At 44.2% G+C, this 483,814-nt stretch overlaps 1 protein-coding gene and 1 long non-coding RNA gene across 5 annotated transcripts; one reads left to right on the forward strand and one right to left on the reverse strand.

Moving 5' to 3' along the window:
• Positions 1–6,610: 6,610 nt before the first annotated feature.
• Arhgap26 (Rho GTPase activating protein 26) lies at positions 6,611–417,893 on the reverse strand. 4 transcript variants are annotated; one of them, XM_075968783.1, is made up of 24 exons: positions 417,593–417,893; positions 298,840–298,935; positions 297,212–297,273; positions 293,338–293,409; positions 286,160–286,261; positions 284,726–284,836; positions 279,875–279,979; positions 278,441–278,570; positions 274,964–275,064; positions 269,468–269,562; positions 253,573–253,651; positions 192,826–192,862; positions 171,503–171,568; positions 168,097–168,171; positions 154,313–154,400; positions 152,087–152,145; positions 150,552–150,657; positions 109,102–109,261; positions 99,912–100,050; positions 88,311–88,461; positions 29,124–29,234; positions 28,959–28,988; positions 23,628–23,719; positions 6,613–12,161 (listed from the first exon to the last, which is right to left on the reverse strand). In XM_075968783.1, exons 1-24 carry the CDS (start codon positions 417,744–417,746, stop codon positions 12,073–12,075), a joined length of 2,310 nt encoding a protein of 769 aa, XP_075824898.1. In that variant the 5' UTR covers positions 417,747–417,893; the 3' UTR covers positions 6,613–12,072. The 4 variants fall into 4 exon arrangements, with proteins under 4 accessions (XP_075824894.1, XP_075824895.1, XP_075824898.1 ...); XM_075968779.1 differs by lacking the exon at positions 28,959–28,988 and having other exon boundaries at positions 6,611–12,161; XM_075968780.1 differs by lacking the exons at positions 28,959–28,988; positions 29,124–29,234 and having other exon boundaries at positions 6,611–12,161.
• On the forward strand, positions 70,498–73,084 carry LOC142847763 (uncharacterized). The gene is made up of 3 exons (XR_012910297.1): positions 70,498–70,573; positions 70,646–70,703; positions 73,069–73,084. It is a non-coding gene; the product is annotated as an uncharacterized LOC142847763 (long non-coding RNA).
• Positions 417,894–483,814: the final 65,921 nt, after the last annotated feature.

Consider the following 483,814-nt stretch of genomic DNA (forward strand, 5'->3'; position numbering starts at 1 on the left):
ATATATATATATATATATATATATATATATATATATATATATATATATATGTTGGCATACAAAGAGTTCCACAATAGCCTGAAATGGAGTATAACAAAGGTTTATTCACTTGGGATAAACTCACAGAAATAGTAGCAATCCATAGTCCTCTGTGTGCACTGGGAACTGGAACCAAATCCAGCAGCCAAGAGGCCCACTCACTGCATTTATAGTATATGAGACCACACCCAAAGTGGACTGGTATCTTAAAGGTTATTGGCTGAAGGAATTCCCACAGCATACTGTCTGTCTGCCTGTCTGTCTGTCTGTCTATCTATCTATCTCTCATATATATATATATATATATATATATATATATATATATATATATATTTATTACTATCATAGTATGGGCTGTGGACCAGATAAGCTAATCCAACAATGGCTGGCTATAAATGGGAAGTCTAAGAACCCAGTGGTTGCTCAGTTTATGAGACTGGATGTCGCAGCTGGTCTTCAGTAGATGCTGGAAATATATATATATATATGGAGAGAGAGAGAGAGATAGATTTGTTCTATAGGTCTGATACTTTAGAGAACCCTGACCAACACAGATGTCAACCCATGAAACCCAAGGATAGGAGGAGCTTCCCCAAAGAAAAACATTTGCTCCCATCAAAAACTGGTTGATGGAACCAAAGAGGCAATGGCAGCGGATATCCCCTTGGAGTGACAGACTTGAAGGGCACAGAGGCTAGTTTAACCTCAGGAACATAAGTGGAAAAGCCAGCACCTGGCACTGAGACCCGGATGCCCCAGATGCCTGAGACAAGCTAAGCGAATAGAAACATGTTCCCTGGTCTGTATCGTGTGGAGTGACAGGCAGTCGGTGACTCCGGGGCAATCTCTCAAAGAAAAAAAAAAGTTGGGGCCAGTTTGGGAAGAATCCTAAGTGCAAAGCTAGGGAGACAGGATTCTCCTTTCTCACCCCCTTCCCTCCCACAGGGAGCTTCTGAAGTTTTCCTCTCTCCTTTCATCTTTCCTCCCCGCCATCTCCCTTTTGTCTTCCTCCCTGCTTCAGATATGGGACTGAGTTTTGATGTTTTTCTGATCACACTCACACACGCACACACACACACACACACACACACACACACACGGCCTTGTGAGTGTTACAGGACACTGTTAAGTAAAGCAGGCTCCTGGGTGGACCAGGAACACCCTCCCAGCCCGTGGGCCTTCCTGTCAGGGCTGGAATTTTCGCTTTTATCTGGCAGTCTCGACACTGAGAGTACGTTACAGACACAGCACCACAGCGGGGCCTCCCAGGGAGGCTAAGTAGATCCCCCCACCCATGTACCTCTAGAGGCCCAGCTATGCTGCCCCACCCAAGGAAAGGCGAAGGTCTGAACTGGGTGTCTGGAGTTTCTCAGACCTGTGTTCATGGGACTGCTAAGCAGGTCTGGGTGCGGCCTCAGGGTGTGCTCTGTTCCCTGAGAAGCAAGCTCTACAGAACCCAATTCCATCTCATGGTTAGACATGATTTACAGCCATTCCTGCTTCAAGCTGCCCTGGACATCCTCTGTGAGAACTCTGGGGTGAAGCAGGCTCAACACGGATGCACCTCCGCAGGGCCAATCAGCCAGCGACGGGGTGAATGAGCCGGGGCTGGGAGGATCTTGTAGAGGGCTCTGACAGACATAATTCTTCCCTGTCCTTCGGAGATCCAGTCATGGCTTCTCCTGGCTCAGAAAAGAGACCAAACGTCAGTCAGAATTGTAAAAATATGCTTTACTTGCTGCATGCAGACAGACATTAAGGCCTTTCTTTGTGTGAGCCAACTTCAGGATTGCTCAAACCAGGACAGTGTTTGTCCACTTCCTATCACAACAGATACAGGTTTCTGTTTGCTATCGGGGGCAGCTTTGCCAACAGAAGCAAGCCTCAGGCTCAAGAAGGAGTCCACTTAAAGGAAGGGGCCTCACACTGAGTCCTCAGATAACCATTGGGACAGGAAGAATGGATACAGAGGGTCACCCGAGGGTACGTTCCAGCACTTGCTTCTTCAGAGGTTTTATGCTGTCTCAGGCTTGGTTTTGTGTACCTTGTTCCAGGTCAAAGCTGTGGCACTGTAGACCTGAGTTCATTCCTGAAGCAATCAAACACTTGATCTCACAGCAGAACACATGGTACCACTGGATGCTGGGTTGACACCAGGCCATACAAACCCTTGGAACCAGAGGGTAAGGGGCATGCGGCTCTTTGAAGCAAAAAGTGAGGGACTCTTGCCGGTAGCAAGGCTGCTGGCTGTCAGCAGATAAGAACAACAGCTCTTCTCTCAGGGTGGGGGGGACGAAGGGCCTGGTGGGGGTGTGGTGTGGGAAGCTGAGCCTCTGGGCCTTCCCCAGTGTGGCAGTTGCCGATGTTATGAGCCTAAGTGCTGGGGTGAGCTGGGGTTACCACTGCTTGGTTACTTATTAACTCTGTGACTCTGAACAAGTTGCCTAATCTGGTATTTGACTCCCTCACGGGCATAATGGAATAACAGTAGTCACCTACTTCACCTGGTGGATTTGAGAATTAAATAAGTATTCGGGGAAGAGTCAGTGTGAAGCCTAGCAAGGGCAACTCTGCTTTGTAACCAGCAAGTGCTCTGTCTTCTTGAGGCCTCTTGAATACCTGAGACGGACCCCACTCCTGAGGTCGGCCCCACTCCTGAGATAGGCCTCTTGGGGCCTACCTTTTAACTCTAGGAGAGGAACCCAGTACAGGGCAGGAATCTTCTATGCCCAGGCCCTCAGCTGTCCTCTACAGTAGGTTCCCTTCTCTGCCTACTAGTTCTAACTTTTTGGCTCAGGAAGGAGTTTAAATGCCACAAAATGATCTCTTTTGGAGCATGAGGGGACCAGGCTGGAAACCCTTCTCTGGTTCGCCCACACGAAGAGGCAAGCCTACGGCGTTTCCCTGGCCTGAAGTTCTGTCCTCAGCAGCTGGGTCCAGGTGGGGAAAAACTAGTCTTTTTTCACATGCCATATTTCCAGTCAGGCAAATGTAGCTGGGCCTCCGCAGATGCTCTGGAGTGCAGGCTCAAAGGCAGCAGGCCTGCCAAAGCTCACAGCTGGAATCTTGGGGGTGGGGGGAGGACCTGAAAACCAAGAGTATGTGCAGAAAGCTAAACAACTGGGGAGCCATTAGCCCAAGATGAGGGAATGGACGGCTCCAAGAGCGAAGAAGGCTGTCACCCAGACACGCCCAGCTCCTCATCCTGACTGCAGGGCCAAAGCCGAGCATCCCCAGCGGCCACGGTCCCTGAGAGGCTCTTGGCTCTGAAGACCGAGACCAGGCTCTTGACATCACTGACAGGGACAAAGAAGACAGAAATGGGGGTGGGCCAAAGCAAAAACAGGGAAGGCTAGCCCTCTCCCAAACATGGAAATGGTCTTGTTGTGTGTCATGATGACGGTGCACACACGGAGACACGGTCATGTGTGGAGGGGTTTCTGAAAAGGGTTTCAAAGGCCACAGGGACTGCAGAGCCAGAGAGCCCTTGTGCTGGCATTGTTAGCACACCTCATCCTAGCTTGTGTGACTCCATTACCATTTCTGTCACCTATGAGAGGGCATGATTATTGCGCTTCACGTGTCTTGAGGATTTAGTGAGGGGATCTAGCAAGGTGCCGAGTATGCCCATCAATCGAGAGGGAATATCGTCAGCTGAGAATAGAACAGAAACCCAAATGCAGAGGTGGGGACAGGTGAGGTGAGCCATTTGCATCCTCCAGAAAGCCCTGTTTCCCCATGGTCCAGTTACACCGGGGTTACCCCATTCCTGACCCAGCACTGTCATACTTTGGTCCTCGCTGCCTTTCTACTTGCGAGGACTGGGACACTTTTCTACGTACCGAAGTAGTTCAGGCTCCCCAGCTATCAAGGTCCAACTCGGAGGCCACCTCTTCCAGGCTTTCTCCAGTTCCTACTTCTGTCTCTCGTAGCTGGGACTCAACTTCTCTGTGAAGCCTGCGTGACTTCCCTAAGGTCAGAGGCCTGCTCCTTTCCCAGCGTCGCCAGCTCCTGGCATGTGTTGGTCGAGAGGAAACTACTGGGAACATAAAAATAGTGAGCTCTGCGAAAGGGTGGTAAACCAGTTCATTCTTCACCATAGGAAAGCCAGGGCGGAAATGGACTCCAGCTGCACCATGGGAAACTTCAGTCAGATTCGAAGAATTCCCTTAGAGAGAGTGATAGATCCCAGACCAGGTCCCTTGGGACCGTGTGGAATTTCCTTCGTGGGACTTTAGGAAGGAGTGCTTTTAATGGTTTGGGTGATTCTGAGTTTTGTTGAAGGGGCATCTCTCTTAGCATGAGTCACCAGCAACCCAGATGACAGTAAAGGGGCTTTTGGCTCTTGGTCACTGGGTTATCCAAATGGCCTGCTGTGCTGAACACTAGTTGACAGAGGAGGCCACACGCCTGAGGGGAAGACGGAAAAGTCTTGCTCCTATAGGCTTTACTCTGAGCCTATAAGCAAATGAGGCATTTGTCAAGGGTTACTCACCTATATTTGAATTAATAAATGCATAAGAGACATCAGGCCATAGTGCCAGCATGCACATTTGGTGGTGGTGGTGGACACAGAACATCCTAAGATGAGAGCTGATGTCTCCAGAAGGAACCCCATGAATTAAAAGCTTCACTGGATGGCTGGCTGGGCCCAGGAAGGCTTATTATAGCCAGCTGGGCCTCACTGGCAGAGGCTGTGGCGAGGATCCTGGGGTCAATTACATGAAAGACTGGATAGCTATGTAGTGTGACAGCCAACTGCTCCGGATATGGTTTTGATCATCTTGATGGAAAACCAGCCTGGTTCTGGTCCCCAAATGTCTGATGTTGGCTAAGCATCCCAGGGCTATACTCTGGTACCTTGGTATGTGCATTCCTTCCCCTAGGACAGCTCTCCCAGGCCAGGAGCCTCACCCACGTCAGCGGTTACTGCCTTGGTAGAGCATCTCTTGGCTGCTGAGCAGGCCAAAGTCAGCCGACCATGGCTAGTTCAGCACCGTTAATTAGCTGCAGCTTAACTCAGTGCTATTAAAGGCAGCGACAGAGGTGTGGCATCTGAGTGGAGTCCGAGAAGGGCCTGAGGAAAGAGGAAAGGCATGGCATAATTCTCAAGAGTTAGCACTTATTTTGGGGCCTGAGAAAATATTTCTTCACACCCACAAACAGTCACCTCATTTCAACTGTCAATCAAGTCTATATCTAACCATGGAGCTCTCACAACCAAACAGCCACACTGCCAGAACTAACATGATCGCAACATCAGCAAGCCATTGGGCATGACACCTTTCAAGTTCGGCTCCAGGTAGCGACTAAAAGCAAACCAAAAGCCTTTCACATTGGGAAGGCACAAAAGTCAGGGTGACTGGGAAGCCTCTTGGAAAGGACAAGACCAGAGAGGACAGGAACAGAGACACATACATTTCGTTCTCTTGGCAATAGTATCAGACACGTGTGTGCTTGGGCTGGTTGTCAACTTGACACAGGAGAGTTGCTTAGGAAGAGGGAAGTTCAATGGAGGCACTGCCTTCAACAGACTGGCCCATGGGCATGTCTTCGGGGCGTGTCTTAACTGCTTGGAAATGCAGGAGAACCTAGCCCACTGTGGGTGGTGCCACCCCTAGGCAGCTGGGCCTGAGCTGTAGAAGTAGCTATGACTTGCTGAAGAAAGCAAGCTAGTAAGCATCATTCCTCCATGGCTCTTGCCTCTTCGTCTGTTTGAGCTCCTGACCTGGCTTCCCTTAATAGCCTGCTGCGATGGGGATATGTACACCAAAGACTCAGAAAGCATCAGCTCACAGTCAAACATGTCACGCGCGTGTGGACTTTAAAGACTGAGTGGTGTTAGAAGCCCTGTAAACCTGGCGAGGACAACAGGTGTGGGCTATGTGTGCTGTTCCCAGAGCTCAGCCAAGGCCAGGCTTGTCAGAAGAACATGACAGATGGCTCACCTGTGACCCACACATTCCAGTGGTTTTCCTCCTTAGATCCAGGCTCCAAAGGTGCATCCCCAGCTCTCTCTCCTCCTTCATGTGGGGCAAAGCGTCTGGTGAGAAGCCTCGCCCTGGGCCCCCAGGTCCCCTTTCTTCAGAGACCTCCACGAGTCCTTGGGACATGAGCTAGGACTAGAAGTTCACTGTAAACCTGGGTCCTAATTCACAACTCAGGACTTCCTTGGAAGGCTCGAGAAGCGAGAACACTCAGTGGTTCAGGCAGTTTGCTTGTGTTTTCTAACAAGTTCTAGAGAAGGTTAACTGCTTAAAAAATTGACATTTGAGGGGCTCCAGGAGATAAAATCATTAGTTTTTTTGTTTTGTTTTGTTTTATGGGATGTGACAAGGTGAGACTAACTGTGAGAGAGGCTTGAGCAGCCGACTCAAGTATTCCAGCGTTTGACCTCTTGGTAAGCGGAACACAGAGCCACTCCCAGCTCATAAAAAACAGCTCTGTAGTTGACATTCGTAACTGTAAAGGGCCCAGACTTGTGACCTTTGATCCGTGTGTAAATGCATATTAGAAGAAATCGAGATGTGTTGAGTCGAACTGATTAGAAATTCAAGAAACGAACACACCATCAAATGGAAAAATCATTTAATTCAAAAGTCATACTTCCACTCACTTTATAGGGATTGCCAGGTACACAAACCAAACACAGAAAGCCAACTTTTACAGGTGCTTGACAGAAATTGTATTTTCTTTATAGATACGCACAATGGCACAGAAACACATTTTTTAAAAAGCCTGAACATGGCAAAACTGTTGTTTTTTTTAATAACAGGAAAAATGTCCTATCCTAGCTACTTTTTAATTACAGAATTTGATTCTATGCACCAGTCAATATTCAACACTGAAATTTACAACAGTGCATTAGGATTTTCCCAAAGAAAATATTAAAGTGCCTCTTATAAGTACTTTATTGATATTATATCACACAGCACTGTACAGTCTACTCAAAGGTAGCCTAAAAGAGGGATTAAACATGCAAACAGTTTAGTTCCCAAGATACAGACTAGCTGTCTTTGAGAGTGCTTTTGAACACTAGCTTAGCATTAGCTACTGGGAATTGATGGGTCTGAGTTTTTAACACGACTTAAGAAGTCACCAAGGAACACAGCTGCAGACAACTATGTGGGAAATGTGAACGCAGGCTTTAGATGGCACTTCATCTCTGTCTTTGATCTTGTGCATGGAGATCAACAGCCTCTCCTTCGGCTGAGACCCTCCCTCCAAGGCTGTCTACAAGCTTCAGAAGTGCCAGCTAATGTCTGTCTACACATGAGGCTGCAGCTTTACACATGTAGCTATGTGCTGCACAAGACACATACACATGGACACATGCACACACAACTTTTAGAATCACCAGATGTATGTTTTCACAGACGCAATGCTGGTCCTGGCATCTTGACCCCCAGGAACGCTGTTTGTTGGTGCTACTCAGAAGTCTATGGGAACTGTGGGTGGGGTATGACACAGAGTGTCCCGGCCTGGCTGAAGCTACTCCAGGTCACTTGGACATTGAATGACCCATAATCTGCTCCCCACCGACCACTAATTTTGATACAACAGTTCTTGACTCACCTTCCGTGGGTTAGGACTATGCTCAGTTGCTCTCTAAGACATTCCATGAAGGGTATTTTCATTTTGTTTTCTCCTATAGACTTGTGAAAAACTATTAGTTGTGGAATTCTTCCCGTGACAGTCCATTTCCACCTTTCAGCCCCCCCAACCTTCCACCCCCAGTAAGAGCAATATCACAGCACTCTTTAAAGATCTGGGGCTCCTCAGTGTGGTTCATGTTTTTCTTTCTGATCCTGGCATTTTTATATGTATGCTTTTCTTCCCATGAACACAGGGCTGCCTCTGAGTGACATCGGGAATCTCTCGTCTGCTTTAGGAAACTCTTTAAGTTAGACAAGTACCGTGGGCAGCAAAAGGAAGAACACTAATTATTACTTGCTGGAGTCTTGTCTCAGGTGTGCTGGAGGAACGTGCAGGGCTCACTGTCATTTGGATGCTAGGCTCACAGGCAACCACTAAATCAGCATGGATGCCGAAATCTGTGAGCACAAGAGACATTTCACAGCCCCCACTGTGGGGTGTGAGGGGCACCTGGCTGGTGAAAGGGCTCTATGGGGCAGGGCTGTAGACGTCAGTGATCACTGGTAAGTTTGCCAGAGGTGGCAGCTAGCTCCCCGCGCAGACACCCAGAACATTCCTTTGAAAGTCGGGTATCTAAACAGATGCTTGGTTCCCTTGTCTCCTAGGAGTGATGGGTGATAGAGCAAATGTGGGGTGCTGGGGTGTGGTACACCCAGGAGCTCCATGGCTCTGAAGGTAGGAGAAGCAGAGGCCAGAGGGTGAAAGGTGCCAACAGCCAGCCACGAACAGAGAAATGGTCACACCATCTTTAGTCTGTTATATCCCTAGGCCTCAACAATGGATGCTTCTGGAACCTCTACGATGGAGAAATAGCTTTTGGTAGGATGGGTTCTACGGTTTTCAGGAGGAAAAAGCACTTGGCAAGGATTTCTCTCCGAGATCCAGGTGTGGCACACTCATGTCTGGAGTTGTGGGCAAGTGCCTGCACTTCCCAAGAAACCAGCATGGTTTCCGGCCCACCCGGGTCAATGTACAAGTACTCGTGCTAGCTTGCTCTTTGCGTCACTGTTGAAAAGCACCCACAAGACTTCCCCATCGGCTTCAGAAACACTAAAAACTGCCTCCAATACTGATAGAATACTGAGGGGCCCACTAAATGGAGTTGACTCTTATACACTGATCTTGAAAACTGGGAGAGAATAATCTTGAGCAAGTCCAGATTTCCCTTGCTTGGGGATAGGGATTTGAAACAGTTGTCTTCTCACAGCATGGCACTGTTCAGTTATGGAACTCTGTCTCTCAAGGAGAAGTGAGGCCAATCATCATAAGGCCCCCAGATTCAGGTCAGAACCAAGTGATCACAGGGCCTTACAAGAGGAACTCAAAGCTCCGGGGAATGTTTGGGAGTTTGGTCAATGAACTTCCATTCTGGTAACTCACTCCCCACGTCCTACCCCAGTTTTCCTTATCTGTGGGAGCTAACGGGCGTTCAGAGAGCAGAAAGGGTACATTTCATTTTTAATCTTCCAGTTCACTTGGCTCATATTCATCCCCCCAGTTCTTCAGCTGATGGGGAGAAGGGAGGCCTAGCTGGACAGAGGGAAATGGAGTGGCCATCTGTCATAGGCCACACATGGCCTAGGGGAAACTGGAAGGAGGTCAGCCTCCAAGAGCAGCTTCACACCGGGGCCAGCTCAGGAGAGGAGTGTGCATCCAAGCAGTCATGCTGGGCCCTGACTACAGAACACCTCGCTTATGATGAGGCTGGTGACTATTTAAATCATCAGATATATTAAAAGGATCACGCTGGGCTCTTTCAATTTGGAAAGCGCAATGCTATTTGAGCATGCATGCCCTTCGGGCCCCATTTCCCAACTTCTTCTCAAGCTCACAGGGAAGAGTCTATTTCCTTTCTTCCTTTAGATTTCAACCCCGCTCCCCACCACTACACCTGGCTGGCTTAGGACTTTAGCAATCCTCTTGCCTCTGCCTCCCAAGTGCCAAGACTACAGGCAGGGGCCATTACACCCAGCTTCAGTGGCAGTTCTGAGACTTGTGTTTGCCTTGCTCTGCTTCAGCCTGGGTCCCTGACTGAAGGGTGGAGTCACCTTACTCCTATGAGTTCCCCGGTGACAACATGACAGTCCTTTAGCTGGTAAACTCAATGCCGAGTCACAGTGAACTCCTACTAACATTGCAGCCACACTGGAAACTGTAATGGCGCGGTCTAGCTCCCTCTTGGCAAGTTCTTTGACTTTGGAGCTGTAGGGAACCTGGAGGTGAAAGGGGAGCACAGAAACACATCTACAGAAAGAGAGGACTCAGAGTCATAGCAGCTGACTTTCTTTTGTTCTTAGAACTGATAGACACTTTTACATACTAGCTAGGCTGTATCTATAAAACCTTAGGAGGTGAGGAAGAAAAGGAGAAATTGTCTCCTCTTCTTTTGTCTGGACATCCTGGGATACCAAGAAATACACCTGAGAAGAACAAACAAAAACAAACATGTCTCCCCTAGCCCCGCCTATTTAAATCCTGAGTGCCACTTTACTGTTAGTTGGGAGTTTATTACCTGAAAATGCTTTTTGAACTCTAAAGCCCCAAATCACATGGAGATAAAGAAAACTGAATACAATTAGCTTTTCAGGTTTTCAGGTTAACGGGCAGGAACCATAAGAAACATTCTCTCTCTGGGTCAGAGAGGGGCCATGACCTTGACTCATCAGCCCTGCCTCTCCTACCCTTCAACACACCTGCTCGGCAATCAAAATCGCTAACTACATGGAGCGACTAGCTTAAGATATCAAATATAAAACTTTACCATATAATATTTCAAATCATTCTATTTACAAGTTTATCTTTTAAAAAAAAGCAAAAGATACAGTAATTCAACACAATTCAAGTTTTTCATTTCTTCATTAAAGAACCCTAGGGAATTCCAGAGCCAGAGACACTCTGGAGCAACCCTGCCATCCACGGGGCTCCTGGCAGGTGTGACAGATTGTCCAGAGTCTGTCTACTAAGGTCATTCATGTGTGCAGATACCATGATTCTGTTCTTTGGAGGTCATGTGACATCGCAACGTCCAGGTGGTCTCCCAGGCACAGGAGTTAAAACCCAGCGCCTTTTATTCAGGAATCCCCTCCTAGAAGGCACCCACCCTAGCCTGGAGGCCTCAACATCTGGTGTCTTCCAGGTTCTTAATGGTCTATACTAGGCTCATGCCTGGGCACCCTAGTTCATGATTCCTTCTTTTCCTGGGTGGCAGTGTATATAGAGGTCCTTTAAAAATGCAGGCTACAGGTTTGGCCCAAGAATCATCTCTAAACTCCACAGGACCTCCATAGCAAAAGCATTCTAGGGAGCAGTTGGGAGTCACTGGCAAGAGCAAAGACAGGCAGCAGGGCGAGGGGGGACTGGAAGGGACCCATCAAACGCTAGCCCGGAGGGAGGCAGCATCTTACCCTCTGAAGCAAGAACTCATTGCATGAAGAACAGAAGTATTGACCATGTATGCGATTTAATCTCAACAGGTTCCTAGACTTTGCTCCAAACCTATCCTGGTGATGCAGACATTCACCAGAAAAAGAACAGCCGGGGTCTGCCCCGGTTAGACCACCCTAATGGTCTAATCCTCTGCTTCAGATTGTTGGGAGACCATTCAAGAAAACCACCAGAGCTGGTAGAAGGCGGTGTCATACAAAGAGGAGTATTATTTTTGGCTTAGTTTTAGAGTAGGTTGGGTTGCTATGGTTACTAGGTGATGGCAGTGATGGAAGCCTTCAGTGGCAGAGAACGTGAGGGGCATGTGCTTCTTTGCATAAGAGGACTGGACTGAAATCTGCTGACCATGGGCCAACAGCTGCTCAAGAGATGGTGAGAGATTGGACCTTACATAAACAGTGCGGCGACCCCTGCATCCTGTGTGCTTGCCGACAGGCCCAGCTGCCTGCAGCACTGTGTCTCTGGGAGAAGGAAGGGGAGAGGAAGAGCGTCCGCTGTAAACAGCGGTAGAGGCAGTCTGCAGCGTGGTGCCCTGCCTTGTCCAATTCAGCAACGCTGCACTTTCTGTAGGACTATTCTCCTCGTTTCCTCTTTCCAGGAGGCTGGGGGTTTGGATGACGGTTGAAATGAAATCAGGGCTCGCTATTTAGGGCACGCAGGAGAAAACGGCTTTGCAAGCCTTCCTCTAGGTTACCAAAATCAAGTGGCCTCCTCTGCTCGCTGGGTTTCAGTTCTCGCAGCATCACTGTGGTGCTGTCCGCTGAGATGATCATGGAGAGACGTGACACAAGTTCCCGGATGCATTCATGTAGGCAAGAAGCAACAGTCAGGCTCCCTGCTTTCTCAGTGGCAATGAAGAGTGGTCCACAACACCAGAATCAGTAGTTGTCATGGAGACCACGTAAAGCTCAGCAGCTCTGCCGGGGCCGGAGGTTAGAGGAACTCCACGTAGTTCTCTGGGATGAGGCCAGTCTTTCCATTCAGAGTCCCCTCCAACCAGCCGGGCTCCTGAGATGGATGAACTGTGCAGGAAGGGGAGAGAGGGTGAGAGGAGATGAGGCCATGGGCAGGCTGGATGTGCTGTGTACTGGAGGATGTGGGAGGTAAGTTAGAGGTCAACAGTGGGGTCAACAGTGGGATGCCCCACCCACCCGCGCGCCCACCCGTCCATCCACCCTTGCACACACACAGGCCTACACTCATCAACCCATCCTACCCACTATCAGCTACGTACCAATGGCACGCCCCTGGAGGATTGCTAGGAACGAGTCTTTACGGGTTATCTATTTTGCGTATTTGTTCATTATTATTTTTATCTTTTTAAAAGAGGGTCTCAAAAAAAATAAAAAATAAATAAAAATAAAAGAGGGTCTCAATCTGTAGTTTAGCTTTGAACTCCCAGGTCTGGGCTTAGCAGCAGGAGCCACCATGCCCAGCTTGACCCATCTGCTCTGTACCTTTAAATCCTTACAGCGCTGCTCATTTCCTTGCAGATCCTGACTTCACGCTGCAGGCTGCCTGCTTCCCTTCTGCTCCACCCACACCCTCCCTTGCTTTCCTATACCCCAGAACTTTTCCTTTTCCTATAAACAAGCCAGAAAAGCTGTCTGCTTCCTCTAAGGCAACTTTCGAAGTTTCTGATTTTTTTTCAGCATCCACAGACTGTAGACCCACTTCCGTTCTGTCACAGTCCCTCTCTATGGAGAAATCTGGCTGGGTCTGTAAAGCACACCACAGGGCAGGGAAGAGAGATGGATTTGTGAGCCTCAGAGATGTGTATGTACGGGGAGGAGGAGTGTTCCTACTTGTGAACTGACCGTACAAGCACAGTTCACTCTCGGGTGGGACAGGGTACTCACTCTACACGGACTAGGAAAACCCCAATTATCCAAGATTGTTCGGAAAGAATGGATTTTCCCAGTTCCTTTCCTGGGCTAATTAAGTGACTTCCTGAGCTTGTTTTAGAAACGCACTTCCGCCCCAACTCTACTGTATAATTCTAGTTTCGGTTTGTAGGGAAAGAACAGAACCCAATGGAAGCCAATGAGGAGGAAACAAAATCCCGGACTGTGAGACTTCTAAAAGGACTGATGTGTGCAGAGACATTCCTCAAATGAGGACACGGGCAGCCGGCCTCCGAAACCTTGCATAACTTCCGACCACGAGGCCTGAAGCATGAAACCTAAGCAGATGTCAGACCCACACCATCCCCACAGGGAAGAGTCTGCAGCACTCGGGTGGCCTGACCTCTCCAGGTACCAAAGGTCTTCCTAGGTCGCAGATAGGCTTCCCTCTGCCTGGCCGCCAGCTGAGGCTATCATGACCATTTCCAGGTCTGCACCTCTACGATGGTAGCAGAATCTTCTCTGTGGTTTCTGGTATGGGTTAAGGATGCCACTGTGAGTGCAACATTAGCTCCCAGGCAGCTTAGAAAGTAAGGAACTCCCTCCCAGTAAAAGAGGGCCAAGCCAGGGGAATGACAACACACGCAGGTAAAGGTCCCTATGTCTGAGGCCTGGGTTCAGCTGCTCGGAAACCATGTGAAAAAGCCAGCTGTGGCGGTGTACACCTGCTCTCCCAGCTGTGGCGGTGTACACCTGCTCTCCCAGCTGTGGCAGTGTACACCTGGCTCTCCCAGCTGTGGTGGTGTACACCTGCTCTCCCAGCTGTGGCAGTGTACACCTGCTCTCCCAGCAGTGGGGGTGGAGACAGGAGGACTCCAGGGCCCTTCCACCAGCCAGTCTGATATCTGGCTTTGGTATATCTGTACCCACCAAAGCTTCAGGAAACCTTAGATGTTCCAGACCAAAAATGAACAAATTAAACCTGTTCCCCCAAATAAATGAGTTAATAGGAAAAATGCTATTTGAACAAAATACAGACAACCAAAAGAGCCTCTTTCCAGCACAGCTGCTTAGTGGTTGTGTGTCTGCTTCCTCCCACAGTCTTTCAGATAGCATGGGTGCTGAGGAGGTTATCTACAAACCTGAGTGGAATTTGCAGACAGACGGCGGGGAGAATGGGAGGGAGCCAGGAAGACCTAGAGATGTGCTGCATAGATTCAGGGAACGAAGCAACCCCCTGAAGAGCCTGTTGACTTGTTGGAGTCTCTGAGCCACGGCTGCTTAAAGCCTAGTGCTAGACAATGTACCAGCCCCACCTGTATGCTCACGGAATGTGCAGATCCCTGGGCCCTAGGCACCTGCATTTCAACAGGTTTGTAGACGTGAAGAGCTACGACTTTCCTGTGTCAAAACACCTTTTTAGGAAAGGTGATAGTTAAAGAATGAAAATCTGAGTTTTGATTGGCTGGTGGAGGTGGGAGCCTGGATGCCCAACTCCTTCCTGCTGGAATCTGTTCCCTGGTCTCATACAGGGCTCAGATGAAACCCCAATTCCTTTATAAATAGTATGACGGACTTGCTTCTGCTGGCTTCTCCCACCTCCTGATTTCTGGAAAATTCACAGCATATCCCACATAGTGTTCATGAGTCCTATTAAACGGCTAAAATGCTTCCCTAGCTCAGTTTTGTTATCCACGATCTGGCTCAACAACCTTCAGTTCCTTCCCTCTGCATCACCCATTACGACATAGCCCAACTCTCGGAAAGGCTGAGTATCATGGGGGTCACATGCTCAGAATTTCAGACAAGTTAATTTGCACTTAGTTGTGAGAGTAAAACCAGAATTTGAACCCAGAGACCAAAGCCTTGCCCTACATATCCTGCTTTGGATCAGTAGGAGAAGGTGCTTCTTGATGGTGTGAACAGGCTGAGCACAGCAACAGCAGAAACATCACTAACAGGCGCTCCACCTGTATTAGCTGCCGTGTGAACACAGAGCCGGCTCTGCTGCTATCCTCATCTACAGGTGAGAAACTCAGGGTCCAAAAGGTTAAGCAGCTATGTAATTTTCGCAGAATTCAGACTGGAGCTATCCTAGAGGCCGGGGACATCTGACCACAGTCTGAATTCTGCTTATGCCTGCCTCAGTATGCTGGCTGGTGGGTGACGTGCTCAGTTAGTGGTTGGCAGGCTGAACTGCACCCGTCAATGTGCTACGTACACGCCACGCACTGCAAGGAGCTGCCTGGGTGGCAGTCTAGAGCAGTGAACACAGAAGCTGCTGGTGGCACGGGCCAACTGCTCTCTGCTACAGCCTTAGGTACACCACAGCTCCCTGGCACGCTCGGCGCATGCTGTCTTCTCTGCTGCTAATTCACTATGGACAATGGGCAAACATGGGATACGGTCTCTAAAGGCTGGCTACCCCCAGAGGGAAGAAGCCTCCATGAGAGGAAGTTACAAATCACATTACAGCCACATTAGTCAGCCATACAGGGCAGGCAGTGGTGGCACACACCTTTAATCCCAGTAGCCATACTAGTTAGCCATAGAGGCCGGGCGGTGGTGGTACACGCCTTTAATCCCAGCACTAGAGAGGAATATAAAACAGGAGGAGACAGGAACTCACTCTCTTTCAGTCTGAAGAGCTCTCTAGTGGCTTGGCTGCTTTGCTTCTCTGATCTTCAGGCTGAACCACAAAAATCTGTCTCTGGGTTTTTATTGTCCCTGCTACAGTCTGAGGTCCTATCAGAGGCCACAGACTGTGCTAGGTTTTTGTCCCTTTTGGGAAGTGAGAATTATTTATCAATAAACTAGTGAAAGGGCGGAGAGAGAGACAGAGAGAGAGACAGGGAGAGAGAGACAGAGAGAGAGAGAGAGAGAGAGAGAGAGAGAGAGAGAGAGAGAATAAGGGGAGAAGAGATTGGAGGAGGGGAGGCACTCTGAAAGTTACAAGCTAAAGGCTCTCACAGTGTCAGCCGGCAGTGCTTAGGGCAGACACAAGGCCCTAAGACACGGAAAAGTTACATGTGATCCCAGAACAGTGGTCTGTAAACTCCCTATAACACGCCACAGAGTATGGCAATTCCTTGTAGTGTCATAGAAAACATACTAACAAAAAAACCATGGTGACTGTGCTCCAATAAAACTTTAAACTTTAATTAAAAAAAAAATTGCGATCTCTGTCTGGCCCCTGTGGGAGACAGAGCTTTTGAATGGAGCATTTGGAGTAAAGCTCTATGGCTTGCTTGATGGCAATGTGGACTGCTGTGTGCCTGGAACTGTGTGTGGCTCAGGGGCACCAAATGGCTCTGAGGCAGGAGCTGCTAGGCTCTGCCATGATGAACTGTGCTGGTCTCAGGCGGGAACTACCGTAATTGCCATAAAAACAGCTCAGTTGAGGTTTAGACTGGCCAGGAAACAGGCGGTACCTTATTACCGTATTACTTGTACATGGTGCAACTTAAGTTTTCAAGAACTGCTTAACATTTTAAGAAATGCTCCTGGATACTAAAAAAATGTTACAGATTCACAATAAAACAAATTCAGACATAAAAGACCACACTGTTGGATGAATGTACGTAGGCTTGAGAGAGAGAAGAAAAAGAATATAGAGAATAAAGTTAATGGTTTAAAAAAAAAGGTAAAGTCTTTAAAGAGACAGTATACAGATAGTTATAGATGAAGAGAAATAAAGAAAAATAAGCCACGTAAAAATGGAAAATTCACAGAGAGTCTGGATTATGTACATTGTGTTTTCTTTAAAATTTTTGACTGTGAAGGACACATTTCATTACATGGGCTGCCAAGCTAAACCAGAATGGATATAAGGGTATTACGATTTCAAAATTTGGGTCTAAGGATATGATGCTTTGGAGAGGGTCTTCTTTTGTTTTCACAGAGGACCAGACCCTGTGGATTGCATCTATCCCAATTTGGTATGATAGACTACGACCTCCCGAAAAGTTGCTGTGAACATCTTCAGAAAATTACTTCACTCAACTGCCAACTGAGATGAACCTGACACACAGGTTACACCCTAAACGATTTGATTAACAGCGCCCCCATTCAGCAGGAAGCAGTTTGGAGAGAAAAAACTGCGCCCATGTTCCCAAATATTGTTTATAAATGTTCTTTTACATTTAAAGGGGGAAATGATATAGGTATGAGTAATTTGCATTGATGTGGATTTTAAGGTCAATTTTGCTATATGTATATGTATTTCTGCTCTCGATTAAGGTGATTGTGTAGTTCATTAAAAAATGTAATGTATAATTAAGAAATATAGGTTAATGGGTAATCATCAGTAATAGTCAAGCTTGTAGTCATGTTAGTTAGATTTTCTAGATATATAGAGATATATTTCAGATAGGCATTTTTCATATCTCTCAAAGGCTGCAGAATATGGCATTTAAAATATTTTAATAACTTAGGACTTTTCATGACAATGAGATATATCTGCTCCTGGCGGCACCAATCTACTTCGAGAGGAAGATGGGCATCGAAGAGGAGCCTTATGGAGTTTGATAGCCATTTGGGCAAGAAACTGCTCTTGCCTGGACTGTTGCATAAAATGGACACAGAGAACCCGCAGAGAGAGGACTGCTGAACTTGCCTAAAGGTGAGACGGTCTTCTGGGGTTCATGACTCATGAAAGAGTCTGCGAGACATTCTGCAGGACACAGCAGATAGTGACTGAACTGTCTTTGGGATTTCCTGCTTGATGAAAATGTCTGCTGGATACTATGGGCCTGAAGGCTGAAGATGGATGCCCCAACGGTATAAAAGAACTTTGGGTGACTGTCCAGGCAGCAAGATGTCTTTGTCATTTCTAGAGTTTGAAGTTTCTTAGTTCTTGTTTACTTAAGTAATATTATATCCTTCTGGAGTCTTTGATGGAGTTGAAGAATGGATAGATATAGTTTTCCATTGTTAGGATAAAAGATAAAATAGATATAAATATTGTAACTGTGATTCTTGCTTAATAACTGTTTTGCTGTATGTAATCTTACTATGTTAAAGTTAAAGCCTTTCTTTTTTTTGTTTAAACAGAAAAAGGGGAAGTGATGTGGGAGTGTCATATATCAATCTGTTGATTTCATTGGTTAAGTAATAAAGAAACTGCTTGGTCCTCATAGGTTAAAACTTAGGTGGGAGGAGTAAACAGAACAGAAGGCTGGGAGAAAGAAGCTGAGTCCGGAGTCACCATGATTCTCATACTCCAGACAGATGCAGGTTAAGATCATTCCTGGTAAGCCAGCTCGTGGGCTACAGCAGATTATTAGAAATGGGCTAGTCCAGGTACGAGAGCTAGCCTAGAAGAGGCTTGATAGAAATGGGCCAAGTGGTGTTTAAAAGAATACAGTTTCCGTGTAATTATTTCGGGTAAAGCTAGCCGTGGGGGCGGCCGGGTGCCGGGGACGCAGCCCCGCCGCTCCTATTTCAACAGTCAGCAGTTTATGGATATGCCCTCCTAAGCTGTGGTGCACGAAGTAAGGGTGAAAGGTCAGGAGGTAGGGCTGGGCTGCAGAGGGCCTCAGAGGTGCCTCACAGAGCAGCAGGAGACCACAGCAGTGCTCCAAACAGGGGAACAACATGATAGGATTTGGGAGTTCACTCTAGCCTGTATGCAGAGCTAGGCTGAGAGGCAAGAGTGGCAATGGCAGGGTTTGCTAGGCAGCTGGTGGGAACATGCAGGTGAGATGGTAAAATCAGCGGGATGCTGGTGTGGCAGAGGAGCAGAGAGGAGGCTGAGAGAGCCTGCTAAGCGCTCGGGTCACCCACACCTGGACAGCTCATGGTCTCTCTGGTGAGGATGCTGTCTACCTGAAAGGGACCTGGGACAGCTTGGGTTGGCAATGGTGCTTCGTTGTATACCACAATGAAGGATCTAGCTCATCTCAAATGTGTGTGTGTGGTTGCTCACGCAGGCACACAGGTGCATGGATGTATGTGCACACGTATGCATCTGTGTGTGTAGAAGCCAGAGACCAGTACTGGTGTCCTCCTCAGTTCTCCGCCTTATTTCTTGAGGCAGAGTCTCTAGGAACCCTCCCGTCTTCATCTGCCCAGCACTGCGATCAGAGGCACACTACCACGCCTGGCTTTTGACAAGGGTACTAGGCATGGGACTCAGGTACTCATGCCCACATAGCAAGCATGTCACCTACAGACCTGTCTCCCAGACCCTTATCTCAAAACGTGAAAAGAGTATCCCAAGAACCCAATTTTTACAACTGCCATGCGAATTTTCTAGGTATCACAAATCACACTGCTTCCGGGTGACTAATGTTCCTGAGAACACAAATTACTTCTCTTTCCAGTTACTGTCTGAGGTGCTCCTAGCAGTGTGGACAGTTTCCTGGTAGATTGGCAAGAGCTGACACTGGAGATATTTCCCAGTATTGCACATCAACCCTCTGCTACATGGAGGCCAGGAGCTGACTAAGCGGCCACCCCAGAGTCCTAGCTTGGGCCCCTGGAATCCCAAGGCTTAGAGATCAAGGGTTATAGAACAGCAGACTTTCACCCCACACACCCTTCCCTTCTCTTCCTTATTCCGCACACAAAATACAGCACACTTATAACAAGAGCTTACATGTTCGAAAACTGTCCTCAGAAAGCTTCAACCTGACCGCCGCAGAGAGCCTCCAGGCTACACAGGCTTCGGGTCAACACAGGAGGCAGCAGTCGGAAAAGGCCACTTCTCCACCTAACATCCTAACTATCGTCTTTGGTAATGCTTTATTTCTCCGACAGAAGAAAAGTAGATTTTTCCTCTAGAATAGGATCCGGTGAGATATTACCAGGCAAAACAGTTTAGGAAGTGGGTTAGCGTTTCTGTCGGGGGCCAGGAATACAGCACCAAGGATAAAAGCACTTGCTGCGGAAGCTGATGACTCCAGAACCTAAGCTAAAAGCCAGGGTGGTGGTGTGCTTCTGAAATCCCAGAATTCCTATGGTAAGATGGCAGGCGGAAGGAGAATCGGCTGGAAGCTAGACTGGAGTCTGCAGCACACAGAAGAAACAAGAGAGACCCTGCCTCACTAGACGGTGGAAGGAACTGCCTCCAGAAATAACGTTCTCCAAGGGCACAGGTGAGCCAACCCTGAAGGCATGAGAGGCGCAGAGCTGGTACCACCTCCCTTGACTGTGGAGAAGTAGTGGAGTTGAGGGGAAAGATGCCTTCTCCCTCTCCCCTACCACCTCCAGTTATCCCGCTCTCCCCTTTACCAGTTGCAACACTTGGGTAAGCAGTCCTGCAACCTCTTCTGGGAAGTGCAGCAGAGCTGACTCTGTTGATGGGGTGGGGGAGGGCAGAGGGGACTGGCCCAAGAACATGAGCATGAGCAATTTGGCCCCAACCCTTATCTGCCATATGGCATGGGCAGGGGAGAGACGCCCTCCCCCCTCTATGCCTGAGGTAGGTGGGGGAGCTGCCCCTGCCCCTCACCAGCTGCAGTGCCTGGGAGAGCAGGCTCTGCACCTCACCTGGGCAGCATAGTGGAGCTGGCTCTAAAGGTAGAGGTGTGGGAGAGTCGACCCTGAGGGCCTGAAAGCAGAAGAACTGGCCTGGCCCTTTGCTGATGGCTGAAAGGAGTGAACCTGCCAGGGCAGTGCTGGAGAGCTCGCCCTGGTATGAGGACAAGGGAGAACTGGCGGCTGGCCAGCCCTGTAACTACCCAGGCCCAGAACCAGGGTTATGAGTTGGCACACCCCAACATCCACCCCATCTGTGATCTGCAGCAGCATGTTAAGGGGCTGGTCCTGCAGACCCAACGCTGCAGGATCTCTATACACAGGGCAGCAACAGGAAATCCAAGAGGAGTCCCAGTGAGGCTTTAGTATTGATATGATAGTGTAGCAGAAGCCAGAGGCCTTGAACCAGACCAGTGACTCTTCGACAGACACCCGCAAGTAAAGATGTACGGACAAAGGGGTTGCTGCGTGACTCACTGTGCCACACTACAGCCTCCATGATGAGACTGATTTTCCCTATTTTCCTTATTTCTCTTAAATTTTATTTTATTCTGATTGATGGGGAGGTGTTGCAAGGGCAGAGGGCAGATATGAAGGGACAGGGAAATGAATGGGATCCAGATGCATGATGTGAAAAACACAAAGAATAATAAGAGGAAAGTTAGAAAAAAAAAGAAAAAAAATGTTCTCTGACTCCACATGTGTGTCACAGCACAAGCGTGCCCACGGTCACATGCAAGCACGTGATGTCACCACCGGAGAACTCTGGTGAACCCTGGAGATCACGGGGGTGCGTGGGAAGGGAACCAAACATCTTTCTTGCTACATGTGCCTGTCTTTAAGGAGTTATGACGGTTACCTGGTGGTGGGTGGGAGCAGTCACAGCACCTGCTGGGCAGAGCACCCCACTGGGAAAGGGAGGCGTTGGCAGGTCAAGCTCGTGGGCTGTGTCTGCCTGACTTCTTGTTGTTCACTACTTAGGTTATGTCAAAAATGAGACTTAAAATGAACGAGGAGGGGATGCGGAGTGGTGCAAGCTCCTTGTGAAAATAATCTGGCATTTCCTCAAACAGCAAATCTAGAGTTACCATGTGACCCAGAAATCCCAAACTCAAACATGAATGTCAACAGGATACCATTCTTAACAGGGGGAAAGTGGCAATAAGCTATCCCGTCAATTAACTGGTAGATGTTGAAGTAAATGTTGGTACAGCCACACGATGAAATACTACTTGGCCATAAAAGGGAATAAATTGCAGATATGTGTTACACATGGGTTAACTTAGAAAAACATCATTTAAAAATAAAATACAGAGACCACATATTATGTAATTTCTATTTGCATGAAATATCCAAAGTTCAGGCATAAAGCATCACGATTGCTAAAGGGCATGGGTTCATCGTATGTGTGTGTGTGTGTGGGGGGGGTGATATCCTGGAATCAGACAGTGGGGAGAATTGCATAACTGTATATATCACTGACCCATGGCAGGAGCAGAACCGCCCCAGTGGTGACACCCATTCTGATTTGTCCGTCAGGGGAAACTGTTAGCACAGCTGTTCTGTGCGGGCACACTCACATGGCAGGGTTTGGGACAGTCTTCTGCAGCCCCACTGTGCCTGCTGGTCTGCTAGGCTCGCAAGCACCGGCTGATGTCAGGAGATGTGGCTGCACTAGCTGTCTCATGTGCTCAAAGATTCAGCATGGTGCTCTGGACTCAGGGAAGCAGGGAGGGGGACCACAGGCTCATCAGGACACTTGTAGTTTCGAACTTGCCCCAGTTGTTGCTGGCCCAGGAGAACCAGGCTGGGACTCTTCCTGCGTTGACTGCTGTGTTTCCCACCGGGTCTACTCATGCCTGACTGAACAGGTGGGCAGAATGCAGGGTGTGGGGGACACCTGGTGCCGGGCTCTCTGGATGGGACTACAGTGCCTACAGCCGGCTGACAGTCAGTCGGGCTGGGCCATGCTAGCCCAAAACGAAAAGCCATTCTTGTTACCAGATCGCAGCACCACGGTCCTTTTCTAAGAAGGACACAGAGTTGTGACAATAAGGATAAGCACACTGCGTATTTCCTATTCCATTCCTTCAGTACTACTTTATGCCGACACTATGTATCAGCTTGACGTCCTTTTTACCATACCGTGCAAGGTAGGTGTGTATTCTGCTGGGGCAGAGAAGAGAAGCAGGGCACAGAGAAGTGATGTCACCACTTGAGGTCTCATCAGAGCAAGTAGTCAGACTGGGACATGTACTGTGGCCTGTCTCTAGGGTTCAGGCTCTCCTATGCTGTGAGGGCAGCTGCTTCTGCTGCTTCTCAGTCACATGGGGAGAGGTGTGGTTAGGGCCAGGCAGGGGTGCCCGGCCAGACTGGTGTGACCTTTGCCCTCACTGTACCTGAGGCTAGTGCTTACCAGAACAAACGCCTGGATTGTGGAAAAAGGCTGCTGCCTCTCTGGCTTCCTCTGAAGCAAACAGAACTAACTGCCTTTAACCCTGAAGGAGAACTTCACCATGGAAAGCAGCCATCACAGAAACTTGGTGTTTGCACAGGGGGCCAGATTTTCCTCTCAGGCAAAGAATTATGCCAAACCAAGCTTCATTTTTCACTATAAAATACGTTTCCAGGCTGGAAGACAGAAAAGAAATGGGATAGTAGTACACCAAGCAGGTCCCCGGTTTCCTGGAGCACCACAATACGTGCTTGCCCCAGGATGCCATGGCAGGCCATTGCTGGGGTGTGATGTCACATGAGAGAATCTGTTCTGTGCTCCAAAGTTCAAGGGAGGAGGAACGGGAAGAGGTTCACTGCCCGCCTGGCTGTCTGGTGAGTGGGCCTTGCCTGTACAATGCAGGTGGACATCCCAAGGAGAAAGCATGACATAACAGGTGACCTTAAGCTCGTCCGATACCTGTGACCAATTGCCACGATCCTGTATCCACTCCCTTGTCACTGATTGTCTAGCTCACAAATGTGAAATACCAAGGCCAGGTACAGTCTCACTCAGAGATTGCTCCAAACAACGCAGTGACTAGATGTCAATGTGGGCTACCCAAGGTAAGGCCTCCAGAAGTCTGATTTGGGGGAAAGATCCCCTTGGCCCACGTAGGAACTTCATTCACCTGCATCCCCTCCATTCTTGTGAGATGATAGGAAACTCACCGTTATCGAAGATGGTGCCTGCTGTGAACGAGAGCTCAGAGTCGTGTTCAGCTTTGCAGGCATACAAGGCCTTTGCCTTCCGGAACGGCGTGCTGTGTGGAGAGGGGAGTTTATTTAACATTGTTTGCAACCACGAAAGCCGCAGATAGTTCATCATTCTTCTTCCCTTTCCTTGCAAGCCACCTAGCCCTCTCTCCTGGGAAGAGCCTGCACAGGGTAGACAGATGGCAAAACAGGAGGTGGGAAAGTCTTAAAGGCCACAGGAGAGAGCTGAGGAAGAGTCAGGAAAAGGCCATGCTCTAAGAAGCCACAATTCTCCAAAGTCACCTTGTGCCCCAGAGAAAGTTTACCTGGGAGTTACAAGAGCTGGGCCTGGGAGGGGAGGAGAGGGGAGAGCTTCCAGAGAGGGAGTGTTAGGGGTAGGAAGGGACCACAGGGCTCTGCAGAATGTTCCCAACAGTTGCTCTGGGAAGTTGGCAAAGCCCAGTGAACCCAAAGTCCAGCAGAGCCAGCTTGCAGCCCTCCCCCTAGATGTTCTCCATCGCTGGTGGGGCAGCCTTCCAGAGCTGGAACTCTCCAGCTCCCAGGGCAGGCAAGGCTGGAGGAGGCGTGGGAAGCAGTGCGTGAGCACACGTATGCACCAGGGTGGGAGTTTGCGGGGAGTCGGGAGGGGCATAAGTTGAGTCTGTGTTTTGTTTCGGGTCCTCCTGTTCAATGACTGTGGACAAAGCTCTCCCCACGCTATCAGCATGCCCTTGAGAGCATTTACACACCCTATTGGCTTGCATATAAAACTATAAGCAATAGAACTGGAACCGAAATGTTCGCATGTCACTTTCCAAGGCATCATTACACGCAGCCAGAGTCAGGGCTGGCACATTTTTGTGGTAATGGGGCCAATCTTTGAGTTCTTGAAGGCATGTGGTCTCTGTTGTAACTGCTTCATGCTGCACTGCCGCACACAGCAGCCAGGGACACCACGGAAACAAACCAGCGAGGCCACATTCCAGTAAAAAGTCATCTACCAAAGAACAGGGGCAGGGTTTGACCATCACAGGCCATGCGGGGTAAGCCCATGTGTCTTCAGGGTCATTTGTGGGAACAGGGTAATTGTACTTTCTTCCACCATCAAGCTTGACTTTGGTACCCGACTATTCTTAGCAGTCTGTAGACTATTCACAGGTCACAGTGACATCTGACTGTCAAGAGGCTGCTCTTTATTTGCCACAAGTGACTTTCTTTCTCCAAGTCATCTGAGGGAGTACACTCTGGAATCCAGAAGTACAAGTTTTAAAAAGCCAGCGGGCCTCTGGCATAAGAAGCCAGTCAGGAGATGTATGTCATTGAATTTGTCTTCACTTGACAATCTGAGAGCCTCCTAGAACTGGAAATGCCCCGGCTGACAGGGGATCTGGGTCTGCTGAAACTGCTACTGCTTAGAGGCACCAAGAGCAGGTTCTCTTTGGGAAGGCTGAGCAGTGGGTGATGGGGGTATTCCTTCTAGTCTTGGGTCCATGAAAATGGAAAGACAGACAACTGACAGGGTCTGTTGTACATCAGGGTGAGTGGAGTTGCCAGGGAAACAACAGTTGATGGTAGCTCTCCCTGGTTTTCTTATAGCCAATGGGTGATGCTGGGAAGGGGAGAACTGAGAAAGCAGAAGGAAATGATACAGGGGCACTGGGGATGAAGGAGAAAGGCCTCAGTTCCCATCAGTCCCAGCTCTTCTGATCTAATCACATTAAATAATAAACCTGCATGTGGGTTAGCCAGGGCCCAGCAGTCAATGTGTATCTCTTCACTGTGAACAAAATGCAGCCTCCTTTCCCCACCTCCTGCCCTGATCATGGGTGGAGAACAGCCAGGAGGCTGTGAAAGGGGCTAAAACAGCCCAGCATTATACTGTCAAGCCTGTGGTGTCTTGACTGATATGCAGGTTATAAGGAGAATCCAGGCCATAGGAGCCAAAGGTGAGCCCAGGGCTGCCTCTGAGGACAGAGCATCACAGGTGGGCAGTGTGAGGAGACCAGGGAAGGCAAGGTTTCTCTGGATGGGGTTTCCCAAGAGGTTACTTACTAACCTAACCTCATTAAATAAAGGTCACGGGACAGAATAGGGGCAGCCCAGGAAACCAGTAAGACTGTCTGGCAAGCAGACAGCAGAGACCATGGTCTCTAGCACCCACAACTACTATTAGAAGGGATAAACTTTCCAACAATATTAAAAATTTGCAATTTAGTAATGAAATGTCGAGAAAACATTGTACTAAAAGTAAAATGAAGGTCATGAGAGACTCTTTTTCTCTAACAGGTAATTGACAACTGATGGGAAGATCCTCCCACAACTGCCTAATGGTGTTCAGAAAACAGAGGGATGCAGAAGGGGTGTGCTCACACACACACACACACACACACACACACACACACACACACACACACACACCCCTAGCACCAATCGTGTCTCTAGTCCCAGAGGGCATGCTTTTGAAGGGGGTTGTTCCCATTCCCAAGAAGTATGGTCACCATAGGAAGTAATGGACACCTAGTCAAATCTGGATTTCATATAAATAATGCAGACTTTTTTGCGTATACGTCTACTAAGAAATATATTTCTTATTTATCTTAAATTCAAATTTAACAGAGTAGGCTGTGTTTTTATTTGGTTCGGCAACCCTAACTGGGGAAGTCATGTCTTATTAAAGTCTGCCATTGCTATAAGCCTCGTACCCCATAGCTTGCTCTGAAAGTTCCTAAGGTGTTTGCTTTAGGTGAAGGGTCTCACCAAACAGATCCCATTGGCTAAAGTCTGGGGTTGGGAAGCGCTGGCTCTGGTTGAAGCCGGCACTGTTGGTCGCTTGGCTCCCTACTCTGCAGCTGGACACGGGCTAGGGAGGTGCTAGCAGGCCCCATCACAGCATTCTTTAGCTCTGGGATGGGCCTTCAAGGGCATGAGCAACTCTGGAACCTTCTGCTGGTTCACTTTCAGTGTTTGCCTTTGAGCGTGGAATGAGGCCAGGAAAACACTCAGAGGAATTTCCCTCAAATGCCCTTGCAAGCTCTGCAGAATGACAACCCACTCTCGATGGTGTGCGCTCCTGGAGGAGGGGCCAGCCTGCAGTGATCTGATCATTAAGACAGTTCCCCAGGGCCCAAGTGCAAATACAAATTAGGGTCTAAGGAGGGGGCTTCCTGGGAAGTAGATGGGCAAATGGGAAAAAACAAAACAAGGGCAAAGGTTAAAGGGGCTTTCTCCGGTGCCCATCTCTTCTGTGCAGTTAAAGGTACCTCTACTTTTGAGCTTGAAACAAGGAGTTCAGACAGCAGACTGAATGGAGAGTGGAAGCCATTGCCCTGGTTCCCAGGACCCCAATTAGGCCTCATTCAGAATCTGTTGTTAAAAGATTTGCCAAAGGAAAGAAAATTTGAAGTTTTATGTTCTGTTAGTCAATTTGGGGAAAGGTGACACTTGACCTGAACAATGGGTGCACTCCCCCAACTCTTGGCTATACACCGTAACAGCAATTACGGACTAGAACCCACCTCTGGCCTCCTAGTGGGCTACTTTTCCATCAGGGTTCCATCTGTGCTTACCTTAACATAAGCATGTAACTCAGTGAATTGAATTAAGCCCTACTGTGACTTGCCTATTTAAAAATGACAGATTCCTAAAGGATTGTGGGGCATCTTCATAATGGTGCCCTTTTAAAGGACACCAGAGGGGGCAGTATTGAGTAACTACTTGTGTGTAGGCTAGCCCCATTCCCCTAATGAAAAATAAAATTTATGCCCTGGAAATGCTGAGGCATGCATGGGCAGCCTGTATATGGCGATTCTGTTGAACTTGTCCATGGTCTAAGGTGATGAGGACAACTGACCAGGTCTCTTCCTCAGCTCATGCCCAAGGCTATTTAGGAAGTAAATGAGTCACTGTGGTTGGTCCATTCCAGGGCCTCATGGGTCAATGAGGGGCCTACCTGGAATAATCCACATGGTTTCTGGTGTGCTAGAAAGTAAATGTCTCCTAAAGTGTCTAGCAGTTGCCTAAGAAATCATTCACAAAGAGCTTAAAGTGTTAGGAAAACAGGATTTAATTTTTACTTTATTTATGAAGTGAAGACAAAAAATACACTGCACAGCCATATTTCCCATCATCCAGAACCAAGGTAGATGGAAAGCCGTGTCTGGTCCGCAGAGCTGAGGGCTGGGATGGCACAGAAATTTACTGGGGTTGTCCCGATCTTTAGAATAAAAATGCTGGGAAGATGGAAGAACTCCTAACTCTGCAATGGCTCTCATTTAATGAAGTGACCATTTTCTTTTTCCACAATGTTGTTTGGGCCATTTCTCTTCCTGCCCTTATGAGTCTAGAATGACACAACAGATAGGAAAACGCCCAAAGGGAAGAAAGTCATGCGCCTGCGTATACAGAGAGCATAGCTTTCTAAATGGCGAGAGTCCTCCCTGGTGGAGCCAGAAAAGGCAGTATGCAAAATTCCCACCAAAATCAAGAATGTCCTGATGCTTCTCCCCTGTACTATGGCTTGTTGGACGCATGGGCCGAGTCTGAGAGCTGGCCGCGAGGGCCCCTAGCAGCAGAAGGCACCTGCAGGATCTTTATTCCACCCTTTCCTGGAGGTGAGAGCTTCTTTTCTACAAAGAAGCTCAGGAGCAACCCCGTGGCACTTAGCTGCTGAGCTCTCCAAGACAGGCCTGAAGCATGGCCCTCTGGGAGAAGAGCGAGGTCAAGCCACTCACCCTCAGAAAAGAGGTGGTGCCTGTTCCCATGAGCACTCTGAGTTCAAGACCTTCAGAGACAGAAGATTCCTGGAGTACATGGGGTAGGGAGGCAGAAGCCCTGAGCAGTTTAAAGAGCAAGTGTGTCATGTCTCAGTCTTTCCCTCTGTGCTATATTCCTCTCTCACTCCGTGGATTTGGCCTGTGACTTGATGTCAGGAATACGGGCCCAACCCACAAGCACACGCTGCCAAATATTACCTGATAACCAAGTGGTGAGGAAAGTGTGTATGTGTGTCAACACTGCTCCTTGGGATATTATCTTCAACCAAAACATGGAGGGCCCAGTGACTCAGAAAATATTCAACACACGAGTGCTATTTTTGGAGATCCCCATTCCTCAAATCCAAGCACCAGACATTAATTCAGAAATGTGGGTAAGGTTAGAAAGGGTTTTAAAGATGCCATGCAGGGCCATGCGTATTGTGCCTCTTGGCTTGGCTTCTTAGGAGGGAATCACACGAGAGCAGAGGAGGCCCCCAGAGTCCCTGACCAGCTCTGCATACGGGAACAGGTCAGTCACCATCCGTGGTTTTACCTGGAGTCTTCACGAACCGCTTCTTCTGGCCTGTCAAAAAGCAAGTGCAGGTTTGGATGGCAGGGAACAGAGTTGACGAGGAGGCTGAACACTGCGTGAAGAGAGGACCAAGCCAATGAGAGAACAACAGCAGCAACAGAAAATCAAACCAACCCTGCAACAGACCTGGCGGGGGATGAGTCGCTGGACGTGGATGAGGTGGGCATAGGGCTGGATGGCGCCGAGAACATGGGCCATGATGGCGAGAGGGGTGAAGTTGGGCTTGGATTCGGGGGGCTGCAAGACATAACAACCAGAAAACTCATCAGCACACAGGGAAACCACAGTGGGAGCACAGGAGGTTCATGGAGAGGCCAAATGACAGGGTGCTGCAGCAGAACACGGGAGCACCAAAGTCCAGAGGCATGCTGCCCAGTCTCCGTGCTCAAGGTCGGTCGTTTGCGTCTTCCAAGGAACGCCTTTGCCCTGATATCTTGATGCACAAGCATGTCCTTTGCCCCATCTCACAACTGCTTTCTGGGTGACCCGAGCTTCTCCATTATCTATTGTACCACTGGCCCTGGGGAACATGCACTGGACCCACATACGCGAATCTGCAGTTCTGTGTTTTGCTGTCTGCTTTGTTACACACTGACCGCGCTCTCAGCCAGCCTTTAGCCTTCACTGCTGCGTGCTTTAAAACTTACGTCTCAGCAGAAATGAATATTTTTCTGGGCCACAAAGGCCATTCAGCCAGAAAACAATTTCCTGTTTACATTTTTAACTACACGGGCTGTGTGCCATTGGAGATCCAAGTGTGCATTAGGAACACGCTAGGGGACAGGGGCAGGATGGACACACACCTTTCAGAGACAGCACTTATGGTTGTGTGTAGCTCCCTGGGGGTGCGCTGTCAGGCCTGTGCTTTCTCTTGCTGTGGATTCTGGTGCTCAAAGAACAGTCTCAGTGAAAACACAGTTTTTAAAAAGGAGCCAAAACCTCACATTTGTCTATTTTATTCTTTGATGGGCAGCTGACCAAAGGGTTGGAGAGGAAAGGCTGAAATTACCACAATCTGGCTGGTAGATTTTAACTGGCCATGTTGGCCATCTGACTTGTTTCTGCAGATTATGCAAACACCTTAGCACCTAGGTGAAATGACATTATGTCACAGAAAGTGCAAACACAGATGGCTGAGAAGATGTGGAGGCAAGCTAGCCGTACAACCACCTCAGTTCCTGAATCTTAGCTGGCTGCTGGACTGTACAAACAAAGTTCTTTATGGGGGAGGGCAGCTGCAGGTGGGAAGTCGGCAAGAATACAGGCATGTCCTATATGAGGATATACAGGAACTGCACTAGGGCTCCACCAATTCAGACATGACACTGGTATTGTGTGTGTGTGTGAGCGTAAGTGTGTGAGTGCATGTGTATGGAAATATATACATGAAGACCTGTGGCAGCATTCAGAGAACACCCTGTGCAAAGTTCATATCCTCCAACGAATCTGATTAAACAGTTATTAAATGTCATCATGTGTATTATATTTCTAGCGTATGTATCCCGTGAGGGAGGAAGTCTCGTTCCTCTTGCCGTAGCTAGATTATCTATGAATTCCTGTAGGTATTAAAGAGCTAACTAGGGAGTAAATTAGTGGCTCTCATTAAGCTGTCCAAGAAGCCCACAGACAGGCACTGCTGGAATTTCCACTTCACAGATGTGAAACCCTGGGCTATGGAAAGGCTTGTCAGTCTTTAAGTGACAGGGCCAACATTCACTCAATGCCCTGACCCAAAGCCTGGCTCTCACTGCCACTGTTCTGTCTCTGAGAAAGCAGGCCCTCCTCTGCTCCTCTAGGCCCTGAAAAGCTTAACAGACCCACGCACAGCATTAGTGATTCTCTTACTCACTGATTTATGAGTTTCCTTCAGATGCCCAACATTTGCAAGGGAGAATGGAAATACAGCAGCAGACTCAGAAAGGCTCAGCACACAGGGAATTCCAATAGACTCCACAGTCCTGCCTCCATTGTCCTGTCTGGTAGACTCACAGAGCAGATGGCATTCATACAAAGAAAAGAAATGAAACTCAAAGAGAAGATTTCCATCCATCAAAGACTCATTGGTAAGCACCCAGAATGAGCAAGATGATAAAAACAATTTGCCAAAGTTTCTGGCTTTAAAGAGCTTAAAGTATATTTGACACGATGTAAGAGGTTAAGAAGAAAACTAGCACTAGAGAGAGCAGGAATCATTAGTGGGAGGTCAGCGACTGTGCCTGCTGATCCAGAAACAGCTGTCCATCACCTAAGCAGTCTTCCCGCGTACTTGGGCCGGCCACTGCTTTCCTTGGCCTCTCTCTGTCCCACCACATAATGGGCCAGTCAGTAAGGCCGGGAAAGGAGTCCTAAAGCATGGCCCGAACCAGAAAGCTACGTGAGACAAGGGGAGGGTCAAGAGAACAACTTGGGCTCCTGTGGGAATACTACAGGATAATCCCAAAGGATCTACAAAGTAGTTGTCTACTGAGGAAACGCCTCTAGCTTCCTATGTCTTATGCACAGGAAGCATAGTCTGAGAACACAATATGGGGTTCTGAATGTCGTTTTACATCCTCAGACATCCCAGCAGTTCCTGGCCAGGAAAACAGGGCAGAAATTATCTGGGGGTGAGGCTGGAATGTAGGGCACTCATAACTCTTGTAAGAAGTGACTCTTCATGTCCCATGTCAGCTGCCATAAATATTAACTGCACATTTTAATGTCTAGCAGCATTTTATCTGTTTGATTTGGTCATAGCAATAAGCATTTATTTGCTATGAAATGACCACAATTTAAAATCTATTACCACTGTGTCAATGTTGATGAAATAATAAATTGAATACTCCACAGTACTTTTTATGGTGTTTTCAACTACTGAAGCTATTATGCCTTTTATTTGCACATCATAAATGTCCATATCAACAATACCAGTGCACACTGTTTTATACACTGAAGAATGCCGATGGCAAAAGAAGGGTTGAATACACAGACACTCATCTAAGAGACAATGAGACACTCTTTTAGTTTTGATGGAACTCATACAACCTACAAGAGGGACTTAAAATGTACAGGGATGATGATACTCACATGTGCATACACATCAATTTCCTCTTCACTACAACAGTGACTGGCTACCGGTGACTTATCAAAATGACAAGAACCGACAACAAACAAACAAAAACTCTCAGACCACAATAATCCCAAACAAAACAGACCAACAAAAATCAGTCGCTTTTACCTTTGGCCCTAAAACCTCCATTAAGAAATTCTCGATTCTTTTCCCACTGTCAGAGCCAAACATAACAAACAATCAAGGTTAAAAACAGGAGGAAATAACTTTCTAACTCCAATTTTAGCAGATGACCCTTAAAGATCTCTTACAACCCTCAGCCCAGCTGGGTATTTCCCAGCGGAACACCCCAGCATATTTTTCACCCTAAATATTCCTGGAGTCCTGCCAAAGCCTTCATCAGGGCCCAACTACAGCAATAACAGCTTCAACTTTAGCACGAAGGAAGTCTGCTCGGCTGGTTTGTCTCCAGTTGGGAGGCTCACATCAGCTGTAGTGTGCTAGCCCACGGTGTCCTCAAAAGGACTCAGCAGCCTCGGCAGCGTCTTTGACATTCAGCACACTGAGAGAGTAACAGCTCAGGGAGATAAGCCGAGGCCTTGGCAGCGTATGAGGTTGTGGCTGATAGTTCAAGTACAGTGTGTAGTAATGTCATCAGCTTGACACCTTTCTGGGGTGACTCACTTGAATGACGGAGTGTGTGATGCACCGGCCAGGGCATGTTGGCCATGTTGTGAACAGTACTATACCCGGGCAGGGCTCCCATTCCCAACAGATATGTAGCAGATTCTTTAGGGCTTCACACCGCAGTTAAAGAATTTGTGTGAGATGAAGGAAGCTCTTACTAGAGACATAAGCTCACCAATACACAGAAAGTTTATCTTCAGCTAGGGATGTATGCCATAGCGTATTTATCTAGGATGTGCAAGGCTCTGGGTTCAATCCACAATACAAAAGACAAAAGAAAGTTAATCTTTCTAAATTCTTATAATCAATTTATGACTTTGCATAAAAAATTAAAAATACTCAAAACAAAAAAAGCAATGAAGTTATATAATAATTTGTATGACTGATAAGCACTGTTAACATCTTGGCATATTATATGCATGGTTAACAGGCTATTTTTTAAGTTACTCAATATAAGGATTTCCAACGTCATTTAATAGACTTTGGTATATTTTCCATTGGCTAGTGGGCATGTTATTGTACGGTATACCTGGTTTATGTAGTCATTCTCTCTGTGTGCACATCCAGACTGCTATCCCCTTTAGCTAATATAAATAGTGCTGCCCTCATATCCTTGTAGAGGATCACTGCCTGTGTCACCAATTGTTTCCTTAGCATAAATTCCTGGAAGTAAAGTTAGTGGGTAAAAGGTTAGAATCTTCTTTTAAGGGTCATGCTATATCCTGCCAAATAGTTCTTTTTCAAAACACTCTAGGAAATGCACCCCACCAACACTGAGCACTATGTCCAAAGACTGGGTATGTTGCTGTCGTTTAAGATTAGCTTAGACACCTCCTCTTTCCCAATGTTTCCAATAATGTACGAACAAGCGTGATTTTCTCCCAGTGTTCTGTTTTTACATGGGAGCAATGTTTAATTTTCCAAAGGGCATTCTGCAAAGAACTGAAGAAGGGAACCAACACCCAGACAGACGGACAAGCAGGGACACTGAGCATCTAGTCTGATTGTGGAGCTGCACCAAGAGGAATGGGAATAGCAAGTATTCAGCTAGCTCAGAATTCTTAAAGACTAAACAGAAGTTCTGAAGAGGAGCCAAAGGTTGCTAAGCCAGCATCACACTGTGGAGAAGACATAAAACTTGCATTTATGGCTCTGCCAAAAAGGACCCATAATCTGTAGCCCACATGAGTGTAGTTCAGGCCTGGGCGTGGGATGACCTTAACAGTTTATCTCTCCTTCAGACCTAGAATTGGGACTGAAGTCATTAAGGTCAAAGTGGGGATGTCTTTATTCTCTCTCCCCAAAAGGAGACAGAAAAACCAATAGCATCTAGATAGTGCAATTCCAGATTAGTGAGTGCCTCTTCCCTGGAAAACATCCCTTTATAACTTGAAGTAGAATATCATAAAGAGAGAAAGGAAATAAAGCTATCTGGGCAAACAGAGTTGAGAGGAACACTGGTCAGTACGATGACAATAGTGGATCAGAGAAAATGATAACAAATAAAATTGTAAACTCTTGATGAAAATTGAAGAGCATAAGTTCTTTCATATGCGTGTCTACTCAACCTTTTGTAACAGAAACTACAAACATGCCAACTGCTATGGAATAACCCTTTGTACACTGTGAAGATGTGTTGCTCTCATTGGCTTAATAAAGAGTCAGCTGGCCAGTAGCTAGGCAGGAAGAGGTTAGGTGGTAGAGCCAGAATGAGAGGATGCTAAAAAGAAGAAGGGGGAATAGCCAGATAAACAAACATTCAAGAGGACAGGTAAATGTCACAACTCATGTGGCAGCATATACAGATTGATAAAAATGGGTTAATTTAGGCTGTAAGAGCTAGTTAGTAATAAGCCTAAGCTATTGGATAAACATCCATAATTGATAATAAGTCTTTGTGTAGTTACTTGGGAATTGGCAGGTAGGCCAGAAAAGTCTGCCTTCAGCCAACCTTTGGGATCTTGCAATACGTGTTTTCAACTTTATAAGCAGGAAAGGGGGGGGGGGGCTCATGTGCTCCTGACCTCCACTCCGTGTTCTTTCCTAACTGATGTTTGTATTTATAGACATTATACCTCGTCCATTATACCTTGTATACATTTTAATTCTGATAATTACAGAGCTGTTCCTTGTTTTAATTGCTAGCTGACAAAATTCCCTTAGGGTCTTAACAGTTATGGGCAGTTGCTTTAAAAAATACATTTCTAATAATTTGCATTAAGATATTTGACGAATCCACAATATAGCTATTCTGTTTTCCAGCTCAAAACAATTCTGACAGATAAGTTTCAAGTCAACTGTAAACTCTGATGGTGTAGGTGAAGATGGTGAGTAATTCCAGGGTTTAAAGAAAACTGACAATCTTAGCAGAGGCTGTCTATTGTCCGTAAGGTTCTCTCAGAGAACAGTGTGAATCTTCTCAGGTGAATAGTACAGACAGAAATGAGTCACAGAGTGTTTGGGTGGAAGTTCCATCCCAAGCCCCCTCCCCTGGGAGTTGCCTCAGTCCTGGTCTCAGTGGGACCTCCAGATGAAAAGTTTTTGCACCCTGATAAATTTCTCCACTGACTCAATAATCCAAAACAGACCAAATCAAACCAAATTAGAAAAAGTCCAGATTTAATGAATAACAGCACTCCCAGGTGGGAGAGGAGACGGGAAGGAAGACCGGAAAACCATGTGTTTGTTCTCTGGGGGGCAGTTTAATTAGCCTATGGGAGTGATCTTGAGCATCTCTGGGGAGGGATCATCATTTGGCGGGCTTTCTCAGATGTGGAGTCTGGACTGAGGCAACTCCCAGGGGAGGGGGGCCTGGAAATGGAACTTCCACCCAAACATTCCAGACTCTTTGGATATATGGATGCCAGGGGCTGAGGTGAACTCTGATTTTTAAATGGATGCCTGGACAAGAATCCTAGTTCAATTGATCACAGCAAGGAAAATCATCACTGGAAGGAGCCAGAAGCACTGGGCCCAGCGCTTCAGTTGTGCACATGGTACACAACACACGGTGAGCTCAGCCTTTCCTTATTTTTAATCACACACTCAGGTGTAGTAGGAGGGTCCGCTTGTTCATCCCAGCCGCAGGTATATCAACATTGGTTCCTAAAATTAAATATATTTGTTATTTTTCAACCAAATAAAATTTATGATTTATAATGCTACTTGTAGGACACCTCCATCTTTGGAGGAAGCACTATGAGAGTTTAACATGGGTTATTTCAATCTCCTGTCCTACAGTCTAAGGTAAAGCAATGGTCAGGATGTCAGGGAGGAATAAACACGGCTCTTAAAATGAGATTTGCAAGCATGGGAAAAGAACTATGCAAATACAGGACTCACACATTAAATTCCCTAAAATAAAATAATTGCAAAATATCCTTCCACAAATAGTACTAGAATAACTGGATACCTAAATGACATTGGACCTCCTATCTCACACCACCCAGGTAGATTACAGATCCTAATACCAAAGGCAAACAAAGCAGGCTATAGAAAATAATCAGGGTTAGATTTATCCAATGGAGTACTACAGGTGGACTTTTCTTTCCCATCCACCAGTTCTCAAATAACCAATATGGAGACTCAATATTAATTATAAATGTTCAGCTCATAGTTCAAGCTTATTACTAATTAGTTCTTGCAACTTAAGTTAATCCATATTTCTTATCTAAGTTTACCACATGGCTCATGGTTTATTATCTCATTTCGTACATATCCTGAGACCCTTCTTATTCCCAGCAGCCTCACAGTCTGGCTCTCTTGCCCAATCTCTTTCTGCTCATCAGGCTGAGGCAGGGGGATTATGAATAGAGGCCAGCTTGGGCTACATAAGGAGCTCAAGGCCATACGATCTTGTTTCAAAACAAGAACAAAAATATGCATAATCCTACCCCCCAGTAAAGCCCAAACAAGTGTGTTTTCATTAAAAGATAATATTAGAAGAGAGGAGAAAGATCTAGGGCACATAAATAAATGTGGAATCCATAGTTAGGCTACATGAAGAACTACTACTTAAAAACAAAAAGAGGCAGAAAATAGGCAAGCAACCCGAGACTTGAAAAGGGTAAAAAAAAAGAAGTGTGCTTTTCTGTAAGCCAGAAAAGTACACAAGAGCCGCATCAATCCTGCACACCCATACAATGACTAGAAGGTAGGAATCAAATAGAGAGAATGCTGGTGCTTGTGAGTAGAACACCAAAACCCGTTGTATTCTACTGAAGGAGAGATAGAAACGATTGCTATACCCATTCTGATCAAGGTGAGGATGCCATCTATGGTCCAACAGCTATGTACCAGGATGTACCCTGGAGGACTATGCATGTGTGTCCCAAGACACACATTCATACAAGACTATGACAAGCAGGACAGAGTGGCTCAGGTGTAACGTGCTTGCTCTGTAAGCATGAGGACCTGAGTTCCATTCCTAGAACTCACGCAAAAACTCGCTGGGCATGGGGCTGTCTTGTGAAAGTAACAGTGCGGGCAAGGCAGAGGAAGGTGGGTATCTGGGGGTCAGTGCCAGCCACCCTAACCTATCTGGAGAGTTCCAGGCCAAGGAGGACTGAGCATCTGTCTAAAACTACAAAACAAGGCTTCTGAGGAGCCGCAGCTGAAGCTTCCTGGTGCACCACCTGCTCAGAATGTGCAGCACAATTAATTTGGAAGAGTAAAGAGCAGGACCCTCACACTTCAGGAAAAGAAGATGGAAAATGCTTTCAGTGGCTTGATACAAAGGCTCATTTTATACAACCAGGATGAGTAAGTCATGTGTACGTGAATGGCCCTCAAAACTGTACATCAAAAGGGACTCAAGCATGAACCATTTTAGTAAATACTGCTTTTATGGAAACATGCTATCATCATTTCCAGATTCCCCATTACCTCTCTACCCTGAAAAAACAAAACAGAACAAACAATTAGGATGCTTCTAGGGGCAGTGAAGTGTCTGCCTACAAGTGAAAGCGGAGTCACTACTTGTGACTGTACTCTGACAAGGCAAGGTTCAGCCTCCCTGTTGCAACTTTCACACTCCTAAGTATCCTTTCAAGGTCTGCGTCGTGCCACATCTTTACAGTTCTTAAATTTTTTAATATTTTTATTTTAGGCATATGAGTATTTTTCCTACATGTGCCTAGTATCTGGGAAGTGACAAGAGGGGTTAGATCCCCTGAAACTGGAGTTATGGATGGTTCTAAACCACTATGTGGTGCTGGAAACTGAACCTGGGTCCTCTGCAAGAGAAACAAGTGCTCTCAACCACTGAGCTATTGCTAGACCACACCTCATTGTGTGTGTGTGTGTGTGTGTGTGTGTGTGTGTGTGTGAGTATACACACCTTATTGAAAACATCACTTTTTCAAATGTCCCCACTGAAGTGTTTTGGTATTCCTAAGCACAAGGCGGCCTTGATGGGCCTCACAGAAGAACATGTGTTCAGAGTAGCTTCATTAACTGAGTATGTTAATCAATAGTGTGTTAAGGGAGGGGTCTTACAGAGAAATACATGTAAAACATGGTTTGTATCAATTAACTGAGGAAAATATGACAAGAAGTTCTCACAGGAACCTTAACTTGTATTGTTTTGAGGATCGAAGACTGGGGCACTGACCAGTCTGGTGACTTTACAGAGTGTGATAACTGCATTTAGGAAGTAAAAGTATCAGTCAAACAAGGAACTGCTTGCTGCATACATCAGATCTGTACTCTCTGCTGTGGAGAGAGAGGTCAGTGACAGAGAGAAGGCCAGAGGCACAGATAAGGACAATGCTGAACTTCTAGCCTGGGTGCTGACTAAGTGGGGATTCGCTAGACAGTAATTAGTAAGTCACATTCCCATATCTTATGCATATTCTTCACTATAAATATGCTTTAAAGCTAGCTTAAAGCACAGTGTGACATGCTAGTCACATTTATCCTCCGTCATTGCTGAAATTAAAGGCAATGTGTGTGTGTGTGTGTGTTTGTAACATAAGCTCTATGCTTTAAGTAGTTTTAGGTTTCTAGTAAAATTGAGCAGAAAGTTCTAAGTTCCCTTGTCCACAAACAGGCATGGTCTTTGTACTTCTTATAAATTGTTTTCTATATTGTCTTCCATCCAACTTGTTCATTGTCCTCTTTAGGATGTTCGGGAAGGTCAAAACATAATTTAGACTATGTGGCACTAATCCGCGGTATGGACTGCATTTCCAGTTGGCAGCTCCCAGCGGATACTGTTCTCTACCTTTTCTGTAAAGTGCAATTAAGAGATGTTCCTGTGTAGCTTCTATGCCCACGAACTAACCTTCCTATCCAGCCTACCGCTGAGAGTGTATGCTGACTAGTCTAGAGACTTTTCTTTCTTTCTTTAGCAGAGTTATTACAACAGATCCACAGTTTCTTTTCTTTACTGGCGCACGGGGAAGTCGGGGAGGCTGCCTCTGATGTCATGTTCTGAGTAGGCTGGACAATATGTTAAGGACACAGGGAGAGGCCGGACCATCTGGCACACTTTTCTATACAGTCTACTCTCAGGGAAGATTTCCTGTTTGGACTACTCAGAAACGAGGAGAGGAAAATTTTTTAATAAGAGTCTAAATGTCAGCTAGCAAAAACAAAAGACTATCTAAAATTAGCAGTGGTGGTCCCAGATTTTCTCAGCTTTATAGTAACCCTGTGAAGATAAAATAAGAAGCCTAGATTTATTCTCTGGGATCAGAGCTTCCAGCAATGGAAAAAGGTTTCTGCTAATGACAACCACACCGTGGTCTGGATACCACAAAAGGCTTATGAGGCAGAGAGATAAGGAGAGACCAACTCTGAGGAAAAGGCTAACGCTCTCCAACTCTCCTTCCTTCCTTCCAAATGCACAGCTGAACCCTTGAATTCTGCAGCTTATTTAGGACTCTAAATGTGGGAAATTGCTTTGTTGATTTCAAAGACCTTTCCTTTTCCTCTGTTTCTATCCTCAGTGCCAGGCCCTGCTCCTCCAGGGTAGCCACAGCAGTGCACTCCCTCAAATTCTGTGGGTGCTGGTGCACGAACAGGCGCTGACATCTGGGGTGCACTGGCCTTTACGTCATCTTTGCGCCCTTGCTCCTTTAATTCTGAAGAATGTATTGACTTGACTGTAAAAAATTTTGAATGATTTTCCAGCAAAGTCAACTCTCCTCTAGGAGAAAAAAGATCATTTCCACATCTGTGAATAAAAAAATGAAAGGACTATGATCTTTATATTCTCTTCTAGTTCTTATACTTGGAACATGGAGAAGTCAATAAAAGTCAATAAATAATACAGTGAGACTGTATTAATTATTATCTCACAAAACTAGCTTTTTTTTGGTTTCTGCTAAACTTGAGGTGGACTCAAATTGACTCTGAACCACATATGTGTTACTATGCAAAAACCAACATAGAAAACAAAAATTTTATTTTATTTTTTTTGTTGGTTATTTAAGAAATTTTGTTCAGTGTGTTTTTATAATTTTCACCCCCATCCCCAGACCTACTCCCCCAACTTTGTGTCCCCTGCCGTAAAGAGTAAATGCTTAACTTAGAAGAACGATTCTGGTGATAATTTCAAAATATAAATCTTACCATGAAATTTCTCTTCCTCGCTGCTCACTGACAATATAAAGACCAAGGTGTTCTCAGAGGAAAAGCCTACCTTGTTTCTGACCTGTCCAACGGTGTACTATAGGTACATAGGCCTCCTAAACACATTGCATAACAAATGCTGAAACTCCCCACTGGTTACAAGTGTAGCATACATCCCTTCCCCTGGGAGACTGGCATGCGAAACTTCAGTTTATAGCTACATAGCTGCGTCCCCAGCTCCGTTCTTCTGGTTCACTTGGAGAAGCTCTCACCCACCTCAGCGTCTCACTCACGTCACTGTAGGCAGGCATGGGACCTAAGTCGGACAATTCTCCTAGCAGCACAGTGACTGGCCCACAGACAGACTATATCCTATCAGCAGCGACTTAGAGGGGAAAAGTCTACACACTCCCCCTTCCTGGACCTGATGCTTCAAATGCAATGGAATAGGCTGAACAGAGTTCTTTTCCCCTAATCATATGACAAGTATTTACCAGCAAATAAAGTTTGAAAGAGAGAGGGATGAGAATCAATAATAATAATAATAATAATAATAATAATAATAATAATAATAATAATAGTAAATTGGATCACTGGATCCAGTTTCCAGGTTAGTTATGACCTGAGACTTCTTAACAACAAGGACCCCAAATTCTTCCCACTACTCTTGTGTGCTTCCACTCTGCTGGGGACTGAACTCAGGGCTTCATGTGTACTAGGTAAGCACACTTCTCCTGAGCTAGCACCCCAACCCTTTTTTCTGGGTCTCCCCCCCTCCCCTCTCTCTCTCTCTCTCTCTCTGTGTGTGTGTGCGCGCGTGCGCGCATTATAGAGTCTTGCTGTATACAGTCCAAGTTGACTTTGTGACTTTCAACTTGAGATCCCCTTGCCCTTCTAAATTCCAGGATGACAGCCACCCCCATTCTACCTCCCTCTCCTCTTACCTTCTATCTCCCCTTTTTTTGAGACCTATCTTGTGCAGCAGGGGTGGGCCTAGAACTTGTGATGGAACTGAGAATGTGCATGAATTCTTGATTCTCTTGACTGCACCTCGCAAGCCCTGAGACTACCAGGCATGAGCCACCATGAGAGCCTCCCTCAAACCTTTCATGGAAGACCCAGGAAGTAAATAGTTTAGACGGCAGACCAATAAGCAAATTTGAGGATATTATGTAGACATCCTGTACCACCATTTAAAATGTTAACTGTACACCACTAATTTTTTCCCTAATCTCACAAGCCACAAAGAAACCAAACAGGCAGAAACTGTGGTCCTACCCTGTTTGGCTCTGGTCCAGGAACCTCAGATTGCCATCCCTGTTGTCATATCAGTGGTAGTTGACGTGTCCCTTGGGCATTCTCCTTGTTCCTGCTGGTGCTGGCACTTCTGCCTCTAATGTTCCTGCCCTTGTGCTGGTCGCTGCCATCCAGTTATGCAAAGTGTGCCTCACACACCACTTTCTTCCTAAGGCTTCTTCGGTATCACAAGGAGCCAAGGACTTGCATCTTTCTCCTCTTAAGCCTTGCAGACTGTATTTCCCCCCAGGGGTTGACTCTGTCTCGTATCGTCATTATTATAGCATCTCTGAGCTTCTTATGTACTATCATAAGTTTCTTTGAACTGGCAATATTCAAAAACTATATTAAAATAAGACTCCACGGTCATAAAGCAAAACGTTTTGGGAAAGGAAATAAGGGTCTAGCAGACACCAAGGGCCAGAAGACTGTAGCCAGGGAAGCTAGACATTCCAGAATCAGACTTGGGCAAGGTCAAAGAGAACTCTGCTCATTCTGGCTGGTCATCACAGCTCTGCAATCAGACACTTTTTACCAACCTAGGATGATTATGGTCAAGAAATGGCAGAGGAGCTTCCCACATTTTTTTGTTTCTGGTACAAAAGAGAGAAGACAGAAATGCTAGATGAATTCCCAGGCTTTGGTATTCAGTTTCAGTCACCAGCGGCTTCGTTCTTTCAACTGGATAACACACAGGCAGCCCCAAGTTACGCAAGTGTGCCCAGTACTAGGACTCGGATTTGATTGGTGTAACAAGAATATTTTAATTGCATAATATTTTTAAGACCTTTAAATTGATTTCTCTAATAAAATATATACATCTATTCTCATCCTTTCTAAATAATAAAATCTCACTATTATTAAGAAAAAGCAAGTTTATCCATGTACCTCTCAAAACTAGTTTGGCTCTCTCAATGCCATCTTGCTTTCTTAGCCACCGAACACAGATTTTTTTTTTTAACTTTTGTAAAGTCGTGGCATACATTTTTGGAAAACCTACTTAACTATTTTGAAAAATTAAAAAGTATTAAAACACACTCATCCATTGAGGCAGAGCATTCACTGCCATATTTTTCTAAACTCTTATTTTTGTTATCACTTGTCTATTATATACAGAAAACCAACTGTCAACAGTTAAAGAATATTTAGTGCTCCTGGGAGAGCTGAGAGCAGAGTGTTTGTTCTGTGACTTGGTTTTCCCAGTTTTCAACCACTGGGGTACTGAGAACATACGTAACTTTCAACTGTTACGGTCCTTTCTTTCATTCCCAGCCATAGGCAAACACTGATCAACACTTCATCTCTACAGATTTGTCCTGTATTGACATTTCACAAAAACAAACAAACCTTGTGTGTTCTTTTGTGAACTGTTAATTTCATAGCATATTTATGAGTTTTGATCATGCTGCAGCATGTATGCCAGGCAATTCATCTTCATTACTGCATCATATTGCATTGTTCGGCCCCTGACTGTTTCCTTATGAATTTGTAAGATTTCTGCACAGTCTGTGAACACAAGTTTTTTTTTTATCAGTGATGATCTTTGCAAACATGAGTTGCCATATACATCTTGCCTTTTAATTTTCTCTTTTGAAAGCATCTTTTGAAAGGCCAAACTTCTGATGTTCTAATTCACTAAGTTTGTCTTTTGTAGATGGTGCTTTTGCTGCCATACTTAAGAAATCTTTGCCTAAGCAAGGATTTTCTTCTGTTAGTTTCCTGGAACTGACTTACTTCACCTCTTTGTTTGAAGAACAGAGGCACAGGGCCTCCCCCAGTGCTCCTGACACCAGGTACTGGATGCCTGGGCAAACAGAAGCGCCTCCCCAGCGGCATCTTCTGACTGTGTGTTCTCACCCTCAATCTCTTTGTTTTACTTGGGAAACATGTGTTGGGAGACATGATAAATATATTTCAGTGATTTTTGAGGCTATTTCCTCAAAAAGCTTCTGAAGCAGGTCCACCGGGGCCATCTGTTATAAGAAAAACGAGAAAGCAGCTGTGTGTCTGCCTGCGCGGCACTCGTGTCGGTGAGGGCGCAATTACCTCCTCGGTGAAGGATTTGAATCATTACAGCAAATCCCTTACTCAGCACGGCGTGTATTAGGAAGACTTTCTGATCCTAAAACCAGGCTTTTCCTCTTCCACCCTAAAGTACAGCAAACCCCCAGCCATTCAAAGCCTCCACAGTGAACTGTGCTGTAGCCCTGCTTACTTCCACACAAGAAATATTTGCCCAGCATTTCCTAGGTGGCTTCATGAGGCAGGCACTCAGGCAGGCTTCAGGAACCCAATAGAAAAGATGCCCTGGGATGCCTCTGCCCTCAGGCCACTCATGTTCAAGGACAGTGTACTTGGAAGTAGGATAGAGGAAGAAAAAGCACACGTTTGTGCACTTTTGTACCTATCCTTGTAGAATTTCTGTATCATGTTGGGTTTTTTTTTGATGTGTTGTATATAAAATGACTAAGGGAGAAACAAATTTTATAAATAAGTTAATAGAAACAACAAATTCATATTAGAGGTACTTGCTCCAAATAATTCTGTCTGAGAATATTTTTATTATTAATGTGATTTTAAAAGTTTAGGAACTTTAAAAGTTTAGTGATATGAACAGAAAAAATAACAATGTAAGCAAGTAAACAAAAATGAAAAAGACTTCATTTTAGATGGTATTAAAAGACAAGAAGAGAAATCACCATAGGGCAGTGTGAAAGGAGGGGGACCGAGTGGCGTGAATTCTGTGGATGGAGAAGCCTCTTTTGGGGCAACACCTGAGCGAAGATCTTAAGAAAGCCAACCATGGAGGCTCTTTCTCCTCAATGCTGGAGCATCTTTTAGTGTCTGCCATTGGGCTAAAACTAACCTAAACCCCAGTTCCTCCTCTCACACTCTTTTTAGGAATCGGGTCTTGCCCCAGAACACTGTATGGACCTAAGGGGCAAGGTCTTAGTTTGAAAGAAAGCACTATCAAATGGAGGTCAGTAGGGGAGGGCCTAGCTGTGGCAGAGATCTCAGCTGTGGCTGGTTAATAGCTGAACAGACTTATTCTGCGAGCACCTGCTTCTGGGCAAAGCTAGAATGCCATTCTGTTTGGAGAACAAATGCTTGCCTCTTCAGCGATGTTACTACATGCTCTTGAAAGGGGGGTGGGATGGTGCTTCAACTTTTTGTGGGGTGGTGGAGTTTTTAGCTAAAACCCAAATGACCAACCAGTCTCGGATTCCTTCCTTTGCATAAGTGATGTATTTACAGTTCTCTATGGGACCCAGTGCATGGTCAGACATCATGGGTAACCCACTCTCTCATCTTAGGCTACCCTTCTACTAACTCCACATCTAACATGGCTGAAGTCCATTCGCTTTTTATTGGGAGGTTTACGGCAATTCACTTGCAAAGGTACTTATTCTGTTCCCTTTAGAAGTCACCATCTATATTTTCATATAGCCTGAAATGTAGGTGACAAGAAGTATTCTTGAATGACAACCCCATTGTCCATACTCCAGCCCTTTCTTCTTATCAGCCCCCAGATTTATCCTGACAAAACAGTACTCCGAATATACTAGGGTTTCCTATCACTCACCTAGGCAGCCATGGAAACAGAAGGGGAACCCCTTGGCAGAATCCTTCCAAGGGAAGAATATTAGAAACTATAAATCCAGAAATTATACAAATGAAAGACAACAAAATGCCCTTTCCAAGATGAAAAACTCTTACGACAGCAAACAGCTGAATGAAGCCCAAGAACCTATACTGAACGTGCTACCCTTTCCCTGTATTATGCTTGGGTGAGCAGCTAGAGTTAGGGCCCAGTGACTCTAAGTTTCTACTGTGCCCAGGTCAGCTTGAACCTGTGGAAGTGTAGTACAGTTTTCTCCCTTTAAACACGGACATTTTTATTTTCGGTCTGACATCTTAGCAAGGCCGCCATGGTTGTCACTGCTCGCCAAGCTTTGCTGTGTCACCCAAGGTCAACCTGAAGAATGAGGCCGGAAAGTTGGCCAATGAAGACAAAGACTCACTAAACAAGTCTGGGGGTGAGGCCAAAAAGAAGAAGGGATACCAAGGCAGCTTACAGGACAGGCTTTACAACCTAGTTCTTCTGGACAAAGCTACGAATGACAAACTCTACCGTAGTTCCCAACCGTAAGCTCATTACTCTAGCTATGGCCCCTGAGAGACGAATGATTTGAGCTGCCTTGACCAGGGCATCCTTTTAGGACTCCCAGTAAATAACTTATCAAGCTGGTTTCAAACCACAAAGTTCTAGCAATTTATATGAGAGACGCAAAGGGCGGAGGTGCCCCAGCCGCTGGCAAAGATGCACAGAGAGGTTCCATCATTGTACCTCATTTGAAAAACAGGACTATATTTTGTAAGAAAAACACTTATTTGAATAAATCTTTTCACCATGTTTGGCTCTAATCATGTATGTTAAGCTTCTTATCCACTAAATTAATAAACTTTCAGTGCTAATCTGCCATTTGGTAAAAGAATAAAGGAGTCTGGGTTGGGTGGCTTGAGACCCTGTGCTGTGGACGGAGGTGCTTCCACTTTCCAGGGTTTAAAATTACTGAGACTGCAGTCTCATGGCAGCTAGAGAAGGAGCAGGGTCAAGAGCAAACTAGGTCTCTCTTGAGACAAGACACAACACAGACAAAGTCCCACTTCTAAAATACCAGCTAGCCCTGGCAGGATGGTACACAGCTCACATGCCAGGTCTGGGCTGGGCAAACCTCCATGTCTCTGACTTGGTCCAGTCACCCTGTGAAGGCTGCCTTGGTTCTACAGTGGGGTAAGCTGAGGGCTAGGGAGGTAGAACCATTTTCTAGACTGTAGCACGGCAATGCTAGTACTGTGCATGCTGCCCCCCGCCCCCTGCTGCTCTGGAAGGCATCTACAGTGCTGATTCCCCCAGACACTCACTTAACAGGCCTGGTGGACACAAGGAACCTGCCTAACACAAATAGAGTAGTAGACCTAGAGGGAAATTTGCTCGAGTGGCCCCAGAATCTGCTGAGCGGGTAAGATCCTAGTTCTGTGAGCTCATAAACACACATTACATAGGAAAGCGTTTGGAAACTTTTCAATAGTTTGATGGGTTGTCGGATTTCAGAGAATACCTGTCATAGTTGGCAAACAGACTGCTCAATGAAAAGAGTATCGTAAGAGCCGTGGAGCGATGGTTTAACGTGGGAGTCTGGGAGCAGGTGGCCCTCCAGTAGTACTCCCAATACCGGTTCTGCCACTTCAGTCCTACATCACCCGCGGAGATTTACTTAACTTCTGTGCGCCTCATTTTCTTCTCTTGCAAAATGGGGGTCATTAATAATGCCCACAGCCCCAGGACTGGTGAGAAATAAGTAGATTGTACACACAAATGTGCTTAGTCCGTTAAGGCTTGGCGTGTAGTGTTTACTAGACGGCAGCTGTTGTGATTGGGACATGCTTGGCTAATGCTGTAAGAAAATGATTCTCTATTTTGGAATGGAAATTAGACCAAAGGACACAGTACTCAGTAGCTGAACCATCCATACTGCCTAAGGCATTGATCTAAATAGAACACAGATGTGAACCATCCCTCTAACCATGCGAGATCAAATACTGCATATTTATATGGCAAAACTCCCCAAGAGAGGACACTGAAATCTCTGGCTTTCTTAGTGAGAAAGAGGCTGCTGTGGGTACCCAGCTGCATTTCTCTCAGGCTAGAAGGTGGTACCTGTTCCCACTGGGTCCTTTTCTGAAGGGCCAGTAGTGTCACCAGAAGACATGATGAGCTTCCTGAATAAAAAGCACCTGTCCCTATTCCTACTGAGGAGGACAGGGACCAACATTCACATCCCCCAGATACCAAAATCCACAGATGCTCAAGCCCCTTGCATTCAACAGTGAAACGCACCAGTTACTTGTGATCCCTAAAGCTATATAATGCTACGTAAGAAGCTGGTTTTCTTTGCTGAACAATATGTTATAACAATAAAGGTCTGCATGTGTTCAGTACAGATGCAATTTTATTTTAGGAAACCAATTTTGGTTTTCAATTTGCCACGGGTTAAGTCTATCCTACAAGTGTCCATGTGCTGAGACTTAATTTCTGCTGTGAGGTATTAAGAGGGTAGAAACTTAATCTGACTAGGGTGCACAGAGGTGAGCTCTTTGAGAAGATACACGTATTAGGTAAGGTTATCTGGGTGGAACTCCCATGACTCCCTAGGACCTTAAAGGAAAAGGCAGAAAGACTGCAATACGTATTCTCTGCCTCTTAGCAAGTGATCCCCTGGACTATTTCAGAATCCTCCAGCAAAGACAGTTACCGCCAGACGTGACCTTTCCACCACATATTTCACCTGAATTTCTTTTCTTTCATCATCCGTCTTTGTATGTGTGTGTGCATGGAAGTCTGGGTGCCTTGGTGTACACGTGGAGGAATGAGGACAACTTTGCGGAGTCAGTCAGCTCCCTCCTGCCACCTCTATAGGGGTCTCAGGGATTGAACTCAGGTCATCAGGTTGCACACCAGACTTGTTCTCACATCTGCCAGTAGGCTAAATGCTGGTTCTTTAGTAGGGCAGTTCCGTCAGGAAGACAAGCCTAGAGGACATTCACTGAGAAACTTGCCACAGTGGGTTCAAAGAGGAAGAGGCAGGGAAAGCTCTGTTGAGCCAGGTCGTATGGCTGCGAAGCTTCACCTGTGTAACTGCAGCCTTAAAATCTGCTTTACTTCCTCCCTTTGACGCCAGGGAAAAAGTTATGAACGAAAGAGCTGGGGACCATGCTTGGCACACAAAAGGCACCTCTGACAGAAAAGAATCGTTACTTACTGAATTTGATAATGTAAGGTATTTAAGGACAGGGATAAACAACCTTGATATCTATAAAGTCCTATGTACTTTTCCGAAGCATAGCTAAGTAGGAAGGACTCAGGAGTTCTTCCAACTAAACAGCTGAAGTCAGGTAACTTTATCCACTCTTCTGTCATTTTGGCTTTTAAAAATGTGATGTTCATTTCAATCCAGAAACTGAGTGCACACGTGTGTGCACATGTATGTGAAAGACAGAAAAATTCATTGTTTCTAATTCTAGCTATGAATGAAATTCAAGTTTAATGTACAAAATCAAGAAACAATAATAGAAACAACCCAAATCAAGCCAGTCATCAAAATGCCCATCTGCCAACATGCTGAAGACTGTCTTAGAATATTTCTTTATATACATATGCGTCTGTACATGTTTTGCATATTTTATTATGCTTTCCCCACAAAATAAGTTTATTATAAAATATGTCAATTAGCAGCTCTCAGCACCATAATGTTTAATAGCTGTGTTATAAAACAACCAACTTATCTCTGCTAAGGGATATTTACATTACTTCCCCCATATTAGAATAAATAATGACAACCTATTCACCTTTGTGGAGATCTCTGATTATTTCCAAATGACAGGAAGCAGAGGAGCAATGGCTAAGTCAAGGAAAAGCCGTCATTAATGCTGCCACACATCGCTCCTGAGAAAAGACTTCCTGAGCTAGAATCTTGACCACAGTAGGGCAACTTGACCCCATCCCTGACTGTCCCTTACCCCCCACCCCCCATTTTTAGGGTATATCTATTCTGCTGCTTTTGTTGAATAAACCCACCGAGACAACTAAGATGGGAACTAGCAGACCTGGTCTGGGTCTGCAGCAGCCCCCCAAAATGGATTCAAGTTCTCAGATGGAACTTCTCTGAATTTCTGCAGCACTGGGACAAGGCGAGTGTTGATGAGTAGCGAGTACCGATTCTCAATTGAAAATGACTGGCTTCCTCCAGTCTGTGAGTCAGCAAGCTGCACCTGAACACTGAATAAGCTTATCTAGTGCAGGCTCACATGCTGAATACACACACATGCCCACTCCTCCAGCAGCACGGCTGGACACGTGTGGGAAGCAAAACATCCTCTATAGCTGTCATGGAACCAATGGCGGATGCTCCTTACTTGCTCATTTTCTCTTAAAGGGGACAGAAAAGAAATCAGAATGAAATTGGGTTGGAGATCTGTGGTTATAAAGAGGCATTCTCTGGCCACAGCGGGCAGGAGAGGACAGCTGGCATCTTAGACTTGGCAAATCTGTCCTGAATGATCAATGTTGTCTCTGTATGTGACAGATGGATCTGGTCCAAGGTATTTGCTGAAATAGATAATGTAATATTCAGACTGTCAATATGGGCCTGCAAGCTCTGCTTTCCTTTAACCCCTCTCCCTCTGGGAAACTTCCAGACTCTCAGTACTTTACCATCTCACTAGCTGCTTCTAGCCACAGACAAAGAGGATTTCAAGCCATGTGGCTACCATGAACAAAGAAAAGAGAAATGGAAGTATCTATCTTAAACTTCACTGAGAGGCCTGTGAGAGAGCTCAGAGGGTAAAGGCGCTGTCTATTGGGTCTGAACACATGAGGCAGAGCCCTGGACATACATGTTGAGGATAATAATGAACTCGTGAAAGCTGTCCTCTGATCTTCACTTGTATGTCATGGCATATATGTGCCAACACGTACACACACACACACACACACACACACACAATCAAAGTAAAAATATTTATTTTAAAAACTTCATTAAAACTTAATAGTCCTTTTATTTATTCTCTCCCTCCCTTACATTCAGCCTGCAAAACTTGAGGGGCTATTGGGCATTGTGGGGAGCAGGAGAGCTGCCATCAAAGCTCACACTAGTGTTTACAGAACTGCCGTGGACAATGAGGACTTGCTACAGGGAAGCTACTTCCCTGTACACCTTCACTCAAACTAGAGCTAGGGAGTGGCCTCCAAGGGGAGCCTGAGGGAATTTCCACTTGTGAGAATAGCAGCTGCTTTCTGGGTAACTCATGGTACATGTGGGCAGGGAAGAGCTTAAGAAATGAGTTTCCTAGAGTTAATTCAGTCACCAACATGCTCCCTGGCAGGCTGTGGATTGTGGGGGAGTTTTGCTCCGGCTCAAGACAGAGCAGACTTCTGTGGTATAGGATGAAAACCCAGGACTTTGCGTGCTTCTAGAATAGGAACTGAGATGGCTAACATTGTCGTTAGTAGTAACAGCAGTTAGCACTTTCTCAGCCCTCCGTAGAAGGCGGTCCACTCTCCCATTCTGTCATTTCCCTCCCCACACCAGGCCCAGCAAGTAGGTCATATCATAGAAGCAAAGAGCCCATCGCTGATGAATCTCGTGTTCTGTGCCATCACAGAAAACCTTCCAGCACACTCTCCTGTGGGGCTATGCCAATTCCCCTCCTCCTACCACTCGCCTCTGTGAATACTTGGCAGGACCACATGTTTATATATTTTTTGAAAGGTTATGTTGCCACCAAGAACACCCTTGAATTCTTCTACAGGCCTGACCCAGGGAAGAAATGTTTATTTGTTTGTTTGTTTTGTTTTGTTTTTGATTACTAGTAAATTACACAAGTCATAAGAAGAGTAACTCTAAAGCAAGGGCAGTCAGACTGCTGCCAGAACGCTGGGTTGAAACAGTCAGCCAATCATGGGGCTGGAAGAATACTGACCAACAGGTGCCAACAACTTTCCAAAGAACCTGTGCCATGCATCGCTGGGACACCTGGACAATCAAAGACAATTTATTTTGGAAATAATAATCCACCCATGATTTTATTTTGAGAACAGAATTGCTAACAACACAGTGACCACACAAGAGCAGCACAGCTCAACTACTCAACAAACAGAAGGAAATATTTTTCTTTTTATGTAGGAAAGGGTGGACATTCTGGCTAGGAGTACATAAAACTCCGCTGCTATGTGAGTCATTTCCTAGACAAGTTATCTAAGATAAGTAAGACATGATCTTGTTCTTCTTCTGTGTATAACAGGCTTCGGAATTCTTAGCTTATCCACAGACCCAATTTATTATTTTTAATAGATTAATTTATCAAATCTTCCTAAGGTAGCAGACCCAGACCTTACTCTAGATGCTGGGAATCCTGCAGTGCCCAAGGCAGGGCAGCTCTTTCTCTGATAGGCTCTCAGTATGGTAAGGTGAGACAATAAATTGCCAGGCAGGAAAAGGCTCTGAAGAAACCATGTGGCAGATGGTGACAGGTGGGGTGGGGGTCAGAAGGTATAGGGCAGGCCTCAGAACACAGAGTGAGAAGAGCCTTTCACAGCAGCTAAGGCACTAAGGCAAGAACGAACTTGGTTTGTAGACAGAGTCACGTAACACAGGGGCCTGACAAACAAAGGAGGTACCTCAGGAGGTTAAGTAAGGTAAGCTGGGCCGATGGGACAAGCCTTAAGGAAGAGTTAGATTTCAATCTATGTGCAGATAGAAGGCACTGGGGGAATGCTAAACAATTTCCTGGACCTGGGACATTGCTAGACATGTGAAGTGTTTCAGAATTTACAAATAAAAAACAGAACACCCTATAGCTACAAACAGAGCCATCTCCTAAGTAGGGAGAATGGTTAAGAAATCTCTTCAGTGTACCTTATGTGTTTAGTTGATTGAAACAGCAAACAAACATCTTTATCATTATGTCCATACACTCTGATTAGCACCGAGAAGACACAAAACTGAGAAAACATGATGCTCACAGAGGTTGCGAGACAAATATCCAGGCAACATACAGTCAAACATGTTCTGCTGGGATGATGAATGCTCCCCCAAGGAGGCAACAGAGCCATAGAAAGTGATGAAGATAAGGAAGGGAGCATAAAAGGCTTTCTGAAAGAAGTGATATTTCAAAACACAGTGTTCCCAGGAGGTGAGAGGAAACAGGACAAAGTTGAGGAAGTGAGACAAGTTAGTATGGCCAAAGAAAAGTTTGAACAAAAGCTGCAGTGTCAATCAGGAACAGATCCCCAGGTCTTAAAGAATAAAAGATTCAAGGCATCTTAAAAAGTAAAAGATTCATCAAGTTATTAAGATCATTGGAGGCCTCTGCTTTATAGTCAACAAGACAAAACAGTAGCCTATGAATTGGGAAAAGATTTTCACCAACCCCACACAGGACAGAGAACTGATCTCCAAAATATACAAAGTACTCAAGTAATTGGACACCAAAAAAAAATTACATAATCCAATAAAAAAATGGGTACAGACCTAAACAGAGAACTCTCAAAAGATAAATCCCAAAGGGCTGAAAGACACTTAAGGAAATGTACAACATCCTTGGCCATCAGAGAAATGTAAATCAAAACAACTCTGAGATTTCATTTCACACCTCTAAGAATGGCCAAGATTAAAAAAAAAATAACATTGATGACAGCTTATGCTGGAGATGATGTGAGGTAAAGGGAACACTCCTGCATTGCTGGTGGGAATGAAAACTGATACAGTCCCTTTGGATAACAGTATGGTGATTTCTCAGAAAATTAGTAAACAATTTACCTCAAGACCCAGCAATGCCACTTTTGGATATATACCCAAAGGATGCTCAATCGTACCACAAGAAGATGTACTCAACTATGTTCATAGCAGCATTATTTGTCATAGCTAGAACACAGAAAAAACCTAGATGCCCCTCAACTAAAGAATGGATAAAGAAAATGTGGTACATTTACACAGTGGAGTACTAATCAGTGGTAAAAATAATGACATCTTGAAATCTGCAAGTAAATGGATGAATCTAGAAAAAAATATATTGAGTGAAGTAAGCTAGACCCTGAAAGGCAAATATAATGTGTACTCATTCATAAGTGCCTTTTAGTTATAAAGCAAAGAAAAACTAGTCTACAGTCTACCCCAGGGAACCTAGACAACAAAGAGAACCCTAAGAGAGACATAAACGGATCTACATAAGAAGGAGAAAAAGATAAGATCTCCTGGGTAAATTGGGAGCATGGGGGTCACAGGAGAGGGTAGAAAGAGAGGAGGACAAAGGGAGGGGAGCAGAGAAAATGTATTGCTCAATACAAACAATAAAAAAAGATCCTTGGAGGCCACTGGAGATGTCAATGCTGGAGAATAATGTGTTCAAGTTTACACATTAAATCCCACAGTGGCCACACAATGAGCAATGTTCAAGTTCAGGAAGACCATTCCAAAAAGCCTGGGAAAGGGTGGTATCAGTTGAGATGGTGTCACGTGGTCTTATATGACAGAGGCAGAATTGACAGGTTAGTAACGAATATAGGAAGTTGGACAGATTTCTAGGCATCAGATGGAGAGAGGTGGAATTAATGAAAGCAGGAAATATAGGGTGAGGAATAGATGTGGGTGAAGAGGAAGAAGGGGAAGCCTTCATGAGAGTGGATGGGAGGGAACTCAAACAGTTGGATATGGGTCTACAGAGCAAGCAGAAGGTCTGGGCACAGTCTGACATATTGCTAGCAAGGGCAACCAGAGAAAATGATGAAATCAGTCCAAAGAAAATCTAAAATCATACTCCTGAACAAGGTATAGTAGCACACATTAGCGATACCAATGCTGGTGAGGTGGAGAGGCAAGGAGAATCACCAGCCTGGGATACATAGAGAGATCCTTCTCAAACACATAAACAACTAGACCCCAGGAAATAACATTTAACGAAAAAGAAACTCTCTCAAGAGAGGTGGAACCAACAAACAAGCAAGGAGAGGATATCAGTTGGGGGAGGGGGTTGAAGAGTGCCTACTGTTGGCAGAAAACTAGAAAAGAGTTAGGTGGTCTTTGAGGCTTAACAGAAAGACCATGGATAGCTCAGTGAAGGGGGCTGCCATTGAGTTGACAGGGATAAATCATAGATTAAGTGGGAAGGCAGACAGATAGGAGAGATCCCTGTATTTAGTTTCAAAGGAGTCAAAAATATTTAGTCCAGGACTTTCCTTTGATGATACATAAGGTTGGATTGAACAAACATTGGAAATAAAATCAGATTTTTTTTTTTAAAAAAAAAAGATGAGAACTAAAAAGGTTATTTTGAAGCAAATTACTTCAGGCAAAAAAAAAAAAAATAATTTAAAAACTGTCCAGGAGACCTGCAGTATCGGGTGCAGTGGTCATTCTACAGCTTTGAGTCAAAACTCTAACTCCCTCCCTGTGAGCCAAGCCTCAGGTGATGGAAGGTGATTTAGAAGTCCTAGGATTCCAACCATACATCACTATGTCTTCATGGGACAGAACACAGGAACAGTCACCACAACTAGCCAAAGGCATGAGAAGTATATGGCACAGGTAGGCCAGGACAGCTCCCAGAAGCTGTCATGGTTATTGTTTCTGCATGAGATTTACAGCCTCTCTTCTTCCACCTAGCAGCTCGCATGTGCAGGGAAGGTGCCACAGGCTAAAGAGAAGTAAGACCAGTCCTGAAGCAGCTTCAAGTCGGGTGAGGACATGTGCTATCTAAAAGGTTCAAAATCACTTCCTTACTCCCACTTAGTCCTGATTACCATCCAGGTCGGTCACTTATAAGCCGAGAGACCTTGTGTTTGTTAGATGGCCCTTCTGAGCCTTGCCACCTGAGAGAAGTCACCAGTAGCCTCCCTCCTGTGAATAACTGTGAGTGTATGTGCCGTCCCCTGCTCAGGGCCTGGTATAGAGGGAACCCCTGGAGCACCAGAAGCAGCTGTTGTTTAGTGACAAATCAGTCTCTCTCTTGTGATGGAGCTGAAGTGCACATTGAACTAAGTGAAGGGAGAAGACACTGGTGATTGACCCCACCCCCGCCAGCACACTCTATGGGTCCTCGAGGAAATAACACTAGGCTAGTATATTTAGGAAGGGTTCTCCTGTGCCAAAGCGTTCAAGTGTACTTCCCACTTTCTTTTCTATGAGGTTCAGTGTGGTTAGTTTTAATGTTGAGGTCTCTGATTCATTTGGACTTGAGTTTTGTGCATGGCAATAGTTATGGATCTATTTTTATTCTTCTACATGTTGATATTCAATTGGGCCAGCACAATTTGTTGAATATGCTTTCTTTTTTCCATTTTATAATTTTTTGCTTTTTTGTAAATAATCAGGGGTTCATGACTGTGTGGATTGATATCTGGGTCTTTGATTTGGTTCCATGGGCTCTCCTGTCTGTTTTTATGCAAATAGCAGGCTCAGTACTGTAGCTCTGTAGCAGAGTTTGAAGTCAGGGATTGTGATGCCTCCAGAAGCTCTTTTATTATACAGGATTGTTTTGGCGATCCTGGGTTTTTTGCTTTTCCATATAAAGTTGAATATTGTTCTTTTGAGGTCTTTGAAGAATTTTTCTGGGATTTTGATGGGCATTGCATTGAATCTATAGGTTGCTTTTGGTATAGCACAAACACTAAGAGAAATAATTAATAAATGGATCTCCTGAAACTGAAAAGCTTCTGTAAAGCAAAGGACACAGTCAATAAGACAAAACAAAATGATGGCCTATTTTATCCCAGGCTTTTTCAGACCCAGGCCAGCTGGCCTTGGTGAGTTCCCGATAGAACATCCCCATTGTCTCAGTGTGTGGGTGCACCCCTCGCGGTCCTGAGTTCCTTGCTCATGCTCTCTCTCCTTCTGCTCCTGATTTGGACCTTGAGATTTCTGTCCGGTGCTCCAATGTGGGTCTCTGTCTCTGTCTCCTTTCATCGCCTGATGAAGGCTAATATTCAGGAGGATGCCTATATGTTTATGGAGGTGGGTGGTGCTTGGACTTCCCACAGTGCAGGGAACCCTGATTGCTCTTTGGGCTAACGAGGGAGGGGGACTTGATTGGGGGAGGGGGAGGGGAATGGGAGGCAGTGGCGGGGAAGAGACAGAAATCTTTAATAAATAAATAAACAAACAAAACAAACAAACAAACAAAAAAACAACAAAATGACGGCCTACAGGATGGGAAAAGATCTTCACCAACCCCACATCAGACAAAGGTCTGATCTCCAAAATATACAAAGAACTCAAGAAATTCATCATCAAAAGAACAAATAATCCAATCAAAAATGGGGTACAGACCTAAATAGAGAACTCTTAACAGAGGAACCTAAAGTGACTGAAAGACACATAAGGAAATGCTCAACATCCTTAGCCATCAGAGAAATGCAAATTAAAAACAACTCTGAGATTCCATCTTACACCTGTAAAAATGGCCAACATCAAAAACACTGATGACAACTTATGCTGGAGAGGTTGCGGGGTAAAGGGAACATTCCTGCATTGCTTCTGGGAGTGCAAACTGGTACAGCTCCTTTGAATATTAGTATGACGATTTCTCAGAAACTTAGGAAGCAACCTATCTTAAGACCCAGCAATACCACTTTTGGGTATATACCCAAAGGATGCTCAATTGTACCACAAGGACATGTGCTCAACTATGTTCATAGCAACATTGTTTATCATAGCCAGAACCTGGAAACAACCTAAATGCCCCTCAACCAAAGAATGGATAGGGAAAATATGGTATGTTTACACAATGGAGTGCTACACAGCAGAAAAAATAATGACATTTTGAAATTTGCAGGCAAATGGATGGATCTAGAAAACATCATATTGAGTGAGGTAATCCAGACCCAGAAAGACAAATACCATCTGCACTCATTCATGTTGCTTTTAGACATAAAGCAAAGAAAAATCAGTCTACAAGTCACAATCCCAGAGAATCTAGACAACAATGAGAACCCTAAGAGAGACATACATGGATCTAATCTACATAGGAAGTAGAAAAAGAGAAGATCTGCTGAGTAAATTGGGAGCATTGGGACCATGGAAGAGGGTAGAAATGGAGGGGAGAGAAAGTGTGGGGAACATAGAAAAATATATAGCCCAATAAAAACAATAAAAAAAGAAAAAACTAGGCTAGTATAGAGGGGTAAAGAGGAGCGTGTAGTCTCCTACTTTTCCATCCTTACACAACAAATACAATGATGCTTCTCCTGGCGCCAATTCAACAGAAAGAGCTCTAAACGTGTAATCTGAAGGTCCAGGTTCAAACAGAGGCTTCTGGACCTCTGAAGGCCTCTCAGTAAAGGTGCTTGCATTGGCATTTGCCAGATGCAAGGTGGTTGCTCTATGCGCCTCACTCGTTCAACCCCTCTCTATGACACGCCTGTTGAGAGTGTGCTCCAATACAGGGGAAACAACAGTGAACATGAGGTGTGCATGTGCCAGTTCAGTAGTCATGAGAAGGCAGCCATAACACAGAACTGTGACCAGTGGTAAGACGGAGGGTGAGGGCAAAATTAAGTAGAACACTGTCCACGAAGACCAGAAAGCACTTCCAATAGATGTTGTAGCATCATTATTGTTCTTGACAACCAAGTCGGTCAGATCCCAAATCTTCCATCAATTTTCCCAACTTCTGGCCTACTTGATGGAATCTAACCTTCAAGGTAACTATGGGTCAATCTATACATCAAATACAAGCACAGGCCTGCTACAGAGAGGCCATCTTCACGAGGTTTCTCTGTGGTCTGTAACCAACACTGGGGAAAGAATGCTTTGGTTGGTGATCTCACACACATTTCATGGTTTCATTTCTAAACCCTACAGGTGTTACAATGTAGTCTGATGAAAACATTCCCCACTCAGCGAAGACTATAGAAAATGGGAGGTTTATGGTACAGAGACAGACAAGAATGGTCCCTGCTCTAAATAAGATCAACCTAGTAAAAAAGATATTAGGGAGATTAATTCAAATGAGGCACTATGATTAACGTAAGACTGTGGCATAGAAAGAGTGATCATATATGCTTTATCACCAAAAATAAGCAGTCAAAAGATGAACAAGGAAATTTACAATGGGTCAACAAAACTAACAGGCAAACCAAAATATATGGCTCCTAAGATAGAATGTAAATGGCAAATTCTCAAGTTAACAAGTAAATAATGCTAGAACCAACATTGTGCCCCTATTAGATGTCATTCATCCTTTGCTTTCATTGAAATTAGTTAATGGTTTCTTGCAATATATAATTTCCTCTGCACATTGGATCCTAAAAGCATCTGTGGACTTTACGAAGATCATGAGATGAAAGCTGTGTAAGGATGACGATCAGACACCTGAGTCCTTGGAGGATGGCAGTTTCCATTACAGTATTGGCACTTGAGCTCCCTGCCAAATCCAGACTTCTGCCCAACACTGCTACTTAGCTTTATGTTAAACTCTAACATAAAGGATCCCTTCTTAGGGGTCCAAAATTAAATGTCTCTCCAAGTGCTTTTTAACATTAATATTTAAAGACTTTCTGTGAGCTACCCTAGGGCTACGCTAAATAACTTCTTATTTTTAGCCCAGCTCTTTATATCTAGTGGTGGAAGGACTTCTACTGCAAAGCTTATGGATATGGTTGTGTTATTTCCAGAAGATGAACTGAAGAAAGCACAAAATCCTCTCAAAAACATTCATACTACAGTATTTGGGAATCACTTTCCTGCCTCAGAAGTTTGTCTGCTAAGTGTGGAGGAATTTCCCAGTGAAATTTACTTTCAAAGTGAAGCAATTCTGGTAAAATTCCTTCATCTCCAAAGTGAATCTCTAGCCACAAGGTTGAAGCCAGCTTGGCTGGCGAGCATCTACTCTGTCCAGATTACATGATGAGACTCCCATCATTTTCAGGAACACATGCTCTGACTAAGCTCTAACTGAGAGGAAGAGACAGATATCCTAGAAAGGTCGTTTTGTCTCCTTGTCAGATATTGTATTATAAATGAGGAAATTTTAAAAATGGAGGGAAAATAGTCAAAACTGGTTAAACAATGTCCTTAGGCTCTCATAAGTTGAGAACAAGAATCACAGTGACATCTGTAGTGATATTTCATTTGTATTTTCATAAATAAAGCTTGCCTGAAGATCAGAAAGTAAAACAACCACACTTCTCAGCCATACAGGCCAGGCAGTGGTGGCTCACACCTTTAATCCCAGCAGCCACACTAGTTAGTCACTGAGGCTCGGCGGTGGTGGTACATGCCTTTAATCCCAGCACTAGAGAGGAATATAAAACAGGAAACCGGAACTCACTCTCTTTCAGTATGAAGGTTTCATAGAGGTAAGAGCTCTCTAGTGGCTTGGCTGCTTTGCTTTTCTGATCTTCAGATTGAACCCCAATATCTGTCTTTGGGCTTTTATCATTCGTGCTACAGACCTCGAGTGTTGATTTTACAAAATGAAACAAACAGCTAATTCTCCCACACATTGGACAATATGCAACAGTCTAACACTTTTCAACCGGATCATTTTATTAGGTGGAGGCGGCTATTTATAACAAAATCTTTTACATTTTGGTGTTCATTATTCTTTCAGAGAAGGAATGTACCATGTTTTCCAGCCCTTCCATATAAATACTAAGAATCCAACAAGAAGCAAAATATTTTCATAAAGCCATTCTGGAAACACTATTACCTGTAAAAGAAAAAGGTGCTCCACTGAGGTACGGTAGAATCCTTGGCACGTTCTAACCACTGCCCTTGGAGAGGCACATTCTCAAGCTGTAGGCACACTCCGCATCTGACTTTCGCTTCCTAATCCTATCTGCTTAGGAATTCTGCCAGCTACAAGCATGATCTTGAATGAATATCTACATTTTTACTGTTAAAAAACAGAGCTACGCTTATTCTGCAGAAATCAAACTGGGCCCCGGTGTCACCTTGAACAGAGGAGAACACAGAACAGAACTTCTGGGCCCTCCCATCCCAGGAAAGGGGGGCCTACTTGGAGCTGGAGCAACAGATGTATTCCGAGCACATACGGTTCTGTCTGGGATCCTTCCTGCCACTCCCTATCAAATCTGAAATGCAGTTAAATCACGGGTCTGTACTTACACTTGCTTATCTCTGATAATGGATTTGGACACATATCAAAGAACCTGCCCATGTGTACTTATCAGCGCCTGGCAGGTATGAGGCTGAGGAATGCAACGTAGGACTTTACTGCTCACTTGTTTAGGAACTCAGAGGTTGTCTATCAGCAAATATTTGGATGAGGGCTCCAATTACTTCTGATCCTAGGTAATCCTATATTGCTACAGGGTTGCCTGGTGATAAGCCACAGACTCAAAATACTCCCATGAAGGATATTGACAACCATGAGACAGCAGTATACATCTGTAAATATAAAAACATTTGAATACCTTTCAACTCTTTAATGGTGATATGTAGTCTTCTATTTACTTTCCTATTAATCTTGCTTTGGATGATCTATATTAGTCATTGAAATTTCCAAATAGTATGAAAGTATAGGAAAAACAAGTCTCCCTTCCTACTGCTGATTCCCTAGAAGTAATGATTGCGGTCGGTTTCTTCTATTCCTTGTGTGTGAATTGTGTGAACAGGCAAGCTTATGTGATGTCAGGAGACTTCACATACTCCCCTCTTTAAGACAACAAATGGCTGTGGGCTGGGCACCTATAGACAGGTTTTCTTTCCTGACTGTACTACCTATGTCTTCAGAAGTCGTTCCTCTGTGCTCTGTAACTGTGCACATAGAATGCTAAGGTAGAGATGCATCGACTCAAGGAGCTTCTTACCAATAAATATGCTAAGTTGTGTCTTGAAAAATCAAAAAAAATATGCTAAGTTGTTCTTCATCTTTTGCTTTTGCCTGGGACAGAGTCTCAGAGCTGGTTAAAGGAGAAACAGAACACAAGTTGACCTTGTATATTACCTGTTCAGTCTCTCTCTCTCCTCTCTCTCTCTCTCTCTCTCTCTCTCTCTCTCTCTCTCTCTCTCTCTCTCTCTCTTAAATGCTGGTGACAAAATATTATTCAGAGGCTATTGGAAGATGAGACTGTTGGCCTTCCTGTCATTCTGCTCAGGATAGTAAAACTTCTGTCTCTCTAAAGCTAAACCTCCAGAACTGCCCTAATGCCACTCCATCCCTCAGCTTTGCCACAACCAGATTCCTCATGTTGAGCAGACTGGCAGCCACCCTGGCCCCAAATCTGAGGTTACAAAGTCTCATTTGGAGCTCAAGACTACTTGGCATGACTCAGAACTCTAATTCCATTGGGGCTCTGACTTAGGCTTTGAAGCAAAACATCCCTTCTGTCCAGGTTCTGGGCACCACAGTCACCTTCACAAGACGTTGGTTCTTGCCTGCCTGGGCAGTGAGGCAAATAGTGTGTACCTCAGAGGAAGGCAAGCAGTATTTCAGCAGTGCAGATATAAACTGCTAAACAAGGCAGTGACTTTGGTAATGGTTCAAGACAGTAGTAAACATTACTACAGTCTTACAGCATACACCTTTAATCCCAGATACTTGGGAGATGTCATAATTACTTTTTTCTATTGCTGGGATAAGATATCATGATCAAGGCAACTTATAGAAGTGATAGAACTTACAGGAGAAGCTATTTGGGTCTTAGAGTTTGGGGGGGTGTTGTCTGTGGCCATCATGGTGACGGAACATAGCTGCAAACATGCAGCTGGAGCAGTAGTTTAGAACTTACATTCTGAACCACAAGCAAGAGGCACACAACTAACTGGGAATGGGTGGGGTGCTAAGATCTCTGTGTGACAGACACACCTACTTCAGCAAGACTACCTACCCTGATCCTTCCCAAAGAATCCCACCACTGGGGTTCAAGGACTCAAACATATAGGCTTACAGAGGGCCTTCTTAATCATCAAACAACCATATTCTACTCCTTGATCCCTATAAGCTTGTAACTACACCATAATGCAAAATGTACTTAGCCCAACTTCAAAAGTCTCTATGATCTTTCATAATCTCACCACAGTTTCAAAGTCCAAAGATTCTTCTGAGACTCAAGTAATCTCTTAACTATAACTCATGGTAAAATCAAAAAGCGAATCACACACACCAAACATACAATAGCACAGAATACACATTACTACTCTATAAGGGAGGAAAGGGGGAATAGTGAGGATATAGTGGACCAAAGAAAGGCAGCCTAGCTCTACGTCTGATGTCAAAGGCTTAGATGGCCTTAGATGGCTTCCATCTTTGCTGACTGTAACACACATTTCTCTCCTGGGACGGTTCCACTCCCTATGTGAAGCTCTGCTCGGCAATCATCCTATGGCTCTGACATCTCCAACATCTTGGAGTCTCCACAATAATCCGGGCTTCATGTTCACAGCTCCACATAATGGCCTATAGGGGCCTCCACACAGTGACTTCCCTACCACACCACTGGCCTCAGAGGTTATCCTTCACTGAGGAGGTGTCTACAACCCCTCTACTCCTGCATCCTCCAGGACTCTAACCCAGAACCACTTCACAGATGATGGCTTGGCCACCCCACCACAATGGAGCCACCTTGATAAGTTTTAATTTGTTGCTGCTTCTTAGGAACAGAAAAATCCTTTTCCTTTTACAAGTTGCAGAATTGGGCGGGGGGGGGGTGTCTTTCCCTGGGAGTATTACTCCCCTTATTCAACCGCCCATCAGGCCTCTCTTTATTTCATTCAGTACAAGCCTTGGCTCCAACCTTAAATTCCCTGGTGCTCTTTTTCTTCTTGACCTATACATTTTGTATTTCACTTTTCTCTGCTTGTTCTTTTCCTCTGCATACCTGCATAAGAATAATTACTAATAACCACAAGACAGAACCATATTAGGCTGTCTTGATATCTCCTCCACTAGGAAAATTAATAATCCATTATTTTTCAACTTTGTCTCAGGGGAATTTTAAGACAAAGGCAGTCACATTAGTTGAGAAACATCACTAGAATGACCTCCAGCCTAGTTGTTAACATTGTTCTCCTCGAAACTCCCACAGGCGCCTCCACAGCTCACACTGCTCTCGGCACTGCTGCCTTCCCAGCTCCTGCTGGAGGGTCCACTAAGCCTGCTGATAGCACCGAACCACTTTTCTGGTCCCAAGTTCCCAAACCTTCCACATTCCTCCAGATGCAGCATGGTCAGACCCATCACTAAACAGCCCACTCCCTGGTACCAATTTCTGTCTTAGTTAACTTTCCTAACTGTGATAAGACACCATGACCGAAGGGACTTATGGAAAAGGAGAGTTTGTTAGGGGCTTACAGTTTCATAATTGTCCATGACTACCACTGTAAGGAGCATGGCAGCAGTCAGACAGGCATGATTTTGAAGCAGTAACTGAGAGTTGACATCCTGATTCACAAGCATGAGGAAGAAAGAAAGAGAGAGCTAAGTGGACATGGTGTGGGCTTTTGAAACTTCTATGTCCATCCTCAGTGACACAGCTCCTCCAACAATACAACAGTCCCTAATCCTTCACAAACAGCTCCACAAAGGTGACCAAGCATTCAAACACAAGCCCATGGGCCCATTCTCATTAAGATCACTAAAGAAACTAAGGAAAGGGGGTTGAAAATTCAAAGTCCATCTTACCTACACATCATGTTTAACAAAGTGAAAATCTGCCTCAAAATTAAAATAGAAAAATAGGTTTAGAGACATAATTCAGTCTAGCACTTGCCTAGCAATTCTAAGGATCAATCTCTAGTATGGAAGTGAAAAAAGTTAACTATTATTAATAAAAAAGCCCATACATACCCTGTGTGTTGTAATATGAGCGGCGGGGCTGCGTCCCCAGCACCCCGGCCACCTGCTAGCTTATGCCGAAATAACAACACACAAACTGTATTCATTTAAACACTGCTTGGCCCATTTCTATATAGCCTCTTCTAGGCTAATTCTCACATATTAATTTAGCCCATTTCTAATCATCTGTGTAGCACTGCTAGGTGCACTTACCAGGAAGATTCTAGCCTACGTCCATCCTGGGTCAGAGCTTCATCACGTGTGCCTCAGAGAGAGGAGCATGGGATCTGCTCCAGAGAGCAGAGCTGTCGAGTCTGAGCTCACTTCCTCTTCCCAGCATTCTGTTCTGTTTACTCCTCCCACCTATGTTTTAACCTATCAGGGCCGAGCAGTTTTCTTTATTGCTTAACCAATGAAATCAACAGATTGATATATGACACTCCCACATCACCTGTGGATGGGAACAACTTGGTCTACGTACAGATAGAACTGTTATGAGTTCTGATCTGGGGTGGCTGTCTAGTTTCTTGACTCTGCTTCCTCCATGCTTCGTGAATGCTATACAGGAGAAAGACATTCCTGGTGCTCAATAATTCTATCTCCTGATCAGTACTTCCACTTTTCTATCCTCCCACAATTCTGCCAGCCAATAACAGGTGTGTGAATTTTAGGTATCTATCATGTCTACAATACTCAGCTTTGAGCCAGTGGCCGCAAAGCTCCTTTTGAAAGCAAGGATGGACAACTGGACAGATGACTCTTTTAAGAGGGATCCTGCCTTGCATCTGATATTACACAATAAGACACACACCAGGAAATACATGCTTTCTCTAGACACTATTTAACATTATACCCCACTTATAATCAGAACTGATGGGAGAAACACCTAGATATGAAGAACCTCATTTTATTGTTTGCACAAACTGCTATCAAGATGTTGCCTGCTTTGCTAGTCACAAGCATTAGTATAAACCCTCTTATGATAAACTGATAAACGGGTGGCTTGTTTAGTCTTCTTTGAACAGGCAATTGAACATTACATCCCATCACACTACCTCCCCCCCTTTCTTTTCATGGCAGCTAAGTGGCTCAGGCAGATTTACACTGAAATACTCTTCTCTCTCGGCCTGTAAATCTTCACTTATTTTTACTCTAATTTTACTGAGTTGTGTGAATTTTTAAAAAGAACAACAAATCTCAAGCTCCTGGATTTTTGCTGGTTCTCAACAATGCTCAGACAGCAGTTGTCGCCAGATACCTGGCGCATGTCACCCAACTGTGCTCCAGTGACATGCACACATACGGAACTTGTTAGCACACAAAGACTTGAAATAACACACGAATGCCAACATTTTGAAAAGGTTTGCAAATCTTCAAAATGCTGCCCCAGTTTTTGTTGGCAAGAGATGAGCGTGAATATGGTGGGCAGGATTTGAAATAGATACGATGCCCATGCAGTAAAATTATCCCTTATCAAGAGGACTGAACTAAGTTCAGGCCTGAGGGCACAGGGATAGCTGAATTCCAAGAACTACAAGGAAGAAAGGGAACAAAATGGAGTTCAGTTCCCGGTTCCCAAGCCTACCATAGGATGGGAATGTGATAAGTAGGCTCTGGGAAGGCTCCTACCCCAGAGACAAGGGCTGTGCTAACCCACACCCCACTAGCACACACCCCACTGTCCTGTTAGTGAGGAAGTCAGCTTTTCAGGGAAAGGTTTTGCTTACTTTATGGAATGGGCAAATTCGAAGGAGATCTTCTGCATATGAGAAACGTAGTTTGTGGGCTGGGAAGGTAGCTCTGTCAGAAAGGTGCTTTCTGCCCTAATGTGAACATTTGAACTTGATGCCTGGTACTCACATCATGACATATACCCTACTTCCAGCACTGGGGGTAGGTGGAGATGGCAGATCCCTGGGGCTCACTAGCCAGCAAGCCTACTATGACTGTTGAGCTCCTGGCCAGTGGAAGATGCTGTTTATGAGATAAAGTGGACGGTGTCTTAAGAAATGACACCTTAGGGTGAGCTCTGTCTCCCACAGGCACATGCACACATATGCATGCTTATTCATACATGGGTGTTCATGAGAGGTAGCGGGATGAGAGCATGGCTTTCCTGAGAGCAGAACCTTATGAATTCTGCAGGGGAGACGAGCAAACTAGTGTGGATGCTTGGATCTATTAAGTATCAAGTGTTGGGGACTGGGGACTGTTTATTGTGTTCCTTTCTCTGCCTTCTCTGTGATAAGGGAAACAGTGCTGCCTCTGCATAGGCAGAGCTGTACTGGTCTGCTGTCTGCACTTGTCAAACCTCAGAATCTGTGGCCCAAAAACCATGGTGATGAGGGACAGTTATCTAAGACTCCAGGAGACTTGTTAGCTAGACTTACAGAGCCCTCATTTCAAATTCTTTCTCTCCCTCCCAGCTCTGTGGTGTTGAACAATTCATTTTTCCCCCTTAAGTGCAAGGCTTCCCATAAGTAAAATGTGCCTACTTACAACAGGTGCACACTTGCCTGGGCTGCGGAAGCTGAATGATGTACATAAAACTTCTAGGCCACTGCCTGGCAACAGGAGCTGGCCGGTAAACACACATCCTACTCTTTCCTCCTTGAGGGCCTCATTTCCTCCTTTACAGTCTTTGTCCTTTGTTGTAGCTTATTCAGGCCAGCCTCTGCCTCCCCCATCCTTTTCTCCTGAAATGTAGCCAGCTGACTGCCCATAGGTACACGTCCACTGCTCACTATCCTCCGTGGTCTTGCTAGCTCCCCAGATGTCTTCACTGTCTGAATCTGAGAGACATCAGAAAATGGAGGATCGAGGAAAGGCAGCGTGTCTGGGCTGCTTTAGAGTCTTACTTTACACACCCAAGTTCAGTAGTTGTCCTGACCAAACCACCTCATCAAAGCAATCAAGATGGTGGCTGAGGGACGCTGGGTTCAGTTGTGCAAATCTGTACGTACAAAGTCACTAAGACCTTCACTAACTGAAGGCTAGGGACACTGGACTAAGACAGGCTAAACAGCCAGGGTTCTGATCTCAGCTTTTACTCTCAGGTATGCTCAGTAAGTTCTTAGCACTCACTTCCTTATATGTAACAGAGTATTAAAATAATACATCATGACTTTCAATGACTAAGTAAGTATATGCAAAGTGCCTGACACACTGGCGCTTAGTTATGAGTATTTATAGTCTTCAGCATCCTTTCCATGGAGCCTTGGTGTCAACCTCAGAGAAAGGTCTGTTCTCAGAGCTATGAACCAGGCATCAACCACTAAGGTGGAATTTTCCAGCAGCTCAGTATGCTCCAGGCAGGAGAATTAGTTCTTATTCATACTCAAAGGTTTAGAGAACGTCCCCACGTGTTGTAGATGTTCATGCAGTTCGTAAGCTGGCGTTTGGCTGTCCTGGTGTTTCTGGCAGACCTCCAGAAGATTCCACCACTGATCTGCCTGCCTCCCAGTTCCAAGAGTTGCAGAGCCCAAAGAGACACTGTTCTTACATATCCGTGGCTCTTACCTAAGAGAAGGGCCAGTTCTTTTCAGATTTTTCCTCTATTAATCAAATTCTAAGATGACAATACTATCATTAAGACTAAAAGTAAGTGACCTGCCTCAGGACACCATGTTTCCCATGTGTTCCATCTAATGATCTATGATGGTACTGACAATAAAAGCCTGGTACCATGAACTTGGTTTTTAAATGATCAACTGGTTCCAAATGAAGATGGCATTGCTTTAATTTATTAAATATATTATTGACGAATTCAGGCATCAAACTAGAACTATATTATGCAACAACCATCTGCACTTTTAAAAAAGACATTTTAGAGAATGTGAAGAGACTACTGAGGGACGGGGGAAGAAGGGAACAGTCTTTTACCAGGATGAAAAGACAAGCCCTTCACTAAGTAGATCTAAGAAGGGCCCATGGCCTGGTACTCTCTCTTCTGAGGATTACCCCATTTCCATTCTCACAGGCCCTGCCCACTCAACGGTGAATAGGCAACTCAAACCTAGCTCAAAAGAGCATCACACTTCTGCCCAGACACTGGCAAAGATGGTTGTAGGGTGCACAGAATTAGGCCCATGTGGTTGCCCAAGCTATTGGAATGGGAACCTCTCTCTTTTCCTTTGAACTCACACTTCTGTGGCAGTTTAGCTGAGAGTGATCATCTAGGAATCAAAGAAGAGGAAAGCAGAGGAAAGCTGAGCAGATGGCAAGAGCTGGCTCTCAAATGTAATACCTGAGCCCCTGGCCATGGCACGCGGGGCTGTAGACACGTGCTCAGCACAGCTGTAAGGCAGTGAACTCCATTTCAGTGGTTTAATTTTTGAATTAGGTGTGCTAGTATTGCAACCAGAAATCCTGCTTGCTAAGTCTGCCCAGGCTGGCACTAAAGGTCTTGACTCTGTCACCTCTCATTAAAGATACGCTACACGGGGAGGTTTACACGACTGAACAGTCTTCAGAAACCTGTGAGGAATAGCATACCTTTAGGACCCAGGAAGGTCACGGATAGCCAGAAAGCAGGCATTCCTGAAGCAGGGGACTAGGCAGTGAGTTCAGAAGCACATGACACTCTGTGACTGTGTCAGCTATAGCTGAATGTCTGGAATACACTTTTTCTCGTTCATTTACAGTGTGAGAAAGAGAACTGGTGTTGCCTATTGAAATGAAAATAAAATCCGAGTGCACTTCTGCAGGTTGAGCCCAGTAACTGAAGGCTAAACATAGTCATTCTATCTGTGGAGTAAAAATAAGCAGGCCCTTTCTGTAAGGCTATTTTTACTCTCCCCTTAGTAATGCCACGATGAATCTGGTCTGCCCCAGTTGCCTCAGAGAGACAGCTTGATTCCAAGGAAAGCAGTCCTTGAGGAAAGCTTCAGCTATCAGACCCACTCTGATGTGTCTGGTTTGGGGCAGTTACATGCAACAAAGGGAGCAACACAGCTTCTTTTCAAATATACTTGGTTACCTTTGATAACATAGAAGTCAAAGCAGAGCAGATGAAGGCATGTGGTTGATGTGGGATTTCCCTTTGTATGCTGTGATTACCATTGGTTAATAAAGAACTGCTTTGAGCCTATGATAGGGTAGAGCAGAGAAAGGTAGGGAAAACTAAATTGAATGCTGGGAGAAGAAAGGTGGAGTCAAAGATAAGCCATGGAGCTGCTGCCAGAGACAGATGTGATGAAACTGCTGATAAGCCATGACCTCGTGGTAATGTGCAGATTAATGGAGATGGGTTAAATTAAGGTGTAAGAGTTAGCAAATAAGAAGCTAGAGCTAATGGGCCAAGCAGTGGTTTAAATAATATGGTTTCTGTGTGATTATTTTGAGTCCGAGGTGCTGAGCAGCCAGGAACCAACAAGCGGCCTCTTTGCAACATGTGGTGTTTTGTATGAGAAACGTCCTCCATAGGTGTAGATATTTGAACACTTGGTTTCCAGTGGGTGGCACTGTTTGGCGAGGTGGTACAATGCTGATGGAGGAAATACATCACTGGGCATGAGCTCTGAGACTATATGGGCCAGTCCCACTTCCCTCTTTCTGCTTGCAGCAGAAGATAGGAATTCTCGGCTTCCTGCCCCTGCTGCCATGCCTGCTGCTGGCTGCCATGAGAGACTCTTGTCCCTTTGGAATGCAAGCCATAATAAACTTCTTCTATAAGTCACTTTTGGTCATGGTGTTATTGCAGAAACAGAAAGGTTAACTCTTACAAGGAGCATATCATAGGACCTTAGGACACTTAGAAATGGAAACAGGCTTTTTGTGGGAGAAAACATGGGTTACCAAAAAAAAAAAAAGTTCCAGTTGGCGAGACCTATTTGACTGTGAAGCAAACTAAGATGAAAATAGGGAGCATCTCAGGCAAGTCAATTACACAATTGAGAGAAGATGCTCCATGGGGATCCGGCTAGCATAAAATTATGGGATAGGAAGGCTTTCCCAAATTTAATGCCTAAAGAAGTAAAAATCATATTGACACAAGAAACAAAATAACTGCAATATTACAGATAAAAGGCACCTGCCCCAAGTTAGCTGTTAGCAGTCCCTGTGCTTGCCCTGTGTCCTTGCATCCTAACCTCTCACTGCTGTCTCATTTCTGAATCTAACCCATCGTTCAAGATACAAGTTCAAGTGCAAATTTGATCACAAAGCTTTCCTTGCCCATCCCAGCTCACTGTCCTGCCTGAATCTCAACTTTCCCATCTGCCCTATTTTTAGTTATTTTATATTTCTGTTATCTGCCATTATCCAGGGTTCTCGCCCTATCATACTCATCTCTAACAGACAAGCACAGACGACAGTGCCTATGATTAGCATTATTGTCAACATGACAAGACCTAGGATCATCTAGACACAAGTCTGAATATGTCTCTGAGGGATGGTCAAGATTAGATTAAGTGAGGTGGGAACTCTAAATATGGGTAGCACATTCCATGTGCTGGGGCCCTGGACTGCCTAAAACAGAGAAAGCTAGTTGGGTACCAACATTTATCTTTCTCCTTTCTAACAGTTGATTCTCTATGACCAGCCGCTTCCTGTTCCTGCTGCCACGACAGACTGGATCCCCTTGACCTGTGAGCTGAAATAAGCCCTTTCTCCTGTAAGCTGCCTCTGGTCAGGAATTTTGTCGCATAGTGAGGACCTAACTGATGAGCTTTGTGTCGGTTTTCAGGCAAAGGCAGTGAGAAGACAAGCTGATGAAAAGTTTGGTTATCCGGGACTCATCAAATGTATATTTACACTACATTACAGCCTATTAAATGTGTAATGGTATCATTATGCACAAACAACACATATCTTAGTTCAGAATTATGTTGTTGTGAAAGTAGAAGCTAATGGTCATTTGAATTGGTTTCCACAAACCTTGAATTTCTTAAGAACAAACAAGCAAAAAAAGCAGCAAGCACACCATCTACAAATCTCGACGAAGAAAGCAGAGTAAAAGGAAGGGTGTCTGCAATGCACTTACATACTGAATAACTGAAATAAAAAGAATCAAGCCTGGGTGGGGTACACCTTAGTGGTAGACACTTGCCTAGCTTATGTGAGGGCTTGGGTTCGAACTCTGGCATCACACAATTTTAAAAACTCAAATATACAAGCAGAAAAGAAACACTAAAGCTCTAGTGACACTGGAAAGAGGAGAACAAACTCCTTGAACTAGAATACGCTGTTAGCTGGGTGTGGTGGCACAGCACGATCTCACAGGTTCCAAAGCACGCATAGAAAGAACATCACAAGTTCGAGGCCAGCCTGATCTAAACAGAAAGTTCTAGGCCAGTTAAGATTATAGCAGGCTCGTGTCTCAAAGAACCAAAGACTAAACTGAGGACATGGCTTGTTGAAGTGTGAGGACTTGCCTTTGTATCCCAGCATCACAGCCACACAAGCCTGTCATCCCAGTGATGCTGCCACATAGCAACAGCAAATGCATGGAAACTCACAGCCTGGCCTACATGGCAAAGGCCCAAACCAATTACAGGCAAAATGTGGAAAGTACTTAAAGATTGACCTACCCAGTTGTCCTTTGACTTCCATGTATGCACGTACCCACATATATACACATACACACATGAATACACATGCGTGTGCCCTCAACCCCCCAAAGCCAAGGAGGGCTCAAGAAAGCCTTCTCCCCTAGTTACGCTCCCACTCTCTCCTACTTTTTGCTCTTGGTACACTGGGATGACTGCAATGGTCCTAGGCAGTAGAGACTATGGTTGCTCACCATGGTGGAAGGCAAGACAGAATACTGCTGCAGCCCCAGTTTAAAAAAAAAAACATGAAAACACATGATTGATTTTGCTTAGTCATGTGCCCATTCAAGTTTTCCAGTTACCATTCTATACCATAAAGAATTGTTGTATAAAACTTACAGCAATAAAGAATAAGGTTCTCCATCATATAACTCTACAAATAAAATTTAATTATTAACATTGTACTTGAGATCAAAGGAAAATTTCCTAAGATGTAACACGTATTTTTCAACTTTTCCAAGAGTAATATATCAAATGTAATGTCTCAAATGAGGAGGAATGGAGATTATAAAATCAACTCTTGCCGTGTTGAGTCATATAGCTGTAATCAAAGGAGCTGCTGGGTGAAGAAGACCCTTGCACTTTATCTGGACTCTCTATTACTTCTTATTTTTAATGGCATTTTATAAAGTTCTTCTGAAACTTGCTTCTTTAGCAGTTACCCTTCCACTCTTGAGTGCAGCTAGCTCCTGTCATGTGAGTGGGACTTCCAAAACACTGGAGAGCCAAGTTATCGCTACGTGAAAATACGTTACCTGCATCCTCAGCCTCTGCCTACCTCAGGCCCCATCAGGCCACGAAACTGTCAACTCTCCTGCCTCAAAGCCACTGGACCATAGATTGGCCACCACCAGTGACTTGGCTCAGAAGAGAGCTGAGGTCAAGCAACTAGACTCTTTCTCAGGAAGCACAGCCAAGAAACAGAACATTCACCAGAAGCTTTGGGGAGAATTCTAATGCGAGTATAGCTGGGGGGTAGCACTGCAACCCACAGGGTCCGGGCAATACCAAGTTCTGAGAAAGCAGTGCTGTGGGGCAAAGTGCAGACACACAGGATGGGAAAGGGAGCCAGAGACAACTAGCAGGCATAGCCTCAGATGCCAAGAGGACTGACATATCAAAAACTTCTGGTCCCTGTCTTCTTTCCACTGGCCCTGCCTCTGTGGAGTTTCTGCTCTGCCTGGACTCATTTACACAGCTCTTCCTGTATTCCTGGTCTGAGCTGCATAACCACACCCCTTTTGCCTATGACCTACAGAAATCCAAGAGGACTCAAGCTATGAAGGAGCTGTGGATGCCTTGGCTACACACAGCTTAAGTGTGAATGGTCAGAAGTCTAACTGGGATTGGTCTGGTCATGCTGATGGAGGTTGTTCTTGGGAAACGACTTCCCTTTTGTCTCTGTATCCATCACGAACAGGACCTGGCATTTCAGTAAAACCTCCAAAGACCAATCAATGACTTGGCCATTGTTAGGAGACTAACTGTGACCGTATTTTTGTCGAGTAACTTTTATTGAGCATATTTGTGCTAGAACGTTTTAATTTAAACCTTACAGCAGCCTTATGAAGCAGATGCTATCTTCATTTCTTCTGAAGAGATAAAGCATTAAGAGACCATGTAACCCGCCCCTTTCAAAGAAAGCTTTTGGTGAGCAACACATCCCACAGACCAAGCTCTCAATACCGTGAAACACTGAGTACCAAGGAGTCACTATTTCCTTTTCCCGTGTGTCTGTATGTGTGTGTTGTATGTGTGTGTACAAGTGCGCATGCATACTGGCATGTGGAGGCCAGAGGTCAACCCCAGTGTCCCTCTTCAGGATCTGTGTCCATTCTGTTTCTTGAGAGAAAGGCTCTCACTGAAACCTAGAGCCCTCTCGAGTAGGCTAGGCTGGACGGCCAGCAAGTCCCAGTGATCCACCTGCCTCCACCTATCAGCACCGAGGTTATAAGCCACTGTGTCCGGGTTTTCATGTGGGTGCTGGGTATTGAACTCAATTCCCCCCAGACTTGAGTGGCAAGCAGTTGACCAACTAAGTTGTCCCCCTTAGTTCCAAGGGATCATCTTTTACTGAGGACTTCATGAGGTGACATGGAAGAAGGGTCACCTCCCATACCACATATACAAAACCCCATAAAGCCTGATGTTATGTATTTCTGTTCCCCTGAAGTTCCTCCGTGACAACACTGTCCCACCCAGAACCTCAGCACACATGTTCTGCTCTGCAATACCCGAGCAGAGCTCCCCAGGGTCCTGGTTAGACCCCAGCTTTGTCCAGACACTTTCAGTCTCTTGGCTGCTAGGTGGAAACAGGTGAGTTCCACAGTGGGGCTATCATCTTCTTAGGTGGCAAGACATGGGGTAGCTCAATTGAACAGAGTTTGCATCTTCTTTTCCTTATTTACTTCAAACTGCTGTGGTCTACATGACCCCAGAGGAGAACAAAGCACACAATCACGAGTCTGCGTGAAATCACACTGCTCTCCTGTTTGGGGGCCAACACACTGATGACATATTTAGATCCTAGATGATGGTCTTAGGTTTCTCTGAATGTTTTTGCACATAGAGGACTAATCTTTCATGATACACATCAAGTTTGGTGGCTTATACTATGAGCTTGCTTGGATAAGGCAAACTCCCCCCCCCACACACACACAAAATAGGGCATACGGTGGAAAGCTGGCTCACACCATTGCAACAGGAGCATTCAGGTCACGGCTAAGCAAGTCTCTGCTCTGGTTCAGCGCTGGCTGTGTTTGAAGGATTGATTCAATGCTGGTTTTATTAAGCCTCCCTTTGTGTGGCCCCTGGAATTGGTACACAGTTGAAACAAAGAAGCTCCAGGAGCTGGCATTCCTAGAAGCGGAAGAAGAACCTGGAAAAGTCAGCCAGGTATGCAAAGAAAAACAGTGAGGAGAGCTAGTTTCACCCCAACCGTGTACTTGGGTAGTTGCTGTGGGCACAGGATCTAAACGATTCATGCTTAAACTCCAGGTAGAACTTCAAAACTGGCTTTTGTAGAAGAGGGAATTTAATTGAGAATTTCTGTATGGACAAAGATGAGAAGAAGACCCCTAGCCTCACACAGAGACGTGGGTCTGGAATGCAGTGCATTGGTGACACTCCTATTTATTGGCGTAGCGTGTGACTTGTCAAACTTTCCCTTCTACAGAAGGTCAGGAAGCAATGCCATGGTCAATAGATGTCGATTTAACAGGATGCTGGTATAGGGCTTAATATAGGAAAGTCTTACAGATTTTTGCCACTACAAATATCAATAAACTGCTACCTGGAAGGAAAAAAAAACAAGGTAATTGTGTAAGCATGCCCTGTGGAAATGTTAAGAGGAATAGGCATTAAATATGCCCTGAATTCAAGTGGCAGATTCCGGTTTTCCATTCCTTTTGATATTTTCTCCCTTTCTACACCATTCTTTAATGCAAAGAAAATAAATGTAAGGGTATTGGAAATGTGAAAACCACTAGAAACCCACTGTCTGATTTCTTCTAAGCTGGTGCTAGATAATTGGTAGATTCTAAGAGGTAGCCTCTTAGTGAACAGGCTAAGAAAGCTGGGTGGGTCATAAATTAGAACTCTTCTCGCCAACTTAAAGCAAGCTGAACCAACACACATAAGAAAAGCATCAACATAAAAGCAGATGGAAGAGGGATGGGAACCCTGCACACATGATATACAGTTGTAAAGATGCTTCATTCAACATGAAGGCTCTCTGTGTAAACGACGGAGCTGCTTGTCCTACTAAACTGCAGCAGTGAGCTGTCACACTTGTGGGTCTGGTCCCCACATCTGGGCAATAGGGATCTGAGCAAACTGTGCAAGTTAGCTCTTCCACAGAGCCTGGAAGAGCAACTTCAGCAACAGGGTCTGAGTAAGTGTCTAATCTACTGCAAAGGGGGGCAGAAAGACCACAGCAGCAAATACCCCGCTGGTGGTTCTGTCCTCCACAGGAAAAACCAAGATGAAAATAAGAACTGCAGAGAGATAAACAATGAAAGGAAAGAGACTGCAACTGGTGTGTGTGTGTGTGTGTGTGTGTGTGTGTGTGTGTGTGTGAGAGAGAGAGAGAGAGAGAGAGAGAGAGAGAGAGAGAGAGAGAGAGAGAGAGAGAGAGAGAAACAGACTGTCTGAAGACTTCCATGGGGACAGTATGGGATCTAACTATTGTCTGTTAGGATGGCATCAACCACATCAACTACTAATATTCCGTGGGTGTTGTCTCCAGGATGCCCATGGTTCTTACTGGATTGCTGACCTCCTGCCAATCTGCTTTCACTATGACAACTGAATGTTGTGGATGCTGCCATGGGATGACGAAGGACATATTTCCATTTTCACACATTGGGTCAAAGAATAATAGGAACGAGGACATGTGCGATTGAAGGTGGAGGAACTGTTTCTGCCCCAGAAGCACACAGGGTTCCCGCTCTGAAATCTGCAGTGTGGAACACAGCATCTGGATGCTCCAGGACGCCGGCTTCCTCCGAGATGTGTACCCCACCAGCTCCAGGGTGCCGGCTTCCTCCAAAATGTGTACCCCACCAGCTCCAGGACGCCGGCTTCCTCCGAGGTGTACCCCACCAGCTCCAGGGTGCCGGCTTCCTCCGAGATGTGTACCCCACCAGCTCATCTGAAGAGACCTCACTCCTGCTTCAACATTGGCTTTGTCAACTTCTAGCTAGGTTCTTCAAGTCAAAGTACACGAGTTAGTGGGCCTTGCTTACCATTTCAGTGATCTCGAATGAGGACAGACTTGTCACGTCCATCCTGAATTCTAGCCTGCAAGTGTGTTTATCACCGAACAAAACAGAATGAACAAGATTTTCCATTTTGTTCAAAAACTAGGGAGCTTTTCACTCGATTTCAGTGCCTTAGTCATGAAAGAAACAAACGAAAATCATTTAGTGAGTAATCACAAACACCACCACCTCTCTCCTTGCAGGAGAAGCTGAAGGGGTTAAAACGTACTAAAATGTCCTCTTTCCATTAACACTAAGCAGGTGATCTCATTGCGCTGAAGGCAGGGGATGGTGATGAATGCAGGTTATTTGAGCAGTGTGTCTGAGGTTACCAGGGCAACTGCTGACTATTATTGAGTAACTCTAAGGTGTCTCCATAAAGGTCAGGAGTGAAGGCTTTTTTCATTATATATTCAACTTTAAAATGGAGCTTTTTTTTTTAAGGAAATTAGGTAGATGTAGATGAGGAACTGCAGATCAGGTGAAAGCGCTATATATAGCTCCAGATAATTGAACTGCTTCCATCAAGAAGTGTTGGCCAGGCCTTGGGAGGACTTCATGAATAGCTGCCTCGGTGAAATATACCTTTTGCTTTTCTAAGTTACAGATTCCCAGTTTAACCATGAACTCTGAAATAGTCTTGAGGCAGGGGTCTAACTAAATCCACTCCACCTAACTACCTGAGAGAACACTCAGTTTTCTCCAAAACAGATTTCCTGTGCTGTTCCAAGCCACTGCTTACCATCCTGGAACACTGAACAAGCCAAGAGAGGAGTCGCAGGGCCACTGGAAGAATGCATGACTCGATGAGCTGAATGTCATCTAGAATCCTTAGAGCAGTGACTTACTGGTATAGGACATGTTGTTCAGCTGCTCTCAGATCACAGTTTAAAGGTACAGACAGAATCACTTCTAACAATGACACACTCCAAAGGTTTAAGAGAACGAATAAAAGGTGATTTCAAAACTAGGTTCATCTATGTATTTTAACTGAGTTTTTGTCCAAAAAACGCCAATGCTTATTAAAAATAAATAGATTTGTTCACTATGTAAGGATGCTGTTGAAATGAAAAGCTGTTCTTTCTACCATGAACTCTCCACCCATTTGTTTCCTTCTAAGACAATCAGAAAGATCCATTCCTCTCTACCTTCCCAGGAAAATTGCTGACATGTACACACACCTTCTGATGTCTATACCCATGGGTTCTTGCCTAAGTAGTGTTATGTAATGCACATGAATTGTTGTCAAATCTAGCTGTATATCCAAACTACTCAACTCCGCCCGGATCAGCTAATAGACCAATTAACTGATGCTGCTAAGAGACGTGGCTGGTGAGCTGAGCTACCTTGCTGTGCACCTCCTCACTGAGCGAGCCTCCACAGGCCGGTGGGCTCCAGCACACACAGCACTGACTCCCTGCCTCGCACTGGCTACTCTTCTACCTTCTGGTACACTGCCATTTGTCAAGGTGAGCAGTCTGTACGACTGCTGGATGGCTTGGGCAGCCACTTGATACCTTCTCCATCCTGCTTCCTTCTTGGGGACAGCAGTCGAGCTTCCTGAGTTAACAGTAAGGTTCCCTGGAAAACTAACAGGAGAGAAGCATGGGGCCCAGGCATGTATTCCAGTTCCTTGAAGCCGCCTGCTTCCTCATAGCTTTGTTCCTTGGTACAGACCTCTGCTCCTTCCACAGCTCTGGCTCTAATTTTTCCCACTTCGTGGTTCTGATCCTGTATGAGATATTTGTCTCACTGGAGTGACAAAGGCAATGGAAGGGAGGGTGTATTTCACTCACAGTTTGACTATATAGTCCACTGGGGCGGGGAAGACATGGACGTGGGAGCCTGAGGCAGCTGGCGCCATCACAACCAAGTCAGGAATCGGAGAATTAGGACTAATAAAGCCAAGCTCACTTTCTTCTTTTCAGTCAGTCCAGAACCCAGCCCATGGAATGACCCCTCACACACCCAGGATGAATCTTCCCATCTCAATTATCCTAAACAATGTATCTTCCACACAGTGTGTATTCTAGATGATTCCGGACCTTGTCAAGGTGACGATCTGTCTCAGTCATCACAGGTGCCACTTTCTGTCCATGTCCTCTCAGCCTCGAGATGGCGACTGGTTGGTGGTCACGAGCCCTCATGCTCTGAACAGTCTTATGTGACTCTCCTGCACTAACACCATTATAAAGAAACCCTCTTCGTATTATGCTGTTTTAATCACATCATTGTCTCTCCTTAGGACTGCAAATGTTCCCTTGGATAGACAACTCTACCTTATTGTTCTGTGAACACCACCATCCCTTTTCCCTGAAGACATGTCAAGTAGAAGCAACAGAGCAGCATTTAACACAGCCATTTTATTCTTCTTCTGAGCATTTTTGACACTATCCATGGAGCCACCAGCTGTCTTCACCTTGTAAAGAGTATTTGGGGAAGCCAGCACACTGCTTCTTTGTGAAGGAAGCTGGTAGGCAGCAGAAGAAAAGCTAACAAGTAAATGACTGAGATCCCACATTTTAGAATGATTTTTTTTCACAAATTGTTTTGCCTTTTGCCATAATGGCAGTTAAATTAACACAGAGTCAGAAACTACAGAGGAATTCCCGAGGCTAAATTATTCCCTGGTGAAGACTTAAGACCTCAATTAGTTTATAACCTAATTAGTGTAGTTCCAGTTGGCACTATCCAGAGAAACAACATGGTGGGTGGCTTGACAAGGCTCCTCCAGGAAAACTCGTACATCTGTTGATTGACTTTGTACAAACATCTTGAAGCCTATCTTGTAATAGAGAGTGCTTCTACAAATTCCACTGCATTTTATTATTTGTATTTAATCCCGTCTTAGACATTTCATTTCACTTTTAAAGTTGTCTCAATGTTTGTAATCTGGGCTGCTTCGTGTCACAACAGATTAAAAACAAAAGCAAGAGTACAGAGTGTGCATCTACCTCTAGTGCCATATACCATGAGAACTGTTCTGACAATACCAGCATCTCGATTATATCATATCACACACAATGAACAATCAATGGAAAGAATCAGCTAGACTAAGAGTCATCCAGCCTCTTCGATGATCATGAGGTCTGCATTTAAGACTGCTTGGCTGGGCTGCGCTGAAAATGCTGCCCTGGTGACTCAACAGTGTTCTTCTGAAAGCAGTCTGGCCTTTCACCTTCAGCATCAGGAGTAGTGACTTCAGCCAGGGTTGGGCTCGGGACAGTCCCAGTACTGTCACCCCTGCACAGGCAATGAGCCAATGGAGGGCTGGTTCAGACTTAGCCCCAAGAACTTTGCAATGAGCTAACTTGTAAATTTCTTCTCAGGGAAGTCTACCAGCCTTGTGCCCTCTGCCACTGAACATGGTGGTCCTCAGATCTTAGCAAGGTCAGAGTTACCTGTGAGGTTTGATAAGGCAGAGACTGCAGGACACTTTCACCAGAGAGTTTGATCTGGGCGGGCTAGGGTGTGTCTGTGTGAGAGTGAGGATTTGTCTAATCTATCTAGCAGGCTTCTGGTGCTGCTCAGGATGCTGATCCAGAACCATACATTGAGCCTTTGCATCAAACTAAGACAGTCCTAGAAGACCTGTGTTACTCAGACCAAGAGAAGCCTCTGGAAGATCCACAAAGCTTTCTAGATAGGGAGCGGTTGAAAACAAGGTCATGAGACTCTTTCTCTATCCAAGGAAGCATCTGCCCCCATATTCACTAAGCTTCTTTCAAAAACATACTTTAACGTTAATTTAGTCCACCCAAGGGAGACTGAATCTACTTATAACATCCTCACATTACATACAGAGATATAGATATATAGATATATATGATGGGAGAAATGGGACAAAAAATTACACTGCAGGCTTTCTTCAAAGTTCCCCCAGGGGCACAATAGTCCTGAAAACCAGGACAAATCCCCTTCCCCAAAGAACTTATCCAAAGCTCAGACTGAAGATGCCTAACACCTACATTCCTATAAAATAGGGTGCCAGAAGGCATCCGAGGACAGCTAACTTAGAATGAGATCCATTCATTCAGACCCATAATTATAAACCCCAAGGCTTGAAGCATGCACGGTACTGTCAAGGCAGATTTGGGAAACTCTTTCAGATGACTGAATAAGACTGGGAAGTCTACAGAAAAGACTCAGACACTGTATATTTTAGTTTGCAAAGGAGAAAGGAAAAGAACGTTTATGAGGTGAAGCATTTTTCCACTGTGACTCCTGTGTTCCTGGAAAACAGGGATCTGGTGGGGCAGGCACTGGGAGAGACCCCACCGGCTCCTCCGACACTCCTCTGCTGACAAGCTCTAGGGATCCAAATGTTGCTGACTGCCCTGGTACAAGAAAAAGAAATTCTCCTGGGCCACCAAAGTGTAAGAGTTGTCTCAAGTAGTTTTTATATCATAGAAATGGCGGCCAGCTAATAACCAAACATATTAATCCAGGTTCAACTGGGCAGGAAGCCCTACTCTAAGCAAGGGAAACCCAGTGGGGCTTCCGATTAGTGAGTGAGATCTTGGGTAGGAAAATGGAAAAGGCAGGTAGGAGAAAAGACAACATGGGGAAAAGACAGAAGACCATGCCAATAATATTCTCTACTCACATCAAGACAATGTGAGCAACTACTCAAGGAGCTGCAGCCTGTACAGCCCCGGGAGCCCAAGGAAGCAGAACAAAGTTTCAGATATGTCCCATACAGCAGGGAGTAAGTTGGAGTCACAGGAAAAGGCTACGCTGTGTGTAAATGAATCCCCCAAGTTTGCAGGCAAAAGTCTGGGGAGACCTTCCCTGCCTACAGGTGAGTGAGTGGCAGAATCTTCAATCTGACACAAGACTTTTCTCTACAGAAGGCCTCTCTTCATCATCCACAATCCAAAACGTGGCTAATAGCGACACTCTGAGAAAAGCCCGCTGTGCATTCTGGTGTAACTATCTTGCCATACAGCAACACCGAGGATAAAATTCTCTTTAAAAATGCCATTGATGAACATCTGTCTAATGCATATATTTGTTTTGTGAATCATTTGGTCTCAACTAATAACAGCTATGCATCAGGTAGCCCATGGGATTTGAGGGTTTCTAGGTTTTTCCAGAATATGAGTGCCTACCCAAGAAGGTCTTGGGTGAAGGTGGCTCAGTCCCTCCCTGCAGGATTAGATTCTAAGCAGGGAGTTGGGAGAGAGTGAGCAAAACAGTTGGGGGGGGGGGGTGTCGTAGTTTCCCCCAAAGCTAAAGTGTCTGTCAGGACTGAGGGAACAGAGAGAAGAGGCTGTGTGTGCAGAGGGAGAGCAGGCTCCAGAGTAGTGTCAACAACAGTGGTGTTCACAGTGGGGGGGGGGGGGTGTTGAGAGTGAGGTCCAGGCCAACTTTCTACAGGGACAAAAATCACCTCACTTCGTGGATGCAGAAACTCAGGGAGGGACAAAGTCATTTTCCTCTTGTCCTTCAAATGTGTCTCCTTACTGTCTCTGAGTTTTCTTCACAGAACTCATTTATTCTTTTCCTGTCTCTGTAAGAATATGCAATCCGCAGAAGCAGAAACCACCTGCTTCCTTTTTTATTTCAGGGAAGGGGTGAGCTGGCATTGAGCCCAGGGCCTGCACCCTGCTGCTCTTTCTGCCCCTTCTTTACATTCCCTGCCCCTGTGCTTCTAAATCACTTAGAACATATGCACACAGTAGGTATTCAAGTGGTGCTGGCTGCATGTACTTGGCCAAATGCATAAAATCTAGGTAAAGGTATCCAGAGATATCTCTGAGTAAGGTTCAAATCTCATTAGAGAGCAACTGAACCAAATTCAGAAAAGCCTGGAGTGCTTCAGAGAAAGCACTCCAGAATCAGGGTGCATGTATCCTCTCCAGAGCCTGCTGGCCCACAGCTTGCTGGTCCTGGCACAGGGGGTCAGCTGCCTTCGGCAGAAACTGCAAGCATTTAGCATGCACACATCTTTTAGGTCAATGGCAATAATCAGGAAAGGCATATGTGCACATGTGCTAAGATCAGAAGATGAGAAAATTCATCTTATTTGTGAGGTAACTGCCCAGCGAGATACTTTTGGGGGGTAAGGACCACTTACACAGCCAGAGTACCTAAGTCAGCGCCTCTGCCATTGGTGCAACTGCCCCCATCCTTCATGCTTCTATCAGTCTTAATATTCTCCTTCCATCCGACCAGTGTGAAGAAAGCATATGCCTAGGAGTTTCTAAGTTGGCAGCATTAATATGGCATGTAATGTCCATAGTGGGGCATCCTCTTACTTTTTATTTAGCATTTGTTTACATCCTTAAAATATCACTATTTTTTGGGGGGGAATGTTTCGAGACAGGGTTTCTCTGTAGCATCGAAGCCTGTCCTGGAACTAGCTCTTGTAGATCAGGCTGGCCTCAAACTCACAGAGATTCGCCTACCTTTGCCTCCTGAGTGCTGAGATTAAAAGCATGTGCTCTTGGCTTAAAATATCACTAGTTTCTTACAGGCACTGGGTGGATACTAACTCTCTTGATCACTGTGGAAGGAGGCTTTAGGAGTCATCGTTAAGCACCTACTGGATATCCTCCATCCTTGGAGATGTACTGGTCCTATTTCTCCTGTAGCCCCCAGGATTTGGGGTGGGTATGTTTATAGATATGGGCTGGTATTTTTGGCGAATCTACGTTGGTGCCAGAACGAAAACCTAAGGTTTCCTACTTTCCATTTCAATGGCTGAGTCATTCTTGCTGTTGACCTCAATCATTAGCCCCAGCTTTTATTTTGCTTTTTGATTTCTTAGAATCTCATTATGAGACACTTTCTCTCTTTAAACGATTCTAAAATCTGAGATGTTAGTCTCCACACAGCACTCTGCCACAAGCTAGAATATTTCCACACATTTGTCTTACCTAGGTAGCTCGGTTCCACACAACACTCTGAGGCCATAAAACAACAGGGCTTGCGTTAGTTAACTTTGCTGTTTACTAAACCTCCCTTAAACGTAATGGTTTAAAAGAACCACGTCACGTGACTCATCGCAGACCCATGAGCAGATTTGCTGTTGATCTTGCCTAGACTAATTCATGTGGCTGTATTCAGATGACTGGTGGCCAGGGGTTAGGGTTGGCTCAGACACTGGCCTTCTTTCTGTGATAGGCTATCATGCTCAGGGCTGGACCTACAACTGTACATGATCACTGGGTTCCAGGAGCATGATGTAGGAAGCTGCAAGGCATTTAGGTCAGGGCTTGGAAGTCATTCTCTGTCAATTCTACCACATCCTGTGGGCCCCCCAACCAAGGGTGAAGGACAGCCAGATTCTGGGCACTTAGCTTTTAAGGATGGCGGCAAAGATCCTAACCATCATTTACTCTATCAAAGGCCTACAGGTGGAGGAATGGGGAGTGGAGCAGGGCAGTTCTGAGGCTGTAGAGGCTGGAAGCCGCCTCTTGTCAGGCTCAACATGGGTTCCATGCAGTCAGTCGTCTTCCTTTCAAAAAGAAACGGAAAATCTGTACTTTCAAATACTACATGTTAATAGGTTTATATTTTAGAGAATCTGGGACTTATAGAAAGACCATGAGTGTCCATGTGCCTTCCCCTCTCCCTCACTCCCTAAGTTTCTCCGGGTATTACTATCTTGGTGTAGGATGCTGTTCTGATGGACGAAGCAATACTGATTCAGTATTATTACGCCCTCTAGTTTGTTTGGATCCACTCTTTGTGTCCTATAGGGTTTACTGATTTTTGACAAACACAGGGTATCTTGTATCCACCACTAAGGTGATATGTCAAGTAGTTTCAATGTCCTGAAAATGTCTTGACCCTAAATCTTTACCCTCTCATCCCTCTCCCTGCACCCTTGGCAACCACTAATCTTTAGTAGAGACTCCAGAATTTTTCATTTTTCAGTAAGCCATGTAGCTGGTATCACACTGTTGAAGTCTTTCCAGACTAGTTTCTTCAGCTCAACAATATGCATTTAAGGCTCCTCAGTGGCTTCACAGGTCATGAGATTGCATTTTTTAAAATGTTTATCTATTTATTGAGTGTGATTTTGCATGGATATGCAGGTAAGAGCAACCTTCTGGAGTCAGTTCCCTGCTTCTACTCTGTGGGTTCCTAGGTTTGAACTTACATCATCAGATCTGAGAGTAAGTACCTTCACTCATGGAGCCATTCGCAGGCTCCAGTTTACGGCATTTTATTGGTGAATGGTGACAGTTCATGGGGCAGAGACACTACACAGTTTATCCACTGACATCTACTGACAGATATCCTCATTGCTTCCAAGCTTTGACAATTATGAATAAAACTGCTTAAGAATCCCTGTGGATGTTTATGTCTATAAGTTTTCCACTAACTTGGTGAAACAAAAGAAGCCTGACTTTGGTCAAATAGTAAGGTATATTAACTTTGTAAGGCACACAAGTGTTCTTCCCAAGTAACTGTGCTACTCTGCGTTCACACCAGCAACGAATAGAAGCTGCTACCATTGCCATCTTCAACAGCATCCTTTGTTCTGGGATACTGGCTGTGTTGATGACTGCATGGTATCTTTTCTTTGGTTTTTATCTCCTTGTGACAGATGATGAAAACATTTTTTTTCATTTGCTTATTTGCTATCTGAACATTTACCACTGGTGAGGTATCTGTTCAGATTTCTTGCCCACATTTTAACTGTGTTTGATGTTTACTTATCCTTGAGTTTTATGAGATCTTTGTGAGTCTTGGATACTGGTCCTTTATAAGATATGTGTTTTGCAAATATTTCTTTTTCCTGGTCTGTAATTTATTTCTTTGTGTTCTTAGCTTTATTTTTTGTAAGTTTTAGTTTAAAGGGAGTTATAACAATGTTTTCTTTCACAAATCACGCCCTTGACATCCTAATGGAAAAGCCACCATCACAGTTGAGGCCATCTAGGTTCTAAGTTGTGTAGTTTAACATTTTATATTCAGAACTGCAGTCCACTTGTAACTAATGTTGGTGGAAGGAGAAGATTTGTGTCTAGATTAATGTTTTGTCTTTATTGTCCATTTCCAGAATGAAGTCTGGGCTTCTGTTTAAAGTGTCTTGGTTCCAAATGTTGGCTAAGTGCCTCCGCCAACCCTGTAACTCCCCGCCAGCACACCTGTTGGTAGGCTGTGTTAATCTATGCTGGATTATGTAGACTTGCTTGTCCCATCTACTGAGAGCTTCCCTAGCACCTGAGTGGCTCACACTGGCTCTACCGCATATTTCTCACTACTTTCATCCAACGCATGAGACCAGATATTCCATTAACACTGATGCTGAACACACTGATGAGCTGCGAGTCCCATTCAGGGTCTGCCCTGGGCCATTGTCTACCCTTCTTAGCCGAGTGTTAATTCAGGAAGGGCAAGAACTCTGCTCTTCTGGTTTACCCTAAGCAGTTTGACTGAAATCTAGACACGAAATAGGCTTTAACAAGATCTGCTGACATTTGCAGACCAGCTAGACTCTGGTGCTGCCCTGTGGTCCTCAGGAAAAGCCTGGCTATTGTAGGAAGCCAGGTGAGGAATTACCCAAGATTGTTACACAGCAGCCTTGTCCTAGCATGGGCAGCAACTCTGACTTGGATGTTCAATTTAGTTTTATGTTCACACACAAACCACAAAGCCTCAATGTCCTAAGAGAACTAGATGCATCATCAGAGAATCGATGGATCATGAGTAATAAACATGTTTCTTTCATTATGATTTCTACATGATCATGTTGATCAACCAGTGTGCAATGAAAAACGGGGGGAAGGATGAGAGAACTAAAAAGAACAGGTACTTCCCCCTAGTGACTTGATCCTCACATTATACCTAATTAATAGGCAAAGAGGATGATAATCTCCCAGCCCCACTCTGGCCACATTTTTGTATTCATCTACATCAAATATTTCTAAACATCTCAAAAGGAACAAAGATGGGAGAGGTGAAAGGCTGGGTTGGGACCCAGCTTGAACACCACAGCACGGTGGTGTGCTGACAGACATCTCAGAGCCAAATGGCTCCAGGAAAGCAGTGACATCCACCTGTCAGGACTGCTAAATTTCTATCTGTGGTCCATTCAGGCAGATTCCAGGCAGGAAAAACCGCAAAGGCAGGAGTCAAGAGCATGCTTTGGGCTTAGGAAATGGCCCATGAACCTGCTGCAGGGTTTCCAGGGACTATGGCATGGCCTTCACACAGGGATGAGCAAAGGCAGGTGCCATGAGCAGTTCTGGTGCATCTGTCATCCCTGATTTCCAGATTCACAACAATCAGGCAGGAACTCACTTGGTCTGGGGCAGCAGTCTTGTGGGGAATAGAGCCAGAGTCCTAGTCCAGTCTCTTACAAAGACAAACAGGTACAATTATCCCTGATGTCACCCTCCATTTCTTGGGAAAGTGCTGAATTCGAACCAGGCAGGGAAGTCTTAGATTCATAAAGCAGGCTAAATAATCCCAATAAACAATGAAAGCTGAAATCATATACAGATACCCTTAAAAGTATCCCAAGGCCCCTCTTCCAGGTTCAGCTTAAAAGACATATCCCTTTTGCATTTAGCTGCTAAACAATCTCTTGGTACAAACTGTACTCAGTGATGACTCAGGGGGCCAAGTTACCAGCTGCTAAAAGCACAGATTAAAGACCACTGGTTGGTTTCGGCTGGTAAAATCAGGAGTATTAAGCAACCTGGGGTAGAAATTCAACTTTGCTCACGCTGTGCAAGGAATAGCTGTAACATTCGCTGGGTTCACTAATTTAAACAAAAAGATGAGAGAAGCAAAGAAGGGGTAGGTTAGGAGGTGCAAAAGGGGATGGGAGTATGGAGTGGGGAGAGGGTCTGAATGGCTAGGGAAGCAGGTGCATAAGAGCTTGAGGAAGCACACGGCAAGGCCAGAAGACTCCAAAGGCAAGTTCAGCTATGAAGAACCAGAGGAGACTCTGTCCACAAGCTGGAGAAACACAACTACTCTACACTCTAGAGGCACTGGTCCACTTCTTGGCGAACAAACGCGTATGCACGAGATAGCAGGCCAGTAATTAAAGTTCCTGAAGGCTATGATTTACCTCTGCCAACAACCAAGGGGAGCCCGACCTTGCTTAGTTCTAGATTTCACCTCAGCCTCTCATTCCATTTCCTTTATAAACTCTTCATAAACCAGTTTCGGAGTTGTTTTTCTCTTTATGAATTTGATATCCCTTAGTTTGCCCTAATACAAATATTGGGCCCATTTTGCAGATGACTAATACCTGAGAATGCTATCACACAAGAGCATGCAGAAGGACAGTGAAAAGGGGCTTCTGCCCTGTATTTTCCTGAAGTTGGTGTCTCCCAAACAGAAACAACTGTCTGCAGATAGTCTAGGGCTGAGCCTCAGTCTGTTTTCACTGGAGAAAAGCGAAGTCAACTGATTCCCAACACTTGTACAGCTGGTGGCCGAGTGTCCAGCTGCTCTGGTCAGAGCGCACATTCTTTCTGCAAAGACCCTAGCTGACATGATTTATGGGGTGGTCTAAGAAGCATGCTGAGCCATGTGGGTTGGAGTCATAAGAGAGAACTTTCTGGCCCTAGTTTAATCGTTTCTGGGAGGATTAGACAACTAGCCTCTATTCTTTATCTTGGCTACGAGTGCTCACAGCCCCAAATGGAGTGAAAAATGAAATGGCTCTCTTCCTTTTACAGTCTTCAGCGAGAGGTCATGATTATACTACGGTTTGATAATGGAAGGCATGAAGGGTTACTCCACACTGACTGTTCTGTATGGAAGCAGACACAGAAGTAGCATTGAACATTTCCCAGTAACCAGCACAGGCAACAGCCATTCCCCAAAGCCATCTCAGCAGGACAGTGCGTCACAGAGCAAGGCTAAGAAGCAGTGCGTTAAGACTCTTCTTTTTGGTGATGATGCCAAAGAAAAATCTGCAACAAATGCACCAAGTTCCAAGTTCAGGGAGAAGGGTGGAATCATGGTCATGAACAATGACCCAAAGTCAGGTTGCACCGGAGACATTCTGGCAGAATGGGTGATTCGGGGCCAGTGGGAAGCAGACAGGGTCTACCATACTTACAGTGAACTGGGCCGAGTAGGTTTGACCACATCCAGGTTTGGGTCACTGGAGTTCATATTCGGCTGCAGGCTGCTGCTAGAATTAGGGATGCTGTTTGCACTTGAGGAGACCGATTCCAAACTGGAGTTGATGATGCTGTTCCTTTGCTCCTCTGGAGAGAAGAAACGACAAAAAGACCCATATGAGCGCTAACAGACTAGGGAGAGACTGCACTCACACATACAAGAATTTACAAATAAGGAGACTAAATCGGAATATCTGAAGCTTTGAAAATGTAGAGGAGCCAGGCACAGTAGCACATACTTGAATCCTTAATATTCAGAAGGTAGAGGCAGGAGGATTAATTAGTTCATCAGGCTATTCGAGTAAGACTGCCTCAAAAGCAAACAAGTCAACCAAACAATAAAAACAGGACATGGGTGATGTGGAAAGGTCATCTGTCTATTGTTATTTTCATTGGTTAATAAAGAAACTTCCTTGGCCCTTGATAGGACAGAAAATTAGGTAGGCAGAGAAAACAGAACAGAATGCTGGAAGGAAGTGAGACAATCGCCATGCCTTTCCTCTCTGAGCCAGAAGCAACAAAGCTCCGGCCCAAGATGGACATAGGCTAGAATCCTTCTCAGTAAGCCACACAGATTATTAGAAATGGATTAGTCAAGATGTGAGAGTTAGCCAGTAAGAGGCTAGACATAATGGGCCAGGCAGTGTTTAAAAGAATACAATTTGTGTGTTGTTATTTCGGGGCATAAGCTAGCCAGGCGGCCAGGAGCCGGGCGGCAGGAACGCAGCCCACAGCTCCTTTGTACATATGGGAAAGAACAAGTTTAAGAGTGGCAGTGGGGGTGGGGTCGTGAGGTAGCTCCGTGAGCAAAAGCACTCGCCATCCAGTTCCAGTCCTGGGAAAGCACCTGGTGGATGGATAGAATACGCTGTGCAAGCATCCACAGATACCCACAGACAAAATCTCCCTTCCTCCTTCTCCCTACCCTCTTCCAAATAAATACAAAATGAAACAAAGAAAGAGTGGGAAAGGAAAGATCAAATGGGAAACAGGTCACATGAATTTTAAAGCAAAGTCCTACTCATGTTGAAGGGATGCACCCTCCACACACACACCTTTAGTGTGAGCCAGGTTCTTTCCTTCAAACAGCCCTATCATATGGCTTCACCTAACCTCTGCCTTCTTTTGATTCACAGAGGGTAAGGACAGCCACATTTTCGTTAAAACCTCTGCCTCTAACACTGCCCTAACTGCTTAGGTCAAGTCATACCTCCAAACACACAGCATGTCACCACAGACTATCAATTTACCCACTGACTTCCTTAGAACTCAGCTGGACTAGCTAGGTAGCCACACTCTAGAAACATCTGTCAGCCTCTGGAGACACCCACTGAGACAGGTGTAAGCAGTTTTGTATGTACTGGGAATGGAAACTGGGTTCTCTAATGAGAGTAGCCAGTGCTCACAACCTCTGAGCTATTGCTGCAGCCTCTGACCTCAGAGTCCAAATGAATCTATGAAATGGGGAGAATGAGAACTGCCCTGTACAGCTCGTGAGCTGTCATGAGGATCAAGTGGGATCATATGCTGGAATGTGTTTTATAAACACTGGAATACTGCTCAAAGAGAGAAACTTTCTGTTTCTTCTCATCTAAAAAACTTGGAAGCAGGAACTGAAAGACCTGGGGGATGATGCAGCTGAATGGCATGGGTACCACGGGTGGTGCACGTCTGCCCCTTCCCTCATTCTGACTCACTGGACAGAGCAACTGGTGCTGCTGGCCATTATTCCATTTGTCATGAAATAAACGGTTAACTCTTCTGGAGCCTTTGTATATGAAGACATGCTGTATCTCAGACAGACAGATTGCAGTCACTGATGCGCTCATTTAGAGATGAACTATTTAGATGAACTCAATTCTCTTTTGGGCAATAAAGGAATGACAGCATTAAAAACACTTCTCTTTGGGGGCTGGAGAGGAGGCTCAGCGGTGAAGGAAGGGAAAGGAAAGAGGGGAGAGAGGCAGACGGCCCAGGGCCAGCGAGTCGGGCTTACGGAGAAGGGATAAGCCCTGTTACCCCAAATACCACAGAAGAGAAGGCTGAAAACTTCGAGGTGCAAGTTTTTCTGATATGCTGATAGTCTTGACTGAGGAAAAGCAAGAGGTGGAGAGGAATATAAAGATTATTCCAAAGAAGGGGTCAGGGAACAAAATCAAAAGCAAACTGCATGTTTTAATGCTTACAGCAAACTACACCAAGACAAACTCTAAAGCATTTGGAATAAATTAAGAAATAAAGGGAAAATGACTCAGTAATGTCACGTAGGACGGGAGGCCCCTCCCCCTATGGGCAAATGAATACTTGCTTCTGAGAGAAAAGCAGAAGGCGAGATGACTTCCTCCAACGAAAAATAGCCACACCCTCACAGAAGGGAGCTAAGCATCTGAGTCCCAGGATGACAGGCCAGCTCTGGCAGCCCCATCAGAAGCTAGGATGCTGGAGGAAAAAAGATTATATGCTAGGGGACTTCAAACGAGAACAGCAACAGCTATGAGTCAAACCAATGGGATCACAGAGGACCATGTGAATGACAGAGAGAGAAAGAATGCAGCTCTCAGGGGTGTTCAGAGCTGGCTAGGCCTCCGAGAAGGCTGGCCTTCCTCAAACTTGCTGTCAGTGAATGCCTCTTTGTATATCAGTCACTGAAAGCAAGAGCACAGGAATGAGGAAATGGAGGAATAAATTGCCAGTTACAAACAGGCGTCAGGAATGTGCTGGATGCTTTTATGAAAATATATTTTAAAGCACTTGGCAGCAGATATAGACTTATTCCTTAATGATATAAACGACCCAAGGGCAAGCACAGGCTACCTGGCCACCCAATGTCTATTGAAATGACCGCAGAGGTTCCTATACTTTCCTGTGAAAGAGCCCATGCCTTTTGCCCACCAAAGTCCCATGAATGGTCACACATTAAATCCCAAGTAGAAGAGAATAATATGCAATCAAAAGTTCTTCCGCTGGAACAGAGAGAGGTAGCTGTGTGGGACTGAATTTTGCAGGTGCTTCAGGCAGGGACCTTGAAACCAAAGCACTGGTGACTGTGGGCAGCCTTTATATTTTCTGTACAAATCAAGAGCGGACAACGCAAGTGTGCAACCAAATCACGGCAACTAAAAAGGGAAAGCCGCAGAGTAATTTTGGTGATGTTGTACTTGTTCTGGAGGTTGCCATGGAAACATGGAGGCTAAGCTCCAGCACTTTTCATATTTACTAAGTGGCTCCAACTCACTCTAATGGCAGCCCCATCCAGCACAGGAGGCGGGATCTGTTTATCACAGAGCCCACAGGCAAAGACTCAGATACCCAGAGCCAAGCCAAACGCACAGGCCTTGGCAGGCTTGAACTTGTCTGGCCCTCTGAACACACAGAACTGAAGGGTAAACACGAAACAAAGTCCTACGCCACTTTAAGGGATATTTCCCACTCTGCAGAAGTCTGTCAAAATTTGGGCTAATATGTCATTTTTCCAAAACACAAAACCAGAGGTTGAAAAGAAGGACTCACGATTCCTCACAGGACAAATCTCTCCACCCCACTTCCCCTTTCCAAGCTCAGACATGAAATGAGGAAAGGGAGTTGCCAGAAGGAAGCTACGCAGAAGCCCTGAGTTCTACACAGGGAACAGAGGCACAAGCACAGCCCCAGAGGCGTTCTTGTGCGATAGCTGGGAGAGAGGTGCACTCTCCTCTGCTTGTCAGAGTTTTGCAATGAAGTCTGCGATGCATCATCCTGACAAGATAGGGTGATAATGGCATGGCAGCTTAATGAATTCTGCAATAAAAATGACGAGCGCACAGCAGTTTCTGAATTTGCCATCTCTGGGAAACACCCAAGTACATGGGAAGCTTGGGCTCAGACTTTGGGACTGCGTGGTGATTCTTTTTCACACCATAGCTTTCAGGCCTGACAGCAGAGCAGACCAAGCCAGAGGAAAAGCCAAGGTGGTCTGATCTCATGCTGACTCTGCCTCAGTCCCTGCGATAAAAGTGACCGTACAAATGGTTTGTACAATACGTATAGGCTTATAAAAACAGCAGCTTGAGCAAGGAGTGATGAGTGAGAAAGAAGCAGGGCCGGTGTATGGCTTGATCATTTGCGCAGCACCTGATACTGTGACTTTCGCCAGCTTGCTGCAGGGAATGGCTTCCAGTCTGGTCCACTGTGGACTGGCTGGCTGGTGCACTCTCTTTCTTTAGTGCTCATAATAACATTTCTCTTTGCAAAGGAAGGAAATGACGATAGAAGTAGATTTATGAAGGAGCGGAGAAGGCACCGTGGCTGGCCGAGAGTGGAGACTGACTCACAGGGAAGAAGCGTGGAAGCACAGGAGAAGCCTGCTCCTGAGGCTACCCCCATACTGAAGGCTGCAGAGCTTCCACTTAATGGCTGTGCTGGGAACTGAATGATTAGAAGGAAACTCCCTACCACGGCCAGCTTTGCTGTCTACCCTGCAGTGCACAGCCAGTGAAAAACTATAACTTATTTTTATACCATGAATCATTAGAGATTGGCTTGGGATAGTAAATAGATGATATAATTAGGGAACGTTGTTTGCAATAAAAAAATTCAATACATAGTAAATATGCATCCTCTCCAATTTAGAAAATATAGAAAAGCATATACATATACTGATATCCATTATGTGCTATGTTGTAGCTATATCCATTTTTGCATGTAAATATTCAATTATTGTGTTGCATATGGGCAGAGACAGATGGACAGAGACACACACACAGTATTAGCTGCTGTCTTTTAGCAGAGAGATCACACCACATCTAGTGCTATAGTATGTTCTGTCCTCGCAGTGGTAATGCACAGATGTAAGTCTATAACATCCTCTGCTCCATCTACTTGATGACCTATCTTAACTTCCCCTTGTGTCTTATTTGTCTTCTACGCATCAGTTTTAAAGGTGACATCAACTGTTTGGTTTTTAGCCACACACAGTAACCACACATAATTAAACAAAGAGCTACATTACACCTTCTGGAGCCTCTGTGACAAGAATCCGTGTGGACAAACACGTCATCTGCCAAAGCAAACATGTGTGTCCAGAGCACTCCAGATCTCCAAAGGCAACCTGAGAACTGGCAAATGCTGCAGCTCTGACTGCTCAGAGAAAGACATTACATAAGTCTCTCAACTGTGTGAATTCCCAGTCATTTTCACAAGGAAGACACATATGAGAAGTATATACGCTAAAATGTTAGACTCTCACTGAGCCTGTCTGGGAGAAAGTCCAGGATGCATTAGCCGAGCTAAAAGAATTAATCAGAGAGATAATCCCAGCAGCTAGTTAACATGATCCATATGAAACAATGCCCAAGAATTCATTCCTGTCCCTAATCCACCCCTACCAACCCTGAGCAGTGTGCGCCAAGGTTTCTGATGTGTTTGTACTTGAGCATTAAGGGAGCTGTTTCTGGAAGCAGGGCAGCTACATGTCCATGTCTGTCCCTGGAGGCCTCTCCTTTGGAATCTGCAGGGCCACAGGGGGACTACATTCCTATTCAAGGGTAAGGGGACACTATAGCCTGGTGGTAATTATCATAATCACAGACAACGAGGTGTTTATTCTGTCCTAGGCCTCCTGTCAAGAACTTTACATGCACTGGCTCATTAAAATGGTAATTACCCCCCAAGATAGCTATTATTAGTGACCAGCTTTACAGATGAGAAAATGAAAGTATAGCAAGGAAGAGTAATACCTTCCAGGTGTCAGGACTACCCGGTCTGACTGCAGGGCCTCATTTCACAGCCAAGGTGCCAGCCCACTCTACACCCTGACAGAGAGCCCTAGGGTGGCCTGGTGATGACAAAGCAAGTTAGTGGAGCGACCAGGGCCTAGGGTCTCCCGCCTCTGACAGCCCTGGAGAAATGGACCATCCACATGTTGTTATTAACCTCCCTACAGTTTAACATACACCAAAGTCTAAGAACCATTGTTCCAAGAAGCCCATTTCAACATTTTTGTGTAAATACTACAAATATTGGGGACAAGATCACTGTTTGCTGTCAATCTGCGGCCTCTTGGAGGAAACCACAAAGGTGTTAGCTCTTGCTGCAGGCTGCAGGTTCTCTTCAGGCCCCTGGCCCTGCTTTCCATAGCCGGCCTAACAAAGTACAGTTTGGTGTTAGTGCCCTTCACTCAGAGATAGCAGTCCCGTTTCTGCTGGGAGGTGATCTACATGGAAACCCGGGGGTTAAACAGTAATCTCCCTTGGTACCATCCGTCTGGTAGCACAGTTGAAACCCTTCCTTCCATCTGCTCAGAGGTGATCATCAATGAGAGCGCCTTGGCCCAGTAAGCTTAAACCATCACTGAGTGCACAGTGCTTTTAGCAGCACTGCGTCTGGGTCTGCAGGGGAGGCTGCCACCTGGCTATAGATTGTCAGTTTGCATATTAAAGAACTTGTTCAATATGGCTCAGATGGCCCCACAGTATCCCTGGAAGCTGGGACAGATGGCTTTTGCTGCTTCTGTATCTCAGCTTAGCAAGGTTTTCACTTCTACGGCTCAAAACCTGATGAAGGTCCTTCTGTAAAAATAAAATGGCATAGGGAAGAGAGGACATCTGGGTGACAAACTTGCCCTCTGCTTAGTCTCATCTTAGGTTAACTGCCTATGATTGGCTGCTGCGTGTTACCTCATAGGCTTATCAATTAGAGGTATGAGAAGGAATACTGATGGGCTTAGCATGACGGCTGGCACATTACTTGAGCTATCATCGTTGCTGAATGAGGCTCCAACAGAGTTTGGTCTCAGGGGCTCTTTATTAAATACATACATTCATTCTTCCATACTAGTTACCTAGCCTAATGCAATTTAACTTTCAGATTCATGAGAAGAACAGCAGATACTTGGTCTTCCAGATTATGCTACTATAGTCTTCCCTAATAAAGTCATGTCTCCCAGGATCTATCCCACAGATGGAACTGGAAATCTGGGTCATGAGTGGTTCACGGTAGAGCTTTGAGGGATGGTGGCTGGGTAGAAATTTCCTACTTTGTTGCACATAACCCTGAGTGCATCCTCGAGTATAAATCTTATTTCCCCCATCTGAAAGGTTAAAATTATGACATTATACACAGGGACCAGCATGGAAAAAAACAACCTTAATAAGTTACATATTCCTATACAGCAAGCATAGAGAAAGAGAGGATGGAATTTTAAAGCGGAACTCTTGTCTACATTCAACATGAGGAAACTGTCTTTCCACAGCTCCACTACAACTTACAGCTCTGCTTAGGCAGTTTTGTATCACAGACCTCTTCTTTCTAGTCTTTTCCCAGACTGGAACCCTCATTTCCTTTAGTATCTTTCTCAAAATTCCCCCTTTCACAAGACACTCCTTGACCAGCTACAGACAACTCTGCTTGCTAGTCCTTCCCCTCGCCACTGTACCATCCAGTGGGCGTCTGAAGATCTGCGCGTCTTGCTATAATGGCTTCTAAATCTCATCACTCCCTTTGCTCTTTTCCAGAGTTCTCGAGTGACAGCTATGTCCATGTCATCCCTAGTCCTACTTCTACCACATCATGCCTAAGCCTTCAGACTGACTGCTCCACCAAGGTCAGAGCAGGAGAAACCTTGGCTCCTCATCCTGCAAAGAGGCTGCTGTCATCATAAATGCAGCCTCTGTTTAAGGAAAAATGGAAGCCAAAAGTCATGTGCAGGGGCCTGGACGAATTCGTCCACTCATGCAGAAGGAAAAACTCCTCCTGGAAAATAAAATGTATGTCTATGAGCTCCATCTAGCTCACGAGACACTTCCACCAGACACTTCCATGAGTCAGAAGTGAGGGTGCTAAGAACTATGAACTCTCAATGTGACTTTCAACTGTCCTCTCAAAAGGAGGCCAATGACAACACAAGGGCCGTAAACACTGGCACAGATTTACCCCTAAGAGAAAGGAATGGGCCTCAACTTCTGTGGAGCAGTACCCTTGAAGAGGAGTGGTGGTCTACGGAAAATAACTGGAACCTCAGAAGGAGTTTCCTGAGCTTTCCTGCTAGGAATCTCATGGCAGACAGCATAGGGACAGCCCAACACAATGCTGTCACACTGCGGGTACTGCAGAGAAGAGACAGGAGCAAACGAGGCTCAACAGATATCAGAAAGACAGACAGACAGACAGGAGAGGAAATGAGCCTCCGAAAAGCAGGATTTGGTGGGTGTGAAGACAGAGGAAAAGTGTGCACACCTCTGCATCCATGTTTACTATGCCCAAGCTTTCAAACAGCATTATGTTCTATGGGAGACAGGACAGTTCAAGGTCAACAATTACCATTATTGTCAGAAAAGCAGTGAGTGTCCACTGCTAATGGCTCAGCTCAATTCTAGCCAAGTGAACAAATTAAAAGAAAAGGCTGGAGTTGGTCAAAACAGAGAGCCAGGTGTGTGGACATTCCACAGGTGGCCCACAGGCAATTCTGAGATGGAATGTGGAAGAATGTCTTTAACTTAGTAGCTAGGAATTTATTTTATACATAGTACAGAAAAATGTAATGAGCACATCAAATTTGTGTTTTCAGACTTTTGATATGCAAGAACTATGCAAAGAAGTGAGCTGCCTTAAGATCAATATAAAATGTGTTAAATGAGCCATACTCACAAATAACGTGGTTGTGGCTGAAACAGTAAAAGGAGGTTGTATAAATGATTACAATTTGGGAGGCACCGAGCTGGGTATGTGAAAAGGTTTTATTTGAAGGATGCCAGTCTGTGGAAATATGCAATTTGCTTCCACAGATTGCTCATTTACCCTATAACTGTACTTTCACTCCAAAGGGTGCCTTGAGAAAGCTTCCTGCATTTGTCCATAAACTGAACGAGAAGAGGGCTGAAGTGTGTGAAAAGATTACAGTGCACTGTCACCTACTGGTGACAGCAACATCCCATTTCCTGGCCCAATCCCCCTTGCACCACCCAGCCCCTAGCCTCTGCTAGGTGCTTCCTACACCAGCCTGGGCACTATTCCAATTTTGAAGAAGAAAATAGATGCTCAAAATGCACTTACTTTGATTATAAAATGCACAGTTTTATATTAACATACACTGTCCAAACAAATGCACACAAAAATATAGATACACACACGTGCAAATTTTTCTATTGAAATGTCTCTTGCAGAAGCTAGACCCTATGGTAAAATTCAAGCAGGCAGAGACTGCAGTCCTGTTTCTTATCACTGGAAGGAAGCTGTATTGCTTCATCATCTGCACCCAGGACACGGCAGCTTGTTCTGCTGCTTAGACAGGTCTATTTTCACAGGTCCTTAACTGCCGGCCTCTGCCTCCTGTGACAAATGCTAATCTTGAGTCAAGATCTAATTGATTTTCTTCTCATCTCCCTCTTGTCCCTGAATGCTGTAAAGTGTGCTTCAGGATGAGGTCCAAGGCTGCTGCTGCTCTAGGCTGACCACAAGCCCAGCACTACCCAAAGCCTGGGGAAATGACCGAAACAGTCTGCCCTGTCCCCGTCTGCACTGTACACTGTTTAGCAGGAAACCTTAGGTGACCGGGTGCTCCTGGAAATCTGAGAAGCACGTTACCCTGTAGCCTGATGCCTCATTCCCTCAGCAGATGGGGATGAGGTCAGCCCTGTTCCAAGTGTTCCCTGGTACACGCAGAGGAGCCCAAGTTCTGACTATGGGGAGAACGACCCCCACCAGATGTTTAAGAAGAACACGGGCTACTGTTAGAAGGGAGCCCATGCCAGGGCACAGTCCAACATGTCTGTGTCCTAGGAACTCTTCTAGGAATCAATATGAAGGAAACTACCTGAGTAGAGAAGAACCAATTTAAATATAAGGATGGTAAATATAATGAAAGCTTTACGTATGTTTGCTGCAACCCAAATGGTGCTAACTCCCAAGATGTGATCTTACTATGAGAATTCAAAGCATCTTTCAATGCAGCAAGGTTTTGAGGGCAGAAAAGGTTTGAGTTTATGAATTATGGTAAAGAAGGTCTTTACTTTGCAATATAAAAGGGCATCAAAAGGAAAACAACACGAATGCAGACATGAATCCTTTCCTCCCTAGGGTAAAGTAGGTCCCTCCCATTTCTCTGCCTTTGCTGGAGTTCATGCAGATCTGTCTTTGTCGTCGTCATGGTCGTCGTCATAGTCATCCCAAGTATATACGAGGTCCTAGAACATCGAACGCACTTTAATTTTCACAGCAGCCCTAAGCTGTGCAGAAGAGCTTGAGGCCTCGATTCCTACACTGCAACAGGACTCCTGTTACAGAAACTCAAGTGTAGCCCTAGATTTTAGAGCCAGTCCCTGACCTTAAAAAAGATCCTGGAAAACCACTGTCCCTAATGTCAAGAATAGCAAGTGGAGGTCCTGAAATGTTAAGATATCAAAAGTCACCCACAGTCTTCCATGAAGGCAGAATTTCCACTGGGACAAGTCAGCGCTTTTTGCCAGGACACTGTTCGACTTCTCTTTATATACATTTCTCCATGAAACTAGTTGTAAACACTGAACTGATTTTCTCACCAAGTTTGATTCGTTACAGATAAGGTCTCATTTTCATATCCCTAGACCATGAAGGCACCATGTAAATGTCCGCTGCATGTTGGAACCAGTCTTGGTGTCTTGTGTGTAGCAGCTTTATGCCAGATGCTGTAATGCATTAATTTTGTTAATCCTGAGGTCTTGCCTCTGGGGTGAGCACTATTGTGCCTGCTTTACAGATAAGCAAACTGAGGATAAAAGAGGTAAAAGTTTGGTCGTGCGGTAAAGCTGGCATAAGAACTGATACTGGCTGACCTCCAGTAGGTCATGAGGCCTTTATTCCTATAACATATAAGCAGATTGAAGGAGGAACTGTTTATTTTTTGTGCTGAGGCAAGCTCGTGCTATGTAGCTTTGGCTAGCCTGAAACTTGCTATGCAGACTGGGCTAGCCTCAGACTTGCAGGAATTCCCTCCTCCACCCCCCATTGCATCTGCCCTCTGCCTCCTGACTGCTAGGACACAAAAGTTGAAATATGACCGCATACTTTAGGGCCTTGATCACTGAACTAACTCAGAAGTCCTGAGATGAAAAGGTTTGGAACATTTCTGGTGAGAGTTCTCTTCTACTTGGAATAGAGAGGAATTATTCTCTAATTCAGGAACTAATTTCACATATTTTAAAGTGCCAACACAGAGAAGAGTTTAAGAGTAAGCAGAAAGCTCTGTTTCCTACAGGCACAGCCTACTTGAACATGTGACTCCCTCCAGTAACAGTTCCAAACCGAGTCAGGGGAAGGAACTGCTTCTGTGAGACCTGCCAACGAAGGAGGGACCTTGGGCGATGCCAGAGCCCAGCTCTTGCTGTGCAGTAGAGAGAGCAGGCTCAGCTTCTTGGCCAGAGACCTGTGCCCTTCTTTCTCAGCAGTGGAATCAGACAAGACACAACAAGACACAGAGTCTTCTGGATACCGAAAGCCAGAAGCACACAGCAAGGATGTCCACAGCAAGCCATGGAGGCAGTAGGATGTCTCCACATACCACCCTGCCCTGGGCAGCAGAGACTCACGTTTTTCTGTGGATGGCACAGCATGGAAGAGCGTCAGGGGTCTCTCGCTACAGGATGGGGGCTTGGAGTCGCTGCTTTTCTTCCTGGAGAGGTGTAGCTGGGCATTGGTGAGGGGCACATCAGGCACGGTGTTGAATATCTGCATAGCAGGGTGACAAAAAGGTTATACGTTTCCGTGAGCTAGGAAGAAAGCACAGGCGTGAATCATGACCAGAAGCTTGGTGGTGAGTTAGAATCAGCAAGTAAGGATGAGAAAGATCTCCAGCATTTGGAGGCCTCCACTGAGACACTTCTAGGAACCAGTATGGAGTACTTTCTCCAAGAACTGATGCCAGAGCTCACTTCCCCTTTCAGTCCCTTCCACCATAGTCTTTACGGATCTCCTCTGAGCTAAGCAAGGGGAATGGAAAACAACAAAGATCATCTAAACCGCTGTCCGCTAACAGGGAAGGTTTTTACTGCCTTTATCCAGAGCCTATTAATCCAGTGCCCTTCCTTCCTTCATTTGCTCTCCTCCCCAGTTATTTACAACTGCTTCACTATTTTATCTCAGACCATAAAAATATATTTAAATAATGTTCGCAACCTGACACAGAACAGGAAACATGTTTCCTCCTCACCCACCATCCTCAGTGGAAACTGCCTTCCCCTTTCAGCGGCTCTGTGTTATCTGTGAAGGTGTACTTTACCTCATTTCAAAGAACAGAGGCGGCTGACCCTGATAACACACGCACGCACGCACACATCTATGCATATACAAATTTAGAAAACGTAGAAAAGTCTAAAAAATCTCACAGTTCTATTATTTACAGATTATAACTTTTAGGAGTTAGGTTTTGTGACTTTAAAAGGTTTTAAAAATCATGTAGTTATTCTTTAAGAATGTGTGTAGTTGTTACTTTTCTAACTGCTGTGACAAATTCCAGGCAAGAAGCAACTTATAGAAGTTTGGCTTGTGATTTAGAGGTGCAGTCTATCCTAGTGTGGGTGAGAGGGGAGAGTCTATCCTAGTGTGAGTGTGAGGGAGAGTCTATCCTAGTGTGAGTGTGAGGGGAGAGTCTATCCTAGTGTGAGTGTGAAGGAAGGATGCAGCCTATTATAGTCTGGAAGTCATATTGATAGGAGTGTGCTTTAGAGATTTGCATTGGTATGGATCTTGCTCTAATCTGTGAGTCTACCCCTAAATACATAACACTTTATTATACTCAAAAAGGGGGGGTGGTGTTGCAGGAAATCCTTCAGCCAGTAGCCTTTAAGTTACCCGCCTACTTGGGCGTGGCCTCCTACAACAGGAGTGGCTCACAGCCTTGGCAGCAGGAGCAGGAGGCAGCTTGCTCAAATCTCAATGGATCAGAAATCACAGAGACAAAGACTGGAGGAAACGGGCTTGGCTATTAATCCCGAAGTCTGCCCCCAGGGATCACTTCTCCCAGCTATGTCCCATCTCCCAACAGTTTCATGGACTCTTCAAACAAGAGTTTCAAATGCAAACCCACAGAGAACACTGCACACTCAAATCACAGCAAGGTAAAAAAGTGAGACAGAAATCTTCCCAACTCTTAACGTGCCTTACTACAGAATGTCCTTATCTCTACGGCCAGCACCTACATGGTGCTTTCCATGGAAGGAGCTGCCACTTACTGCAGCTCCTGGGGTGCTGGCCGCAGCACCCTGTGTTTCACAAGCACTTCACTCAGTGCTCAGCAACTCTGCATAGCTGCTAACATCCTGGCATTTTATAAAAAAACCAAAGCATACGGAAATGTAGCTGTCACGTGGATAGATATAATTATGGAAGATAGCAAGGTAACACAGGGCCCTTTGTTGCTAGACTCCTCTGTGAATGGGTATGATAATAACACCCATTTGAACAATCAGCAGCTTATTTGAACACCCACTTTACAGAGGCACCCTGAGTGTGACAGTGAGCGAAACAAATGTGTCTGCGATGGTCAGAGGACTTCCATTCCAGTAGCTGTGATTTACTAAGTGTTTGCCACCCCAGGTCTGGAGCTGAGAGCGTTGTGCAATTCTCATCTAATGCTAACCACATTTTCCACAGCTGAGGGTATATTCCTCACATACTTTTACATCCCGCTTATCTCATATAATATTATATGGCGCTATTCTCCCTGCCATAGAAAAATCTTCAAAGATGATTCATAAGGATTTCATAACCTCCTCAACTTTCCTGAGAGACTAAGATGGACTGACTCTTTTGGTGTCCTCCCTTACATGGAGACATCAGCCTCCTGGCTGCCCTCTCTCCAGCAGTCACAAGTCATAAGAGGAAGGCATCCCTTAACTTATGGCTCAGGGTATCCCATAATTGTTCTTCGTACGGCTCTCATCTTCGTGTGTGTGTTTTAAAGTGACTCCCAAAAGCTGATATGCAGAAAGCCAAGTCACAAGAATTATGAGAGCTTCAGCTGGAACAGCTGCTCTCCTTGGGTTGGCAGGCCTGTGGTCCTGATGATGCCAGCCAGCCGGTTGAGCCAGTCTCACTTCCAAACACAGCTGTCGGGAGGAAGGTAGCATTATTCCATGTTCCCTAGTAGACTCAAACTTGAAACAAGATAAACTGAGTGGATGGATAGAGCTGAGATCAACTGAGACAGGGGGTGGGAAATGGAGACTTAAAGGAAAAGAAAACTTCATCTCCAGGGCAGGCGGAAGCCCAGACAATAGGCTGACTGAGGCTATTCACTTCTGCAGTCTCCTGGAGCCTTTGTAGTAGAAGAAAATGGAGAGACTGCGGCTACCACTGAGCCCGAGTATGCACCCTCTAAAGACGCTTTCTTTTTGTTCCCCCGACCATGCTGAGCCTTGGCCACTCTGAGGTGACATCTCAATGAGCAGCATCATTGACGGTTTAAACACGGCTCCTAGATATGTGTGCTTATACCTGCTGAGCTGAGCTGGGCATCTCACATGACTCCTCCCTAAACTGCAGGTTAACTTAGCATAGGGCACAGCATGACCATTTCACAAGAGCATCTCCACATGGACCAGAAGTGAAGCCCTGGGGTTGCAGCAGCCAGCCATCCTCTCCAGCCAAACTTCTTTTAGAAACCACAGTCTCAGTCTCGTGAGAACAGATAGTTCTTTAACAAGTACTGGTGTCTCTTAGTACCCTTCTGCCTCTGGCCCAGAATGCAGTACCTTTAGCAATCCCTTGAGAGCATTTAGACATGAATCCATAGTTAAGGACAGGCCAGGTCCTATTACCTGCCCATGACTTTGCCTCTGGCCTCCAGATACTGTCTTTCTTTCTAAGGAAGAGTGATCCATCCACTGTCCACTACAGTGTCAGGGGAAAGACAGCAGATGTGCATTTGAACTTTGGCTGACAACAGCCCTGAGAACATCTATTCTTTCTAGAACTGCAGTAGAGATCAAGTTAGACACAGACAGATGTATGAAAAAGTGCCCTGCAAACACAGCAGGAAGGGACATGGGAGCACATGGAAGAGCATCTCTCCCTCCACATCTATTATTTCCTCTAAAAGTTAAGTGAACAGACTGACAGACTGGGACAGTTCTATAAGGGAATTGTCACCATGGTAGGCACAACAGCCCCAAAGGCCCGTTCTCTGGGTCTGATTAGGAGGTAGACACAGGCTTCTGAAGAACTCTGTCAGGCTGATCTTAGGATCAGATGCAGTCCTTTGTGCACAAGAGCATACTGCAAGACATAAAGTGTCAGATACAGGCCCAACACGTCCTGGCTGCAAGGGCTTTCCTAAGTGTGAGGGAACCTTTGTAAGGGAAGCCACCTTGATGCGGACATTCAATAGGAAGTCGGGGTTGCCATGGTGTTATAGGACCAATCTGCATACTCAGGAGGTTCAGGCAGGAAGATGGCTCCAAGTTCCAGTCAAGGCTGAGCTACACAATGAGTTCAAGGCCTAGGACACATAGCAGGAATGTGGGAATTACTATCCACATGACTGTTGCTCATGTAACTTGGAAATTCCCACACATGCAAGCGGATTTTCCAGCCACCTCCGACCGTGCCAAGCTTTGTCTGTGCTCAGAATTTAAGCTGGAATTCTGATGCGTCTGAATTACACAGCTCTGTTGGTTACTCCCCGTTCTATTGCACGAACGAAGTTCTCTTTGGGTTGTGAAGACTGTCGTACAAAGGACCCTGTAATCTACAAGCATTAACTCATATAGTCTACAAGCTATACCGTGCGGTGGGAACAACGTACTCATTTCACAGAGACTTTCCAAATTAACACAAAGAGGCGAGTTTTCCTTTGTGCCCCAAGTGTCCTGTTCCGATGGTCTCACTTAACGAACTAATTCCAACTTAATCAGGAATGCCTTACACATAAAAGGCAGGAAGACTGTGACTCTGCTGGGAGTCAGTGGAGAATAAGATTGTAAAATAAAAAAATACAACTGCGGGGAACCTTTCCAAGTATCCCCAATTCCAAGGTCCCTGTGAGTGGCATTAACACAGCCATAAACACCAGGCTGCTTCCCCTCAAGCCAGGCAGCAGAGGGTCAGCGCTGGCCTCTGAGGTTGGCTAGTCTCCGGTAAGCACTAAGTCTTGACGGACACTCATACACCACCGCCAAACCTTGCCATCCACGACAGCTACCCTACTGCCATATCATCATATCAAATATAAAAGTAATTTGGAGGACTGAGATGGGAGAAAAGCAAACAAGCTCTGAAGCTAGACAGCCCTGAGTTCAAATCCTGGCTTTTCCACCTACTAGCTGTATTATCTCCGGGAAGGTCTTTAGCTCCTCTGAGCCTGTTTCCTTTATAAATGTGATCACACTATACCTCAGATAAAGGACATAAAAATGTGTAACATTATGTTGGTAAAGCACAGGCAGGAAGCGTGGTAGTATAAATGACAACTAAAGTTCATTACTTATCATGCAGTTATAGGTATATGAATTAAAGGCATGAATTATTTCCTTCACAACAACTGAATAAGGGAAATGCAGTGATTGCCATCTTGTAGATGAGGAAATTGAGAATCGCCAAAATTAACTGATGTGTTCAAGGTCACACAGCTGGCTAGTTAAGGACCTAGATAGCCTGCCTGACTGAGGGGGCTTAGCTAACTGTGTCTTGTGTGTGACTGAGAAACAAATGTCAAAACATAAAGATCACAAGTTTTGTGGACCAACCGATCAGATTTCAGGCGCTTGTTAGGTCTTGAGCAAGTTATGTAAGCTTCCAATCGCCAAACATCCCATTCACAACAAGGCCCAGGACCTTGCTGAGGGCTAAGGCACCTGGTGGTTTGGCCTCGGCTGTGAAAAAGACACTGCCGCATTCAGTAGAAAAAGGAGACACATCGAGTTTAAGAAGGAAATAAGTGGATAATGAAAAGGAATTATTTGCAGACAAGACACAATAATTCAATTTGTAAGTGTAAATTTAATTACATTCTTTGCAAAATATCAGCATTAGCTACCTGAAGCAATGTTAGTATCTGATGTTCTTTATTGCTGTGTGCTACCTACAGAGTTTAGGGGGTCTGGCTCCTTTCTGGCCCATCGTGATGCTGGGGAGCCCTGACACTTGTTGCGGAATTTGTTCTTAACTGTGTTGCACATACATCTTTACACCTTTTCTAATCCCAGCTGCCCCGCAATTAAAAGGATTAGGAGTCTCTCTATAAAGTGTGCCCTGTACTCTTTATTATGTGCCGTGATGTTTATAGGAGGAAAATGAGGTCATGAGGAAGAGCTTCTGAGTCTACAGATGCAAAGGAGCTGGGAGGACAATAAATCACCCCCAATGCAAACAGCAGGTGAGTTAAGGACTGAGACTGAGAACTGTTCCTGAGACACAAATCCCTCAGGGTCTTAGGTCACGGGGATCTAGCTGAGGGAAGGAAGGCCTCAGCTACTCTGCTCACTGCATCTGTGAGGCACCCCACATAGGGCAAGCTTGTGAGTCAGGCAAGCCACTTCAGGGCTTGTCATTAAGTGCTAAGTGCGAAGAAGCCAAATCCAGAGCTGTAGCTACAGAGAGGTTTGTTTTAAAGGACAGCTGGAAATCCCAGACTCTGTTGCTATCAGAGTTTTAGCAGAGATCAACGGTTTGGAAAGTAGTTTGGGAGCTTTTACTTAAAACCACTCAAGAGGAACCAATTATCTTTAGTAACTAAAAACACACATAAGGGGACATGGGGCGGGGGAAGTGCTGTGATTTTTCCTATCTCCAGAAAGAGCCCATTTCCCACTGCTTCTGCTGATAGAGAGGAACTATATACAAAGCCACAACAAATTATAGTCCCATTGGAGGGGTATTAAAGGAGCTTCCCAATACAAAGGACTACTCGCTTACCTAAAGTTAAATGGGGTAATTATGCGCTCAGATTGATAAACTTACTACATTAAGAAAGAGCATCCTACACAACACTTGGGAGAAGGAAAATGTTCTGAGAGAGAGCAGAAGCGCTGCATCCCACTGCCCAAGTCCATCTGTCTTATTTCCTCAGGGTTACAAAGACAGGACCAAAGGAACAGAAAGATGGCTTCAGTGAATCCAGGCACACATGATCATTATTAGTATCAATTTTGTGTATCAACAAATGTGAACTACTAAGAAAATAAAAAGCAAACGGCAAACACCTGCCAGTTGCAGATTCATCAACTGCATATTAATTAATATAAATTTGTGTGTGCAGTCAAACAATAGTGCAATTAATGGGGTGCCATCAACATTTTTTTTTTTGTAAAGGCAAATGAAAGCAAGATTTGAGTTCCAAATGGACTCGAATCTCACTAACTGCATGGAGGGTGACTTATTTCATTGGAAATATGGGCTGCACAGAGCTAGAGTTCTCAGTTTGGGGATTCAATAAGGTCACCGATGGTTGCTAGCTTATGGCTTTGGCACATGAGATTAAGAGTTAACAGTTGTTGAAAAGGATACATTTCTGAGAGCTAACAGTTTAAAGATCTCCTCTCTTATCTCCCCGAAAGCCCACTGATGGACTGAAAAGTAACTCTCACAATGTACAGATACTAATAGGTCTGGAGGGTGAAGATGACACAGCATACCACTCGCAGGCCTGAGTGCACAGAAGTCCTGCCTTTCCTCCAGAAACCTTCTGCAGAGCCGCAGCCAAAAGGAATGTCATGCACTGCCACAGAGCCTAAGGCATCAGCCCTACTAATATGTGCTGGACCTTTAGAGTGTAACAGACACAGCTAGCCTGAAGCTTCAGGCTTAACCAAAGGCATACAAAGGCAGTGTGTTCTCTTGACAAGGCTGTTCATCCTTGACATCGAAATCCTGACAAATTAACCTTTTACAAAGTAATTAGCAGAAAAACTTTAGAAGAAATGGTAAAAGTGTGCGAACTCTTGGGTATTTTAGATAATGGAAGTAATATTTTGTATTTTTATTTCTAAATAGAAATGAGTTTTATTTCCACTATAATCCTAAGTATTTGTCTACTTGATAGTTTAAGCCTTAAGGTGATTAAACTGTGAGTTGGGGGTGGGGGTGGAATTCTACTCATACAGAATTGGAAATTTTAAAGAAATAACCATTACTTTAAAATAAGCACGGTGGGGAGCCAAAATCTTTACTCTGTGAGCTTTCAACTCAAACACTTTCATTTCTGCTCTTCTCTAGTGACCACATAATACAGGTAGAGTTCCAGATATATAATCCTTGGGAGAAAATGACAATATTTTCAGGCATTTGAGGAAACCATCTACTGATTTCTATACTGGCCATGGCAGTATACATGTCCAGCAGTAGTGTAAAAGGGTGTTATTCCCCCCACATCCCTGACAGCATTTCTTGTTACTTTCTTTTTTGATGATAGTCATTCTTGCTTGGTGACATCCATCCTCAAACCAGTCTTAATTCTCCTGATGGATAAGGATGCTAAATCTTCTTTTGAATATTTATTGACCATATAGGTTTGCTAGGAAAACTAAGTGTGATGGTAGCTACGACGCTGTTTAGTGCGATATCTATCATGTGAATAAGTTGTAAGTGAAAATGAGATTTTTTTTAACAAAATTATATTTCTGGACTATGTTTATTAAAATATCGGGAATGTGTATAGACTGTATTAGCTCATTTTACATTATGAGAGAGAAGTATCAAAGACTGGGTAACTTTTGAAGAAAAGAAACTTCATCTGGTTCACAGTTCTGGAGGTCCAGAACCAAGGAATCACATGTGATTACAGCCTTACTACAAGCTGAGGTACAGGACACTGTAAGATATGAGGGGGAGGGTATGTGAATTAGATAGAGACGGGCAAAGGTGTGCGTGAGAGAGAAAGAGACAGAGAGACAGAGACAGACAGACTGTCCACCTTTCTGTCTTCTTATCTCTCCTACAAAGCCATCAGTATTTAATCATGGGACTCAGTCTGAATGCCAACATCAAAGAGGTCAGAACAGTGACACTTTTCTTTAGGGTTGTGGCCACTGGAGGCTTTCGATGAGCTAGTGAATAGTGCCATACTCATGTGAATATAGGCAATGAGTGACTGGATTCCATGGGAATTTAAAGGGGGAGGCATGAAGGTATTAGGGGATAGACATGAGGAGTCCAGGAGAGTTGGAGAGGAAAAACATTGTATACCTGTATACAATTTTTAAGAAAAAATATATTTAAAAATATGGACCACTCCAGTGCATTCAAAGCAAAGACCACAGACATATAAGCCCATAAGAATGAATATGCATGACCACATGGATGCAGGTATGAATGAAAACATGTACTATCTATATAATCAAAATTCAGACTACAGGAAATTTACTTGCCACACAAATGGAAAAAGTTCAACATACCAAATTGCAACAAACCCATAAATTTCTAAGATAATCAAGCAAAGAGTAAAAGGGTTTTTCTAAAACGCAGCTCATATTAGCACTCCTCCTCTGGATTGTTGAAGAGAAGACAGCAACAGAGTGTTCAGCACAGAATAGGAGCTCAATAAGCTTCTGCCCATCCCCACACCATGATGGCCACTGCTGTCACCTCTACCAGTATTCTCACATTTATCACTACCATGACAGTAAGCAACCTCAACATCATCGTGGTTCAAACCTAATCAGTTCTGAAGGTCAGTTCCAATGCACCCCCACCTGCACAGCTAAACAACTCAATTCGTTACTGTAACCCCCACCTGCACAGCTAAACAACTCAATTCGTTACTGCAAGAACCCCATTATGTGTTACCTTTTCATGATTCTCTATTAAGATCTCAATGACAATGTTCTGAAACTTGATGTCCATGATGGCTGCCACCGTTTCTTCCTGAGGCCGCAGCAAGGTGGGTCCAAACACCACGCCAAGGTTTGCCACAGTCATCAAATTCTGCTTGTGGTTGTTGGCAACACTGGAAATGGGAAGAAAGAACAAATAAGAGAAGCCATGCACAGAAATGACTGACCTCCTTGGGTATTTCCAGCTTTCTATCTGCATCTATAGAAAGCAGGAGCCAGGACATCCTTGGATGCCATCGGTTAAAGAGAAGCTTTTCTCTTGTATCTTCAACTAGAGTGTTCACAGACCTGCGTTCAGCATTCACTTAAGGATATGATTTCCATTTTGCCACAGACAGACAGCCACCCAACCACCTAGTCAATGCCATCAGCCAGATGATGAGCTTTTCTTCACCTGAGTCACTGCTCTCTAAGTCCAGGTAACTGCCCGCCCTCTTGGCTACAACTTCTGCATCTGTCTGCTGCTTCAACCATTGAGGGTTTTCCCCTCTGCATTGTCTCCAATGCAGGTCAAGAAGCTTCTGGTTTTAATTCATTTGCACACAAGAGCACAAAATAGACATAGTTTATCGAAAGGAAAAAGAGCTGGTATTTGAACCATGTCAGGAAATTTGGTTCTCTAAACACCAAGTATTAAAAGCCCATCTGATTAAACATGTGGCTCACACTAAGTGAAACGTGGCATCATCAGAAATAAAAAGTACACTACTGTATATCCAAATGTTTATACCGCACCAACACTCAAATTTTAAAGGAGACACGAGGTCAGCAGTGGCTAGGTCGGAATAATCTGTTAAATACACATGCATACTTTTAGGTTTAAAAAAACTATTCAAAATATGTATATCTGAACTCCATGTCCAAGCTATAAAGCTCAATGGTTCATAGCCAGTCCCTTGAATAAAAAGTTAGGAGTGACTTACTGACAATAAACAAGCACACACCATTCAGCACTGTTAGAACATACTAGAAGTGTCCTTAGTCACCCACCTGCTAGAAGAAGGAAGCTATTCATTACTAACTTGAACCTAGAGAGAAATCTGGGTAGAGAGTTTCCATGGACTGGCCTCCCTAGCATTTAGTGCTATTTACACTTAGTGTCTTTCATACAATCAATCCCATCGATGGCGGCTCTTCCACTTGTAGACTTCCATTATGTAGAAGAGAGTCACCTGCCTTAAATGTCTGTTTTTAAAGTGAGTATTTACTGAAATCCTACTTCAACCAATTTTATCATCTAATATACATTTTTCTTCAAGGTTTTGAGACTGAGACATCAAGTTAACTTCCTTCTCTGAAAGAAGCCAGGTGTGTTTAGGGCTATGGGACTTTAACTGTGGCTAAGTGCAATGAGCAAGAGGATTTGCTTCTTGACTGGAGGCAACACTCACAGCAGAGAGCGTTGCTACAGAAGTCTGGTCTGTTTCTGGCCCATACAAGGATATTTTATAAACACTCTTAGCTCTGCCTTAGTCCCTTGGGCTTCCGCGTGTCTTTTTCTTTCTGCCCAGAACTACATCACACTGTCCATGTGGAAGAGTTAATGGGGATGGTCAAATGGGGACATGGCAGAGAAGAAAGCCTTTGGCCAGGGCCTGGGACCATCAGCTAAGCTCGCACACTCTCAGACTGCTTCTCCCTCATCACTTTCCCGGGACATCAGGTCATGAGTGAAAGAGGAATTCAGGGATGACACTTCTCCCAAATGAGTTATGTTACTAGACTTATTCCTGTTTGCATAAAAGTTCCTTGGGAAAATGAAATCAACAAGCTATTTATGTCTGAAAACCCTTTTAATTGCAAACCAATATAAAAACCTAAGTTGGGATCATCATCTTTTGCTACTGCCAGACCTTCCTGCTCTCTCCCTGACTACAGAAAAAGCCTCCATGCCAGCCCCCTCCCCCCACCTGTGTCCAGCTTTCCCTGATTGCTACCATTAGTTGAGGCGTGGGAGCCTACCCTGATGTCCTTCATCTGCTGAAGAGGACATTCTCATATCTCTGCTGGTCCTGGAAAGAGCACAATGTCACAGTTCTGAAGTGCTAGTAATTTTTCTCATGTTTAATTGAAACAGTGAAAGCTGGTGTTGGTCCCTTTTATTTTTCTTGGCTTTCTGGAGCCGAGGATGCAGTACAATTCTTGGATGCACTAGGCAAGTGCTCTTTTGGGCTATACCTGAAGTTGGATAGTCACATAAGAAGCACAACTTCCTCCCAACTCATTTCTAAGTTTCTGCTACTTCACTGCTGTGGGTCACTTGACAATCAACTTACTTCATCAAACATGGGTCCCTCCTCTTTCTGAAAAGGAGCAATAGGGGTGGATAGCACATCCACTTCATGGTGTGTGGTGTGGGTTGGATGGTTCATGCATGGGAGGTATAGTGATGGGGATGATTTACTCCCTACTCCCCATCCTCCTCTTCTGTTCCCAGATTTCTCCTCTTTATGACAGATTTCTCTGTTATTTCTGTCTTTCACAAACCTTCTCTGTAAGGCTCAGCTCACATGGTACCCTTGCTTTCTGCATCTGCGTTGGTTTCTTCCTGGTCCTCCATCCCAGATTCCAGCAGACAAGTTGGCCTGCCTCTGAGGTCCTCACTCAGTGTTAATGTTTCCACCATTATAATGAACACAGAGACTGAGTTATTGAATTTGACAAAGCCAATGACAAGTAGAATGAAACCCAAAATATGATGGGAACTTCTTGGTACATGTAAAACTCATATTTTCAGCCCAGCTGAAATTTTTCTAATTATTATCAACAATATGGGGGTAATTATACCTGAACTATCCCAGCCTCCCTTTTCAAAATCTCAAGCTGTGTTCCACTTCTTAGATTTAATTAATGAGTAATAATTATTCGGATTTGCAGGCCCCAGGGCCCAAAGGCATTCGGAAAAAAACAGTACAGTAATTCTGGGTTGGCAACTCTGAATATAAATAGGCTTGGGGCTACACAACAAATTCATTTCCCATTTAATGATCCATTTTATTCTGAAACTTAAAACACATTGATCCAAGTCTTGAGAAACTTTTCAGTGACACGCTTGTTCCTTCTCATTGCCAGCACTATATCTGGGCACTGCGGAAACAAATTGATCTGTCACCTGATTATTTTGGCTCATAACTTGTTACCGCTATGTTCATTACTCCAGAGTGAATTATTAATGACTTGAGATCTCTGTGCATTCCAGAGAGAAAGGCCTAGACCTAAGTCTCTGCTGGCACCAGCCATGAATTATAGCTAGATGGATTTACAGATGTGTGGGAAGCAGGCTGGCAGGGTGCTGGGAAGCTGGTCCGGCAGAAGCCATGGGACTCATTCATTAGTGAGATCCATAAAACACCGAGCCTACCTTCTGTTCTGCTAATTGTACTGTCTGGGCTCTTCCTCAAACAGCTCAGAATATCATGTTGTGTCTTGTCCTAAAATCCACACACATGCTTCTGCTGTGTTGAACTCTGCATGGGCACATGACTTTCAGAACCCTGAGTCCATATAAGCTGTTCTGCTGTGGTGTCTGCCACCACTGCAAGTACAGCCTTTCTGGAGGCTTGACCCGGGGTGCAGAGGAAAAGACCCGCCTGTGTTGGGAAGAAAACCCTTGCTCCTTCTGTGACTCTGCAGTTGGGCTGCAGACACCTAGACTCAGTGCACCTAAGGCACGTGCCACAGGGAAGTTGCTGGGGATCTTTATCCATGTTCTATGCAACTGGATTACAATTAGCAAGTGAAGAACATATTTCAGTGAAAAACGGGCATGGCAGAGGGACTCTTGTCATCTTTATTTCAAGGGAAAGTAGCTAGACAGTCTGGATCTGATGCCTTTTGGAGGAAAGATCATTTCCAGACAAAGACTGTGGAGAGCATCACAAGGGGCTAAACAGTAACCAAACCCTTTAGAGCCTATTAAGAAAGGCCTCATACTGCATAGGGGTCACATCTCTTTTCTTTGAGTTGGAATGAAAATCAGGGCTTTGTTAAGGGCTGAGTTCTTTCTAACCACAGACTTCCATGAGGGTCTCCAAGTACCTGTAAGCCTATAGCAGGGTTTGCAACCTGGTTACAGTTGAGGGCTGGAGCACTGTATTGAGGAAAGAAAGTCAGTGTCGAGCCCAGTTCTACTGGATAGGATGTGTGGTGTCAGGTTAGCGGGTCAACACAGATCCCATGGCTGTAGTAAGGCTGTAGTAATAGCATACAATCACTGCTCTGCCTCCCCTGCTCCAGTTTCTAGTGTCAACTAATATGATAACCCAGACTTACAGGGTGATGGAAACTTTGCAAAAAGTCCTAGAACCTTTTATGTATATGTTGGCTTATTTATAATAACTCTAGAATAGTAGTTTGAAATAAAATAAAATAGGAACTCTATTTTCCTATGCAATATTTCAGTGGTCCATATACACATACAAAATATGCATAGATGAACAGCACACATACACATCCGAAGCAGAAGTTTTAGAGTAGAAGTGGGATGCATCTGATATTTTCTATTTTTTTTAATCTACTAAATAGATTTTGCAACCCACTTTTGCACCAAGAACTACAATTTGAAAAACATCACCATTGGAACATTGTGTGCAAATATGACCCAATTTCTACATACAGGAAATAAGGCTAAGGGAGACAGTCACCCAGCGGTTAGAGTCAGAGAAAGAGCCAGTTGGGAGAAAGGCAAGTCATGTGACCTCCTCATATAGGAAACAGGAGCAAAGATACCCAGCTTATAACACTGACAAAGCATGATTGATTGTCAGTCTCCTGCCATGGTAAATCAGCTTAATCGGTGACAGTTACTACTGTCATGGTGCTACAGCACAGGAGTGGGGCGCAGCAGGGACCAGTCTAAAGCCATACCATAGCAATACCTAGTAGCTGCTTTGGTCTGGGGCAAGGAGAAGTACCTACACTGTGTTAAGCACAAAACCAAACAAATAAAAATACTGTAACTAACAAACCAACACTTGTTTTCCTTCACTTCTTCGTCAGCATCTCTGGCACCACAGGTTGAGAGACTCAGCCAGTGCAAACCCAGGAAGCTCATTCTGCTTCATGACACCAACAGCTTCATGCCCCAACCTACTGAGCAAGCTCTGCCCTAAGCAGCCAAAACTCATCGTCCTGAAACGTCAACTCTGGATAGCACATCTCTACTGTAGCCACAGCAAGCCTGTTCCTTTAAACCATGGGTCTCCGTTTGTCCCTTGGGAGCATCTCTCCACTAACTGTTCCCTTTTCACAAGTGTTAAGAGACTAAGAGCTGGATGGTGACCTTGAAGTGCCTCCTGTAGGAGCTGCAGACAGGTACCAGGCGGGCCCAGGGCTAACACTCCTGAAAGTGAGAGAGTGGGTGGGAGATCAAGCAACAGTAAACATCACTTTAGTCACTAACACCCTCTTGGGGAAGCCCCAAGCCTGGGCCGAGGATTCACTAGAAAGGAAGCTGTTATTTTGTGGTTAACCAGCTAAGTGTTAAGTTTCCAGGCTGTTAATTTGGTTGCTTTCACCAATCCCTAAGTGTGTGGTTGCCTAGATACCACTTGGACTTTCTGAGGTGGGACCAGGATGGAGGGTGCTGGGGGACTCTGCTAAGAAAGTCCACCAGAGTCATAAATACAGCTTTTCCGTGCTGTTCCCAAAAGAAAGAGTCACATAGTCATCTCTGAATGGTCCCCGAGGTCACATTCATTCCTGCGAATGGTTATCTAGCAAATGGCCAGACTTCCAGTTTTGAATAATTAATGGAGTATTATTTCTGAAGGGTGCTTTTTATAGTCTCATTTACCCTTCATGAGAACCCTTGCAGGCAGGCACTCTCTTTGCCACTATTAAACAGCTGGGGAAACCGAGGCATTGAGAAGTGAAGAAGCCCACCTGTGCTCATACAGCTAGGATGGAACTAAGTCAGCAGAGTCTACCATCTCAGCCATAACTCTCGGTTGTTCCCATACAACCAACGGCAAGAGGTACTCTTCTTCCCCAGATACCCCATAAAAGTGAACACACAGGAGTCACAGAGAAACATCAGATACGATGAAAGGATTAAAAAAGAAAGGTTGGTCCTTCATCCATGACAGACTGCTGGGCTGGTACAGAAAGAAAGAGGAGGAATATGTTTCTCTGAAAGTTTAAAAGCAGTACTGGGTTACACAGCTTCTTCCCACTTCCTGCCATGAAATATGGCTACCCACTTGGCAAAATGATTAACTGACCCTTGAATATGACAGAGCAGTATTTATAGCTGGCTGGCACAGTCAAAGAGCTGCTTTCTAATGGTGTAAGAATGAAGCTGTCAGATGGATAAATTAAAGAAGGAAGGGGGCTGGCAAAATGATTTCTATTGCCCCAGAAAGATAAAATGACAGATATGGGGTGGGAACGCAAGCTATGCCGCTCTCCGAGACGTTTCGAGGCTCTATGAGTAACGAGCAACTTATCCCTGCATGGAATGAATAACCATGTTCCAGATGGGCACAGATAACTGCTGAGATGTTCATATTGGCCAGGATGACTTAGGTCAACTTTGAAACCCACTTTTAATACCACTTGACTATAGTCTTGAAATGGCTAATATGTAAAAATCGATGCTACACACACACACACACACACACACACACACACAGTAATAATGTAAGCAGATGATTAAAAGAGAAAAGGATTTTCAAGAAACCTCTGTCAAGTCCTATGAATTAATAACTTCTCCAGACCCCTTTCCACCATATTTCCCTTTGTCCATCAACCTCTGGGCTTCGTATCTTCCTGATTCTGATCCTGGATGTGCTGGAAGTCCTACACTCTTTCCCTGGCTCTCTCCTAGAAAGACCTCACTTCCTCAGAAAGGTGTCTCTGGGTGCCCACAGTAGGTCCATCAGGTCTTGTACTAAATGTCTAGCTCCCCGGTTATTCTTTGTCAGCCTTCACTGGACAATGCGTTACCATTCATGGAGGGATTTGGATGTTTCTCCCACTTCCAAAGGTCCAAGAGTACAGGGATGGCAGGAGCCTCTCTCCTACCACCCCAGGCCCTAGCATAGCTTGCTGAGGGTGAAGAAAGAAATAACATGGGCATTCTACCAGGATCTTGAACCTTTAGTCATGCCAGAGGCAGTGAAGAGGCAGTCAGAGCAGCTCCCCTGACAGTCACGGTACATTAAAACAAAAAAAAAAAACAAGTATCACTGTTGTTCACACTAGTCAGCAAGGTACGAGGCCATAAAATATTTACAGGGTATAATAATCATTATTGTATGAATTACCCAATGTGCATTATATAATACATCATAATGCCCAAATTATTATGCTGGTCTCCTTCCAAAACATTTGTCATAGCTTCTAGGATAGAGTATCCTACATTAATTTTTTCATTTTGTCAGTTTCTTAAATACCTTTCTGTTCTTCCTGCCTTTAATTATTACCATGAATGCCATCAATAACTAATAGCAGTATTGGCCAAATATTTTCATCATTTATCTCACTTGATCTTTCAAATTATCCCAGGAATTATGATCCAATATTGTTCAGCACGAAAATGTTAAACTATGGCAAATTTGGAAATCCGTACAAGTTACAGACTGAGCAAGTGGAAGACATAGAATTTGAAGCCAGGAAATCTGCTGTCTGATTGCAGAGCTACTGATCCTCCAGCTCCAGTGGAGATGGTGGTGTGCATGCGTGTGTGATAAAGACCTCACTGGCTTCGCTCCCTTTGCACACAGCCTGTGGTGAAGGAGATCACACGACAGAGGAAAACTGGATTGTGCAGTCCTGTCTGGAACTTGTTAAAAGTAATCAATTAGTTTATCTATGGCCAATAACAGTGTAGAACATCCCTGAGTTTCTCCACTGAGAATACACTAATCTGGGCCATGAGAACTACTGACTTGATGGGCTTGGTTCATTCAGGATAAGAACTGAAACTTTTGTTGTCAATCTTAAGTCAGGCACAGCCTTTAGAGTCCCCAAATTTGTCAGCCCGGGTATTACTCATTTCTCTCATTCCTTTCTTATACAAAGAAAGTACATTATTTAGGTCTAAGGATCTGGATCTAAGAGGTTAAGAGAATCACCTTTCTCGAGTAATTCAGCCAAAGTAGCTACGTTGTTAGGGCCCAGTCTGCAGGCCTAATGGGACCTGCAGCATTTGGGTAGTAGAAGCACACAGAGGAGCTGACCCAGGGACACCTTCTCTCTGGAAAACTATTTAACGATTCCAAGTCACTAATAATTGATTCTAAGGCCTAATGTAATTAACTCTTGCAAAAAGAAATCACTTTATAGTTTATAAAAAGCATTCACATTCATTGTCACACTATTAAAAAATTAGTTCTCAGACTTAGAAAGGCTCGAAGGGAAATGATGGAGGAAGACTAGCTGCACATGTGAAAATGACTGCATCGAGGGTTGCAGTGCAATTCCTGTTGGTGTGACACTTTCTTCAGTGATGGGGCTCACTGCCTTTAAAGCACCACTGTCCAAACCAGCAGGCCGAGGACTGAGGTGCACCCTGACCCAGCAGAGAAGTTGCAGGACCTTACCTATTCTTCCATTATCAAATAACTTCCAATGTCTTTTAGGTGCCAGGGACTGCTTAAAGCACTGGGGATACTGCAATGAAGAAACCAGACCTCTCCCACTTGCCCCTGGTTCTTTGCCTTAGAGAAATTTTATTTTGATGGTAAAGCAGATGATACTTAAAGTCCTGTGATGTCCCAGAACATCCTGGGAGAGGGGAAAGGGAATACTGGAGACATATTGCATCTTTAAAAGATGATCTGGAAGACGGGCCAGAAGGAGGCATATAGTAACAAGATGGAGGAAGTAAAGAAGCTGGCCACGTGGCCTGGGAGGTCACATGCCAAGGGAACAGTATGTATGAATAGATTAAGGTCAAAAGGTACACAGCAGGCAGGCAACACAAAATGAAAGCCACTGGGAACAGAATGAGCAGAGAGGAAAATAGCAAAAGTCAGACAGACAATGGACCTGGAGGCAGCAAATCCTGGAGGGCTTTGCAGGCCACTGTGAGGGCTTTGTTCTTTAATGAATGAGATAAAAAGCAATTAGAAAATTCTCATCAGCGGGGAAACCCAATATCAGCAGTGTCTCTCTTCGGTCTCAGAAAGGCACCTGCTACTACAACTTCAATGCTCAAATTCCGTGGGTCTCTTGTCTTCCAGAGAGAAAGAGACAGAGATAGATGGAGGAGGCTTTACAAATGGCCATCCAATCAAGGAAAGAATCATGATATACAGACAAACCACAACACAGTACTGTTTGTATTGCATCTGAGCAGTTAAATGAGGCAAGCCCCGTGCCTGCTACAGTGGCAGGTCTCTGCACTTGCTGCCATTTGTCCCAGTCATTGTGTGGAAGGGCTCCATTGCAAGGCGTCCACTGGAGGAAAGAACTGACCGAAACTGGCAGGCTAGTGGAACAGAGAGCAGAGGTATGGGGGGAACGGCGCCTCCAAGTGCTGGTCACCAGAAACAGGACCAATATTAAAACATTTCAAAGAAACACATGTAGAATCTACTGGACATAATGCGACCATCTTTAATTACTTGAAAGAAAAAGCAGTCTTCTGAAGACAATCTCTTATCACTCATCCTATTTTACAGATAGAGGAACAGGGACAAAAACCTAAATCAAAGACAACAGCTCAAGGCCTAACACTTGGAGCTTCTTATTTCCTATTCACATCCCCACTTCAGGGAATGAATACCACACTTTCGGAGGGATGGCCAAGACTCCAAATCTATATGTGGGATTATATGTGTGAGAGAAAGTCTGGCAGACTGTTAGCAAGAAGGAGAAACACATTTATGCAGGCATTCATCCTGGGTGAACAGAACTCATTAAAGAAGACAACATAATCTCCACAGCCTCCATAGCCCAAAGACAACAGAAAAGGTGAGGAGAGTATACCTCATATGAATATTCCACTCTTAATCCAACACCCAGCTTCTGCCATCTGCATCTCTTAGCCCCTTGGACCACTCAGCTGTCAAGTGTTTGGAATCTGAATTCAAATTCATGGCCAAGGGAAACAATGGCTCCTCTCATTTATTTAGATATACAGTGAACAGCCGGAAACAGATTTTAAGACGGTATCAACAAGCAGGAAGTGAAGATGGAAGATGAGAAGATGGATGTTTCTTCAGGTAGAGAACAGCAGGTAGTGTCTGGTAACAGACACCAAGGGATTCACAGAGGGAAGCTGAGATCTGGGACTCTAAACACTAAAACGTTCTCAATGGTACAAGCATCAAAGCTGGCTCGTTATCTTGCTTTGAATGTTCTATAGGCAAGGTGGTTGAAGCAATACATGTTGATAGCAGCAGAGACGAAGAAGTGAAGTACAATGTGGACGATAGCACTTCAACAATACAGCTGTGCACATTTTTCTAGGAGAAAAAAATCTTCCATGCCTGCTTTAACTGCCCAGTCTGGGTATGTGTCAATCCACAGAGCTGAAATAATATAAGGAACAGCAGCAGGTCCTCAATAAACCCAGTTCTTCACTATTCCCCATGACCTGACACCCATCTAACCATGCCACTGAGAAATGGCACAGAACCAAAACTGGGAAGGAGAACCCACTTGAGTGGGGAAGACAGGTTCCTACGGAGAGGAGATGAGAGAGTTACACCCACATACAAAGAGCACAGGGCAGAAACCCACGGCCTGGAAAGGAAGAAGGAATCAATCATGCTGCAGCAATGAGTTGGATCTCCAACCATGACCATCAATGATGCCTTTCTGTGTTCTCTTTATAATGAACTCAACCAGTTACACTCCAGACAACTTCCATAGGAATTCTGAAGGCAGTGTCAACAGCTGCAGAATAGAACTGGAAGCCTGGGATTCCTTGTCACCCCTGTGGTTTCCCACATAATGGTGAGAACACCCTGTGGCTTCGGGCAGGTCCCATTTCCCATATCTGTGGTCTCAACACATTTAGAAAGCAGCTCCTCCCAAAGCTGACAGATCCCACTGCTCAGTACTGCACACAGAAAGGACCTTCAGCCACTATCTTGGGAGAAAATGGCACTACAAGTCTATTATAAGAAGTCATATTCACTTGGGCTTTGTTAAAAGCTAAGCAATCATTAAATAAGGGTATAAAACACAGCAAACAAAAAGAGAAATCTTTTAGAAGACTCCTGGAGTTGCTCTTTAACTTGAAGGGAAAGAAGAAACAAGGCTCAGTGCATCTCTCCCGGTCAAGGAAAGGCTAGCATTCAGGGAAAAAAGTTCTGACTGGGGTAGCGGTCAAAACCCCATCAGCTATTCAGATTGCTTCCAAGCTTAATCATTCCACAAAACACTGCAGCAAATCCCCAGGTACATAAGTGCTTGTGCATAGTTTTCTCCAGAATAAAACCATAGAAAAAGAATTGATTAATGAAAATCAATAAAGATTACTGATACATACTGCCAACATGTCACCCAGAAGACCTATATCTAGTTACACTCTCACATACAATATTCTAGGTCTTTTTTTCCCTTATACTAAAATGAGGCATTATTATCTTCAAAGTTGCTATAAGTAGTGGATAATTTTGTGCATGTCTCATTTTAAGGTGCATTTATTTGATTAATAATGATCGAATCTTTTCCACAGGCTTCATGGTCCTGGACTTTTCCCAACAGAAAAAGGACTTCTTAAAGGGTACATGTAGAACAATTAGTGAAGGTAACCAAAAGTAACAGATAAGATTTTTTTGGGGTAAGGCTGTATTTTAATTCTACATTATATAAAACAAACAACTTTAAAGTTACTAGAGTATTTCTGTCTTACAATCCACATATCCTTAATTTAATTTCATACACATGTTAAAACTGGATGTTTCCGATCCCTGCATCTGATACTGGGTAAAGATGACTCTCCCTGCTTTTCTGTGCAGCACTAAAATACCCCGAGGTCTACTCACAACCACACACGAGGCAGGCCAGGACAGAAATAGAAATATTGCTGATTTCTCAATTAGCTGGTTTAGAAACTCCATAATATCAAGAAGCACATCTGTCTTGTTTGTCATTAGGAACAATTACAATGAGCTTGAAGGGACATGGGCATCAACATTTTAGTCCCAATGATTTCAAAAACACCCCAGCAGGCTCCATCGAGTATCACAGCACCCGGGAAGTATTGTACACATTTGTGGTTGCTACAGAGGCCTGGCTACTTCCCTGGTATGTGGGCTCACGGAAAGGTTGAGGTGAAGATGGGAGGTGCTCTGTAAGATGGGATAGTGATGAAGATGAGGAAGATGATGAAGGATTGGTGAGTTCAGTAGGAGAAGGTCTCAGAGACAGGGGCTAGAAAAGGAACCAGGCTACCTGAGTTGGTGCCCATAAGCTATTCAGTGCGAGAGTCTCCCTGGAGCCTGGTGGGCAGTGGAAGAAGCACAGTGTAGAACCAGGCCACGCTAAGCTGTGCAGCCCATATGGGTTCCACAGAAAGACAGTGGGTAGCAGAAGGCAGCTGTCACAGAAGCTTTGTGGGAGATAGACACAGAGACACAGAGACATAGACACACACAGACACACACACACACAGAGACACACAAAGTCAGACACAGACAGACACACAAGAATCTGTTGCCATGGCAGATGTGTTCCTGCCTCAGGAAGGGAGCATTCCAAACTACTATGAAACTCAAATGCTTTTATGCTGTGTGCCGGATCCTCTCCCACTTCTCTCTCCATTTTTTTTTAAAGTTAATTCTGGGTAGAAGATGCAGAAGAAATCAAAAGGTGGGCTTTCCCACTAAGCAATGACAAAAAACTTCAATAATCTAGTTTTTAGACAGCAGGGTGTAGGAAATAAACTTTCAAAGCAATGCTGTGTATTATGGGTTGAGGAGATGTAAATAAAAAGATAAAGGGTGGAATTAATAAAAGTCATTCTATGAAAACCACGACCTCTGACAGACATCAAAGCAATGTGTGGCCAAATGAGAAAAAAAGAAGGAACAACCAGTAATGGTGAAGAGAAGAAGGGAGGCTTGGACCCCACAGTTCTGTGGACTAAGACCTTCCACTCACCCTCACTCGAAGGTTTTACAGCATGTATTATAGTACATTGTGGGGCTGAGAAATCAACCCCCTGTTATGGAAATGACCCAGAGAAGACCTGGTACAGAATCCCTTCCCTGAGGAGGGACAGAAAGGGTTTATATGAAACTACAAGTCTACATCAAGAGACTAATTGGGACTGAACATCAACCATTAAACAGAAATCATGACAGATGAGAGCGGATGCTCACGGACTAGAGCAATATAGTGTACCACACTCCTCCGGAAATCTGGGCTTCTATCCTCATTCTCACTGCCTTGTCTCTATATGCCCAGAGTCCACAAGGGAGGGGGCTGGACACACACACATCTCACTCCAGGGATGGTTCCCAACTGAAGGATTACTTCATCAGATCTATGTTTACATCCTAAAGACATAGACATGAGTATCCAGTCACAAGAAGGCAATGAGCTTGGGAAAAACAAGTCCAGGCCAGAGTTGTAGGCATTTCATTTCCTGTCTACAAAGCCAGGAAAATCCCAAAGGCATAGCCAAACAGTAACTATTCTGATTATATACTAAAACCTAAAAGTGAAAGAAAGAAAGAGAGAGAGAGAGAGAGAGAGAGAGAGAGAGAGAGAGAGAGAGAGAGAGAGAGAAGGAAGAGAGGTGGGAGGGAGGGCCGGAACTAAGCCTCAAACTCAGATCATTGGATATAATTGAGCCTGAAATGGGAGACGATAATAAGAGTAAGGAATGATGTCCTGTAAATGCTACACCCGAGGGGGTCAACAACCAAAAATTACTTCACAGCAAAGAAAAAGAAGAAGAAAGCTTTGTACTCAACATGCTCACATGTGGAGGGTGCTAACGACAAGGCAAACAACAGGATACCCACTCACTACTAACCAATATACCGCAAGCACAAGGGTTTGGTGCTCCTGAGTTAATGTACTGATATTTCATTTGTATTTTAATAAATAAAGCTTGCCCGAAGACCAGAACACAAAACATCCACACTGGTCAGCCATACAGACCAGGCAATGGTGGCTCACACTCTTAATCCCAGCAGCCACACTAGTTAGCCACAGAGGCCGGGTGGTGGTGGTGCATGCCTTTAATACCAGCACTAGAGAGGAATATAAGGGGGGATGAGACAGGAACTCACTCTCTTTTCAGTCTGAAGATTTCACAGAGGTAAAAGCTCTCTAGTGTCTTGGCTGCTTTGCTTTTCTGATCTTCAAGTTGAACCCCAATATCTATCACTAGTTTTTTTGTTGTTTGTTTGTTTGTTTGTTTACTATTTGTGCTACCAGTTAAGTTATTCTTGTGTATTTTCCCTTTTCTATCATGTTATGCAGCTCCTTTAGGGTGCACATTTGTGTGGACATGGCCTCTTTCCTCGTTTTAGAAGAGTCTGTGTCTATTATCTCTAATGCTCTATACCTCTCAACAACAGAAAATCTGCAACCATTCTGCGAAAAAAAATTGTTGCTGTTGTTTATGATTTGTGCCCACCAGGAGTCCATTGTGATTAGGAGCCCGGTCCATGAGACAGACTATAGGAAATACTGTGGAGATGTGCCGAGTCCACTGTGATTAGGGGCCCGGTCCATGAGACAGACTATAGGAAAATACTGTGGAGATGGGCCCTCATGGGACTGTGGGGCTCTAGTTTCTCTTCTTTTCAAGCTATGACCTTTGTTCCCACTTGTATTCCTGCCACGATGAGAAATCTGCTGCTGCCTCACCAGAGGTCAAGCTAACGATCTTGACCTTTGAACCTCAACAACTGTATGCTAAATACCCTTCCTTTGCCTTATAAGTTGTCAGCTCCGGGCATGAAAAATTACTTAATACACTAACTCTTTTCCTAGTCTGTTGTCTCAGTCATATAGTAGACAACATTTAGAGCTTTCCCTGAGCTTTGTTTATTTTGTGGTGCTGGGAAGGGAACCAGGGGTCCGTGATGCTACACAGTGCTCTACCACTAAGCGAAGCCCCCACCTCTCCCTTCAAATGGTTTTCATTGTACCAGTTTTCTGTACTGCACTGTGGTACTTTTCTAACACCTATCTTCCCATCTTTCCTTGGTTTGATATTTTATATCAAAAGATTTTTAAACTTCAATAGTCATTTCTATTTCTATGGTGACTACAAATTTCCTTCAAATCTGCCTGTTCTTTTGGTTTTAATCTCTTCTTTATAGAATTGTTATTTGAAACAATTATATTTTGGAATCTTTAAAAGTTTTTTCTCCTATTGTCTTATTATATAAAGTTCTGGGGTCTGAATATTCCCACACATTGCTTCCACTGAACTCTAGCTGATAATAGATTATTTGTTTGTTTATAATATTGACTTTATCTTCAACGTCACTTTGTAGTTGTAGGTGATGTAAGTTGAGAGTCTAATCTGCAACTGTTAAGGGGCAACATTGCCAGGATAAATTTGAATGTGGTTATCGATTCCTTTATTGATTCCTGGCTTAGATAGGAAAATAAATTCCTTATGATATACATGGGCTAAGATTTTCCTTAGTCTGTACTTTGAATGTTAGGGAAGACTGTTAAGATTTCTTGACTAGGGGGAAGATATCAAGTTTAAACTCCTTCCATCCTCTAGTGGTCTGCTGGTCTCTCTCTCATTCCTGCACAGTCTGGGAACCTCAGTGTTGGTTCGTCATTATGTCTTCCAGCTGATGCTACGATTGCAAGGGGTTGTTTCCTTGTAAATAAAATAACCAAAGAATACAAATTAAAACCATTCTAGCTTTTGAAAGTAGACAACTTAAAGTCAATTAAAATTTCCTATTAATTATAGGTATGACTTGGTTTTGAAGTAAGTTTGAACTCATCAAGAATAAAACAGAATGGACTGAGGACCTGGGGAAAGCTTATGCTGCTGGGGTAGGAGGGCCACTTTTCTTTAGGAATGAGGACTCTGTTAGGTTCTGCACACCCCAGTGGGTGGGTGACCCCACTTCCACGTACATATGGATAGTGCTAACTGAAGTGAGTTAAAAAAATAAATAATTACACAAGGACAGAAGTTATGAGGAAAATGTAATGGGAGGGCTCCCCTGGGGAAGTTGGAGGGTGTAGCACGGGTATATATGGCCAAGATACATTGTGTATACACATACGATTTTCAAAGAATAAATAAAATGCTCATGATAAGGCAAAATATTTGTAAAATATTAATAGTTCTAAAATTATCTATTGGTATGATTTAAATTACAGATTAGAAACTATGTTTTTAAAGCAATGAGCATTAAAAAATATATCAGCTATTCTACCCAGTGTAAAGAGAGAAAAATGCATGTTCTAATTCCTGACACTATAAATTATGACAAAAAGCATCAATCAAAGTTCTAGAAAAGAAGAATTTTTAAAGGGGCTCCAAAATGAAGATTCTAAGCTTTGAGTTCCACTCATTTAGATTGAGCAGGTCTAATAGGGCTCAAGTAGTCCTGGCCTCAAAAATAAAAGAAAAAAATAGAAATCTGAATTTGAACTCTTTTGTTTTAGGAAACAAGGTCTTATGTAGCATAAACTGATCTCACACACCTTATGTAATTGAGGGTACCCTTGATCTCCTGATTCTCCTGCCTTCACGACCCAGGTACTGGAATAATAGGCGAATAATGTCACACCTGGATGAACAATATGGCGGACAATGAGGGCTGCTGAGAAGCCAAGGACAATGGCACTGGGTTTTGATCCTACTTCATGTTCTGGCTTTGTGGGAGCCTAGCCAGTTTGGATGTTCACCCTCCTAGACCAGGATGGAGGGGGGAGGACTTTGGACTTTCCACAGGGCAGGGAACCCTGACTGCTCTTCAGACTTGAGAGGGAGGGGGAGAGGAGTAGGAGAGGGAGAGGAGTGGGGGGACGGGGAGAGGAGTGGTAGGCTGGGAGGAGGCAGAAATTTTTTTTTCTCAATAAAAATAAACAAATAAATAAAAGAAAAAAACTTGGAATTCTACACACGCAAAAAAATTAAAAATCTCTAAATTTTTACAATTCATTCAAAATACAATCAATGAATGTTCAATCAAATTGAACATATTAAAGGAACTGGAACCACAAATGTTAGATTGTTGGGTAGGGGAAAATGAGTGACTTTCAAGTTAGTTATACTGTGCTAGAATCTCTCAAACTCTCAGGAGTGGACACTGAGTATTCTTTAGAATCAGTTCGATATGCTGTAATATGCCACAGGGAACTGTCTCTTGGCTTGCCAGGCATCCTTTATGAGGTGGCAGGAATGGCCACTCTGTAAAGCAGTTAGTACTTTTCTTCTTTACTGTATTACTATCTAGGACAGCAGGTATCAAAGTGCTGGTCCATGGCCTCCTGGGAGATAGATAAGATCTTTGCAGGGGTTCTACACGTTACAAAAACAACAGCTAAAATGCCAGTGCCTCAGCATTAACTGAGGAGAGCAGAGCATCAAATCTCCCAACAGGCGCACACCCACAGCTGTAAAACTAAGATTAAAGGAGCCTAGTTTTACTTAGAAAGTCCCTTAATAAACCAGCAAATTATTGATTTTTATTAAGCCTTGATTCTACCATGCTACTTAAAGTGGCATGCAACTGAAAGATCATAATTAGTTCAACCCTAAGACTTCCCACTGCATACTTTGAGACCATGGTTGACTGACCACTGGAAATGGAGGAACTGGCAAAGGGGCTGGTGGGTAGGCCACTATAGACTGAGTGGGTTCAAAAAGACCATTTATTCTCAAACAAATAACTATGGTGAACACATAGAATAAATCCTTAAAGAGCTTTTCAGTCTTCCTTCCTAACCCTGTAAGTATCATTACATGTCATTAAAATAAACCAGACATTGATGATCTTAGGTGCTGTAACAAAAATGCTTAGGAACACTAGCTAAGAGCACAGTGCCTCAGGCAACGCCTCCACTGTGAGTGAAAAACAATGGTTTGAAATGGTTTCAAACAGTGAGATTTGTATGGCACTGCCAATATGTTACATGTCACTGGGCTGAACATTTCAAAAGTGGTTCGTTTATCTTCTGTGTTTTTCCCCCTCAACACTCTCACATAAAGATATCAGTGAGCTGACACAATTCATGCCAGAAGGAAGGTCAAGAGACACGCACTCTCCTCCAGATAGTAATTGTCCCACTAGTATAGATTGTGTTTGCCGTTGTTGTTGTCCATGTGAAATTTAACTGTTCCAGAAGGACTTTTCTTTGAACCTAATGACCACTATGACCAATATTTTAATATGAAAATTTGGCTCAAATCCTTGAGTTTTATTTATAGTACTCCATGATATCTCAATCTGATCTATCTAACCATTTTGCTAATGACAAAAACATGATATCAATTGCCTGCCCCTAAAACACAGACAGTATAGCCCTATGGTCCTGGTAATGAAAAGGATAAGCCCAAGCTATACCTATAAACTCACAGTGGTTGTGACAGCATACATAAGACACGTGCGAGCTGAAACTAGACCAAATACCAGCATGGAAAGGGAAATTCAGTATGAAGATCCACCTTTAGACAAGGAGTAATTGGCAATTCTTAGCTGCTAGGAGAGGATGGATCAGTTTTCTCTAAAAATAGCCCTTAATAGGTGGCCCTTAATACATTGACCAGACTCTGGTGGACAGAGAGAATATCTGAGCAGCACAAATTGGCCTTGATGGAAGTGGGGGGGAAAGGAGACACAAAGTTGGGTGAGAAGGGGGGTGAAAATGGTCAAAACATATTGCAGGAAATTCTCAAAGAACTAATACAAAAAATTTAAAGGGTGCGCTCAAACAGTAGGTGGCCCTATAACTCACTCACAGCGCATAAAACACACATAAGATCAACAGGAACCACAAAAGCGCACAAATAAACAAAACATGAAGTTGTGAAAAGCAGTTGACGTAGGAAGCATACTAAACAGGGAACTCTGAACTAGAGACTAGAGAAGGGTTTCTCGAAGAACTGTGCCATCAGCTCCCACAGAAAGCTTGTTAGGAATGCCAGATCTTGGTCCCTTTGGACTCCCTAAAGATTCTGCTGGCTCCTAAGTTTCTACAGAACCACAGAGGCTCATAACAAAGCAGAGGGAGGAGTTATCCTCTGGCCCAGAGGAGAGCCAGGAGTCTTGAAGTCAGAGAGGCAGGTAGTTCCGAGGAAGTCAGAGAAGCTGCTGTGAGTGCAAAGCAAAGGCTCCCTAACCCAGCGTCATAGGTGTATGCTAAATTTGGTCATGAGGAATCACAAAAGTTAGGTGCACCTCTAGTCCTCTGAACTCTACTTTAGTACTTTCAAAGCAAGCAGGACACTTAGATAGCCATGCTTCATAGCTGATGAAGGACAGGTGCCTTTAATTTTCATACAAGCACAAACAAGGTTTTAAAGCACAAACAGCTCTGGTTCCCCACAGTGTGGGACAGCATAGGCTGAAGCACTTTAATCCGGCCATGGGTGGAGAAAGCATATTGAGACCCTGAAGCCCTCACTGACTTACCTGACCCTGAGGCCAGGTAAATCCCAGGAGTAAAGAGGCAGTAGCTGCACTCTGAATGCTGCACACATCTTGAAGCACATGGTACCTGAGCCCCTTGAGAGTAAACACAGCTCCCAATGCCAATGACCCTTCTGAATACCTTCTTTGGTGCTTGAGAAACTTACTGGAACATGACCCGGCTTGTAAAATTGAGCAGACAGCCATAGGGCAGCTGTACTAAGCAGACAATGTCAGTAAATATTGGTGAGAGAGGATGTCGGATCCAAAACTCTAATGTGGTTCCAGGCATTCATGGTTGTCTGAGCATAGGAAAAGTCAGTCATGCTGGGCAACCCCTGGCATACAGACTAAAAGGAGCTTTGTGGTAACAGGACCCCCCACTGAGAGGGAAGGATCACACAGTGGGTTTAAGCTTAACAAGAGAATTTAAACTGGAAGCACCACAGCAGCAGTGAAAGGTGCCAGAAAGGGCAAAAAGCATTCAGGAAGACTGGCTCAGTCTCTAGGCAACAGACCCTAGAGTGGTAAGCGGTCCCCCTTGAGATTAATGCGAAAACACGAGGGAAACTGGGATTAGGGTTTATGGCACTTGGATTTTTTTTTCTCATAGCTTCAGGCATCTGCATGTGTTAGCTGGTTTTTATATAATGAAGTAAAAATGAAAATGGAGGCCAAAGTGTTTTCCCCATAATCCAGATTCTGGATAAAGGATGAATAATGGGTGTTTGTCACGTAAGTGAAGCTAGAAAGAACTGGTATATTTCTAGCTCCATGAATGACTTTATCGATCTTTCTAATTCTTTCTCCAGATACTCTGGAGGGAAAACACTCTTCCACCAAGAACACAATCAATTTCTTGGTCCTTTCTGAGTCCTCCACTCAAGAGAATCTTCTTTGAAGTACCTGCAGAGAGCTTGATTGAGCAGTGTAGGGCAAATGATCTAACAGACACTGCCTTAGCACGAAGAAGCCTTTGCAAAAACAGGAAGGAAGGAAAAGAGATCTGTCAGTATCTCCAGGACCATGACTACAGTATGCACAGTGCAGAGAACCAGAGCCTGTGTGATGGAGACGCTGGCATAAGCAAAGTCAGGAAGGCACGTGCAGGGGCACGGCGCAAGGCTGGTGATTTCCAGGACTGCACACTTAGGGTGTGGAACAAAGAAAATGAGGCTGGAGAGGAGGCAGTGGCCTGATCACAACAGGTCTTTGTATGTTCTGCTGGAGAGAACAGAGTCTGGCTTTGATGAAGGCAATGAAAAGGGCAAGGCTCCCCTAAAATCATGCTTCCTTCCAAATCTGTGGAAACGTATGCCATGAGCCTTCCTATGCTCTCGCCAAATTTCCAGTAAACACTCCATGCATTCCAAAAAGAGCGAGCCATTTTTTCATGCATTCCAAGTGCATTTCCAAGAGCCATCGCAAATCAATCAGTATAGGATGATGAGAATCCAAAGCTTACCACCAGGCAGACAGTAGAGTCTAGTTCCCTCTCGTTTCTTTCCTCTTCTACTTTAATGGCATATTAAGAAGGAAAATATTAAAAACCTTTTAAAACTTTTAGAGCAGGATTAAGCTTTAATGATAAAGGATATTGTGGTCATGGTATGATCCTAAATCTCCCTGAAAGTAACCCATCCCCCACAGCTAGGTTATTAACAGCACTTTCTCCAGCTGTAGAAATCCCACCCAAAGGGAGTTTTACTTGTACTCTGACCGTCTCCCAGTGGGCTAGCCTGATACTACGATAAATACACTCATGAAACAGACCACTGGATATGGCATGGACAACGGTTTAATAAAGAAGAGGAAGAAAGCGCTAGCAGAGCTCATTCCATCCTTACCATTATTTTTGGTAAAACCAGGCTTTAGTTTTACTATATGTAATAACTTAAAACCGTTCCTTTGCATAAACAGTATCTTAGGAACTTGGAGAGAGAGAGAGAGAGAGAGAGAGAGAGAGAGAGAGAGAGAGGAAAAGGCAGAATAAAGTTATGCCGAATTCGAACTAAGAAGTAAGAGGATGCATTTCCCATGTCCTATTTTGTGGCCAGCAGAGTACCTGCTGGAGATATGCAAAGAAGCAAGATTCAATCACCATGTCAGAAAGGACAGCAATAATTTGGCTAGAATAAAACTGATAATAATCAAAGACAGAAATGAGCCCTGGATTTTGGTGCTATTTTTAAATGGTAATATACCTTCCTAAGGAAGGTAAATATTGACAATGGCTCAGATCACTAATAATGTAAACTAATCATATTTTAAAAACAATGTATCATCTAAGGGAAAAAAGAAAAAAATAAGACTTTAGCTCTTGCTTCCCCAAAGACATCAAGGCTGTTGTCATATTTTTAATCTACTCTGCTAATACTCATAGTAACTGCATCTTATTGGTATGTCCAATAAAATGTGCACCCCACAGTGAAGGCCTTTTCTATAAGGAATATGACAAAATACTTAGTTGCTAATGTCCAAATATGGTAAGTAACTCTTCACCTACATCTTTATGCTTAAGAACTTGTAAAGTATCCTGTACCTTGCCTGAGGAATACCTGTCCTGTATCTGCCTTCCAGCAGCGTTTTTAAGCATCCCCCCTCTCGATAGGCTCAACTTATGCTGACAACTTTCCACTTCCCCGAGGGCCCTTGCCTGCTAACCCACCCCCTATTCTATCACCAAATCTGAGCAACCCTACCACCTCTATCCATCCCCCCTGTGTAGTCTTTAGTCTTGGCCCTTCTCTAGAACATATACCACCAACTCCATCTACCTGAATGGTCAAGAACTGTCTTTCTCCAGGAGGTGGTCACGAGACTAAGACTAGAAAGCACCATCACATGCCTGCCTTCCAACCCAACCTCATTCTGCCACTCATCTTCAGTAGGGATCCTAGACTCATATCGCCAACTTATCCAAGTGCCCTATGCCTGAGGAAAATTTCTGAGTGCCTCCCCCACGACTTCTGAAGATCAGCAGTGAGAATCTTCTAGCTGTACAGAAGGTGGAATCTTGGGCTTAGAAACTTCACTAGAGTAGACACAGAACTACTTCTGAAACTTCATTTGAACATCAGCACCAAATTGTGCAAAGACTGAACCCTAAGCCCCATACAGTTGTCATGACCTGACGAATTGGGTTAACAGGAAACAGCTTCAACCAAGAGCTCCTACACGCTCTGTTCTTGGGTTGTTTTAGTTGTTTTGTGTTTTAGGGACTTGACATTTTCTTTGACCGAGTGATCCAATTCCTCTACCTTATCTTCAAGACTTGATATTCTTTCTTTCTCTTTGATCAAGTCTCTCGGTGATGATTTTCTCTGAATTTGTTTGAAAGTTTTATATCAGTTTTGGCCTTTCTTCAGAAATTTTCTCTTTATTAAAACCTACTTTCATTTAATGAAATGTTTCTATTATTTAAGTCAGCTGTTTGAATTTTCAATATGTTCATTCTCATTTATCCATATCCTCTCTGAGTTCTTTGATAATGTTTATTATTACTATTTTAAATTCATGGTCATTTTTCTTGAGGTATATTATTCTGGGGTATGATTTTTTTGGTGAAAATGTATTTGTTTTGGTTACTCATGTTTGGGTATTTACAATGGGATCTAGGCCTCTGAAGTATGATCACACATTGGTGGTTCTTCTTGGAGTGGAAATCATGTATCACTTCTGTTGGGTGGGGCTTTATCATTATAGATTTTTTTCCCATATGACTGTCTATTGGTGGAATGGGGTACTGAAGCCATCTAGTGATCATTGTGTTTATGCCCATCTAATTTTAAATCCAGCAGTTTCTTTCACGAAATCTGATGGGCCTGACTTTGTGTAGGACTTGATCTTTCTTTCTTGTTTCTGTCAATATTCATTTTTTCTGTACATTCAGTCTTATGACTATTATATGACATAGGAGTTTCTTTTCTGGTCCTGTCTATTTGGTATTTTGAATGCCTCTTAGTATAGGTTATGCCTCTTACACCTTGATAAGTATTTCTTCTTTTAGATAAGAAAAATTTTCTTCCATGATTTTCTTGAAAATATCTATGACATAGATTCAGGTCTCTTTTTCTTCTGTACTTATTATACGGTGGTCTTTTATATCTTTACATATACATATATATGTATATGAAATCTATAGAAAGCTATATATTTATATCTATTCTATATAGACATATATCTATATAAACATAAATAGTTAGATAGGTATAGATATAGAAATTGATATTCCATGTATCCTATTCAGTATTACTCTGACTTGATTCAGCTAAAACTTACTTTTAAGCTCTGTATTTATAACGAATGAACAGGACGTCATGAGCATGACTATAATATTGATTCTTTGAGACAAAAATACCATGCACATTGAGAGGCTCCTTCATAAGTACCTGCTTTGCCAATTCAACATCAGTGAAATACACACCTCAGAGAGAAGCAGGAAGAAAGTATCCACAGACACTTTCTTGGTTCGCAAGCAAATTGAACCCACCTGTTCCTATTTTGCCACAGTGCTACACAGAGCCAGCTTTGAGCTACTGATCTTAATGGAGGGGACAATTTTCAATTATGCACACTAAATGGCATCAGAGATATTCCTGAAAGTTTTCAAACCACAAACTCTAACTGAAACCCCTTTTCCAGGGACTGAAAAGGCAAGTTAAAGAGATACCAAATGACCCAGATTCTACAAGTCTTCATCACGGGTGACAGCTGGGAAGAGGTCTGAAACAAACGCTGACATAAACGCTGAGTGTGGGAATTTCTAGTCAACCAGGGCATGGGCTAGGCTGAAGCATAAACATCCCCAAGGTGAAGAATTCAAGGGAACTCCTACCTCATGGTTATGCCTGGATTACTGCCTCCTTGCACTCTAGACTCAGGCATATCCTTTGCTTTACCCAAGGTTCAGCTCTGGGAACATCTCTGTGTCTAGTCTGACTTTACCTATAGCTAAACTACCCCTTTTCCCACTGCAGTGATAGAACACAAAGCCTTGAGAGCATAGTAGGCACACACTACACCACTGAACTACACCCAGGCCTACGCATCCTCTTTACTGGGTTACTATAACATTATAAGCTGGGTAAGGCACAAACTTGACTTTTGCTGAGACTTCCCTTTCTCTCTTCATTAGCGACGCTGTTAGTTTTCTTCTTGCTGCCCATTCCCAGTGAGTTGGGAAGTACAGGTTCATGGTACACAGCAGTGAAGGTAAGGCATGTGAAGGTGTGCCAGCCTTCAAGGGCGGGTAACAGAGGTGAGAAGCCATCAGACTTAAAGATCACACTGGAACCAGTGCCGAGTGGGAAAAGGCAAAGACTACCCAAGAGAACAGGAGCCTCCCCTCCATCCCAGGCCTGCCCCCACCACTCCACTAGGTGTTCTAGACAGCTGTGCACATCCAGAATCAGAAAGAGACTGCTCTATTCTGCTTTCTTGCTTGTTTGTCTGAGATGAGATGAAGTTGTCCGGGAACTTGGGGTCCCTCTTCTGCCTCCGTGGTGCTGGGATAAGATTGCTCCTTGACCACATATTTCACTTTATGAAATTCCGCATACCACTCAGAAAGATCAGACTTATCCTCTCACAGGACTTCTACAATGATGCTGGACAGAAATGGTGGCACCATAGAGGGGGGTGATCTCTGCATCCAGGAACAGCGAGCTCTTTAACGGTTGTGTTTGCAGTTGCTGGAACACGGGCAAGCTAATACAGGGGCTTCCTAGACTTGACACTCTGGGATAAAAAGGACTTGCCAGAGCACTAGTTAGGATGAGGTGGCAAGATGCCATGGTGCTTCTGTGTCATCTGTCTGGTGGCTTAACATCAGCCCCATGAATCCCACAAAGAGACTCACCTCTTTAATGTCTTAGTCCCGTGGTTCTTTATTCCCATTGATATTCTAAGCTTTAAGCTAGGCTATTTTGATTATTGATGAGAACTACATTCTACCAACTTCTACCCCAACCCCTATAACCTGGTTAACCATCCTACAGGTTGAATGTTAATTATACATTCTCTTAAACTTTATGTACTTAAAAAAAACACTAAAGGTGGACAGAAAAATAATTTGGAACACACACACAAACACATATTTGCTCGAATTTTTCATGTATATATTCATATTTACATGATTATATATTTATATGATAATTACATTTATATTTGTTAAACTCCCTGTGCCAACACTGAGTCCTTTTGTGTCCCACCCCACCTCCATTCCTCTGACTTCCAGGAAAATATTAACATGGTTATCAGTGTAGTAGTTTGAATGAGAGGTTCGCTCACAGGCTTGGGCATTTAAATGCTTGGTTTACAGTTGGTGGTGCTTTTTGGGGAGCCTCGGGTGGTAGAGTTTTATTAGAGAAAGTCTGTCATTGGGGGCAGGCTTTGAGGATTCAAAGACTTGGCCATGCCCAATCCTCTCTCCCTCCTTCCTGCTTGTGGATCAAGATGTGAGCTCTCGGTTATTCCTGCTGCTATGCCTGCCATCTATTGCCATACTGGATTCTTATCCCCCTCCCTCAGGACAGTAAGACCAAATAAACTCTTTCTTCCATAAGTTGCCTTGGCTATGTGTTTTATCACAGCAATAGAAAAATAACTAATATAATCAGTGTGTATCCTTTTGAATTATATTTTGATATTTTAAAACTGATTTTTGTGTGCCTTATTAGAGATGTCTGGTGGTTAAGATCTTTCCTGGTAAGCCAGATCATGGTGCTACACAGAATATTAGAAATGGGTTAGATCAATATGTAAGAGCTAGCCAATAAGAGGCTGGAACTAATGGGCCAGGCAGTGTTTAAAACAGTTTCCATGTAATTATTTCAGGTAAAGCTAGCCGGGTGGCGGGAACGCAGCCTGCCGCTCCTATTACAACATGTGAGTGTATGTAATTTTCAAAAATGGTATCAGAGTGTTCTGACCTTTTAGTTTGTGTTTTTCACCAAATTTTATCTTTTTAGAATAAATGCTATTCATTCTTTCAAATGCCTTGTAAGTAGGCCAGCATTATTTATCCCTTTCCACATTAACAGCCGCTTGGCACTGTTTCCTTCCTGAATGCTCTGAGCAACGCTGCAGCGAACAACACTGCACACACCCTCTCGCACATGTACAACGCTGCAGTGAACAACTCTGCACACACCCTCTTGCACATATACAATTTGGTGAGATGCCTGACAACAGACCTGCAAAGGTTCACAGAGCTTATGCATTTCTTAATACTGCCGATGTATTCCTCGCAATGGATCAGTCAATGATTTAGGGTGATGGCTAGACAGAAGAGGGGGCAAGTTGAGAAACAAGGAGAATTCCTTTGCATTGTGTTGAGAAACCTTAAAAACCTCTGAGTATTTCATGGGCAGACAGGTGATTATAGGAAAGAGAAAACAATTAAAAGGCAAAGCCAATATCAAGATTCAAAGTGCCTCATTGGTCACTGTGATCCTTCTTAGCAACATCCAGATCTCACTGAAAATAGAAATGGCTGGGAGTTCCTTAAAAATAAAAATCCCTCTGGCCCTCCTCACCACACTGTGGCTGGGGAGATTGTTTATGGGCCTAGAAATCTACTTTCTACACACAGTCAGACAGACAGACAGACAGACAGACACACACACACACATCTCTAGTAGTATAGCCAATGTTAAATAAACCAAGATATAATCTTATAGCCCTCAAAATAAATTCAAGTTGTTAATAACCTAAAAGTCTACTGTCCCTTTCTCATAAGTAGATAACCAATAAGGACTCTTCAAAAAAACCTTCATATTTTGATGAACATGAATTCTAATCAGTACATAATATGCTTATTTACACAGCTTTGTAAAATGTTGACCCTCTAACAGAACAATAGTTGTTATGCACATATGCGCATTTGAAATGTTAAAGGAATGCTTGCTAAAATGACAACCCTTATTCTAGGTAATAATTATAACAATTCCAATGTTACAATTAAAAGTAACCATCAGGAAAGACACAGCTTTAGCCCCCACTCTTCCTTCTCCACTGTGTGGTCTTTGCTTCTTGCCTTCTCAAGTAGAGTTGGGCTCCCAACCTGAGCTCTTGCACCATGTACGTCACACCTAGGCCCTGGCATCCAGTGCTGGGGTACAGTTTATCTTTGAACAGACCCTGGTTCCTCTCTGAGCTGAGTTCTTGTTCTCTAATAGAGAGGTCCCATGCTAATCGTTGAGGACCTGTGTAGGATGGTGTGCCTGGCAGAAGTTAGTCAACCAGTCAACCAAAGAGCTGATAAAGACGTCAGCCCTTCTGAATAGGTCCTAGAAACAAGGCATCTGATGAAATAAGAACATACAGCACAGGTTTTCTTCTACAGGGTTGGCTGGGAAAGAGTTTTGTCTTTGCAGGCTGTTATGCCTTCTATTGCAACATTCTAACCTATCACTGCAGCCTAACGGATGTTATTGACAATATGGAAGCAAATGAGGGAGGCTGTGTTCTGATAAAACTTTATAAACTTTAAAATTTGAATTCCAGTAAATTATCATGTACCATAAAACATTGTTTTCCTTTAGTTTCTTAAATTATAGTAAGATGAAGAAAACTATTCTTCAGCAGCAGGGGTTCGAATTCTACCCTAGCAGATCTGACAGAAGTAGATGGGGGGGGGGGGGAGCACAGGGCTAATAAATCAGGACAGATCGAGAAGAATGAGGAGCCTAGGACAGAGGAAAAGCAAGTTGGCCTCATAGGAGTGTGGTTTCATGTTATTTTACTCTAATTTAAAACTAATTATACAAAGCTCTTATTTAATTGATGTCTAAAGAAGTCAGAAAAATAAACTGCCATTGTTAACAGACATGGCAATCTTAATTTAGATAAATAAAGCAGGCAAACTGAATGCAAAACTTCCTAAATGACAAGGTCTTGCCATTTCTAGGGCTTCTAACCTCAGCCCTCACCCGGGCAGAGGTGCCAGCAAGCAGAAGTGCAGGCAAAGGACAGGGGACGAGGTAGACAAAAGGGATTCTGTCTGAGAATAACCAGAGATTGACTGTCCCGTCCCCGTCCCTGTTCCACCCAGTCCCACTACATGAAGTTATAGATGCCTCTTAAGTTAAAAGGGGCTCAGAGGCAGAGCCTGCTCCTCTCATTAAAATAATTATAACTGTGTAAATAGCACACATGGTTATTATATAAAAATTCCGAAATAAAGAAGCCAAGAGTAGAAAGCCCAAGTTAGAATGCCATGGCTACTTTGTACACTATTTTCAGTGTACAGTGTGTGTGAGTGTGTGAGTGTGTGTGTGTGCTACATGTAAGTACATTTTTTTAAGTTCTTAAAAAAAGAATTCTTCTAAATCTATTGTTGAAGAAACTTAAAAGGTTGGTAAACTAGCTCAAAACTGGACATTAAACAAGTTTACAAAAAAAAGGAAAAGAAACTCAGTCAGGCCAAATTATTCCTTATTATCACCCAATAGAAATAAACACCTAGCAACTTGCCTTGTCCTCAGAAAATGCTACAATAGACTAATACACACAGAAGTGAATCAGAAGGTCAAGTGTTCCTGTCGGTGTAGCCCCGGGCCATGTCTCCTTCATCAGAGATTATCTTTGTCATCAGTAACACTGAAGAACATGGCGGTCAGTGGGCTAGCAAGTCCCAGAGAATACACAAACAGGAGGCAGCCGTTTAACAACACAGAGTATATAACAGAAACCTCACCTATTAAAAGCAAAATCTACTTGGAAATTTTAGCTTTCTTTTTAAAAGGCAGCTTTATCATAAAGTTAGGAATTTAGTTTTGTATTGCATTGCCACCTGAAGGGAGCACCTGCAGGGCAAGATGGCATCACACATTTGCATAAGACTTACCTTCAATTTCTGCCCAATCAGATCAGACTTAATCACGAGTAAAAGCCATTTCTGATGTACTATTCATATCAAGAAACTCAACAAACTGATGTTACACAGAGATAGTTACACTTTAGCCATTGTTCTCTGGTGAGGACTGGAGAGAGACAATGACTTTGTAAACCAGGAATAATTTGGGTAAAAAGCTCATAAATGAGTGGTATGCAAAGTTGTTTATGTGACAGCTCTCTTTAGAAAGGAAGTGTATGTCTTAAAGTAGCAAAATGGTAATTCAGAGGATGACAGAACCTGACCAGGCATCTAGATGGGAAGACACAGAAGACCCCAATCTTCCTAGTGACAATTAAGTATGTACAGTTCTGAGGGACTGGTGAACCAAGCCAGAATTTTCATTCTATTAAATATCAAATGCTCTCAGTCCAGGGTGTGCCCAAAGATAAGGAGAGAAGGGAGGCTAGACCCTTGTGAAGTGCCAGCTAATGTCAAATCAGAATCAATCATTCTGAGGAACTAGGTCATATGCGAAGGTATTAGAATAAGAAAAACGTTGTATTGTATTTTTTATTATGATGGTGTTATCGTTACATAATGACTCATGCTCCAGTTGCTCAGATGCCCCAAACAGGTAGCATTTGTGCCAGGCCCTTAAGTTTCTAATGTAAAGTAGAGATTCTTTATGGCAAAGAATAGAATTTCAGTCAACACTGAGCTCCTGAATAACCGACACTTTTTACTTACCAAGCATCCTTTGAGGATGGCAAGTACAGTATCATTTTGTGTGTGTGTGGGGGGGTGATTTCCAGTTGGGTGACTTTGCTCATAACATATGCCAGCTGAATATCCTACTGTGGTATTACCTGAGAAAGAATATGGAAACTCTGTGCTAGAAACAGTGACTTATAGTAGAACCACAAGAAAACAGAAGTGGTTGGAGCTGAGACTTTGCAAAGTCAGTTCTCCAACAGGTGACGTCTGATACTTTCCCTGAATACATATTTAGTCTTTCATTTATTCATTCAATGAATAATCACCAAGCGCCTACTTTTACAGACAAAGCATTGTCTAGGTGCCAGGGATAGAGCAGTGACGGTCAGGTGGGCACCGTCAATTCACAGAGCTCATCGTTCAGGAGAAGATGACAACAGCAAACAACCAAGTAAGTGACATATAAAGTTTATTTGATGACAACACATGCTGGGGGGGTGGTTAAGAAATGGAAGTGGGTGGGGAATGCTGGGACAGAAGGATGCAATTCTCTGACTAACTGAGGAAGGTATCTTAGAGAAGAAGGCACAAGTACGCGGAGACATCCCCAAAGACTGAAGGGCTACATCCTGGACACAGCAAACAAGATAGAGAAACAAAAGTTAGGGGGAACAGGAGAGTGTAGTGTCCTAGAAGCTTCTGGAAAAAAAAAATTCTTCCAAGGCAGAAAGAGTAAGAAAGAAAGGAAGTCTGAAGCTGATTCAGCAACAAGAAGTCACGGGCAACACTTTATAAGACATTCCCTAAAGTACTGGGTAGAAGGCCTGTTAGAAACTGAGTTCAAGAAAAACCAACAGAAAGATGGTACTCGTGAATAGTGAGCACAGACGACTATTCAAGAAGCTCTAAGAATGTAGGAAAATGGGATGCTGTCTAAGAGGGCAAGGGTTGGGAAGGTTCTTTTCAGTTGTTTGCTTATCTTTTAAGGAGCTGAGGAAATTACATGCATATGTGTTAACATGAAAGACTAGAGGGTAGGCGGAGGTAATGGGAGGGCTGAATGAATGAATGAGGTCCGAAGTGATGGGCTCTATAGCCACAGGATGAGCGTGACAGATTGCCATTAGGTGGGAACACAGGATGGCTGGCACAAACTCACGCACAAGCGTTGATCTGGTGGCGGAAGTCTGAGGAAGTTCTGAGTGAATCTACGCTTTCTGTCAAATAAGAAGTAAAATCTGGGATAACCGTCTAGAAGAGAAGAGACAGTAGCTGAGGAAAATGCAAAGACGGATGCAAGATAGCAGGAGGAACCACAAGTCAGCTTTGCAATACCTGATTGGCTCTGCTTTCAAGTATGTTCCTGCCCCAGAAACCTCCTGATAAACTTCCTTTTTTACACATAGTTTAAATTACTCCAAGCTAGCTTTTGTTGCTTACAACTAAACAAATCAACATGCCATCCCTACTTTGAAGCCTAGGATGTTCTATTTTCTCACTGAAGGCCTGATTTTAACAAACTTGGACCTAATCATGTTCGCCTTCAAGTGTACAGGAAGACCTTGTAGTACACCAGCAAGACCAAACATTCTGGGTTACTTTCCCGGCCATTGAGTAGGATGAGGTTAAAAACAAAACAAAACAAAAAACAAAAACCAGAATAATATTTATATTACAGAATGGGAAATAAGATCAGAATGCTGAGCTGCTCAAAGAAAAATGTCCCTGTACAAAGCAACAAAGCAGAGGACTGGCAGGGTGGTTCACAATATCTAACCCTTTCTTCCAACCTTGTGTAAGTTAAACTGTGAAAAGAACAGAGTGTCTCCTAAGGGAAAATGAAGCCACATGGATGCAGTCTTCCTTGTGTGGACATTCAAGACGCATATGTAAAACCATACTTGGTGATAATCTGGGCAGCAAGGAGCATGCACTTCACAGAAGACTGCCCTGTTTAATACAGGAATGTATCTGAGAGAACAGAAGGAAAGTCAGTCTCCCACAAACAGTACCATTTCAAATATCACAGAGATGGGTGGAAGTTTCCAGATCGTGCAGACTAAGATGAGATGTCGTGATATAATGTGTCCCCCTTCAGGAAATTAAGAATTATTAAGCTGAAGTAAACACAGCTGCTTCTGAGATGAAATCAGCCTTGTGACACCAAGAAGCAGGAGAGTGGGGAGGGGAAAGGGGAGCAAGAGCCACCCTTCCACGGAAATCAGTTCTGCTAGGCTTGCTCCAATGAGCAGGTGTTTGGCTCCCTGGCAATGAATCATGGAGGTCCTGAGTTTTCACAGAGATGTGTGAGGTTTGCTGTAGGATGAGACCTGAAACCAGATATAACAGCTCTTTCTCCCAGCTGGTGCTGGGCTAGCTCATCTTTTGTTAGGGATGGTAAGATGCTCAGCCCTCTGGGCACACAAAGAACCAAGAGAAAAAGAGAAAAGTTAAAAAAAAAAGTACAGATGCATACAGAAATCTTTCGAGCAGGAAGGACCTTATATGCTGTGTTCAGCATTTAGCCCCAAAGGCTTTGCTTACCAACCACACAACTATGAAGAAAGCTCCATCCACTCAACAATAGCTGGTTTGGGTTTAGCTGATCCAGAAACTGTCCCCTCATCTCTTCACTTCTCAGGCTGCAGGAGCTGGCATCTGCAGAAGATGCTTCACATGCTCTACATTCCTCTAGGAGCTTCATGTGCATTTGATTTCATTCTAACAACTCTAGGACAGCAGACGCTATTTTCATCTCGCCTTGGTTTTCCCATTAAGAAGAAACTCTTTGTCCTCTGTTCTGCCAATACCTTAAACAGGTATAAGAGACACCAGACATTTCCATACCACAAACATCAGACAGGAGCAAAGAGACCAGCTACCCCAGGATGTGACCAACACCCAGCTTTCTCAAGCCCCCTCCAAAAAACAACACCCACAAATAAGCAGGAAGCAGTCGTAAGAATCTATCGCCCCAATTCCTTTAACATGTTGTGCCTAACCTCCTGCCTTTTTATTATAAAAAAAAAAGATGAGAATGTAATGGTCTATCCTGTCCCTTTAAGAGACAAGCCCCACCTACTCCCTCCCCTGTCCACTGAGGCAAGCTTCTGCTTCCAATCTGAGCCCCTTCCCTTTCCATCTCTCTCCCAAAGAGGTAGCTGCTGCCATGGCTCCTCTCCTCTCCCCGCTTCCTCTCCCTCTCTCTCTTTCTTTCCTAGTCCCCTTTCTTGCTCCCTCTTCCCTTTCCTTCCATAACCCACTAAATAAATGTCCAACCTCACTCTGCATGGTGTGCCTATCCATCTTGGTCTCTCACCCACATGCGGCTCCCTGCTGTGGCCTGCCATGGTCTTATGCCTGCTGCCTACTGCCTCCACTCAAAGACCTGCAGCATTTCTGCCACTGCGCCCCTAGGGGAACAGTGCCATTATATTTTTACCATTACAGTTCTTATACAGAATGAAGCAGAGACAGTAGTGTTACCACACAGGTTCTACCACCAACATCTGTCCAAGTTCTTGAACCTATTTTAAATGAGTTTATACAGTAACTGCATCTTGGGAATCAACCCCCCCACACACACACACATACACACACCATGTGCCACCTCCCACTGGCACCAGGCTTCCCCCTCTGAAATGCATGAGCCTGGTTCTAGTGCTATGTGTATGCCGACATTGTCTCAGCTTGTGCTTCTCTATGTTGGTCGTTAGAGGTTATAAAGGTCTGGGACTATGATCAGGAAGTTATAAGTTATCAGGCTTCAGTTACACAACATTATCTGGAGGCCACACAGAATTCATCAATGCATTGCTGGCTGGCTGCAATACGTGTCAGAGAAGCTGATTACTAATTTAAATGCTTATGATACAATGAAATGCCATGCAGAGTTGGGGGTATATCGTAGTGGTAAACCACTTGCCTAGCATATATGAAGCCCTAGCTTCCATCCCTAATACCATCATATATTCATTCATACCCAGAGGTTGTGGGGAGCAACTGATTCCTGCAAGGCTATAGAAGAGACTAGATCCAAATCAGGCAGTCTGGCTCCTGTAAGTTCTCCCTTAATCACTGTGCTCTCAGTGCCTACACATATAGTGCAAATTCCTACAAGTATGTCTTCCTTACCATGTATGAATCACAACTACTTGAAAAATTGGTGAAAACCAGCCAGTGTAAAAAGAGTATCTTCTGTGGTGGGATGTAGCTCAGTTTGCACCATGCTTGCCTAGCATGCACAGAGCCCTGGTTCTGATCAGCAATAACGTGTAAACCCAGTATAGTGACACACACCAATAATCTCAGCACTCAGGAGGTAGAAAAAGTAGGACTTGGAGTTCAAGAGTATCCTTGGCCACATAGAAAGCTTGAGGTCAGCCTAGATTCCATAAGACACTAGCTCAACTTGCCCTGACCATTCCTGCCAAAAGAGTTCAAGGTCATTCTTAGGGATGTAGGGAACTTGAGACCAGCCTGGGTAAGAGAACTTAGCTAAACAACAAAGAAAACTCAGAAAATACTCAGCATGCAATGTAAAGAGTATGTGGTGCTCAGTCAGAAAGGCCTTCAGTTTCCCAAAAGACATTTAATCACCAGTTCCCAGAGTCAATGCAGAACTCCAGGCTTTGCTAGACCTGGCAAAGAAGGAACTAAGGCAGCGGACTGTTGCTACTCTTGTTCTTACAATACCACCTGCAGAAAACAGTGGCAGAAGCTAAGGAGAAAAAGAGAGGGTCCCTTTCTAAAATGTGAGAGACAAGGTCAAGCCTGACACTTTGAGTTCGAAAAGGATAAATTATAAAACAGGAAAGTCACTGAAAAATACAAACGGGAGTTGAACAACTAAAAACCAACAAAAGGCCCAAATCAACAGGCCTTTCAGAGAACCAGTAGCTTCAAGCCAAGCATTCCCCATTGGGGGATGGGTGCTCCATGGGATGAGAAAGGTGAATATGGAAAATTTGTGGATTTTCCTTTTAAGACAAAAAGAAAGAAAGAAAATAGACTAATAGACTTAATTTGTGTCTTTTACCTAACTCTGAAGGCCACAGACCATGAAATTCTTAAGCTGAAAGTATTTGACAATGGTTTAAAGTAGGGTTGATCTCTGATTACTTCTGCATTGCCATTAGTTTAAACTGATAAGCTGTCTGTTTGCTTTAAAATAGGTGGCTGTACTCTCTGCCGTGTCCCTTCAAATAGGGCTTCCTTAGCCTCCGCCAAAAAAGTCCTGGAGAGGGTCTTTTGAGAACCATTAGTCTTAAGACAAACAAACGGAGCAGAACAACTTCTCCCTGCCTTATGGGCATGGAAACCACTGGAAGCAGTATCTCCTGGTTCTTGCAGAGGCCTCTGACCTATCATAAATAGCTGGTCATTCAAGAGGAAAAAATGTAAGAGACAAGTCAGGTCAACAGTTCTCCTAGCCCACTTCTGCTTGTTTGTTTCCCTGGTCACCAAATTCTATCTCTGGAGATTAGTGGATTGATAGTAAGCCCAGACACGTGCACTGTGATCAGGCAGAGAGGAGGCATAAGAACTGGACCAGGCACAAGAGACAATGGGGCTCTAGGGAGCTACAGAAAACTGGAGAGGCACACTCTGGCAGACAGTGTGGCTTCTCCCCAGCTCTAGTCAACTGCTAACACAGACACTGGAGTTTTTCTAGTAAAATTATCCCCTATAAAAGTGTCAGAAACCCGTTTAGATTTTTAAACCAACAATGTGTGTCAGTACCACCAAAGAGAACACATGTGGCTACTCTAGCCAGAGACCGGTTTGCAACCTCTAGGTAAGAAAGGGAGTCAAACTGGCCACCCCTGGGAAGCCTCTGATCTAACAGAAATAAGAGAGAAGTTCAGCAAACTGTGCCATGGGCAGAAAGCAGTACATAAAAAGGGAGAGAGAGAAGACAACGAGAGCTTAGGAAAGTGAGTGGTGCTTGAAGCAGGAAGGAATCGTAGGCTGAAGCATGTGGTCTGTGCTGAAGCTAGGAGGAGGGAGTTTGGGCAGGCAGAGGCTATGGAGCAGCCACTCCAGAGAGAAGGAAATGACTGAGAAAAGGGAAAGGTGAACCAGGAGAGATGTCTGAGAAATGACCACGAGACTAGTCATGTTTCAGCTCCACCAGTATCCCTCAGTGTCTGCCGACAATGCATTCCATAATAGAGACACAGGGCCATTATAAGAGACAGAGCTGCGAAGTCCAAAGGGGCTGAAGACTGCGGAGGGTTTCATCATGAAGGCAACGGTAGGTAGAACTGCTTATGAAGTTTTGGGTTTGTTTTGGTTTGGTTTTTGTTTGTTTGTTTTGTTTTGTTTTTTGAGACTGGGTTTCTCTGTGTAACAGTCTTGATACCTGGAATTAGCTCTGTAGACCAGGCTATTCTCTAACTCACAGAGCTCCACCTGTCTCTGCCTCCCAAGTGCTGGAACTAAAGGTGTGCACCACCACCGCCCGCTGCTTCTAAAGTTTTTATTATTTTTGCTTTTGTTTTTTTAAAACAGAGCAAACTGAAACATACTGTGCTCCAAGTTCTCTAGCTGCAAGACCTACAGTCTGTGGACTGGAAGGGACTCAGCCACTGCAACCAGGGAGAAGGTTTTACTAGCAGCCCGGGAAAGACCGACAGCTTGGGGAGTTAGTGCTAGAAATAGAAAGAAGTACATGGATTCAAGAAATAGAGAGCGGTCCAGTCAAAACTAGTCAGGCCTGGCAGTGGAGGACGACAAGTGTGAGGACAACGAGGGACCAGCAGTCACGATACAGCTCCGTGGGAGATCAAGCCACAACCACCAGTGGCCGAGCGGCTACGCAGTTCCATGCTGGCAGCATGGGTTTGGGCAATGGGATAGATACATGGCTGATGGAAAGGCATAGGAGCATCCATCTCAGACAGTGATTGTATCAGAGACATTAACTGCAGTGAATGTGATTACAAATTCTCATTGCAACTTGATTTGGTGGCAAAAAAAAAAGAGTACTACCATTTCTCATGCTTTTAATTAAAACCTCATTTTAATTTTGTCTTTGAAGCTTGGGATGGAGAAAGCATAGTAGAGTTATGTATGTGATATATGCCAGTGTCGTTCATTAGTGCCCACCCCCTTCTATTCTGATCCCTTAAGAATTCCATGGAATGGTATTTAACCATTAGGTCCTACTCTTTTGGGAGCCAAGGCCTACCTTGTCTTGTATTCATGAGCATGTCTGCATAAACTCAACCCATTGTTTCTAGATCCTAAAAGAAATATACTTTCTTCTTTAAAAAAAAAGTACTTCTTCAAAGTACTTAGGCTTCAATCATAGGATTGAGAATAAAAAAATGTAAGCCACCAGATCCTTAAGACTTCTGTCAAAAAGGAAGTCTTTCTTATTTCTAAGCCAAACATCCCCCCCATTATTCTCTCACAATCCCCATAACTGTTACACTGTTAGCCTTTTTAAAGTCACAACATGCAGATGATCAAAATATACATCAAATGGAGTGATGAAAATAGCCAGGAATGGGAGGGCATAAGCACAGAATCAATTCTGCCTTCTTTATTACTTCTTTACCCCCAAATCTCATAATTCGGTATATACAAGCCCAAACTGCAGAAATTGGCCATTTGGTCCCGTATGCCCTGGCTGAGTCAGCACAGCACTGAAATATCACTAGCAAACTTAACATCTACTGAATGATGCTCTGCTAGGGGTACTTGGAAGGGACACTATACACAGCCTACGGGAGGCTCCAAGCTACCTACGAGCTCTGCTTTCATTCTAGTGTCTGCGCCTCCCACAGCAGCTCAGGTAAATTCTCTGTGATAACCTAATCATGATGATTCCCTTTTCCTTGCTGATAATTGCTTTGTACCAACACACACACACAAAAGCTGTGATGGTAAATCCTGAAGAACATCTTGGGAAGCATCATCATGACTCCTGAAAAGGCTCAAGAAGAGACAAGTTTTCTTCTGTTCCTGAGAAGCACTGATGTGCAGGGACACAATGTAATATCTTATGACCCTGAGAGGAGGCTGGCTGAACAGGAAATAACCAGTGTCCTTCAGAAGTCACAAATTAACCAGCTCTCAGGATTGACATTTTGTGATGACATAACAGGTTCCTTGCTAAGCCATTTTGAATTAGGTTTTCTCTTTATTGAAGCCCAAAGCACCCTAAGCAATACAGTACCACCCGTGAGCAGCAAGATGAGGTTCTGTCTTTGTGTATCTAGCAACACAGGGGTAATTGCATCAAGAGAAGAGAGTAAGATTCACTTCATAGTATTTGGGGGGAAACCAGCTGTGAAAGGTTATTCTTAATAGTGACCCTTGATGCATACAGAGTGCTCTGAAATCCTCCCACACAGCACAGACAGTTTAATAAAGTTAAGGATGAGCCACTGTGGATGATATGTGTGGGGCGTGCAACACACTTGGAGTCATCTAATGTGTAAACACCAGGAAACCACCATGAAGCTGGCCCGTATTACTCACCCATTGCGCTTCTATTCCACAACTATAAGACCAGGAGTTTTCTTTCTTGTTTCTGTTAGAAGTTATCCCTGACCCCTAGGCCTACCTGGTGAAGCCACAGAAACAGAAACACACACCAGAAAACTGAGGCCTAAAGAGGCAGAACTACAGAGATCCAAAGGGCTTGATCTTCTTCAGAATGAAAATGCATTGTGTTTTACTTTAAAGTAAATTCATGTGCTTAGAGCTCAATTTAATGCAAAATCTGGAGAAATCAAAACAAGATTTTTAAAAGACCAATTTAATAATGACAATAATATTGTTTGTATTTGATGTGTTCATTTTCTTCCTCCATCTTTAATAAGCTTCACATTTCCAACTCCCATTCCTCTTTAATATTATCTCCCTCTCCTCAAAAATGTTTATATATAGTTGAGCAGTGATGGTGCACACCTTTAATCCCATTTAATCCCAGCACTTGGGAGGCAGAGGCAGGTGGATCTCTGTGAGTTCAAGGACAGCCTGGTCTACAAAGTGAGTTCCAGCACAGGCTCCAAAGGTACACAGAGAAACTGTCTTGAAAACAAACAAACAAAAAAACCAACAAAACAACAACAAAAGGTCAGCAACAACAACAAAAAGTTTATATATGGCCCCTCCTGCAGGTGAGTGACTCTCAAAGATCTATGTGTGCATTAACTCACGGGGAAACCACCCAGAAATGCAGCAGCTGCCAGTAGAGGCACAGCATGGCCCAGAGATGCCAGTGTGAATAAGCACTCTGGGTGGTTCCAGCCACACTTGCAGGCAAGTGACTCCAGACTGCATTCTAGATCCCAAGACACAAATAGAAAACATCGAATTACCATAGTAGATTTAAGCTGGATCAACACAAACATGCGCTCCATTGCCTGTAATTTTGCTGTTCCCTCTGCGGTCTGGATCAAACCCAACTTTTCTGTGACTTGGATACATTTTAGTAATAATTTTGCTTTAGAGGTCAAGGGTTTTATCTTTTCCTTCTAAGCCCCACCCCAACCCCCCCCAATGCATTTTTCTTGAGATTTAATCTATAATTTCTATAAATTTTATAGAAATATTAAACTTTATAAAATATATTTAAAAAAACTACACAATACATAATGTCTAACTTCCAGCCAGAGGCTGAGCTATGCAGGCAAACAGTAGGTAAGAAGAGAAGACTGGTTTTTCTAGCAGTCAGCCACGAAACCAAAACTTAGGAAGGAAGCTGACCATTAAGCAAGTGGCCAGGAAAAACAGTTGAGGCCAGTCCTAGGCTAAGTCTGAGCCTGAGAACACTGGAATTAAACAAAGCTCATGCCACAAGCTCAGTTCCCCTCACGGCTGGGCTCTAAAATAAGGGGAGCAGGGTAGCCAGAGCACTGTGCAGGGAGTATCTGAGACCGCCTTAGCTCGAAACAAACTCCTGAAACTGTCATCAAATAACACAAAAGGCTCCAGACGTGCAATGAAATAAACAACCCCAGAAAAACAAACAAACAACAAAAAAAAATAAACAAAAACTTGGGTATAAATCAGTTTAAAGGCAAGAAGTCAAGACCACTGGAACTTGTATATTCTATCTAGTTGTAGACATCTTAAGTTGGAAAGAGGATGGGTTGTTTTTTATTATTTTAATTGTTTTCTTCTTTAAATAGTCTTAGCAATCCTCAGGGCAAATTTCAGTATGGGTTCTGATGGGTCACCATTAACTCTTGACCTAATTAAGCTCATTCAAGTCACACAGATTTTGGCTAGTTTCCAACCCTTCTCTCTTCCAGCTGCTCCCAGCCTGAAGACGCAGGGGCCGTTCACCCACTCACAAGCACCCTTTATATACTCAGCTGAGTGTCCACCCGCAGCCTCCCATCTCAGTGTCTGCCTGGGGGATGCAAAGCTCTGTTTGTAACTATAGAAGTCAGCTTTCTAGGAGCCTGACTGGGACGTACGGACAAACAAATCCGTCTCAGAGCATCAGAGGCTGTTTTCTGAACCAGCTTCCACTTCTTCACACAAATGCCGTCGGGGTTCTTCCAACATTCTGGGGGCATTCTCCCTGCAAACTGACACGTTTTCAACCATGCTTCCTAATTATTTCTGAATATGCAGTTCTGATAGGGCATCCCAAAAGGAAGAAAAAAAAAGATCAATAATGGAAAATTCCTTGACTCTGTCCACTTGTTTCTCACCAGCACTCAGAACATCCTCGGTTCTTTATAAGAGCCTTTTAAACCTTTATGGTCGACAACATACGTGCCGCCACCAAGAAAGGTAACATCAAGTGCTTGACAGATGTATGAAAACTAACCACTAACCGTAACAGCCTCCTACAGATGAGGATCAGCTTACCTGAAGGACGCATGTAGAGGCATGAGCAAAACACTCCAGGGCAGATTTGAAACATCAGTTCAGTGAGTTTGCGGCTTCATGGGTTAAGCAAGCACTACGCATTCACCCATCATCGCCACTACCTGCTTCAAACCCAGATTCTCTGACCACACAACACGCTCTTCCTCAGTCATCAAAAGAACATCTAGAGCCCCAAACTCCATGGGACCCGACATAATGGTTGATCTACTCTGGACTGCAACCTCTGGTGACCTACACTGCGACCCTCTGAAGGCTCCATGGCAAAAGCCACCTGGCGCCAACTGTGCTCTCTGCAGTTACCGCAGGACATGCTTCTTTCCTGAGCCTCCAGTCTACCTGATGCAACAGCAGGAGGGACAGCCACAATGACATCACTGTGAATGACATCACTATGAATGACCTCACTGTGAAGGTGAGAACTCTCCGGGGTGGGGAAGGAGCAGGAGGAGAGGAACCTACTTCGCCAGGTGGTTCATGAGCAGCTGCAGCATCTGCCGGTTCTTCTCTGGGAGCCGGTGAACAAGGCTGTGGATCTCAGAGACTCGGGTCTCTTGGTTTTCCAGCTCTGGGAGGGAAGGAAGGGGGTAATGTTTTATGGGAGTCACAGTTGAATGGCAAGACAAGACCAAGGGAAACTAAAGCCTCAGCCCTAACACAGGGAAGATGTTCTCGAGGATTTACAAGTCTGCCCTGTGTGCGTGCCTAGGACCAGCATGGCTTCTTCGGACAGGCCTAGCGATGTGCTTTCTGTATCAGAGTTCATCCAAACACCAACTGTGATGAAATGGAGCTGGTCAACTGCACACCCAGGGAGGGAACAAACACGGGAGCAGCTGGCTCCCTAGAGGGCCAACTTCATTTCAAGGAAAGAAGGAACGTTACGCACTTGTGAAGTGGTAAACAGATCTTATGCGAACATTACAAAGGTCTCAAATTTCAAAATAACGTATCCAGATGCATCAAAGAAACCACCCCTGTGCCTAAGTTATGTGCCACACACCAGCCTAGTGGAAAGAAAGCAGTGACGGGTAAAATACTTAGATCTTTCTGTCATTCCATAACCTGTAACACAGCCTGACACCTTTAGATTAAATTTGGGGAAGTGGCTTTGTTTCTCTGGGAAATAGATTGCTAATACTCATCATACCTATTTATAGAGCTGATGTGAGGTTTAATTAAAGAACGGCTGCTATGGGGTTGGAATCTCTCCCGAGGAAGAATTCACATAAACACCATCTTCACACACCCATGCCTTTCCCCTCCTTGGTGAAGAGGACAAGCTCAAGTATATGAGGCTATCAGAACATTAGGTACTTACAAAAGTAGGCCAGTAGTGTTACCAGGGTAAACAAACCCTAAAGGCTAAAAGAACCAGGGAGACGCACAAGCTATGGGCATCGTAATACCAAGATCAGTCCTGCCAGGTTTAAATCTGATAGAGAATCTAACTGCCCCACGTAGACAGATTCCAGTATACTTAGGGTAGCTTGAACCTAATCCTTATGTATTTTAATAGCAGTAATATGAACTAAAGGCCTCAAATGATAGAATCAAAGAATGATCAGACTGTAAATGGAAGACATGGTGGAAAAAGGATGGTAACGTTACATAAATGGTGTCATACTCAGGGAAATATTTCCAACTCTCAACTTAGGAAATGTGCAATGTCTGGTTCATTATGTATAATGTTACTTTAAGGATGGAAAAAACCCCAAGGAGTTACAACTTCAATAATCAAAACTGCTTTTCTGTCTCCTCTCTCCCTCCTCCTATTCCCTCTTGCACTAGAAAGTCAAAGCCTAAGTGAAGCCCCTAGCAGCCTTGACTCCATTTCATTTTTATTTTGATACAGAATTCTAAGCTTGTATGCAGACATTTTGCATGTAGAATGTGGCAGGCTAGACAGTATTTATTTTGGGATTCTGAATGTTCCTCGAAATAGAAAAATCTATTCTTTTTCTCCTTGAAACTTCAAACAAAAAAAAAATGCTTACTTGCGGCTTTGATGAAACTTCTTTGAAACTGGTACATCATGAGTGGTCCTGGAAGCATTCTAGAATAAAAATACAGAGACACGGACAAGTCAATTCCACAGTAAGATGACCACTCTTGGTAAGCAGCACCCTAAATACTGGCAAACAGCACAGCCCAGCTCTAACTTGCAGGGCATGGAGAACAGCAATTGATGAAGCAACATTGTCTGAAAGCATGCAGCATTTCACCTGAAATTCTCAGTTTAACATTTCCTTCACCTCTTCCCCACCACCAGCATTTTGTTATGGTGTGGGAAGTCGTTCTGTATATGTGTTGCTTTTATTGCCAAATGAATAAAGAAGCTGCTTTCGGCAAATGGCTTAGCAGGAAAGAACTAGGCAGAGAAAACTAAACTGAATGCTGGGAGAAAGAAGGCAGAGTAAGAGAGAAGCCATGTAGCCGCCAAAGGAGAAAGACACAAGCTGCCAGTTGGAACCTTGCCAGTAGTCCATGAGCCTCATGGTGAATTATAAAATAATGGAAATGGGTTAAATTAAAATGTAAGAGTTAGCCAGAAATATGCTTAAACTATTGGCCAAAGAGTATTGCAAATAATACAGTTTATGTGTGATTATTTCTGGAATCTGGGCGGCAGGGAAATCATCAAGCAGGCCCCTACAACATTGTTATATCACCTAGGCTGAATTAGAACTCATTATCTTTCTTCTACCTCCCAGATGCTAGTGTTATAGGTGTTGGTGCCACTCCTCCCCTCCCTCTTTTTGAAAAGGATAGCTACAGCTATGCATCAGCCACACAGCGGCAGGAGCAGATGCAGAAGTCCAGCACAAACCCAAAGGCCTCCTTTCAGTCAGGAGTCATACACGAGCAAGAGTGCATTAGGACATGTCTGAGAGACAAGCAACCAGCTACATATCTGCATCAGCTGGCCTTAGACTCTCATTTCCCCAGGAGCGTGCTGTTGAAATCAGTATTTCTTGAAATACCATAAAAATTTTGTGTATGTCTTTTGCTTCCAAGAGGAGTATTACTTCAAAGTACCTAAGGGATACAGGGCACTGGATCAACTGTGTGTGAACATGATTACTAATGAGCTTTTTCTAATAATTCAAATAATAATCAGGGCAGAAGAGATGGCTCTGTGGTTAAGAGCACTGCCTGTTCTTCCAAAGGTCCTGTGTTCAATTCCCAGCAACCACATGGTGGCTCACAACCATCTGTAATGAGACCTCAAATAATAATCAAACACCCTTCATCATTTGTGGCTCAAATTTCATTCATCAAGCTTCCCAAGCTCACCTCTTAATCACCCCTTGCACTGACTCTTACTGTCGGTGCCCCCAAATAAAGCCTGCATTACCAACTCCTTTTCTGTGGCCGCCTTTGTTGCTGAACCAAATATATCTTTACAGAGTATAGAGGCTTACCCAACCCATGATTCCAGTTCTCCTGTTTAAGACTACAACCCATCTTCCTGTGTAACTACAGAATTAGCAGTGTTCCTACTGAGTGCAAGTTTCAGGTGTGTGAATGTGTGTGTGTGTGTGTGTGTGTGTGTGTGTGTGTGTGTGTACGTGCATACATGCGCAAGAGGGGAGGGAGACACAGAGACAGAATGACTGAGATGTAGGCAGTGAGCCAATAGTACAAATGAGGGATAGAGGGGAGCAGTGATAATGTATACAATAGTATATAATGGTACAAAGTAATATTTTCTTTCTCTCTCCCTCCCCTCCCCTTTTATTCAGTTAACCACACCAGCAGAGACCAAACAGGAATCTCCAAATGGCAATTTTCTCCATATCTACCTTCTCATTTTAAAGAACCAATATAAGCCCTATATTCTGTGTAAAACACAGAACAGTGGCAATAAGCTGGGTATGTGATCCAGTCTGTTTAAAGAAGTGACATAGGAGTTTTTGCTTTCTTGGTGGTAATTCAGGGAAGGCCATAGTTTAGGGCATGTCTGAGGCTAATCATCTTAACACATCTCATTAAGAGAAAAGCTTTCTAAATCACTCATGGCACCGCTGCACAGTGACAGCCCATCAACTCTGGGCAATTTATGATTGGCCTGACTGGCTGAACTTAATGCTCCCACACAGAAGCTGTTTCCACAGCTTAGCCACCCACTCAGAAGCTCTCTAGAGGCTGCAAATAAAACTGCTTTCTTCCTGACAGCATGCTAGCTAAGTGGCTTGCTGCTCACGAGCAGAAGTCCCCACCTCAGGTAGGTCTTGAGAGCACTAGTGACCGTCTTTATCTCCCACTCCGCACAGATATCAGTGTCTGTCTCAGACGCTGCTTTGGGATCTAAAATGAAGAAAAGGCAATGAACAAGAAGAAGCATAAAATACATTAACAGCAAATGTTCATACATGAAACATGAAAGCCCTCAACCAAAATATGAAAATTAAAGTTAAAGAGACATTTATTTTGTCTATTGCATCAGAGAAATGTTTAAAAATCCAAATATTGATCATTAGAAGAATATGTCGGAGGTGAAGGCATTACTCAGCATGCAGATTGCTAGAGACAGCTGATGTCAGTTCATATATAGCCATCCTGAATGGTACATAGACAGGGGAGACTAAAAAGGAGAGGTCAGGGAGATGAACAGCTTCATGGGTCATCGGGTACCACTGTCATGGGCAAGATGGGCCAGGACACATACAAATGGGTCAGAGTGTGGAGGCAAAGCCTGTCCTTCCTCAAGACTGAGACATGTCCTACAATTCCAGCTCACATCCTCATTCCCATATGCATAGTGCCTCAGTTTCCACTGAGACTTTCTCTTTTATCACTCCTTCTTGAGTTGGGAAGTGAAAACTGGACAGACAGCTCAAAGGTACAACCCAGAGTATTGAAAACAGATTCAGGGATGTTGTGGAACCTGCCTCACCCCACTCTCCTCACCACAAAGTGACTTCTCTAGGAGACAAGCTACTGTTTGATGTGCTTGCTAGTGAAAGGTTATTTAAGTGCCAAGTGCCAACATGTAGACCCTCAGAGAAGGTTTCAAAACCAAGTCACAAAAGAGAGACTGTGCAGTGTGGAAGACAGGTTCAGCACTTGAACCTAGGCAAAACTTTTTAATTAAACAAGTCAGCACACTCCACCCTTTATCTCTTGGAAAAGTCCTTAAGTTCAAAGTGGCTGGAAGGGCTCGGATCTTGGGCCATTCCTGAGCTAGTCACAAGGACACCAGAGAGGCAGTGTGCCTTTAGTTGGTTGTCCCGAGTTCATGTGCCCCACTTTTGGAAAGAGTAATAAAAAGTCACACCATGGTTTATATCTGGTTTTCCAGTCTGATATTTAAATGGCATGTCAGGTAAACAGAGACTGAAAGTGGACTACCTCTTTCTCAATAGTTCCCAAGACTGATCTCCAAACAAGAGCTTCTGCCTACGGGACTAAGTGCATGTCCACTGGAAAAGGAGATGAGTCACCAGACACACTTTTCCGCTTGCTGAGAAAGAGCCCACGTTGGTTCTAGTGGGATCAGGTCAAATACTCAAAAATGCTCAAGAATTTAACCTGTAATTCCCAAGAGAGAGCACAACTCTAGCTGTTCCCTACTGCGCAGGTGTTCCTCTAACATAGATTTACAGACAAAGTAGAGAAGGACATTAGCTTACAAACTTTGCCACTCCTGAAGGCAAGATGCTTGTGCGATGTTCACACATGACCATGGGCAATATGATTTTCTTTAAGCATGACAGAAACAAGGAAGGACCATTTTCATAGACTGACAAATCCCACAAATGATCTCTGAGACTTCAATTCTTTTCCTTCTTTGTCATCTGAAGCTTCCTGTTTTCCTCCTGCAGACAGACAGACACCAGACTGCAGAAGCCTATGCATCCAGGCACTGTGCTTAGCATGATCTTCCTCCCCTCTGTGCCCAAAGCGTCTTAGCACTGTGACACTTCTTGGTTTTTGGGTTCAAGACAAATGTTACTGTACATTTTTCTGAGGAACAATGCAACTTCTACCCCAGAAAAGGGACCGCGAAACGACAGCAGCAGCAGTTGGAAGGTCTGAGAGTCGTGAACTGTTCCATGAACCACATTTAGCAAACTAATCATTAGCTTCCACTTTTCCGGGCTCTGTAACCATAGGAGTATTGCATAACATTACAGGGAGGAGAGTCAAATTACAGTCCGGCTGAAAAGTTTTTTATAGCACTGATGAGACAAAGTTCATAACGTGAATGTGTCCATTTTAATCCATTTAATATCCAAACTAAATTGAATACAACCACCCAAGTTCAGAAAGAGTGGCCTGATGCTACACCTCCTTCCTGAGGCTCTTTTTGCTTAATGGACGTTTCCTGGTGGCATTCACCTTCAAAGTCTGCAGAACTCTGAGCATTTCTCCCCACACTGCTCCTCAACCGAAGCAGAGCTTAGGGAGACAAGCACACACTGAGACAGCAGCACAGTGTTGAAGAGGGCACGTGGTTGATGAGCAGGGACTAGGTCCGCTCTTTCACCCACTACCATAGGAATTCAGAAAATCAGAGGACACAGAGCGGAAGCGGTGTTTCTAACGGGAAGCCGTCCTAGGTCGCACCGAATCAGATTCTGAAAACCACTTGGTACACTAACAGTGAAAGGAACTCAATGAAGGTTTGGGAGATGAATTAATGGTTAAGGTACTTGATATACAAGCATAGGGACTTGAGTTTATATCTCTGGTACCTATATAAAAATGTACGCAAGAAGGCATGAGGCTGTAATGTGCTGGGGAGCAGAAATAGGAGTCCACTGACCAGGCAGCCTAGTGGAATCCATGGAATCAGTGACTCGCAGGTTCAGAAGAGAGGCTCTGTCTCAAAAATAAGATGTAAAGTGATAGATGAAGAAACCCAACGTGAACTGCTCGCCTATGTCCACACATGCAAGGGCATATACTGAAACGCATATGCAGATACTCACATGCAGCACACATATACACACACAACAACAAAAAAAAAATTGGAAACATATACATACATTAAACAATAAATCTTTTCTATGGTACAGGCATATCATATCACTTTTTGTACGGGATCAACTCTCCCAGTCTATGCATATATAAATATATAAATATGTGGACATGTTTCTTTTCAGAAAATAAACGATCTTTTTCACACAAGGAAAGCCCAGGGTTTGATCCTCAGCTCCACAAAACAGAAATGGAAGCACATGACACACGTCACTTTTGCAGTGCGGTTTCCATTTGACAATTTCCTACAACTACCCCACATCCACACGTGAATACGTGAACTTCCGAGCGCTTCACTTTCCATACATACCACTCTGGACTGAAAGCCCTCTTTTAAAGGAAATTGTGGTTGTACCCTTGTCACTAAGATGAACACAAACATAAACGAACAATTCCTAAAAGTGGAGTTTCTGGATCAAAAACTACATGTCTTAGTGTCTGAACACATCACTCGAGCCCCATCTTCAGAGGTTTTAGCGTGAGTTACTACTTCTCATACCTCATAACAACATGAAGTTGAGCTTCAGTCTTCATCAAGCAAAAACATTTTTTCTTTTCATTTTAAGTTATATCATTCTCTTTTTAAAAATTTTTATTGATTTCATTGAGCTATACATTTTTTCTCTGCTCCTCTCCCTTCCTCTACCCTCCCCTTCTATCCTCTTCCATGGTTCCCATGCTCCCAATTTACTCAGGAGATCTTGTCTTTTTCTACTTCCCATGTAGATTAGATCCATGTATGTCTCTCTTAGGGTCCTTTTTGTTGTCTAGGTTTTCTGGGATTGTAAATTGTAGGCTGGTTTTCTCTGCTATATGTCTAAAAGCCACTTAAGAGTGAGTACATATGATATTTGTTTTTCTGTGTCTGGGTTACCTCAATCAATATGATGTTTTCTAGATCCATCCATTTACCCACAAATTTCAAGATGTCATTATTTTTTTCTGTCGTCTAATACTTCGTTGTGTAAACGTAACACACTTTCTTCATCCATTCTTCGGTCAAGGGGCATTTACGTTGTTTCCAGGTTCTGGCTATGACAAACAATGCTGTTATGAACATAGTTGAACACATGTCCTTGTGGTATGATTGGGCATCCTTTGGATATATACTCAAAAGAAGTATTGCTGGGTCCTGAGGAAGGTTTTTTCCTAAGTTTCTGAAAAATCCTCATACTGATATCCAAAGGGGTTGTACCAGTTTGCACTCCCACAAGCAATGCAGGAGTGTTCCCTTTACCCCACAACCTCTCCAGCATAAGTTGTCATCAGTGTTTTTGATCTCGGCCATTCTTACAGGTATAAGATAGAATCTCAGAGTTGTTTTGATTCACATTCCCGATTGTAAGGATGTTGAGTATTTCCTTAGATGTCTTTCAGCCATTTTAGATTCCTCTGTTGAGAGTTCTCTGTTTAGGTCTGTACTCCAGTTTTATTGGATTATTTCTTCTTTTGATGACCAATTTCCTGAGTTCTTTGTATATTTTGGAGATGAGACCTCTGTCTGATGTTGGGTTAGTGAAGATCTTTTCCCATTCTGTAGGCTGTTGTTTTGTCTTGTTGACCGTGTCCTTTGATTTACAGAAAGTTTTCAGTTTCAGGAGGTCCCATTTATTAATTATTATTATTATTCTCTCAGTGTCTGTACTACTGGGGTTATATTTAGGAAGTGGTCTCCTGTGCCAATGCGTTCAGGTGTACTTCCCACTTTCTTTTCTATGAGGTTCAGTGTGGTTGGTTTTATGTTGAGGTCTTTGTATCTTATTGTTTTAATTTGCTTTTTGTCAAGAAAGACAAGGACAAATACAGAACACTCTTCTGTGCATGTTTAAAGTGGATGTTACTGAGGTATTCCTTAACTGTTCTATAACCGCGCGGCTCCACATGCTGAAATTCACAGATAGTTAAGTAGCTACCACCGCAGCGCAGGACTCCATCAGCCCAGAACTCCTGATGCTCTATTATATTCACTCCTCTTCCACCCACTGGCAATATCCTCACATGGCATAATGCTTCTGAAATCCAGCCACGCTGTTACATGTACAGTAGTTTAATCCTTTTATTAGTAAGTCCTATCTAGTGTTCTGGGTACACCATAATCTGTTTATTCATTCCCTAGATGATGGACATCTGGGTGCGTTCCAGTTGTGGCTGCTATGAATAAAGCTACTAGAAACATTTACGCAGAGGCTTTATGTGGAGTGCATTTTCATCTCTTAGGGAAATGCTGCGTCATCAAGCAGGACTATATTAAAATCTCTAAGAACAGAACAAATGATGAAGAATGTTTTCCTTTAGATGAAATGGTCAAATTGTCTTCCAATGTTGGGGGCCATTTTCAGACTGTGACAGCTCTGGCTGCTTCCCCTCCTCTCATCAGGACTCTGTCCGTCACGTTAGCTGTAGATATCCCAGCAGGATATCACTTCTCAAGTTGCAGCACTATTGACTGATGATGTCAGATGTCTTTTCATGCACTTGATGGCGTGGGTCATCTTTATATATGGTATTTGCTCTTTGTGTATTTTCCTTACTCAACTGTTCTTTCCAATGTTTTTGTCTATTTTAATAATTAGATGGTTGTTTTAAGAACCAAGATCTTTGAAAATATATTCTAGATACAAGTCAATGACTATATACACATTTTAATAGATACTTTCTTCTGATCTACAACTTTCTTTTCAAAAAATTTTTCTGTAGAACCATGGGCTAAATTTTAGTCATCATGCATGTTGGGCAAGAATATACCACTGAGTAAATCTCCACTCTTTCTTGCAGTTGTTTTTATCTTGAAACATAGTCATACTAAGTTGCCCAAACCAGCCTTGAACTTACTCTGTAGTCCATTCTGGCCTTGAACATGTCATCTTACCGCCTCAGCCCCCCAAACAACTGAGGTTATCGGGTGCACCAGTAGGTCCACCATGAATAATTTCTCTTTTGGATGGAAACCTTTGTATTTAAATGCAGTTCAACGTAACATATTTTCCTTTAATGGTTCTTTCCTGTATTCTAGTTAAGGAGTCACTTTTTTTTTCCCTCTGCTTTCTGTTGGGTTTACATTGCCAACTCTTAGGATGCATTTTAAGATACTTTTCATGTGTGGTGTCAGATGAGATATCATTTCATCTTCCCTCATATGGATGTCAGATTTACTACAGTACTTGTTTTAAAGACTCCTATCTCAGTTAATTATCCCGACACCTTCATCCAGGATCCAAGTATGTGCTGGCCCTGATTCTGGGCTCCTGTGCTTGTTGTACTGATCTACATCTTCAAAGACACCACCCAGCCTTCCTCTAAAAGCAAGTCGTGTTTTGTTGTCTATAAACTGTCTTTTACTAAACTCTTCGTGGGCCTTTCATGTTCTCTATCACATCTCCGCGGGAAACGCATCTTCTACCCCTGTGTATATTGATCGGACCTCACTTAGCCCATGTGCCATTCCCCCGTGGCTAGATTTAATATTTGGTAATTTGAGAAGCAAAGTTGGTTATTCTGCTTTCTCATTACAAAAGTCACAAAACTTAAAATCCTTAGCTACTTCCTATAAGTCATGTCTAAGAACCCAAAGCACCTTCAACCACTTGTGTTTTGAGACCCCAAAGCACTTACTGTCTGGGGTCTCTGCCTTAGAGCTTGCAGCATACTAACAGGCAAGGATGGTGACAGGTGATCTCCTCTCTGAGAACTCAGGATCATGACCCCTGACCTCTTGTCTGTTTCCCAGAAGCACCCCTATCCAAGGAGCCTGTCATCGTCTGTCTGTTCCCTTCACTGGGGGAGGCTGGGGTTGAGTTCTCTCTATTCCCCTACTTTTTCTTGGATGCAGTCTTCAGTCTGAGATGTTTCCACTCATTATGAGGTAAGCTTCAGGTCTCAGAAGTCATGGTAAAGAAAGAACTGCCTGGTCCTTGTGGAAACTCTACAGAAAGCAGTCCTCAGTGTGTGAAAATGTGTGTGGGATAATGACACAGAAGAAAGGAATGCAGACCTTCAAGGTTCCAGAGGGATGGAGAAGGCAAGTTCAAGGCTGGAGATGGGCAGGGAAGAACACTGCCTATAATCTGGTGACTTAAAGCCCTGCTGTTTAATACCTCCCCTGTGCCCTCTGTAAAATCTTAACCCAGAGGGAAGTTACCGCATAGCAGGAGAAATACAGCAATGCTGAACTTGCATTTCTTTGCCATCATAATGAAACATTACAAAGACACAAAGGCTAAAGGGGCCTGAAGCCTGAGTAGTACAGCAAAATAACCTTTTAGTTAACAATCTCCTGTTGCCAGAGGTAGGGCTCATGTAAAGACCCAAAGAAAACCTTTGAGAACACCATGTTGTAGGTGATGGCCTAGCATGTCATCCTGGGGCAGGAAGTCAGGACACACTCCTTTCCCACACATCTGGAAGGGAGGCTGCTTTCTGCAGCCCCACAACAGCCCTGAGAACAGAACCTAGGCAGTGAAGTAAGGCTGGGCAGCAATGCCACAGGAAGACCTTTAAAACATGAGAATGGATTCAGGAGAAAAGCAGTCAGATGTGGTGGTGATACGTGGAATCACAACTCAGGGGTGGAGGCCAAGGGAGCAGCCCTTCAAGCTCATCTTCATACATAGTGTGTATGTGTGTGCTTGTCGTGAGTCTACATCCACCTAGCTACATTAGAAACCCATTCATAAAACAAAAACAAACACAAAAATGAGGCAAGGGAAAAAGAGAAGACCCATAGCCTTGGGGTTAACAGTTATACATACGCCAGTTCTTCCAAGATCTTAAGCAAAAAGTGGGACCAGGACTATAGAGTCACTCAAAACAGAAGATTTATGACTGACTGCAAATTGGTTGGTATCTTGTACAACAGCTTTTCAATGCCATAGAAGAGGGTGGCGCTGAAATAGGATTTAGGAAGGTGACTGCAGACCGAGGAGAATCTGTTCAGAGTGAAGTCAACAGCAAAGAGCTTTAAACCTGGAAAGGCCTATGTATGCTGGTATAGAATACAGACAGCAAAGCATCGGGAAACATCTACTGTTTCATGTCAATGAAATTCATAAAAAAGTGGATACCGTAAAATGAGCCACCAAAGCGAAATGGTACAGGTGACGGCTGAAGGAGCAAACCACAGAGCAAAGTGTGCCAGTGAAGACACTGAAAACTCGATAACAAAATTATGTTGCTGATGACAAGAACACAACAGCAATTCACAGCAGATTAAACGAGGGGCGTGGGTTTGAGGGGCAAGCCTGAAAGCCTGAAGACTTCCCGACAACACCAAGAATAAGGCGAGCAGCGAACCCTGCAAGACCACGTATTCCTGAGACTCAGGTTTCCAGAGCAACAAACTGAAAAGCAATCTGTTCTCTAGAAAATCACCTCTAAAAGCTCCCTGTGGACCCAGTAAGTGTTAGAGGTGATCCCATGTGATGATGACAGTAGTCGGTTGAGAGGGGAAGAGTTCTCATTATGTAGTTAACAACAAGAGTACACATATTTGAGGAAAAGGAGAGCTTGCACTTTATTTGAGTATAACAAGATGTATTTAAAACAATTTTACTTCCATTCATTAATTCATTTATTTCTTTTGGAAGATGTGTTTGTATGTGTGTGTGTGTGTGCACATGCACACATGCATGAGTGCTTTTGAACATGTATAGAGTTTAGAAGACAACGTGTGGGAGTTGATTCCCTCTATCATGTATGTTCTGGGGATTAGCCTCAGGTCATCAGACTTGGAAGCAAGTACTTTTTGAACTGTATTCCCGAATGAATTTTAAGAAAGACAATTTTTTTATAATCCTAGAAATAGGTGAGTTTGTTGAAGTATAATTCTCATCAAAGATAAGGAATGAGATACTGGGTTAGCAAAAATGTAAAATGTAGGACAAAATGAAAAAGGGAAAAAAAACTTAGGACATGAAAATTAGGATAAACATGCTAGTAATACAGTTTCCAAATCTAAAATCTACATTAAAAAGTTAAAACACAAATTAGAAAAATAATGCTAAGAATTAAAGCAGGTAAGTGACTTCTGTCAGCACCAATAGACATGCTCAAAATGCCCAACTTAATCCACAACTAAAGAATGCAAACTTAAATAAGATGGAAATAAGACTTTAACACGCATTATTTACATGAAAAACAAGTGCTATAGAGCATGGTTGTTGTGGAAGACAGGTCCCTCTCCTTAGGCTGACTGACAGTGACCTGCCAACTCAGATAAGAAGCTGAAGCCATATATACCGCTTGGCCCAGCAACTCCACATTGATGAGTAAACTGTAAGGAAATAAGACATGAGAGCATTTCTTAACGTGTGCAGGCTCTCGATCAGCAATGCTCCTGCACCTTTCCGGATCATCATTCTATTTGTATGTAGGCCAGACTATCACATGGAGCAGGAGACAGAAGAATGGGCCATGGAAATCATTTGTCTGAAGTGAAAAAGATACACAGCTTGTCTGCTTCCAAAGCGCATGCTCTTCACCTCGGCTACCTCTCCTCACAGGACACCCTGAGTCTTCCTAGAATGACAAGGAACTCAGTGCACCTGCAGGAGCAATGCCACAGGAGGACTTAACCTGGAGAACAGACCCTAGAGTGCTGTGTGAATACAGTCTGTTAAAACCCCAGGACAGTGGTTCTCAACCTGTGGGTCACAAGCCCTGGTTGTTGGGGGTGTAGAATCACCCTTTCACGGGGGTCACCCAAGACCATCAGAGAACACAGATATTTACATTATACGTCATAACTGTGGCAGAAATTGTAGTTTTGAAGCAACGAAAATAATTTTATGGGGATCACAACATGAGGAACTGTACTAAAGGGCTGCCACATTAGGACTGTTGAGAAGCACTGCCCTAGAACATGCGCTGTGTGCCCGGTGCTGTAAACATAGTAATACAGTATGCTATACTCACTCTCTCACTACACACTAGTGTATCTGGTCTAAAAGAAGCTATGATTGAGAGGTCTCATCAATAAAACAGTCAATAAAGGCCCTCTCTGGTCTGAAGGCCCTTTTTTTCTTCTCTATGCTTTTTGCCAATGACGACTCATAATGTTTAACCAGAGAAAAGAATTCTTTAAAATATGCAGAACAGGGTGGGTGGTCAGTATGATGGCTCAGTGTACCGCACTTGTGTCCAAGTCTGGCAACCTGAGTTCCCACCTGGGACATAGTGACTCCCACAAGTTCCCCTTGCCCACCCCCACACAATTTAGCTTGACTTAAAAAATATATGAAATGGAAAGAACAGACAGAAAAGTAATGAGAAAGAATGTAGCTGGTGTATGCGTGCACATATGTGTGTATGTGTAAAAGAATTTGTAAACATTTATCCTCACTTCTTAGTCTGGGGGTGGGAAGAGTACGTATATTCTGTTTCAGGAAATCTGAGAGTCTCCCTGTGTCTTTTTCACTGCCCAAGACTACTGACCTTTGTGGCTAGGAGGAAGTAACCAGGGTGGCTCCTGGCAGGACACCAACATAAAGTGCATTGGATACTGCTGGGGCTGTGAGGAACACTAACGAGCTCTCTTAAGGAGCCCTAATCGTAAAGCAAAGAGATTCTCACCACCTACGTTTCCCATCCCACCTAAAGTCCTCCAACAAATTAAGAATACAGGAAAAGAACTAGTGTTCAACGTCAGGGTCTTACTTAGGTTTTACTCCTAAGCCATATTCATAGTAACGAAAACACACAAGTCCACTTAGGAGAGCCTTGGGACAAGCAGAAGCAATCTTATATTGTATCTGCATGTAGGCGAGACCAGAGGAGAGTGTGCGTGTAGTTCACACTGAGCCCTGAAAGGTTTGCAGCTGCGCGCAGATTTATTCTAGACCATTGGCTAGCCCAGACCAGGAGCAGAACCCAGAACCGAATATAAAGGGAGACAGACTTGGACCCAGTGCACTGGCCCAACGATTGCAAGAGTACAAGATTCCACTGACGGACAGGGAGACTGGCGGGTCCCATTCTCGGCATTGGGTTACATGTTACATCTGGTCAGCTTTACCACTGGAGGGATCGTTTAGATTCCGGTTTATCTGGAATGTTTTCCTGGCAGGGGCAGCTGGCCTTGTGACTGTCAGTCAGTAGTTATTAACCTTTCACAACATTCTTAAGATGGTCACGATTACTTTCCTCTATACCTAGGTCAGCTAAGGAAGACAGCAAGACCAGCACCATGTGAGGGGGCTGCTGAGAGCCTCTAGAGCATCTCTTCTGCCCAACGAGGATCACTTCAGACTGGCAGTCTTCTAAAACACTGAGATTCTTCTCAATAGTGTCGCCTCACATCATCATCTTTGAAGTCTGTTTGAAGCCTCATCTTGTTGGTCTCTATATACAGTATTGGATACTGAGCCCCAGGTCTTTGGTCTAGCCCTAGATGAGATATCTCTGCCTCACCCATTGCCATCTTCCAGAGCTCTTCCGTGATTACACACATGCTCCACATCCTGTCACGTTTACCTAATGCAAGAATCTAATCTTGCTACCGTTGTGTCAAAAGCATTTCATTAATTCAGCAGCAATCATTACTTCAGGAAAGCATCCCTCCGTTTTCTCACCAATGATACCACTCAGTCCATAGTAGGTTCATGAACCTAACATCATCTCTACCCGCAAGCCCAGACACAGACATAAGCTCATTTATGTCCATCTGTTGAGGATAATGGGATTGGCTCCAAAATGAAAAGTTTATCATGTGAATGGCCCACATTAGCCAATCAAAGTCCTCTCTGTGGCCTTCTGCCAAAATTGTCACCCGAAAGACACTCTTCTGAATGATGCAAGCTCCAAGGACTGCAATGCCTGAGTCTATGGAGGACACTCCCAGAGAGAGCAAAGCCAAAGCTGAGGCCAACAGAGGACACAGATAATGAGAAACTAGAAGAAAGAAGGGAAAGGGCTCAGAATGAGGATGGCACCAAAGTTGGTCTAGCTACCTAAGAAAATCCCTTTTTTCTGTGAACTATTCTGAATCATTCTTGACTCTTGCCATGATGCATATACCACTTAGAACTTTTAATAGAACATTACTTCATTTGAGAAATTAAAAAGAAAAGTTCCTCAACTCCTCAGCATAGGACTTAGAAAAGACCTCCTTAGCTGTTCGGCGCTAACTGCCTCTTCCAGCCTCAAGTAGCTCTCTCAGATATTAAAGAATAATCACACAACATCAACAGGCTCTGGCATGCTATAGTTCGTATTTGCTCAGTCCAAATTCTTCTTCTTTTTTCTTCTCTATTTCACCTCCAGATCCAGGTCACAGTAGTTGCTACATAATACACAACTAGGTGTTTACATCTATTAAACTCTTAATTCTCCCTTATATTGGCATTTCTCAAAATTAAGCCATATCAACATTTGGCCCAACAAGATCACTCTTGGGCACTTATCCTCCGAGAACAAGCATACACTTTCACAAAAATTCTCTATTAAAATATCTATAGCAGCTTTACTCATTAGAGCCAAAAGTGGAAACCACCCAGAAGACTTGTAGCCAATGGAGGCCTAAACCATGGTATGCATTTAAGGGAATATGACTCAGTAGTTAAAAGAAATGAACACGTAATGATACAGATAAGCTGGGCAAATCTGGAAATAATTAGGCTCACAAAAAAGAGACTCAATCATGAAAACTTAAATATTTCATTAATCTATTTATATAACAAGTAATTTCAAGGCCACAAATTAAAAGGAAAAAAAGAATAGACTTCTGGTCACCATGGTTAGGGACTGTGTGAGGGGGTGAGGCAAAGAGTAGATATAAAGGGGTATCATAAGGCCATTATGAGGGGAGGGGTGGAAGTGATCTGCATTTTGACTATAGAAATGCCAGTATCTTGGTTATGGTACTGAAATGCAGCCTGGTATGATGCTATCATTGGAGAGAATTGGGGAAAGGATACGAAAGATCCATTACTGTTGTTTTTGTACAATGCATGTGTATCTTGCAATTATATAATAATAATAATAATAATAATAATAATAATAATAATAATAATAATGAACTAACTGTATCCCAAATCTGAACTGAAAAGTGAAAACTAAGTGTAGATTTGCCTCCCAGATACCATGGTTTCAAACAGCAGGTCTCGGTGTAAGTCATAACACTGTGAAGTTTTTAAGCACAGCAGTGAGTGGCTCCCTCTGGCCCATATAAAGGAATAGAATTTTGCACATATAAAGGCTATTTTCAGACGCTGGAAGGACAAAAGAAGGGACAAACACAAAAGAAAGGCCCGTGCCTCTAACACCAAGTTAGAGGCCTGAGTGAGAGTTAATCTTCACAAGTACCAGGCTCAGGTTTTTGTGGACATGGACAACAGCCACAGATCTATGAAATTTGATCTGTTTGCCATTTAGATCCATGTGACTCACTGAAGCTGGCTGCATAGCTAAAAATACAGGATATCTGCAGCCTAGGCAACTTTGGCTCATGGATTTTGATTCAAACACTGCACATTTGGAGGTGGTGGCTTTCTATTTATACATCGGCCAGGGACAGAGGAGCCTCTACTGCTTCAAGTGACGGCTTGAAGTCTAGAAGCAAAGGGAATCATGAGTTTTATCTGCATACACAAACATTTTATCTGAGAGTTACACGACACCCTCAGTCTGAGGCACATGAGGCCCCGAGATCATCCAGGCTTGAAAGATGTCCTTTCTTGGGCATTGGGTGTGTCCTATTGAATACCTGCCTCAAAAGAGGGCAGAAGGAGTCATGAGCTATTAAAGACAGTGTAGGGTGTGGCAGTCACATGAATGACCAAGCAGCACTTGGACTGGGGTGCTGAGTCTGAAGACTGGGTGTGGTGTTCAGTTCTGCCATTTCATTTTAACCTTGCAAAGGCCCACTCTGAACCTCTTCTGCTAATGCCCACAGCCACCACTAGCAAGCAAGACAAATTTCTGGGTATCAGCGTATCCTGATTCCTACCCCAGAGGCTACCTAGGAAGCTGAAAATCTTGGAGTAGGCTGCCCAAAAAACCTGCCTGGCAAAGTCCCTGCAGTACTCACCCATCAAGACACTCAGCAACTTCTGCACCCTGGAGTTGACCCCCACGATTCGGTAGAGTCCTTGCTCGTTGATCCCTGAGAGGAGAAAAGATGATGATTTAATTAAATGAACACTGGAACACGAGTCAGGCCAACAAGGCCAAATGCTCTTCTGCTTTTTCTTCATTTTCTCTGTCCTTCTAAAAGCTGCTGTAATTAAAGTTCCCTGTCACTCAGCTCAGCTCTTAGCAAAGGAGTGGGATTTGGCGCAGCTGTCTAGGGTTCACCGATGTGCTGCACACTCCAGGCCTCACCTTAGCTCGGTCATCAGCAGGAAAGATACTTCCCCCTCCCTTGCCAAAGGCAGTAGATAAAGACTCTTCAAGGTGCAAAATACATTATTATAAAGCATCATAGTTAACCAATTCTTACATTTAAAAATTCAAAATGACACGACGTTAAAAAAAATCACTCACAGAAGATAAATAACTTTCTATTTTTATACACAACATAAAAATACTGAAATGTGGAGACATTTTCCATCTTAGGGAATACTAGTTCAGACTGAGAAATCAGAAAATTCATCACAGAGCAAAGGTGTTTATTTTGAAATACTTAAACAAAGATAGAATTTCAAACTACAGAACTTTTGTTCACTAAAATGCATGGGCTATACCACTGTAGCACTTAGAAAAGAAGGCAATTTGCATGCATGTGTGAATGTATACGAATGTCTGTGCCTGGTCATGTGTGTGGGTCTACATGCATGCACATGCACACGGCAGCCAAAGGACAACCTCGGATTTCATCCTTGGAAATGTCATCCACCTCCTTCGAAACAGGGTCTCTCACTGACCTAGAACTCATCAACTCAGGTTCACTGGATGGCCAGTGAGCCCCAGGGATCTTCTGTGGAAAGGAGAGAGGGCTGGGGATCAAACTTAAGACTTCATGCTTTACTGACACTCTGTCTTCTCAGCTCCAACAGATCATTTAGACCAAGTGATTAAAAATGGCTTTTCTCTTGCTGTCCCCGGCCCATCATATCTAGAACTGTTCAGAAACTAGGGCATTCCTCTCCAGTTCCCTTGCGAACTAGTTAATGTGAAAGTTAGTTCATGTCACTTCTCTTAGTATCTTCTATGGATTCTTAAGTATATATCATAATCCTAACTTCTTTGTTCGTTTGTTTTTTGAGACAGGGTTTCTCTGTAACTTTGGAGCCTGTTCTGGAAATAGTTCTTGTACACCAGGCTGGCCTCAAACTCAAAATCCACCTGCCTCTGCCTCCCAAGAGATGGGATTAAAGGCATGCACCACCACCACCCGGCATATTCTTAACTTCTTATGGTGCATACGAGGCTTTCAAGCTGCTGGGTTAGAGGGATACCAGACTCTGACAAGAATTTTAAGTGACTAGGCTTCCTTCTTGGCTTGGGGGCTAAAAATGGATGAGCACACAGCCCGCCTTAAGCAAGTACACTTGCTTATATGTATGATTCTGCCTTTATTAATCACAACTGTTCTCCTGTTCATCTCTCCTTTCCTTATTTATGTCTTTTCTGAGTTAGTGTCTCACTCTATAACCCAGGCTGGTCTGTAACTCCCAACTCTCTAATCTCTCAGCCCTCTGAACAGGCAGTAGGATTACAGACTAACACACAGGTTGCATCTTTCTCCTTTAAAATGAAAAGCAAACATAAACTCTTTAAAATTACCTTAGACATATAAGCTCATTAGAAACATATAGATTATAGCTAAGGCAAATAGAAAATCAAAAGAAGAAAGTAAAAGAAAGCAGAGAGCCACCAGCGTCACATTGAGACCTGTGTAGAGGATGCCCTCTGGGTGGGCACCACAGGACGGGCTCAAGCAGGCAGGCTTGTTTGTAAATTGTATTTTCCATTTAATGCACTAAATATGGGTTATTATGAAACCTATTTCCTTTTTGTTTCGAACATAATTCTTTATTGAGTCTTTGGGAATTTCACATCATGCCCTAACCCCGCTCACCTACCAGTCCCTCCAGACCCACTCCTCACCCCTAAAAAGCATATTTCTATTTTTAGTCATTCACAATATTTTACTGCACAAGTGAACCACCCTTGATTTAACCAAATTTTGAGGCATTTGATTGGTTTCTGATTTTGTATTTTAACCGCATCATTGTATAAACATTCTTTTGGTTCAACATGGCCAACATCCTTATTTTCCAAGTTTAATTTCCAATTATGTCTACATGACATTTTCTAGTATATCCTGTGTACTATTACCAACCTGTCTTAGTATTTTGCTGAAGGGGATCAAGCAGAAATAAACATTAAAAACAAAAGCAAAACCCTGATTCTATATGCTAACGTAACTTCTTTGGAAAGAGAAACCTATAGGACACGTAAGCACAAGAACTCAAGAAGTTTTATTACTCCCAGCCCCTATCCGTGTGTGTGTGTGTGTGTGTGCGTCTGTGTGTGTATCACTCTCCCTTGCTATTTCCCCACTTAGTAAGGTTACAATTCTGCTTTAAAAGACAGAATTTCTTTCAAACCAATAAAAAGAGCAAGAAGGTAGAAGGCTGAAGAATAAAGAGACTCAATCTCTGACAATGGTTCTGATCAGTGTCAGTGGAGAGAAGGCTAACAGCTTTCCTCAGAGCTACAAAGGACCAGGGCACTTAAAACTCTACAATGCCCTGGCTTGTAAGAGACTGCAGCGAACCAGCCTCCCCATCTCAATGCCCTCCCTGTAGGCCTGGGAAATGTCAATGAGGAGTAGGCAGCTATCCCTTCCTTCTCTGTCCTCGATGGTTCTCCGGTCAAGGTCTGCAGACCAAGATCCTTCACTTGGGGTCCACAGATGCTAAGCGAATCCCTGGAGAGTCCAGGGATCTATGAACTGGATGGGAAAGCAGCCTTTGTTTTCACTATTGCTGACTTTGCACACTTCCTTCCCTTATGAATGGAGACAACAAATCACAGTGGTATTCACAGTACCCGCAACACAGTACATAATCACAGATACTTTCCTAACTTCTTACAATGGTCAAGAAGGCTTACAATATTGCAACTTCCAGAGTATGCCAGTTATGATACCCACCACTATAAGTTACTAAATAACTTGTTAATGCAGAAGCATCTCACGAGTCTGTTGCAGCTATATTTTCAATTGTTTTAATAATAACTGAGTTTTAGAACGGTTTTCCATATGCCTAAGAATTCTATTTGGATACATGTAAGACATTTTCATGATCAACCAGAGACAAAGATGACGTGAAATGGGTGGACAACCCCTGCTTCAGGCCAATGTGACCTGTAGAAACAGCCACAGTGGCACCAGGAGGGTTAATGAGTTCCTTAAAATGAGAAGCAGCAGGTAGCATGTCTGCTGCCCCCCTTCCATGAGAACAACGCCGTCTGTTAGACTACTTTACCTCTGGTTTCCACCGCATGGATGCATTTCCTTATTATGCTGAAGCCGATGCTGTCCAACTGTGCGGCTAAAAGAACAAGAGAAGTGCAGTCAGGCCTTGCTTGTGCAAACCAACTCACTGCAAGGTTTACACACTGGAAGCCACCCACATGGTGTGGCCACAGGCTCTCACCCCTTCCCTATGTGAGGACAAATAAGTAAAAGTAGAATAACAGTTTAAAATCGGGTGGCACTGATAGAGGTCCTACCACATGCCACATACATGTTAGTGTTCCGCGTGTATTATCTTAGTTCTCACAGTAACTTTGGCACTAGTCTCAGTGTCTAACGAGAAATGGCAGCACAAGGTGGCAGACACCTCCAGTTGGAGCCACAGGAAGAACTGCTTGCAGTCTGCTCCATAAAGCAAACATGAAATGCTTTAAACAAACCAGTTAAGTGCTTTACCTAGAGTATGTTTTGTAACTCCAGCAAATCACCTGGAATGATAGTATTATTAGCTCTGTGTTACAGATGAAAAAAAACTGAGGCTTGGAAAAGTGAAATATGACTCAAGTTGCCAAGTTAACGTGTGGAGACTTGCTCCGGGGGCCAGATCAGCAAACTGTTGTAAATATGACTTTGGATTAAAGTATAATTCTGTTCTGCTGACTAGAAAAGTGGGAAATCAAGGGGCAAATGAAGGAAAGAAAGATAACCCAGCTGAACATTGAAAGGGCTGAGGACAAAGACGCTACCTGAGCCCCAGAAACAGTAGAGCCCCTCTTCATAGCCCAACAGCAGGGGCAAAGGGTCCTCCATCTCTTCCAACACCTACCAGCGCCACTCAGAAAATGAAACAACCCACAGGAACAATGTTCCCCTAGGGAAACTGTAACAATAAGGAGCCCAGCCATCCACAGAACCTCAACCCAAGCTTTGGTGATCAGCCATACCGTGCGCATAGCTTGTATGAATGAATCATTTTGATCTCCTTGGACATCCCTGTTGGCATTCACTACCGTTCTTTTCATCATAGCCATCCCAGTGGTATCAGAGTTTCCTTGCTGTGGTTTTGTTCTGCATCAGGTGACTAAGGACACTAGGCATCTTTTCCTGTGCAAGGGATAATCCTCATTCTTACATGAAGTACTCAGAACACAGCCACTGGGAATGTAGCATCAGGCAGGGAATTATCTTTCTCTGCTTAAGGAATTTTCCAAAGTATTTGTAACTGTTATTCTGTAGTCACCGGAAGCCTTTACTTTGTTTTTGGGGAAGCGCTTCAAAGTATCTTTCCAAAGATAAGGAGTTAGAAGTCTGGGGAAAGAACTGCCATTGTGCACTGACTGCTGAGAGCTGTGGAGACAGGGTCTGAACGTGGATGTTTTAAGGACAGGCTTGTGAACACAATTTTCTTTTAAACATAGGAGAACTTCATCTTGGACAAAAACTACTTCCTTACCTCAAAAACAACAAACGTTTTGGAAAATTGGAAAGAACTTGGCAACTGAGAAGGCCCCAGTGCTTAGATAACCTATCAGGTCAAGTAGGAAGTGAAAGTCATTTCTAGGCAAGTGGCACATGGAAGAAAGAAAATACAATGGAACTTTCCAGATATATCCAGAAAAAAATAAATTCTACCAACTTACCAACTTACATTAACTATAATGTTTTTGAAAATGTCAAAGACACCCCCCCCACCCAATACACACAAATTCAATGTTCAGATTAGCTTTCCCTATGCTGGCGCAATTTCCCTCATTTGTTAAAAGCAAGTAAATCCTCGTAATACTGATGTTAAAGAAAAATGTCTTACAGTTACCTACAGGTAACGCTGTATTTAATCAGTATAGCTTAGTTGTTAAATGTACATAGCATTTCCAAGCTGTGGAGCCAAACGGGAGCTCGGGTTAACTCTGCTAAGCCTAGTTTATTACAGTTGCGTACTGTCTTACCTACCTAGTTTTATAAACAAGACTCCCAAGAATTCAGGAAATACACTTCAGAAACCATTGTTCTAGCTCTCTAAACTAGAAGTGATACAAGTTTCTGCATCACCACTTTACTGCATTTTTCCATCTTCTCTTGGTCCTCTCTCTTTCCTTAACACACGTGCAGGGACAGACACACACACAGAGTTTGATATCTATTCTCATCAACTTGAGGTTCCTGCTGACATCATGACGGTGTTATTAATAATTAACAACTACATATTATTTAACTTTGGACTAGGTATCACTAATGTGGCAGGGACCCCACTGTATACATAAGCAGAATATTGGTTCTTACTTTTGCCCACTGGGTTCCTAATTAAGCAATCGAGATCTAGTCTGCAAAGTGAATTCCCACTAAAAGGTCTGAAACACTATCACCATGGAGCAGAGTTTGCCAATGATTGAGAAAGTAGCCCGCCAGATGGAAGCGGCTGTCCTTAATCCCCTCAAGCAGGTGATTCAGCCCATTCACTGAGCCAAGGCTCAGAAAAGGTCAGGGATTTATTTGCAATTTCTGTATCCTTATAATCTCCAGAAATAATCTCTCATTAAATATCTACTAGGTTTGCATCATTCCGTTAATTTGACTAGCAATGAGTTGATGTAGGATCTGTAGCTCCCAGACTCAGCATCCTGGGATGAAGTTAAAACTTGGCTTCTCATCCTCCCTTAGCCTCAAGTTCCCTGGGTTCAGGTTTACATCAGCAGGCCAACACCGATGTGGTATAATTGATGTTGGCAAAGTGCACACAGAAGACACAGTCTGACTTCCCAAGTCAGAAAGGTGCCACAATTCTAACTTTCATCACAACCGTTAAAGCCACGCTCTGGTCTCTCCTTTTTTGAGAAAGGAAAGGGCCAGGGTCCGACAACTCCACTTTGTAGAAGCACTGTGAGAATATGTGCAAACAGGACAGGTGGGCAAATGTTCAGTCAGCTTGGTGCATCTCAGGGCAAACCTGGGAGGGGATCTGACAGTGGTGCGGCTTCGGGTTGCTGCACCAATACAAACTCCAGGAGGGGGAGGTAGGTGAATCAGAAATGTTTTACTACAGTAGGACAATAAGAACAACACCGGGTAAGGTACAATCAATCCCTTTTCTGCCTAAAAGGTGGAGACTGGTGGTCCAGATAGCAAAACACAGTTCTAATGTAACTACCACTGTTGTAGTGTGAATAAAAAAATGTAAAAATAAAAATATCCCACTGAAAGCTTCTGGTACCTATGAAATAACTTCCTCTCATCTTTAAAACAAAACAAAACTGTGCAGGTGGTGGTGGCAATGGTGGTGGCAGTGGCGGTAGCGTGTGTATGTGACAATTCTAACAAAACCACGAGCATCTCCCTTCCTTTCCACCTCGCTTACATATCCAAAGCATTACCAACTTTTCATTGTTCCTCTTAATGTTTCTCAGTTTTGTCTAGCTCACTCCAACATCACTGTCTTGGTTCCAATCCAATGAAAAGCAATGATAGGGTTAAATCACTGAATAAATAAGAGGGCTTGCCAAGAAGTATGAGATACCCAAGCTGACCTGATCAGAGGAAGTACAGGCATGGTAGGGAAAACAACAAAGGTGGCCTCAGTAGCCCCCCACACCCGGAAAAAAACCCCGAGAAGCATTGCCTCAGCAGCCCCCCACACCACCCCCAGCCCCTCTGAAAGAACCCCCGAGGAGCATTTGCAAGGCACTGCTGTCCTTTTCCCTTGTAAACTTCTCAACTTTGAGTAGTTACATCTTTAATCATATTCTAACATCCACTACATCTACCTATCAGAAGAACTGGGGAGAGGACAGAGTCTGAAAAGGCCTCTGCCTGTTAGGAGACTAGCCCTTTGAGGCCGCTGTGTAGATTGGCGAGCTTCCACTCTGGAGGAAGTACCCCAATTTTGTTTTCTTAAGGGCTGAATTAAGACTTGACTACTAACTTATTCTACCTGTGTCCCCATGTTCATTCTCCATTGGGAGCCAAAGAATTCACCTACTGCTGAGAATGGGAGCAGAGGCATACGGGGGCAGTATGCCATCTCTTCTCCATACCAATCTTACCTCTGTTAGCTGCTGCCAGGGTGACTGCAGTGGCCTCTGAGCTAGCCTTTTCATATTTCTTCTTGTTTCCTTACTAGCTTTCCATTACCTTGTTGGCCCCTTCATTAAACAAACAAACAAAAACCCATGTTACAGGGCCAGGGAGATAGCTCAGAGGCTTTCAGAGGTCCTGAGTTCAATTCCCAGCACCCACATGGTGGCTCACAACCATCTGTAATGAGGTCTGGTGCCCTCTTCTAGTGTGCAGGCACACATGCAGACAGAACACTGTATACATAATTAATAAATAAATAAATCTTTTAAAAAAATCATGTTGCCTCCCTACTTCCAATCTGTCAATGGCACATTCCATCTAACCTAGTTTACTCTTCTCAACCCTGGCTTGTCCAATTGATTCTAAAACAAATTATATCCATTCATTCTCTAAAAGAATGTCCATGATATCTTAAACTTACAGCATTTATCATCTTTACTGAGCTAATCCACCCAACAGGCTTGATGCCATATGCCTTGGCCCTACAGCTCTCAACTCCATGCATAGGTATGGCTGTCCTTCTATGAGTCAGACTCATTTTAGGCTTTCAACACAAAACAAAAGCATCTTACGCCCATTTCTTGCTTCAAGGAACTGCAAGAGCACTCCTATTCTTACGCTTCAATGATATTTAAACTATTAGCTTACTTATTCAACCTATGCCCTAGCAGTCTAACTCAGTGTCAACCTTGCCCAGGAGGGAACACAAATCCTGGACAGGAAGGCAGCAGAGCCTTGTGGCCAGGCCCCAGCTCGCTTCTCCAGCCTCCTCAGATGCCACTCTCCTAGCTCTTAGCACCTCACAACTCTGGATTTCTTCCAGAATCTGATCAACCACATTCTCCAGACTTCGCATGAGTCTAACCTAAATCCCTTGGCATAATTAATACAGAACTCTAAGTATGAATTCCTCCAGAAGTCTCCTTAATCTCCCCTCCTAACTTAATACCCTATTGTGTCTCATCAACCTCTCTTAAAATAGACGTTAGATGTCAAGCATATATTTATTTGTGTGGCTCTGAAAAATAATGGTAAGGACCAAATTTAAAATACGCAATCATGAAGACAATGGCTAGTAAAAACCTCTACTTATCAGTTCAATTCCCTGCTGTGTCTCTGCTACTGTGCACTATGGCGCTGAACATGAAATGAGAAAAAAGGAGAGAATCTTTTAGCTTTGGATTTGTGGATAGGTTAATTGGCAACTGAATCATGGGAGTTGCTGAGGGACAGAGTGGCAGGTCAAAATGACCTTTTACATTCCAAGAGATAAACCCTAGGAGAGTAGGGGGTTATTTAAGCTTCCGGTCTTTAGCCTTCTCACCCTTTCTGAGGATATAAAGGTTAATATTTTAATGGACTGATCTAACCATTTCCTTCCTGTATCAATACAAAGCGATGCAACGATACACACATACACACCCCACTCCCTTAGAAAAAAAAATGAGTCCAAGGAAAAGGAAAAACAAAACCTGTGTTGGTCAAAGCATGCAACAGAGAGGATGATTATGTATGAGGGAATACTTTCATATTCAGAGGGAGGACCAGGGAGGTTCACGCCCTTTCTGTAATAGTACTAAGACCTAGAAGCCTAGAGCTCCCTGGGCTGTAACCCTGTGACGGCAGCTATCAGAATCTTCCCGTGGGACCTAGGGAATGCTGGCAAAATGTTTCTCAATCACCTAGATATAAACTCTGTTTTGGAAATGTCCCACAGTTCTGAGCAAGACCCTAGGATATCTTTCTGCTCTGCTGCCCCCCATATCTAAAGCTAGATATTTCTCTGCTTCCTGGCCAGCATGCATTCAAACGATGCAAACCAACTTTAATACTCATGAATCACATAGACAGAAGCAGTGTAGAACTCAAAGAGAATGAAGAGCTTTAGTGCCAAACAGACCCGGGATAGAATTTTATTCCTGCTGCCTATGGCCAAATGAGTAACTGGGTTGAGGTGTTTCACCCCATATCACTCATCTCCCTGTCTGTAAAGTGAGGACAACTCACCAAGTGTCATGAAGACCCAGTGAAATGGATAGCAACTGGGATTTACTTGCTGCTCAATAAATACTGATATTTCCAATATCATCAACATTTGATGCTACTACATACTAATATTTCAATCAAACTTTGCAGCAGATGAAATTTTTTGCACCCACATTCGTGTGACTCTTATGATAATCCCATGGGGTAAATATTGTGACTTTTCTCACTAATCACTGCTTGCTTGTGCTTTTACGCTAATGAGGGATAATACACTACAGTTTTAGAAAATAAATTAATAAACTACAGCTAATTTGATTTTTCTCAACCTCTCTGCTAAATTTTAATGATGAGAAAAACCAGGCTCATGAGGCTAAGTGGTAACAACGCTAATAGTAGCAAACAGTTACCAAGACAGGCTACACTGCTTGGGGCTATGAACTAAAAGCATATCATCATCATCTCCTCCTCCTCCTCCTTCCCATCATCATCATCATCTTATTCCTCACACAGGCTCAGCTGGTTAAGGGCCCTTTGTAAAGTCACTGGGTCAGTAAGGACAGGGACCATGATTTTAACCAAGTCTAAGTCTGAGTCTGGAGTTCATTCTCTTCTATACTATTTTCTGCTGGAATTCACACAACAGCCAGAGAGGTTAGAGAGCTAGGGATCTGGTTTCTGGATCCTGCCTTTTTCCTTGTGGTGGTAGTATAAATTCCAGGAGTCAAGAGAAATAAGGTATACTTGTAACACATTGTGTTTTGGTAGGTGGTGAGCTCTTTGGAAAGCACCCAGCACTCGAAACTATCATTGCCAGAGACAAAAAGGATTACTAACTCAACCGTCAGCATCTATACTACTACCCTTCCTATATATTATAAAGGACCCAAAACTGCTGGGTCTTAATACAAAACATGAGTTTATGCCACTGTGGTATATGGAATAATTCCAAGAAATTTACAAGTATTTCTTAGAGCTAGATATCTAAGTATTGGAAATCTGTTTGACATAAAATATACTGCATGATAGAGTTACATCTTAAGTGGAGGCTAAAAAAAATGAATTTAAAGAAAAATGATGATAATGAAGGTGATATATGTACATGTAAAAGCAACAATAAAGATGACACACAGGAACATATCTGAGCTAATGTCTCACATGTCTGAAGCTGGTGCTATACTCAAGCTAGCTAAATGGACGAGATGGTAGGCAGCATATTCTAACACATATTCTAACACATTCTAATGTTCCAGCAGTATCATCCTTGCCAGCTTTCATATCCCACATCCACCTGACACCTGTATCCAATCCATCAGCCAGTCCTGTATGTGATAACTCAAAAATGCACCAAGAACCCTGCCACTTCTTGCTATACTTATGGCTGATACCAGAACCCAAGCCTATAGAGTCCTTTTCCAGGACTACTGCTATCATCTCCTAGATGTTTCTACTTTTGTCCCCTAGAGTCTATTCTTTACCAACCTCAGGATCAACTTCTTAAATGACAGTCAGCACAGGTCATTCACCTCGTCTCGTCACTATGCTCAAGATCAGTGGTTCTCAGCCTTCCTAATGCTGTGACTGTATAATACAGAGGTTCTCAGCCTTCCTAATGCTGTGACTCTATAATACAGAGGTTCTCAGCCTTTCTAATGCTGTGACTCTATAATACAGAGGTTCTCAGCCTTCCTAATGCCATGACTCTATAATACAGAGGTTCTGAGCCTTCCTAATGCTGTGACTCTATAATACAGAGGTTCTCAGCCTTCCTAATGCTGTGACTCTATAATACAGAGGTTCTCAGCCTTCCTAATGCTGTGACTCTATAATACAGAGGTTCTCAGCCTTCCTAATGCGGTGACTCTATAGTACAGAGGTTCTGAGCCTTCCTAATGCTGTGACTCTATAATACAGAGGTTCTGAGCCTTCCTAATGCTGTGACTCTATAATACAGAGGTTCTGAGCCTTCCTAATGCTGTGACTCTATAATACAGAGGTTCTGAGCCTTCCTAATGCTGTGACTCTATAGTACAGAGGTTCTGAGCCTTCCTAATGCTGTGACTCTATAATACAGAGGTTCTCAGCCTTCCTAATGCTGTGACTCTATAATACAGAGGTTCTGAGCCTTCCTAATGCTGTGACTCTATAATACAGAGGTTCTGAGCCTTCCTAATGCTGTGACTCTATAATACAGAGGTTCTCAGCCTTCCTAATGCTGTGACTCTATAATACAGAGGTTCTCAGCTTTCCTAATGATGTAACACTTTAGTACAGTTCCTCATGTTGTGACCCCCCAACCATAAAATTATTTTTGTTGCACCTTCATAACTGTTACATCACAATTATGAATTGTAACTTAAATAACTGATATGTAGGATATCTGATATACAACTCCCAAAGGGTCGTCACAACGTTGAGGATCCTCCTTCAAGGGAGGCTTCTCTAATGTCGAGAACACAATTTTATCTCATGATTTCACTGATCTTTCTGGCCATTCTCCTCCAGACCTCCTCTCATACAAATGGTCCCTTTTAATATTCTTCAACTCCATTCAATCCCTACTTCTAACTGTGTTTGCATGTGGTTGGCCCTTTTGTTGGCAATACTCATCTGTCAACTTCTCAGATGTATCCCTCCCTCCTTTCTCCAAGTTCCTGCTCAAAAGTCACTGTTTAGGAGGCTCTTGCCACCTTACCTAAGTCCCTCTCCCTGATTCTCTCGCCCCTAGTTCTTCATGGGATTCGCCTCTACCAGAAAGCATGCCCTGCTCTGCCTATTTACAGATTGTTGTCAATCTCTCTAGCGGATAGCCTCCAAATGTATACAAATCCTCCAGCCCATTTAATGTGCACACTTAATTTTTTATTTATCAGTTAAAATTTTCCAATTAAAAGTTTAAAAATAACTCCAGTTTTATGAGGGCAGAGGCTCAATTGGTCTTCTTGTGATTTTATTTCAATAAATGTTTCCTGAATGAAAAAAACCAATTCATATTTTTCCAGCCAAAAGACCAAGAACCAACAGATAAAATGTCCAAAGACATTAGGGGATGAGCAGCTGACTTAATACAATGAAACGTGAGCACTCAGAGGGTGCCATTCATGGCCTGGTCTCTAGGCATCAACCCTGGCAATCAAAACGTTCCCTCCCTGCCTGCCGGAAACACAGCCACTGACCCTCCTTACTAGGTTCTGGGGACAAACAGAAAAAAATTGAGCTGAAAGAGAGATACAGTAAAGAAAGAAACATAAGGAGAAGGAAAAGAAAAATCACTGCCTGCCTGGGATAGACCTCTCAACTCTCGGTGTAAATCAAGGAGGCCCTAGGACAGCTGCTAAAAGAGTGCCACTTCTCAGCGGGAGTCAGGGGGCCCAGGGGGCACCATGTCAGCTGTTGCAGAGCAGAGCTGAGGCCTACACAGCCACCACCAGAAAGAGTGTTCCTCTGTGGGATGTAAAACACCAAACCAGGACAGCAACGCTGGAAACACAGGGGTTCATCAGGACCAGGGCATCTGACCCCCTGAGAACGTCTTAGGCACTGGCCTTGATTCCTTTTATTAAGAACCTGAGGGCATTGTACTGACTTCTGACCCAATAAAAATCCATGAACACAGAAGTATTTCAAACACAGAGCCAAACGCCTCTGCTTATCGGGTCCCTGTCTCCTATCTTTTAAAAACCTACCTTCTACCTCCAGATGCCCCAGGAACTGTTAAGATTGGGTTTTGTTTTATTTTGTTTTGTTTTTGTTGTTGTTGTTTTGGTTTTTTTGTCACAGAAAATTCAGAGACAGCAAAGATGGAGAAAGAAATGGCATTTATACTCAAAAACCTCAGAATTGGTGTCACCACACAATGGCTGTGTGATGGACAGCCTTCATTTACCTACCCTCCTCACCTTTAAGATGAAGGCAATAGGCAAACCAAATGAGGCAATGCCTGTGAAGATACTCTGAGGAAGTTGAGAGATGGATACAGGCTTAGAAAAATAAGGATGTCGCTGATAATAATAACAGTAAAGAGCAATACTTAATCACTATATCTGCTACCACTAAGCAAAGGCTATGTACCCCAATTTTATTTAATTTACCTGGTAAGTCAAGATGTATGTACTAAAGCCAGTCCAACGTCACACATTACAGAAATAGCATTAGGATGAATTAGAGTGCCTATACATGACTCAATACTACCCCAATCGAAGCCTCACAGCCTCTGCTAACCCATGTGGTAAGATGTACAATCTGAGATTTTTGATCAGGGTGGGAAGATATGACTTCAGTGACCATAAGTATGCACCTAGACAAAGCCTTAGTTATCTGTAAATGAGGTCGATAATACTACCTCCTTTATATGGCTCTTATAACAATGATCAAGTAATATAGTGCATGTCCAACACTTAGCACATATGTCCCATATGTAGTATGAACTCTTTAGGCAATAACTATAATAACTAAAATCCTGGACTTGGTGACAGTAGGGACAGTTTTTCAACCTCTGTCTCAGCTACCACTTGCTTTAGGGGTTAAAAAGGTATCTAGGGCCCTGTACCATGCTGCCTGACTGCAGTCCAATCTAGGGTGTCAGGAGGTAGTTCCTACCAGTCCAACTTGAAGCCTGTTGTCAATACAGAGCCCATATCACGAGGGAAAGGAAAACATTAGGCCATGGCAAAGTTACATGCTGGCTGCCTCTGTCGGTCTAAAGCTAAGAATGGGTTTCTAAAATGTCTTCCAGGATAAGCAAAAGGGCTTCTGACTGTCTGGGCAAGTTCAAGAAGTCCTATTGGCAAGTTCAAGGAGCCCTACTGCCAACAGTGTCCTTGGAAGATTGTCTCACCACACAAAACAGCTGGGATCATATGGTATCTGAGGAGTGAGTCCCCCTCTCTCCAAGCTCTACCCATAGCTAAGCCACTCTAGAGTTAAGACGTCACTGCTTTACTAAATATAATTCTAGCTCAATGTAGCCACAGCAAACATGTCACAGGTGGGATTCCTAATAAAAGGCAAAATGCAGAGAGCCAGCACCTATATAGCCCCTTGCCTGAGCCTCAGAAGATAAAAGTGATTGTCACAGAAACCTGCATGGACCAGGAGGGAGAAGAAGGGCCAAGAGGGTACCGGAGGAGCAGGCAGCATGAAGAAGGAACCCCAGGCCATCCCTGGCAAGCAGGATGGAAAGCTGGAAGGGAAGGTGCACTCAGCTGATTGCCTCGTGGACCAGTGCACAGGAGGCCAGGCGTCGTGCCCATTAAAGCTTCCACCCTTCTCAGGTTTAAAAGGGGAAATGTTCTATTTATAAGTTACCCAACAGGGGAGACCTGGCAGCCTTTGGATGGCTCCGATCCCAAAGGGATCCTTGTTACCAATGGTTGCCTCCTCCTGCCTCTCTACTGTGGGTGTTCTAACAGCAAAAGGCCGAAGGTGACTGGAAGCAAGAGGGAGGGGGAATTCCCTTTCCTGCCCTTTACTATTTCTGTGAGAATGTGGACATTAGATAATGTAGTCTGAAGGGTTTAGAAGCCTTTTGAAAACAGTGGCCATGCGAACTACTAAGGCTTCCACAGTGATCTTCAAAAATAAATCTTTCCTGTCTGGCAGATCAAGGGGAGCCAAGGCACAGAGATGAAGAGAACGAGAATCAGAGGGACAAAACGAGGCAAATAGAGAGAGAGGGTAATGCATCCTTGTCTACCTCCTCTCCTAATCGTCGGTCTTGCCTCATAAATCAAGACAAGCTTCGATAACACACCATGGTGAAGGATTCTGACTCGAATAGCAGCCTAAGGATGAGAGCATATACAAGAGAAACAACAGAGAGTGGCTCTGCTTGTTCTAGAACCTCTGTGTGATGCCAGGGTCCCACATTAAAGGCCAGGCCCTGAGCAATTAGAGCCATCAAAGCATGTGGCCCTGGCACACCCAGCTCTGAGCACAGGTACTAGAGGAAGCATTGATGGTTCTAACATGGAGATTCATGGAGAATGAATAGGCTGTGACCCCACGGCAGCAAAGGAGACTGCCGACAGAATTCCTTCTAGTCTCACGTGATGGGCTGCATATGACTTGATAGAGAAGCAGGGCAAGGAGGCCACATGTCAAGAGCAGCAGGAGCCAAGGACCCTGGCCACTGGTTCTGCTTCTCAACTATATACTCTTGAGTTCCATTTGCTCAGTGAAAACCTAGATATGAGAACACCATTTCTGTACGTGGTGGCCTTTTACATGCTACTCATCATTCTCCCTGCAAAATGTCATGCCATCCTACCAGACTGGTTTTAAAATTCACAAACTACAGTCCATGGGTTAGCATCACCACTGCCTGTGCAGAAAATAAAGCTTTACTGGACAATACTTGTCCATTCATTCATGGCTGCTGTCACATTAGTGCAGTACAGGAACTCAACAGTTCCACAGAATCAAAGTATTTACTCTCTGCCCCTTTACTAAAAAGCATGATCTCTGTGTTACATAATGGTATTTACAAAATCAACAAATTTATTTTGCTTATGCCTCCCGTTCATATCACGTTAAGTAAGTAGTATAAACAGCAATTTAGAATGTTCCTGTGACATGCACACTGAGAAGTTCACCTACCAGAATTAAATGAATACTAAATGACCATCACAAATATTATCAAGACATAATTTTTATGATATGAAAATTCTTGTACATTTTTTAAACAGAATGGAAATAGGTTTATTCAGCATAATGTTAATTAAGTCAAAATCCATAGTGGTAGTGGTAATATACATATAAGACATTATAAACAATTCAAGAATGAAATATCCCTGGGCTTACAGATTAGTTTCACTGTTTTGAAAAATTATTTTATTATATTTCCTTAATAGTCTATAAGTTCATATTACTGGATAGCAAGAAAGAATATATGTTTTTAAATCTGCTTCAGAGTAAAGTTTGGAGATGGAACATCTACACCCTACAAACAGTAGACCGCAACCCCAGATCCACACGGAGTATTCACCGCTGTTCTCGCCACCTCTCCGTGTGAACAACAAACAGAACCTGCGGTGGGTTCTTCAGCATAATTCAAATACAAATGATTCTCATAAGAGCACTAGATGAAAAGCCAATTGCAAGGAAGGAGTGATTAAGAACTGTGACCACAGAGTTCCTACAATTCCATCCAGGAAGAAGTTCAAGCAGGAGTGAAAATGAGAATGGGAAGCAGGGTGAACTATCTCCATGGTACTTTGAAAAGCCAGGCAGTCAACACTGGACTATGCCCTGATGTCTATGAGGACTCAAGCTTATAGCAACAAGGACACATCGATTTAGATACAACCTGATTAGCCTACCGATTTGGGCTAAGCCTCAGATAGGGGCAGGTGGTACTCTGAACACCACATTAAGAAACGGGGTCCTCTCTGTCCCAGTCTATAAGTTTTTAGCCTTTAACTAGCTAGAGAAGCAGAGGGAGACTACATTTCCGTTAAAACTATAACCTCTATTGAAGTGAACAGGTAGTGACCTATATTATTTAAACCTTAAATCCTAGAAGTCTCGGACTCTCTCACTGGACTGATGTAGCTTCTCCCACATATTCTTGGCACTGTAACTGCTCCTCAGTTGGGAAAAGCAGCCAAGGTAGAGAACAAGTCATTTCCCAATTTCTCCTTCTACTTCTGACCTGAGCTGCTTTCAATCCTCAGAGTCTTTGGAAAATAAATCTCACAACTCTAGCCAACGGATAGGTGTGGAACAAGACTAACCAAGCACCAAGGTGGCAAAGGAGCCTGGAGGAGCGGCTGGAGGGACAGATCTGGCCTAGTGAAGAGCCTGCCTTTGTATAGTGAAGGAGGAGAAGAAGAGTGGATCCTTGACACTCGTGATGGTGGCCTTCTCAATGGGAGGTTCAGGCAGCAGGAAATCAAGCTCCACTGGCTGCAACTCCATTCTCCCTTTTGCTTTTCTGCTTGGTCATAATTGACCATCTAAAGAGCTCAGAGCTTCTGATATTCTAGGAACAACCAAAGGAATGTTCACTGTCCACAAAACTACCAGGACATGATGAGTAACAACAAGAGCAGATTGTTTTCTGACTTGAATATTTCAGGGAAAAGTCAACCAAGAACACACAAGACCACTAGGCAGAAAACTAAAACTGAAATAAAAGGATGTAGGTCTGAGAAAATGGAAGGACATTCAAAGTACTTGGAGAAGATGACAAGATTACAGACGAAAGTGTTTATCTTCATGAAAAAAAATCAATCTATTTAATTAACATAATCTTAAATGCAAATGAAATTCTCAGGGTTGAAGAACTTACTAAACTTATTGTCAAAGAACAAATGTCTACAGCCAACCCCTAAAAGGACAGTCAGTAGTGAGGGAGGGAGGGAGGGAGGTAGGGAGGGAGGGAGGGAGGGAGGACAAAAGTGGGTAGAGGAGGAAAGGTAAATGGATATGGATGCACAACATCAGGATTTGAGCCAAATTATGCTTCTTCAAAATACAATTTGAAAATCAGGAGCCAGAAAGGAAATCGGAGACAAAATTTAGAAGATGATATAAATGTATACAGAATACAGACCTCTAGCAGGCACTAGGCCACAGGTTTACTCCACAGCATCAAGGAAGAACAGACAAAAAAACATCAATAAGTAACAGATGGAAAAGTGAATTTTAAATATCCAAAACTAGGCTGGACATTTACTTCAGAGGCTTGCCTAAATCCTTATTCATGTCTAAAATGAATAAGAATTACTATCTAGATAGAAATACCTTTACACATATGCAGGGAAAGATGGCAATGGTCACTGAAAATGGACCAAGGACATGAACAGGCCACTAAGAGAAGAGAATGCCCAGAGGACTGGCAGGCAGTTTGAGTAGACAGTCAAAACTCTTGCTCATCAGAGAAAGACATCTGCTAGTATGCAAGTGTATTAGACCAGCAAGAAATCACAAGGCTGAGGAAGAGTGGGTGTGGGCAAGAACGGAGAAATGTGCATTCGGGGCTGAGAGGGCTGTAGACAGAGCACTGTGGAGATCATGGTGTGCTTAAGTATACCATGGTCTGGGAACTGGACCAGAAAATATAACCCCAGAACAGCATCACACACGCCCATATTACATACATGTTTACGTGATGACGAGGACTCGGAGACGAGCAGCTGAGGAGACAAGAGCACATCTCGACAAAACCAGATATACCTTAGAGTAGATGGCAGTCAGAGGCACCATCTAGAGACACGAGGGACAATGTGAATGACACCTAACACAGGCTGGGAGACGAAACAGATCAGAACAAGACATAGAACCATCTGTATAATTGAAGAACACTGGTAAATAGACAAGGCGTTACAAGAAATGTACTTTAAAAGTGCAGACTAGGGGGCACTGGAGAGATGGCTCAGTGGTTAAGAGCACTGGCTGCTCTTCCAGAGGATCTGAGTTCAATCCCCAGCACCCACATGGCAGCTCACGACTGTCTATAACTCCAGTTCCCGGGCATCTGACACCTTCACAGCAGTGCACATAAAAATAAAGTTGAATGAATTATGTAAACAAGTTCATGTGAAGTTTTTAAAAAAAAAAAGTGCAGACTAGGCCAGGCAGCAGTGGCGCACGCCTTTAATCCCAGCACTCGGGAGGCAGAGGCAGGCGGATTTCTGTGAATTCGAGGCCATGATGGTCTAGAGAGTGCGTTCCAGGACAGCCAGAGCTACACAGAGAGAGCCTGTCTTGACATCCCCTTCCCAATCAAGTGTAAACTAGAATAGTAGTCTAAGGCAGAACAAAAGGACACAGGGAGGAAAAGAAGTAGAAGAGAACAAATGAATAAATAAATGGGAGACGGGTTCAAGAAACGCACGAAAAATGATGACAATGCCAGAACAGGGAAGCAAGGGAAGGGCTCTCTACCTGAGGCCTGAACAGAACACCCAGAAGATTAAATAAAGAGTCTGTAAAGAATTGTGCATATTTTGTCTGTGGCTATCCTCTATCTGCTAAGTGAACAACCTGAAACCCCAGCAGCCAACAAATGCCATTTACCAACGTGTTTGATACCCACAGGCACTGTATGCCCTGAGAGAAACCTCACAGGCAAGTTAACAAATTCAGACAAGTCCACGAAAAAATTCCCATCAGCTATCTGCCCCCTTCAGAACAAGCTGGCTCTAGGATAAGAGGTTGGTATTCACACTCCCACCAAAACGTTTGAGAAAACAAAATACTGCCTTGTGCTGACATTTAGAATTTGCCCAGAAAAGCAATAGTCGACTATTAAATTCCTATCAGATTGACTCATTACCTTTAAGAGAGCTTAAATGGGGCATTAAAAAAAATGGTAGATCAAGATCTTTAGCAACAGTGCTACCCGTGACAGATAAGCCCAATGAAGATGAAAAGAAACAATAGCTTCAAGGTGTGGGCTGGAGCCAAGTGGTAGACGATCTGCCTTGCATGCCCAATGCCCTAGGTTTAATTCTTAAACTGGTGGGAGGTAAAAACTGGCATGTTATGGAAGAAGATGTTAGTACTAAGGACGGAAGGCAACACCAACCCAGAAGACTACTGCTGCCAGCCTGGAAGTCAGTGAACAGTAAACACTGGCCACGAGTTTTTCACTCAAATCATTATTGCTCCTCCTTGCTCGATAGAAGGGTTTTCGGTAACCAACACAAGTGCAGCTCTGTCTGGGAAGAGCAAGAGGCAGAACCAACTGTTCAGGCAGACTCTGCACTCTTCATACGGGACTCTTTGATCAGTCTTTGCTCAAGAAAAGTAGAATATCCTTGTCTTGTGTTTGGGAAGACAACCATTGGGGTTGGGGAAAATATAGACTAAATTTTATCCTCTGAGCTTATTAGCCTCAATTTCTTCATCTACAAGTCAAATCAAAAACTTCTAACAAAGCCTGGTGTAGTGGTACACACCTTTAGTCTCAGCACTTGGGAAGCAGAGATAGGTGGATTTCTGAGTTTGAGATTAATTTGGTCTTGGAAAACAAAACAAAAAAAAAAGAAGGGAGGGAGGGAGGGAGGGAGGGAGGGAGGGAGGGAGGGAGGGAGGGAGGGAGGGAGGGAGGGAATTCCCAACAAATTTAATCTAATAAATCTCTAGTACCTGACACATATTAAGTGTTTATTTAACTGCTATTGCTATAAAATACTTTAGCAGTAGACGATGTACTTTATACAGAAACACACTAGAAACTGGACACTACCCAGTAAGCCATTTTCCATCTTGATTTAGTATCTGATGATCAATGTAGCTCAAGACCTTTTCCTATCAAACACCTAGATGAGTTCTCTAACTTCTCCTATTTTGTTCCACTGCTCATTTACATTAAAAGCTCAATTAATGGCTGGGTGGTGGCGCACACCTTTAATCCCAGCACTCGGGAGGCAGAAGCAGGCAGATCTCTGTGAGTTCGAGGTCAGCCTGGTCTACAGAGCGAGTTTCAGGACAGGCTCCAAAGGTACACAGAGAAACCCTATCTTGACAAACAAATGAACAAAAAAAGTTCAACTAATGATCTACTACAGGCACCAAATACATTAAGATATCTCTTGTTCCCTTTTGTCTTTCTCTTCACATATTTGTGTGTGTTATGTGTGTGGCGTGTTTATATGTACATGTATTTGCATGTGTGGGACCACTTATGTTTATACATGCATGTAGAAGCCCAGGGTTGCTGCTTAGAATCTTTCTGGATCATTCTTCTACCTTATCCTCTAAGGCAGGTCTATTACTCAAATCCAGAGCTCTCCAACTAGCCTCGTCTCACTGTCCAGCTTGCTCCAGGATCCCTTTTTTCCACCTTCCAGGGCTCGATTAACACAGGGGCTGCCACGCGCACCGACATGTCTGTAGGCTCCAGGGATCTGAGCTCCAGTCCTTGTGTTTGTTCAGTGCTTTGACTGCTGAGTCATCGCCACATCCCTCCTGCCTCAGTTTCCCACCCTGCTCTGAGATAAAAGCAGCATAAGGAATGAAGTTTTATTTGGCTCATGATTTTGGCTCAGCACTGTGGGAAAGTCAAGGCAACATCCACTTGAAGTAGCTCGTCATGTTACATTTGCAGTCAAGAGCAGAGGGCAAGGAACTCATACCTTCATGGTAGTCTCGGCTCCTTTTCCTCTTCTCATTTAGTCCAGGGCCCCACCAACAAAATGGTGTTGCCACATTCAGAGGGAATCTCCCCAGTCTCAATTAATCCAATTAAATTTTCACAGGCTAAGCTAACCTAGACATACTTTATAAAGGTTTCCTGCCCAGGTGATTCTACACAGTCTGACAGTCAAAAACAGACACCATGCAGCCCTTGTTCTCACCAAAGGTTGCACACTACTCTGCAATTTGCTCCATTTGATTGTAAACTTCCCTGTTGTACTTTAAACATTTTTGTACTTTAGAAAATACAGTTGAGTCAAAGGATAGACGATTTTTGAAGTTTTTTGAAGGCTTCTAAGAAACTATGGGAGTGGCCAACTAATGACTGGTCCAGCTTGAAACCCATACTCTGAGAGGGACCTGTGTCATCCATGACACTGCTTACAAGGCCAGGACCCGAGGCTGGACAGCCCAGAGACCAAGGATAGAACCAAACATGTCTGGCAAAAAAAAGAAAGAAAGTCAATGAAGTGACTCCTAATGATAGTCTGCTCGACTTGTAGATTCATGCCTAGCCCAATTGTCAGAGAGGCTTTACCCAGCAACTAATGGGAACAGATGCAGAGACCCACAGCCAAACATCAGGCAGACCTCCGGAAATCCTGTAGAAGAGGGGGCATTAGGAAGACCTCTGGAAATCCAGAGAAGAGAGGGAGGAAGAATTATGGGAGCTAGAGTGAGGACGGACACCACAAGAAAACCTGCAGAATCAACTAAACTGGGCTCATGGGGCTCACCAAGACTGAACCACCAACCAGAGCACTTACATGGATGGGACTGACCTAGGCACTCTGCACATTATATTACAGTTGTGCAGCTTGGTCTTCTTCTGGGACTCCTTAGTAGTAGGAGCTGTCTCTGACTCTGTTACCTGTTTTTAGGACCCTTCCCTTCTACTGGGTTGCCTCATCCAGTCTTAATAAGAGGGGAGGTGCCTACTCACACTGCAACTTGAAATGCCATGGCTGGCTGATATAAATGGGAGGCCTTCCCTTTTCTGAAGAGAAAGGAGAAGGAATGAATGGGAGGGGGGTAAGAAGGGAGGTTGTGGGAGGAACTGGGAAGAGTGGAGGAAGGGGAAACTGTCACTGGGATGGGGAAAAATAATTAATTTTTAAAAAGTAATAATAAAAAAGAAAATACTATTGAATCAAAGGTTAGACACTTTTTGAAGGCTTCCAAGCATATTCCTAAAATGCTTGTGAAGCAAGAGGACTAACCAACATACCTGCAATAAAATCATTTAAAATAGAATGTTTTCAAGTGGCTGTTACCACTTAAACAGAAGACTAAGCTCACGGGGCCAACAGGTGAGCATGTGACAGAGAACTCTGTATGTACTGCATCTCCACAGCTCTTGCAGTCTTTAGCCATCTTTACTAAGAAGCACTATTTCCCTGCCTGGGGATATGGGAAGCTCTTCATTCAGACTTCCGGGTAACCTTACTTCCTATCCTGGCGGCCTCCCTGATTTTCCCCTGAGCTTTCCTGCACCCATTTCATACAGTATTCTAATAACTCTATCAAAGCATGGCTTTCCTGCACCCATTTCATACAGTATTCTAATAACTCTATCAAAGCACGTTCTTTTCCCTCGGGGGGCCCAGCCTATGCTCACTGGATGGTATCTTTCCTGGGACTCTGACTCTGCAGGGAAGAGAGGCAAGGACAGCTCTGTGTCATCCTAGCGGTATCCAGCAGACCCTTCCTTGTGGGTTCCTGCATCCCTGGAGCTGGTCTGCCTGCCAGCCTGTGCCTTCATCTGTCCATCACTAAGTTACACTACAGCCTTCCACGCTGCTTCACTGTTAAACTAAGAGTTCTGCTCCCCACCCCTTCAGCAGGTCACCCAAGAAGCTTTAAACAATCTGCTTAAATGGGGGAGTAGGGTTGGTGGTGGAGAGGAGGGCAGAGCACTACTCCGACTCCTTGAATATTTACTTGAAAGTTTTCCTTTATTCAATTTTTGAAAAGAAAACAAAGCAAACAAAGCCCGGTTTTCCTGTCATAAAAGCTTTTGGCAACTGTGGCCATTACGGGTCACTTAATATTTTATCCGTATCTTCTGGCAAGGGCTAAAGACAGAGCTCAGTCGGTAGTGTGCTTGTTTCTCATCTATCTACAAAGTACTGGGTTCGAGGCCCAGCACTGCATAAAGTAGGCATCACTGTGCACACCTGTTATCCCAGAAGGCTCAGAAGTTCATCCTTGGCTGGGTGCTTGAGGCCAGCCTGGGCTAAAGACCCTGTTGTTCCTTTGTTGATGTTTTAGTGATTTGGCAAAGTCTTTATTTCAGAAAGAATAAAAGAGAAGAATCTGCTTCATAATGGCTAATGGCTTTCAATCAGCACAAGTGAAAAGGCTCGCCCTTTTGTTTACCCAGAGAGCACTGCTCTGCTCCACTCATCTCCTGACACTACTGTAGTGCCTGGCAGGGCCACCTCTCAATTTTTTCAAGTGGATTTCCTAGAGCAAAGCTGAGGCCAGAGACAGGGTTTCCTTTGTACACTGGGGCACCCGGGAAGGAGTCTGCTTTAGTCTTAGGCAACAAGGGGATAATCAGGTTGAAGCACTTGCCCAGCAGGGGTTTCCTTCTAATCCCACTGACTTTGCAGTTACAGGTGCCCTTGGAAGAGGTGATGAAGCACCATGCTGCTGGCCTGCAGCAGGGGAAGTGCTGCTTTCCACAGAGGCTGCCCAGGGCCCTTCAAAGAACAGTACCCCCCCTCCCCTTCTCTCCCCAGTCTTCCCCCTCAAAGAGTTAGCAAGCCATCCTTTGCTAATGCCATTTCAGGGCTGCAGACAGTGCCAGGGGCTTTCTGACAGCAGTGGACTCTCAGTTTGCTGAGTATTGAGCGACTTATAAGTGGTGATTGGGGCTACCATCTTAAAAAGAGCTGCGACCACCTGAGATAATGCGTATAAGAGCACCATGCAAAGTATGAAGTCTTGTTTAAATGCCAAGAGGTCACTACAGTCTTGCTAATCTTGCTCAGGAAATAATCCTCCAAAGAGAGGCCGACCCAGCATGCCCAGGGCACCTCCTGGTGGCTCAGGCCTGAAGTGGCAATTCTCAAAGCCTCCCCTCCTGCCCCCCACTCTGACTATAGAAAATGACCCAAACATTATACTTACTCCCTTCGTTCTGGCTGTCTTTGTTTGAGTTGTAGACCTGGAAAATAGAAAAAGAAATTCACTTTGTGTGCATTTTATACCAGCCTACAGATTCACTGTAGAAAACTTCAAGACAGAAGGCAGTTTCTGCATCCCTCATGAGAACGCCCTAAGTTCTTACTCCCCAGCATACACTTAGCTGTTCTCAAACAAGCATGGGTCAGAACCACCTATAGAACTGTGTGGTGTATGTGTGTGGTGGAGGGGTCAGCTGACCTTTTTTGAAATGGCAAACAAATTGATCTGCATATATAAATTAAAAGAAGAGAATGTAAAGTTGGTTGCGAATCGGTGATTACTGACTGCACACCAGCCAACATCATGAGCATTTCACAAGAACTATCTCCAGCTACATAAAAGCCATGCTTGGCAAGAGCAGTTGCTTCCACTGTTGTACAGCTGGAAAACGTGAGGCTTACGGAGGTGGAATGGGGCTTTTACAGAGAGCTAAAGGCAAAGTGTGGGCAAAGATACATTACAAACTGTGGAGTGCTAACCCTGGGAATACCAGTGCTCCTTTACTCTATCTGTGGATTTGAATGTTATACTGAGAATGTATTTACAACAAAACTCCTTAAAGAATTGATAGAAATCATAAAAGAAAATGTGGTTTGATAGTAAAAAGGGAAGTTTCCCACTATGACATGCTACAAGTTATTGTGCAAAGGTCAAGACAATGACGTTCAGGCTCTGAGTGCCAGGAGGCAAACATCATTATTATGTTGCTTAAATATCAGAAGAGAAAACAATTTTCACAAAATTAAAAATACAACTTTTGAGGGGGGTAGAGAATCTAATTATCAGAACCAATCTTCTTTGCCTGTGCTGCAAAGAGAGGCTGGTACTCAGTGTCCCTCGAATCTGGTGACAGGTCTCTATCATTTGTCAGTTGCAAAAATTACTCTGTAAATACCACATGTGACCCATGGTCCACTCAAAAGCAAAGGAGAGGCTCGCTTTTGTGACTGCCACAGACTGCCTACTCCTGAAGTGCTGTTGCTATTAGGAGAAATGCAGTGAAATCTCTGCTCAGGAAAAGAAAATAATCATGGGGCCAAACCCTCCTCTGTAGGTACAAAAGGCATGGGGTTAAACTGGCCATCATAACTTAAATACCTACTTTTTTAATCAACCATCCCCAGGGATTCTGTTGGCCATGCTCAGCTAAGAAACGTTATCTAACTCCTAAAAGAACTAAGCCAAGCATTTCTGAAAACGCAGCATTAAATTCCCCCTAAAATTAGTTTTCCACTAAAACATGTAGATGGGAATAGCTAGTCAAGAGTGGGCAATGGGTTCACCTTGGACAGAGTTGGCCTTAACGTCTTTGGGTCTCTGTCTCTATAAAAAGAAACTGCCCCAAAAGTCTCAGGATTATCAAACCCCAAATCCAAGAGATCACTTACTTTGTTATTATATTTATCACACATATTATATTTATTCTTTAAAGAAGACTGAAGCCACACAGCCCCTTAACAAAGACTAGATGACAAGCATAAAAGAAATTTCAGCCCTTAGGAAGGATGCTCCAATACCTAATTCACCATCCAAGCACACACTTAAAATCCTAGAAACAAAGCATCAAAAGACTTCACCACCAGTCACTTGGCTAGACTGGATTCTCATGTCCTCATCTCAGAAATGGGGGTGGGGAGGTGGGGTGATAATAGCTGTTTGGCATACTCCTCCCCAAACTACTGAGTACCCAGTGAGTTTGTGTCAACACAAGACAAATGAGGGTGTTTTGGCCTGTTTGTGACAATAAGTATGGCTTAACCGTCACAGAATTTGGGGGAAAGATAGAAACCCACAAAGTCTAGGGGAAGGCCACCACCAAGGCTGTGCTGATTCCTATCTGAAACTAAAGCAGCAAGTGGGTCTCTGAGCAGCCATTCATCACTGGCATAAATGAACTGCCTGGGCTGCATCAGCATTTGCTAATGGATCTCCATGGCACTGCAAGAAGGTGACAAGGGAACTTAGAGAGCAGCAGGTAGCCAAATGCCATGTCCTTTGGCTTCCATGGGTTTTATTTACATGGATATCAAAAAAGGGATACTGGCTTTGAATCTTTCCCAGTCCCCTGCATTCCTTTGCCTGGGTTAACAAGTGTTTATTGAGTACCTGCACCAGCCAGGCAGTGACTTAGGTGTTGAGGATATAGATGAGGAGCAGCTATGAACTCTGCTCACATGGAACTTTCCTACCTATGAAGAAAACCAATCTACAAATATGATTCCTTCAAACACTGACAAGTACAATGAAGATCAGAAAACAAGGCAGTGTGGGCCTGGTACGGTGAAAAGCTCTCCTGAAAAGAAAATATTTCCATGAATTTAAATGATAAAAGGGGAGCTCCTTAGAAAGGTCTAGGTACCCAAGTCCAGGGGTCCTGAGATAGGAAAAAGACCTGCCTGATGGAGGAGGAAGGTCAATGTGGTTGGCAATTACTACACAGCAGAGAAGCATGAGAAATAAGGGCAAGACTATGAGGTTCAGCGGATCCCTAGCAGAGCCTTGTTCAGGGAGGAAAACGGGTGATCAGGTGACATCCAGAACCAGCAACCCATCACGACTACATTCTAGAAGCTTGGAAAGCAGAGCAAGGGCAATACAGGAGGAGACAGCGTTTTGGCAAAATCATTTGTTTTTCCTTCCAGCTCCCCTTGATCACTGCATTTCTCCCATTCAATCCAAACATTCTATCCAAGAGAAACTTGTTAAGATTGTAAATGGCAAAATCCAGAAAGAACAGTGAAACACAGGGCTCTCAGCCCTCCTTAATTAAGAGGCAAATCCATGCCAAATTACTTTCTTTCCAGGTTTCCTGAGTCTCGGGAGACCCCTGCCTGGAACACCCAAAGACTCTTTGAGCTGGAGAGGTGTGATCAATGAGCCAAAGACGCCAGAAGCATGCTCTACCCAACCCTCCAAGGCCAAGCCATTAATCTCTGTCTGGTCTGGTAAATGAGCCAAAGACAATGAGTTTTGAAATAAGGCTAATAAACCAATCCTGCCAGGACTATGTGATCATATCGCCCAACAAGGTAGACTAGGGCAGGCAGCAACCTCACCATCATAGGAACCAGATAGAGGCTTGGGAGCAGCACTATAGGATGGCTTTGTATCCCAAGCACTTACCAAGTGTCAAACATGATAGCACCCAATTCTTGAAACAGCAAACGGATTAGCTTTATTGTCACTATCATTGTACAGTTCTGAAACCTGAGGCTCCAAGTGTGTCCAAGACCACAAAGCCACTTAGGTCCTCGGCAAGGATATTTCAGTCCCCTTTACCAATCCAGGTGGGAGCAAATGTATGTAAGCACCGTGCCTCCCCAGTGGTCAGCACTGTGACTCATACACTAGTAGAAGAAAAGGACCTCTGCTGCGCTACTTAAAATGCTTGGCCAGTTCTGCCTTATCCTTCTTCCATCTGTCTCATGGCTGCCCACTAACATCATACTCAAGCTCGGAGGCCAGAACAATGTCCTGAATTAAGAGATCTCTTTGCCTGTGGCTTTTGTCTTGTGACTAGCAGTTATATTGGGTACGTGCTTTCAGGCGTGCCTCTGAAGAACTCTGTCTTCACAGGGGAGAGCCCAGATCAACTCAAGGGAGCAGAGAGAGAGGGCAATAGGTGAGGCCTGAATTCTGGCTCACAGGGATGAAACTGCACCTTTTCAACAGCACAGGTGAAGCTGAAGTCTGTCCGTCCAAGTTGGCCACAGTGCCCCACGATCCAGGCACAGAAGAGTGTCTGAACCCTGTGGCACTAGTGACTCTGAGGCAGGCATGCTCTGAACATGAAGCCTTGGGAAGCAGCCATGCCAATGAGTACTTTATTTTCACACACGTTTCTAGAGAATAGAAATTGCATGTGTTTACCTTATCAGAGTCTTCTGTGAGTCATTAAGAACAATCCCAACAGATGTAAGAATTTTAAGCATTCTATAGGCATTGTCTGATTCTGTCCTCACGCCACCCCAGTTATTCCCAGTGCCGACTGTGAAACTGAGGATGTAGAGACCTCAGGTTAGTTCCTGGAGATGAGGGAACTACTAGGAAAAGTCCAGTCTGTCCCCCAGGCCCAGGCACTTACCCACAAACCCCATGACACAGAAGACAAGGTGATGTTAGTGGTGGTGATAAAGGTGAAGTGATATCAAGCAGAGAAAAGGAGTCACGAGAATTGGCCCTGAGTCAGAGAGAAACTGAAACTGAGAACGGGCTTCAGATTCGGGCCTGATACACCTGCCATGGGCCCGTGCAGCCCTGGTCACTACTGTGGGAGAGACCCCACATGTCCTCTGTGAACCAGTGAACTCCATCCTGACATGATCACCACGCCAGCAAAGCAGGACTTTCACCCGATCACAGGGCCATGTGAGTCCCTGCGTCCTTACCAAGAAACTACAATGGGGAGACAATTGAATAAATTAGAAGGCACAGAAAGCCTTCATATGTTTTCTCTGCAACAAATGTGATTTTTGCAGTAAATTCTCTAAACTGCCAAGCCAATTCAATTTACATGTCCCCAGAGAATTAAAAGGAAATGCACATAGTCATTTGGGTTCTCAGAATGTTTCTGTGAGTTACCTTTCAGTACCATTATCTAAGCCGTATTGTGAAAGCACAAACAAGTACGCTTTCAAAAATACACAAATGAAAGCAATAAAACAATAATTGGGTGAACCAACCTGACTTTTCCTTTGGACAAATAGCTATGCTAGTACTTGGCCACACACTTCAGATCAAAATCTGTTCAAATGAAGGCATCAGAGAAATAGGCTCACAGACAAACTTATTTAAAACTATCGGTCCTACATAAATTGTACTATTTTACCCGAACTCAGTCCCAAACTCTGATTCCCTGAGGCCTCTCCCAAGTAACCTAAGATATGTAAAGCTCACCCCACTTGGTACTAATGTGGAGGTACAATAAACAAAGTTATGAGTCAACATCTTAGAACAGCGCTCAGGCAGGGTCTGTATCACTAGACAGTATCAGGTCCTTTATCTGTGTGACATATAGAGTCCACTGTTACTAAAGCCTATACTGTCAGTCTGTCTGTCTGGGACAGGGTCTCTCTATGTAGCCCAAGAACTTCTACAAAGCCTTCCACAAAGAACCCTGGCAGTATCACCATTATTTTCCCCCTCTTTTCAGGTTTTGCTTAAAATAGATAAATAAACATGAATCATCTCTGCTTTGAGAGAAGTTACCACTTAATGGGTAAATGGCTAAGGACAGAGTGTAGTTTGAGTTACCTAGTGGTGCTGATCTCATTAGCAATGTTATACATCTAATAGACACTAATTTAAAAAGTAAAGTGAAAAAGAGACCCTCTAAGGCCAACTTTTACACAAAATATTCTTAATTCTTTCACAAAGCTTCCCAAAATAAAATAACTACAACCCACCAACTTCTTCTCCACCTGATTAGATGACAGCCCCTGTAGTATGCATTTGAGTGAGATGATTTACTTTATCCTTGAGCACATGGGGTACCACCATGCCAGGTCCTTCACAGAATCACACAAGCCCCTTATCATCTCAAGCTAATATAGCCAGTAATTTCCAAAGCCAGAATAAAGTAGGCTGGGCCCTCTACACTAAAGTCTGTGCTCAGACACAACTTCTACACTCAACACAGCTTGGCAAATAGCTTGGCGATTAACAAAGGAAAAAAAAAAAGCTAAGCAGTAATTAAAATGACAACAATGCCACCATTATGTAAGCACACAATTTCTACCCATTTAAACATGACAGCAATTTTCCAAACTTCCAGTTAATACAAGTAAATATTAAATACCATGATCAACCTGAGACAATCTAGGATCCCCCCCCCCGCCAAAAAATTCCTTCCTAAAAATGAAGAGTATACACACACACACACACACACACACACACACACACACCAGCAACAATGCCAAGAGGAGGGAGGGAGAGGGATTCCCAGCACTGGACCACACTGCCAAACCCAGCAGACTGGGTGCAGACCAGTGTAAATCAGTGTAATGACACCCTGGGAAGTTATCAGTCAGGCTCCATGCATCTGTGGAATGCCACCCATAAAAATAGGAATTGTTTAGATCAGGAAGACCTCTCTTTATGGGGGTGGCCACATGGAGAAACGTTCAAGCAGAGGTAGATAAAGTTTGAGCAATTTAGAATAAAGAAGGATGTCTCACTACTAGGAAAGACAGAGTTTAGAAATGGGAAGTTTTCATGTCTCCTACTCCCATCACAAATACCTTCAGGCTGAGAGACAGACATGCTTAAAATACAGAAAGAAATGGCTCTTGCTACTCTCCCATTTCTCAGCTGGCAACCTCGCCTTGATGCTCCCATTCCAAGGCTGCAGGGTTGCACTTGCTATCTTAGGAAGGTTCTCAAAAGTAAGGCCAATAAAAACATATTTGATCGTACTTTGTAAGAATCTAACCCTGAACAGGCACCAAATCCCAGCTTTTGCCCTAAAGAACTACATGTATACAGGGTTAGCCAGGCTGCTCAAAGAACATTGATTAAGAGGGTAGGTTTTAATTATAAGGAGTGAAAGAAATTGTGTTTGTTTGTTTTTGACCCCTGCGTTAGAGTTGAGCACAGAGTTTTGTTCAGACCTAAAAAAGAAACTGGGTCTACCATTTGCTGGTGACTGTGTCTCATTCTTCTGGCAAATTCTTTAGGAATCTTTACTTGGCAGAGGAATGTAAATATAGAATTCAGTACTTACTATAAGAAAATAGAAGACAGGTTTTTCTTATTTGGCTTAACTCAAGGTTATCAAAATTCCTCACAAAGCTATTTACTCCCTATGGGCCATTGCTGCAGGATATAGAGCCAGCAGGCGGCAAAGAGGGGTTCAGAGTCCAGAGTGGCACTGGGGAGGTCTGGTGTGAGGGCTGAGGAAGGGGCTCTCTGCACAATGGTGCACTCATAAGCAAGTCCAGATTCAGGAAGTCTCATAAAAGGAGCACAGCAGAAGTTGACCAGATGCTGGACTCCTGAAGTCTGGTGACAGCCCCTGTGTACACCAGCCTTTGTGTACACCAACAGCATGGCACACGAAAATCACTGCCTGCTGGTCACCATGGTTATGACAAGGATGCTGGGTAGAAAATAAACTTGGTTTCCATGAATCCAAGTATCACCAGCTGTTTTGTAGCCTTAGAGACCAAAGTGCTCTGCGCACCTGCGAATCACACGCACGACTGCTCCATATTTATGTTTCTCTTTTACTTGGGGTCCTTTATGTCCCTGAAGAACCACAGCCCCCAAGTTCATATGGTTTGAGTTGGGCAGACCCTAACTGCATCTTCTTGTCCAGCCATGTGAACCAGATTCTAAAATCCAGTGCATGGGATTCATACCAAGTGAAATCCATCCAGCACTATTTGATCTTGATTGTACTATTTAAATAATAATAATAATAACCATTGGGAGCAAAGGCATGCTGTACTGCTAAGAGAATGGGATACATATCTAAAGCTTTATGGACAACTCCACTATTGTGGAAGTAAAGCCTGAGTAAAACAAGCCAGTAAATGAAAGAAGAGCCACAACATGAGGGGATTCTGGATTCCAGTATTTATATTTAAGCCTATTTATCTAAATATGTACAGCGTTCATCACTATTCTTTTTACAGTGAGTCAATCATATCCTAGTTCTTTTTAAAATTTACTTCCAAGAGTTGAGGGGGACCCACAGGAGAAAAATGTCCCATTGCTATCGTTTATCTGAAGCTAATTCTTTACCCCATTTCTTTTTCTAATGCCCTAAGTCAGATTTTCTTTGCTTGTCACCTGGACCTTGACATTGGCTGTAGTAATATGGACGGCGGGGCTGTGTCCCCAATACCCCAGCCGCCTGCCCGGCTAGCTTTACCCGAAATAATTACACAGACACTGTATTCATTTAAACACTGCTTGGCCCTTAGCTCTAGCCCTTACTGGCTAATTCTGATATCCCAATCAACCCATCTCTAACAATCTGTGAGCACCAGTCTTACCGGGAATATTCTAGTTTAGAGCTTCATCGCGTGTGTCTGCCCAGGAGCCTGGAGCATGGCGTCTCTCCTGCGTCTGCTCCGGAGAGCAGAGCTGTGGAGTCTGACCTCACTTCCTCTTCCTCCCGGCATTCTGTTCTGTTTACTCCTCCCACCTATCTCCTAACCAATGAGAGCCAAGCAGCTTCTTTTATTTTAACCAATGACCTTCCTCCATCATTTCCCCTTTTTTGGTTTAAACAAAAACAAGGCTTTAACTTTAACATAGCAAAATTACATATAACAAAACAGTTATCAAGTAAAAGTTACAATAATCTTTATCATAACTAAGGAAAACTATAACTAACTATTCTTAACTACATCAAAGACTCCAGAAAGATACAATACTACATAAACAAACAAGAAAAAAAGCAACTTTTAAAACTCTAGAAATGACAGAGACATCTCGCTGCCTGGACAGTCACCCAAAGTTCCTCTGTACCGTTGGGGCATCCATCTTCAGCCTTCAGGCCCATGGTATCCAGCAGACATTTCCATAAAGCAGGAAAATTCAAAGTCAGTTCAGTCACTATCTGTTGTGTCCTGCAGAATGTCTCGCAAACTCTTTCATGAATCAGGAACCCCGAAAGATCATCTCACCTTAGGCAAGTTCAGTAGTCCTCTCTCTGTGGGTTCTCTGTGTCCAGTTTATGCAACAGTCCAGGCAAGAACAGTTTCTTGCCCAAATGGCTATCAAACTCCATAAGGATCCTCTTCGATGCCCATCTTCCGCTTGAAGTAGATTGGTGCTGCCAGGAGCAGAGTGTCTCATTGTCAGGAAAAGTCCTAAGTTATTAAAACATTAAATGTCCTAATCTAATCTTTGAAAGACATGAAGAATGTCTATCTAAAATGTATCTCTATATATCTAGAAAATCTAACTAACATGACTACAAGCTTTACTATACCTTAATCAAGATCAAGAAATACATATACATATAACAAAATTGACCTTAAAATCCATACCAATGCAAATTATTCATACCTATATCATTTCCCCCTTTAAATGTAAAAGAACGTTTTATAAACCATATTTGGGAACATGGGCGCAGTTTTTTCTCTTCAAACTGCTTCCTGCTGAATGGGGGCGTCGTTAATTAGGCCTTTCATGGTATAACCTGTGTGCCAGGGTCATCTCAGTTGGCAGTTGAGCGAAGCAATTTTCTGAAGATGTTCACAGCAACCCTTCAGGAGGACGTGGTCCATCATACCAAATCGGAATTGAAGAAATCCATAGAGTCTCATCCTCTGTGAAAACAAAAGAAGAATCTCTTTTCCAAAGTATCATATCCTTAGATCCAAATTCTGAAATCATAATACCCTTATCATATCCGTTCTGGTTCCATTTGGCAGTCCATATAATGAAATGTCTCTCTGTACTTAGCTCCTTCACAGTCAAAAATTTTAAAGAAAAAACAATGTACATAATCCAGACTCTCTGTGAATTTTCCATCTTTACGCGGCTTATTTTTATTTATATCTATAACTATCTGTACTCTGTCTCTTTAAAGACTTTACTTTTACTTTTTTCTTTTTAAACCATTAACTTTATTCTCTATATTCTTTTTCTTCTCTCTCCCAAGCCAACGTACATTCATCCAACAGTGTGACTCATTTAGTGGTCTGAATCTGTCCTATTGTGAATCTACAATTTTTTACTATCCAGGAGCACTTTTGATTTGCGCCTTTAAATCACTAGGCGCTTAAGAATCTAAGATGTGACATTCCTAGGTTAACTTTTTGCTTTTTGACGTATATCTGTAGACCAGGCTGTCTTTGAACTCTCAGAGATCCGCCTGTCTCTGCCTCCCAGGCATTGGGATTAAAGGTGTTTGCTACTACTTGAACTCACAGAGATCTGTTTGTCTCTGCCTTTTAGGCACTGGGATTAAAGGCGTGTGCTACCGTGCCTTGAAGTCACAGAGTTCAATATCCCTCTGCCTTCCAAGTGTTGGGATTAAAGGTGTGTACACACAACAACTCTCTTCCTTTTCTTTTTTACTTTAAGAACTTTAACTTTTAGCTTGCATATATTTTTAATACACTTTAAACCATTCAGAAATTCTCTCTGTCTTTGAATCTCTCTTTACTGTATATCTCTCTTTTTCTGACCACAAGAGCCTTTAATTTACCAAGCAATATCAGTAGGACTAAAGGCGTGGCTTTGCCAGCTAGATCCAGTCCATTCCTTAGCTTTTCAGCCTCTTGGCTGAGGTACTGGCTGTAGCCATGTTTATAGCATTTCAAGGTCCCTGCCGGCCAGCAAGCTACAACAGACAACACTCAAGTCCTCTCTCTGTAGCCGGCCCTCCTGCCTCAAACAGTCAGAGTTTGCCCTGGCAGGATGGCCCAGAAAGCTGGCATTTTTAAACGGGCAGCTTTTTTCCTGCTACGGCTGAAAACCGAAAAGCATGTGTTCAGCTTTTCATCAACACTGTTTAAGTGTTTCGTGGCAGGACCTCTTAATGAGCTGCAGGGATTTGCAGCTGAAGCTGAGTCAGGAAGCCTCTTGGGGCTACCAGGTAGGAGCGGCACTCAGCACTTTAATTCTGAGACTGAGCGTGCAGCACAGAAATTCTTTTCATCCAAGTAACATCCAAATCTGACAGGCAGAGCACTGTGCAGTCTGAAAACACGTCTCTGTATGGCGGCAGGAGTCCGCCATGCTCTTCCGCCTGCCTAAGCCTGATTCGGCCGTCTGCCCAGATGCAGGCGGGGAGCGCTGAGAGCCATCAGCATGGTCTCAGAGCACTCTCCTTCCGATCCCAAGCGGGAACACAAACATAAAGCCAGAGTTTGCACTGGCGGCACAGCCCCAGGTAGCCACGCTTTGAAATGACACAGCATTTTTTCTGCTGCTGTTGCCGAATCAGGAAATCTCTCTACAGCACACCACCAACAAACAGCAAAAATCTGTGTTAAACGCTCTCTTCCTTATTTTTAAGCCTTCTCAGGTTTTTTAAGTAGGTTTAGTTAGCCCCACGTTGGGCGCCATTTGTAGTAATATGGACGGCGGGGCTGTGTCCCCAATACCCCAGCCGCCTGCCCGGCTAGCTTTACCCGAAATAATTACACAGACACTGTATTCATTTAAACACTGCTTGGCCCTTAGCTCTAGCCCTTACTGGCTAATTCTGATATCCCAATCAACCCATCTCTAACAATCTGTGAGCACCAGTCTTACCGGGAATATTCTAGTTTAGAGCTTCATCGCGTGTGTCTGCCCAGGAGCCTGGAGCATGGCGTCTCTCCTGCGTCTGCTCCGGAGAGCAGAGCTGTGGAGTCTGACCTCACTTCCTCTTCCTCCCGGCATTCTGTTCTGTTTACTCCTCCCACCTATCTCCTAACCAATGAGAGCCAAGCAGCTTCTTTTATTTTAACCAATGACCTTCCTCCATCAATTGGCCTTCCCTCAGAACTTACTGGCTCCACTGTCTCTGTTCTAATCTAATCTAATATCACTCTTGTAAGATGTTTCCCTAGAGCACAGCTTTGGTTGAAGAAAAGACTTCAAGATGTCACAACATCAATGTTCAAATTCCCAAGGGTTGTCGTACGGAAGAAAAGGAAAAGAACATTCACTTTCCCAAATGAAATGCAGGTCAAAGGGGAAGTCCCAGGAATGTAGAGTGCAAGCCGCTATACCTCACTGGTGGTGGCAAACTCTCTGTGTCCTCGGTGGCACTGACGGAACGGGGCTTCTCTTCATCTGTTAGCAGCCCTTGGTGCTCTGGGCTGATGCAATGCTGCTGCATTTCGGGGGGGTTAATCATTGCATAGGCCTTGGGCAGATGCCAGAACAGGAGGGAATTAGTTTTAGTGAGGCAGTCAGGTGGCAGACGCGAACTGTGGGCTTAAGAGACTTCACACAATACCTGGCTCCACCACCACTTTTGAGCTCTGTGCCCTCAGATGATCATTTGACATTTCTGAGCCTGTTTTCTCATTGCAAAGCAGACCTAAGTAACACAACTTTATGAGAGCACTGTGCGAAGTAAACATAGCTCTGCTGGGGCCTTGAAGGCGCTCTGAAATGTTATTTGTCTTTCTCTGCTCCACAAGGCTCCCTAGCTCCCTTGATGGTCACAGACCACCCTAAGGGCTACCTTCTTTGACCTCTTATTGTCCTTACAGTTGCTTCTACAGAACTTATCACTTCTAAATACGGCTTTCCATTCTTAATTATGTCCATTCTCCCTTGAGGAGCAGATCATTCTACATTTCTGTGTGCATGGGGAGTAGGGTGGAAGGAAATGGCACCAAACACGGTACCAAGCACAGAATCAGTATTGAAGAAATCACTCAAAGGACAACTTGATCCAGAGGCAACTTCCTCTCTTGGAGTCCTTACTTTGACTGGGAAGCAAGAGTTAGGTGAGTGCCTTCCCACCCTGAGTGCTGCTGGCACTTAGGCCTCTCAGTGAGAAATCACCAGTTAAGATGATGTCATTTCCAAGGGAAAGGTGGGACAGTGCCCCCTGGAGTATGCAGGCAGGAAGTGACAACCAGAGCCTAGTGGTGAGGTAGGCCATTCATTTCCCTGGTTTCTATCTAGTCCAGGTGATTTAAGCGAGAACAGGTTTCTGGGGTTATTTACACTGTTGTGATGTTCCTCTTCTCCCCAGGCGTTGGTTTGTGTGTTACATAAACACTGTTGCCATAGTTATGACTCAGGAAGCTTTGCTGTTTGACCTCAAGAAAAAGTTTCTCTCAAATCAGGATAACACCATGGTCGACCATCAAGGGGTAGGATCTGCCAAATTCATTTAAGCTTCTAGAAGGAACTACTGTATTTTGGGCAACAAGCAAGCCACGAGAGGAAACACTGCGCTGCAGTGTTATGCAATTTCCTTGCATTTCATATTCAGAAATCCTAAAAACCCCTTAACAAGCAACTTCCCTAGCTTTCAACTGAAGATCAGTATCAGAGCCAATATAAATAAAAACTGGTTGCAAAAGAGGAAAAAAGGAATCTGTGTTCAAGTAAAGAAAGGATTTCAGTGCCAATTCAAAGGCAGTAGAAAAAGCACAATCTGGGTCCTTTTTAGTCTCCATGCAATATGAAAGGGAGTGGAATCACCCCAGGACTTCCACACAGCAGCTGGGGCTAACCCACCCACCCCTCCTTTGCAAACCAACCTGCTCCCTGGTCATCTAGCCCCATTCATTCTTCTTTCAGCAACTACACCCCCTACACAAACCAACCTCCTCTATCACCACCTGATATGTCTGCCAATGTGGTCAGCAACAGGCACCGCTAGAGCTCAACAATTTACCGTGGAAATTCTCTACAACACAGAAAAGGCTGGAGACGTGAGAGGAAGCACTCACATATCCAACACTCAAGGCACTGAGGTCAGTAACTGGCACATTATTGACTAAAGTTCAATATTTGTCAATCTTTTAAAGTAAAATTTACAAATTATGAAATACAATAATTTCTCAAGTATATCAAACACAAATTGTGATGATTTCATGTAAGTTAAGCCACTACAAGAAAGAACTATTTTTCATCACCTCAAACAGTTCTCTCATGATACTTAAGAAACCCTACCACCCCCAAGTTAACAGACCTTTCCATCATACACACACACACACACACACACACACACACACACACACACACACACTGTTTTGCTCTGCCCTAAAAGTAAGAACACACATCATATATTCTTTTAGGTTATCTTATTTCACACTGTGTAATTTTTTGAGATATTCATGCTGTGGTGTGAATTAATATTTTTACCCCCTTCCTACTTTTGAATATGTTATTATTGAACATATCACAGGGTTTTTTTATGGTGCTTCTCTCCACTAACTTCTGTCTTTGACTACCATAAATGAAACAGCTAAGCACTGAGCCAAGTCCAGTCGAAGAGAGGGAGGAGGGATTATATGAGCAAAGGGGTCAAGATCATGATGGGGGAACCCACAGAGGCAGCTGATCCCAAACAGTGGGAGCTCACTGACTTTGGACTGACAACTGGGAACCTCCATAGGACAGAACTAGGCCCTTTGAATCGTGGTGACAGATCTGTGACTTGGGCAGTCTGTAGAGTCACTGGCAGTGGGACCAGGATTTATCCCCAGTGCACAAACTGGCTTTTTGGAACCCCTTCCCTATGGAGGGATACCTTGCTCAGCTGCAATACATGGGGGGAGGGGCTTGGCCCTCCCTCAACTTGATGTGCCAGACTTTGTTGACTCCCCATGGGAGACCTTAACCTTCCTGAGGAGTGGATGGGGGGGGGGGGTTGAGGGGGAGAGCGATGGAAGGGATGGGGAACTGCGGTTGGTATGTAAAATGAAAAAAAAAAACACCTTTAAATAAAAAATTAAAAAAAATAAATAAAGCCCCTTCAAATATGTTTGTGCAGGCCTTTTTGAGATGGTGCACATTCATTTCTCTTGAGTATCTAGAAGCAGAACCAATGAATTACACGTTAAGATATTATTTATTATTATCAAACAGGAACTTTCTTCAGTGCAGCTGTACAACTATCAGTCAACACTTGGGAGGATAAATTTCAATTTTAGCCTTTCTGGTGCATGAGGGAATAAACCCACTTTATTTATCTTGCACGCCCCCATTGTTTATAACAAGTACTTTTTTAAAATGTGCTTACTAGGCATTCTTAGCTTCCCTTCAAAGCATGTCTCTTCAAATCTTATGCTCATCTTTGGCTTGGGTTGGTTCTTTTTACTACCAAATTATACAAACTCTCCATATATCCTGGACTTGTCATTTGTCTAGTGAATGCTTTGCCAATATTTTCTGTCATCCTGCAGATTAACCTATGATTTTCTTAATGCTGCCTTCTGATAGACACAAGTTTTTAATTTTAATAAAGTCGAATTTTAGCAGGGTCCCTGTTTTCTGTGTCCTATGAAGAAACTTTTACCAACCTAAGAATCCTAAAATCTTGCCTATATTTCCCTTCTGAATGTTTTATAGCTTTGACCTTTATGCTTATGCTCCATCTTGAATTAATTGCTCCTTAGTTACCCAGGCTTGTAAACATAATTTAGTCAGCTCATGTTTGAAACTCACTGACTTAAAATAAAAGTTCAAGTTGGGCATGGTGATGCACACTTTTAATCCATAGCACTTAGGGGTCAGAGGCAGATGGCTCTCTGTGAGTTAGATGCTATACATAGGTCTACATAGTAAGTTCCAGGCAAGACAGGGCTACAGAGTAAAACCCTGTCTAAAAAAACAAAAACAAAAACAAAAAACCTAAAAATAAATAATAAAACTTCTGGGACAAGTCCTTGCCTATCGAGCTTCTCTTTCCTTTCTCTAAGGAGAGAGAGAGAAAGGGGGTGGGTCTGAATGGTAGGGGAGATGGGGAGGAACTGGGAGAAGAGAAAGGGAAAAATGTAATCAGAATATATTATATGAAAAATATCTATTTTCAATAAAAGAAAAAAGCAGACCTGGGTAGAAGATGTCTTTACAATGTTCACACTGAAAACAAGTAGGAACCTTCAGAATGGTTCAGCAGGTGAAGGTGCTGGCCACACAACTTTGGCGCCCTGAGTTCAATCCCTGGTACCCACCATGGAAGGGGAGACTCAAACTCACAAGGTTGTCTTCTGACTTCCACATGTGCACCCACATCATGCGTACACACACACTAATAATAAATATGTTTAAGCTCCTAAGCCAAGGCTGTCAGGCTTCTTCTCTAGAGAGACTGAGAACATACTGCACATAGACCCACAGAGTTCAGTGGCCACTGGGAAGACTAAGCCCAGAGGGAAGGCTGGGCAAGACTAGAATACAGCTTTCTTCTGATCTGGATTTGAAAGCACAGCAGCAAACACAGAAGTCCAAAGATGGCGTCTGTGTCCTTTGCTATCACACGGGACATGTGGATCACCTACATCCTATGAACATCCACTTCTGACCTTGTTATCAGGTCCTGCCCCAAGGCTCCTCTGCTCCTGTGCAATCTTTTCTATGTAAACAGATACAATGTAACTACAGTAGGTAGAGGAGTTACCTACCCTGCAGTAGTGATAAAATGCCTGAGGAATGCAACCTAAGGAAGGAGGGGCTTATTCTGACTCACAGTTTGATTAAGAGCACAGTCAATCAGGATGGGGAAGCCATGGTGACAAGATGCTGGTCACACCGTGTCCACAGTCAGGTAATAGAGACAGATGAATGTTCACGCTCAGCTTGCTTGTTCTTTTTATATGCAGTGCAGGACCAAGACCCTCGGAATGGTGCCACCCATAATTAAGGTGGGTCTTCTCACCTCAGCTCACCCAATTTAGCTCATCTTTCAGAGGCATGTCCAGAAGCTATCCTAATCTAGATAGTCCCTCAGAGGCCAACTTAGAGGTTTGTCTTCTAGGTAACTCTAGATTTGTCAAGTTGACAAGATTAACCATTGTGTGTGTGCACATAAAGCTTGCCGCGCACACAAGCATGCACACGCGGAGGTGGGGAGGGGGATGCACACACACAGCCCTTAATTCTGCAGCACTCATGTCCTATAAGTACACATACAAAGACTACATTAGAAAACAACACGTTTAGTAGATGAGTGCTCCCAAGGTCTAGGCTTAGGTTTCTGTGAGCCTCTGGTTATAACAGTGTCATTAACTGATCAATACAAACCCTTGTTTTGTACAAAGACAGCCACTTAATATATGCTGTTGGTTCATTAATGTCGAACTCACAGCCCACAGCATACTAATTCCCAAGCAAAGCTCATCCAGTGTGTACTTTCCTGTGATGTCAAAAGCCTCAAAACAGCCTTCTTTCCCTTAAGGACACTAAAGAGTACTTGAACACTATGCTTAAGAGACCAGCTTAAATTAAAACATCACCAAGAGAAAACATTAACTTTTTTTTTAAGTGGCACCAAATGGACCAGAAAAAGGACAATTATCTCCAGGTGGAGAGCTGAAAGCAGAAGGTAACAGGGGCAACACATCAGTCTACACATGCCTACCAGTGAGAAAGCACAAAAGAACTGACTCTGTGCTCATGAATAATGAGGAACAATTGTACATATCTGTGGATATACGTATGTAATAGACATGTGGCATTATACATGTTCATAAATATACACATAAAAACATACATTTACAAAGGTTTGGAGAAGACAGCTACATTCATACACACGAACATTATCTGTGGCTGTGTTCATGGGATCACAGCAGAGCCAAGCAGCTCCAACAGACTGTTGTAAGGTAACATGTATACTCCACTCCACTAAGTTCTAGATGCTTGTATCAACCTACACTCCAAACAGATGTAGTATGGGAGTTACATGGCTGGCCTACTCCTTAAAAGTCCCCAAAGCTTCTTCCTTGGACCTCTTATGTCTCAATTCTAGAAAGATCTGTACGTTTCACAGGCTCTCACAGCTTCCACCATGGGTGCCTGTGCCTGTATGCAGATGGCATCTCACTAGGTAGACTGACAACTCTACACTCCCCCTGCCCACCTCAGCAGCCTGGGGATTGCCTAGATCTCAAACCCAGCCCCCATCTCTCCATCCCCAGGAGTAGCGCACTGCCTCTTGTTGTCCAGTGTGTCATCACTCTATCCGTAAGATGCAGATCGTATCATCTATGCAAAGGGGTGAGACAGTGGCAACAGAGCAGCCAGTGCTGTGCCCGCCACTAAATAAATGTCCTGGAAAGAAACTGCCGTTAATCGTCCCCATCCCAGACCATGGAATCCGATCCTAAAAATTTCAAAGTCCTGCCTCTTTATTTCCACCTTGGACTGGACGACCATAACTGAATTTGCCTTTAACATGATGGTCATGTTACTCTGAAATCTCACGAAGGGGGGCATCAGGGGCTTGAATGCTGCCTCCGGCTCCCTCAGTCTCAGACCCCGTCTTCACTTCAGCAGCGCTGTGTATACGTGTCTGACGATGCAAACCCCAGAGTGCCTGGCTCATAGTAGGTACTCACCAAATGTCAGATGGATGACACAATGAACCAAGGGCACAGAGAGCACTAAATGCACACAGCCCAGGAACTACTTAACATTAACTTTAAGAGGAGCCGATCCGATCACCCTAAGCGGTTATGTAATTAAAACTAAACTTGGGTCTTAAAGGAGCTCTTCAACTCTGGGAAGAGCAAACTGCCATCTGCCTACCAGCATTTCAAGTACCAAACTGCTCACTTATAGCTGTGTGCACACCAAGCAAATTAAGCAGTCAGCAGCAGAATCGGGCACAGAACAGGCATCCCAGAGTGCCAGCCTCCTGCGGCCACTCACAGGCTTCTGCAATGCAGAGACCGTCACAAGCCCCAGGAGTATGGCCACTCACTCTGACCCCAATCAGGCTGCATTTCAAGCCAGAGGAAATAATGACTTAGTCAATTAATAGGGTTGTGATGACAGCAATCATTTGGAAGGGAGGCAAGGTAGATACACACCTTACTTTACACTCTGATACCAAAATAGATCCCAGCTGCACATTAATTTTATTAATGGAGACTCATTCAAGCAAAGCCGGAGTAAATGTCCTGATAATAAATATGAGAAAGGAAAACAACCCCAAGAGAAAATATAGACAAAGAATAAACTATTTGCAGAGAAATATTCATCAAATGGTAAAATATCCAAAGTCAACAAAGAAATCAAATTATAACACTGGTAATATTTTTCCTTTCTGAAAAATAACATTATTTAAAAAATTAGTAGTATCTAGTAGAGACATCGGCTCAGAGTAGAGGGCAGTACCACATGAGGCTTGAAACTTTATGAATTGGTGCATTCTTTATGGGAAAGAACCTTCTGAGGGGAACAGATATGCTCAGCAAGAGAATTAATTCTATGAACTCATACTATGGAAAGAATCATGCATAGAGGCCACTAAGCGATAGAGCTGGATGTGTAAGTGCCCTGCACAGGACATGTACATGTCCTCTAGAAGTGAGACACCCATGGTGGAAGCTGTGAGAACTTGTGAAACATCCATATCTTTCTAGAATTGAGACATAAGAGGTCCAAGGAAGAAGACTGGGGATATTTAAGGAGTAGGCCATGCAACTCTTATAATCACTGTGAGATGGTTTTGGATATTAAAAGCCCCCTCCCTGCACAGGAGATGTTAAGTCCAAGATGTGGCATGGACATATAAGTCTCCTGCATAAGAGATGTTGATCCCAAGACATGACACGGATGCATAAGTCCCCTGCATAGGAGATGCTGAGTTCTCTGAGACATGATATGGATGCATAAGTCCCGCGATGGGAGACACTGAGTCCAAAATATGGTATGGACACAGGAGATGCTGAGTTCTCTGAGGTATAATACAGATGCCTAAGTCCCCTGCACAGGAGATGCTGAGTTCTCTGAGATTTGGCATGAATGCCTAAGTCCCCTGCATAGAAGATGTCAGGTGCTACAGAGATTGCCCACAGTTTTTCACAATAGTTACCAAAAGACCCTCCGAGCCACTCAAGAACTTCTGGATGGAGACGAGTACCTAGCTTCGTCCCTGTTTTACACAGTTTTTAAAACAAGAATAAAGGATTCACATCTTGGAGGCTAATTCACCTTGGGGGAACACAAGATCAGCCTCCTACATCAACACATATTCATAATTTCCACTTCCGATGTATCACCATCGCAGGCTATTCAATTCCACCAATCACCAATGGGGTAGATAGGGTAAGCTCTCTGAGGCTGCTCTGGGAGGAAGGATGCAGCAATTATAGACAGCTCTCTGGTGAACTGGTCAAAGCAGTCCCCAGAGTCCCACACACGTAGTATAAGTACTTCTTAGCCCTACCTGGGCAGCACATGGGGAGAAGAGAGCCTGAAATGGCCATCCTGTGAGCCACAACGTAGTTGCCTAGACAAGGTCCAGAGCCTCACTGAGGATGCAAATCCACCTTCCTCCTACTGTAGAAATAGTGGGTTTAACTATTCAAGCCTATGGTTTGGAGCTAGACTGCCTAACTGTAGACAGGAAGTGTCTCAAGGCTGAGGAAATGATACCATTCCAATATCTCTGGAGAACTGTACAACACAGAATAAGATGGCATGCAGAGCAGACAGGAAGTAAGGTAAGGCAGAGCATGTCTGGCTGGAGCTCTCATCCCTTCCTCTCCAGACTCCTTCTGACCTCCACACGAGCTCCACACACTGCCAGACTGAATGACAGTCTCATTTCTGCTCAGCAGCTCTGCCCACATTTCCCTGTTCAGTAAAGGTCAAACAGAAAAGACAGACACCCTTCCCACTTCCCTCCATCCCCCATCTAGCCTGAACGAGGCCAGCAGCCCTGTGTAGGGCATGGCAGCCCTGCTCTCACTCCACTACTCTGAGTCACAGCGCTAAGCAAAATGATTGTTCTCATTAAGAAGGAGCCCGTGCTTTGCTGCCAGTGCATGCACTCCCGAGAGCTCCAGAGCTGAGCAGGTCTGGGCGGGTGGCCAGCCATCTGCTCCAGCAACTTATGTAAGTTGCTGGGGTTTCCACCTTTGCCTTGTGGGAAGTGAAGGGACATCCAAGGCAGAAAACATCCAGCCATCAATCCACCATCCTGAACAGCCTGCTAAGCATTGATCATAGGGCTTTTTCAGCCTTCAAGAGCGACATAAAGTGAATGGGGACAGGCTTCTCACATGCAGCAGCTGGGGAAAAGCGGCTTGTGGTCAGATGGATTGAAGAAAAGATTACTGAATGGCTGAGTTCCTTGCCTGTCAGCAAACTACACAATAACATGCTGGAAGCCCAGGATAGGAAGCGGGAGTCTTCTTGGTCAGGAACTCCTGAGGCTGAAGGGGAGTAGAAAGCGCCAGCCTAGATGCGCTGGTGCCATCTCCCCACCCAGGGACAGGGCATCCCCAGATTGACCGGGGGTGGGTCATTATGGTCAAGAGGAGAGAAAGCAGGAAGGAAGAAGCAAATAGTCCTTTTAAACAGAAAAAAAAATATGGAAAAATCACTTGATTGAAGGAGGGAATTGGCAACAGTGATTAACACAGGCACACTTGGGCCTTCAAAACATTTGGCAAGCATTTGTTTCTGCCTAAAGTCCCTAAGGAAGCAGGCTTGCTAGATTCAGGGGTCCTGTGTCAAGTACAGCCCCCCGTTTCACCACTTCGTAAAGCAAGGGGCAGGAGAAGGAGCATGCACTGGTGGAGGAAGACTGCATTAGACTGCATCTGTGCGGGTCAAGGAGAAGGAGCATGCACGGGTGGAGGAAGACTGCATTAGACTGCATCTGTGCGGGTCAAGCTCTGTAAAGCTGGCTGAGCTGCTTAACTATATGAAAGGACTGGATCTGCACCCGAGTTCAAGTGATGACAGGGACACTTCAGGGCCGTGGGATGACCCTGAGTGCTATTCACCAACCTAGTTCTAATAACAAGCCACCTCTAAAGAACAGCATTACAACCAGAGGCACTGATGTCCAAACATACCTGGAACAGGGTTCTACATGAGTGAATACACAGTGGGGCTGCTACTTCCTGGTATAGGACCTGATCGTACGTTCCTCACAGCTGGTATCAAGACTCTAGGGTCCTAGAAAGTTTCTCTTAGTAATATCCTAGCATAAAGCTCTGTAAGTACAGGCTAAATAAAAGCAGGCTAATCAGGGAGGGTGGATCTGAAATACAGTGAAAACTCACACACACACACACACACACACACAATCATCAGTTCATCCCTGTTACTTTTTTACATGTCTTAGTACTGTAGCCCAACAAGGGCATCCCTAGCTATCAAGATATAAAGCTTCATTGCCAAAACCTGCAAGAAACTACACAACATGTGGTGATGCACACCTGTAGTTCTTTCAACCCAGAGGCTGAGGCAGGAGAACCTCAAGTTTCAAGCCAGCCTGAGCTGTAGTTAGATACTGTCTGAACAAATGGGAGAAGGCTATTCCTTATACAGTCCCATCTTATTATTCTTTTTCATTGATTTATTTTCTTTTTTAGAACAAGGTCTATGTAGCCCTGGGTGATTGTAGGCTGGCCTGCAATTCACAATCCTCCTGATTCAGTCTCCAAATGCTCATAAAACAGGTATGTGCCACAAAATCTGGCTTTCCTCCATCACCTCAAAACTCATCACATTTATTTTTCATAAATAATTACCATACCATTGCACCTAACAGGATCAATGATGATCCCTGAATATCCTGATTTAAATTTAAAGAAAAAATCTATACTGATATTTCGAAAACTACTTTAAAGGTGTCTTTTTGTAACTGGTTTGTTCGGTTCTAGTCCAAGCCAGGTGCATACATGCGTTTACACAGCACCATCGGATCAAAAGACAGGAAGGAGTCTGCCATCCTTCCATTCCTTCAACGGCAACGGCAACCCTATGGTCGAGTGATGAGAGTTGACGATGCTGACTGGTGAGACTCGGCTGCTCATTCTGTCACGCACTCGGCTTCTTTGCATTGCCCTCCCCCGGTTTTTACAGAGAAAACATTCAATGGCTACAGTAACAGCAAACCCCCTTAGTGATGCAGGTCCCAGGACGAACACTGCAATGGTTAACATGCGCTGGCTGCTCACTGTGTCACAAGCACTGCACCAGATGGCTTGGCAGGTTATCTCACTGGACTATTCTGAGAGCTCTGTGAAGTCAGTGTCAAAGCCATCCACCCCATTCAACAGATAAGAATCCAGGTCAGGAGCTGATTCCAATTCTTGGGGATGAGGCCTGAGTTAAACCAGATAGTCTGAGAGCAAGTTACTGTTCTTGGCCACCATTCCATACAGGTGCTCTGAATTAGGTCAACAACAGAAGGGATACTGGATAATCCTGGCTGTGCATTTTATAGATGGGGACACAAGCAGATATACAGAGTGCACCTTTTCAACGGGGAGCCAAGGGTCTCTGAGACATTACCCCATAATTCCTCATCAGTGGGAGAAAGAGCCGCAATAATGACAAGTTTGGGGAGGCAATGCTACTGTGCAAAAGGGCCTCCTTTCACCAGATATACCACAGATTGCCCAATGGTCTCAGGCATGTCCTGAAGTCTCCTCCGAATGCAACTAAGACTCGGAAAAATGAGAGCTGACCCACCCTAATTCACGTAGACAATAAATCTCTTAAGACTGAACATGCTCCTTTAGAGGCAAGTTTGCAAAAATCCAAGAACAAAAAAGAACAATATTTCCAAGATTTTTTTTTTTTTTAGGGAGACACATGGCAGGCGGGCAGAAGACAGAAACATGGATAGACACGACATGCAGGGTGAGGTTGAATGTTTATTCAGGGGGTTATGGAGGAGGAAGGGTGAAGGGGGGGACAGAGAGAGAGGGAAAGGGAGAGAGAGAGAAGAGGAGAAAGAGACAGAGAAGGGGGAAGCAGAGAAGTGGGGAGAGAGGCAGAAGCGAAGCTGCCTTTCCGAGAGGAAGATGGAAAAGAGCTATTTCCAAGATTTTGCGGATCACTGAAAGTAAGTCCAAGTGGTCCAGGGGCATGAGGCTATGACCCAGGAACTCTGGGTGATCTGTCCATCCGGGCAGCCATGGGCTGAGGCCAGCTCTCAAGGTGCTGCCTGCTTCTTCATGCACCCAGCACCAGGAGACCTACTGAAAGGCACTGGTGACCACGTCCTGGTGCAGCTGACTCAACTGACTTCCTCAGTGAACTTCTGTGCTCAGGAGAGGCTGAGGGCACCTGTCCTCGGGGAGGCTGATTATGAAATGTGTTTGCTTCCTCTCCCTACCGCCTTCCGTTTGATGTCCTAACCCCAGGGTAGCCATGGACATCTGGAGACAGCAGCTTTAGGGGGAACTGAGAAGGCAAGGGGTGGTTATCAACCAGGAACTGCTGGGGTCAGCACAGAAACCTGAGACAAGCATCTGAAGAGCCACATCCTGCTGCTTCTTCGCCACTGCCATAGGACCTCCAGTCAACCTGATCCAGCACACCAAGAAACCAAAACATGACATTTTCTCTGCTTTCCTGCTTTGCAAAATAAGGTTAAACCATGGTGCTCATTGATAAGGCAAGGTGCTGAACAATGTGTCTAAAGTTATTGACCTAGTAACTTCATAAAATAAATGATAGTGTAGTAAGAGAAATGAAAAGCTCAAGAAAAACAGAAGTGATCTATTATTCTACATAATTTAATTTACCCACCACCACCAGGTACCCTCTCTGAAACTTGTCTGTATGGTTGGTTTTTTTTTTGTTTTCTTTTCTTTCTTTCTTTTTTTTTTTTTTGGATGGCTGAGTGTAAAACAATCTGCTGTTTCTGTCTGCCAAGTATCCAGTCCCTTCCCTTTTTACTAACCATTCCTCAACCTCCCTTAGGATATGACCCTTAACCTCATTTCTGCCTATGTGAGCCGCAGCTACCCTTGGGGTCACATACTCTGGTGTGAGCTTAGGCAAGGTGATTGCTACAAGGATGAACACGGGACCTGAAGCTATTTTTCTAAGCTGTGCAGTTTCGTGGTGATGCTGTAGCCATCATCAGATTCCTTGGTTCTGTCTGCACTGTTTCCATTACAGAACTGCCTCCCCATTCACCCACCATCCAGGATGTAAGATATGATCTTTCAGAGCTACGTGAAAAGAGCTAACAGAGTCATGAAATGATAAGAGCTGGATATTCCAGGTCAAGAAGACGTCTGGGAAGAGGAGAGGATGTTTCTAGACCTCACGGGACAAGCAAGTGAGGAACGGGGCAGTGGGAATGGCTGCTTTCCACTCTTCAGGTGGAGCAGGGGCATGAGAATTGGGAGTAAGTGTGGGGTAGAAAGGGGGCAAGCAGAACTCAGTGGAAGATTGTGAAAGTGTACAGGGTGACAGAGATGAAAAAAAAAGACAAAGGAGGAAACACTAGTGAGGCTATGTGGCCAAGGAAACGTGATTTCCAAACGAGAGTATCACTTTCCTGCAGGTAAGCCTGCCATGCACTTCCTGTACATGCAGACATATAGCATGGAGCAAGCAGCCCAAGCTGCAGCCCTGCAGTCAGAGGGCTGCATCTAGAGGAGGCTCGGCTCCTTGTCCTCAAATGACAAAAGCAGCTGCAGCCAAGATATTATGACTAAAGTTCTGAGGGGTGGGGAACATACTTTGTAAAAAAAAAAAAATTTAATCAGTATATAAAGTTTTTAGCCTTTCAAAGATAAACCATCACATATGTGACTGTGTGTTTTTCTGAGCATCCATTTCTCTCGCAGCCCTCCTGCTCAAGCCCATATTAAAGTGTCCTTAATAAAACCTCAACTCTGCTTTAAAAGCTCAAAGCATTAAGCAATAGCGATGCAGGAATTCATCTGTCCTCATGAAAATCCACGGGAGCAGGGCTCTTGCCTGGGCATTTCAAACCTTAACAGAAGGCTTATAGGTGTCACCCTTACAAGATGGAGACGTCAGAACATACAACTCAACAACCAGACAATTCTGCCTGATGATTCTTGGTTATATCATCTCAAATACTACTATAAACAAAAAAGGTTAAGAAACGCTCTATTCATTATATGGGTCAAAGACACCAAATTACCTTGATAAGTGAAAAATAACCTCTCCAGCACAGAGATGAGAGGGTGACTGAGACAGGAGAGGAAGGGCAAGAGCAAGATCAGCACTCACACCAATCGACACCAGCAGCAACCAGGACGAGGGCCAATGTGATGCCAGACTTAAGATTTATTGCAACAGACCAAACAAAAAATAGGAAATGAATGGACTCTAAAAGCATGCTGTAAAAATAGAGAAGACAAAAGCTAAAAAAGGTCACACGTTATCTATTCTAGAATAAATCCTTCTAAATATATGTGAAAAGTGGTGGAGGGGTGAGCAGGAGCCAGAGGAGCCAGGAACAAACACAAGAGGCAGAGGGAGGAAAGGGGGCAAAGCTTCACACACACACACTCTCACACACACACACACTCTCTCTCTCTCACACACACTCTCTCTCTCTCACACACACTCTCTCTCTCTCTCTCTCTCTCTCTCTCTCTCTCTCTCTCTCTCTCTCTCACACACACACACACACACACACACACACACACACAGAGCCCTCAACTCACAGAGTTGCCTTTTGGTTTGCTTCTGACCTACTTTTGGACATCCATGGACCAGTAGTTCCAGAAAGCCCAGGCGAGGGGAGAGAGAAGAAAGGGCATGCTCTATGTCCCAAGAGGACATAACAACTTCCTAGAAACACAGTCATGGCCTTACTTTAATTAAGGACTAGTGTCCTCTCTCCCCAGTGACTGTAGTTGTTTTGAGTATCATCCCTAGAAATTATTTATATAGTAGAAAGGGCACTTGTGCAGACCTCATAAACATCCTCTTATTTACTCAAATTAGATCATACCTCTCAGGACTTTTTGGTTGTCCCCAGTGTTCCAGTGATTTTCCTATCAAAACCCAGTTTTGGATAGTGTGACCAAGGGCTACATATTGTATGCATGTGGTGACAGATGACATTAGTCCAATGCATTAACAAAGAGGGAACTACTCAAAATGCCTTTTTATCTACTTATGTTCCACATTTCCATCAGCAATGCAATAAACATAGAAGAAATAAAAATGCCTCAGAAGTATTTAAGTGTTCATCATCCTTAGCAATTAAAGAAATGCAAATGAAACAACTCTGAGATCTCATCCTAGTCAGAGTGGCTTAAATCAACAAAGCATCTAACAACAAATAGTGACGACGTGGAAAAGGGGACCCCACATTCATTACTGAAGGGACTGCAAACCAGTGCAGCCCTTCCTCCCAGGATGCTCTGAGCCATTAGGGTCTGTAGTTAGTAAACTCTGGACTGGAGGAGATGGAGTGCACGAAGCTAAACCCATGCCAAATCAGTACCTAGTGTCAGTTGAAACTTATTAAAATGTGATACAAAATAAAAGGAAATTTTACTAGAATAACTTTTTGTCTTATACAAAGAAACACTTACTTTTCAAATAACTAAACTACTATATGGTTAGAGACCATGCTTTGATGGCCCATCTTTTAAAGCAATCCCTCATTATTGCCTCTCAAGTTCCCTCCTCAGTTGAGCTTCCTTTACACCGATTAGAAGACAACTAATGGGAGCTGGAGAGATGGTTCTACAGTGAAGAGCATCTGCTGCTCTTGCAGAGGATTTGATTTTGGTCCCCAGCACCCATACTATGGCTCACAAGCACATGCAATTCTAATCTAGGTGAGCAGACCGCCCTCTTCGAGCATTGCTGAGCACCTGCGCGCACATGGTGTTCATAGAAACACATGCATATGAAGTAAAAGAATAAGACTTTAAAAGTTAAGCAAACTAATTGCCAGTGGGTGCCTTGGGCAACTGCTGGGGTAGATAGAACGAGAATATCTGAAGTATTTACTGTGCACCATTCTTTCAGTCCAGAACATACCACCTGTTGCATGATTTGGTGATGTAGGCGCAAGTACGGTTCCAACTTAGTAGCTGCGATCATCCAGAACTCAAAGAAATAATATCCAGAACCCTGATGTCCCATCAGCAGGAAGTGAAATTTGCCTCCGCCTTGGTCCCAGGCCCCATGTCAGAGCAGGCTTCACTCTTTGGGATTGACTGGGTGCTGAACTGAAATGACCTAGGCTGAACTGAAAGCAAGCTCCGTTCCATCGCTAGCCTGAGTTTGGAAAAGAGCACGCACAGCAGAGCGCTCGTCCTCTGACTCCCGGTAGAAACGGATTTCTTGCTCAGCCGCTCACTGAACCTCCCCAGGTTTCTGCGGTCCAGCTAATTAGCCACACCTGGGGCCTCGCGACCCAGAAGACAGCAGCTAATTCAGTGAGACAAGGAGGCAAGGACGACTCACTTGACCAGAAAGGCAGTAATGGCAAAGTTCACTAAACTCCAGGCTTCTAAAACAGCGGTACTTTGCTTCCTATGCAACTTCATTTCACATGAGTATGCTGTTTATTTTAACCACAGTTGCCCTGTACCACCCAACTAATAATGAGTCAATAGTGCTGTATGCAGCACAGCCTTGTAAATGACAGGTGCTGTTTCCCTCCTGCTCAGACTATACACCAAATACACATGCCAATCACACCAGCGATCATAGCAGAGATTGCAAAGAAGAAAAAGGAGGAGGAGGAGATCACGACATTTAGGGTGGTCTTTCAGTCCTCAATCACGATAATTTAAACTCAAGCATTCGTGGCTGCCTAAGAATTTTACAGAATCCCAGATTCCACCAAAAGAGTTAAACAAGAACTAACAGATTCATGTTTTAAGTTTCACATGAAAAAACTGATGTCCTGAAAAGCAGCTGACTTAGTTTTGATTCACTCACTCACTCACTGCTCATTCATCCACTCACTCAATCTTGCATTCCCGACATGGTGACACCCCACTCCAGCCACCTAGTGAATGACCCTTAACCCAAAACTCACAGAGATTTCTCTCTGTAAGTTACTGTGGGGGTCCTCGTTTTGACTTAGCCTATATCTTTCACTAACACCTCTTAAAATCCTCCTTTGGAGAGCCACTCCTTATGACCCAGATCTGTCCAATTAGCATGCTCTATCCTCTTCCTTCCTGGACGGATGGTTGGTTAGAGGACTGATTCAAGGTAGGGCATGTGATCTAAACTGAATCCTTTTATTTGCTACAACAGGGGGATAGTAGGTCTTTTTCGATAGGAGTGCCAGCAGTACAGGTGATTATAACAGGCTTGCAGCCACCAGAGTTATATGGCTGTGGATCATATACCCTGAAAGGCAACCTTGGGATGAGATGCACGCACATGGAAACAGGAGATACATTCCACCTCTGGAATTTTCAGATATATGAGCCCTTGGTTCCCAGTTTTTCCTTGAACTAGGTTCTGACATTTGGGAGCAAATCATACTAATATAGCTTTGCTTCAAGAGCTAGGGAGATGGTTAAGCGGGTAAGAATGCTTGTTGTACAAGCATGAGGACCCGAGTTCAAATCTACAGCATTCATATGACAACAGAAATGGATACACACAGCTGTAACCCAGTGCTGGGGGAGTTTACTGGCCACCAGCCTAGCTCCAGATTCAATGAGAGATCCTGTCTCAAAGGAACACAACAGAAAGATGGAGAGCAGAGCACCTCACATCCTCCCCTGGCCTTCGCACAGTCACAAGGACATGTATACATTTTTCTAGACTATATACACCATATACACATTCAAACGTACACACAATAAATGTTTTAAAAGAAAAATAATAAAGCTTTGATTCATTTTTATGTCTATGTCTATTTCTTCCTACCTCATAGTACCTTAAAGGGCTGAAACTTAGTTTCATCACCTTTCTGGCCCCACAATCTAGCGACCTGGTTGAGACCTGATTAAAAGGTAGTCCACACATGTGCAGCACTGGGCTTGGAGGAATTTTCCTTCAACCAATCTCCTGTTTACAAAGTGTTTCATGGGTCTCTTCTTCAGTTCCTTAAAAATGTGCCTAAGTGGTGGCTGCACACACTGGTGAAAAATACGATGCCACATTCTTCCTTGTGCCTACAACACTGATCTTTAGTTCTCTGCGTACACCCACAACATCACACATTTCAAGAAGACCAGCAGCAAAGCCACCAGAGTTTCCAAAGTCAGAACAGCATCACATGCAAAGGGCAGAACTATGGCAGGAAAACAGGGGCAACAGCTCCCTGAGCAGCAATCCTCACCTACAGTCCCCTTCTTCTCCTGAGGCTCAAGCTTGTCTCTCTAAGTATGGGATGGCAGGCCTGTGGTTCCAGAAAAGTTGGAGGTCACTGCTCCCCAGGGCACACTGCACATTCCTGGCACCACCCCCACTTGTCTCCCTGCTAATTTGGAGAAATAAATATTATTCAAAGAAAGGACAAGAAATGGTTTAACTGGAGACTGTTTGCCTACAACAGAGCCCCCAAGGAAGAAGCCAACAGAAATTGAAGCTTGGTTTGCAGCTGAAATCAGCCTGTAATGAAGGAGGGACTCATTTCTCAAGAGTAACTGTCTCCACGGGGTATGCACAGCAGTGATCTGCAAACAGCCTGCCCAATGGAAACCAACTGCTTCCTCTTCGCCCTGCTAGGAGCTTGCCAGCACCCAAAGGTTCATCACAAATGCCCATAGGCTAGGGGCAGGTGCACATACCTGTAATCCCAGTACTTTGGAGATGAGGGAATCGGCATGACTCACGGAGCATTTGCTAAGCAGCTATTACGTGTCAGGGATCTTGATAAAACACAGAGGCCCAAAGGCAAATTGAAGAGCTATAGTGATGTGTACAGCTCAGACTCATTGCAAGGGTAAGAGCTCTGTGACAGTGATGCAAAAATTCTCAAAGCAAAGCAGCATGTAAAACAATCTCATCAGTGCGTGCGTGTGTGTGTGCGCACCATGGCCACTAGAATGTCCCCTGTGCTCATCTCTGACAGTGAGAATTTGTGAATTTGGGTAGCTGACCTTCATCCAACTGTTCTTACAACATTAGGCTCTGAGAGGTAGGCCTCCCTATGTTAAGTGCTTTTTCAAACAAACACATAACACTAGGACTCCAATGTGATTTTCTGAGAGAGAAAAGAAGCTGTTGGTCTTTGTTCTCAATGATGGAATTATGATTTTGCATGAATAGCAACTCTGAAGTACAACAATGGATACGAGCACTAGCCTCATACTATATAATCTGGATTCAAATTCTGCCTTTGCCTGTTAGCTGTGTGCCATTAGGTAAATGACTTGTCCCCGTGTGACTCAGTTTCCAAACACAAATCGGGAAATAAACCCTACCTCAGAGTATGATGATTAGGTGAGCTAAAAATAAAGAGGGTGGTGGAGAAAGAGAAAACAGGAGAATCAGGTAAATGCGCAAGACACATTACCCACAAAGACCCGCATCTGAAAACACCGAAGTTCATGCCTGACTCCAAATCCATCCTCCACCTCTCCAGGACACCAGCAGCTTTAGTCAAATTCTGACTCCTCACTGGTCCAGCAGTCTGCCCACTTCCCAGTCAGTATAATCACTCCATGCCCACATCTACACCTCCGCGAGATGCTGTTCCCCTAAGCATGGCAGTGCCTAGATTGGAATATACCAAAACTCTACCTGCAACTCTTCCTCTGGAGTGTTTGTAGGAAGCCAGCCATGCCCATCCTCCTAAGGACACATTACCTATCCTTAAAGAATGATAAGAAGCCAGGCATTATGCTAGGACGCAGGGGAGGGGGGGGTGGCCAGAAGAACGTTATCAGATGAAACCACACTCACCTTCTATGACCTTGAACTTAACCTTGTTTAGAGTCACACTTATTTGATTTCTCTGAACAACCGGAGATCATTTTATCTTACTAGCATTTGTTTTCATATACATAGGATTGGTTCTTATTTTTTTCTTTTTTCCTACTCCTATTTTGTTTCTGATAACGTGTTTTCCAAACGCTAATTAATTTCACAAACATTTAGGTTATAAACTTCACAGCCCTAACCTCAGCTGTTTACTTGTATTGTGGCAGATGATACATGTAATTCACTGTATGCATATTTATACAGACACAGAACTGTAATCATAGGATGCATACATTATCATATTACTTTTTCTATGTATGGAGTAGTATTTTTTAATTCAGTATTTTTGTCGTAATGGCAGGAAAACATTCAGAGTGGTTTCTCACCACACATGTCCTCTTGATAAAAGCACATATTATTTCTAATTAAAATAAAAATCACAAATAAATGACCTTTCTTTTTCATTTTAATTAGAGATTGGCAATAATTTTGAACAATGAGATTATCAACACAAAATTATTAATTAAAAATCTAGAATTTGAATAGTCAGATGTCTGTTAGAAAAGTTTCAAGAATGAAATACAAACACAATGAGCATTTGCTACATTTGTGGGAAGAAAGCCACTCAAAACCAAGCCAAGTTACCCCCTGCACCTAGGAGGCTAGTGCTGACCCTTTCCACAAACTTTAAGGAAGGTTCTCCTGTTTGCTGAACTTCATGCAACAATAAAGGCCAGGAAATAGGAGATCAGCTGAGCTGAGTGTGGCTTTTAGGGGCTCACTGGGTAAGCACTGTTCTTGCAGAGAAGCCAAATCAGGTGGCTCACAATCACCTGTAACTCCAGCTCCAAGGGATTGCCTTTGCTCATGTGCACATATCCACCGAAAGAAAGAGAGACAGATAGACAGGTAAACAGACAGACAGACAGACACACACACACACACACACACACACATACATACACACACACACAAATAAAAAAAAAACAGAATCACGCTCTTTAAAAAAAAAATCCTAAACAAGACAAGAATGAACCGTACTCAGGAGCAAAAATTGGAATTCCACAAAGACCAAAATCATTCCCATAAAGTTACCTGAGAGTTTTCTGAATAGATACCCATGTTATTCCTATAGACACCCATATCCCTCCTACAGATACTCATGCTGCTCCTATAGATACCTATATTACCTCTCCTATAGATATCCATGCTGTTCCTATTGACACCCACGCTTCTCCTATAAATATCCATGCTGCTCCTATTGATACCCATGACTTTCCTATAGTAACCATGGCTCTTCTATAGATCCCATGTCTCTCCTATAGACACCCGTGCCTCACCTGTAGACCCATGTCTCATCTATAGATCCCGTGTCTGTCATTACAGTATAAGTACAATCACAACAGTTTTCCTACTTGTGACTCCATTCAAAGCTGAGTCCTAGCAAAGGAGAAAGAAACATGTATACCAGTATTTGACTTTCTCATGTACTTTTCCCTCCAACATCCCACTCTTCCGGAGTAATTGATATTCTAAATGCAAGCAGAAAGCAAGGCATAAATCAAACTATCCTTAAATACAAGAGAAATGAGGAGAGAGAAAATAAAAGCCTTATATTAGAAATATCTAAAAACAGCCAAGGTTTCAGGTCTGAGACAGAGTGATTTCAAAGTATGCACAAGACCCTGGGTCCAATACCAAGTACAGCATCTTTAAAAAAAAATACTAAAGGTTAAACCATACATTTTTACCAGCCTGTGTAAGGCTAGACCACTGGGAAAGTGGGGACAAGAAGACTGTTCAAGTTTCTGCTCAATATTTCTTGCCAAATCAATGAACTCCAAATTCAAAGACACCCTACCTCAAAAACAAAGTAAAGAGCAATTAATGGAAACACCCTGGCCTCCATGTGCATGCTCACAAATAGAGTTTAGCTTAAATCATGAAACCATGCTCCCCTTACACTGGATAGCTTTCAGAAATTTGCCTGTATTGCTAGCATCTAAGACCAAAAAAAACTCACTAATGACTTCAGCAGCACTCTGCTAAGGCTGCACTCCACAATACTACCACGTAAGAGATGACCCCAGGTAACCCTGAAATGTACCTTGGGTTGATTATCCCAACCTGAGAAAAATATTCTAATCAAAGTTTTGTGATATCATCTAAACGTAGTCTCACCTGATATCAACCTGTGTCTAACACTTAACAATTGCTAGCGTTTGGGACTCAGAGAACCCCAAAATCTGAGTGCCTGGGCAGCAGCAATGCTTCTTCCCTACAGAAAAGCCAAGTCTGTGGCTAGACCAGCGGTTCTCAACCTTCCTAATGCTACGTCCCTTTAATACAGTTCCTCACGTTGTGGTGACCCCGCAAGCAGAAAATTATCTTTGCTGCTACTTCATATCTGTAATTTTGCTACTACTATGAATTGTAGGTAAGTCTTTTTGGAGGTAGGTAAGTGTTTTTGCTGAGGGCTTGTGACCCACTGGAGGAACTCACTGCCTTTAAATCTGCTTGATGACATATCAGTAACTGAGGAAATGAGACTCTCATCACAGAGGAAGAGACTGACCTCAAACACCTCACCCAGAGCCTAAAGGAACTTTGTTCCACTGTCTGGTTGTTAAGTCTCCTTTCTCCTCTAAGACTTATTTACATTCATTCTCATTCTCTCTCTCTCTCTCTCTCTCTCTCTCTCTCTCTCTCCCCCCCTCTCTCTCTCGTTCTCTCTCTAACTTACAGCTCCAGCTCCCACTTCCCTATCCCCTACGAAGAGACTTGATTTGTCTGGCCCTTATCTGATTTTCCTTTTTTTTTTTTTTTGAGGTCCTTGCACACACATGCCTGGTAATAAATGTGTGCGCCTTTTCTCTGGTTCCTGTCAACTGTCAGGTTATTTCAGCAGACTTGCTTACATAACCTCGGGAGCGAACGTTTAAGCTTCTGTACACTAAGATAGAAGAAAGCAGGACATAACCTCAAAGACAAAAAAGCAAAGGCATCGAGTTACAATTTGCAAATATAGGCTTGTTAGGTGGGGGAGATGGCTCAAACAGTAAAGTGCTAGCCACACAGCCTGAGGACCAGAGTTCAGATCGCCCTCATGCCCACTTAAAGGCTGGGCATGAAGAACTGGGATTCCAGAGCTGGGGAGGTAGAGACAGGCAGATCACAGAGTCTCTGGCCAGTCAATGAGCTCCGGGTTCCCTGGGACCTTACCTCAAAAATAATGAGAAGAGCAGTTAAGAAAGATAACCTCGTCAACCTCTGGCCTCCCATGTGCAAGCTCACATACACACATGTGCACACATAAAAAACACGGTTTCATTTCAGTTTATTTGTTGTTAGGGATTACTTATATAGCAAGTGAAACTGACTCATGCAGGTAAACTATGCACTTATTTTTAAAGTGATTTCTTTTCAGCAAAGTAAATCAATGAAAATATTGAGCAAACAAAACACATGTTGTGGGAAAATGATCAAAAATCAGAAAGGTTGTAGGGGGAAATCTGGAGTCTGTATACATTCATCCTGGTTATGTTTTAATAGTCTTGATTTCCTTAACTTGATGATTGCATCCTTATCTTTATTGGGAAAGGTAAATATTTTACCATATTTTATTTCATTTGCCAATTATCCTATATGATACAAACAATAGAACTCTTCAGGTTTTTATCCATTAAAATAAAACATTTTGATATATTAAGTCATCAAGAAGGAATTTCAAGTCTGCTTTATCTTGGTCGTCCTCATTGATCCGGCATCCATTTAAAAGTCACTAGGACTTAACTCTGTCCTGACTTCTGGCTGCTTTTAATCTCTAATGACTCAGAGCAACAGAGCCTTCAGTTCCTGCCTGTCAACTATTTGACAGTCTGTAAAGCATACGGCAGATTTTTAATACTAGAACAATAGCAATCCCTTTTCTAATCTAGGGATAAGAGCATCCTTCTGATGCAGGTAATTACCCTAATTAACCTGTGTGTAAGATACCCCGCTATTCAGAGGTGAGTACCCTGAGTGAGGACTGACTCCCCCTGTTCTGCTGGGTTTCATCTAGCTGTTCTAGGCTCATGTGAATTCATTCGTACAGGTGAAAGAAAAGTAGTTGTACATGGAGTTTTACCACCAGAGACTCCAAAACCAACCAACCAAGCAACAGCAACAAAACAAAAACAAAACCTTTTCCATTTACAGCTGTGTGTCTAATAAGGAAAACCTGAGGGACTCAGACTGGCAAGGCCAGAGCTGGAAAATGCTGACACCCAGTATTAGCCAGCATATTTCCGTATGACAATGATTGATGTAGATGACATTAAAAAAAAACTTGCCAATGGGGGTGTTGACTTTACTTGTTCTTTTACCCCCACTTTATCCTTTGCTGTTTTATACCAATTAATAAAAGCCAGAAGCAACTCCAGGTACAGGGTGCATCAGGAATTCCTGTGCCCTGAAGACAATTCTAGACTGAGATTGAAGGGAGGCTAAGATGTAGGAAACACAGGGCTACAACAGTATGGAGTGCAGTCTTGAATTGGTCACAGTAAAATTCACATGGATTTTGTCCAATGAAGCAAGCTTCATTTGAATTTCAATAAAGAATGAAACATCTGTTGCCATCTACAGAAGATAAGCCCCGAGAAGTTGCCTTCTGGAGCTCATTTCCTGTACCTGGCCCTCACTCTCTTCACTCTGGTCCTAAGCGTAACTGGAACCTTTCGAGCCTGTCATTAAGTCAATCTTGCTATCACCTACACCAGGACCTTCAAAGGTCAATGGTATCTTTTGTGAACATACCCTGGGGGTGGATACCCGTGTGTGTGCTTGTGGAGGCCAAAAATCGACACTGAGCTTCTTCCTCTACCACTCTCCACCTTATTCTTTTTAGACAGGGTCTCTCACTGAACCTGGAGCTCATCATTTTGTAGGCTGACAAGTCAGCAAGCCTCTAGAATCTTCTGTCTCCGCCCCATCCAGCGCTGGGGTTACAGATGTATGCCACTGTGTCCAGATCTTAGGTGGGTGCTGGGTTCTCAGTTCCAGGTCTCATGCTTGCTTGGTGACTACTTTACTCACTGAGCAGTCTTCTCAGCCCATTGATGATATTTTAGCACAACCAAAACGCTAAGGGTCGAGACCACTAGTCAAGAATTCAAACAATATACAGTTTATACCAGGAGATGAGTCTGCCATCAGTTTTGACACTGAAAAAGTCAAAGAAATTATTGCAGCAGAATTGACATGTAATACAAAGTGTAAAAATTAGACTGGAAATAGCTAAACTCTAAAGAATATCATTCAGTTAATTTTATTTTTAAAATATAAGAACTCTAAAAGCTGAGTATTTTCAACAAAGACCAATTCCTTATGAGAGAATGGCTAAAAAATACCTAGTGCTGCAGGAGTTAATCTTATTTCTTAATGAGATGAACCGTGTGACCTTGAACGAGTCTTCAAGCTAAGGTGGTAATCAGGAGAACCAATTGCTCAAAGGATAGGCTAGAGTTTCTTAAAACTGAGCTGTACTTCCTGAGATGATATGGTTACCTCTTGTGACAGCAAAACATCCAACCTATCTGGACCTCGTTTGAAGCATCCATCAAACAGCCCACATGTGCCCTGCCCTGCCCTAGACACATCTGCAACTCAGAGATGGGTCTCAGACAGTCTCATTCAAAAGAGACAGCCTAGAAGAGGAAGAAGAACAAGATAAACTATAGAGATGACCAGAAGGTGATCTGGAAGTGGCCACTGGAGGCTGGAAGGGACAATGTGATAAACGGAGCAATCAGCAGAGGGCTGAGAAGATGCTATTTAGGCTGAGACATGTTGAAAAACTGAACTATGTGAGGAATAAAACAGAACAGAGAGTGTTTCTGACTGACTGGGATATGCAAAGGTCCTGAGGTGGAAAGGGCTTGGCATGCTGGGAAATAGAAGCTGGCTGAGAAGGCTGGCCTTTCTAACCACACCAGGGGTTTGGGCTTCTCCTTACATGATGAGACAATCATGGCTTATTGCTAAGTGTTGAGGTGACAAGCTATTTTCAAAAAAAAAATTTTCACGTTATTATCAAAGACTCCCTCTTCTGAAATTGAACACAGAACTTCTATTTAATTAAAATATAATTACACCATTTATCCCCTCCCTCTTGCCCCTCCCATATATCTCTCCTCACCTCCACTCTCTTTCAAAGTCACAGTCTCCTCTTCTTTAACCTCTGTCATTATACACACATATAAATATAACTTGGATCAGTGCTGTCTGCATGGATAACCAATCAGGGCTCATTCCTGGGGAAGGCTAATTCTCACTCTCACAGCATGTGTTAACTGTTTGTAGCTCTCTGTCTCATAAAAACGCCGTTTCTTTTTGTCCTTCTATCAACAATCCCTCTCACTATACGCTGTGGTCCTGGCTGCCTAACCTTCAGCCATGGCCACCCAGCAGGACTCTGACTTTCTACATAATCGAGTAAAATAATTCTGTAATAGACACTACATACAGAAACAATTTCCATAATGAGGTCCTTAGAAGCCAGAGAAGACCAGCCATCTAGATTAATAGCCAATAAACAGAGGTTATTTTAAGCTAATATTATCTGTAATTACAGCACTCAGGAAGTATGAGCGGGAGAGACAGCCCAAGTTCAAGGTCAACCTGAGTGTACAGGTTGGATTTGTCAACTTGACACAGACCTAAACACATCTGGGAAGGGAACACTCAACTGAGTAAGTGCCTCCATTGGACTGCCTGTAGGCAAGCCCTTGGGGCCATTTTCTTGATTGGTGATTGAGTGAATAGGCCCAGCCCACTGTGGTTTGGGGGGGGGGGTCCCTCCTCAGCAGGTGGTCCTAGGATTTGTAGGAAAGCAGCCTGAGCAAGCCAGTAAGTGGTGATCACCCAAGGCCTCTGCTTCACTTCAGGTCCTGCTGTGTTTCCCCACGGTGATGGACTGTGACCAGAAAGTGAAAGCCAAAGGATTTATCCTCCCTGAGCTGTTTTACGTCATAGTCTTTATCCTAAGACAGACACCTAACTAAGACACTGGGCCACAGGCTGAAAAGCTACCTGCGAGTGTGATTGTTTGCTAACCAGGTAGAAAACTCAAGCACAAGCTAAAATGGACGTCTACTAAGGCTGCCTGGTGACAATAAATGCACAAATGAGCACTCACTACACCCTGTCCGTGTCCACAGTGAGCACTCACTACACCCTGTCCTTGTACACACACCCTGCTGTCCGTGTACACAGTGAGCACTCACTACACCCTGCTGTCCGTGTACACAGTGAGCACTCACTACACCCTGTCCGTGTACACAGTGAGCACTCACTACACCCTGTCCGTGTACACAGTGAGCACTCACTACACCCTGCTGTCCGTGTACACAGTGAGCACTCACTACACCCTGCTGTCCGTGTACACAGTGAGCACTCACTACACCCTGCTGTCTGTGTACACAGTGAGCACTCACTACACCCTGCTGTCCGTGTACACAGTGAGCACTCACTACACCCTGCTGTCCGTGTACACAGTGAGCACTCACTACACCCTGCTGTCCGTGTACACAGTGAGCACTCACTACACCCTGCTGTCCGTGTACACAGTGAGCACTCACTACACCCTGCTGTCCGTGTACACAGTGAGCACTCACTACACCCTGCTGTCCGTGTACACAGTGAGCACTCACTACACCCTGCTGTCCGTGTACACAGTGAGCACTCACTACACCCTGTCCGTGTACACACAGTGAGCACTCACTACACCCTGCTGTCCGTGTACACAGTGAGCACTCACTACACCCTGCTGTCCGTGTACACAGTGAGCACTCACTACACCCTGCTGTCCGTATCCACAGTGAGCACTCACTACACACTGCTGTCCGTGTACACAGTGAGCACTCACTACACCCTGCTGTCCGTATCCACAGTGAGCACTCACTACACACTGCTGTCCGTGTACACAGTGAGCACTCATTACTATACCCTGCTGTCCGTGTCCACAGTGAGCACTCACTACACCCTGCTGTCCGTATCCACAGTGAGCACTCACTACACACTGCTGTCCGTGTACACAGTGAGCACTCATTACTATACCCTGCTGTCCGTGTCCACAGTGAGCACTCACTACACCCTGCTGTCCGTGTACACAGTGAGCACTCATTACTATACCCTGCTGTCCTGTCTGTGTCCACACTGTGGCTTGTCAAAAAAAAGGAAGGAAGGAAGGAAGGAAGGAAGGAAGGAAGGAAGGAAGGAAGGAAGGAAGGAAGGAAGGAAAGAAAGAAAGAAAGAAAGAAAGAAAGAAAGAAAAGAAAAGAAAAGAAAAAAGAAGCCTAACACTGGGACTAAAGAATTCTGGGTTCCTGTGGATCAGAGAAATGACCGTGGTTGGTAAAGCTTCTCCAGCCCTCCCATTATGTGGATTTAAACATTCCTATTAGAAAAGTGAAGGACGAGCAGGCACGCACAGTCTTTCCAGTGACACTCACTTCACCTCGCACATGAGCACTCCTGTATCAAGGTCATGACATTTAGGATGGCTTCTGAAAAAAAGAAGTTGCTGACCTTGCTTATTTTAAATATATTCAGTAAGTGATTGGTGCATTTATTTTTAGTTCTACTTATAACAGCACCTCAGAGACTTTCAATCTTTCAGTTAACCATTCAGGCATTTTAGAACTTACCATTGCACAAAAGCTAAATAAATATGATCCTAAATTTGTTTAAAATATAATCTAAGAGCCAAATCATGGAGGGAGGAGGCATGCCTCAAAATACCGTCAGCCCCTAAAGATTGTACAAAGGGCAGAGTAAACATGGGGGGGGGGACCTGGAGGAGCTAAGAGAGAGGAAAAGGAGACATGGGAGAGAAGGCATGAACAGAATGAATAGAAAGAGACGTGGGGAGGGGAGAAAAGACAGGAGGGGAAGGAAAAGGGAACTGGGAGAAAGTGGCTTGTGGTGTTTTGAGGGGCACAAGTCTCCTTCATAGTCAACTGCTCAATTCCCTGTACTTAGGTTGAACTCTGAGTCACAGCCCAGAGTGCTGAGTAAGACCTATAAAAAGCTGTGCATAAAGCGATGTGAGAGGAGGGCAAGAGGAAGCAAGAACAGTGCACAGAAGATGGAGATAGAATAGAGATGCCACGGGGAGGAGGAGCTAGAAATTAGAGTAAAGCTAGCCGCCTTGTGTGCTTTCTCCATATGGAGTCTAGGCAAGGGTCAAACTCCACATCCTCTTGCCTCTGCCTGGAAGTGCTAAAATAACAGGCATGCACCGCCTAAGTGAATCCCCTCCCAGGAAGGCCTGCACAGTGTAGTGAAAAGCCATTCTCGGGATAAGGCTGAAGAGCTGAATGGGACAAAATGAAGTAATCAAACATGAATGATCAAAATAAGCTCTAACTCTGTGTAAAATTTGCTATTTCAACTGTGCACAAAATCTTGAAAGAGGAAGTGAAGGAGATACAATTTTTCTTTGCAGAATGTGATGGCAATACTATAAAGAAAACCTTTAAATTTGACTTTCATAGCACCATTTGAGAGAAAAAAGATGGTAACTGTTAGAAAACTAGCAGAGAGCCTGGTCCGCTTTCCTACAGTCCGTCCAAAGCCTGAAATTCAAGTCATGTTTCTTCTCCTGCTTGTGAGTTCTGGGTCTCCGTCTCTCCTGGCACTATGAGCTATTCTGATGTGGCTAGGCCCTCCTCTGTACTGAGACAAGCAGCGGTCATCAACTCTTATTCCACTCTAATACCACTGCTGTGCACACCCCATGCTTTCTCCAAAGTTTACCTATGCAGCCCCTTGCCCCATCCTGGGTCCTTGACTTGCCACTTCAAGATAGGTGAGCACATAAGAAGCTGCCAAGGAAGGCAGAAGAAACTTCTGAGCAAGGAGGACAGTTTGAGCTGAGGTTATGTTAACCAGACTGTAGTTGAGCAGAATGTCTGCTTTAGTAGGTTGAGTACATAATTTCAGGGGTTCACTTAATAACAGCATATGTAAACAAAGGTCCCTTCCCCCATATCAATGCTTAAGGTCAAGGTCATTCATTATACAATGTGGGCTTAAGCCTTCTCAATTAACCATCTGCTGTCTTCAAAATCCTAAGTAAAAGAAGCTTCTAGAGACTGTTCTAAAGAAGAAGTCAGGCTGACTGAAATCCACTCCTTGCTGTAGCCAAGACTCAAGCATTCCAAGTGAGCAAAAGCAAGCAGCGAGCTTAGCAAGGATTTGCTGAGGGTGTTTAATGTTGCATGGGGACAGCATGAAATATGTCCTGGCTAGGGATGGGCTACAAGGGGACTAACGCATACGACTTGTCTTTGTCTAGTTCCATTTTCCCTGTTAAAGACCTAAAGAATGCTTTGTTGAAAATAATATAAACAAGGTTCTTGATATATAATATTACAAAACTGCACTCAGTCATTTGGAGAGGTTCCATGGCAGGGTCAAACAAGGACATGCTATTCAATGATGCTGGTGCCAAAGACTTGCAGGCTAGGAGGACTCAGAGGGTCCATAAATCGCTACAAACGCTATGCTAAAGTTTATTTGGTAGGTGCATTCATTTTCCCATGGAATCCTTTGGCTTTCAAGGGGTATCTGATGACAGTCTTCCTACCAAATAACATTCTGTGTATGGAATTTTCCTACAGACTAATGCTGGCACATCACTAGTATGTATAGGGACCTTGATTTCCTGGACTCTAAGACATCTGGGTTTTTTTCCCCTGAAACTGTAATGCATCTTATAATCTTTACTTATATTTAACAATATTTTACCTTCTTACTTTCTAAAAGTAATTATTAAATTGAATTGGGGTCATTTAAGCAGTGGAATGGTCCTGTATCAAATGTCTTATTTACAAGGTATATTGCATGTTTCTGAACAACTGCCACAACACAACCGAAAGAGAGAGAAGAAGGGAGAGGGAAAAAGAGAGAGACTGACTCTTCAGTATCTTCATGAGAACACAGGGCTACGCCTAGTTGGGTAGGCACCAAAACATCCGAAATACATTTGACATGATATCACATCTCCCCTGGACATTAGCCAACAGTTACCAAATGTGAGTCTGCCAGATACATACCATGGGAAAAGTTACAGATCTAGACAGGGAACTGTCAAGTTCCCAACAGGAGGGTAGTGCGATTCTGGATAAAATTTGGGAAGTTGTGGCTGACAAGGAAACTGAACTAGAGGGAGAATAAGGACTTCAGAAGAAGGTGTTAAGAGTAGAAAGTAATCTGCCAGCTTGCTAGGAACCACTCTTATATTCAGCTAAGGGGCAGCCTTGGGAGTGTCCGACTGCAAGGGGACTCTGCCAAAAGCCAGGAACACAGGCAGGCTCAGCTAAAACTCCAATCACAGGAGCAGGGAACATAAGCACCGCCTCGGGTGGGCTCTTCACAGGTAAGGACACTGATAAATCTGTAGGACAGATGTTGGGGAATATTATTTTCAGGGGTGTGAATTCTGTTTACAATGCATTTGTTTAACTCTGTGCAGCTGTGTTACTGTGCCTGTCTAAAACACCTGATGGCTAGGCGGTGGTGGCGCACACCTTTAATCCCAGCACTTGGGAGGCAGAGGCAGGAGGATCTCTGTGAGTTCGAGGCCAGCCTGGTCTACAAAGGGAGTTCCAGGACAGGCTCCAAAGCTACAGAGAAACCCTGTCTCGAAAAACCAAAAATAAATAAATAAAACACCTGATGGTCCTAATTAAGAGATGAATGGCCAATAGGAGGCACGAGCAAGGATAGGCAGGGCTGGGAGGCAGAAGGTATAGAGGAAAAACAGTGAGAACGAGGAACAAGAGAACAAGAAGAAGAGGACACCAGGGGCCGGCCACCTAGCTACACAGCAAGCCACGGAGAAAGAAAAAAGGTATACAGAAGTTAAGAAAGATAAAAGCCCAGAGGCAAAACATAGTCAGGTTAATTAGTTAAGAAAAGCTGGCAAGAAACAAGTCACGCTAAGGCCAGGCATTCACAACTAAGAATAAGCCTCCGTGTATGATTTATTTGGGAGTTGGGTGGTAGGCCCCCCAAAAAGCCAAAAGAGTAAAACACCCCACAACAGACAGAAACTCCCATCTAGGACCTTTCCTCTTGTTCTCAGAAAGAGTGAGCTGAAAACACTGTGATAGTTGTCTAGCTGACTTCAACAACAGCCCACAGTCATGTCAACATGCTCAGAGATGGGCTGCAGGGAAGAGAACACTGAATACTTTCAAATACTTTACTAAAAGACCCTTCGGTTCATAAAACACTCTTATCTCATCTGTCCTAGAATGTAGGAACTTGTTGCTTGGAGAGCTCAAGGCAACAAGACGGTTCCTACCAGACGCTATCAGAGACCTGGGTCTGAGGCACGTGACTCTGGCACTGGTACACCCCATGTGAAGTGGAGCAGAGGTGATGCTGAAAGGCATCTGGGATAGAATCCACCAACATGAAAGACAACAGCACTAAAATTCACACGTGTTCCTTCTACCGCTACCTCCGAGTTCTCTATGTCTCCCCTCATCTGAGATGGTAATGAGTTTCTACTGTATTCTTGGATACGGTGCTGTGAATAAAAATCGCCCCCGTAAGCCCATAGGAAGTGGCATTATTAGGAGGTGTGGCCTTGTTTGAGTGGGGAAGGCTTATTGGAGAAAGTAATTCACCAGAGGGACAGGCTTTGAGGTCTCAAAGATCCTTTGTCTCTTCCTGCCTATCCTGATGTAAAACTCTGAGCTCCTTCTCCAGCACCGTGTCTGCCTGCACGCTGCCATGTCCCACCATGAGGATAATGAACTAAACCTCTGAACTGTAAGTCACCCCAATTAAATATTTTCCTTTCTAAGAGTTGCCATGGTTATGGTGTCTCTTCATAGTATTAAAACCCTAATTAACACAGTGGGCAAACTCAAAACAAGGGCAGACAGTAGACAAACACACTTACCTAAACCTTGCAAAGTCTCCCCAGATATACAAGTGGCCCAGGAGAAACAATATGCTATTGCTAAGAACAGAGCACCCTCTCCAAATACTTGCTCTAATAACATTTAGTAACCATTTCTATGTACCACTACCCTCCCATGTCTATCCATAGATACCAGAGTGAGAAGCCATATTTCTCCAAATCTCCAAGTGGGATTCACTTGTGGTCCAACTAACTTCCTTTCTCCTTACCACTTCCTCTGCAAATTCTATTTAGAATCTGATGAAAATAGGCTAAGCAACTACATAGCAGATAAAGTTTAAGATGCTGTAATCAAAGGTCTTGAGCCCAAGACTTGTAACTGATAAATGCATCCCATCATAGCCCACATTGGAGATACAGTTGATCATGACCTACAAAACTAGTTCCATTAGGAAATACTGACCCCAAAACAGAACAGCAGAAAGACAATAGTCTTCGAGATTTGGTTTAGTACTCAATAGATAAAGAAAAAAAAACAGCCTATTTTCAGGAACTCGTAAGACTGACATAGTTGAACCCTGGGCATCTTCTTAGAAAGATGCTCACCCTACCCTCTGAGCCCTTTGGAATGAAGACTGGGAAGCACTGCACATAAGCACCTCTCTAGAAATTCAGGTAAAACCTTGGTGGGGTATTTCTCTGCTTGCTTTATGCACTGTTCTGTAGAAATAAAGTTAACCAGGAACCTGCCAGTTAGTCTGACAGTTTCAGATTCATATGTCCCTAAAAATTATCCTGACTTTTCATTGTATTTTTATTGCTTTCTTGCTTTATATCCCCTCCTTTCAAATTCCAGGAAACAGAGACACATCATTTTATGTCCTTTTTAAACCATTGTGGTTCTACTAACACAAGCCTGATGGTAGACAGCGGAGAGTTTATAGCCATCATCACTCTCTAAATGACAATGAGACTGAAAGCAAGTGTATGTAAAACCTAGAGACTATAGAACTTATGGTCAATTAACAATTAACGTTTACTCAGGTGAATCAATGTGCTACTGGTTCAAATTTTAGCAGAACTACCACTTCCTGGCATTTTATAGCTGAATAAACTGAGGCTCAGAAAAACTAGGTAAATTGGTACAGATATTATGCCAGAATCAAAATTTAAATTTGGGCTAGCAGACTTGGAGACTATGCTTCTACTACAGCCTACTATGTCCACTAAGACAGCACGAAATCTAACCGCTAGTATCCCCAGCTCTGAGCATAATTTTATAGCCTCACAAAGTTAAAGCCAGCAGATGGCAAGAAATTATATACTAATATACACACACAATATAAACACCCATGTGTGTATGCACACTTTTATGCACACACTTCCTGTACTGCTTAGTAGTCAGTAAACTTAAACTCAAGTCATCTGAGAAGAGGAAGCCTCAAATGAGAAAATGCCTCCTTCAGACTGGCCTGTGGTGCATTTTCTTGATTAATGATTGATGTGGAAGGGCCCAGCTTACTGTGTGCAGTGCCATCTCTGGGCAGGTGGTCCTAGAAGGTATAAAAAAATAGCAGCTGCACATGAGTCTGAACAGCAAGCCAGTCAGAAGAACTCTGCCACAGCCTCTGCTTCAGTTCCGGCCACCAGGTTCCTGCCCCGCTTTAGTTCCTGTCCCAGCTTCCCTTCATGGCCAGACTGTAAGCTGTAAGATGCAACAAACCCTGTCTTCCCAAAGTTGCTTTGTGTGTTGATCACAGCAGCAAGAGAAAGCAAACTGGAACATGTCTTGATTTCACTGTTAGCACTGGAAAGATCTTAACCAATTCCTGATCTTTAGCCGTCATAAATCTTCTGACCCAAGACTTCCCTGTAGCAGCACGCTTGGCTATCACCTACCACCAATCCCAAGGAACAAGGCTGGAAGTCCTGAGCAGTATGGAGACTGGTGAAGAGCAAGCGAGTCGAGCCCTTGCCTCCGTGGGTTTGGATTTAGAGCAGCTCAACAATGGCCAGAAGACATTCAACAAAGGATCTCAACTCAAGACTGGCAAGCAGAAGCCTTCTGACTTAGTACCCTAAGTTAACTCGGGGTGCAGCGTGCACTGTGGATACCTCACAGCACTCTGCTAAGCCTTACAAAGAAAGGACACATGAGACTTAGAGGACAAGACCAGTCCCGGCCCTCAGCATCTCAACATCTTCCCAGGATGTCAACAAGAAGAAATGTAAACCAGATGGAGAAATTGTCAAAGGGGATTGGCATCCATCTTAATGTCTGACCTGGCCGACAAGTCCAGGAGAAAGAGAGTCTTCACCTCATCAAAGAATTCCAAGAAACAAAACTTAAAAAGTCCCCTAAGCCATGTGGACTGCCCATGCTTGTAATCTAGGCACTGGGAGAGTAGAACAGGGGAATTCTCGTAAACTTGAGGCCAGTTAGTGAACTCACAGCCAGGCTGTCCCGTACATACTAAGACTTTAGGCACCACTACCATACTACCGCCCCAATAAATCTGTATTAATAAGCCCTAACAACATGGACTTCTGCATTCTAACTGAGCTTGTAAGATTTATGGTGAAAATAAATCTAACCAGCAATTGCTGTAAAAGGGTGTGTTCTGCCCAGAGGAGTTTCTACTCAGTTTCTGGTCCACCCCTTTCCTTGTCCTTCTTTGCTTTTAAAAATAAAGAGGTAATGACAGTGGGGAGAACCTCAAGTTTCTGGGTGATAGGTCAGGACCACACAGCGTGTGGAGCAATGGCAGTGAGCTAAGAGCTAAGGGTGCAGCCCTGCCTTCTGTTGGCTGTGAAGACTGGACTGCACATCTGCATTGTTTTCTGGAGAGGCACAAAGGAGAATTCTTTCTTGTCTCTAAAAATATCTTTAATAGTTTTATTTTTGTTAAACTACAATAATACAATTTCCCCCTCACTCCTTCTGTGTCCCCTCCCTTTCAAAAACATGGACTTTTATTCATTAAGTATCATCACACATACATTTGGGTATACAAGTGCATGTATATGAATAAATACTTAAATGTAACTTGCCAGGTCCATTTAGTACTGCTTGTGTGTATAATGTTTTAGGGATGGCCACTTGGGATTGGATCACCATTTGGGGTGCTCATCTCTGAGGAAGGCAATTCTCCCCTTCTCCACAGTTTTTAATTGCCCACAGCTCTGCATCCTGGGGTGGAGCCCCATGTGATTTCCCCCATCCACACTGGCATGTCAGCTGGTGTTGTCATTGTTGGGGTCTTGTTTAAGCAGTCTGCTGTTGATATTTCATAGGCTTTAAAAAATCTCTTAAGGAAGAGCTTTTAAAATCATACTAGAAAATGACTTTGTTTCCAGGATGTGTTTACAGTCTCTGGTGTTTTCTGCTGGAGCTGTGGGGCAGGATTTCTGAAACAACGCTAATAAGAGTGCAGTAACTGGTACTGGAGCTGTTCTGACTGAACCACACTCGAAACCAATTCAGCAATCCCAAACATGACTTTTAAAATACTTATCTTGTTCTACACCTCACCGAAAAGCAAACAACCTAATTTACAGACTTTCTATTACCCAGAATGACTCCAGGTTTTCTGTCAACATATTGCTTAAAATAATGCTTTTAATTTGATCACTTCTGAGATTTTAGAGTAAAGAGAAAATGACAGAAAATCTAGATTGACCATTCTTTAAGTGAACACAGTCACTCTATTGTCAACAGCCTTTCCCACGGGGGCAAATGGGTGGAGCTAACTAACTCAACAATCACCTCCATCTTGACCCACTCCTGTGACATCTGCATGGACGCCCGCCACAGCTAGTTGAGGGTCACACACATAATGTCTAGCATCTATGGATTCAGGTGTCTCTAAACCAGTAACTACAGTGTACACAGTAAACACAGCAAACTGCACAAAGCTGAACATATGGTATGGGCAGACAGGGTAGAAGACAAATGTTCTAAAGGAACAGCTGGATTCAGGAGAACAGCTGTAGAGTAGGAATGACTTCTGATGCTCTGTAGCACAGCAGAACTATGGCTCACAACAATTAACTGAGTATTCCAAAAGAGCTAGCAGAGTGAATTGGGAATATTCCTAACACAAGAAATGATAAACCTCTGAGGTGACAGTGACATCAATCACTCTGATGTGACTATCAGGAATGACTATGCGTGTATCAAAATGTCACACTGTTCCCCCAAAATGTGCAAGATTATGTGTCAAAAATTAAAATGTGTTTTTAAAAGAGGTAAATAAATGTGCTATAAGGAAAGATGGTATGTTAAAAGGAAATCTACAAACCTGAGATAGGAAGTGTGACAGAGAACTTTTGGAAGACAGAGAGAAATCTGACTGCCCAGATTGTGCAAAGGTGTGCATTGTTACCTAGGAGTGAGTATAGGTGAGAACACACACGGTATATTGTCCAAACACTCGAATCTATGCATATCATCTAGTGGTGATGTTCCTTTCAAAGGCTGAGCTTCTAACTGATCCAAACATTATTGTACTGATAATTCCTCAGAATGGAAACACACCCTTCTGGAGAGGGGAACAGGGCTCATAAGACTTGAAAAGCTGCCGGGCGGTGGTGGTGCACGCCTTTAATCCCAGCACTTGGGAGGCAGAGGCAGGCGGATCTCTGTGAGTTCGAGACCAGCCTGGTCTACAAGAGCTAGTTCCAGGACAGGCTCCAAAACCACAGAGAAACCCTGTCTCGGAAAAAAAAAAAAAAAGACTTGAAAAGCTAATGAAACTTCTGGGACTCAGGAAGCTCAGAAGGATTTTAAAGCCTCTCACCATTGTCACTGTACAAGCAGGAAACACTGTCATGGGGAGAGGAAATGCTTCTTCAGGAGAGCTAGCTACAGGTTGGGCTGGGAGCTTTGGAGAAGCAACTTCATGAGCTGCCATCCATAATGGGGTGGGCTTTGAGTGGTGCAGTTCTCCGGGAGTCGCCCATACAACTAAAGTAACCCCCTTGAGCTGGGCAGCTTTGGTGAGAGTCACTTGGGACGGGGGAACTTCGGCTGATTAACTGCCTCTATCAGATCAGCCTGTGAGCATGTCTCAGAGCATTTTCTTAGCTGCCAATTGATCCATGAGGGCCCAGCCACTGTAAGTGGTGTTCTCCCTTGGCAGGCGGGTCTAGGCTCTATAAGGAAAGTACCCAAGTAAGCCAAAGGAAGCAAGCTCATAGACAGCATCCCTCCATAGTCTCTGCTTCAGTTCCTTCCTTGAGTTCCTGCCTGGGCCTTACTCAATGATGGACCAGTATTTCTGAGTCTAACATAAGCCCTTTTATCCCCAAGTTGCTTTTGGTTGTAGTATTTATTACAGCAACCAAATGCTTACCCACACTTCTGTAAGTAATCCCAATGAAGTCACAGGACCACTAAGATGGAGTTGGCTGGAAGTGTTTCTTTGGTGAGTAGTCTGTGTCTATCTGTCATGAACAGGTGTTTATCCAGATGTCACATAGCAATGGTAAAATAAAAGAGATATGATGACTAAATGCAGTGTGTTTTCCTGGATTGGACAGCAGACAAGAAAGCAAAGACATGAATTAGTCAGGTCACTGAAAACATTTTAAATATACAATAATATTGTATTAATGTTAATTTCCTGGGTTCATTATTATGCTGTCATTATACAAGACAATAACATTAGGCTATCTAGGTAAAGAATGTTCTGGGATTCTTTGTTATACCTAAGTCTCAAAAGATTTTAAAATGAAAAATGTTTCAACTTTTTAATGAACTACTGAAAACATACACATACACACACAGCCAGAGTCTCCAGTAACATCTCGATTTGCCAAGATGTCATCTTCCAGATGTATGGAGCAAAACAGAACTGTTAAGAGCCTGAATCTGAATTCACATGAAGAACTGGTGATGGAAACCTTCAGAGTTACAGCTTCATTCACCTTGTCCCCATCCAAAAAGGCTGGGCAATAGCTAGCCTAAGCCAAAAACCCGGAGGAAGGACTCACACATAACTGGGTGTAAAGTTAACAGACAGGGGTGGACAGGACAGCAGCTCTCCTGCAGAGACAGACACTGGCAGCATCCCCCATGTTTTCTATGGGATGGAACGCCAGGTAGAAACACTGACTGATCACATGTCACGAGATGTTAGGGACTGAGAGCTCTTCTAGTCATGGGGTACCACAGCAACAGTGACTCCTTGATAAGGGATTGAGTCTTTTCTCTAAAACAACTTTGATTTAAAGAACTTTGACAGGCCTTGGGACATCCCAGTAGAATGCTAACTGTTGCCAGAGCTCACAGGAGCAGTTGGCACACAGGTCCCATTTCAGATCATGGTAAGAGAACCATGGCTTAGGTAAGATACAAGAGGTACCCATTTGACTGCAACACCTCCCTCATGAATGACTCCAAACCTGCACAACGAGTGGGGATGCTAGGAAACAAGAGACACCTGCAGAAACAAATGGGAAAGCCTGACCAGCCAGGAGGCCAGAGGGATAGCTAGGACCCTTGTCCTGGACTTTGAAGGCAGAGTTGAGAGAAGAGATGGATGTCATTTCTAGATTAGAAATTTGAAAAAGAAACTAAACTTTAAACAGCATGAATCACATTTTATAATTATATAGCATTATATAGGTGAATCATGAATCAGGTTATATCGAGACTAATTTTGCAATAATATGAAAAATAATCTGGCAATATCTATTAAAATATTAATATATATACGATCCAGCCTAGCAATTCCATCTGATGTGTATCCTATCCAGAAAGTACTGAAATAAGTAATTAGTTGAATGTACATAAGGAATTCATTACATCATTGTTTATAATAATAAAAAATCTGAAAAAAAATGAATGTCAAAAATGGCTAAAGGTTTACTGAAGTAATTAAGCTAAAAGCTTAATAGAGCTATAAAAAAACCTATAAAACAGAACACAAGTGATATGTACAGGAAAAGGGAAATAATGGGAAAGGGGGTTTAAGTGGGAAGAGAGGCAAGAGCGTAGGGGAAGGAGGGGGAGGGGGAGTGTAAGAAAAAGAGGAAGGTGGAAGAGGGATAACTAAGATTAAAAACAATATGTAAACCTACCATTCTATACGCTTGATACATATGTATATATGATATATGTGATACATGTGTATATATGCATATGTGTATGCTTATATACACATATGTGCATGCATATACATGTGTATGTGTATATATGTGTACATACACACACACACACATGAGTTTAACTGGAGTTACCCACACAGGGGATTATGCTCATCCCAGAAGTTACAGTTTGCCAAATAAAAAGCCAAGTGCCAGGTGTGTGATAACTCTTAGGGTTGTTGTTCATGAGTGACCTAGAAACATCAAAAAATATAGGCTGTGGCCATTGCTCTTGTTTGCAAACCAGAACTTTATGGTAGGATCCTCTTGCTAAAGATACTCTGCACAGTGGTCATAGGACAGAGGAAAACCAAGTTAGTACTGACCAGGAAGCTCCCTTCTGCTGGCTAATTTTCACTGTACTGAAGGTGCTAAGTAGGCTGAGGGAGAGAGGGAAGACACAGTCCTAGTCACCTGTGAACCCTGTAAACTTCAGTAATGACTGGCATGCGAGATATGACCATGTGTGTGATGGTGTCATGATGCTACAGGCATAGCCAACTTCTTTCTGACTGGATTTAAGGCCCACTCTACAAAAGAACCCTCCCACGCAACTTTCATCCCAGCACTTAGGAGGCAGAGACAGATGGATCTCTGAATTCAAGGCCAGCCTGGTCTACAAAGAGAGTTCCTACAGCCAGGGCTACACAGAGACACCTTGTTGTAACCCTTAGACATGAGCGTAAGATAGCAGGGCAACAGCCCACGGATACTAGCAGTTGTTGAAACACCATAAATGAGGGTTTTGGCATAGCAGTGAAAGACAGCACTCTCAGTGTGATGACATGTTCACAAAAACTGAAAGAGGGAAATTATTTAAAATGGACATAAACTGGAACAGTACTGTCTTCCATGGGTGGAATGGTTGTTGCTTCGTCTGCCAGTAGCCATAACAGGGAGCTAACTCCATTTAAGTAGGGGCAGAGAGCAGTCAAGTGTGGCTCTCTAGTACCTCGGCCATGTGTGCTAGGATACAGACAGCACCTAGCAAGGGAACCTGTACCATCTATCCAAGATCACAAACTTCCCAGCCTTCGGGGTTTGTTTGGTTGTTTGTTTTTGGTTTTGTTATTGTGGTTGTTAGTGTAGTTGTTGAGACAGGGTTTCCCTGCACAGTTCAGGTTGTCCTGACATTCGCTCTGTAGACCAGGTTGGCCTCACACTCACAGAGATCTGCCTGCCTCTGACTCTAGAGTGCTGGGATTAAAGGTGTGTGCCACCACCATCTGGCCATTCCCAGCCTTCTTAGGCAGTCCTACCTTTTCCATAAATAACTGACTCTGACCTACACGTGGGCTTCTTTCTGCTTGATAGCTATGAGTATGAGTCATATGAAATGACCAATACCTAGCTATTTTTCATCTGTAGAAGTACCATTTCACATGTTTAACTTAATATACAGATTTATGCACTATAATAGATGCCACACCACCTACTCCTTACCGTTTAAATCTAATATCCTATTAATTCTGTCATCTGCCAACCTCTAATTATTTGGGCTCTAACAACGACAAATAGTGTGTTTCAATTATTTTGCATGTATTAGTGTTTTGCCTGCACGTGTGAATATATACTGTGTGCTTGCCTGCAGAGGTCAGAAGACAGTGTCAGGTCTCCTGGAGCTGGAGTTCCAGAGGTTTTGAGCCACCACGTGTATGCTGGAGATCAAACACAGATCCAGTACAAGAACAGGTGCTCTTAACAGCAGAGCCATCCCTTCAGCCCAGAGTGGAAATGTCACTAATTAAAAAATGCTTGAGATATGAAAGAGAACTAATACCTCTAATAATGACATACTGCAAGCAGCTTCAGACTCAAATCACTGCTGATAGTGAAGGGAATATAGGAGAATACAGTCTGCAGGGGCAGACCCAAGCTCTGCGGCTCCAGAAAACCTTGTTCTCCCAGTGACACCATGAGCCATCTTTCCTCAGAAAGGTACTTCAGACAAGATGGTATGATTGTAGTGACTCTAAGTTGCTTGCTTTTAGCAAACATGCTTAGCCACAATACATAGAGAGAAGGAGGAGCAGGTCTGGGGGTGAGGAAAACGGCAGAAGGAGATTTACTCTATGAAAATTCTGTTTCCCTGAGCTGTAGTATTTACACGGCTTCCAGGAAGATTTCTATGACAAATGTTTTTGCTTGCTTTGCTTCTTGATCTTTTTGAGACAGGTATCATACTGTAGTTCAGGGTGAAAATGGAACTCACCATGGAGCTCAGTCTGGCCTTGAACCTGCAGCAATCTTCTAGAATCAGCCTGAGTGTGGGAACTCGAGGCGTGAGCCACCGCTCTAGCTTCCGGGTCCAATTTAACAAAGAGAGTGAGTGACCTAGTACTGCACTTTAAACAATGGCCAAGCACAGTAAAGCAAAATCTTAAATGGCTGCAACGGTGACTCTGTTACCTGTCAACCCAGACTTAGTAAATCTGGAAGGATATTTTAAAACGTTATGTGACTGGCAAACTTTGTTAAGCTTGCTTTGTTGTTGCTGCTGTTTTAGAATGGTAGGGAACTTGGAAGTGCCCAGTGAATGCTTTATTGACTCCTCCATCAAAGTACCTCTGTAGCTACTACAGCATCAAAACCAGCATGTCATCCTCAGGCCCAGAGCATTACCTAAGTTACACACCTTTCATAATTTACTACGTTGTACATATTTGTGTATGTATGTGTGCATGTGATAAACTATTCAGAAATAGACACATACATTGCCATAACTTCACAGAACTACCAGAGTCATATTCAGAACTGAGTTACCCTTTCTGATCTGCAAACTCACTGTGCCCATCCCCTGGGAACTGTTGCCTTAGTCTCCATTGCTCTGTCTCTTTAAGCATGTTACAAAATGGAAGCATACACTACAAATCCATTCCCAAACTGCCTCTCTCCATTGACATAACACCCTGGGATGCATACAGCTGGTGAAGGGGTATCACCAGTTTGTTTCCATCTATAGTAAGATAGACACTCTATGCATGTAGCAGCTTCTGTAACTCCTTACCCAGGAAAAGCACTTGGGTTATTTCCAGTTCGAAGCTATCATGAACAAAGCTGCTACCAAAATGTGGGTACAGATTTATGTGCATGATATGTTCATTTCTCTAGAGAAAATGTTTCAGAGCAATGGGTGGGTCTTATGGTAAGGGTATGTTTAGTTAATAGCAAATTAGAAGTTGCCTAGTAACTTTCCAAAGTTGTTTCACTGTACACCCCCACCAACAGCTACTACTAACAATGTGTTAGTAGACCAACTGCCTATAGGTTCCCACAGCCTTTTCTTGTTTTTACTACTATAAACTTGAATCTTTTATATAGGGAGCTTACTGGCAGTAAGTACATTGTGGTTTTTTATTCTATTTTTTGAAATTATAATATAATTACATCATCATTTTCTCTTCCTTTTCTTCCCTCCAAACATTCCCATATATACCTCTCCTTGTTAGGCAGTCTCTTTTAAATCGATAACTTCTTTTTGCATAAATTGTTGTTATATACAAATATGTGCATATATATGTATATATACATATATATACATATACACCTAACACATAAGTACAACCTGCTCAGTTTGTTTAATGTTACTTGCATATAATTTTAGGGCTAACCAATTGGTAATAGCTAGTTTTATGTCAACTTGACATAAGCTAGTCATCTAAGAGAAGGGAACATCCTGAGTAAATTGGGAGCATGGGGACCTTGGGAGGGGAGAGGAAGAGAGGAGAGGAGAGAAAAATGTAGAGCTCAATAATAATAATAATAATAATAATAATAATAATAATAATAATAATAAAAGAAAGAAAACGCCTCCATAAAGATAAGGTTGTAGGCAAGCCTGTAAGGCATTTTCTAACTTAGTGATTGATGGGGGAGGGCCCAGTCCATTTTGGGTGGTGCCATCACTGGGCCAGTGGTTCTGGGTTCTATAAGAAAGTAGGCTGAGTAAGCCATGAGGAGCAAGCAAAAAGCCTCTGCCATAATCTCCTGCCTTCAGGTTCCAGACCTGCTTGAGTTCCTGCCCTCACTTCCTTCAGTAATGGACTATGATATGGAAGTGTAAGCCAAATAAACCCTTTCTTCCCCAACTTGCTTTTGGTCATGGTGTTTCATCACAGCAACAGAAACCCTAACTAAGACAATAACCACTTGGTGTATTCTTCCCTAGGTAAGACCTTTTCCTGTTCTCAGCATTCTTTAGTTGCTTATAGTTCTCTATGTAGGGTTGACAACTCTAGAGCTTTTCCCATCCACTTTAGAATGTCTATTTGCTCATCCTTGTAGCTCATGTTTGGCAGTCATGTTCATGAGACTCTATGAGTGTAGCTTCTGACATTCACAGCAGACACGATCTCATAGCAAACTCCCTGATCCTCTCACTCCCACAATCTTTCCACCCACTCTTTGCAATGCTGCCTGAGCCTTAGAGTCAGGGATTGTATTGTAGATGTTCCATTGGGACTGAGCTCCATAAAACTCTGCATTTTGATTGGTTGTGGTTTTCTGTAATGACTTCCACACACTGTGATTTTAATTTGTATTTTGCTACTGACTGATGATATGGAACATCTTTTTGTGTGCTTTTATGTTATAATTTCATTTTAAGAGGGCTTTTTTGTTGTTGTTTTTATTCATGTGTGTGCATGTGTAATTCCAATGTCTATAAAGGCCGGAAGAGGGTATCAGATGCCCAAAGCTAGAGTTCTGAGCAGTTGTGAGCTGCTTATAATGGGTGCTAGGAACCAAATTCCCATCCTCTGAAAGGGCAGGGGGTGCTCTTAACTGTTGAACCTTTTCTTCAGCCCCTAAACTTCATTTTAAAATGGCTCCTTGTTTTTTTATCTATATTCTAATTGGGTGTTTAACTGTTTTAAGAGTAGGTCCTTTATCAGAAAACTGACCAAAAACATTTCCATCCACTATTGAGAGTCTCTTTTCTTCTTCTCAACATGATCTTGTATATACAAAAGCAAATGTTTTAAATTTCATGAAGAAAAAAGATCCTCTTTTTCCCCCTAAATTTTATGGCCATATTTTGGTTTTGTGTTGAAAAATTCACATAACCCCACATTAAAATAACTTTTGTCATCTAAAAGTCTTATAGTTGCTGTAGGAATTCCTTCAGGCAATCACCTTTAAGATACCAGCCCACTTTGGGCAGGGTCTCAAGTACTAGAAATGCAGACAAAAAGCATGCCGGCATCTTGGCTGCTGGATTCAGTTCCAGTTCCCAGCGTATGCAAAGAACTGTATGTGGATCACTATTAATTCTGTGAGTTTATTCCCTAATAAATAAGCCTTTGTTATATTCTATTCCAGGCTATTTTGGAACTCTTTTGTATGCCAACACATAATTTTACACTTCATACATAAATCTATGATTCACTTTTAATTAATTCTTATGTAAAATATGAGACTTAAGTAGAGATTTCTGATTTTGCCCATGGTGTCTATTTCTTTTAAAAAGTACCATTTGTTTCTGGTTTTGTTTTTGTTTAAAAAAAAGAAGAAGAAGAACTCCTTTTCCTTCATTAAATTGCTTTTGCACGTCTGTCTAAATTTAATTGGGTATATGAGTCTATTTCTGGGTTTTTTGCTCTGTTCCATTGATCCAGGTGTCTGTCCTCTGTCAATACAATGCCTTGATTATTGTTGCTATAAAAGAAGTCTTAAAATAGAGTAGAATAATTACTCCCACTTCATTCTTTTTCCAAAATTGCTTCAACTCTCTGGTTTCTGTACCTTTATACATAAACTGTAAAGAAAATTTGTGGCAGTCTTGATAGGAATTGCACTAAACCTACGATCGATTTGGAGAGAGCAGATTTTACAAGCCGAACCCTCTGATCTGCGGATGCAGCAGTCTCTCCGTCTACCCAGCTCCTCTTCCACCGACAGTCTCAGCACTTATTAGATCTGTGCCTGAGTGTTATTTGGGGCTTAGTGATTACGTTGTGTTTTTAGCTTTGGATACCATTTGCTTATTGCTAGGTTATAGAAGCATGACAATGGGTGGGGAAAGAAACTCATATCCTGCTTATTCTGGAGAGTTTACCATTTACTCCTGAGTACTTATTTGGGTGTTTAGTTCAGTTTTTGTTCGAACTACTTGGCATTTCCTACATAGCTAATCATGTTATATGAAAATATGGCAATTTTACATTCTTCTTTCCAACATAACTATCTCAGAAAATGAAGATGATGATGGTGGTGGTGATGATGATGATGATATATGCCTGATATAAGATAAGCCTCGAATAGTTAGAAAGTCTCTTACTGCAGATGGAAAGACTAGAAAATAAAGCTAGGGGGGAAAAAGCCAACTCCAAACATTATGTGACTGGTTCAAACAGGTCAAAAAACACTACACTGTAGTATTTTCAGTTACACCACCTAACAAACACGTTTATCTCAGGCAAGTTTGAACTGTGCCCCCTTCATTTGAATTGAAAATTTTCATTGATCTGTGGATAAAATCGTAATGTTTAATGTTGAAATACAGCTTCAATTACTTCCTCTAGCACATGCCCATCAACAGCATGAAATAATCAACATGTCTTTAGGATAGAGCGTGACTATAGGGTAACAACTGTGGTTTATGTAACGATCATCATGTTACAAAATCAAGTAAGTTGAGTTTATTTAGATGTTTCTCCCCAGTCATCCTAAAATGTTACTGAACAATGAAAGAGCAAAAAGAAAAGGAAAGATAAGAAAAGAAAAGAAAATTCCCCCAGCACCACCTCCAAAACATTCTAATACTGAATAATATTTTGGTCAGCAGGTGCCCAAATTTATATCTAATGTAAGAATATTTCCCCAAATATTAGGGAATTTCTCTAAGATCAGCTTGAGGAAAAGTCAACTAGACAAAGCCAAAACTCCCAAGGGGTCATATTTAACTAATTAGGGAGGAGGTGATTAAAATGGAGCTGCTAATTGTCTACTATGCTCTCAGCAGTGGGAGACAAAATTACACCTCATGTTACCGTCAGTTATGCAGTCCTCATTTGTCTGTATTTATCTTTCCCTTTAGGACACTGAAAAGCACACAGAGGTGTAGTCTCAACCCAAGTTAGACGTTCCTCTGAGGCAACAGGTTTATAGGATGTTTAGAGACAGAATTATCTTGTGTTTAGACTTGCTATTAATGTGTACATTCTGGAGCAAAAAAAATATGCTTGTTCAAGATGACACTTCCCATCTGGACAGGACAGGTGTTAACCTATGGCAAGACTGAAGGGGCCAGTAAGGGACCAATTGCACGCAGGATCAGAACAAGTACCAAGTTTGGGGATTGGTAGGACAGGAGGCTTAAAATGGTGGAGAGGCAATATTAGAAGTTGAGCTTGGGGTAACAAGAAATGTGTTTTTGTTGTTGCTTTATTTTGGTTTTGGTATTGTTTAATTCATTGCAAGAATATCATGCAATGATGGGAATTATCACCCCAGGGACTACCTATTCTGAGTTTGAGGAGTCATTCAAGTGAGCCAGAGAAAGTAAGTACTGCAAAAATAACTAGGCATAAATCCTTAGTCTGAAAATATATCTATATTAGAGATGAAACCTAAATTTATTTATGGGTAGACTTCAGCTATGCCACCATAGCGGAGACTGCCAGACATTCGCAGCATCCTCTCTCCTCTTATTCCTTGAAGTGCACTGGGTGCTGACTGGCAGGACCAATGGCTGCCTATGTGCATCTGGATTTCTCCGTTCTCCTCTGAGGACAGATATGGCCATTTCATGTCTACTAAAGGAAGAAGCTAGTGACCTCTGAGTACTTCACAACGCTTTGCCTGGATGCTTCCAACTCCATTTCAAGCTGGGCCTGGGCAATGACAGAAAAACCCAGGAAACCATGGGTCTGGGCAGCAGAGCAACCACGCTGGGTGTGAGCTTCCATCCACATGTGCTTCTACACGTCAAGTTTCTTCAATGTATAGCATCCTGGCCTGTGCTCTACGAAGATAGTCACCTATCATCTGTGAAGCTTGCAGTGAGTTATTTAATCCCTCTAAATCTATTTTCTCATCTATAAAAATCACAACACCTATTTTGTTATATAGTAAAAAAAATAAGTAGAATTTAAATTATTAATCCTGTAACACACAGTGTTCAGTTGATGGTGGAAGATGCCAGCAAAGATGAAGGTTCCAAGAAGCTCCTTTTGAGGATATGGCAGTTCTTACTATGACATCCTACAGGGATAAAGGTGCATCTGCTTTGGGGGTATTTCTACGGATAACAATGCATATAGGAAAAATTGAGGTTATCTTATATTTTGGCCCAAGAATAGAATTTAGATTAAACAGTTGTTTCATTATAGTTTATCCAACTTTGCCTCATCTTTAAGTGGTTACTTAATATGGATATATATTACTAAAAGTTATAAAAACACTAGTTATTGCTTGTGCTTTGTTGACTAGATTAAGTCCTGTGTTTATACAATAAAGCTGGGAGAACAGCACATTCCTCCATACTGCCAGATCATCCCACCAGCAAAGCTAGGAAAGAGGTACAAATAAACTGAGATCATCTGCAAGGGGAAAGGCTTGATGCACAGTGTTCTCTAAGCAAGAGTAGGTAAGATCTGCCTTCTCAGGCACACATTTCCCCCTTTGGATCATGCCTTTACATATGTAGAACATTTTTATCTTTTTATGATGAAACAGTTACACTTTGCTCTTAGGATTTTTTGTGACCTTAATATTGTAAAACTGTAGTTGAGATTCTCAACATCAAGATAAAATGGACTGTTCTGGGACTTACCCCAGGGCTCTCAGATGGGTTTTACATGTCACATGTTGCATAACAACCACAAGATCACAAAACCCTGCTGAGGCCAGCATCTCTGAAATGGGAGCACAGATCACGTCGCCAGGCTTAACTGCTTCCATCTACCCTGATAATGTCCCGTTGCTTACCATGAGAAGTGAATCACCATAGCAATGGAAAACCTAATCAGATGACAATGATAAAATGCCGTGTCGCCTATGTATGCTTTTACAACCGTATATCCCGTTACAAACAGCTGGGTTCATGCTTTACAGCCCACTTTGTGAAAGTAGCATATAGTCAATATCCATCCAGCAATCCAGACTGCTCTGCCTCTTCTCAACAATACACCTGTGTCTATAATGGGTGCTGTACCATCACACAGAACTTCTATCTTAGGAGTCCAGGCCAAAACTTAAGAGTTACATACACACAGAAGCAACTGCAGTATCTACAAACATCAATCCACAAATAAAAAAAAAATGCCCCTGGGACGTTGGTTTCAAAGACTCAATGCTTTAGAGCAATAGCAAAAACCTCTCAGTGGGGAGGCAACACACCACTCAGGGTCTTTATTGTTCCACTTCCCTGAATTGTTACTTACAGGTTCCCGGCCATCCATGGCTTCCATCCAGAGCCTACGGTCCTCTTCCGACAACGCCTGCATGGTGATAACCCCTGGCCTACAGAGAAAGGAAAGACATAGACATGACCCCAGTGCCACACAAGACACACTAGCAAAAGGGAACGTTGGAGAAAAACCTGCTTATCAGAGCGAGAGGCTGAGGCCAACTGCACTAGGAGAGGCACAGCCAGCTCCACACATCCTTTGCAGTATGCCCGTCTCTCTCAGAGGGACAGGAGAGAGAGGCGGAGGACATAAATTATTAACTCTCTGGTCCCGTTAGAGCTGCTTTGCTCCTTGGTCTGTAACCCATTTTCTTAACAGGGAGTTTTACTTAAAGAGGAAATGCAGCAAGTATTTCCTAAAGTGAACTGAGTTGACTCTGGATAAAAAGAGACATATCCGTTTTGAATACTTCATATTCCTTGGTATCAAATCCAATGCTTCTAAACTGTCTTTGTCACCAAATTTTATGAAGTGACTTGGCTTGGCAATTACAATTAGATTGAATGTATGTAAGTTTTCATGACTGCCCACATGCCAGGAGCTGAGTGCTGCACAGGTGTTCACTTTCCATGCTCTCATTGAAATCTACGTGCTCGCCACAATGAGCATAAGCCCTCAGGACAGTCCACACAGCATCAACCCGCCTGCTTTATAAATGGCACTCCTCACAGACAGCCTGGGCAATGAAATGCCACACACTCCTGAAGGTATTGGTCCCACCATACCCACAAACCTTTTCCCCTCCAAACACATGTGCATTCTGTTGAAACAATGTAATGTCTATCAAACTGATAAAGAGCACAGAAATGCTCAAAACTCATAGCACCAAAAGATCCCACCTCCAGTTAAGGAGTTTGGACAGCTGAGGGCTCCTGGAAGGAGTCCCACCCATGCAGCCCACACGATGAGGCCCCTGTAGACTGCCTGTGTTCTAATGGTCAGTCCTACACCATGCACACAATGACAGCACCCAGTGGGATTAAAATGCATACTGTAACTTGTCAGAGAAAAGTGGTTGGGGGAGAGGGGATATGAAAGGGCCCAGGGTAGGGGAAGGTACAAGGGTGAGTTTGATCAAAACACATTGTGTACATGTATAAATTCCTCAAACAATAAATTAAAAATATAGTTTAAGAATAGCTCTTTTAGACCCTCATATTTAAAATTTGAGAAATCCTGAAAGACACAGAGAGATCAAGAACTAAGGTCCAATTGCCCTCTGTGCCCACATGCATTCAGTGTGGTACTAAACCACCCGGCACGGTCATGCCGATCCCCATCATCTCTGTTCAATCAATAGGATGCACCTACAGATGTTTAAACACACGGTTGTGTCTTTTCACCCACCATCCCTCAGTGCGTCCACACTATACTCTGCAGAGCTGTAACAGTGGAAGTCCAAAGGTAGGGAATTCCAGGAGACAGAGGTGGGAGGAGCCGGGGGAAAAAAAGAGGAATAGGAGAGGAGATGTCCCCACAAGCAAAAAAGGCAGAGGCAGATAGGAAGGGTAGGAATATGAGGGTTAAAATAGGTGGGGGTTGAGGATTAAAGACACTAATTCCTGAGAATGAGGTGATTCCTTAAAGTCACACTGGGTACCAGCACTCTAAAAGAGGAGTGAGTAAAAGACAGACCTCTCCCCAAGCATCTGCTGGCCTTCTCCCTCCTTGGTCTCAGACCTTTTCTCTCCAGCAGTCCATTTGTGCCAGACTCCCCATGTAGCTGTGGCTCCACAGAACCGAGCCTGTGGCCTGGAGGCAGGGCAGCTTTGATGTTCCCTTTCCACCTTTCCCAACCAAGCACACCATGCTGTGAAATCTCCACCCTAGGAAGCTACAAAGTCCTCAAGGCCCTGGCTTTCCTCCTCTGGGGGCTGCTGTACTTACTTTGTTTTGGTTTGTTTGCTGGTACTACCCGCTTAGTCCAGCAATCTATCTTTAAAAAGAAAATGTAGATCCCAGGCCAGGCCCATCCTACTGAAGCTGAACTTCCAGGCAGGGCCTGGGAAACCAAGAGTTAAAGCAACTCTCCTGATGATCCTGTATGTGGCTATGCCTAAGGCCCACACCCTTGTCCCTCCCCACCCTTGTCCTTCTGGGTCCCCCTGCCCTGTGGTACTAACACCCTCCTCTCTCCACTGGGAGTCAAGCAGCCAACACACCTCCAATGCCTTCCCTGCAAGGAAACAATTTACACCACAAGAGCGGCCCAAACACCAAGGGTGCAGAGGTACCGCAGATGTCACGTCAACTTCGTGGCCTATGGCGTGATATTTCCACCCAAAGCCACCAAGAGGAAGTTCAGAAAAGGCTCCGGGGCTGAAAAGGGAGGGCCACTGGGCCTTTGTAACCAGGGAAGTCAACATGACTTGTTTTTACTTCAAAAAGACAGATCAAAATACAAACTATTTTCCACATGTGGTCTTGCCACCTTTGCATCGAGGGCTACACCATGGGAGAGAGATGGTGAATAAAGCGGATATAACACATTTAGTTATAATTCGATTCCCCAAATTCAAACAATTTTCTCAGCTTCACGTATATACATCCAGATAAAGAACTATACTTCTTAGGTAGAAATACTCATAATTTTCCTTTATTAAATTAGAAATACTAATGTAAATTCTACATGTGACATTCGTAAGAAGCCAAGATAAAAGGGTCAGCTTTATTTTGAAATCAAATGATAACGTCTCATAGTTACTTTCTCAAGTCCCTTAGATTAGTAACCTATCTCCAAACAAAATAAAACAAGAAAAACCTTCCATCACGTGACACTTTCCTATCAGCAAACTTTGCAACTCTTTCAACCTCTGACAAGATGTCTAACTAGTTCGTGCTTGGGATGTGCGTCAGTTTTTCACAGAAAAAATGAGGGAGTGAGGGAGAAGAGAGGGGGGACATGAAGGGAAAAGTATGACAGAAAACCTTGACAGAGAAATGAGGTATAGGACTGAGCTCTTCCTGGTTCTATACTGCACCGTGATCCAGAAGAACTGGGCCATAAGAACAACAGTTTAGCCCAGCCTGGTGTTGTTGCCTGCTGCGCTAAGCACTCTGTAATTTGTCTATACCTCATGCCTAGGCAAGAGGGAAGTACATTCTCACCACTCCCATTGAAAAGAAAACCAAGACTGAGAGCTAAGAACTGTGTCCCTGAGGGCAGCCAGCAAGTTACAGGGCTAGTCCATGACCGCAGTCCAACTCCTAACCCTGATAAGTGATGCCAGCCAAACGTGGAGGCACCAGAGCCCCCGGGGAACCTGTGTGTACTACCAATCCCTCTGGCATCCAAACTGACCAAGAATCCCCACAGCTCCATAAAGAGCTCCTGCCTGGAATCAGATGTGACAGAATGATAAATGGCTCTGCAAACCCGAAATATTCTTCTTCCCACAAGCATCTGCCAAGGCTCTCCCTCAGAAGGCAGTCACACACATGATTGGCATGACTTCCACAGCAGCAGTCCTTCACATCGCTTCCCCTCGAGACAGTCAAGTGAAGGAAAGGCAATGATTTTTTTAAAATACAGAAAAAAACAGGTGCTGTTAGCAAAAAGTTTCTGCTGTGAGATTGTGGCCCCTAAAACTTTCAGGGAAGCTACACGCATGAAGTCTTACCAGCATGGCCGCCTGAACAAGACCTGAACAAAGACAGCACCAACAAACATGTCAACACTAAAGGGGTAAATCGTGCAGGGCCCCAATCATATGCACACAAGTAATATTTTATGGACTGAGCAGATTGTATTTATATATTTAAGAAATGTGTGTGTGTGTGTGTGTGTGTGTGTGTGTGTGTGTGTGTGTGTGTGTGTGTGTGCGTAACAACTACAGAAAAAGAGGTCATGAAATGGAGGAAGGGGTAAATGAAAGGGGCTGGAGGGAGGAAAAAGAAAGGAGAAAATGATGTAATGATATAATTTCAAACAATGTTTAAAGGAGCCATCATAAAGAAACTGAGTACTGGTAAGTTAGACCTCACCAAAATAAAGAAGAGACACCTAAGAAAAGCCACTATTACGAGAATGAAAAGGCAGAGGCCCAGAGTACAGCTGAGTTGGGAGGGTGTCTAGATGTATGAGGTTCTGAGCTGCATAAACCAGACACAATGGAGCACAGGTGCACAGCTGCCACAGGGGACAGAGAGGCAGAAGAACCAGCTCAAAGTCACCTTCAGTGACTTTAAGGCCAGCCTGTGCTATGTGAGTCCCTGTTTCAAAAAAAAAAAATCACAAATCAAAAACTTGAGAATGAAAGTGAAAGAAATATTTTAATATATATTTCCAACAAAACTCATATTCCAGATATGTGGAGAATACTGACAAACAGGGATAAACTTAACAACAAAAATCTTAATAGTCACTTCATAAAAGAGTATATCTAAAGGCTGGAGAGTTGGCTCAGCAGTTAAGGAAGTGTGCTGTTCTTCAGACGACTTCAGCTCGGTTCATAGCACCTGTGTGTCAGGCAGCTCATGACTGTCTTTAACTCCAGCTCCACAGGATCCAATGCTCTCTTCTGGCCTCCATACTTACATACGCATGGCATGCATGCACACACACACATATGCACAGAGAGAGAGAAAGGGAGAAGGGAGATCCAAATGGCCAAAGCCCTTACAAAGTAGACGTCAAATGACTCAATGACTCCTCATTGAAGAAATGTAATTTAAAAACAGAATTAGCTACATGCAGCACCTCCTGAATGATGAACATTTTATGCATAATTAACCAAAACAACGGAAATAAAAATGTCTACCACAAATTGTTGTCTATCTAAATGCCGGGACACCACATGACAACAACTAAAAACAGCAACTAACGCTGCACAGAGTGGCAGGTAGGGATGCCACAGAGTGACGGCGAGGAAAGGCCTACAGACCATATGACTACACCTGCACTGAAAAACTTGCACACATCAGAAACGTAATTCCGCCTCCAAGAAGGAGTTATGGCAGTATCTGGGGAAGGGTGCGAGCGAATCCTCAAGGACAGAAACGTTCATCTTGATCTGGGTCTTTGTATGTGTGTGAGAGAGCATGCATGTGTATAAAAAGTCTTCAAAACAAAAACTTGAGATATGAACACTTTGCGGTGATGCAATTAAGAACTTGTTTTAAATGCCCAAGAGGTACAACCTCTTGACGACTTGAGTAAGACTCCCTACCATTCCAGATGTGTGACTCTGGAGGACCAGCAACTGTCCTCTTCTCTGCTGCATGTGTGACCTGCACTTTCAAGAAGGCAAAGCAGAGAAGTTTGATTGCTTTTCCTTGGGGTTGGCAAGGGTTACACCTCTGGCCACGTTACAAACTTGAAGCAAGAAGTGCATCACACATTTCCAAAAGTGCATCACACATTTCCAAAAACATAGTTATTAGCATGAGGGGAAATTAGAGAGGATAGGTAGTGTGGGGTACAACAAAGCACTGTCTGGAGAAGCAAGAGAATAGTTTAAAGGGAAGAAGCAATGTGTTGATGCTCCAGCCCACCTAACCGCCAATACCTTCATGCCAAAATCACACCTCTACCACAACCATCAGGATGAAGGAAAACACCAGCTCTGACATCATGGCTATTTCCTTTTTCCTCCCCAGTAAAAGCTTCAAAGTGGACTGCTGCTCCCTTTTTAAACTAATGTCTGGTAACTGATAAGGACAGAGAAAGGAAGTCTCCCAGCAAATACTAGAAACTCCAGGCACCAGATGTCAGAGGGTGCAAACAATCTTTAAAAAGTTTAAAAATCTTTTCTAGAACCCGGCGCTACAATTCTCCTCCAAAGCCAGCATTCTTCACTGTGAGTATGTCGCGAGTGCTACAGTGTAGCAGCCTGAGAAGCACGAACAAGGATCTGCAGTTTTTCTCGACACTCACACCACGAGAAAGATGCGTGAACAGAAACGAGCAGCAAGAGAAAAAAATTGTGGGGAAGAAAAAGAGGGGACAGGAGGTGGGAGGTGAGAGCGGTCTGTACAGAGCATGAATGTGTGAAATCCCTAAAACAAAAATAGTCCTCATTTATCTCAAGGAAAGCTGCTACCAATCCCTACACCTCTTCCAATGCTGGCTCCAGAAAAAAGTGCACAGAAAGCAACACACCTTTCTGCAGTTGTTCTGGTTAGGTTTCTACTGATGAGATGAAGAACAGGACCAAAAGAAGCTTAGGGAAGAAAGGGCTCATTTTGCTTTTAGGGTCACACTCCACCATCAGGGGAAGTCAAGAGTGGAACTCAAGGCAGGAACCTGCTGACAGGAACTGAAACAGAGACTGTGAAGGAAAGACGCCTATTGACTTGCTCCTACTGGCTTGCTCAGCTTACTCTTGTGCACCATCCAGGACCAGAAGTGGCACCATACACAGTGATCTGGGCCCTCCCACATCTACCACTGATCAGGAAAATGCCCTATAGACTTGCCTATAGGCTAATCTGATAGACACATTTTCTCAACTGAGGTGCCTCTCCCCAGATAACTCAAGCCAGTGTCAAGCTGACAAAAACAAACAAACAAGCAAACAAATAACCCACCTCACTAATCAAGAAAACATCACACTCAGAAAGCTGGGAACACAGTCCTCTACTCGGCCGAGAAAAATCAAAAGGACAACCAGGGCTGAATCTGGGGTTCCTCGACAGCTTTCTAGTTCTAATCTTATTCATGAATCAGAGTCAACAATAGTGATCTCAGTGGTTTGGCAATTTACCCACTTCCTATTGGACAAGGAAATGCTAGGACTGACTCCACCCCACTGAAACAAACACAATCAGAACCTCACAGTACCAGCCTCTCTAAATCAACCTCCAAAGAGCTAGGCCTTACTCATTCATAAGAGAAAATCTCCACCCGACAATAGATCACTCCTGACTCCCACCCACACCACTGTACATTTAAGGGTCAAGTCAACCGTGAAAGGACCACAGTACCCACAGAAGCCTGTGTGTGAAATGTGTCCCACTATGCTCTTGGAAGATGGGAAAGTGAAGGCTTGGGGAATGGGCTTTCTATTCCTGGGTAAAAAGGGTTTGTCAGATGCCAGAAAGAGGAAGCACTGCTGGGAAAACTGTTTCTTGATACTCCCTGGACAATGAGAAGGGCTCAGTGTTTGTACAGATATGGCCAAAGCCATGAAGAACAACTTTAGGGAATAGCATCCAACCCATGTCTGCTTATAGAAAGCAGGGATGTAGAGGGCTAGAGAAATGGCTCAACGGTTAAGAACATTGGCTGCTCTTCCAGAGAACCGAAGTTCAATTCCCAGAAACCAAATGTGGCTTACAACCATTCATAATGAAATCTCGTGCCCTCTTCTGGCATGCAGGCACACATACAGGCAGAACACTACGGAAGGAAGGAAGGAAGGAAGGAAGGAAGGAAGGAAGGAAGGAAGGAAGGAAGGAAGGAAGGAAGGAAGGAAGGAAGGAAGGAAGGAAGGCAGGCAGGCAGGCAGAGGCAGTGGTGGCACACGCCTTTAATCCCAGCACTTGGGAGGCAGATCTCTGTGAGTTCGAGTCCAGCCTGATTTATAGAGCCAGTTCAGGATAGCCAGGGCTATTACACAGAGAAATGCTGTTTCAAAAAACAAGAAAGAAAGAAAGAAAGAAAGAAAGAAAGAAAGAAAGAAAGAAAGAAAGGAGGGAGGGAGGGAGGGAGGGAGGGAGGGAGGGAGGGAGGGAGGGAGGGAGGGAGGGAGGGAGGGAGGGAGGGAGGGAGGGAGGGGAGAGGGGGAGGGAGAGAGGGAGGGGGAGGGAGGGAGGGCAAGCAGGTAAGTTATCAAGAGAAGGAAACTAGGCAAGAAGCTCTATTGCCTAAGGAATATATACTTGGGCTCCTTATTGCCTCTGCATTTTTATTTATGAATGGAGGCCCAGGCATATAAAGAAAGAGCAGTGCAAACCCAGGTCCCAGGCAGCTGCCAACCATCAGGTATTATTATGGTGGCCTGGAAGCTCAGGTGAGGGGAACCAGATGTCATACACTGGTGGCTCCCACATATAGCTAAGATATATTGCTTATTACACGCCAAACACTGTGCTCAGGACTTCATTTCAATTATCATGTATTTCTCACAAAAACATATGAATTGAATGCTACTATAGGTCCCCCTTTAATTTCTTCAGTTGTTTATTTGCTTGGGTTTTTTTTTAATTTGCTTATTTGTCTGGGGATTAAACTCAGGGCCTCATGCATGTTAGGCAAACATTCTACCACGGAGCTACATCTCCCGTCCTTTGGGACTTTCCAAAAGTGAAAAATGCCACGTTACTATTAAGAGCTAAATCTGCTCCCGCATCCAGGTAGGCCAGAGACTAAAACAAGGCCTACACTTGCACCATAAAGCTGCAGTGACCTTACCTGGAAGGAGCATATGTGCCCTAGAGTCTGAGGAGACGATCAACTTGGAGAGAGGAAGGGAGTACGCCTCCCTCCACACACACCCTCAGAAGTCCTAAGCAGCTTCGAATCAATTATTCAGAAAGAATCTGATTCTAATGAATGGAAGAATCATTATCAACTGAAGCCTACAGCACCAACCTCTTGAGAGGGAGGTCTCAGAATAAGCAGGACCCTGACAATAATGACAGCCTAAAGAGTAAATACTGACAACCCCAGCAGGTCATTTCATGCAGTTCTTTAAAGAGAGAATAAGTTCATAAAACACCAGACAAATTTCTGGCCTACTACACTGTATGGCCCAGGAATGTAACTGATAGTGACTTCTAAGTGTGGACCATGTGCCAGCCACAGCAACGGGCACCGGGAGAAAACACTACTAATGGATGGGATGGGTGCAGCACAGGGACGATCCAAACCCCCGCTACTGCTACTGCCTCCAAACTAAGAAAATCTCTCCTTGGGTTCATCTGCCTGCTGCCCACACACATGCCGATTGTACTCTTCCAGCTCCTGATAAACAGAACAAGTGGAATTTACTGGTTCAACTGTTCTTTTGGGGGGGGGGGGGGGATTTATGTAATAGCAAAATTTTTGGTGTTGAGTTGTTTTAAATCCTATGTTCAGAAACTGGCAGATAAATAAATGAGTGCACTCACCCACAAAGCAACAAATTTCACCACACTGATTAGAGAACAGAAATAAGGTTATGTAGGTCACCCTCCTAAATACTCCACTAACCACCAAAGCCCATTCCTACTTAAAACAGGTTCAAATAGCCAACGCTCTCGCTTAATCAGAAGCCAAAGGAACACCCCTAAAACTTCAGTAAACTCTGAATTAGTGAATTGAAGAGTTCAAGAACTTCTCCAGCACCTTACTATCCCTGAGAGCCAGGAAGCAATTCAGAAAGAACGGCACCCCTCCCCCATGCCTCTCCCCACCCCCAGCCACCAGTCAGAGCAGCATAACACCCTCTGAGGAAGGAAAAGCCATTTCCTGCCTGAAAGGTCAATGGCATTGAGACCAGTGCTCCAACCGAAGGGGCAGGAAGGCAAAGTCAAATAGCTTTTCAAACAAGCAGTGAGGTGGGGAGGGGCGGGAAGCGCGAGACCAGGAAAGCAGTTCATCTGCAGGGTGAGATAAAGAATGCAACCAGGAGGAGAGGTTCTGTGGTTCTCAGCACAGGCTGGACAGAAGGACAAGTCTGCTGCCCATGCAGGCATCATCCCGAAGCAAAGAGCCTGGCACCTCAGCTCAGCAGCTGAGCCGCAATGTTTAAAGAGGCCTGACTAACTGGGCAGGCTCGCTGTTGCCAGAAAGGAGGTATGAGCGATCCGTGAAAGGGTGAAAGGAAGGAACTTCTAGAGGAAGGATGAGTCACTGAGAACACTCTTTGCCTGGAGTCGTAATACTCAAACACATGGTAGCTTCTACAGAAACCACACACCCAGCTGACTTTGAATTATCAATGTCTCAATGACAACCACCGTTCAACTGAACCTGAGCACAACCAAGGCACATACAAAACTGCCACCTAGAGGCTGAACGGTCAAATAGTCTGTTATGTAAGATCCTCTTCGGGAAAACACACCATCTCAAGAGTCACACAATTCCACAAAGACACACGAATGAAGCCATTCCCATGCTCCTACCGAGCTAGAACATAAATTGTCTGCATTTAAAGTTAGTATGGTTTCCTGGGGAGATCATAAACTGAATGTGGACATAAAACCTTCTCTTTTGTGGGAATCAAGCTATGAAGCACAGCACGGTGTACAGAATCTCCCCCTAGTGGGCCTTCTTCTCAAGGACCCTTCCTGTGCCTGTATTCACGCTCCTCTCACGTTGCAGATAAATCAGCAACGCGCGATGAGACAAGAAGCAGGCTTACAGCAAGGCAGGCGGGAGAATTTTCACCAAAGGTAAGGTTTAGCATAAGGAAAATTAGGCCCCAGAGTTTGGAGTGCAGAAAAACAACAGTGTCAGACACGGGACTCCATCAAAGAGGCATACTGCTTTATGCCATCCTCAGAACCTCCCTGGCTGTTACTCATGCCCATCTTCCTACTACCAGTCGCATGGCCAGTGATGGTCAGGTCAAACATAGGGCTCCTTCTGTCTTTTATCTAACCTATAATTTGCAGCCTTCTATGAAAACACAACTTAGCAAGATGGTTGATGACTGACTGGAAGGTACCAATGTTTTTTCAGAGATCTTCCATAAATATCTGGGCTCTGCTATTCTAGCTTCACCTCCAGTGCCACACACCGACACAATAGCAAATAATGTGCGTCCTTGCTGGAGTTTTAACTTAATTTACAGCTAACTAATATTCTCCATTTCCAGCACCACGGTCTCAAGTAAAAAGAGAGAAATCATATACACATAGTACTCTGTTAAAGACTACGAAAAAAATTATGGTTTTCTGTCTCTGAAAGTAAATCATCTGCGATAAACTCAATTAAACAGAAGTATCCAGAACATTCCAGACTGAACAGCTAATACAGGATGGCTGTGGGGAAGAAGTGGGCAGCATTGCCAGGGGGGGTGTGAGAGCTGAAAATGGCTCTGAAGGGAAGGGAACTCACAACTGTTCAAGCAGCACTTACAAAACTTCCAAACGCATTAAAAGAAAATCACAAGAGGCCTCCATGGAAGAAAAACCAATCGATCTCTAAAGCTTCCTACATGTCTGTCAGAAGAGTCTAAGCGGGGCCTGTGGAACAGGCCTGCGACCTCAAGTTCTCAGGGGGCTGAGACAGGAGACGGTGAGCTGGAGGCTGAACCAGTCTCTGTTCCAGCAATAGTCCCAAGCCCCCCCACCCCCAGCATCTCTAGGAAGCTGTCCTTATTGCACTTCTCCGTTTGTCAGTGCTGGGGATGGGCATGGAACAGAGTTTCTGTTGGCGTCAGATCATCTTCAGAAAAAAATAAAGCATTCTAATGGCTTCCTCTCACCGAATATAAACATTGCCCCCACACACAACGCTGATTCGCTGAATCAGAGGCCTTTAGTTTCTATTTCTATTATTTTCCATATGGTCTACTGGCCCCTCATGGAAAACATTCGGGAAAAAATAATCTATGTGTCACATCTGTGAGGAATTTCTTTAAAACAAACCAATCCAGGGATGCTGGCAACTGACTACCACTATGGTGGGAGTCTTCAGCTTAAACAAATATTTTCCCTACATCTGCCCACTAATTTTCATAAGACAATGCATGACGGAGTTAATTATTCAAGTGACTAGACGCAGACACGGGTTAGTATCAACGATCCACATATGACCACCATGAAAGGCTCCTTTCCCATGATGTCCATTTTTAACCCAAGAAGCTTACACTGAAATCTCACAGAAAAAGTTGATCCGCTTCAAATAAAAAAAAAAAGTTAAATCTAGTCAATTACCAATATAAAATACAAATTTTCAAAAGGCTGAGTCTGTAGCGCGATGATAGAAAAACCAAAAGAAAAAAGATAGATTTTTGTTTGTTTGTTTGTTTTTCTTTGTGTAGACTAGGCTGTAATCCAGGCTGGCCTCAAACTCATGAACATCCGCCTACCTCTGCCTCCCAAGTCCTGGGATTAAAGGTGTGCACCACCACTGCCCAGCAGCTTTTGACTTTTTAAGCTATTAAAAACTGAAGCTATCGATAAAGACGGGATAGGGGAGAAAAGGAGCTGGAATGAGAAAAAGAGAGGGAAGGAGGAGGTGATCATTTAAACGTAACTGGATCATAGGGAGTGGCGTTATGATGAGGTGTGGCTTTGCTGGAAAAGGCGTGGCCCTGCTGTAGGAAGTGTGTCACTATGGGAGTGGGCCTTGAGGTCTCCTTCACTCAGGCTTTGTTCAGTGTGAAGATGCTAAACTTTCAGTTCCTTCTTCAGCACCATGTCTGCCTACACACCACCATGTCCCACCAGGACAATAATGGACTAAACGTCTAAACTGTAGGCTAGCCCCAATTAAATGCTTTCCCTTAGAAGAGCCGCCATGGTCACAGCAATAGTAACCCTAAGACAGAGAACAGGGAAAGCAGAGAGTAGAAAAGGTGAGGTGATTGATGCAAATGGCCTGTTTTGTGAGGTGGAGTTCAGGGGGTGGACACTGGCTGCCATTTAAAAGGCCTTGGTGGGATGGACTTCTGCCTTGCTGACAGGTCCTCCCTGTTCAATACCAGGCTAGTTCCATGGCACTGCTATAATGAAATGCCACAACATAGGAAGGCCGGTGTTGGCCATGTCGATTCCTGCTGAAGCCCACTGAATCTATTCCATGCCTCCTCTCTCTGGTGCATTGCCCATAGTCAAGTGTTCCTTGACTTGGAGACTATCACCCTGCTCTGTCTTCACATGCATGGGGCATTTCCCTACACGTGTGTCTGTTTCTGGATCTGGAGCCCCTGTTGACTAGGGTGCCAGCTACGGGGACTCAGGGCCAACTTCATTTCTTTTTCTGCTGTTCTGAGAAAATGCCCTGGACAGAAGCAACTTGGGGGAGGCTGAGAGAGTCATTTCAGCTCACAGCCCCAGGTTCCGTTCCACCTTTGTAGGGAAGTCCCGGCTTCAGCAGCTCTAGACAAACTGGTCACATCGCATCCAGAGTGAAAGCACACGTGCTTATGCTCAGCTCACTTTTTGGTTTATTATACAGTCAAGGACCCGAGTCCACTTTGAGGCTGACTATTGCCACATCGATTAACAGCATCAAGACAGTCCCCCGCAGACATGTTCATAAGCTACCCTAATCTAGATCATCCCTCACTGAAGCTTTCTCCCCAATGATTCTAGAATGTGTTGAGCTGACAATTTAACCATTAACACAAGGCCCACCCTAACAACCTCATTTTAACCCGAACCCCACTACTGAGACCCTAATACCACATATTACATGGTATATTTTACATCATTTTTTTCCTAGTCTCGACAATACAAATCACACTTGGCTCTGGATACATTAACAGCTGCTAGATAACTTTTTATGTAGCAGTAGTGGTTGTCTAATCTACCCATAACTCACTCTAGGAACATTCCAGTCCTTCTGTTGTTTCCTCTTTTGTATCCATTTCCTAGAAGCTAACTTGCCCTTTGGCCTCTACCTCTATGGCACAGCAAGTGAGACGAGGAATCTAGGGAGGCATCGTCTAGAAAAGCAGACTCTAGCAACAGCCCCTCCCTGCTGATGGGCACCGGTGAAAAGGACAGGGTGGGAGTCCTCCAGAGAAAGGATCTACACCACAGAGATCACTGGGCATCAGACACTTAGCACACAGAAACATTCTTACTTCAGGTCTCTGGCTGTCCAAATATCCAGAAAGGAGCTCAGACTGAACTATAGGAGGATTTCTGGTGCTTAGATAAAAGCCAGCATTCCTCAGGAACTTGTAAAACTGGTTCCCTCTGCCAAAAGGCATTGTTTCCTCTTACCTCTGGCAGAAAGGACAAATGGCTACCTGTGGTTGTGATCAAAGCCCATGCCAACCCCAGGCTCCCTTAGGCACCTGTTACACATTCTGAAGTCTCTACCAGCTTATTCACCCTCCTTATAGCACTATTCTCCGGAGTCTCTGTCTTACTCTTTCTCGCTCTGTCTACGGATCTCTGACTATCTCTTACTATTTCCTTGCTCGCTCTATGCCTTATTCTCTGTCTTGCTACTTCACCATCTCCACCATTTTCTCCACTTCCCTAGCCCTGGCCATGCCCAGTCTGCTGACCAGGCTCAGTCCACTTCTCTCTGCTCTCGACTCTTCCAGATGCCTCTGGCCATCCTCCCTCTCATTTCTACACTAAAAATCGTCCTTAATAATGGAGCAGTCATGTGGACAGTTCTTTACTCTCCCTCGCACACACTCACATCTCACTTTGTACATATGTGAGCAATCTACAAGCAACTGATGTCAAACAAGAGGGGCAAAAGAAGCTATGGTGAATAGTACCTAATCCATAAGGTCCACGGGGAGCACTGGAAGGCTTCCTGTTCCTATCAATCCATACTGCTCCTCAGGGGAGAGGCAACGGTCTCATTCTGAAACCTTCCCAACACCATCTGCATCAAGCCTCTGAGGAATCAGACAAGTTCCCAGGAGATATGGACTCTCTAGGTCTACTCTGTATGCTAAGTATGAAATATTTACTCTTGGCTTACAATTTTTGCCTGCAAAGCCCCCTCCCTCCTTTTTCTGTTTCTGAGACAGAGTCTTAATAATAACCCAGGCTGGTCTTGAGTTCCGTGCTTGGGTAATCTTCCAGCATTATCTTCTGAAGAGGCAGTATTATAGGTAGGCACCCCCGCGCCTGGCTTGCAAAGGTTTTATGTGTGTGATAAAGGTGGGAAGGCTCAAAGATGTGTTATCAAGAGTTGACACGAGATGGAGGTGCCACAGAGAGCTTTAACTGTTCCCAGGAAGTCCTCTGAAGACATGGAAAACACTTTAGCTCCCGGAAGCATCATGGACCTTTGTGAAATGCTGTGGCTTTTTAAAAAAAGAAGGAGATTACCAGGTATTGCCTGGGTATGGCAGAGAGGTTTAAAGGCCCTGGTGCTAACACTGCTGATTTGACACAGGCAGTTCAGATAAGAGCCCCACATGGATTTCACTGAAAGAACCCACTGCCAAGGAAAGTGCCTTAAAGAACTGTAATTCTGTTAAATAAGCCAAGTACCATAGGATGGTGTACCTGAGTGAGAGACATTTAGATTTCAAGGAAAACAGCACAAGTTATCTATCCGTCCATCCATCCATCCGTCCATCTGTCAGTCTGTCTACTTATCTTTCATTTTTCTATCCATTCATCTATCTTTGTATTCATCTATCTTTCTTTTTTCTATACATCTATTTACCTACCTAGCTATCTACTTATTTATCTTGCTTCTTTCTTTCTATCCACCTATCTTTCTACTTTATTTTTCTTCTTTGTAACCATCTATCATTTTATCCATCTATCTTTTTCTGTCTTTCTTTCTTCTTTCTGTCCAACTATCTATCTATCCATTCATCCATCTATGTACCTATCTATCTATAGACTTAATTAAGCAAGTGACTTGTCTTTCCTGTGTGTACATCAAATAATTACAAGCCTTAAAAATTATCTGAGTAAAATTCTTTCCACCCCAATTCTTATTTAATCATTGTGGTAATTTTGAAGGAAAAATCCACCATGTACCAGCTACAATGAGGTTGAAGAGACTATCTTCTTTAAATATCTACCGTACCCCCTAGAGACATAGCACACATTCCTGAGCACGGGAGCACTAGCATTAAAGTAAAACCAAACAAACCTAGTGATTCAGTCCTGAGCTAAACAATGGGAGGCTGAACTGACCTTCCGCAATGACCTAGCATCCGGTTCAAACTGGACACAGAAGAATGGGATGCAGGACAGGGATAGAAACCCTGTAACTGAAAGGAAAGGAAAGAAATCCAAATATAGCAAGGATTTGTTCCTGAGAAGAATGCCTCAGCCTCACCTGTCTACTGCTTCCACGTCAAAGCAAAATCTCTTCTCAATGGAGTCTGTCTTCCGTCGAGTGCAGGATTTGAGGGTGATGGACTCATCTTCTCCCTAGGGAGAAGACACAGGTTGTCAGGTCAAGCCAGAAGGCAGGCTCTGCTTCCCTCTAGGACAAACACAGCACATGAACAGGACCTCACTTCAGCTTCTCAAATCTGTGTGTTCACAACCTGCTGAGATGAAGACTGACCACAGAGCTTCTCAAGCAGGAATCTTCTACAGCTAAGATGTGGACAACCTAATACGTAGTTACTTCAGGTAGAGCATGACCAGGGTTCAAAACAATAGCTCCCTCCTAACTGAGTATCTATGATCTTTTGTTAGTTATCACTACTTCAAGAACATCTTTCTGGAACAGGACAAAGATCCCTAAGCTGTGCTCACAAGGTACTATGTGCCTCTCCATCCCCACAGTACCAGTCAAAGCAGAAACTATCAAACTATCTGATAAAGAAGATGAGGAATAAAATGATGCCTTCCCATCAAATCTCATGGGAAGTTTACCAGACTGTAAGCACCCTAAGGACAGAGACTGGTGGTCTTTGCTTACTACTCTTCTATCTCCTGAGCCCCTAGGTCCTGGATAGAAGCAGTATTCAACATATAACAGTTATATTGATATACAGCATATGACAAACTGCATGTCCTTAATGTGTACTATTTGCAACTGTGACATCTGTAGACATCCATGAGGTTATCACTGAATCTGAGAAAAACGTTCCTGCCTAATAGTTTCATGACTTTTGGTGATCCACCCGCCTCCCAGTTCACGTCTGCCTTCTGCTGTTATGGGCTAGTTTGCACCTTCTATAACCTATGCAAATGCAGACACAGAGTACGTGTCTGGTTCTTCCACTAAACTAGAGTACTCTATGGTTCATCCACAGTGCACATGTCAAGATTGTTTCTTTTTACTGCTGGGTAGTGTGCCACTGTGTGAGTGGAATGTGACAATCATGGCACAGTACTGCCTAGAAACACAGAAGGAGCTATCCTCAACGTCTGTCACTGAGGAATCCGTTATTGCTTCTGTTTCTTCTCCTTTTTTCTAAAAGGGGAAAGTTCACAAACTTGCCTGCTCTGTTGGCATAAGAAGAAATGTGACTTCAGAAGGTGAATGCAACCACCCGCTGAAGTCAGAAAAGCACACAAGCACAGCCCTAGGAAGAGACCATTTGTGTTCGCATAAGCTACATCTATACCCGCTTACTGAAGAGCAAAAATTAGTTTCGCAGACTGAGATTGACCCTTATCCACTCTGTACGATGTGTAAGTGTGTTAAATAAAAGCTGCAAGAAGTTGCCTAGTAATCCCAGCTACTTAAGAGGCTGAGACAGGAGTGTCATAGCTCAAGGGCAGCCTGCGCTATATGAGTTCAAGATTAGTCTAGACAAGTTAGCAAAACTTACCTCAGAACAAAAAGGCTGAAGATCTGACTCTACAATAAAGTGTTTTTCTAGTATATGGGTGGCCCTAGATTTGATACCCAGCTTCACAGGGTGGGGGACAGTTTTGGATTAGGGATCTATATTGGATCTGAAAAAAAAAAAAGACTAAAATTCAACATGGAAGCAGTCATGCAAATACTCCCCACTACAAAACCAAGCTTCTTCTTTTTTTTTTTTTTAAATCTGATCTCCCAAGAAACCAGAAGGGCTGGAGAGATGACTCAACAGTTAAAAGCACTGGCAGCTCTTCCAGTGGTCCTGGGTTCAATTCCCAGCACCCATATGGCAGCTCACAACTGTCTGTAACTCCAGTTCCAGGGGATCTGACACCTTCACACCAATGCACATAAAATAAAGTTAAATAAAACGGAGAAAGAGATGGAGAGAGAAAGAACCCTAAATTAGTGTATTGTTAACCAACTACTTACTTTTCCACTGTTCACTCTCCTGTCCCCTCTTTACAAAAATTATAAATTCATGTTTTCATTGTTTTCCATGTTGGGGATCAAACATGCAGCCTGCTACATGCTAGGCTGCTACTCCCAGATCAGCGAAAATCAGTTTGAAATGACCAATTATTTTGTGCTGTTTCTGAATTCTTCAGCCTTTCTCTGCCTTAAAATTAATTTCTACTGCTTGCCTTACCACAACGCTTGTTCTGCTGTATGTGATAATAATCCCTGACTCTAGAACTGAAAACATAGCCAATTAATATCTTTCAAATAAGTAATTCTAAGTCAGTCCTTTGATAAGCGCACTCAGTCAAACATAAGAAATCTGACTTGTTGATACTCAACTAGAGTTCAGATTTACTAGCTATGGCCAGCTTCTATAATGAAAACGTAGATAAAATGCCATGAGAAAAAACTGTGAGTGACATCTAAAAGGACCATCAGACATAAGCACAAAAGGAAGAAGAGCTGGGCACAGTGGAGCACACCTTTAATGTCAGCACTCAGGAGGCAGAGGCAGGCTGACCTCTGTGAGTTCCAAACCAACCTCTTCTTCTTATCAAGTTCCAGGTCAGTCAGGGCTACAGAATGAGACCTTGTCTTTAAAATTAAAACCTATTTTTAAAAGGAAGACCATGAGATTTTGTTCTGAGGAGGCAAGGGAAAAACTGTAAAGATTATCTGCTGGGCTACTTACAAGGCTAAAAAGAAATTTAATCACTTTAAAACATTATAACTCTGGTATAATGGTTAAGACTGACAGGATCTAGAATCCTCTGAGCACGCCCTTGAGGGATTAACTTGATTAACTAAGGTGGCATAAACCACCCTAAATAGAGACAGTACCATTCCATGGGCTGGAATCTCTGCAGAATAAAAAAAAAAGGAGGAAGGAAAAGAGGAGGGAGAAAGGGAAGAGAAGGCGGAGGAGGAGGAGAAAAAGAAAACTGAGCATCAGTATTTGGGGCTTCCTGATGTGGGAGTCCTCTATATATGCTGTGAATATGTTTTATTATCATTCGATAATAAAGAACCTGCTTTGGCCTATGACAAAGCAGAATATAGCAAGGCAGGAAATCCAAGCAGAGATATAGAGAAGGAAAGAAGGCAGAATCAGGCAGATGAAAGTGCTCTGTAGTCAGGGTCCAGGGAGACTGGGAGGAACAAAGAGGAAGCAGGTATAGGTAGAAGCTCATAGACAACAAAGATTGGGAAGAATCATGTCAGGTGTAGGAGGACACCATACTCACTACACTGGAGACAAACAACAGTACCAACACATCACATGACTTCTCTGTCTCAACTATGAGGACATCCTCTCCTTTTCCTTCACTAGAAAACTTAGGGAACGGTGGTATCATGAAAAGATTTGGCTTCAGAAGCAGGAGGTTCTAACTCCAGACTGAGAGTTTAGTATACTCACTTTGAAACTCAGGTATATAAACTTAGAAGTAAACTGATCTCTCTGATCCCCAATTTCTTCCTTAGTGAAAAAGGAAAGCCAGATCAAACGGCACAACATGGGATAATAAGAGTAAAGACCACTACAAAGGAGAGCATAAATATAACCAGTTATGGTTTGGAAAATGACTTCTTAGAGTAGCAAGTTCCTTAAGGAAGCCCTTCTCGGGTTTTGCCTGACACACGTGAGTGCAACAACCCACTGAGGTACTCTATGGGATCTTGCAGAAGTCCTTGGAAACCCTGTATGGATCTCCACCCTTTACTGACAAGGGTAATAAGAAAGGAACTGCGAAATACAACTGAGTTCATTAAAGACTGGGAACCATGTGAGAAGTCCTGAAGCAAAGCCTGTGGAGAAGAACAATGGAGTCAGCTGGTTTCTAGGGCGTGCAATAGGAAGAAAAGGACTATGACCCATTCCAAACAAGAAGGGCTTGCTTCTAGGAAAGCTAGGGGACATGCAGTAACTTGGGTATAATTTGTAATACTCTCTTCTAACTCTGTTAACATATGTGTTTTCCTGAGATTATTTGTAAATCAATATCACCTCTGCTTTAAAAAAAAAGAAAGAAAAATAATTAAAAGGGCTTTCTTACTGCTTGAATACAAGGAAGGAACAGAGATGCTGATAAAACTTTTTATTGTCACTCAAGTAAGAGATCCAGGAAGAAAAGCTGGAGTTGAAGAGCAAAGAGCACAGCACAGGCCCAGCCCAGGCATGCCCAGTCTCTGTGCTCTCCCTTCTTGTGCACTTGAATGCTCTCCAACATTAACTCAACATGGTACACAAAAATGTCCATAGAAGGCCAGCGTGAGGGCTAGCGAAGAACTAACTTACCAAAATATTAGACACAACTGAAAAAAATATTTAAACCAAAGATAGAACCAGAGAAATGACTCAAAATATATTTCAGATATTCAAAAAGATTAAAAACATTCAGGCTGAGAATGGAGGCAGAGGCAAAAGAACCACGAGGGCTGGAGGCCAGCCTGACTGCACATGAGCTCCACGTTAGCCTAGGTGACAAAGTGAGGCACTGTCTTACAGAAAGCGATTGACACAAGATGAAAACAATATGAAACTGTCGAAGCAGTTTAATATACTCACAAGGAAATAATAGCAAAAATTAGAGAGAGGCAATATTCAAAGTTGGTAACTGGAGAATTTGTTTCAGTTCTGAATTAAGGTAAAACCTTAAATACAAGGTGGCCAAAAATTTCTAAACAATCAACTTTAAAAAAAAATCCATCCTAGGACATGATGAAATACAGGGTGCTGAGGCGAGAGAAGGTAGGAAGGCAGCCCAGGGAGACACATATCATCTCTGTAAGGGAGGACCTGACTGCTGAGGGTGGCGAGTAGAGACAACTGTCTGGAGGCATGCAAGAGGCAGAACCCTGGAGAACACAGGGAGAACCCCAGGAGCAGTGCTAGGTTCCTTCTGAAACACAGCCACAGAGTATCTTCCATGCCTCAGAGTCCAAGACCACAGAGACAGAGGGGGCATGGAGGACGGAGAGAGAAAGCTGGAAGACGAAGAGAGCTGTGTGTGGCTAGCCTTGAGCTGCCTCCGATCCACACTGCTTCTGTCCTAGCTACTATTGGACCGAATTGAGCCTCAGCCTCCTACCCATCAAATGTTCCCCCAAATTCCTGATCCACAAAGAATATTAAGAATGCAAATATTGAGACAGCTGGCATGGATTTAAAAGTTGCAAGGTTTAGAGGTAACTTGTTACACAGAAATTACTAACGGATTCATCTAAACTGCTCACTGGCGGCTCTGGTGACCCAGCAGGAAAGATAGGGATCACTTTCACAGGATGATGTCAATCAACCACGACTTTCTAGTAACTCACTGATATCTGACATAGGGCACGGTGTATACGTGTAAAACAAGAGTCTTGGTCACAGTTAGTAATGCTAACAATGATTATTCTAAGCATTTTCAGGGAAACGGGCCTCCTGGAACTGCTGTAGAATGAACGATCTTTACAGTAAAACACTGGACTTGTAGATGTGTATGTGCTGTGAGCATTACCTGTCAGCCAAGCAAACCAAGCAAGACACTGTCACAGTGAACTCACCCCTTTTCCTCCTGACTTTTGGTCAAACGGGACCATGGTGATCTGCTTGGAATCCCGTTGGTATGTACAGTAGTGCTTCACCCAGGAAGTTCCAAAGTGACCTGCAAGGGAAGGTTGCCTATTAGCCATCTCCGCGCTCCACTGTGCGCTGCACACCACTGACTGCCATAACAGACATGGGTCACGACGCTCGGGAACTCGGGCTAAACCATCTCCTCCACCCTGAGGCTACCCTAGACAGCTAGGCTGACAGAAACCTAACCAACAATGCTTTCCCCACCCAGATATACAGGGTCTCTACCTCCTACTAATGCTACATCCAGTGGGCTTCAAATACAGGGGAAATACTGGTTCCCTGGGAAAACCAATTCACGTTCCCATCATCAATCTCCAGGTGAAGTTTCCATCCTCTCCCCTGACTGAGGTGACTGGGGAAGGAGCACAGAGGGCTCTTCTACGTGTCAGTCCCCATTTCCATCTGGGCAATGTCATCGTGCCTCCCACACGGCGGCCCCGTGACTAACCTCGGGGGTTCTGACCTACTTCCAAACCCCTAATTTTTACTTCAGCAGAACCCAAAAAGATCTGAAAGCAGACATGGAAACCTCAAAGACACCAGAGATGCAGACTGGAAGTGACTAAATGCCTAGATGGCATCTAAGGAGTCTGCCGCAAAATCCTCCCCAGGAAAGAGGGCGACACCACGGTGCCAAGGCCCACCAAGTGTCTGACTGCACCGGGGACCTGGCCAGTTACGTTATTGTCAACAACAAAGTGCTATTACAGGAAGAAGGCATTACCAGCCTGCAAGGACTTCAATCAATATTAGTTTTAGGTATTTACAGAGCTCACACAATAGAAATGGTCAAAATTAACAACACCATGTAAGGAGAGTCAGCAGCCGCTTAGCAACTACTAATGGTTTGGTATGATTGCCAAATATAAGTATTGGATATCACTTAATAACCTGGAAAAGCAACAGAGGGGCTACAGAGACAGCTTGGTTAATAAAGCACTACAAGCATGAGGACCTAAATCAGGTCCTCAAAACCCATGTAAAAATTAATTAACTAATTAATCAATTAATTTAGAATTAATTGTTTTAAAGAAAGCCAGGTTTATTGATGCACAGTTGGAGAGGGGGAGACAGATAGATCCTTGGGGCTTCCTGGTTCGTCTGCCTTGCCTACTCAGTGAATTTCAGGCCAATGAGAAACTTGTCCAAAAAAACAAGGTGAATATCACCTAAGAAACAATACCCGAGGTTAATCTCTGGCAACCACATGCATCGGCACACTTGTATACCCACAAGAACACACACATACACACTCATATATATTATGTATATATATATATATATATATGCATTCTCTCTCCTCTGTCTCACTCCTGTTTCTGTCTCTTACACTCACACACACACAGGCACACACAAATGTATACACAGAAATACATTCATCATTAAAGGCAATTTAAAAACCAAACATTCTAAGAGCTTGGGGGAAGTTCCAGTGCTTTGTCTTAAACAATGTGGACGTGAAGGTATATAAAGTAATAGATTAGAGCCTGTGAGTGAAACATGAATCTTAAGGCTTTATTGACAATGGAAACATAGGGAAGGACAGATGGTCTGACAGGTGGGCAGATGGACAGATATGGAGGGTGGGTAAAAAGAAGCAATAACTCTGGCAACACTAGTAAAAGTGGGAAATTTCCATCACAGTACAGATCAGGCTAGGCAAGGATCAATAGGTCACAACTCTAGGAGAAACATGGAGAAAAAAAGCTATTTACATAACTGTCAGGTGACTCCCACAGAATGCTGGTTAGTTACAAAGAGAAAGCAGCAGCCATACAGAGGAGAGACAACACAGTGTCTTGAATGGATGATGGAAACGAAGACCAGCAGGGGACCAATGGGCACCATGATGGAGCATTAGAGCAGAAGAGCTCAGGAGAAATGGAGTGTGTATGGGTAGTGCACATATCCACTGCCAAACACTGAAAACAGGAGGGGCAATCAGAGCAAAGCGTTGAGAAACCGTGGATCTGAATTCATGTTTTCTTCATACCATTCTTGCAACCTTCCTGTAAGCTTGGAAATTACCAAAAATAGTAAGTTCCCAAAGTATACAGTATCCTAATGAAATGCTTGAAGTGATGTGCTAGAAAATGAAGAGGTAGTTCTAACAAAAAGCGACGTGTTAGTGTCAAGAGCGTGAGAAATGTGTGCCTAGAGCTGTGCCATGCAGTGTGAGCAAAAGTGACCCCGCAGGCACAGGCAAAAAACGGCAGCAGCCTTGCACTGCAGGCACAGTGACCTCTACCCTCGCCTTCCTGAAAGTCTGCTTTTCTAAGTCACCTCCAGCCATGACAGTGGGATGGGGTGAGGGAATCTGCCCGCATGGCAAAGAGGGCACCACTCCATACTCAGGGAGAGAAGCACACCAGTGAAGTGGCTTCTGCTTCCTATAACCCCCCTCAAGCTCATTCCTCAAAGAACAAGGAATGTAAAACCCTTACTGTAGCCAATACTTCCAACCCCACTTCAGTCTCTAGTGTCAGATGGGAACAACTATAAGCCCGAGCAATTATGCGTGAGCACTAGTACTAAGTATATAATCACGAGAACAAAGAGTTTCTATCCTACTTCACAGGGGGCTCTCAGGAGTGAAGTCACTGCCTGAGAGGACCACAGAGAACACACACCAACATGATACAGGAGCCCTGCCTCCTGCTAAGAAAACATGCTGGCACACAGGTGTGTGACTCTGGCACTCAGAAGGAAAAGTCAAAGTTCGATCACAAGTTCAAGGTCAGTCTGGACTACTCAGCAAGATCCTGTTAAGGAGGACGGTGCCTGCTAGTAGAACAAACATTAAAAGCAGAAGCTTTCAGGGTCTTCTTCCTGGCGCCTGGAGGTGCTGCCCTGGATGCATACCCTCTAAGCCTTCCCCGGGGCCTAAGGTATGCGTGTGAGTCCTCCCAAAAGACTGCATTCAAGGAGCAGCTCCTGACATTTCTTCCCTTGACTGCATTACAAGGAGATGGGTCCTCTTCCTGACTCTCCTCTTTGTTTTGACTTTCCGTAAAATCCAAGTATTGGAATCACAGGAGTTGGGAAGGAAAGCAAAAGGGCACAAGCCATGATAACTCTCAACTGAAAGCAGAGTCACCAAATTCTAAGGCACTCAAGGGGGTGTGGTCTGTAAGACTTTCCAATGCCCATGTGGTTGGGGTGGGGTGCATAAGCACCCTAAGACATGGAGGTTCAAAAGGAGAGACATGCTAGGAAGAAACGAACTACCTACAACAGAGCCTCGGGGGAAGGTAGCATCTGAGAGAAATCCTAGCACAGAGGGAACAGAACACATAACCTGGAGGCAGGAAAGACTGCAGACACTGATCCGCGGGCACCTACAGAAGCAACGCCTGCCCAAGGCTGCGAGTGCACCCCCTCCTGCCAGTCAGCGCACTCACGTTTCTCCTGCACGTAGAGGTAGCCTTCCATGGTGTAGGGGCTGATGGTCTTGTGCTCAAGGGGGTTTTCCTTCATCTTCTTCATCAGCGATTCCACTTCAGACCTGGTTCCTTCGAAGCGGTTTCTTGTCTGGAACGAAGGAATTTTGTTCAAAGGATCAAATGCAGAAAAAAAAAATGAAATCTCTTAATAGTTCAGAATATCAGCCTAAACAGAAAGCTTAGATATAAAACTAAATAAGGGGCAATTCAATGGTCTAGGAAATGGGTAAATTTTCACTTGCAAAAGTACATCTTTGCCTTACAGTCCCATACCTGGAGGACTCAAACTCTAGCAACCACAAAGATCTCCGAGGAAGCATGTGAACACCCAACGTAACTCCTCAAGTGTGCGTGGCAACTCTTGGAGTCAGTGGAGGGTGTTTAAATAAGCAGTCCAGAATAGCAGAACCTTTAGGACCTTTAGGACCACGGTCCTCACCACTCCAGTTGCAAGAAATGTAGCTTTCTGATGGCTCACAGATGGCATCCTCCTAAAAGGGGCGCTTTCTACATCATCCCCTCATGCAGAACATCCTGGCTTCTACTCAGGCCCTCTTGGAACCCCTGAGCCTAAAACCTCCAACTGCATCTTGCTCAGTCTCTCAGAGGCTCTGAGTTATTACTATCCATGAATCCCTATTTCAAAGTCTGCCTTCAGACTGAAGTGAAGCTTGCCTAGCATGTATGAGAACTTGTGTTTCATCCAAGGAATGAATGTATATATTTATTTATATTTATATAAATATATATACATTCCTCCACTTCCTGCTCTCCCAGTCAACAAGGAACCACCATGTAAGGTCCAAACTTCCAAAGGCTATGCAGGACAAGCCATGCAGGAAATACCTGGATCTAGGTCCTACACAGGAGTGCTTTGGAACTCGTGGTCAATCCCAATGTGAAAGGAGAGCTGGCCTTATGACTTATGCCCCAAATACCATAAACAGCTCTGCACACCCAGAGTCCCAGGTTTAAGCCAGAGAAGCAGCTGCATTTGGATGGCACTGACTTAGATGTCCTGTCAGCCTTGCTAAGGGCCCAGCAAGAGCACACCATTTGAGTTCCCACCCCTGGACACTCACATAAGACCTCAGGAGGCCAGGCAGCTGGTTGCACAGAAGGCAGCTAGTCTGGCCTGGGCTAAACTGGGATTTCCACTGCCAAGGAAATCCTGACACTGTTCTGAAAAACACATAGAACCAGCAGCAACACTTCCAGGAAGAGAAATGGTGCTTAGTCCTGGGCCATTTTACATTCTGGAAACAACCGATCCCCATTGTCCTCTGAGCCTAATCAGGAACCCACCTCACACACCTCATTCCAATGCATGAGGAGAAACTCTGGAGCAAACACACCCTCTCCTTTCCCTCTCTGGTCCCTGCCCCCACTCACATTTTGTATGCTGATGGTCAACTGTGTCTTAAAGTCACCAAAATCCTTGGCCAGCTCATAACCATGGTGATAGAAAGTGAAGAGTCCTTGCAGGAAGGCCAGGAGCTGTCAAGAGGGAAGAAAGGCAGAGGTCACACAGGCCAGCTGAGAAGAAAAAATGTAGCAAGATCTGAGTTTCCAGCACCGACTGTCTGGGAAGCATAGAACAGGCAGTAATGTCAACGAACACACACTGAGCATCTCTGTGGGTGAGATGCTGTGTCCTCCCATGTCCTGCATCACTGAGTGCTCAGGCCACCTAGGACTTCAATGTGAAAAGGACCCGCTTAAATAATGAGGAGGCACCTCTGGAGGCTAAGTCACTTGTCCCCTACTTCATGGTGAGTGTCAGGCAGGATTCAAAACCTATTCCTTGGTCCCAATGCTTACCACTGCCTAAGAACATCACCTCTTCAGAACTACAGGCTGAAGCTGCACCTGAGCTGCTCAACAGTCATAACACCAGGTTGTCACATGGACTCGGAAGTTGTTAAGGAAGCTGGTGAGCTCTGAGCCTGTAATCTAGCCAGCAGAGTCAGATCACAGGAAGTCACCCAGAACAGACTTACACCTAGGCGCATTTCAACTTCCCCACAGTTAACACTAAAAACCCCTTTATGAAGCGACCACACACCACCCTGGCTTCAATTATGCTAGGTCCCTTGACTCCCGTTTAAATCTTCTAGGGCTAATAGGTGAGTGCGTTCATGATCTAATCTCCGCCACGCAAAGTGATGGAAACACCTGTTCACCGCAGTTTCTCACACAACACCTTCATATCCTCAACAACTGCCCTATGCCCCACCCACAACATTCCTGTGTGTTTCTCTACAATGCTGACACACGAACCTCCCAGGCCCTTCCCAAGTCCTCCCCAGACTGTCTGCAAGGGCAGTGTTAACATGAAGAAGGGGCACCATGAAAGGCAGCACCAGGCTGGGAAGGACCTGAGATCACAGCTGCTTGCTGAGAGGTCCACTCTGACCTCCAGACCCCACCACCATCCGTTATGGGAAATGCATCTGTTTTCCTTTGTGTTGTGGCATTTAGCTTTCCAGCCCCTCCACAAACACATCTGTACCTCTTTTCACCAGCTCCACTTTTCAGATTGGCAGCTCCATTGGTGCCTGTGAAGGATTTCACTCTGTACTTTGTACTGAGTCTGACAGGAGTGATTAGCACCAGAGGAGGGGGTGCCCCGACAGGACAGACCACATGCTAAGCCCAGACTACAGAAGAACTTTATACTGGCATAACCACAGTGGGAGGAATGAGCATATTCTAGAAGAGTCACTTGTGTGCCTCCCTTTGGCTACCAGACTACTGAGACAAACTTTCCTTGGGACTTTCATGCTCTGACACCTGGGGCTGGCAGGAGGACAGACTTTTTTGTGAGAAGAGATTTCACACAAGCTGTCCAATCACCTTGTGGGACAAACTGGAGCTGAGACAGCTATAGGCAGGATGGCCCCTTGACCAGGAATACTGAGTCAGGCATACCTCTTACCTTCTGTTTAAACCTAAACCTTATATCATGACCTCAGGGTGGACTTGGGGAGGTAGATTCACTAAATCTCTTTATTTGTTCGTTTTTACAGTGTGGCCACACTGAATAAACCTTCTTTCTCTGCTTTTCACAATTACCTTTGCTATAATTGGCATGTAGGTCAGCAAACCTACATGTTCCAGCTACCAGGATCCAGGCTCTGTCCCCAACAAGTTCAGAGGTCGTATAAGACCGACACTATACTAAAATGGTAGCTTGACCTCCCTCTGCTCTGTCCCTTTACATTCTCATGGGAGGTCAGCAAGTAGGCATCACTGGGTCCTCTGTCTGTGAAGCATCTAGTTAGGGTAGCATATGCCACATCTACTCCTGACCTAAGTCAGTAAGTTTTTAGGGCCTTAGAGTACAGAAGGCCAGTACTGAACTCTTCTCTTCAGAGAAGGCAAAAGCTTTAGGATTCCCTCTACATAACTGTTTCCTGAGAGGAAGACGCATATCCCTTTCCTTCTAGACAACTCCAGAAATAGAGAAGGACTACTCTGAAGTCTAGGTAGCCACAGTAAAAGCTGCTCTTCTCTCCTCATTCTCCCTGCAGATACAACTGAAATTCTGGGTTCCAGCACTTCTCCAAAGCACTAAGAATTTGATTTCCACTTACATTTTTTTATTATTCTGTTGTTTTGTGTGTATAGGTGGTTTTGTGTGTGTGTGTCTGTGTGTGTGTCTGTGTGTGTTTTGGTTTGGGTTTTTTTTTTTTTTTTGGCCTGTATGTACATTTATCATGTACATGCCGTGCCCAGAGAGGCCACAAGAGGGCAGCAGATTCCCTGAAACAAGAATTATAGATGGCTGTGCGCCCCTGCATGGGTCCAGTTTTGAACTTGGGTCCCCTGGAAGAGCAGCCAGCGTTCTTAACTACTGAGCCATCTCTCTGGCCCTTCTGCACCTGCTTTTTAAGAAAGATGCCCAAAATAAGCAACTGAACCTAAAGTCATTGCTATGAACTCAGCCTTCCCTTCACTGAAAGTAAACAAGACCTCACTTGTCCTGTGGAGACAGAAGAGAGGGTGACTGCTAAGATTGGTTCTCACGTCCTTTGGTCTCACTTCTATAGGAAACACTTCCTTGTGTGCTGTTCTCCTGGGCCCTTCCTTCTCCCCTGCCATCTCCCTCTATCCCCTTCTCAGGAGGCCTTCTGAGACCTGAGCACCACAAGGTAGTGCTTCCAGTCCAGTCATGGAAAGACAAGGGTTGTGGGAAAACTGATAGAGTTAGGAGAGGCAAGGAGAGGCACATTGTCTGTAGGCTTCTGAGGACGCATGGCTCTGCCAACACCTCCCCCAGACGTCCTCTCTCTGGGAGCACTTTCACAGAAAGCCAGCCCACTGGGAGCACTTTCATCTGAGCTGCAGACACCTCACCATCTGCAGCTTCGGTGACCAGCATCTGTGTGCCCAGAAATCTCACTCAATGGGTTCTTGTGGTTTCCTTTCTGCCTGTAATCAGACGCTATTCCGCAGTGAAGAACCAGGCCATCAGTGCTCACAGTGGTTCTCAAAGTGGTAGAGGTTCAGACCGCCCTTCTCTAGCCCAATCCCAACAGCTAAGTGTGGGAGCCCCCAGCGGAGTCTCCTGCAAAGTGCTGTTGAAACCGTGTTGTATGCAAGGACAATGTGAAGGAAGCCTGTGCTTTTCTGTCCTCACCTCCATTACACAATTCTATTCTTAAAACGCCTGGGAAGGGGGGTGCACTGGTTCTAGCCTCGTCTTCAAATGAAGGAGCAGGAACACTTAGATGTAACCTTGTACAAGGTCTCAGCTAGTAAGTCGCAGAGCTGGAATTGCCTCTATAAATATAGTGATGGTGACGAAGAGGAGGGGGAAAAACCAAAGAGAGAAGAAGAAAACCCAGGCAAATGAGCCCAGCCACACCTACCTGTGTAGCCAGACCTGACAAACATGTCAGAAGTAAACATCTGTTGGGTGTGAGGGTTTTGTGGTTGTCATTCAACCCAAACTAAGAGGTGTGATATCTTACTTGTTAAGGGTGCCTACTGAAAGACCAAACTCCAAAATCAGATGGGCCAGCTGGAATAATACTCTCCAAAAACAAGAATTTTCTGCTTAAGATCACTACTTTTTAAATATAGAAAAGTCTTCTTATGGCCAAATATTTAAAAAAAAAAAAACTCTTCATACAGGAATGCATTTTGACAAAATCCATCCACCCCCTACCCCTCCCCTCTAAACCTCTCCCGTCCCTGCCCCTATCTCTTCCCCACCTTCATGGCTCCCTAAAGTCTTCCCAATGTGGAGCCCTTGCTCAGGTTCACAGTAGGTGGAGCAGCACGTGCTGAATGGAACTCTAACAAGGATGGTACAACCGTCAGGTCGGACTTTTTCCCATGTGGCACTCTTTCGTGCCCAGTGAGACACCATCGCGGTCCCCTCAGTAGAATCTCTGTGCTGCTCTGCCTATGACAAATCCGCCGTGAGAGGTCACCTTCTCTAGGAGCCTCTCCACAGAGCCTGACTGGGGCAGAAGGGCTCTGAAGCCAGGGGCAGGATGAGAACACGACAGGGTGCATTCCACTGCTTCCTAGAATTACTCCCACGTGCAGGCTGATGGAGGAGTGGGACAAAGCAGAGCTACTGGACTGTGACATTTCCCTGCAAGAATCCCACTTACACTTCTCCCTGCAGATCCAACAGTGCAATAGGAGGTGGTCAGAGGCCGGAGCCGATGCTGACTGTACTGTCTCCATCACTAAGTGCTCTACCAACAGCTCCCATGCTGGGAAGAGTCCGGAGAGCCAAAGTGGCAGGGCTTTCCCCACTTAAAAGAAGACATAGTCCAGGCCTGGGGCTGCTCAACATCCTCCTGCGTGGGGCAGAATTTTCATTATCACTGCTGTGTAGTGAGTGATACTTTGTGTTTTAACAACTAAAGCTTGCCTGAAGGTCAGCGTGTAGAGCTAAGCCATTAAAGGCCAGGCACTAGAGAGGTGGAGACAGGAGGGTATGTGGCTGGGCAGAGAGAGGAATATAAGGCTGGAGCTCACTGCAATCTGAGGTTTAGTGGAGACGGTGCAGTCTGAAGATGCAGTCTGAGCGTTAGTAGAGACAGGATCTCCCCTTCAGTCTGAGAATTCGGTAGAGGTAAAAGGTCTCTCCAGTGGCTGGACACTCTGCTTCTCTGACCTCTCAGCTTTCACCCTCTAATATCTGACTTGGGAGTTTATTAAGAACAACAGAATTTGTGCTGTGCTACTGAGTGGTTCAGATGGAAGCAAACAGCTACTCACAGGTTCCACAAACTCAAACATCTTTCTCTCTTGGACTTCCTGCACCTTAAAGACATACTCCAGGGACACTTCATAAAAATGCTGCCGAACCAGGTCCACTTGGCTGTCTGCCTGCAAACAAAACAGGATTTAACAGAGAGAACAAGCTATTAACTAAGGAACACACTAAGCAAGGAGAAAATATGTGAAGGTAAATTATTAAAAGAAATCAAACAGCATCATACTGAATAAAAATGGTAAGATACTGAAAACTATTCCAAACACTATGTTTACGGATGCACACACACACACACACGCACGCACACACACACACACACGCACGCACACACACACACACACACACACACACACACACACGCACGCGCACACACGCGCACACACGCATACACTCCAGCTTGACCTATCAAACGATTATTTTGGAGTAATTATTTGGGAGACATACTCCAGAACTTTAAGTTCCACAACAGCAGATCCTTCGTCAAACTCTCACTAAACACCCATGCCCTCAACAGACATCCACAGACGTAGCCAGTGAGTATTAGCCGAAGGAACAAATACGATTTTGCATGCAAACCTCATAGCCATTGAAGAACACACTACTCTTTAAAATATCATCACGATCCACTAGGTGGCAGCAGCATTCCACTCTGCTGCCCTTTAATGGCTTCCTTCCTGGATGCATGGACTCAAACTGAAAAGCTCCAAAAACAGTGAAGGATGGTGGCAGCTCCATGCATGCCACACTGACCTTTCATTCAAAATAAACTACTGTTTAGATGAGCAGGTCAGAGAATTTCTTTTTTGTCCTGGGCGGTGCACAGCCTTACACTCTGGCATTAAGATTATACCCCAACCCTTGTTTTTCTGAGACAGAGTCTCTCTCGTAGCCCAGGCCAGCCTTGAACTCACAATCCTCCTTCTTGTCCTACAGTGCTGGCATAACAGATTTCTGCCACCATGCCCAATCAAAGAATATTTTAATAAGAAAATGATTAACAACATTCAAAATACATGCATGACAGTAAGATGTTATTAAAAATAAAAACAGGGAAAAGTATCAAAGGCTGCACTGAAACAATTAGAAGCTATTATTAAGAAACAATAAGAAAACCCAAGTATTTCAGACACCAGTCTTGGAAGGCACTAACACAAGGCAGAAGGTCAGGTGGGCGAAAACGCAGCATTAAGGCCAAGGGTGAGAGAAGCAGCAGCAGATCTGGAGGAGGTAGGGGGCAGCACTGTTCCTCTGCCACTAGCAGGTTACAGAGCAAGGAAGTGGGACAAGGAGGGCATGGCCCTGGAGGAGGCTTCAGCCTGGAGCCCCTGTATCTAGGGTCTCCTTCAATCCAGGTATTGGCTCACACACAGCAATCAGCTTCTATCCACAGCACCACACAGAAACTAACACCGTGCAGGAGCTCTGTGGTTTCTCACCTCCTGCAGCTGGGCTTCCTTTTTCTTGGAAGACAAATTCAAGTGCTTTTCTAAGACGCCACAGTACTTCTCTGTCTCTTTGTCATACTTCTTTTTGGCTTCCTGGGGTGGGGGAGAGAGTAAGAAGTTACGGGAGTGAAGTAGCTGGATCCCTCGGGACCTTTGTGTGCTCACAGTTCACCATTCCCTCCACCCAAAGTGATGATGCTCCTGCTCTTTAGATAATGTCCATCGAGGACGGCAAACCTCAAAACCAAAGTCAAAGCATAGCTGCTGTCCACAGATGGGGCTTATAATGAGGCACGGGACATCCAGGAAGTGTATTACCCATCATGTGAGAGCCTGGACGGTAAGACTGGAAGGCAGTGGCAGCAGGGTACAAAGCTGGTGTGGCCCATGTAAACACGAGTCAAGGAACTGAGACATGAAAATTCCTCCCTTTTGTTGAGAAGTTTTTATTAGCTTGAACTATTGTCTAAGAAATGAAAAATGATTTAATAATATACATATCAACCTGTGCTCTCCCACCGAGTTCTTGAGTCACCAAGGTTCTATTTTTATTCCCCATTTTAGAGGTAAGAAAACTCAGAAGGAAGGCAATTTGCAAAATGTCACAGAGAATGACAAGGCTGACACCAAGCTAACGCAATCTGCCTTTAAAGCCCACACTCTGCCCACTTGAGACACAGTCACAGGCAGTCGGTCTCTTTGCCCTCCGCACCGCTGTGGGCGGGGCTGGGAAGCAGCTCAAGTCTAGCACGAATGCCGGGGTGCACAACCCCAGTGTGTCAGCCTGCTTTTGACTCATCTGGCGCCCAAATGAGATACTCTGTGCAGCTCTAAAGACTGTGAAATAAAGGCGTTTCCAGCTAGATAAGGAAGGCGTCTCTATTCATCTCACAAACTCAGGACTAGCGATCACTCTGTCCTAGGATCTACTTTGGGCAGTGACTCCTCCTCTCATGATGGGAACATTCTAGTGGGAAGAGAAACACAATTAACCAGGAAACAAATAAGTAATATAATTACAGACTACTGTAAGAGGTTTAAAAAAAATAAAAAAAGAACAGAGGGTTCTTAGGAGAGGCCTCAGTGGGGAGAGATGAAAACTGAGACCTGGTGAACACCTGAGGAGGCAGAGGGGAGGTGCCCAGAACAGGCAGCCAGCAATGCTAGGGGCATCCTAGGGCAGAACACTCTGAGCCAAGAAGTCCTATCAAGCTCCTAAGCCTCGCAGAGAGCAGAAATGATCATATACACACTTAGCGGGCGTGAACCCATTCCTATAATCTGAAGAATTGTGCCTTAGAAACCTCTATACTCACACCACGAAGCAAGCAAGCATGAGTCAAGGAAAGGCTCACAGAGGCATTCGCCTCCAAGTCTGAGAAAGGCCCAGACAAGCAACTCCTCTACTTTAAAACATAAGCCCGGAGCTGGATTCCAACCCCACTCAATGCTCACATCACACAAATCCACTCTCACTAGCCTAGTGGCCGGCAACCCCACAGATTACCCTACGGCCAGGCAGGGCCACAGGCCGAAGGTTAGGAAAGGCCAGGGGGCATAAGTCGCTGACATTTTCTAACTTTTAGGGGACTGGAGCCTCCAGAGTATATGGTCACTGGACTGCCACAATCAGAGAAGGGAGCTGAGAGAAAGAGGGAAAGAAAAGCCCCATGCTGAGACAGCACCAAGGCCTCTGCGGGAAACTTAACGCAGTTTGCCGGTGCCTTGTCTAACACTACCACACAACACTGACAAACACAACTTCAGGAAGAAAGGGTTTCGTCTGGATCAGTTCCAGGATACAGTCCATCCCATGGTAAGTCAGTTCCGGGGTACAGTCTATCCCATGGTAAGTCAGTTCCGGGGTACAGTCCATTCCACAGTAAGTCAGTTCCGGGTTCAGTCCATGCCACGGTAAGTCAGTTCCAGGGTACAGTCCATCCCACGGTAAGTCAGTTCCGGGGTACAGTCCATCCCACGGTAAGTCAATTCCGGGGTACAGTCCATCCCACGGTAAGTCAATTCCGGGGTTCAGTCCACCCCACTGTAAGTCAGTTCCGGGGTTCAGTCCACCCCACGGTAAGTCAGTTCCGGGGTTCAGTCCATCCCACGGTAAGTCAGTTCCGGGGTTCAGTCCATCCCACGGTAAGTCAGTTCCGGGGTACAGTCCATCCCACGGTAAGTCATGGTTCGAAGCATCCGCGGCAGTCGGTCACACTGCATCCAGAGTCAGTGAAGCAAGCAGAGATGGTTGCTGGCACTCAGTTAGTAGCTTTCTCCTTTTAGTCTTTAAAAGATACTGTGTTTTATGGGGTGCATCTCTGTGGGTCTAGGTAGGGGTATGTGCAAGTGAGTATGGGTGCCCTCGGAAGCCAGAAGGTAGATGCTGAATGCCCTGGAACCGGAGTTACAGGCTGTTGTGAACTGCTTGTTGTGGGTGCTGGGAACTGATCTTGGGCCCTCAAAGAGCACATATACGGCCTCTTAACAGTTAAGCTCTCTCTCCAGCCTCATTTACCACCATCACCTTCTAGGACCCAACTTGCTCCTCTACAAACACAGGCTGACTAGATGAGATCATTGCTCAGGCTCCACCATGCAGCTCACAACTCTGTGATAAAACAAGAACACTTGCTCTTCACAGCGTTACTTGGATTAAATGAGTTGAACCACAGAGGGCGCTTAGCAAACCACATGGACAGCACGCAGTCTATTCCAGGGATGGGAATACTGCTGAGGGGGCGATAGCTGTGGTGCCAATGGTAACGGTGGTGTGATAACGGTGGTGACAGAGGCCACTGGGAGTACAGGTGGCAGACCGATGGTGCTGGTGGAAGCCGTCGCTGTCACCATATGGTGGTGGTGTTTGTGGTAATGGTGGCAGCAGTGGTGGCAATGATGGTAGAGATGACAATGGCTGTGCCGGAAAATTTTATATCAACTTGATACAACTGAAAAGAGAACCTCAACTGATAAAATGCCCTCACCATATTAGGCTGGAGAACATTTTATTGATCGATGATTGATGTGAAAGGCCTAGTCACTGTAGGGGGCGCTGCCACTCCTGAACTGGTAGTCCTAGGTACTAAAGAAAGCAAGGAGAGCAAGCCATGAGGAGCAAGCCAGTAAGCAGTGTTCTTCCACGGCTTCTGTTTCAGTTCCTGCCTCCAGGTTCCTGCCTTGAGTTCCTGCCCTGACTTTCCTTGGTGATATCCCCTGAAGTAGAAGGTAATCAAGCCCTTTCCTCCTCAAGTTGCTTTTGGCCATGGTGCCTTATCCCGGCAACTGACACTCTGGGCATGTGGAAATGGTGCTAACTGGAGCAATGGTGGTGATAATGCTGGTGGGAGTGGGGGCCGCTGCTGCTACTCTCACTGCTGATGGTGACAGGAATGGTGGGAACAGTGACAGCGGTGGTGGTGCTGATGCTGATAAGGTACTTGCCATCTGCAACCACTTCCTTTTCATCAAATGCAACATTTGCCTTGCAAGTGTCAGCTGGATGAAGGCAACCCTCCCGAAGCACATACCACAGTTCAGAACCAGGCATTGTTTATAGCCTTGTGTCTAATGCTCTCCTCTCAGCCAGGGCAACCATATCTGCTTGTCATCCACTAATCCCAACTACAGAGTATAGTGTTGGGCTCTCACATATATATTTTGTGGTTTGTTTTTTTTTAATTTTTAACTCTGTGTGGTGTGTGTGTTTGTGTGTGTGTGTGTGTGTGTGTGTGTGTGTGTGTGTGTGTTTATACATGTGAATATGTGCCCTTACAGGAGGGCACCAGATACCCTGAATTATAGGCAGCCCAATATGGGTCCTAGAATAAAACTCAGGTCATCTGCAAAAGCAAAATGCACACTTATCCACTGAGCCATCTCTTCAGCCCTTCTCATATACTCTTAATGATCTGTGTGACCTAATGTCATAACCCCAGATGAATGACTAAATGACAAGCACTGTCCTTCTGTTCAAACAGCCATAGGACACATACTATCTTAAGCGCCTCCTATGGGTTCACTCATTTATTCTTAAGCACTCTATGGGGAAAAGTTTTATTGTCCCCTTTTAAAGATGAGGAAACAGGGACGTGGAGCTTCAGAAGCCTCCACTTCTAAAGCTGCATACGGTAAGTCTGGAACAGGCAGCCTTGCTCTAGAGCCACTCCTGCCTGCTACTCTCAGGTGCCTATTCTGCTTTCACTGCCACTCTAAAGCCAAAATATAGACTTAGGGCCACAGTTACGACAGGATCTGGGGGTCACACTTTATTCCTGAGTGGCCTCTAGCACAAGAGTAAATACCCAAAGATCCTGCTATGGTTAGCGCTAATTGTCAACTTGACAAAATCTGGAATCACCTGGGACAGGCTTCAATATACCTATGGGGGGTTATCTTGACTGCGTGAACTGAGGGGGAAAACTCCCACTGGGCAAGGTAGCAGTCAGACTAGGATCCTGCATTGTATGGAGAGAGGACCCAAGGAGAAGCAGGCAGCATTGCTCTGTCCCTTGGCTGGTGATGTGATCAGTAGCCTCAAGCCCTTCCCACTGTGACTCATGATGCACTGTCTCCTGGAACTGAGAGCTGAAATGAACCCTTTCTTCCTTAAGCTCCTTTGTCTGAAGCATTTGATCCCAACAGCAACAACAAAAAGAATCTAAGACAAACTCCCCTTCCTGGACCCTGTGCAACAGGTTGTTATGGCAACCAAAGCAGCAGCAGAGAAGAGAGGCAGGAGGGGAAAAAATAATTTTAGCATCAAATACACAGAATTCAGGAACAAGCTCTGGACCACCCAAAACAGGCGAAGAGCCCTGCTGGCTCCTTGGGTGTCTCTGAGGCGCCTCCCTGGGTTGCCTTTAAGCTTTGTAGGTGTTCTCTCAAATTCACATACTACTAGGATATGAATGTAGGGGTGGGTTGAGAGGGGGATACACTGGGAAAGAAAACAAGAAATGACAAAGAAGGAGGGATGAGAAATCACCTCAAATACCAAAATTAAAATCATTAACGATTTGCCTGGGGGAAGCTTAAAGCAGTGACAGACATCCCACCTGTAGGCAAAGGTGATGATCCTGTCACAGGATCACTGTAGTAAACACAGAGGGAGCTGTATTGCTCCTCCCTAGTAACTATGGTAACTCCCAAAACAATACATGGGAGGGCCAGAGTGGGAGGGTGTCTATGCTTTCCATTAGAAGCAGCTACTGTAAAGATGACAGGCAGGTCATAACCCTCTGTGGTAGGTGTCTGAACACAGGAACATACAGGGCCCGGCCATGCAAAAGCAGGTGACTTCCTGGACCAGTGAGAGAATTGCTAGCCAGATAGTCTCAGATATTACAGAGAGGCGTGGTGGTAGACAGGAGTCTTAGTAGAAGACGCATCTCTGAAACAGAAGCAATTTCTTTCTTCCTAAATGTAAACTTAAATGGTTACAAATCTGTAAACTAGGAGAAAAATCCTTCCATGGTCTTCCCTTCAAAGTAAGGCTAAGCATCCCCTGGAAGCTTTAACCAGGCATTATCCTTTTCAGTAGGCATGTCCATTTCTAAAAAGCAGCTGGAAGGCAGGGAGGCAAAGCTCACTCGTACAAGACTTCTCCAGGACAGTTTTCAAAGTAAAACCTACAGAAAGGCTGGAATTGCCTCAGTCTCCCCCAGCCCCCCGTGGATGGTTCAAGGGGCTGCGTTTGAATTCATTCACCACTCTAGAATGTCGGGAAAATATGGGACAGAGCCTCTTGCTACCATTCGGATGAACACATCTCCGCTGCAGGGGACTTTAACACTAGGCTAGTTTAGTTAGTGACTCAACTCCAGACAAGGGAACAGGCTTCCCTCGGCCCTTTTCTAGTAACACATTACAAAAATTAGTTTTCTCCAACAAACTTCCTGGGAATACAAACCACACGTCAGGTCAGGGCGGTGCAGAGCAGTGGTGGACAGCACAAGAGAAGTCAATGGTCCTTCTGGAGGCTTTTGTCTCATGATGCTTTGTCGCATCGGTTTTTTAACCTTATAAGTTGTTGATATAATACGGTTTCTGAATTTGAGTTTTTATGAAATTTCTACGTGTGTGTGTGTGTGTGTGTGTGTGTGTGTGTGTGTGTGTGTGTGTGTTTCTTGTGCTTCTTTGGCTTTTTTTCTTCTCCTGTTTGTTTTGTCCTATTCTGGTTTGTTTGTTTTCAGTTTTAGGGGAAGTTATTTTGCTTTTTTATTGCCTATCTGTTTTTTAAAAGAGGAAAAAAAAGTCATAATTTGGGTGGGTGGAGATAGAGAGAAAATCTGGTAGGAGTTGGGGAAGGGAAAAAAACCATGTCAGACTATAATGTATAAAAAAATTCTATTTTCAATAAAAATTTAAATTAGAAAGAAAGAAAATGAATGAATGAATGAATGAACGAACAAACGAACGAACGAATTCGCTGTTTGGTCTCAATGCCTCAAGGTCAGTCACAAATGGTGACCTCTGGGCTAAAGCATGCATGCAGTTGAGTCTGACCTAGATTATGTGTGTTCTTAAAATATTTACCCTCTGGAAATCTCTCCTAAGTCTCTGAATTTTCAGTTTCTCTTGAAGAATTGAAAATGATCTAACAAAGGCAGGCTCATTTCTACAGATAACGAAAAATGAGCTGAGAGCCGGCAAGACAGATCAACTGTTAATAAGTGCGCATCACTGACCTGATGATGGTCTCAGACTTTCACACGAGCTCTTGGCACATGCGTGTGCGCGCGTGTGTGCACGTGTGTGTGTGTGTGTGCGTGTGTGTGTGTGTGTGTGTATGCGTGGACACACAATAAGTAAATATACTTTGTTAAATGAGGCTTATAAGAAGTCCCTGTGTCCCCAAAGCCTAGTTCATAACTCTGCTTTAATGCAGTTTTGGTTCTCCCCACCCCACTCACAATGACACAAAAATGAGTAGGCCGACCAGTCAGTCCACCGTCCAAGCACACGGCCACCTAGCACAAAGAGGCGACACCTCTACCTTGAGTGGTTTATGAATTAGCACCCCATAATCAGACAACAAAACACTGGGATGGCTGCTGATGGTGTCCACAGGCAGCCTGCACTGCAGGAGCTGAGCTAGAACTGGAGGAGGTGCAGCTGTCTTTAGACTCCATCCTAAAGGGCAAGAACAAAGTGTGCAAAATCCTCACCCTGGCAGCCCCGATCTGCTCCTTTCGAAACTTCTCCAAGGGCGTGATGAGCACCTCACTGGCGTTCTCAATCTGGGGAAGAAAAGCAGAGATCAGCAGTGAAGTACAGCAGCTCTTCCACAAATGCTCCCTCTGGCCTCCAGATGAAACCTCAGTCCATGTGCCATTGTGTAATAGCTCCTTAAGAGAGAATCCGCTCAGAAACTCCTAATGGGACCTTCCTCCGTGGAGAGTTTGCTGTTGTTGGAGGCTGAGTCTCTGTGTAGCCCAGGGCAGCCTGGGCCTTACAGTCCTCTAAACCTCAGCCTTCTGAGCTCTAGAAGAAGTGAATCTAAAGGGCAGACAACCAATACAGGGTGCAGGTACCTGGTGACAGATGCCATCTAAGTTTCAAGCTTCAGGTGACATAAGTTTGGTATTCACCCAAGCAAAGTACATCAACATGGAGTCTCAATTAAAAATCAAAAACACCTTCGGACATCTATGGAAAAGACCTTTCATACCTGATGGGTTCCTCAGGGAACTAACTGGGGCCCAGACCTCTGTCTCCTGACCACTGGCTGCCTCCCAACTGCATTGTACAGGACCCAGCCATCAGTTCCCACACTCCGATTCCCTGTCACACCGACAGACCTCGAATGCACCAAGTCTGTCCTACCTTGGGCCCTTTGTCTCTGGCTTTTCCCTCTGATGCTCCTGGAGAGATTATAATCAAGGTCTCAGTTTAAAGGTCACTTCTCTGTGGAGGCCTTCCCGGACCTCCAGAGCTGTAATTCAGACAAGCTGTCCAGAAACCTTTCAGAACTCAGAGGCCAGGTGGTTTTCTGGCTCAGAACTATCTACCAACACATACGCCAGCCCTGAAAAGACTCCCCAGTATTCCCAAAGCACCAAAGAAGTCAGAAACAAAGGCACACTCAAACACTTGTGAATGACCAAATGAGTGAATGAGTGACCCCTGGACAAGCTGCCAAGTGTGTGACCATGAACAAAACATTGAAATTCTCTGGACTCTAATTTCCTAATCCAGAAAAATGAGGGGGCTGCATTGCTCCGGCTCTAAGATTCTACAGTCTTTTCAAAAGCAGCGCGATATTTTACGATCTTTACTCATTGCTCACGCTTCTCTCAACTAATTATTTGAGGAATTTCTCTTCAACAAAGCATTATTTTCTCTAAATCATATGCATGCCCTTCACAACGGCAACAACACAGAAAATGCCAGAGGCTCTTGGTGGACACAGTAAAGAACTGCCTGGACAACGTGAGGGACAGAAAAGAGTGGCTCTCCACATTTATTCCCATTTGCGTGTTTCTTAATTTTGAAAGCATCCACTTCTACAGAGTACATTTTAACACTGCAGTGTGGTAACAGTTCCGAACTTACCTGATTTTTATTGCTAACTGGTATTGTTTACTTAGCTTATGTAAGTCTAGCCCATAAATCAACTACAAGTTTCTGGAGTTCACAAAGGTGTGCTGACCAGTTGATGAGCGGTTCTCAACCTCAGTTGCACATGAGAATCTCCAGGGGAGCTTTGCAAATCTCTGGTCCTGATCCCAGACATCAGTGTTTGTGAAGTCCCTCAAGTTATCCCAGCAGGTACCCATGCTGAGATGCCAGCCCTAAGGAGACTCAGAATGCTAGTCCTTGGTGCTCTCATGGGAAGCATGACAACCAGTCCTCATCCCAGTATGATTAGCACTGTCAGCCTCGACAAGACCTGTGTTCTCATCTACCAAAGCACAGTAAGGAGGAACCGGACTAACGACAGAGCACAGACGCCACTCTTGGCCCACAGTGACTGTCCAGACACATGTGGTGCATGCAGAGTCTGAGCAATGAACCACATGTTCAGAAATCACAATGGACAGCAAAATATCTCACAACCATGGCTCCTCCAAAAGGGTACAACTTCGCTGAGCTGAGCCAAACTGATGATAAAGCTGTCCCACGGTGAGCACGGTGGGAAGAGGCTTGTGATGGCCAGAAACTCGGAAGCAGACAGCAGAGAGTAATAATAAAATTGCAGAGGCAAGTTGAAAAAAGCATAATCCAGTCATTGTTCCCCTACCGCAGGCCACAGCAATTTGCAGGGTATTCATGGGTGATTTGCTGACCATACTGCCGCCCCCAAATATTGACATGACCCTGAGTCAGACTCAGAAGAACCATGTCCCTATCTAGGGCACCAGCATGTGCACACTCATGCTTTCACCGGCCCTACCACTGCCACTGGTGCTCCAGTTTGGGCTCAAGCGAGCAGCAGTCGGTAGTCAGAGGAGGTAGGGTCTCTGCCAGGCAAATCCCCACATCTTTTGGTGTAATGTCAATTTGGGTTTGAATCAAAACTGCACAACCTATCAACCATGAGAGCCTGGACACAAGGTGGCCCCTGTGAACCTCAGTATCTTCATCTGGAAAACTGGGAGGACACAGAGGGGACGTCACAGCTATTACAGGAGCTACGGAGAACAGGTCAGGCTCTGGCTGCACACTGTCTTGGTCCTGACAGCTCATGCTGTCAGCAACTGCTACGGAAAGAGAAGAAACGTGCTCCAATTTTGGCATCTTTCTGGGACTGCCTACCTGGAGATGAGCCCCTACCCCCACCCCAGATGGAAGCCAGTGTGAAGCCTGCTGGGGGCTTCTCACCAGGCTTCCCTCCTGCTACCTGGGGGATGTGGGAAATGCAAAGGGACCCCACCCACTAACGACAGCAGATGCCGATTTGAAAGCACTGAACCTACAGGTCAGCATCGGCTTCTTGAATTTGCAGGCTCTTTCTGAGGTGCTCCTGCAGCCACGTTTCTTTGCCAGGATGCATTTTCTGACTGCCAGCTACGTGGCAGGTGCCCTGGGGCCAGAGTGAAGCAGTGATGCTGTCCCTGAATGATCACTGGATGGGTTTAATGAGGCATGGAGAAGTAGACTGGGACACATGCTTTCTCTTTCAGCCAGATTCCGAAAAGTTAACAAAGCCGAAAGCACTCCCCTAAAATCGTACGTGCGTGCGTGCATGCATGCATGCGTGTGTGCGCGTGTACATGCTTCTGTGTGTGTGCATGTGTGCCAAAGGTTGACATTAATGTTATTCCTCAGTTATTTGCCTGCTTTTCCACCTTACTTTTTGAGACAGTCTTCTACTGAACCCAGAACTCACCAATTTGGACAGACTGACTAGCCAGCAAACCCTAGTGTTGAGGAGCTGCGGGCTGTGTTCCTGCCTCCCCATCTCCTGGTCGCCTGGCTAGCTTATGCCCTGAAATAACAACACACAAATTATATTCTTGGCCCATTATATCTAGCCTCTTCTCGGCTAACTCTTGTGCCTGGACTAGCCCATTTCTAATAATGTGTAGCACCCCAAGGTGAGCTTACCGGGAAGATTCTAGCCTACGTCCATCCTGGGTCGGAGCTTCATCGCGTGTGCCCCCGAGAGCTGAGCTATGGCGTCTGTCTGAGGCGTCTTACCTCACTTCCTCTTCCTCCCAGCATTCTGTTCTGTTTACTCCTCCCACCTATGTTTCAACCTATGAGGCCAAGCAGTTTCTTTATTACTTAACCAATGACCTTCCTCCATCACCCTAGGGATTACAGAGGTGCACCACTGAGTCCTATTTGTTACCAGGGTGCTGGGGATCTGAACTCAGGTCCTCAGGCTTATGCAGCAAGGGCCTTACTGACTAAACAATCTCCTCAGATCTTGAGAACAATGATCCTCTTCTAAAGTTATGCGCTGGTAATTCTTTAACACTCAGAGAAAATATTAAATTCTGCAAGGGTTCACAGCCTCAGAATACTCCAGAGGTAGTCTCAACTTAAACCTGGGTCTTTGCTCTCTCAAAGCATATAGACTGCCTGGGTACTCACCATGCGACTCCGCTCATCTTCAAGATTCCTGAGAACAGTGGCAAATTCTTGCAAAGATCTCGCTGGAAGAGAGAAAGAAAGAAGCCATGAGCTGAAAGCAAAATGACGGCTGTTTAAAGCAACTTACTGATTTCAATTCCTTATGCACACGGATGCCCAAAGTCAGCTGCTGTCTTCAGATTCCCTCATCTTTTAATCATTAACCACGAAAGACAGGATGACCCAGAAATGCAGGTTAATTGCTCCTGGAACACCAGCTAGAGGATTTCTCCAAGGAAAAGATCCGCCTATTCCTGAGAGTTCCCAGGACTGCTGAGGTGCTGGCAGGCTCCCAGCCCTGAGGCTGGAAGGGGCAGAGTTCCACTAAGGAGCTAAAGGATTTCCTGTCCAGGATTCAACCTCTTCAATCTTTGTTGTTGGGCTGCATCAGAATCCAACATTTGCTTTGGCACGACAACGAAACAAATAGTCCTGCGGGCAGCAGAAGCCACATCTCTGGCATCTCCTGGGTTCCTTCTCCCTGAGTTCTGGAGTCACTCGGCAATAGAATGCAGCCTGCAGCACGGCAGGCAAACACAGATGGTCTTTGCCAGAATCTTTCACTAAGGCAACAGGCACTTAGTGAAGTAGCCCCAGGACTTTAGGATACTTGGGCAATGCTCTCAGCTACTTCCCAGATGTCTTTGCTCATACCCAGATCCTGGTGTTCTGCCTGGCAACAGACTCAAAATCATCTGGACAACCTTAACTTTCCCAATTCTTGTTATTGCTTTGGTATTGGACATTGAACCCAGCCCCTCACATACACTAAGTACATGCTTTACCATTGGGGCTACAATCCCAGCTCCAGCTCTTCTTAGTTCTTCCTCCTTTTGTGGCAACAACTAAAACACCCAATATAAGAAAAAACAGACTATGAGCCCCGAGCAAGTGGTGAGTCTTGGCTGCACCAATGTTCTGTGCTCAGAGCTGCCTATGGAAGAGAGCAGAGGACACCAAAGAGGGAAGCAGTACAGCATGGTGCTATGTGGGAGCTCATCTCCACCTCTCAGTAAGGGACTTAAAGGAGAGAGGGGTGGAGACACAGGGAGCTAGTGACTGAGTCCTGTTTCTGCTCTGCAGGTGGTGACAGTCACATGGCTCCAGCCAGCTGTTACCAGGCTAAAATGGAAGGCCAACAGATCAAATCTGTGAAATTTTAGAAAGAAACAAACAAACTAGAACTTGAGAAAAGTTCAACTTACGTGGTAATTCAGTTTAAAATAAAAAGTAAAACATAGCAACATTTTCATCTCAGTCCATCAGCTAACGCTGTGCAACCCTGACCCAATTCTCTTTACCATCTGCATTCTCTCTTAGGTTCTTAGTATTGTGTCTGGGTTGAGAGAAAAAAGGAGAGTGTCACGAAGCTAGGCAGGACACTGAAGGAAGGTGGACAGGAACACCATCACAAAACTCCCAGCTTCCTCCTGCCACTGAACAGGGAGTGGAGCCAATGCAAGGAGGAGCCCCACCCTGACCTTCCTATCTGTGCCTTCCACTGCTCACTGGATTCCTTACTAACAGGCCTCCTAGCTCCAGAGAAGGCTTGCTGGAATGTTTCTGTCTCCCACGAGGGTGTGACTTACCTATACACATCTCATCATCAGTTTCTGCATCTCCAATACACTGAAATTTAAATTCATTTAAGGAATCTGCAAACTTCCGCTTTGCCGAAGACAAATCTAAGAAGATAAACAGGAAAAAAGAAATCATTGAAATTAAATTGGCCTTCCTAATTATTAACCTTTTAAGTCCTTCTGTGTATACTTAGCAAGGTTTGTTCCTGAGACCATTTCATGAAAAAAATGTTAACTTCACAACAGCCACAAATAACAGAAATTATCTCAGAGAAACTCTAACCAAACAAGTGGAAGACCTGTATGTAAAAGAACTTTAAATCTTTGAAGAAAGAAATTGAAGAAGACACCAGAAAATGGAAAGATCTCCCATGCTCTTGGGTAGGCAGAATTAACAGTAAAAATGGCAGTCTTACCAAAAGCAATCTACAGTAGAGTCAATGCAATGCCCATCAAAATTATAGCAAAATTCTTCACAGACCTCAAAAAAACAATACTCAATTTCATATGGAAAAGCAAAAAACACAGGCTAGCCAAAACAATCTTGTGCAATAAAGAAACCTCTGGAGGCATCACAATTCCTGTCTTCAAACTCTACTACAGAGCTACAATATTGAAAACAGTCTGGTATTAGCATAAGAACAGACAGGAGGACGGATGGAACCAAATTGAAGACCCGGATATCAATCCACATACCAACAAACACCTGATTTTTGACAAAGAAGCAAAAAATATCAAATGGAAAAAAGAAAGCATATTTAACAAATGGTGCTGGCATAATTTGATATCAACATGTAGAAGAATAAAAATAGATCCATATCTATCGCCACGCACAAAACTCAAGTCCAAATAGATCAAAGACCTAAACATAAAACCAACCACACTGAACCTCATAGAAGTGAAAGTGGGAAGTACACTTGAACACATTGGCAACAGGAGACCACTTCCTAAATATAACCCCAATTGCACATACACTGAGAAACAATTAATAAATATGACCTCCAGAAACTGAAAAGCTTCTGTAAAGCAAAAAACATGGTCAACAAGACAAAACGACAGCCTACAGAATAGGAAAAGATCTTCACCAACCCCACATCAGACAGAGGGTTGATCTCCAAAATATACAAAGAACTCAAGAAACTGGTCATCAAAAGAACAAATAATCCAATTTTTAAAAAATGCAGTACAGACCTAAACAGAGAAGTTTCAACAGATGAATCTAAAATGACGCTTAAGGAAATGTTCAACATCCTTAGTCATCAGAGAAATGCAAATCAAAACAATGCTAAGATTACATCTTGCACCTGTAAAAATGGCCAAGATCAAAAACACTGATGACAACTTATGATGGAGAGGATGTGGGGTAAAGGGAACACTCCTCCATCGCTTCTGGGAGTGCACACTGGTACAGCCCCTTTGGATATAAGTATGGCGATTTCTCAGCAAATTAGGAAACAACCTACCTCAAAACACAGCAATACCACTTTTCAGTATATACCCAAAGAATACTCAATCATACCATAATAACATGTACTCAACTATGTTCACAGCAGCATTGTTTGTCATACCCAGAACCTGGAAAAAAACTAAATGTCCCTCGACCAAAAAATGGAAAAGGAAAGAGTACTACACAGCAGAGAAAAAAAAAACATAATGACATCCTGAAATTTGTGGCAAATGGATGAATCTAGAAAACATCATTTTGAGTGAGGTAACCCAGACCCAGAAAGACAAATATAATATATACTCACTCGTAAGTAGTTTCTAGACATAAAGTAAAGAAAACAAGCCGACAATTCACAATCCCAGAGGATAGAGCACAAAGAGGACCCTAGGAGAGGCATACATGGATCTAATCTACATGGGTAGTAGAAAAAGACAAGGTCTCCTGAGTAAACTGAGAGTGTGGGGACTATGGGAGAGGGAAGAAGGGGAGGAGAGGAGAAAGGGAGGAGAGCAGAGAAAAATATATAGCTCAACAAAAGCAATTAAAAAATATTAACTCAAAATATTAAATACTGTCCCATAGTCACACTGATGAATATCTCAAATATCACCATAGAACCTTCGTCCAGCGATGGATGGAGATAGAGACAGAGACCCACATCACAGCACTGGACTGAGCTCCCAAGGTCCAGTTGAAGAGCAGAAGGAAGGAGAAGATGAGCAAGGAAGTCAGGATCGCGAGAGGTTGGTCCACCCACTGAAACAGTGTGCCTGATCTAATGGGAGCTCACCAAATCCAGCTGGACTGGGACTGAACGAGCATGTGATCAAACTGGACTCTCTGAATGTGGCTGACAATAAGGGCTGACTGAAAAGCCATTGACAATGCCACTGAAACTTGTTTCTACTGCATGTATTGGCTTTTTGGGATCCTAGTCTGTTTGGATGCACACCTTCCTAGGCCTGGATAGAGGGGGGAGGGCCTTGGACTTCCCACAGAGCAGGGTACCCTGTCCACTCTTAAGACTGGAGGGGGAAGGAGGAGGGTGAGTGGGGGAGTGGGAGGGGAATGGGAGGAGGGGAGGAAGTGGAAATTTTTGAATGGAAAAATAAGTAAAAAATTAATTAATTAATTAATTAAAAAAGAAAAAATAAAGAGGATATCTAGGGGAAAATAGTAAATACCTTTTTATGTAACAACACTTTATATATAATTTGTTCTAGTTAACATTTTTATTGCAATTGCTTTAACGATTCAAATCCTGTGGGATAAAGACACAATTCAGTGTTAAAGTGCTAGCCTACCATACTAAGGCCCTGCACGCCAATGGAAGTATATACATACACACATATAATTTTTAATCCTGTGTCTGCTTCCTCAAACACACTGAGAACTGTCATCTCCCTTTGACACGTGGGAATCTCACCACTTCAGGAGAACGAGGAAGAAACCTGAACCAGGACCAATATCAGACCCCAAACCCTACAGGTACATGCTGCTAAACCTTCCGTGTGGTTGTACAGCTGCCCTGTGACTCTAGCACATTCTATAGATCCAAAAGAAAGCAAGAAAAGTCTGTGTTGCCGTCTCCAGGTATAAGCACGCCTAGCTTCCTCCTCCAGCTAAAGACAGACAAGGGCCAAGTTCTCAGATCCTCTCAGACCGGTTCTCCTCAGCCCATGGCTTGACAAATTTCCATCGGAGCTATTTCCCATAGTCACCAGAAGCAGTCCTGGCAATGTTTTGTATTGGGATTTTCTTAAGAAACCAACTCCACACATGGTATCTATAATGAAAACTCTCTGGAGCCCTTGTCAAATTCAAACACTAAACTACCCTTTAAGACAGTAATAAAAGCCAGTGATCCCTCCTCAGCTTCTGTTTGGGCATAAAATCACCAAGGTGCCTTTAAGTGGCCTGACAGACAAGGCTGCTCAGAACAGCGTGCTTAACTTAATTCCACATGCAGCCTTCCTGCAGATTAGGCTAATCATTCAAATTACCATCTATCCAGGCTTCCCTCATTGAAGGGGAAATGGCATTAAGTTCAAACTCCCGGCGGAGGGTAATAGGAGGCATAACTGGTAACAAGGCCTGGATTTAATAAGATGGGAGGTTCTGGCTTCCCGGATCAACGTGACCCTCTAAATAGAAGCATCCCTTCCCTCAGATGAAGGTCATTTAGGCTGTTTCCATTCTCCAGCTATTGTGAATAGAGCAGCAAAGAACAAGGCTGAAAAACTATCTGTGAAGTAAAGGATATTGCATCCTTCAGGCATAGCCCAAGGAGTATTACAGCTGGGCCATGTGGTAGAGTTTTGAAGTGTGTGTGTGTGTGTGTGTGTGTGTGTGTGTGTGTGTGTGTGTGTGTCAATAATTAAGGAAAAAGAGACCATGAATTTGAGAGAAAACAAGGGGGACACACGAGAGGGACTAACGGAAGTGGAGAAAAAGTGAGATAATTATATTGTAATTTCAAAGCAATCGTTTTCAAAGCATCATTGACCCTCAGCACTTCCTTCTTTAGCTCCCATTTTCTTCCTTAAGGTTAAGGGTGATAATTCTCATTTTTTGATTGTATTTGCTTTGTCTCTTCTCCTGGGATGTGCGGTGCAATCTGCTCTGAGTCTGTTGCACAAGTGACATGATTTACAAACCCAGCCCTAGTGTCCCTTCCAAGCCAGAGCTGGCGTATAGCAGCATCGCCAGGCTCAGGGGGTGCTGCTGTTCCCAATGAGGAACTTGTGCTACTGACTAGATCCTGAACCACTAACCACTTTCCCACAGCTCAGAGGGCTGGGTCCTAGGCAAAGCTGTCTGTTCTGCAACACAATAGGAGGCACACAGGGTGGAGAAGAACATGGGCTCCAATTTCAAACCGCTCCCTGGAGCAGAGGCTTTCAGGAAGAGTCCAAACCTGACAGCAGGCAACTAGGCTTCTCTCAGAAGAGGATCGCCTTCAGAACACAGCTCACTCCTGGCAAGCCTAAACGTCAGAAGACCGTGGGGAGGAAGGAAACTTGAGACTCTGGACAGGCCAGAGAGGAAACAGAAAGGATGTAACTCCAAAGTGGAAGAGAAGGACCCCAGGAGCCCCTAAGCACAGACATGGCAAAGGTGATTGTATGTAGTCACGTTTTAGCTCGAACATGCCCTCAACCAGATCTCGCAAAATAAGACCTGAGCAAACAGTGTTGAGTAGGATCGCCTCACCTTCTGCCTGACAGTCCCCTTCCTCCCAAACAGGACAAAAGAGTTATGCTAACAATCACCTCAACAAAGTAGGAAAAAGGGAAAGGCGAACTGAATTTGGGCAAGTCTCCAGGGTGCACCTGAAAGGCTGGCCGGCCAGCAGCTGCCAACGAGGACGAAGGACCAGCAAACGAACAGCAAGGCCTCTGTGGGCCCTTCTAAAAGAGCTGCCCTGCCCAGTTATGGGCAGAAAGTAACCTGATTTCACTGCCCGGTGGCCCACAGCAGATGGAGAGGCGAGATCTGGGCCTGGTGGACGATGAGGTAATGAACAGAGATGGAGTCAACACAGGGCGTGGGGCCAGGGCGGACAGCTGAGTGGAACGAGAATTCCAGAGCCTGGAGCCTGGAAAGGCGCTTACCTTGGACCTGGCTGAGAAGTCTTTCAGAGAAACTACAGCAGACACCTGTTGTTTTGCTTGTTCAGGATCTGCGCCTGGCCCAAAGCGTGACATCTCCAGCTTATTTAAAGGAACTGCCCCCTCTCCACTTGCATCCTATGAGACTGGTTACAGAATGATCAATCCCAAACTCTGGCTTCCACCCCAGCCAGCTTTAGGTCCCGGGTCCGAGTTCCACTTGTCTATTTATTAGCTATGTTAACTGATCCCAGATGAGTTAGAGTGTTAGTCATTGGAACAGCCCCACAAGTGAGGGAGACCTACTATACACAAGCACTCTGCACACTTGAGACTCATCAACCCTCTGGACTGAGGTCCCTGGAATATGTGGAGGCTCCATACTGCTCACCCCCATTAAGACAGTCCCTCTGTGATATTTGGGACAATGATGAAGACATAAAGTAAGAATATTCAAAAATCACTGTTTCTTGCCTATTTCAATACAAAAGTATTAGCGGTATCTTGATGTAAATCAGCATTCTAGGCATATAGCTCTCAAAATGCATATTGCTGGAGCTTTCATTCCTAATGTAAACATGACGCAACCATGCACATTCCAGTAAGGACTGAAGAGCTGGTGCCTAGAGCTGGGTGTGTGCCATGCACCGTAGTCCCTGCTGGTTCATGTGCAGGCAGCTCAAGTCACAGCAAGGAGCCAAACAGAGTCAGTAATGTTTACTTTGCTAACTGCTGTTGCAGAACGGCAGGATGCTGGCAGGGCAGAGCAAAGAGATCACTGCCTACATCCAAGAAATACGAGACCCACTTGGGGACGAAGAAAATAAGGATATGAAAGGAGCTACAAACCTGGACCTTGGGAGATTGCTCCCAAAACCTTCTATCACTCAGGGCAGAGGAAGGTGCCCTTCTCTTCCTCGGAATGCCATGGCCTCAGCAAATATTCCTCTGCACAGAACTTGAGAAGCTTAAACCCAAGCATGATGCTTCTTTAAAACAGAAAGGTGTGTCATTACTTTTCACACACTTTATAAAGCCACCTTCACACAGCTTTATCAGTGATGTCACAGTCGATTCATTCTCCCTCCTGGATAAAACTTAACATAATTGTGCGCACTTGTCTACACCCACATTAATAAAGAACTCAAGGTAACCTTATAATTATATTTCATTTCGGTAATATGCTGCATTTCTGTGCCCTCAAAGTTATTCTAATTGCATATAACTACCCTTAGGAATTCCCTTTAGTTATGTCTTTCCCTCCAGATATAGAGTGACTGCAGTTCCTAAAAGTGGATTCTTAGGAACTTGCTAGGAGTTGGCCTCTCAGCTACAGAATGCATAAAAATCACCAACGTCCCCAGGCCTTGCTAAGGATTCCCTCCACTGGCCCATCACCCTGTCTGTGGAATGATTCTGAAGCCATTCCCTGAGTGGTTTCATCTCAAAACATACAAAGCTGCCTCAGACCCCTGGGCAATCACCTCCAAACCTGCTATGCTGCCTTGTTCGGACACAGCAACACAAGCTAGTGTACAGTACCTGAGAGTCACCGGAGAGGACCCATCATAAGAAGGGGGGGGCCTCCTGAAGGATAACCATTACTCTTTATCTCCACCCACAAGTGAAGTTCTGAAGAGCCAAATCCAAGTTCTCCCCCCATATATCATCTTCTAAGAAGATCAGCCAAGGACAAAGAAGACCCTCCCTGTCTTGCCACACAAGCTGACACCTGCCTGTCAACCTCACGCACAATGTCTGTCTCCAAGCCTATCTGTTCCGTCCCAAGTGGCTCTTAATTTTGTCAGCTCATAGCCTTCACTTCAATGCTCTCTATTCCAAATGGACATTACTATTTGCCTGGGTGGCTGCCCCAGCCTGCTCTCTGCCCTCCCCATATCTATTTCCAACCCTTTGGCAAGTTCTCTGCCCAGCTGTGTCAGACTTGTGACAGCTAGACAGAAGTCTAAGAGCCCTCACAAGGCCTGAAAGACCCTGCGAATGTGACCTGCCACCTCCTGCTCTGTTCCAGCAGAAGCCACTCTCTCCAAGAAGCCATCATTGGCTTTTCTAACCAACCTAAACCTGACCCTGTTTTTCACTTCTGGAATGAATACTAGGCAAATCCCCCTTAACAGAAATTTTGTTCCTGTAACTCTGTGATGTGCCTTAAAGTAGAAAGTCCTACCCAAGCAGGACAGTGTCCCTTGGTGCCTCGCTCCAAACTCAGCTCAAGCCTGGCTGTGAACGTGTGCTACAGAAAGAACAATGGAAGAGAACAGTGGGGTACTCCACAGATGCATCAGCCTTCACTGAAGGTGAACCTCCAAAATCCATGTTGGATGAGGAAAAAAAAGATTAAGTAAGTCAGTAAAAGCTCTCCGGCTCATGGGAATCTGAGTGGAGCCAGATGATGTGTGTGAATGGGCTCACCACTAACACAGAGCACCTCCTCTAATGCGTCAGTGAGGACAATTCTCACAAGGCTGGAGGGCATGAAGCAAAACTCTCTCTCTACCAAGGACCTCGAGAGATAAACTAGACGCAAACTAAGTGCCAATCACAGCCACATGCCAGCTCCTGGGCATCTCCAAGCCTCCAGTCAGCAGTGAAAATGAGAGTTCTTAGAAGCCAGGGCCTTTCTCACAGACAGCACACTGGAAACAGGGTTTTCCAGGCTCAGACAGTGTCTTACACCCAGCTCACTGTGCTTAGCTGTAGAGACAAAGGCTGACTGAATTTTGGCTAAACGTCATTTTGCAGCCTGAATCCCTCTATTCCATCACCAAGAAGACTATGTTGACTCTCAAAACCAATCACAAAAGCATTTGTCTAGATTCTGTGACATGGGGTGCTGCGTATGTCCACTAGGTGGCAATCAACCACATCAGAGAGTGTACCTCGGAAAGATCCTAGTCCTTGTGATGTAGACTTGCTATCTGGAAAGGAAATACCCTGAGGATGCTTGGTCCTAACTAAAGGAAGACAGTGGCCTCCAGTGGGAAGAGATGCCTGATACTCAGAGGGTGGATGCGATCTGAAATATTCTGGAAGGGTTATATTATGAAGTCACTGCCAATCATGAAAGGCGTATTATTCTTCCAGGTTTAGTTGGGGTCAGCTTAGAACACCTCTCCTCTCACTGAAACAGATGGCATACCCAGAGGCACATCAGCCAACCACGTTAAATGATGTGTACTCTGGTTATCCATCTGTGTGATTTTCCTAAAGCTATTTCTTAAATCTATATTGCCTAAATGAGGCCATAGCCAGCACTAATCCAGAAAAATGTGGTTTCGGACCAGGGTATTAAGGGTAATAAAATGTTCAGTGTTGATTCTAAAAATGAAATCAGGTGGAACAAAGGCGGGCATGACTCTTCCCAAGATGAAGGAATTGAATTAAATTCTACTTACATGGAAATACCCTGCAAGAAAAACAAGGAGTCTGAAGTCCACACAAATACACATCAAAATAGCTATGATTATGCATTGATTGATTGATTTCTAACTGTATAGCATAAACTGAGTGATTAAATTGTTCCACCTACAAGTTAGGTATTTTTCCCTCCATTTTGCAGTTAGGTTTAACCTTTTTGAAGACTACAAAGTTAAAGAAACTGTAGTATGAGCAATTGGGTCCTTCTTTGCTCTAATGCCAGTGTATCTGCAGAAGCAAAAGGACGGTTTATACGTGTCCCATATCCTTAAAGGGAATTCAAGGTAGAAGAGTCTAATTTGTACACACAAAGCTATAAGTTAAGTTAGCATGTGCTAAAGCAATCAGGGATTGGGGGGCAGCTAAGAAGTACAAGTGGGGTATTATTTCAGCTGGGGCTCTAGAGACAATGACAACACAAAGGGAAAAGAGAAAAACGGGGGTGGCACTTGAACAGAGTCTTGTTTGGATGCAGTAAGCAAGAGGTGTGGGGCAGGAGGCAGGCTCCAGAAGGTAATTCTTAAGTGAAGTGGAGCAAAAGAACATACAGAGGTGGGAGACCACCCAGAAGCGAACTTGGGGAAACAGACAGAAGGGGGCACAAAAGAAGGTCAGAATCAGCCACCAGAAGGGCTTCCATGTTACCCAAAGGAATCTAGACTTTGTCCCCTGAAGAAACTGGAACCAAGTCTTCACAGAAGAGTGGCAAGATCAGCTTCAACAATGGTGAGGCCTTTTATTAAGGATCTGCCCAGACTGTTTTAGGACACACACTCTGGCTTATCTTGCTTTGAAACCAAGGCAAGGGAAAGCCCTTGACAGAGGACACCTCACAATCTGGACCTGTGTGCACAAGAGGCTGGGCAGCCAATGAAGAGCGTGCATAACATCAGAGAAGCTCTGCCGCCTCCTGAGAACCCCAAGTCCTCTTAGGAGCGATCAGTAGCATAGCCATTATATCCAGAGTTACGTGCATAGATTATATATATATATATATATATATATATATATATATATATACACACACACACACACACACACACACATATATATATATACGCATCTGCACTTCCCAGGTATTATCAGGCTTTTTATATGCTTTAATAGGTTGAACTGTCACATTTATACAGATATGCCTATATTTGTACATTTTTATGTGCTTTATGTATTTTAATAGAAATACTAGTGTATCCCCATAATAATCCTTGCACATTTAGGTGCCTTTTAATTTTTGTAATATATTTTTTGTTTATGTATTCTATTTTATGATCCTTGTATCATGTATGCCTGCACACCAGAAGAGGATATCAGATCCCATCTAAGATGGTTGTGAGCCACCGTGTGGTTGCCAGGAATTGAACTCAGGTCCTCTGGAAGAGTAGCCAGTGTTCTTAACCATTGAGTCATCTCTCCAGCCCTCTGACTGGGTTTTACATAAGAATAAGAGCATGCTGGGTTGAGGTTTGGGGGTTTGGGGCTTTTGTTTTGCTTTCTTTTGTTTTTGCAGGGGGTGGGTGGCACATACATGGTAGACACAATTCTATGACTGAGCTATATCCACAGCCCAGAACATGTTCAAAGACAGTGTGCTACATGAAGTGCTTAGTAATCATTTGCTGATGCTGTCACTAGGGTATCAAGTGATTTAATCAATATCAAGTCAACTATGCAAAAGCCATTCCTAAAGAACCCAGCCATGAAGCAGAGACAGACACGGAGAAGTGGGTCCATTCCCATGCTGTCCTCAGGTATGATAAGGAGGAATGCTGGTACAGAAAAAAGTCCCTCAAGGAAAAGGGGTATTTGGTTAGTTAAAACAAAGAAATGTATTCTGAAAACTAACTCAGTGAGGGCACAAAAATACAGGGTATTTCCAGGATAGTACACATTGATTAATCAGTCAATCAATCTCTCTCTCCTTCCCTCCCTCCCTCTCATATACACAAATTCTCTCATACATTCTCTCCCTCATATTCTCTCTTCCTCGCTCCCTCCTTCCCTCTCATACACACAAAATCTCTCTCTCTCTCTCTCTCTCTCTCTCTCTCTCTCTCTCTCTCTCTCTCTCTCTCACACACACACACACACACACACACACACACACACACAAATTCGAGAATCTGACTCGTTTGAATGTAGATGCAAACCCCAGGTCTCCTATTTTCCCAGTTCTGTGCCTTCAGCCAAATTACTCAACCTTGCCAAGAGTCTATAAAAGTACAGGAAAACATGAACTGGCCTAAGGTATCCTGGGAATTAAAAGTGGAAGAGCCTTGCACAGGGCAATTGCACACCTACCTTCCTGCCCAGGAGCAGAAACTGAGCAGAAGGTCCATCACTGGCAAAGTAGAGAGAAGAAGATAGCAAAAATGAACCTTAGGTGGCATGACAATTAAACACTTTTGCCTCGTTGACTCACATGAGTGACCAATAACCCTCTTCCAGTGAACTACTTAAAAACTCAATTGAGAGTTTAAAGGTTTTCTTCAGATGCTCAGAAAATGTACAAACTCACAATTCCACCCCTGATGAAAAGCAAGGAGAAACCCATTTGGGGACTGGGAGATTAGCACAGTTGCAAACCATTTGCCTAGCATGCCATCTCAGGAAAAAAATAATAATAATGCAATTTTAACCCATTATTTAAAAACAAAACTAACTCAACAGTTTGGGGTATCTTCTTAAAAAAACTGATCTAGTTCAAATGAGCCTTCAAAATGCAGGAGAGGTGGGTGGTGATGTCATCAAATCCCTTTTGTGTATTGCCTGGGAGTGGGGACAACCCTAGACAGAGATGAGACAGATGAAAGGACCAAGTCAACATCCAAGACTGGGGTGCTAGGCATTGTCCTGAGACAAGCATAGTTTAGAAAGAAAAAGATAAACTAAGGAGAAATCATAGGACCAAGACAGGGAGATCACAGGTTCTAAGACAGCCTGGGCTACTTAGGGAAAAATTGTCTCAAAGGTGAAAAAAATGAGAGCATACAGGTTAGATCAAGGACCTGCAGGTAAACAAATCAGACTAGGGCTGAGAAGACCAGGGAGAGAAAAGAGTTCTTCTGTCTCACAGCAACAAAAGTACTGTGAGGTGCCTGGCAAGACCAGGTTGGTGGAAGGAGTGGGATCTGGCTTGCCTCTCCAGTCTTGGCTTTGATTATGGAAAGCCCTTCCCTCCAAGGCAGGGTTTCTCAAGATCTCCTTCGCTGTAAGCTGTGATCACCAGGGTATCTAGTCAATGCATGTTCTACCAGTCCTACAGGTCTACATGCCTGCATGAGGTCCCAGATTATGCCAGCAGTGCTGCCCCAGGCACCACACTCTCTGAAACTAGGGCTTGGATTCCCACCTAAGACCTGAAAGCGAAGATGGAAGCTGTTTGTCCTTATAGTACAATGATGACATACAAGATCTCGATAGATTCTGAAAAGATGGATGCATGAGAAAACTTAAACTGCAGTAACTATAATGGAACCTGTATTAGAAGCAGAAATAGGAGGCATCTTGCACATTCACTATATACACTGAACCCAGAGCAAGTTGCTACTTGGCACACATAGCTGGGGGGAAAAAACAAAAACAAAAACGCATTTGAAAAACCAAAAACTAATCCAGAGCTCAGAGATCTCACTGAAGAACCTTTTCTGTCTTTTCTTTGTGTTGAGAGTATTATTTTTGCATATTCATACAGCAAGGCACACCTCTTTGTTGTTCTGAGAGAGCAGTCTTAAAAACCTGATTGAGGGAACACAGGCTCTGTTAGTCTCTGCAAATAACCATAGCAACTAATACCACCCAAATAAAATGATGTCTTCTCAATGATGTGCTGGCTCAATTAGATTAAGAGGGTTACGTGTACCATCTGAAAATTTATGGTGATAAACTTCCAGCAAAAGCCAGACCTTCTTGGAAGGGTTTGTAAGTAAAAGAAAAACCTTGCCAATAATCTGAAGACAGGACACAGAGCCAGAAAAGATTCAGGCTATGAAGAACTGTAGAAGCCTACTGCTCTGCTGGCCACTGGCTTGCAGAGACAGAACCCACGTACAAACTCAACCAAACAGCTTCACAACTGAAGGCCACCATCTCTACCAGGGTCCTAGCAAGGAAGTGACATCTTGTCTCTTTCTGTGCCTTTTTTCATGAATGATGTAAACAGAAAACAAATACTGCTACCTTAGAAAAGTCTTCAGAGAAGTTCACCAAAATAACTGTAAAGCTTTTAAACAGCAATGAGGAAGACTGCGAAAAGCAGGTTCGGGCTGATAATGTGTTTCCAGGCTTTAGGAGGGTCCTCGCAGGATGCAGACCCTTCTCTAGCAAGGTCTTCATCCCTGGAGTTATACTTGAGAATGAATACCTCAGCATTGTCAAATCCAACAGCCTTCTGTCTTTCCAGACACGCCCCCAGACCAGACCCACCTCTTCTAGGTCTCTGCAATCACACCTGCATCAAACAAATCCAGACAAGCAAGAACCTCAAACCACAAGTGGGGATGCCAAGGCCAGTCACCTCCCTGTCACCTCTCACGCTTTCCTAGCAAAGGACAAACGGAAAAAACAAAACCTAACTCTGCCCAGATAATCAGAGTCTAACTGGCACTCAGCAGTTCCTCAGGAACAGCATTTGCAGCAATAGCCACGTATCAGTCCTCCTGCAGCTCCCATCAACAACCAAGACGAACTTGAAAGTAACCAAGGGATACAGCACAGGGATACAGCACAGGGAATAAATTAAGGTCTTCAACTATCCATGCCTGTACTGGGGCTTTGGAACAGGCTTCTAGGACACAAAGATCCATCTCCTCAGTGCCAATGTACCCTGTTTCTACAGGGGAGGAGGAGCTACAAGGAGAGCTGCACCTGAAGGCTCCTCTGAGAAGAGAAATGGCACAAGGAAGTGCTTAGCACAGGGCCTGGACTGCAGTAAGCACTCGATAAACCAGGGGGATTATATCAGACAGCTTTGTGTAATGAGGTCATAAATAAAGCACCAGGCAAATTTCTGTTCGTAAAGAGGTCCAGCCAGCCACCCAGCGGCCTCCTCGCCATTTGAAGGGTCCCACCACACTGACTTCTGGCCCTCCTTCACTCAGCAGGATGCAGCAGGATGCATGAACCTAATCCCAGGCATAGCTCACATCCTTCTCAACACATAACCAGGCAACAGCTCCCAGCACCAGAATAAGTTCAGTTAAAAAGAAAACTCCATTGTCTCCCCCTGGACTCAATAAACATTTCCTGAAGAAAAAAACAAAAAAAAAAAAAAAGCACTCAGCATTCTGAACAGAGCCACACCTAATAACATTCTCAGAAATCAGTTCCACTTCCTTGTATCCCTTTTGATGCTGACATTTATCCCACGTCCCTGCTGCTGCTGCACCTCAAGGGAAGCTTGTGCCCTGGTGACGAAATAAGGAGATCCAGGTGGGCAAATATCTGTGTTTCTCAGAGATTCCCTTGGGAACCTCTTCTACACAGTACTCGCTTATGCCTCAGCACTTCTCAGGGCATCCCCTGCTCCAGCCACCACACAATGTCAGAGGCCAAAGGCTAGTGTTTCTCAAACCACAGGATCACTGGTGATAGGCTTTCCTGCAGAGCCCACTTAGCCACCTCAATCCCAAGATCTAGGGGCTGTAATCAGACGTCTGGGCTTCCCAGGAAAGGTTTCATTTAATTTTTTTATATTATAATATAATTACATCATTTCCCCCTTCCCTTTACTCCCTCCAATCCCCAGCAGGGACCCCCACACACCTTGCTCTATTTATAATCCATGGCCTCTTTGTCTTTAATTGTTGTTACATGTGTGTGTGTGTGTATGTTCCTAAATAGAAAAATACAACCTGCTGTGTCTATGTAATGAATGCTACTTGTACATATGTATGCATGTATGTATGTGTGTGTGTGTGTGTGTATGTATATATGAATGTATGTATCTGCATATTTTCCAGGGCTAACCATTTGGCACTGGGTAACCAATTGGTGGGCTGTTCCCTGGAGAAGACTGTCCCACTCTCTGCATTACTTACTTCCTGTGGTTCTCTGCCTTGGGCTGAAGACACTGGGGTTGCCCCACCCACATCAGCAAGTCTACTGGTGTCATTCTTGTTCAGGTCATGTCGATGAGACTTCTGACAATTTCTAGGATATGAAAATCTCACAGCAAATCCCTGTTCTTCTGGCTCTAACAATCCTTGTACCCCTTCCTCAGAAATGGCGCCTGAGCCTAAGATTCAGGAGTTGTGTTGTAGATGCATCCACTGGGACTGGACTCCACACCTCTGCATGTCAATAGGCTGTGGTTTTCTGTAATGGTCTGTATCTATTGCAAAGAGATGTTTTGTTGATGAAGGATGAGAGCTACTCTTATCTGTGGGTTTAAGGACAGATATTCAAAATGTAGTTAGGGATTAGATGACTTAATAAAGCGGTGATTTACTTCACTATACCTGGGTAGTTGGCCTGGTTTCCAGAACGGGGTATGATTTCTGTCTTGCTGAGCAGGTCTCCAGTCCAATTAGAAAGAGAGCTGTTGGCTACTGCCAATGCACTGCCAAAGTGCCATGACTGTGCCCTTGGGGTTATTGTGCCATAATGGTGCCAAGCAGTTTCATGCTTGCTAAAGTTCAGGAACTGTCATGCACTAAAACTTTAGAGCATCTAGTACCAAGCAGCAATAGCGGAATGGTTGCTGATTACAAAGGTGGAGAACCTGAGGCCAATTTCATCCTTGAACAGCTGACAGAGGTCTGCAAGTGTTCCAAGAAGAGTCAACTCATGTTCAAGACGAAATAAACCATGGAAATAGCAGGGGTGGGAGGAGGGGATGCAGTTCAAGTGAAAACTTACAAATTCCAAATCTAGACAATAGGAAGGAAGGAAGGAAGGAAGGAAGGAAGGAAGGAAGGAAGGAAGGAAGGAAGGAAGGAAGGAAGGCAGGTTAGCTCCCAAGAGGAGCCAGATAATTCAGCAGGTAAAGGCTCTTGTCACCAAGCTTGACTACTTGAATACCATCACAGGAACATGTGGGAAGTGAGCACTGACTGCTGGGTTGTCCTCTGACCTCCATGTATGTACTATGACATATGCAGGCACGTGTGCAGGCAAGCCAAACTGGTGTGGCAGGTTCTTCTGTCTATGTGTTGCTTTTATTGGTTAATGAATAAAGAAATTGTCTTGGCCTGTTGATAGGGTGGAACTTAGGTAGGCAGGGAAGATGGAACTGAATACTGAGAGAAGGGAGGCAGAGAGAGAGATGCCATGGAACCACTGGAGACAGACTTGGGGATTTTACCTGGTAAGCCACTGCAACATGGCGATACACAGATTAATGGAGATGGGTTAAATTAATGTAAGAGTTAGCCAATAAGAAGCTAGAGCTAATGGGCCAAGCAGTGATTTAATGAATACGGTTTCTGTGAGATTATTTCAGTTCTGTGCGGCTAGGACGAACAAGCAGTTCCTTGCAACACCAAACAAACACAATTAATCAATCAATCAATAAGCAATGTTCTTCACTGTTTCATTCAGAAGGTCAGCAGGACCATGGCCCTGTTCGATGCCCAGTTTCTAAAGCTTGGCACATGGGACCAGGAGCTGAAAAATGGCTCAGTGCTGGCTACACAAAAACCCACTGGGAAACCAGGCTTCTCACAACATCCAGCTGCCTTTGGCATCTGGAGGACTAGGTATGCTTGAACCACAGGCCCAGCTGGGGTTGTCAGAACAGGCTCTGCCCCAATCACTTATCTCTGACACACAGGCCCAAGTGAATCTGAGAAATAGGCTCACAGGAAAGCTGAAAATGGAAAGAGAGCCTGAGGCATAGGCACGTGGCGTTCAGTTTTGCAGGACCCTGTGCTCAGAAGTGGATGCTTAATCCACTGCTGTCATAGCTGTCTTACAACTTCAAATATTTTTATTTTTTACCTTGTATTTTGTAAATGAAGTCCAGCAGGATATGGAGCACATGTGTGAACATAGATATGTACAGTTAAACTGTTACAGTATTCCTGGATACATAGTCCTTTGATGCCCACAATTCCGGGGCACGTGTGGGGTGGTATGAGGGAACTTAGAATTAAAATAAGTACCAAAGAAACCTCTACAGCTGTAGAAGTGGGACCTGGTGGTCATGAAAGGCCACACCTGCTCCAAGAAGGCAACAGCATGTGAAAGGGCTCGGGCAGCCCTAGGACCTAACAGAGCCTTATTTACGCCCACTTACCCTCTATACAAGTCTGGTGCTGATGCAGACCATGACAAGGGACTGGAAAGGCCAGGCAACCCATGGTGCCTTTCCTTTCGGTCCCTTCTTTCTCATCAGTAAGCTAAGAGAGGGCAAGCTGGGGATGTGCAGGCATTGAGACATGCAGCGCTTCCACTGCTATTGGTACTGAGTACTCGCAGAGTACAAAGTACGGCTGGTATAATTTTGATGACGCTGCATCTGAGTCATTTAAACTTACATTCAAGATCAGCACTGTGGAATATAAAGATGAACAGGAAATGCATACTAATAATTTAAATACTCCTTCTGAGAACATTGAATTACAAATTAAAATACCACAAGTCAACAGGAAAGAAGCTTTCTATTTTAATATCTTTTATAGCATTTATGTTTGAATTTTTTTAACAAGGAGTCACGAAGATTATGTGTCATAACCTAGGGATTTCTTTAATAATACCTCAGATAAAACTCCCCTTCTCTCCCATCAGTACCTTCAGGAGTGCCACCCTTATGACATCACCATCTCTAGCCAATTCTTATCTAGCCAGCTATCTTCCTCCCCTCCAGACATCTCACTCCAGTCCACAAAATGTACTATGCAGAGGGCAGACCTGATCTTGTTGCTGCTCCTCACCAGCACCCTTCCCAAATGTAACTGTTCCCACTCCCTTCGAGACAAAACTGTCTGCAGGACCCATTAGGCTGGCCCTCTGTCTGTGGCACAGCTCCCAGGCAACATTCACATTGCTCCTTAAATGTGTCAGGAACCCTCCAGCCACCCGCCTAGCCTGCCCCCTCTTGGAGCCCTCATCGCCTCCATGTGTCTTCTTCAGAGAAACTGTCTCATCCATCCCCTGGCATGAACTCTCTTTATCCTTACAACCCCTGTCCCACTCTTGTCTGAGAGTAAAGGTTTTCTTGAATCGGGTGGCCGTTTAATGTGTACTTTCCTGGTGCCATTACACACTCCAAGAAGCCAGTAGCCATGCTGCTTTGCTCATCAAAAGGAAAATCATCACAGTCCTAGCATGCAGCGAGCTCCCAATGATGTTTTAAACTGCTTACAATTACATTTATTTATTACTTGTTTGTATGCGTGTACACATGCATGTGTGGGTGCCAGTGCCACAGCACGTGTGTAGGAGTTGAAGGACAACTTTCAGGAACCAGTTTTTTCCTTGCACCATGTGTTTCCTGAGGACGCAACTCATGGCATCAGGCTTAGTGCCTTTGCCTGCCGAGCCGTCTCTCTGGCTGCCCAACAACACCCTTAAATTCTAAACAGATACTCGAAAAGAACGTTGACTTTCCAAGTTCATTCAGTAAAATGACAAACCCTGTGGTTCTCTTGTTACAGAAAGAGAACACAGAATGAGAAAGATGAATTACAGAAATAGAGGCAAAATAGTCATCCATTCCTTCAGGACACAGAAAACAATCAGAACCCATTTCCTGGGTTTAGTCCTAAAGTCACAAAACATGCGTTCCCCTCACACTCGTTCTTTACCCAACAAGAGGCTTCTGATGTTTTCCAGACACCGCTAGTGTTATTTTCAAGCCACTGTGTCTACAGCCAATGATAGGCGCAAATTTACCTTGAGTAAATGGAGGAGATGAGGACAGAATTTTAAATAGCTAATATCATGGGAAGCGGTGCCAATTAACATCAAGTAAATGAAGAAGTCATCCTTCCTAATACATCATGTGTCACTTGAAGGAATACACCCATAAGTATGCCCTGTGGGTAAGTGTTTCTCAATCTGGCCTTTCAGTTCACCTGAATCAGGCATCCCAAGTTAATGAATAAGAAATCTGAGAATCAAATCTACACTCTGCCTTTTAATAAGTTCTCCAGATGATTGTCAAGCAGATTGAATTTCTGTCACAGGAAGACACTGCACACAAGTCTAAATACCAGAGAACTGGACGAAGCTAGCAACAGGGAACCTGGGAAAGGAGGGAAATAAGAAAAGGAAAGCAATGGCCTCTGATGGACCGGGAAAGTCCCTGGCAACACGCCTCCAAGACAGCAGCAGGAAGCTGTTCCCACAGAAAGAAGGACCATGGAAAAACCCCAGGCCATTGTTTGCTGGGTCATTAATTATTTTGTCCATGTTACTCTTGTGGGCATTTCCTCCTATCTCAAGGTGCACTTAGGAGAGTTAAGAAATCGTGACATATTCCCCTTGCTGCAGGAAGGCCAGGGTGAATCTGACAGGGCAGCTTCTCATGTTCTTATGGCTCCTTTGGGGTATTTGACAAGCAACCTGTGATGGTAGTCAGGAATTCTGGCTGCCGTTCTGTCCACCCTCTCTGTCTGTCCAGCCTTTGGCCAGACTCCCCACACCCACCCATCAGAAACTGAGGAATGAAAAGACTACATCCTACACTGAGACGACAGGAACATCCAATCCACAGCCAAACTGTTGCCATCTTCAGAGCTGGGCTGAGCAGATTTGCCAAACATCATCATAGCTGTGCTTGTTGACTATTAATGTTCTCTCTTTGAAGGAGGGGATAGAGAGTCATGGGATCTTCACTGAGTATCCATCATCCCTCCCAACCAGTTGTATGCAATTCTGCCCTAATTGCACTTCATCTCTGGGCCTCTGGGAGGTCAGAGTATATAGCTAGGGAAGAATAAGAAGAGGCGCTCCCTCAACCCTGTCATGGGAAAGCTATCATCCCTGTTAGAAGCAAACCTCCCAGTGTGGCTGCTTTAAGGATACCTCTGCCCTATGACCCCTCACCCACTGTTCTGTAAATTAGCCTAATGAACTCACTAATATCCCCAGGAGACTTTGATGGAATCAAACCTTGGTTTGTTATGGGAACCTTGGGAGGAGAGGTAAATGTTGTTTATGTCTTTCCTGGGAAAGGAATTTTAGCAATAGTTTACCCAAACCTGCCAGGTGACTTTATTTGGAAGACTCTTTGACAATGTCATCAATTACAGTTCAGCCACACTAGATAAAGATGGGCCTTAAATGCAATGACTAGTGTCCCTGTATGAGAAGAAAAATAGAAGGGGAATGCCCTGAGTGCAGGGGCAGAAACTAGGGTGATAAGAGCTAGAAGCCCCAGGAGTACCAAGGCCAGCCAAAGCCTCTACAGTCTAGGAAGGTGAATGGAACAATCCTCTCTGGGGTCTTCAGGGCAAATGTGTCCAAGCAGACACCCTGACTTCAGATTTCTGTCCCTAGAAAGATGAGGAAACAAACCTGTGTGGCAGTCCTAAGAAACTAATAAACCTCCTTTCTTAAGATCTTGGGCTTTAAAGTCATATTATTACTAAATTTAGCCACTCTGCAATAGCAAGAGGAATCCTTTCTCTGCCTCCCAAGGGGCTGCGCCAGCCTCATCTGGAGCCCCTCGCCATGGCCCTCCACTTGCAAGCCTAACTCCTTCCCCACACCAGCGCCTTCACAAGCTCTTCCTGGACCTGAACGTACTCTCCTCAACCCAGATACGACTGAAACCTAGCTCCCTTCAGGAAACCCTGTAAGGTGTGGCTTCACAAACATGGCCCGAACACCCTTCCACTGGTTCAGGCTAGCATCTGACGCAGCTGGACATCTCCCTGAACCTGCCCTACTTCCTCAGTGTGGGCAGCGCTAAGAAAGCTCAGAGAGAGAAGTCCCACACAGTGGCACAGCTAGCTGTCACCAGGGATCAGCCCATGGAAGTAAATACAGGCAATACAGCTGTCCTTGATTCTTCATGACTAGGCCAGAAATACAGCCTGTCTTCTGTAAACCTTCTCACAGCAAAGAGAATACTGTTATTAAAGACTATACTACAAAGATCACTCATTTATTTTGTTACTCATTCCAAAGCCAGATAGGAAGGAAACAGCCTGTGAGGTTATATGGCATATAAGTCACTCATTGACAACTTCACATCAATGCTGAAAAGCACGGTACAATCTTGTTCAAAAACCTGTCACCTGCTAAATTCTATCTAATGCGCAGTTCCAATGTCTAGACAATCTAACATGAGGATAGGCACTTGATGATACTTAATAATGTAGATGGAGAAAGAAGTACTGACTAGATGGAGGCATGGATGGGTGAGTGGATGGACTAGGGCCTCAGACATAACAGGAAATTGTTAATGATGCACAGATGGAAAGATGGATAGATATGCAGGCAGCAAAGTACCTGGTATGATATGAGTGCGCGCGCACGCGCACACACACACACACATCTATATACCATATGGCTTAAAGGTGCAAAAGACAGTGACGTGCACAACCCCCACCTCATATCTCAGAATAAACACTGCCCCACCCCACCGGCATCTGAAAGAAGCATAACTCTACATGAGTCTGGTATCCTGCCTCACCTGTAACCCTTAGGGGAAAAAAAAAGACATACACATGCCCTGTAGTGTTTCCACCCTCCCTGTTCTTTCTTTATAGGGCTTTAAAAAGCCTGTTCTGCCAGTTCTTCGCCACAGAGTACTTACTATTCTAAAATGTTGACTTTCCTTGTGCCCAAAAGGCACACCACACAGCACTGCTGGGTTGTGTTGTTTTTAATTATTATTTTTATGATTCTTCTTTTATCTGCTGCCTTCAGAGAGACGTCTTGGAGGTAACTAAAGCCGACTCTGGGCATTCCATTGTGATGTATGTTTGGATGAGGGTGGAGAAAACCACAAGCTGGAGGAAGAGAGGATCTGGGCTCTTTCTAATAGCATGCCCAATTAAAGTCTACTTCCATGGCAGTGGAATAGAGAAATGGTTTCCAATAAAACAAAACGCACACACACACACACACACACACACACACACACACACACACAAACAAACACCAAATATACGCACAACCATGCACAGAACAGCTGCACCCCAGAGAAACAGAGGAGGCCTCCATATGCCTATCTTTGGGACTGGTTTGTGTCATGTCAGATTCCCTCCACTTCTAGGACCTACTTCATCTCACACAACATTAATAAAGTTTAAATAATTCAGATCCCATGGGGCCTTTTGTTTTAGCCTCTTCAGGTCATTACAAGTGAATAACACATACTGAATAATTTATCAAGAATAGACAATGGCTGGGTGTGGTGGCACATGCCTTTCATCCCAGTGCTCAGAACACAGGCAGGCAGATCTCTGCGAACTCTAGGCCAGTCAGGACAACACAGTGAGACCCTATCTCCCTACCCCAGTCCCCGACCCCCCTAAAAAAAGACTGCAGTATGGAGGCTGGAAGTCCAAGGGCATGAGACCAATACCTGAGTCACAACATGGTAGAGTACATGTTGTTAGACAAAATTCAGGTGCAAGCTTGGGTCTCTTTTCTTCCTATTCTGAAGCCTGAGCTTCATGTCCTCATCAGACTCTAAGTACCCCTAAAAGTCCATCTTTAAATAGCAGAAATTTGAAGACCAATGTTTGAACTTTTGGGGGGGACACAATCAACCACAGCACACAGCACTGTGAGTTCCTCTGCTGAGGGCAAGAAGACTTTATACTAAGAACAACTCAGGTCTATTATGGTGTGATAGATTAGATAGATAGATAGATAGATAGATAGATAGATAGATAGATAGATAGATAGATAGATGATAGATAGATGATAGATAGATAGATAGATAGATAGATAGATAGATAGATAGATAGATCGATCGATCGATGGATGAATAGATAGATGGATAGATAGATAGATAGATAGATAGATAGATAGATAGATAGATAGATAGATAGATAGATAGAGGTATAGATATAGATTCTGGAAATGGGTTCATTCATTCATCCTATTACTTTTTATTGAGCAGCTTCTACATGTGGGCAGCAACAAGAATATGGCATTGAATAAAACTGCCACAGCCTTGACTTCCCCAAACCCACAAGCTAGTACAGACACTCAACACAATCACACTGTAAATACTGAAAATATCAGTGACCAGAAGATTAGGATAGAAGCCAAATGTGGTGTCACATACTTGTAATCCCAGAGCTCCCTTCAGAGGGAGAAGTGGAGGACAGAAGGTGAAGATATTCTAGACTACATGGTGAGATCCCATCTCAAAGAGGGGGAGATCAAACAAAAATTAATGAAGGCTATAAGCGAATGTCATGAAGACCACCTCCAAGGCCTAACTACAGCGGCTTCTCAGCTTCAGAGAAATCAAACACTTTATAGGCAAGCACTGAGTCTCCACTCACACTGCAGGACAGGCTTCAGAGTCACACGTAAAAACTAAAATTGATCAGAATTGTACACTTACATGAAGGGTTTGTGGTAGACAAATAAACTTTCAAAAAATAATTGCCCACTATCTTGCTACCTACACTGATAACCTCCCCCACGATGGAGGTTCCTGAAGTCACAAAGTAACACATTACCCTGCCATTCTGTTACTACTCCATGTACTCAGGAGGGATGTATCAGTATCCCTCATTACACCATATGCATGCATAGCCCCAACTGGGAAGGAAGGATGGGAGGGGAGGGGAGGGGAGGGGAGGGGAGGGGAGGGGAGGGGAGGGAGAAAAGAAAGAAAGAAGGAAAGAAGGAAGGAAGGGCTGTCTGCATCCCAAGAAGGACTGCAGCATCTCAGAATGCGAAGTTAGGATACTCTCAAGGATTTCCAACCCTGTGATAAACAAGCTTTATTCAACTTTGCTACGTGCCCAGTCTCTAAGAATTTTAAATATATTAAGCACTTAATTCTCTCCAAATCCCTTTGAGGTCGGCACTGTTGTTTAAAGCCACTTTACAAATGGGAAAATTGCCAGTGACAACATCCAAAAGCCTGACTCTGTTAAGTTACAATTCTAAAAGCTCAGGGCAATACCGGAAGAGCAAGCTCTGCATCAGTTGCCCCAGACTCTACCCTATCCTCCAAGTGATTCTTCTGGGAAACTCAGCAACACTGTTCTTGCCTGGCCAGATTCCCTAAGCCTCTGCCCAGGGTACCTTTCCCAGCTCTGAGGTTTAGAGCAATGGAGAAAGGCTTCAAAGCACTAGTGTGCTGTAAGTCACTGACTCTGACTCCTGCCTGTGACAAAGAAAGCCTTCAGAGAGGTTCAAAGGGCAAGGAGAGACAACAGCTCAAATCTCTGAAATCCCAACCTACAGGTTAAGCAGTATACATGACTCTGCTGGGGAAATTTTTTGTGTGTTATTGATTTTTTTTAAACCAAATAAGAAGCAAACACACTGAGAAAATCACAGCTATAATGAAGACAGAGGACCAGAGGAATGCACACCTCTGGATAAAGGAAACTTCCCACCGCCCTGTCCAGGACACTCAGCCAAGTCGTGTAAAATCAGTCTAACTTCTGGCAGTCCACAGGCTGGAGCGAGCAGTCCAAATGCATGGATGTGTGAGCACACATGTAACATGGGTAAAAATCCCTGTTGTTACAAGAGCTCCAGCATTAATAGCACTATTGCTCTAATTAGTCATTTAAGAAAAAAATAAAATACATTTGCTGCAAGCAAGCCTCCTTGAAGAACTCAAACTCTTGTGTTTCCTGGGAGTTACAAAAGACTTACTTAGAAACCTAGATCCTGCCACACTGACTTCCTTTTCCAGAATGCCTTTGGATAAAGGCGATGGTCAGCAGTTGCGCTTGGCAACAGATGGGACAAGAGCCAGTTCTTGTCCCTGGAGGACAAGTATCCTCAACAACACGGACTTGTGTGACCACATCAGAAGGCTTCAAATGCTAAATGACTCCCACCTGAGACCTGTTGTTTAGACGCTATGTCTGGCTGCTCCAAATCTACCTCTTCATGGCAGTGCCCCACCCCTGCCTCCCTCATCAGACCCTTCCCTGTCAGTGTTTCCCTGAACAGCACTATCTGTCTCCTCACAGAGAACACAGCATCCTCTAGCATCAATTTAGGACCCATCTATCTATCTATCTATCTATCTATCTATCTATCTATCTATCTATCTCTATCTTTATCTTTCTATCTATCTAGCATCTTTCTAGCACCTATGTCTAGCATTTTTCTTTCTTTCTTTCTTTCTTTCTTTCTTTCTTTCTTTCTTTTTAGCGTCTATAGATAGCAATCATCTATCTCTATTTTATCAAAGGAAAGAGAAGGCTAACAAACTCAAACTATTGGTTGGAAACATTTTTATGTCTATTTCTGACCAAAGTGAATCCAAGGTAGGATGTGTCTAGACTCTGGAATAATAGACTCTATGAACGACTTGCTATGGCCCCCAGGCAAGCCTCTAATCTCTCTGGACCTTTCTGCATCTCTTGAGAACAGAAGGTGGAGCAGGAGAGCTCCCTGTGCACAAGAGCATCTCTAGGAGAGCTGGCTCCAAGGTTAGAAGCATAGTTAACTACAGTCGGCACACTAAAGGAATCACAAGGCGGGCAGCATAAGATAAAAGGAAGGGGCCCCACACAGGGCCTCCGGAGCTACAACCAATTCTCCACAGCTGCCAAGAAGCACAATACCATTAAAAACCTTAAACAGCTAGCATCACCTTTTGGTTATTGGAGGAAAAATTCATTTCTTTTTTATGTGCTTATAAAGGGTGAGATGCCAAATGGCTGATCATAAAACAACTAAACTAAGCTACTCAAACAGCAATCTCAAACCTGTACATTGTTGAATAATTTCTAATCACATCATAATAGCTGATGTTATCTTAACTAACATCAAAATGTATTTTCTATGTCAAAAAATATGAAATCTGTCCATGAGTATAACAGTTAAGTTATCTCATCATCAAATATGCCTTGATTAACCTCTACTCTAAACTACTCATATCTCTGATGCAATGCAGAAATCTGGGGTGTGGTTTATGTTGTGCACTAAGCTTAATCCTCTGCTCTAATGCTGGGCATTTACATTAAAGAAAGTTACAATAAACACTCTCGAAGGATCTTTCAAGTCCATTGTATATTCATCTAATAGTTACTCTTTCTGTGCTGTGCGTGACTGATTCAAGCAGTCCTAATCAGAGAAGCGGGTACCTAAGAAACCAACAGACACAGTCTCTCAGCCGTCTGACATCTACTTGCATTTCTCCTTTAATCTTCCCAAAAGCCACATCACTTTAATACCATTTTCTCAATTTTGTAGAGAAGCAGAGCTTCAAAGATACCAAGAGCCCCAGCTCCATACCTAACAACTTCAAATGCGTGTATTCAAGGACACATCTGACTCTCAGGTTTTAACCCTTAAATACTATTAGCAGGCTAGAAGAATGAAGGTAGCGATCTGTCTAGATGGAAAAACCAGACATACAGACAAGACTGCTGTAGACAGCAAGAAAATAAAGAACTGACGGGTATCTGGATGTCGTGCCCACATGCGGGCAGAAGCCAGGGACAGGAGAGATGAGTGACCAAAGAAATGGACCTGGTGTGGCAGAAGAGACAAAAGGAAAAGCCTAGGGAAGACCCACAGATCCAAGATGTAATGACGTGTTTTAGGCATCTGTTTCTGTGATAATACACCATAGCCATTGCATTTGGGAAGGAATGGGTTTATTTGGCTTACAGGTTCAGTCCATTGTCAGGGGAAGACAAGCAAGGAACTGAAGCAGGGACCATGGCTTACTCAATCTGCTTGCTTATACCGCCAGCTGCCCAGGGATGGACACTTGCCCACAGGGGGTTGGATTCTCCTTTATATGTATTAGCAATCAAGAAAATACTCCTGGGCGCGTGGCATTGGGAGCTGGATCCCAGTCCTCCGGGCGCCCGGGCGGGCCGCACTTCCTTTGTTTCTGCGGCCTGCCTGCACCAAGGAGGGTAGGCGCTTTGTTTGCGAGCTGCCCAACCAGCACGGAGGCCTGATCTCTCGGCCCCAGGAGAACCAGCGTTGGGGTGAGTTTCTGGCCGCGGCGCCAGCCAGGGACAGGGATCTCGGGGGTCCCTTGGCCTCCTGTCTTTCTTGGGCTCTCTGCAGGACCTCTATTCCCTGGGTACTGCCTCTTTCTTCCTGGCCCACCCAGCTTCCGTCCAGAGCCCTCCCCACTTGCCCCCCCCCCACCCTCTTTTGGCGCGTGGCATTGGGAGCTGGATCCCAGTCCTCCGGGCGCCCGGGCGGGCCGCACTTCCTTTTTTTCTGTGGCCTGCCTGCACCAAGGAGGGTAGGCGCTTTGTTTGCGAGCTGCCCAACCAGCACGGAGGTCTGAGCTCTCGGCCCCAGGAGAACCAGCGTTGGGGTGAGTTTCTGGCCGCGGCGCCAGCCAGGGACAGGGATCTCGGGGGTCCCTTGGCCTCCTGTCTTTCTTGGGCTCTCTGCAGGACCTCTATTCCCTGGGTACTGCCTCTTTCTTTTTGGCCCACCCAGCTTCCGTCCAGAGCCCTCCCCACTTGCCCCCCCCCCCCCCCCCCGCCCTCTTTTGGCGCGTGGCATTGGGAGCTGGATCCCAGTCCTCCGGGCGCCCGGGCGGGCTGCACTTCCTTTGTTTCTGCGGCCTGCCTGCACCAAGGAGGGTAGGCGCTTTGTTTGCTAGCTGCCCAACCAGCACGGAGGCCTGATCTCTCGGCCCCAGGAGAACCAGCGTTGGGGTGAGTTTCTGGCCGCGGCGCCAGCCAGGGACAGGGATCTCGGGGGTCCCTTGGCCTCCTGTCTTTCTTGGGCTCTCTGCAGGACCTTTATTCCCTGGGTACTGCCTCTTTCTTCCTGGCCCACCCAGCTTCCGTCCAGAGCCCTCCCCACTTGCCCCCCCCCTCTTTTGGCGCGTGGCATTGGGAGCTGGATCCCAGTCCTCCGGGCGCCCGGGCGGGCCGCACTTCCTTTGTTTCTGCGGCCTGACTGCACCAAGGAGGGTAGGCGCTTTGTTTGCGAGCTGCCCAACCAGCAGGGAGGCCTGATCTCTCGGCCCCAGGAGAACCAGCATTGGGGAGAATCAGCATTGGGACGAGCCAGGGTTGGGCACGGAGACCTGATCCCTTGGTGCCAGGAGAGCCAACATTGGGGAGGCCGCGTTGGGTAGGCAAGGAGACCTGACCTGGTAAAAGAAGATCCATAAGGGAGTATTTGGAAGAAGAGATGGGCAGACGACAAGGCAAGAATTCGCCCAACAAACTGAAAAGCAACATGAAGCCACCAGAAACCAGCGACCTCACAACGGAAGGACATGAACACCTTAATCAAGAAGGAGAAAAGATCGACTTCATGAAAGTTATTGACGCCTTTAAACAGCATGTAAAAAACGCCCTTATAGAAATGGATGAGAAATATGACAGAAAGTTTGAAGAATTGAATAAATCAGTGAATGATACCCTAGAAAACCAAGGAAAAACAATCAAACAGATAATGGAAACAGTTCAAGACTTGAAAACTGAAATAGAGGCAAAGAAGAAAACACAAACAGAGGGCCGGCCGGACATGGAAAATCTAGGTAAACGAATAGAGACTACAGAAACAAGCATAACCAGCAGAATACAAGAGATAGAAGAAAGACTCTCAGATTCTGAAGATACCATAGAGAAAATAAACACACTGATCAAAGAAAACAGCAAGTCCAACAAACTCTCATCACAAAACATTCAGGAAATATGGGACACAATAAAAAGACCAAACCTAAGAATAATAGGAGTAGAAGAAGGAGAAGAAGTGCAGCTCAATGGTCCAGAAAATATATTTAATAAAATTATAGAAGAAAACTTTCCCAACCTAAAGAAAGATATACCTATGAAGGTGCAAGAAGCATACAGAACACCAAATAGGCTGGATCAAAAAAAAACATCCCCTCGACATATAATTATCAAAACACAAAGCATTCAGAATAAGGAAAAAATATTAAGAGCGGCAAAGGAAAAAGGCCAAATTACTTACAAAGGTAAACCTATCAGACTTACACCTGACTTTTCCATGGAAACCATGAAAGCCAGAAGGTCCTGGATAGATGTACTGCAGAAACTGAGAGACCATGGATGCAAGCCCAGATTACTATACCCAGCCAAGCTTTCGTTCACTATAAATGGAGAAAATAAAATTTTCCAGGATAAAAACAAATTCAAACAATATGCAGCCACAAATCCAGCCTTACAGAAAGTAATAGAAGGAAAATCACTAACCAAGGAGTCCAATAATGACCACAATAACTCAAGCATCTAGAGACCCTTCATCAACACAAACCAAAGAAGGGATACACACAAACTCTACGACTAAAAAAAATGACCGGAGTTAACAACCACTGGTCATTAATATCACTTAATGTCAATGGTCTCAACTCACCTATAAAAAGGCACAGGCTAAGAGATTGGATAAGAAAACAGGATCCAACATTCTGCTGTTTACAAGAAACACACCTCAACCACAAAGACAGGCACCTACTCAGAGTAAAGGGTTGGGAAAAGGCCTATCAAGCAAATGGACCTAAGAAACAAGCAGGTGTGGCCATACTAATCTCTAACAAAGTTGACTTCAAACTTAAATCAATCAGAAGAGATGGAGAGGGGCATTTTATATTCATAACAGGAACAGTTCATCAGGATGAAGTCTCAATCCTGAACATCTATGCCCCTAATATAAAAGCACCCACGTACATAAAAGAAACATTGCTAAAATTCAAGGCAGCCATCAAACCGCACACACTAATAGTAGGAGACTTCAACACTCCTCTCTCACCAATGGACAGGTCAATCAGACAGAAACCTAGCAGAGAAATAAGACAATTAATGGAGGTAATGAAACAAATGGACTTAACAGACATCTATAGAACATTCCACCCAAATAGGAAAGAATACACCTTCTTCTCTGCAGCTCATGGAACCTTCTCGAAAATCGACCACATAGTCGGTAACAAAGCAAACATCCACAGTTACAAAAAAGTATTACTAACCACCTGTGTCTTATCAGATCACCATGGATTAAAGTTAGAATTCAACAACAAGGCTACCCCCGGAAAGCCCACAAAGTCATGGAAACTGAACAGCCAACTACTGAACCATACCTGGATTAAGGAAGAAATAAAGAAAGAAATTAAAGTCTTCCTGGAATTCAATGAAAATAAAGAAACAACATACTCAAATTTATGGGACACTATGAAGGCAGTCCTAAGAGGAAAGTTCATAGCACTTAGTGCCCACTTAAAGAAAACAGAGAAAGCTCACATTGGAGACTTAACAGCCCAACTGAAAGCTCTAGAAAAAAAAGAAGCAGACTCACCTAGGAGGAGTAGGAGACTGGAAATAATCAAACTGAGGGCTGAAATCAATAAAATAGAAACACAGAGAACAATCCAAAGAGTCAATGAAACAAAAAGCTGGTTCCTGGAGAAAATCAATAAGATTGACAAACCCCTATCCAAACTAATCAAACGTCAGAGAGAGAATTTGCAAATTAATAAGATCAGAAATGAAAAGGGGGACATAACCACAGACACAGAGGAAATTCAGAGAATCATTAGATCTTACTACAAAAGCCTATATGCCACAAAACTGGAAAATGTAAAGGAAATGGATACTTTCTTAGATAAATATCATTTACCAAAGTTAAATCAGGACCAGGTGAACAATCTAAATAGACCTGTTAGTCGCGAAGAATTAGAAGAGGTTATCAAAAACCTCCCTACCAAAAAAAGCCCAGGACCAGATGGTTTCAACGCGGAATTCTACCAGAACTTCCAAGAAGACCTAATACCTATACTCCTTAATGTATTTCACAATATAGAAACAGAAGGGTCATTACCAAATTCCTTTTATGAAGCTACAGTTACTCTGATACCAAAACCACACAAAGACTCAACCAGGAAAGAGAATTACAGGCCGATCTCACTCATGAATATCGATGCAAAAATCCTCAACAAAATACTGGCAAACCGAATCCAAGAACACATCCGAAAAATTATCCACTATGATCAAGTAGGCTTCATTCCTGAGATGCAGGGCTGGTTCAACATACGAAAATCTATCAATGTAATACAGCATATAAATAAACTGAAAGAAAAAAACCATATGATCATTTCATTAGATGCTGAAAAAGCATTCGACAAAATTCAACATCCATTTATGTTAAAAGTCTTGGAGAGATTAGGGATACAAGGGTCATACCTAAATATAATAAAAGCTATATACAGCAAGCCGACAGCTAACATCAAATTAAACGGAGAGAAACTCAAAGCCATCCCGCTTAACTCAGGAACACGACAAGGCTGTCCACTTTCACCATACCTCTTCAATATAGTGCTGGAAGTTCTAGCAATAGCAATAAGACAACATAATGGGATCAAGGGGATTCGAATTGGAAAGGAAGAAGTTAAACTTTCGTTATTCGCAGATGATATGATAGTGTACATAAGCGACCCCCAAAACTCCACCAAAGAACTTTTACAGCTGATAAACAGCTTTAGTAATGTGGCAGGATACAAGATCAACTCCAAAAAATCAGTCGCCCTCTTATACACAAAGGATATGGAAGCAGAGAGGGAAATCAGAGAAGCTTCTCCATTCACGATAGCCACAAACAGCATAAAATATCTTGGGGTAAACCTAACCAAGGAAGTGAAAGATCTATTTGACAAGAACTTTAAGGCATTGAAGAAAGAAATTGATGAGGATACCAAAAAATGGATGGACATCCCTTGCTCTTGGATTGGGAGGATCAACATAGTAAAAATGGCAATTCTACCTAAGGCAATTTATAGATTCAATGCAATCCCCATCAAGATCCCATCAAAATTCTTTACAGATCTGGAGAGGACAATAATCAACTTTATATGGAAAAACAAAAAACCCAGGATAGCCAAAACAATCCTATACAATAAAGGATCTTCTGGAGGCATTACCATCCCTGACTTCAAACTCTATTACAGAGCTACAGTAATGAAAACAGGGTGGTAATGGCATAAAAACAGAGAAGTCGACCAATGGAATCGTATAGAAGACCCGGATTTTACCCCACAAACCTATGAACACCTCATTTTCGATAAAGGAGCTAAAAGTATACAATGGAAGAAAGAAAGCATCTTCAACAAATGGTGCTGGCACAACTGGATGTCAACCTGTAGAAGAATGAAAATAGACCCATATCTATCACCGTGCACAAAACTCAAGTCCAAATGGATTAAAGACCTCATTATCAGCACGAAAACACTGAACCTGATAGAAGAGAAAGTGGGAAATACCCTACAACAGATGGGCACAGGTGATCGCTTCTTAGGTATAACCCCAGAAGCACAGGCATTAAGGGCAACATTGAATAAATGGGACCTACTAAAACTGAGAAGCTTCTGTAAAGCAAAGGACACTGTCACTAAGACACAAAGGGAACCTACTGACTGGGAGAAGATCTTCACCAACCCCGCAACAGACAAAGGTCTGATCTCCAAAATATATAGAGAACTCAAGAAACTAGACTTTAAAATGCTAATTAACCCAATTAAAAAATGGGGCACTGAACTGAACAGAGAATTCTCAACAGAAGAACTTCAAATGGCCAAAAGATATTTAAGGTCGTGCTCAATTTCCTTAGCAATCAGGGAAATGCAAATCAAAACAACTTTGAGATACCATCTTACACCTGTCAGAATGGCTAAAGTCAACAACAACAAGGATAGCCTTTGCTGGAGAGGCTGTGGAGGAAGGGGTACCCTCATCCATTGCTGGTGGGAATGCAATCTTGTGCAACCACTGTGGAAGTCAGTGTTTCGGTTTCTCAGGAAATTTGGGATCAACCTACCCCTGGACCCAGCAATACCACTCTTGGGAATTTACCCAAGAGATGCTCTATCACATGTCAAAAGCATTTGTTCAACTATGTTCATAGCAGCATTGTTTGTAATAGCCAGAACCTGGAAACAACCTAGATGCCCTTCAATGGAAGAATGGATGAAGAAAGTATGGAATATATACACACTAGAGTACTACGCTGCGGTAAAAAACAATGACTTCTCGAATTTTGCATGCAAATGGATGGAAATAGAAAACACTATCCTGAGTGAGGTATCCCAGACCCAAAAAGAAGAACATGGGATGTACTCACTCATAATTGGTTTCTAGCCATAAATAGGGGTCACAGAATCTACAATTGGCGAACCTAAAGAAGCTAAGTAAGAAGGTGAACACAAGGAAAAACATATCGTTATCCTCTTGGATAAGGGAAGTAGACAAAATTGCCGGGGAGAAAAGTGGGATCTTGGGGGTGGGGTGGGAAGGGGGTAAGGGGAGATGGGGTGAGAAAAAGGTAGAAGGGAAGGAGGGGGGACTTGGGGAAATAGGAGGATCGGGATAAAGGAAGGTTGGATAGGGGAGCACGGAACCACAATCCTTAGTTAAGGGACCCACTTTAGGGTGGGCAGGAGAATTGACCCTAGAGGGGCTCCCAGGTGCCCAAGCTGAGGTCCCCAGTTAGTTCCTTGGGCAGCTGAGGATAGGGAACCTGAAATGACCCCATCCTAGCGCAATACTGACGAATATCTTGCATATCATCTTAGAACTTTCATCTGGCGAGGGATGGAGATAGAGACAGAGACCCACACTGGAGCACTGGACTGAGCTCCCAAGGTCCCAATGAGGAGCAGAAGGAGGGAGAACATCAGCAAAGAAGTCGGGACCACGAGGGGTGCACCCACCCACTGAGACAGTGGAGCTGATCTACTGGGAGCTCACCAAGGCCAGCTGGACTATTACCAAAAAAAGCATGGGATAAAACTGAACTCTCTGATCATGTCGAACAATGAGGGCTGATGAGACGCCAAGGACAATGGCACGCAGTTTTGATCCGACGCAATCTGCTGGCTTGGTGGGAGCCTAGCCAGTTTGGATGTTCACCTTCCTAGATATGGACGGAGGGGGGAGGACCTAGGACTTACCACAGGGCAGGGAACCCTGACTGCTCTTTGGACTGGAGAGAGAGGGGGAGAGGAGTGGGGGGAAGGGGAGAGGGGTGGGAGGAGGGGGAGAAGAGTGGGAGGAGAGGGAGAAGAGTGGGAGGAGGGGGAGGGAAAGGGGAGGCTGGGAGGAGGTGGAAATTTGTTTTTTTTTTTCTTTATTCTTCTTTTATCAATAAAAAATGTTAAAAAAAAAAAAAAAAAAAAAAAAAAAAAAAAAAAAAAAGAAAATACTCCTGCAGACTTGTCCACAAGCAACCTAATGGAGATATGTTCTTCACTGGGGTTCTTCTTCCCAGACAACTTTTACTTGTGTCGAGTTGATAAAGAAACTCACCAGGACAGCAAGGGTGAGTGTTCAGAGGAGATGAAGAAGCCTGGAACATTCCTTCAGTTGCTGGGGAAGATAACCTTAAGAAAGACAAGTGCTGACGTGGAAAGCTCATGGTGTCATTAGCACGATGATTCCTTGGGCCTTTTTGACAGCAACTTCAGAAGAGAACCTGGGACTGGGCACAACAGATAGGAGATTTTTGACATAAAAAAAAAAAGAGGCATGAGGATGGGACAGTCTGGAAGGCAGTCTAGCTGCTGAGGAAGCAGGGGCACAAGTGTTACATCAGCAGGAGAAATACAAAGGAAATTTGTTGGATTTGGCTTACTTTTCTGTTTTAAAGATTATTCCTATTTCATCATGTTTACAAACAGAAGAAAGTTTGCCATGGAAAGGAGGCACTGCTGTTCAGAGGCACTAAATGGGCACGTGTCCAGGGAGGCAGAAGTAATTCCAAGTCGGAGGGCTAGCACTGAAGAGGCACATGGTCAGCTCTAGGAGATAGGTGGCTATTTCAGCTACTTACCAGCCCCAGGAGGGAACAGGCCCCTCCCCTCCAGACCTTATGGATGGCACACAATATTTAAAAGCTTTTAAACACAGACCTTCTCCAGCACCAGTCACTTTTTAAAAGACAAGGACAAGATAGGGAATGCTTCAAAAGAGAGAGGTGTGGCACAGGTGCCTCACCAGTTCTGAAGTCCTGTGTTTTCTTTTTTATTACTCTTTCTGGATTTTTTTGCTTTCTCCAATGAGAACCTGTCTTATCCAAGGGTGAGGAAACAAAGCCAAGCAAGCCATCTCTCTGTGCCCTTTGTAAAGCACTGCTAGAGACTCAGGGAACACTGCAATAGCAGCATTTTTCTTTTCATGAAGTTGGAGTTGGGAATGGAATACCATGAAACCAACACACAATATGATGGAGACTTTCTAAGGCATGTCTTGGATTGTTAACTCCAAGACAAAAGCAATGTAGCTCAAAGATAACGGATTACTCCTGGATGGCTAACACAGCCACATTTGCCAAAGAGGAGGGAAGGAGTTGCTGCCTGCTCCATGAATCACCAGCTCGCTGGTTGGTTCCCACAAACCACAGCTGAGCAGCACACAGGTAGAATTCAGGCCCCTGTTGTGAGGAGCCTCCCTTACCATGTAACCTCTCTATGAAAACTCCAAGTTGTAAAAACCACACAGAGAATCATTCATGAGTGCACAGATGTCCAAAACTAGAGAAATTCTTTGATCATACAGGCGTGCACAGACATCCAAAGCTAGAGAAATTCTTTGCCTCATCAGTGATTTGCTGCAAGCAGGGTTCTCTCCCCCCATGCTCACCTCGGCAGCACCTACACCATCTACAGTGATCTGCACCTCACTATCGTCTGACATGTGCCATATGAAGACAGGGACATGATGAGCCCAAGCTTGGTGGCTGTCTGTGGTGAATATGTGACAATGGAGAATACAGATAAAGAGGAAGGAGTCAGGAAGGGAAAGGGTTCTCTGTGTGATCTGGATATTAATCCTCAGTCAGATGCATAGCTGGCAAAGGTTATCTCCCATTCTCTCAGTTTCTTCTTCCCTTAGTTTAGTGTTTCCTTAGCTGTTCAAAAGCATTTTAGCTTTTTATTATCATTTCATATATTATATCCCATCCACAGTTTCCCCTCCCTTTTCTCCTCTCAGTCCCTCCTCCTCCCTTCCTCCCCTCTCTCCCAGATCTGCTCCTTCTCTGTTTCCCTCCAGAAAAGAGTCTCCAGGAATATCAACTGAACATGACATAACGAGTTACAAATCCAACAGGAGAGAAAGGATCCCAAAAGCAGACAAAAGAATCAGAGACGGCCCCCACTAATTAAGAGTCCCACAAGAACAACTAGCCACCCAAACATAACATAAATGCAGATGACTATGGTCAGACACTAATTGTCACTTTAGTCTCTGTGAGCCCCTATGAGCCCTAGTGAGTTTATACTGTGGGTTGAGTCCCAGTGGTGTCCTTGACCCCCATGGCTCCTATAGTCCTTTCTCCTCCTCTTCCATGGGATTCCCTGAGCTTCACCTAATGTTTGGCTGTGAGTCTCCGCATCCACTCCCATCAGCTGTTGGGTGGAGCCTCTCTGATGACGATTAGGCTAAGCTCTGCTATACTCTGCTATATTCTTCTAGTATACTCTATATTCTTCTAGTAGAGCAGAGTATTGTTAGGAATCATTTCATTGACTTTCATTTCCAGTCATGTTTGGTTCTATCCAGCCTCTGGTTCCTGGCCACCCAGGCAGTATCAAGCATGGGCTCCCCCCCATGGCGTAAGTCTCAAGTTGGACCAGTCATTGGTTGGCCACTCCCACAAGTTCTGTATAATTGGAATTGGAGGGCATTTCAGGGTGAGATAGAAACTTACTGCAATGAAAACTCCCTGGAATCTATGAAGGTGGCCCCTGTCGAAGATTCCTAGTAATGGGCGATATGGAGCCTGAACTGGCCATCTTCTGTAACCAGGCAAAGCTTCCAGTAATAGGACTGGGACACCAACCCAGCCACAAAACCTCAACCTACAATTTGTCCTGCCTGCAAGATGTGATTTTTTAGTTTTATGAGGTCCCAGTTGCCAATTGTTGGCTTTTATTCCTGGGCAAATGGAATCCTCCCTACACTTACATTTTGTAGGGTACTGCCTGTTTTCCTTTAGTAGTTTTAGTGTTTCAGGTTGCAAACTGGGGTGTGTGATTCACATAGATCTAATTATTGGAGGGTCTAATTTTATTCTTCCACATGTGGACACTGAGTTTTTCCCAGCACCATTTGTTGAAGATGCTATCTTTTCTTCAGTGTGTTTTTGTTATTATTGTTTTGGATGTTGTTTTGGTTGGTTGGTTTTCTGTTTTGTTTTGGAGAGTTTTATTGTTTTCTTGGGGTTGTTTTTAGGTTTTTGCCTTTTTTTTTTTCAAGAATCAGGTAGCTCTGGTAATGAGAATTCACGCTTGGGTCTTCTATTTTCCATTGGTCTACATGTCTGTGTTGATGCCAGGACCACATTGTTTTTATTGCTAGAGCTCTATTATATCTTGAAATCTGAAGCAGCAATCCCTACAGCATTCTTCCTTTTGCTCGGGTTTGCTTTGGCTCTCTGGAGTCTTCTAGTTCCATATGAACATTAGGATGGTGTTTTTATATTTCTATGAAGAAATATTGTGGCAAATAGATTGGGAGTATATTGAATCTGTAAATCACTTTTGGTAGAATGATTATTTTCACAATATTAATTCTACCAATCCATGATCATGAGACATCTTTCTATTTGCTAGTCTTAATCAATCTCTTTCTTCAGACGTTAGAAGTTTGACTGTAGAAATCTTTTACTTCCTTGGTTAGTTTTATTCCAAGACAGTTTATTGTCTTTGGTGCTATTATAAATGGCATTGTATATAACTGCCAGAAAGCTGGGGTTACCATATATCTGCCAGGCAAGCTGGCTAAAGCAGGGTTCTACTAACTATGGAAACTGAGACCAAACCTTTGAGAGACATAGCACTATATACTGTTTAGATAACTTTCCAGCTTATCTGTGTGCTATCTATGTTTTTGTAATTGCAGTCAAATCATTACACACAAGTGGATATAACTGTCCTCCTGTGGGGACATTATACAAAAAAAACATATATTATTTACCAAGCCCAATAGTTAGAATTTTGCAATAATTCAAGAGAACATTTATTTGTTTCTAAACCAGAGAAAAGGTGTATATAAAAGAAGTCGGATAAAAACCGCTTTCCATCCTGAACTATGCTGAAAATTAGAATCAGTTTCCCTGGGGGTCACTGCAGCTTGTTCTAACATAAGCATTGGGTTTCCCTTTGAACTTCCTTGTGAGTCACAAGAAATTTGACATAATCATATTCAGTGTGAAATGATGAGAATATCCAAATCACAGGTGGACTTATATAAGCATCTTTTCCATCCGGCCTCACTCTTGTGATAACCAAAGAAGTCAGGTTAATGATCTACAGATAGCACTCTTCTCTTGCCCAGGATAAAGTCCAGGAATGATAGAGATAAAAAAGAGAGCAGCGCTAGAAAAGAAGATGGACCTGTGGAAACGAAAACACACAGCACTCCATTAATAGGACTTCAGAATGAACTTAAGAGTTTGTAGAAAATGTAAATGAACCATATTAAAGAATCAAGATAAAATTTGGTTATAATAAACACAGAAAACGGGCTGGAGAGATGGCTCAGAGGTAAAGAGCATTGCCTGTTCTTCCAAAGGTTCTGAGTTCAATTCCCAGCAACCACATAGTGGCTCACAACCATCTGTAATGAGGTCTGGTGCCCTCTTCTGGCCTTCAGGCATAAAGCAGAAAGAATATTGTATACATAATAAATAAATACATATTTAAAAAAAATAAACACAGAAAACAGTTGAAACTATCTTCAAGTTTCATTACAAAATATATATTAGTCCCTACAGTTATGTGCTTGATAATTCAACAGCTTTAAAAATAAGGTACTATTCATTTTCTGTGATAGTTTAAAATAAAATCACAATGTTTATGGAAATAAATAAATGGCGATGTGTCCATGATCTCTTTACCAGTATGCTTGTTGTTGCTGTACAGAAAAGATACTGGGTTTCCTAAGTTGATATTGTACTGTGCCACTTCACTGAAATTGTTGGTTGCTTCTGGAAGCTTTCTGGTGTTATTTTGGGGATTTCTTATGAGTGATATCATATCATCTGCAAATAGAGATAATTTGACTTCTTTTCCTATTTGTATCCCTTTAATTACATTCTCTTGCCTTATTGCTACAGCTAATGCATCTGGCAGTATAAGGAACAGGAGTGGGGAGAGTGGGCAGCCCTGTCTTGTTACTGATTTAATGGATTGCTTCAAGTTTTTTTTCCATTTAGGATAATGTTGGCTTGTCGTGTATACCCTTTATTTTGTTGAGGTATATTCTCTCCAGTACTCTACCTAAAAATTTTACCATGAAAGCATGTTTGATTTTGTTGAAAATTTCATCTGCATCTATTGAGATAATAGTATGAGTTTTGTCTTCAATTCTATTTATATAATTTTTCACATTTATTGACATGTATGATGAACCAACCCTGCACTTCTCAGGATAAAGCCAACTTGATTGTGTATATGCAGAGACTGCTGGTTTGTTTCCTGGCCGCCCAGACCCGAATAATGACTCCTCAAAAAAAAAAATACAAAATAAATCTACCATATGGTCCAGTTGACACCACTTCTTGGCATGTGCCCAAAAGGACTCGCCATCCTATGCCACAGATCCTTCCTCAGCAATGTCCAATGCCACCTTCTTCACAATATCCAGGAAACGGAAACAACCTAAATGTTCTCAGCAGATGGATGGATAATAGAAGTGTGGTGCGTATACCCATGGAATACTAGTCAGCAGAACAGAAAAGTCAAATCATGAAAACTGCAGGTAAACGGATGGCCCTAGAAAAGATTACACTGAGTGAAGAAACCCAGACCCAGCAAGACAAACAAGCATGCTCTCTCATCTATAGCTCCTAGCTCCAAATCTTCAGCTAGATAGCTACCACCTCTCATCAAAGAAGCATCTCTCCATAGCAGATGGCAGCCATCACAGAAACCATGCTGGATACAATGCAGAGATCAACAGATCAGAACATGAGGAGCCCAGCCCCAAATGGATACATCTGCATCACAGTTCCTACATTTGTGTCTTAGGGAACGTGTCAGATGGATAAATAGAAAAAGATTGTAAAAGCCAGAATACTTTAAAGTCTACTTTGAAACAGTCTCTTCTAGAAAAGGCCATATAAACAAGACCAGAAAAATGACAATATAAATGGATATTCTAACATATGGGGGGGGGGAATTTCTTGGGGTCCTGCCCCTAGACAAAGAACTTCAGGCAGCTAATGACTGCTGAGAGAGGAATAATTAGCTTCTCCCAAGGATGAATACCCTTATTAGTTATCTAATACAAAGTGAGTAAACCTGAAATTATATATACTCAACAAAAGCAGATTCAGCAGGTATATATGTGACAATAATAATCATCAAAGAAAAAGGCTTTCAAATTGAGGGTACATGGGAGGAGCTTGGGAAGCATGGGGAGGTTTGCACGGAGGGTACACAGGAGGGGCTGGAAAGAGGAAAGGGAAGGTGGAAAGTGGCGTGCTTCTATTTTAATTTAAAAATAATTTTTTTAAGAAAAAGTGAAAGCTCAGGGTCACACGCATTTACAAGTACTAGCTTGGTTCAGTTTCTGTGGTCAAAGCTCAAGTGATCCTAGGGGAGAGAAGGTCATCTAGCCCTGTATTCTAGCAGTGAGGATCAAACAGTCAAGAATCATCTGACTCCCCGTCCAGGTAAACCAGAACTATGTCTAGAGCAACCTAGTTCCGTGTCAGATAGGGAAGAGTACTGCCACTTTGACACAGGAACACACAGTCCTAGGTCCCTTCCCAACTGCAATTCCAAATTCCTTTCTCCTTTACCAACTACAGCTTTGCCCCCAGCCCCCAGCCACAGAGCCAATGACTCTTTGTAGAGCCCCTCCCAGTTGGGGGTGCACAGCAGAGTCAGAAGTCACCCAGCTGTGCCTCACTGTAGCCTGCTCCAGCAACGCTGAGCTTCCCAATCTCCAGTTACGCAGGCAGGCCAGGTCTCAGCCACCATCTCCTCAGGAAGTTGTCCCAATTCCTCCTGAAGCATCTGCCTCCACCCACACAGAGCAGGTGCTGGCCTCCTGAACCTCTTCATAACACTCGAGTTCTTCCGCCTAGGGACAATTAATAGACCCTCATTCTCTATAGTATTTGCTTGGAGATCCAGTCTTGGTTTCTCCATTATTAAAAAATAAAGATAACACTTAATAATAAAAAACAAGAAAAGAAAAAGAAGCCACCTTGCACTGGGCTCTCACTACATATCAGAAATGCTGTGAACTTAATGAGTAATAGTTCATTGGGTCTTCAAACTCCTATAGAGTAGGTACTGTTTCATAGAGAAACAAAACAGGATCAGACAATTTGTAATTTGCCCAAGATTCAGACAAGCTGAGGCTCTTGATCTGGCAGTAAACACCACTTCCTCCCTTCGTCACCATTAGATGTAGCCCCATCCTGTTCTTCAGTTTTCTACACACACACCTCAGGTTATGCTGAAATGGTATTGGAAAAACCATAGCACACTGGTCCATAGCTATCCTGGTCTCCTTGGTCTATATTAACTTCCTTTAAGGAGGAGATACTCACCTGCATATGTGTTTTAATAAGCACACTATACAACAGGTATCAAGTGAACAAATGAAGAAAATAAAGAATAAAGGGTGCATGCCACACTACCAAAGTAAGATCAGGATGTGTCTTACACATGGCTACTCAGTAGCCTATATCTAGGACCTCACAGCCCAGCACACACTGTTACTGTCTTTTTATCCCAGATGTCTCTAAACCTTCTTTCTAGGCCTCACGGGAGAGCAGGTAAAAGCCATCTCAGCCCAAGAGTGAGGAGGAATGACACAGCACAATACAGGAGCAGCACACCCAGTTCTGCAGCTCTCCCTAAGACGAAAATCCCATCCAAATCCTCTTTGTCATAGAGGGAGGGCAGTCAAAGACACTAATACTCAAAGGTGCCTGAAATTCAGGCTCTCTTCTATTGCACTAAAGGGCATCCTCTTGGAGTAGGAGGGAAGCAAAAACAGCTGGCATGCTCTACCTTCCTTCCTGCAGTGCTGACTGCTGTTCAGGGCACAGGAATCTCAGGTCTCCATAAGCCCATGCCTTGGGTAGGTCCCACGCCCATCAGACAATGATAGAACCATGTTCAAAGTGTTATTGAAAGGACTCAACAGTTGGTATGCGCAGCCAGAGTCTGGCATAGAGAAAGCCCTTGATAAGAGTCAGTTACAAATATAGCCAGGTGACAACAATGCAGCGATGCTGTGCAAACAAAAAGCAGAGACCTGAACACTGCTGCCCCTACCTTCTGTGCACAGCAGCCTAGCCCCAAGCAGCACAGGGAGATTTCAGGTTGCCAGTTACACCATGGTGCACAAAACATAAGAACTCAACATGCTGTTGATCTTAAAGGGATGGGAGTTGGGGGAGGCATGTGAGTGAGATGGGAGAGAGAAGGCATAAAAGAGAACAATGCACGCACAGAAATGTTGGGGTGGCTTGCCCAGGAGCTGACATAACAGCGGCACATTCAGACTTAGGGGGAAGTAGAAGCAGATCATTACCGGGTCTTGAGCCTAGTTTTATCCATTAAGACAACTGCCCCTGAAGCCACATAGCAAATATCAGCCTGGCAGAAGTACTGCCAGCTTACAGGCAGCAAGCAGGCTGATACGTAGTAGCTTTAGCTGACTCTAGTATTCAGGAGCCAATAGGTCCCTGTACATAAACAGTACACCCAGAAGTCTCTTCCTTTTCTGAAACACAGGAGTCTGCAGTTTGGCCATCTGAGGCCATCAAGAACACATAACAAAGGCAGTAGTTGCGGATGTCTGGCTACTAGGAGGAAAGGCATTTCCTTTACTAACAGCAAAGGACATGAAGTTACTCTTTCCCCAGAGACCTGACTCTACCTTGGGAAATAGTATGACACAAAGAGCACTTAGATCTGAGAGAGGCTTGAACTGGTGCGCACCTTGACACCTGCCACTCTCCCTTAAATTCCCTGACTCTTGGTTTGCTTGTCTGTAAAATGGGCAAAACAGAAGTCGCTGACAGCATTCTTGACGCCATAAGAAAGCACAAATGCAATGCACCTCGGTCATTTCTGAAACCCCAGCCTCTGCTGCTCCCTCCCTCTCATCAGGAACAACGCCACACTCAAGAAAAGAAAGCCTCCTTTTTCTTTGTTCGCCGGGCAACCTCTCTGAAGAGCCACAGCTCCTAAAGCATTTTCCTAGTGCTTGTTCAGGGCAGCAATGCCTCGGCTGAGTAACCAGGGAACTGCTTGCCAGTGAGGAAGAGATCCCAGCAGGCCTCACGGAGGGTCCACTTACACGGACCACCACTGCTCAGGGTCAGCGTGTACCAGATGGAGCAGTACCCAGGGGGAAGCGAGCTATGATCAGACAACTGGCAGGCACTTTCTTGGGAAAGAGTCTACAAGTTTCATAGGCTATTCAGTAGAGTCTTTGACACTACCCTCACCAGGAAGGGAGGGGGCTTTATAAAGTCATTCAGGGAAAGCAGCCATGGCTGAGAAAGAAAGGATATAAAATTTCTAATGTGACTGCCATGTGCTTTACCATAAAATCGCTATCCCCACAGCAGTGGAGGGAAAGAGCATGCCCAGAGGAGGAACTGGGGCTCAGAGGCATATGCTAGCAAATGACAGAGCCAACACCCAAACTGCAATATAAGGTCGAAGCTTAGACTTAGTCCAACGCCATCTCTACCATGCATATTTTGCACATGTCTTCACACAACCTGTGCTGTGACCATTAGGGAAAAGACCAGTAAACAGGCACATAAGTACAGTGTGCCTCAATTTCCTTGCTATAAAAATAGGGATTTTTAAAGTCACCCCTTCGCTGGTACATTACTGAAATTAAATGACATAAGACAAAACAAAACATGTAAAGGAACTGGGTTTGTCTGACCAAGCTCGCCATGGGGTATAAACTCAATGAACAGTGGGTATCGCTGTAATGAGAGACCGATGGAAACACCATGTCCAAAAACACCATCCTTCATCCATGACTCCACACTAATAACATCGATGAGGCCATCTCCCTGCATCCCCGAACTCTGCTCCAGTGCCGGGAAGGAGAGGTTCCTTTGGCTCCCAAGAGTGAGCGTGCTCTTCCTCTCAGTTCCATGCTTGTAAAGCCAACAGCAGCAGCTGCCAGCGAGACTTGGGTGCATGCCTGGGTCCCAGAGCCAACTCTGCAATATCACCCGAGGTGCTGAGAGGTCTTGGAAAGCTCCAAGGTGATTACAGGGAGTGCAGAACATTCATAGCAAAGAAACCATGCAGGGGGGTTGCACAAGAAGTTGTCAAAGTGAGGTAGGTCTACCGCTGAACCAGAAAGACCACAGATGAAAGTTTAGTTGGGTAGGCCAGGATTTAGGGAGAACAGACTCATACACAGTCTCTTCATCCGTATAAGAAATCCATCTAGGAAATGAGACTCTTTGAGGAGGGTAATTTTTGTTTGTCCTACTCTTCACAGCCAGAATTGCATATTCCTAGGGTAATCTATGGAGGCCACACAGAAATCAATCATTAGCAATAATAAATATCATCTATTTATTTAACAATTACACTAGGTGCCAACCTTTTTATACTTGTTCTCATACAGTCCTCATAATAAAAACTTGAAGAAGTTTCTATGCCCATTTCAGAGACAGGCCTCGGAAATCTTAGGTAGCTACAGAGCTGAGAGGAGACACAGATTAATAAATCTCATGTTCAGCCGGGCAGTGGTGGCACGAGACAAAGCATATGCAATGTGCATACTAGCAGGAAAGGAGGAAGGGGGTATGTTCATAAACTTTTTTTCTACAGACTGGTATAACTAGAACTCTCCATAACCCCTACCCCATTTGTTTCAAGAACAATTTAAAAAGAGCACATCAAAATTCTAAAGATATTACTGGAATACTATAGAGTGATATTCTCTGAAGGTGACCAGAGAAGAATGTAGAGAACCATCTTGAAAGAATACATCCTCCAAGTACTCTCCATTAGATTCCCACAGCCAGGCATGACTTCGAAACCAAACTATTAATGCAAATCAAAATTGCTGGGAACCAAATGTTCTCATTAAAGGCCCCTTCCTCCTTGAAGAGCTGTACAAGAGGAAATACATTCTTATATACCAGGCTACCTTGATCCAGAAATTAGTGCCAGACTTCAAAGTATTCATAACCCTTAGAAAACCAGCAAATCTATGAAACCCAAATTCAAAAGTAGAGATCAAAGTCGAGGTGGAAAGAGAAAAGCACAGCAAACAAGTGAAATTCCAAGGATTTCCCTTGGAAATGAAACTGTAGAGTTTATGTTCCTAGAAGTCGTCTCTCAGGAGGCCTAAAGCACTAGTCCACTTGCCTCTATCCTTCTCAGTCAGCCTTCTTGGCTCTAGCCAGAGAGATCTGTTGCTTAGCAACTACCATCCAACAAAAACAGGAGCCAAGATGAAGTCAGCTTGTGATATCTCTTGCTCTTCAGCAATCATAGGACATGTTTCAAGCAGAGCCAAGAAAGTGTTCAGTTTCAGCAGGCCAAGGGCTCAGATGCTGCAGAACTTTGCAGAACTGCCCTCACTGTCAACAGTCAACCTGGATGTTCAACCAGGATAAAGAGTTTTTGTTAAACTTTAAGGCACCCTCCAGGTCTCATCCAGTCTCTCAATTAGGATATGAGCATCATGGCAATGATGTCCTCAATTTGGTCCTAAACATCTCTCAGCACAGTTTTATAACTTAGCATCACATTATCTGGTATACGTGGTCATCTCTTCAGAGACCGTCCTTAAAAACCACATCTAAGTTGGTCCCACAGGGCATTGTAGAGCATACCTGTAATCACATTACTTGAGAGGTAATTAAGCAAAGAACATCAGGAGTTCAAGGTCAGCATCAACTATTTAGTGAGTTTGAGTTCAACCCAAGCTCAAAACTAAATTAAATTAATATAAATACGTGAATAAATAAATCCTGTTATACCATATTGCTTTCCTGGATACATAAGGACTTACGGTTACTTTGATGTGTTTGCTTATTTATTTATTTTTTGTCTATCTATATGAAAGTAGGACACTGGTTACTATTTTATTTCACAACTCACAGGCTAGCTTAAAAAGAAGACACAGTTTTTACTGTGTGGATAGGGTAACTATAAAAGAAAAAAAACATCTAGAATGACTTGACGCAATTTCAAATGGGGAATACGAACTCTAATATTGCCAATTTCCTCCAAATAACCTGCTACAATTTTCATTTTAATGAACTCACAGAACTTCTTCTTACATTATTTTGCACTTTCAGTCTCAAGAAAAACAATTTCCTTGTGTTTACTACCCACGGGGTAAGTAAACGCAATCCTCGCTTCTCTTTTCCTACACTGCCTCTATTGAATCTTTGTTTAGAAGGATTGATGGAGAGAACTCTGAGATTCTGAGAAGAACCCCAATTTCCCCTGACAGTATTCACAGGAGGGTTAAAGTGGAAGCCCTCTCTTATCTTCCCTGATGATTCTGTATCAGCCAAAGTTCATATAACATCACAGAAGCTGCCACATGCCATGGACTCTCTCCATCCCTTAAGAACCCCACGACTACTTGAGACTTCTATATATGTTTTTAAACATTTTCTTATTCAGGGTCTGTCTTTTCCACATTTTATATAAATAAGACCTTGTTTATCTTATTCATAAACCTCAAGGACATCCTCAACCTCATTAAACAATGTCAAAAAAAGAATAAACACAAACAAACAACCTTTGCATGGTTGTGCACTTCAGCACACTGCCTAAGCTTCCAGGAAAAAACTAAGGATTTATCCTTCTGAAACAAAGATTAATCCACGTATTGTTCTTCCAGGATGAGGTATGGTTTTGCCAGCCACTCATACATTTACATGGTTCTTAGAAAACACAGTTCAGATTCCACCCAAAAACTATTTACATTTATGCTTTTCAACATCTGATAATTCACCAACCAAATAGACTGTGAATAAAGAAACTCAATAAAATAGTTAGGTCCCGAATACACAGATTTAGCAAGAGTAGAATCAACACGTGTAGAAGGTCACACTTTCGAGGACAACCCCGTCATTGTCAATCCCACTACACACATTCTTTATACACTAAATGAGATTCCACCAAGCAGAGTGTCCCTAATCACTCTCCTGGAACCTGTAATTGCCTCAGTAAGCATGGCGATAGTAACACTGCAATGACTTAGGTCATGAGAGACAACAGGCAGCTGTATTTCCTCCCCATTCCCTCACCTTGTATGGTGAGGCCGACATGCTGGAAAGACTATACAGAAAGATCAGATAGAGGGTAAAGATGGGGAGTATCTGTTCCCTTTCCCAGCTGTTCAGTGCTATTTACCCAGAGGCAAGGTAAGAGGGTGCAAGGCCAAAGAGGATTCAAAGCCTCCAGCAACCCCAGCGGAGGCAAATGAAGCAGAAATGGGATGTCCATAATGACTGTGCACAAATGAGAGTAAAGTAAATATTGTTGTTTTTAAAAAAGCACCGAGTCTGGGGTGTGCTAGTTACTTAGCCCCAATGTCGGGAGCAATGCACAGCCATTATAGTCAAAGCCAGCTCATCTTCAGTCCCATGAGCAACAGTCAAGCTCATTATACATCCCCCTCTCACAACTTTTAGGTCAAGAAATGTCACAATAGATCAGAAATGCTAGAAAGTCACATAGCACACAAGAATGGCCAAGGTTCAAATGTCTGTGCCCTTCACACTTGAATGAAGCAGTTCTCACTTTTATCTCTATTATCTTTCCATTTCTACTGCTGATGTAGAAAGTAAGACCATTATCCTCTAGAGCAAATTATTTTTGTGGACTTTCTTACTGGCAGGAAAGCCTTGCTTCAGGACCTTTGGGTTTTAAATAAACCAGAATAGGTATTATTTATCTGTGTGAGGTTTCTCTTAGGTTTTTCTCAACAGACTGTTATCAACCAAGCCTTTGTTTATTCATCTGTTGGAAAAATCCCCTAGTTTTCAGTATTTATTGAAAAAATATTTCACATGCAATGTCTACTATATACAGGGGGTTTAACATCAGACACACATGAGTTCAAGTATATACTCTGCCGCTTGTTGGCTAGGTGATGATGGGCAAGTTGTTTGACCTCTGTCCATGAAAGAGTCAATAATAGCCCTTAAAGGACTGCTGTGACCATTAAATGAGCTATTACAGCACTTATGGAGTATTTTGTATGTATCAGGCACATTTCAAAGGCCTACAGGTGCTCAGACCATACTTGGCACACGGTAGGCATCCCGTGGGTGGTAACTATCATCAGCAGCATCAGTACTAGCATCGGCAGATTAGGATTTGTTGCTAGGACTGGGGTCACGATGCCTCAGGGCTCATTCTGTGAGGATCAACTCTTAGGTAGAACAAAAGGCAAAAGAGGCTCAAATTCACACCTCAATTCACAGCTCATCTCAAACTCTTTTAAACATAGATTCATAAGATACATACTGTAGTGGCATTTCTTTTGTATTTTAATAAATAAAGCTTGCCTGAAGATCATAAAAGCAAAACAGCCAGCCACTGACTCTTACCTCGACCCAGTTCGAAAATGGTAATCCTGCCTCCAGGAAACTTCAGAATGAGTCTGAGAACTGTCTCCACACGTTTTATAATCCTGTCTAGTTCTGGGATTAAGGGCAAGCAGCACTACTGCCTGGTTTCAAGGGCAAGCTAACATAGCTACTGGAATTAAAGGTGTGAGCCATTGCTGCTTGGTCTGTAAGACTAGCCAGTGTGGCCCATGAATTCAAACCGAAGCCCCACTTCTCTTTCCTTCCTCCTGGGTGATTCCAGGAACCCTTTCCACAAAGATGCTGGTATGAATATCTGGACCAAATCAGTCATAATGCAACAGAAGAAGCATGAATTAAAAGCCACAAAGGCTCTGTATCTAGTGTCAGCTCTGCCCCTAATTCATTCTACAGCTTTGACATGGTTCCTCTGTGCTTCCATTTCCTTGTCTTCATCTCCCATCAGATAATCCACGGGTGCCTCTTTCCCTAAACTGGTCCTATAACATGACAACTGGACACAAGTTTCCCAGACTACTTCCTTATGTGCACTTATAGCAAACAAAATAGGAGCTATCATTTACCAGGACTTTAATATGTGCAAGACACTGTTTTAGGTGCTTAATTCACTTAACTCCAATGTTCACAACAAAGTGCAAGCATTATTACAGGAAATAACAAAACCAAGCTGGAGAGGTTTTAAAACAGAGACTGGATTCTATCCCAGGTTTACCTGACCCAAACCCCGATGTGCTTAAGATCACTCATCATGCCTCTGGATACCTCTGGCCACCACAGTAGAAATTCACAGCCTTTGAATTTCTTTGTTTTTTTACTTAATCTAGTCAAAAGGTAGAACAATGAATGCTTGGCTGTAGGTAATTCCCACTGACTATGAGAAAAAAAATCAAAACTTACTTCCATCTTAGCACCACAGAAGTTACCAATATGTTGCCTGTGACATTTTAAATTTCAAGAGCTATATGCTAATATTGCTTTATGGAAAGATGAAAGTTCCACATATTAGCATAAAATTGCATACATGACAAATTATTCTTGGGTTGAGAATTTAGTTCAGTGTTAAGTGTGCACCTGTCAGCCTCACGTCCCAGGGTTTGATCTTCAGCACTCAAAAAATATGTATGTTCTTTAAACCTGATTTCATTTCAAACAATTGGAATGTTTTATATTGCCAGAGTTAATCTCCAGAAAGGGAAATTAACTGGAGTAGAACAAATTTAATAAGATGACTTATAGGATTTATAGTGCTCTAAAGGAATGGCAGGAGCCAGAGGTCAGACAAAATACCAAGCAGTGATTCCACATGCAGAATTACCTTCTTCTGCAGAGCAAAGACCTGCTCAACCCTCAGCTCTTGGCTCCAAATAGCACCAAAGGGACAAATAGGGCACAGGACAAAGGAGGAGGCCCACAGGGCACTGGAGAGGTGAAGTGAGAGCTGAGAACAAGACACCCCACCGAGACTAGGGGCTTAGCATGAGAAATAGTGGAGGTAGTGGGGAAAAAGTGAGCAGAGAAATGAGCAGAGCTCTGGGGCTGGATGAGAGGGTGAAGAAACAGAATTTTGCCAAGTTCTCTCTTCCCTTCCTTTATTCCTCTCATGGGAAGAACAGAACTTTCCATGAGCCTAGAGATACAATGGGAGACTTTCTCATGACGCATGCATCCCTTTTTGTTTTCTCTTGCCAAGTCATTTAAAGAGAACCTAATCCCAGGCCTTCTTGCCTCCAAACTTCATTACTTCACTGGGAGCTCAGAGAACAAACAGAAAGAGGAGGCTGAGGACAAGGAGGGGGACAGAGCACTCACTACTGCAAGTTCCCAAAATGGTGTTTAAGACAAAAGGGCTTTAGCCTCAAATTTTGTTTTGTGAGACATTCAAAATGTATTTGAAGGCCATGACACAGCACATGCAGTAGGTCATCACCAAGGAAAAAGGACAGAGTACGAAGTCAGATAACCCTGAGCCCTGACTGTATCCCCCCCCCCCACGAGCTGTTTCCCAAATCCCCACCCCAAGGTGACAAATCTTCCCTTGGTTTTGAAGTTCATGGAACAAGGACAGAAGTACCACTCCCAGGCAATTCTCCTGTAGGGAAAACCAAACAGTGGGTGTAAAATGGCATCTGACCAGAAGATCTTCTCACTGGGAGAAGCAGCGTGCAAAAATTAAGCCACAAAGCCTCATTTCTATCTGTATAGTTTCAAACGCCTTTCAACTCTCATGTGGGGAAATTAAATGGGGGCACCCACAGTTCTATCCCAACCTTAATTCTTCCAAGTATCCTACAGCCAACTTTTCCTGTAACAACAAAGGCCTTCAAGAAGTGTGGAAATTATCCCCACTGCCAAAGAAAACCATGGCAACTCCTTCAGACAGTGTCTGGAGACTCAGTAGCCTCTGAAACAGAGAAGACAGGTGGCCTAATTAATAGTGCAGGCCCGGGCACTAGGCTCCTGCCTTCCAGAGTCCACTGAATCACACCATGTGGAGAAAAGAACATCCCCCTAAAGAGTAAGCTGTAAATCATTTATCTTACTGGTTTACCACAGGGGAAAGAGTGTCTAGGCTTTAAGGAGGTCAGTTTCACTCCTCACAGAGAAAAAAATAACCTTGACTAGAAAGCCAAAGCCTCAGAGAGATCATTAGCCAAGTGAAGCAACAATTTGGCAAAGCCAATTCATAGTCCCTACCTGGGGTTAAGAAGAGAAGAAAGCTGAAGTCTGGAACAGGGTCAGATACCCTGCCTTTGGCCTCCAACAATCCAGACAATCATGTCAACATTCATGAGGATTTCTATCCTCAGAAGCAAGAAAGGACACCAAAGCCTGGACTCAAGTGGGCTTGACCTGTGTCTAAATCCCAACTCTGCCACTTACAAGATCAGAACTATGTTCAGCTTTCTTTGCCTTATATATAAAATGGGTACAATGCTATAATCAAGCTTAGAGTATAGGATTTATTATAAATAGAGTTTGATCCCATGAAATTATCAAATCAGTAAAAAAAAAAAGGCTATTATTATCTGCCTCCTACTGTTTCTGGCAAAACATTTTTAGCTTTTAGTGTGTACCTAAAGTATGTTAACCACATCATAGTACTTAATAACCACATCTGTTCCCCAAACCTTATGAGACAATGTATATAAAACACTAAGCCAATGATGTGGGAGTGTCATATATCAATCTGTTGATTTCATTGTTTAAGCAATAAAGAAACTGCTAGGCCCATTTGATAGGCCCACCCTTAGGTGGGTGGAGTAAACAGAAGGGAAGGCTGGGAGGAAGAGGAAGTGAGGTCAGACTCCGCAGCTCTGCTCTCCGGAGCAGACACTTCGGAGAGACGCCATGCTACCTGCTCCAGGGAAGACGCACGCTATGAAGCTCCAACCCAGGATGGACTTAGGCTAGAATCTTCCCGGTAAGCGCACCTAGGGGCGCTACACAGATGATTAGAAATGGGCTAAATTAATATGTGAGAATTAGCCAGTAAGGGCTAGGGGCCAGAGCAGTGTTTAAAAGAATACAGTGTCCGTGTAATTATTTGGGGCATAAGCTAGCCGGAGCCGGGCGGCTGGGGTGTTTGGGGACGCAGCCCAGCCGCGCCGCCGCTCATATTACTACAGATGACGCCCAGACATGGGGCTAACTAAACCCACTTAAAAAACCTGAGAAGGCTTAAAAATAATGGAGAGAGAGTTTAACACAGATTTTTGCTGTTTGTTGGTGGCGTGCTGTAGAGAGATTTCCTGATTCGGCAACAGCAGCAGAAGAAACGCTGTGTCATTTCAAAGAGTGGCTTCCTGGGGCTGTGCCGCCAGTGCAAACTCTGGCTTTATGTTTGTGTTCCCGCTTGGGATCGGAAGGAGAGTGCTCTGAGACCTTGACGATGACTCAGAGCTCCCCGCCTGCTCCTGGGCAGAAGGCAGAATCAGGCTTAGGCAGGCGGAAGAGCATGGCGGATTCCTGTCGCCATACAGAGACTTGTTTTTAGACTGCGCAGTGCTCTGCCTGTCAGATTTGGATGTTACTTGGATGAAAAGAATTTCTGTGCTGCACGCTCAGTCTCAGAATTAAAGTGCTGAGTGCCGCTCCTACCTGGTAGCCCCAAGAGGCTTCCTGACTCAGCTTCAGCTGCAAAACCCTGCAGCTCATTAAGAGGTCCTGCCACAAAACACTTAAACAGTGTTGATGAAAAGCTGAATGCATGCTTTTCGGTTTTCAGCCATAGCAGGAAAAAAGCTGCGCCGTTTAAAAATGCTGGCTTTCTGGGCCATCCTGCCAGGACAAACTCTAACTGTTTGAGGCAGGAGGGCCGGTTACCGAGAGAGGACTTGAGTGTTGTCTGTTGTAGCTTGTTGGCTGGCAGGGACCTTGAAATGCTATAAACATGGCTACAGCCAGTACCTCAGCCTTGAGGCTGGAAAGCTAAGGAATGGACTGGATCTAGCTGACAAAGCCACGCCTTTAGTCCTACTGATATTGCTTGGCAAATTAAAGGCTCTTGTCGTCAGAAAAAGAGAGATATACAGTAAAGAGAGATTCAAAGACAGAAAATTTCTGAATGGTTTAAAGTGTGTTAAAAATATATGCAGACTAAAAGCTAAAATTCTTAAAGATAAACTTCTGTGACTTCAAGGTGTGGTAGCACACGCCTTTAATCCCAGTGCTTAGAAGGCAGAGACAAACAGATCTCTGTGAGTTCAAAGTGTAGTAGTGTACACCTTTAATCCCAATGCCTGGGAGGCAGAGACAGGCGGATCTCTGAGAGTTCAAAGACAGCCTGGTCTACAGGGTTATTCCAAGTCAAAGATGTGCGCTCAGAAAACAAAAACTTAACCTAGGAATGTCTCAGCTTAGATTCTTAAGCGCCTAGTGATTTAAAGGCGTAAATCAAAAGTGCTCCTGGATAGTAAAAAATTGCAGATTCACAATAGGACAGATTCAGACCACTGAATGAGTCACACTGTTGGATGAATGTACGTTGGCTTGGGAGAGAGAAGAAAAAGAATATAGAAAATAAAGTTAATGGTTAAAAAAAAAAAAAGGTAAAGTCTTTAAAGAGACAGAATAAAGTAAAGTGATAGAGTAAAAATAAGCCGCGTAAAGATGAAAAATTCACAGAGAGTCTGGATTCTTTGTATTATTGTGTTTTCTTTAAAATTTTTGACTGTGAAGGAGCTAAGTACAGAGAGACATTTCATTATATGGGCTGCCAAGCTAAACCAGAATGGATATAAGGGTATTATGATTTCGAAATTTGGATCTAAGGATATGATGCTTTGGAGAGAGTCTTCTTTTGTTTTCACAGAGGATGAGACTCTATGGATTTCTTCAATTCCGATTTGGTATGATGGACCACGTCCTCCTGAAGGGTTGCTGTGAACATCTTCAGAAAATTGCCTTGCTCAACTGCCAACTGAGATAAACCTGGCACACAGGTTACACCCTAAAATCATTAACGACGCCCCCATTCAGCAGGAAGCAGTTTGGAGAGAAAAAACTGCACCCATGTTCCCAAATATAGTTTATAAATGTTCTTTTACATTTAAAGGGGGATATGATATAGGTATGAATAATTTGCATTAGTATAGATTTTGCTTTATTTATAGAGATTTAAGGTCAATTTTGTTATATGTATAAATGTTTCTGATGTAACTTTTACTTGATAACTGTTTTGTTATATGTAATTTTGCTATGTTAAGGTTAAAGCCTTCCTTTTTTTGTTTAAACAGAAAAAGGGGAAGTGATGTGGGAGTGTCATATATCAATCTGTTGATTTCATTGTTTAAGCAATAAAGAAACTGCTAGGCCCATTTGATAGGCCCACCCTTAGGTGGGTGGAGTAAACAGAAGGGAAGGCTGGGAGGAAGAGGAAGTGAGGTCAGACTCCGCAGCTCTGCTCTCCGGAGCAGACACTTCGGAGAGACGCCATGCTACCTGCTCCAGGGAAGACGCACGCTATGAAGCTCCAACCCAGGATGGACTTAGGCTAGAATCTTCCCGGTAAGCGCACCTAGGGGCGCTACACAGATGATTAGAAATGGGCTAAATTAATATGTGAGAATTAGCCAGTAAGGGCTAGGGGCCAGAGCAGTGTTTAAAAGAATACAGTGTCCGTGTAATTATTTGGGGCATAAGCTAGCCGGAGCCGGGCGGCTGGGGTGTTTGGGGACGCAGCCCAGCCGCGCCCCCTATTACTACAAGCCAATGCTTTCTCTGCACATAGAAAATGTTCAGTATAGGAAACTCAGTCCTTGCTACTGCTACTATCAAATTGCTGTCAAATCTAAAATACCCCTTTGCTCAGTTTTGAGAGGTTTTCTGTATGTGGAATCTGATAAGGGTCATTTCTGCCACATTCTGTGGACCAATCAAATCACAAGGTCAGCCAAGGTGTAAAGGAGTAGAGAAACCAGTTTCCCCTTCTGCTGGAGGAACAGCCAAGTCACATCTCAACAGAGTATGTGCTGAAAAGACCTGGCCTTTAACCTATCTAGCATCCTACTGTGTGGGGCTACCCCCGTACATTCCTGCCTGCACACAACCGTTCAGCAGTGACGTTCTGTTCCACCTGGTCCATGCTCAAACGGTGAGGTCCTGTACCATCTGGTTAGGTTGAAACAGTGAGGCTCTGTAGAGCAGAGTACTCTGGAGTAGGCAGGGAGTGTTTTTATATTGATTTTGTATTGAGAAGGGCTGGGTTGATGGATTTGTGTGGTAAAGTGCTTGCTATGCAAACATGATGAACTGCTAACACCCATGTAAAAAGTATCAGCCATGGTGGCTTGTGCCTGTGATTCAAATCTGAGGCAGATGGAGACCAGAAGATCCCTAGGGTTTACAGAGCAGTCATCCTGCCTGAATTGGCAAGGTTCAGTGAGAGCCTTGTCTTACAAAGTTAGGTGGAGAGTAATCAAGGAAGACAAGGACATTGACCTCTGGTCTCCCTTGTGCAATCGCGTATTCATGCACGCATACACATATACACACATGTACATGCACCCTTTACCCATGAGTACTTGCATGAGTCTGTGTGAGAGTACACACAGAGAATTGGCTCAGTAATCTATAATCTCTCTCTCTCTCTCTCTCTCTCTCTCTCTCTCTCTCTCTCTCTCTGTGTGTGTGGGGGGGGGGGGGGGGGGAGTGCTTTATTTTTACCAAGTTGATCTTTCCTAAATTGTTTTCTTTTTCTTGGTATTTCTTCATTTAAAATATTTCTATTATCTCTTGTATTGACTTAAAGGTAACACTTTATCAACACGAGAACTTTCTCAAGTTGAAATGAATTCTCTTCCAAGTATGTAGTTTCTAAGCAGCCGAGGTAGAGGCTATGGTATGGAGACCACGTCTCATTTCTTCTGACCATGGACTCCAGTGTGGGAGGGTTTGTCTGAGTTTTTCCTTCTGCACTCTGTGTCAAATTGAAATATTCAAGTTCACATCGAGGCTGTTTGACACAAGGAGTCTAGAAAAAGTCATCATGTAGAAAAAATACATGATCAAGAGTTGCCCAAGTAGATGCCTATGGGTCCTCAAGCTTCTTTGTCTTTGATTTGTCTTTTACCCAGAAAACCTTTCCAGCAGTTTCCACCTGCCTCTGGAATACTGAAACTACCATAGCTTAGAGACTCACAGGCTGAGAGACCACCCGGTGTGAGGCCCTGCTGGCCAGCCATAGTGCAGCTATATAAGTGAGCCAAGGGAGGCCTGCGGCAGCACACAAACACCCACTGAGTAAGTGCTATTGGTCATCTGTCTCAGAGGCCAGGGCAACCACAACAGACAGAGTGTGGCAGATTGTCTATTGCTTAACTTTTTCTATGTATTTTTAAAAGCTGAAAACTTCTCTGAAACTCAAAGATAGGCAAAAATATAGGTTAAGAATGATTGCCAGCCAGGTGATGGTGGAATACGTCTTTAATCCCAGCACTTCGGAGGCAGAGGCATGCAGAGCTCTGTAAGTTCAAGGACAGTCTGCTCTATGTAGTGAGTCCCAGGTAGAAAGACCCTGCCTCAAACTAAAAATAATAATAATAATAATAATAATAATAAAGAGTGGTTACCACAGGAAGGAAGGAATGGAGGAAAGGGGAATTTACTGGAATAATAATTTTTCTTGGCCTTGGAAGCAATTACTTGGGTGTGGTCACCTTGGGACTGTTTATCAGGTTGTATATTTCTGAACCATACACTTTATAGATCTATGCTAAACTTACATTTTTAAAGGTTTTAAATAAGTCATTCTTAGCAAATGTCTTTGAAAAATAAATGGGGGTGTCTGGCTAAAGGAAACAAGTGGTCATACTTGCAGTTTTTGATCACTAACCAAAATTTCCTCCGAAGCACACATGCACAGGACACACAAGTCTAGCTCATGAACTGAGCATGGCTCGGCTTATTAAGTATAAGTACTGTCCTTGCCAAGTGCAGGACTATCACAACAATAAAGGCTACACACATAAGCATGGTCCAAAGTCCCTGAAACTGCAGGTACCAAAGTCACACAAGTTTCAAGTGCTGCTTGAAATATTCATGTTGTTTCAGAAAAACTGTGCAGATTACTCACAAACGTCCATGCTTGCAGGTTCGTGGTCCTTGCTAGATCACACAACACATGTTCTGTAAAGTAGCTGCTGTGTCCCCTCCCTCCCACCCCCGGGGGCCAAAGCCAAAACAGACTGTGTTCGTCCAAAAAGGACTTGATAAACGCCTGTAGTTGGTAGAACATTCATGTCCAAAGTCCCAAGAACATCTGTACCCTTTGGACAAGTAATTTCTCTTCAAGTATCTGTTTAAAGAAAATTATTTTAAATGGAGAGAAAGGCATATGTACAGAACTATACATCAAAGTCTTTTAAAAGATTATTTAAACACATACACACACACACACACTGGAAGGCTGGGGAGACAGCTCAGGAGGTAAAGTACTTGCTGAGCAAGCATGGGACCCCGCCCTAAACCAAAACCAAGCAGGCATGGTAGCCATCTGTAATCTCGGTGTCAGGAAGGCAGAGACAGAGAACCACTGGGCAAGCTGGCTAACTAGACTATTTCCAATTAGTGAGCTCCAGGTTCTGTGAGAGCTGGAAACACACACACACACACACACACACACACATACACACACACTTTAAAAAGTTAAAAGTTTTCTATCCAAAAGACAGAAGTAGCAAACAGATACTTGAAACAGCACCAGTGTGATCTGTGGTGTGAGCATGTTTTTGGGTTTGTATGTATGTACATATGTGTTATGGGAACCAAGGGCCAAGGTTAGGTGTACTCTATAAATTTCCACTTTATTTTTTATGAGATACAGTCTCTCGCTGAACCAGTTTGGAGAGGCTGTGTGGCCATCAAGTCCTCTGAGGTCCTCCTGTCTCTACCTCATCAGTGCTGGGATTACAGATAACGCCCATGACTCTTTCCACAGTTCAGCAGGGTCTGAACTCTGGTCCTCATGCTTGCATAGCAAGTATTCTATGCACAAGCATGTGCCTCCCTACCTGGACCATTTACACAGGCCCTAGGAATTCAGACCCAGGCTCTCATGTTTGCTTCATGAACTGAGTCATCTCACCAGCCTTGACAAGATTTTTAAAGCAACTGGGGTGGAGGGAGCCAGTTGCGGTGGCACACATCTGTAATGCCTAGAATCTCAATGCTTGAGAAACTGAGGCAGGTGGATAGAGAGCGTGAGGCTATCCTGGGATACACTGAAAATCAAAATCCAATTCCAGTTACAGAGTGGGACTGTCTAAAAACTGAAATAAAATAAAATTTAAAGCGAATATGCGTTCTCCTTTTGTGGTGGGATGCTCCTTCATCCTAATGCTTCATAATTGTCTATACATCCCAAATTTTCTACAAGGAACAGATACCTTTTTTCACTTTTTACTTTTATAACCAGAAAGATTAAAGGAAACTCCTAAAAAAGAAGGTAATAAGCATATCTCATTTTTCTTTTGTATCCCTAACTTCAACCATTACTTAAATTCCTTGCTAAAAATCATTATTTTAGCTACATATTGGTTTGCCATTTCCAACCTGAAAATCTAAAATCCAAACATTTTTTAATTATGATTCTACAAGCAGAAAATAATTCTGGACCATGAAACTTTGCTTCATGCACAAAAGTGTTATATAAAATTATCTTTAAGCTATAAATACAAGGTATATGGGGATAATGAATAAACTTAATGTTTCAACTTGATTTCCATCAAGAGAGTTCATTATCTGTATGTAAATATTCCAAAATCTGAAACACTTTCTGAAAATATTTATCATAAGAGATATTCAACCAGTTATTAATCTATTTCTATTTCTTTCCCTCTATGTGATGAGTTATTTACTCTTTTATACTCATTGTCTTCACCTTACATTTTGACAGAAAGTTAATGGATCAGGGTGAGGATCAGAAGGCTTACTTAACTACAGTGCTAGGGATGCCATGTCCCCCTAGGTGTCCCAAGCCTAGGGCACAAAAGACACAAAGTAACTTGTGTTAGTCAGGCTGGGAAGCCATGACATGACGCCACAGACTATAAGGCTTACACAAGAGAATACTCCTTCCCACTATAGTGAAGGCTGAGAGTGGGATAAAAGAGTGCCCCATTTTTCCTGGCTTGCAGGGGGCATCTTCCTATTATGTACTCATAGGACCTACCTTTGTACATTCACGGGAGAAATGGAGCTCTCGTGTATCTCTCCTTAAAAGGACACTAATCCTAATATGGCATATGACCTTAGTCAACCGTGCAGACCTTTGAATAAGCTCTAGTCACACAAAGGGAGAGGGTTCCTACATATGGATACGAAGAGAGGCCATGTTGGCCTTAACTATGGATCACCAAATTGACATAAAAAATAGACTATTATTGCTGGTTATCAGAGCAATGACCCCTCACTTGACATCTTCCATGTCAACCATTAGGGCACCCTAAGGTCAGTGGAAGTTTGAGTGGATCTTCCTGTTTTCATGAACAACACAAAGACAAGAAAGGATATGGAGATGGCTATGATTTACCTAGACCCATGTTTTGGGAAGATGAATGAGAAAGCAGTGAGTGAAGATCCAGATGGAGAAATCAAGAGGTAAGGACCACTGTTAGAAGCCACTGAAAGAGTCAGCAAACTGTTATGTAAATGGCGGAAGTGGGAACAGCTCTGATGCCAGTTTCAGACAGAAGTCAGAGACAGTACGTACCTGGGCAATCAGGAAGGTTCAATCCATAGGAAACTTCAACAGAATGGATGATGGAGACAGGACAGAGAGGCAAAGATAGTGCTGAAGCTAAAAACAGGGAGAGAGTCAAAGAAGAGCAGCACCATCCAAAGGCCCAGGGATGTGAACAAGGGAGGGGTGGTTGGTGTTTGAGACACAGTGAGTCTGAGCTACCAGGAGAAACCGAGACTGTCTTCTTTGGTAGTGGTGAGTCAGATATGACATAAGGAAAAGGCAAGAAGGCTGGGAGGAATATCAAGATAATGCAGTATCAGAGAAGAAATGCCTCTAGAACAGGGTTCAGTACCATCTTGGGGTCCAGTGAAATCACACAGTTCAACATTTTGCTTTGGGTACCTATATGGTTAATGGGATATGCAAGAAAACTACTCAATTAGGTGGGAACAGCAAACCTAGAAATAGCAAAGTACCAGAGAGACAGATACTAGCTGAGTACCTACGTGTGCCCAGCATCATAAGAATTGTATAGAGATCATCACTTTACCCCTCATGATACCCAACACATATCCAGAGTGCAATGAAAGGAACACATCTAGAATGTCATATCTGCCTGTGAGGTTAAAAAAAACAACTCTCTCGTGTATATTTTGATGTAGCTATGAAGATATAAAAGCAGACATGTAAGTGGAATCAGTAAGGAAAATGATAAAACCTGGGCGGGGTGGAGTGTGAGAAAGTCTGGCTGGGTGACCAGCCACAGTGGCTAAAGTATTCATCATAGCAAATAGATTCAACTCCCAGGAGGTACATATTTATTCTCTCTCCCTCTTTGTCTACCCACACACACTATTCCCCCCTCACCACACTCCATACACACACACACACACACACACACACACACACACACACACCTTTCTCCTTGTTTTCTACAAAAATTGATCAGAAGAAAGACACAAAACCACGTTAGCCTCATCAATTAGTCCCAGTGTCAAAGGGTGCCAGAGATAACATCGTTTGAAGGTTAATATTTCTTATTCACCCACACAGCTGCAGTGGCTAAAGAATCTGAGCTCACATGATCATTAACTTCAACACTCAAGCCTGCACTCAGAGGTCATCACAATTCTAGCCTATCAGAACAGCTCTTGTGGCATACTCCACGTAATACAGCAAATGTGGGGTATTAACATGAAAAGGAAAGACTTGAGCATTAGAAATCCTTCACTCTTCCCACCCTCTACCACAATTCATTATCAGCATAAAATTATTCTTAATCATTGCCACTGTCACTCATAATTGCACTAACCGAAAGACACACAAATCACCCCATTTTTCTCAGCCAGCTATTTAAACCATACTTGATAGTGATGAGCTATTTCATTAGAAATGTTCAGGATAAAAATGCTAGCAATCCTGAGCTTGCAACAAACCCTAATAACAACAGTTCCTTTGGCTTTACAAACCCATAAATCTGTGAATACTGTTTGACATTTATTGAACATGAATAGCATCCCCACGTGCTGTGTTCCAGAGGCTTAGCCAACGTTCTAGGGAAATGACTTAACTCACACAGGCTTGGAAAGATTCACCCTGAACCAGTATTTCCTCATACCAATTACCCTTCCTCCCATTCTCTTCAGATCAAAAACATACACTTTGACCGTCCCCAGGGTAACGAATGTATAAATCCAATCCTTAGCCATGCCTCCACACTTCCTAGCTGAGGAGGTCAGAACGGTGAATCATGTTCTGACTTGGCTTGTCCTCTAAGAGATGAGAAGAAAACCACAGTAGATTCTGAGAATGCTAAGACAGTACAGCAGACCACAAGGGCCGGCGGACAGCCAGACGCACAAGGACACTGGCTCTTGGACAGGTGACATGAGGAAATTCATCATTTACTTCCTCTCGATTTTGCATTCTTTCTAATCATCACATCTGAAGTTAGCCAATTAACCCTGAAGGTCTTTTGCATTGTTCCTCTAATCCTCTGTGGCAAACAAGTGTATACCAGTTAAATCAGAGGTTTCCTCCGTCAGCAGTGGGTGGCAATCTCAAATGCCCTCTGCTCTGCAGGCCTGCAGTGATTTGAGATGAATGAAGGTGGCAATTGCAATGGTTCCACAGAGCCATCCTTTCCTTTGACTCAGGTAGATGGCCGAGCAGGCAGCCTTGAACAGGATGCCGGTGGTCATTCATTAACCAAGGCATCGAAGAAACTCATATGATCTATACACGGTGCCGTCATATCCAAAATGGGCTTTCTTGGACAAATAAGTAGGATTAATAATCATATCAAAGACCACACATGACCTGCCCAAGTCATTCCAGTAGAGTCTCTGCAGGCAAAAAAGTGGAATATGGCCCTTTCTCTCTCCTACCAACCTGCAACCCCAGAAACCTAGAGGACAGTAGGTCCCAGGAGCCTCAGAGACTCCTCCCCCTCTTGGCACCTCTGACTCAGCACAAGCACACAGCCAACTAGCACTTGCTGGCCTAGAGAGCCAAACCAGGCCTCTCTTCTGAAGCACAGCAGCCACCTTCCAGGAATGCTAGCAGTAAAGATCAGGTACACAGGGCTAGAGAGATGGCTCAGAGGTTAAGAGCACTGGCTGCTCCTCCAGAGAGGTCCTGAGTTCAATTCCCACCAACCACATGGTGGTTTACAGTAGTGACATCTGATGCCTTCTTCTGGCCTGAAGGTACACATGTGGGCAGAATATTATATACATAATAAATGAATTTTAAAAAATGATCAGGTACACAAGAACATTGATCAGGTAAAACTCACACGTGGCCATTCTAGCTGTTCTGAAGAAGGACAAGGTTAGGGCTGTGAGACTTGTGATAATCAACTAGCAAACTGGTCCACATCTTACTGGGGGAAGTGGAAGCCAGAGATGGATGACTCAACAAATGCCATGGTAGTAGCTCTTCCTGAGAGTTGCGGGGGGTTGTTCCAACTCCCCCAAATACAGAAACAGTCGCTCACATAAAAGATTCTTGCAAAACCAAACTACACCCAGTCTCTCAGTAACTACCAATCATTTTGGTTGATACTTCAAGAGGACAAAAATCTTGCCTCTTAAGATTCTTACAAAGAGAGAGTATTTTAGTTAACAGAAAAAGGAAAGTGATTCCACGTGAAGACAAAAGCCTCCAGGGGAGAATAATATATTTGTTAACTTGCTTTTCAATATTTTCCCTTTCATTCCATTATTTCCAACCATTTCAGAATTGACCAGAAAGGATCCTATTTCATCATCTACTTATTGGATGTAAAATAAACAAAGAGAGTAAAACTGTCAGTTCATAATGCCTCATTTCATGACATACATGGCAAGGAAAATTATATCTGTAAATGTAGAAGAGGACAAAGGGCAGGAATAGACCTCAAAATGTATTTTTCCTTAAAAAAGAATAGAGTCTCACGCAGACACTTTTGATTTTTTTCTTTCACTGGAAGTAGATTTTTTTTTCATACAACATATTCTAATTACTGCTCCCTCCCCTCTACTTCCAAGTACCTTTGATTTTAAGAGGCAAGGGAGTTCCCGGTGAGCACCAGTTAAGGAGCTATCTCACACCCTAGGGATACTGATCACCTCACAAAGCAAAGAACCTAGGTCCTTGCCACACGGTGTGTAGCTTTCTCCGGAGTAAACCACCTACTGGTCCTACTGCTGGCTTTGATAGACTAAGACAGGGGAGGGGAACAGACACTGGGAAAAGTAATCGTGAAATCCAATATGCCTAGACAAGAAGGCCTGTGGCGTGAACTCAACGACAGCATTTAAAGAACAAATATCCATACCACTCCCTGGATGCTAAAGGAGTTGTTAGCTATGGAGCGCTGGCATGATGGAACATTTACATGTGCCAGGAACTCCTAGAATTCTTGTGTGCATTTGCAGGCATAGCTCTCACCTGGTCCCATTATCATCCCTGTTTTGGGGATGAGAAAACTGAAGTATCTTCTAAACGTACGTCTCCCAGAGAGTGATGCATAACTAAGAATGAACTTCCACATTAACTCTAGTGTCATGATATTTATTCTACATCATATTTGTTCTCTTTTTATCATTACTCAGCTGGTGAATGAGTGGGTAGGTCCTGGACCCCAGGATTTCTGGCTATAGAGCCCAAGTTATTAACCTCTACTCAACTTGGCCACCTAAACACTATCAGTGTTTACGTCATGCAGCCTGACCTCTACACCAACCCCATAAAATGCACAGGGTTCCAAGCACAGCCTTGCACTATCACTATCAACAATTAAGATCATGTGCAGAAGGCTCCTGAACCAAGGTAAGAAAACTTGAGGTCAAGGATATGAAGCTAATTTAGATCCAGGCTAACAGGTAGTCCACAGAGCACTGAACCTATGTATACTGGATAGTAGCACCTGAGCTCACAGTCCCTCAGCAGGAGACAGGGTTGTCATCAAACCAGGACCACAGGACATAGGACATACCACACAATCAACAATGGTAGCTAGCTAGCTACATCAGGTGCTGAGACAAAGCCATGGACACTCCTTTCTCAGATCTTACCCAACAACTTCCCACTTTTCATAAAACAGAAAGCAGTACAAAACCCAAGAATCTGTTTCCTTGCTCTCAGCAGATGAAAGTGAAGCGAGACACTTAGCAAGAGGTTCGGAGACCACAGATAGGTGGCAGCTGATATGCAGAGGAATAAGATGACATGAAAACACACAGATTCGATGATACCGTACAGTAAAGAGGCACGTAGGGAGAGGCCAGAGTCAGGGAGAAGAGCAGCTCTTGCTGCAGCTTCCTCTGTTTTTAAAAAGCAAGTGCAAGCCCAACATTTACTCCAGGTTTTTGTCACGTATTTAAATTTTTTCAGGTCTTGGCAATTGCAGTCAAAGGGGATGGAGGTGCTGGTGAAATAAAGCTGAGAGGACTAGGGATGGCTTAATTTAGGTGCTACATCATACCCAGGGGTGCGGCCAGAGGCTCAAAGGAACAGCAGACAGCAGGGGTATCCAGGAGGCCCTGTCCATCCCACCGCTAAAACTCTCTAAGAACAAACATGGTGTGAAGTCAGATCATCCTGAAGAAGTCTGGAGGGTCCCGCTCACCAGGACAGCCCTGGTGCCTAGGTACAGTGAACACTCGGGACATTGCTAGTGAATGCCGCTGTGCACCTCTAAATGAATGGCTCTTCTCTTACATTTTCATCCCCTGCTCTGCCAGTGGCACGGTGGTTAATTCCTATGCAGTGGAACTGCGGTAAGGGCTAAGTTAATGATATACATTCATCTCCTAGATGAGGTGGACCTTGCTACCTCGGAACAATCTCATTGCCAACATTCACTTTTCTAAATATTTGGCTAAGGGTGCAGCAACCTGTTCTCCAACAACAGAAAAAAAAATTCATTGACCTGTCAAATGCATGAAACACAAATTCAACAAATACCACACTCTCCTTCTCTCAAATTAACCCCTAAATTCAATACTGTCTTACTCGACTTCAAGACCCTGTGAGAGTGTTCTAGGTTCTGGCTAACAATTTCATAATTGACCTAGCTCTTCTGGCCTGGCTGTTCTCGACCATCTCCCCACAGTCATGGCGTATGAGTCATATACAGAATTCCTCAAGGCCCAGCACAGCAGAAGGCAGGAGGATACAACACTGTCACCAGAAGACTTAACTGTATCTGAGCACTGGTCCTACCAAGGACACAGATAACAGACACCTCCTGGCTCGGAGAAGTTTCCTCCTCTTCACTCTGGAATCTCGTCTGGACAGAAAGGCCTTTCAGAACATCTCTTAGGAGTAGCCCCCTAGCTACTTCTCACCTTATCCTTACCTTATCCTTTAGTCTCTGTGGCCAATTTAGCTTTATTTAAAAAATAAAAAAACCTTCAATGTCCTGGGAGGGTGTACAATAAAGAAATAAGCATCCTTTGTACTTTTGGTAGCCTGTGGAAAGGGGAAAAAATTAAATCAAAGGAGCCAATGCTCCTTTCGTAAAAGCCAGGCAGTCTCCAGGGAGAAGCTACTAACATACACCCCTTCCTGGGCAGGGCAATGAGTAACCAGCCCTGGAAATCTCTATGTGCCCATCACCAGGCCATGCCCACTTCCCTCAGAAGGGGCTGTGACTAGCCTCGGCCTAAAAGAACAAGTCCTCCCTTAGTCAACAGCAAGATGTAAAAGTAGTAAGAATTAGTAGATGCCATGTCTGGATACTGTTGGAAACAATTCCATGGTAATGGACTGAAATTCGTAGAAGGCGGAGCTGTACTTCCCCACTCGCACACACGGGGCAGTGAGCTGAGCCTACTTCCCAAACTTGCTGCAGAGGACAGGTGTGCCTTCTTCTTAGTGGGAAGTTTGGAACGCAGACTCCACTTACAGGAGACACTGAGTTATAAAGAAAGGAGCCTGCTTCCACTATTTACCAGTGAAGCCAATCTCTGTCCGCAGTAGCAGAGGGCATGCCACACTCAGGAAATAGTTAACATATGCCAGATTCACCCCAACTCATAAAATATGGTTCCTGTGGGCTGGGGCTGCAGATCAGAAAATGCAGCGCTTGCCTAGCACACAGAAAGGCCCGAGTTTGATATCCAGAACATAAACCAAGCGTGGCGGAGAATATATGTAATCTCTATAGTTACGAGGTAGAGGCAGGAGGTTCAGTAGTTCAAAGTCATCCTTGGTGACTTATAGATTTTGAAGCTAGCCTGGGATACATGAGACCATGTCTCAAAATTTAAATAAATAAGGGAAGTTCCTTAAACACCTATACCCTCCTAGAACACTATAGGCACTATTTTAGTTAACAGGATCTCTGAAATCCCATGGAAGTCAGGGTGTTGTTCTTGGATCATCCGTGTTTATGTGACCGGCAGTCCCACCAAGGCGCTGTGATGATGATCACTACTGTGATGTCTCTACAGGGAGGCAGTGGGAGCCAACAGCCTCCCCTCTGTCCCGTGACTCTGTAACCAGCTTCCTTCTAATCTCACCGGCTCCACACTTTCTAGCACATGGGGAGTAATTTAAGGAATCACCTGTCCAGCTCCCCTACCAGGACACACGCTCTGGGGCTTTGCACAGCTGCTGCTGTGAGGGCTGCAGCCCCGTAGGCTGTCAGCCACATCAGCGGCTACTAGGACCTCGGTTCCCCCACACCTCCCACTCTGTCCTGCCAGAGTACAGGTGACCTGCTTGAGAGAGGACATCTTGACAGACTACTATCCCGGGCTCAGCAACCTGAGGATTTCCCCAAATCTCCCATTTTGGCAAACATAAAGACTAATAAGCAGACAGAGCTTTGTTCAACAAGCAATAACATGTACCCCAGGAACCTGGCTGACAAACATCCCAGGACACAAACTGAAGGGGGGAGGCAAACTGAAGCCAGCATACACCAAAAACCACTTCAAATGGCATACAATATTCCACAAACAAAAATTATGACATGGAACTAATCATGGATTCTGTCCCAAAACATGTGTGAGTCACACCCAGCACAAGATGAAAGAAAATTATGTGACATACTCCCTGAGTATTTACAAAACACACACACACACACACACACAAGTTCTGTATAAACTGCAAAAAGAAAAGTCCTTTTCAGGGTTACAAAGAAGGTGCCCACTTTCAGATAAGACTCCGGCAAGGCAGGCTTTAAGAAAGAACAAGTCATTTTGCCAAAAGCAGTGGCGAGATGAGACCTGAGGCAAGACTGCCTTTAAATAACCACCAGCAAGCGATGAGCTGTCACGAGCAATTACTACTGTCAAATGCGTGCGAACATGCACACTGTGACAGCCCGATTACAATAAGACAGCAGAACACCAATTTTTAAAATTATCTAAAATAATGTTTCAAATAAAACTCTCAGTTCTGGTCTTAAAGAGGGAAACAGGATCCCCCTCCCCGCAGCCACACACACACACACACACACACACATTCTTCCTCCCTCCCTTCCCCCCCTCCTCCCCTCTCTCTTTCTCCTTATTTATGACCAATGCTCTGAAATCAGTTAACTAATACTGATTATGGCAAGGTGACTCGGTTTGTTCCCAATACAAAGAGAGCAATGTCTAAGGCCACAGCCAGACCTTGAGGTCCCCGCAGCCAGACCTTGAGGAAGACACTGGAAAGAATTAAGAGTGTAACCAGCCAGAAGAAGAGAAACACCCAGAAGGGAGGGGCTTCTGCATGGCCCCAAATATCCCATGCTACCTGAAGGTCAGTGTCATGGCCTGAGGAGAAGGAAATGCTGGTGTGTTTAGCACAGGCACTAAAATCACCTAACCAAGGATTAAATGCTTAGCTCCACCTTCGCCAGGCAAAGGGCACTAGTGAAGTTACTTTATAAGTTTGCTCAGATGTAAACTCAGAGGGCTGACACCACCTGCTCCATAAGGTCACCGAGAAAATTAAACAACAGAATGTCAAGAGCTAAGCACAGTGCCTATCTCAAAAAGCGACAGCTGCCCCTGCCAGTACCATCAACACTTCAATCAAATGAGAGCTCAGCGGTGAGCCAGTTCCCTTGCTGGTCCCTGTATGACTTACTCACTTAGCAAGTACTCACTTCTCCCCATGTGCTGAGCACCATTCTGGAGGTTAGGTGTGCAACAAGCCCTCAACTGGGGACAATATATCCATATAACCAATGTGGCCCCTAAGGATGCGGACCAATACTGAGTATATATAACAAAATGGTACAAATGCCTAAACTGTAATTTAGAATGGATTTAAAGTATGAGTCTAGTTATGCATACACCTCCACAGTGAAAGCTTTTCAAAACATCTTTTTTCTTGAGTTTTACACGTATTCTTTTATATTATTCTTTTACATTTATTGTATGTGTTTGAATGTGCATGATGTGAGTGCCTAGGAGTTACAGATGACTATGAGCCACCAATAGATAGATAGATAGATAGATAGATAGATAGATAGATAGATAGATAGATAGATAGATAGATAGCGTGAGTCAAGTAAGTCTCTCTCTGTTTTCCTCTCTCTCTCATGCGTGCGTGCGTGTGTGTGTGTGTGTGTGTGTGTGTGTGTGTGTGTGTGAAGTACTACATTATATCTGCTCCCTTCATCTGTCTTACACTGAGATTCAACCCTGCAGAGTTTTCACCCACAGAGCGTTAATGTCTAACATGGGTTAAAGTTGAGCACTAGCTGAAGGAGCTGTGAGATCCATACAAACTAAAAATGAAAGCAGCTTACCCCGTCAGAGATGAACAGAGTCCATGTGTACATACAGAAAACATACAATCACAAGAGCTGAAGTGCCTGAGCATCCAGCTGACTGCACTTATTAAGTGTGAGGATGAGTCATCAAGCAACTCTCTCGGTAAATGAAAGACTAAACGGCCCTATTGTTGACAATTCATCAAAAAGTTAGTGCAAGGCAATGAAGCATGAGCCAACTCTGGCCAGAAGACAAGGAGAGAGAGATAAAAGACAGCAAAGGCCTCTCCAAGATAACCACAACAAGCTGAGGATCACAGCCATCATTTACATCAAATGAAACTCTAAATGGAATGCTTTACTGGGCAAGGGGGAGTAGAGTGTGTTTGACAGATAATATTTTATCGCCTCCAGCTTTTTATTTCCCTCCAAAGGTTAGATCAGTTGCCAGTGTATGGTTAACCTAATAGCTAACTAGTGTAGGTCAAAATCCCTTTATCTAGATATGACTCAATTTATGGTCAGTTAAGCACCAATAGAAGCACCCTATTTTCTAAAGAGAGCCATGAAGAAATATAACTTTTCTTTAAAATTCATCTTAACACAGAGATGCTTTGGAAACTTATGCTCCAGATGGGCAGAGTTAATCAGACCAAGTATGTCTCAAATTTTAATGTTCAGGCAAATCACCTGGGTATCTTGGTAAAGCTCCAGTCCTATGAGGACCAGATGGAGCCCATGACCACATTTCTAACAAATCCCCAGGTGGTGCTGATGCTGCTGGATCACGAACCACACTTTAGAAAGCAAAGCAAAGAAACCCTGACCATCCATCCATAGTCTAATGATGGAACATTCTCTTCTCGTGAGGCAACTATTCAGGGTTACAGACGGCTCCAGGATTAGAGCAGAAACCAAGGACTAAATCCCCCCCACACCCCGCAAAAAAAAAAAATATGCATTTGCAGGTGTGGGTTCAGACACAAGAAATTTCCAACTCTACTACATACAGGTCACTGAAGAAGCATAAATTCCGTACTGGTGAGCTCTACCTTAAGCAGCCTGGAAGGAAACGTGCTTTTGACTGCTCTGACAAGTGTGCAGGTGATTCACCCTCTTACTTTTGGCCCACAGTAACATAGGGAACCCCTTAAATATGGAGAGAGGCTAAACGGTCAAAGAGCAAAACAATTCAGGACTCTGAAATCTGGCTTCAGCACACCGTCCTCTCATTTTGGCTTGAGCTCCATCTTCTTCCTTTCTTATTAACAACATCCTGGCTGTCCTAAGCAGACAGGGGCTGCTCAAACCCACCACGTCCTGGCACAGCCTTCCAGGGAAACATACAGTCTAGCCTAAGGGCTGAAGACTAGCCATGACAGCTCTGTCAGCTCTCATGTTAGTTACTCTTAAGGGTTCTCTTACGAGCAGACTGTTTCATAGCTTCTGGGAAGGTGGTGGTGAAAATGCGTACATGTTGTACCTAGCACTTTAAAGTGACTTCAAAATGTCTAGTTATCAGTATGTTTTTATCATTACACCATTATGAACATAAAGCCACTAAGAGCCATTTGGAAGAAAAGGTTTCTTTCATTTCTGAATTGCAAAGCCAAGCCTAAATCTGTCTGTTCTACTGCCATGCAGATATAATGCCTGCTGTCTGAGAATCACACTCATGGCTTCCACTGTTGCCCACAAATGTCTCTGGCTGCCTTTTAAAAAAGGTATTCATTTCATGTATAGGTGCTTTGTCTGTAGCGTGTGGATGCCATGCCTCCAGGGTCCAAAAGAGGGTGTCAGGTCCCCTGGAACTGGAATAGCAATGGTGGTGAGCCATCCTGAGAATCAAACCCAGATCCTCTCTGAAAGAGCAGCCAGTGCTCTTAACCACCTAGCCATTTCTCTACCTCACTCTGACTGAATTAACAGTCACTGTGGCCAGGCATGTTTTTCTCTAATGCTAAATTTAGGATTATCCAAGCCTTCAGCTCTCAAATCGCACGTTGTTGTTGTTTAACATGCCGGACAAAAAAGAACAAACCCAAACACAATACAGCTGTTCAGAGAAAAGAGAACCAACTTAATAAGAATCGCTTAATAGTTTGTAATCCAAATTTATCTGGCAACATTTTGTCCAAGCTCTTGACAAGAACATCTTATCAGGATCCAAAAATATCCTAAAGATGTTGGAATGGGTCAGAATTGGATTCTCAACACTCAGGTCTTTGAATTAAGCAATGCTCCTCAACATGAGGTCCAAGAATGGCTTGTCTGTCACCCACGTGTTTCTGACGTGCACGTTCAAGGTTACCATTTCAAATGCCAAATCGAAATTCCTCAGGAAGGAAACTGCAATTTTTAATAAAGTTCTCCAGAAAGTTCCAACACACATTAAAATGCTAAAGCAAAGACATATCTACTCAACCCAAGGAAGAAAAATACAGACAAACAAGATGCAAGATGCTACCCACAGTTTCAAGGGCTTCCCAGACAGGAAATCCCCCCATTAACTTACTGAAGTCCACCAATCTAAGAACTTCCCAAATTGAATCTGCCACATCCTACCTTTTCTGTTACATCAAGTCCATACTGCTTAAATGTTTTTTAATAAACTCATTTTCCTTACATGTATTATGAAAACAAATTTAATAGATGTGAAACTGGATTTGATCCTTAGCTTGTCTCCTATATAAATGCTGTAATTATCAATACAAAATACCATCACCACACCATCCATATCAGAGTACTCTCCTCTTAAGGACTCGGTGTGTCATTAATATATCTGGAACCAGGATGGAGGGGTGGCTATTCTGAAGAACTCCAGAAGAGTTGTCTTAAATCCTCTGTCTACATACACCTGATAGAGCAGGCTATAGAAAAGACAGGAACTGTGCCACTGGTAGAGATGGCAGCCTGTCCAGATACCTGGATCTGTCTGCTCATTCGTCCTCCGCCCAAGCTTTCGCTATATGGACCAGAGTAGATAGCCGACCTAGCCTAGGCAGTCTGCTTCTCTTCAAATAATTTGCACAAGAGCTTGCTGATTGACATGACCACACAAAATGAGTGCTTTCTAGGTTTCTTTCTGCCGTATGCATAGACTGAAGCAGATGAGGCTAGTCCACTATAGACCAGGTGGAGAGAGCAGCAGCACCAGGAAGAAAGTACCAACCATCTGAGGTCCTGGCTGGCTGACTCCTGGTTCTAGACTAGGGTGCTTCCTGTCTTTTGTGATGAAGGAGATAGCCCAGTATTCCATTCCTTGCCCCTGGCTTTGGGTAGTTTGAGATCAAATAGCTCCTTGCAACCGAATCACCCCTCACTACTACTTATTGTGATGTTCAGTTTGGGACCACAGAGGAGCAAGTGATGTTAAAGGACACTCAGGACCAAGATGGGTGTCCTTCCTAAACACACCCTGAGAGAGAATGGAGCTTTAACAGGGCAGGGAACGGGGATTCTAATGAGAGTTCCTTCACACTACTCCAAGTGAGAGGTACCAGAAGGATGAGCTGACTCAAGGCTACCCAAAGTTCCTCCCTCCTGCGGATAGGCAGAAAGTCAGAATGGTGGCAAATACAGCTAACGGATGCCTTGTCAATAAATGATGGTATTTCATATTCCAAGAAGCTCAAATGTGGTTACCTTATTTACACACGAGGAGACTAAGACTCAAAAATTTTAAGTGACTGCCATGGTGGATGGTGGCATGGCTAAGAAACAGATGATGCAAACCCTGGAGTTTGAGCTCTCAAGCATCAGGAGACCTTGCCTTACTAGTCAAAGGCAATAAAAAAAGAAAAGAAACTCCGGGAAACCTAGTGTCTGTATGACAGCATAAGGGGTAGCCACTGAGCCCAGCATTACGTTCTCATCTTCAATCCTAACACTCAAGAGGCTGCGACATGTGAATCATGCCAGATCGAAGGTCAACCTATACCACATAATTCCAGACAGTGCAGACTACACACTGAAGCCCCATTTCCAAACGAATAAACATACGGAAGTGCAGTCACCAAAAGAGTATCTGTTCAACAGCAAGGAGACACCTGCCTCCTGGACAAGTTCACGACTCCAGCCAGCAGCACCACACCAATGGGCACAGCACCAAGAAGAAAGGTGTGCAGGGCTGAGATGCTGTGCCACCCTGACAAGACATGTCATGGCTGCCTGGAACAAGGGTTTGTGGAGCCGGCATGAGCCCAGATCATAGACAAGAGACTAAATTAGAGGGTCTGAATTTTAAGCAGTACTTGATATATGGCCCCACATCTGTGGTCCCACATCAGGTAGAAGAGAAGGCTCCCTCCGAGGCCAGACAGAACTAACTGAGTCTGCCAAGAGCCAAGCTGTCAGGAGTCCTAACAAATGCTGGAAAAGAGAAACGACTTTGGGGGACCGGGACTATAAGAAGATGTGCTAAGAAAGAGAAAGCAAACCTTAACCACAGCCTCAGAACCTGTTTTGATATCCCTGGGATCCCTCTGCTAAATCCGGAAGCCTAGTGCAAACAATTAACCTGTCAAAGTTCACAGGAAACTTTTAACCGCTGGCCCCTGAGTTCAAACAGATCCCTAGCCTTGTCAGGAAGTTTTACACAAGGCACCTGAGCCTTTCAGTATCAGTTCAGCCAGCTGACCGTGACAGAATAATGCTCAGCCATCTAGCTGTCCCTATCTACGCCATGGTGGTGAACAGTGACAGGTATAAATGAAATTAAAATCTTGGTCAGTGCTGAGGCAAGCACTCATGTTGGGTTCCTCTGCCCACATCACCTCTTGAGAGGCAGTGCTGGCTGGAGCTACCTGGGGCTGAGGAAGCAGTCTGGGTCAGGAAACAGGAGACAGGAGTAACGAAGACGCCAGGATGACATGGCAGTCTAGCCCAAGATCCATGCCCATCCAGGGGCACATTCAAGAGCCAAGGCTCTCTCACAGCACTGTCCTCTCAGTGCCCCCCCACCCTGTACTGCCCACTTCACTTGGCTCCCTTCCCCATTATCTTATCTCAAAGGAAGACATCCCCCCACCACCACCTACCACCCATCTTGTTCTTCCCACTCTCAGTCCCAGGATCCAGCAATGACTCTAGGAAAGTGGCATTCACTCCTTTTCCCTTGGCAACTCCTATTCTTCCAGCCGCCTGCTAAGCCACAGCACCTGAATGCTGTACAGCAGGCACCTCCACCCCAGTGCCTCCCGCCCACCTGAACTCCCTATTTCTGGCACAGAGAAGAGAACTGACGTCCAGTGAACTTCCTGCACTTGCCAAACACCATGCTGGGCCCTTTCTTGTTCTTGAGTGCCAGAGATGCAAAATCCCACCATCCTCTCTGACTCCCTCCAAGTTCCATCAGTGTTTTCTCCTCTCTGACTATACAGGCTCTCCCAGGATCCCACTGAAGCCCTCGTCTTCCCATACTGCCTGGTCTGTCTTCATGCATCATCCTCTGGAAGGCAGGGCAGTTTCCCATCATTGAGCTGCTCAAGACAAACCTATGCCCCCTGTTCCTACAAGCTGACCCAAGTACCCTGTCTGACACTGGAGAGCTGCCACCACCTGGCTCTGACGTACATTCTAACTTCCTACCCACCACTTCCCTGCACGCCTCCTGGGCCCCAGCCAAATCACATGATTCCCCTTTCCCTGGCAGCTTGCTGAACTTTCCAAGACCTTGTTCACATAGTTCCTTCTAATCTGCATGCCTTTTCCTCCCGTGTCTTCAAAGCTGGCACTCACTCACACACACACACACACACACACACACACTCCGGTGTCCCAGGAGATACAGAGAAAGCATTGTCTACAAGATGCCTATGCTTCTCCCACAGTAGAGAATGACTCTATGTGCATGCAAGCTTCAGCTTCATTCATTTTCTACTCTTAAGGTACTACTTTAACTGTGTTCTATTAGAGAGTGGCACTAGGGAGTGGTGCAGACTGGGTGAGCTTTACCTCTCCACTCTCCACTGTATCTGATGCACCATTTACCTAAACAATATCCATATACTCGGCACACATGCATACCCAGCATCTGCTGTGCACCATGGTGCTGCTATAACGTGCTCAGCACTATGCTGGGAAACCGTATTTCCACCTTCCTGGGTATGGTGATTAGTTTTAACTATCAGCTTGAAATAATCTAAACTCAACTGGGAAAAAGTCTCAGTAAGGGATTCTTTGCATGGGGTTGACCTATGAGCATTTCTGTAGGGGACTGCCTTAAATTAATTGATGTGGAGAGAGCAAGCCTACTGTGGGTGGTGCTATTCCCTAGGCAGCAGATCCTGAACAGTATGAATAATCAAACTGAGCACAAACAAGCATACAAGTGAATATACTTATCCAATTCTCTTCTCAGGACATTGGATGTGACTGGCTGTGTAAAGTTCCTGCCGTAACTTCTCCACAGTGAAGAACTATAATCTGGAATTGTGAACTGAAATAGACCCCTTTATTCTCTAAATTGTTTTTTGTAAGGATATTTCATCATGGCAATAGAAACGAAACTAAAACACTGGGATTCTCATCTACAGCCAAATAAATGTCAACTAACCTTTACCCACAAAAGTGTACACCTGATAACACCCAGTTCTGTGGTATAACAGAAAAGAACCAGGGTCGTAAGAAAACTGGGACCAGACGACCAGGAACACTAGCCTGAGGAAGATGCCCCCTGAAAGGCCAGCAGTGAAAAGAAGTGACAAAAGCATCCCAGGTCCTGTGCAAAGACCCTGAGGACAAAAGCAGAGGGCTAGCATGGCTGGCCACTACAAAGGAAGCTCGGGAATGATGACAGAGAGCGAAAAGCACATCTCAAGACAAGGAACGAGTATGAGCGTCATGACCCTTACCAACTAGGATGCTTTACCACCAAACTAACCAACCCTCCATCTAGAACAAAACACCAACGAGAACTCAAAATATATTCCTTTCTTATTTGATGTAGTTTCTCTTTAGATGTAGTAAATGTTCTTCTTTTTAAAAAAAAGATTAAAGTACATTCTCCTAGATAGCATTAGAAAAGCAAATGAGGTTGGAACCTGGTTAAAAAAAAAACAAAAACATGTGATTCAATAAGCTATACAATGTCAATTTGACCTTGAACTGGAAGCTAACAATTGGCCAGGGAAATGGCTTGTCAATTGTCTTACCATGGTAATAAGGGCAGAGCTACCAACTGCTGAGCATTGATAAAGGGTGTGACAATTACTACCTTACTGGATTTCCACAACATCCCAATATGATTTTCATTCAAATTAAAAAAAAATGATGAAGATGACGGTTCAGTGAGGAAGGTTGCTTGGCACCAAACCTGGCAACCTAAGTTCAATCCCCAGGAACCACAGAAGAGAAAATTGGCTTCTGTGAGTTGTGCTCTGACTTCTGTTTGCTTGGTGTATACATACATGTGTACTCGCTCACATGCATGCACACACATGCACACACAGACACACACATACACACACACTAAATAAAAACATTGATTTGGAGGCAAGGTCTCACTATGTATCCCCGGCTGACTTGTAACTCACTATGCAGACCAAACTGGTCTTAAACTCACAGAGATTCATCTGTTCTGCCATGGAGTGCTTGGATTAAAAGAATCCACTACCATGCCTGGTAACAAAATGCAATTTTTAAAAATAAAAAATAAACCTGAAGTTAAATTAGGATAATTTCACCCAAGTGAGACGCAAAGCCAGGTGCTAGCCAAGCCACTGGGACACCGCAATCTGCAACCTTGACCATCATCCTCCAGTGCATCATGAAGAGCTAGCCCGTCAATACTTGGGAATTCCTTCTCGCTTACTTACCTAGCCCTGCTGGACCCAGGCTCTAGGCAACCGAGTACCTGCCATGCAAGTCAGAGATCACGTCAGGAGGAATGCTGCTATCTGCTCCCTTCCTGTGCCAAGTCTCCCTCAAAACAGCCCAACTCTTCCTCCAATTTGAATAAAGATCAGTCTTCCAGGTCATTGCAATACTCAATGTCCTGAGAGAACAGGAACTGGAAACCAATGAATCTCCTTAAACTACAGCACGGCCAAAGTCAACAGACTCCAAGCTCCTCTAGCAGTACACTGAACCGGATGAAGGTGACACGGGTTGCCAGGAAGCTTTAGCTGTGGCTTCTCCACCTCCTGACATATTTCTGTGTCTTGTCTGGGGGACACTGTCACACTTTCACCGTCAGCAAGTCCTTCCCCTAACAACCACCACTCTCCTCCCTCAAGTCCTGCCTGGAAATAGCCAGGACGTGCAGGCAAATGAAACTTACACGCTGGCTGTGCATAAAACTGCCAGCCTACCTCCAGCCTAGCCCATCCTCCAGAGGGTCAGTCAATTGCCTTGAATCACTAGCAAGATTTCATTGAGCTCTGTGCCCACACCTGAGTGCAAAGCCAGCCAACTCCTCCCTTCTGTTCTCGAGGATTGGTTAGAGCAACTCAAAGTCCTGGGATAAAGTTGGCGGTTCACAGGCGCATTCTTGAGACACACTGATATAGGCTCAATCATATCACGCAAAATTCCTAGGACCTCACAATATAACAGTATCTGAAAACAGAGGTTTTAAGGAAGTAATAAAAACAAACTGCAGTCATGTATGTAGACCTTACTCTAATATGACCAGTCACTTCATAAAGAAATTAAGACAGGACTATGCACAAAAGATGATGTGAAGCCTCTGGGAGAAGGGGACCACCTACAAGGCAAAGAAAAATACCCACAAGTAAATGCCTCTGCCAACAATAGATGTGTGTGTGTGTGTGTGTGTGTGTGTGTGTGTGTGTGTATGTGGGAGAGTATGAGTATGCATGTGAGTGTGTGTGCACACGTGTGTGCATGTATCCTTAGACCCCACACAGCTGGAGTTAAAGGCAGTTGTGATAAATAGAACATTTTTCTTTTTTTTTTTACATTTTTCTTTTTTTATTACTTATTTTTAGTTCATGTGCATAGGTGTTTTGCCATTGGTGTCAGGTCCCCTGGAACTGGAACTACAGACAGTTGTGAGCTGCAGTGTGGGTGCTGGGAATCGAACCTGGGCCCTCTGGAAGAGCAGTCAGTGCTCTTAACCACTGAGCCATCTCTCCAGCCCCCTAGAACATTTCTTTTAAAAAGTAAACGGAGTTAAAACACAGTTAAACTTCTCCATAAACAAGGACTCAAACTTTTACTTGAAAACCTATTTTAGACCACAGTTGCAGTAGGCTTTTCCTGTAAAGAACTATGTTAAACAAATGCTTGCAGCAACTGTCATGTCAGGATGTGTGCCCAAACAACCCTCACACCAAGGGAAGGAAAGGAGGAAACACTGCCGGGTGGAGGCAGCAGACAAGGGACCCTACCACAAAAGATTCTTTCCAAGAAACGTCATTCAGAGATGACACTGTCAACTGAACTGGACAGCTGAGTGATGAGAACTAACTCGTACCTCCTCAGTGGTGACTATGAGTTTTGAGAATTCCGTGATGAGGTGAGGAGGCTGCAAGCCATGAGCCATTCTTAGAGACTGGGAGAAACATGGAGAGGAGGCTTCAGCTGGTTCCTTCTTGAGCTAAAGCGGGAGTGCAATGCTCAGACTGACTTGCAATCCTGGAGCAATGTTAGCCACACAGGTGTCGTAAGTAAACAGCCAGCAGTAAGTAAGCAGCGGCTGGGAGTCAGGCACTGTGCTAACAAGGGTCATGTGCACCGGCGCATTTGCACCTCACAGTGATATGTCATTTGCACCACAAGTGATATGTCAGCTTCTCCTTCTTCCATTTAAGCAAAGCGTTCCATAGAAGTTCTGCTTACACATGATATACTCCAGCCTGCTACTTTCTATTTTCCTCACTAGACTATCTCTAGAGCCTTTTATGCAGTGACTGACTCATGAACATACAACACTTGTTAGATAAATGAAAACAGAGGTACCTTTTCTAAAAGAAACAGGCCCGGGACTGAAGTCTAGGTAATTGATCTCCAGAACCCATCCACTTGGCTTCTGCTTTCTATCCCACAGAGTGACGCTTGCTAGAAATGGGAATAAAGTCACCTGATTTGGAGAGGTGCATCCACAACACACTGAACAGTGATCTCTGCACACTCAACGGTGATCTTCTGCCCTGCACTGATTCAGGGGCTGGTGCTTGTAGAGAACACAGAAGAGTCAGCCCAGACAGGTGCAGAGCACAGAGCAGTCAAGGAGACTCCTTTTCCTGCCTGGCCACACCCCATGAAGCATCTCACAGACCAGCTTGAGATACAGCCACTAATTCACCTCATCAATGGGAAGAAAGGACAAAGAGCTAGAAGGGGCACACATAATCTCTCGACCCTCCTGCAATCTGCTGAATCAAGATGCCATAGTCTGCAATTCAGCTTCTCCCCAGCATAGCTCCTATATGGCTTGGTGGTGTCTGGAGTCACCAGAGGTGACACACAGACAATGGAGTTTGCGTAATAAATTTGTACTTAACTTTCTGTTGGGGAAAATCAGACTAGCTCTTTAGGAAACCAAGAATATCCTTTGAAAAAAGATCAAAGACTCCCAACTGAAAAAAATATCAGATAAACAATAGAATAGGTGCTCCATCCATGTGGCAGAAAGTGATGGAAGCGATTAAGGCTGGGAAATTCTGGTTTCCTGGAACACTCTCAGTTTATGGATCAAATGTCTCCATCCTTGCAGCTCACAAATCTGCCCAGGTGTCACAGTTCAAAAGGAAGGGAGTTTCCAAACATTGCATTTTCTACATTTCCCACCAAAATTCCTTAATAAATGACTAGACACCAGAGGGAGAGACAAAGAGGGAGGAGGAAGGGCAAACATACAAACACAAAAGGCATTTTCACAAAAATGCTGTGTTGTTGACACCAGGGCTTGGCCTGAAGCTGAAGCCCTGCCCTCTGCCTGGGGAGGCCTGGGACACAGAGCTCCCTTTGACACCACTCTAAGTCCCACTCCATTCTTCTGAGAGGGCAGCTCAACTCAGCCCTGTCCAAAGAACTGCACTGAGGACTCTGGAACTTGATCCAACAATAACACACAATGAGGCCTTCTCTCTCTGATAACGCAGGAACCTCTCCCAGACAAAAGTCAAAGCTCATTCTGAGAATTCCCTCAGCCGCAAGAGGCCTCCTCCTCGACTTCCGTGTTTGAAATTATTCAGTCGCAGGTAGCTGTAGATGGGAGGGGTTCGAAACCAGAACAAAGTGGGAGAGAGGAACACTTGCACACTCCGGTTCAGGGCGTCTTATACACAGGAGCAAGGGGAGGTAAGCCTGAAAGCAAAGCTTCTGAGCTGGGATCCATCCACTGATGCACTCAGGGAGCCATGGGTCAGACCCCCAGTGCTACACAAAGGCAGTGTGGTGGTTCACACCTGTAATCCTAGCACTTGGGAGGTGAAGGCAGGAATCACAAGTTCACGTTTATTCTCAGCTTTCCAGTGAAAGGCAGTCTGGGATACCTGATCCCCAACTTAAGCGGGGAGGCTCCAACCTTCTCATTAGTCTCATACTTCGTACCCTGGTTTAAAATGAATGAATGATATTCTAACACTCACAACCAAAGAAAGAGGAAAGGGCGGGGAGGAAAGCACAGCCCGCACTGGCCTAGGGCAAGCTCTGTGAGGGCAGAGCTTGTCTTTCTCATACTGCATTCCCGAGCCAAACAATCTGGTACTCAGCAGAGACACAACAAACTAGAACTGAATGAATAACATGAATGAAAGGAGAGAATGGATGGGGGATAGACGGGGATGGCCGGGCTAGCTGGTTTAGGCAGAGCTGGGGGACAGCGAATGACAGACAGAAAAGAGACCTCATCCTAGGGCTTACTCCTCCCTCCTCAGGTCTGCCCTTTACAGGTGGGAGATTGACTGGAGGACTTTTGACCTCCATCAGAGCTCACAGGTCAGCACAGTGAATGCCGCCAGGCTGTGCTCCAGGACTTGCTCTTACACACCAACTTCTAGGTCTGAAACAGAGGAGCAGGGCAAGGCTGGCAGGGCTGGCTCACATCCACCCATTAAAGGGATCCCTCCTGCTAAGTTCAAAGTCCTTCACATCTTGGCTTCTCTCTCAAGGGACTTTTATTTGGAGCTTTTTTTCCTTCTTTTCCTTTTTCTTTTTTTTTTTTCTTCTTTTCTTATCTGCATTTTCTAATCATTCTGTAATGAAGATAGATTACTGGAATAATAAAAATGCCTAATAGACTGATGAAATACACAAATAAAGATCATTCAAAAAAAAGACACCGGAAAGGCATACTTTATAGTTACATTTTAACATTTGTACATTACAAAACTTAACAATGTCATTTCACGCAATTGCAGTCAACCGTGTCCTTTGAAATACAAACAGTTAATCTATGGTAAAAGTCAACCCTCTGGAGTTAAAATCAGAACACTGGCCACCAGGCACTTATCTCATAAAAGGGGCAGCTATCTGATGGGTGGGGTGCCAGTACCAGGAAAGCATAGAGGCCATATATTGACAGTGCATTTGCTCTAGCTCATCCAAGCAGAGAAGCTGGTCTGCATCTCCCCGCGTCCAGCCCGATGATCTTCTAAAACAGTACAAAACTTCAAGGAGAAATAGAGGAAGCCTCCCAGTTCTTCCTTTTCTACTCATCTTCCTCTCTAGGATATGACACGGCATTTCAAACAGCCTGTGCGAACCTGTTCCTTCCCAGGGGCAGGCCAGGAGGAAGCCACCAACATGTGAAGCCCACAGTCCTCAGTCTTCTGCCCCTTTGACAAGCATAAGCACCTAGGCGGGGACTCGCTCACATCAGGCTCAAGAGCCAAGGTTGTAAAGTGGTATAAACCCGAACATTCCCGGGATGTATCAACAGAGGGGTATGGAGGGCAGCCAAGGCAAAGACTTCCCAAAGCTAAATCAATAGAGCCAGCTGTGGACAGAGGGCAGCAAATAAAGTGTGTAAGACACAGCCAGTTCAGCCTCGCCAGCTGCCCTGGGGACATTAGTCAACAAGGCCTGTGAAATCTGTTTCCAGCTCCCTTCTCAGACACCAAGCCTCTGCTGTCCTTCTGAAAGAAAGTACTAGGTCTCAAGAATAAGATCTGGGGTAGGCACTGTTGATGGGACACGCCCACTGTGGTTTACACAACACACAGAGTTTGGCCCTTCACTGGCAGTGGGCTCTGCACCTCTCATCCGATGACGAGTTCGGTAAACAAGGGGTCACACACTCCTGACCCAAAGCTGCCTCACACAAAAAATGGAGCAACTGCACCTACCTAACACAGCTGCTTCTAGAGTCAAATGGCACCAGCCTGCCTTGTGTGAGCTTAGGGAATCTCAAGCTAGTTAAGACACTAGCTGGAGAAAACTGCTCAGCCTACTTCAGGATCATGTCAGAGAAAAATCCCACCTGCTTGCCCCAACGTAGAGAATGTGCATATGTATGGAAAGACTTCCCACCTAGGATCTCCCCTCGTCGCCATTCCCCATTGCTGCCATTTCCCCAGTGCCTCCAGTCTCAGCCGATCGCCATTCAAAGAAAACAAGGGCTTACTCTGAGCAGAGTCAATTGCTGGTTAGTTCAAAACATGCACAAGGAATCCAGTCTTTGCCTGCTTCTGGTTTCCTGGGTTTCCCAAAGGGACTAAAGATGACACATGTGCCCATAAAATCCATGTGTTTACACAGGGTCAGCTGTCCAGGAAATAGAACTGGAACAATGTGCTTGGGAGTATGCTTTCTTAATTCCACTATTTTGTACTTACATTTCACCCATACATCTCCCTGGTGTCCACACTCACAATAGATAGATAGATAGATAGATAGATAGACAGACAGACAGACAGACAAAGTCCATAAATCCGACCAAGCCCCTTCCTCAGCCTCTGGGGCAGGGTTCCTTGATTAGGGACCTTCAATAATCCTTTAACACGCCCTCACACACATTCACATACCTGCACACACATATAATGCATAAAATTTTTATACCAGTAATTTATTATGCAATGTACAACCATAAAATGTATATCATTGTCACTTAATTTTTGTTATCAAAGTTATTTATTTGTATGTGTTTGTGTGTGTCCATGCATACCATGGTGTACATGTGGAAGTCAGAAGACAACCCAAAAAGGTCAGTTCTCTCCTCTCCTTCTACCACATCACTCCTGGGGATCAAAATCAGGCCATCAGGCTTAACAGCAAGAGCCTTCCCTGCTAAGCCATCTCACCGGCCCAATCACTTAATTTCTTCACAGGTCAGGGAAGCAAAAGGATCTGAGTTCAGACCCTAGACTCCATCTAAAAAACAGGACATGGTGCCACGTACCTGTGAAACCAGCTTTACAGGTGCAAAGATAGGTGGATCCCTGAAGCTAACTGGCCAGCCAACCCAGGCATATCAGTGAACCTCGGGTTCAGTGAGAGGAGAGACCCTGTCTCAAAATCTGAAGGCTCAGTCCCACTTCTGAATGTTCACTCTCTTGCCTACAAAATCTGATCATTAAACATGCCACATGTGATGGTTTGAATCTGAAATGCTCCCCACCTTGTACCTCCACATGCACTCATGTGTATGTGTACGCAACATATCCTCCACACACACTCTCACATACACACACACGCACACGCGCACACACACAAATAACTTTTAAAAGGCAGTCATGTGGTCTTACCCACTTCAAAATAAAAAACATGCATTATCAGAATAAGACGCAGACTTGGCTTTCTGAAAAGCTCATTCATCACACACCAGTCTAACTGGTGTAGTCTAACTAGACTATCATTACGGGATAGTTCTAAAATGACATTTTAATTCTTGTATCCAGAAATAGCCATAGAAAAAGAAGCCTTCTGCCCCACCTGCTGAATATGCAGCAGAAACAGCCTTCTAGAAAACGCTAGCCCAACAGGAGACCATGTCCTAAATATAACACCAGTAGCACAGATAAATGAGACCTTCTGAAAGTGAGAAGCTACAGTAAAGCAAAGGACACAGTCAATAAGACAAAAAGGCAGCCTACCAAATGCAAAAAGATCTTCACCAACCCCACATCAGACAGAGGGCTGAACTCTAAAATATATAAAGAACTCAAGACACTAGACATCAAAAAACCAAATAATCGGCTGCTTAAAACACAATGACATCTTGAAATTTGCATGCAAATGAATGGAACTAGAAAAAAACATCCTGAGTGAGGTAACCCAGACCCAGAAACATGAACATGGTATGTACTCACTCATAAGTGGATATCAGACTAGACGCTAGACGTAAAGCAGAAGATAAGGAGCCTATAGTCCATGACTCCAGAGAAGCTAGGTAACAAGGAGAACCCTAAGAGAAACATACATAGATCCCCCTGGGAAGGGAAAATAGACAGAAACTCCTGAGAAACTTGGGAGCATGGGGGGAGAGAGGGATATAGGGGGAAAGGGGAGGGACCAGGAATGGTTGAGATTGTGGAAGGACAGAGAGGGAGAGCAAGGAAAGGGATATCTTGATTACGGGAGCCATTATAGGGCTAACAAGAAACCTGACACTAGGGAAATTCCCAGGAATCCATAAGGATGACTCCAGCTAAGACCCTAAGCAATTATGGAGAAGGTTCCTGAACTGGCCTTCCCCTATAATAAGACTGATGACTACCTTAATTGTCATCATAGAACCTTCGTCCAGCAACTGATGGAAGCAGATGCAGAGATCCACAGCAAAGCACTGGGCTGAGCTCCCAAAGTCCAACTGAAGAGAGGGGGGAGCAATAATATGAGCAAAGGAATCAAGACCCACTGAAACAGCCAATAGCTGACCTGAGCTAATGGGAGCTCACCAACTCCGGCCTGACAGACGGTGGGGGCGGGGGAGGGGGCGACACACAACACCAGCATAGGACCAAACTAGGTCCTCTGAATGTGGGTGACAGTTGTATGGCTGGGGCAGACCGTAGGGCCACTAGCAGTAAGACCAGGATTTATCCCTACAGCTTGTACCGACTTGAGCCCATTCTCTTTGGAAGGATACCTTACTCAGCCTAGACATAGTGGGGAGGACCTTCGTCCTGCCTCAAAGCAATGTGCTAGACTTTGTTGACTCCCAATGGGAAGCCTTACCCTCTCTGAGGAGTGGGAGGAGGTGGAGGGAACGGAAGAAGGAAGGGAGTGGGAACTGGGATTGGTATGTAAAATGAGAAAAGATAGCTTTTTAAAATATATATTATATATATAATATATATGCACAAAAATTATAATAGCATCTTTTAAAAAAAAGAAGAAAGAAAACAAAAGGCTAACCCAGGAAAAATTATCCCAGAATAGCCTGAGATAACTCTTGATGGTCTGCTAAGATCTTGATCTTAAATCTGCCTAGTTCACCTCTCTGGGTGTCACCCTAGGTCACATTAGCATTGGTGGCTGATGCAAACCTCACCTTTGTTGTCTTCAGGCAAACCCAGTAGTACATTCCCTCTTACAAAACAAGCTCCATTAAACATAAGTTCCCCAGATGCTGTGTTTTGAAATGGAGCACCCCTTACACACACACATACACAAAGGCTTGTGTTTACAGCCCTGTTCTCCAGCTGGGGTACTGCTGGAGTTGGGGGGGTGGGGGATGGCTATGAAGTCTTTGGAGGGAGGGCATAGCTGGCAGAGCAGATTACTAGGGAGGGAGCCTTTGGAGATTATACCTAACCCCCCTGTTCCAATATACATTCTGATTTTCTTTCTGGTTGGCTACAATGTGAGGAGCCTCTGCCACACACAATGCCATAATTGCCCTTCCTGCCATGCTGTAATGAGATCTTGATAAACTGTGGGCCAAAAGAAGTCTTTCTTCCCTTAATTTGTTTCTGTTAGGCATTTTGGTCACAAAAACATAAAGGTAGCTAATATACTATGCAGCCGGAATTCCACTCCCAGCCACCTACCTGAGAGAAATAAAAGGACTTTCATGCAAAAAATTTGCATAAAACGCTCAGACTAACAAAAATAAACGGATCAGCAAGGTGGCTCAGCAGGGAAGGCACTTGCTACTGATGATGTGAGTTTGATCCCTGGAACCCACACAGTGGAAGAAGAAAACTGGATACAACAAGTTGTCCTCTGATCTCTATACATGTGCCAACCATAGTGTGTGCGTATGTGCACACACACAACTGATAAATCAACAAATATAAAAAAATCAATAGAAATGATCTAAATATCTATGAAGGAGAAAATAAAAACTAAATGTAGTATGATTCACAATGAAATACTAATCAGTAAGAAAAGGGGATGAATTAGTAATATAAGATACAACATAAAAACTTGAAAAAGATACTGAGCTATTTGAAAGAATCCAGACACAAAATATCATACAATATGATTCCATTTATGTGGAATTCCCAAACATGGCCAGCATACAATATACAAATTAAGAGACAAAGGATGAGACAAATGAGCAGGAAAGAAAATTTCATAATAAGAATTGTCTTTAATTTGTTCAAAAACATGCTTTATTAAGATACTGGCAGAATACAGAAGCTTTGTCCAGTGAGTGTGAGTTCATAGGGAGGCGGAGGAGCGAATTTCCCAGAGGCCTCTCTGGCAAGCCTCAGCTTGATAGTCAGCCCCAGAAAGTTGTGCACAGTTGTTATTTGTATACAGTACACATACTGGGTCTATGTCTCTGCATTAGGTGAGAACTGCATGAAACTGATGTTTTTATAGGTAGAAGTTATTAAGTAATGATCATTTAAATTTCTCAACCTAGAGCAGAGACTTAAGTCTGACAGGTCTCAAGTGACACTAAGCTCTAGCACACAGTCCAAGTTCCTGTTCCCTTGTATGGAAAGCGGGGTGATTACAGGATCTTACTCAGAAGGCTGCTGTGGGCTTTAGTGGAAAGCACCTGCCAGGACAGACACAAGTCACCAAGGAAGTATCCTGTAAATTGTAACAGTTACTAACACACACTGGCCCTATCTCTCGATGAAATTCCCAGATATCTTTCTCATCCATGTTTCCTCGGCATGCAGTATCCATAGGCAAGGCTCTCTGTTGACTGCTGAAACCTGGGAATGCTTCCTCAGAGGCCCCCAGAGAGTCCTCCCCACAAACCGCCAACTTCTCCTCAGTGAACCACTGACAGTGCTGTTGGAGGCATCTCATGATTCCATTCCAGCATCCTCCTCCCCACAGGTACACAGAGAACAGCCAGCAAGCCAATGAAGCAGAAGGAAGTGTCATCAGAGAGAGTTCCTTCTGGCTTATTTCTCAACAAAAAGCGTTTGGCTGCTATGAAACCACTGTTTTGATGGATGGCTGGGCTATCTATGAAAACCCAGGTTTCTGCTTGTTACAACAAACAGCAGGAGCTATGAATAGATGCAAGAAACTTATATCCCTACATTCTGTGTGAAATTCCTCAGTTTGTTTTTTTGGTTTTTGGTATCTGTAGAGATCAGAAAGGTAGCCAAGTAAACAATAAAGATGCCATATTTCACAAATAAAAACACAGAACAGTCACACAAATTTGAGGTAAACAATGAATATCTGAACACTTTAAAATGTCCATTGCTTATCATAAATTCAAATTAACTGGGTGTCCTATTCTTATCTGGCAATCCTAGATTTAATCTGTTCCACAGATCAATTTTATTTCCCAAAAACCATTCAAATAACTGTTCATAAACCACAAAAGAAAAACAATGATAACCATAGAAATAAATAGGGTGGCCAAAGTTGTGCGAGCTTTATGAACCACTACAGACTGAGGATCACATTAGGCTAGCTCTGCAGGAAGATGCAATCCACCGCTCCTTAACTTTGCCCAGCAGAGCAAACCTAAATATTATTATCTCTGTTTCACAGGCAAAAAAATAGCAATATAGAGAAGACAGACCCAAAGTCTCCTAATCTGGATTTTAAGAATTAAGCCAGAGGCCTCTCACCAGAGTCCCCAAATGGAAGCCTACTGTCTACTCTGATAGCTAATCCCAATTTCAGTGCTGTGTCCAATATTATTTAAATCATTAAGTTTTTTCTTCTCTTTGCCTCTACACCAACGAAACAGAGAAACTTCCATCACAAAACACTCCAGAGCCATGCCAGCTGATGATCATAATTCACCTTTCTCTTCCGTTTTTGCCTCGTCTCATCAAATTCGTAATTCATGGGCATGTCCACTAAAATCGAGGATAAAATAAAAACAAACAAAATTTTAAACAAGCCATATCCTGGTAACTACCTACAGATCTGTTAAAGAGTGGCTAGGACCTAATACTAGACTCAAGATTAAATCGGAACAATGCCACCTTCAACACATCCGTTTATAGCCTTCATCACCAATGGTAACCAGTCTGCACTAAAACTGGCAAAACTGTAGTCATTCCTGTAAAAACAAAACTCTACGGATGGGTGTTATAAACAAATAGCTCATTCATATAGAAAATACTACAGGACAGCTTTTCTCCTTTCATCTCAGCCTTTAGCACTGGGAACGGATCCTCTCTGATGAGCTTACTGGTCCAGGTTTTACCCTCAATTCCTCAAGGTTACTAAATCTGACCCATACGCTCACCAGTCTTACCTAATCACAAGACGGTATGTCCTGCCACACAGACAAAGGGTGGCACTAAAGATGGATATGAATAGCCTCTACTTAAATTAATATGCTCCCCCAAGGGTGTGACTTTCTCCGGTCATGGGAACTCAAGACAAGCATTTTCATCCTCAGACTGCCTGAGGAAAATACTGGGTAGGGCAACATTCATCACACACACGAGGAGCCAGAGGCAGGGGGTGAGATATTCTTTATCATATTTGCTTTTGGAAAGCAATCCATCTCCTTGGTAACAGTTCTAAAAAGGAAAAAGGGAAAGGGGAGGGGGAACACTTCTACTGAATCTTATACCTTAGCAGACAGCCTAGAAAATACTCATCCATCGGGTAAGGTAACCAACAATTTCTTGTTCTCATAGAGTACTTGTGGTAGGGGTGACCTTTGTTCATTTTTTAGATTATTCCTTTTTTTAATATTATAATATATTTACATCATCCCCCCTTCCCTTTCTTACTCCAAGTCCTCCCATAGACACCTCCTTACTCTTTTTTCAAATTTATGGTCTCTTTCATTTATTATTGTTATACACACACACACGTGTGTGGGTGTGTGCGTAATCCTAAATACATTAAGTACAGCCTGCTCAGCCTATATGTTACTTGTAAGTTTCAGGGCTTACATACTAGCCAATTAGTGCGTTCCTCCTGGGGAAGACTGCCTATGTGTAGGGTTGAGGCCTCTAGTGCTTCCCCTGTCCATGTTCACAGATCTATCATCATACTGGTCAGCCCATGCTTAGGCAGTCATCATGGTGTGACTTTATGGCTGTTCTTGTGTGGTTCATTTTTGCCTGAAAGGGGGACAATTCAGTTTTTCATATGAGCTTTGTAATTATACTATCTAAAAAATAAGAGCTGGTGGCAATGATGATGGTATTAGAGGTTGGTTTTGATCTGATTGATTTAGATTTAGATGTTTTGGTTTGGTTTGGCTGAGTTTAGGTTTGTTTTGGAGGGGTTGGGGTTTGGATGGTTGTTTTGATTTTTTTTTTGTTTGGTTGTTTGGTTTGGGAGTTTTTTGAGTTTTGATTGTTTTGTTTTGTTTTTGCTTGCTTTTGTTTTTGTTTTAGACAGGGTCTATGTAGCCCTGGCTAGCCTGGAACTAACTATGTAGACTGGGCAGGGCTAGAACTTACAGAGATCTACCCACCTCTAGTACAGAAATTAAAAGTATGTGCCGCAATGCCCCGCTTTAGGTTTAGCTTTGGTTTTTATGTTTGTTTGGCTGACCTTGAACACCTGTCCCTCTTGTGTTCCCTCCCAAGGGCTGGGACTGCAAGTGTACACCATCCATCATGCCCCGCTTTCGGAAGCTGCTCTGAGGACTGAGTGAGAATGTGTGCAGGATTTGAAGGTCTGGTACGCAGGGTATCACCAACAGCAATTAGCTAGGACTGTGCTCTCGCTGCTCTTCAGTGTAGCGCTAGAGCACAGGGATTAACCTACAGACGATAGGAGGTAGAACTGGATGATGCATTAGCTGAAATGCAAAAAAAAAAAAACCTACAAAAAAAATCACAGCTCAACCCCCAAAGAACATATGCCAGAAAAAAAAAAGTTTTAAAAGAAATCAGAGGCAGTCAGCTTAGTGCCCCTGATAAACTAAACCACACAGCCACCACTGTGCAGCTAAAGATGCTCAGGAACAAGAAACAGCTCCAGCATGAGCTGGTGATACACACAAACAGGGCGTGTGCTGCTGTCCAGAGGACCTGCTGGGACCCGCTGTTCCCCATCAGGGAGGACAGAAGCCATTCCATGTAGAGATTTGGACAGTTCCTTAGACAGAAACAAGAACTGAAGCTAGTATCGCTTCCACACTCTGTGCCACAGTCACGGCGTTGCTCCGCCCTCATGCTAAGACCTTCCAGTGTGCAGACAGACACCTTATATCCTGGGGTTTTAACTGCACATGAAGAACATGCTGCCAGGTTCACGGCAGGGTTCACAGCTACAAAATACAGCAATGACACCCCAAGCAGGCCTACACTAAGGTCCACATGATGGAAACAGACAAGAAAAAGAGTGTGGCCTTCTGTCAGTGGCTTAATGCAACAGGAGCTAGAGATGACAGGACCGCTGGCTCCAATACATCACTAAAGGAAGGAACTGTAAAAGGCTGCACATCTCTAGCCCGCCCTAGTGACACACTCTAATCTTTACGTTGGGACAAGCAAATTCATCATCTGGCCACTTAGTCTAGATAGTTTATAGCTACTTGTTCGCAGTTGGCATTTTCTGGATCCTCAGCACAGACAATGGAAGATAATTATGGCTCTCTCAGAACCTGCCCTCAGGGATAAAAAGGAAACAAATGAAGCACTTTTCAATCTTCCCCTCTGAGTGGATCAAGGCTGTTCACTTATCACACAGTCCCACCGCACCAGGCAAGTAAACAAGCAGCTGAGAAGGCAGGTCCAACCTCTAAAAAGCCATAGCTGCTGCTGAGGGTGTAGATCAGTGATAGAGCATTTGACAAGCATGTGTGAGGCCCTGAGTTCAATTCCCAGACTTCAAAAATAAATATATGACAAATCAGAATATTAAGCCAGGGGTGATGGTACAACGCTATTAATCACAGCACTCAAGACGCAGAGGCAGGCGGATCTCTGTGAGTTCAAGGCCAGGTCTACAAAGCAAGTTTCAGGACAGCCAGGGCTACACAGAGAAACCCTGTCTTGAAAAACAACAACAATAATAATAAGATTGTTGGGTAGGTGAAGGTACACACCTTTAATCCAGCACTCAGGAGGCAAAGGCAAGTGGATCTCTGAGTTCGAGGCCAGCCTGATCTACAGAGGGAGTTCCAGAATAGCCAAGGATACACAAAGAAGCCCTGTCTCAAAAATTAAAAAAAAAAAGCCATAGCTGGGGACAGGCAAGATGCTCCACTGGTAATCTGCTGGTAAAGATGCCTGCCTCAAAGCCTGATAACCTGAGTTCAATCACTGAGACCTATGTGGTGGAATTTAGGCAACAAAGTTGTCGGCTAAGTTCTGTATGTGCACACATATGCAGGCACACTAAAATGTAGTAGACACATGTTTAAAACAGTAACTGTACAGTAACAGCAGTCACTGCTGTGAGTGCTGTTTAAGGTAGATGCACTAACAGGTGGCCTCGTTTGTGGGGTTAGATGTGATACACAGTGTAGCCAAGATATGCCTTCTTGTCTGGTTAGGAATGGTGTTACATATGTGTAGGAAGCTGCTAAACATACGGTAAGCCTTGAAGGAGACCACGCAAGCGCCAGACTAGCCTGGTGTGCTGAGAAAAGGGGCTACCAATTACATCAGGCCTGCCCTTTTGCTGAGTTCAGCCATCCATCCTCTAGCCCCTAACTAGGCAATTCTTTCCTCGGGGTAGAGTTTCTGCATTTACGAAATGGCAGTAGGAAAAGGAGAAGCATGTAAGTCAGAGGAGGAACACAGACCGTTCACCAAGTATACAAATGCAAGCAAGGAGTAACCTCGGAACCCAGTTCTCAGTGATACAGTGCAGTCCCTGGTGGAGACTCTGCTCTTCCTCTTCTTCCTCCTACACACTTTCACCATCACCGCCCTTCCAGGAAGAGTAGCTTTTAAGCCAGCTCTTGGGCAATCTACGACTTCCTAAAACACTCCAGTGTTGACTGGGCAGCACAGAGCACAATACCCAACCATGCCCCCGTGCCGCCCCACGTCCCTGAGACCGTCTCCCTGCTGCAATAGGAGAAGCCTGGCCATCACAGAGTCACAAGACTGTGAGCCCACAGCCCCCAGAGACGCAGCAGGAGAGATTTAAATAAGAACATTGGGGTGAAAGGGCAGAAGGGTGCAACTTCAGAGGCAAGTGCAGAGACAGGACTCTGTGGCAGAGGCGCTTGAATACCCGTGGGAGCAGAGAAGGGCCACAAGGCAGGGCTATGCAAAGATGATGCAAGACGAAGCTGGAAGTGGCTGGAGTGAGGGCAGCCAGAGCGTGACTGAGGGAAGTTCTAAAAACAATGCGAGGCCACCAAAGGCCTCTGGCCTCTGAGAGAAAAAGGAACCTGGCAAAATTTTTCACTTGTAAAAGCCACTCTGGCCACAGACATAAAGAGATCAGTGAGTTCTGGTGTCAAACACTAGAAGACACTAAATTGGGATGACTGTCTGAGGGAACCCCAGGTGTAAGTGACTGTGGGGATCCAGAGATAGACAGAGAAAGGCTAAGAGAAAAGACACTTTTAAAGGATGGGTTGGGGAGTGGGACTGGGGTGAGAAAGCCTGGCTTCACACCTGCACTCAGAGGCACTGTCACATTGGGGGGAGGGGGGATGTTTGTCTGTTCGCTTGTTTGTGGTGGTTCTGGAACTAGAACCCAACTCTTTAAGCATGCCAAGCTCCTACTACTGATCTACACTCCGACCCCAGAGCCTGCACTAGGACAAGATCCCCCAGGTGATAAGGAAGCATTCAGAATCACTGCTCTGGCTCAACAGGAACCGGTCTTCTGAGATCATCATCAGACCACAAGGTGTTCCGTTTTCAAATCCAGAGTCTCTAACAGAGCTGCAAAACTAAGTGTTTGCCTTAAAGTTTAAGTGCAGTAGGTGAGTCTTACCATGAGAAAACTCTCTTACACTAGCCCGAAAGGGAAATTACAGTCCTGGATCTGGCCCAGACTGCCACAGTATAAGCAAACATGTAGGCTGAGCCTAAACAGTCAAGGCTTCCAGAAGCATCTGTAAGTCAGTCAACTTTAATGACAGCCTCACAAAATTCAACACAATTGCTCAGTTTGCAACCCACTTGAAAATGCAATATTTATCAAACCAGCAGATCACAATCCCACCTAATATACAACACCATCAGCTCAAAGTGTGGTTTTTCTGTGACACAAATGCCCTTAACCCATAAGTGTCCCAGCCTTTCCACATCTACAGAATAGGAACCTTAGCATTTACACCCCCCATAATGCTACTGGGGTTAGGAAAGTGACGTTTTCCATACTCTCTAAAGTGTATCTTCAGAATTTATCTCATAAAGCATTAGTTATATTACCATGCTACTGAAAAAAAAATTGTAAGGGAACTAGAGAGATGGCTCAGTATACCGCTTTTGCAAAGAACCAAATCAAGTGCCAGCATCCACACTGGGCAGCTCACAACCACCACCTGTAACTCTAGCTCCAGAGGACTTCTGTTACTTCTGGCCTCTGTGGGCACTTGCACTCAAGTGCACAGACCCACAGGCATACACATACTTTTAAAATAACAATAAATATGTTTTTAATTTCTAGTGGCTTCTTAGAATGTAAGACAAACTCATCACTGTGGTCCCCAGATCTTTCACCATCGAATCCCAACAACCTTTGCATCTTTCTTGCATTGATGTGCTAGCCACACCAAGCCAGCCACAGTTCTTAGCCCAACACTCTAGCAACTGATCAAGATAGTGGGAGAAGGGGTGCTAAGGGCTGGGGGAGATGGGGCTGATTCATTGAACTGAAGCTAGGAAATCCATCAGCTACTGGAGATACCAAAACATATTCCAGAGCATAGAGTGCCAACACAGTGACAGCAAAGAGGCAAGAGGAAGCAGCAGGCTTCAGTCCATGGGGTTCCAGCAGCCTGATGGGGATGTCTGAACTTTATCCTACAAGGGGTAGTGGAGATGTTCTTGAGAGCAACCTTGTTAAGAACTGTTTGATGAATGCAGAGGGTACCTACAAGGACATTTTTTTTCAAAGTTCTCTCCGAGCCCACACTGCCTATCAATGAAATCCAAAATAGTTTTTAGGAAATAGATGTGGGGATTTTAATAGCAGTACATGATCTCTTTTAACCAGAGATTATAATCACAGAAGTACAAACCTAGTAGGAACTTTTGCAATCATGTACTCTAACCCCTTATTTTAAAGATAAGAGAACTATAGTCTTGAGAGATTAAATGATTTGCTCAAAGACTGAGGCAATTTGTGGCAGAGTTGATATTCAACCCTAAATCTCATGTCTGCTAGACTAGAGAAAATAGGATGCAGCAAACCTTCTAATAAGAATTAAAGAACCTATTCATTCATTCAACAAATATTTACCTGACACCAGATGCCATTCGAAGTTGGGCATAAACAAGGACAAAAGCCTTTGCCTTTATGGAGTTTTCAGTCTAGTGAGGACAGACAGTACATAAACACACACACAGCATAATAAATAAATTATATGGTGTGTCAGAACAATATAAGTACCATAGGAAAGAATAAAGCAGAGAAGCCCATCACTGGGAGTCTCTCAGGATAGACTACACTGAGGAAGTAACATGAGAGATTTAGGACAAGTACATACAAGAATGCTGAGAGATACTGAGGACTGGCAAGCTCACGTAATTCCTATCCACTCCATTTTAATTTACCTGTACAAATCAATAGGCAATATGACTAGCCTACTTCCAAATTTCCTGGCATGCACACACCAAGTTCAACAAACCACACTCCACAACTGTAATGTTTTTCCTAATAAAGTGTGTATGTACAGGGGCGGGAGGCATTCTGGTTTTAACTAACACCTCTGATAGGCTGGCATATTAGAAGGCAATAAAAATGGGAAATTCTGGCTAGAAATGAAACAAGTTCATATTCTACATTATGATAATGGATCAAGCCAATTTATTTTAGCTTCTGCCAAATATGGAATAAAATGTGGGTCATTGCCTGAAAATACCAGAAATGAAACCAAGATTGGCACCAAAATACCAAAACCTGGTGATGAATTCCCCAGGAGAGACAAAAAGGGAGTAGCAAAAGAGGAAGAATAATCATAATGCAAAAATTCCTGGGGCTTGGCTTCACTGCTCTCTTCCAGAGATTGTACAGGCATGAGGGTCAGTGTCCTCATTCCACAAGACAAGCTCCACTGAGCATCCTCAGAATAACTAACCCTCTAATGGCAGGTGCTTCCGGAAGACTTTTTTACATACGAGAAAACTGGAAGTCTTGTATTTGTTTGTTTGTTTAATTTAAATCCATTTTATGAATTATTTGCTTTTTATTTTATATGCACTGGTGTTTTGTTTGCATGCATGTCTGTGTGAGGGTGTTGAACCCCCTGGAGCTAGAGTTACAGACAGTTGTGAGCTGCCACGTAGGCGCTGGGAATTGAACCCAGAGCCTCTGAAGGAACAGCCAGGGCTATTTACCACTGAGCCATCTCTCCAGTCTTAAAAACTAAAGGTCTTAAAGTTTAAAACTTCCAAATGGTTAGCAAACAAGATAGAAGTACTAGCGCCCAGGTCTATCTGCCTCTAAATTCATTCTGACCCTAGGTGAATTTCAGCCCCTGGAGTATTTTCTAATGACTTGTGACCTAAGAATGGTTTGTTTAGTTTGTTTGTTTTTTGCTTTTTTTGTTGTGTGCGTGTGTATGCGCGTGCGCATGCGTTTGTGCATATGTTGTTTTTTCAAGACAGGGTTTCTCTATGTAACAGCTCTGACTGTCCTAGAACTCACTCTGTAGACCAGTCTGGCTTTGAACTCACAGAGATCTACCTGTCTCAACCTCCCAAGTACTAGGATTAAAGTGTACACCACCACCACCCAGCTGTTTTTTATATTTATTATTGAAGGATTATAAATCATTTAACTTTCTCAAGCAAAAAAGTAGAAGTATCTAGAGCCTGCATTTAGCATACACGACACCCTGGATTCAATCCCTGGCACCATCTACAAAATAAAATGAACTAACCACAGAGACCTTAGATGGCCCACAAAACATAAAATTTACTATTTGGCCCTTTACAGAAAGTTTTCCAACACCTACAGTCAAATCTACTGCAGTAGCCACAAGCAGATCCCAAGCCCATTTTACCGGCTGCATTGTTTATAAATGTCATCCTAAGGAAAAACCAGCTCTGTGGAGAACTGGTTCCCAAGCTGGCCAGGCAAGAAGACAGTTATTCACTGACTAAGGCTATGGAATTCTGCTACACTGGTTACAGCCTCTGATAACATTTCGCTTTCTTGTTCTATGATGTGCCCAACAACAGCAGCCTTCACAAAAATCCACCTGGCATCTCTACCCCTACTCTCCAGGCACAAGGCTCTTAGACACTTCTTAGACCACTTGCTCTGCCCAGACGTAGGAGTGTCCAATAGTTCAAAACTATCTCATTCCTTCTCTTCCAAATCTGAATATCCAAGGCTGCTTTCTAAACCACAGGCTGATAGCCCAAATTATGTCCTCCAAAAGTGGATGAGAGCCATGATCTATCTGGGAGGGAAAGCTCTTTGCCTTCCCTGGATGACCTTGCTCAGTTACTCAGGCCAGGGTGGAGAACTGTGGTTGCCTTGGCTACTATCCCCACCTCCCCTGTATTTATTATAGTGCCCTAATATTCCTCGGGGGAAACCATCCTTCCTTGGCTTTCAGAACATTTATTTCACATACAGTTACTCTTCTCTGGGTTCGAGCCAGCTTTAGAGGTTATCTCAAGAATGAACACATAATTCAAGAGTAAGCCAACAAAATCCAAGTTCAGACTTCAAGCTGAACTTATGGTCATAAGTCATCTTGCCAATGTGAGGGAAGGGCCGTCTGAGAATGAAAGTAGCCCAGAAGAATGTGAACTTGAGTGACAAAGAGAAACCAGGACGGAAGACACCCTTTAGAGCCATGAGACCCTGGGAAATAAAAAAAAAAAAAAACGGGAACAGCCCTTGGCTTTCTAGCTACACACCACAGCAAATGCATTCTGCTTAAGCTTCTTGTTTGGTTTTCCTCTTCCTTCATAGTGTTAAGCAATCTGGTTGCTGCAGCCAGAATAGAAGCCCCACATCTACAAATGTGTACTACAGACACTGACAGGATGGTGGTGGCGGCAGCAGGGACTTCACTGTTGATTGTTAATATCACACATCCCATTGAGACCAAAGAGAAATTCGCTGCTCTTCCCTCCACCGATTCCAGGAACTCTGAGCTCTCAGAGATGTCAGGGCTTCTAATTTAATAGCGCAATATCTGATTAGAACTGAAACAAGCAGATAAGTGTTTTAAATGAGTGTCCCTCATCTAGGCCCACCCACAACTGTTACCCCTCAAATCTCTTAGGAAAGAGAAAACAGAAGGCAAAGGACTCAGAGCGAATTCTTCTGCTTCTGCTATTTCCAGGGTTTCACAGAAATCAATGTGGACCTGAGCAGCCCAGTAAGCAGGAGACTGAATGTCAGACCTCAAGGTCATACAATATGTCCCTGTATGTGACCCCACTGCTCCAGGGCAGAGGTGGGCCCATTAGTCCTACAGAGCTGGAAGAACACAGCAGACAGATTTTCCATGTTTCCTTCATTCCCACCCTTGCTAAAGTTCCTGTAACCTTTATGTCTCTGATGAGTATCAGCTATAGATGGTCCCCAATCAGATGATAAAGGCTTTGAAAAATAGTTTGGTAGAAAAACAGAGAAAAGATCTTTAATCTTATTCTTTACTAGGATACTAGACATCAGCAGAGAAGGCAAACGCCTACCAGGACAGCGGGCAGTCTTTGTTTCACACCCAGGACTTCTGGAATCCTCTACTGCTATTCATTCTACAGCCACAGTGCTGTTCTAGGTCAGGAAGTAATTTCCGGCACTGAGGAATCAATGGAGACAGAGCTGTGTGTCACACAGTTTTGAAGTACTGTAGTAATAGATCCCGAGACACTATGTAGGTCAGTAAGCCTCCAGTGCCTAGATGTTATTAAACAGGGTACTGGGTCTGCAGATTAAAAGAGGTGACGTTGCCCCTTTCTTCTCCTTACACACAGAGCCTAGGTGGGGGCGGGGACGCTGGCTCTTACTCCTCTATCCTGCTTATCAAGACCCAATTCCTAAAAATGAAGAGGAAAAATTGTGTGGAAAAACACAATCTTCTGCTTGTTCAACTCCTGTTCAACTTTGTTCCAGCAAAGGGAGCTCTCCAAATGAACTGATATTAAATCTTGTTGAAAAGAAAGTCACTAGAGTGTATCAAAGAAATCCATGCAGAAACTATGTCTCCATAAGGGTAGCCACTAGACGAACACGGGATGCAGTTCCAGCTCAGAAAGGTCAGCAAGTGACATGCAAGGAACAAAACGAAAGAAGCAATGAAAAATGATTCGTTCCTGTTCTACAGATACTTGCTCAGTCATGTTCATTGTACTCTATTCATAATATGCAGGAAATGGAAACAACCTAAATGCCCTTCTGCTGACAAACAGATAATGAAAACATGGTGCCAATCCACGTGGAATACGATTCAGCTGTAAAGACAAACGAAGGCTGCGGGTAAAGGCGTGGGACTAGAAAAGATCATACTGAGTGGGGTGACCCAGACGCTGAACATTGTCGTTCATGTGACTCCAGCTCCAAATCTTCAGGCGTGAGTATACAACATGGAGTAACCACGGAAACCAGGAAACTATAAACAGATGATGGGGGAGGGGCGGGGGTGGGGCACAAGAGAAGGGAATAGCAGGATACGAGTGATTTGAAGGGGGAAGTGGGGAAAATGGAGCAGACTATAATTACAGAGGGGGCTTCTAATTACACTTTAAAGCAGGACACCATTTCGCAGTAAGTACCAGGCACCTATGATAAATTCTCTGGCCAGCAGACAAGAGTAGGACTCAACAGAGACCTTTCGTATGACTTGTGAGTCCTGTAACTGGACTCAAACTATGTATTAGGTTCTTAGGATTTCTGAGACATCAGCATCTCAGAACTCTTGGGAATGTTATAGAATCTTTATGACCAGGCCTGTTTAAAACAGAAACATCTGGAATAAGCTCAGTATAATATGGTTGGAACATAAGATCCAGTCTAATTCCCAGAGGTAATTCTTTGTACAAGGTGAGGAGGCCAAAGACTTGGACATAAGGACAGGACCAACATAGTATTTTAAATCCCTGTATTATTTCCATGTTATAAAAGGGCAAGAGGAATTAGTCATTAGAACAGAGATAGTTGCTATGATTTTATACCAGGTGCTTTGCACATAGCTCCTAAGTAACGCTACTGTCCCATTTTCGTAAAGGAAGAAACAACGTAAGGAGCTGGGCAGTTAGCAGAAGACTGCTCAAAGACAAAAGGGCTAGCACTGGATGACGTTCAAGTCTTCACCCCAAGTCTCTCTCTCTCTCTCTCTCTCTCTCTCTCTCTCTCTCTCTTCCCCCTAGTAATCTTCTAAAGGTTATAGATGGTAGATGGATGTACCTCATAGACTATCATGAAGATTCAGTGAAATAAGGATAAAGTTTGGGCTGGGCATGGCTCTATGGTACAGCATTTATACAGTACGTGCACAGCTCTGAATTGGATCCTGGCAGTAAAAAATCACTTTTAAGCTTATAAAACACCCGAGAGATGCATGCCTGACCACTGTGAGCACTTAAATGATGGTGGCTACTCTACTAGCATTGCTATGGTTCAAGTCAATCTAACATCATGCTTTTGACATGTGGGTCTCTGAAAAAAAAATCTCTTGGCCTCTAAAATTCTGCTTAACCAGAAGCAAAAGGCAGAAAGGATTGGAAAATGCTCAGAAGAAAAGTAAAAACAGCCTGTGTGATATCCAAAGGAGACCTGTGGCCCATTTACAAGGGCGTGCATTGGGGATTGTGCAATTTTCACAAAAGGAAGGAGTCACAAGACCTAACCGTGCAAAAGTTGTGCATCATCAGTCCAAGAAGGCTTGACACAGCACAGCTGGTGAGTGGTAATAATACACAGAGACAGTCATGAGCTATTGAATAGAAAGACGATAAAACCAAAATAACTATCTCTAATTGGCACTACCGACATAACTAACATTTTCTACATCTTTAATTTCTCTCTAATGAATATGTAGTATTTATGTAATCAAGAAAATGCTGATCTGGGCTGACTTTTTTAACAACTGACCCATATGAAGAGAAAGAAGCAACATAAGCCTCTGGGGGTGGCAGAAGGGGTGTCCTGTTATTTTTTTTATGGATGGCTCTGTGAGCTGTGAGGATGGCAGCTCTGGGGAGAGAGCCAGCAGCCTTCCATCTTATCCAGGATCCATCTACGTATGTCCAACGTGTATCACTCCTAGACGTTCTAAATCAGTACCCACGAAGCTAGATCTCGTGCCCAGTCTCCTGACTTATCCCAAGTAGGTTTCTAGGTTCCCTAGGTGACATTATAAATAATTATATTTGGAGCTGTTCAACTAACCCAAATAATGCTCTCATTCTATGTCCTCATTTTTGTTTCTTGTAATATAAGTAGTGGCCTCCTTGATTCAAGATGATTTTAACAGCACTGCTCCAGCCCAGTGATAAAAAAAGAGAAATTGAGGCTTGTCTCGGAGTCCCTCTGGAGAAGTAAATATAAGAACCAAAATGCTCTGGTCATAGCAGGCGACGAGGGAGCGGGACATTCTGTACCCACCCTGGTTCTGAGAGGTCTATTCACCTCTGGAACATAACACAGGAACTTGAACAGGAAAGGGGCCCTGGATGGTGTTGTTTACAGTCGTGAAGACTAGCAGCAGAGACCTCTGGATTCTACAGTCTTTTCACTACAACTGTGACTCCGGGGTTTGCCTAGGCCGTTCCCTTTTAAAAAGGCCTTTGTCTTCCTCATCATCACAATATCAACGGCTCACATCTTTGGCCTTTTAGCCAGACATTCTGTAGGGCGGTCACAGTGAAAGAAAGTGGGGTGGGGAGAAAGGACACAAAGAGAAGGGCGAGCATGAGGGCCAGAGCCAAGGCAGAGAGGGCAGCAAGCAGTCTCTACTCTCAAATGGAAAGCCTTACGTGAGAAAAGAGGGCTCGAGGGCTAAGACTTGCACACCTCCCGATCATCCTGTATCAATGAATTGAACTGTTTTTTATCCAGTTTCCAAAATATTTAAAGCTGGGGCCCTCCAAATATGACTATCTAAATCAGAATATGACTGGAAAGGTCCTCTGCTGTGAAGACAAAAGTTCCTCAAGATGGGGCAGAGCTCATTTGCCTACAGTTCACAGGCCCCTTGGGTTCATTTCCCAGCACCACAAGTAAGCAAAGCATAAAAGCTTTGAAAAGTTCCTTTCTTGATTCCCACATTATGCTACCCTAGATCTTGAACTCTTCCTTCCCACTCCCAGCCAGGAAGTTACTCAGCAAAGCAAACTCATCACCCAGGCAGAAAGAGGATGAAAGGAGGGCTAAACGGAGGCCTCCAGACACTCTCAGGGTTGACTGTGAGTGAGATTTGCAGAGCCAGCAAATCATCCGGGGTGCAAAGGTAAGATGGTGCAAGGTCCCTACACCTAGACAGTGACATCACAGAATTCCCAGTAGCAAGCTACACAAGGCTAGAAGTCCCAAGGAAAAAGCTGCCAGTAGCTGGGGGAATGAGAAAGACAGGGAGGTATATCTAGGAACTGGAGAGAGATGACAAAAATGGCCTCCCAGATGACTATAGAAACATTCAGAATGTGTAGCCATGCAATAAACAAAAGAACCGTGTGGTGTGTGAACTGCAGCCTAATAAAGCCATTTTCTAAATCCTAAAGAACTCACAAGGTCCCTGCTCATCGCTGCCTCCCAGCACACTGCCCCACACACCAAGAACTCAGCATCAGTCTGACTGAGGTGACTCAGCCTTCTTCTCTAGCTGACATTTGGGGAGCTTTTCATATCAAATAACCATCAAAAAGAAAAACTAACATTTTTTTTTCTTAAAGAGACTCGGGTTTGGGCTTTGGAAGATAACCCAACATTTAGAACTGAGACCTGCAAAAATGAGCATGCATTAAATACTCTGTAGCTGAACACCCACCTGCATGAATTCAGGCTGCTTCCAGTGCAAACCCCTAAGCCCTGTGATGGTATGAAGTGATGCTGCACAAACGAGGTGGAGGAGTGGAGGAACGAGCCAGAGTCATCACCCAGAGAATAGCAAGGCCAAAAGCGATCGGTTCCACCCCAATTTCCTATGCAAGAGAGCACAGTGTCCCTATCGGGGAACTTATTACAAGTGTGCTGGCTTCAGAAAAAAAGAAAAAGGCATTCTTTCCAAAGAGAGCCATGTTGCTGCTCTAAGGAGACTAGCCACATGCTAACTCGCTGGCCTTGCACACTGCTCAGACAGCTTTAGTCAGAGAGCCAGCAGACAGCCTCCCAGCCTGGCTGGCAGATGCAAATCCTGAACAAACAGCTGAGAGCTGTGGCCTGAAGATGCCGAAGGAGCATCCCGCCTGCCTGCCTGGCCTCCATCTCCCAAAAGCCATATCGTCCACAGCAGGAGTCATATAGATGATGGGCAGCTATTGGATAAGTGGCCCAGGGCAAGGTCTGTGTCAGGCATCTCTGTAAGACTCAGACACCGAAGCAGGAACCCCCGTCTCTGGGAGAACAGCACGAAGATTCCCCAAGCAAACAGCAGAGCCTGAGCAACACTGATGTCCCCGCGGCAACAACATCTTGGGCTCTCCCCAGCAGCAGCTGTTGTCTTTTCTACCCAGCCCTGCAGAGATCAGAACAGAGATAGGCACTAGCGCAGGAAGGAACCTTTGCCAGAAATGAGTGGCCTGGGGGTGTTGCAGTGGCAGGTTGGGCAGATCAGCTCTGGCTGGGTTTGAGATACCTCATCCTCCAGTCAACAGCCAGCCCCTCCCTAGATGCCATGCCTCTGCAGCAGCTCAGCCAGCTCACTATGCTTCTTGAATGTTTTTAAAGAAAAAAAAAGTGTGTGACATAATTACAGACTCTGACCCTAGCCGCCTTTAACCCTGACAAGGGCAGCGAGGACTCACTGTGGGAAAGCTCCGAGATATAGTTTCCTCTCAGATGCTCTCCACCCCCACCCCCATCCCCAGTGCTCAGGGGTCCCAGCAGGCTCCCATGCAGAGCCCATGAACAAATTGAATCCCAGGCATGAAGCCACACCAGCTGAGATGCCATGATTGCTGAAACATTTACAGCCTTGGAACACTCCCTCATCCTGTGGCCTGCATTAGTGTTGACTGACACCTTGCAGATACCCGAGCTGGCCCAAGGAAAGGCTGGGCAACTCAGCAGGGCACATTAAGGGGGAAAGATGACTTAAGGACAAACAAGGTTTACACAGAATCTCTTCTGGCCTATTTTGACTTCCTGTGTGGTCTGACACCCACACACACAGGCACACACATACATGCAAATCATTAGAGAGAAAGCTATAGGCCACACAGATTTCCAGGCCTGCCCCTGAGCTCAGGCATCAGAATCTCCTTTGGTTGAAAGCCTAAAGTCTGAGAACATCTTACAGCATTCTTTCTTTTAAGAATGTGTGCAGAGCCGGGCCGTGGTGGCTTTTGCCTTTGATCCCAGGCAGAGGCAGGAGAACTCTGAGTTCAAGGCCAGCCTGGTCTACAGAGCAAGTTCTAGGACAAGTTCCAAAGCTACACAGAGAAACCTTGTCTCAAAATAAAAATTACCAAAAAAAAAAAAAAAGCAACAAAAATATATGCCGAAAAACCCTCTGGGGAAATTACGGCAGATACAACTCAAGATGGCTGCAGTCATGTCAAACTTGGTATGACCATCACCTTGTAGCCAGGACAATCCGATAATTAAAAAAAAAAGCCATTTCCATTTATATTTCACTTATGTGCTTATGCCACTAAGCTCAATATCTACAGTTCTCATCTATATTTTTCCTAGTAATACCATTACATAGGTAGTAATTATGACCTTGTACTTAAGCTGCTCTCTTTAGTTCCTCCTCCAAAAGTCAAACCCCAAAGGCCTCTGGGAGCATTCTCATCCAAAATGTACAAATGATGACTAGGGAGTCATCAACTCCTCTACGCACCTGCTACACAGCGATATGGCCCACAGCTTCAACCTACACTCTTCTCTTAGGGTCTTAGCTCCCTAAGATTAGGATCACCCTAGACAAACTACATCAAAATCTCTGGGGTGGAGGTGACAGGTGTCAACGGACACCTAAGGTTGAGAACCACTGCATAGGTCTCATTGTTATAAATTCATTTGCTCCAGGACCCCAAATACCACCTGGGGGAAGCCAAAGCCCCAGATCTCTTCCAGAGCTCACCCCCACTCCGCCTGCATGCCCATGAGAACATCTACAGACACTGTCTGCATCACACGCTGCAAACCCACGAGAGTGGGATGGAGTTCAGTCAGCATCTAGGACCTGATGGGTACTTTGGAGGCACCATAGTTCCTTCCTCTCCCGTGTCCTCATGGCTCCTCAATCCAAACACTGTTGAGTATGCATTCTCCTGTGTGTTCGTATCAATAACTCTGAATGTTTAAGCAGTGATTCCCCTAAGTCAAGCAGATTTCTGCAAGAGCACACTTCCTGTCACTCTTTCTGTACTCCTTGGCACAGAGCCCCCCAATCAGGACAACCACATTCTTGTCTGTGAAGCCCATCGTGTCTCTACCTTTCTTGCCAGGCACCACGTGAAACATGTCCATTCTCTCCAATGCTTCTACCTTAGGGCAGTGTTAAGCATACAGTGAATCTTATATTACTGATGAAATATGAGGTTATTTTAAGTAATATAATAACAAGTACTTTTTTTGGTTTTTTGAGACAGGATTTCTCTGTGGAGGTCTGGCTGTTCTGGAACCCATTCTATAGACCAAGTTGACCTTGAACTCAGAGATCTGTCTGCCTCTGCCTCCCACATGCTAGGATTGAAGGAGTGTACCACAAACACCAGGATAGTACTTTTTAATTTAATGATTATGCTTCAGTGATTCTTTTTAGAACACAAAGTGGCTAAACTCATCAAACCTGTGACTTCTAATATAATTGCAATTTTGAGCAGACTTTCTCAAAGTTAATAAAGAAGGGTGAAGGTGAGGCATAATTAGCGGAGGTGACCTACAAATGGCAGATAAGTAACACGGGCCCCTACGGACCTGAGAAGCTTCCATTAGCCTTTCCCAAAGGAAACAGAGGTTCCCTCCCCTAGGATCCTTCCAAACTGCCAGCACTCCTCACCCATGGGGTCATGGGCTGCTTCTGAGTCCCCTGCTTCCCTTCTAGAATCTGAGCAACCAGGAGAGGGACAAGTGTCTGGTCCACAAGACCCACCAATGAAACCTCTACACCAACAGGAGCTGTCCCAAGTACCTGAGCATAGACCAGAAAGCACAAGCGGCAGGATCCTGTCCTCCATCAGAAAGACATGCTGAGCTCTGCAGGATGAGCCACCATGGGGAGATGGTCCACAAAACATCCCCTCTCCTGCCTGCCAGAAATTCTAGTGATCCTGTCCTCCATCAGAAAGACATGCTGAGCTCTGCAGGATAAGCCACCATGGGGAGATGGTCCACAAAACATCCCCTCTCCTGCCCGCCAGAAATTCTAGTGCTCACAGCTACTAGGTAAGACACGCCCACTAGCTCAAAGTCACTACCTCCAATCACCAAGTTTTGCAGACTTAGCACCTGCAACCCTCCTGAACAGAAGACGAACTACACCAGGTGAAAACGCAACAACTCCACTCCAGAACGTAAGACCAGGCCTTGTATTTGAGTGACTCGTCCTATGTCACATTCTGTGGGATAATTTTCACAATAGCTTTTAATATACACACCAGGGAGAAGGAAATGAAGAAAGACTCCAGGTTTTTTTGTTACATAGATGCTACTCTACATAGTAAAGAAACTGCTTTTCTACTCTCAAAATCAAGGCTCAGGAAACGCAGCTCACTCAGAATTTCTTGGACTAATTCCCTGAGAGTATCTATCACGGTAGAAAATACACATAGAAAAATAAATTGCTTTTAGCTGAGCAATTCCACAGTAGGAACTCACCCTACAGATCTGATTACTTCTGTTTCCCATGCCAGAGGTATGTACCTCACAGCATATATGTGTATGCATATATGTGTATGTGTACATGAACATCTTTAAATGCATGTGTATGTGTATGCATATGTGTGTTTATATACATCTGTATATAAACATGTTTATATACATGTGTATGTATTATACTTATTTCTATACATGTATATGTATGTGCCATGTGTTTACATACACATGTACTTGTATATGTATGTGTTTATATATACATGCCTGTGTGCATGTATAGAGAGATAGACAGATATAGACAAAGTTTCAGGTAGTCCAGGGGTTAGTCAGGACTCTCTAAATAGCTAGAAATAATTTTGAACTTCTGGTCATCCTGCCTTTACCCTCTCAATACTGTGATCATAGACAGAAAATGTCATGACGTACAGTTTTATGCATAACTGAGGATCAAACTCAGGGTTTCATGCAAGCTAGGCAAGCATTCTACCAACTGAGTTATACCTCCAGCCCAACTGAAAATAATCTAATTGTGTAATGGGGGAATGGTTAGAAAAATCTGTGCTTCATCCATTTGATGGATGCATGCACAAGTGCAGAACATGTAACATACATCACAATTAGACACAAAAAAATACATATGGGATCCTTCTAAATGCATAAGTGTATATAAGTATACAAATGAATACATATACATTTGCTGACACATTTATAAATTTCATTAAAAAAATATCCAAGACACTGGCAAAATGCTTTCAGTGAAATTGAGGATGGAGACACAGGGGTTGGAGGACTACTCAAAGTCCTTTTGTCTTTTGATCTGTGCCATTTATAGGTGTTAACTATTTAGATCAGCTCTGACAAGGAAACAGACATGAACAAAAGTCGCTTTAGTTTTATTTTCCTCTGTCCACAGCTGACCCACAAGTGTAACAATGAGATACACAGCCAGAAGTCTGTTGCAATTTGGGCCCTATCTGCTCAACAGTGACCTTGACATAAAAACACAGCCAAAGTTCAACTTGGCTGCCTGGAAATCTAGCTAAAGCCACAGGGTGTGCCAGTGCTACAGCCACCGGGATATGCCAGTTCATCTTTTCAAAGAGTTCCAACGAGCCTGCTGTAAACATAAAAGTCAGTATGATAGCAAGATCAAATGAGCATTGAAACCTACCTGTGGTATCTTTACAAACCATACAAAACAGAGTTTATTTTGGCTTTTCCTGTGTGGCAGCAGCAGGAGTCGAAGCGCGGCTACTGAGTTTGCCCGGAGGAGCTAGCTAGCTAATAAGGTTTGATCCAGAATTCTCAAGCCCCAAACCTTTGTCCATCTGGCAAAGAAAACACACACACATGCACATGAACACCCCACCCAACCCCAGGAATCTCCACTTTCTAAATATAGTAGGCAACTGCCCGGTCTCCAAACTCACACTCTGCAGCATTCTGTGCCTTCCAACCAAGGTGAAACGAGCCAGACATAAACACGCTGTGACAGCTTCTGGCCCCCACTGCCAAGCTGTTATCCTTACTGTTTCCTCTCTTCCTCCACTCTGGGTTTCTACAGAATGTGGAAGCCCTAGTGACTGATTTATAAAAAATTTCTCTAGCTACTAATGCTATTTGTCCTCATCCTAACAAGTATGTTTTACTGCTGGGCCCCCCAGTTTGAGTTTGGAAGTCTTTTCAATATGGACAAAGTAAGGCTCATCTCCCATTGTACTTAGAAGGACCTGCATCTTAGAAAAGATATAGACAAGCCCAAGACTAGTAAGGATGCCTGGATTTCCCACCCTACCATTGCACACACATGGTGGGGAGGGGGACCTCGTTCTTTCAGAATCAGTATCCGGGCCACAAAGGGCAGCCTATTTAGAATTTTTCCAATTAAACTAAAAAGTTAAGCTTCAGAAACATAATCTAGCACATATTCACAAGCACCAAACCAATTAGCTACAGGGAAACAAAGGACCTAAATAATGGCTGTTACAAAACCTATAGAAACTGGAGTCCGAAACAGACCCAGAATCTTTCAAATGTTGGGACCCATACAAACAAAAGCTGACATGGGAATGATTACTCGGGCACTTTCTCTAGCTAAAAACCTGAGATAATCCAATAATTAAACCCTCTTAAATAATCAAAAGGAATGCAGGGTATACATGTACTGACCTAGCAAAAGTAAGATAACAAAGTAATGAGAAAAGTACAACAAAAATTTATATAGTAAAATCTCATTTTTAAGAGATAATACACAGAAAATGGATGTGAGAAGGAGCATTCCAAATGAATGAATGAAAAGAATCCTGAGGTTGTGAGTCTAAGCCAAAGGTAGGGTGCCTAGCCCACCATCTGAAAGCCTGAGTGTTTCTCAGAACTGAGAGTGAGAAGGAAAAAGAGAAGTGGGGGAAGGAGAAAGAGAGGGAGGGGGAGGGGAAGAAAGAGGAGGAAGAGAGAGGGAGGAAGCCTTTACTCTGTATACTTCTCTGGCGTGAGTATATACTCATGAATTATGTATACCAGTGTCATCTATATCTGCCTCTGAACTAGGCCATTCACTCATACTACTAATCTTCTCTCCAAACCTAATCTTACTGAAATGTTCCTGATTTCAGAAAACAGCATCATTCACATAACTCAGGTCAAAAACATCTTAAGTCATCCCTGATTTCTCTTTTTCTCTCTGGCAGTCCACATTCAATTAAGCAACAAATTATGCCAGCTCTACTTACAAAGCACCTGATGTTACCGTCCTGGTCCAAGGTGCCATGGCTCTAATTTCTATCCCAACAGCTCCCTAATTGGCTCCTTGTCCCATCTTGTCCCACTATCTTGTCTCTCATAACCCTGCTGGCCTTGAACTCACTGTACACCTAAAAATGACTTTGAACTTTTTATCCTCCTGCCTACCTCTACCTCCTAAGTGTTTGGGTTAAAGGCATGCACCACCATACCTGATCTACATAATCCTTTTAAAGCACAAATCGGATTATATAATAACCGCCCATGGCCATCCATGTCAATGAGGATGAGTGCCCAAGTCTTCTCCAGCGCTCGGGAGATGTATGACCTAGGCTGCAGACTCCCAAATTCATTTCCCACTGCTATGCTCCAGTCACAGATGGCCTCACTGGGGACCCTCTCCCTTGACTTCTTTAGCTGTTAACTCTCTGACAAAGTCCTTAGCAGAGTCCAAGGCTTTAAAATCTATGGCAAGAGCAGAATACAATCTCTCAATTTGTGCATGAAGGTTTTTTTTACTGGCAAAATATATAGAAAGATAGATAGATTAGATAGATGGATGGATGGATAGATAGATAATCAGTTGAAATGTACTAAGTTGTGATTTTCAAAATTAGAAACATCCAATTATTAGTATAAATCTAAAATAATCACTTTGACTATAAGGTTATAATGGCATCCCTCCTTTGGGTAATTTTCGGGAATGCCATGGCCTTGACAGGATAATACAATCTCCTTCAGGAGTTGCTTTCTCCAACAGCTCTGTTGTCATAACAATCTTCTAATTCTGTCAGCTCTAGGGGTTTGGGTCATTGTCTAAAGACGAGAATGCCTACCTGTGAGATCCACCAACAGAGATGCTGATTGACCTACTTAGAGCAGAGGGCTGAATCACTGCCCCCTAAAATACCAATCTCCTAAACCCACGGGTCCTGAAATACAAGTGAAACTGTTGCAAATAGAAGAGTCCCCAAAGAAGACAAATGGATAAAATGAATTAGTGTTCACTTCGTAATCAAAAGTTTTATGGGACGAAACAGAGCATAGTATATGTGAGAATACACATTTCAACAAATAAGGAGTGCCAATAGCCGGGAAATGCATGCACAGATGCTCAACATCATTAGTCATGAGTAAAATCCAAATTATCACCAAGTGAGATATATTACTCCAATAGTTTGCTACTACCAAAAAGAGACCATAGAAGTGTTGGTGAGGTTCACACACTGATGATGTGTAATGGGGCTCTTCTCCTGTGGAAAATGACCTGTCAGCCTTTTAAAAGTTAAACTGTTTCCTTTAAAACTGAGTTTAAATCAAACTTTATGTTTTCCATATAATTCAGCAATTTTACTCCTAGGTAAGACACAAGACTCGAGGTGAAAACATAAAGGCATGTATGTAAACATTCTTGGCAGCATCACTCAAAAAAGCTAAAGACCAAAACTCATCTCAGACACAGAAGAGCCTCAAACCAACACGCTAAGTGAAAGAGCCTGAATATAAAGACCTTGTAACCTATAACTCTACTTAGCTCCCATTCTCAGAAACGACCACTCTAGACACAGGGAAAGGGACACCTGCAAACAAACATGAGGAAGCTTTCGGGGTAGCAGTTTTCATCGGCTGGATTCTGGTAATTGTTCCTCAAGCCACCTAAAACAGCTGAATTCTATGTCAAGAAAATTATTAACAGTGGAGCTTTAAAAAAAAAATACCCACGCCCCCAAAGCACGCTGACCTGAAACAAATGGCCGCTCTGAAAGGGATACATAGAAACATGATGGAATGTTCTTGGGAGACACTTGACAAATTAGCATGTCAAATGCAAGTGTTCCTGGTCATTCTGTAGGAAAAGCAAAAAAAAAAAAAAAAAAAAAAAAAAAAGGAGAGGAAAAATCATTTCCCTGATTTCACAGGAGAAGGAATCGTGCTTCTTAGTGGAGGTTGCTAATAATTAAAATTTAACAATAAGACACTCGGTCATAAAAAGAAATCTAACTCTAGTATCTGGTCTAACACAAATGAACCCTGAAAACATCACACTACATAGAATAAGCCAGATATAAATGATAACTGTTGTATGACTCTAGAAATGCCTAGGACATCAAATAAACAAAAATTGTCAGGGTCTAGGGTATGATGGGAGTGGAGTCATATTATTTGGACTATCTCCGCTTGGAATGCTGGGAAATCTCTGGAACTAGACAGCACAGACAGTACACACACTGTGAACGAACCCAACCCCACTAAAGTATACAAAATTATTTAAAAGCTGCTACATCAGTAAATTTTGTGCCATGTACATTTTACCACAAGAATTTTAAAAGCCTGTTTTGAAAAATGAGCAAAAGAAAAATCGAACAGCCATCCCACCAAAGAAGGTACACAAATGGTAAATAAACATATAAAAAACTCTCAGTGGAATATGTCACCAGAAAATTGGAGGGGAAAGTGGAAGTGGGCATGAATTCCTCCACCTATTATATGGTCCAAACAAAAACACCACCACATACCTACAGAGCAACAGGACCTCTCGCTCTGTGCCGGAGGGAATGCAAAACGCTGCAGCCACTTTGAAAGACAGGTTGGTTATTTCTTACGAAACAATACATACTCTTATCACATGATCCAACAATCACATGATCTTTATGCAAATGAACTGAAAATTCATGTCTACGAACAAAATAGTTATGCTGGCTTCCTTCATAATTGTCCAGACTTGAAAGCAATCAAGATGTCCTTCAACAGGTAAGAGAAAAAACAAATTCTGGTACTCAGCAATGAGACCCAATAGTTACCAAGACACGGAGGAACGTGAACTGCACATTACTAAGTGACACAAGGCAATCTAAAAAGGCTACAGACTGGTGCTAGCTATCCGACAGTCTGAAAAGGCGAAAGAAGAAAATGAAAAAGCCCATAGGTGGTAGAAGTTGAAGAAAAAGAAGATATGATAGAACATAGAGGGTTTTTAAGACAGTGAAACTGTAATGATATAATAAAGAGTGTGCAATGCCCATCAACTGTGCACCACCAGGAAACTTTCACGAATAATATCCTACCAGGGACCAAGAGTATGGGTGTGTACTCACCTGTGCAAAGCCCTAGCTTCAACCTCCAGGACCGATGAGCTAAAATAAAGTCAACATTGGTTAATCGGCAGTAACTGACGTGCCAGGATTTTGAAAGATGCTTAAAAGAAAAAACAGAGAAACCAGAAGGAACAGACATTCTACGATATAATGAGAGTCTTGTATATATTCTACCCAAATGTTCTTAAACCCCAAGCAAATCTAAAGAGCAAAGTCTATTCTTTAACAGTGGGAAGATGGTTCTAAGTCACAAGCAGAGTTAGATTAGCGATCACATGCAATTTGTTTAATGCACTGTGAATAGAGAAGCATGCAAAGATGTTTTTAGAGTCAGTGTTATATAAAAACTAAAAAAAAATCTTGTTTGGATTTAATTAGCTGTTGTTTATATTTGTATGAGTAATACTCCAAATGTCAGTATTACAAATTACCACCATTTACAAATAATTAGGAAAGTCATTTTTTTTTCCTTTTCTTCACAAGTTGCTTAAGTAAATCAAAGGAATTGGGAACAATTTTTTTGCTACCTGACTCCATATTTACTTGGTCCATTAAGGTTTTTTGTGAGCAACATAATTACCGCTCAGCCAATCAATCTGGCATTGGACATCTTCTGAGAGTTTATGTCATGCAAGAACAGCTCGTTCTTGGGGCGGAGGGAGAGGAGGGCTCAGCAGGTAAGAGCTCTTGCTGCACAATCATGAGGACCTGAGTTCAGACCCCTGGCACCCACATCAAAAGCCAGTGTGGCCATATGTGAACCCATAAACTCAGAGCAGTGGAGGGCAGAGACAGGAGGATCTGGGGGGGCTGACTAGTCAGCCAGCCTAGACAAAATTGTGAACTCTGGTCGACAAAAAACCCCAAATAAGTCAGAGAGTTGATAGAACAGGACACATGATATGCTATGCACTACATACACACGCACGCACGCACGCACACACGCGCGCGCGCGCGCGAGAGAGAGAGAGAGAGAGAGAGAGAGAGAGAGAGAGAGAGAGAGCTCTCAGTCTCACCATGGGGGGAAAACACCTGCATTAAATGCTAAAGAAGTGGGAAAGGTGACTAGTTTTAAAGTGCACACACTTGTAATTATTTTACTGTTGTTTTAATGAATAAAGAAGACGAATCACTCACTTTAACAATTCAGACCAAGAACAGGTTTTTGGCCTCCCTTTTCAGTGCTCTATTACCCAATTAAGAATGAATCACTGATAATCACTTGGTAGCTCCCAGAGAGAAAGCAATGCTTTACAAAGACAAGACAGAAAATCCGCCCTCCTATTCTACCCTTCTACCCTATGAGGGAGATAAAAGTTCAGAGTACAATACGAAATACTAGCTAGCCTTGGCTACTCAGGGCTGGAAATCTACAAAGCACTACTCGATCTTCTCAATTAGCCTAGCACCTGCTGCGTGTTTCCCCTTCTAGAAGAAGTCTGCATCTTCACTACTGGCATTTTTATTGAATGTACTCGAGGGTAATGTTTAGAAGAGGGCCAGCAGACCATCGCCAACAACTTCCCAGCCAGGTCAATTTTAAAAAGTTAGCCCAGAAATGCAGAAACAGGGCAGTAGCAGGCCCACCATATCTGCAGGTCTGGATCCTATGTTTCCACCAACCAGTATGAAAATATTTGGGGGTGGGGTGGGGGAACCTGTATCTGTGCTCAACACGTGCAAACAATACAGTATGTATTGTTATCTCCCTAGCATTCACATTATGTTATGTATTAGCAGCAACCTTGAGCTGCCTAAAGTATTCAGGAGGCTATATGTAAGTCACATGTCAACAGCAGAAGAGAGATTTGAGCATCTGAGGATTTGGGTATCCAAGATGGATCTTAGAACCAACCCCCCACACCAGACACAGAGGGACAACTATATCTGTCTTACAGAACGGCAGCAGAATGGTGTTATCATGGCACAATATAGGGGCCCTTGGCATAGGAGCAGGCACTTACTAAGTGCTCAATAAAATGAAAGACGCTGGCTTTTTTTAATGCGCTATTTGTGTTAAAAATCACCTCGAGAATATGATGGAAATGAAAGAACAGAGATCTCAAGATAAGTAACATCTGGGAATGCAATGAAAAGGACACATCATCCCTTTTTAAAAGAAAGTCCATAAAAAGCATAGAATCAGCTAATATAACATAAAAGCTTTCATTTCATTTAGTCAAAACGTTATCATTCCAGTAAAGGGCAATCTGAAGTACGGCTTTATTCACAATTACATACCCAACCTAACTAGACTGGAGGGGATGGATTCTTGGTTTTGCTCTAGTTATTCCCTCCGCACCCATAAAACTTGGTAGAATCCATACCCCTCCCCATGGACAGAAAACACCAGACCACACTTTCCAGACCCTGGGAAATAAATCAGTGTGCCCTCACCTCCATTTAAATCCCCATCTTGCCAAGAATGAATGGCTTATTGACTCAACATTTCCCCATCTGAAATTCAGTTCATGAACTAGGTTACCACCTAAAGGTGATTATGGTCACCTGAATGACTGCGGTTGTATTTCTGCAAATCTACGGAGACAGAAAGCACAGTGGCTGGCCAGGGCTGCAGGGGTTGGAGGGAAGAGCAGGCAGATGAATGGTAGTAAATGCAGGTTCTATTGGAGATGACAAAAGTGTTCTCTGACTGCTGATGATGGCTGCACAAACGTGAACATACTGCACCTTGGAATTAGATGTTCTTAACGAGTCAGTGACACCACTGTCTGAAAAACTGCATTTCTGCCCCACCCATTTAGTTTGCCAGAATAAGGACTCTATCTCAGAAAGCAGAAGTCAAGTTCAGAGGGGTATTCCCCAGCAACAAATCCAGAAATTGATTGTCAACACGTGGAACAAAGCTCAAACCCCTCAGACTGACAGCTTTTCATGGCTATGAAACCACAGTAGGTTTGCCATCAAGTCCACAAGAGTCACACATGAAGACCATTTGTAGTGGGTGGTTTTGTGTGTCAACTTGACACAAGCTAGAGTCATCAGAGGAAGTAGCTGAGGAAATGCATCCTTTAGATCCAGCTGTAAGGCATTTTTTCATTTAGTGATCAATGGGGGAGGGGGGAGGGCCCAGCCCATGGTGGGTGGTGCTATCCCTGGGCTGGTGATCCTTAGTTCTATAAGGTAGGCTAAGCAAGCAGTAAGCAGCACTCCTCCAAGGCCTCTGCATCAGCCCTTGCCTCCAGGATCCTGCCCTGCTTGAGTTCTTGTCCTTGACTTCCTTCAGTGATAAATAGCAAAGTAATGAAGTATAAGCCAAATAAACCCTTTCATCCCCAACTTGCTTTTTGGTCATGGGGTATCTCAGCAATAGAAACCTTAACTAAAATACCATTGCCTTCAGCAAGCTTGTTATACAGACAGGGAGGCAGGCAGCCTCTTTGTCTGAGATGGAAACCTCACCTAACAATAAGTTCGTAAAAACAAGAAAGACAGGCCAGGCGGTGGTGGTGCACACCTTTAATCCCAGCACTCAGGTAACAGAGGCAGTCGGGTCTCTGTGAGTTCGAGACCAGCCTAGTCTACAAGAGCTGGTTCCAGGACAGGCTCCAAAGCAACAGAGAAACCCTGTCTCAATAGGACAGGGACAAGAGACATTGGGAGACTATCATATGTTCTTCCTTTTCAACTATGTCATGCCCCACCACCCCACTTGTGGTTCGCATAACCACATTTGACATGAACACTATTACCAGAATTCTAGGATTGTGTCCATCAGTGACTAACAGACACTATTGGAGTCCCCAAGAGCTGGCAACATGCACCTCTGCCCCTTTTGCTTTCAGAAGCACCAAGTCCTGACAACCTTGAATGCTGGCATACTGCAGTACTGGTGAAATTCACTGAGAGGTGCCAAGGGCCATGTTCCAAGTGTTGCCGTTGGAGGTAGTGGTTTTATTTTGTTGTTTTAACATTCACTGTGTCTTTTGGGCTATGAGAGGTCAGTGTGACTAGTTCCATTTACAAAGGAGGAGCTCAGACGTAGTAAGGTCAAATAATCAATAAGCATTGGGTCAAGATTTGAACCCAGGAAACTCCAAAGCTCACTTATCCTCTATCATTTCTACAGAATGAAAAGGGAAATAAGACCTAAACACACAAAACTGGTCTGCCAGTGAGAAGCAGGGGTCCTGGGTGACTGAGTACTGCTCAAAAGGTCAGAACAAATCACCATCAGCAACTACTGGGAACTGACAAAACTGCACACCAAATGAGAACTCTCTAAATAGTAAGGTTTGTGTCTGTCTTTCTTCCTTGTCTATGTGTGTCCGGACATGCTTTGTCGCTTACATTCTGTGTCCATACCAGGGATGGAAAAACCAGATAGAGTTCAAGGGGTTTGTTTTTAAGGTGTCGTTTTATGTGGATTTTGGCAGATTCTCAAGCAGATTCAAAAGAAACATGAGAGAGGCTCTAGTTTAGGCTAACCTAGATGACAGCAATGTTGCTTTATTAAGTGGGGTAAGTGTAAGGTCTTTGGAATTTGACAACTTGTATTTGAGTACCTTGAACTTACCTTGGACAGGTCTCTGACTTCTTGGCTGCTTGTTGTCATCATTTACAAAGTAGAAATAACATTAAAATGATGTAGATAAACTCTGCCAACCCCTGGAGGCCATTTTTATTACCTCTGATTATATGTATAGATAAAGCAAATCTGAAGCCAGAGATCTGTAGAAGTACTAGTTATAAAACAAAACTAGTGCTAACTTTATAAGTGGACATAACTATGTATCTATTGTTAAGCTGTACTGAACAAACACTGGCTTCTCATTAACAGTAATGATCTGATTGAGGAAAATTACTATACAGGAACTAATATGGTATACAAAGCATCAGGCACCTCACAATAACACAAGGCCTAAAGCAGTGTGACACATCAGTCACACTCTGCTGAAGCAGAGAGGCACAATCTTAAAATGAAGAAGTCTTTGAACCAAGTCACAGAGCCAATCCATCCCAACATTGCAAAGATGCTTACTGTCCTCGGAAACAGTAAAAAACAAATTGCCAGTCACCCAACACACCTTCCTCAGAGTCAAGGCTCAGATAAAATGCAAGTCCAAATTCTAGCAGGTTTGGTCCTGCAGGCTCCCTTCTGGGCAAGAAGGATAAAACAGACTGAGAGTTCTACACTGGTCAGAATTACATTTCTATCTCAGACCATGCAGCTTCAAAAGCTCAGGGTTAGTGATTCCCTAAGTCTGTGTTCTCATTAGCAAAATCAAGAGAAATACATGAGATTAGCACACAAACACAGAATTTTGTGCCTCTGTAGTCATAGGAGCAGCCAAATATCACTGCTACATCCTGGTATCCAATGCAATGCCCAGGAAACAGGAGGCATTTGCGATGTTTGCTGAGTGAAGCAGAGGATCAGCTTAAGCTAGCCTAAGGTCTGCCATGATGGTATGGAGCATGCCTTTAATCACAGCACTCTTGGGAGGCTGAGGCAGGGCGATGATAAGCTCCAGGCAAGTCTGGAGTACAAGGAAACCCTGTTTCCAAGAAAGCAAGCAAGCAAGCATAAGGGTCAAGCAAAATTTACAGACCCAACATCTAAATGGACCCCAAATTTACTTCAAACTAGAGGGCACATGTTCCCTGAAACAAGGCAGGCCCTGGTCTTTGACAGAAGAAGCTGTTCCTCCCACTCAGGTAAGTCACAGCCTCCTGTAGAGACTCTGCCCTGGCAAGCCTCCTGATGTCAGCCTGGCGCTTTTATTTCACCCCCCAGAAGACTGGCACTTGCCTTGACATTCCATCCTCTCGCCCTTCCATTTTCAAAGCAACAGGCTTACTAAATGGCATCTTGGCCCTTAAGCTTTTCTTTAAAGAACCATTCTGGGGATCATTCTCACAGCTAGGACCCAACTCTGGTGAGGCAACCATTCTTAGCAGAAAGATAGCGTCTATTAGGAACCCATCACAGAGACAGGAAAAGTAAAGAGTCAAGACAATTCCACTATCCGCCTCCACTTCCTGAGTATCAAAATGAAAAGACCGCCTGAACTATTTTTAAAATGAACCCAATGAAAAGGTATCCTTCTCGTCCTGCAAGGTGCTCAACCCTAGAATGTTTGGATTTGACCATAAAGAGAAACTCTAGCCTTGCTCTGCAAAAGTTAGGTGGCACGAAAATTTTAATACACATAGACACCTTGGACAAAAAGAGGGGAAAAAATTTAAATGGCTTCCCAGAATCTCAGGGACCTTTAAGACGAGCTTAAACTTCTCTTTTCTGCGCGAAGGCTGAGGATGTCCCCTCTCAGCCTTTTGAATTTTCAAGGATAGCCGAAGGGGCGGGGGGGTGGGGGTGGGGGAGAGCAAGGGAGCGGGAGAAGGAGAAAGACGGATGTGTTCGTTCTATTTTTAAACCTTCGCCCACAGTTTAGAGTAAAGGAACACTCTGGTTCTATACTCCCACCCCTGTCACCTTCTGCTAAGCACAAGAATCAAAACCTGCACACGTACACCGCATTGCTATGTCTAGGGATGACTGTCAATGCTCCCAGGAATATAGCTAACCAATCACTCCAACGCAGAGAACCCGGCAGTCCGGACCAGGCTGGAGCTGCATACAGGGTTCGTGCAGAGCTCAAAGCAGTCGCCACCCTCCTCTTCCCAGGGATGGGCAGCGCCCCCTCGGTATGTTCCATTCCCAAGCCGGGGCAACCGGCTAGGCACCCGGGGTGAGCAACTCGCCCCCTAAGGACACCGAGCCGTGGAAGCGTCGAAGCGATGGGTTTCCTAGCAGGCTGCCGCAGGCTGGGCGCTCTGGCCTCAGGCCAAAAACACCTGTGTCGCACACACCCACCCTGTCCACAGTGCCACCCCGATTGACCACCTCCCGGCTGTCCCCGAATGCCGAGGACTGGGTGGCCAGACGCCTCCAAGGCAACTGACTCTCTCTTTTCTCACGTCCTTCTCGCCCGAGGCGAGCTTCGACACCCGTCACTCAGCGCCCGGGGGGGGGGGTGGTGAAAGCGGGCTGCGCGCGGGCAACCCAGAGCAGAATGCCGCCGCCCCGAGCCCTCCAGCGTGGCTCCGGACACTCACTCTTGAGCGCGCTAATGAGCGACTTCCCGTCCTTGATGAGCTCCTTGATGAATTTGTTGGTCTTGTCCAGCTCTGCTTCGTGTGACTTAAGCGTCTCTCGGAAGTGCGGGCTGTCGAGGCAGCAGTCGCTGAACTCCAGCGCCGGGAGCCCCATTCTGCCCGTGGAGCCGAGCTGAGGGGACGCGCCTCGCGCGCTGCTCAGCGGACACCCGCGACGACGGCCAATCCACAGGTGTGGCGCCTGCTCGCCCCGCGCGCGGGGTCAGAGGGAGCCGGAGACTCTGGACCTCAGCCGGGACTCAGCCGGACTGTGGGCGCTCCTGTGCGGAGCCACCGAGCGGCACGCGGGCTGGAGGCGCGGCTGGCGGACCCTCGGCGGCGCCGGGAAGCGAACTAGCGCGGCCACCGCCTCCCCGCCTCCTCTGCGGCTCGCTGCTCAGCAGGCTCGAGCGCCTTCTCACAGAAGCCTCAGCCGACCCGCCGGCGTCCGGGCCGCCCGAACCTGCTAGCGATGACCTAATCCACTGCAGGGCCAATCAGCGTGCTTGCCTCTGCCCGACCCCCAGGGCCGCTCGAGGACGCCCTGCCCTTCCGCGGTTCTAGTCCAATCATATCTTTCCGAAGGCGGGGTCTGAGCATGGGGGCGGAGCTCACGCTAGCACTAGGTCCGCAGAGCAAGCCCCGCCCCCTCCCGCTCAGTGCTGGTTGCAGAACCAGAGCCCCGTGCAGCCTTCTGTGATGGGTGCGCCCCTGCCACCCGAAACTGACCCACCCGGTGCTGCCCTAATCGGAGCCTGAAATGAGACATCTGCTAATCTAGGGAACCGAAGAGCCTAGGTGTGCCAAGCAGGAAAAATCCCGAATAAGAACTGCTCTTCGTCTCAGCCCACCCAATACTCCTGAGAATTCCTGCTTGCACTCAAAATACAACCCCTTGCGCAGGAGAACTCTCAGCGCTCGGAGCTCCGCACGCCCCGCTTCCAGCCAAGTAGAACGTATTTGCTTCTTTAAATCACCAAGTCTCCTAGCCTGCAGTCCTCTCGCCCCCTACTGTCCATGGCCCTCGTGGCCTCTCTGCTCGAAACCCGCCCACGGCTGCCCCCCACCGAAGGTTCTCACGTCCTTAGCAAGAATTTCAGCCGCCTCGTTTTCCTGCTGGGTTTCTAGCACCATTTTACACAATTCTGTCTAATGTCTGTCATCCTTCGTTGCTGCACAGCTTCCCCGGGGCACGTGCCGGCGCAGTTCTCTGCTCGGGTGTTGCAATCCCATCAGCTAGAAGAGCGAGTGGTATTTAAGAACAGAGAATGTGCACCGTGTGCGGTTGTACCTGATCAAGCATGTGTGCAGCCCAGGAATGCATTCCTCTCCACCTTCAGGGTGACCACCCTCGTCGTGATCAGTCACAGGAGTCAAGACTGACAGCTCACTCAGTGCATTTGGTAGGCTGGGTCTCAGTGTCTAGAACTGAAAGGGAAACTCTAGAGACTAGGGACTGCCTCTGGCTAAATTATTTCTGTGTACAGTAACTAACAACAGACCTTCAGTTGTGTGGAGGTGCTTCTTTGTGTTTTCAATCGGTTTGCTACCGTACACACAGGACTAGACTCGGGATAGCACCAGGAGCCCAGAAAGAACTTGAATGGGCCTGTTCTAAAGAAGCCACAACCAAGGAATAGCCTTGTTGCCTGATGTTAGGAAAGAGCCCCTAGACACTTGGAAACAACAGAGAAAAAGTTTCAGGCTCCCAAGTGTCAGAAAAGGAGCCCTAGTGTGGGAACTTAATTGATGTATTTATTGAATGAGTAAATACGATCAATTTCATAGTTTGTATCAGCAAAGCCAGACTGGAGAGCAGGCCCAGAGAGCAGATAAACAACAGGTAATTAAACCCTGAAAACAGTCATTCCTCCCTTGCTATAGATGAGGAAAATCTAGAATGGAAATTCCATGGAAGTAAATCTGCATACAAGGCTTGAGTACCTAAAGGTGGGTACTCTGATTATCTATTGCTCTATGATGGCTCTCACAAAACTTTCATGTTTTAAGACATTGACCACCCCTGGGAAGACTAGGGATCCAGCTTGGGGGCTCTGATCAGTCAGTTACAGACACTGGAGCGGAGGTTCATCAACTGAACCACTACCACTCCTCAGGAAGACTGGAGGCTTCTCTAGGCATCTTCTCTGTGGCCTGATTCAGATTTCCCCAAGCCTGCAGCAAACAAGGAGAAACCATCACGTTTCGTGACCTAACCATGAATGTTATACACTTCTACTGCCTTTGGCTGTAAGCAGGTCAGTCACAAGTTCACACCAATGAAAGCGGAGGGGGCTCCAGCTGTATACCTAGATAGGAGAACGACATGAACAGGAAATAGCTTCCTGGCTGTTTCCAAACAATACATTCTGCCTTGGTAGACCTGGCATATCGTGTCGTCATTATCATTTATGCCCCGGCAATACTGAAGCATGCCTGGGCAGCCCGTTTATGGCGGTTCTTCGGTTGTTCTTATCCCGGGCAGTCCTAGATGCTTGTGTTATTGCCAAACCCAAGGTTCCACAGTCTTCCTTTATGCTGTCTATTGGCGTTTTGGGGGGCTTTCCTCCTTGCCTTATCCCGTGCACTCCTCCAAGCAGTGCTATCTTCGAGTACCTGCCGTTCTTCATTCTCATAACATGGCCGAAGTATCTCAAGCGCTGTTGTTGTATCCTGTACTTTACTTCCTTCTGTAGCCAGGCTGAGCAACAATGACAGGAAGAAACATAGCATATCGTGTAGTGTTCAATAAATGTTAAATGAGTGAAACAAAATGAGATACATTATTATGTGTTGAGAAACGTTGGGCAAATACGCATTCAACAGTACATGTATGTATAGATGATTCACTGTCATTTGTTTAGTTTGTGGTGGGCACTGTTATACTTTTTGACATGTAATTGATGTCTACAATGTACTACATAACTTGAACCGGGTTACATAGACTGAGTAGTCTGTGTGGCACAAATATACTAACAAGCATGGAAATTAATGTGGGCATGTTACTGGAGTCCTAGGCTATAGGTCTAAAGCAGGTCCTAACTAGGTCCTGCCACTTGCCTCTCTCCCTACTCCCCCCCCCCCCCCCCACAATAGAGAAAATGATGAGGGGAAAGAAAAAATAGCTACACCCAGATCTGTCTTCAGAGGTACACTGAACTCTCAGATGACACCGAAAAGAGCCAGAGGGGGAAGACAGGAAGCTTACACAGTTAAACAAACAGCCTGGAGTGAACTGTGCTCTACTTGATCATTATCTCAAGCATTAAGTAAATTGTTCTTGCCTGGGAGGTATCCTCAGCTCCCACCACGAAATGCTTATCCATCAGACTTTTTGATCCCTGTGAAACTCCAAGGTGACCAGCAGCAAGAGAATGGGTGCAAGATGGAAGCAGAGATAACATTTCAGCCTTTTTACACTTATCCATTGGGCACCTCTGGGCTTCTGCATGTCCAAGTGAAGAGTTGGTTCTTGTCGCGAAGGCAGTTCCTATGTCTTTGTTACAGCCATTCACAAATGTGTAAGCGTGCGGATAATGAAAAAGAGTCTTGTAAATTCAATCTAGAGTCCTGGCAAATGACTTCCTACTCTTTTGGCAGTGTTGTGAGTATAGCGATACTGAATACAACATTTTGCATGTAGAAGGGCTGCCTGTGTCTTTCTTAGAAAGCAGGCCCAACAAGGAAGGGGGCTTCGAAGACACAGATGGACGGGATGCACGAGTAATAAAGAAATGAAAATAGGTGAAAGATGTTAAGGTCAGCAATGACTTTCATATGGAAAGGAAATGACACCAGCATAGAGTGTCTCTGGCCCTAGCGCTGAACCTCTGTGTCTGTGGGATTTATCTGGTTGGTTCATTTGTTTATGTTTTGGTGGTGGTGGTGGTACTGGCGCTGAGCTGGTGCTATAGATGGAACACAGACTCTCCATCACCCCAAGCAGACATTTTCCATTGAGTTCTCCCCAGTCACCGTGTGGCTGCATTCTCTAGGGACTCTCTCAGCTTCAATTTGTATTCAGAAAAATTAGCTTTAAGTGCAGTAGGCCTATAATACCAATAGGCTGAGGATGATCTGGAGTTCAAGGCCTTTCTGGGCTACAGAATAAGTTCAAAGACAGCTTAAGTAAATTACTGAAGCCCTGTCTCAATTTTTTTAAGGAGGATGGAGGGTCTTGGTGCTGTAGCTCAATGAGAGAGTATTTGTCTTGGTTTGGTTTTTTTTTTTTGGTTGGTTGGTTTTGGGTTTTTGTTTTGTTTTGTTTGTTTCTTGTTTTTTGTTTTCTCTGTCTAGGCCTGGCTGTCCTGGAACTCTTTCTATAGACCAGGCTGGCCTCAAACTCACAGAGATCCACTTGCCTCTGCCTCCTGAGTGCTGTGATTAAAGGCGCGCACCACCACCTAGCCTGTTTTGTATATTTTAAGCTCCTGGATTCATCTGCCCTAGTACTACAAAAAGAATTAGTCATAACAGAGTTTTCTTCCTAAGATTGCAGAAGTGACAAAATCAAAGCCAAGGGTAGAACAGACCCCCTACAAATACACGGAACACTGGGGAATTGTCCCCCAACACACACAGCTAAGCAAGGTGCTGTGGTTGGAGATGGGGGGCTTTGCACTGCACAGGCAGATATGGCAGTGTGCAGTACACACAACCCTTCATCAGCCCCTCCCAACCGCATTCCCATGGTGTCACGATTCTAGCCTGTACTTATTGTTTTATGGCTGGCACCATATGTATCTTCTCTTTGTAGTTGTAGAACAAGACACTAGTGTTCTGATTTTTAAAATAATGATTATTGCTTGTTGTAAATGTTCTGTATTTCAATTGCAATGTTTGTTACATGAGCACAGTATTTGTTAAAATTTATGGATCATTTTAATACACACAAATTACACATCCTCACATGTAGTAGAAACTGTGTCAAACAATCACCTTTCATTTAACATTGATTACAATCCTGTGAAGTGGATACTGTTATTATCACTATTTTACAGATAAGGGAAACTGAGGTACTACCCCCATTTTACAGACAAGGAAACTGAGATTTGGAGAAGTAAGATATCTAAAGTTTCATAGCTTACTAGTAGAGCTTGGCTCAGACTTAGCATGTATCTCTCCAAAAACATCAGACAAACAAAAACACTATCTCCATACAGACACCTGTAATAAAAGTGTCACACCTTGAAATGGTGTTGTCTTAATAGTTTCCTCCCAGACTGAAACACTGCATCTTGCAGGGAGGTCCTTTAAGCAGAGAGGTAAACAATTCAAAATAGCTTCAAGAAGTCCTTGAAACTGATTCCCCAGTCCCCCCACCCTCCACCCCAGAATAAGCAATAAGGCTACCGAAAGTCACTCTCAGACAAGTAAAGTTGCAAAGTATGCTCTGAGACCAGACCAGCTGCCTGGAAGAAGCAGAAACCAGCGGGGGGTGGGGGTGGGGGGTTCCTGGAAGAGGTTTAGACCAACCGAGTCACTCTCCAGCTTCTCAAGCTGCCTGCAGGCTGTGCAGTGGGCTCAAGGTTCCCAGATTTAGTATGCTGTCACCTAAACTGGGGTGGGCTTTAGTGATGCCACTGTCTTTGAGTCATTTCCGCTCCTGTCACTAACCCTTCACCCACATTCTTCTAAGGAACCCCAATAAAACTCATTGGTTTTACCAAGCTGGACCCTGGTGATATTCGTACTTTGCTCTGTCATGGGCTCCCTATCTGGGGTGGGTAGACACACGTGTGGCGTCTCCCCAGAAAAATGTTGTCACATAACAGGTATTTCCAGACTTCACTTTGTATTATATTATCCCAGGCATATCGAAAATTCCACATGCCTCAGCCCAGGCTTTAAGTCTGAGGCCATACAGTGTGTTCGTTTTCCTGGAAAGAAAGAAAACATGGAATCCATCTTGACACTACTGCTAATGCTCTTTAAGGGAAGTGGCAGCATTTCTGTAACGCTGTCTTCCCTCAGAAATGACTGATTCATCCTATGCACAGCACGCCTGCTACTTTCCATTTCGTGTCCATTAGCCATTTACGGGAAAAGCACTGCTACCCTGCTGCTGTGAGCGAGGCCCAGCTCGAGATAATGGATAAATATTAACCCAGTCTCCTCCCAACCTCCTTACCATCTCTGCTCACGTTATAGACGGAACTGAGCTGAACTACCCGGGTCACCTGACCACTGGGACTTCCTGGGAGCCTAGCTCCACGCTGCCAGTGCGAACCAAAGAACTCGGAAGAGTCCAGCGAAAGCATTCATTTCCTTAGGCTTCTCAGTAACCTGTCTCTTTCCCGACCATATAAACAGTCCCAATAAACTTGCTAGTTCATTACACTGAACTTGGTGGAATCTTTTGTGTGTGTGTGTGTGTGTGTGTGTGTGTGTGTGTGTGTGTGTGTGTGTGTTATGGCCTGTCTGGGATGAAATAGACTTTTTTTTTTTCCTTTCACAGTCACAAAAAAAAAAATAAGGCACACAATAAGGTAGTACCCAGGTTTATTGAAAAATCTTGGTTGGGAGAAAATAGGGCAATGCTTCAAGGGATGAAGTATTCTTTGATTCTTTTTGCCTGTGCAGAGGTAGAACATGAAAAGAACAGTAGTGGGAAATAATTGTCCTGTGTCTCCACACCCAGCCAGTGGGACATGACTGCCAGGGGAGGAGGGCATGGGAAGGACTTCTGTGATTTGTGACCTTACTTCTCTTTGAATCTCTTTCCAGAATGCACCACGATCCTGTTTTGTTTTGTTTTTTTAATCTTGCCTTTGTTTTGTCTTTTGTTTTTGTGACGAGGTCTTGCTACATAGCCCTGGACCTTGAACCATCCCTGTCAGCGGTTCTCAGATTCTCAGCCTGTGGGTCGTGACCCCTTTGGTAATTCTCTGTCTCTGAAGATATTTGCATTACAACTAATAATAGTAGCAAAATCACAGTTGTCAAGTAGCAACAAAAATAATTTTATGGCTGGTGGGTCACCACAACATGAGGAACTGTATTAAACGGTCTTTGTAAACCAGGCTTGCCTCAGACTCAGAGTGAGCCATCTGCTCTGCCTCTCAGGTGCTGAGATTACAGACATGCACCACCACACCCAGGCGCCACCATCAGCTGAGATTACAGACAGACATGCACCACCACACCCAGGGACCACCATCACACTCCTATTATCCAATGGTTGTTTTTAGAGAAATTTGACTTTAGAGGAAAAAAAACAACACGAGTTTTTTCACACTAAAGCACTCCCCCGCCCCACTTTGTTTTCTGCTTTGTTTAGTTTTCCCAAGGATGCTCTGCTGAGCTGAGCCAGGCCAGAAAGGAGTTCGCTTTGATCCTGGTGCGAAGAGAAAACCAATGACATTATGATGACTTTTTCATGAAGCTAAGTATATTCCATTTGCAAGAGAGTTTGGGGTTTTTGTTTTGTTTGGGGATTATATAATGTCCATGTGTTTGGCATTAGTAAACACATCCTCTTTTAAATGAGATGATGAATGAAGGTAGTTAGTTTAAAAAATATTCTTTAGGGGCTGCAGAGGTGATTCATTCATTAAGAGTGCTTCCTGCCCTTTCAAAGGACCCAAGTTCAGTGTCTGGTACCCATGACAGGCAGCTCACACCAACCTATAACTCCAGCTTCTTTTAGAGATCCAGTATCCTCTTCTGCTCTCGGGCAACACCCACAGACATATGGCATACACACACACACACACATACACACACACACATGCATACGCGCACACACACAAATAAAAATAATATTTAAAAATTCTTTAGAAAAATTAGAATTGATATATATATATATCATCCCAACTTTATTTGTTCTTTGTTTTACTTTTGATGCAGAAGTGTGAGAAAGAGCTCAGACTCCGGGCCTTGTGCTGCCTGAGCCCTGTGAGCTGCATCAGAAAGAGCAAGAAACCAGGACAGCTTCACAGCCTAGGCCAGTAGCCAGCAAACTTCTCCCATAAAGACCTGGAAAGTCCAACTTTTCCATTAAACTTACTCAGCTCCAACACTGAGGCATGAGACCAGCCACAGATGATATGTAAATGAATTAGCATAGTGGCTGTGTTCAAATAAGCTTGAGGACACTGAAATTTCAATTTTACACAATTTTTACAAAATAGTCCTCTTGTTTGGTTGTTTTGTTTTAAAAAACATTTTAACATGTGTTATTGCTTATTGGTTATTCACTCTTTGCTTCCAGAGCATAGAAAAGAAGAGACAGACTGGAACTAGTCCATGGCCATCTTTGTGGATCTCTTTAATGAAATAAAAGCAAATGCACCAAGGATATATCAAGGTGTTGTAAGTGAAGGACCTCTGAGCCAATAAATGTCTGTCTTGGGGAGTTCAATTGGTCCCCTTGATGGGCTTGTGGACTGGATAGGGGGAAGGGTCATGAGACCCTCAGCTGAGTATCCAGCTGTTCCCTAACCAGCTGTCTCCTGCAATGCTGCCTTTAACTGCACATGGCCCAGGAAGCAACTAGAGCAGTGGTTCTCAACTTTCCTAATGCTGTTACTCTTTAATACAGTTCTGTCACAGATAGCATGGCGTGGGTGTGTGGGTTCATGCAGGCCCGTGAATGAAGATTCAGAGATCCTTTAAGAATGAACTTAACTTTTGAGGCTGCAGAAGTCCCAGCCTCAGTGGACTGAAGTACTTTCCCTTAGCCCATGGCATTTTATTTTTCCCTATATTTACACTTTGGCCAGTAGATTTCCATATGCTCAAAACAACCTGAATGAAGCTTCCAAAAATACAACGCCAGGTGCAAATACCTGATTCAGGAGGTACCGCGGTTTTCTAGCTGCCCCTAACTAAGTTTTGCATAGACTTTGTATCCATGAGAAACTCTCAGGCAAGATTCACATAGAGCGACAAAAGATATCTATAACACAAAGGATGGATTAGGGCCGAGTGCTAACTCCAGAGCTGAGGGTGGGGGTGGGGTTGCTTGCTATAACGCTCCAGTACCAGGCCAGCAGGAAACTCTGCCAAACAGTTTCTCATATTGTGGTGACCCCAAACCATAAAATTACTTTTGTTGCTACTTCGGAACTGTAATTTTGAGACTGTTATGAACTGTAATGTAAATACTTTTGAAGACTGGGGTTGTGTCAAGAGGGTCATGGCCCACAGGTTGAGAACCACTTGGCTAGTGTATATAAGTCTGCATGTGGAAGGTATTCCGTCTATGCAACTGCAGGGAAGCCCTCATCCCTGCTGAGTAAAAGCTTTCCAGGTGTGAACTGGAAAATCAAGTCAGGGAGGAACACCCACACCCATGTAAGAAACCCTTTACCTAGGCTCTGTAAAGAAGCCCGATAAACTCATTGGTTTCCTCAGCGTGAACTTTGGCAGAATTGTGCCTCAGTTGGTACTTGGGACCTTAGGAGAAGGGGTAGATATGTGGCTTGCGCCCTACCCTGAGAAGGAATTTTAGCAATACAAAGCCAGGTACAGGTTCTGGTCTTTGAGTTCACACTAAGGAAAGCCTATTTCAGATAGCAGCATTAGCTTAGTATTCTAGATATAAAATAGAAAAGAAATTAATAACTAGTCCTTCCAGCTATTTTTCATGAGAGGAATGATAATGGCAATGAGAAACTGTTTAACAATGAAAAAGAAACAAATGATATACATGAGTACAATAGGGAAAAGTAGCAAATGTGTCTGCTGAGGTGATTTAAAAGATCCAGTTTCCTATTTAAAAAAAAAAAAATCACAGATGCGAAAAAGTGGGCCCACCAAATATCAAAAGATTCTGTGTCTACAAGTGGGCAGGTGCATAGAAGCCAGAGGATTACCTGAGATGACACCCTCATGAGTATTGTCTACTGCCTTTGAGATGAGCTCCTTCCTTAGCCTGGAGCTAATAATTTCAAGATAAATTGACTAGCCATTGAACCCCAGGGATCTCACTGTTCTCTCCCACCTCCAATAATAGAATTACACGTGTCTGCCACCATGCCCTTCATTTTCAAATGGGTCCTAAGGCTTAAACTCAGATCCTCAGGATTGTGAGGCAAGCCCTTGCCAACTGAGCTGTCCTCCAGTCCTACCCTACCGGCAACAGATTATTTTTGAGCTAAGCTCAAACACTCACTGTTGGCAGTAGTTTCTGTATGGCCTGGTCCGCAGCCATTCAGCCCCAAAGAAACATAGAGGCTTACATTAATTATAAACTGTTGACCTTTTAGCTCAGGCTTTCTTATTAACTAATTCTTACATCTTAAATTAACCCATAATGCTTGTCTATGTCGCCTTTTATCAGCGAGGCATTCTCATCTTGCTTCCTCTGTGTCTGGGTAACCCAGCCTTTCCTCTTCCCAGAATTCTTCTCTTCTGGTTGCCCCGCCTATACTTCCTGCCTGGCTACTGGCCAATCAGCATTTTATTAAATCAGTACAAGTGACAAATCTTTACAGAGTACAAGACCATTGTTCCACAGCAACTCACGGAACCCCAGTGCCATGGCTCTAAAGAAATAAGGCACCAATGTCAATCACATTGGCATTGATTTTTGAAGAAACCTTGTATAATGAAAAGAATTTAATAAAGAGGGCTTTAAAGCATTACATTGGTACTTACAGGCTTTAATTATGGGTAAGTTACTAAAGTTTCTAAGTCTTTATATTAAGTCATCAAGTGTAATAATCAACTAAGTTTTGATACAGTTATAATCAAGAAGTAAAATAATATGCAGAAAGCCTTTCAGGTATATCATAAATGCTGTGGTGGTGGTTTCAGTGAAATTGACCCCCATAGGTTCATAGGTACTGACACTATTAGGAAGTATGGCCTTGTTGGAGGAAGTGTATCACTAGGAGCAGGCTTTGAGGTTCAAATGCTCAAGTCAGACCAGTGTCACTCTCTCTTCCTGTTCATCTAGATGAAGAACTATCAGCTCCTTCTCCAGCACCATGTCTGCCTGCATGCTTCTCACCACAACAATGGACTAAGCTCTGAATCCGTAAACCATCACAATTAAATGTTTTCCTTATTAAGAAGTTCCATAGCCATGGTGTCCCTTCACAGGCAATAAAAACCCTAACTAAGACAGATGGTCAGTGAAAGTTGGGCTTGGTGACACATGTCTGCAATCCTATTACTCAGAAGGCTGGGGCAGAAGGATGGCCACAAGTTTGAAGTCTGAAATCCTATCTCAAAAGAAAAGAAATTCTCACCCCTCAAAATGACCAATGAATAATCTGCACTATTATTATATGAACTTCTAGAATCTAACCATCTACCAAAGCTTTTTAAAAAGTCTTGAAATCACCATTTTTAAACTAAAAGAAGTAATGAAACTAAAATACTGCATTCTTTAAAAAAATAGTGTTATTTTTCTGGATGAAATAATCTACTCAGATACCTATTTATAACATTCTTGGAAAATGACCCACATTTTCACCTGTGGATTAATTTGACACAATTAAAGCAGATTTGTCATCAAAATGCCTCAAAGGTTATTCTTCTAGAGTCTGTAAACTTTGCTTCTGTTCTGGAAATAATTTGGTAAAGATGAAATATATGTTCTTTATTCATTTCTCTGTGTGTTGTATTTTTTGGGGTGGGGGTGCAGGGTTTTGTGTAACCCAGGCTGGTCTTGAGCTCCCTCTCTAGCCAAGACTAACTTGCACTCTCCCTTTGTAGCTCAAGACTACCTTGAACTTATCCTCCTGCTTCCACCTCACAAGTGCTGAGATTAGAGGCATGTGCCATCACACCTGATAAAATGTGACATTTCAAGGCTGTAGTTAGAATATCATTATCTTGTCTCTTTCAGAGTAATACTAAGAGCATAATACTAAGTGTCAGACAAAGCTGGTCTTAAACTACTACTCTGCTACTTGACCTAAGGCAATTAATCTCTCTAAGTCCTTGGTTTTGATAAATGCAAAATGGAGGCAATAATCTGGCCTTTCTCAGACAGCTGTATGAACTTTCAATAATAGATGCTCACAATTGCTGCTTGGATCAGTACGTTCAAGTGTTGTGTTTGAAAAAAAAAAACTGCTAGCTCAATAAAATGGCAACTAACCACATTGTTGGAAGGTGAATTTCGATAAATTTCAGTTCTCTTTTGTTTCCTCAAGGGGAATTTAGATGAATTTTAAAAGAACTGATTTTCAAAATTATACTGTGAATAATAAAGGTTGGTGCTCAGATAAAAGTAGAATTGCAGGTAGGTGTCTTTGATTGTTCTAGTAAGCTACAAGCTGTAAGAACCAGGAACAGGATCCATTTAGGATGCTAAGAAGATTTGCTCACTATCCTGAAGACATTGGGATGTAATTTCTCAGAGATCTCCTCCTGCCTACTCAGTTGAAAGTTGTACCCCTTAACTCACTAAAATCATGTCCTTACGTGCTGTGCGGGTGTGAATGTGGCATCAGCACCTAGAACAGCGCCTGGGAGTTGTCAAGAATGAATGATTTCATGAACTGGCAGCTTGGCCTACATCCAGTGCCTCAAGCTCTGCTTAGAAGTGTGACTGGAAGGTGAACAGGTCTCACAGCTACCATGAGCAGGAAAAACTAAAGAGTAAACTTCATGCCCTGCAGGCCTAGGTGTGAAGTTTTGACCCACAGGGACTTGGATTTCTGGGGGGAAGAACCAAAGAAACATGCACAAGCTGAGTAACTCCGTGCCACCACGAAGAGGGAAGAACTGAAATAATCTCAAGCTGACCTTTGACTTACATGATGGGATGCTTCAATCAAGGAGGAAACTGCCAAACAACATGATCCCCTTTAGCTCCTATAGTATATTAGGGGATCCTCTTTTCATATCGTGGAAAGTATCAAAGCCAAGAGGAACTTTAAAGCTAACCTTGACCTATGGTTACAGAATAAGCTCTACGAGGAAACAAACTTAAAACTTTCAACTGTTAATTCTCTCAGCAGACACCTCTCAAAATCTTCCTATGTTTTCATGTTGGAGTAGACATCAAAACCCATGGATGAACTCATTGTTCCCATGCCTACAAGGAAGGCTACCTGGCAGCCAGAAAACCCGATCTTTATAGCCTGGTGATGTGGGCGGGGGAGAAAGAGAGAGAAAGCCACAAAAGCCAGAATTTACAAGGCTTTCTAGAAGACCTGGTTCCTCAACTCAGACTCATGTCATATGCAGATATTGAGGTATAGGGGTGTCACCTGTCACACTGGGTAACGCATGAGCACAGCCACAATGGCATGAACCCTGTGCTATATGCAGAAACCCCACACACCCATGAGTTGCGTCAGCTCACTTAGACATGCTGCTGAAATGGGCCCAGAGGGCAAGACACAGAAGCCCTAACAGCAAACCAAGGGGTATGATTTGGGGTCAATGCTGATGGAAGCCTAAGAGACAGAGGGGTGTGACACCATATGGACAGACTTAGAGGCAGGGAGAATGATAGGGAAATTGTGACAGTGGCCAAAGGTAATAAAAGTCCAAAGCAGGAGGGGGTATGGCACTCTAAATATGAGAGATTTAAGGATTAATGGGTCGAAATCAGTGAGACTTACAGTAAGAAGGAATAGAAGGAGAAAGCAAGGGAAACCCTCAACTCTTTGTCATGGGAAGTATTTCCAAGCATAAGCAGAATAGGATTAGATGGATTTTAGCCATTATCTCTATTACTTATCTCTGTAGTAGTAGTAATAATAATAATAATAATATAATATAATAATAATACTCAACAAAAGCAACTTAAGAGAGAAAGGAATTATTTTGGTTCAAAGTTCCAAGGTGCAGTACATCATGGAGCGGGGACTTTGTCGTGGTGGCAGAAGCCAGGAAGCAGAAAGCAGATGAATGAATGCTCTAGCTAGCTTCCTCCTTTTTATGAAGTCTAAGACCCAAAAACAAATGGTATTCCTACTTCTATGGTCACACATGCTCCTAAGGCTTGTCTCCTTGGTATTCTAGATCCTGTCGAGTTGACAACATTAACTGTCACAGGTGTGTTGACTTAGAAACACCAAGAGAAAAACATTCATTCAATCATTCATTCATTCATTCAAACCTGGTTGGGAAGTCCCTCTATGTGACTTTGCGAGTATGAATTTGAAGGGAGAACTGGGAGTCACTGGCATGTGAATCATCAGGTGTTAACCCCTGAGCATGGCTGGCACCGTCATGACATAAGGACAAAGGAAGTTCTTAGGGGGAACCTGCTGAGAAACATGGATGGAGTCACTCTGCGAGAAAATACAAAGAAAGAAAAACAGGGAACAAAGACAAACTTCTGGAGAACACAGTATGGGTAAAGGAGACAGAAAGAGAGCGTCCAGGAAGACAAAGTCAGAGAAATAGGCTGAGACAGACCCAGAAACTAAGCATATAGCCTATTACCAAGGCCTTTGGAGCCTTCACCCATTGTAGAGATTCTTCACGAATTGTTCCTAAACTCTAAGAAGGTCTCTAGACAAATTTGGATTGAGGAGATATTAGTTACTTTCCTCATTGCTCTGACAAATACCTTACCAGAAGAAACTTAAGGAAGAGAGGGTTTATTTGGACCCAAAGTAAAAATGAGGGTAAAATCTATCAAGTGGGCAAGTCACCGTAGCAGGAGCGTGGAACGGCTGGTCACAATGTGTCTACAGGAAACAGAGCAAAACATGCTGGAGCTCAGCTCACGTTTGAATTGCTCTCAGACCCCAGGTCATGAGAAGGCTCCACTACTACTCAGGGTGGCTCTTCCTACCTTAGTTAAACCCCGCTGGAAACATCCTATACTAGGTGACTCTAATTCCGATCAAGTTGACAATAAAGAATTACCATCACTGGAAGGGGGGAATTCCCCTCTGTATGCTCTGAATACCATTAGTTAATAAAGAAACTGTCTTGGCCTGTGATAAGACAAAAGAGTAGAGCTGGGTGGGGAAAACTAAACTGAACTCTGGGAAGAAGAAATGAGGAGAAGCCACGTGGCTGCCACTGGAGACAGACACCGGAACTTTACCCAGTAAGCCACAGCCTCATGGTGATACACAGATTAATAGAGATGGGTTAAATTAAGATATAAGAGTTAGCCAGAAATATGCTTAAGCTATCGGCCAAACAGTATTACAAGTAATATGGTTTCTGAATGATTATTTTGAGGCTGAGCAGCCAGGAACAAACAAGCAACCTCATACTACAGGAGGGCATCTTTTTTCTAGAGTTTTGTTATATTACATCCAAAGGGGATATAGAGATGATAATTACACTCATCATTACCAAACTTCAATGTCAAGTCTATGTTAGTATATGCTTTATCTTTAAATAAATGTGGCTGCTTTCCCCTCATTCATGAATAGTTTTCTTCATTCTTGGTGTTAACTCCCTTCTGCTCATTTAAACCAGAGGATGCAATTTGAACATGAACACAACTAAGAAGTCTGATTGTAACATTTATTTAGAACTACTCAGCTCAAGTACTGATGAGAGATTTGGCTTCTGGTCATTTCTATATGACATGATGACTACTGGTTGTAAAGATCTGGTTTGGGTTTGGGTTTGATTTGTCCTTTGCCTACTTTGGGTCAATATTCCTGTCTTATAGTAGCAGCATCTAAGTTTGTCTTGGAGAAAGTCCTTTCTCATTCCTAGCACAAGTACTTTAGGGAGAGCTGACTTTACTGGGCTTGAGAGAAAAAGCATTTGGCCCACAGTTGACCAGTAGTAAGACATTGCAGCTTAAGTTTGACATGATCCAGTCAGAGGCAATGAGATAAAAATGTTTGTGCCTGATAGAGCAACCAGGCCACAGGTATGTTCTGATGAACAGGAAGCTAGATGGATGCACACCTGGAGCTGCTGTGGCCCAACACTGTGGGTAGCTGGATGGATGCTCACCTACGGCTGCTATGGTCCAACACTGTGGGTAGCTAGATGGATGCACACCTGGAGCTGCTGTGGTCCCACACTGTGGGTACCTGGATGGATGCTTATCTAGGGCTGCTGTGGCCCAACACTATGGGTAGCTGTATGGATGCTCACCTAGGGCTGCTGTGGCCCAACACTGTGGGTAGCTGGATGGATGCTCACCTAAGGCTGCTGTGGTCCCACACTGTGGGTAGCTGGATGGATGCTCACCTGGAGCTGCTGTGGTCCAACACTAGGGTTAGCTGGATGGATGCTCACCTAGGGCTGCTGTGGCCCAACACTGTGGGTAGCTGGATGGATGCTCACCTAGGGCTGCTGTGGTCCCACACTGTGGGTAGCTGGATGGATGTGCAGCTGGAGCTGCTGTGGTCCAACACTGTGAGTACCTGGATGAATGCTCACCTAGGGCTGCTGTGGCCCAACACTGTGGGTAGCTGGATGGATGCTCACCTAGGGCTGCTGTGGTCCCACACTGTGGGTAGCTGGATGGATGCACAGTTGGAGCTGCTGTGGTCCAACACTATGGATAGCTGGATAGATGCTTACCTAGGGCTGCTATAGTCCAACACTAGGTTTAGCTGGATGGAAGCTCACCTAGGGCTGCTGTGGTCCCACACTGTGGGTAGCTGGATGGATGTGCAGCTGGAGCTCCTGTGGTTCCACACTGTGGGTAGCTGGATGGATGTGCAGCTGGAGCTGCTGTGGTCCAACACTAGGGTTAGCTGGATGGATGCTCACCTAGGGCTGCTGTGGTCCAACACTGTGGGTGGAGACTGTCAGAGAATGAAGCCAATGCAGGTGAAAATGAAGCGAGGTCAAATGTTGCAGATGTTGCTTGACACCTGGCCTCTGCATATCCTAGAAGCTAGCATACTGCTGTTCTTTTCAGCACGTGCCACTACATTCTCTGTCTAAACTTTGTCAGACTTTTATGAATTTTCCATTGCTTGTAACCAAAAGTCCAGGCAAAAAACCTAATTTCATCTCTGCTTTCTCTGCTTTCCACCAGCAGGGAACCGACTATCCAGTGGCATGGGTATTCCCAGCTGGCCCATCATGCATACATTTGCAGGACAGCCTCTGTACTCCTTCTGTCCCAGGGATCTGTTCCTTGCCTGAACTCCTTGAACTCGCAGCCTCGGCAGTGGACCTATTGCTTTTCACGGACTCTCCCTGCCTATTCTAATCGCCTACACCAGACTCCTTCCACCCTGCAAGTTTCTTTGTTTGAATAAGAAGAGACAGAACTGGCTGGTAACCACTTCTGTCCCCAGGCTTGGAAAGCCCAGTGCCAAATTACTGGATGCTGGCCCCCACCCAGCACTGCCGGTAGGTACACTCTGTTCAAGCTCCAGCCTTCTGGTCCCCAGCGAGTGAGCCTAGTGTCTAGCCTGCTGCTTTTCCTTTCTTCCCTCCTGACGGCAGGTTTAGCTCAGTGTTATTTCCAGTTCTGTCATATCTGTCGCTGCTGTGTCATCCCTCACGTTTGCCATTTCCCTTCCAGTAATCTTGGATTTTAAATCATAACTCGGTGATCTAGAGCAATCTATCATCCAAATATTTTTTCATAACCACTCGGTAGAATTCTCCCTTCTCATATGAGGTTGTTTCCTTTTCTCCCGCCTCCAGTCAGGTAAGAAAAGCCTCTCATGGCTGCCAGGGGAGGAAAACAACAACCTTCAGAATCATAGATGAGTTTCCCTTCAGCTTTCCCAGAAACACTGGGAGATAACAAAGGGATGAAACTTTCTCTGAGTACAGGTAAGGACTTGATCTCCTTTCTCCCTTTTACCATCTTTCTCTTGTCTAATACGTATAAACTGAGTTATCTTTTGTGGGCCTGTCAAGCTCTGGAGAACTGAAATTTAATCACTATACATTCAGCAAACCTTTGATTGTCCATTACACACCAGGCAATGTGTTAAGTAAAGGTGAACAAGACAGGCAAAATCCCTTCTTTCATTCATATCAGACCCCTGCGAGGACAGAAAAGAGACCTCAACAAATATGTGCAAATAAGAGTGAAATGTCAAAGGATGAGAACGGCTGCAGTGACAAAACAAGGGGTAGTGGATTTCAGAGGCTTGGGACCTACGGTGACAAAGTGGTCGGAGAAGGCAGCCCTTGATCTAATTCAAAGAATTAGACTCGAGTCAGTGTCCCAGAAGGGCCAGCATGGGCAGCATGGGCAGAGGTCCTGAGCATAGAGCAAGCTTGCTGTGTCACAGCAGAGGCTAGCAAGCTGCAACCCAGAGGCTAAATACAATCCCTGTTTCCCACTCCCCTGCTCTCCATCCTGACCCCTCCTCCTCTGAAGGTGAGGAATAGAGGAGTAATAGCAATGGTAAATGTAGTATGGTGTGTGTGTGTGTGTGTGTGTGTGTGTGTGTGTGTGTGTGTGTGTGTGCTTGTTCATACAGGTGTTTGCACATGTATCCAGGAATGCATTCAGGTACATGTTTGTGAGAGTGCAGGCCAGAGGTAAATGTCAGAGGTCTTTCTTTGATCACTCTCTACCTTTAATTTTGGAGACAGGATCTGTCATTGAACTGGCTGGCTGGCCAATGAAATTCAAGGATCTGCCCATCTCTTCCCCTCCTCCCTTTTCCCCACCCCCAACCCCAGTACTATGGTCACAGAGTTTTCTTTCTTTTATTTTATTGATTTTTATTGAACTCTACATTTTTTTCTGCTCCCCTCCTATCCTCTTTCCTCCCCTTCAACCCTCTCCCAAGGTCCCCATGCTCCCAATTTACTCAGGAGATCTTGTTTTCTACTTCCCATGTAGATTGGATCCATGTAAGTCTCTCTTAGGGTCCTCATTGTTGTCTAGGTTCTCTGGGATTGTGATTTGTAGGCTGGGGTTTTTTTGTGTTTCTTTTTCTTTTTGCTTTATGTTTAAAACTCACTTATGAGTGAATATATATGATAATTGTCTTTCTGGGTCTGGGTTACCTCATTCAAAATGTTTTCTAGCTCCATCCATGTAGTAATAAGGGCGGCAGGGCTGCTTCCCGCCACCCGGCTAGTTTTACCCAAAATAATTACATGGAAACTGTATTCTTTTGAACACTGCCTGGCCCATTAGTTCCAGCCTCTTATTGGCTAGCTCTTACATATTGATCTAACCCATTTCTAATATTCTGTGTAGCAGCACGAGCTGGCTTACCAGGAAAGATCTTAACCTGCGGCTGTGTCGGGTGGGAGAATCATGGCGACTCACTGACTTGGCTTCTTTCTCCCAGAATTCTGTTCTGTCTACTCCGCCTATCTAATTTTCTGTCCTATTAGGGCCAAGCAGTTTTCTGTATTAGTTAACCAATGAAAGCAACAGATAAGATACAAGACCCACCTCCATCACATCCATTTGTCCATTTGCCTGCAAATTTCAAGATGTCGTTATTTTTTTCTGCTGTGTATACTCCATTGTGTAAATGTACCACATTTTCCTTATCCATTTTTGGTCGAGGGGCATTTAGGTTGTTTCCAGGTTCTAGCTATGACAAACAATGCTGCTATGAACATAGTTGAGCACATGTCCATGTGGCACAATTGAGCATCCTTTGGATATATACCCAAAAGTGGTATTGCTGGGTCTTGAGGAAAATTGTTTCCTAATTTTCTGAGAAAGTGCCACACTGATATCCAAACGGGCTGTACCAGCTTGCACTCCCACCAGCAATGCAGGAGTGTTCCCTTTTCCCTACAACCTCTCCAGCATAAGTTACCATCAGTGTTTTTGAACTTGGCCATTCTTACAGGTATAAGATGGAATCTCAGAGTTATTTTGATTTGCATTTCTCTGATGACTATGGATTTTGAGCATTTCCTTAAGTGTCTTTCAGTCATTTTAGATTCCTCTGTTGAGAGTTCTCTGTTTAGGACTCTACTCCATTTTTTTTATTGGATTGTTTGTTCTTTTGATGACCAATTTCTTGAGTTCTTTGTATATTTTGGAGATCAGACCTCTGTCTGATGTGGGGTTGGTGAAAATCTTTTCCCATTCTGTAGGCTGTCGTTTTGTCTTATTGACTGTGTCCTTTGCTTTACAAAAGCTTTTCAGTTTCAGGAGCCCATTTACTAATTGTTTCAGTGTCTGTGCTACTGGGGTTATATTTAGGAAGTGGTCTCCTACAGGCACCGAGTTTTCTATATGGGTTCTGAGGATCCGAACTCAAGGCCATCAAGGTGGCAAGCACTCCGCCCACGAAGCCATCTCTCCCAGCCTGATGTCTTTATTCGCCTATGTCATGAGCTAAGAATGGATTTTATATTTTTAAGTAACTACACATCAAAAACAATAACTGACATTTCGTGATGCATGAAAAGTATGTGAAGTTCAAGTTTCAGCGACCATAAGTAAGTTTTACTGGACCATAGCCACGTTCACTCACTGATGTACTTCCCATGGCTGACGAGCTTTCAACTCTTGGCTGGGCTGAGCAGCAGCTGTAACTGTATGTGCCTGTAGCAGAAACTTTAGAGACTCCTCCTGTGTTGAAAGGACAGCAACACATCCCTCTTGAGGAAACACTGAATTTATTTTAATTATGTGCATTCCCTTTGCATTTAAAGAGTAGAAACCCTGTGTCTCACTGGCTTAAGTAATATAAAATATTACTTAAGTAAAATAAAGCTAAGAGGAGCCATTTTTTTTACCCTTATAAAGAAAACATTTAATCAGGGTGGCTCAATTAGAGCTCCTCAAGTTCAGTCCATTATCATCATTGTGGGGAGCATGATATGCAGGACGATGTGGTACTGGTTATATTTTGATATGCAGGCCACAGGAAGCTGACTGATATGCTCGGCAGTATCCAGAACAGAGGGAAAATCCAAGTCCATCCCTAGTGACACACTTCTTTTTAACAAGATCATACCCATTCCAACAAAGCCTCACTTCCTAAAAATTCCCTATGACATTATAGGGGTCAATAACATTCAAACTACCACACTGCCACAATCAGGTCCTTTTTCATACTGGTGACTCCAGCTGCTGATTTCCTACCATTTCCAGCTGCAGTGCACTCAATAAACTATTCTTTCTCCTCTGGTCTGAAGGCAGAAACCATGTCCCACATGCAAATCCTTCTCCTAGGACTGTAATGGATAGTTGACTATACGATTGAAATGGTTAAGTTTAAAAGTCTGAGGTCGCACAGTCATTTAGTTAGGAATTTTAGAGGTTTAATCAAGAGGACAGCAAGGTCACTGACTTGGAAAGCAACAAATTGAGATCTAGGCCACCTATGTCACATTAGAGAGCTTGTCTCAGAAATATTTTTCTAGAAGGCTGGAAGTGCCGTTGTTCTAGAATAGGTCTTTCCAGTGAGAAATAATTCCACACACTTAAGGGATTAATAAAGAAAAATCTCTGTAATGATAGCGTGCATCCATCTCTGGCAAATGCTCAAAGAGGAGAGAGACTAGAACAAATTTTGCATTCCACATATGGTGTCATTCTTAACTTTCTTTTAAAGCAAAGAAAGCCAGCCTACAAATCACAATCCCAGAGAACCTAGACAACAATGAGGACCCTAAGAGAGACATACATGGATCCAATCTACATGGGAAGTAGAAAAAGACAAGATCTCCTGAGTAAATTGGGAGCATGGGGACCGTAAGAGAGGGTTGGAGGGGAGGGGAGAGGCAGGGAGGAGTGTAGAGTTCAATAAAAATAAAAGAAACTTACTTGGAATAAGACAGAGCTTATGCAAGACTTCCCTGCCCCAGATTTTATCCTTTCTTTCTTCTACTTTTCCTATTTTTCTCACCTTCTGGCACCTCCAACTCAGGACAGTAAAGTATGACCTGCTGTTTAACGCCACTGATGTACTTACGACATAATTTTGATAATATCTTTGCTGTCTTAGTCTCCCATTTGACTAACTGGCTAGACTTACAGTTTTCTGCCACTATTTAAATTCTTCAAAGAGAAGTTATTTTGAATCTAAAAACAAGTCCATTGGCCCTCGAACACCTATTAGTGACCTCAGTCAATGCTATGCGGAAGAGAAGAATCACCCAGCTGAGCTCTGTTTGGTTTACTGTCCCAGAGAATTGTGAAATACAGTACAGATGATGTTGCTTTTGTTACTGCATTTTGTGGTAACTGCTTCATAATGATATATAACCAGAACAAACAACTTTAAATAAATAAATAGCTTTTCTGGTTGTCTGACTGAAAGGACTGTCGCAAAACGACTACAGTAGTTCAAGGAACACATTCAAATCCGGTAATGTCCAGAGAAATAGGAAAGATTATTCCCAGGAAAGGGAAAATGTAAGCTAAATGGAACCACCCACCTCCCTTGAGCCTCTGGAGAAGGGAAAGACCTCTGATCATAATCTTATTCCAGAGGGAGCAGATGAGTTGATATCGGGTGTTGTGTTCAAACCTTTCTTCCTACCATTCTTCATTCACTCACTAACCCAGAATATTTTAGGTTGACTCACATGAATATCCACTCCTTACAAGTCAAAAATAGTCAAATAATTTTAATTTCCAGTTGCTAGCTGTTTTCTTCGGGTATCTTTGCTGGAATAAACACCACAACCAAAAGCAACTCAGGGAGGAAAGGGTTTCTATCACCCTACAACTCTCAGGCCACACTTCACCACTGGAGGAAGTTAGGTAAGGAACCTGAGGCAGGAATCTGGAGACAGGGACTGCAGCAGAGACCCAGAGGAAAGCTGCTCACTAGCTTGCTCCTTATAACTTGCTCAGCCTGGTTTCTCTGCTCTTCTTTTCTCAAGCCCTAAACGGCAAAGACCACCCAGCATAAGCCGGACCGCGAAACATTTCTACACCAAGCCCAAATCATTCCTCTAAAACTACTGCATCTGACTTTTGTTTCTGCAATGTTCTTTCTACATCGGATTCTTTGACGCTTTGGCACAGTGGGTTTCTGAGTTATCTGTACACAAACTCAGAAGAGAAGGGATTAAAAATGCAGGTGACCTTGGGGCTGGAAAGATGTCTTGGTGGTTAAGAGAACTTGCTATGTAAACATGAGAACCTGGGTTCGAATCCCTCGTACCCACATCAAAATTGAACATGTCTGCCTGCACATGCAACCCCAGTACTAGGTGGAACAGGGAGCTTGTTGGGGAGAGAAAAGAGACATAAAAACAGGTAGGTACTGAAAGCTCGTTGGCCCATGCTGGCTGTTGTTGTAGTTCATAGATGCCATAGCAAGGTAGAACTCACGGTTGCTTCCCTCCCTTGGCAGCTTGCACAGCACCTTCAGGAAATATGCAAGCTAGTTCTCAAGGAGGAAGCTTTCAGTCAGATCTAGCTTGGTCCTTCTTGAGCTCTGCATCTGAAGTGCATGGCATCTTCAAAATTGGGACTTACCTAAAACTTCTGGGGAGCAACCAAGGGCAACAGACGTGATAGCCTCTATTGTTTTGGGGGGGACTCTTGGGCTCCTCTGACCAACAACTGGAAATAGGGTTTCCATGCTTGGCACTGGGGTTTTTGTTAGATAATCCATGGCTCTTGGGGAGTAGCTCCCGTGTTTTAACAAGTGCCCCAGATAATCCTAATCTTCCAGCTAGCTAAGATAAACCATTGCTTTGGCAAAGTAGAAATAAAATAATAATTTTTAAACCTCCCATGTGGCTGTATCAGAAGGTTTTGTTTCTGGACTAGCTCAGTGGTAGAGTGCTTGCCTAACACATACAACCCTGGGTGCAATGCAATTTACAACAAGGAGTGAGAAGAGAGAGGGAGAGGGAGAGAGAGGGGGAGGGAGAGGGGGGGAGAGAGAGAGAGAGAGAGAGAGAGAGAGAGAGAGAGAGAGAGAGAGACTGACTTCATTTTTGCCACTAACTGTGGCTCCTGGGACAAACCACTCTCATTCAGTCCCCAGTGACCCCTGCATTAGCTCTCTGACCCAGAAGCTCTCTATAAAGTAACTCTTCCCACTATCTCATGCTACCGGTGGCCACACCTCGGTGGCCTTTGTAAACCATCCCTCTCCACTGTCAGAAGCCTGGTGGGACCATCAGTCGAAGAGCTCTGCTGCCTCCAGCTTAGCCAATCAGATTCTCTCACTCACAGGAAATTAAATTTGAGGTTGTTCCTTTCTGCTCTCCAATCTGCCCTGCACTTTCTGAAACTTGGGTTTATTGTTTTGTTTCTCTCTCTCTCTCTTTTTACCCAGCTTTCCCTTGGGATCCATAAGCAACCCGCAACATTCTAGTGAACCCTTTGTTTTGCTGAAGTGAGCCAGTCTGTTCAACTTCGCAGAGGACCCAGAGTCTCGGCGAACCAAGATCTCCGATAGAGTGTTCTATATGAGAATGATACCATAGTTCCCATTCTTATAAAGCCACTGTGAATGGCCCTTTTGTGACGGTCAGGACCATGCCATGGAAGATCAAGAGCATATTTTAATAAGGGCGTCTTTGTTCCAGTAGTTCTAGGAAATGAAAATTCTTCGGTAGGATAAATGGTTACTTGCCGTCTTGCCGAAATATCTTAAACTGAAACAGGCTTTGGCTAAAACATTTTCTAAACAAGGACTATTATTTTGGACCTCAAGAAAAGAAAGGAAAGGAAAAAAGTTTGGGCTCGGTTTAAAACACTCCCCACCCCTCAACTTCACTTACCCTTTACACATGAATTTAAGAAAACTTCAAGTATTTCTAAGAGGACTGGGAATTGTATTCAGATACAGGGAGGAAACAGCTTTGCTATCTGATGTCCTCTCTTAGCAGCCACTGTTTTGGTCCTCCCTCATCTCTTTGTGGCAGTTAGCACTGTCTGTTGTCTCTGTTGACACCCCTCCTGATTCCAGCAAGCCGCTCCGGACTTGCCTTTTGACTGCATCACCTCATTTAACTCCTACTATGCCCTTTAATGCCAATGCTATTATCCCCGGTTTACAGAAAGGAAAGGGGAACCTTGGTGAGGTTAAATATCAAGGCTGATAAACCACGGGGTCACTTAATCTGTGTCTTCATCGTTTGGTCTCAAACCCAGGATAAATGGCTAACTGAGGTGCCTATGTAACAAATCAAAGCAGACCCCACTGCCAGGCTCTTCCAGCAACCCTCAGTCCCTACCTGTTACAGGGTATGTACAGCAAACCCTACCCCCTACACTAAACTTTTCCAACTCAGGGGCTGCCCTTCCCTATATAATCCAGCCATTTCGGTTACCTGGCTCTTTGATCTACTCTTTACTGTCCCGGTTCTCCCCTCTCTGCTCCCCCCTCTCTTCACAAGGCCTGGTCCAGGGTTATGTTCACTCTTCAGCCTCCTAGATGGCTCTGCTTCTGGCTATACCCCCCTTTTATCTATGATAAACTTTCTCCTCCACCATACCTAGGAGCAGTCATGTCCTCCCTTTTTCTTTCCTCTTTTCATTCACTCGTTTTCCCCAGGTCGTCCTTACACAATGCCCCTTTGCCTTAAGTTGAAAGCATGCCCAGTCCAAGGCCAACACTGTAGAGTGTTAAGTGAGACATCCTATCTCAAATAAAACAGAAACTCAGCTTACCGCCCATATCTTGCTTTGTCTGACTAGACTCTAAGTCTTCCATAGGATTGCCAAGATAGACCCAGTACAGGGAAGGTACTCAAAAGATGCTCGTGGAATCAGTGAATAGCCTGTAGGGCCCTTAGACTGACCAATCATCACAAAGTAAGGAGAATATATAAGGAATCCCTTCCTGGGGCTGGGGAATAGCTCAGGGTAGTGTTTGCCCAACAGGTGTGAGGTGTGATCCTAACACCAAAGAGAAGGGAAGGGGAAAAGGAAGGGAAGGGGAAAGGGAGAAAGACAAGAGAAGAGAAGGGAATCTTGGGAAATGAAAACCTTTTGCCAGCCCATTAAAACCAGCCAACTTTGAAGTGTGGCTAAGCCATCAAACAGGAACCCCAGGAAACCCCAGGAGCTCTGTTCTATCTTCTGCCACAGCCATGCTTTGGCCTGAATTAATGAGCAGCAGAAGGTTCCAGCATTCTCCTGTGGTCAGTATAAAGAAGTCTGATGTAGCAGCCATGCCTTTCCCAGGGCAGGTTAGCTTTCAAAGAGCTCGATTCCAGACAGCACGCCCTCCCCCTCTACCAGGACAGGGAGCATTGTGCTGCTCTATCGCTTTCGGAACTGGAGCTGAGCCTTGATTGATAAGAGAGCCACTCTATTCATTTTGCCTCGACTCCTCACGTGAAAATCCCTGAACAGGCACTTCCCACCTGCTCAAGTCCTCCACCAGCTCCAGGGGGCTCCTCCAGTACTCAGTCTCCTTCACTCCCTGTTGGGTTTGGCCTTGAGGTTTCAGGCTAGGCTTTGGCCTTACCCTGAACCAGACAGTGAGCTTGGGCAGAACACAGTAGTTCTTAAAGCCACAGGGCCTTGTTGGGATGTGATCGTGCAGATGTCATGCCTAAAGCAGTGCCAGGTATGTGACTAGGAGGCAGAAAATGTTGGTTCCTTTGCTGGCTTTGTTCACACATTTTATGCTTAACAGTGAGAAGCCCAGTATCTTCTTGTTTTACCTGGCAAGCATCATCTGAAGGACTCCTCCAACTAACTAGCTAACTTTGTCAACTTAGAAATTGTCATAAAGGGTTACATTTGTGACAGTCTATTCTGGTCACCCTTGGGAAAAGGTTCTATATACTTTAAATCTATGATCATTTATTGCATGTATGTTTGGCATGTGTATATACATGTTGGAATGTGTACAGATGCATGTGTGTACTGATGTGTGTGTACAAGTATGCATGTTCTGAAGGTGTGTGTGTGTGTGTGTGTGTGTGTGTGTGTGTACACATATGTTGGTTTGAGGATGTGTTCTAGTTTCATTTCTGTTGCTGTGTGTGATAAAATTCCTGACCAAAAGCAACATGGGGGGGAAAAGGTTTTATGTGGCCTAAAACTCTAGATTACAGCCCACTATTGAAAGGAAGCCAGTGCAGAAACTTGAAGCAGGTCATATTATATCCACAGTCAAGAGCAGAGAGACCAGGAATTAAGGCCAACAACTGACAAATGGGACCTCATAAACTATAAAGCTTCTTTAAACAAAACACAAAGAAAAGGGAATTTATCCATGCAGCCTAATTCCTTTCATATCGCTTTCTCCTTCTTATGCAGTTCAGGAGACCCCCTGCCTATGGAATGGTGCCGCCCACAGGGGGCTGTGTCTTCCTACAACAATTAACAGTCAAGACAATCCCCAGGAGCTGTGCCCACGGACAAACTTGATCTAGGAAATCCCTCAATGTATTCTCTCCTCTCTGGTGATGCTAATCGTTGTAGGTTTCTTTCTCAATCACTCTCCACTTCACCGTTTTTTAACCATGGCAGGGTCTCTAACTGAACACAGGGCCTGAGTAGTCTAACTAGCTGGATCACCCCTGTCTCTACCTCCTTGTGCTGGTATTACAGGCAGGCTGTCACACCTACCTGGTGTTTTAAAATATGGGTGCTAAGAGTCCAGTCTATAGTTCTTACACATGGCATAGCCAGCACTTTATCCCCTGAGCTCTCTCCCTGCCTCTCTTAATCTCCTATTCTTACAAAGATTACTCTGATCATTTATCAAAGGAAATCAGCATCAACTGTGTGACTGCCCAAACTTTCTGTATCTATTTTAAGATTCAATAGAAGGCATGAGACAGGTTTGATTTTGAACAAAATGAGAAGATTAAACACTACTCTGTCCTTTTGCAGTCCTGGAGGTCAAACCCAGGGTGGCACACATACTAAGCAACTGCTCCAGCACAGAGATCCAGCCCCAGCCACCCTCCTTGCCTAAAAACTACTCTCTTTATGCATTTCCAGTGCCTCTTCTGTCTCCTTTTCACTAGATCACTAGTCAGTGTTCTGCGGTTTCAACCAGGAAATTTCAAAGATTCAAGGCACATTGGCTATAGGTCGGCCACTTTGAACCAAAAAGAAAAAAAAAACTGTTCTTTCTTTTTTAGAAAAGTTACCCAAGCTAGCCTCAAACTTAGGTTCCTACTGCTTCAGCCTCTTAAGTAGCTGTGATTTCAGTCATGTATCATCTTAGCAGAGCTATGATGGGAAAAACATTAACACTAATATGTGTTGGCCATCTTTGTATCACTATAACAAAATGCCTGTAACACTAACCTCTTAGGGAAAAGATTTATTTTAGCACATGTTTTTGGGAGTTCTGGTCCATGAATGACTGAATTCATTGCTTTTTAAGTCTCTAGGGTGGGTACTAGATAGCAATGGTGGGGAACCATGGCAGAGCAAATGGTTTATCTTATGGCCAAGAAGCAAAAAGAGGCTGGGCGGTGGTGCATACTTTATATCCCAGCACTCAGGGAAGCAGAGACAAGTAGATAGATCTCTGTGAGTTCAAGGCCAGCCTGGTCTACAGGGTAAGTTCCAGGACAGCCAGAGTTAAACAGAGAAATCCTGTTTCTGAAGGAGGAGGAGGAGGAGGAGGAGGAGGAGGAGGAGGAGGAGGAGGAGGAGGAGGAGGAGGAGGAGGAGGAGGAGGAGATGCTGTGTCCTTTGTTGGCATCTACCCATGGCCTGACCTGAGTATCTCCCACAAGGCCCCACCTCTCCTAATAACATCACCTTAGTTACTTTGTTTGCTTCTGTGGCCAAATACCTGACGAAAAGTGACTTAAGAGAGGAAGGCTTTATCTTGGTTCATGGTTTGGGGTACTGAATACCATGGTGGGGAAGGCACGGTGGCATCAGCACTCAAGGATGTGACAACAGAGGCTTCTTGCTTGCTTCTATCTCAGAAGAGCAGGAATCAGAGACAAACGCTGGTGCTTGCATGGCTTTCTACTTTACCCCCTTAATTTAGCCTGGGTCTCCAGCCTACGGGGTGGTGCCACCCACTGAGGGTAGGTTTTCCCTTCTCTGTAAGTCTTCTCTGGAAACATCTTCACAGACACACATAGAGGTGTGTTTCCCAAAAAAAAAAAAAAATTTTAACTCAAATTGGCAATAAAAATTTACCATCATTCCAACTATAAAAAGTGACAAGAGAATTTTCCTAAGGTTAATTGGCTACAGGACCTGTTTGAGCTATTGGAAAGTAAGCAGTGCTTTGTAAGAATTAGAATGTCATTGTCATTGTCAGCCTCCCCTCTATCAGTGACAGCTGACGTTGATCTGAACACGCAGTGTGAGAAAAATAACTTTCTGCTGTGTCAAGCCGCTGGTATTTTAGGGTCCTCATTTCTGCACACTGTCTGTTCTGTCCTAACGCATACAGCAAAGATGTTAGTGCCGTGTGCATGGATAACAGACACTCATATTGTACCAGGCCTAAGACCTCTCAGCTGAGTCTACAACTACCTTCCAGAAACTCACCATTTAGTGAGTGAAGAAAGTCCTGAATTATAGCCAATAGCAACACAGCTTTAACTGGCTAGCAGAAAGACTGAAGTGAGGTGTGTTCTCTATGCAATGACGGGAGGGAAACAAGCCTCCTAAATCTACATCCTCGGCTGGCTTTCCTAATCTGTCAGCAGACGACATCCCTGACAGCTGGAGAGAGCCCACAACAGATCTGTTCCTCATTTGGGCACTTCCAAAGTAAGATGCAAAGTGGGGACCACTCCCAAACTGAAAACACTTGGAAATGTCATTTATCCAAAATCACAGGAGTATATTATCTGTACCTCAAAAATCCATAGAGAAAGGGCTCCAAGTCGATGCCAATCATCTTCACATCATGTACGCATGCCAAGGCAGCCTCTTCACAAAGGAATGAGTTGTCTTCTAAATATTTTCCTCTTGTAGCTAGGATGGAAAATATTATTAATTAAAATTCTCATCGGAAATACAAATAAAGATCATATATCAAGAACCGACTATTTGGCACTATGAGCCAGAAGTCTACATACGTCATTTTATTTCATCCTCAGCATAAATGAACTACACAATGTACTGGAGCTCTTCGGGGAAGCAGAACCAATAGGATGGGTGGGTGGAAACACACATGCCTATGAAAAGGTATCAGAAATTGGCACTTTCGTTTAGGAGGACGAGAACGCCTATGGTGTGCAGCCTGTAAGCTGCAGACCCAGGAAGGCAGTGAGTTCAGAGGTCTGAGGAATAGGGTAGCTGATGGTATGCCTCCCAGCCTCAGTCCAGTGTCTGAAGGCAAGAGAGGACAAAGGCCCCAGATCCAGCAGACAGCTCTACATCCTTCCTCTGGTTTTATCTGTAACCTCACGGTTGTCCACCGTGGTAGTTAATTGTGCTTGTCAACACGACAGGATTTAGAACTACCCAGGAGATGAGCCTTTGGGCACACCTGTGAGAGATGCTCCAGATTAGGTCACCCTCTGGGCACACCCACAAGGGATTTTTGTGGTTTTATTCATTGAAATAAGAAGCAGGGGACACCTTCTGGTGGTGACCCAGATATAAGCCTTCTGACAAGGACTGAAAGCCAGGATTGCTCCCGAAACGCCCCAGGCCATCACTGCTGAGGCATCCAGCCTGAGGACTGAGCAGCTACTGGCTTCTGAGCCTCTCCAGGATGAAGACAGTACTTGTTGGACTGCCCAGGCTATGTCATGTGATCCCCCTTCCAATAGATGTGTTCTGTTCCTCTAGAGAGTCCCGACTAACACACTCACCTATGTAGGGAAGGTAAGAGCCTCCTTATTCTTTCTACCCATGTGCAGCTAGCTTCTTCTGGAAATATCCTTAGAGACACAGCCAGGAGTAACATTTTACCAGCAATCTGGGCTAGTTTATCCAAGTTGTGTTGACACATACATTAACCATCATAGAAAGAACTACTATTACCTTCTTACAGAAGAAGAAGAAGAAGAAGAAGAAGAAGAAGAAGAAGAAGAAGAAGAAGAAGAAGAAGAAGAAGAAGAAGAAGAAGAAGAAGAAGAGAAGAAAGTTGAATAGGGTCAAATGCCAGCCTAGAAGCTGAAGCTGGGAGAATTATGTAAACCCAGAATCTTTACCCTTACTCCCCCTTCTGGCCACAGCATCATATCCCAATCCCACACCCAAGTCGTAAATTGTGAAGAGTTCCATTCTCTTCATTTTATTGCCAGTGACCCGATGACATCATTTCTGGTCCGACACCAATTCTACTCCAGCCTGGTCCCCAGGAGAGCCAGGCACTCAGCACCTGCTACTTCTTCCTGTCTCAGCAGTGAAGATCCTGGGAAACAAACCTAAGAAAATCAGCAAAAGAAAGTGATCCAAGAAGAAAACAGCCCTAGGGAGAGAGAAGACATTTTCTTTTTTAGATAATTTTGAGTGATTAATTAGCATCTGTGGAAGAGAAAGCTGGTCTGGGCCTGTGGTGGAAATCAACACTGTGAGACCAAGGCAGGGTGCTATCAAAGGCCACAGCCAGGAAACAAAGGACGGGAAACAGGATTTCTTTTTTCCAGTGTCCAGAACAAAGCTGACGAGAAGTTTGGCAGGATAAAGGGCCACCATTTCATATTTCCAGTGGAAAAAGCACTTAGTGCTCAGACTGAAGATATGTGGGAAGAGGTGAGTCATGAGAAAGGTACGACATAATATTCTCTTTCTGAGAATTATTGTTTGACTCTAATCCTCATGAACTACTCTAGAGAAAGCCAGGAAGAGCAGAATCGGTGAACGTTGCTTATTATGGGATACTAATACTGAGGAACTTCGCTCTCACCCATCTTTCTCTCTTTCCTATTCTGCTGTTCTCTCTCACTGAATGCCTCTTCCACTCTCCTTGGGTTTTGTTCTTTGTTATCTTGCTTTTGGGAGCAGGGTCTTACCATGCAGCCTATGCTGGCCTCCGACTGTCTATGCAGTGCACTCTAGCCTTGAACTCATAATTTTCTTCCCTTGGCTTCCCTAGCACAAGGATTGCAGGTGTGCACCACACACCCATATATTGTAATATTTGTCCATTTTTCTCTTTCTACTGTTCCTGCCATAGGTTACCCTCTAGGTTTATCTGGAAATCGCTTCCTCAGAGGCACGTTCCTCAGCTTCGGCACGTGGCTATCTATCCATCATCAATCATCATCTCTTTATAATTAACATTATTCCAGTTAAGTTGGAAGTGTGGAAGCTTCCAGAACATATTACTTTTCCTAGCCTCTCCTATAGCTGTGGACAGTCACCAAACATGGTTCCAATATGAACAGAAGTTGTTAGACTGTTTTTCTGGACATTTCCCCTAAGACAGATACCAACTCAACATGCAAGTTAGTTCTGTTTGCACTGACCCCTGTCTGGAGAAAATCTTTCACTGATAATCCTGACCCCAGTGAATAGGTATACGTCTTTGATCTCTCTCTCTCTCTCTCTCTCTCTCTCTCTCTCTCTCTCTCTCTCTCTCTCTAACAAACAAACAGGTAAACAAAAACAACAAAACATTTCCCTCCATGCACATTACTTTACAGTGATGTTATAAATGACTTAGCCTTCTCACTGGTGTCTAAGCTCCATGGACTCTGGGACTTGATCTTCTCTGCTCGCTTCACCCAGAAAAGAAAGCTAGTAGACTCCATGGTGAGCAATGGATTCCACTGTGAATGGCTCTATGGATAGGGGGAAACCCTTGGAGCTAGAGTCATGTTGAAATATCCAGAGACAAAATAGAAAGGAAATAGAGTTCAATCAAGCGGATGATATGCCTACCCTTCCAACTCATCTCGTTTTTGCTGTTCTCTGAACTAAGTTTTTTTTTTGGGTTTGTTTTCATTTTTGTTTGTTTGTTTATAATATTGAGGTAGGACCTCAACAGGTCATCCTGCCTGGCCTGGAGCTCATTATGTAGAGCAGGCTGGTTTTGAACTCATAGAGATCCTGCTGCCTCTGTCTCCCCGGTGCTGAGAGTAAAGGCATGTTTCACCATGCCCAAACCTGGTCTGAGTTTTTGCAGAGCTCTGTACCCTTAGTGTGGGCTTTCCCAGAATCAGGTTTAGTAACAAGCATTTGAAGACACCAGGAAAAAGCTGGGGTGATGAGAGAAGACATGAAGGCAGCTGGTCATGGATGTGCTATCAAAAAGTGACTTTAGCAACCACCTGGAGCCTACATCTCATAGAGGGTCTCCAGGAAGCAGAGAGCCAACTCACATGCAGGAGGTTGGGGGAATGGGGCTCACCTACCAGGATCCATCATTTACTTGTTGAAGCCACTCTCTCTATATTGCTAATACTTTGACAGCCTTCAGGGTAGGAAGAAGGGAGTTGTCATTTCTGAAAAGTCCCTCAGGCACAGAGGTGCAGGTTCTGACTATCAGAGCTGTCCAGAGCTCCCCAAACAAGGTCAGCTGAAGGGCACCGGTAGCCTGTCCTACAACCCTTTGAGTTCAAGTCAGTCATCAATGTCATATTTCACAGGTATCAGAAGGATCTAGATGGCATATGAATGCTTATCGTTTAAATTTATCTGAAACATACATGTATGTGTACACATGCCACAGCGTACATACGGAGGCCTGAGGACAACACTAGATTTTAGGTTTCATCTTCCACTTTGTTTGAGACAGGTTCTATTGTTGTCTGCAGATGTGTACACCAAGCCAGTTGGCCCTCAAGATTCCAAGGATTCTGTTATCTCTGTCTCCACACTTCTTAAGGAGGAATTACACTGGAAATAGACACATGCTCCTGTGCCCAGTTTGATCTGAAGATCAAACTTAGGCTCTCATGTTTGTGTGGCAAGCACTCTACTCACTAGGACAGCTCCCAGCCTGATTTTTTTTTGTTTTGTTTTTAAAGCTAACTAGTAATATGTTAGACTTTAAATTTCCTTTCCATTTAATATTTAAACCACTGACCATTTTGTGGTAGTAATAGAATTTATAGAATGCAAAAGAAATTAATTTTACAAGATGATCAATAAAGCATGAAAAGTGTAACTGCACACCAAAATTGAAAACTAATTAGAAATGGCTGAAACTTAGTTAAATACAATGGCTATTTACCTGCAGTTCTTGGGACTGAACTCATAGCCTTGCTTATATCTGTAGGTCAAATGTGCAACCACTGAGTTATACCACTAGCCCAGGTATTTAATCAATAGTTACTAATACCAAGTACTCTTCCTGGCACAAGAGAATAGTAAGAGGCAGAGAAGGCACAAATCCCACACATGGGACTCTTCCCAACAGCAGGGTAATAGTGGTTGCAGGTTTCAAGCACTTGAACTTAGCATGCCCTTGCTTGCCTGCCTGGGAGAACTCTACTGGCCTTCAGAAATGCATGCAACTGCAGGTGGCTGTGGATGGGGCAGGAGGCCAAGATGTCAGGACAGCTTCAGGAAGTTTTCAAAGAAAGGAGAGAAAGCCTCGAGCTTGAGCAAAGACAGGAAAGAGAGATACGAGAAGAATGTGGGCCTGTCAGCAGTCACCCTGGGGGCTTGCTCCCTCTCTGTCCTATCCCACTTAGGCTACAGAGCTGGACTTGCCATCTGGGAGCAGGAAGGATGGAGAGGAAGTGAGCTACTGCTGAATGCTGCCAAGCTGTCCCCAAATTATGCCGTCTTGAGTGGCTGCCTTATTGTGTAAGAAGACCTAAAACCCAGATGGGGAGTTTCTGGGTTTTAAGTTCCTATAGAGAAGTCACATATTCCAGCACATCCTAATTCCATTTTCTGTGTATATGTGATGCCCAAATGTCATTAATGAAGGCCAGGAATGAAAATAAAGACCCAAGTCATCAACTGTGATCGGCTCAACAGTGTTCTTAGGAAGACCGTGTTTGGGTGGGGGCCACCACTAGGCTGTATTCAGTGTTGTGCAGCCCTAAGTGACTACTCATGTATGTCAGCACAAGTCAGGCAACCAGGGCTCAAGAAAGGAATATGAGCAGGCAGTCCCCTTGGGTGCCTCTAGCACAGTGGCTCTCAACCTTCCTAATGCTGCGACCCTTTAAGGCAGTTCATGTTGTGGTGACCTCCAACCATAAAATTATTTCATTGTTATTTCATAACTGTAATTTTGCTACTATTATAAACTATAATGTAAATATCTGATATGCAGGATATTTGACATAGGACCCCTAAGGGGTCATGACCCACAGGTTGAGAACTTCTGTAGCCTACCTGGTGCCAGGGAGAGCAGAGGGCATGATGTAACCTTGTTAGGTTTCAAGCCGGGGACAAATGGCTATGGTGCCAACTTAACATAGTAAAACTAACCTGGTCACCAGGTTCTCCCGACATCCCTCAGTTTTCTACCTGTTACAGAGTCTCCTGGCTGGCATACCCTGCCCCCTACCCTAAACTTACTTCTCCAGCCCAGGGGCTGGGCTTCTATCCCCACAGCTGTCCTTCCTTATACAACCATTTTGATTACCTGGTCCTTTTATCTACTATCTTTTGAGCTATCTTGTTCCCCTCTCTCCCATCTCCCTTTCCTCGCCCTCTCGCTCCTCACACAGCCCAGCTCAGGGCCATGACCACTCTAGACTTTCCCAGATGTCCTGCCTCTGGCTATACTCTCCCATGTGTCTGTAATAAATTCTCTCCTCCATCACACCTAAGAGCAGCATGTCCTTTCCTTTTTCTTTTTTGCCCCTTCACTTCCCTTATTTGTAGCTACAGGACTACACACCTTTCTCCCAGATGCAGACCACTGTGTTTGTTCTCTTCCACGGAGAGGCAGCCCCGGCTCTTGTAACACTGCAGAGCAATCTAATACTGTATCGTAGCCTGAGGAGGCCAGCTCCCACAACTGCTCCAGGGTAGTAAAAAGAAATGTCTCCAGATAGCTTAGGAAAAATTCTTATCTATCTGAGGGTTAGTTTCCTCTTTGAGGGGAAAAGAAGGAAACACACATTTTCTGGTGGTAACACTTTCTCTGTTCCTTTATCTTAAGAATGCTCTCTGAGAATCTGTCTCCACACAGCCACAGCTCTCCATCTCATTTACACAACTCTCTCACCACATAGTACTTTACACACTTTCTTCACACTCTCTCACACAGGTCTTTACATGGTTCCTTCTTCATAGAAGCAGCCCTTTCACACAGCTCTCTCTCTCTCTTTCTCTCTCTCTCTCTCTCTCTCTCTCTCTCTCTCTCTCTCTCTCTCTCACACACACACACACACACACACACTTCACTCACATTCTGCACAACCATTACATAGCTCTACACAGTCTCTTCTCTCTACACCACCACTCCTCTCACAGCCAAACTCTGGACAACTGTATGTTACATTTTCAGGGCCTGACCCATTCTCATAACACAAGATAAGCCACACAGTTTCTCTTAGGCTAGGGATGTCATGATGACCAGTCAATGAGTAATGCTTGGCCATGCACATAGCCTACATGGTTAGGATTCTCAGACAGAAAATGACATTGAAATTCAAGACTTAACAATAACAGTTAGCCAGATCAAGAACACTAGGGAGTACATGCAGGAAGTCCATTACCGAATGAGGTTTATGTCAACAAAGTTGTTTCTAGCCTAACCTTGAATCAGCAGCAAACAACACCTGGGAATTCATCCTTGTGTATTCTCTGAAGGGCTGTTTGAATTTATTCTGAGACAAAATTAGCTGTCTTTGTGACTGATAAAACTATTACTTTCCTATGTCAGACCGAATAATGAAAAATATCCTAGTATTATTTCTATTCATCAGAATTATACAATTAAGCATAAATCATCTTCCTGACTATCCTTAGCTATATATGTGCCCAATTGATGGAATATTCTCATGAGATAAACATACAAGCAATGGGAAAACACCCATAGCTGTTCTTTATGAGAGAAATGAAATGACATATGAGAGAAATTACAGACAGGAGCAACTGATTTCCACAGTGACCCCAGGGCCTTTGCCTAGTTGGGGGGATTCATCTAGTAGGTCAACCTGTTGAACACTGGTTGTCATCTGCTGTATACTCCCATGGCCATTGATACCAGCAGGTCTCAGCAATGCTGAGAGTTAGTCTGAAGGTTGACCTTTGAGTATAAGTTCCTCACAAACCTCAGAAGAAGGAAGAGTAAGGGCAGAAATGTGGGTCTCAAGAGGATCAGTCTCCAAAGTGGAGCCTCCTCTGAGAGGGGCAGATCATATGAACCCCGCACTCTGTCACTTAGTCTGCAGAGACTTAGAGCTAGTTGTCAAGCATTTGGGGATTTTGCCTTCCAAGTCAGACAGACAGACAGGCAGGCACACGGAATATCTCACGTGGTACTGTTCTGAGATTCCAGGGGAGAATTATAAGGAAAGTGCCCTGGCCAGGTCTGGTATTCTAAGGTCAGAAGAAGCCGCTGTCAGTGTGTGGCTTCTATGGTGGGTACTGAAGCAGCAGGCATATTAGAGCTGCAAATTTAACTCTGTATGAACTGACCCATTGCTTCATTATTCTAAAAGAAATCAAAATCCAGCTGCAAGCCATGTTCAATCAGGTTCCTAGGAGACCCTAAGTTATTATTAAAGTTCCTTTACCCACCAGGTTTCCCAGAGTGCCCATGCACTGGGGAGACCCTGTGGCTGAAGGACCCAGGAGCCTTGCCAGGTGCCCATGGGTACAGGAAGCCTGAATTCTGCACTTCTGCAGTCAGGGCACAGGACTCTCACACTTGGGACCTGTCTTCCAGAGCCCCCATGAAGCTCTCTTTCCTTCATTCATCTTACAACTCCTGAAGTCCCACATGGCCACAGGATCCCTAAAGGCCTGACACTCACCAGCCAGGTACCACACTGGGAGGAACAACCATCATTTCACAGTCAATCACTTGCTTCAAGGGTCCCTTCATCTACCAGATCTCTTTAGCCTCCCCGCTCCTGAATACCTGTGCCCCAGGTTTATTTCTGAGCTTGAGGAAATGACTCAGAAAATGAGATTACCTGAAAGTATTTATAATTTATTCAGCCCATTCTTGGCAAGTGATGGCAAAATGGGGAAGACACAGAGAGAATAGGGTTGGAAAAGATCCAGAAGGGCTGAGAAGCTGGCTTAGTCAATAAACTGCTTGTTTCACAGGATGAGGACCCAGGTTCAATTTCCCAAGACACACACACACACACACACATACACACACACACACACACACACACACACACACACACACACACACATATATATATATACATGGCCTGCCCTGGTAGCTCAGCTGTAATCTCGGTCCTAGGGAGATGGAGACGTGAAGATCCTTGGGGTTTGTTAGTTGGCCAATCTAGCTGAATTAGAGAGTTCCAAGTTCACTAATAGACCTTGTCTCCCTTAATAAGGTAGAAAATGACTGAAAAAGACACCGACATTGACCTCTGGTCTCCACATTTACATACACATATATGCACTTGCATACACATGTATACACATAATGCGCGCACACATAAACACAAAAAAGCAAATAAATAAAAAGAGTCTGCAGAAGTTAGACTTTAAGCAAAGAGATGGCTCCAATGGTGAAGATTAAAGTTATAAATGCTGAAAGCAAACATCACTACAGTCCCCTCGGTGCAAAGTGTCCTCTCTATGTAGCTGCTACAGTCCTTTAGGTGCAAAGTGGCCTCTCCGTGTAACCCTGAGAAAGCCATAAGGCTGTTGACTGAACTTCAGTGTCCCAGGCTTTCTGCATCAGACCAGGAAATCCTGCTGGGGTTCTTAGAAGATGCTGCCTGTGCCCACCTTCTGCATCGTCTCTCAATTGTGTCATGTGCTCCAATCATGGTTTTCTCTTGAGAGACCACCAAGCATGCACCAAGGATAGATGCAGGCTGTGGAAGGGTGGCCTCAGAGGGGTATTTAGCTGGGCTTTCAGGGTACAGGGATCTTTAAACTCAGTCACACGCATTGCCATAGGTTTCCTATTGGCAATGCTCAAATCTCCACCACTAAGAGGTTAGGGAGGGTGGGGGTGAGATGACTGACAACTGACAGTCCTTCTGGACTTCCTGTGGTGCCTGTGCTCAGGCCTTGCTTCTATAGAGATGCCACAGTCAATAACTGAGCTTGCAAGACTCTTGGGCAGGAAACTAGTTAGGGTTTGAGAGCTCGGCTGCTGGTCTGGCTTCTTAGAACTACACTGGTACTCTATGCAGGAAGCTCCTTCCCAGTTCCCTTAAACAGGAATCCAAGCTGGGCAGCTGAGCGCTCTCACATCAGGTCCTGCTTCCTTTATCTTCTGTAGAGAATGTCTTCTCAGAGAACGTACATCAGCTAGGGAACTCTCAGCAAAAACAAGTAGAGAGATGGGGCTGGGAATGGCCTCCTTTGGCATGAGGGATTCAGAGAGGACTTGTCTGCAGATAGTGGAGTCTCGGAAAGTCTTTGCAGAAGGAGGCAGCTAGCTGCTAAAACTTCCCAGTGATGTGAACACCTGGGGAAGCATTCTGGGAGAAGAGAACAGCCTTGCTAATGAGATGTGCATGTGTGTGTGTGTGTGTGTGTGTGTAAAAGAATGAGAGACAGAGACAGAGAGAGAGACAGAGAGAGAGAGACAGAGAGAGAGACAGAGAGAGAGAGAGAGAGAGAGAGAGAGAGAGAGAGAGAGAGAGAGAGATTCCCTTTTTTTGGTTTTGCTGGTGTAAAATTATTTATTTCCTGTGTTTTCTTAGGTGTAGTTAACCTCCTTGGGCTGGAATCTAGTACCTTCTGTGGGACTGGATTTGTAGATAGATACTGTTTAAATTTGACTTTGTCATGGAGTATCTTATTTCTCCATCTATGGTGATTGAAATTTTTCCCAGCTATAGTAGTCTGGGCTGACATCCATGGTCTCTTAGAACCTGCAAGACATCTGTCCAGGTCCTTCTGGCTTTTAAAGTCTCCATTGAGAATTTGGGTGTAATTCTGATAGGTCTGCCTTTATATGTTACTTGGCCTTTTTTTCCTTGAAGCTTTTAATACTCTTTCTTTGTTCTGTATGTATAGTGTTTTATTATGTGGCAGAGGGGCACTTTCTTTACTAGATCAACGTATTTGGTGTTCTGTAAGCTTCTTGTACCTTTATAGGCATCTCCTTTTTTTGTTTTTGTTTTTTTTTTTGTTTGTTTGGTTTTGTTTTTTGTTTTTGTTTGTTTGTTTCTTCGAGACAGGGCTTCGCTGTAGCTTTGGAGCCTGTCCTGGAACTAGCTCTTGTAGACCAGGCTGGTCTCGAACTCACAGAGATCTGCCTGCCTTCTGCCTCTCGAGTGCTGGGATTAAAGGTGTGCACCACCACCACCAATAAGCAACATCTCCTTCTTTAGGTCAGGAAAATTTTCTTCTATGATTTTTTTGAAAAATTTTTCTGGGTCTTTGGGTTGGGAATCTTCTTCTTCTAGTCTTACTATTCTTGGGTTTGGTCTTTATTCATAGTGTCCCTGATTTCCTGGATGCTCTGTGTCAGGAACTTTTTAGATTTAACATTTTCTTTGACTTTATCAGTTTCTTCTATTGTATCTTCTATACCTGAGATTCTCCCCCCCCCCCCCCCCATCTCTTTTATTCTGTTGGTGATGCTTGTGTCTGTAGTACCTGTTCACTTGCCTAAATTTTCCATCTCCGGGATTCGTTGGTTTGAGCTGTCTTTATTGCTTCTATTTCCATTTTCAGATCTTGAACACTTTCATTCATTTCCTTTACCTGTTTGGGTTTTCCTATATTTCTGTAAGTGATTTATTCATATCCTATTTACGGGCCTCTATCATCTTCATAAGATTGGACTCAAGATCATTCTCTTGTGCTTTAGCTGTGTTGGAATATCCAGGGCTTGCTGTAGTGGGATACCTGGCTCTGGTCATGCCACATTGTACTGGATGTTGTTGATTGTGTTCTTATGCTGGCATCCAGTCATCTAGGTTTGGGATTATGATAGGTTTAGGTGTCAGTTTCTCAGTTTTTCTTTGTTGGATGAACTTTTTTGATGTTTTCCCCCTAGGTTTCTATTTTCTCTCTGTTCTTCTGGCCTGAGTGGCCTTTCGCACTGGTGACTAGTAAGTCTTCGGGTTCAGTAGAGTATCTCTGTTGGAGTTTTGGTAGCCTGAATGGTCTCTGGGGTTTCTAGTACCAGCATGGTCTCTGGTAGAGCAGGAGTTAGGAACTTGTGGGTGGGCTTTAAGCAGTGTTAGCAGGTGGTGGGTGGTATTTTGCCTAGGGTTCCTAGTACGTTCATGGTCTCCAGTAGAGCAGGTTTATTCTGCGGAATTGTGGGCCAGGATATAGCAAAAACTGTGCCTTTAACTATAAGGCTAGACACCTACACAAAGCCCTTCCTTATTTTGTGGAAGACCTAGCATGGCTGAGGAACAACTGTAGGACCTGTTAGTTAGCCTTGCAGTTCTAAACACTCAAATACTCAACCTGGATTCTGGATGGGAAACCTGAGCTCTGAAGTATAGGATACAGACATCTATATGAATATGGTGAGCTTTATCTGAGTCAATGACTCCCTGCTCCCAACAGGTAGTTCTGCACCTCAGAGAAGATAGACTCACCTCCTTCCTCCTAGGAAGAGTTAGCACTTTCCCCAGCTGGATGCTGATGCTGCAAAGGCTTCACCTCCACAAGTAACAGGTTCCCTGACTCTTAGGCTGCCTTCTCCTAGGGTTGGACACGCTGGGTCTGCTACTGTACAGTAGTGAGAATTAGCTAGCTGCCACGAACAGGAGCTAGGGCAGGCCCTCATGGATTAGTCAGCATTCTTGAGCAAAGGATGAGAATATACAGCCCTGAGCCGGGTGGTGGTGGTGCACAGCTTTAATCCCAGGACTCGGGAGGCAGAGGCAGGCAGATCTCTGTGAGTTTGAGGCCAGCCTGGTCTACAAGAGCTAATTCCAGGACAGGCTCCAAAGCTACAGAGAAACCCTGTTAAAAAAAAAATCCCTGAATAAAGAAGTCATAGCTTTGGAGCACAGCCGTGGAACAGTCTATCTGACATTCTGTGAATGTGGGTATAAGGCAAAAACTAGAAGAGGGATGAGAAGGGGAGGAAGAGGGGAGGAAGGGCAAAAGAACATGTGACGTGAAAACAGAAACAAGGGGCTGATGAGGAAGAGAAGAGGAAGTTTAACAAAATCAAAACAGGCCATATTTGAAAATGCTATAGTGAGACCTAGTACTTTGGATGCTATTTAAAAATTAAAAATAAATAAAAAGTTAAAATGTGTTAACTACCCCATCAAGAGCTCCTGAAGATGGGGTAACCTTATTCTTCAAGCAGTTGTAATGGCGCCTCCAAGATGGCCATCAGTGACCTCTTTGTGGAGCCCCTTCCCACTGAGCACGGGCTGGACTCCTAGTTACCAAATCTGCAGAGGTAATAAAACGCTGTGCCATGACCACACTGGTTTAATCTTGATCTATCTGACCCATTCTGTCTCGGCTCAGGAAGTTCAGGGAGGCTCACTAGAAAAGCTGTGTGGAAAAGAATGGTCTTAGGAGACCTCCCAGAGACCTGAGACAACCTAGGTGACCTGGGGTGACAGCCAATAACTGCCAACCATGAGTGAGCCTTCTTACAATATGGCCCTCCAGTGAGCACCCTAGCAGAATCTAGCTAAAGCGTTCCTACCTCGACCCAAAGATACTATGAAATAGGGCTCTTTTTCTTTTTTTCTTCTTTCTCCTCCTCCATCAAATGTTAAATCCCATAATCAGAATTGTGTTTTCTTAAGATTTATTTATTATATATGCATGTATGCCTGCATGCCAGAATAGGGCAACAGATCTCATTACTGACGGCTGTGAGCCACCATGTGGTTGCTGGGAATTGAATCAGGGGTTCTGGGAAAACAGCCAGTGCTCTTCTTCACTGAGCCACCTCTCCAGCCCTATAGGGTTGTTCCTTCAGACTACCATGCTACAGTGAACTTGTTCCTTTGCAATCAACAGAAAACCCAACATTTCTTGGAAACCTGAAGAAACAATTCATGCTGAACAAAGTAAAAATGCCTGGTTTGAAAATCAGTTTTCTTCAGTGGAAAGACACTGGGCATACCAACCATATGGCAGATGTCCCCTGCTGTGATAAAACACCACGACCAAAGCAACATTTCTTTTCTTTTTTTTTTCTTCTTCTTCTTTTTTTGAGGGGTTGGGTTCAAGACTGGGTTTCTCTGTGTAACCCTGGCAGGCCTGGAACTTGCTCTATAAACCAGGCTGGCCTTGAACTCAGAGATCCACCTGCCTCTGCCTCCCAAACGCTATGATTAAAGGTAGTGAACCACCACTGTCCAGCTGGCAACATTTGTTATAAAAGAAAATGTTTACTGGGGCTCATAGTTCTACGGGGTCAGAGTCAATGATCACGGTGGCAGAGAGCACAGCAGCTCACAGGTGTGGCACGAAGCACAGCTGAGATCACGCATACTGATCCACAGGCATGCGGTAGACAAAGGGAGGAAAGAGGGAAGTGTAACTGGGAATGGCATGAGATTTCCAAACCTCAAAGCCCACCCCCAGTGACACATTTCTTCCAACAAGTCCACACCTCCTAAATCTTCACACCAGGGCAGGATACATGCTCAGGAACAGTTAGGCAATACAAAACAGATTCCATTTTGTTGTTGGTAGTGGTGGTGATTGGGGTTGATCAAGTTAGCAGTTGGGAAGTACCAACAGTGAATCCTTGGCCTGAAGATAAGAGGCCATTAAAGCTATCAGATAGCTCCTCTTGACTAAGACAGTAAAGAAACAAACAAAAATACTGTATGTGGGGTGGAGACAATAACACTATTAAAAATCTAAGAGAAGGGACAGAGCTGTAGCTCAGCAAGGGCTTTCCTGCCTGCGTGAAGCCCTGGGTTTTGTCCCAGCACAGCTAGGTATGGCAGTGCAGGCCTATGATCTCTCAGCAGGTAGAAGCTGGAGGACTGGAAGACCAGTGACTTTTTCAGCTCCATGGGTACTTTTATTCCAGGCTGGCCTATGGGAGACCCCTGTCTAAAACAACAATGGAATAGAACCAAACCCAACAACAAAACTCCCAGCAATCTGAGCATGGTGGCTGGTTTGCAATTTCAACAGTTAAGAAGGTGAGTTGGGAAGAACCTCAACTTTAAGGCCACAGGCTACACAGTGAATTCCAGGCCAGCGTAGGCTACTGCCGTATGTTCTGCCCCAAAAGACCCTTAGAGGTGCAAGGCTGATGGTCCCTCTCACATCTTCACTGAAGTTTGTCAATGGCCAGAGGACCAGATGGATATTGGGGAGTGACTGCAGTCACCAGCTCCTCTGAAAGGTGGCCCTGAGCTCAGTGGCAGCACTGACTGAGCAGGTTAGTAAGGCCCCCGCCCCACCCCAGGAAGTGGATGGCCATGGCTTGATTCAGACATTCTTTCCTATTCTACTTAGAAGAAAGGATCTGCATTGTCTCGCTTTATCAGAAAACTGATAAGGCTGATTTGTTTTTGTCACCAGGCTATTTTAAGTCCCCTGTTTTTGTTGTGAGACAGCCTGAAGAGCACTGTGCTCCCTGGAACTCCCACAGAACAATTACAGGGACGCATCTTCTTGATGGCATCACGCTGTTCTGACAGAATGCACCAGGAGGACTAACCGTGGGAAAGCTTGGTGAGACAAGGGTACCGCACAGAGGGAGAAGGGATGCCGTAAAGATTCAGGGGCTGCCACTTGCCATGAATGTGACAGAATGTCTCCTCTGAGGTAAAAGATACTGCTGCAGGTCCCAGTGGAAGAATCACAGTGCAGCCTTGGGATTTCAGAACAGGATCACGTTGTCCATCGTAAACAAACACATGCTGTAAGAAAAGACACTAATGGGCCTAGGACCCTGCTAGACGCAATTCACTTGATCATCAACTCGTGATCATCTGCCTGAAACTACCTGTTATAAACGGGGATCTGTGAATCTACCAAGTCACAAAGTTGGACAAGCTTAGAGTGCTATATTATATGGAATCAGTTTTCATCAACAGACAACCAAGACCCTCTGGTCCCCTGTCAGAGTGCCATAAGAATCCCTCCCTCAGCAGGTCCCTATATCATTCCGGGGTCCCTAGGACAGGCCGAAGGAAGAAGAGATCCTAGTGTAGATAATGACAGGCTGGTTTGGTGGCTGGGCACCGGGCAATAGGACACAGCAGGGCATGGTTTCTACATTCAGAAGTGGCCTTGAAACACAGTAGATGGAGGTAGAATCTCCCCAGTGGGTGGTACTGACAGTAATGCATGTGCACATCTCTTCTGTGTCCAGAGGTAATGTCTGAGTAGAGGAACACACCTGATCTGATTAGGAGCCTGGCAGATCAGAGACAAGATCTGGGGCCCAGACATACGGATGGACAGATGAGAGTATGGTGTGGGAGGTCCTTCTGTCTATTTGTTGCTTTTATTGGTTAATGAATAAAGAAACTGCTTTGGGCCTATAGCCAGGGCAGAACAGAGCTAAGTGGTGAAAACTAAACTGAATGCAGGGAGAAAGAAGGTGGAGTCAGGAACTGCCATGTAGCCGCCAGAGGGAAAAGATGTGAGCTATCAGCTGGAACTTTGCCAGTAGGCCACGAGCCTCATAGTAAAATATAAAATAATGGAAATGGGTTAATTCTAGATGTAAGGACTAGTTAGCAATACACTCAAGTTATTAGCCAAACAATATTGCAAATAATATAGTTTCTGAGTGATTATTTCAGGTCTGGGCAGCCAGAAAAGAACAAGTGGCCTTACCCCAACAAGAGTAGGCACAAAATGAAAATATTTGCATCACATTTTGATGCCCACCAGGAATCACCATCCATGGAAGAGGCATAGAACAACCAAGTAGATGAAATGCCTCAGCCAGATGAGCCAGGTGCATGATGGGTAACAGAGAAGGAGACCCACTGACGATGCCGGCAACATAATCCCCACTTACCATACCATGGCTGATCTAGCCACATGCTCAGCAGGGATGTAACAACAGCCAACCCAAGATCATGTGATGATAAAAACTGTGTCCTCCCACCTACCCTCCAATGGTGAAGTGAAGTCATTAGGATAGGCTCTAATCCATGTGGCTGGCATCCTTACCAAAAGAGATTTGGGTACAAACATAATCAGAGAGAAGATGATGCAACACTACAGGAAGAAGACATCATCTCAAACCCCATGAAAAAAAAGCCTGCCCTAGTGCTCCTGTTGTGGAATATTAGTTTAAGATGTGTTACGTTTGTTTATGCTGTGGAATATTTGTTTAATGATGCAAAGATGCATTACATTCTTTTATGTTGCATTTGTTTAACTCTGTAAAGCTGTGTTTTTCTGCCTGCCTAAAACACCTCATTGGTTGAATAAAGAGCTGAACAGCCAATAGCTAGGCAAGAGAGGGACAGGCAGGGCTGGCAGACAGAGACAATAATTTAGAAATTTCGGCTCTGCAGAGAAGAAGGAGGAGCAAGAAAAGGAGGAGAGGAGGACGCCAGGGGCCAGTCACCCAGCCACACAGCCAGCCACAGAGTAAGAAGGAAAGAAAAGTATATAGAATAGAAAAATGTAAAAGTCCAGAGGCAAAAGATAGTTGTGATAATTTAAGGCTAGAAATAAGTCCAGCTAAGACTGGGCACTCAAAAGAAAGACTAAGTCTCCAGGTATATTATTTGGGGGCTTGGTGGCAGTCTCCCAAAGAGCAAAGATTAAAACAACAACAACAAAACCCACTACACTTCTCTTCAAGGTCCTCAGCAGAAACCAACACTGCTGACACTTTTGGTCTTGGGCCTCTAACCTGAAGAAACAGGAGCTGGCTAGTTTCTGTTGAGGAGGTCATCTAATGTGGTACTTCATTACCACACCCCCGGCAAGCTTACCCAGATCCCTGGTGGGCCTGGGCTCTATAAGAAAGCAGACTGAGTAAGTCACCGGGAGCAAGCCAATAAGCAGCATTCCTCCACGGCCTCTGCATCACCTCCTGTCTCTAGGTTCTTGCCCTACTTGCGTTCCTGCCCACATTGCTTTTGATGATGACTCTTGTATGGAGCTGTGAGTGAAATAAACCCTTTGGGTCATGGGGTTTCATCATAGCAATAGTAACCCTAATTAAGACAAAGGTCATCACTTCATTCATGTGGAGAAAGCTAAAGTTTTTCAGAGCATGGGACCTGCCTTTCCTGATGAGAGGCTCCTCGTCAGCACTGCTAACCAGAAGCTTAGGAAGCAGCTAGTCCATGGTTGCTCCCATGCGTATCTTATGTACACAGACTTTGTCCTAGACAGTGTTCTATTGCTGTGAAGAGACACCATGACCAAGGCAACTCTTATGAAAGAAATAATTTAACTGGGGACTTGATTACAACATCAGAGGCTAAGTCTACTACCATCATGGCAGGGAACATGGCAGCATGCAGGCAGACGCTGGAACAGTAGCTGAGAGATACATCCTGATCTATAGGAAAAGAGAGATTGGCTAGGCCTGGCATGGGCTATTGAAATCCCAAAGCCTGCCCTAATCACACACTTCCCTCAAAAAGGCTATACCTACATCAATAAGGCCATACCTACTCATCTTTCTAATCTTTTCAAATAGTGCCACCCCCTGATGACTAAGCATTCAAATATATGACCCATGGGGGCCATTCTTATTCAAGCCACCATAACCTTCATAGGCTGCTGGCGTATGATCCATCAGACTCATCAGACAAAAGCATCCATATCAGTGAGCCTCAATGGCTTCTATAGGCACAGCTGAAGGATGGATGTCACGTGTTACAGGCATCGACTCAAAGGTCTCAGTCTGCCACTGAATCCCAAGGAGATGAACACACTACCAGAGAGCCAGGAGTAGAATCAGGAGTGGCCCCACTTAACATTAGTCCTATGCAAGCACCATGGGACTTTGGATTGCCAGTTCTCAACAGCTATAGCAACCCTAGTTAAGAATGGTGAGCAAGTGGCAAAGATCTGCAGAAGTGATAACTGAAGGTGAAAGGTAAGTGGACAGAGAGGAGGGAGATTATAAGAAGTGATTAATGTCTATTGATACCCTAACAGATTGGTCCTCACTCGTGTGTGTGTGTGTGTGTGTGTGTGTGTGTGTGTGTGTGTAAACATGGGAAGATCAGAGATACACCTCAGGTACTGTTTCTCAAGCATGATCTCTCACTGAATTCCTGGCCACCATTTCCTACATGGTGCTAGGGATCTAGTTGGGGCTCTCTGTTTGCAAGCCACGCGCTTCCAGTTGGGGCTCTCTGTTTGCAAGCCACGCGCTTCATTGGTTGGGCTATCTCCCCAGTTCTGACTTCCTTCTACTGTTCACCCAAGCAACAGAACCCAATGGGGCCACAGAGGAGCTGAGGATGTGTCAAGGAGTGCAGTTGTGAGCATGAAGTTGTATTGTTGCAGAATGGGGAGCCACCACTCAGTGTCCCTTCAAGAGACAACGTGCTGTAAGGACCACAATCTACCGACAGTCTCCGGCCTCTTCATACTCAACCTGAGTGTTCATGCTAAGCCACTCACTCCCCAAACGCCTCCCAGCCAAAGACTGATAATGTTAGAAATTGCAAAACCAGGTTATTTTCTAGCCAGTATGGGGCAAAGCCCCTGCTGGAAATGCCAATAGGTTCTCAGAACTGCATTGCAATCTGAAACTCATCCTACAATCCTCTTCCCTTCTTCTCTCTTCCACAAGGTCTGAAGGTTCTCCTTAACTCACCCCTGCCTCTTGACCTCTTCATCTTTCCCAGAAGTCATAGCCAATGACACTTCTATTGCCTTCTTGGCATCTGCTTCCCAGGGGGTCTAACTCAACAGGTCAGTCTTCCACACTGGGATGGACGAGAACCCTGGAGCTTGCAAACAGACGGCTGTGAAAGTGCTTCCTGAAAATCAAACAGGAAAGGGATGAGCACCCCAAAACAGAACAGAGAAAAAGAATGTGGAGCCCTCCCAGTCCCGTTTGCTGCCACCTCCTCATGTCTAGACCACCAAATAGTGAACAGTCTTGGGCTCATCCCTTGGGTATTTCAATTCTTCCTTAACAAGATCCCCAGTTAATGAGTTTTGTGAACTCCTATGCTTTTTGCAGAGATGTGGAAGACTCTCAAATGTACATGACAGGTCATCAAAATTAAAAGATCTAGGCTTCAAAGGACACGATGGAGAAAGAAAAGACAAGTCACAGGATAGGAAGAAATGTTTGGGACTTCCAATATCAGCTAAGAACTTCCATCTAGAGTATGCGAGGCCAATTGAGAGAAATAAGCAAGTAATTTAAATAGTTATTTCCTCCAAAGTAGATATACAAGTGACCATCAAGAAAAATGAGAAATGTTCAAAATCCTCACTCACTGGGGAAAAGCCAACCAAAACCACAATAAGATTTCCACTTCCCATTCACTAGCTGGAATATGTAGCAAAGCCTGTTGATCACGAGAGGAGATCAGAGTGCTCAGGTACTGCTGATGAGAATGTGAGTGGCAGAGCTGTTTACAAAGTAGTTTGGCTCTTCCTGAAAGTGTCAAAGTACTCTATGACCCAACGTCACTCTCCTGAGTGCACCCAAGAGAACAAAACACACAGACTCACACAGTAACTTGTATGCAACATTCACAGTAGCTAGGAATGAAAACGACTTGAAGGTCCATTGGGTAATAAGCAGATGAACCAAGCACAGTGGAGTACTGTTTGAACACAAAGGGGATGGGTTATTGATGGTCATTAGCGGGCCTTAAGAGCATCATGCCCTGGGAGGGCAGGCTGGCCAGTATACCTACCTGGTGTTTATGGGGGCCTGGGGATCTGAACTCCAGTCTTCACACAGTACAGCAAATTCTTTATCCACTGAGCCATTTCCTTAATCTGAGCCAAAGTTAAGGCACTGAAATTCTAATCTGTAGCACCTCTGACTGTGACTGAGTATGACCTTAGAGGCCATCAGGGTGACCTCTAAGGCTACCTGATGGCTGCCTTTAGGAAATACCAAGGGACACAGAAACGACATAGGGATATGCACATGAGAAAGATCGTGTAAGGACCTGGCGAGAAAGCTGTCATTAAAAATCAAGGACAGGGTTGGGAGTTGGCTCGGGGAGTAAAGGCTCTTGACGCTGAGCCTGATGACCTCAGTTGGATTCCTGGTACCCACACGGTGGAAGCAGAGAACCAAGTTGCCTTCATAAACACATGGACATGGACACACACACACATGTCAATAAATGTAAAGGAAAAACAAGAAGGAGTTGGGGTGTAACTCAAGGGTGGGATGCTTGCCTAGGATACCCACAGTTCCAGGTTCCTCCTTCAGCAGCACCAGAGAAACAACGACAAACCTGAGAAAGGCTTCTGGAAAAAGCCAAACCTGAAGCATGTCCCTCTGGACCTTCCAGCCTCTAGACTGCGAGGCTATTGCTGCACCAGCCACCCAGTTCTTTCTAGTTTATTCTGGCAGTCGGAACAAACTAACGCTCCTACCCACATCCCCGCCTCCCCACCCTACCCACATCCCCGCCTCCCCACCCGTCTTTCCTTTAATTCCCTGTGTACCCAAAGACAGCCTTGAATTCCTGATCTTCCTGCCTCGCCTCCCACGAGCTGGGACTCTGCAGGTGCACAGGACCCTGCCGGCCTCAGCAATGCCATTGCTCACTGCAGGCCATTGATTGCCCTTCTTATAGTCTGGCCTCACCTCCACCCGTGATGTGCCTTACACTACTCCAGGGGGCACCCAGGCTTCTTTGCCCTTCCTCTCAGCCCACTTCCCTCGGCTGGGGCCACTCTGGCCCTGTGGAAGTTCCAGATATAACTCCTGGCGTGCTGTAGGGCTTTGTCCCCCATACTGAACCACTTATCTCCCACACATCCGGTGTCTCACTTCCTCACCCTGCAGCTTGGTGTTCAAATGTCGTCACTCCCTGAGGAGACTTCCCCCAGTGACGCTATTTAAAACGATCAGGGCCGTGGTCTATGCCAGGGAGAGCTGTTTCATCTTGCTGTTTTAGTTAGGGCTTCTCATCTCACGTAGAGCGTTGCTATGGATTTCATTGCTTGTAGAGCGTTCCCATTCCTATCTTCACACACACCCCGTACCCTGTACCCCACCCCACACCCATACCTACCCACCCAAAGCCCACTCACATCTGGCCCCGCTGCCCCCCAGTCTCCTCTACAAAGACAGAAACTCAGCATCCTCTTGGCTAGCTCCTTGTGCCTAGGGCAGTGTGTCTGGCCTTTGGTGGAAGCTCAATAAAGCTGACCTTTCATTAATTAAAAAAAAAAAAGGTTAAGAAACTGAGCATCATCCAGGTTGTCTTTAAGACTGAGCGCTTCTTTTCTTGAAATAATTAAAAAAAAATCTCAGAACCAAATTTGTGTGCTGTCTTTGGTAGACATACTAGGGAATTTGTGCACAAATCTGCTGGCTTTGTTGGTTTCGCTTCCTTCATTTCCCCCTTTGCTTCTATTTCTTTTCCTGGGATGGTCTATATTTCTGTTAGCTAGCTTCATTTGAACAATGTGAAAAGTAGGTAGAGGTTTTCTGGTTTCCTATGGCTGTTTGCTCTCTGGCTGCCACGGGGGGGTGAGAGAAAGACACAGCACAAATCCCTAGCCCATCTTGTTAAGTAGACACAGATTTCTCTTGTGTCAGGAGTCCCTGGGGGAATTCTGAAGCACGACAAATTGTCCCAGGGATCATTAGCAGCAGAGGAGGACCTCACGGTCACAGGAAAGTCATGGAAAAACAGCAAGGAAGCAGCTGTGTCTCCTTAGCCTATAATATGCTGGGACAAAGTTGAAGAGAGTGTTTTAAAATCTGCCTGCCCTAAAGGGCACTAGGAAGGTTTCTGGGTTAACTGCCTGGGTGCCAGTAACTCAGGAACAGAGTGGCATTGTCCCACAGCCTGAGTCCCTAGAGAAGAGCATTGCTCTTTTGCTCCACGTGGAAGGTTCCATAGGGCTGGAAGCAAAGCTACACTGAGCCACCTCCCAGACATTAGGAATGTATCCCTTTGCTTCCTCAGCGGTCAGAACCTGTAGGCTAAAGCCAGGGTCCTCAGGCACTGCAGCTTCCTGCACCCACAGGCAGCTGCTCCAGACTGCCAAGGGGAATGTGAAGCCAAACTGGCTGAGGAACAGAGGCTGGGGCTGCTTCGAGGCCAGAAAGAGGTCTCTGACTCCAGCCGACCTCTCCACGAAGAACTTTGCTGGTCTTTTCACACACTCAGCTCGGCCTCCAAGCTGGCTGAGCACCCAGGTGAGGAACCCTGTGTTTTTCCACCACAGTTTCTTGGCCTCTGACTCGAGATGGCCTCAAATGACATCACCTTTCCTACCTTCTTTGCTTCTTTGTCTGATGTTGGCTGGCACTTGGCTTCGCTCCTGAAAACTGGTTAAGTCTGGAAAACGGATCGAGGGTCCAGGAGGGAGAAATCTGAGCTTCGCGCTTCTCTGCGCGTCACAGTGCGTCAGGATCAGATACGCAGCCGTTCCCACACGGCACGTCTGTTACCTGTTAAAAATGAACCTGCTGGGGCTGCGGGGTGGAGCCCAGTGGGCAGCACACGTCTTGGTTTCACGTCCTTCAGTTCTCTTTGTTTCTATTTCTTTTCTCCATTTCTGTTGTCTATTGCAAGTTTTGCAATGTTGTGAAGCAATGTTAAAGGCATGCCTATGGCCTATCTGTCTATGGCTGTTTGCTTGCTCTCTGGCTGCTGTGGGGGTGAGAGGAGAAGCTTGCGGGAAGTTCTGAGCATGACTGCCGCACCTATAATCCCAGCACTTGGAAGGCTCCTTCAGAAATGGGATAGGACCAGAATTTCAAGGTCATCCTCAGCTACGTTAGCAAATTTGAAGCTACTCTGGGATAGAAAACATTGTCAAAAAAGAAAGAGAGAGAGAGAAAGAGGGAGGAAGGGAGGGAGGGAGGGAGGGAGGGAGGGAGGGAGGGAGGGAGGGAAGGAGAGAGAGAAGGAAGAAGGGAGGGAGGCGACAAGACGAGAAGAGAAAGAGAAGAGAAAGAGAAGAGAGAAAGAAAGAAAGAAAGAAAGAAAGAAAGAAAGAAAGAAAGAAAGAAAAGAAAAGAAAGTAAGGCTGCCCATCCTCTAGAGCTGCTGGTTTGGTGGGCCTGGGTGAGGACAAGGAGCCTGCATCTTTAACAACTTTAACACCATGGATGCCTGGATACCAGCAGGCTAAGATCACACTGTGAAATTAGTCTATAGACCCAGCTAACAACACTGATGGTCCCAGACTCTGTGGGATGGAGAGAAAGCAAGATGCAATCAAGAAGCTGAACTTCAAATTATAATCTTTCCCTGGGTAGTAAGATGTAATGCGTTATTCTTGTTTTGTTGCTTGGTTTATGTTTTGTTTTGTTTTATGTTGTGTTGTTTTTTTCCAAGACAGGATCCCTCTGCACAGACTTGGCTGTCCTAGAACTAGCTCTGTAGACAGGGCTGGCCTTGAACTCACAGAGATCCGCTCGCCTCTGCCTCCCAAGCGCTGGGATTGAAGGCGTGTGCCACCATATCCAGCTAACAATGTGTTGCTCCTGTGAGGTTGCCAGCAGAAGTGAGCCAGGGCTCTCAGTGAGGTAAACAAACACCACTACCTGGAATGCATTGCCAAGCTGGGGTGTTCAGCAGCTTAGGTGTAAAAACACATTTTTGACCAATAATCTTCCATTTCCAATGGAATTCTGAGGCTATACCCTATTGTAAACTGAGGTGCCCTAGGAAAGGTGTCTGGATCTTGCCTATCCTTACTGATCCAGAATGCATAGCCCCAAGTGTGCTATATTTCAGAGAAATTGACACACAGATAACTGGGTTCTCCTGCTGCTGAAATTATTTCATTCAGAAAAAACACCCAGCTCAACTTTTGCTTTTGACGTCTCGTTGGGCTCTCATCATCACCTGGACAGCTATGCACACACCTAGCTCAGAAACCTAGAGGGAACCTCCTTGTATAGGGCAGAGGAGACGGCTCGGTGGATAGAGCACTCATTGTACATTACCTAGCTGAACGGATGAGTTCCAGGATCAGTAAGTAAAGAGGAAAGGGATTAAGGAAGACCCTGGACATCAATCTCCAGCCTGGGCCTCAATATACATATAGACTCGCTCACATGTGAATATATACATGTATACCCACATGCACACAAACACTCCCACAAAACAAAATACCTCACAATGGTCCAGCAGCTAAGAAAGGCCCATAGCTGTCCTTAGTGGTTTTGATCCTAGTCATTCTGACTGGTGTAAGATGGAATCTCAGAGTCTTTTTGATTTGCATTTCCCTGATAGCTAAAGATGTTGAACATTTTTTTTAAGTGAATCCCAGTCATTTCAGATTCTTTTGTTGAGAACTCTCTGTTTAGATTAATTTTTATTTGGATTATTTGGGGGTTTTTATGTCAAGTTTCTTGATTTCTTTATATATTTTAGAGATAAGCCCTCTGTCAGGTGTGGGGTTGGATAAGATCTTTTCCATTTTGTAGATTCCCATTTTGTCCTATTGACAGTGTCCTTTGCCTTACAGAAGCTTCTCAGTTTCATGAGGTCCCATGCTGGAGAGGATATGGATTAAGGGGACACTCCTCCACTGCTGTTGGGTATGCAAACTTGTATAATCACTTCGGAAATCAATACGGAAGTTTCTCAGAAAACTGGGACTCAATATGCCTCATTTATACCAATAACTCTTAGGCATATACCCAAAGGATGTTCAATCATACCACTAGGACTCTTGTTCAACTATGTTCATAGCAACGTTATTTGAAATAGAGAACCTAGAAACAACCTAGAAGATGCTCCCTCAACCAAAGAATGGATAAAGAAAATGTGGTACATTTACACAATGGAATATTACTTAGCTGTTAAAAACAATGACATCAGGAAATTTGAAGGCAAATCGATAAAACTTGAAAAAATAAATCATCCCAAGTGAGGTAATCCAGACCCAGAAAGACAAACATGATATGTAATTACTCATAAGTGAATATTAGCTTAAAGTAAAGGATAACCGTGCTACCATCCACAGACCATAGAACCTAGGTAACAAGGACGGCCCAAAAGGGGATGAATGGATTTACCTGGGAAGGGGAAAGAGAAGAGATCTTCTGGGTAGATTGGGGGTGTGTGGGGGTAGGAACATAAGAGATAGGTTTGGGGAGTGGGTAGAGGGGGAAAATCTTGATATTGGGGGCACTTGGGGGTCAGGTAGAAACCTGGTGCAAGGGAAAATCCCATGAATCTACAGCTAAGACTCCTAACAAAAGTGGAGAGGGTGCCTGAACTGGCCATCTCCTGCAGACAGATTGGTGACTACCTTAATTGTCATCAGAGAGCCTTCATCCCGTAACTGATGGAAGCAGAAGCAGAGATCCACAGTCACGCACTAGGCTTGGGGAATCCTGTTGAAGAGAAGAAGATAGGAGAGAGAGAGAGAGAGAGAGAGAGAGAGAGAGAGAGAGAGAGAGAGAGAGAGAGAGAGTGTGTGTGTGTGTGTGTGAAGGTCATCACAAGGGAACTCATAGAAACAACTCCCCTGGGCTCACAGGAACTTATAGACTCTGGACTGACAGCTAGGGAATCTTCATGGGACCGACCTAGACCCTGGGACCCTCCACACATGTGTGACAGTTGAGTAGCTTGGTCCACTTGTGGGACTCCCAGCAGTGGGAGCAGGTGCTGTCCCTAATGCTTTGGTTGGCTTTTGGGACCCTATTCCTCATACTGGATTGCTTTGTTCAGCCTTAATATGAGGGGAGGAGCTTAGTCCTACCCCAACTGGATATGCCAGGCTTTGTTGTCATCCCTGGGAGGCCTGCTTCTTTCTGAGAAGAAAGAGAGGAGAAGTGGGCTTGGGGGATGGGCAGAGGGGAGGTGGGGAAAAAATGGGAGGAGAGGAGGAAGGGAAACAGCAGTTGGGGTATAAAATAAATGAATAAATTTAAGGAAGGAAGAAAGGGAGAGAGGGAAGAAGAGAGGAAGGAGGGAAGGAGGGAAGGAGGAAGGGAGGGAATGAGAGAGGGGGGCCCACAGCAATAGAAAGTGCATTCCTACTTTGCAGCACTCTTCAGGCTTAGGGAAGAATCCCAGGTGAAAGAGGCCAGCTGGAGGCCCCTCCCCCCAATACCCCTCCTCCAACCCCTCCCACCCCAGCTGAGGATTGATAGGTTCTGAGAGAGTCTGGATGCAATAATGGCCGCTGTATCTCTGAGTCATCCAGGAACCACTGTGGTGGGCATGCATCCTGTGCAGCACCATCCTGCCGCCAGATGGGCTCCTCCTTGCCAGGTACCACACTGTGCCTAGGGGACAGCACTTGTCAGAGGAGCCACTGGCACCCAGAACAGTGACATAAACCGCAGGAGCGAGCACTAGATTAGACGACTTGCAGACGAGCCCACAGGCAAATTCCCGCCCATTCAAGTGCAAGATCTGTGGTCACACTTGCCTGTGGCACATCCCACAACTGACGTGAGTCAGAGCAGCTGGCCAGGCAGCCTTGCCGTTGAGTGCTGGGCTCGGCTGAAGGGTGCCTTCTGCAACACGTTGATTCCTCTCACTGGTAGCAAACACTCTCTGGGGCCTTCTGTGTAGCCCGTCTACATGCTCAAGAGATTGGTCCCTTTCTTCCCAGCATCCTTAGTACTATCTCTATTCCCTCCTCGCCACTGGCAGTCTCAAGCAGGTTCTACCCTTCCAATGCCTCGGCTCCTGGTGACATCTGCTCACCGCCCCGTTCCCCAATGGTCTTTCCAACAGCTGCCTTCCACAGTGTGCTGGAGCCCATGAAAAGGACCCCTGCACGCTTTGTGATTGCCCTCAGCCCCTGGTCCGGCAGAGCCCTGAGACTGCACACAGACGCATGTAGAAGGACTGACTTCAGCACCCTCAGATGTCCTCAGATGAAGGACTCTGAGAAGATGTTGGCAAGGAGGACAAGGGCTCTTCCGTTTTATCTCCTGGCAGAGGTGTGAACAGATCAAACGCCAACATGGCTTTATCACCGGTGAATACACAGGAAGGTGTCCTGGACTAGGCAGCAGTGGTTCTAGTCCTTGAGCCAACTTTACCCTCGTGGAGGATGGGGAACAGCCATGGAAACAGATGGCAGGAGTGGGGCCCATTCCTGTAATCCCAACACTCCAGGGGCTGAGACAGGAGGATATTTGTGAGTTCAAGGCCAGTCTGGGGTATGGAGCATGATCTGAATTTTTAAAAAAAATTCTTTATTATTCTTTCAGCTGAAATTGGTGACACAAGTTTGTGATCCCAACACTTGGGAGGCAGAGGCAGGGGCATAACTGCAAGTTCCAGGCAAGCCTGGACTACAGAATGACACTCGGTCCCAAATAAATAGAATGGAATGCATGCAGGGGTCGGGTGGAGGCATGGTAGAACACACCTATAAATTCAGCTACTAGAAGGCTGAGGCAGAAGACTCATAAGTTCAAGAACAACTGGAGCTATGTATGGAATCCCTATCTCCAAAACAGTAACCAAAGCCAAACAATAAACAACAGGACCTGGAGCTACAGATCCCAGAGTGCCGCAGGGCATGAGAATTGGAGTCCTAAACTGGTGGTGGCTGGATGCTGATACTGTTGGTTTTGGGACCCTACTTTAAGAAACCTGACTCTAGTTGGCAAGGGCGAAGTCTACTTGAGCCCTCAAATTCTATCACTTTGGGGATCTTCAGAAAGAAAGGTGGTTATCTCCTCACGGTCCCTTTATTCTTCAAGCCTTCCCCTTGAGAGCCCTCGGGTGGCGCAGATACTCATGGCTGAGTTGAGGGTGCCCCCTAGTGGTCACCATGAGAACTAACCTGCTCTTTAATGCATTTGCTTTTACCCTTAACAAGGTTAAGTCAACCTTTAAATTCTACCTGCCTGACAAAAGAGCCAGGGAACCGGAGATGCTCACCACGGGCAAGGCTGCTGTCCAGGTGCAGAGGAGGGGCTAGGGCCCCATTTGATGCATGTTGGATGAAACAAGTGACCTGCAGATGATACCATGGCTTTGGAAATTTTGCCCAAATAAGAAGTTTTTAAAGACTTGTTTCTCCATTCCAAGTTTATAGATATTAAAATCAAGACAGGGCTGGTGAGGTGGCCAAGTGTACCCACTTGCCACCAAGATGGACAACCTGAGTTCAATCCTTGGGGCCCATATAATGGAAGCAGAGAACTGGCTCCCACAATTTGTCCTCTGACCTCCTCCACATATATGTTGTGGGCTGCACATGCCCATCCCCACCCCCCAAAAGAATAATGAATATAATTTAAAAATCAAGACAGATTCTAAGGTCAACTTAAGAAGAAGTGGCACTGAGCACTAACCTTTCCAAGATGTTCCCTGTGCGCTGTGCGCTGTGCGCTGTGCTCAGCTCCTCTCGTAGGCCCATCAGGGACGTGTGCAGAAACTGCTCTGCTAGAGTCCAGGCTCAAGAGACCCAAGTTTAAGAAGATTGCCCAAATAACAACTGGCGGAGAAGTGAGGGAGAAGGAAGGAGAGGAAATGAGGGAAAAGGAGGGTGAGGGGTAGAAACGTGCGTTTGTTACAACTTATTATTCATTATTATTTATTGCTGTGATTAACAATATTATTATTACTTAGTCATATTTATTCATTGCAGTCGGCAGGTAGAAGCAACCCAAGCATCCGTTGCTGGATGACAGGCTAAATAAGACCTAACGCTGCGTACGATGGAGTATCGCACAGCCGTAAAGAGGAAGGACATTCTGCCACGTGCTGCCACGTGGGGGAACCTGGAGGACATCCTGTTAAAAGGGACAAGCCAGACACAGAAGGGTAAACACTACTTGATTCCACTTTCCTGACGACCCAGGGGGATCAAAGGGGAATGGTGGCTGCCTGGAGCTGAGGGGCCAGGCGGACAGAGCAGGTACTATGGGCAGGTAGGGAGTTTCAGTCGTCCAGCATGGAAGATTTGTGGAGCTGGAGGATGGTGGTGGTTGCCTAAGTATGTGAATGTACATTTAAAATAGTTATAAACCGTAAACTTGGTTATGTCTATTTCACCATAACTAAATCTATCCATCAACCGACAGACTCCAAACTCGGTCATGTGAGGTTCCCCCAGATCCTTCAGCCTTGCTCTAGTGTGCACAGTTGAAGGGGCTCCACTGGGAGTGGACTTTAAGGATCCAGGATCCCCCCCAGGGGACTACAGGCTGTACAATCTAACCTTCTAATGTACAGGTGCACCCAGATGGAAAGGGGGAACATCCAGCCACTGGCTAACGCTCTACCCCATGAGACAGTACCACATCCTGTTCCTGTTGGGAGCAGCATCTCCCAGATCCTCGAGAGGTCCTGATACCACCCTGTGGTGGGGCGGTGGGTGGGGGTACTGAAGAGCCGGCCCCTAGTCTATGCTTCCCTTGCCTGCAGCCTCCTTCGTCACTGTGACCACGAAGGGCAACATTTGAGATATCTCTAATGAAGGAGAGAGACAGAATTGGTCCTTCAGGATGAGGACACACGAGGCAGGAATAAATTGCATTTCCAGGCTCCTCCTGCTTTACTCCCAAGCCGAACAGACGTTATTTTTATCAAATACTTTGTATGCTGTGACATGCTTTGCCAACTTTCTATTATTAGACAAATCAGGGGAAATCTGAGTTTGATTTCCCTTGGATCACCCTCCCTTCCCACTTTTGCCTGGCTGGGAGAGGGTGGGATGACTGGGGAGGGGACCTTGGCTTATCAATAGCAATAACAGGAAAGTGGCCGCCATCAAGGACTCACTTGGGTGCCCAAACTTCCTAGAAATGGTTTTCCCTCCTTTGAAATGGTCTCGATCGTGGCATCGTCCCAGATGCCACAGCTGTGGGACCGGAAAAAAAGCAGGCATTCTAGAATATTTGACAACTGTGTCCTCGCCCCCATTTCCTGTGAGGGAGGGCTTATGGTACTAGCTAAATTCTGGTACATTTCTCCTGCAGAATATGGAAACTCGGGAAAGAGTCTTTAAAAGTTGCTATTCTGTGGGTGGGATGGCTTGGCAGGGCCACCTAAGCAAGGGCTCTCTTCTGAAGGAGGCAGACGAGGTCAGAAGGCCAGAGGAAGGATAAGGGAGACAGAGCCAGGGGGGTGCTGAATTATGGGGTGGGAATTCCGGAGGCAGATTCGGGAGGTGGGGTAGATGGTAGGCTGTCATTAGGAGGGTTTGCGAAAGAGACAAGCGAAGAGGATTCTTCAGAAATGCTGTGGGTGTTATGAATGGAATCCACCCCCCGGCCCTTTGGCATTTTAAGAAAATTGCAGAAAGACATAAATTAACTTTAGAACTATGCTTTACATTGCAGAGGGCGGAGAGATGGACCGACTGGTGTTTACTCAAGGCATCCCGGACTACTGGGAGGTTGGGATTTAATAGGAAGGAGTCCTACTTGCCCCCATTGCTCCCTGCAACTCAGCCTGTGTTTCTCATATTTTAAACTGGTGTCTTGGACTTGTTTCTTTCCAAGTGTTTTTCAGGTTTTTTTTCCCCCTCTGAACTAGGTAATAATTACTTTGTTGTTGTGACTTAGTTGTTGGCTTGAGAGAGGGTCTCACTGTGTAGCCTAGGCTGGCCTTGAATCTCTCCTCCTGCTTCAGTTTGGTAAGAGCTGGCTTTACAGGTGGGGGGGTGGGGCATCCATCACACCTGGCCCAAGAAGGTTTTGTTTTGGTTGTTTGTTTCTTAGCACCAGTGTTGAAAATTGGGATGTCGTGTTTTAAAAGCCCGTGATTCCACTTCTGTTTCTTGTACTGACAAGGCCCTCCTGCCCCCCTCCCTGGCCGAGGACCCGGCATCCACAACTCCCACAGGTGCAGCTGCATGCACACCTGGCTGCATCTTGATTTACACCACCTACCATTCCGTCAGGGCAGACAGAAGACATCTGCCCGGTGTTCCTGGTGGCTGGCGGTGACAGAAACAGCAGAAAAACTGAAAATGAAATCTTGTCCAAAGCGTCAGAGGCAGAGAGGTCCTGACGAGCCACCAGGAAAGGGCCCGGAGGATGACGGCACTCAGGACAGCAGGCTCAGTAGATGGGACATTTCCTCCTTCTGGAAAAGACAGTTCAGGAAGTGAGAAATCAGACAGCAGCTCAGCCCTCCATGGAGAAAAGCTGGAATTCAGGGCCTCCCAAATGGGGGAATGCCTGTAACCTCTACTCCTGGGCCAGGACCCCCACAGGACTGTACCTTAGGACGGGATGGATTGGAAGCAGACAGGGTTTCGCGAAGCCTCAGCCAACATCCAGTTAACTTAATTCATCAAATTAGAATGAGGTGATCCCAGACTGCTGTGGCTCCCAGGTGCCCTGCAGAAGCCATGTAAATACTCTCTGGAGAAATATAATAACATCCTATAACATCCAAATATGCCTCTCATTACTTCTACTAACAATTTTCACATATAATTTCAGCATATATAAAAATAACCAAGGGCACATGGAAACGAGACAATATGGAAGCAATTCAGCAGAAACAGCTATAATAGAAAAAGTACCAGAGATCTACAACAATTTGGAGTTAGCAGAAAAGACTTGAAAATAACTGTGGTTGGGTTAGCGAGATGGCTCATCAGGAAAAGATACTTCCCACTAAGCCTTGGAGACCTGAGCTCAGTCCCTAGGATCCATATGGTGGGAGGAGAGAAGTGACTCCTAAAAGTTGTCCTGTGACCTCTATATGTGCTCATATCCATGCATACACATAAACATAAAACAAATACATATAAAGAATTTCATATTATATTTACTGAATGAGATAAAATACATGATAAGAAATAGAGAGCTAAAAACTATAAAAAGATGATAATTTAATAAACTAAAGTAGAATGTTAGAACTGAAAAATAATATTACAAAACTTTAGTTAGGTGAGGTGCCAGAAGTAGCTGGGTCTTTATGATCTGGGGGTCAGCCTGGTCTGCACAGCGAGTTCCATGCCAACAAGGGCTACATAAAGAGACCTTGTCGCACAAACAATGAACAACAACAAAACAAAGTAGCTGAACGTGGGAGCCTGACAGACTGGACACAGCTGAAGGAGGTGTGGGTCAGAAGAAAACATCAGGATAAACAGAGGAACGACGTGATGTAAAACTGCTTTCGGGAAAATAAGAGGCGTAAACGGCGAAGACTGAGATTGCAGAAGAAGTGAGAGAGAGCCGGGAAGCAGCAAGAGTCGAAGAGAAAACGGTCAAGACACTGCCAACAGTGACTAAAGGCACAAGTGACACATTCTGAAAGCCCAGAGAGCCAGAGGCAGGACACGGTTTTTAAAAGCCACTTTCAAGTACATTACAGTAAAATAGATAAAAAAACCAAACACAAATAGAAAATAAGTTAGAGATAGCCACCATGGCTTTAACAGACAGAAACTGGGAAAGGAGAAATTAGTGAAACCTAAACAGCTCAGGTGACAAAAGAAACCAGCTGTCAACCTAGAACCCCACGCCCAGGGAAAACAGCCTCTAGTGTTTAAAAAGAAACTAACAGGCCGGGTGGTGGTGGTGCACAACTTAACCCCAGCACTCAGGACGCAGAGGCAGGTGGATCTCTGTGAGTTTGAGGCCAGCCTGATCTACAGAGCTAGTTTTAGGACAGTCAGAGCTACACAGTGAAACCCTGTCTCGGAACAAATAAATAAATAAATTTAAAAAAAAGAAGTTAATACAGATTCAAGAACATTTACAAGCACAAAAACCAAAAGGTGTTCTTTGTGGAAAAGCAAAAACAGTTGAAGACGACAGATTATGACAATGCAGGGCAGAGATACAACATAACAATGTCGGTCAGGATCTAAAGAACAGGAAAGTATCTTAGCAGCACATACAGGCCAGCAGAGGAGTCAAATGGAATGAGGATGAAAATGTTCAAAGTTCCTTGCAATACTATGGGAAAAGATAGAAGTGCCAACTAACACTAGACATTGAGAACTTGTGATTCCGCATTGTTGTTCTAAAGCCACCTGCAAAGAACAGTCAAGGGATTTACAACTTCCAGCACAGTGGAGGAAAGAATACAATATTCAATTGCTGCAAAAACAGCGAAAAAGAATCAAAAGCACAGAACACACACACACAATAAATGTCATTTAAAACTAGGAGAGGAGAGCAGAGGCAGGAGGACTGGTATATATGTGAAAACCCCATCACAAGTAAAGAAAAAGTAAATAAATAAATAAATAAATAGTGAAATAATCAATAAGATGGGAATTTAAAGACAGGAGTGGTGGCTTATGCTTGTGGCCCAGCTACTCCAGAGACTGAGGCAAGAGGATCATAAGTTTGAGGCCAGCTTGGACAATTTAGAAAGACTTTGTCTCAAAGTAAATAAAAGGGGTTAGGGATGTAGCTCGATAGTAGAGCACCTGCCTAACATTTGAAGGCCCTGGGTATAATTCCCAGTACTGAGAGGAAGAGCACATTAGGCTTAAGTCTAGGAAGGTTGACTATTACATTAAATGTAAACGAACTAAGTGCTTTAATTAAAAGTCAATCATAGAACTGGCTAAAACTTTATGTACTATTCATAAAAAGGTCTGAAACTTTGTATTAAAATGAAATTTTAGAGTGGTAATATAAATGCTAATAAAATTATAATAAAGTTAAGTAGGACTTACAGTACTATGTGACAAAGACTTTTAGACTAAAAACAATATGGGGATAAAGAGGAATACATGATTATAAAAAGTTTAACTCCCAATGGCTATAACATTTGCATATGCCATATAATACAGCTTCAAATGTATAACTATGACACTGAAGGGAGAAGATAAATGAGCAGGGATCCATGTGTAGTATTTGAACAGGCTTAGCAAACTTTATTCTGTGAACACAACAATTACAGGATTCATGTTTTCCTTATATTTAGGGCCTCGCCACCTTGCAAGAAAACAATAGCCCTGAAATGTCCTACCTCATTTCCTGTGCATATAGGACTTTCTTTGGTCACTGAAATGTGAGAAGTCACTTCCAGTGTATTGGCAAGCATCTCTCCTCTCCTTCCTGAAAACATAGTTTTCGAGCTTCTTCAGTCCAAGTACTTGACACGGAGCAGGCTTCCCAGCTGTAACACCTGCGTCTGCGTTGCTCTCGGTACAGTTCACTCGCGCGCCACTGTACCTTACGCCAGCGCCAGCGGGGCAAGGGCCTGGAGACTGGAAGAACACACAAGAGACCTGGGTCCTTCCAAAGGAGATCAGCCCAAAGCCGTTTATTCAACCTTGGGGAAATCCTTACGTACCTAGCTGCTGCACAAGGAATTCCCCCCAGGTAGGTGGGAAATTGCCACACCCAAGATGGAGTAAACAATGCCCTATAGCTAATCACCAGTCAGGGCAGAAGTACAGGAACAAACAGGAAACGCTGGCTGGCCAGAGATTGTCCTCAAAATGAACCCCGGCAGCAGGGGTAGACCCATGGGCCCTACACTCAGCCAACTGCAAATGGATGTGTCGATAATAGTGAGCATGTTAGGCAGAGGCAGTGTGAACTAAAGGAACGCAATCAATGGAATGCATGAACACGCACCTGTGTGTGTGTGTGTGCGTGTGTGTGTGTTTGTGCGTGCGTGTGTGTATCTGATGAAATGGGAGTTTACTAGATTTGGTTTATACGATAGGCCTGTGTGGTCCAATAATGGCCATCTGCGTGCTGGGGCACACAGAGACCCCCATAGCTGCCCAGTCCGTGAAGCTGGATGATTTAGCAGTCTCAGTCCCACACTGAAGTCCCTGGAGAGTTGCTGATGGTCAGTCTTCATTGGGAGGCCAGAGAAGCGGGAGTCTATTGGCGGAGGTCGGCATAGCACCCCTAAATGAACCTTCTCAGGAAGGAGTAAAGGTGGCAGCTGACTCCACTTCCTCCTTCCACCTCCTCATATCCGGGCTGCCAGGGAGAAGGTGGTACCCTACTGAAGGAAGGTCTTCCCAGTCCTGAGTGAATTCTCTCTGAAAATACCTTCACAGACACACCTAGAGATATGTTTCCATCCTGATTCCAAGGATCTCAAGCTGACAATCAAATTTCCCCAGTCTTTGTTACCTCCAGTCACTAGGAGAGTATTTATAACCAGAGCATATTCAGGTCTTCCCTGAGTGAGAGACGGTATGGGAGCAGTGCTTTTCCTGGGTAAGAAAGTAAGCTCCTTTGGAAAAGGGAAAGCAGACCCCAGGAAGAGCTTAGGAAGTTTGTTGCAGGTGGTTTTATTTATTTATTTATTGGTGTTGTTTTGTTTTGTTTGAGACAGGGTCCCTCTACATAACCCTGGCTATCCTGGAACTCACAGGCTTTGTAGACCAGGCTAGCCTTGAACTCACAGAGATCTGCCTGCCTCTGCCTCCCGAATACCGGGGTTAAGGGTGTGAGCCACCACTGCCTGGCATGGTTGCAGGTGAGATACTTGAATGTTAGCAGGGATGGAGAGAGTGTATTTTGAGAATCTAATCCAGGGAGAGAGGAGGATTAGGTAGAAAGCCACCACCAGAGACCCAGCTAGTTTGGCTTGATTCTCATGCCCTCTAGAGGTAGCCGTGATTAGGAGTTTGGTGAGAATTTCTCCCTGGTCACGTGCCCATATGAAAAGCTTGGTCAGTGTCTTGTCGCAGCAACAAGAAACCAAACACAACAGTCTCTTTCTTTCTCTTAACTGTCTACAAGCCCCTTTCCTGAGGTTTCTCCATGATTTTTTTTCCAGATTCTTAGAGCTTTATGAAGCTTTATTCTTGGTTTAGATTTCATGCCCCTAGGGCTTGCTGCCTTCGCCCATTTCACCAGGAACAAAGCTGGCTCCCAGGGCCAATGTCCACTGTGCATTCTTGCCTCACTAAATACCCGCTGTGCTCGCACTTCAACAAGCTGAATTCCCGCGGCTCGTTTGAGTAATTATTAACCTGCGTGCTTCCATTGCTCAGTGTCCTGAAGGTAGCCATGGCGAGGAAGTCAGCATGGAGCAAGCTGGATTTTGCTCACTGTGTTTATATCTGGTGCCCAAAGGCCTGACAGAGGGCAGATGCTCAGTGCATGGGTCATGACCCTGCTGCTCGCAGGCAGCAGTAACCAGCCCTGGTGAGCAGCAATCTTCATGAATTTTTTGCTCTGTTTTCTGAAGTAACTCTAAAAAATGCCCCCCTGAACGTTGAAATCGATAGGTCAAGGGACATCTATATCGATCGTTTCCAGGCTCAAGGAACATGGCAGAAGAGGAAGCAGAAAGAAGGTAAGAGCCAGAAGACAGGGAGGGGAGCTGCAGAGTGAATTCTTTCCACTCTGACATGGATATCACACTCCTGAAACGGCAGCAGCTGTCGTTACCTGTATCAGACCTGCGCAAGACTGCCCGACAGTGTCCTGACATACATGGGGAGGGGCCCAAGAATCCTCACCTTCCCCGGAGGAACTATCCGTAGTTCCTGTTTACCAGAGGAGGGCAGACAGTGTCTTCAGTGGTCTAGCTATCGGTAAATTGCTCATGATCTCA

Source organism: Microtus pennsylvanicus, chromosome 4 (assembly GCF_037038515.1).
Source record: "Microtus pennsylvanicus isolate mMicPen1 chromosome 4, mMicPen1.hap1, whole genome shotgun sequence".
Classification (NCBI taxonomy): Eukaryota; Metazoa; Chordata; class Mammalia; order Rodentia; family Cricetidae; genus Microtus; species Microtus pennsylvanicus.

Bases quoted from the DNA above. Each gene is read 5' to 3' on its own strand.
- Arhgap26 (XM_075968783.1), bottom strand. From the start codon at position 417,746: ATGGGGCTCCCGGCGCTGGAGTTCAGCGACTGCTGCCTCGACAGCCCG. The intron at 293,410-297,211 runs GTGAGTACCCAG...TTTCTTCCCCAG, and splicing joins AAGATGAGCGGAGTCGCATG to ATTGAGAACGCCAGTGAGGT. The intron at 28,989-29,123 runs GTCTGTTGCAGG...GCTTTTTGACAG, and splicing joins AGCGACTCATCCCCCGCCAG to GCCAGAAGAAGCGGTTCGTG.